At 38.0% G+C, this 526,607-nt stretch overlaps 1 protein-coding gene and 3 long non-coding RNA genes across 6 annotated transcripts; 2 read left to right on the forward strand and 2 right to left on the reverse strand.

Moving 5' to 3' along the window:
- The first annotated feature begins 7,168 nt into the window (after nucleotides 1-7,168).
- LOC139686748 (uncharacterized) lies at nucleotides 7,169-13,683 on the forward strand. Its single transcript, XR_011700558.1, has 4 exons — nucleotides 7,169-7,384; nucleotides 8,169-8,360; nucleotides 10,879-11,214; nucleotides 13,393-13,683. It is a non-coding gene; the product is annotated as an uncharacterized lncRNA (long non-coding RNA).
- On the reverse strand, nucleotides 13,291-24,105 carry LOC139686743 (uncharacterized). The gene is made up of 4 exons (XR_011700557.1): nucleotides 24,038-24,105; nucleotides 23,811-23,901; nucleotides 20,919-21,065; nucleotides 13,291-13,510 (listed from the first exon to the last, which is right to left on the reverse strand). It is a non-coding gene; the product is annotated as an uncharacterized lncRNA (long non-coding RNA).
- Nucleotides 24,106-39,844: 15,739 nt separating this feature from the next.
- LOC139692771 (adipokinetic hormone/corazonin-related peptide receptor variant I-like) lies at nucleotides 39,845-350,820 on the reverse strand. The gene is made up of 9 exons (XM_071591087.1): nucleotides 350,817-350,820; nucleotides 349,877-349,923; nucleotides 341,140-341,322; nucleotides 329,641-329,789; nucleotides 282,822-282,927; nucleotides 198,785-198,992; nucleotides 172,367-172,496; nucleotides 65,699-65,981; nucleotides 39,845-40,108 (listed from the first exon to the last, which is right to left on the reverse strand). The coding sequence occupies exons 1-9, from the start codon at nucleotides 350,818-350,820 to the stop codon at nucleotides 39,845-39,847; spliced, it is 1,374 nt and encodes a 457-aa protein (XP_071447188.1).
- LOC139695182 (uncharacterized) lies at nucleotides 123,195-124,297 on the forward strand. 3 transcript variants are annotated; one of them, XR_011702281.1, is made up of 4 exons: nucleotides 123,195-123,212; nucleotides 123,314-123,756; nucleotides 123,830-123,938; nucleotides 124,027-124,297. It is a non-coding gene; the product is annotated as an uncharacterized lncRNA (long non-coding RNA). The 3 variants fall into 3 exon arrangements; XR_011702283.1 differs by lacking the exon at nucleotides 123,195-123,212 and having other exon boundaries at nucleotides 123,239-123,756; nucleotides 123,809-123,938; XR_011702278.1 differs by lacking the exon at nucleotides 123,195-123,212 and having other exon boundaries at nucleotides 123,239-123,756.
- Nucleotides 350,821-526,607: the final 175,787 nt, after the last annotated feature.

The following is a 526,607-nucleotide window of genomic DNA, read 5'->3' on the forward strand; positions in this document are numbered from 1 at the left end:
TTTGCTTCTAATGTTGTGATGTAATGCAGCCTGGGACATGCATTATGCATTTTCTTTGTGGAATAGATTGATTAAGGGTCATACTGGTAAAACATTTGTTACCAAAATTACTCCAAATTTGATGAAGTGAACATTAATTTTCAAAGTGCATTCTGGAAAACTCGATAAGTTTATAAATGTAGGTTATTTATTGCAATAATACTTGGACATTTGTATATCAGGTATAGGAATATGGTTGTTCCTGTGTAACTAAATGGAATTTCTGTTCTTAATGTTTATGGCACTTTGAAATTTCAAATATCTTCTGGGGAGCATTCATTCTTGATGCAAGTTAATTCGGTGCCAACTTAATGTGGAGTAACTGCTTAGTTATCACTACTAGAGAATAACTTGGGGAATCATGATTCACAGGAATTTAACAGACTTCATAGAAATGGTGGGTGACGTGAAGCAAATCCTTCAGAATTAGAGAAAAATCAGTGATAGGGCTGGTAAGCAACATTTTTCCTGGTAAATTTCATCTCTTTATGAGGTGAAAATACCTTGGCACATTTTCGGTTAAAATAATTGAGATCTTTGCTACACCTGTGTTTGTGCTGTTGTGGTGCTTCTGACTATATTTATTAATCAATCTATTTATTTATCATTAATTATTACAATCACCATGTAGGCGGCACTTCCATAGAATTTGGAGGGTGTCTTGAACAGTTGAGCGCCAATACTAACCAAGTAAAGCAAACAACACAAGAAAATTTCTTTCATTCATTCTCTTATTTTTTATATTTGATTTTCTGAAAGTTAATTTATATTGCAAATCAAAGGGCCCATAAACCTAGGTCTCGATTTGACTAACAATTATAGCAAAAAAGCAATAACGAGGCATATTCTCTTGCCTTGTAAGTATTGTTTATTTTTTGATCCTTCTGTTCTTTGGAATTAATTTCTACCACCTTGCTCTTATCTTCTGTACAATTATGGTACATATAGCCATAGGAAATTATGATTCCATGTATTCATTGGTTGTTACCATCTATTAGTATATGAATATAGACGTATTTTTACACCCAAAAAATATATATACACAGATATGCGTCATCTATACACAGTCAAGATAACTATGAAGCCCTGGGTGTGTGGTATCTATACAATTTCTGGTAGCTACGAAGTCCTGGTTGGGCGTTATATGTAAGGTGCACGTTATTGATGGGAAAATACGGTACTTCCTTTTGCCTAACTCTGTGTTCACATTCTTCCATTTTCTTCTCTCTTTTGCATATACGGTTCCTATACTTGTAGTTTCTTATGCAGTTTGATACCTCAGGTGCATTCCCAGTATTCCTCGATATTACTCAGCTCTTCACCAGCATCCATGATTTTTTCTACAGCCTGCTGATACTCCTTCTTTGTTAATCCATTTCACGCTTCTATATTCCATTTCCTAACCCGCCACCCCTGCCCTATCTTTTTGAAATGGACGTCATATTTCATAGCAACTAAATTGAGGTCAGAATCCACATCCAATCCCGGGAACCTGTGTGAATTTATCACACTTCCTCAATCCGTCCCTAGCCAGAATATAATGATACCTTTCTGAGTCACCTGGAATTTCCCATTTATACCTACGCCTTTTGTGGTGTCTAAACCCAGTGTTGGTGATGAGTAACCCCTGTCTTCTGCAGAACTCATTGCTTTCTGCCCACGGACATTCCTTGTACCTAAACCGAAGTCCTCCACCTCATCACCATCTCTTCCTTCACCTACCGTCATATGCCAATTCCCTATCACTATCAAATGTTTCACTGCAGGAACACATGCTATTATGTCCTCCAGCTGTTCGTATATCATATCAACCTCTTCCTCCGTATGGTTCCTCGGTGGCATGCATACCTGAATGAAAACCATGTTAGTTGGTGCTACTATTATCTCTAGTTGTAATATTCTATCTGTTGCTTGTTCTATATTAACTATGCTTCTTCCTGCCTCTTTATTCAATATTATGGGAACCCCTCGTTGGCTCTCTTCCCTGCTACTGAGTATTATTCTACAACTCTCTCTTCTGTAATCCCCACTATCCTTCCATCTCATCTCACATAAATTTAAAATGTCTAACTATATTTCCTCTTTCCATGTCTCACTTAATATTCTCTAATTTTCCTGTCCTAACATTCCAAGTTCTTATTCTAACTAAATGGTCTTCTTTTGTCCTGCTGCTGTCGGTTTCCTTTTGCAAGGGTTTCGTGAGATTATGACTGTGGAAGCCTTGTCCCTCTCGGTTCTGGGCCCTACACACGGCCGATTGGGCCGAGTCCTATAGTTGCCAGGACTCATATACTCAATATTGTCCATCATTATATGTTTGGGAATGATAATTGAAGTGGTTTCCCATTGCCTTCCTCATTAGTGTTTTTAACATGATGCCTCACTGGGGAACAGATGCTGCTTGGACTACCATTAGTCTGGTATACAACCTTCGATCTATCTGGCATGGATGACCTTACCAGGAGCAATTATTGCTCTGCCAGCACAGCTCTAGGGGTCATTGGAATGCACAATGGGTTCGATTCCCGGGCAAGTCTCTGGGCACCTGCATCTCCAACCAGCTGTGTGATTTTTCGGCTTACAGATCTTCCTGAGAAACCATAACCGGCACAGGGAAAGGAAGTAGGGCTTAGTACTGGGTGAACTCTACCATCAACTATCAAACTGACCTGGTTGATTATTGTGTTTATGGTTTTTTATGGCATAATTCATTTATACGTGGCATCAAGGAAGATATATCATATACATATTTTGTTCTTAAATGTATTTAAAGAATACAAATTACGAAAGTGTGGAAAATGCATCTGTCAAATACATGTATTTTGGATACTGCCTATCCCTGAACATATTCCTCTTTTCTATTTAGTTGTTGCTTAGTGTGATATTTGGCGTGTATAAGCACAAGTTTAATATTAAACATAGTTGATATTTGCTGTCAAACGTTAGTACCATTCTTAATATATTTGAATTAATATGGAATAATTAGTCCTTACCTACCAAGGTTAATGCAAATAGGAAAATTAGAATTATTTGGTCTTTTCCAAGTGCCTTAAAGTGAAGTGAGAATTTTATGAATTTGTTATCCACTTATATTTCAAGAGTATCTTTGCATAAAATCTTTTTATTGTAAGGACATAGTTTTTCAAGTTACCAGTCATCAAATTTGCTCATAAAACACCCTATAAATGTTATCACTGTTAAGAGTCCGATGTAAAAGGCCAAAAAGTGCTGTTTTCGGACTAAGGCTAAATAAATAAATATGAAGTAATGGTGAAATTGAAATAAAAGATATTCAATTTCGGCTATTGGTTAGCATGCTAATATGATATTGAGTTTTAATAGACAATCTGCTGATTTAAGAGAGGTTGCAAATGATTTCTAAAAATATCTTATGCCATCATGGTCTTTTAAATGGACTAGTAGGGCAAACTATTTTACATTATTTACCTTTTTATTTTTTCATTCTTTCTGCCCAAAATATTGCTTCTTTTCTTCCTTTTTTCCTGGCAGCGCAGCATTATCCCTGCTATATGAATATCTCAATCCCTCTCCATATCGATTCCAAGCCACGTGTAGAGAAATTCTTCCATGCATGAATATTGCTAGATTATTTTGAATACCTTGTTTAGGAAAATGACCATCTTTGAGCATGAACTCTCATTTATGGAATTAAATATTATTTTTGGTGCTCTAATTATTTTATTTCTGCATTAATGGGTGGTAATAATTGAATAATTCGAATGCATTTGGTTGCATCTTATAGCTCAACCAGATTTTCAGAAAACTTTGCTGGAGATAAGGCAGGGAAGCATTCAAAATGGTGACACTGGGGAGTGCATGTGTTGCTGGAAAGGGATGAGGGTCATTTGAGGAGGCTCTATTGTTACATTACATGAAATGTTTTACATTTCATGTAATGGTACTAAGTGAATAGATACAGGGGAATTTCTGTGTTGGTGTGTTGGCTTTAAGACAATCTTCAAGTAGCAGATGGGAATTAGGTAGTCTGTGGTTATATTGTTGGATATAATGCAAAGAAGATCTTTTGAGATCTACTGAATCTTGGAGGGAGGAGACCTGTGTGTGAAAATATGATGTATTATGTGGTAACATCAACTACAGCCATGATGTTGGAAAGGAGGAAATAATCCTCAGAAAAGGAGGTTGAGACCTTTGAGCTTGATTACCATTTAGTGTGCCAATGCCTTTCTTATATTCATATTTTTTCTCCTTCTCATTTCAGTTTACATAGGCTTTTATGATGAAAATTATCATTTCACATTTGTGGATCCCTAAATGTACTGTCAGATTTAATAATGTTCCTTCAGTACCTGTTAGATCACTTATCACTTCGTAATCAGTTTGGAAAGAACTAATTTGTAAGAACCATAATTTCAGTTGCATTACATTTGTGTTTCTCTTCTGCCATTTCTTTATTGTGTTCATGAAATCAACAGTTCATAGCTTCTATTTGATTTTCACCAAATACTCTGATACAAATGTAATGAAACTTTCTCATTGATCAAGATGCTTTGTGCCTAGGAAATCTGGAAAGTTCTGGTAAATTACAAGAATATTCTGGAATTTTTATACATTATGGTGTTAATTTATTTGTATTTACCAAGTTACCATCAAATTACTTCACTGTGTCTTATCAAAGGGTGCTTCCCTCCCATTTGTCCTCTTCAATGTCTTTAAAAAAAACCGCTGGTAATTTGTCTGATAATGCTGCTCTAATTATAATATGAGTAAAAGCCATGATAGTATGACTGTAAAAGAATGCATTTATTGTTAATTGTCAAATGATTGTATTTTATAATTAAAAAACTATATCCATTTACCAGGTGCAAATTAGAATCCAACTGATAATTCAATAGTCATATTTGTTGTATTTGTTAACGAAACAAATTTCTGGTTATTTTTAGCCATTATGATTTATTCTAATGCATGTTTTGTTCTATTTTTTACTATTATGTATATATATTTATATTTCAGGAGGCAAATTTTATTAGTTTTTAAATTTTATTTTCAGTGCCAGTTTTAAGAATGATGCCAAGCTTGAAATATTTTTGCCACGGGGTGATTTGGAATGTATGACTCATGGTTCTTTCATCATATTTTTTCATAATATGAAGGAACTTTTAATCAATTTAAAGAGAGTATTAGTCTTCCTTTTAACCTAAAAATTTGGTCGCATTAGAATCTAGACTTTTATAAAAGGCAACGTTTTCATAAAATATACTTCATTAAAGAAGAAACGCACTGCATCCAGCTGTAGTTGCTTCAAAATTGCAGCTATAATAGTGTGCTACTTGTAAAATATGTTGTCTCAGACGTAACTTTATGGTATTTACATAACATAATGAAATGAAATAATTGACTTTGTAATTCCACACACTTAAAAAAACACGACCCAGGTTTCGACATTGAACGTCATCATCAGGTGGTCCTCATCGAAAGTGACTACAAAAGTGAATTTGTGACAAATCATTCCTTTTGAAAGTAAAGGTCAAAGGCTCGATGTTTTGGAGCAGTTGGAAATTTTGAAATGCATCCGTTGCAAAGATGAACTTGCCCAAAAAATTTTGTAACCCTCCTACTCCTTACTTCTAGATCTACCACTCTTCCAAGTCAACGATTGGCACCTAAAGATGTTCTCTTTCTCCCCAGGTACATTGTGAACTTTTTACCCCTCCACCCTCCCTCTCTGACTACCCCTTGATCAGATGGTATATATACCAAATTTGCTTCTATGAGGACCACCTGGTGATGATGCTCAATGTCAAAACCTGGGTTGTTTTTTTTAAATTAAAGTGTGTGGAATTACAAAGTCAGTTATTTCATTTCAATGTGCTACTTGTAGTTACAAAAGTAAAAATTTCCAAATAGAAAGAAGTTTTCTTATATGAATTTAAATTTAATAATTGACATCTAGCTAACTTACATTCCTTTTCCAAGAATACTGTCATTATAATTTGGGAGAATGGAAGGTTTACTTTCAAAGGATTAAGTAGCCCAAAATATAAATTGGTTACGGATAAATCAAACATGCCGGAAAGCTATACCAACCACATTGAACTTTCTGAAGTAATCTTTATAAGAAAACTGGAAAGAAAGGTAATAAACCCTGAAGAATTGTTGCAGTCATATTATTACAACAGGTAAAGTAGATTTGACTGATAAGGCCTAATTAAGCAGAGTAGATGCATCCATTATATCAAGCGTGAGCATTTAGAGAGAGAGTAGACAAACAGCATTAGAATATGTTATTACAAAAGGATGGATAAAGGAATGTTCCTGGAAGAACACAATTGATAATGATGAGGGGGGAGAGCAAATGAAGAAATATATGTCTGAGAGCAGGGCATAGTTAAGGGGCATGAAATCACTTTGGCGAGATATGAGTAAAGTTTTTAGAAGAACTAACACCCGCTATAAACACCATCACAGACTATTCACCTAATAATGCCGGGAGATCCGAGGATATACTGAGAAGAGTTTTATGGGGTTGAATTCGAATTAAGACAGCGTCATTATTTCGCACAGATTTTATGGGATGAAGAAGAGGGCCGTAATTTAACTCGCACATAATTTGACTTACGAGGGCGAGTCAAGTGAAAGCCTTAAATCTAAGCTACTTTTCGACCTAGTCGGTTACGGATAATTTTGAGCCAACCTCTCTCTGGCTGGCGCGAGCAGAAATCTAACCCGACCTAGAAGACGGCAGTCGAATAGCCGACGCCTCAATCGCATCCGAAGGAGTTCACTCCGTCTACCCAGGAACGATATAAATGGAGCAGTTATTCCGACGAACGATCAAAATCACGTTGAAGTCTAAATGAGCAATGGAAAAATACCCAAGGATTTTTGGTTACGTTCACTCCTTCAGTGTTAATATTTTACTGGACGTTTGTGCTCTGAATACTACTTGAAGAAAATTTGGATCACTTTTGATCACCGAGAAAATGTTCATAGTCTCAGATGTTGTGTTATTGGTCTTCTTGATGCTTTTCAGCATTTATTGATTTTAAGTTTTGTTACTGTTTCGCTGTTTGTAATATTCCATTATCAACCCCTCCGCCCCCCCTTACTCATCCCATCCATAAAAACGCTCCCACTTTCCAGGAAGCTCAATTCCCCCTCCACCCCCTTCTCTTATCTTTTCCCACCAATCACCTGCGTCCGCCGAACCATTCACGCCCCTTCCTTCGACATGCCCTGGTCAAGACAATTTCCAGAAGAAGGGTTCTAAGCTCGGGTTCCTGCGATTATGGCACTGAGCCTGAAAATCTCAAGTCGATGTAGCGAGAACGGCGAAAGATGACAGGTGTCTCCACCAAGTCGTGTAAGTGGCAATTTATTCTTAATTCTCGGTCATTTTCCTGGAAAACTTAAGAATCAGAATTATGTCGTTCAGACATATAGTATTTCGTTCGTTTAAATATGCACTGAACTCTATATTTCTCTCGTAACCTTATCTTATTTTTTTCTTTGATACTTATGGTGTTAATACGTACTGCTGGTTCACGTTTAAAAAGATAAAGTTGCCCATGTAACTGAATTAAGGCATCGCGGCAGACAACTCCAAATTTGTGGAAAGGTGAAATTTGACGCGAGGCTAACCGAAAGTGAATGCTCCTCTCTTTTTGACTCTAACTGTTCGAACCTTACATTTTACTTTGGACACTTGGAAAACTTTCTCCGCATTAATCCGTTTAATTGTGCATCCATGCCTGTTTAGTCCTAAAAGGCATGCTTGCAATTTGTGGAAACATACATTTATAAATTCAACCTCATACTTATATATGCATAGGTTTAATTTGTTTTCGGTGTGAATTGCTTTTTTTTGTTCACCCGAAGGTGTTATGACGCAATTGGAGGGGGAGTAGTTTCATGGAAGATAAATTTCCCTTGCAGTGCAGATTTCCCCATATCAGAGCATTCATTGGTGCTTTGCTGGCTGAATATTAAGCGTACTGTAATTAGTTTTAAGAATGAGCCTACATGATCATATTATCTTAATTCCGTATTACTTTGCGAAATTGCCAATTTTACGACAATAGCTAAACCTTAATCAACAAAGTATTTTTTCCAAGAAAGCTTATTCTTACTGCATTTATACCTTCCAGACGATTCAACTTAACCTGTCGATCGTATTTCTTGGACTACTGACCACTTTCACTGCGGAAGGAGGAATCTCATCGCTATTTATTGAAATAGAATGTCACGCTTCGCAGTGGGAAGACTAAGAATGTGTTCCCTTGTGGTTAGCTGACCGGCTAGATGATTTCCGTGGTGCTCTTCATGCCTACTCCGATAAGGTAACACAATTTCTGCACATTAATTTTTGCTTTCTGTAAAATTATAATTTTAAAGATTTATTTAGCTACATTAATTGTAATTATTAACGCGGGTGCAGCCCCTATTCAGAGTGGGATTGGTATCTCGCAAAGATCGCATGCAGTTAACGGGATAAATTCCACCTCTGAATTGAGGTTACGATTTAACTTCTTTGGTGAAGAAGTAATTACAGCGTCGACTGAAGATTTTGTATTTCCGCTTGTCTATCTGATGACCTTCTTGTAATAATGGTCTCAATGTAATTGTATATCCAAGTCGGGGATGTCTGCAATCCGCATTAGGCATTGCTGTGTTTCATGCTAAATACTTTAATCACAATTCTGAGTTACGTTTATTTGCCCACAATGCAGTGGTTTACCGTGACATCCGTGATCCTGAGGACACAACAACTTTGTCAGATGACCTTAATAATAATAAAAATAATTTGGCCCAGTCTATTAGAATCGGACAATTTGTTTCAATTTTTCGGGGTACCTCATTTTTAAAACCCAAGAACAATTTCGTTGATTTTTTACAAAATACAAAGTGTGAATTACATGCCCTTCCTTTCAGTCGTTCTCCCCGTTCCCTTTTTACCTTTTGTTGTTAAATCTATCCAATATTTTCCTCGGTTTCTCATGGAGGTATTTCCCAAATTGTTGGACGTTCTGCAAATATCTAAGGATATCTTCCAGTTTGTGGCTCTCCTCGGCATGCATTTGGCAATAAAGAACTCTTAATTGCCATGTCCTGCATCATGCATTCACACGCCCCTCCTTTTTTCCCTATTTTCTTGAGGTATGATCTAAACTCCCCGTGTCCTGTTAAATTGTGCGCAACACCTTTGTAAGTTTTAAAGTTGGTCTTCGTTCTTTCCTTCACGCTAGGTAAGAATTGTCTGGTTGTTTTCCCCTTTTCTAATATTTCCCATTTATCCAGGAAATTCGCTCTTATAACATTCCTGTTCCTACTCCATTTCTCAGTTGGAGACCAAGTTACATCTCCTAGAGTAGCCTCTTCCATCTGCCTCATCCGTGATTTGATTCCTCTTTCCTCAATTGAGATTGTTATCGGCTGTATCCCAGTTATTTGTAGAGCTTTATTATAGAGCGCATTTTAGCTCCTGGATATTGCAAATGGGCAAGATCTTTGGGCATCCTCCAGTTTCCTCCAGATTCTGCTGTAATTTAGCCTCTCTCTCCGCACCTCACAGCCGTATGCCAATATTGGGATGGTGACTCAGTTTTATATAGTTCTTAGGCTATTTGTGGCGATGCTAAATCTGTTTCTGCACAGCCTCAAGTTATTTAATATTTTCTTGAACTTACCTGCTGCATAATTTGCGTGTTCATGGAATGTTAGTCATCGAATTCAATGCCCAGGTATCTGAATGTGGAGGTTCTTTTGATTTTTCAACCATAGATTTTTATCATTGGGTTTTGTTACAATTTTTCCCGAACAAGACTTATTTGGTCTTAACAGAAATTTTTAATTTCACTTTCGCAGATGACCTTAATGCTATACAACGCTGGTGCGACACTTGGAAATTAGAATTAAACTTAAAAAAGTGCGTAGTCATAAATTTTTGGAAAAAGAGTAGTTCCCTACCGAACACCTACTGCATCGGGAACACCGAAATGGAATGTGTAGACTACTTAATTAAATACCTAGGAGTTATTCTCATGATCTCTCCGGGCGAAACACAGACAGTGAATATGTGGACAAGCTAACAAAAAATTAGAATTTATTAGATGGGCACTAGGTACATGTGATGAGGAGATCAAAGGGAAATGTTATGTCGTTGATTGGGCCTCATTTAGAATATACTCCAAGTATATGAGATCCTCACGAAGTTGGATTCAATGCCACATTGGATCGCGTGCAGTGTAGAGGAGCTAGATTTGTAAAATGCTCCGATAAACTTAGTGGCGTATCCAAAATATTAGAGTAGCTAGGCTGGGAATCACTCACGGAACGAAGGTTAAATTACAGGTTGAAGCTCTTGTATTATGATTGGGAGGGAGTCTCTTTATCATTCTCTGTATTATTACCCCCTCTGTAGTATGGTTGGTGAGATAATGCTAGTAAAATTTGAGAGATTAAGTTTAGAACAGATTTAGGATATCATTTTTTCCCCGAACAATAGGGGATCGTGATAACATTGTTCGACCGTGGTAGGGTCATGTTCAGGTTAAATTATTCTGGTATGTATTCACTCCCTGCCACACACCCTAGCGGTGGCTTGCAGGGTACATATAAATTTTAAAAAATAAAAAACATTCATAAAAAGTATTTACCTAGGGCTATCATTCTATATTACACGTATTATCACCTGTATCGTGATTCGCGAATGCAATGGTTTTGAGAAAATAACTTTAATTTTAATTCGTTGAATGTTTTAACTGAAACTTTTTTGTGGCTTTTTTATTGTAGAATGGAATTTATTTAGTGCAGATTAACATTTCTTCATGCATACTGATATTAGAAATGTTCTTTTAGTGAATTGCATCCCAGGTGGAGCTAAATCTCAAATGGATCAACGTAATTCCTGTGACAACAGTTCGCTGACAGCGTCATAAACGCCAGCGTGGGAGAAAATGGGAACCTACAGCAACCTAAACTCAACTAAACCTCGTCGATTTCTAGTCTTTGGAAATTATCTTTGGAGGATTCTTCGAATATTTTGGTCCAGTAACCTGAAAACATCAAATTCTTTTGTCTGGGAGAGGGACACTAAAGAACAAAGAAGTGTGCAACTTGCTGTGCTCCGGTAAACAGTGGACTCGGGGGTCATCTCCAGAAGCCCTTGATGTTGCAATCCTGCTCTTCTAACAGGTTATCTTAACATTTTTAGCTTACAATTTTCACACCCCGTTGGGCTTAGTATTGACTGAATTATATCCTCCTATTAAACAAACCCTCTGGTTGATAATTGGTCTTAGTGTTCTAGCTATTTTCATATTTCTTCTGAAGTGCATAGTACATTGATGAATTCATTCATGAGTGGAGAAAAGAAAGAATTTAGTAACCTGATTAAATGTCTTGGCTAACCTCATTGAATTCTCTTTGATTTCTCTTGAATTCGGCAGTTATTACTGTTTTTCAATGGAGCTCTCAATGCACTGCTCATATAATTCAAAATCACATTTTTTTTAAATTCTTAAAATTTCTTCAAATTTTGTCGCCCCTAATACCTCCGTCCACTCGAGTCATTGAGGATCTGCTGCCAGGAGTCAATCATTGGTGTGCCGAGTATTTTAGGATGTCATATTCTGTTATGCCCTAGGTGTTGCAATCTAACTAATAACATTGATAATACTAAATAATACAGGCAAAGCAATCTGTCTCTTAGAACTTGAAGTTTATTTATTTAAATTCAAAAAACAGTTTCTATTTAAGTCTCTAGTCTAGCTGCTCTTTTAAAAATATCTTATTCAATGGGAAAGCTACTAATTTTCTGCTCGAGGAGTAAATTGCTTTGTTTCAATGTTCCCAAAATAGCATGAAACTCGCGTCGTAGTAACCATTTCTTTCTGTGTTCCTGGTTCATACTGAGAAATATATCCACCTACATGGGTACTTCGTAGAGATGAGGTCCTGTCACGTAAAATTACTAGCTTTTACTCTTTAGTATTAATATGAACTTGAGGCATCCTCGTTTGCAGTTTTTTCTTCACTCTTGGTCTGTAAATTAGAAGACGCCGAATATCTTGCAGGACTTGGTTTTTTCAGTTTATTTTTAGATGGCATATGTCCTTTCACTAGCATGTTGTTCAGTGCTGCAAGTTCGATAAATTTGGTCATATCGGTGCTCCGTAGTTTTTCCTTGTTTCTCCACATTCATGCGACATTTTTTCAGTAGACCAATGAATTTGATTTAATGTCAGTTTTAATGTTGACTCTACTAAGTGGATGTCTATGAAAGATGATTCCAGGGTGAATCAATTGCAGAATAAGAATGTAGTGTCAATGTTGAATTTAATCTAGATGTATTATGTTCTCATAATTAACTTTCAAACCCTTTCATCAAGTATCTCTTTTGCACAAAATTTTAAAACAATTATCGATCGCCCCTGGGAAGATGAACTTTGAAATAAGTTCAAGTTTAGTTATTGTTCGGTGCCATCTATTATGTGAATTACAGGTTTGAAAAGAATTTTTGGAATGAACTGTTTTGCTCGGCCCTTCAAAATGATGATCTGTGGATGCTGTGTTGGCAGCATGGCTGCTCTCGAGGGAGACTTGAAAACTGAGAATTTAAATTCGAATTTCACCATGTTGTAAAATTTGTGAAGTTCTTGGTGTGCTTTTTGTGGAATTAACCCATACCTTTCCCATGCGCACGTTTATTTTCTTAATCATTTTCCTGAAACAATTATTAGCTTGTTGAACTATACTAGGTTAGAGCACTGTTGTTGGATAAAGGTACTTTTAATTAATTCTTGGGAATGATATTATCCTTCATATGATGGAGTTATTATTTTGGAGATAGTGAAAATAATTACTTCGACAAAATTTGTATTTTGACCATAACTCGGAACCTAATCTAGTGACTCTATTTCATTCATTGATCATGAATAAAATAGACTTGGAATAATCAATTTTTAAGGAAAAATGAGAGTATTCCTCTGATATATCTTAATATATATTGCCATGACTTAAAATTCTTCAAAGAGATGGTAAAAAAGACTTGTTACAATTGGGAGATTAATTAGAGATTTTGTCTTAATTAACATGCAAAATTAATTATTTAAAAATTAATTTGTTTATCCCTTTCAAATGTTAACCTTCATATTTATGTTTATTTTTTAATGGAAGGCTCCAAAAAGTAAAGATTGTTTTTTAAATTTAATTTATTGAATATATTTGCATACACACTTAAACTTCTTCAAAGGTATATCTAAATATTTTTCCAGTGACCATTTCCATGATGGGTTCATACTTTGGGAGGTGTCTTCGGGTACCTTTCACAAGGTCTTAGTCAGGGGCTGATTGGATCTCCTATCATTTCAGGGCTGCCTTAATCCAGGGGAATCTGCTGGCCATTCTGCAGTGAGGCAGTGTTGGCACCTGGTATTTGGCCATCTTGTCTTGTTGTGATACAGGACTATCTTTTCTCAACCTGATGACCCTTATTTTTCCGGCACACCCATGTAGTAGCCAGCATCAACAGCATCAATGAAAGAAAGTTAACTTTTTCAGTTAATACAAGTTCACTCATCACTGTTAAACCATTTTAGTGTAAAATAAAGCATGCTTAGAAACTCGATAGCAAGATGAAAATAGGTTTGGTAACAAATTGTAGGTGGGTCATCATGTTGGTAAAGTAACAGGGTAAATATTATCCTTTTTGCATCATTCAAATGTAAATATTTGAAAATGAGTTTGCCTTTCATTTAAATTATTCATTTCAGCTTTTCACTATATCAGACATGACATGCTCAGTCAGTTAATGCTAAATACAAATAAACATCTGTTGAATAAGTTTTCAAGTGGGTAAAAGGACTTAATGCTAAGTTTCTTTTTGTTATGATTAGAGATCTAATCTATATGTTTAATTAAAGGCATTTAAACTTAAGATGTAACACAAATCTTTCTCATCAGAGATTCAGCCAGCATAATATAATGTTAAGGAGGATGATGCTAACCTTGAAATTATAAATTAATAATGATACTTTGATGTAAATTGCATTACATATGAATACTGAACTTTCTTATCTATTACATATCCATTGCAAAATATTAAGCAAACAAACATGTAAAAATTATTTATAATAAAATATTTATGATTAACTAATTTTAATATTATTTTTTGAAACAATATTTAAAAACTTGATTTTTTCTTTACAGGACTATCTTGCTCGTCTTTAAAGCATCCTATATAAACTGGTTCTACTGAATGCTTCACCTGAAAAAAAAAGGATTTGAGCAATTTTCTGTTCTGTCAAATGTATTATCTTTGCATGGTGGCTTGACTAACATTTTAAGTTATCATTTTTGTTTTTCTGTGAAAGCTGTTCTAGAACTATGCTAATAAATAGTTTCTTATAACTTATTTTTTTTTCAACTTTAATCATAGAATATTTTGCTCTGCACAACTTTGGCCATGTAAGGGTGTGTAATTTGAATAAAACAAAAGAATAAAGAGGGAATTCATTTCTCAATGTGAATACATCTTTCCTAATGATTTTGAAATTAACCCAGAAAAATGTGGATATAATCAAATGCAATCCTTCATAAACTTGAAATAACATTCTACCATATATGCAAGGTGGATGCAGGTTGATAAACGCCCAAAAGTTAAAAACAATGCCTTAAATATTTAATTAAAGGTAATTTAACAAAATTATTTCTGAAGCAGAGCAATCTTTTTCTAGAGATATATAAACTGTGAAAAAATCATTCAAATTCCCTTGCCAATTCCCACAATCATTGACTGTTTTGGTAAGAAACTATACTCTTCCCAGCAAAAGGAAACAATGTGGCGTAAAACTTAAGAATTTCATGAGTAATTATTATTTTCATACTTGTCCATTTCAAAATGAACTTAACAACTTAACCTTCCATTTCTTTAATTGAGACAAATCCACGCAATCCCTTATTTTAAATGTGATTGCCTAAGCTTTCTAAATTAATCTAACCTACAAATTGGTCCCTATGTTAAAAGGGTCACTTGTAGAAATCTGAGGTTTATATGAAATTAGAATAGTAATTGAATTAAGAACTTCAGGTGAGTTCTAATAATTAAAGCAATATGGTGTACTATTTATCGATACCCTGCCTGTTTGGGAAGACAAAAATGGGACACTTTGAACCTAAACAAGAGTTAAAAATAAGTGACATTAGCTTGAACAAAATTAGAAATATTTGTGATATAAGTATAACTTCACTAATATCTGTGCATTGATTGTGCAATTTTAGATGGGTGGCTAATGGAAAACAGGATTCTTGAGGATGAAATTTCAAGACAAGGGCGAAATTAGGCGAAGAAATATCATGAAAACAAGGAGACTTATAGAAAAACACTAAGGGGCAAACTAATAATAATATTTCCTTTCTCAGGAGTAATATGAATAATGCAGGATTGACATCAGTAAAAGCCTCAAAGGAATGAAATTGAGGGGAAAATAATTGTAAATTCAGTGAGCTTATGAAGAGGAAATTCAGTAATTACATTTTATAGAGTGTCAACACATTATTCTGACAATAATGTTAAATAAAAAAAGGTCTGCAATCATTACTGTAGATTCAACATTAAAAAATGCTTTGTTAAATGGAATGCTCAAGTCCTTTCATTTCAATGAAACTATCCACATCACAGTAATGAACCACAATGAAAGTTTGGTGAATGAGATGTTCTTTGAAGCCAGAAATGTTAGTCTAGTTAATGCATGCCATTGGAGAATTAGGAGTGGTAGCACTTTTAACCCATAGTATACAACATCAATAAATACCAGTAGATATAAACACCTATACATTAATGCACTCAAAATAATTTTGTTTCAAAAATATCCAATATCATCTTAGATATTGAAAATATTAAGATATTAATATTAAAAGTATTAATTTAGGCCATTAAAATTTTTGCAAAATTAGAAAAATATATCAATGAGCCAGGGCTAGATTTGGAAAATAGCATTTCTACATATTGCCAAGGAAATAGGTTCTTGCTTGCAAGTTACTTAGTGGTCTGATAGACTGTGTCCTTAGATGACAATGTGCTACCCAGAAAATTGTTCCCAAGAAAAAGTGAAATGCTTCTAAACATGTTGAGGATAAGGAAATGTTTTTGTAATACTGTGTGTTGATATATCATTTGGGTAATATTTAATTTAATATGGTTTTATGAAGAAACAGAGTTGTGCATGCATGCCAGTGAGTGCCAATGCAGTATCATTAGGTGTCATTTATGGCATAATCTCTTAAGTGTGACTATATTTGATATATTTTCAATTACACGTTTCTCCACTGTCAGAATTTATTTCAAACAAGAGCTACTTGAATTGAACTCGCTGAGTGGGGAAAAAATTTCTCGGGTATAAAGTAAGGAAAAAATGAAGGAATATCAATGTTGGGAGGACTCCTTGAAATTTTAAGGATTAAAATGAGAATATTAATTTCAAAGGGGTTGCAAGGAGTGGAAACTCATAAAACAAACATTGTACCTTAATTAGAATAGAAAAATGAATACAGAGGCGGGAGCAGGGCATTTGAGAGAGAAGAGGGAAAAGAAAGAAATCTGTATTAGATGCATTTCATCTGGAATGCTTGATTGTGTATTTTATTAAAAATTAACGTAGGAGAGGATATACACATCAGAGCAGATATGGTATTTTCAGAGAATTTTGTATTAAGAAAGGCATCAGCATTTATTGTTAAGAACATTAGATTTCCTTTGTGGAAATTTGGGTTATCAAAAAGGGAATCAATGGCATGTTATTTTTTTAATTCTCCAAAATTGTACCTATTATAATTTTAATCCATTGTTGTCACTTGGAACTGTGCAGAATTGTTGATGAATCTTTTAAGACAGTTTCCCTAGGCAAGAGGACTTTTTTCAACAGCATTCCATTCAATTAAACCAAAGCTGTATCAGACTAAAAAGAATGTATTACCTACTCAATCTTTAAAAAGATACCCCCGGCATGCTACAGGCTAGTTTTTAAAGACATTAACAGTTTGGTAATAGTTTAAATCAGAACCTATTTCATCATCATTTCATTCTATAGTAAAAATGAAAATAAAAATTCACCACAAAAACACACTTATTTTTAGAAATAAAATAAACAGAAGACAACTATGTAACAATAACTGAATGTAGAGAATAAAATGGATGAGCTAAAATAAGAATGAATCGGGATGATAAGAGTTCAATAGCAAATGGCAAGGTCAAAACATAGGATTTTTTAAAACCATTTACACAATCTATTTGGCTGTTCATCTCTTCAGAGGATATAAAGTTTCTTTTGAAATGATGCCAACTGAATTAGATATTATTAGAAGAAGTTGAAGAGGAAATCCAAAAATGTAGGCAGCAAACCAATCACTTTACCACAGCATCAGAATAAAACTCTCATCCAAATGAAGAATAATAATTCTTGAGCCTTTTGATATTTCACCCATTTGCATCTCCTTTCAAAAAATTTTAAGTCCAGTTTTCAAGAATCTACATGTAATTTTCAATTGACTTTAACAGTTATCAAAATCACTTGCTCATGCTTGCAGTAGCTTTGAATACTTTTCAACAAATCTCAAATCAACTATTTTATAGGTGGTATTCAATGTATTAGTCATTAAAAACGATTTTTACCAAAATTTGCTCATATTTCCAATTCCTGTCAATTCCCAAAATGGCAAACCAAAACGGGAACTGATCAAACTATATCCTCCATCTCCAATTAATGACATTTTTCTTGCTAATAAGGAAACTCAGTTTAATTAGATCACAAAATGGGCATTAAAGCTTTAAGAGCAATTATATAACTATTTTCAATAAAAAGAACGTAAATTACAATATTTACACTCTTATTGAAACTAGAATCTCAAGTAGCAGTAGCTGCAAATATTTAGGAGTACCTAATTTGGGAACTTAGATTGGAAGTTTAAATGAATAGTTTGATGTGTCAGGCATTTTAAGTACTTCATTGGATAATAATAAATTTAAATGGAAGCCACAAAAGAAAGAGCTCATGCGATCCTGGTTCACCCTATCCTGGAATGCTCTGGGACTAGACCCATAGACCAAACAAATAACGTGAATGGACCATGATCTTACAAATGTAATTTGGAAAATAACAGTGATGTTAACACATGCTTCAATATTGAGGAGAACATTCTTTAATTAAATATAATACCATTTATATATTAGCATTTCTATGGAACTAGATTTCCTAAGACAGGTTAAAATGGATGAGATTAGTTGCAAAGCTGCCACAATGAATGAATTATATAAGGGTGGTGGTTTAGTGGATCAAATATATAAGATTAATTGGTAGTTGACTGTGATTTCGCCCTCTACGGTGAACATGCAGGCATCAAACAAAATATTGCAGATATTATCACTTGCCAACTTGAAAATTGAGATATGCCCCACCTCAAGAAATTGGACCTAACAATGTGTTAAGATTCATCAAGCAGAAAATAGAAAAAGAAAACCTGACATTCTCTAACGCAGATAAAGGGAATAGCATGATAATCTTAAACAAACCTCCTTATATCGAAAAATGTGATGACGAGTTGACAGATGACTCCTTTGTGACCCAACTGCAAGGTTCCAAAAAAGTGTAATAACAGCTTTATCCACCTCCTCCAAATTGTTCTCAGAAATCAAAAAGAGGAAATTATTACAAATGAATCCTTTACCTCTTAGATTTTATGGTCTCCCGAATATTTATAAAGATGGAGCACCTGTTCACCCAGTGGTATCATGCATAGGCTCACCATCATACAAATTACCCTCCAAATTGAATGCTGTCTTTAGACAATCCGCTAGTTTTTCAGCAAAATATAGTGTTTAGAATTCCATTCACTTAACGTGTAATCTTCAAAATCTCTCTTTGCTGCCCAACTCATAACTAGTTTCCTTTGATGTAAAAAATTTATTTACTTCTGTGTCCATTCAAAAAACTTTGTTAACAAGGATTTACTGAGAGACTCCAACATGACCTCCATCTGCTCATGAAATTGTGTGCAAATCAGAACCATTTTTTATCCATTAATGTGTTCTATCATCAAATGGATTAGCAATGGGATCTCCTCTACCACACTCTAAGCAAAAATCTTTATGGGAAACAAAGAATCACAATTATCTAACACCAGCCATCCTATCCTAACTAATATTTTCTACTGGTATCACTATTTGGACGACATCATCTGCAGCTGGACAGGGAGTATAAGACAACTAGACAGTTTACTCAACCTTTTAAAAGCCCAACACCCCAAAATGAAGTTCAATATGAATTGAATATGAGTTTGGAAAAAACTGGAGTTGAACTTTCTTGACCTTTCCATAACTATCATAGATGATAAACATAGTTCTGGCATATACAGGAAACCATGTTACAGAGATGTGATCATCCAAGCCGATTCCTGCCTCCCTACATACCAGAAACTGTGTTCCATTCAATGATACTATTATTTGTTTCTTTACCCCTAACTATAAAAAATTTCAACCATGAGCTGGACACCATAAAATCAAGAGCAGTATCCAATGGCTAGAGAGTGAACATTGCTGACAATCTCTTGAAGAAAAAATTAAAATCTGAAGCTATTTCACAGTTATGCTCCCCTAAGTCCACACAAGGAAAACCCAAAAAGTGGTGTCGTCTATTGTCTGTAGCTGATCTTTATTGGTAACATACATCATTACATGTTTGTTACCAATAAATCTGCGGAAAAGTACAAATTTGTTTTTCTCATCAAATTACTTGGTTCTGTTCTGCTCATCATGGAAAGAGTTTTTTAATTTTGGAAATGATTCAATTCAGTAAGAAGGTTCTTTGTTGGTTAGAAAAATGTTCCCAGTGGGTAAATTGAGTAGTTTCAGGCGTGATGTGGTGGAAGTCGAACATAATGAATAACTGATCGTAGCACTTTTCCACTTGATAATCTTATATGCTTAATATGCTTATCAAGTGGAAAAGTGCTACGATCAGTTATTCATTCCCAGTGGGTATTTAAAATGTGTAAAGGTACTTAAACAACCTAATTTTCCATAAAAGGTAGTGAGATCTCATTCATCTATGTGAAGATTAAAAATACAGGAAACGTTTTGGAGGCCCTGCAGCTAAGGTTTCTTATCTTTTTGTTCCCCTTAGTTGATATGATGCCATATTTGTTTGATTTGAAGTGCATCAAATTTTTTTTTATATGATAATTTATTCAAGATTTTTGTGGGTCAAGTTTGTGTGGATTGTAGTCCAGTGGGTAGAGCATTGGACTGCTGACCGAAGGGACCTGGGTTTGATTCCCAGGCAAGGCACTCTGGGCACCTGCAGCTCCACCCAAGCTGAATTGATTTTTCGAGTACCAGGTCTCCCTGGCATACCCGGCATAGGGAAAGGAACTGGCCCCCCTACCCTGATATGTGAATTTCACACGCCGTATAGGGCTTAGTACTGGGTGAACTCTACCATCACCTACTAAATCAACCTTCGGGTTGATCACTTGGTTTTTTTTAATTCCTAAGTTATGTATGGATTTAGAGTACGGTAGCTCAGTATGTCCAAATATGACTTTGGAGATGACATTAAGATCGAACTTCTTAATTAATTTTGTACTCCTGAGTAGGATATCATGAGTTTTGCTACTGTCCAGAGGAAAAACCAACCCAGTCCACAATAGAGGAGACCTCTTCATCAACCTTGAATATCTTATTATGTAGCTCATAAGGAAGGTAATGACAGTATATTTGAGGATTGTTTATGTAAAGTGAGTGCCGACAATTATATCGAGAAGATCAAAGAGGAAACGCTGCGAAACACTCCATCCGATCATTCAAATGAATCTACCGCTTTATAATTTCAAAAGAACAGACTTACGTTCAAGACAATCTGCAATACTAAGATGAAGTTTTTTTGGAATCCAAGGATTTAGAGATCCCCCCTGATGCTGTCCTTTACGAAGTACCACTGTGGGAAGTACTTGAAGACTCCGAGGCTGGAATGAAGGCACTAAGTTCCCATCCTCTATAATCAGGAAAAAATGACCATTAATACACGAAGCAAAGACACAGGCTTTACTGAAATAGTAGTGTATAATAATAATTTAGTCTATAAAAACAAAAGTAATTTATAATAATATTAATGATATACGACGCAAATGACGTATTAGTGAAACGAAAATGATGTTCAAAATACAAATTTCTCCTATCGGGTTTAACAGCAATCGAAAGGACATAATGCATCATTTAAGATCATGGCCCTTAAAATTATAGGAATCAAATTTTTCATAACCATCGAAGGAAAGAATATATTTATATACAAGTAAAACTCAGGTAAATGAAATGTTATCAAATATATAGACGCACAGCGCACTTACGGTACCTCGATTAATTATGATTTGGAGAAATTTATACTCAAACTTTGGGGAAACGATCACTAGTGGGCATGAAACACGTAAAAGGGGGTTCACTGCTTCTAGTACTGCATGCAAAATGTTTAGTTTCATTTTTCGATTTTGATAAACCATATCTAATTCTGAACTTGATGGTAATACTTACTGAATCCAAAGCCGAGGCAAGACTCCCAAGCGCGAACGTTGCAATTTTATTATTCGCTAACGTCAGTAGAGGTTCACAATATCCGAGTGGTACCTATCGTCTAGGATCAGTAGACTCGCCATTAGATTCATGGGTATCAGCGGTTAGACTACTGCATCTCGCTGATCGGACTTAACTCGTCAGCGTAACAACTTCTCCGACTACAGCTGCGTCTGCCTAGACTCGGGTAAACGTCGACTCGACCATGGGGCATAGAACACGCGCGATGGGATACCCGCCAGTGAAGTGCTTCGTAGCGAGATAGTATTAAATGATGACGGCCAATAACGCCTTTTTGAATACATTTAATAAACATTCAGAATTCCCCATTTAAGGCTTTGTAAGTTTAAGAAAATTATGGAATTGTGTGGATTTACGTTCTAGAAATAAAAACGACACTAAATTATAACATAAGAAGACGCTCACGTTTGAAGTAACATTGTATATAGTCGCTTTAAGGAATTACTAGAACAACTGTCTACTTCCTTATCCATGAGAGTAAATATTCCACCGTCAATTTCATAGAGAATTCCTTTTTCCCTTTCAACATACAACACAAAAGCATATTTTTCTCGGAAAAATCTGGCAATGTCTAATGGGTGACAACCATAAAGCGCTTCCCTCTTTCCCACATTGCAGCTTTATCGTATACACTGTGATGAATCTAATTCCGATGGGTTTCGTCCACACACGCGCCAGTCTGATACGCCACGGTCAAGTACAATGGGCATCATAGCGTGTGTTATAGTCGGACCCGTTGGAATGGTGTTCGACTCACTTGCCGGGAGCGGTTGACATTCCCACCCCTCCGCCGCTTTTTGGGTTAATGGCGTGTTTTGACCAAACTGCTAGACCTCGACAGCGTGCCGAGCGATTTGCAGGACTTCAAACACATTTAACATTAGGTTTTCGTGCAGTCGTTCACCGAGGCCTTCTGAATGGGGTTCGCTCGGCTCTGGAAGGCTTCACATGGAAATAGATAATCTCGGGTAGAAGGGCGCCGTCTCAATTTAACCTCTGCAAAACCGTACTTGGACCTCCGTGGCACCTCTTAAAAAATCGAAGTGTGAACAGCTATAGCAAAGGGAGGCGAAGATCAAGCGAGGGACGAGAGGAAACCGTAAAGCAGGCCTCGTTGCTTTTGGAGACGTGGGTCGGCGAGGTAACGCATGTGGGATCGCCCCATCCCTTCTCGTTCGGCCTTTCTACTGCCAAGTCCTAACGGGACGGCGAATGGGAAGAAGGGAGCATTGCGAGAGAAACTATTTCAATCTATTCACCCCTTTTTATTTAGTCATCTGCGATCCGTTTCTTCGCACCATTGAGACTATCTTCTAACAGCACACTACCCTGACCTTGGTTGCTTAACCTATTCTAAATTGTTCCGTTGGCAACACAAAAAGTGTGCGCCGAGCCGAGCGCGATAATACAGAGTTCATTCGTGATCGCGTTCTTCAATAGCAGAAATCCTTGATTACGGAGAGGATATCCGGCAAAGAGAAAGTTGACATTTAGGGGACAATTGCTAGGAAACGAAATCCTAACACACTACCTCAACACCGAGAGTATTAAGGTGGCACCTTCAAAGAATTCGGTGGAACTGAATCCGGAATTACGGCTAGGTGTCCGATCGTTCAAGGGAGATATCTTCGAAATGCAGCATATTACAGTTTTTCTACTTCTTTAGAATATTCTTTCTCTGTCATGCGATAGATAATAGTAACATTTTATTTCTAAATTACCACGATGAAGAGCCTAAAACGTGGTAGTGTGGATCATTCTTTCTGCGTCCTTCAAATTTTATTATACCATGTTTACATTATTTTACAGTTATTCGAGGGTTTACCCATTCCATACAAAATTATTTAATTTTAAAATGCACAAACTATTTTTGTCAGCCATCGTACTGATTAGTAGATCAGACTCAGAGTATTCTGGGATCGTAGAATAAATGTCTCTCGAGGGATGTCTAACTATTAAAGCCTTAAACACAAGATCTAGATGGAAACAAGTAACCATCATTTTACTTGGCAAGGGGGAGAGAGGAATTGACGAGGTGAAAATGTTAGGTAGAGTACTTAGTAAAAATAACCGCATTTAAAGCGGAGTGTACTTCTAATCGGTTTCACCGGCAATGTTTTTGATAATAACTAAGGAAGTACAATTTACTCACCCATGTCCCACGGAGTCATCTCCGAATCTATTCCTCCGAAGGTAACATTCAAATCACTTGTGAAGTTATGCTCGGCTCCTTCGAGTAAAACCTGTGAAAAGGAAGATGAACAAAACTTAGAACTAATAAGAATTGAGCTCTCCAACAGTTCGCTAAAATGTATTCCCCAGAGCTTCAGCATTAGATTTTCAAGTTCACGATCTGATGAAGATATGTTATTAACCTACCTTCTCATTGCTTCGAGAAGGGAATCCAGCACTCCCCGCTCTCAACGTGCGTCTCCCTTGAAGCGACCTTTCCAACTGATTGAGAGTTTCACTCGTCTGGAGAGAGGGGGCGATGCATGCGTGCGTTTCCGCCCCTCCACGATTCTTTCTCTCGGGTGAGGGTACAATGCGGTAGGAGTATTTTTTCTCAAGAGCCGGGTTGGATTTGATCATCCATGTGTGCCAAGGGATTCACGGATGACGACTGCACGCCTTTCGAAAATTCTCTTAGATCCAGGCCAGCAACCAAGGTCACCATTCTGAGTAGTTATTAATGTGAGTCAGGTCAGGGCACTTACTGAAGCGTGCTCGGAGCAAGTGCAGGAGGCAAATAGGAAGGGGAAAAAGTCGAGACGGTGAGAGATCAGGGAACGGTGGTAATAGAAAATAGTAAAAATGGGATATTGCGACGGAACACGCAGAGATTCAGCGGAATACGTGGAATTCATTTAATTAATTCAGCGGGATACATGGTATTATGTTTAAAAATAAATAAATAATTAATAAATTAATTTTTCTTTGTGTATATTTAGCTTTCACAGTTTTTTATTTGCTAAGGCAGAGCTAAAGCAGAAATGTCACAACCATCATTTAAATGCCTTTGAACCTTTGAATAATCGTCATTGTTTTCCTTATGTAATTATGTTTCATTCAAAGAAAAATATTGATAGCGCAAGGATTGAAAAATCATGTCAATTAATAATTAAACAGCTTTTTAGACTATCTTCTTGTTCATTAAACACTACTTATTAGTGTTACATGAACACACTTCTACTCCCAACCAATAAGCACTCTCGATACCCACGAGACCCTTTCATTAGCAGTGGTTAACTTTTTTCTCTCCCACATTGACCGGGAATGTGCTAGGGTTACTTAAATATTTTTAAAAATTTGAATCACACTGTGAATTCAGGCCTTAAAATTGAGCACGAATGTAGTTGTTGTTTATTGTAATTATGGGATTTATAACACCTCGAATCATGAAATCGAAATATAAAAATATATCACTGTCAGATGTAAAATAGTTTCCTTTTGGCTCTGCTGGAAACAAAGCAGGTGCACTCCATGTAGGAAAAAATATTTCATTCCCAAGTATGAATTCCAATATATATATTTATGGACTTTATTTCAAAAAGAGCCAAATTTAATATCTCATGGTCCTTGCCGTTCCCACAATCCAATGCGGCAGAAGGGATCTCCAAATTAACATTAACGCCACTGATTCATAGAGTATTTCTCCGTGAACTCTAAATGTTGTATTATTCATTGTATCTTATTAAATGTACTTCACGCCGCGGTCTATACACTCTGTTTCTGCATAACTACTGAGACAATGTAATCTCACTGGAAAAAAATGCTTGTTCACACACCATTTACCCAATTGTACAAGCGCACTTGAAAAGGATATGCGCTACTTCTACATCCGTTCAGTGGCGAGACGATCCCCCTTCATTGCCCTAGGAGACAACCAGGCATATCTCACGCGCTCACTCCCGGGACCAGGGTCTACCAAGATTACTTCGACGAGCTACATTCTGCAGATTGCCCAATAAATAGTCACCGAATGGATGATGTTCTGCTCGATGGGACCGTCTACATAGACGGCGAGTTCATTAATTTATTTATTTACATAGTACCCTACAAGCCACGACTTATGCGTGTGTGGTAGGGGGTGATTACACGCCAGACTTTTTTGATCCACAATATTTTCCCCCTAACGTGTTCGGACATTTTATGATCTCTTATCGTTATTAAAAAGAAAAAAATGTTACCTTAAATATATCTGTTCTTCACTTAATATCTAGAATTTTATTTACGTCTACTGAAGTACGATGGCTTAATAAATGAGTTTTTAACATCTTTGCTAGAGGCATTTCAATTTCTACAAGCGGTTTAATCTGTAATTTAACCTCCAATCTGTGCCTAACCTAGCTCCTCACATAATTTTGATACGCTGTGATCCGATAACACTTCCCTAGGGAGCACATTAAGGGACCTCTACTGCATTTAGTAGCTCAAAAAGAGAAAACTTTTAATCATGTGGAGTTGCGCTGAGATAGGAAGTGCCCTAGTTTCACTGATTACACTATCCCAGGAAAATTTCAGGAATCCAATTCGCTTGTCTACGAGGGTCATCCGGAAAGTAGTACCCGTTCGTGAAATAAAAAGACAAAAGTAAATATTAACAAACATAAAAAATTTTATTTGAAAGAGGATACTTTAAACTACTTCTCAACATAATCTCCAAGCAAATTAAGGCATTTGTCATAACGTGTGACAAGTTTCTGTATTCCTGCTGCATAGTCCTTCGCCGCCAGCTCATTGAGATACGCGAGGGACCCATCTTGCACAAATTTTTGCATAATGCAGATGGTGTTTAACAATTTCATGAACAATTGTTCGAGAAACATTGGGAAAATGCTCACAGATGTCATCAATTGTGACGCGCCGATCGTTCCTCACGAATTCGTCAACTGAGCTCACCAGTTGGTCTGTAATGACAGACGGTCTCTCCGAACGCTCATCGTCGTGTGTGTTCCCCCTCCCCATGTTGAAGTTGCGACACCACCGCCGAACAGACGACTCGTCCATTACATTGTCTCCATACACCTCCTTTAATTGGCGATGAATATCACATGGGCGAACGTTTCTTGCATTGAGGAATTTAATCACTGCCCTCACTTCACAACTGGCGGCGTTCTCAATTTTTTTAAACATTGTAAACAATCACAGAAACAACACAGGCAATGCTAGCGTCACGCAACTTGGCTCAGAGAAGGCAGACAAGCCACTGAAGCTATCTGACCTCGTCCAGCGGCTACTCGCGTCGTCAGCACTTCATGCGGCACGAACGGGTACTACTTTCCGGATGACCCTCGTATATCTTGTTTTCATTCATTCGTGTTGTAATCATCACAGTGGTTATGCACTATATTGCATCGCTAACGCATGGAATACTTCTTGCGTGTCTCATAACGTGGCATATTTTTCCTTACCTGCTTTTAGCTGAGTGATATGTTTTATTATTTTTTTTTTCGTTGCCATATATCAGCGCAGGACAAAGATGTGCACTGGATATAATCGCGCCAGGGATCAAAACACCCATGTTTAAGTTGATTTGAAAATAATAGTAGTTTCATTTCATATGCTCGGAAAAAGAGCCCCCTTCACAAATTTGGAAAAGCTTGAAGCACCTTGGTGTTGACAAAACTAAAAACCCACCCTCCCCGCCTACTGACATTTCTCCAGACGACCTAAACAGTTTATTCACAACCCCACCGACGTAAATTGATCTTGATGCAAAAAATGAATTCTTATATAATCAGTATAATTCTGGATAAACTCCAATTTCTGCTGCAAGTTCAATCATAAATTTTCCATAACACAAACGCAAGTCCTGCAGGTCCTTAAAAAATCAAGTCCTCCTCAGATGGAGCTGAAGGAATTTCAGCTATTCTGATACGCTAATCACTTTCCAGTGTGCTTCCTGTTATGACTCGTGTCTTTAATTAGTCTATCCTAACTGGAACATATCCCTATCTCCGGAAACGCGCCCTCGTCCGGCCCATCCCAAAAAAATCCACACCTACTAACATCGCCGAATACAGGCCAATCAGCATTTGTCCTCCTTTATGAAAATCATCCGAGAGACTCATACATGAACAAATCTTAAAGTTTCTCAATGAAAATGACTTACTTGATTCTCTACAATCTGGCTTTCGGCCAATCACAGTGCAGCTACCGCTCTCCTTAAAAACAGATGACATTCGATTGGATTGCAAAAATGACTCTCCTAGACTTTACGAAAGCCTTCCACTATATTAAAAAAGATATTTTTTTAGCAAAACTACAAATCCTGACTTTTTCTTCCTCGTCTTTACAATGGATTCGATCATACTTAAGTATCCGATTTCAGAGTCATCACACCTGATTCATCCTTTAGCTGGCTTCAAATACACAGGAGTGTTCCATTAGGATCCATACTTGGACCCTTGCTTTTTTCCCTGTTAGGAAATGATATTAGTAAAGGTATTTCTTATTACAATCACCACATTTACGCCGATGATTTACAAATATATCACCATTCCCGCCTTCACGACCTACCTAGAATTATTAATGAAAGGAAATCAGATCTTGCAGCTTTGTCGCTATAGGGTTTACAAAATTTTCTGAAAATAAACCCCATCCAAACACAGTCCATTATAATCGGAGACTATAAACTACTTTTTAAAACAAGTATTGAGGAACTACCACCACAAACATTGCAAGGATCTATCATACCATACAAAGGCAGTAAATAATTTAGGCGTAACAATCAATGACACGTTATCTTGGACTGAGCATGCAATTGCAATCTGCGGAAATATAAACTCACCCCTGTATTCACTGAAGAGGTTAAAGCACATTGCTCCCCCCTTCCTAAAGATGTTTCTTGTATCCTCTCTTCTCATACCCCATTTGATTACTGTAATGTTTTATACCAAGGCCCTTGAGGCGAACTGAAAATCAAACTCCAAATGACCCATAAATCCTGTGTGCGGTTCATATGTAACCTTAGAAAATACGATCATATTTCTGGCTCATTTACAAGAATATCCTGATTAAAGCTAAAAGGCCGCAGGCATATCTAAATATTCTTTCAATTTTCTACAGGATATTTTCAAATCACACACCCAAGGTGTTAAACTAAAGTTTCCTCCCCATCAGCTAAATCCACAACAGGAGCACTGGGGGAAACAATAAACTTCTTGTCCCACATCATTGCACGGAACTCTATAACAAATCTTTTCATGCTACAGCATGCCGTCAGTGGAACACCCTCCCAGATGACATAAAAACTCTCCATCCACAACAGCATTTAAAAGAGCACTTCACAAGTTCATTTTTCTCTCAGGAATAAAACTTAACCAGTATACCTTGCCTCCTTTTACCAGGACGTTTTAAATTTCTGAATGGAAAGATATTTTTGACATTTTAAGAGGGTAAGAAAGGGGAGGGAATTGTTCGTTTCGAAGTAACTAGATATAGACTTTCTTATAGTAAAATCCCTCTCTGCCCCAGGGGGGGAAAGTCACCGCCCCTGCGTCTCCTTTTCGCGGAACATCAGCCTCATTTTTACCGATTTGAGCCATGCCAACGCTTGCATCACCACCTGGGCGAGCGGATGACCTAATGGATTCACAGCACAGACCTATTGACGTGCGTACGCTTCGTGGCTACACTAGAACGCTGGAAAAAAAACAGAGTGAACAGAATGAACCAATTTTACTCTGTCCGTTTCATATAAGAGTGCATGCCTGGGATATTTTCACACTATCTATCTACAAACCACCTTGTGAGAACTAACTTGAAACTTTCGTTTATTAAATATTATAGAACGTGGCAAATCGGAAAGCTTCAATTGGTCTCATTATTTATTTTCTACAAATTTTGTGGTTTAATGGTTTTTGGTTAGTTAAACTTGAGAAATCAACTTGCCATGGTGTTATTGTGATCCTGCCATCCGTTGGAAAATCCTTTGGGACAAACACGACGCCGCAAATTTGAGTTGCAAGCCTACTATCTTTATTTCCGGGAAGTATTTCAGTTTGAGCTTTTGATGGGAAATATATTAGCATTTTTTGACGGGTTTGCAATTATCAATTAATTTTCTCGCGACACCCTCAGGAATATCTCCACATAATAACCAAAACCTTGAGTAAATTACGTGACATAAAAATTACGGTATATTTACCTTAAGAAACTGAGTTATTATATTTTGGATTGAGCGAATTGGATGCTTTTTTAAGTGAATAACTTTTACTGTATTTGAAAAATATCATGCGTTTGTTTCCAACACAACGCCATTCCATCAGAATGGATTTTAACTTCATTACTCGTTCGTAGTATCTCAATAAACTCAAAATCAGAAAGGTAACAAACTATGTGGAATGAGTTTATGATCCATGAGATGGGTTAAGGTTTTTGTATTTCCTTACTTTACCGACTCAAGTGAGAACACCGTTTAAAACATGAAAGGAAAATCATTTACTTTCCCTTGGGGAATATGTTCGCGTTATGTTTCATTCTGAAATAATATCATACCCAACTAAATTATAACTTGTTAAAGCGATAGGCAAAAACGAATATGAGGGATATGCCGTCTTTTGCAATATATTCGCATTTCTCTAAAGTGTGGAAATAGAAGTAGAACTTATACATATATGTAATTAGGCTTCATAACTGAGAATTGTTAATAATTGCTGATGTATGTGTAGCCAGGGACTCGTGCTCCAAGTTTAATTTCTGCATTGTGCCTATCAAGGAAGTACTTTCCATTCAGCAAAATAGCCTGAAAGGTAGCAGAAGATAGACATTTTGAAAATAAATTTACTGCATTTCACACAATTCCTTCAGAATAATCTAAGGTGCCAGGGATGAGGAAGTGGTAAGGTTTTGTTAGCAGATTGAATACCGACGGCAGCTTACAGTAGTTTGGACTTTGGGGAATAATTCATGAAATGTTGTGGCTGGGGTTGTTGTACGAGTTTTATTCAAGGAAATACTCGCATAGTACGGTAAACGGGTTTAATATTATCCCATTTTTGCATAAGTTTTTCGAGTAGAGGTGTACGGCGTTGATAAGATTTCATATACCATTTACATTATTTATGGGTAAGTTTTCACTGCAAAATTTCAAGTGACAGCCATAGGATGTATAAAAATCAATTACTTTCATACGAAACAATTAAAGAGCTGCTTCTTATCAATGATTGATTCTCGCATACAACTAGTCAAGTCTCCTCGTGTTTTGGATGAATTGAAATAAAGACATTAGTTCGTCATTTTTCTAGGTATGCTCATTTACATCTACATAATACCCCGCAAGCCGCCGCAAGGGCGTGTGGCGGGGGGGAAATTACTACGCGTTGCTAAGTATTTACGACATTGTCTGGTGCATGAACCAGTGAAGTTTCTCTGGATACAGTATTTAAAAACCATGAAAGTGAAAGGGGTGAGCAGGGAGCAGGTAGAGGGTCTAGGGGGCGCGATGGGATTTGGGTAGCATATGCCAGAGGCAGTTGCCGAGTTGTGTAATAATTGGAAATGTGCTGGAGCGGGAAATTGTAAATTAAGGCTTGATCTTATTACCTACCTGATAACTCAGTTTTATCTCTTATAAGACCCAACCTCATTAATTAAGGACATATACTCAAACAGATTCCTATTACACACATAAATAGATATAATAATCCGGATTTGTGTTACAAACTTTTTACTTAAGTAGAGTAATATTTATCGATCAGTGATCGTGAAGTGTCTGATGTGTAGCGATAACGAGAGACAGGCAACCAACCCGTGCGTAAACAAAGCGCTCATGAAACAGTGGAGACAGCTGGCTGACAGCCTCGAAAGTGAACTCTTGAAAGGCGCGAGAGCATGAGGGTAGAACTAGCATAAAGACTGGAAATAAAGCACTGTTCAATCATATTTTAGCGTTTAATTACACAAATGTTCATGCATTACTTTCTATAAGATATGTTTTTCTTACCTAATTTTAGCTGAGTGATATCTTGTATAATTTTTTCTGTTGCCATTTCGACTCCTAGTTGAGAATGCTTACATAATGCTCGTAAAAGTACACATGTCAGCGTAGGACAAAGATATGCACTGGATATAATCGCGCTTGAGATCCAAACGCGTTTCATTTGTTCTGAAAATAATAGTATTAATTCTTTTCATACCCTCGCAAACTAATTTCATGTTTCTAATGAATCACCTGATAACCAACTATTATAAAAAATACTGGCATAAATTAGGACTTGCTCAAATTTACTTTCTGATATATAAGTTTTGTAGTGCAAAGAACTGAAGTGAATTGCAAGTTATTACTAGGGAAATTCGAAAAGTAAGGTCTCCTATTTTTTCATGAAAATTCAAATTTATTCTCAACTTTGTGTACATCGTAGGAAAGACTGAGCATTTAGCTATTTTTCTACATAGTCGACTTGACGATTAATTTCTTTTTGCATCCTTGTAAGCAGCTTTTTAATACCGGCGTCGTACTTTTCTCCCGCCGCGTCACGAAGCCAACTGACGACTGCTTCTTGCACTTCCTCATCTGACTTGAATTTCTGCCCTCCAAGGTGTTTTTTGAGAGCGAAAAACAAGTGGTAGTCGCTGGGGGCAACGTCCAGGCAGTAAGGAGTGTGGTCGATGATATCCCAGCCGAATTCATTGAGTAGGGTGGTCGTAGCAGCTTTTTAATACCGGCGTCGTACCTTTCTGCCGCCGCGTTGCGAAGTCAACTGACGATCTACCTACGGCAGTAAAGGGCTATTGTCTCGGAAGCGTATGGAAGTTTGGTACGAATAGAGCGATTGTTAACTCTTGTGGCTCGGAAAACTGGCGAGTTGCGGCACCTACGAAGGTGCGTGGCTGGTTGGTATCCTACGAACTGAGCAAAATGTGAGAATTCGTAAATGTATAAGTGTACGTACATCCATGTATATGTATGAATACGTCAGCACCGAGAAGGTATGTACTTAAGCATTCATGTGGATAACAATGAAGATTTCTGTTTTCTCCCAGTCCTCTCCACAGGTCGACTAGGGATGCTCTCATTTTCCATGGAAAGGAAATTGTCGTGAGTTCAGAAACAAGCCATCTTCATATTTCTGGCAGAATGTGGTTTCCACGGGATACAGGTATATTATCCTCTTCTTGAGGTTTTGACAAACAAAAACACTGTAGGGTCCTTTCTGGGGTTATTGTAAGCAGATTGCCATATGTTGAAGTGATCTTATCTTTGAATCGTGGAAGCTGTACAATACGGATCGAAGTAAAGTAGGGTCAAGTTCAAGGGAGACGCGTATGCGATAGGATCCATTGTCGATCTTTTTAACTCAACAATCATTTGATTTCATACTCAAATATTTGAAGCTACTCATCAATTTGACGAAACTGATCAATTTAGTCATTTTGTTTTGCTTTGGACTCGGCCTGAATAAACTTCCAGTCGTGAATTATTCTCATGATGAAAGAAATATTTTGTATTTGTTGAAGTTATCAGCTTTGCAAATAGAAAGGGAATATTGGCACCGATATTGGCTGCGAGATGCTAAAGAAAGACTTAAAGCTGAACCTAGTTTGAATTCCGGTCCCATGGAAACAGAATAAAAGGACTCTCCGAGGGCATACGGGAGAGTTTTAGGATCAGGAGTATCTTGCAATGATCTTATTAATCATTAGCAATTGATAAAAATATTACCTTTTCACAACAATCATCCTTAGATCGATAATGATTCTTACTCTTAACTTACTTAAACGGAATAATCACTGAAAACATAATTTTAGACCTGTGCTATTTCTTTGCTTAACTCCCGCTTCAGACATGGGTGTACTATTACATCGCGTACTTGTTCCAGCTAGATTTCTCGCCGTGGCGTACCGATAAAATGGAAGACGGTAGAAATGGCATGGAAAATCTAATTTTAAAGTCACAAATATATCTGAAACCTTCGGATGGAAGATATAATGCTATTAATTCAATGAAAGGTATGTACATTCGAACGTTTGGTGTTTTTCAATTTGACACGCGTCTACTTGTATATCGCGACAAAAATATCCAATCGTCAATGAACGGCGAGTTTGACGCTCCTGCAATGCCGAGGGACTGACCGTTGTGATCGCATTCTCGGATGATATCACCACGATATATGTACTAAATTCGGAATGATTGATCGATTAAAAAACCACATAAACTATTTAAGAGTTTAGGTGTAAGAATGCCTAGTTTCATTTGTATTCTCATCGAAATAATACAATTAGAAGCGAGGGAATGACACTTACCTTCAATGCACTGCCTCGCCTCTCCATGTCTGCTCAGCAGTGATTGGCTCCCTCTTCCCTTTCTTGCGGAATTCGGAATAAACACCACCATTATTATCTTCTAACATCCCTTGGCTTCGACTAAATTACTGAATATTACAAATGTGTACATTTATTAATCATATTATTTACAAACACCGTGATTGGTCGTCGAACACAGCCGAATACAACCGTGCTTTGGAATAAAATTTCATAACTGATTTCGTACAATGTTGATATGAGGCATTCAAACAATTGGGTCCATTCAAACAAGGTCCAGTTTTTTAGCATAGTATAAGATGGATGCATGGTTATAGACATTTTACATTATGATCAAACGAAGGTAAATTAAAATGGTTGTTTTCGGAGCGAGGGTTTCTTGCATAATATCTATGAATGTCAATTAAATCCTATAATAGACGAATAAAATGATGTGTAAACTAAATTAGGAGACACAATCTTTGACACAAGCAGCAGTAGTGGCGTTGGTCATCATTCCTGTAAGCTATCGGATTCAACATTTTAGATACTAGTTTAAGAATGAAGACTAGAAGATGTTAGCGTTGATACATTCGATGAATTATAACGCGATGGACGAGCCTTGTGGGCTGTGTCATTTAGGAGGCGATAAGAGTAACCTCATTAACGATATCGGTGTAGACATGACCTCTCGACCGCCCAACTCACCACCCGCCAGTGGCATTTACCCTCTTTTAGTGGGACATAGAAAGTTGATTGTTCCGTTGTGGAGATGATATAAGAAATAAAATATCCACGTCATCTGTTGTGGACCCCAGCATGGTTTCCAACTTGTGTCGATTTAACGATTACATTTTCAAGCATGTATATACTAATTAATGCTTTTCTACGATTCGAATTAATTTTTATCCAGAACAACACTAATTCAATGGTTTGCGACACTAAGGAAGTGGTGGGGAAAAATAAAAAATTCAACTTCCGACAATTATTTTGCCACGGTTTTGCATCAATCTGAAAAGTATAAGAAATCTAGCGAGCTGTACGGCCTTTGCTTTCTGTCTTTATTTTCATTCAGCTGCATACAATGGTAAATTACACAGAGCATGAATGCACCAAGTCAGTACAACAGACCTGGTTATTATATCATGAACCGTACCTTCTTCGCGTCTTTTAAAAGGGAAAATTTTGCGATACTCAATTTCAATTAAGTTATAATTATTTTGTAGCCGTAAAATTTTATGTGAAAGTAATTAATTTTTGTGTTGGAATTCCACGGCTTGAATTGGATTTAGTATTGTCGACAAGTCAGTAAACGGAAGTGGCAATTTGTATTGAAATTGAATAGAATTCCATTTTTTTAAGCCAAGATATATGTAAGAATGCATTGCAATCATCATACTTCATTTTACACTAATAACAATATCTTCGTATACTAATGGATTATCTCAATGATGCTTAGAGAACCATTTTTTTTGTAAATATAGACGAAGTTCAAACGAAGCTTGCTTAATCCATTTGAAATTCGTCAAATAGGTACGGGAGTCTGTTGAATATTCTTATTCAGTAGGTTCTAAATATAATTTCACCAACTGTTACGACAATTATTAAGCTCGTAGGAACAAGCGCACGCTCAATATTCGAGGAAAAATATTTGTTCACAGATTCATATAAAGTATCGGCTATTTTATATCTCCGTACATTCCGTAATATAAACCAATTAGAACTTGGAAAACGTTTTTCTGAAAGTATATTAATCATTTATGGGTATAAACCTTTCGGCCATCGCATTATCGGAGTGTATCTGATTCATGTTTCGTCTTTGATCGATGGCGAATCCGTTGGGAAATCTAAGGGGAGAATAAATGAAGATTTATCACGGTACCATGAAATATAAAAACCACCAGTATGGGCGGGAAACGAAGCTGAATTAAAGGTAAATATATCCTTCATGACTAAATGTTTAACATTGGGAATCCGTTTAATCTAAATTTTCTATTTCTTTGTGAATGCGACCGGTAAGTTGATGCAAACACGTTCATTCTTATTTGCAAAGAATATCTCTGCGTAGATTACACAATAATCACAATGTATTTAAATTAAAAATATAGATTAAGAGATCAAAAAATATACATTATTTTTTACACAGATTTCCTTGTTCCACAAAAATATTCTTATCCAGTCTTATCCTTCGATGAGAGTACTAATAAAGAGTAGAAAATTTTAAAGAAAGTATAAATGAAGTTACTGAACATAACGCCGAATACTGAGCATTAAGAGTTAAATACTTTTAATTCTGTGGTTTCAGAGGCTTTCAATTAGCATGAGACTGCAAAATCAAATTCTTCTCTAGTTAATTATTATACCTATTTTATTGATTTGCTGATTTTTTACTCAATTTATAATTATTTGATCGACTTGATCTATTTTCGGGACTAAAATGCGTTTTCATGCGGTCAGACTGGTTTCGAACGTGAAGTAAAACGAGTGAAATATTTTTCAAGTTTAATTATGACATTCAAGTATTGATATCAATTGTATGTAAAGCCACCGAAATTGAGCTATAATAATTGAAAACGGAATCGTAATAGAAAATATGCGCTTTAGTGGTAAAACTTTCATTTCATGCATAAAAATAGAATACGATTTCAAATAATTTTACCATTCAAGAAATTGAAAATAATCTACAAGAGGCGAAGTTTGACTGACTTTTGCGGTGGGTCTAAAATTGCATTGTTTCAGCCATAAGGATTACGGGTCGCATACGGAAAGTGATGCCTCAAGGGCGAGTGAAATATTACAAACATTAGTCAAAGAGATCGGATCGGATTATAACGTTTCCTGAGAAAAACGTACAAGAACTAGAAGCAACGGGCGTTTATAATACACTGGCCCCATCTGGTGAACTCAAATTTAATGCATATCAGGTTTATTAGGAAATTATTAGCGGTTGGCGAGGTAGACAACAGGAAAAAAAATCTGCTGTAGGGTTGCCACTTACAGAACTCACTATTTTAGGTTTCCCAGATCAATTTGTAAAAATCATAGAAATTGCTGGGGAAAGGAATCAACCCTGAATAAGTATTTTAAGGGGAGAAAAATATCGTTGCAAGCGTAGTTCTGTTTTCCCACCTGACAAGTTGGACTATAAGCTGATGGATGGACATTATAATACTTAAGAGCTGTTAAATGGACGGTGAGTTCAATTAATCGGAAATGCTTTTTTCGGTAAACTATAAATACCTTAAGGACATTCTGTGATCCCAGGAACCCGATTTGTTCATTGAATTTGGTTATTCCATCGCATGGACATTATGCGAGTGAATATTCTAACAAACATATCGCGTAAATTAATTAAAAGCCTGATGACATCAAATAAAGGATAACAGAGTATTTGAGAAGTATGAATACTTTTCACGAGCGAAATAAACCTTAAGTGTTCCTAGGAACTATATCGGATTCGATATACGTGGAATATATGATAAACTCATATTTTAGTGTCGAATTTGGAGTTAGGAAGAGAGTTCAAATTAATTTTAGTAGATAAAATTCTCAGAGCTGATCCATGTAGTCACTGAAACATTAATTTACACAGTTAACACGTCCACAAGATATCACACTTATATCTCAAACATCTCATTACATAATTCGCTAAAATTCAGGAAACAGTGTACGAAATTAAACGTAGTTTCCGAACTGCAATGAAAGACAAATTTACTTAGTTTTCGTAGTTAACTCCACTTGATACTTGAATTTGTTAACAATAAGATGTGCACGTGGTGCAACAGAGCAAGGCGATGTAGATGGGAGTCCATAATATTCTATGGTGAACATTTACTAAGAGATTATTAACTATTATCAATGCGGCTGTTTATATTTTACGTGGAACACCGAGAAAGTTTAACAACACACGCATTTATGTTCAGTTAAGCAAGAAAAATACGATGACAGCTCGGAAGGATAACCACTGACGTTTGCGATCACGGGCGTTCTTCGAGCGGCAAAAATGAAAGTGAATCCCTTGTATGGTGCCACGAATGTGCGTGGGTGTGGCACTAAATGTACCATATCGCACGCTTACACCGCTAGCATGAATTTCCTTCTCAATTGAGAAGGAAATCGATCGGACTTCCCACTGCAAAGACAAATATCGGTTCATTTCCCTATTCGAAAGAAAACCCTTTCACGTGCACACTTCATTAGCTTTCCCGTGGAGAGAGTGGGCTGGGAGGCACCCTTTTAGTCGATCGAATGAATCGGCGGTATTGGAAATTGATAGTAAAGGATTAGGGCAGTTAAGGGGTTAAGGTTGGCGGAGGGATTGAGAGGGAGAAGGGAAGAAGATAAACGCGATAAATGGAGAGTGAGGCGGGTGTAAGCCTAGGTAGGATCCGTGCCGAGCGAAGTTGCGCAGTGGAAACAATCAAAGTCGAAAATGCGCCCGCGGAAATCCAAACCCATCGTATCATCTCTTCATCCTCACTTCCCAACCCTCTTTTCAATCCAACTGCCTCTCGCCGCCCATCCCAAACTCATCAGCTTTACACGAACGTAATCCACCGTATCGATGGAACTCACACATTGATTTTCCTGGCTCGAAGACGGACGCAACGTTGAGAATTTCATGCGGACATCTTTCGTGACTCCTACTTTCATTGTAACCCGTTCTGTCTGACAAATGAAAAAAAATCGGTATCTTACAGCTCGTATTGTGGCAATAGTATTTGACTTTCCTTGTCATCCTCCTCGTACTCCTAAGTTTTTCGGTCATACATAACGATACAATTTCACTTTTACTGAGTTCATTTTATACATGTCGAGCAGGGAGACCGTGAGCACATAGGTATGTGGAAAAACATGAATGAGATTGGCAAGCGGAAACGATACTCACCTTTTGGATTTAATTGCCATTTAACGTGCTAAAATTGTCTTAATACACCTACATATTAGCATTATTTTACAGATACTGTACAATGTCTTGTCTTATTATCCTTGAATTCATTTTTCCTCTACACCGACGAGGAATAGAAAAGGACCTTAAAGGTGACGTTTTTAAAGAGCTCGGTAATATCACAGAACGGCGCTTCTGATAATATGAATAGGGACACCTGATATCCAAGAAGACAAGCGAAGGGTCTCTCTCTCTCTCTCCAGGCCACATGAAAGGATTCTCCCAGATGATACTTTGACGAAGACATTCTTCATTCTCTAGTTGGCAAAATAAGCAATTTCATAAGCTCGCATATCAAAGAAGTGCAATAAAAGTCGGACGGTCACATAACCCTGGAATTCAATTTTTAAACATTGTCTACATGTATCTCAAGGGAACTGGAGAGATAGAGAGCAGTAATATCTAATATCAACCATAAGAATGAGTTCTTATAGAAATACGATACCGGATTGTATTTAGTGCCTTATACACCGCTCTCCTGCGTCAGGGGTGACACGGAATTTTGGCGTAGAAACACACGCACAAACACACATATACCTGTATACATAAGCATAGTCGGGTGTATGTATTATTGTATGTGTGTGTGTGTGTATATATATATATATATATATATATATATATATATGCACATTTATTTATATTTAAACACATTCAAACACGAAAACCCGCCATATGCCGAACAAACATTCATTCCCATGGAAATATATATGAGGAAAAGGGGATATGAACACATATAAAAGACGAACACAGGAGAGGTAGGGAAGGCATTTCCTTATATCTATTTCCATGCGAATGAATACATATATATATATATATATATATATATATATATATATATATATATATACATATATATATTCTGAATGTTGTGCGTACGCATCGACGCTAGATATAAAAGAACACACGTGGATGGTGGGAACGGATGTGTGCAGAGCTCTTCGTAATTCCCCTCAGTCAGAAGTAACTATTCCTCATTTCTCAAAGGCGCCACCTCAGATGTGGCCCGGGACGCTGAGGGTCTCCCTACATCCGTAAACAATGCACATCTCCCTTCGTCGACTGCAGCTGATGTCGGAGTGCGTCGGCCGTGTGGACGGGGACTGGAGCCTCGTCTGGCGACGGTGGCCCGGCTGCATTCCCCCCTGTCGCAGTGACCCCGTTGTCACGGGCGACGCCTTCTTCCGCCAGCTGACGAGGCAGGCACCCTCAAGGTCCTCGCGACCGCCGTCGCTGCTACCAGCGCCGCACACATACCTCTGCAATGGAGGAATGGAACGGGGGTTGCAGAGGGAATCACGAAAAGTCAAGCTCCGGAGCAGCAGGAATCGTGTACATGGAAAATGCAAGTAAAAATGAATGGCTATGCTTCTTTAAGAGGCCAAATATTTTGGTCAACGTACTTAAAGAGATTTTCAAATTCTGAGGCTGTGTCATTAAGTTCGGTTTACTAAGAGTGTAAGACGCGAAACCAACCAACTGCAATATTTTAAATTTTGCCTTCTGTAATTTTCTGGGTAGAAGCCTGGGTTACTAACAGGAGCCCTCTTGTTCGGTGCCGGGTGACACCGGTGGCACCTTTCGTTTCAAACAAGCTGTGTGGTTTTTCGGGAAAACAATAGGTAGCACTGGGAAACAACAGGCCCTTCTACCCTGATATGTAAATTTCACACGACATTTTAGTGCGAGGTGAGCTCTAATCTCATTTAATCAGCTAACCTTTACCTTAATCACTGGTGCGGCGGTGGATTGTGGAGTTTAATTTTTTTGTACTTATTTCCATTGTCTTCGGCAATAGAAATTGTGGTTTCTTTATTTAACAATTCACAATTACTTCTTTAAATTCTCCAAATGGTACACTAATAGTAACAGTCTGTAGGTCAACCCAAACTCAATCTACTGGCTATCTTGTGGAAGTGTAAATCGAAGTACCATGGTTTAAATCCTGATTGTAACTCTGAACAGTTGAACCCCTTGACAGTTTTACCTTCTCCCACACAATCAAGTGGTGGCTTGAAGGGTACCATGTAGATCTATACATAGATAGAATTGTTTTGAAAGGACCCAGAAAATGAGACGTTCTTGGCAACAATATCTAGGAGACCACACAGGAGCTTGGGAGAGAAAACTAATACCCTCCATCATAAATAATTAAAAATGCACTATAAATATCATTTTACTACAATAGGCGAAATAATGCCAATACAATTAGAGAGACTAGGCGTAGAACAATAGATTTAAGATGTAATTTATTCCGCGAACGATAAGGGATAAGAATAACATTGACCGACCGCGGTGGGTGTAAAAATATTCGGGCCAAGATTAGTCTGATGTGCATTCACCCCCTGCCACACACCTTGTCTGTGGTTTGCAGGGTACTAAAAATTAAAAATATGAATTAAGACATCATTAACTTAGGGCGTGGCTATAATCGAATATGATGTCATCCAAAGGACTAATGGCAATAATCTGTTTTACGTTCTTAGGAGCGCCATTAGTTATTTTAACCCTTTCGTGCTGATTTGCGATTTCCTTAATAGCTTCAAATGATTTTATAAGGAATGTAGTCGAAATAATCTAAGCAATGTATGATCTACCGAGTCCTTTTTATTCCATTAAGTGATCTACCTCCCGAAACCCTCTAGCGGAATATTAGAGAACTATAACATGCAAAGTTACATTTTGCCTGACTTTGGGCTCCATTTTGGCAACGACTGGAAGATCTCATTCAAAATTAGTTGATTGGCACAAGGGCCAGGAAGTGTTTCCGAAAAATTTTAAGGCAAAGGTCTAATGCCTGACGCTGCAGCAGAACCAATAAAAATTGATGGAGAATTATCGACCCGGAAACAGAAGTACAACCGAGGGAAACTTCTCCACGGCATTTGAGCCCCAGAATCGACAGATTAGTTACACGGAAATCGGAAAAAGTAGAAACCACGGTAAAAGGAGACTCAATGGATTATCTGAAATCTTCGTTTCATCATCGATATACTTATAATAATACCTTTATGCCTGCACGCAACAACCCAAAATACTGTGAATATATTTTATATTAATATATTTATGCACGAAATTTTGTCAAATAAGGTTCAGCATGGTTTTTTTTGTTTACCAACGTGGGGGGGGGTTATTTTATCATGCTGGGCATATGTACACCGAAACTGTGCTAAATTCTCAAGATTTATACAGTCCTTAAAACTAATTTTCACTCTTGTTTTCTGCTTTCGCCAAAAATTCTGATTTCAATTTCAACGAGCTCATGCTTGGGCTTGGAGAGACAATATTTATTTCTGGAACTCAAGCGCATGAATATATACCGCGTACAAATCAAGGAGATAAAAATCATATTTGTCCAAACCTGTGCTCAAGAGCACTTAACCTTCCACTTTTGGCACAAAAAGCATTTTCAGAGGCCTATTGGAATTGAAAAGGAAATAAAATGTTCAAAAAGAAATTTATTTCCATCCAATCGTGATATACTTCAGGAGAAATGACAGATTGGGGACGATTTTAATCCGGGAAAACGCTAATCTTGGAGAATTTAATTTTTTTATTCAGGGCCGCTCACACTGCGACTAAGTGCCACTCGAACGCTTATATATACCTATGTCGAGGGTTAAAGACGATTACTCTCAGGGGATTTTCGCGCTTGCTCAGTGGAACGTTAAATTAAAGGAGAAAATACTGTAGCAGATGGTAGGTTTTCCTCTCAGGCTAAAAACGTAATTAATGAAGAAAATTAGAGAAACCTTTCACAACTTATTGAAATGGATGAACGACTGCCGACTTGCAGATCTCGGTGGCCTAGCCAACCACACTAAGACCCTACTAACCAACCATATTACGACCTCATAAAAAAATGGAAATATCCGCAAATTAGAACTTATAATGTTGCTACCTAAGATTAATTCTAACTTGTAAATATCAATTACTATTCTAAAAAAAGAATGTGGCCCATACTATGCTAAAATTGAATTTTGCAAGCAGTCGTGAGTGAGAATGAACAATTGATTTCTTTGTGATCATTTAAGAAATATGTTTCGGTATTTATATATGTCACCTTTAGTAAAACATAAAACGCAATAACTTCAAATTGTAATGTGTATTAGCAGATGATTCCGTCATGTAAATGGTACTGTCGTGGCATCTCCCGGAGTTTATTTACAATTTAATAATACATAGTTCATCAATTCAAGTGGGGAAAATATTTTATTAATATATATTACGCTAAAATTTATAGAATATAAACCAAGCAGAGGAGAATGAATGCGAAAGTGCGCTAAAATATTGAAATGTGGATGCTAGGTTACACGCCCATGAGATATTTTATACCAAGGCATAAAATTCGATTTCCCAAGAAACGGAAAAGGTATCCAAATAATTACAATATTAAAGGAGATGCTGAAGTTTTCATTCCTAATAATATCAAATTCGTGACTTCATGTCACTGACACAATTTAGTGGATGAGAATATAGCCATAATGTTGAGGAACTGTCAGGTTCATTTTGAGACTGATTGCCAAGATGAAAATAGTCTTCGGGGCAAAGGTGAAGGGGAAGAAATGCATGGGAATATCCCGGATGAAATACACAAAACCAATTATGACAGATGTCTTGTCAGACAAGAGAATTTGTAATCGGTAGACAACAGGGTGTTGGCCGATAAACGAAATAGAGAGCTGCATGCAACCAATCTTAGGGTTGATAATCAGAAATCCCGACGATCAAACAAGTCAACGCATAAACTTCCGCTGTACTGAAAGCACTGAATAAACGTGGCCGCTCGAGAGATATTCACTCTTGTGACTCTTAAAAATGCATATTTATTTTAGCATGCATATACAACTTGCAATATAGTTCTATAAATAACAAAGGTCAACAGAGCTGTTTTCCCTTTCTTTCGCTCCCACACTCTCAAGATTTACTTTTTACTCTCCTATAAAAATTACGCAATTAACCTGCACTAGAAATTAATGAATTCTACAACATCTATATAAATAGGTAACCACGGCTCAGGCATTTTTATTTGATGTATGGGTAAAAAAGCCCACGCCAGCAAAATGCTTATAAGCCTGTGGTTTTAGAGCAACTTTCAAGAGTGACTCACGTATAAACGATTCAAATGAGAAAAAATTTATGTTCTGAAAGGGTTAATTACTGCAGAGCCACACTGAAAAATAACTTTTTGGAAAGTAGAAGGGTTCTAAAACTCCAGAAAAAAAACCAACTGAGAATACTGAAGAGCGCGTGAACGGGAAATGCGGGTATACAGTGTCAATATTAGCTTGAAATTAAGAACCAAGAGAAAATGGAAAAAGGGAGATGGAGGGAGGGAGCGAGAAGAGACGGAGCGCGGTAGTCACTGGGGGAATTGACACGGGGGAGAAGGGAGATAGGGCCGGCGGAGGAATTCGAAAAATGGAAAGGTCAGGTGCCTGATAAAAACGGACTGGGCGTCCTCGCGTAAACAAAGTGATGTGTGTCTACTGGGTGAAAAAAAGATATTTATGGTGATTCGAGATAGAGGAGTTTTATAGGTGGGCGGTACTATACACTCGGGGGTAGGGAGTGGAAAGGATTAAACCACAGAAAGAAATGGGAAATGGCGACTATTGTCACTCAATCATGGAGACTAGAAGTCTTAAGTATTGCAAGCGGCTATGCGGCTATCAATTTTGAACATTAAATCCCAAATTCCCTCTCTCTGAGAACGCCAAAATAATAAATTCTGATAGTATAACATGAGGAAATCAGTTATCTTTCGATGCAAATGTAAATTAATATCGTTTAGAACCTACGATGGTGCTCATTACAAGCATTTTATAAAAAAAGTTACGCATATTTAGTTTCATTTAATTTTGATCAAATTGTATAAATTTCATTTAATTTCATTAATCTGGTTAAATTTAGTAGGCAGTAATTGAAAGATCTCGAGGCTTTCCATTTATTTTGTGGCCAATGTATTAAGAGATAAGTTACAATGAGTCACTCAGTTTGTATTTTCAAAATTATTTTGTTATTAGGGATATCTTACTTTTTATTATTTTCTATCCTTTAACACTAGTACCCTTTTGAGACATTAGTAAAAATATTAAATGGTGTTTTCTCACAAGTTTTCGTTACCGTTTTCAAATTAAAACCACCTCGACTATCAGCGACAGAGAGGATAGCTTTTAAAAAGGAACAGATGAAATATAAAAAAGTAATTATTTTTCCATCTGAGGGGAGTGCCTTCTTCATTTGTACAAGAAAACAATCTATTTTCAGTGGTGTATTTGCCAACTGATGAAGATGATATTCATTGCTCTTATCAGTGGAATCTCCAAACTCTACAGGTTTTTTGATCAATTCATCCTCACTTTCACTTCCAACTCCAGGTTAAAATAAGAGCAGTAAAAGCATACCAAATTTTAATATTTAAAATAGGCTCCATTTGCAAGAAATTTTATCAGTGTCTATTATATTTTCGTAGTAACATTTTAAAGTCGTGGGCCACTTTAAACTTTGCATCATCTGTCACTTCTCTCTTTATTTATAAAGCACTGAAAGTAGACTCATTGTGGATGAAACTTTCCGATAGTACAGATGCTTAAATTATTTGCGTGAATGAGCCTTCATTAAATGGAGATTTAGGTTCTCTCGGCAAAATGACTTTAGCAGATGAAAGTAAACGATGCAGGGGATATTTTGGGACAAGAAGAGAGAATGTAGAGGGTGGGAGTGTTAGAAAACGGCATGTATATTGAAGCAGGGTCTCAGGTTTTAAGTTTTCGAATGATGCCGCCCTTCCGAACGGAACAATGCCTCCGAGCTATTTGAGCTCTTTTAATTAGATTCCTTGAAATATTCCACTTAACTTGTTCCAACGATGATAACTGAGAGAAAATTTTGATAATTGGATTTAGTCTTGAGGGAAAACCCAATAAACCAATGAAAGCCAACTTGTGTGATTCCAAAGGCTACACTTGGCTTTCATTCAGATTTTTTAGAGGGAATCAATGGCATAAAGACATCAAAAGAACAAGAAAACGTGACTGCTACCCCAAAACGGTTGTTTAAACGGAATAGGAACAAAAACATATGAACCTTTGCTGATTTTAAGCTTCATTTGACGGAGATTGAGTCGGTGCGGCTGTCAGACTACTGGCTTCCCTGAACAAGGGCCCGGGTTTGAACCTTGGCGATGACTTAGTTTTTCAAAGGCATCCCGATCCCTATTTGGTGTGCTATTTTGAGGGGATCCAAAGTGGAGTACACCGTCCGTCGGATGAGACTTATCAGCAACTTTCGCAGAAAGTATTGCCGACGCCGGGTTTCTCTCCACCCTTCCCTGAACAGTCAACCTCTACCTAATTACCCACCTCTCTTTAATATGCCATTGACCTTACTTGTTGGTCTCATCCCCTAATAAATATTACTACTACTAATTAATTAGTATACAGCATGGTATTAAAATTTGTATGCTAGAATAACGAAAGATACAGAAAAAAGGCTAAAAAATTAGTACCATAACAGAGGGAGTGCCTCCCTCTGTTATGGTATCAACAGAGCACGGTATTAATTGAACAAACTAGAAATTTTCTTTAGACTTTTCTATAATAACTTCTATGAAAAGCCAACGATTAATTCCGATAGTACTCCGCGTTGACAGCTTGGTCTATAGCCAAACTTGAAGATATTCAGGAGTTCGAAAAAATATTTCTCCAGAATTTCGTACATTAACTTGACGAAGTGTGCGTTCCTTTGCCATATTCAATGTATAATAATATTTTCATGCAAAGGGATATGATCGCCTCAGATATGAACACTCTTCAAATGATACTTCATTTTCTTCCTCATCTTTAAAGAAATTCTGCATTATTCACTCGCTAAGCTCTTCTAAACACATAATATCCTCCAAAATGTGAATAATATTGGGTGTTTCCTATTGGTGGATAAAAATAATCATTGAATTCTATGTTAATATTATCAGTTCATAAAAAATTCAAATGAAAGTGCTGTGTTTCTTTCAGCCACTAAACGCAAAAAGTTTTTAAAAAGTGTCAGTGAAATTTAGTTCAAAGCAAAGAATAAGTACCACGAAGGAATAAACGTAAAGAATAAAAGTTAAAGATAATTTGCATCGAAAGAGTTTTACGAAGATAATTAGAATTATGAAGAGTTCATGGAAATTACTATAGGGAAAGAACAAAATTTTACGACATAAGAACAAAATTTTGATCAAATTCCGGAAGCCATAAAATGGTTAAAGAATTCGATGAAATGTTATAATTGAAATGGTAGAAAAAATGGTCGACAGCTGAAGTAAATCTTAGAAATTTGTGCCAACTGCCGATGGTGACGATAAATAATTGTGAATATGTTAATCTATGAGCAATTATGACAGCGTATTAACTCGATGTACATTGGACGGGTCCCCTGAATATTCCACAAGAATTGAACTTTCACATGCCGGGAGTGGAATGCAACCCTAAGGCTTGTAAAGTACCAAGGGTCGCATATTTGTAAGGATACCTGAGGGTATAGTAGGTCAAGTGGCAAAGGGATTCATTTTCAGGCTTCGCGTGCAAATGCATCCAATTCAACAATAAGCAAAGAATGGGATGCGTTGAGTGATTCATTTGAGAGGAAAACTAATTTATCATTTAATATATGACTTAAAGAGGCCAAAAATATCGTCCTTGGTGACAATTTTAATAATAAATCGAACGCTCCTTTCCTTTAAATGCTCGTAATAATGCCGAAATACGATTAATGACAGATTTTCGCATGATTCAAGTTGAGAAGAAAGGTTACCTTAGCTTCGGACTTGGCTGAAATGAGTCGTGACTCACTGGGAAAACAGAACATGCAATTAATTATTATATTGCGGAGGGGTGATCGCACGCGAAAAGCAATGATCGTGGGGATATTCCTCTAAACAGTCTCAAGGCACCTTTTCCTTCCTTCCTGCAAGCCATAGCCTTACCCAGTGTCTCCTTTACCGCCAGAATTCGTCAAAATGCGAAACAGATTACTCCTGTTTCCTTAAATGAGGAATGAAGCATGAGAGACCTCTTGCTTAATTACGCAGGAGGTCGGAATTTCAATGAAAAGACCAATTAAATATGCCATGTTGCTTCTCATGGCTTTAGAAAAAAATGGAGATGCTGGGACGGTGACTGAGTAGCTAGGTGGAGGAGTGAAAAGGGATGGATTTTGTCAAAGGGACATTTGGATTATTTTTAAATGAGATGGGTAATATGAAAGGTAAAAATTAGTTGCAAAAGCTGGCGGTGGAACACAGTCAAGATAGGAGAGGCAAAAAAAAACTGAAAAAAGTTCATATTTAACAAATTGAAATACTGACAGCATGAGAAATGAGGGATAACGATAAGGCAGCGATAGGGACGTTGAATAGGATAGGGAGATTGTGGTCGTGGCAAAGGCAAGGAAGAAATAAGACGGAATTATGAAATGAGGGAAAAATGATAGTTCTCTTTGAAATATAGAAAAAGGCTATTTAAAGACAAATAAAACCTTGGAAAATTAGAAACTGAGGAATACCCTAGCTCTTTTAATTATAAAAACTTGAATGTAAGGCTTCTTTGAAAGTGAATGAAGAAAGATTATACATCACCAAACGGAGAGAAGAAGGATAGAAAGGAAGGTTCCATACTTCCATCACTTATTGAAAAAATTAAAAAACAAACGTTTCCGTAAGATCGAGTCATGGATTGGAAAAAATAATCAGGTACATCACAATCAAATAGTTAATGCAAGTTCAACAGAGGGACTGAATGGGTTAGATGTCAAAGGAAACCTGTGATTCAAACTTGTTGTGAAGGGTTCCACGGAATGGTGTCGATCAGTTATTCAGTATTCAGTATTTCATCCGCATGTAATTATTATATAAGAAGACAACGGTTTCGTCGTAATTGCAGGTGGGACTCTTCAGCTGAAGAATCCCAGAAAGAACGCAGCACAATATTGTGGATTTATAAACATTATACGAGGCTTAAATCCCAAAGAGAAATACATAACTTAATTTAAAATGATATTTATAGGTATTTTAATAATTTTAAAAATCGTTCAGTATTCTTAAAATTCATGAACGAGGGTAGGCTGAAAACTAATGCACACATGCTTGTAGACCACAAACAAAATGACCTTCAGAAGCTTTCCTGGTGGAATGTGGAAGTAACATTCCCCCTCAACAAGCATGTGCAGGTTTGAGGTTGCTACATTCATCCGATGTACTGTGAGAAGCGGAAGTATGGGGACATGTTCTAGTGTTATATCAATGCTTCTTTTCTCGAATCCAGGACTAGACAGCTGCCTTCACCTCATCGTCCGAGGTGTAATGATTACCCTTGAGGTGTCTCTTGAGTTGAGGAAAAAAAATAAAAATCGCATGGCGCAAGATCGGGGAAATGAGGAGGGCGTGGAATCGGTTCAAATTTCAGGTTTCGCAGAGCCTCTCCAGTTGCGCGCGAGGTGTGTGGACGAGCGTTGTCGTGTTGCAAGATTATTGGCGCCAGGCTGCCTTTAACACGACAAACTCGACCAATATTGTTTGCGATACGCTTTTGAGTGATTCGCCGGTGGCCTTTAACCACTTCATTTATATTTCTTCAAGTTTAGTAAAACGCCTGAGATAATGTCTCCGACGTTTTACGTACATCAATTTTCAATAAGGCATGCAAGGTATATCTCCTAAATCAATGCTAAAATTCGCGTGAATTATTTAATTTAAACAATGAACATAATTTTCACGAGGAATCTAATCCCTCTGAATAGAAGCAATTTTCTTAATTATCAATTCTTGTTCATACATGCATTTGAAATAAAAAATTCAATGGACCAATTACTTCTCAATTTAAATGTTTTGACGACATGAGCAATACATAAACATGCGCATTTCAGAAAATGAGGGAAAGTATTCCTTTCAAATCACGAGGAGCAAAATTTATTCGCACAAAACTATAAAAAGAAATATTCTTAAAGAAAAATGTGACAAAAATGGAAAGTAACATCCGAAAATCAGCTTATTTTTTTAAAATTACTACTTCAATGAAGATACGAGACTCAAAAAGATACTCGTACCTGTACTATATGTCTACTTAACTTGTTCTGAATTTTACATTTTTTAGGGTTAGCTAACAGTCATCGCAGTCGATTCCCTTAACACTGTTCTCTGAATCCCGAATTTACCTTACTCTGAGTGACCACTCTTTTCCATCTAAATGCTTAATAGCTTAAATATGCCCACCTTAACTTAGTTTACAAAATCGTAGATGAAAACAATGTTTGTGAACTTCTGTATACAGTTCATCACACGGACATTTTTTAACTACGGAGAAATTCATGAAATGATGAACGTAGGACCTCATTTAAGAAATGAGGCACGATGACTCATCAAAAATGAGGTCATAGGTAGAGGAGTATTCTCAAAGACTCTCTTGAAGAGGCCGAAATGAGATCCGGGTTCTCTTCACACTTTCCGTAATATGTGGCCTCGGGTGTAGGCTCTATCATCCAAATTAGAAGGGGAAGTGGGACGCCTCTGGCCGAAATCCTGTTCTTGGAGAGGAGACGAAAATCAGGAAGAAATAAAGAAGTAATAAGGAGAATTGGCGATTAAGATGTACACTTGACCGAGAAAAGCCCAATTTGAGGGGATTAGAGGCAATAGAATGGAGAGCTAACGAACTGTTAATGGGAGCTTAAAGGAGCACAAAATTGGCGCAATAGTCTCGAGGAAAGAGCGCTTTTATTGATGCCCGGAAAATACACCGCTCAAATCCGGGTGCGGCTTCTGAACACCCACAGCCGAAATACAGAGGCGCGACTTGGTTGGGACAAGAACCATGTGAGAAATCCTTTAAGCTGGGTCAAAGTTGAAAATAACTTAATACATTTGGAGAAATACCGTTATTATAATACACAAACTTTCAATAATTCATATTTTTAATTTAAATGTGAATTTTACTTAAGAAGTTTGGTGAACAAAAAAATCATCCATCAGATAAGTGCTACAGAAGTTTGACTAGGAATCATCGGATCATCGTCACTTTAAAATGAAAACCAATTTTAATAATTGAAATGAAAACAATGAAAAGTTCACGGAGGGTAAATATCGGATAAAAAAGGACCGCATTTCATTCGTTTCCGCCTGTTATTGTATAAACAAGAGTTTCATTTCCGTGAAAGAGCTAAATATTTCTACGAAAAGAACTCTATTAATTGGTCACTGATAGCCATCAAGGCCAGTTAAAAGTAAGTGGCAATCATCATTAAGGAATTATAATTAAAGCAACCACTTTACTGACATTTTCTAATCAGGCAGTCGAGATATATTGCCAATTTTATGAAGCCGGGATCCGTTGACGAATGGAAACCATTTGAAGAAACAAAAAGGCTGAGCTAGATAGGTAGGGTAATTATTTTTTCCGCTAGAGAAATACTCGAGAGAGTGTTAAGAAATATTCTACATTGAAAAAAGCACTGAATCGGGAAGACTCACGTTTAAAACCATTCCCTAGGCTAAAATACGTTTTTCTTCAACTTAAAAAGTCTTGCAACAATAAAAGCAGTTTACCGAAAGGTAAAAATTAAAGAGATACTCTTTTTTCAGCTATCATGAAATGGTCATAGTTTTTAGAGCTTACATTGCGACTCATCCTCATTTCTTTATTTTAAATCTTATGATATAAGCAGTCATTTGATGAAGCTAAAATTTGTGAATATTTCCAATTTTCTGTGTGGAAGAATATTGTCATTATTTCGCAAAATATTAATTTTATATAAAACCGATTAATAATGTTAAAAATGAACCCAATACACTAAAAATATTGGAAATATACATATAATATCTAATTTCCCGGCCTAATCGATATTATAACACGAATAATTGGATGTTATCGATTTAATTGCGATTTATTTCGAAATTCGGCAACAATATCTCGTGTGTATTCAGTAATGTTTCTGTGTGATATATAGGTGTATTAGATTAAATTCGTTCATGTGATATTTTCAATTAAGTATAGCCTGAAACATTTAATTAATATAAATTCCAGAGCGAAAGTTTCCCCTGAGTGATCGGGCGAAACAAAGGTCTACAGCGGAAAAATTAAATCAATAAGTAACAATCTTACAAATTATATCATGGTTTCCATGGTTTACCCAAGTATACGACTTGTGTAATGTATTCCTGAAATTAAATTTTGGATAAAAATTGAATATTTAAATATCAAACCGATTTACACGCTGAAACAAAATGTAATTATCAACCAAAAAAATCAAAATATTGAGGAATTATGATGAATTATTATTTTGCGGACTTATGATATTCTTCGATGTGCTACCAGTCTCTACAGCAAGTGTTTCTTCAGGAAAAAGAAATCCACCGGGTACATAATCTAATTTACTGTCTGTGGCTGTGGTTAAATTAAATACTAATTAGGAAATAGTTCTATGTGTTATTATCAAATTCCATAAGAAAAAATAAAGGAAGTTTATACGCATAAACACAAAATAACGTATGCTCATATGCCTCTGACTTACAACATTACTTGGATCACTTAGATTTTCATGTCAGAGAAAAAAAATAAAATGACTTATTTCGTAAATGAGAGTATAGTTTGAAAACTCTAATCACCCGTCTTGTAATTAGCACATGATCATTAAGTGATGATGTTTTCGGCACAAGAACTTGCTGAATTACTCTAAACTGATAAAATTCAACCCAAGTTGCCAAGTGTTGAAACCAAAGATGAAACGAATTTTGGATCTGAGCCAATTATGAAATACGAGAGAGTTGGCGAAATCGAGACGGGAATAACTAAGTAAGATCGTGAGGGAACCTTTGGATTTCAAGTGATGAGTTCCTGGGCTTTGCATTAGAATTAGGGTGAGGAGCAAGGACATTTGGGTGTGTGACAAGAAGGAGAGGAAGGATGAATTTGAGAGGGATTGCTTGAGCTGAAAGTGAAACGGGAGCGGGGATGTAAGGGGCTGAGAGGTGGAGGGAGGAAAAGGTGTTCGCAAGCTAGGCGAGAGGCAAAATGAGAATGCCCCCGGGGTGCTTGCGGATACATCGTAACACGCGCGTAGGAACATTGTTATGAAACTACATTTCCGGTTAAACATAACGCCCAAGTCCCTCCCGCTTCGCCACCACGCTAAGTATGCTGGCTATCGTTATGGCTGTAGAAGTGGGAGGACAGGCGGAGAGAAGGAAGCGTGCGCGACAAGGCACCACAAATTGGACTCGAATCTCAGAATGAAGACACGTGTACAGTAAATAATGTGCCTGCTCGCGTATTCAAGCTGAGATTTGAGTCCACTTCATCGTGGCTCACCGCACGTGTTCCTTTTCCTCAATCCGGTCCACCGTTCCTTCAACTCTGCGGACTCAAACCCTCTTTATTTACTTAGGCAACGAAATGTGATATAAATACCATTCATTTTTAATTCACAAAAAAGAGGAAAAACAAGATAAATATTTGGCCGATATATCCACCGTTGGGAGGAAGTGCTTCCGTTTGTCTCCTCTCTTACTACTCACCATACAACTCAAACAAAGACACGAGTACATATACTTAAAGATGCTGTCTATCCCAAGTCAAAGTCGTAGCAATGCTCAAACCTTAAGGACTGCCTTCAAAAGTATCATGGGATGGAAATAGGAATTCAGTGCGACCGCCTTTTAGGAAGCATTCAGTTTTTATAAATGTATAACGTATATATAAGACGTATATTTATAACGTATATATAACGTGTGTGTAACGTATTATATATATATATATATATATATATATATATATATATAATATCGTAAGATGATAGAATAATGAAACCCATCTCCTACGTAGAAGTATTACAGTGAGTAATATTCCTAGTATACAACTTCAGAGGTCAGAGTAGTGAGAGGTTATTCCGAATTCTTTAACAGCCATTTGTTGATTAGAATGAAGACTTTAACGTATTTCTGCGCGTAGTAGGCTAGTCGCCAGTTGTCGAAGCTATTCCAGAGGCGATCGGTGGCGAGAAGAAATGATATAAACCTCCACGCTTCCCCAACAGCAGCGTATACTCATCAGTAGTACCAAATAGTTTGCAGAACCAAGTGTTTTGGCACAAAATGCAATTGACTTGTTCTCTAACGGTCCATTTATTCTACGAAGCTGAAGCCGTTAAAATATTTTTCGCAGAAATCATTTATTTTCAGCTGGTTCAGTCAACAAACCTGCTGCTTGTTTTGGCTATATATGCGAAATTTCGCACGGAATTTAACGAAAAATTAACGTAAGGGTGGATTATGCTATTTTATTTCTGCGTTACTCGGAAGGGTAGAAGGATATGTCTGTTCGAGCGCATGAAGGATGCATTTGATGGTCTTCTATATGGCCTTCAGGAAGAAAAGAATCAACATAGTTTTAAGTACAAGAATAATTCAATACTGTAAAACAAAAACAACAACTAAAGAGGGCCTTCATTCATACACAAAGGATTATTAACTTCATAGAATAAGAACAACGGGCCATCGGAAATAAGCAAAAGCCCGAAGAGTGGTGCGAATCGAATGATGGCATGAGGGATAAAAGGGGCCCCCTTTGTGCATTGGCCCGTGTGGGTGGTGGAGGAAAGAAATTGAGATCTACGAGGAATCACTCTTCTTTATGAAGAACTTTTTTCGTTTAGGGGAAGCTTTCGGATTGAACCAGTCCAAGCCTGGAAATAAAAAAGTGTGGAGAAAAAAGAAGGGGAGAGGAATGTTGCTGAGAGAGGGATCGGTAGCCTTAGGGGTAGACGTAGAAGTGGCGCTAATGAAAGGGGGAGATGGGAAAATGAGAGCGGATCGGGACTCGGGAGACTCCAGGAGAGAGTCGGGGGAGGTGAGGTTGGAGATGGACCGGAGGCGGTGTGGGTGCGAGGGATGGACCGAAAGAGACGATGGGAGGACTAGGAATGGGGTTGAAAGATTCACAAGGGCGAGAGATGGAGGAGACCCTTAAAAGCGGAGGCGACGGGAAACACGAGGAGCTAAAAGGAGGGAGAAAAGGACGAGGATAAACGGAAAGGACTTCACGAATGAGAGATTTGATGTCGAGTAGAGAAGCGAAAGAATTTTCGCTGTGCCTGCAAAGAGAGGTGTGCGGTGGGGTCGAGTGAGGTATGAGGAGAGTGGGAGGGCGTGTACACAAAAAGACGGGAGGTCGGTTCATCTATGAAGAGAATAAACGGAGTTGGCGGTTAAAGAAATGGGGAAGAATTAGGTAAAAACTAAATTACGCCTATCGTGAACACAGAATTTCGAACTAAATTTCAAAGGTCGAAAGAATGGAAATTTCAGGGAGAACATGCCTTAGCCGCATATAGGATGTGTGCGATACATTACCACTGGTAGGCTTTCGACTGGTTATGATGGCTGCTATGACCTTGATTGAGGTTCAGTAAAAAATCACGTCCCTTTAAAAACAATTTTTGGAAAATATATGTATTTCGAAATAAATATATTCCGAAGGTTAACAAATCCACTTGATATTCATGGTTTTCATAAAGTCTTCAACAAACATTTTTCGGCATTTTTTAAAGTCCATCATATTTAAAGAAAAAACAGGAAATCATTATTAAGATTGGAACGATACTTTCACACACACTATATATATATATATATATATATATATATATATATATATATATATATATATATATGCCAGAGCACTCCACAAATCGTATTGAGGAACATATACGTATGGTCATAATATGGAAATGTTGTCTAGGGATGGTTATGATGCATTTCTCTAATCTTGCCAGGCATGAAGATAGGACGTTGAGTTATCTTATTTTTATAATTCAAAAAAATATAACTTGACGAGGCTATTGTAGAGTAACACTAAAAAAAACTCTAGGTTTACGTAAGGAGGAAAGTTCAAACATAGAAATTGTTCCAATTCCATGTAAATACATCATCAGTAATGCTGCAACGAAAAAAACATTTACGACGAAAATTGAAAAGAAAAATGTAATATGTTATCATGTGACCGATTCCTTTTTAATTTCATTCATAAATATTAGTAAATTGAATTCGTGCTGGCATGAAATGAAACTAGACTTTACATTGCTTTGAATGCAATTTCCGTAAACATTTGATTGTTAAGCGTTTTGTGTACAATCAGACTAATTAGGAAATAAACAGGAGCGAGAATGGACATATATATTTTGAAATATATTTTATTTTTTTAATTTAGTGAAAATCATGATGACTGGAATACAAATACACAATAAACTCCCTGACATGCGATAGCAGAAAATATGCTATTTGCATATGTTCAAAAGGTTTCCTATTATTTTCAGCCACATTTATGACATTAAATTTACCTTTTACCTTAATTGAGCGTAGTTCGTGCAGCAGCCTCCAGCCTATTTTCTATCTCGTCTATCGTCCATTCCAAAAATTTTCCTAAACATCAAAGGACTCGAAGGTAAGGATGGCAAGGCTTAGGGTTCTCGAAGATTCTTTATGAAATTAATTCTTGAGTCGAAAAGACGAACAAGGAAGTTGGATTTCCTCTACTGGAACTTTTGGTACGAGAGGCAATTTAATGCGTTTGATTTGATGCAAAGAATTCCTAATATTACAATAAAACATGTGGAATGGACGAAAAAGGCAACTTTGACTCGAGGGGACAGATGGCTATATGCACTTCGATCAAAAGGCCATTGTAAATAAAATACGTCCGAAGAGAAGGCGGAATTTAAAAAGGAACACGTAGACAAGTGTGATGAATGAAAGTAAGATCCTATCAAAGAGCAAGTTGGAAAGAGTACGAAGTGAACAGACAACTGCTGATTTAATCCCATCATTTTTATATCAAAGTTCTAGACAAAAATGTTTTTTACATTAACAAAGGTCTGAAATAGTGAACCCTGTTATTCGTTCCACGGCAGGTTGATTACTTGGACACGTAGGAAGGAAAAATTCACATTAATAGGAAAAAACGTGAATGAAGCCACAGGTTGCATTCAATAAGGGATTTATATCTATGCACATGAACTCACCAGCATGCTCCTGAGTAATAAACAGGGAGAGGAACTCGCATGACCGCAAGTAAGCCTGGGAGCGTGTTTGTTGAGTTGAACTAAAGCATACGTCAAGGCACATGACGAGGAGATTTGTGGGGAAATTAACTCCACACCAGGGATCAACGCGAAAGAGACAGCGCGCCGAAATATCTCGTCCAGATGCTTACGGAAAAGTATTTATTCTCTAGGTACGACCACATGATACAGGCCATTAATATCAATTGTTCCTCAGCGATATTGTTTGGGAATTCCTTAAAGGAGTCGGAATTAATAGTTACGAAGCTCACTCACCATGTTCGAGGGGTTGTCAATTTTGCACCATGGATCAAATTATCACACTCGCGCAGAGCGTACTGTCACACTTCTGTGAACCAGGGGAAAGTTGATGTTTGCACTTCCCGTAAACACCACAGAAATCGCGGGCGCTCCATGGGTGTGCTTAGTTGCTGGCGCGGAATTAATCCACCACAAACCACTTTCTGTGCTTGCGACCTATTAGTGCAGTTTACTTCACATGACACCCGAAAACCTCGAAAAATTTACATATATAGGTAGAGTATCCAAACTCTTCAGTGATCTACGGCGTAGAGAACAAATTTCTATGAACACTGCAGGATGCGATTTCTATGGCTGAGAGTTTTGACCCTTGTTGAATGTTTTAAGCGGGTCTCTAGGCTGGGATGAAGTCCAACTCGAACAGCTTCATATGTTTGGGACATAACAGTTCTGTCTCCTGAACAGAACACCAAAAAATAACCCCATCAGGATTTACTAACAGATGTAGCGTGCTTAAACCCTGTGGAATGTTCCTGGTCTCGGCAAATAATAATTTTCGTCAACAACCATCGGATGAGTTGCTGATTACTTTGTGTATGTTTGTGGGGCCAAACTCCCGATTGAGTGCTAGCTTTTCCTGCAGAGCACACATAAGTAATTGGGCAAGAATCGAAATACTTCATGTGATGCTCGATCCCATTCCTGGGGGCTATTTCCTATAATTTCGCCCAAATAAAGACCACTATCTATCTATCTATGTTTTCTTACCACCTTCGCCTTCCCCCTTTGGCCAAACAGGGAGAAATTTTAAGACATAAGCCAAATAACACGCTAGGTGTCACAAAAATCAGAATTCCAACTTCGCCTTAGCAAAATACCTTCATTAAAATAACTAAACCACAATATTGATTTTTTCTACGAAATACTGCGCATTCTCCCTAAAAGAATGAAATTGGACGCTCTCGAGCAAAGAAGGCACTTAGCAGACACCTACCCGGCTATTATTGATAAGTAATGGTATCCGCAATCATCCCCACTCCTTTCCGAGAAACTAGCCTTGAGGGGAAAAACAAAACCTACCCTTCAAACGCAATTGATCGCAAACCCTCTCCATGCCGTGGCATAGGGGTGGGGTCTACATCCCACCCCGATGTCACTTCATCGCCATGGAACAAACATCTCTTCCCGAAACCAAATAATTCCGTCCAACACCTTCAGCATCCCACCCTACCTCACCCCCCAACCGTAGACACCTCTTCCCTCCGTCCTAAGCGTATATATTCCACGGCTAATTGTAAATTAAATTTGAACCGAACGATACCGCAAATCAGTGAAACGCGTTTTACCTTAAAATAAAATCAGTGGAAGAGTACCAAATCCTTTAATAGGGACACTATATGCTTTCTCGGATTGAAGGCTAAAACGGTAGAGGGTTATATTCTATAATCAACTAATTATGATTTGAGCGATTTCTGCAATGAGTTCTTTAGAATTTTGCATTCGATGCATAAAGAATTCCTCGAATTAAGGCCAAATAAGAAAATGATTTATTTAACATTGATGATCCTTCCTAGAAACTACTTGCAATTGTTTCAAAGCATACATATACCATAAAAGGATATACTTAAATAAATTCAATTTTCCGAATAATGCTCGAACAAATGTACTAGTTTACAAATTGTTTAAAGCTAATGCATTTACAAAATTGAATGTTAAATATGGAATTGAATTTAATATGATGATAGATGCTTTTTTATTGAGATGAGCGGGTGTATAATGAAATAGTTAGTGAGACGCCAATAGTTAGTTTTTAATTCCTGAATTTTAGTGTAAGTAAGTTAGCACTAGCGATAAAGTTTTCATTGACTTCAGAAAAAGTAATGAATTTTTGTCACACTACTCGAGGGGACTTGCTGCGCTTGAATACACCCCAAAACCGTTGTTTTATTAGATCCTCCTATTTCCAAAATCGCCTCAACCAACTACCATTGTCATCACGAGAGACCTATTCGGGAGGAAACTGCTCTAGAAAACTTTCCTCCTTTAATGAGAATCTTCCGCGAATAATGCAGCCTAATAATCAACCATTCAGTACCAAACGCTTAAACACGCTAGCGTATATAGTCTCATTTATTCCAAATCCAGGGTCCATACTATAGAAATACGGTTAGCGCTTTGCAAGCAAAGTATGCTTGGTAATAGGATTAGAAAGAAAAAATATCTAAAAATAATTGATCAATGCATAATAAAATTCTGATGCGTATACATCCCTATATAATTCAATCTTTCTCTACCTCATTCGACAGTGTCAAGGAATACCTTATATTTGTTATCATGTTATGGTGCTTTTACGAGCCAAGATATTCTAGAAAAATTGGCCCTAGGGGTGAAGTCCCTAGCTATCGTCCTTTCCTTTTCAGGAGAGTGTAAGGTCGTGAAGTGTTCTATCCCTCTCTCCCCTGACATTAGCATCCACTTTACTCTCCCTGCGGCAGTCTCCCCGGTGCCTACACAATTTCATTGCTTTTCTCCTCTCCATTCCCGAACTCCATCCGATATCCAGTCGTGAGAAAAGTAGTTCAATTTAACTATGGAGACCAACCGATGGATCATTTTGTTGTGAACTGTTTGGCACGTGAAAGAAGAGCCCCAAGTCCTTCAAGAGGGAGTGGGCATAGAAAGAGGAGGGACTGAAGATGCTGAGAATGCCTTTCTTCTGGAACTTGAATTCGGTCAATAAAAAGAGCCTAAGGGAAGAATAAAATTAAATTTGTAAGTTTTCCTTGGAACGCGTTTATTAGACACTACGATTTTTGGTCGTTTTTGTATTTCTATAAGTAATTGTTCAGGTTATGCAGTTCGGTATATGAACTTCATATGGGGGTAATGTATTTTATATGTGTGAATTTTATAAGGGGGTATATCGGTATATAGGGGTAAAGTGACAACTATATGGAGACTGTGAAAGGAAGAAGTTTTGAAAGATAAAGTTAGAAGGGCTGAATGGCATTACTTTCAGAAAGATTCCGTCATTTTCTGCTGTGCACTTTCTTATAACGTAATAAATTCAGTCGTCGGTCTTTGTACTGAAGGCATATTATATCCAGAGTGTAATTGGAGCCTCTTTCTCAGGCGTATCACCATGAAGGATGAAAGATGTACAGACTGAGAATCTCTTAAATGTTTAATTTTCAAACTCCTCGCAGTTGAACCATGCAGAATAAGTTACGGCAGGATAAACCATATCCACCTCATCTCACACGTGTCTCACTCTTCATGCACATTACCTTTTTACTGAAAGTGAAACTTATCATACCTGTCACATGCTCTGGATGCTTTTGGTATCTATCAGAATATTTTAAGAATCTTTCTTAGTGAATGGCTGTTGATGGTAGATGATGCAATTTTTCTTTAAGAGTATTGGTTTCAACTCCTAACGGTTCTTTCAGAGGATTATGTTTCGCTAAACACAGCTTTCTTCTTAAATATATTTTCGGTCATATCGTGAAACAGGAAGCTGAAAGATATCATTACAGTGACATGTTTTATGACAATTATATCCCTTTTATAAATTAATTCAAGGAGTAGGATGGTTACTAATATATTTAATGATTCATGAAGGATCGATAATTTTTAGGGATGGATTTGACTTGGATTATTGTCCAAGGTTACTGATTTTCTCCGTATACCGAATTGGCTTAGGTATCCTTCCCGGTCATAAATTTGAGATTGAAAATATACAGCACTCCAATTTCAATTCACAAAAACTTCAAGATTGCCAATTCACTAAAAGATTGCTTTTAAACGATGAACTTTCACTTAGAAATTGAAAAAAGTTGAGCAATTTTCGGTGATTACTTGTATTTTACTTAAAAATATTTCTCTCTCACCAGGTAAAATACCTTCAATTAAACTTAAAAAGATAAAAACCATAAAAAAAGGTGGAGTGCAGAGTTCATCGCTAGTCAGTTCATTTTTTATCAAAAAATGCGTTCATATATGAATAATTGTCCTAAGGATATTTTTATCAGGAAAATTGTCGTTAGAAAGAATTAATTTTCCGTGATTTTATAAATTAGTCTCCAGATAATGATCTGAAGAGATTGGCAATATCGAAGGATACGCGTTGGGCTCTTACAGGAAATGATAAATCACACATTAGAATAGCTGAAACTTAGCATTTACTTGCGTCATATTTGGAGAGGGGTTTTTGTCACTCATATAAGAGGTTAATCTCAGGAGTACCCGACCCAACAAAGAAAACACAAACATTTTGGAAAGAAGTATTTATTTTTCAACATTATCTCCTTTCAGCTCTATACACTTCTTCAAGCGATGTTCAAAAAGTACGATGCCCTTTTTATAATAAGAACTGTCTTGCTAGCCATTAACTGCCGACATCTCTTCTTCACGGTTGAAAAACCTTTGACCACCGAGCCATTTATTCAAGTTTGCGAACAGAAAATAATCCAAGGGGGCAAATAGGGTGCATGAGGTAGCAATTCAACCTTTATGTCATGAATTTTGGTCATTGCAAAAACAGATTTGTGAGCTGGTGTATTGTCTCGATGAAACAACACTTTCTTCTTAGCCAAATGCGGCCGCTTTTGCTTGAATTCTTGGCTCAAAGGTTGCAATAAGTTCGCATAACACTCGCCGTTGATAGTATTTCTGAAAATTATTTAAATTAAAAAAAATATGAAAATCATCCCACGCGCATCCCAAAACACCGGCGCAATGGCCTTGCCGGCAGATGAAATGGTCTTCGCCTTCTTTGGAGGCGGTTCTCCCTTTTAAATCCATTGTTTTGCTTGTTCTTTTATCTCGGGTGTGAGGTAATGGACCCATGCTTCATTCATGGTCATGAAACGGCGCAAAAATTCTGCTTTGTTGCATGTGTGTGTGTGAAACTATGCTAAACACTCAATGGAAACATCTTCACGACGCTGGGTTTGCTCGAGTGTGAGCAAACGCGGCACCCATCTTGCACACAGCTTTCTCATGTCCAACTTTTCAGTTAATATGCGATGTACCGTACTTTTTGAAATGCCTATCATGCCTGCAAGCTCGCGCAATTTCAATCGACGATCATCCAGCATCACTTTGTGGATTTTCCTCACTGTTTCTGGAGTCGTCACTTCATTTGGTCGACCAATGCGATGCTCGTCTTGACAGCTCGCCCGGCCTCGTTTAAACCCTGCTAGCCAATATTTTACTGCTTAAAACGAAGGAGCAGACTAACCCAGAGTAAAATCCAGTTCAACTTTTATATTGGTTGGGCTGAGGCCTTTCAAATAAAAGTATTGTATCACATAACGATTACCAATTTTCTCCATTTTCACAAATTCACTAAAAATGTTCGCTATTGATGGCTGCCAAACAAATACTAAACAAATAGCATCTTCAAACTTGAAATATATGCTTTATAGATTGCTTACCTTCTAAAACAGTGGTATTATTTTAACATATACTGCCATCTCTAGTTTAGGCCGGGCACTTCTGGGTCTTACTCTGTAAGAGATGCTCAAGCGCATCAAAAGGGCCCAAGTCGCAAAAATATCCCTTTTTTACAAAACAAACCGGACGTCAGGTAAGTCTAAACGTGTGTTACGATGAGGAAAGTAATTTATGATAAACTAACGGAATAAATAACGGACATATTCGAAATTTATCGTTTTCCCGATGATTTTAAACTATACGTTTATTAAACTAAAGAAAGGCGAACCCTAAAAAACAGTAGTAAAGGTGAGAGGAAAGCCATGCTTTCAAATTTATCCGTGATCCTCCATAAAATTATGAGAAAAATTTCAATTGATGCAAAAAGAGCAAATGCGGGAACACGTCGTAATTAGACTCCTATGTCGCAACATGGGGAATCTATAATTACAATATTATCTGATGGTTCCAAGCTGCTTCCCGGAATTACCGTCGCGTAGGTTGGTTTTGGGAGCCGAGCTAACCTACACGATGGAAATTCATAGTTGGACACACCATGGAGTGAAATTCTGAGTTTAAAATATATTATTTATCCTCGTTTGAAGATTAAAAATATTTGTGGATGAATGATTCACCAGAAGGCATTTCATATGTCCAATTCAATTAACACAATCAACACAATTGTCCAAATTGCTTGGATTAGAGCACGAGAGATTAAGTTTTTCATAATTGAGCTATTCCTCTTTCTCGTTGAGATTAGGAGCACCGGTGTTATTTTTTTTCTAATTAAGGAAAAGAAGTTCAAGGAAGTTGGAAAAAGCGTTTCTCAAAATAAAAATTTCTTAACTTAATTTTATACTTGGGTATACAAGACTGTACAAAACTTAACTGGCACAAAAGACTTAAAATATGCGGAATTAATTAGTATGAAACAATCTCAAATGTAGAAGAAGTTTCTTGAAAATTACCGGAAAATAAGGCAATTACGAGATGACATACTAAATCATGATGTACCTTAATATAAAACACTGACATAATAAAATAATTAATTTCAGAACACAGGTCGAATATTTGAATAATAGCATTGCTTGCAAGGCTCCGTAATTCGCCTAAGAGAATAGAGATAGATATTTCCGATAGAGTGAGAGACAGAAAGAGCCTTACAGGCAGGTGTGAATGATAGAAAGGCAGGCAATACCTATTCGTGATCGTATTTAACTCTCTTTAATTAAATTCACACGGTTTCACAGGAATGCAACAAGGTTTGCCTACACGTCAGAATTCGTACGGTCATTAGCAAACTATGTATTGGCGATACTAATATACTCATCAGGTAACCAGCAATACAATCACGATTACCTGGTATTATTAAGACATAAAATATATACTAATGAAGAATATATCTTTAAAAAGGTTGTTGGCTGCCAAGCTGACAAACTTTGTGATCTTTATTTCCTTCGAAATGATGTCTTTTATTGTCACGCATACTTGACCCTAACCCAACGGATAACGTGAAAAATCAGCGGTATTGCATCGATATTAACACGCTTCCTAAAACGGACAATCCGCAACATTTGGTGTGAAAATTCAGCACATATTCATGTTCCATCCTAAAATCAAATTCAATAAAATATTCTTACTACCATGACTGGTAAGGTTCGTAAAAAATCCCTGTGTATACCAAATACAGTTATTTAATTCTAGATTGTGACATTAATAAAAGTATTACAGATATTTATGAGCTCCAAAAATGAATACCATAAAATTTTAGATGCAAATAAAATATATTACAATATTTAATTGTCTTTTATTGGAATATTATGCAAAGGAACTTAACTTTAATATAATAATGGAAATACTACAAGTTATCAGTAACATCATACTTCAATAAATATATGATTGTAGCTGTCCAGTGTTTGTCATTAATTCATCATTATGATCCGTAATTTTGTGGAAATTTAGATAGTAATATATCTATTGTTTCAGGCTTCACTTCGTGGAAGTTTTTAACATCCATACTAGAAGGAAAGACTTGTACTTTTCCACAGATTTTATTATATGGTACAACGCGTTTCACCGACTTGCGGTATCATCAGGTCTGATGATGCCGCAAGTCGGTGAAACGCGTTGTACCATATAATAAAATCTGTGGAAAAGTACAAGTCTTTCCTTTTAGTATGAAGGTTAAGATAGTAAGTTCACACCATAATTTTTGTGAATTAGGCAGCATCAAGAAATTGAATGCCTGCTTTATTAATTAGATGGTATATTGACTGGAATATCAATTTTTTAAATGGGGGCGTGATGTTATTTTCCTTTGCACTTCAATTATTATTATATATATATATATATATATATATATATATATATATATATATATATATATATATATATATATATATATATATATTTATTTTCATTACGTCGCGGATATTTCCTTTGAAAATCCGGAGAATATATTGGGTGATATGACATATATATATATTCTCAGCTTCTGGTAACGCTGCACTTCAACCTTAGGCCTGAACTCAAATAATGAAATTGATGATTTTTTTCCACGTTCTGAAAAGATAAAATTAAATATCTACAAATTTTCGGAGCATAAATTAGTGCGCAATGGTGCAACCTAGTGTATTTTATCGGCAAAAAATTGATGTGAACATGCCATACGCAGTGAAATCGGCTTTGAATTGGGAACAGAAAAATATATAATAAGCGACGGAACAATACAGATATTCTGTATTCACACGCCACACCCGCTGAGAATGAATTTTCCTTGGAATCTAATGTGTTACATACGTTTTCTCGGAATCCCAATTTTTCATTACGTCGCGGATATTTCCTTTGAAAATCCGGAGAATATATTGGGTGATATGACATGCGAGAGTTCCGTATTATTATTACCCCGGGCACGTCACCCCCACTGCCTCTTCCTTCAACAAGTTTCCTTCCCTTCCCGTGCTTCAGGCGGATGGGGACGAAATGGGGCGGAGGCAAGGAGAGGGTGAATTCTGTACCGAGACCAAAAGAGTTTATCTAATTTTCGAAGGGATGACGACACGTACGCTGGTGCTGCTCCCGTCGGAGGGTGCTTGGGTGCTGAGGTACGACGACGCTGCCGACGACCTCACCTGCATCTCCTCTCCTGCCGCACCTCCCGCACCATTCATGCCGCCGCTACGCCGGGAGGACCGCCTCAGGCGCCCGCGCCGCCTCCTGCGACCACGGCCGATGTTGAAAGCTCCGTACACCATAGGGTTGGCGCACGAGTTTGTGCAAGCAAAAAGGAAGAGAGCCTTTTGCACGCGAAGGTCTACGAGCAAGGCGGACGGTCTGTCCAGCCAGTACCTGCCGAGTAAAGTGTAAGAAATGCGGGTAAATAAATTTTCTTTATTGTAGGACATGTGCATGATAGTAAACATTTCATAGAGTACCTACATATGTGTCGAAATGTTTTAACGAATAAAAATTTGCCATTATAAGGGAGATAGATGAGATTAGTTCCATTTTTCCACCGTTGCTTATTTAATCAAAAGTTGAGTAAAAATTGTGCAGGTAGATGGAACAATTATGTTATTTCCTTTGGATGAGATGTAAATTAGTTCAGTTATCGATTATACAATATAAATTACAAATAGACAAATACATTCTTTAATTTTCGAAGCAATTTAAACAAGAGCAGGCCTCCGAAATCAATGGTGGTTTCTTTGCTTCCTATTTGTTCATGTTTTCGTGACCATACGGCCCAGCATGACGAAAAGCTGATATCATCCACCACTAGAGAGATCAATTTACGAATGCAGAATCATTCAATATTGAGAGCATTTTATCATCTTTAATGCGGTGAAAGATTCAGGTTTTGGTTCTTCTCATGACAAAAAAGGTACACCCCCACATATAAAAATAGGAGTTTTCTTTTCTGAAGCGGCATCCAATGAGTTAAATTTAAGCCTAAAATCACATATTAGTAACCTAGATTAAAGACAGAAAGATCTCGCAAATTACATACGGTTAGGCACTTAAAGGAAAATTATATGCGGCTTTTATTGAAGATCTTTAAACCTTAGCTTCATAAGCATCCACTTAATTTGAGTTTGAGTTCCATAAACTATCCCCCATATTCCAAAGTTTATCACTGCAAAGTGGCTCGCGCATAAATTCGATCAATGGCTGACAAAACGACCAGAATACTCGTATGCGTAGATTGTAGCAGCACTGATACGAGGGTAGGCTGAAAAGTAATGCACACATGCTTGTAGAGCGCGAACAAAAACAAATAGCAAGATCGAGCGAAAAGTACATTAAAGTACAAATCTTAGGTTTCAAAATCATACGTATATTTATTTTTCAACATAGTCACCGTTCAGGCTAACACATTTTTCCCAACGTGTAACAAGTTTTTCATTCCGTGCCCGGGAAACTCTTCCGTCTTTTCTCGAATCCAGGACTTGACAGCTGCCTTCACCTCATCGTCCGAGGTGAATTGATTACCCTTGAGTTGTGTCTTGAGTTGAGGAAAAAATAAAAATCGCAAGGTGCAAGACCGGGGGAATAAGGAGGGTGTGTAATCGGTTCAAATTTCAGGTTTCGCAGAGCCTCTCCTGTTGCGCGCGGGGTGTGTGGACGAGAGTTGTCGTGTTGCAAGATTATTGGCGCCAGGCTGCCTTTAAACACGACAAACTCGACCAATGTGGTTTGCGATACGCTTTTGAGTGATTCGCCGGTCATTTCGAATCTAATCATCTTCGACGAGTTTGCGATGTTTAGCGTCTGTGGCCGTGATCGGACGTCCGCTGCGTGTCTCATCAACAATTAAGGCTTTTCCAGGCTCGCCCACGAAAATTTACTACCCATCGATTAAAAGTAGACCTATGAACAGCATCGTCACCATTACCAGCCTTTAAACGATGATGAATCTCAGTAGGAGTCACTTTTTCAGCAGTTAAAAATTCGATTCGAAAAACTTACGTTGACATAACACTAAAACACGTCTCCATTCTTCCGCTTCTCGAAATACTCGTACACTGGATGAATGAAACGACCTCAAACCTGCGCATGCATGTTTAGGGGGAATATTACTTCCACATGCCACCAGGAGTGCTTCTGAAGGTCCTTTTTTTGTGGTCTACAAGCATGTGTGCATTTGTTTTCAGCCTACACTCGTATGTGTAACTTCACCTACTTCTGATTTTAAGGGTCTTACCATTTTTCAATGGTTACCCTGTATTCCTATTTTCCAGTCTTCTCGGTCACAGGCCTTCATTACTCTTCCAGGCGTCGATAAGCCATTATTACGGCTCCGGCCCTTCACGTCTGCCTAGAACGTCTACATGTCCAGCTTCCTGTTAGTGGCCATTCAAACTGATTTCTAGGCCATCTCTCCTAGTTCATTACTCACGAATGGTCAGACCATTGGAGAATTTGTCGTCGGATTCTTTGCATCACTGATTATTTCATGCATATAATTTGTCTAATATCTTAATTTTTTACCTTTCTATGTTGGGTAACCTTGTTCCTCTCCTCATCCCTTTCATCTCCAAAGCTTGCATTTTACTTTGCAGGGTTTACTCAAAGCCTAGCTCTTTGTCCCCTAAATCATAATGCTCTCTACTACTATTCTTCCTTATTTTTCAGTTAAAACAATTTTCGTTTGCTATTTTCTGTATTTTATTAAATAACAGTTCTTCGAAATCCTTTTTTCATTGCGTCGAAGGCACAGGCTGTAGAGATGGTGCAGGATTGTTGGCCATTTTTATTTTACTTAACGTTGTTTAGGATTCTGGAGAGCTTCTATATTCCAGCAAATTATCTAATTCCTCACAGAGTCTTTCTGATATATCCTTACGTTTTAAAATGCATTTTGACCCTCTTATTGCTTGCCTTGTACATATTTGAATCCTCAACATTCCTTGATTTCGCCATTTGTGATAACTTTTTCTTTCCTTCCACAACTTCCAGTGCCTCTGAGGTCATCCATTCCTCTCTCCCTCAAATTCCATCTTCTTTCTCAATTTCCTCTCGATCACCATGAAGATTCTTCAGCTACTTCGATCACCAAAATCGATTACTTCAAAAAACAGGGTGATCCTTTAGCATCCCACTCTTCATTGCCGGCAAGCATTCTTTGCTCGAGTTTCTGTTGATTGATATATCTCTATATTTCACACTTTCTTCCTGCGACAGATACGCCAACATAAAAGAATTGTGTGTATGGATATCTGTAGCAGTATTTGTTCGTATACCATTGATTCATAATCAGTAATAGTGGTTTAGCTACTCCGCTTCTTCTCATAGAATCGTATTCAAGCTTTGACTGTAAATATATTTCTGAAGCAACAAGATGATGATTCGATCCGCATCTCTCTTTAGTCTCACATCTTGTAATATTAATGGCCATTATCTTACAATTACACAGTCTAGAATTTATTTCAGGTTTCTTAATCGATAAACTTATGTGAACTCATGCGTACATCTTTACATGTACGCTTTTACATTTCTTTATGCCGAACTACTGTACTCATTAGAACACATTCCCGGCCCTCATGGAAATCAATTAATCTTCTTCCTTGATTAGGTTCTGTATTTTATCTTAAAAAACTAACAACTTCATCATTTTATTTCCCTCCCAACTCTTCCGTTGAGTCACCGACTTCAATGGAAAACACCGATTACTACCAACTCATGTGAATCCGGACCGTCTACCACATCTCCTGGGTGCCAATAAAATTCTATTCTTATCAGCTGAAACGTCTTCATTGGGCCATATACCTTTATTACTTTCAATTTCATTCCGTGTCCTTACATTTTCATTCTTATTATCTTATAATTAACTTCTTCCCAGTTATTAATTGCTTCCATGAATTCCGTGAATTTCACTCAGTAATCAAATAATATAAAATAAGCGTCAATTACATGCTACTTCACTCATTTATCCATCAAGCCACAATAAATATATTAGGTAAACATTGAGTCCGTAACTCTTCTCTCAGTAGACAAGGTGGTTTACCGAAGAGTAATCTGCAGTCATATATTTGAACTAAAATATAAAAGTTGTGACCTCAATTGGCCATATTTTATGTGAATCAAGTTAATCTGGTGGACGCAGCCAGACATACGTACATACATTTAGTTAACATGTGGTCTACGTGTTCTTTTCTTGTTTATTAAAAGTTATTACTACTCCATCTCACCCAAAAACACAAACAAATAGTTTTTATCAGCATACTTCCATGTAAAGGGAATAGTATGAAGTTAGAATACAAATTTAATCTACAATCAAACGCACATAATACCAAAAATGTTTCTTACTCCATTAATTCTATACCAACGATAATTATCTCTTAAAAACTGGAATCTAGAACTTTTCATAACCTTTGTTTTTAATCTGTGAACTAGACTTTTAATTTTAATTATTAACCAATAAAAATGTAATACTTGCAATATAGCCTATTTTTCGTTGGCATAAATCTACCACTGACACTTGGTAAGTTAAAACGCATCTCAATTGTTTGCATATTACATGAAGTGATTTAACAATACTTACGTTACTTTAGCTCAGAAAAATCTTAATTAGCTTGTACTATCTCTGAGATTTTGCAAGAATACCAACTAAACAAACAAAAGGTAAGTACTCTCAATATTTATAATGAATATAGTGGAGGGCCTTTCTGATATGGTGGACTTAAGGATTACGCGAAAAGACAGCTGTCTGCTATTAGTGCTTGTCATAATATTGATGTACCAGAGACTTCTTCAATGGGCCCAACTGATGTTGTGGTGAGCTATTAAAGATCTACCAATTGTGACTAGGATTTACTTTAAGGATTTTCTGAAATAATAAGCCGGTAAGTAATTTTTTCTCTTGTTTTGATTCATTGAATTACGTTCATTTACCAGGCTCTTTTTATTTATCTTATTATTTCCTTTACCACCCATTCCCGGAAATGAATTTTTCAGCAGTTATTTATTTATACAATTTTATTGCCATTTACAGATATAACAAATATAATACAACGTTATTTATTAAGTTACTGGCCGTGTTATCCACTCAATTAATTACCTGGCATTACCATAGAGAACTTTAATTATATTTGCGTTCCACTCTCAATCATCTACCGTACAAATCAAATTCATTTGAAATGTTTTTATGCCTGTAAAATGCAAACAACAGACAATTTTTTTGGGCTTTGAGTCCCTTTAGCTTTTGCGACAGGACTTCATTCATTCTTTGAATGTGTTTTTCTAATCCTCATTCCCAGAATGACCGCAGATATACAAGTCGAAAGCTCCACCTCAACGCTAGGAGTATTTCATGTCGATAGCTGGGCGGTTTGAAAGCTCGAACTTCCGTTAAAAAGTTTCGAGGGTCGCCTCCCTCTCCGCCTTCCCAATGGAACCGTGGGACCCGTATCTTCGAGGACCTTTGAAAAGGGACTCCCAAAAGATCAAAGCCGAATCCCAACGGTGGAAAGCGATGAGGCGCGAATCAACATCCCTGCCGTCTCTTCTGCGTCACAGCCTTCGCCTTCGGGCAAATGGGCATCCCCCATCAATCGACATCGGTCGACAGAGGTCAAACATTGCACTCCTGGACTCAGATAGATCAAGCCGGAATGACCATCACCTAGAACTGCTGAAGTTCAACTCGACACAGATCTGTGAGATGCATTTAGACCGTGTTTTCATAATAATAACCGGGGCGGAAAATTATAAATCATGAATTAAATGAGAATGAAAAATGTGTGTATCAAAATGAGAGTGGAAAATCTCATTTTGATATACACATTTCTTTAAAGAAATATATTATGTTCATTAAAAATTTACGGCTCAGATATCACAGGATTCGGGACAAACTGGTTGACAACTTTTGCATTTATTAAGTCAAAAGAAGCAAAAGAACCTTTTTATTTCGGGAGAAATGATAGAATAAAATTAGAGAAAAACAATAAGCGGTTAGCAAAAATGATTATATTAATCAAGTGAAACATAGAATCGTATTATAAGATAAATAATAATTTCCCACATATTGTTGATGACCAGAGAACTGATAATGGAGATGATTTCATGGAATGAGGTAAGCAAGAACGATGAAAGTCAAAGTTTTCGGTCATGTAAAAGATTGATGTGGAATTTAATTTATTTAGTACCATGCAAGCCACCACTAGAGTGATGGTTACACCAGGTGAAGATTACACACCAGACTACCCTTGACCCAAGCCACCTTTCCCAACTTGCGCGGTCGGACAAACGTCATGTAATTCTGATCCCTTATCGTTCGTGTGGAAAATGACAGCTTAAATCTATCTGTTCTACACTTGACCTCTCGAATTTTCCAGACATATAGTAATCTCTCCTACCGTAATACGAAGGGGCACACAGTTTCAGTATCATCGCTAAAGGGACATCTGTAGACCTCTTCCAATTTTTGCAAGTGATTTAATGTGTAATTTAGCCTTCTATCCGTGAATGATTCCAAGCCTAGATCCTCTAATAACTTTGATATGCTAGTCAGTTAGTCATTACAACGTTTTACGAATATAGCTCCTGTACGCTGCACGTGATCCAATCCGAAAATCAATGTAACTTCATGAGAATCCCAAATACCAGCAGAATATTCCAAATGAAGGATAAGATTAGCGGAACATTTGAAAGATAATCATAAAGTATTTTGGTCGTACGTTAGATAAGTTCAGTGTAATAAGTCAACCGTTAATTCACTCAAAAAAATATAGGCGAAAGAGTAAGCCAGCATTTTTGAAAAGGCCAACTTATTAAAGTCCTTCTTTCAAAGCGTTCACCAATGTCACACCGAATGTCTCCGATAGTTTAACAAATCGTGCCGACCAACCGATGCCCAAAATGTAAATCTCATCTAATAGAATAGAAATTTCGCTGTAAAATATTATGCCAAATTAATCTTCCAGGCCTGATGAAATACCCGCTCGTATATATAAGGAAATAGTGTCGGAAATTGCGCCATATCTATGAATCATACATGGGTATTTAAAAAACCGCCAGTAGAACAAAAGGTTCCCAGTGATTGGAAAACGGCTAATGTAACACCAATATTTAAAAACAAAGACAAGGAGGAACCGAGCAACTACAGATCTGTTTCCCTCACATCCATTTCATCTAAGGTCATGGAATATATAGTTACCAGTTTGATCGTGAGACACCTCCATTGCCAGGAGTTGTTGACGCATAACCAGCACGGAGACATTCGGTGAGACATTGGTGAACGCTTCGAAAGAAGGACTTTAATAAGTTGGCCTTTTCAAAACTGCTGGTTACTCTTTCGCCTATTTTTTTTTGAGTGAATTAACAGTTGACTTATTTCACTGAACTTATCTAACGTACGACCAAAATACTTTCTGATTATCTTTCAAATGTTACGGTTATCTTTTCCTTTTTAATTCACTGAAACTCCTTCTTGGCATTCGTCCTAGATATCTTGTGATCTCATTCATTTTGTCACTGGGGATATCATTCCTAATTTTTTCCTCTTGACGTGACATAGCCTTCGAAATTATAATGATTTTCTAGTATCCGCGTTCTACCGTTCCGGCTCGGCATTGTCTTTTATAAATTTACTAAAAATGAACCTGTTGACAACTGAGGGCATTTGAAAAAAATGAGTGCATTATAACAACAAAAATGAAAAGCGCCTTATAAAAACCGACGTGTTCATAAGCAATGGTTCTCTAAAAAAATGATTTCCCAGCGAGGGTAAAATTATTTCACATAGTGAATTATTAAGGCGGTGAGATAATGGTCAAGACATGATAAAACATTAAGGGGTGTTTATAAGCTTTAATACTGTAAAAATTGTCAACATTAGTCAAAAGTCAATTAAATTGATGAACCGTTTCGAGGGGGGCATCGAAGCATACTGTTCACAGAGCAACTTCGCTAACATCCATAAGCCAGTGTCGAACAAACAATACAACATTGTATTATCAAGTTGCATTGGATCCTGAGGTCCATTTTTAATTGTATTAAAAAGAGTCAGCATAAGAAAGTGCAAGAAAACCTTGCATTTTTAATATAGTTAAAAAGAAAGAAATGCTACAGTGAAAAAGGAACAAAGGCGTGAAGTAGGTTTCCACTGTCAAAACCCATTCTCCCAATTTCTAGAACCATTGCTCAAAAGTTTTGTTTAGCAGATCGGTATTATCTCAAGCAAATTGTAAAATTTCTATTAAGATTTACACTATAATCGCCCGTTTATAATGCCATGTCATGCCATGAATGTGATTTATAGCTACGATACGTCATATTGGTCTTATGAGGGGTGGCAAAATTTCTACAACATGGTGCCCACCAACAGAGCGGAAAATATCTTCAGACTAAGCGGTCGTTTTTCCTAAACTGAAAAAAGTCATTCAACTTCTCTTTTTCCCACGCTTTAGCTACCCACCCAAGTGGGACGCTATTACGCCTGAGTGACTTTAGATTGCTTCCTTCGAGCAAAATCTTTCCACTTGTAACTTGAAATCCACTCGCATACGGAAAATGTATATAAAGCTAAAAAAATGAAAGAAACACTTAAAAATAGGATAAGCTATTTTTGTCAATCCTATTCAGATAATCGGGATATTAATAAAGTTGGTGTGAAAATTGTATGATTAAACGTCTTATCTATTAGCCTATTTTCTATTTATTTCTCATTGTAAAACAACCAGCGTCCAAAGAATGTCATCCCTATTGCAATCGTATTTCGTACCCACAACGTTAGATACGGTAGCGTTATAAACTAGACTTACGAGGAAGGCACTTAATTGCAAACGACTTCAAGGGAGATGATAGAAAAGTCGCAATAATACCTAACAGTGGCTACATTATGATGTATTTTGCCTAAATAATACCCTGCGAACCGCCGTAGGGACTTAAAATGGGTTGCACTAGGTTGCCAGCCAATATGACCTAATATTAGTTCATACACACGCATGAGTATGCTTTCGCTTGACTACAATCTATCGGTGATGGTACCAACCTAATTTCTGCAACATATCCGCCACGCTGACTGTCGTAGCAATTGTCAACAAATCTAGCGGATTTACTCTGAAAATTTTTCTATCATGAATTCCAATGATTTGCTGAGTTTTCCAAGTGCAGAAATGGAGAGAGTACTCAATAGCAAAGAAACCTCTGTTTCCATCGCAAATGATTTCGTTTTCCGCCAATATTCACCCATGCATGTATGTGCTCCCTTCCCTGTCCATTTCTCACTTAACCCATCCGCCGTCTCCGCATACTATGCACCTTATGAGAGTTACATGTAACCCTGCAACGTAAAAACTATAAAACCGCCAACGTCTACCTTGCGAATTTTGTCTCATACCCATTATCCCCCCCCCACGCTCTCCAGGCCACCGTCCAAACATTTTACCTGCATGGCCTGTGTATATATAGTACACTGGAGGGTGACGTTATAATGTCGAAACGTGTTGTGTTTCAACATTTTAACATCACGATTAATATATTCCTACTTTCATGGAGACGTAATTTTTGAGATGCTTTGCTAAAAAACTAAAAAAACAAACCAAAAAGATTCAATGATAGTGATAGAAGCAATAGAATTTAAAGAAAAAATATTATAAAGTTGATTAGATTATTTATACTAAAGATAACTCACCTTTAAATGAACAATATACCAACTGCATCTTCCTTTCCCTCTTTATTGATTAATAATGTATGAAATAAAACGTTTCGAAAACACAATAAAACAGCATAGCGATCGGAAATCGTAAATTGATCTCCCGTGGATAATTACCTTTTTAACGCGAATGAAAAAGAGAGAGGCTCGAAATTGCTCACCACAAACCAACAAGACCCTGTTGGAAATATTTTTGTAATCTCAAGTGGAGTTATATCAAGCGCATAATTAATTTCCAGGAATTAAGCGACGAAGTATAAAATGAGTTTGCGAGGCACAATTAAATGCGGTCAAAATTAATTTCTTCCCTGAGCTAATTAAACTCCGCTATCTATTTTATTTGCACAGATTTAGGGGCAGGATTTCGACAAAAGTGACTCAATTTTATTGAATAATAGATTTCACACGGGATTTGACGATAACAAAACACGTTTACTATCCATTCATGAAGTTAGAATTTAGTTGCAGTTAAAATGGTGCATTCTGTTTATTTTGATTCGGGTGGAAAAATTTAAATGCCTTGTATTTTTTAAAGGGGTTTGAAACATTAAAATTGTAAAAGGTAGTGAATGAAAGGCCACGAGGAACGGGGAAAAGGAATGCTAAAGCATGCAGTTTGGAAGCTGCCTTTAATGCGCTTATTCCAGCTATTATCTTTTGATCTTTATTTCATTCTTCTGCTCTGTTTTTTACGCCTTCCCTACAGTGAAAAACATGCCAACTTTGGTTCATTATTTTATCCGAGGAAAAAACTTTCAGTTTTAGAAGAAAATAGCGAGGTAAATTCCTACTCCCCTTTCAGTTTCCATGCTACCTATTTCCCACCACGTCCCCGTTTTGGAACTCTGCGTTTTCTTTGCATTTTCCTGGCCTGAACGCTAGAGAAATATCCAATGTCCCCTTTTTGGCCGAATGAAAGTATTTCGTCTCCCGACGATTTCCCTTCTCGGTCCGGTTCCAGATTCAATTTTTATTTAGCCTTTTACCAGTGGAGAGGCTGCTCCTCAATCCACGGTCTTCCCCTTACAATCAGAGTTCTTTCCCCATTTCCACCTTATCTTTCTCTCTCTCTCACTTGTTTTCCCTCACCCTCAATCCCTCATCGCCCCCGTCCACTCTCATTCCCAAGTGGCTATGCAATATCCTGCTTCGCCCTCGCCGCGCGGATCAATCTCGAGAGTCGCCCTCCATCCACCCAGGCTCAGAACCCCTCTCCCTATGCCCTCGTACCGCCACCATATGAGGATGAAATATCCCCACAAAACAGCTGCGTCTTCCTCTCTTCTCTCGCCTTTAGGGGTAAGGAGGTAGAAGAGACTCCATAGTTTCAATCTCGCCCCAAAATAAAGACAACTATCTATTTATCCTTATCTTTTTCCGAACATTCACATCTACACTCCGTCTCCGACTGGATGCTTGTTAGGAGATAGGGAACGAGTCGCGGGTGCGTATATGTAGAGGGCGAACAGTCTGGAGGAAGGGGAAGCGGGGTGTATAGTGACTGGGAAATAATAAGAGAGAGCCCATTCTCAAGGCGTTCTTTTAGACTGCTGACCGAAAAATGCATATCTTGTTCTAGGTGTTCTTTTTCGTTACCTTTAATTTTTTACTCAGCATCATCGTAGACGTTTTACAGATATATTTGCTTAAAAAACCCTTTCGACGTACATATCTCCCATTCCGAAAAATACTATTCAAGAAATAAAGAAGATATGGAAATATTGCCTTGGGAAAAGAAATATTCTGCATAAACTGCGTTGAGAGTTCTTCGGGAAGAGACGTTTAGAAAATAAATTTAAAAAGTAGTGCGTGGCAGCAATCATGTGACTTTACTTTTGACATCGGCTACATATAGAAATCTCAGAACTATACTCGCAGGTCGAACAAGATAGACAAAATTAGAAAGAAAGACACTCGAAGAGATAGACTATACGTATTTTTTTTCTCCATGGTCACAAAACAAGGAGGGCAAAATGGTAACACCGTAAAGGGTATCTCCCCTTTACGCATGTCAACTCTGTTTCATGGCTAGTGTCCAAATTTACCACGCAACACGCCCGCAAGCTGGCTTTTAAGGCATTCTGAATATCTCAATCATGCTGCAATTTGAGGTGAAGCGGATATTAAGCGAAAAGTGTTGCTCCAGTGGTGTTTGTTTTCCGCACGAGGGCCAAAATACAATGGGCGATAAAATTACTTAAAAACTAATAATATTTGGATATAAGACACCCAAAACAGGTACTTTAGAAAAATGCGTAAACAAATGCCCTCCTTTTGCCAAATAAAAGTTACGACTTTTGGGTTCCGTTAGGTCAATCGAAAGTTTTCTCATGTCCGTAAGAGGAGAGGGAGCGAAAACGAGGAAAAGATCCAACAGATGGAAGGTAGAGCACACACACTAACCGTATTTTGCGAAATCCCAGGGTAAGCCTAATTAGTTCCGCTCTTTAAAACTTTCACAGACGGATCCTAATAAGGGTATAGCGGGGCATTTGAAAATTCTTAAGGAAAGGGAGTTGACGAAGAACGTGGCGAGGACGAGGGAAACTGTTAAATATTGGAATGGTTGAGGGACAGGGAGGCTTATTAAGCTGGAGGAGGAAGAAAGGGTAGGACGGAGAATGGGAAGCATACAACCAAGGCAATCAGAAGCCGAGTGGAGGACTGGGGGGGCGGGAGCGGATATTGGGCATCGTTCTCTATATTTTGTTATAACCATCAAACGAACTCATGGAAAAGCGCCGCTTCTTCTTTTGACAGATTTAATACGGAAATTTTTGCGATCGATCGATCTGCACCTGACAAAAAAGTTTTGTTTAACGATAGTGTACTGCGCTGAGAGTTTATGCGATTAGGATTTTAGTCACGTGCGTCTAAACAAGAAAGTAGGAGATATTTTCATGCTTAGAATGATTTTAGAATGCCAGTATTTTTTACTTTGCAAGTGCCAATTTAATGCGTTTCCAATCTTGGTACCATCGGAGGAAAAACCTGTCCCAACCCTGGCAACCAATTCTTGCCAAAAAGTCTAAAAACTAACTTCGGTCTATAAAAAGCAGAAGTTGGTAAGTATTAGATAAGCCATGCCAAACAACTTCTTCAAGTAGATGTTAGGGTAGACGACCGACAGCTGAGATATTTGCGCCTTTTGGAATAGGTTGGTGATAAGGAATGAGATTAGGTTATTAAGGGAATGTAGGAAGGATGGAGAGAATCCCTAAGTCGGGATTAGCCCACTACTAAAGAACGGCGTCAAAGGATCCACAGTTTAACCTCCCTTCCGACTGGCGATGTACTCACAACATTTCTCTCCTCATAGCACCCTAATTAGGGATCGGGATACCCTTAAAACATCCTGGAATTCGAATCCAGGTCCTTTGTTGAGTCCACATTTTCCCAGTGATGTCCCCATCAAATTTTTGCATTTTGGAAATAGGAAAAAGTCGTAGAGGGCGAGATCTAGCGAATAAGGAGGATATTCAAGGATGACGGTTGAATTTTTCGCCAGAAACTGGCAAATTATCAATGCTGCATGTGCAGGTGCATTGTCATGATGAAGGATCCATCCATCATATTCGGTTAAAATAGTGTGCACTGTTGATTTTCCTTAATTCCGTTCATCAGCTATTATTCGGAAAGTTTTTCGACAATCGGTAAAGAAAAGGGACCGCACACGATCAATGTTGCCGTCAACAAAGGTGGTTGAAGGTCGTCCCGGCCTTGCATCATCCGTGGCGTCTTGTCGGTCACCTTTAAAACGCTTAATCTACTTGAAAACGGATGTTTTCTTCAGAGCATTATCACCGTAAACAGCTGTCAACATTTCAGTTATTTCTTGATAATTTTACCCGCACTTCACCTAAATAATTGATGTTGATTCTTTGCTCCGTTGTTTCGTCAGTTTTCATTTCCGACCAACAGTAAAAACATGGACAACAGCCACTGACATAACTGGCACCATACGCACAGCTCCACGATCCGCCAACTCGTATATACTATATACCGTCTGATTTGAAAGTGAGAGGAGGTATTTTTATCGTTACACTCCGAGTGATGTAAACTAAAACCACAACAGTAATTTTAATACATTTTTCAAACATACAAGGTCTGTCCCAAAAGTAATATGACTAATTTTTTTCCCGAATGGACGGAGGGGCGTATGGCGGTTTCTCTCACTGGTTTCAAGGGAGAGAAGCCTCAGGAAAGGCTGGAGGCCAGTGGCAGATGGCTCCTAGCCTTTGCGGAATGTTTATCGTTCGCTAGCGAAGCATCCATAACGTGACATCGTCACCCCCCGTAATGAACCGGTTATTGCAACAGCGCTACGCCATCAAATTTTCCTTTAGACTGGGTAATTTGTGAAAGAAATTCATTACATGCTCATGGAAGCTTTGGGTGTTAACGCCTTGTGTAGATCGGGTGTTGTTGGTGGCACAAGTTGTTTCGGGAGGGTAGAGAAGATGCTGAAGACGCCGAAAATTCAGAACGTCCTTCGACCTCCAAAAGTGACGAAAATCTTGCAAGAGTGAACTCTTTGTTGGACAGGATCGCACATTTAGTGTTCGTATGGTTTCTGATGGACTTGAAATCGCTAAACATTATGTGCATCGAGTTATGATCGAAATCATGGGCATGGGAAAGGCGTGTGCAAAGTTGGTGCCGCGAGTGCTCTGGAACGAGCAAAAGGATACTCGCACGCGGATCTGCCAAGAGCCCCTCGACCATGATGACCTCAGCCACCCTACAGCCCTGACGTTACCCCGCCAGACTTCTTCCTCTTCCCCTGCCTCAAACCCGTGCTGAATGGTCGACACCTGGCTCGGTGGAAGCGTTACAACAGGCCGTGACTAGGGAGCTTAGCAGCGTTCCGAGTGCCGCCTTTTAGAAAGCGTAAGAGACGTGGGAAATCCGCTGGCAGCGGTTTTTCGACGCACAGGGGTGCTACTTCGAATACTGTAGAGTTATTGTATCAATTATGGCAAAAAATACTTTTTATTTCACTCTATCCAACCAATTATCAAATAACTCTCAAGCAAGATGTAAGAGATCCCATATTTCTTTGAAGGCAGAGAAATGATTAGTATTGTTGTAAGCCAAAGGTAAAACAATAGAGATAAGTTCTAAAGAAATATTAGCGTCCATGCAACCAACTACAAATCCTTTTAATTGATGAAAGTTTCTCAGAAGTATATTAAAAATATTTCAAATTCATTTAAATCCACACTGAAATGTAATGAAATAATTGACTTTGTGTTATGCAAATTCCATAAAGTTACGCCTGAGACAACAAAAAAAAATTTAAATCCACCTTTATCCAAACTGTTTAGATTTATGTGCTTAAAAGAAACGGAAGAGTTTCAGGTATGCAAATGAATATCTTTTAATCGTCTTCCTGCTCGAGTTTCTGGAAAGATAGAAAACCAATTGCCATCCAATTATCCTCAATCTGCACATACCTCTGTTATATAATTCCACCGTCTCCCGAGCTGAGCTGTCGGATAAATATGTGCACGACAAAAGTTTCTTCGTTCAGTAAAGACCGTTGTAACACAAGTCCCGAAATATTTTGAGCGGAGTAAAGAACTCTTTAGAGACAAAATTAAATGATCCTGGTCAATATTAAGTTACGAAGGTTTAAGTATTAGGCGTGTGTTAAGAAATAAAAAAATGGTTTTTTATTCATTAAATGAAGAAAACAAAGTATTTTTCCGATGTTCTTTATTTTGGTATTACTATCAGGTACCTGATGATGACGCCTAAGCGTTGAAACTAGCAGTACCAAAATAAAGAACAGTGGAAAAATTCATCGTATTCTTCTTTTAATGAACATGAACTTTCACAAAGTTGAGCCAGAAACCATCGAATACATGGTTTGTATTCATTAAAATTGTGTTAATCTGGTAGCGCTTAGCGGTGAAAGATGAAAACAATTGGCCCTAAGGCAAAGTAATTTACGGGGGCCTTTTATTTTTGATAACACTCGTTTTAATGAAGATGGGAAGACACATTTATGAATGTATTATTAGTTTCCGCTGCCGGAGACGGTATGAATGACGTTCGTTGGTGAACACGGCTTTAAGAAAAAGGTGTGTTAGAACCTACGGGCCAGTACAAAGGTATTTGGTAAAGTCCTGAGTTCATTATGTCGTCAGCCGTAATGTGAGAATAAATTATGATGTCTACGAAGTATAATATGAAAGTATTTGTGTACCGATTGGCTTATTAAAACATTTTTTACGAGGTGAACTGCAATGACTGATTTGCTGTTTGCTGTTCAGAGGGTCGTAGTTGTTCTACTATTTCCTAAATTCATACATTTCTGATGGCATCCAAAAATACGGTGATTTGAATTCAACCATGCTGGCAGTTATGTTTGGACGAACGTAAAAAAATTGAAGACAAAATATTAGTAGAGATGTATTAATAAAGTCCAGAGCGGATTCAAGAGAGCAACCAATGCCTCCTTGGGTCATTTTTATGTTGCATAATTATTTGCTGATATAGATAAGCAAAATAAAAATTTGCTTCAGTTTTAAAGCTCATAATCATTGAGTCCATTGAATAAAAAAAAATCTACTCAAAGAATTATTTTTACAATAAATATTAATCTGCAGTAACTCTCCTTAGGGAGCTCAAAGATGTAAAATATTGAAATAATCAAAATGCATGAAATGATAACGTTCAAATAATGAAGCAGAATAATAAGCGAGATTAATTAGGAATGAAACTGCAAAAGGTAAACGTGTGTTCGATTTTTTTAGATTTGGCTTTCTCATTATTATTCTTAAATACTATTCATCTTCAAGCAGCTTCTGCTAAAAAAAATATAAAAGTTGTAATGACATTATTGGAAGTATTGATCGCATTAAACCCATGAGAGCAGAGGAACAAGACGTAGACACCGCGAATTATAATTTAAAATTTTTGGGCAGTGATTCCCCACCACAATAAAAGTATCAAAGGGCTATCTAAATTTCCAATGATTACATTTGGCATTCGCCAAAAATATCAAAGCGAATAAACCCGAATGGAGGGAACCGCATATGTTAATTAACTTATTATTTTCTCCATCAACTTAACACAATTCCCATTATCATTTGAATTATAAAAAAAACAATTTGATCTATATCCACTTTGAATCAAGAAATAACTTGCTGCGTAACAGCGGGCCTTATTGTAATACTTATTTGAACCATTTTGGAAGCACGGATGGGCCTAAACATAGTTAATTCTTATTAACAGTTTGATGAAATCAATTGATCAATAAATATTCAAGCTTTATGATGCATCAAAATCGATCTTATTTCCATCAATAAATGAACAGGGTTTGGTGCTCATCTTTGTTTTGGTCGTTTTATTTACGCACAAGGAAATTTGAAAGAAATTTTTTCGATTTCCAGGCTGCAAAAAAGGCTAAAACAAGCTAAATGTTGATAACTCCGCGGCATCCTATAGATGACGACAAAGAAAGTAATTTATTTAGCGTGGGGACAGAAATCACATGCTTAAAACTATGATAACTACGTTAAAAAGTCTATAAGCCGATATATCAAAAACCATAAACACAGTAATCCACCCTAAGGTCGGTTTAGTAGGTGATGAAATAGCTCACAAAGCCACACGGCGTGTGAAATTCACACATTAGGGTAGGGGGACCAGTTCCTTTCCCTGTGTCGGTTGTGGTTCCCCAGGAAGATGTAGTACCCGAAAAATCACATAGCTTGGGGGAAACTGCGGGTGCCCACTGAAGCTTGCCAGAGAATCGAACCCTGGGCCTCCTCCCAGTAATCCAACGCTCTACCCCTGGACTACCGCGACCCTTAAGTCGCTATAAAATGACAAAAAAAAGTATTCCACGAATTTAAAAATTTTTGGTTTCTTACCTCAAACATTAACTCAATCATCCATGTAAAAAAACTGGGCAACAATTAAGCGTGTATCAAATTATTTTATTGAGACTTTCTTTCCTCGATTTTCTATTTGTAGAGGTTAATTGTTTTAAGCATTCGGCGCATGTAACCGCCTGAAAATAAATATGATGTCCAGATGAAAAAACTTTTGGATATGTGACAACACACCCTATTGGTCACGATTGGATTGTTTCAAAGCCTCTGTGAAAATTAAACTCGTCGCATCATGCGATGTGCTATTGCTCTACATTGACAGGCGATCTCATATGAGATTGCAGTTTGGAAATTCGGAGCCTTTGAATTATCAAAGATAATATTTTAAATGCCATAAAATGAATTTTAGCATTTTCTGAACGTGGAAATAAAGTCAATATATATAATACAGTCATATCAATAATAAATATGTTTCGTAGAGTTTTCAATAAACTGCAATAGATTAATACAAACACGCTTGGCTTTAGTCTCGAAACATTTTATGCTGGAACTCCCGTTGAATTTTAGCAGGTAAGTTCAAGCAAAATGACTAATCCGCTTGAGAGGATCGAGCACTTCAGTCACCACTATGAGATCACAAGCATAATTTAGGCATCACTCATTGTCATTTTCATTTGAGTAATCCGTATCATTTAGATGGATTGCTCAAATGAAAATATTACAAGTCATAAGAAAAAATAGAGCATTGTTCTAATATACTCCAAATTTTTTCAAGCGTCCGATGAAATCATCAAGTAAAAAATACTCACTCATTGAAAACTTTGGGAGGTTGAGTAATACGAGCTATTTTTAAGGATATCTTATCATCAACTGATCCTTCATCCTTTCTTTAAACGCTGGAGGATTGCCTAAAATTTCATAACGTTGCCAAAAAAAGTACTGCACTTCTGAAATAATGAGACAAATAGGGTTCTGAAACTACCTCGTAGGCCAGTTCTTAATTCGTGACAACCGAAGATCCCTCACAAAGCTGTGCTATTTTGTATGATGTAAATAGTACTTAAAATTTATTTAAATAATTATCATTCAAATTGAATTTAAGATTTTATTTGAAGAGAGAAGTCTTCAAAATTGATGTAAAAATTTTAACCAAGCATAACTGAGCAGTTAATCTAGAGTAGGCACATTGTGAGTTGTTATTCTTAAAGAAAATTCTTCACCAAATTCGATGATACATTCGGAGAAAAATTATATGGACCAGCAACGAAAGAAAATTTACGACGAAAAAAAAGAAAACGATGAGAGAAGAAAATTACTTTCATTTACAAATGAAGTGTGTAAATTCATGAGCAAAGAAATTAGTTTACTAGATACTTTAATCATCGGCGGACACTACAGCCGGGCGTTAGGGTGGATTGGACTGCAGTTGGACAAGGTTCAGCGATGGAGGGTGACCTCGGCACAATATCATAACTCATAGGTAAATCATTAAAAATACGCCATAACGAGATATTTCGTGTAATTTAATACTGGTTTGGGCATATGCTCAAGGTATGAAGAGGGAATAAATCATGGATAGTTATAGAGTTCGATTGTCCAATGATATTTGAGAGGAAAAGGTCAAGTTCAGGAATAGAGAGAGAGCGCCCGCTTCAAAATAACCATCAGTATAATAAAACCATACGTGTGCTTAATTATGCTCTTCTAGATGAAATTGGTACATTCTATAGAAAACACAGGGGTAGAAATTTTTATAAATGTTTTCGGATCTTTCTGCCATTTTTGGTTTACATACTAAAACCAGAAAACGTTATGAGTTAAAGACGCAAATATGTTGAGCTCGTTAATTATTGCAATTGAGCTAATGCCTTTTCCGAAAAGGTAATTTGCTTTGGCATCGCTATAATTAGAAATCCCAAAAGTAGCGGCAAGGATATAAAATCGCTAATTTCAAAATTTAATGAGCTACTACCTACCAACGGAAGTAAATACGTGCGACTGGATGGATACGAGTCGTGAAATGATCACGGGATGTAATGAACAAATTAGTTATTGGTGGGAGTATTTAGTACAACGTAAACTCTTGGATTGGACTTCAATAAGATATAAATAGATATACAATGTAAGATACGTACATACAAGACTTGTACATGCACGTAGATATATAGTAGTATTCCATTTAAATTATAAAATAGCATTTGTACGATACTCGCAAGTGAAATATTAATGAAACTCAATTCAAAGTAATTAATAGTTTTGTCATTAGGTAGAGCATGGACGAAAGCGCAAAATGGAGCGATAGAAGGAAGGGATATCATGATGAACATTTCCACTGCAATCAAGATGGGAAGATTAAAAGCCACGTATGGTGCATTTATTGGCTCTCCATCTCCATCTTCGGTATTATTTTAAACTAGTTTCAATACTCGGCCTTGCCGGGATAGTCCTACTCCTCGTTGATAACCACAAGGACCTCAGTAATAGGCACCGATTAATAAATTAAAAAAAGATGCACCTTTTTCGAACTTTTGAATTTACATGACCGAGTTAAACGAAAAGCACATTATTTTTTATTAGCAGGACGATATATTTTTTCATCCTTATGTTTAAAGCAAGAAGGTTACGGCTGCTGAATATCAAAGAGCAAGAAATGTAGAGCTGCGCAAGATAATATCAAGGCTTCACTAAATTTTAACCTGCTACTTTCCCCGGGATTTATGAATTGATGATGAGAAAGTCAAAAGAACTGAAGATGACTCAATTAAAATGGGAGATCTAGGTGGGTTAAATAAGGGTCCATTGTCCTTTCTGGCCAATCCCGTCAACATTTCAACTCTGATCAGGTTTTGGCCGAGTTAAATAATACGCAACTTCGTTCCGTTACGGAGTCTAGACGTGGCGAGGTTGTGCACCAGGAGCACAGGAGCGGCTAATTTGAGTTCTTGTCTACGTGAGGGTACTCTTAGAGGCTTCAGGAGCTCCAAAAGATAAGAAACAATTGGTTTGCTGTCTATTCCACTTACCGCTGAGATAAAAGTCACTAGTTCTCCAGGCATTCGTTTAAAATTCTTATCCACGATGCTCTAAACAGCCAAACGCTATTATAAAATAATGGAGTCCTTCACAGTCAGCATTCATAATCAAAATCGCGATCCATTAGCAAACGGCCCTTTGCAATCGGTTCGTTTAGAAAAGAGACTATTGAAAAATTTGCCTGCAATTTTTTTATTTTCCCTAAACCAATTTTCAAAATGTCTCCAGCACATGCTCCAGAGCGAAGTTGTGCCTAAGAGATTTACTCTCATGTTCATTTTCAGATTGTTTTTTATTATTGTATCCCATAATGGAAATACTTTTAGATACACGTTTGCTTAGTCTTTTGTTTAGCTCCAGGAATCACCGGCAACATTAAGTATTGGTTAGGAAACTCTCCGAAATATGTGTTAGTTTTCTCCCATGCATAAACACATGTGATTTTAGAAACATTAGATATTAAAGAAGTTTTAATCACGTATTATCTTTATTTTTGTCTGGTATGCTTTCAGCTAAATGTTTTCATATTTTTGAGCTAATAAATACGGTTGTATAGGACACATTTTCATTACTTCCATTAAAAAATAAACTCTTCTGGGTTCGAACTCGAGCCACTAATCACTTAAAATAGTTTCCTTCCATACATGTTATACATTTAAACTCAATCAGTTCAATAAATTTGCGGTAACAGTGGTAACAAACAAACATTTATCACTATTAACGATTTTAATGTTAAAATCAAACATGTGCCTTCCTTAGGCGCTTCCAAGTTTCCGAAATGATTGTGAAAAGGTTGTTGAAGATTTTTGTTTGGATCAAAGTCTATTGAAGTAACATCACCAGAAATATACGATTTCTTAAGTTTATAAGAACAAAATAGCTGCGGATACTTAATTGGTTCTTGCCTATCTATCTTCCAATCGTAAGGTTTTCGGAAACCAGTGGAAGAGAGTCAATTATATTTGCTTAGCACGTGTCATTTCATTTTAACTTCGACTATAGTGCTAAATAAATAAGCCCCAATGATTAATCGAAGCAGTTTGGGATAAAAACGCGCCCTTCTCCGTCTCATTAAAGGCAAGCAACGTGGTACTTTAAGACCCTGGCCTCTTGGTCCCCGCCGGCTTTCAGAGCGCACACGCCCCAGGAAGCTCGGTTCTCCTTCCTAACATGCCTGCCGCCGATGTGCCGATCTGTTCCCCCAAATAGCGAGTGCACCTTGGCGTCCAAATCTACTTCAATTATGCCCGCCCACAGTCTCTTTAGCTGTTCCCTTTTACAGCCACTCTCTGAGTGCTCCCTTATGCGGCCGAGACGAGAGGTCGCAGATAAACGAGTGAGAGGGAGGATTCCACGGGTGGAACCCTGCCGATGGGGGTTTGAGAGGCGGAGGCTTTCCGGATCCCTCAAACCCATGTCCCGCCCCCAGCCTCTTCCGAAAATTTCATTTCGCAGCATTAAAACCCTCCATCCCCCAAACCTCACTGAGAGAAGCGGAAACTGCGCGGGAGAGAAAATACAAAGAAAACTGCTAACGCCAAGCCTTCGACCAACCTTCCTATCTCATCCCAAGAGGGCATAAACTTTCTTACCCTTTGTTCCTAAGGGCTTCGCCAATACCCGAGGACAACATTCCTTCGTCCTACTTGGCTTGCTAACGCGCGGTAGAGAGAAGAAGAGAGTGATGGAGTAAATTGGGGGGAGGGGAGGAAGATAAAGAGTCGGTAAAGAAGATTTAAAAAAGGAAGCAACTGGAGTAGGGTGTCTGAGGTGAGCTAAAATTCGTTTTCGTCCGCCGTTTGGCCCAAGTAGGAGGCCTATTTTAAGTAGGAAGAAAGGATTTTCCCGAGACTTGGCCTTCTTGAATTCACTACCTAATTTATCATCTGTCTTTGTTTGAAACCTTTCAAATTCCGCACGTTTATATCCAAGAATTATTTTTAAGTGTTTAGACAAACCCTTAGGTCCGCAGGCGTTCCCCTTAAAGCCGTTTTGAGTCAAAGATAATATAAATATTAGAGCAGTATAATATGAATAAATTAACGGAATGACTTTGATCTTTTTAGTTTTGTGTGTTTTACTCAGAAGAACACCTGCAGTTCTTTCCTTCTGATATCGAATTTTCTCGACATTTTGACCTATGTATGCTTGCTTATATTTATATTTTGCGTTAACTTATTTACGTTAACACAAACACTATATATAATTTATGTTAAGAATTATTGGGACTGGTCATCGTCAGAATGATTTCGCGTTAAGTTTGTTTATCAGCACCAACCAAAATGACGGGGTTTAGATTGTGCATATACAAAGTATGGGGACACAGCGATGATAACGGTAAAAGCAAATCGCAGTGATTCATTCAATAACAAACTTTTCCTGCAGCAAAAGCCAACAAGAAAAAATCTTCCTTCAAACGATTTTTTCTACCCTGGTTTAATGTGTATTTAGCTAATATAGGCCGACTAATTTTGAGAGAATTGTGGAAGGTGGTTACGTTGAGGGAGAGTTGTAATTAGAAAACTATTACTTTAACTATTAATGAGTATAGGCATTTTACCTTTTTCTAAATTAGTTAAACTTAGTATATATACATGTAATTTGGGAATAATTACAGAACACTTTGAATCCCAATCATTAACGTCATTTGATGTTATCAGGTGAAATGTTTTAATGATTATTAGGTACTTGCCAACTGATGCAAAACCTATAGGTATGAATCATGCTGCGACCGTATGCGTCCTTTGATGAAACTATTAATGAAATGTTTAGCATACAAAAAGACGCGACTAGAACAATTTAAACAACATAAGCTCCTTATTGACATCGGCTGATATCTCGTAATATGCAATTCTCCAAATGTATCAAAGTTAGCGCCGATATCGCCATCGCATTATACTTGATGTAATAATTATTTTTCGTAAGTGTTATTTAACTTTTGATCAGCTTACTACTAAAGAAAGTTTGACAAAGGAAAAGTCCACAAAAACCTGACCAAACAAAAAGGTACTCATTTGATATTGGACACAGAAATCACTTACAGCCCAGTTTTCAGTATCAATAATAATATAAAATGATGGCCGAGAGCGCCCTTCCTGTGTTCGTCCTTTCTATGTGTTTCTATCCCTTTTCCTTATATCTATTTCCATGTGAATGAAGATTTGTTCGCCATATGGCGGAATTTCGTATTTTAATGTATATATACACACACACGGTATATTATACGATATAAACATATAACTATATATATATATATATATATATATATATATATATATATATATATATATATATATATATATATATATATATATATATATATATATATATAATGCTTTCGTAGACGTAACACGGAAGTGCCGAATAGTACAATACACAGTAACACACAATATAGAAACACAAAAAAAAGAAGAACACTCACACGTATTTTCTTGATATTTCGACGGAAACAATCCGTCTTCATCTGAAGATATAGAAGTAATGACTGCTGGAATTGTTGGGGTGAGGGGTGCGACAGAAAGGGAAGGGGGCCAGGGGAAGGGGAGAACGGGAGGCGAAGGAGGGGTGAAAGGAATGGTTGGGGAGAGGAAAGGGAGAGGGAAGGGGTGGAATTGACACAAAATCGGAAAATAGAACAACATGCTCACCGCAACTATTGCAACATACGAGACTCATGCTTCAACCTACAAAGTATTGATAAAGACCTCGCAAGTCAAAACAAAGGCCACGTACGCCAAAACTCATTCGGAAAAACACAGTGTCCACCCCCCGATATGCTTTGCTTCCACAAAGTAACAATTTTAGGCCACTCCCATCAGTGAACGACATTGAGGCCCGGATGCTGATAGGCCATACAGATGTAAATGAATGCCATTTCAAGAGTTTTTAATTCTATAGGGTTATCGGATGTGGGAAGGGACGCTAGGACGGAAACATTGTAACACTGGTTGAAAGGGGTATTATGATGGGAACCATGTTTAGGGATGGGGAGACCCGCGGACGGGGAGGAGGGATTGCACGAGGCGCGGTGGTTATTAATCCTAATGTTAAGTGGTGTGGAACATTGGCCTATGTAAAAGGACGGGCGGAGTTTACAGGTAAGAAGATAAACAACATTCTTGGAAGTGCAAGAGGAACAGGGGAAAATATATATATATATATATATATATATATATATATATATATATATATATATATATATATAATTGGTTTATCTCCTCCAAAAAATACACAAACCTAACATCCTCTGTCGCCCTATACTTTCCAGTTTCAATTCTCCCACCGAAAGAATCTCCGCATTCCTTGACCACCACCTCTTATCCTTGCCTTCACAAAAGACGCATCACTTCCTTCGCCGTTTAAATTCTGTTTACTATTCCGCCACCTCCAACCTACTAATGGCCACCATTGACGTCACTTCCCTCTATTCTTCTCATCCCCATGTAGAAGGCTTATCCTCCCTCCAACATTATCTTTCTCTACGTCCCCCACCCCAGAGCCCCTCTACCGAATTTCTCCTCAATCTAGTCAATTTCGTCCTGACAATCAACGCATTTTCGTTCCAAAATGGTTTTTATTTACAAACCAAAGGCACAGCGATGGGAACAAGGATGGCTCCATCATACTCCAATCTCTTCATGGGCCACCTTGAAGAGACTTTTCTTTCACAGCGGCCCCTCCAACCTCTTTTCTGGATCCGCTACATAGACGACATTTTTATTCTCTGGACACGCGGTTCTGAGTCCCTCAATAATTTACTGTCGGCCTTAAATTCTTCTTTCACAGTTAAATTCACTTCCTCCATTTCAGAATCCAACATCACCTTTCTTGACACAGACATATCACTTCAAAATGAAAAAAAACCCCACTTCAGTACATATCAAAGCCACTCACCATCAGAAATACCTACCTTTCACCAGCTGTCAACCTTCTCATACCAAACTCTTTCTCAATCCGCGAACACCGGATTTGCGACACCACAGCCACCCTCAACAAATACCTCCACAATCTACACCCTGCACTCCACAAACGCGGCTACCCAGTGACGTTCCCACAGAATAAAATCTACCACTACACCCAATCTCACACAACACAGAAAAATAACCCCACATCTGACACAGGACTCAACCTTTGACCAACCTATTGCCCCGGATCCCATTGACGGAAAACTATTCTAAAAGAAGTTTCCTATTTTACACGACCATGGCGCTATCTCATCCTGACTGCCCCAATGCCCCTCTTTCGCATACGTACGACCCGTCAATCTCGAAAACCTTCCGAGATCCACCAACCCTTAGGCGCTCCCCGCTGACAAAGTTCCTCATATTTACCCTACTTTCAACCGCCCCCGATGTATAATATGTCTGCCTATCAGATCTACTCCCCACATCCCCTCATTGCCCCCTTACCTCGTTCCCACGCTAATTGCATCTCGAAACACATTATCTATCTTTTGTCAAAACACAAAAGTTAGACTTTTGTTAGCAATCAATGCACTTCATCTTACATAGGCAAATACATTACCCCCTTATCCATTCGAATGAACAATCACCGCCACTCCAGTAATTCTGCCTCACTCTATTCTCTTCCTATCCCTTTACACGCCAATTCTCACGACCTTTCCTTCGACCAGTGTTCATTCCTAACCATCCTAAAATCTCTACCCGATTCAGCGACTAATATAGAATGAGAACTCGCGAATCCCACCCTCAACCGCCATCTTTAATTTCCTTCCCAGCATTCCCTGCACCTCCCCCCTATTATATATGTATAAATATATATAATTATTTATATGATATATATACCCCTGGAATACCGCGACCTACAAATATATACATACATATATATATTATAAATATATATATGTATATATAACCACACATATTTGTGTATACATATATTCTACCTTAGTACCTACCTACCTTTTAATCCGTGGATATAAATTTTGCAAAGTAACATTTTTTTTCTTGGCTTACTAATGATGGGGAAATCGATACATCTTTTCAGCTCATTCATCCGAAGACAGGTTTTTTTCCTTCATTCACGATGTAATTAAGGAAATGATAGATTTATCTCCTTTCAGAGTTTTCATTCATGATCACCTGACCTAGTTGATGATGATTTATGCCTCCATTATCTGATTAGTATTTATCAGAGAAACCTCCGAATCATTGATGTTAAAAAAAATACCGTAAACGAATACCGAAAAAGGAAATTCCTTTTTGCAAAAGGTCCAGCCTGCGTACAATTTCATATATGATGTCAAGATTATTTGTGAACTTAAAAAAAATGAATACCATTGCTTCCCTTTAACGGAAAATTTATAATTTGTTACTTTAAACATATTGACCTAACAGCTGTAGAGAATATATTCAAATTTTGGGAACGGAATCCGTCAGCAGCCTTCAAGCCCAATCAATTACAGTTTAGAATAACTGCGACCGAAAAATATTAGGATATTTGCAGACAAAGAGACGGTAGATATTATGCAAATATTCAACTTCACGAAAGTCCTCTATTTTACTTCTAATTAGCAATAGCTGCATCTAAAAACACACGGGTGTAAGTGGCACGGCAGCCTCATACGTAATTCGTCGCCTTCACGCTCAAGCGACGAGCCGTGTAATGATCAACTTAAAAATGAAAGAATTGAGAATAAAAATGGCATTGATTGTAGAATCAAGAGAAAAATCCAAAGCGAGCTATGGTAACTGAAGAATGATGTCGCCACCGCTTTCTAAATATCAGTCCTGCAGAAAAATTCATTTTACTTAAAAAATGCTGCCAAATCTTGGTTGAGGAAAGTTCAGATGATATATTAAAAAGTATTTTTCATATTTTATGTAAGCTTTAACTTCGGTAACATTTAACTGGGATATCTGAAGATTTTGGACCGCAGTGAAGACGGGAGCGAAACAGAAGGGAAACGGAAGTGAGGGTAAAGAAGAAGACTAAGGAAGAGAGAGACGTAGTTGAGAGATTTGGAGGTGGCGCGGGATAGAAGTTAGATTGGAAGGTGGAAAAGTGGCAGATGAGGAGACTGGGGGGACCGAATGGAAATGGGGGAAAGTGGCAAAGGGAGAAAATAGGGACAAGATGAGACTCCTTTGACGGCAGGAAAGCTCTCGAACCCACTCATCAGCTGCAACGCAATCTCGTACGCCGGGCCTGACTTATTCCCCACAAAGCGAACACCCTTGAAGCAGTAACCCCTTTGCACTTGGCCGTGAATCGCGAAAGATGAGGCCAGATCCCGTATTTCTCCCTCGGAAATATTCTCGCTTACTTATTTCTCGTTAATTCTTCTCGTTAGTTCTGGTCCTTAAAACATTCATACTCCTCTGAGGACCTTTTCATTTGCCCATTGATATTCATGACAGTCTTTGTTTACGTTAGAGGTATAAAACACCTAACAAAAGCATTAAAATAAGATCCTTTCGTGCAAAAACGTCAAAGCCTGGGATTGAGTTTAATATTTTGGGATCGTATATGAGCTAGAATTTTTCATGATCGTATTCTTGTGCAAGTCATATTCTCAAATTATGTGAGCAGTGAAGCAATGGATCCAAATATGCTTCCGTAAAAGGTCCGCATAGCAAATGCAGCTAATTGAGTCTGCAAGAGTGAATGAAAAGTAGATGTTGAAGAAAATATAATGCTAATGACTCACCGTAAGATCCCGGGATGATGCTTTTAACATCGTCTATGCGTATTCGAAATGGTGCAATTTTTTTTATTCCAACGTCATATATTAAAAGTGCAGGTAGAGTTGAGCTCGGATATTTGGAAAAATTTCAGGATATGACATTTGCATTACTATGATTTTGTTGCATAAAAAGATACTATTGTATACTATTCATTTTGCAACACAAGCACGTTTTCAAAAATCACTTCTTCAGTCATAATTTCATGCTTTCAATTCTTTCACATCTTAACATGTCTTATTGCATCTTAGATTTAACGGTCCGGCATAAAATAGTCTAAGTAGTGTTAGTCTTAGTTGTTTTCCCGTATATAAGGCATTCCATAATCCAATTTTACGAAGGTAATTCAATGCAACTGTGTCAAAAATTTACCTGAGACCTATTAAAAACCTTTGAGAATCCAAGAGGGTCGGTAGAACCTATGGGAGAAAATGAATTTCGTGAAGCATATTTTACATATGGAACTCTGCAGGGGACAATGACAAATGATTCCAGCAGGGTCACTCACGCATGCCAGCTAGGTTGAAGGGTAGAAAACAGACGACAGGTAGACCGCATAGCATCTATTCCTAAGTGGCAAAGGCGTCTCCCCAATGAGGTTACCATTTCAGTGAATGTCTTACATTAAAAACACTTTTGAGAAAGGCAACGGGGAGCCACCTCAAAAACATGTCTCAAGAAATCATGATGAACAACCGTGAGTGAGTCTTGGCGACTACATGACTCGTCCCATTGAGCCATGTGACGTACCTGCCAGGGAGAAGGCAAGGCTTCCGCGGTAGTAGACACACAAAACCCTTGCACCATCTAGTGATTGAGAGCACAAGAGAAAGTCCTAAGTGAAAATAGAAATTTCGGGGCAATTGGTAACGCTGGGCGGTTTTGAGTTCAGGAGGGTTAGAAAGTTGAGATGGGAAGATAGCGATAATTATTGGAGCAATAGTTACAGAATTATGTCCAGCGAAAGGTTGAAAAGTCGACGTGGGATGGTCAAAAAGAATAAGAAACTGTGGAGAAGTGTGTTAATTAAAGGGCTTAATGAAAAAATTTTAATGGTAAAAATATGAGCAGACCAGATCAATCTGGTCGTAATCCATTCAACACGTTGACCAGCAATAATAGGGAGAAAGAAGTAGACAGTGCATACAATTAGTAAGACGAAATAATTGGGAATTTACCCGGGAGAAATCGATAGTAACGGGGGACTGAAAAATACGGTGGTAAGAAATGGGAGAGACAAGAGTGAGGTATGGTAGTACGGTATAAGAGAAATATATTATCGCTTGGAGGAAACTATAATTTTGGGAAGAAATAGCTTAATTAAAACTAACACATGGTTTGAACACAACAAAGGTGTAGATACAGAAAACAAATGTCAGGATATCCAAGGAGATCAAAATTATATTACATGATTCAAGAATAGTGTGAACAACTCAGTTTTTCGGGAGCAGATATGGATTTAGGTTACCATTTAATGCTCTTGAATTGTAATATAAAATTAGAGAGATTGAGAGAACAAAAGAATACCAGAATATGCTTAGCTGAGGCAGAAAGCAAGGAATATCATTAGGCAGCTGATACAATTGTGAGCAAGGATAAGGAGACAGGTACAGCAGATTAAATATGGGAATATTATTTCACCAAAAATGTGAATCGATGATTTGCGCATTTCAGAATGAGTATAATAGGTATGAGATGAGAATGAACGATATTTAAACGAAGGCAACTAGATTAGCAAGAAATACGATGGCTAAGATCAAAATTTAGGTCGGGCGACTTAAATTAGAACAGGTAAAAAGCATTTAACTATTTGGGGTTTTTTTTGGGGTAAGCATAGTGGCGGCGACATTAAAAGAAATTCTGCATTAGATCATGAGGCTTTTACAAAAAGGGGGGCGGGTTGAAGACAGGCACCTGAAGTAAGGATCTAAGGAAAATACAAGAGAAAGCTTTAATATGAAGCGTAGTGTTATACGGTTCAGAAACTAGATGACGGGACTAGGCATGACGATAAACGTATATTGGAGACCTTTCAGATGTGTAGCGAAGAATGAAGACAAATATGGGCGGTAATAAAAAAACAAAGTTAAAGGAATGGTAGGGGAAGTGAAACGGCTGTCGCAAAAATGCAAAAAAGGCAGGGAAAATAGATGCAGGAGGGAGTAAATTAGGGGTAGTGTCAGGCTCCATCAAATACCCTAATCAGGTAGCCTACTACTAATAATCTGCAAGTTATTCTTCAGAAGTAGATCCACCTGATATATTTCTGTTACTAACGTGGACAAAATATGCTTGCCTAATACAGAATAACGAAAGGACGTTATATTGTGCATATACCATAAACAACATTACTTTAAAATGAACTTTTCTTTAGCAGATTTCCATTAGCCATCACGTTCCGCTGTCACTAAAATACGCTTAATATTGAAAATTAAATTAGAAGCCATTTGAAATAATCATGCAAGCGGCATTTTAATTTTCTTGAATTTAGTACAACTCCTGCTAACGGGCACGCTTTGTAGAGTCTCTGCCGGAGAGGAGACTAGTTGCGAATAAAGTAGCAAATCGCTTGAGTAACGGAAACGTTAATGTGAAATCACAGCTTCATTTTTGGACGGGATTTTGACTGTTCCGGATTCTCTTCCATTTTTCGTACAACTTATAATCCTTTTATCCGTTGTTTGGCGCAAAAAAACATCCGACCCAAAGAAGAGGCGAGGTCTTTCGATCCGATTTTCTTGAAGATATATCTTTTCCAAGCGATCTGGAATCAATTCGAACTTCTCAAATCTCCATGCACATAACCTAAGCAGATGTTAATGAATCGATCTAGGCTCGATAATTACTTGCCAAATAGAACACAAGGTAGAACTCTAAACAAAGACAAAGGCTATGTTCATGTTCAAAGCAATGAGGTAAGAGGAAATGTACAGGATCCCAGGAGGCAATAAAACTTAAATAATATCCATTTTCATTAGTGGTCAATTCCTTTTTCCATTTGCATTGACGCGGACCTAATTCAGGAAAAGAATTCAAGGTGACTTCAACCACAATTCAATATAATATTTATTTCTTACAACATAAAGGGTCAGAATTAGTCAGAAACTCGCTGTGTCCTAAATACGATGCCATTTCAGGACCATAAATAGCTAGCGGGTTCCTGCATCAAATACCAGATATGTGCAAATTGAGTAGCTTCAGGCGTGATGTGGTGGAAGTCGAACATAATGAATAACTGATTGAAGCACTTTTCCACTTGATAAAAATATTTTTATTACGACCGGGTTTCGATGTATCACCTGATGATGATGTAATACATCGAAACCCGGTCGTAATAAAAATATTTTTATCAAGTGGAAAAGTGCTTCAATCAGTTATTCACCAGATATGTGATTTCCAGCTTTAAAAAAAGTCATGTCCTGACATATCTAGAATGAGAAAGTACACTCCTATAATAACATTTTGATGAAAATTTTGGTGAGTGTTACCAGATTCAATGGATTAAGAAGATGGCACGGTATCACGGCTGATGCGAGACCCAGATAAGAGAATCAAAATCACGGAAAATGCCGCAGCCCAGTCAGGTGGAAGGCAACACGAATCCTACTTGGAATGAGCCACCATATATTAGAAAAGAATAGACGTAACTACGCTAATCCAAGTTAAATTCTCGACATAGAAGATCGTAGGGCACTAAAAAAGGAAGATATCTCCGACGACGACGAGAACCTATCGGAAGATCTGTATGATTTTTCGCGTATTATATGTTCCAGAGAAACTGCAGGCAGTACAGGGACAGGAACTCGCCTCCCTTATTACCCTAACGTGTGAAATAAACACGTTGATGGGCTTAGCACTAGATGAGTTCTGACATCGCGCATAATAAATATGATAGGCGAGGTTAGAGCTCACCTATAGTTATAGCTCACGTGATATGGCATAAATTCGCGGCGCAAAATTGTGTCAATCAGTGAACCACTCAAGTTGATTACGTTGTTTGTTGACCAGTGGCAAGTGACAGGAAGTGGCAGGTTATAGGCGTTCCATTCTCCTTCTCAAGTGAATGTAATATACGAGCTTTTGACTCTAATTATGGCACTATGATGTCTGACCCACCAGGCAAACATCTGGCTCTGAGGAAATTGGAAACAAAGACAGATCTTCCTCAGTATCATGACGTATTCCATTTCTGGAGAGAAATAAAGATGACTTTTTCGTCTTAATTCGAAAAGAAAATCATGATAATATATTTAGTGTGGTTTACGTGAAACGAAATTGCCATATACGGAGAGAAAACCTGTCATATTTCCTTCGACCTTCTATTTCCTTATTTGGGATTCTTATTTCGCACATGATTTAGCTGATTCCGTCTTTCTCCTTCCTTCGGTTGTACTCTTCATCTCCCGTCTTATTCCTAAAATTATGAGTTTCTTTTTTCAGAGTTCTCTTAGTAATGGCTATTCGTAAAAAATATTTACTTTAGTATTAGGTCGCATAGTTCCGAAATTTACAAATAGTTCTCATTTTTCAAAGCTATAAAATTAAAATTGAGTCAACTAATTCAATAAATTAAGAATTTAAAGACAAGTAATTAAAACGCAAATTTAGCTTAAAGAATTCAAATGAAAGGTCTATAACGTTGAGCAAATAATAGGAAAGACGAAGACTCGTGATTGCAGGTTTTCTCTCCCCTATCTGACATTTCACCAAAAGTTCAATGCAATGTTGAATCAAGTTATATCGGCTATGTCAATAATTTCTACGAGTAATGAGTACGCGTTCACCGACATTTTGAAGAACATTTTACTGTTAATTCTATTGTCAACCACGGTAATATGCTATAACGAATCAAAAATGAAGTATTTTAGAAATAGTGTTAAAAATAAGCCATTAGAGAACCCTTCTGAAACCCTGTATCTTAATTTATTTCAAGAAGATCTTGACAGGGCAATGTATAGCTTGGGCGACGTGTGAATTGATGGAGAAGGAAGGGTACATTTTAGCTGCATGAAGACGTTAGGATATTTATGAGACGTGATTGTCAAGCTTTTGAGGTGGCTACGTTGACGAGGAAGTTGCCTCCGTGATCCTCCCTTACTCGCTCGATAGTGGCCTCAATGCTCGATTAAAGTTCTCATTCCAAGATCCAAGTTCCCAACGTTAGCGCTGCTCATTTTAAGTTGGTCAAGAATTAACCCGCCGCAGGCCGTAGTCCCTTCGAGTGCCCTTACTCATTCCCGAGCGTCTTCTACGTATATCTCGTCTGGTCACTGACTGGAAACTTTTCAACGCTTCTTGTCCCAAACATTTCACTGGCGTAGACTTCGTTTCGATTTCATGACCAAGAGTGAAGGAAAGAAGAGCCTGGAGACTACCGATAAAAAATATTTGATTGCGGATATTGTACTATATATTTGAACCAGGTTTGAGTTGCAATATTTGTTGACACTCATTATGAAAGCTTTGATATTTATTCTCCGAAATAGAGGGAAAGATTCAAGTGACTATAAATCCACTGAGTATTATTCCTGAAAGTATTTAGGGCACACATCCTTTTAAATTTGCCCAATTGGGGAATACGAGGTTCTTGACTCGAGAAAATTTTCGAGTTTAGGAAAACAAGACCCGAATGTTTTGTAAATTAATTGTGTTATTTGTGCACTTCTCGAAGTAACGTTCATCCACTAATATTCATCTCATTGGAGAATTTTGTACAGTCCTCGAAATCCAATGGGGGACTTAATTATAAAAAAATGTAATGGGTGATGCAATAATTTACAAGACATCACATTTGATATTAATTTAATGATGCTCGAATAAATAAATATTTATTTCCCGAATGGATACATCACTCTACAGTCTTCGAAGTAGCAACCCTGTGCATCGAAAAACCTCTGCAAGCGGGTTTCCCACGCCTCTTACGCTTTCTAAAAGGCGACACTCGGTTTGCTGCTAAGATCCCTAGTCACGGCTTGTTGTAACGCTTCCACCGAGCCATGGTGACGTCCTTTCAGCACGGGTTTGAGGCGGGGGAAGAGGAAGTCCGGCGGGGTAACGTCAGGGCTGTAGGGTGGCTGAGGCATGGTCGAGATGCTCTTGGCAGATCCGCGTGCGAGTGACCTTTTGCTCGTTCCAGAGCACTCGCGGCAGCAACTTCGCACACGGCTTTACCATGCCCATGATTTCAGCCACAACTCGATGCACATCCGATTCACCCAACACCCGATCTACCCAAGGCGCTAGCACACTAGGCTGCCATGAGCATGTGATGAATCTCTTTCCAGATTTTACCCAGTCTAACGCAAAATTTAACGGAGTAGCGCTGTTCTAATAACCGGTTCATTACGAGGCGTAAAAATGTCACGTTATCGAGATTTCGCAAACGAACAATACGCATTCCGCAAAGGCTAGGAGCAACTGCCATCGGCTTCCAGCATTTTCCGAGACTCCTCTCCCACGAAACCGGCCAGAGATACCATCTAATGAGGAAAAAATAAGTCATACTACTTTTGGGATAGACATTGGAAATAAATTCTTACGTGTATAATAATCACTATACATAAACCGTTAGGTTGATGTGGGTTCCAAGGATGAGTGAAAAGTTTTTAGAGATTTATATTTCAGCTTCATTCCTCGAATTGACATTTCAGCGGATAACTACACTCAGACGAATTTACCGATATGGCTAAGTACCTTCACGTACACGTGAGGAATCTTATACTTAAGGAAAATTACTTCTGCGACAAAATTGTGCCATTCACTACTGCGGCGCGATTGCTTTCTCTTACTCCATATAAGCGCAAAAGGAGTGACACTTTCGATCAAGGAGAGTGGATCAAGCCCACTTGTCACAGCCTCCTGCTTCTCAGTCAAAAAACCACGGAATTGCCAAGGAATTGATGTGGGAGGACGGGGGCGAATGGGGAGACCTGAGGGTGATGAGGGGAGGGCAACTGGGGAGAGTGAGAGAAGGTAGAGAAGGGATCAAGGGAAAATAGTCGAGGGTGAGCGAATGGAGGGGAAAGAATGAAAAGGAGTGCGAGATGAAGAAAGAAAGCATGCGGTGGAGGTGATAGTTATACCGTTATAAATGCCGACAGCGTGGCAGGCGGGATAGGGAGGAAAGGCACATCCAGGACCGCCCCACCCCCGCACTTCTCTGTATACTTCTAGCCTTCATATGTTATCAATCATGTGAGAACTGGTGTATCAGAATAGGATTTTCTCACGGAAAGAAGAGATGGATAAAAGGAGTCGTAAATGTAAATAAAACCGCGAATTTGATGAGTGATGACTGACATAATAGCGTAGCTACGAGAAAAAGTAGCGTCGCAGCGTAAGAAAAGCAATTAAATCCCCATGATATTTTTTTAAAAAAGCTCATGAATGAAAAATCTTAGTTAATGCGCTAGCATACTTAAAATACTTATATGTATATGATGAAAAAAAAATTTATCACCTTTTTAATAGAAAAAATAATTACCCGACCAACAACATATTTCAAAAGTAGGAGTTTTGTTTTTGAAATTTCATTTTCTTGCTGCGAATATGGTCCTTTCTTATCTCACTTATGTCATAGGCCTTGACTGTGTTCAACAACAGCTGACTTGGCATTAACCGCTTCCTTATTAAGAGTATCCACTATATTAATTCTAATGGGAACTCCAAAATCCAGTTTGAAACTGTTTAAATCACACCAAATAGACCATGCCAATTCAACTTTAAAATCTTCTAATGGATCAACTTTTTAAGTAAAAACGAAAATCACGCCACAACTGTACGGGGAAAAACATAAGTCATAGCAAGCGTCAATATTTACCTGTTTTGTCATTAATCCTTGGATCTATTTCTGTTATGCATTCAGGCAGTAGATATTTCGTATCGTAGTTTAATCAAATTGGTATTTTTGAATTTACACATATTTTTTCCAATACTACAAGACGTCTACAAATAAACATAATTTTGCTGATCTCATTGCCACTAAACTCAACCAGCAGGTTTACATAAAAATTAACATAAAGAGAGCACAGAAACGTGCATGAAGAGAGCTCTTCGAAAGGACCATGAGGAAGAGGGTCGAATTCAAGAACAGACAAATTTGTCCGATCATATCGTGTTTTTTCAACGTTCCACTTGGAAGAAAATTTTTTTATCTTAGGGCTGGTATATGCCCTCTTCAGTCAGTCCCTCGCGAGTCTGAAATCTGATCACCTTACGGCTTGTCAAGCAAAAATACGCCTGACAGAGAAATTTTTCGAAACGAATAAATATATGGAGATTGGAACGGCTTGGAACCCTTCTGCATACCCGCGGGAAAATTTTTAAAGGATAATTCAAATATTTTCATTCGCTTTTGAAAAAGACATTTCTTGATCAAATTTGGAAATCGTTTTTGACTGGCCGCTTTCCTACTGGAGAGGATACTTGTTTTCCTGGGAACGAGAAGAGTTCACTCCAAGGCAGATATTAATGTTAAAGTACCTTCTTCTCTTCTCTATATGAATTATTTACAGAGAAGCCATTGTGGGATACGCGTAAGGCGTGTTTAATCAACGCGGACTTCTTATGTAAACTGAAATGTACATGAATGAAAATTTAACTAATTATCTTCGAAGGCATAATAATTTATGGTGAGATTTTTTCAGTCACTCATGGATGTTAAAAAAAGATTCCGGCAAAAAAGTAACGTGGCCGGCAGCTAACGCAAGTGGAAAATAATTTAATTCCGGAATCCAAAAGGAGGCACTAATTCAACTAATTTCATCTTCTAAAATTATAATAACCAGACGTGTGAGGAAATTATTTAACCACATTAAGTACTGATTGCGATGGCAGATTAAATGAAACGACGACAAGATGGTTAAGTACGAATGGTCAAACGGAACTGAATTAGACTGAAATCTTTCACAAGTAACAAAGATATACCATAGTTAAAGAATTTCAAAACCACTGAACATGTGAAAGAAGTTTTTTAGCAATTAAAATAACCAATACTTCATAAATGTTCCCAATCGCTATAACTAACCTTTTTTTCCTTAGGCGAACGAAGTATGCTTTTTGGCGAGTTCGAACGTTATGAAGCTTGTTTGCAATGCTCGCAGGAATTTCCTGTCGACGGAATATGCCAGATAACGTCCAAAAACGCACACTCTTGTCATAATCTTGAAGAGAAAATAGTAATTCGAGAATGTTAATATTAATACGCAATAAGAAACCTGCTCATGCACCGCAAGTAAGATACAGGTTCAACTCTTGTGTCATTTCCGATTCTGACGGTTTCAATTATTCCTTACTGTGCGAAATAAGCGAAAAAGACAGTCAAGAACAAAGGAACAGACTCCATTTTCATAATGAATACAGAAATTTTTGAGTAGCGAGAGGTTCAGATTTAAGGATCATTCTCTGGATATAAAGTTTTCGCTGTAGGGATACAGGTTTTTCGGAATTAATTATGCCACTTTTTTTAAGGTAATCTACCGGTTAAGGTAGGTTTTTGGATGGACACAACTACCAAACAAATATTTTATTACTCATAACAAAACACAAAATCCATCATCCTACTCTACATCAGGTCCCTCTTCATCTCTGAGTACTTTCTTCCTCCCTTCATCCCGTCCAACATCCCTATCCTGTTCCTTCCCTTTCCTCTTTTGCCCAACATTCTACCCTCTATCACAGTCTTCAACATCCCACTGCCGGTCAACACCCCCTTCATCCACTTTTCCTGCCTCCATAGGAATGCTCCCAACAAACCTCTCTCTTCGCCCACCATACCAAGTACTCCCTCATTTGTTTTCTTCTCTGTCCATTTCACCTTCTCCATTCTTCTCCACCCCCACATTTCAAAAGCCTCCAGCCTACGTCTATCCTCCTGCTTCAATGACCACGTTTCCGCACCGTACATAGCTACGCTCCATATCAAAGTTTTTACGAGTCTTTTCTTAACATCCTTACTCAACGTCCCTGTCATCAACTCCCTCCTCCTTGTGAAAGCCTCTTTGCCGAGCGCAATTCTTCTCCTTACGTCCCTACTACTTTGACCGTGTTGGTCCAAAACACTACCGAGATACGTAAACTGTTCTACCTGCTCTAGTTTTTGCCCTCCTATTTTAATGTTAAGCTTGGCCTTTTTCTTTCTAGAAATCGCATAACCTTTGTTATGTTAATATTGATTCTCATCCTATACCTGTCGCACTGAATTTCCAATTCACTCAGCAATGCTTGCAGCCCCTTGGCTGACTGACAAACTAAAGCTTGGTCATCAGCAAACCTAACAGATTTTACGAATTTCCCGCCCACTTTCATTCCTACCTCGAGTTCTTTCCATGCCTCTTTGATCATTTCCTCTGCATACAGGTTGAACAGCAACGGTGATAATGGGCAACCCTGCCTTACACTACTTCCTAACACTGCCCATCCGGACTCCCCGTTCCCCACCCACACCTGAGCAGTCTGAGACATGTACAGGTTGCGGATTAGCCTCCTTTCCCTCCAATCTATTCCTATTTTCTGCAATATACTCATTATTTTTTCCCAATTCACTCTATCAAACGCTTTTTCGAAATCTACGAAACAGGCAAATACCTCCTGGTTGTGTTCTATATTCCTCTCGATTAATAATCTCATTACTGCAATGGCATCACGCTTACCTCTCCCCTTCCTAAACCCAAACTGATCATCCCCTAAGTAATCATTTACCCTACTCTCTATCCTTTTGTTCATGATCCTGAGAACAACTTTAGCTGCGTGGGATATCTAACTAATTGTCCTATAGTCCTCACATGACGTGGCCTTTACCTTTTTCGGAATAGAAACTAAAACTGATCTCACAAAGTCTTCCGGCCAGATTCCCTCCTCATAAATACTACGGATCAGCCCATATAGCCTCTTCCTCCCACATTTTCCTAAGCATTTTAAAAGTTCCACGGGAATGTTATCTACCCCCACGGCCTTATTTAGTTTCATCTCCCTTAATGCCCTTTCTATCTCATTGTCTAGTATGCCTGGACCTAAGCTGTCTTCCTCTACGTCATTTTCTTTTTCAATGTCTAACTTTGTTGGTCTGAGTTCTTCACTATATAGTTCTTCTATATACTCCTTGCATCTCTCTTGGATCTTTCCTGCGTCAACTATTACCTTACCCGCCTTATCTCTAACTGTTAGCATAGCTCTTCCTTTCTTACTTCCCGATAAAGATTTAACTTTGCTGTACGGCGCACCGATTTCACCCTTCCTCTGCAGACTTTCCATATCCTCGCACTGCGTCTTCCACCAGGCTTCTTTTGCTTTATTTGTTGCCCGCCTCAATGTATTGTTTAATTCTTTGTACTTCATTTTGCCTAATTCTGTATTTATATTCTTCCATTTTCGCCGCTCATCCATCTTTGTAATCATCTCATCCGTGATCCATGGTTTCCTAGTCCTTTTAACGTTAACGGTTCCAATAGTGTCTTTTGCGGCTTTAGACAACCCTTTTTGATTATTTCCCATTTTTCTTCGATAGTACTAAGCCCTTTACCATCCTCCATGATTTTCTCTACCGCCTGTTTGTATTCCTTCCTTTACAACCCATTTAATGCTTCTACATTCCATTTTCTAACTCGCCGCCCCTGCCTTATCTTTTTGAAACGTACGCTATATTTCATAACAACTAAATTGTGGTCTGAGTCCGCATCCGCTCCCGGGAAGCTGTGGGAATTTATCACACTGTTCCTAAACCTGTGCCTAACCAGGATATAATCTAGCTGATATCTTCCTGAGTCACCTGGCATTTTCCATGTATACCTGCGTCTTTTGTGGTGTCTAAATCAAGTGTTGGTGATGACTAACCCCTGTCTCCTGCAGAACTCAACTGCTTTCTCCCCGCGGTCATTCCTCGTGCCTAAACCGTAGTCCCCCACCTCATCACCATCTCTTCCTTCGCCTACCGTCGCATTCCAATCCCCCATCACTATCAAATGTTTCCCTGCAGGAACACACGCGATTATGTCCTCTAACTGATCGTATATCCTATCGACCTCTTCTTCCTTATGGTTGCTCGGTGGCATGTATACCTGAATAATAACTAAGTTCGTCTGTTCTGCTTTTATCTCCACTAGTAGTATTCTATCCGTTACCTGCTCTATGTTGACTACGCTTCTTCCTACCTCTTCATTTAATACTACGGTGACCCCTCGTTGGCTCTCGTCCCCGCCGCTGTTCTATGATTATCACTCCAGTAATCCCCGCTATCTTTCCATCTCACCTCGCATAGACCTAAAATATCTATATTTCCCCTTTCCATCTCTCGCTTAACATTCTCCAATTTCCCTGTCCTCATCATTGTCCTAACATTCCACGTTCCTATTCTAACTAATTTGGTCTTCTTCTCCTGCGTCTTCTGTCCTGCTGCTGCTGGTTTTCCCTTGCAAGGGTTTCGTGGGATGACGACCGCGGAAGCCTTGCCTCCCCCGCTGCCGGGCACGACACACGGCCGATTGGGCCGAGCCCCGTGGTTGCCAGGACTCAAAATATCTCTATTGTCCATCATATTTTTCTTGGGAATGATAATTGAGGTGGTTTCCCGTTGCCTTCCTCTTATGCGACTTAACAGTAGTCAAAAAAAAGCATTACACACATTATCATCAATGCTAAAAGAGTAAAAACCGTGGACTTAACATTAAATTAAGGAAAATGTATTCACAAATAGTTAATGGGGGACCAAAAGTCAAAAATAATGTTTAACGAACCATTAACTTTGATTAATTATTAAGATGCATCAATAAAAGAAGAAAGAAACCTCTAAAAGTAATTCAATTGCTAAAAATAAAGTCATTTTGTGCACATAAAAGCTACGATAAATGAATTTAAATTAATGAAAAAAATTCTCTAAGTTGCTTGAGTGGAATTTTACCAACGTTTTAGTGAAATATTTAAAACGACACTAATTATTCCAACAAAGGTAAAATGTCGGACTTAGGTCACGGAATTAATAAAGCACAGGATGATGACTCTTCAGGCAAGGGTCATGCCTTTCTCACATTAGTTTTCAGGTGATTCTGTCCACAAATCGTCTCACATAAGTCAGTTAGTGTAATGGCATGCCGGTGAATCAAGATGTGAAATTTCGGAGGTGACCCCAGATGGACAACCACGCAAACAGACGATTCTTCAAAATTCTTCGAATTAGCCGGGATTTAGATGTTACTCTATACGTTTACGGTCGTGCTTGGGCTTTTTTTATGGGAAAAATTCAAATTGCGTCGCTCCTAAAACATCTCGGCAAAAGCTCCTGTTCAAACATCCGGACGGAACGAAACGCGAGCCGTTGAGAGGGACAGTAGCTGAGAAAATCCGGTGGCGTCGACCGAATTGCTAATACCCGACAGCAGCGATTGACGGCCTTGATGTGAATTCGCGCGCACGAATTCCGGTGTTGACAGAACCGGCGGGTGAGGGAGGTGTTCCGGGGGGATTTACTCGGTATGTAAAAGTTTGTGAGGCACTTCAACTATTGAAAGGAGTGAGCTCACTCAGACCGCCAGCCTGCGAACGCTGCAATCGAAACGCCGGCCACCTCCATTAAAGAGAAAGGGTCGGGATGTGGTCCTGGTCTGGGAAATGCAATGAAGGGATTAAGTCACCCGAAAAACCAATTTTCATAGAATTAATGAATATTCAAACAAGACAAGTAAATTCGAAGTCATTTACCATAGTTGTGTCGTATTCATGGTCACAATGCCAACAGTATGAATATCGTACCGTGTCATTTTCCATCACCATTTAAGATGATTATATAAGGCATGCAGAAAATAGCTCCAGGAAACACTCGAAAGAAAATTTAATTTACATGAAACAACAAGAAATACATTCAATATGAGTAAATGGTGCTTTCATGTACGAGTATAGGAAGAAGTTACATTCTAAGACTTGTGAATTTTAATGGAGGGAAATTTAAATAATAAACTATTTGTTAGAATTAAAGTTTATTATAGAATTAATTTAAAATATATGTTAAATTTACATATTACCAGTTACATGGCTTAATTTCTCTTTTTTAACTATATTTTCTGCCATTTTTTTATTAATGTTCCCATTAACCAGATTTTTGTCTTACAATTACGCTATAACATGATATCTCCTTTAATTTTCATATTTTCTTGAAATCCCTTACATTTCCTGCTTTGCATGCAACTCACTGTTACTTCCATACAAAAACAATACATTATTAATTCCATTGAAAAATGAGGGGAGGAGAAAATTGCGATTAATTTTTCTTTCGCAGACATTAAGTTATTTTTTGAAGTGCGCCAAAAACTAAAAAACCTCTTTCCTGATGGACGCGACTATAAGCATTGTTAAGTATTAACATTTTCAATGATCTTGATTAGCCATAACGAGAAACAGAACGAAGAATAATCTTTTCCAAATAATATCTACCCGCTAGCTACCAATATGGTTGATTCGAAAGATTTAAGACATTTCAGGTTTAACAGATTTAACATACCGTAAAAGAAGCACAAGGATCATTTAAAATATAAAAAACAACGGACTGGGGAAAAATTAGTATTTTAGCCATGTTACAGGCATTTTATGAATGAATATGTTTAATCATTGAGTTTATAATTTATGGCACACGCTTAAAGATTGGTGTCGCAATTTAATTCAGCGTTAAGATAAACAAATTAATTCATCGATGCGTCGGAACAATTTTCCACATTTTCTCTCTTATAGAAATAGAATTAATAGAGCGTATTCAAATTAACATCCTCTTGGGACGGGATGCGGAGTTGGTTGCACATCTCAAAAGAGAACGGTAACGATTTTCGCTAACAAATGTATTATCTTGGAAAACCAGGATAATGGATCGCTGCGTATCAAGTGTGAAGTACGGGGCTGAATTACACCAGACCACCGAATATGAGAGGCAAAGCTCTGTTTATTCAACATCGTACCGAGGTGAGCTGCACTGATGACATAACAGAATCCTTGGCCGTGTTTATAAAAAAAGTGTATAAGGCGATAATGACTTTCCGATTGAGGGGAGAATCTCGCCCAGGCTACAGGAAGCCCGGGGAGGGATTTCCGCCCGCTCCATGAGATTCATGGAACGGAAGGGTAGGTGGAATGGACGGGGGAGATTTTGGAAGCGTGGGTGCCCCGAAAATAGGACTAACTTGGAGGAAGTAGGGGTGAAGAGGGGGAGCTGGGATGAAGCCGACAGTAGGGGGAAAATGTTTGTCCTGGCGCAGGTTTGACCTTGACATTCCAACCCGGAACTATCGGTCGCAGAGAAAAACAAATGACGTCACGTGAAAGAGGGGGGGCATTTGTCCTTCAAAGGCAATATAATTGCATCACGTCAGCCCAACCCACGCAGGAAAAATCATCCTGGCGCAAGTTTCACCTTGAAACTCAAACCCGGATACATCAACAACTATCGGTCGTAGAGAAAAACAAATAACGTCACGTGAAAGAGGGGGGAGGGAGCATTTTTCCTTCATATGCAATCTAGTTGTATAACGTTAACCCAACCCATGCAGGAAAAATCATGACCCAAGGCCATCGCCTCTTATATCTCCAGAACTATCGATTGAAGAGTACAACAAACGGTGCCAAGTGAAAAGGGAGGCAATTATACTTCAGATAAATGCCTTAAAGTGTCCCCTTTAAATTGAACAATATATAGATTTCATCAATTATCTCGTTAATTTCCTATCAAATACCCTAGTGCTGTAAAATAGAATTGGCAGATAAAAACATAGGACACAGGCCATCACCTCTGTCCTATCGATAACCATCCCAGCATCCGGCATAGGACCCGGCTTCTAGAAAATCCAAGATGGCGTGTTTCAGGAACGGCTTCTACTACCCTAATGCTGCCATATCCCATTGGCAGTTACCAAGATCTTAACAAGTGAGGTTGCAACGTGACTCCTCCCACTTATGTATATAAATAACCTCTTCCGAAAAGAAGCTCATTCTCCGTCAACATGAGCGTGAAAATTGACTTTTTATGTGCTCGCTTGGGTGACGCATATCTGCGCATGGAGCGAATAGAAGATGAGGATGCGTACTCAATATACATCCCGAGAGAAAGAATTGAAAATACCGATTTTATGCTATCAGTTTCTTTCCTAACTACGTACTACTGTGTTCCGACACCAGAACCGTGAGTTTGATGTCGTCGGGCAAAAAGTGAAATTTTCCGGCTTTCAAGATGGAAGTGGGAGAGTCGTGAGATTCAACATCACCCAGGCATCTGACATCTCCGATCCTGAGAGGCGTCTTAAGGCCGAGGAGCAGCTTCCCTTCATTTGGCTGGACGTGTACGAAGCACATCGCCCGCAATCGAGAGTAAATGGAGGATATGTTCTAGAGCGTCGAGGAAGAACTGAGTTTGACGGTGGATCGCAATTTGTTAGCAAAGGAGATCGCGTGGAAGTTGACGGAGTGAAGCCAGTTTGCTACACAGACCATAAAGAATCGAAAGTGCGATACTGTACCACGGACCATATCCGAGGCACCCGTCTGAGAGTGATCAAATTTGTACTCAAATTTGAAGATGAAATGTTTGTATATTAAAGTAAATAAAAGTTTATTATTGAACATTGTTTTTTATTACTCATTTTATGGGATATAAGGTTAGAAATAAAACACGGATACGGGTTTTACACAATTTATTAAAGCATACATACATTTTTTTACTGGTTTTCATTACAACAATAATAATTTTTACATTTTTTTTTACAAATTTTATTTTGAATACACCATTCAGCCAACTTGAAACAGTTTTTTCTTGCACATTGTGTGGTATTCAGGTGTGCAGGTAATAAGCATCCCTCATGTGTAGTTAATTTCTTGAGCGAGGGACAGCCGTACAGTTCGAGATTAGCAACACAAATTCCCTCGGGAAGAAGACCGTTTAAGAAAGATGCCTTTTGTACACCCTTGGTATATAAATATTTATATGGCCTCGTATAATTGGATAATACACTCTCCAAATCAGAATAATCCACGTCTCCAGAATATTCCGTCAAGCCGTGATAATTGTTACGCAGCCAAGTCGCCTCTTTAGTATAAAGAATTCTCGCCGGCGATTTAAATAGCCACGTATTACAACATTTGTTCTGGACAGCGATGATTGCCAATTCCTTGACAATAAATTTTCCATCGCTGGTCATAAATCCTTGAAATTCGATAATGGCACTCATCGCGATGTATGTCCAACTTACAAGGTTTTTACACCCAATGCCAGGGGTTGAACTTACATCAAGACCTTTTAACTTACAGAACTTTCATTCGTGCCAGAGGTTAAAAAGTCTTACATTCGCACACAGGAAGCCAAATACTTTTAGTCATCAGCCGAATCATACGCAATGAGTACCTTCTCCAATTCAAGCCTCTGTATATCACAATTTGCAATATTATTTGCTAATTTATTCGCGAGAAACTGTTTTATTTTTTGACGACTATCCAAAAGCCTCTGGAGAAATAGATTTATCAGTTTGAAGAGTTGTATTAGAGCCCCCCACTCATCACCATTCAAGTTGACGGTGTTTTTCGTTAAATTGCTTTTCAAAACCAAATGTCTCTTCCCAAAGTAATTTGCATATGCCAAGCAGGGTGACGTTAACACACCTTTTTCTCCCCTATAAAAGTACACGTTTACAGTCTCTATCGAATTTGAGATGCTTTCCCATTCACTTTGTGAAAATGTTACACTTTTTTTACCGTTAAATTGAACCACTGATTCAAAGTCACTTCCGTAACCAATGCACACGCTCTTTGTCTTTGTCTCATTCAAATAATACACAGTTTGAAGAAGTAAATTGTTCAAAAGTCGAGGCGGAGAGCAAGTCGAATGTCCAGCAGGTCTCTTTCTCTTCACCGGTGGTGACTGGAGAACCGCATCCACTGACGGCTGCATCACGACTGAAGTCTAGCGTGTATTAAAATTGCTTAAGAGATCGGCGATGGAAGAGGGGATGGGGAACAGTCATCTGGGCAGGGCTCAACCTCAGCCTTGAGGCGGTTGTATTGGAACCACTGCGCCAGAGAGTGCGCGTTTCTGAGGGCACAAACGCTACTGCGCAATTTATGACAGGGATTCAGGCAGGAAAATGAGGGGAAGGTACATTTCTCGGGATGGGGGCAGGCCAGCTCCTTTTCCATGCAAATGAACGTGCGCCCCGTGAGATCAGAGAGAAATTCGCACTCTGCCTCGCTAAATGCGTAAAGCCCCGTGACCCCCTCTATGATGGCTTCCAAAGCTGGGGCCAACTCGATGTGTGAGATGAAGCCGTGCTCAAACGAGGTCTCCTCGTTGCAATGCAGTGGATCTTGAAATCGAAGCTTCTTTCCTCCAGCTGTGAGCTTTCCATGACGACGAAAGCTGCCCCAGAAGAGACGATTGCTATCCAAATCGACGGCTGCCATCTCCGTAACTCCCCCCTTTGAAAAGCACACGGCCACGATGATCTGCATCCTTTGGCTTTCTCTTCCGCAATGGATGTTTTCCTCACCAATTCGTCCTATTTATTCTGGAACAGCACCGTTGAGCTCTAGGGTGACATCTGACGCGTCGTAGTTGGTTGAAGGTTAGACGGAACAGCTTCAAGGCTCGGCAGTCGTTGAGATGGGGGATGGTTTGGTGGAATTGGTTGAGGAATTTGTGTAGTTTTTGTCCTAAAGATTTACTCGCGGTATAGAGACAGCAGTATTCACCGCAAATATCCGAATGAAAGCTTTGAATTTGTACGCGATTTTGAGTGACTGTGAATGGTTTTAAAAATTGGCGTACGTTCGCTACGAAGGGAGGCAGACCATAAGAATCAAAATACTCGGCTGAATGATTGTCCAAGTATATCCCCACCCAGTGAGAACCCGGTAAATTAGAAGGATCTAAATTAACTATGTAAACTCCATTTTGAGGTGATTTTGGTAACCTATCAGATGCATAGACTCCGCGGAATATTTTTAATTGTCTTAATAACGTATCTATCTGCACGCTATCCATGACTAAAAGTTTGCGATAATGTTCCTGTCCTTATCTATTTCCAATGTAGCGTCATACTCTGCAAAAAGCAGACACGTGACTGTTTTTGTCAACTCTCGCTCGAATTTAGCCTCTATTCTCACAACACCTCTATCTCCTAAACTTATATGATCCTCATTCCCAGAATTGTCGGGGGTTAGATCAAAGACTAGCATGAAATAACCGTGTCCGAACATGTCGTACGTGATTTGATTACCTCTGTCAGCGTGCTTTATTCCAGTACCCGAAAATAATGTATCGTACGCACGTGCCCAATATTTTTTCCCGTAGAAATTACACTCCAAACCTTCCGAAGGAATCTGAACATCGTTTACAAACATTGAAAAATTCTCCAATGAATAATGAGATAAGGCGAACGGATTCCTCATCACACTGCCCGCATATGATTCATTATCTACCATTGCAAAAACGATTGTGTTAGGTATCCGTCCAACAATAGCATTATCGATATTCAAGGTTCGACCTCCGGCAGGTATAGTAAAAGTCTTTAGTTCAGTTCTTTTGTAATGATATTTCGCATTTTTCCCACTTTGTAATATTTTACTATGCGCCACCAATATGGACGGATTGATTTCAAACTGTTGCACGGAAAGAGTAGCGTCGAGAATTTTCAAGACTCCTTCTTCTCCCTCCATGAGATAGAAGGAGGGAGGTGCAAGCATCAACCTAATTCCAACATCGACTCGATCCAGCAATAGTTGCGACTGATTGAACACGTCCACGTGCAATTTACCAAATAGTTCCACCTCGGTGCTATTCTTGAACCATGATTTTCGTTTCGTGTACCCTGCATTGGAAGAATCCGTCTTATCGATATCATTTCCCGTATCTAATTCCCAGCCTACATTACGCAGGTGCGTTCTGCTCGCATCGACCCCATAGTTTAACGCGTTTTCGAAAAAGCTCCTATAGTGGTAATTATCCTCGGATGGTGTGACAAGAGTTCCATTGAAATATACATTACACTGTTCAAAGAGAGAATGGAGAAGATTGTTGACGACTCCCGGCTGATTGGTATCACTATCGGTAAAGTCAGTTAAATTCTTTTTACAGAGTTTCACCTTAAGTCTCAGATAAACGCTATTCAAGTCCTTGTACGCATCTCCAGAATCTTTTATTAGAAATTCGATAACGGATCTATTATCCAACGAAGAGATGGGTTTATATGATACAAGTCGCTTCGAGAGAATGTTCGTCTGTATCGGAGGATTGGGTTGGAATATGTCCAGCGAACTCAGCATGTGCTCACTCATTATGAAAAAATATCACTCAGCGCGACCTTTCCTCGTTTCCGCCTTCTACTCGAATGCTGTTTTTTCTTACCACCAACGGGTTTTATTTTATTTAGCCTTGGACGTTTCACGAACCTCAATCGTCCACCAGTCATACCTTTCAACTTATCCTCGGCCTTGCGTTTCAAGTTCTGCCCCGCCTCGTTTATTCTACTGCGCAGTATATCCTTTACCGGTTTAGTCCCAAGTTCCGCGAGTGCCGCCGCTCCCGCACTCGCTGCTTCCTTACCCACACTTTTCAGTCCGCTGAATAGTAATGGCTTAGCAAAACGCCACAGACCTGCGAGAAAACTTCCAATACCTCGTCCCTTTTGTACCCTGTACGAAGCTCTATACAATGGCCCAATCTCTCCCCCCACCTGCTTCGCATAATAACTGTAATATCGGTCCACCACCGATGCCATCTCGACGCAGAATGATAAACTAACGTGAATTAGTTCTTTTTTATAAAGTGTAACACTATTATAGAGCTTTGCTCACCACTACGAAAAGATATGGGCTCACCGAGTTTATCACTCAGTAGAATTTCGATGCTTTCGATATGGTTCTTCTCAACGGGGAAATAATATATCGGATTGAATGTCTGATATTCACCAATTTTAGTATTCAAGATGCGTACGCATCGACTGAGCGAATCACCCACAAATTGCGGTTTGATTATATCTGTGTAGACATATATGTTGGAAGAGGAGTTTGCTATGATTCCTTTTACCACATCGCTTTTGTTTATTGCATGTGCTTCCTTCGCTGCTAGTATGGATATTATACCTGATATGTCTCCACGAATGTAATTTCTACTAATCGTACTAAAATCCGACAGAGTAGTAATAAATAAATCTCGAAAGGAATTATACGTGCCCGGAAGTAAAGTGTAAGTAACGTTTTTAGCAGTAATTAACACGCCAGGTTCTATACGCTCACTCAATCCTGATACGTTTTCAGCGAATGGAAGATCATCATTATTCGCATTAAAGATTTCCGTTTGTACTGCTTTACGTTTCGCTTTATCTAGTTCGAGGAATGGTTTGACAAAGGCCTTACCTAGTGATTCGTATGAGCCAGTAGGCACTACAAAGAACGAACCATCTTTTAATGTAATTTTAACGTCGCTAGATTCATACCTCGGTCCTCCTCCTATCTCTCCGCGAACTAATCCCTTTTCATTTCGCGTTCTATTATCTTTAGAAGACGCTTCTTCTTCTTCCTCCAAAGTTCCAGCATCTCCAATTACCTCTCTTACTTCACCAGAAAGAATATGAATAGATGGAAGGGAAATTTCCGCCAGACCTACGTACCAATCATCATTCATCAAATCGATACGATGACTCAATTTTGTTTTGTAGTTAGCTATCGTATTTCTCGGATAGAAATCCCTCGAACTGTCGCTAGGTAGTGTAAGATAAAATTCGTTCATAATGTACGCACGGAGGAGGCAGGAATCCAAGAATTAAATGAGGATGGGTATCCTTCCCACTTGACAAAGTATTCCAATTTAGGTCCACTCCCTTTACGTCTCAAAACTTTTTCTATCCTATATTCCGTCTCGGAGGACACATTCACCTTGACTAGTTCTTCCACATAGAAACTACCCTTTATATCCTCACCGTTAAGGTCCTTCAATTTATATGTCGGTATTGACCTCGATCGATCCACGTCCGCGATTTTGAATATTTCACTAGTATAGTTTGGAGTGTATCCTTTGGTAAATGGAAGTCGCTCCTTACTGATTCTCACATAATCATTCGCGTTCAATTTAAAATCCTTGCTAGTAAGTGGTTTCCTCATGTGACTAGCGATTGAAAATGCATTTTTTGCATTCACTTTGGAGGGTGCGATACCTGTGCTAGAATGAACGCAATTGTTATAACTACTAATGAGGTTTGGGAGCACATCGACATATTTGTAGGTTGTGTATTTCGTGAAATACTTGTACATTTTAGACTTTAGCGTGCGATTGAAACGTTCAACGAGGCTAGCCTTAATGTCCGGATTATTTGTGGTGTAAAACTTTACCCCTCGATTCGAGAGAAAAGTTTTAAATTTACTATTAACAAATTCACCCCCTTTATCGCTCTGAATTTTCAATGGTTTGCGTTCGCGAAATATAGCCTTAAATACTTCAATTATCTCCTCCGGCCTCTTTGTCCTCAAAGCTTTCGCCCACGCAAAACGGGAGAATAGGTCTATTATAGTCATAATGTAACAGCACCCGTTGTTGTATTTTTTCAATCTTCTCAAATCATTCAAATCGCACTGCCAGCACTCATCAATGTAAGTTACGTTATAGTGATTTCTGGGGAACCTTTTCCTCACCGGTTTGTGTCGTGTATATGCCTCTTGAGATTCTAACCACTCACGAATCACCTTTCGGCCTATTCCCGTAGCTTTATATAATTTTTCAACCGATGAAAACCCGGCAGGGTGCTCTGGGCTATTATATATGTTCTCAATCACGTCGTGTCCCAATCCGGACCGTATGTCTTCGGTTTTCTTACGCGCTCGCTTTTTCTCGGAATTTTTCTTGGAGACGGTAGCTGTTGTTTTCTTTCTCGCGATAGGTTTCGTTTTTTTCTCGTTGACGTTACGCTTTCCATTCCCCCTAGCCTTTCGTGTATGCGTCCCCATGTCGAGTCTAAATCTTTATTCAACCTTTTCACTTCTGCCAGAGTTTTTCTCAATGCGGGGATTTCCTCTCTCTCGTCAGCAACTCGTGACCTCGTTGGTGTTTCTACCAAGGACTTGACTATTGGAACGTGTACGGGGGAGTTTATATCTGAGACGGCGTCAAGGTATTTATCGAGTATTCTTTTATACAAATGCCACTTATCAATATCCTTTATACTTTTCTTAACCAACACACCTTTCATTTCCTTGTCCAATGTACTCAACCTAGCCTTTACACGACTTCGATCAAAAACTTCCGGAGTCACGACTAGCATCTTACGCAGGCTCATTTTCCCAGCAGGCTACCGATGACACCGCTTAAAATTGATCCCAGCAATAATGGTAAAAAACCACCTTTTTGTACGAGCAGCGCACGTTTCTTCTTCACACTCGCCCCCCGCACAGCTAACTTTCTCAACGTGTTACGATGCTTGGATAGTTTTTGTTTTAACCTATTATCTATCTTATGGTTCCCGTTAAGTGTATTCAAACAACAATCGCAAATGGCTTTGATCAACTCGTCGTCCGAGGTTTTAACAATCGCAGTGCGAAGTTTTGGTTTTGCCGATTTTAAGACGTGGAGCAAATGTTTATTGTTCTTCAATCTTTTCATCGTGTAGGGACATGTAAACTACAGTTGCCCCGTCTTTAGGAAATATTTTCGTTCTAAAACGAAACCTCTCGTCTGAGTCCTGACCAAGATCCAGAACCAAATAACCGAATGGTTGTTGCGTAACTTGTTTATATACCCTCTCCAATTCCCCCGATTTTTCCGGATACACCTGCCTAGCCAAGTGACCAAATTGCGACCTATCTCTAGGATTCTTAAAGACAACGATATACTTGGAATTTAGCGAGATGTTTCTCGCTTGCGGGTTTTGATAAAAAATATTCTGCGTAATTAGGAAAACCGAAATGTTAAAGTGATGGCTTCCTCTAGTGAACAGTTTAGAGACGTCTTTGCTATAGGCCCCTTCGCTCATTAAATCATCAATCACGTACAACGTTGGCACACCACCAAATTCTTCGAAAGGCGGTATTTCGGTTCGAAATTGAACGGGTATTCTAATGCTTGGTTCACTTCCAGGAGCACAGCACCATACTATTTCACGTATCGGGCTATTCACCATATAATCTAAATTTTCCAAAAACTGCGTGACAAATGTGGTTTTCCCGCAGCCTGAGGGACCCGCGCAAATACAGGTAAACGGATGCTTCCAGGCTAACGTCATGGTTAACACTGAAATTTAGATTAAAAATATCTTTCTTTTATAATTTCAATCGCCGTTAAAAGCATCATTATGCGTTCGTTTTCGTGGAATTTTATAGTGACCCCACGCAAACGTTTTTATCCCGTCTTCACAAAGGTATCGCTTATCGTCGGATGCATTCAGCGTGACTTTATTCATCTCCATGGTGTAAATATTATGCATTTTACTCCGTATCACGTTCATTTTTCGAAATACCACCGAGTTCTCCCGGAGACATTGTACATAGTCGTTAAATTTTAAACCTTTTTCCTTAACAACTTTCGTTATTCCTTTTGCTTTCTTCTTTTCTTTACCTCCCTCTACCTTGAACGAATAAAGTTTACTACGTAATCCGACAAAATGTGTCATTAGGTTTCCATCGCATTCGTCCTTGAATTTACCAATTACTTTTTTATTTTGTTCAGAAAAGCAAAAGTGATCCTTTGGATAATTCGACGTGTCAAATGCATCTAGGTTCCCCAGAAAATCCCTATACACATCATCCGTTTTTATTTCATATATGAAGCTATCAGTATCGGTGTAGGCGAGGGATATATTTTCCCCGTATTTCGGAAGCATTGTTCTATAATGAAAGTTATACATTAAAGTCTTACTCAAGTCCAAGACACAGAAACCTATATATATAGGTTTATTCATTTTTATGACTGCCTTCCGCATGTGAATGGCAACTAAACACTCGTGAAAAATCGTCCTATCCAGAAATGTTGACTTATTAATTAGTTTTTGTAGTCTTTTTTCGTTTACCACTAATTCCATATTCATACGTTTCCTCACGTTCTCCATCGTTTTCCCAAATACTGCATTGTTCATCAGTTTATAGAAATCCTTCTCAAAATCATTGACTGCCATTTTTCTTTTCTCAGTGTTCAAATCAATATAGGTCTTTAACCAAGGTGATTGACTAAACCTGATTACTCTATGCACCTTCTTCAGCACCAGTCCTAGTTCTAAAGCTTGTTTCAAGTTTACGTAATGAATTACATATTTACTCTTATTTTCGAGAGTTGTTAGCAGTTTTTTATGTTTACCGCCAGGTGGTGTCTTGTTTTCCGGGCAAAGAGGGAGATCTGAATGTGTATCGTGTAGCCTATGTGGGTACTCAAGATCAACTTCGAGAATATATCCAGTTTCACTGTCTTCGGGAACATTTTCAACGTTTAAATCATCAATTTCTGCCTGTGTTAACCATCGAAATTTACCGTAGGGAAGGGGTCTCGAAAGGGCCCACCCATAGAGATTGTTAGCGTCTAGATATGTCAAATAGGTTGGACCTGAATCTGGGTCATGACTTGACATGTATCTATTGTTCGATTCGCAGTACCTTTTACAGCATTGTGAAATTCCTCCTCGGATGCCGTTTTCAATCATTAGTATCATGTCGTAGTCAGTCAAAAGCTCTAGTTCTATTTCAGTGTATTTGAGCATTGCATCAAAAGTTAAACCTGGAGCAGTATAATACCACGCAGGATCTAGTTTATACGCGCTGTAGCATACGTCACGAAAATTTTCAAAAACATCAGCTAAAAGGGTCACGTCGCTTTTCAGATAGACATCGCTGTAATCGCCGAGTGTTTCACATTCAAATGCGCCCCAAACATTTTCTGCATGCTGATAATCTTCGTCAGATACATATTCATCGGTCAGTCTGTTGTAAAAATTCTCCTTTTCCGGGAGCAAGGTTTCATCGAGTTTATTCAACGAATCAGTGTAATCATAGGGATAAACCCCCTTTCGTGTAACTAAATTTGTCTTTTCACCGAATATTGTGCTTGTGCATTTAAACTCTGTTAAATTGGCAACCAATGAAGCTAGAGAGGTAGGCATGAATCTAAACGTGTCAACAAACCGAATTTTGAAATTTTCCGTGATAGACTTAGAAAAAGATATATATTTTTCTTCAGAATTTGGAATTATAAATATTTCCCTGTCATCATAGTTAAGCTCTCGTACGATGAAATGCCCATCATATGATGAGAGGTTATGAATAAAGATTGGAAGGAAATTCGGCATTTTATATTGAATGTTACAAAAATAGTGCGCAGGTCCTCTATACTTTCCTGTCAAATGATCATGGTCTCTAACTTTATTCTCCTTCAATTCTTTACCACAAATGTGACATGCGTTTGCAGTTTCAAAATCTGAGTCTTCCTCTGGAGTGAGAGGATTCATTGGAATAATATTTTTGTAAAGTTTACAAACTTTTTCAGCCTCTTCTTTCATCCGTAAAATGAATACCCTAGCAGCATTGGGACCTCGGTACAGGTATGGGTCCTCGCATCCCTCAGGTCCCACTACGATGTAACTAAAGCTGAATGGGGTATGTCTCTGCATTAAATTAGTATAGGATGAGTAAGGATAAGGCTCGCAGGTACTAATATTTTCCAGAAGACATTCAAAGTCAGCGTAAATGACAAAAGGTACCCGAAAAGAATAATTTAAGTTTGTGAATTGTAAACTTTTATTGTCCTCGTCAGGTAGAATGATTTTACTCGGCTCGCCTGTACCTTTACATAGCTGTTGATGCTCTTCTAGCCTGTGCTTACTCTGGTAATGTGTGAGGCAGCGTTTGCAAGTGAATATTCTATTAGAATGCTTCGTAATTTGGGAGTGAATCAATTTATCAAAATTCCTAATCCAACAATAGTGAGCGGTTGTTTCGTTGCTAATGTAAAGGAGGTCGCGATGATCCTCGAGCTCATGATCTACAATTTTTAGTGGGTACACGAGGTTCTTATCTGTCAGACCAAAAACGTTGATTGAAATATTATTGACACGTTCGAATTTGGGAATATCTTTCAGCTCCACCGGGTACGCGATGCAGTCCCAATTGTAACCCATATGGCATGCTCGTGTCTTATACTGGGAAACTCTTTGAGGATCCTTATCGATTTTTTTGGCCCAAATGGCATACTTAAAGCAGTATTGATCATCATTTCTGATATTGATAACGGATTTAGTATTCCTAATTTTTATAGGCAGCTCAATGAATGTTGATCCTCGAAATGGCGTGTACTTGTTTATTCGCAGTTCTAAACCTAGCACATTTGATAAGGCCCATCCTGAACCTTTAGCTTGAAATTCGGACTTTTCTTTTAAAAGTTTAGAAAATGTCTCATTGATTACTTCCTCAATTTCATCTGCTAACAATAACCTGCGATTGTTGGTTTTGAAGGAAGCGTTCATTTCATCCCTCTCACCCTTTTTGAATTTGCAAATTAAAACAAGATTGAATTTAATGGCACTATTTTCCACTATTTGATCATTTATCTTTTCGATCAACTGAGTTTTGATGTTATTGAGAAATGAGATCACGTCCTGTTCACCATCTTCCACGGGAGTAATCCAAAATGTTTTCAGTCTGGAACGAATAGCTGATTCAATTTCATTGAATCCTCTCCCTATTTGCTCGTTGATTTTAATCCGGTGCGCGTTGGTATTCTCATGAGGCATAGCCTCGTCAATGTCATAGAAGATTTCACAGTAAGTGCAAAATTTTCTTCCCTTTGCCTTATCCAGCGCATTTTTCATTCGATTATACGTCCCCATATCAGAAATGTTATCGTCATCAAACACTATTTTCATATATATGTCACTTAATGCCTGTTCTAATTCTTCCGAATTGTGATAGCTACCAGCATTGTAATTTTCTAGAATTTCTTGGATAGAGGGCATGATTAAAGGTTCTTTGAGCTGTTGCTGAAATAAAATAAAAAAATGATACGTATGAAAAAATACATTTTCATCTCATTACATTAAGTGCAGGATCTAGAGGTAGAAAAACCTCGTAACGAATATCATCTACTTCATAACCCCGTTCGAACAGAAACTCGTATTCTTCTGCAATAGTATATTGCTCAATATGATTAAACGTAGTGCGAGGTATTGAATCGGATAAATGGTACAAGATTATGTCAACTTTACTCTGCAAACAATGTCTAAATGAGATACCCGGTGATTGTCTCTTCTCCGTCTTAACGAATGCGCTTTGAACAATATATTTTGATAACTTTAATAATGATATTTTATATAGTGAATTTACGTTAGACATTGCTGTATATATATTACTACTTCTGATTAGTTAACAAACTATGCAATCCTATTGATAAAATCAATTATATATGAATTTCTTTTAGGTATTGCATATACCCTAAGAAATTAATGCGATTATTAATGATATGTACTTACTCCTGACGTCAATGAATACAGCTGATGATTCGGGAGGTGAAATCGGTCCGTAATAGCTCTCTAAGCTGCTCTGGAGGAAATGGAAACTTAACTCTCAGAAGTGGAGTTTTATAGAAATAAAAGCTAATTCCCTCAGCGGAACACCCGTGCAAGAAGGCCACCTAGTTAGAATCAAGTAATGTCATCATCTGTGCATGTGCTGGTCTGGATGTGGATGGAATTAACTAGTTCAACCATTTGAATTATCCACCGACGCAACCTAAGCATGTGCCAAGGTTTGCGGAGTTGGCAGCTTCTACTGAAAAAATGCAATGCTCAATGCCGAACATCCGCGCAAGAAGGTTACCTAGTTGAAATCAAGTAATTTCATCATCTACGCATGTGCTTGGATGGAATTGACTAGTTCAGGTATTTCCTTTCAATTATCCTTCGACGCAACCTGAGCATGTGCCAAGGTCTTTGGAGTTGGCAGCTTCTACTGAAAAAATGCAATGCTCAATGCCGAACATCCGAGGACATGCAAGGAGTTGTTATTGAAAGAGATTAAGGAGGATGAGGAATCTCTCAAGGATGTTGGGATATGTTCAACGAGTGAGGTCAGCGGAGTGAAAAAAAACCCACTCCACTATCCGATCTTGCTTAATGCAACCTCCTCCTCTAACTTCCTAGTTTTAGCACGTAGCATGATGCTCTACAGAAGCGTTCCTGTATATAAACCCTCAGCTTTGAGTCTCCATCATTCAACACCTGGCAGAGATCTATTACCGTCGCTATTATCCGCTCTCCTCTGATCATCGCCGCTCATTGCCGAATTGCCGAATTGCACCATATTCCAGTCTTGTCACCACTCCTGCACCAAAAATCATAATCATGGAGGCTACTACTTCTGCTTCTGGGTAATTATGACTTAGAGATAATTAACATTATTTTAAATGTTATTTGAATATGGTTGAGGAGGGGTCTTAAATATATATATTTATCATATTAAAATTTTCAGAATTTCCATCATCATTAGGAAACTACACCCGTTTGCAAGTACCCCTATGCCATGCTATGAATGCCCTGCTGGATATGATATTAGTGCTGTCCAGTGGGATATAATTCCTAAGCGGGGGCGGGCTTTAATACCTTGCGGATTCTCCCTTGAAATCCCCAAAGGATTTTACGGGAGACTCGCATCCCGCTCTAGTCTTTCGCTGAGGTATGGGATAGAAGTTGGGGCGGGTGTAATTGATCCTGATTATAGGGGGGAAATTAAGGTTCTCCTCTATAACCATAGTGATGAGGATTTTTTGGTGAGAAGAGGAGCTAGAATATGTCAAATCATCCTTGAAAGAATCGCTACAGATGTTTCATTTGTAGTGTCTGATGACGTTACCTCTAATAGTAACCGAGGACAGGGTGGTTTTGGCAGTTCTAATCACCCTCCAGTTAATTGATGTGAGTAACGATTAATATATATATATAAACATATGATTTATTGTATACAAAGTTTTCGTTTTTACCTTTGTAGGATGGAGTCCACCCCCTCAACCACGACGCTTAACAGCACCCCCACTGTCAGCGTCACCACCTCCACCTCAACGTCACCCGAAGCGTTGACCTCTTCATCAACTTCTGTGGTAGCTTTTTTAACTGGTTATATCAAATTTTAATAATGCTCGAGGTGTAATTAATATCTACTGACGGTACCTATTTTTATTCTGGCAGGCTAGCATCCGGGAAAGATTCTTTCGGTTGCAGGAGGAGGGGTCATTTCTGAAGAAGGAGGATTTGGAGGAGGAAACCCGCTACCGGGTGGAGAAGGTGGAGATGATGACCACCCGATTCGGGGAGGGGGTGGTGGCGACAATCTTTTTTCGGGGGAGGGAGAAGAAACTTTTTCTCCCCCGAATGTTTACAATGACGGTGGGGGAGGTTATGATTTATAATTATAGCCAAGAAAAGTTTTTTATATGTAAAAAAAATAATCAAATAAAAATTATTTGAAACAAAATGTTCGTTTTAATATATATGAATTTCCACAATTTTGTATCCCTATTCCTTAGAGAAAACATTATATATTTGGTCCACCTATTTGGTATATCAAAGTTTTAGAAATTGGGAATGTTATACCCTTATGTCTGGTATCGTACAGAATTTTAAAAATGGTACCTCAATTAGGGATTTTTCCATACCCTTAGTTTTCCAAGGGTAAACACTTATAATTTTACGGGTAATTCAATGCGGAATAGATAACTAAATTTTCCCTGATAAACTTTCAAATTTAAACCATATTTTTATCTAGAGGGTTTTTTGTAAACGCCACCGCCTAATTCTTATCCTTTCTTTTAGGAATAGTGACCTACCTATTTGGTATATCAAACTTTTAGAAATTGGGAATAGTAAACACTTATGCTCCGTATCATATAGCATTTTGAAAAGGGTACTTCAGTCGGAGATTTTACTATACCCTTATTACCCTAGGGTGAACCCTAATATTTTTACGATTAATTCCACGCGGAATCGGTAGCCAGCTGTTTTCTGATAAACATTCAAATTTAAATCATATTTTTATCTCTTCAAACAACGGAGTTATTGAGCATAATTCCCGAAAATTTCGGCTTTTTTGGCCATAGGGCCAAAACCGCTGGTCCGATCGGTCTGAAAGTTCTGGAAAATACTCAGTACGTTAGTACTGAGTACCCCCACGCTGCTCAACCCGCTAAGGGGTACATAGGGGGTGTCCTTTCGACAATGATATTCCCGTACCCTGAAAACCCTTGGATACCCTGGAAAGGGTCTCCGGTTTTCTCGCCGGGAATCGAAGGCGGGCATCGAGAGTGACCCATCTTCACATTTGCTCGCTTCTAGAGCGTATAGAAAAAATGAAAAAAAATCCGAAAAGCCAATTTGGCTAACGGGTCATACTTACCCCCACAGCTTTTGGTGTTAGCCCCACGGAGGAAGATCTCATCTGGAACCCTACACGATGATTAGGTGGGCCTATAGACCGGGACTATTTCCCGATCTGCTGGCGACCTAACGCCGATCCGTCCCCTTTATATACTGCGTAGAAGGTGTAGTGGAAAGGGAAAAAGCTAAGGGGTGAGGGATGGGCGTTTCCCGGTTAACGCAATTCTACTCTCTCTTCATGCCCTCCGCTTTAAATGTCAATTTCCGAATAGGAGGAGACTGATTAATAGGTATAGAATGAGAGAATAGCAAAGCGGAATTGAAGAGAAATAGCGGGAATTTCAAAAAATTAGGTCTTGAGAACTTTAATTAATTTTTACGGGCTTATTTAAAGTGCTATCGAAAAAATGATGAGGAACTTTTTTACATATAATCACGTTGTCTTTCCATTATTTTTGTTTATTTGTTGTTATCGTTATTATTAAACGAGATATTTGATAAAATCTATATATTGTCCAATATAAAGAGGACACTTTAAGGCATTAATCTGAAGTATAATTACCTCTTCTTTCACTTGGCACCGTTTGTTGTACTCTACAATCGATAGTTCTGGAGATATAAGAGGCGATGGCCTTGGGTCATGATTTTTCCTGCATGGGTTGGGTTGACGTCGTACAACTAGATTGCATATGAAGGAAAAATGCCCCCCCCCTCTTTCACGTGACGTTATTTGTTTTTCTCTGCGACCGATAGTTGTTGATGTATCCGGGTTTGAGTTTCAAGGTGAAACTTGCGCCAGGATGATTTTTCCTGCGTGGGTTGGGTTGACGTGATGCAATTATATTGCCTGTGAAGGACAAATGCCCCCCTCTTTCACGTGACGTCATTTGTTTTTCTCTGCGACCGATAGTTCCGGGTTGGAATGTCAAGGTCAAACCTGCGCCAGGACAAACATTTTCCCCCTACTGCCGACCGAATTCATCCGCACATTCATTTGCTCGCCCGACGAGAGACAAAGGCGATCTAAGGCCGAAGGGAACGAGTTAAAGAGAGGAACGGACTTAAATCGAACATTTCACGTGGCATGCCATTCTATCCCCGGTTAAAATTAATCGTGATTCTCCTCTGGGTTTAGAGGAGAGCGCCCTATTTTCCAATTTATCCAGCTATTTCGGTATCCACCTCTTTCATGATAAATTTTATGCGCATTTACGCGGAATTAGCCGGAAAATTTTCAAACCCAAAGGCAAAATATCGTCATCTAAACAATAATTTTTTGGAAAATACAATGGACCCGGGATTACTATTATTATTGCATGCATTCGTGGAAGTACATATAAATTGGTAATTTCTTTCTCAATGTATTTTTTGTGTGAATTTCATCTTGGAATGATTTAAAAATAGAACAATATACCTTCTAGATTACATGAAATCAAGAATTAGAGAAAGTCAAAATTTTACTCACTCATTAAAGATAATTTTTTCCAAATTTCTGTGGATCATTATGCTTAAATACAATACGTAAGCGCCACATATTTAATAAAATAGGCGCATCAAATATTCACTCAAAATCTGTTTTTGAAGAATTGGAATTTTATATCAGTCATTTTCTATTTTACTTTACAAATTCAAAGGGATAGACAGAGGCGTAAAGAAAAATTATAGTATTTTTGAGTATGCGCATGTATTTCGTATTAGCCGATAAAATGCAGAATTTCCCGTTAAACATGCTTACTTGCTTTAAATGGCCATTTTCTTAAAACGTAGCGCCATTCATAAAATACTTTTCGAAACCTGTAGGCTTTTAGACTTCTAGAAAATACGCACCCTTTTCTCTATCCTGGCGGAAAATCTGAAATTCTCAGACCCTTGTTTATTCTCATGGAAAACCGAACGGTGGGATTGAAAATTTTCTTCCATAAAAATACCTGTATGGGTTCGGTATCTAGAGAGAACCTATATTCCGGTGATTACTCTTCGTGAACTTTTTCCTAGACAAACTGACCTAATTTGTTAGTTTCGACGGGTGATTTATTGGCTACGAACTGGTGGTATAAAAGAGGAAATAAGAGGATAAATATTTAAACATTTATCTATATCTAAATGTAAAGTCATTAGCTTTATCTGAGTGACTTGGCATTTAATTTGCGTTGAACACGCGATTTCTTACTGACACATTGAAGATGTCAACTGAGCTTTAGGGTAGAAATGGGAAGAACAGAAGATAATAAAGGTAATACGCTAAAATATATCCCTAAAACATGAGCTGCGCATATTTTGACGGTTAAGTCGGTGAAGGGTAGGAATGATGAGAGACAAAGTTCTCTATACCCACCCAGTAGATATTCAATCCAGACTTATGCACATAAAATATTCCATGAAAGACGCATAGACATGAAGAGTAGGAGGTTCGTCGCCTAGGAACGTCGGTCGCACTTGAAAGGAAAGTTGAACACATGCCAACGGAAAGGTTGTTTGCTATGCATTTCGATAACATATGCACATCGCTCGGGAAAAAATGGGAGGGTCTAGTAATGGGCGCGGAATAAACTCGGAAAGTAACGGAAATCACGGTACTTGAATCACAGTCAAACGAAATGGAAAGACACCCACGCTTTAATGACTTCCATTCTCTAAACATGCACCAAGTCAAATGAAACTTAGTCCAAGGAGCTTCTGAGTACGCTACAAAAATACTTAATATTCTCACGTACTAGAATGGAATAGTACATTGAAAAAGTCATTATGATATTCCATGTTCGCTCCTCGACGGTGCTTAATTATTGTATATTTTCGTTCCACTACAAAAACAAATTGAACCATTAAGGTTATTTTGTCAAATGCCTTTTAAATGAAACACAGCTCAAGTTTATCTATTGGTTTCCTTCCCTTCTACCGCCACATACATTGAACTACCCCGAAATGATGATCCGAAAGGAATGTCTATTCCTTTGATGTTTCCATAGAGAAGTAGGTGTGTCGCCGCATATATGCAAATTTATTAAAGATTCCGGTTTTATAATAGACGACGAGGAACACAAGACCTTATCAAATTCTTCAATCGAGAACTTCTATGCTGAGAGATTAAAGAATCTAGTGCAACGTTACAAAAATTGATAATTAGTGATCGGCGGTAATGTGGTATAGTGAAGCAGATTTGTAGAAAACTTAATCCGTCGGTATAATCTTTTTCCAAAGAATGAATTTTTCATTACCAAACATATCTAACTTGAAAAATAACGCTCGTATCTAGATATCAACTGCGACATTTTACTTCCGAATCTTCAAGTATTTCATAATTTCGAACAAATTTTCCATTTAATTTAATAATTAAAAAAAAAATATTTGAAAATCTCATCTTCTATTCAATCTATAATTTTTATGCGAAATATTGCGCCATTCTCAGCTGGGAGCGGAATATTTAAACATTGAAATCCCTCAAAATATAATACCGTCAAAACCAATTCCAGTTACTATATATATATATATATATATATATATATATATATATATATATATATATATATCTATATATACATATGTATATATATACATATGTATATATATGCATAATTATAAATATATATTATATATACTTACATATATATTTATACATACATTACACCTTTTTGGTGCTCACAGTTTTCGAGTTGAAGGGCAATGTACAGATAGATACATCCAGACACATGCCTGGATGCATAAACAGTGCGTAAAGATGCATATATAGGGCTCGTGCAGACGTTTCGATGGCCAAGCTATCATCCTAATATTGTTTTCGTGGGAAGAACGGAGAGTAAATGAGGTGTGGGAGGAAGTAAGGGACGAAGGGAGAGGGAGAAAACGGGTGAGAGGGAATGGCGGCTATTGATTAGTTTAAGTGAGTGATATTAAGTTCAGGAGTTTTGAAAGATTTAAGCGTCCATCCAAAAAACTATTGCTTTCATTATAGCAGCTCAGTTTTCTCAAGAAATACTGAAAATCAATAATTTTTGCAAATAAAATTTAATTGAAAATTGTAGCCATAATTTTAACTATAAAGTAATATTTGGAGGCACAAGAAAAAAGTATTTGTCACGCAAGGTTACTCCCAACACCCTCCAAAATATCTACATTAGCCATGTAAACATCAAGGACTCACGAGGGTGGTTACTCTAGACCAATGGCTCCCAAAGTGGGCGCTACCGCCCCCCGTGGGGCAATGCTCAAGTCTATGGCGGCCAAAAGAAGCAAGGAAGTGGCAGGGGGGCGCCGGAGGGTCCTGATAATGTAATATTTTCGATGGCTCGGTAACCTTTCTTTAGGCTCTGTTGTAAAGCTTCGTTTTTAAAGTTTAAATTGTTTCCCGCAACTGGAAGTATTTTAAACCATTAGTTTCGTACATTTTAGCATGAATTCATCCTAACAGCCCTCACTGCGGTGACAACATTTGAGAGACTACTTCTGCCTGAACGCCCTTAACATTAGGTACTGCTAAATTCTGGAATACCGTCCTGGTAGTGACAATTTATTGGAATGGGGTAGTGTAAAATTGAAGGAGCACCATTTTTAAATTGTTGAAAGTAAACATGCGTGGGTCGTTCGATAGGCCCTTGGGAAAAAGTGGAAAAACATTATTTTAAAGAAATCTTTTCCAACAAAATTAGCTTTTAGCTCGGTACCTTTTTCCCAGTGTTTCTCCAACTACTTTAAGCCTCATTAAAATTATGATTTCCACAGGTCCTCAAAACAGACATCTATGTTAGCGATGACCTTCTTGGTTTTCCCCCGTGCCATTTCTTCAATTTTGGAAATTGAATATGCCACTGAGGTCAACTCCGGTGAATACGATGGATGCTGTATTAAGTCGAGCTTTAATGCCACAAGTTTCGCCATCGAAACCGCAGGTGTGCACCGATTCATTGACTTGAAGGAAAAGAATTTTTTCTTTGTCAAATGAGGACTTCTTTCTTGATTTCTTCGCTCAATCGTGCTCTAACGACGCATATACTCTCCATTTATCCTTGGTCCTTTTAGCAAGTAAGCGACGTGGATGATTCAGCGATCATCCCAAAAATGCGTGGCCATTAAACTATCGGCCGATTTTACCATCTTTAGCTTCTTCGGAGCCGGAGCGGGTGGTTTTTTGGATTATACGTATACCTGAGCATTCATACATTATGGTTTTTGTATTTGTATTTTATGTTTATGGACAATCAGTCCGTTTTAGCCGCGCTGCGTCGTGGTAGGGGCCTATTGTTTACGGACCCCAGGCTTATTGCCTTGTATTTAAACGTTTAAATAGAAGGAAACCGCCACTCACAGTGACCTCGAGGTATGACCCTCCGCATGCTTCTAGCCGACCGTCCATTCCTGCTTATTCTGCCTTAGTAAATATGCTATAGTCGGCCATCTTGACCAACTTAGGGTATATACGAGTATACTGGGATGGTGGTCCTGGTCTCCTAAGAGACTAGAGGCACAGCCCCTTGGCAACCATTTTCCGCACCTGTCGGTCCGGACCATTGCCCCAACATAAATTCGGGCCGTCTTTAGAAACTCACTTTCTCGACTGCTCCTCTGTCTCTGGAGTCTAGCAGTGAATCCATGTTTTGTCCCTAGTTATGTATCGAACGAGATTCTTTTTTATGGAACTGAAACCGGAAAGCGCCCAACCAGCAATAGAATCGACCACATGATTGCGTTTATTATCCACTGAGAACAAACGTGGCACCTATCTTGCCAAAATGTTTTTTACACCCAATCTTTCGTGCAAAATTAAACATTGTGATACGTATCCCTGTGGCATCAACTATTTCGTTGATCCGTCGTTCCCTCAATAACATATGCTGAATTTTGTAAATAGTTTCGGAGGAAGTCACCTCCACTTGACATCCCAAACGATGTTCATCATTTGTGGACCACGTTTTAACTCATTTTCCCATTAGTGAACAGTCGCAAGCAGAGAAGCAGATATGTTATTAACGTCATCCAACTCGGCTTTGATCTCTTGTGCTGTTAAGCTTTTTAAATAGAAGCGCTTCATCACAGTAAGAATTTTTTGTCCATCTTGCTAATTAAACAAAAGTTTGTTGGTTGGGTCGACTATGAAGATGAAACCAGGTGATGAATATAGCTGCACTTAAAGCAGCAGGTTGGTAAGAAATGAGGCTTACTATTAATAAACCCTTTTTGACACTACGAGTGACATCTCTTGGATTCTCCAAGGAGTTTTTCAACAGCTCATAGAGAAGTGGGATTTAGTTGGAAATATAGGCACTAATTTTAAGTTCTTTTCCGCCACGACGAACACTGTGGGAGCCACTGTCAGCAGTGCTCTCACTCTGATTTTGACGAACAGTGTCGCTACTTCGCCGGAGGCATGTGAAATGTCTCGCTTGGCCTGCACATCACAAGTCCAATATTCCAGCGAGGCCGTGATCCAGAGGCTGGGCGTCCCAAGAGGTAATGGAGGGAGCGGAGGGCCCTTGAACCCCTTCACACGAGGCCTGACCCGCGTCTCTCAGCCGCGTGCAGTGGTTGTGACATTAGAGGAAGTACTACTAGGAAAAGCCCGCGGCTGGTCTCGTGTGAAGCGCCCATCTGCCGATTATTGCCAACGGCTACCTATTTAGTCCACAAATTACCACAGTAACGGACTCGGACGAGGAAGTTTTCCTTACTATTCTAGCATAGTAAGCTTTCGGAGATCCTCGAGTTTGGTATGTTTACTATCCAATAATAGCTACGAGTTTGAGGAAGGCTCAAGGAGGTGACACTTCTAAGAGCGATCGAATTATCGTCAAAAAATATTTAATTTGTAGGTTAAGCTTAGTTATATACTACGATAGTAGGTCACATTGGGATAGTTCAGTATTATGAACAGGGCCAGGACCATCAAATACGACAATCCTGGAAGAATTTGGTATTTACACAGTTGGAATTTTACATTCCGTGATGGATACATTTCACAGAGTCAACCCTGATATTACTAATTTGACCACAGTTATATCATGAAAATAACTAAAATGCCAGTTCAAATTCGATAAATTCGAAATAGGGTGTTTTAGGATTCTTTTTTTCAAAAACTATATTAATAGTTCTATTTACATAGGGAATTATAATACGGAATTATTTTTTTGAGGTTTCAGAGCCACAACAGAATTGATTGGAACTCGTTCCGTTCTCATTTAATTTAAATTGGAGTCTTGCAATTTAATTGATGAATTCAATATGATGGAATGTTTTTTGGAATCCCTTATTAAAAACCCAAAAGGTTACAATTACAAATGATTGGTCCACATTTATACTGATTATATATTCATCGCTCCAAAGTTTCGTTTGGAATCCATATTTTGTTCGCTATTATGAATAGTGTTTCTTACTCCCTTATAGCAGCACCTCTTTACACTACAATAATGTATTTTTATTCAAATAGAAAACGCTATGGATTACTTAAATTTTTTAAAAATTCAATCTAGTATAATTACAAACAAATACATTGTAGATCGATTACATTTAATGTTTTTCAAAATTTTGTTTGAATTTCAAAGGAAAGATGTACGGTGCACATTTGGGCGGGGATCAGCCTTGAGAAAGAATTTGTCGTGCAGTTAACAGAGAGGCAGGGAATCAGAGAATTTGATTAAGGCAAACAATAATGGCTTCATAATCATCATTATTAGTCATGAATCAGAAAGACCATTTGTTCATCTAATTATGAAATATTTTCCTTTGATTATAGCTCCTTCATTTTCTTGCTTTCATGGATGATGACTATATCAAAGTTCATAGTCATTTTATTCATACGTGATTGAATCCACCTGTACTAATTTATTTCCTCGAAACGCCTGTTGTTTTCAAAAAGATTAAGACAAACCTATTTATACCAAGGTAGAGTTTTATATTTTAATTTTTGCTACTGTCGTACCGAGTACCCAAGGTGTCAGGATATATTTATTTGATTTTCCATCCGTACATACCTTTAAAAATATTTATTGAAGTTTTATAATGCGAATAATTCTTGATGCACCTCGTATAGGAACTGGATACAACTTTCATATGTTTTGTAAGTTTAAAGTCTTCATATTCCTAGATGATGGAATTTGGTGATTCATCTTTCCAACTTTCAGTCCAAAAATAGGTACTATGTAGAACACCATGCTTTCCTATTCAATGCTCTTACGCCCTAAGAGCCCTTCCATTAACGTGTTATTTGGATTGCATTTCCTGGATGTTAGGCGTGAAACCTATACCTCTACGTACACTCCATACAAATACATATTTACTATGCAGCTGTAATATTGCATTTTTTGCAATTACTCTCGTTGGATATTCCTCACACCAGGTGTTCTATTCCGTCTAATTGATATTTAAGTCGTATTTTTTATTCATTCCACGTTCAAAGCTATTTAACTTCACCAAATGGAAGGTCGTTTCATTCTCATAAAATCATTTCGAATACGAAACAGGCATTTTAATTTCTACTTCTTTCTACTTCTTTCACCTGAATTTCTTTGATGTCCATTAATGTGCTGCTTTAATGCTGAATAAATATGGTGAGAGGTAGCACCATTATATAACGCTTCAATTTATAACAGCTTCTATTTTTCTCCCATCTTGCATTTGCAGTGAGAGAACCTTTGTTTTGGAGCTGACGGATTATTTTTCTGTCGTTCAAAATATACTTGAAGCTTTCTAATAATTTAAAAATTTTGTTAAATTCGTGTCTGTCGACGGCATTCTTCAAATGAATAAATCCAATATTGTCAAAGTTAAAAGTTAAAAACTTTTAAAATTAATGACTTTATTCATCATTCTTAATACTCAATTTAATTAAAGCTGAGGGTGACGGTAGATAAGTTTTCATCCTTCTTTACCAACTGCCTGTGCTACTCTTATCACTTCCTCCCTACTTTGCGCTCATGCAATGTTTGTCCAAGTCCTAAGGTCGCCCAACTATTTTTCTCTAGAATTGGAGGAGATATTAAGGTATGGTGTTAAACTAAAACTGCGCGGTCACTCTTTATAAGAGGTAGAGGAGCAAGAAACGTTTTCAATATTTACAATGGCGTCGTTTAGTGTACAAAAACAAAGACATTATTCGTTTTCCCATTTGAGTGGTTTAGCAACATTGAAATTCATCGTCACTTGAGTTAAATGTATGTTGATGGTAGTATTGGTGTAAAAAACCTGTGCTCGTGGGTGCACCAGGTTAATGAAGGCCGAGCTTTGTGTGACAAACAATTCCTAAGAAACGTCAGCCAAGCATGGTATTTCCGCTGTGAAGAATAAGCTTTTACAGTTCTTAGCGGCCACGGAATCATGACCGCAGAGAGACAGACGATGAGTAACAGACGTTTCACCATTTTGGTATTTAGATTGTCAGAAAATATATAAAAGACTGTGGAGCTTAAAATAACCTCGATTCCCCTATATTATAAATTCAAAATTCTTGATGTTATTCAAATTCTAAACTGTAATCAACTCATTGTGGACTGAAAATAATTCTTTTCAATAGTTTTTGTACTTCCGTAAAATAACATGTGCTATTGTTGATTTTCTGCCGATATTTTTTCCTGAGTTGTTACAATTTTCTGAGAGAACATTTAACTACAACAGCTAATTCAGACAGAGGAGGTTTATGCTGGGGTATATGTTTGATCACAATGAATGGAAGTTGCCTAAATAAATATCATTCAACAGCGTGCTTACATTCCCTATGAACTCAAAAAAATTACGAAACTGTACTAAAAAATGATTATTTAAATAACCTGCATTATTAATAAGCCATGTGTGAACTCTTTGAGAGGCTTAAAGGCTTACGAAACAATTCTGAAAAATGAAAAACCCGAAAAAGATCGTACAATCCGACTATTTTCAGAGAGGGGTAATTTTTCGTCGCCCTGCTTAAGAAACGCCATCGTGCTACGTGCACTTTTGTCGTTTGATTTATACTTTCAAGACGGATATAAATACCAACATCTAAAAATGTGTGCCTGATAATGAGAAAATAAATATTTCATACCTGATATTGGAATAAACTAGTGGGTACTTTTGCAAAGGTCAATAAATTTGAACACACCGTAGCGATTATTATCGTGGTAGTTACAGTAGCAAATTTCAATGTATACGTAGTCTTAACAGCAATCCATCTTCTTTGAAACTACCCTCGACCCTGGTTACGATCCCGGCAAAGCATATCTATTTTGTCAAACTCTTCAAGCATTCCATCAGGCCAAAATCTATTTTCTGAAAGCGATTTTAAATAAACCTCTATGAACATAGCAAATAGAACTAGAGGGAATGAGGGACTGATTGCATGAATTTCTGAAGTGGACTCCCAAATATAAAACAGTGATGGAATCCCATTTTTTCCTTGTGGATATTAAAAGGCTTTCAACTCTTCATGAGTGCTGGACTTTATTCCCTGAGAGGAAACGTATAGGAAGATTTGGATACTCCTCATTAATGAAAACCAAGCATAGTTCCATTCCAGCAGTTCCAAGGCGGAGAGATATTTTATCGGGGGTAAACTTAGCAATCATTTGAGGTGGGGCGCCTCACCTTGGTGTGGGGATATTAGGTACACAGAGAAGAGAAAGTGATTATATCTTGGTTTTATTTTATTATTATTGGTATTTCACAGTTAAATGTAAGTTTTGAATAGACACAGACAGAATAAAGGTATATAAAATTGCCCCTTGTAACAAATCTCTACACCATCACTACAACAAACAATTTGTCAATTCCACCGATATCATTCCTCCAACAGTCTCATCCTTTTTCTCCTTTTACGTCGCCAGTCTAACGTTTTCCCGTCAATCAAAATGCTCTGCATCTATTTTTCGTGTCTCATTTGGGTCTCTGCCAATGATTTTCTCTCCTCCCTCACCATACCTAGTACTATTTCACTTGTTTCCTCTCCTTTCATTTCACCTTAGTCACCCATCCCCGCACCCACATTTCAAAAGCCTCAAATATAATCCTATCATCTCGCTCAAGCAACCGAATTTCCGCCGAAAAGAACCACGGTTCGTATCGAAGTTTTAACGAGTCTCTCCCTAATATCTCACAACGTCCCTGTCACCTATTACCACCTCCTGGGGAAAAATTCTTTGCCTGACGTATTTCTTTTACTTATATCCCTATCCCTACTACTTTGACCATTTGGGTCTCCGAAATACGTAAACAGTTCCACATGTTCTAGTTTTTTTCCTCTTATTTTAACATATAGCTTAGTTTTCCTATTATCAGTAAATCGCATAATCTTTGCTTTATTTGCATTTATTCTCGTCCTATATCTATCGCACAGACTTGCCAATGCACTCAGCACAGTTGGTAACCCTGTAGCTGACTGACAAACTAAAGTTTGGTCATCAGCGAGCCTAACTGATTTTATGAATCCCCAGCCGACTTTCAATGCTATCTCTAGTTCTTCCTACGCCTCCTTAATAATTTCCTCCACATATAAGTTGAACAGCACAGGTGGCAATGGACACCCCTGTCTTTCTCCTCTTCCTAATACTGCCCATCAAGATTCACCATTCCCCGCTCGCATCCGAGTAGCCTGAGACCTGTACAGATTGCGAAAAAGAAACATATTCATCCAATCTAATACTCTTTCCTGCAATACATTGATTAAAACTGCCAAATTTACTCTAACGAACGCTTTCTCAAAATCTACTGAACAAAAAAAGCCTGATGGTATTCTATTTTTGAGAAAGGTTTTCGTCCAAATTATCGTATTATATTTTCTGTTCCTACCTATCAATGACCTCATTCCTGCCATGGTATCATGCGTGCTTTTCCCTCGCTGGATCCAAACTTATCATTCCAAAAGTAATCGTTGGAGCCGTCCTCATTCCTTCATTGATGATCCTAAGTACCGCTTTCAATCCTTACGAAATCAAATTTATGTTCTATAGTCCTCCGCATCTTTTGGGATGGAAACAAACATTGATCTAAATAAATGTTGGATTCTATTAATTAGCCAATAAAAATCTTCCTCCCAAGTTTTCCTAACCTCCGTAAGTAATTCCTTTGGGATATTATCTACCCCATGACCTTATTTGACCTCAATCCCCTTTTTATCTCGCCATCAAGCATGCTAATTATCCACACTCTATGTATCACCTGGAATTCCTTTTTTTTACCTGCTTTATATTCAATAACACTTATTCGTATCTTCATTGCCTATGTGCCAACCAAAAAGCCTCAATTTCCTTTTCATGGCCCCGCACGCCTGACATTCTGCTTTATTTTAAAGGCTTTAACATCCCATCACCAATCAATATGTCATCCACCCACCTTCTCTTCAAACTGAGGAGACTATTTCGAAAGGTTTAACCATATCAGAAATTTTCTCGTTGGTCTTATTCTTCGTCATATTTATTTTTTCAATTCTCCTTCATGCATATATCTCATAGGACTCTAATCAACGCTAATTTCAAATACCAAGTTTTTGATTCTGACAGCGCAGCGATCCATATAAAAACTTATACAAAGGTTTACCATTTAGGTGTTTCCATTCCGAAACATTCCGGACATATCTTCTATTTGATTATTCACTCTGTCGAAATCTTCCACCTGACGACTAGTTGTCGGTATTTGGATTATTGGCTGGATTCGTAGTCTGCTTTTATCGCCACCAGTAAAATTGTATCACCCACCTGCTACATACTATTACCTATCCATCCAATTGGTATCCTGTTCATAATTTCGATTATTCCACTTGGACTCTACACATTACTCTCGCTCTATAAATCCCCAGTCATAGATATAGATAGTATAAATCCCCTACATCTCACCTCACACTAATCTATCCATGCATCTTTTCTTCATTCATATTATTTTTTCCGGAATTCTCCACCATTAACATCGCCCTAACATTCCTTATTACCAATTCACTATTCCATTAGTTGAATTTCTTTTCCCCTACCTCGTTCCCACTACTTATACCTTGGTTGCTAAAGGACTTCGGGTGATGACGAATCCATAGGTTTTGCCTCCCCGCATCATCGAAATTGAAAAGAAAATAATTATCCTTGAAATTACGAACTCATTCAACAAAAGAAAATATATGATGATTGTTCTTCGCAAGCTCCGAGGATTAAATTAAAATGCTCATAGATTAATATAGTTTGATTTTTATCACCTCTCTCTCTCATCGTTTGACATCTTAGGAAAAGACATTCAATGCTAGAAGTAATAATATAATATATTATTATAATAATATTTAGTTATTGATGAACGATTTTCTTTTCTATGACTGAACGAGTATAGAATGAAGATGTGAAAATTTTATGCTAGGCGTACGCCCACAGACGAAATACCTATGGTAGTTAAACATAAAACCATAAATACAGTTATCAACTCGAAGGACGGTTTGGTAGGTGAAGATAGAAATCACCTAATACCAAGCTATATGGCGTGTGCAATTCTCTCATTAGGGCAAGGAGGTCAGATCCTTTCACTTCCCCACCTATGATTTCATAGGAACTTCTAGTACCTAAAAATTCACAGCTTGGATGAGCCTTAGGATGCCCATACAGTCTTTACTATAATGCTATTTACAGCTGAATAATAATTTTTTCATCATTATTATTTTTTAAATCATGCCTGTGCTTTTATTTAGTACATATATTCCCAATTATTAGATCTCTTGTACCACACATTTCTGAAGAAGACGGTGTGCCGTGACTATTGGTCTTCAATACGTGTAATTATTTGTGAAGTGCTGTCAAGTTTTTCATACAAGATGCCTACTAAGAAAGGGGAGAGATGATTGGGGTTTTCCCGAATTTAAGGGATGCAATGCAACTTGAACAGAGGGATTCACAACTTACTGGATTAACAGACTAATTTAAACAATGGGAGTGAGCAGTCCATTCAATATATTCGCGGTTACTGGAGACACAGAACTGCGAAAGAACTGAATGTAATGCAACTAGGAATACTGTAAGTTAACCGGAAAAAAAACTATCAACACTTGTGCTTCTTCTCGGAAGTACTCTTATTAATACTTGTTATTTAAGAACTATGGTTTCATTCATGTGATTACTTCTCATATCATACGCCACACCACAGGTGTTTAGAATACCAGGCTTGAAATGTAATAGTTAGACTTGCAATTAAATCTTTAACTTTGAAATAGTTAGCGAACATCAAAGAGCACTTTCCTCGCGTTTGTGGAAGCCGTGTCGTCTACCAAATGGAAGTACTCTGGTGATGCTTTTCTCCAGCAACGAGTGTCTCTGTTGCATGGCGGGTCGAAGGTCGAACCGACTAAAGAAAAAAACATTGAACCAAATAAAAGAAATAACAAGATAGAAAATATTGGTATAAATTAGAGAGAACTTCCGATTGTTATAAAAAATAATTTGCTCGAAGATTTACAGTCTCACGAACGCGCCAAATACCCTTCAAAATGTGGCTATCCGAGTGACTCGTACCTTCTGATATACTTCGTTCGGTGGTCTAACTGGCGTGTTTAGATGAAAACAATGTGTCTTAGGAAATTAAGTGGAGATAGAATGTAGAAATGTTCGTGGAGATGAGGTTAACAGTGCAATGGAAGGAGGGACGCTGGAGAGGCACAAATATCTGGCTACGGAGGTAACAAAAAGCTGGAGGAGTGATAAGGAAATTAAAACAAGGCTAGCGATGGCCAAGGGAGCGTTCAGTAGAAAAAGAAAAGCGTTACGAAGCAGAATTGATATTGGACTGAGAAAGAGACTAGGTAAGCATTATGTATGGAGTGTTATCTTATACGGATGTGAAACGTGAGCTGTATTTAAAAGATACCGAGAAAGGTTGAAGGCGTTTGAGAGAATGGAGAAGAATGATAAACATTGATGGAAAGGCCGAGTGAGAAAGAAGAAGGTTCAGAGGAGAGAATATTGCTGAAAACAACCGAAAAAATGAAAAAAATTGCCTTGGACACGTACACCGAAGGGACTACCTCTTGAAGGGTGTGCTAGAAGGCACAGTGGAAGGGCCAGGCAAGAGATGGCGAAGGAAGGTCAAAATGACGGACGATGTGGAAGAGGGTGATGGGGATGTAGAAATGAAGAGAACGGCCCAGGAAAGGAAAACATGGCGGAAAATAGGCCTCCATGGACCTGTCAACCACGGCAGATGACCTATGATGACGCAGTTAAGTATTTAATTAACATCACCAAAAATCGTTATACTTGAGATATGCCACTAATAATAAACTATTTATGCATTAATATTTCTATCACCGGATATCGGATATTCCTTTGTTGATCAATATTGAGAAGAGAAAATTGTTGGTGAAAGTTTCTGATAACACTTAGTATACGTTTCTTGGTGAATACGGAGGTCCTTGATTTAAATAATCGCTACCGTCAGTTCGTATCTAAATAGTTTGAAGTCAAGCTCATAACTGGATGATTCATTTACAACGATATTCGAAATAATTTTTATGTACATATATGTCGAACGACTGTAAAACGACGGCAAATTTGTCGATGGTCAATTTTAGAATAGCAAATGTCAGTATATCTTTTTTTCCGGCTCTGCGCTTGCATGCCGACCAAAAATGAGAATTCCCATTATGGTTTCGTTTATGTTTAGTGATGCCTCGTGCAAGCGTTTTACATCCCTTGCCTTTTTTATGACTCAAATTCTGGTTACAAGAGGGTGAAATCTATTTGGAATAGATTACGGACCATTCAAAGAGATATGAAGTTGGGAAATGACATTAGATTTTCTTCCAAAACCGACCACCAAGTAAAACACAATATGTCACCTGCGGGACTCAGGGGCTTAAAGTTCATTTTTTTCATTTCAAGCGGAATTAATTGATCGCTGGGTCGAGGTCTGCGGGTGAAGCATCATTTTTCGTAAGTTTAGTCGTTTTAAATATCTATCGACGCTGACACCGTCAGAGATTATTTTAACGGAATGACGTTTGGGGAAAAGTTAAGCCCTTTGGCCCGGAATTGAGATATCAGAGCCTGTCAATTTTGTGGTGGATGAATTGAGAAGATCAGATTCATGGGCCGCAATTCGGGTAGTTTCTGAAGGTGCCCGAATTGGCGCGTATTTTGGGTAGGATCAGAGGCCTCTTGGTTAATGCAGGGAGATTAAACAAAGTGGCGAGGTCTTCAGGATTATCGAAATAAAGTTTAGCGCAGAGGCTAAAGGGATTAGAGAAATGTTTACAGTGAGGTGAAATTAATGTTTAACAGTGACATGAATAGATATGCTAAGTACCTGAATATCTATGAATGGGTTTCGTTTGTTATGAAATAACTGACACCTACATAATATCATAGAGTTGATTAATGATTTCGAGTAACAAATTCAAGATAGTTTTAGTCCAGTTATAATGCTAGAAGTGAAGATGGTACGGATGAGTAATAACTAGATCGTATGATCAACCGTTTAACCAATATTTTTTCAATCCATTGATCTTCAATCAATTCAATGATAATGAAATGGTGCTCACAAATGCCATGAAATCGAGGACATTGTTTATTTTAAGTGACCTTTTACTATTTTATCTATCGCTAGAATAATATGCTAGCTAGAATAATACTGAAAGTATATTGCATGATAAAAAATATCCTGGGTGGGATTGAAGACTTTTTGAATGATCGGGTACAAAGAGTAGTCATAGATGGAGTTAGCTCAAATAACTTAGAAGTTACTTCAGGTGTTCCCCAGGGAAGTATCATCGGAAATCTTTTATTCCTACTTAATATTAACGACATTAACTCAGTAGTCACTAGTGAGATACGCTTATTTACAGACGATATAGATAAATCGTCGGCAAAATAGAGATAACGTACAGAGATACCCGTAATCCTCAGGACACATTAGCTTTACCAGATGGCTTAAATGCTATGCAATGCTGGTGTGACACTTGGCAATTAGAGTTAAACTTAAAAAGGACAAGTTATTGAATTTTTGGAAAAAGACCTCCCTCACGAACGCCTTCTGTAACGTGTAGACTCGATTAAATTCTTAGGCGTTACCTTCACTAGGCGTTACCTTCACTCCTCCACCTCTCCCGGGTGAAACACATAGGAGGAATATGCGGACAAGCTAACAAAAAATTAAGATCTATTAGAAGAGTACTGGGTAAATGTGATGAACAGGTCAAGGAGAAATGTTATCTTTTACTAGGTACCTCATTTAAGATATGCTGCTGCGTAATATATGGGATCCTCACGAAGTTGGATTGATCAACGAATTCGATCGCGTGCAGCGCAGAGGACCAAGATTTTTAACCCGTTGTTTTGATAAACTGAGTAGTGTTTCAAAATTATTAGAGGAGCTAGGTGTATTCACCCCCTGCCATACACCCTTGCGGTGTCTTGCAGGATGCTTAAAAAATATAATAACGTCAATTAAAATATACTGCTGGTATAAGGGATCCTCACGGCGTCAGATTGATTAACGAATTATATGGTGTGCAGTGAGGAGGATTACAGCGAAGAGGGGCTATATTTGTACGTAGAACGCTTTTACGATAAACATAGTAACTTAGAAAGATTATCAGAGAAACTAAATACGGAAACAATCATCGAGAGAGTTGCAAAATACAAGCTTAAATTTCTTCCATAACTTCGAAGCAAGTGTCGTTTGCTCTGAGTTGAATATGTGCGTGTATAATTGACTCGACCCCATTGCACTTCGGTGAAGAGATAATATAAGAAATATAAGAGAGATCCAGTGTAGAACCCACACATTGAAAAAAATTATTCCCAGAGGCGATAAGTGTTCAAAATAACTTCAAACGACCACGCTAGGAAATACATTCCAAGCAGTCTTGTACGTTATTATTAACTTGTTGTGTTTCTTGTCGCCAGTAACCGAATGACTAGAATTTACCGAATGGCTAGAGAAGTATCTTTTATTTTGATAATGCAGTGTAAATAGCTGCTGTTAACATTATTCCCATTGTTTTTATTTTTCATAACATATTAATTGGTAACTAATGCTAAACAACATTTCACTTTGATTTTATCAGCCTGAGGTGGAATAATCCTTTGTCACATACCTTAGGAGTACCTTCAAGGGTACCATGTGGATGCATTAAATAGTAAAACCGTTGGACAGTAATGACAGAGAAAACCATGAGCTCAGATATGCATTTGTCAATATGTATCTGGAGAACATATTGCTGCAAATTGAACTTTTTGTTTTCTGCATGAAAAATATAAAAATCTAAATTGAGATCGCTACAAGGTGAGGTTTCCTGATGATGAGTTTTGAAAGATCCTGATATTGATGAGGATGAGTTTTGACGTGCTTTTTCACTATTAGTGTCCTTTCATTTCGTTTGCTTTTATTGTATACTACCTCATAGCAAATCCTTAATAAAGTTTCCCCGTGCCTACAGATAATCATAGGAAATTGTACGTTTAATGGCCTAGAAATGTTGAGTAGCACATATAATCAATCATAGTAATCTTCACAAAGGAATTATGAATTTAATATCTCAGCTACTGCCTTATGCTATGATGCTGAAATCCATTTATGACAACCAAGTGTTTAAGTTATGGTTAAGACAAAAGTGTTCGGCGAATTACCGTAACGTCCTTTTACAATTAACATTTCCATCAAAACCTCCCGAGGTCACCAGAAGAAAGGTGCATGCCTGATCAAATCGGCACGAGAATGATATCTACCCGAAGGTAGACAACGGGCGGGAGTCGGCCTGTCAGGTTCATGCGGGATTTAGACTCCAATAATTCCAATTACATTCCAGGAGAGCGCTTTCGGCCAGTCGAATAAATTCGGATGAACCTCCACGTGTGCGGAAATAACAGAAACAGTGACGCGTGAATCGTGTTCGTATTATTTATTCTTACAATGAACACCGAATTTTTAAGTCATACAATCATGAGAAAGAGCTTAAGAGTCTTGGAACTATAAAAAAATAATGAATGTTTGCTAGTTTAATGTGATGAAAAATCTTTTTAATCAACAAATGAAAACACGGTACCGCAGGTGTATCAAAGTGCAAAGTGTGACGCCATCCGGAAACAAGGTAGGTGCTTACGTGTCGCTACGCGCTACACATGGCGCTTCACGTGGAGTGAAACAAAGCGGGAGGTGCCATTGTATTGCTTTATTTAAGGGAGGAAGGCGATTTGTATCAAATTACCAACTGTTTCAATTATGCTCATAAAATGAGCGATTATAAAGGAGGGTTCTCTGATGTGCGTGCGGGGGAAAGGAGCAGAAAGTGACGTAAAATGAATTAATAAGCGGCACAGGATAGAACTCTCTTTCATTTTGTTTTTCAAAATCGATTCATTTCTGCTTTATTCCTTCTATCGTCACCATTATTTAAATAAGCGCCTTCCTGTTTAACCTTGAAATTTTTCTCTTTATATGAACTAGTTTCTTTTACGGTTGAAAATGTATGATCTATTGCACATAAATAAGTATTAAAATCCTTAGTTACACACGTAGGTCTACCACAAATTGTCAGGTTGAAGCATTTGGCTTAGGTATCCGCAGAAAAGGTTAATTACTTCTCTGGAGGAATGTGAAAAAAAAGCAATTTTTAATTAGCTTTCATGGTATGTATTTTTGTATCGTAACCGTATCCAGAATTAATTGAATAGAGTAGAGAAATTGAGTGAACTTCGGCCCATAAAAGGGCAGGCAAACCTTGATTCTGTGTACGTAGAATAATATTTCCCTTCATAGTTTTCAACGAAGCCATTCAATCAGGTAATTAGAATGCGAAAAAATGGAGTTACAAATTGGATGACAACGCTGGAAAAATTATTTGCTGACTGGGATAAAATAAAAGACATACCTCGTACTTTTAGGTTCTAATCATTGACGTATTTAAAAGGAATTACAAAATTATATGATCAACCTCATCGATTACAACTATCTCTAATAATATGACTCAGAATCATATTACACATTAATAATTAATTTACATGCAATTACGGTTAGCGTTCTCCAAACCCATTTACCATATATTATAAGGAGTATCACAAGTGATATATTTAGTATCTACATCTGCATAATACCGCGCAATCTGCCGCAAGGGCATGTGGCACAGGGTGCTAGGTCGCCAGCTATGTAGGCAAAATCCAAATTATGACACCTCCATAGAAATATCATATTAATCATGCACTCGAAAAACGTTAATCGAACGAAGGATGGTACTTACATGCAAGAATATGCAATAACAGGAGACTTGTATATCAATAATGCAGGAGGAGTGCTAAAAGGATGGGTCAATTAAAAAAAAACATGCAGGATATCGACAAAATATGTACACAAACAATACTAATTATCTGATTCACGTCTACGGTTACATCTATTTTGATCGCTAATGGTGTAAGGAAAAAACGACATCTGAAAGCTACCTGTTCTACGAGCATCTATCTTCCTGATTTTACGTACTAATTATTATGTTAATTATTATTGATTCACACATCAATCGAAGCTTAATTTATACATATAATAGTCAATAATGGCAAAATTTTATTGAGGAGTTGGTATGAAGCTTTCAATAAGAAATGAGAAGGTAAAAACAACGTTCTCCGTTATGTTGAGCGGATACGTCAGCGATTTTCTTAATTTATCGCAAATTTACCAAGAAATATTTTTATTCAATTTTATGAATAACATATTTTCAATTCCTCGATAAAATTTATTGTAACCTAGATGCCTCATAAGTTGAGCAACCCCTGAGATGTGAGATACTTTCGTTTCTCTTGTGTGCTTTCCAGGAAAACCTTTCGTTGATGGCTTAATAACAGTCACCTCCTGTAACACCCACGCAAGTCTCCTTCTTCCAGTTTCCCTTCCCACTCTTTATTTTGGTATTCTGTGACCTTCGACAATTTATCGACTTTTATTTGTGCCCCCAATCCAAGGTTCTCATTTCCCTTACTATGGCGATGTGCAATATTGTCTTGCATGGAATGCGATGTAGAATGTTCCCGCGATGATAAGCCGATGTCCTTCAATTACGAAAGGCCACTTTCGGATACTTAGAAATCTTCCCTCTTTTGTAATGATTTGCCAGATATGAACTCCTACGAGATGAACATTATGCAAGAGTCCTCCTGAACACGCTGTCGCTACACGTAAGAAAAGTTAATGAAAATCCACACTTCCTCTCCTCTTACTATTAAAGACAGCCTCCTAGCTGCATTTTGATTTGATATCCCAAGTGATTTCGAACTTCTGATGCAATTTAAGGATGGACGTAGGATAATCCAAGTTAAATATTACTTTAGAGAAAATTTGTAGAGTTTATTTGGGCGTAAATATTTATTTCGTCTACTCAGATGTTAACAGCATGTTATGAATTTACTAATTGACACAATCGTTTTTAAAATATGCGAATTTATATTTATTTTGCGCTTGATTTACAGTATTTGGTGAATGATTAAAACTGGAATTCAAAATTTACTTACAGATACCTGTATACTACACATTCAAAGCTAATTGCCTACATATCGGGTGCTAAAAATTGTATTGAAAACGAAAAAATGAAATCCGCATGGCAATGTCATTGTTTGCTGCTATCATAACTCTCATTCGCGTGTTAATTTACTTCATAACATGTATCGATGTACGATCTTTTAAATATTATACTGACTCACGATATACAATATCAAGCGGTCGGGTCATAACGAATAATATCTATGGACGTAAACATCCTCGATCGACAATGTCCATTAGGAGCTGAAGGTGGAGAGGTATATCGATTCAGGGTGTAATCAAATTTCATAGCCCAATTTTGAATTCAATCACAGATGAGACGTCGTCTAATGGCAACGTGGATATGATTCCATTCACTTGCTCGATGCTCAAATTGTAGTAGCTGCCAGGAGCCATAATGGAGAATCCTGTAGCTTTGCATCCGCCAATCTTCCACCTTTATTTCCTTCTCATACCTCGCATCATGCTTCCTAATGCAGCCAATCGCTCTTACGTATTGTCCTCGACTGTCCTTCCCGCTCCCCCCCCACTCGCTACAGCCATTGCCCACACCCGCTCTTCTCCCAGCCGTATCTCCACCTTCAGCCTCCGCCGCTCTACCGTCTCCCTCTCAACCATATCGCCCCGTCGCGCATCAATGAGTGTTCCAAAAGAGAGGCGGGGAGGGAGCATGTTCGACCCCTTCCATCACCATATTAAAAAGCAAATTCTTTTCTCGCTTAGGACAACTCCACAACCCTACACTATTCTCCCTCACTGGAGCACGGGTGAAGTGGCTCACTACTATGCAAGGGAGAGGTTGCCATGATTTCACGAAGGCCGTATGTGAGAGGGTACTTGACAATCACAGCGAGGGAGCATTGCTGCACAAATGTATTAATTGAGGGACGTCGATGAAGCCTACACGAATGGATAGCCTGTTCAGTGGGGCCAACGAGAAGAATGATTTCTGCAGACGAAGGTGCCTATTTACAAGAAAATATAATGCTCCTCGTTAAACTAATAGGACCAATATCAGAACGACAAATTATCGGGCGAGCGTTTATTTGGTAAATAAGCCATAAAGGAAAATAAAATTGCGAAACTTAATTAGAGCACAGAGGGGTAAAATGCCCTACTTCAAGAGGCCCTTATTTTCCCTAACGTTACTAATCAAAAACAGCCATCGTTATACCTTAGAACATATTATCAAGAAGGTTACTTACAAGGGAAGGATTATATTACAAGCATCATAATAAGTTCAACAGATTCAGGCTTGAGGTCGTGGAAGTTCATCATAATGAAATAAGGACAATTAGCACTTTTCCACAGTTTATTTAACGTACGACGCGTTTCAACTCACAGAGTCATCTTGTACCTGATGATGACTCTGTGAGTTGAAACGCGTCGTACGTTAAATAAACTGTGGAAAAGTGCAAATCGTCCTTATTTCATTAAGCATCATAATCACTGAAACAGGATACAAAAAAACTTCGCCTCTGGCGGTTTTTTGCTCAATCAAATTCGCACAGGAAAGGAATGAAAATGAGAAGAGATAAGAAGGGGGAGACGACAACGGTTCTTTAAAGCGAATTCAAGCAGAAGAGTTCTTACGATTCTTAGGATAGGTTCATGGAAAAAATCTACATAGTATTTTTCGTGCAAGGGCCTCCAATTTACTTTTACAATTCCGTTTGAATACGTAGATCTAATTATACGTTGAATATTTAAAAACCCGATGTTATAGTCTGAACTATACCCAAATACAGGATGATATACGGCGAAAACTTATTAAGCAGCTAAGATGAAATAATGATATAATGATGGGAACATAAATAGTCCATAGTGTTAAAAATCGATATTTTGAGTCTCTAGGCTAGAAAAAATACATTTCAGAGCCTGACGCATGTTACTAAAAATACAATGCGTATTCCTTTAATTGCGACTTCTAATGTTTTAAAAGCAAATGATTACATTGCCACGGTGTCAAAATGAATGACGATAATCAAATATTTACCCATTGGTCAAAATTTGAGGATTTTTTATTAGAAAAATACTGATCTCTACTTTCAGTTTGAGTACAAATTTCGGAGGATATTGTCATAGCGGAACCCTAAAGCTTATGTTTTAAACGTTCATTTGTTTAAGCAGATGGCGAAGCTTACTTATCGTTTCAGTTTGATATTGTCCTCGACAGCTTGATAGAAGGGAATGTAGCACATCAGAGCATGTTTACAAAAGAGTTTACATAATAGTTGGTCAAGGAATAACTCACGGAAATTTTATTTCTTGAACTCAATAAACGACTCCACCATCAACGAATACGCATTATTCTGTTTGAAGTGATCAATATCAATTGCAGTGTTCATTCACTGAAACTCAAAGAGAGAATATTTCACTGCATAATTACGTGGCGTATGACTTAGTAGATATTGATTGGCGAGCGGATAACATAATCCGCTATGTGAACCAAATGGAGAAACAGAAAGGGACACATCGTCACGGCATAAATGAAATATACATGGGTATGATTCGTTTCCAGAATAGACAAAAGGCAATGTCAAAAATAATCACATCACCTTTTGCATTGTACTGGAGCTTGGGTAATGAAATTGATATATTTTGAAAAAATAACAAATTAAGTGGAGAAAGTCTAATGATCATTTTTTTCAACCCTAAAGTCGCGTTGACTTACTTTCTTTGCTTGGTACAGCTGAAGTATTTTATTAATCGGTCTGAAATTTAAACGATGTTTCAGCCTTTTTCAAAAAATCAACTCTAAATCATTTTCATCACTATACATGTATCTATACTATTTCAGAGTCAATTCAGTTCAGCTGTTAATTTCCGCAAATATTTCTTTCTTTGTTATACCTGACGCCCGATAATGGATGAGCGTTCTTCGAATTCACACCTAGATGAAATTGATTAGCTTAAACTAGTTAGCTTCTGAATCTTACCATATATTCCAGAATGTATTGCGATTTAAACGTGGGAGTTACACAATAAGCGTTCAGGGCCAAGAAAGCGCAGTTTTAAACCTGCAGGGAGTACTTCCACATAGTACAGTATTGTTTCCTTTGATCATACGGTATTCTTTCCGCTGTCTTAGATTCACCAATTGCATTTGCATGCAAAGAATTTTTTGTCAAAATTCAATAAAAAGGAAAAGGCCTCTCCATCATCGCACTAATTCTTCAGTGTATGAGTCAACAATGAGAGGCAAGTTTTAATGAACCCAGAAGGACTACTTGACGGCATATTTGGCTTTAAGGGACTATAAGGTTTAACATTTCTATGCCATTCTCAAAACTAAATTTCCTAACAGACTGAACTAAAATAAACACATCTAAGTATTCTCCACATTCATTTGTAACTCAAAAGTCCCTTATCCTTTCTACTACTACGTACCTCGCTGCCTCTAGCCACCTCGCTTATTGGAAAATTTCCCCTCACTATTACAGCCTTCAACATTCCATTGTCTCACACTTTCTCCAACATCGAATATTCCAGTCTTCTTTGAACTTCTCCAAGCAAACCTCCCTCACCCCTACCATACCATACACTTGATCGTTTGTTAAGGTTACAAGTTGTCTACATGACAGCTAAAAATTACGGGAACGGCTAATGTTACGCGTTTAAGGCTGAATAAGCCAAGCACAGTTGGTGTGCTATTCATACAGGTTGACGTCGAATTTTTCAGGAGAATAATTTATCCGACAAAACTTTGTTATCCTCCATCCTCCACTCCCCAATTGTCCTCATTCCCAAAACCCTTATCGGGTTAGTCTATAGGATAACGTGCCACCTACTAATCTGATTATACTAAACCCAAGGGGTTAGAGTCTCATATGGATGAGCGTTGCTTATTCCTCCTTTTAATCGATTAAGCTCGAGGGAAAACTGGTGAAAAGCCACTTACTTAACGGAATTTCTGATATACACCGGTCTTCTGGTGTATTAGGACGCCATTAATATTGGAAAATCAACATAGACAAAATTTCCTCATAATGATGACAACTAAGCAATTCCTTGACTTATTTATAAAATTATATTTAAATTTAAAAAATCTTTGAAAGGTATGCACTTTCTGCCAAAAAATAATAGTCCGATACGGTGACGAGGTTTTCCGGCAGTTTCTCATAATTATGGCATAGTAGGCACGCAGAAAAACAGCAACCCAGAGTAATACCGCTGCTTGTGATCATTGAATAATATGCATTATTCTATGTTCCAAGGTGAACTACACGCGCATAAGCTTGAATAGCTATCTTATTATATTATTTCAATGTTAATCCAGTTTCTTATCTTTTAATAGTTAAATGTTAAAGCCCAATCATTAGGAAGCATGGGCTGAGTGAAATATTTCGTGAATATTTTATCCAAAATTTCTACACAGCCTTGGAACAACATATGAGATAGTTTCAAAAAGATTAATACATTTGTTGCTAGAAGTATATTATACAATCGGTTTGATGCTATGCGATTAACTTCACATTTTCACTCAAGTCTACGATATCAACTTTGCTCGGGGAACATTACTACTATTTATTTTCAAATGGAGTTGAGAGGCAACATATTTGTTCTAAAAATACGTAGCACCTACATTTAAAATCTTTCCCAGCATTGCTAAATCGCCAAGGATGCATCAAAATAGACTTTGCGAACAATTCAGGTAAACACAAAAAACTCAATTTCTTTTTCTTTTTGGGATGAGAGCAAAAGCGATGGCCAAATATCGCAAATGCAGAGGGATATTAGTTTTCAAGAACTGGGATTCAGTTTTCATTTGATGGCTTCATTAATTGTCCAGGAATTTCATATTTTGAAGTGTTTTCTAAAACCTAAAGTTTAGGTTTCAATATTAACTGCATTACTCTTGAAGTATTTTGTAATTAACCTTGACAATAAAAACTTCACATTGACTCATAAAATATTGGGCCTGCTCTAAAGGTGCTAAATTTTAAAAAGATTTTTAGTTTGATGTCATTCAAATTTTTCCTTTGAAAATACCTTTCTTTGCAGTTCCAATACAATATTTTGATGCAAAAATGCTTAGATACTTTAACTGTTACGATGATGGACTACAAGATCATTAATGTTAAGGATACACTTGTTTTTTGTAGAGTATTTATATGGACGACAAAAAGCAGTCCAGGTTATTTAATAAAGGAACTGCGCTTAAGGATTACATATACTTTTTTCATTATATTGTGTATCATAATTAACCGAAAAAATAGGACGGGTAGCAAGTAAGGAACTTTACTATTACAAAAATATACCCCAGAAAAAAAAAACTTTTGGTCTTCCAAGTAATTTAACACAAGAGTTCATAATATCACATATCTGCTACTAGGAAAACCATAAAAACGAGATTCTTACAAAAATCACAATATTATACGTGGGAAATATATAGGAAAAAACTTAACACGCATAGAATGCTTAAAATATTACCCTTGAGCGGTCGAGGGCACGAGTTTTTTTCATGCGTTGCGTGTTTCATTTTCCCAAGTATTGATTGGATGGTACGAAGGCTGGAGGTAAAGAAAAACATAGGACAAAAGTAAGCCTCAAAATGTAGGTTTGAAAACGCAAGTTATGTTGATTTTAGAATTAGAACTATTCAAAAAACTTAAACTTGAAAGCATAGAGTAAGAGAATTTCTCTTTTCTGAATAGTAATTTTTCGAAAAATTCCATGATCTCGTGTCGAGGTGACTTCCTAAGTGTGGAAGCCCCGATGAATGTCGGGCTGAAATTGATCGAATCCATTACTTTATAGGGAAAATGCGTACATTCATACCAATAAGGACATCGAAAAAATATAATTAAATTTACATATATATATATATATATATATATATATATATACATATATATATATATATATATATATATATATATATATACACACACACACACACATATGTTATAAACCGTTTCTGACATTTGTGTAATTATTACCATTCGTCCTTCAAAACCTCGTTTGCCGAAAAAAATGCAATAAAATTTAGTGAAAAGATTCCGGTGTTTTGGAAAATTACACCGCAGTTTAATAAATATAAAATAATTAAGGATATCTCACCAAGGAGCTGCTTTCAGAATCTTACTTGAACACTGAAGAGAATCGTTGGGATGAATATGTACGTCTTACTGTGATTATTAGCAATAGACTCAACCCCTAGCGTCCTCGACCTCGAGCGTCCCTCCAGGCATGAGTTACAAGGAGAAAGTGTTTCCGATGGTATCTCACGGCATACTATAATGGATGTTCTTTGAATTTTCTGGGTGAAAAATTTCTCTCGATCTGATTCAATAAACTTGCCGGAATACGTTGGCAAATATGGTTATGAGTTCCAAACGCTGTAGGGTCAATTAAAATCGTAATCCTGGGCGGCAAATTATATTAGCGCTATTTGTTTTCACTTCAAACTCATCAGATATATAGGAGTAGCTAAACACAAACTAATATTAACTTTGACAAAGATTGGAATTTTTGCTGTTGGTTTAATTTTACATCGTAGCAGCCTAAAGCTTTATCTCCAGGCTATCCGGGTTTGCTTTGAGGGCAGTACGCTGAACATCTTACCCGGAGTTCTTGGATTTAAACACAACTAGAGTACAGACATACGTTTTCCAATGTCACTTGAACGAAAAATTATTAATATGCGAAACACTTGTAAAAGTCATCAAAATAATATCTTAACATCTATGGGAAGCGGAATGGTTAATTGACAATGGTCTATAAAAACGGTAAAAATGATAAAATAAAGACTATTACGAAGCTATGAATCAAGGGAGAAATATCAAATATGATGTAAAAGAAGGACGTATATAAACCTCAGAAATAGAGATGAAACACTGAATAAAGATTTATGTGATGAATTAAGGCGGGAAGCTAATGGAGAGATTGGTAAATATAGCTGAAAGAATGGAGATGGAAATATTACACAATCAGGGAAAAGTGAGTCTATTTTGCCAAAATTGAAAGCTTTTCCTTTATGTAAACAGGGAAAAATCCAGGGATGAAACTTAAAGCAAGCAGCACCATTCATCAGAGACTTATTAAGGAGGAAGCCACCTGTTGAACCTGGAGCAACCCCTAACAAAAGTGAGTGTGGTGTCTCCCGCGCTCAGTTTGATGAGGGAATCTAAAACTATTTCACTGAGTTGGCACAGAAGATAGGGTATAATTAGCGAAGCAAGTTAAATGTGATTAATCCTTTCAAACCTTCTTCCCCAAAAAAAAACCCATTAAACAATTGTGTGATATTTTTTAATCTCGGTGTGTTTAATCTCAAGCATATGACGCAGAAGCTCATAAAAGCCATCTGGCAGAGGGGAAAGCAAAAAAAGACTGCCTTTATCCACAGGTAAAAATTAAAAAAATAGCTAAAAAACTGTCTAAAATACACAATTATAATTTCTGTAAGTCTTATTTAATGGGACTAAACTAACTTACTATTTACCTCTTTCCCATGAAAAAGTTAATGCCCACTTTTCTAAGAAAAAATACGAGTTCAAAATATAGCAGTGTTCATAATGAAGAGATAAATTTTGTGTGATTAAAATGGTTGATTGAAAGTCATTACTCTAATACTTAGCAGTGCCGAGAGTATAAGGTATTCGCTCGGTTGAATGCTATTCGAACCTTATGGCAATGTTATTTGTAAATATATTTTCATAAAATAGCCCTGACACGTGACAGCCTAGTGGATAGTTTTCAGCCACGCGCGGCGGGCTCAGTTTCATCGGAGCGGAGCTTTCAGCGGAGGGCGGAATTTCAAATCATTACACCCCATCTTAACACAATTTATGTGAGATAGCACAGGGCAGCACATCTATTTTAGAAAAATTACAGTAGATACAGGCAAAAGAAATATACCCACCTTGTATGTAAAGCTCTTATAGTACCTATATATCTGTAAATCGATCGTCAATGCCTGAACTGTAAGTTATTTCAGAGGGTATTCCGTCGATCTCTGGTGTCTTGTGTGCCCATTATATTTGTACTTCATATCATCGCCAATTTTCATACACGAGAATTTAGTTCTTCTCTCATCATTCACAAAACTCTCTTCCTTGAGCAGAACTGTTATTTTATTTCCCTCGAGGTTTCCAAATAAATTTCCCCCCTGGTTGAATCTTCAATAGGAATGTGAACATTGCTGTCCGAAATGATATTAAAAGTTCCAATATGTTATCAAAGTGGTTTCTAACGCTTGTAATAGTTGATTTCACTATTCTTTGGATATAATTTAGGCTGAGTTCATTCAAATAGTGCCTTCATATATATATTTGTATAAAAAAGCATCGGGACAAGTTTCGGTAAAATAGATTTCAGATATTGCCACAATGTCGCAAAATTCTTCAAAGGGCATCCCTTGAGCGTCGACACTTTTCCAGCGTTTTCCGCGACTGGAAAGCTCCCCGGTAGGCGGTGTCCTTTAAGGTGGAATTTTACTTTTGCGAATACGAAATAGTATAGTGGTGCCAAGTCGGGACTGTAAGGAGGTTGGGGAATCGTCGCCATGCCGTTGCAGAAGGTCTTCGCAAGCAGACACTCGACTCTGCTTTTGGCCGTCCGCCAAGACCTTCGGGACGAGTTTAGCGTAGATCTTTTGCATCACCAACTTTTCAGTGATAATGGTGGACACAATCATCTTATAAATGCCAATACGATCTACGATCATGAGCACAGTTAACCGACAGTCTGATTTCAGCGTCACGCACACATCAGGAAAAAATTGTCACGGATATTTTTTATACAAACCTCGTATATCCTTAATCAGTGCATTGGGATTATTCTCGCCTTTCGACTGGTTTCATTTAGTCAAGTCTTGGATTTGACCTTCCTCAGTCGCTGGAAATGTTTTCTTCTCTCTTCTACCTATGTCCGACCAACCCACTATCTCAATGTCAGCGGACAGACACACAACCAGACGTAAGTCAACGTATTATGGCTTTGTCTCAAGTTTGTTCGCCTCAGCGTACCATGGAGCGCTAGGGTCAATCCTTTGCTTCTTGGGCTACCAGAATGGTGCGGCGACATGGTATGTAAGCTTGCTTAAAACGCGGCTCATTTCTCTAAAATTTTTCATCTTAGCGCTCAGTGGGAGAAAATATAAGAGAGGAGTTTCTTATGAGTCGACATTGTCGCCGCTCCTTTTCTGAATGCACCTTCCGGTTTTGATGTCACTAGAATTCACCACCCTAAGTACAGTGTATTCTGACGACATACTCCTTTGTCTATGCACCCTGCCAAATTTGTTAAGTTTGCGTATGAGCGTCATTAATGGCGGATAAATACTCGTGAACGGTGTGTGTGGCACGAATTGTACCACAACCCTGAAAAAAGTGCATCCATTGTTAATGGGAACAAAACTCTACAAAACTTACGCATCGACCTGTATTCCCCTTCTCCTTCCATCAACGTCTCAGATTTAGCAATTCATTAAGCATTGAGCATTGAGTGATTCGGTTTAATTCTTTCCCAAGACTTGGCTTGGGACCATCGGGTAAAGACAACGGTGGGAAAAGTCTTTCTGAGTATAGGGCAGTTGCTTGCGATGCATTATCATCCTCCCAAATACATCAAACTTTGCTTAAACAATGGAAAACATTATCTAATTATATACCGGTAACAGACTCCGACATGGAAAGTAACATTCGAAAATATTGTACACTAAGGAGCACTTTTCAATAAATCGGCTTAGGAAGTAATCTCAACGCGTTATAGGTGAAAGATTGGACGTGGACAGCAATAAGAAAAATGTTTCTGTGGAAAACGAATGATGAATATTATTTTAACTATTTATTTAGTGAGGACAGGTTTAAATAAAAGCACGCAATGATAAGACCCACAAATGTGAGAATAATAAAATCAGTATTTTGAAAAGTGCCATTTGTGAAACAAATTTTAAAATTCAGATTCTTCAGAGTTAATTGGAGTGGCAAAAGGACCCTTGGCATATACGCGTGGGTGCAAACAAGGATATATTCCGTTTTACACATTCCCTATGAATTTTTGTGTTATAGCTAATGACATTTTGGGCCAAATTATTTCGACAATCAAGAAGGCTGGAATAAATAACGGGGGATAATTATATGGCGAACACAAACGAATATTCGCAAATAATGGATATTGAAGTGGAAGATAAAATAAAAATATGAATCAATGGGATATGTGCAACTTCCAAACAAGGAAATGATTGATGAGATTGGTAACCAAATTACATAATTGACCGGGGAAAAAGGCGGGGAATGGAAATGGGGAATAACATTCGGTTCTCATATCGTGACGAACAATGAAATTAAATAACGATGAAACGACTGATAAATGGATAATTCATGGATTTACCCTTGGTTAAATGTTCTCTCAGAAAATTGTAACAACTCAGGAAAAAATATCGGCAGAAAATCAACAATAGCACATGTTCTTTTACGGAAGTACAAAAACTATTGAAAAGAATTATTTTCAGTCCACAATGAGTTGATTACAGTTTAGAATTTGAATAACATCAAGAATTTTGAATTTATAATATAAGGGAATCGAGGTTATTTTAAGCTCCACAGTCTTTTATATATTTTCTGACAATCTAAATACCAAAATGGTGAAACGTCTGTTACTCATCGTCTGTCTCTCTGCGGTCATGATTCCGTGGCCGCTAAGAACTGTAGAAGTTTATTCTTCACAGCGGAAATACCATGCTTGGCTGACGTTTCTTAGGAATTGTTTGTCACACAAAGCTCGGCCTTCATTAACCTGGTGCACCCACGAGCACAGGTTTTTTACACCAATACTACCATCAACATACATTTAACTCAAGTGACGATGAATTTCAATGTTGCTAAACCACTCAAATGGGAAAACGAATAATGTCGTTGCTTTTGTACACTAAACGACGCCATTGTAAATATTGAAAACGTTTCTTGCTCCTCTACCTCTTATAAAGAGTGACCGCGCAGTTTTAGTTTAACACCATACCTTAATATCTCCTCCAATTCTAGAGAAAAATAGTTGGGCGACCTTAGGACTTGGACAAACATTGCATGAGCGCAAAGTAGGGAGGAAGTGATAAGAGTAGCACAGGCAGTTGGTAAAGAAGGATGAAAACTTATCTACCGTCACCCTCAGCTTTAATTAAATTGAGTATTAAGAATGATGAATTGCTCGTCGTATGAAAATATATCTAACGAAGGAGACAAATGGCAAGAAATGAGTAAGGAATTACTATGAAATATATACAGCGCCGTAATTGTTCCCACAGGCAGTTATTATATGGAAAGTGCGGACATGGGGATAAAAGGAAGAAATTAACTCCCATCAAAATACCAGTGGTTAAGAAAATAATTATTTTCTTATCCTAATGAGGATAATATTTCGGGTTCCTCTTGCAATTTTTTCGCTGCCTCGAATCGGTGATACTCAAGTTAGTTTTATCAATTGGCTGAAAATTTATTTTCATTACGCCGACTTCAATTGAGCAAAAATGCCAACATAATTTTCATTAGAAGTGGCATATGTATGAAAAGTAAAGATGAATAAAAATAACTACTCGACATCAAAATACATACAATTACAAAATACAATACATAGTATCATGAAAAGATGAAAATAATCATAAAAACTCTAAATTGTTGATAATTAGACTCAGTGGATAAACATTTAGGTGATACCAACTATTAATTTACTTATACATTGAATGGAACTCTATACGATTACATTTTAGCGGAAATTTTTTTATATTTGGAATTTGAAATTCAGCTACCTGGTCACTGCGGATATTTTCCAGAGGAAAAACCGCTTGATGCAGTTTTCTGGAAGAAATAAAAAGTCCAGGGAATCAGGTGAATGGTTTTACCATGTTCGAGAACGCTGCAAAGTTATTTGACCTTTACGGCACGTTTCCATTGCATACCGAATAACGAGAGACGGGATGCCCATGGTAACATCTGGAAGAGAAGAAAGGGGGAGCAGTGGAGGTGTGGGGCAGGGAAGAGAGGAAGAGCGCGAGTGGAATTCTTGCCATATGGAAAACATGAAGGGAGATTTTCGTCCATTATTCATTGAGCTTTGGCAAACCTCTTTCCTCTGTTTGATAAATATTCTTGTGAACGGCACGGTTATAAAATATTTTCGGAACGAGCTTTGAATAAGTCAAGGGCGGTATGATTAAACACGAGGGGGAATAAGAAGAGCACTCTTTGACGCTGAGCTTCGACTAAGAAAAATGTGCCAAAACCTTTCGTTAACAATATGAACGCGACACTCGCAAATTAAGCTTTTGTCTTGGGAGCTAGTTACACGCTGAACGACAACCAAACGCAGACCTGTGTTTTTAGAAAATTAACATTATTAGTGGCATGAATTTGTCCATTGTGAGATAAATTTTCCCTTAAATAGGCAATCGGATATAACCAATGAAATTCCATAGAAATAATTATCTAAAAAGCATTTCAGTAATAAAATCCAAGGGAAACTTGGAATACATAGCCATTTCAAAGAAATTGCGGGAGATGCCGCAACAGTAACTTTTATCAGAGTCATCCGCTAATGTGCACTTCAATGCAACAATTTCAGAGTGTAAAAATCATTCGCCTTTACTGGGATTCCAGTCAAGGCGAATGGTTTTTACACTCTGAAATTGTTACATTGAAATACATAGCCATGTCAAAGTACAGTAGCTCATACGATTGTTATTCAATTTTTAATAATTTACAGATTTTATTTATCATTCAATTTGCATCCTTCTATTTTTCAAAGTTACTCCCAATGGATATCGGAAAATAACGAGTGATCATAAAAATTCATAGCAGTTAATTTAAAAAAGTACTTTATAGATGCTTGATTTAGCTGTTTGTTTAAGCCGTTAATTTATCACTCGAAATAAATAATTTAAAATAACATGCATAGAAAACCTATCATCATGTGCCTTCAACCAATGGCCCGATGGCGGTGGGGTAACGTCCTCGCCTACCAACCCAGAGGTCGCGGGTTCCAATCCCACCTAGGTGGATTTTCCTCCATCTAGGGCTTGGTTGTATGTGATTGTCTTCAATGTAATGTCTGTAATGTAAGGGTTAGGTGGAAGAAGGGACTATAGCTCTGAACCTCGCCCAATTAAGTCGATAAATAAATAAATAATAACATGTGTACATGAACTCACTATCAGAGATATTATTGCATAATACGGGAAAAAAACGATCTCTTCTTCTTGCGGTAAGATTCATGCAAGAGAATAAAATTGAAAATATTTTACTTTAAGGAATAACTGCATATTAATCAGTATTTTAAACAATTATCGTGATTCTCCAAAACTTCTGTCTATAGTGACTCTTTAAATTACACTTCAAGAGCGCTCGATGGACTGAGAAATAACAGTCAAATTTATCTTATAAATTAAGGAAAAACGCATCAACTCACCTCCTCACAACAGAATGGTAACGTATGATTGACAAAGAGGACCCATCTAGCAAAGTTGCAAAACTGCGTGTTGGTTTCTGCTTAATTCTGCATTCACCTTACAGTTAATTCGGTAGTTTTTATTAAATTTTTTTTTCTTTTAATTTAGCAATATTGGCGATCTTTGGGACCAGTTTCGCATTAATTTTCTTTTATCGGACTATATTTACTCTTTATAGGTTATCTATTTTGCTTTCATTTATTAGGTCAAATGGTATCTCTATCAATAATTTTAGACTTTTTATCTTATTATATTGTATCGTAGTCCCGGGTAGTTTTTAGGCTATTAAGTCTTTAGCAAACGAAAAAACTCCAATAGCCGCAAACAGTTTGCCTTTCAAAACATAGTACAAATGATGTTAGTTGGCTAACACCACAAGTCAAAGGAGGAATCAATGGTAAAAAAGGGAAGGGATGAGAAAGGTGAATACGAATACGGGTATTTCGGCCACAAAGTAGCCGTCCTCAGCGTACTGAATTTGAATTATCAAGACAACACAAGTTAAAAGATACATTAAAAAGAATTCGGATTGAACGGGAGAGATAGATAGTTAATAAAACAGATGTAAACATGGATTAGTGGTGAGGTTAAGGAGGATGTGGAAAAAATATATCGTGTCACTTTAAGGCCAATCGGAATGGATGTAGCTCGGAATATGACTGTGTACATGAATGAGTAAACCATTCCTAAGAGGAAATCTGAATTAAGACTCTAAAGAGCGGAGGAGTTGTGGCCGTTCAATGGCAACAAAAATGAAAAATATTATGATAAAAATTAGATTGTATGCTGCTCATTGAATGCCGTCGATTAAATAGAGAAGAATTATTTCAATTAGCGAAGTCTTCTTTCGGTTTAAAAATACTGAGATGAGTTCTTACAGTCTTCTAATAGTTAACAGAAGATCTATTTCGGTCATACTATAGGGGTTTATTCAGTCATTGAACCTCATAGGCCATTATACAGTAATTTATTATACGTGATAGGCATTTTGTTATTCCTTTTACTTTTGTTCCAAGTTTTTTGCGCAGCATCACATTCAGGCAGCAAGCTGAGCAGACCTATCACCTCTTGCTTGACCTTTTCTAGAGTGAAAGGAAAAATTCCCTTCACCAGAGTGAAAGGAAAAATAGAATATAATGCATTCGAAAACCTAAAAACCCAAACAACTAATTACACAATTGCTCTTTTGAATATAACAAACACAGTCACATATTTACAGCATTTCATTCTCTTGTATAGTTACTCCTATTCGCTGGGAGGACCCAAACGTAACGGGAAGTTCTGCGGTAGGGAGCGAGAGTGGGGGAAGCCTTTGCTCGGCCGGTTGTACGTAAGGCTACGCCTGCGTCAGTATGCGCAGCGCCGTCGCTGTGACTGGATCAAGAGCACCGCGCTGCAACGAAATTTTGTTTCCTGTTGGGGAATTCGGCAGCGGAAAGTATTGTAATGCTCAAAACTGCTTACGGGGAAGCTGCCCCGAGCAAAACCAGAGTCTACGACTGGTTTACACGTTTTAAAAATGGTGAAATATCAATTGAAGTCCAACACCGTTCAGGCCGCCCTTCAACATCAAGAACTGACGAAAACGTCGACAAAATCAATGCCCTCATTCGTGAAGACCGTCGAAAAACCATTGATTAACTCTGTAAAATGTCTGGAGTGTCATGGAGTTTCATTCAGAGGATTCTATCAGAAGATTTGCATATGAAAAGGGTTGCGGCCAAATTTGTCCCTTGCCATCTCACTAACGAGCAAAGGGAGCGTCGAGTTCAGGCATGTTTTGAGCTTCAAAATTAGCTCGAAGGGGACCCTGATTTTTTTTCCTAGGTGATTACTTGTGATGAATCGTGGTGCTATGGATACGATCCATAAACGAATCAGCAATCAAGCCAATGGAAGACAGCTGGCTCTCCTCGTCCAAAAAAAGCTCGCCAAGTGAAATCAAAAATCAAGAAAATACTCATTTGTTTCTTCGATTGCAGAGGTATTGTGCACTCGGAGTTCGTTCCCCCGGGTCAAACTGTCAACCAGGAGTTTTACCTGGAGGCTTTGAAGAGATTGACGGAGAGTATCCGGAAGAAAAGAGCAGATCTTTGGCACACAGGCGACTGGTTCTTCCATCATGACAACGCCGCCGGCTCATACCGCCCTCTCCGTGATGCAGTTTTTGACAAAAAACGGCATAACATCGATTGTCCACCGATACATACCGATAAATGAATTTCAGCAATGTTTCGAACAATGGAAGCATCGTTTGGAGAAGTGCGCTGTGGTCAATGGGGAATTCTTTAAAGGTGAACAAAATTTAATGTAAATATATATATAACTAAAGAATCTATAACATTCCCGTTATTTTTAAGTCCCCCCTCGTTTATCGCACTAACTTCAAAAGAAAACTTCATAATGGAGAAACGACACACTCAAGACATAACTAAGAAAAATTCTTTTAGAGAATAGGCCATACACAAAATTCTTGAAAGCATGATTTGAATAAATAACAGTTATTCCTCTAGTCAAGGGAAAAATGATACCGCTTGAAATATTAAGTGTTGTTTCACCTAATTATCTACCGAGAATTTTTATATCCGTAAAAACAAAGCTATGCTATACTTACTAACGACATATTGAAACAACCAATAGGCAGCACGGAAGACAAAATATCCATAGCGAAAAAATCCATCATTAGCCAGTTTAATTACAATCCTTGTGATTACTTTTATGTCAGTCAGCCATGTAGAAATGTATCAAAGAGATACCAAGAAAGTGTCGTCCATCACAAATCCGAGATATCAAGTATTATACAGCACGTAATTCTAAGAATATAACATAACGCAAAGCAACTGAAAACTTCCAAAAGGAATGCCAGACCATTTACTAGAAGCGTATGGATGCTATTACATTTTCAAACAAAAAGAAAGTAAAAAAAACGATTCAGGCCCTATTCCTTCCTCACCCTTTATTATCCATGACATATGACGTCATTACAAGCAACACACCTTTTAATGCCAGAGCTTCTCTCCCACCTCCAATAAATTAACTCCTTTGCTTTTCCCGGCAGTCTCCGTGCTCTGCCATCATGAGTTCAGTGATCAAATGATAAAAACCCTCTTACCAAAATCTTCTCAATCCAATGTCGTAACCACTGTTCTTCGTTACTCCTATTATATCATCGGCCAAAATAATTAACCGGTTTCATTAATGTTTTTATTGATTTGACTCCAGTATTGCATCAGCGGAAGCCGTTATATATAAACATGTATTGGGTTGCACCTCTATGAGGGTAGCAGAAAAATTGAATATTTACGAGACTTTTTTGTGTACGGTGGGTTCCAAGATTGCCCATAACTGGCCAACAGAATGTTCAAGCGGGTGTTCGTAGTTTAAGTTGATGTTACAGTGTGGTGAGTTTATTTCGAAAGTACCACTGCAAATGAAATGGGAAACAACATTTTGACCCAGAAAATGATCATCTAAACTCTGCGTGGAAAGTTTCGGCATCCTCAACATCAAATAATAAAAACAAATTGGTAGTTTCTACTGAGAAAGTCATGTAATTCGTTAATATTCAGAGAGTGGCGTATCAGCATGCCACAACAGCACATACTATAAATACCAGAACCTGCAACTAAATAGTACATCCTATTGGGATCCTGAAAATTCACCGAAGCCATGTAAATCGGTAAAAGCCGCATTTCTAAGAAACAGACTGGATGCTGCACAACGCAAATATTTCTGTTAAATCGCTCGCGAACTTTGAACTGCATCACACATCATCCCTTATGGTCCCTATTTAATCAATGCGACTTTTTTCTTCCCCTAATGTCATGAAACACATTCGTGGAAAGAGTTTTTGTATCAGAAGCTCTAATGATTGCTATGCGGGCTATTTTGAAGAATCTTAAAAAACAATGGCTTTAAGCTCGACTTTCAAGATTAGAAAAAATATGCGATAAGCGCAACGCATCCAATTGAGACTGATACCATATAGAAATATGTACATGTAGGTTCGTCCGGAAAATAAGTGTACTGAGCTCAGGAAAAAAAAATTATTGCACTTTTACATATCTTAAGCTAATATTCCTCAAAATAGGACCCTTGTGAGTCGATACACTTGTTCCAGCGGCGTTCCCATTCCTGGAACGCTCCCGCGAAGGCATCATCGGGAACCTCTCGAAGACTCGTCGTCGACCTCTTCTCTGCCCTCCACGAACATCTTGTGCCACCGAAAGATCATGTTTCTGGACATGGCTGACTCCCCGTAAGCCTGGTTAATCATACCGACAGTTTCGGTAGACGATTTCCCAAGCTTTACCGCAAATTTGATGGAATAACGCTGCTCCAAAAACTTCGGCATCGCGTTCCGTGACGTGGGTCGAGCGTGGAGGTTCGCGTTAACAGAGCTCCTCACTACACCACAGCTCAGAGCCGACTGCCTTTTTCAGCGTCGCTTGCCAACATACCCCTCTCCAATCGCAGCCCGTCAGAGCGGTGCTGGGCGCGCCTGGGCTGGGCGCGCCCAGCCCAGGAGTCAGTACATTTATTTTCCGGACGAACCCTGTATATATGGCACATTAAAATTTGGATGAACAGTATAGTTTGGTTGTTAAATAATGATAATTATAATTTTTAATTAACAATTCTCAAATAAACCTTTGGACGTCTGGATTTCGAATTACCAAACGATTAAATGGTTTCCATTGCCTCCTGTGCCGAGGCGATTCTCATGGGGCCAGTTGCATCATTTTTAATCAGTCTGCTAAGGCTAGTGGCCATGCAGTAAAATCGACTGTATCACTTCTGGTTACACACTACCCATTAGTTGACTTAGGTGTGTAATAGTAGCCGCGGAATTTATTAGGCGCCAGCGCGATAACCGATGCCCAAGTATATTGCATCCAGGAATATTAACTGCCTGGAATTGTAAATACTGAATATGAAGGTCATATTTAAACATATTTGGAGCCTTTTTCAAGACATTTGATAAATGATATCGTAAATATTTGTCCTGCATTTGAAAACGTACACGTTTCCAGAAGAATATGGTTATTTTCAGGATTTCCCAAACGAAGTGATTAATAAATGAATAAGATCATACGCATTAATATGTAATAATTCAATGTCGTCGACCTACTCTTGGTAATTATGCAGTCATTTCTTTATGGGCAGACTATAGATCATACACCCACTCGTATAGTTAGGGAACTAGCGTCGGAAATTGAAGCGTTTCTTGATATCATATTTAAGAAGTATCTGGTAAATGACAAGGTTCGCAGAGATTGGAAAACGGCTAACATAACACCAATATTAATTGACGGGGACAAAGAGGAACCGAGAAATTACAGACCTATTTCCCACATCCATATAATGCAAGGTCATGGAACATATATTTGCTAGTTCTATCGTGCGACACCTCGATTGCCAGGAGTTGATGAATAACCAGCAAGGTTTCCGAAAGGGCAAATCCTGCGAGACAAAACTTGCGCTTTTTGTCCATGATACTCTTTTGTCGGGAGAGGGCAATGTTCTATTGGTCGCGATATTTCTAGATTTTATGAAAGCCTTCGACAAAGTACCTCATAGCAAACTAATCACAAATCTGGAAGCACATATGGAGTAGATAAAAATATCCGGGGTTGGATTAAAGGCTTTTTCAATGATCGGGTACAAAGAGTAGTGATAGATGGAGTTAGCTCAAATGCAGTAGAAATTACTTCAGGTGTTCCCCAGGGAAGTGTTATCGGACCTCTTTTATTCCTACTCAACGTTAACGACATTGACTCCGTAGTCACTAGTAAGATACGTTTATTTGCCGATGATGCAGTGGTTTTTCGTCATACCCATTATCCTAAGGACAGAGCATCTTAATCAGATTACCTTATTGCTATACAACACTGGTGGGACAATTGGTATTTAGAATTACACTGAAAAAAGTACATAGTGATGAATTTTTGGCAAATGAGCAATTCCCGTCAGAACGCCTACTGCATCGAGAACACCGAAATAGAATGTTTAGAGTCGATTAAATACTTAGGTGCTATCCTGACAGAACACAAATGGGGAAAATGTGGACAGAATAACAAAAAATTAGGTTTTCATATATGAGTACTGGGTAAATGCGAAGAAAAGCTCAGAGAGAAATGTTATCTTCCGCTGGTTGGGACTCATTTGGAATACGCTGCTAGTAAGGGGGATCCTCACGAAGGGATCCTCGTACATGGGATCCTCACAAAGTTGGATTGATTTGGATCGCGTGCAGAGTAGAGTAGTTACATTTGTAAAACTTTATGATAAACTTAGTAGCGTATCAAAAATATTAAAGGAATAAGGCTGGGAATCACTCAAAAAGCGAAGGTTGAATTACTGATGAAATCTCTAGTATAAGTTAGAAGGATAACTCTTTAACAATGAAAATGTATAATTACCCCATTGTACTAAGGTAGGCGATATCACGTCAATAAAACGAGAGAGATTAAGGGTAGAAAAAATAGATTCAAATTGCCATTTTTTCCACGAACGATGAGGGACTAGAATAGCATTGTCCGACCGCGGTAGTGGTAAAATAATTCGGGTCCATAATATTCTGGCGTGTATTCACCTCCTGCCACACACCCTAACGGTGGCTTGCAGGGTACTTAAAAAAGGAGCTGCCCCTCCGCCTGAAAGATCTCACACATACCATAGGGCAGGTTAGAAGTGGGCATTTTCCTCGCACATGAAAATAACCTTCCGGCTGAGAGCGGTAGCGGTGAAAACTAAATCATTACTAAACGCTCATAGTTTGAAAGATGATTACAGATGCTAATGCAGACACCAAGGAACGAGTGCTAAGCATAATTAACTCGTCATTAAATTGACTCAAATTAATAATGACTTGCTTTCTGCAGATGAAACATTGCTTGCACAGAATATTCTTTTATTTTTAGCAAGCATTCCTATGGCACACCATTTTTAGCTGCAAGAAACTACTATTATGTCCCAATATAATTAGGCGGAAGCAAAAGAATGTTGATGAAAAAGAATAGATGAAGATAAGCGGGAAAATATCAGCTAAGCCTGAAGGATCATGCTCGTAATTGAAAAATGGGTAAATTGTGAACCGGCAAACTCTGTAATAGAGCGTTCGTTTCAATCATTGTCTTGAGTTTACTCCACAAATGTATCAATCTAAAAGGTAGACCATGGAGGGACTTTGTAAAGAAGTTTTCACCAGGGAAGTGAATAAATACTTACAGTTTTTATCCCAATGCCTCGTAGCACGGGGTTCTTAGGAAAGGGAAAAAGATGCGGACTCGAAAATTAAGTAGTCGAAAGAATCGAAGGTTCTCCTTTCATAACGAAGTAATTAATTATGAGTAGGTTTGAATAAATAGTTCGACGAAGCATACAACAAAAAAACAGAATTAAAATCAAAAAGAAGCATTAAAAATTTAATCTCATCTACTTTGGCCTTTTGGTTTAAAGAGTAAGTTCTGCGATTTAAGTTTTCACGAAAGCTTAGTTTCAGTTAGAATTTCCCTAATTTATATCGAAAAATTTATTAACATATTGATAATATTATTGTCCCATGTATTCTATTCGGGTATCTGCATTCTATTCACCTTTTCTGTGTTGTATGATGATTGTTTCTAAAGGCAGAAGTGGTTTTGACATAAACCCGTGCATTATTATTCTCCACTTCGCATCACTCTCCGTTAGGACAAAAATATACACCATTTAATATTTGTTTCCAAGATGGAGAATTTCCCGCTAATGTTTTACGTGTATAAATCGCCATTGAGTGCCAGGCTGTGAAGAACCTTTCCATCTTCTCAGCCAATATAATGAATAACGCGGATATTTGGTATTTTTCGAAATATAAGTTTATTCACTTTTGTTGCCTACCATTTCATATTCTATGAATGAAGTGAAGCGAGTCTCATATTTTGAGGCTTAATCAAGCGCGCGAGTATCAAATTCCTAGGACTGATGTAACCTATTTCGTCCTCAATTTCCTGGAAACTAACGGAGTGTTAGTAGCATGTATTATATTTATATCAATTAAAGATAATAAATCTCAGCTTAGTGTACCAGAGAGATAACAAATTTATCATCGTCGAGTCGTCATTTTACAAATTAATTCCAAATATCGATGCATTTTTAATTAGCATTTCTTGATTATTACCAGAAGTATACACTCAAAAGATTTTGATGCCGGTACTCCACCACCCGAATCCAATCCCCCTGCGTCAGCTCGCAGGGTATAGCTGCGTTTTTATGTTCACGCACCGTAAAACCAGATCGATGATGCAACGCATATAAGTACGCGGGTGGATGCACACCATGACTACTGAATTGACGTTTGTCTGTTTAAAGATGGATACATATATACTGAGAAGATTCCGATGGATACATGTACCGTTGAATGTAAAAAATTTAATTCCATATTTGATGGTAAAAAAAGATATACCATTTAATAAATACATACAGTTCTCGCCCTCCATTGAAAATTTTATCCAGGAACATCTTCCCCCAGAACTATGTGTTTTCCATTAAGCGACAAGAAAAATAGCACAAAGCAACGCTTTTAGAAACATGTTCCTATAATCAGGACGTAACCTATTTCCTTTAAATATTCCTTTCCCAACTCCACAATACGACATGCAGCTGATTTTATTATCCCGCCTGGAGAAAGTTAAAATTTATGATAACCTGGTCGCACCTCAGATTTGTGCCTCCGAAGGATTTATCCCAACAAACACCTATCTTCACCCACCATACCAAGTACTTCCTCATTTGTTTTCCTTTCGGTCCATTTCACCTTCTCCATTCTTCTCCACACCCACATTTCAAAAGCCTCCAATCTACGCCTATCCTCCTGCTTCAATGACCACGTTCCCACGCCGTACATAACCACCATCCATATTAAAGTTTTAACGAGTCTATTCTTAACATCCTTACTCAGCGTCCCTGTCATCAACTCCCTCCTCCTTGTGAAAGCCTCTTTGCCTAACCCAATTCTTTTCCTTACGTCCCTACTACTTTGACCGTGTTGGTCCAAAACACTACCGAGACACTTAAACTGTTCTACCTGCTCCAGTTTTTGCCCTCCTATTTTAATGTTTAGCTTAGCCTTTTTGTTTCTAGAAAATCGTATTACCTTTGTTTTATTAATATTGATTCTCATCCCATACCTGTCGCACTGAATTTCCAATGCACCCAGCAATGCTTGCAACCCCTTGGCTGACTGACAAACTAAAGCTTGGTCACCAGCAAACCTAAATGATTTTACGAACTGCCCGCCCACTTTCATTCATACCTCCAGTTCTTCCCATGCCTCTTTAATCATTCCTCTACATACAGGTTGAAAAGCAATGGTGATAATGGGCAACCCTGCCTTACACCACTTCTTAACACTGCCCATCCGGACTCCCCGTTCCCCACCCGCAACTGAGCAATCTGAGACATGTCCAGGTTGCAGATTAGCCTCCTTTCCCTCCAATCTATTCCTATTTTCTGCAATATACTCATTAGTTTTTCCCAATTCACTCTATCAAACGCTTTTTAGAAATCTACGAAACAGGCAAATACCTCCTGGCTGTATTCTATATTCCACTCGATTAATAATCTCATTACTACGACGGCACCACGCGTACTTCTCCCCTTCCTAAACCCCAACTAATCATCTCATTGGTAATCATTTGCCCTCCTCTCTATCCGTTCGTTTATGAACCTGAAAACAACTTTAGCTGCGTGGGATATCAAACTTATTGTCCTGCAGTCCTCACATGAGGTCTGCACATGATGTAGCCTTTACCTTTTTCGGAATAGGAATTAACACTGATCTCACAAAGTCTTCCGGCCGGATTCCTTCTTCATAGATACTACGAATCAGCCCATATAGCCTCTTCCTACCACATTTTCCCAAACCTTTAAGTTGTTCCGCAAGAATATAGTCTGACTCCAAGCCCTTATTTAATTTCATCTCCCTTAATGTATTTTCTAACTCATCGTCGAGTATGCCTGGACCTAAGCTATCTTCATCTACGTCATGCTCCTTTTCTATGCCGAACCTTTGTTGGCCTATGTTCTTCAACATACAGTTCTTCCATACATTCCTTCCGCCTCTCTTGGATCTTTCCTGTGTCAAATATTATGTAACTCGACTTATCTCTGCATGTCAACACAGATCTTCCCTTCTTACTTCCCGATAGTGATTTAACCTTGCTGTATGGTTTACCAATTTCACCCTTCTTCTGCAAACTTTCCATATCCTCGCACTGCTTTTTCCACCATACTTGTTTTGCTTTATTTTTTGCTCGCCTCAATTTATTGTTTTACTCTTTGTACTTCATTTTACCTAACTATGTATTTGCATAGAGCCTCTTCCTACCACATTTTCCCAAACCTTTAAGTTGTTCCGCAAGAATATAGTCTGACTCCAAGCCCTTATTTAATTTCATCTCCCTTAATGTATTTTCTAACTCATCGTCGAGTATGCCTGGACCTAAGCTATCTTCATCTACGTCATGCTCCTTTTCTATGCCGAACCTTTGTTGGCCTATGTTCTTCAACATACAGTTCTTCCATACATTCCTTCCGCCTCTCTTGGATCTTTCCTGTGTCAAATATTATGTAACTCGACTTATCTCTGCATGTCAACACAGATCTTCCCTTCTTACTTCCCGATAGTGATTTAACCTTGCTGTATGGTTTACCAATTTCACCCTTCTTCTGCAAACTTTCCATATCCTCGCACTGCTTTTTCCACCATACTTGTTTTGCTTTATTTTTTGCTCGCCTCAATTTATTGTTTTAATCTTTGTACTTCATTTTACCTAACTATGTATTTGCATAGAGCCTCTTCCTACCACATTTTCCCAAACCTTTAAGTTGTTCCGCAAGAATATAGTCTGACTCCAAGCCCTTATTTAATTTCATCTCCCTTAATGTATTTTCTAACTCATCGTCGAGTATGCCTGGACCTAAGCTATCTTCATCTACGTCATGCTCCTTTTCTATGCCGAACCTTTGTTGGCCTATGTTCTTCAACATACAGTTCTTCCATACATTCCTTCCGCCTCTCTTGGATCTTTCCTGTGTCAAATATTATGTAACTCGACTTATCTCTGCATGTCAACACAGATCTTCCCTTCTTACTTCCCGATAGTGATTTAACCTTGCTGTATGGTTTACCAATTTCACCCTTCTTCTGCAAACTTTCCATATCCTCGCACTGCTTTTTCCACCATGCTTGTTTTGCTTTATTTGTTGCTCGCCTCAATTTATTGTTTTACTCTTTGTACTTCATTTTACCTAACTATGTATTTTCATTCATCCATCTTCTTCTCTAATCCATCTTTGTAATCATCTCATCCGTGATCCATGGTTTCCTGGTCCTTTTAGCGTTAACGGTTCCAATAGTGTCTTTTGCGGCTTTAGATAGCCGTCTTGATACTTTCCCATATTTCTTCGATAGTACATAGTTCTTTGCCACCCATCATGATTTCCTCTACCGCCTGTTTGTATTCTTTCCTTTTCAAACCATTTAATGCTTCTACATTCCATTTTCTAACTCGCCGCCCCTGCCTTATCTTTTTGAAACGGACTCTACATTTCATAACAACTAAATTGTGGTCAGAGTCCACATCCGCTCCCGGGAAGCTGTGCGAATTTATCACACTGTTCCTAAACCTGTCTAACCAGAATATAATGTAGCTGATAAGTTTTTGAATCACCTGGTATTTTACATGAATACCTGCGCCTTTTGTGGCATCTAAACCAAGTGTTGGTGATGAATAACCCCAGTCTTCTGCAGAACTCAAATGCTTTCTCCCCGCGGTCATTCCTTGTGATTAAATCGTAGTCTCCCAACTCATCACCATCTCTTACTTCGCCTACCGTCGCATTCCTATAGCCAATCGCTATCAAATGTTTCCCAGCAGGAATGCACGCGATTATGTCCTCTAACTGATCGTATATCCTATCGCTGTCTTCTCCCAATGATTGCTCGTAGACATGCATACCTGAACAATGGTCATGTTCGTCGGTTCTGCTTTTATCTCTCCTATATTATATCAAACAAATTTCAGTTTTTAGCCTCCTCAGAGAGATGCAGAAATTTGGAAATGGAACAAAACTGAAGTTATTGAAATATTTTCTTTGAATGGTGATTCTGAACAAAGTTGTATGAAGATCTTATAAATGTTTCTATAAATGAAAATATTATTTTCCTGGAAAGATAGAAGATTGATGCACGCTCATACATAAGATAAAATATAGAAAAGTGATATCACTCACCAGAGGCACATGACGTTGTACGGAGTCCAACATATAATGAAGACAAGTACTATGGTGACTGTCATTTTGAGCGTCTTAATCTTGGCCTTCCCCAGGTATCCAAGGCTGGACCTTCGGATCTTCTCGGCTTCTGCGCCGGCGTAGACATCAAAGTCACCATGCGGACAAAAAGACACTATATGATGTTAATTAAGTCGTTAATATTACACGAGGGATAATACAAGTATCCTTTACAAAATTTTCAAAACAATAACTGAATTTAAGCAGTTTGAAATATTAAATGCTCTGTTAAATATCAGTGGTTACCGCGAATACGCCATCATTCTATGCATACAAGTTTCTTTGTATGAGTCGCACTTTACAACCTTCAATTGGCTCAGTTGCATAATTACCTTAATAAGATGCGGAATAGTATAATACAAAAACAAAACTCAATAATAATGATTTCTTAAAAATATTAAAGGCAATAAAAATTAATAATTTAGGTACATTATCATTTGTGGCGCAATGACAAAACAAACGGGATATAAGGGTTGCCGCAGCCGCGGTGGCGGCTGCGGCAACCCTTATATCCCGTTACATTGCCTCCCAGTTGCCTAACATACCTCCATTCTTTTCTTTTCTTTAAGCATATTAGCCTCAGTAGTCGGCTCCCTACGCCCGTCAGACATTACTGCAGCGTCAAACAGTTAAAGCGATATGAATAAGCTCACTAAGATATACTCCCTCCCTGTTTCCTTCATCTCCACCTCCAACTAATCATCGCTCTCTACCCTGCCCTCTCTCCTCCTTTTCGAATACCCACTCCCCTCTCGAACTAAACATTTATTTCCAAAATTTTAAAAGAAGCCTTAAGCAGAATTTATGTTTCTCGAAGGTAATACGTATTTGAATTTTCTCTCCAGTGGAGTCAAAACGGTTTTACTGCATTATACTCAAAGTAAGATAAATGCGTATCTGCATTTCCATACCTATATAGACTGTGGTATATGAAATTCATTGTCTGATATGTACTTCACTAGAGTTGGAGAATTAAAAAAACTGCAGAGATTTTTTAAAAACTTATTCAGGTTTTTATTACCGTGGACGAAGTAATTTCTAGGAGGTATGGCATTTAGAGAATATTTGACATGCATTATGCATAATAATTCTCGCAACATCTCCCCACAACAATGCGTAGTCTTTTTTGTCAAGTACCTATTACTTCTCTAAAGAATACCAGATTCCTACTATTAATTTCATAAATATGGAGTGAATAAATTATAATACATCGTCTGATAGGAAAAAAACCTGACTCTACCCGCTATGATTAACGGATTTTCAATGCCACACACCTTCTATCTTCCTTCATTCAGTCCAACATCCATATTCTTTTTCTAACTCGGTCTCGCATCTCATCCTGCGCAATGGCTGTAGCCTCTTGGTTGACTGACTGTCTAAACCGTCATCATTTGTCAATTTAACTGATTTTATGAATTCCTCCATAAAAATCATTTCCCCCATGACTCCTTTGCCATTTCCTCTACGAATGCGTTAAAAATTACGGGTGATTAGTGGTCACCCTTGCCTTACCCCTCTTCTTAGCACTGCCCATCCTGACTCTCCATCCGCCGCGCACCTGAACAGTCTGAGATATGTGCAGACTGCGGATAAGTTGCCTATGCAATCTATTTCACACCTCTCTTTTGTAGAACATTCATTAAAACTACTCATGTAACTCCAGCAAACGCCTCTCGGAAATCTTCGATACAAAAATTCGCATCCTAAATGTTCCCCTTATTTCTTTCAATTATTGATCTGAAACCAAAATGACAATTACCTTAATAATAATTTTCTCTCATCTCTGACAATGTATATATAATCCCATTTGATACCTAAGCTGCGTGCGATCCAGCATATTGTCTTGTAGCCCTCATTAAAAGGTGCCTTTATCTTTTTGGAATGGAAACTAACAAGGATCTGCAGATATCTTCCAGGAAAATTCTTCCGTCGTATTTAATAGGAATGAGTCCTTGAAAATTTTCCCACGATCTTATTTAATTTTAATTCTCTTAGTGCCCTTTTCATCTTCAAAACAACCATTCAGAATCATATTCTCTAATATCCTTCCTTATTTATTTTCATGTCGTCGGTAATGTATTATTTCCTTGTCCTTTTCCTGTAAACCTTTTCCAAAGATTCGTTTGCGGCTTCCGATTTTCCCTTCATGATACGAGGGTAAATGGTAAAATTTTACTATTGCTAAAAATAATAAGGTAGAAACTTTACTTTTATTTTTTATTTTTAAGGCTTATGAGTATTTACATTTTACCATCCGGAGTTATACATGTCTCCCAGCGTTTTTTGACCTATCGAAGGCCGTCACCGTAGAACTCAGCAGATTTGTCGAAAATCATTGTTCCACCTCTTCATAGGCGTCATTTGTGTAGTCAAATCTCCGACCCTGCGATTGAATTTTTAGTTCTGGGAACTAGAAAAAGTCGCTTAGGGCGAGATCGGGAGAATAGGGCAGATGTGACAAATTTTCAAAGCCAAATCGCTTTAATTGCCGTTCGCACCGTGGTCGTGATTGAAGGTCGCGCCGTGTTTGCTTCTTAAAAGGTGTCAGAAATCGTGGAACTAAGCGTGCTGACACCGTTGAATTGTTGAGTTCTTCGTTAATAATTTTCCACACACTACCGAAACTAAGATCAATCTCATTAATGGTCATTTTGATGGTTTCTATTCGGTCTAATAGGATAAAGTCCTCCATTTTCTTCACTGTGGCAGCATCGTCCGTAGGTGATTGTCTTTGACTTTTCAGATCGTCCGTGAGGGACATGTAGCCGGTTTAAATTCCTTTTCCACCTTACAACAGTGTCACAAGACGAACTATCGTTTTCACAAATAGCTATCAGTTCATCGTGGATTTTGAGAAAATTTCACCGTCGGCGACATCAGTGGATAACCAACTTTCTGTCCCAATAATTATATCTGAGCCTGTGTTTTGAATAAAGTGATGATATTCTGCGACTTTGTTTTTTAAATTTCGGCAATTAACTACCAATACAGATAATGCTTCCTTGACATTACAGTTTTTGGAATTGTAAACGAGGATCGTTTTCTTTTTACTATTGAATTCCTTGTTCAATTTCCCGTCCGGTGCTATCTGATTCGTGTTAAATGAACTATTGTGGGTATTTCTAGCACTAAGCCGCACTTAATTTAAAGCTAAATAATTTGACAAAGAACACTTTAGAGACCCATTATTTGACCTAGACCTTAATCATAAAAAGCCCTGCAGTGCTCGAATAACCCACCTGCTACACACCTGGCGGCCTCAAACGTGAAGTGAGCACCAGAAAGGTTAAGGAGGTTCCTACACGATTAAAATGAATGATAATGAAGTGCCTTGGTTCAGTTTTTATCACTAATATTCTATTAATATAACATAATATTCTATCATTCGTTTACTCTACTTTTACTACACTTCTTCCTAATTTTATGTTTAATATTATTGTCACTCCTTTGCTGAAGCCTTTCCCAAATTATTCTATACCTATCCCTGCAGTAATCTATGCTTTCCTTGAATCTCACCTCGAATATCTCTAAACGATGAAAATTTCCTCTCTCCATTCCCCGATTTTTATTTTCTAGCTTTTTCATACTCAAAATGGTCTTAATATCCTAGTCTCTTATTCTAACTGGTTCCGTCTTCTTTAGCAGTCTCTTCTGTCGCTGCTGCTTTCGGTTCCAGTTTTCAAGGATTTCGTGCGATGACGACGTGGAAACTTTGCCTCTCTCGCTGATCGGATTTTAAAAATTCTCTAATTGTATGCTTCAATTTGTCGAAGTAAGAATTTAATAAATGATTTTCGTTAGAAAATAAAATTTTGCATAACAAGTTAAATTAATTTTCTTTGAAATATCAATTGCTAAGCATAATAATACATTGTTATTGAATAAATGATATTTATGAACGATATTTTTACACATGTGGGTCGCGGCAGTCCAGGGGTAGAGCGTTGAACTACTGCCCAGAGGACTCGGGTTCGATTCCCAGACAAGGCTCCCAGGGTACCTGCAGCTCCATTCAAGGTATGTGATTTTTCGGATACCAAATCTTCCTGGGAAACCATAACCGGCACAGAAAAGGGAATAGCCGCCCTACCCTAATGTGTGAATTTCACAAGCCGTTGGGCCTAGTACTGGGTGAACTCTACCATCGCCTACCAAACCAACCTTAGGGTTGATTACTATTTTATTTTTATGTATAATTTATGCGCATAAAGGCGGTGTATAATGATAGTTTCTCCGTAGCGATGAATGAATAATCATGCAATAGTTTTCATTTAAGTTTGGGAGAATAAAGATTAACCAATAAATATCTCCTCTCAGGACCCTATAGGTCGTAATAAAGGTACTCGTCGTACTTAATAATAGACTGCCAACTATGCCCTCATAAATGTTCAAAAAATTATGTTTTTCTGAAATACTCTACTGTAGACTGTGTATTATAATGTAATTTTATTACTATTATTCATTCCATTTTTATAATTAACATGGTAGTCATATCACTAGAACATGTGTTGCAACATCGGCCCGGATGAAGTATGGGCATACAGGACTTATAGTCCTTGCTCCCACAGTGTAGTGGAAATTAAACTTTTATTCCAATGGAATACGAGTATATACCTGTTCCCCAACGCATGTTCATTGGAGACTGGTGGATATTACAAATAATTCAATTTTAAAATAGGTTACTACATGCATCATAATACAATTTAATTTTGAACACTGTATTAGGTGTACATTAACAGGAGAGCCTCTTACGATGGAATATAGTGTGATTTGAAATTGCAATGATTTAGAGAACATAAACGATAATATTAAACCAGGAAATTGTTTAGCTCTCAAAAAGAAACCATAAAGTAGCGTATTCCACTATTTTAAAGGGATCGTATCGTTTCTCCCATGAGGCGAACTTTCCTCACTCGTCAGTCCTTGGGTCCCCACGTTCCTGTATCCTTCTGATGGCCATAGATAGGAAAGTGGTAAATGAGTGTCCACAAAATACACAAGGGAGGTTACATACAGAGTAGAGGGTAAATGGGAGTGACGACTGGACAGCTAAAGTCTTTATCTTCCATTTTCCTCATTATCCGCATTCAATTAGTTTCAACGGTCGGGCAACGGAGAAAACTTGGGGAACATTCCTTTAACATTTTGCCTTACACCTTAACTGTAGTGGTCGTCGGCTAACTTATGTTCAAAGAATGCAAGCAGTTACATTAAGCAATTGCCAAACTGCTTTGCTGCATAAAAACACTTTTCAAATATTGCACATCCAAACTTCTTCACAAAATTTTGGAAATATTACTGCCCCAGAAGTGGCTAGATATTTATTCAATGCCTACATTTCCATCCCAAATACCTAGTTTGGTCTTTCATTTGATCAGAACCAACGTTAGCCTATTAGCCAATGGTCGAAATTTACGATATTAATTTAGAATACCAAATTTATTGTACAAATACCTATGTTTTCGCTGAAATGCATTCTTTTTCCCATAAAATCAATTTATAATTTTGTTTTTCATATTTATGTCCACTCAACCATGGTTACTTACCCTAGGGGCGATTTGATAGATAACTTTGAAAGCTTGATTGCGCCAATCAAGTTATAACTATAATAAAGTCAAATGCATGAAATGTAAATAAGAGCACCAAATGACTATTTCACTTATATTCTAGATATTTTTAAGATCATCTGGAAAATTGAGGTATTACCCTCAACTCAATATCCTATTACTACTTCATTGCTAGAATTAGGTGTGTAATGTTCGTGCGTGGAAGAGTTACAGGGTTCGTCCGGAAAATAAGTGTACTGAGCTCAGGAAAAAAAATTTATTACACTTTTACATATCTTAAGCTAATATTCCTCAAAATAGGACCCTTGTGAGTCGATACACTTGTTCCAGCGGCGTTCCCATTCCTGGAACGCTCCCGCGAAGGCATCATCGGGAACCTCTCGAAGACACGTCGTCACGGCCTCTTTGACGGCGTCCAAAGTCCCGTATCGCCTTCCTTTCAAACTCCTCTTTATCTTCGGGAACAGAAAGAAGTCCGGTGGTGCCAAGTCCGGGCTGTAGGGCGGGTGCGGCAGCGTTGCCACGCCGTGCTTGGCCAAGAAGTCCGACACGACAAGCGCGGTGTGAGACGGCGCATTGTCGTGATGCAGCCGCCAGATGTTTTTGATCGCTCGCCAGATGTTTTTAATCTCGTGCACTATTGTTTTTGGCACATTACACTGCTCTGCTATCATCCCAACACTAAGACGACGATCAGAGTTCAGTACATCGCGAACTTTTCGCACATTTTCGTCGGTGAGTGTCGTTGATGGGCGTCCAGGCCGTGGTTCGTCGTCGACCTCTTCTCTGCCCTCCACGAACATCTTGTGCCACCGAAAGATCATGTTTCTGGACATGGCTGACTCCCCGTAAGCCTGGTTAATCATACCGACAGTTTCGGTAGACGATTTCCCAAGCTTTACCGCAAATTTGATGGAATAACGCTGCTCCAAAAACTTCGGCATCGCGTTCCGTGACGTGGGTCGAGCGTGGAGGTTCGCGTTAACAGAGCTCCTCACTACACCACAGCTCAGAGCCGACTGCCTTTTTCAGCGTCGCTTGCCAACATACCCCTCTCCAAGCGCAGCCCGTCAGAGCGGTTCTGGGCGCGCCTGGAGCGGCGGGAAAAAATCAGTACACTTATTTTCCGGACGAACCCTGTAGCTGGTATAATTGCCTATTAATTGTTAAAATATTAATGAGAAAATGGAGTCCACAGCGATGTTTGCTAACACTGAGAGTTTTTGTTTACATAGGCCAGTCAAACGGAAGAGACTGGTGAGAGGAAATATGCGAGAGGAGTCGAGAGAAGAAAAGCCAACTGTCGACCTCACCATTCTGCAAACATTGAAGGGTTGAATTCCTATCTCTCTAGGGTAAAGTTCTACCCTTGTCTCGACCGCAATTTGCGAAATTTACTTTAAATCGATACTCCTGGTCCTTCCATTTGGAAGAAGTACCAGTTATAAAGATGTACCTGCCGCTAATTTAGCTAATTTTTTCCCACATACTCTCTCTTTTTCCCCTTGAATCGTATATTTCCTGTAACCCTCGACCGTTTAATAAATCAGCCGATATATTTTAACAAAAAAATATTAAATTCAAAGGAAATAATATGCAAAGTCTAAAAAATAGCCCTCATGCTAACGTAATATAATTAATTTGTGACATCCGTTGTTTTATAACCCACCCCAATTAATTCTGGGCATTTACCAAGGCCTAGTAAGCTCCCTTCGAAAAAACTACAAAATATTCGGAGCCAATGCGTTCAGCTCCTCTCCTACCATTTCCGACCAGAATAAATTCATATTCCTTCCAAAGGAGATTTGGAGAAAACAATCTGCGAGCTCATCGTGAAGAGAATAATTAAGGGAGATAAAAATAAGTAAAAAATCTGTTGAAAAGGCGAGGGCCAGAGAGGTTCGTAAGAGAGGAGAAATAGGGATTGTTTCCGGGAGGTAGGATTAGGTTTCACACTATCTTCATGTCGTAAATACTTTTTTATTGCAATATTTATTTATTTATTTATTTATTCAGTATAAGTCCGAAAACAGCACATTTTGGCCTTTACATCGAACTATTAACAACGATAACAATGTCACATTTACAAACACCCAAGCCCTAGATGGAGGGAAACTCACCCAGGCGGGAATCGAACCCGCGACCCTTGGAATGGCAGACGAGGACGTTACCCCGCCGCCACCGGGGCCGGCAATATAAAATGTTTATTGCATTTTTTAAATATTAATTTCGTAGAAAGAGCTCGTACTACTCCTGGACTATAAGTAGGCATATTTATGTATTTCTCGAATGCAGACCGTCTCCAGTTCAAGAAAACTTTATCTCGTAGCACATCTCAGTGGAGGAAATATTCATTATTAAATCAGTATGAAAACTTTTGAGAACTCACCTGAAGCAGGAAACCTGATTTTTTCCTTGGGGATTGCAAATTCGTAAACTTGTTTGGCCACCTGATATTTTCATCAAAATATTCAACGGGCTGCAGGTAAATGAGATGCAAATAGAAGAGGCGTAACTTCATATCAATTAGGTCCCTGCCACGATTCATTACCCATATATTCTTTTATTTGCTTTTTGACCAATTTTTTCAGCGCAATTCGAGATTAATTTACAATCAAAAAATGATAAGAAAATAAACTTTCATAGCTATACAGAAACCCAAAATATTACGGACACTAGTTCATTCTCAAGGTTCAAAATTCAAGATCGAGATCTGCCATTTATTTTTAAATGGAAACAAGGGACACGAGCTCAAGTTTGGCAACTCCAATTCCATATGAACTACTACTAATATGCTCGTTCGTGGAAAGTGTAAATTATTCTTTAGATATATACCTTATAAATCATGATTTTTGCTATACAGTGACATAATCAAGTTGCAAAATTACCCAACAATTTTCTTTAGGGATATTTGAGGAAATATTTTACAGTTGTCATTATCTCGCGCAAGCCCTAAAGGCAGCTCTCCAGTATATCTCGGGTAATCAACACCCAGCAAGATCGCTTCGAAAAAAGTCCGAAATATTCGGAAACCAAACATCCACCTTCTCTCCTTCCATTTCCGACTAGACTCCATTCATATTCCTCTCACAGGAGATTGGGAGCAAACCAGCAGCGGGCTCATCGAGGAGTATTCGAAAGGGAGACAAAAATGGGCAAAAAAAATCTGGTGAAAAATGGAGAGCCAGGGAGGGTCAGAGGAGAGGAGAAATTGGGATCGTTTCCGGGAGGCAGAATTCTAAGAAATCGTCTTGCCACGTAACGAATCACGGAAAATGAAATCCGAGGGACAGCCGTCACCATGACTGCAAATTTCCTTTGGGAATGAATAATATTCCTCGGAAACACACTTATTTGATGAGGTAGGATACCGGCGACCCGAAAGAGTTTGATTTTTGGATGAAATGAATCCAATAGGTCGCTATTACTATGTGGCTCGGCTTAAATAACAATACATGATGGCCGAGATGGAAGAGAAAATAATTATTGTGACTCAACATGATTAAATTATGAAATTTTTACTGGATTAAACATTATAAAATCTTTTTAATGTATGGTTTGTGAAACAACAAAACAATTTCGATGAAGTTCCAAATGATAGTAAAATATCCACTTAAAAAATCTTTCGGAAAAACCGGAATGATGTATCCTGGATCAGAAAATTCACAAAAAAACGGGAATTTATTAATGGTCAGATTGGTAATGCAGTTGGCGTAACTCTTGAAATTTGCAGAGAAGTCTCATAGCCCAACTTTTTTAATAAGCTAATACTAAATGCCTGTTTTTGAAGAGTTTTGGTGTTTTTAATTTTGGTTACATAGTTTTCACCCGTTTTTTTCTTGGCTTACTTGATAGAAAATATTTGGAATTAGCTATTTGTTTTTGTTGGAATGATTTCTCAACTAATGATTTCGGTCTTCTCTTCACGAATTTTGTACCCGTTTTTGTTACCTTATACGACAGGTTTTTTGTAACAACCAATCTTGTCTATGTGAAATTTGTTACGACTGTGAAACTTGAATTTAGTGAAAGATGGATAAGTCATGGCCAAATGAAGTGGAAAGTTGGATTTGGAGAAGGATAATAAGAACTGGATAGACAAGAAAAGCAACAGACATTTGAAGGATGGAGAGGAGTTGAAGACGATAGTAATTAAATTAAAGAAATGGAGAAAAGGATAATTAAATTTATTGGACATGTCGTGCGGCATGAAAACTTCCTGAAAATATAATGGAGGGAAAATTACTTGAAAGAAAAGGAATAGGAAGGCCAGGAAAAAATTTCAGCATGACATAACAAGTACAATTTGAGTCACAACATATAAGGACCTGAAAAGAAAAGCAATGTGGAGATAGACTAACACGTATAGTATGTCTGCAACAGCAAATGCTGACGCTTCTTGCGTAACTATACGATATGTGACTGAAAGTCCCTTTTTACTGTGCATACGAAGGACACCCTGAAACACTTGATGGCTTTCAGGATATTAAGGAGATTATTTTAAATTCAAAAAAATAAGTAAATAAATCATCGACTATTATCACATTGTACCCAAACAGGATATCGACATCGGATATTCTTCTCGAGCTTATTTCGCCCAATGGCATCAAAATGAAAAGCACCGCTTGAAGTAATTTGCGAACGAATACGAAATTGAGCCAATGATAACTACCTTTATTTATGATCAGAAAAGCTTATTTATGTAAAATCATAACGGGAAGACATTTTAGGTCGGTTTTGGTTCTTAATAAATTACGCACATAATATTAATGCCGTATTAAATTATAAAAAGTCGATTTTTGAGATCGTATTTTAACGGCATTACCTGATTGCCTGTAGCATTTCCGAGATCTATTCAAAAGGTAACGCGAATTAGGAATTTCCGCGGGTTACGTACATTTGATTTTCAATTTTTTTGTGGCGTTATGTTGGCACTGATTGCCTTAACGTGCGGCCATTTTGAATGTCCAGGTAACTATTGACAGCTGTTTTACTTGGACGTGTTTTGGCTTGTCTTCGATTTTTGCCTGTTCCAAAACATGGATCAAAGAATCTGTATCACATTTTGTGTGAAAAACGAAATTAAGCGCGCGGACGCATTCCGAATGTTGACTGTAGCGGAGCTACCTTGGACCGAAGCAACGTTTATCGGTGGCAAAAAATGTTCTCAGAGGGCCGAGAAAATGTGAACGACGAAGAACGTGACGGACGCCCGAGCACGTCAACAACAGGTAAAAACAATGATGAAGTGAGGAAATAGTATTGACCAATCGTCGAATCACCGTTAGAGAAGTTGCTGAGGACCTTAAACATGTCGATTGGCTGGTGCCGTTATCAATGATTTGGGCATGGGACGGGTCGCGGCGAAATTCGTACCTGAATTGCTCAAATTTGACCAAAAACAGCTTATATTATTAAATTAAATAAATAATGGTTTTTCAAAATATTTTAGTGAATTTTGTAAAAGCATTTTATTTACTTAATCAAGCGTAAGGGCCCTCTAATCACACAGACACAATAGTTCCCGTTAGATCACCGTAGTGAAACAATGTTGGCCCCTGATAAAGATTAGATGGATAACTCTATTCTTAACCGCGATGCTCTTGTCGCATGTAGCTGCCAGGCTAACAGGTAGTCACAATAGACCAATGCCTTAATTCTCCTGTCGATGGCTCCATAATGCAAAAATTTAATCCTGTGTACACGGTGAACTTGCGAATATAGAAAAACCCAGAAATAATATTTATGATGACGAATTTTGATTACGTTGTTACTGGGAATTTAATTTAACAATAGCCGAGCATATACTACCTTAAGGCTGAAAACCATGAAAAAATATGCCTATATTCAGTAAAAACTTCGTTTTATCTTAATTGGGTTTGCAGTGACAATGAGGCGCGAGAGGAATCAAGTATTTATGCCTCACCGTTTGGGAGTTCATTTATAGTTTTTGAATTGAGCTATGTACGTTAATTCGTAAAGAGAAGGGTAATTTGGACTGTGTAAGTATGTTTGATTTTCTATAAATTCATAAAAAATCCAACGAAAAAATGATAAAATATTTCACACAAAGGTTTTGAGGTGAAATGGTAAACATTTATTGAAATTTGAAACAAATATCTTATAGTCCCAAAATTATAGTTCACTGATACTTCGACGTCAAAATTAATGGAGCCAAGAGGATCCACTAAATGAATATAAAGCAAGATAACCACCAAACGGTGAACGGCTCTTCGAATGAACGATGTTCAAAGCCTGGCCTTGCTATGAGAAACTAGCCGATGAAAAGGACTCCGGGCATTAATTAGAGAAAGAGAGACGAGTGATTCATTAAGGACGGATGGTGATGATAGGCAATAGGATAAGGTAAACCTGGAGGGTTGAGGAAACAGCGGACGGGGAGAGAATAATTGAAAACACGTTGATGTTAAAGGGATACATTTTTAGGCCACAAGTCGCGGTAACACATTTTATCTTTTTTTCATTTAAAAGGAAACTATGTATTCCTTTTTTCCTTATTTAGTGCGTAAATAATCTTATCGAAGAACTATACTAATATTACTCCCTAAATAGTAAGGTGCACATGAAGCGCCAGGACGGTATTAACAATATAGGATGCACAACTAATTAGTGAGAAGGCGGGAATAAGGGAAAGAAGGACAAAGCGCCGGCGATTGCTGACTTGTAACGAAAAGTGCATAGGGAAAGGGCAGGAATGGTACGAAAAATTCCCATGCTTAATTACTTGCACCAAAACTTCTTTCATAAGGTCAAAGAGAAATGTGCAGTTGGAAATAACATCGGTCAAATGAAATATTTCTCTGGAAACCCTCCTGCTCGGCATAAATAGGGTAAAACGCTCAGTTACAACGACTAACGGATAAATGAAATTTTTCACCGGATACCACTTTAAATGGCAAAGGTATTGCCATATAGATGCTATTGGCAAATCCATTTGTTTAAGTTTTTTATTCCGGGGATAGAATTTCTCCTTTGCCACTTCAAGCCTAGGCTTTATGAATTATTCCGGTTAGTCAATGCCTAACGTTTCAACTATCCCATCCCTTACCTCCTCATACCACACACATATTTCTGGATCATTCTAGGTACTTTGCAACCTCATGTCCATCAAATTTGGCATTTTCCCATTACGTCAAGTATTGGTCTAAAATACAGCAGATATTTTATCCATGCCGTTCTCCTCTCAGGCGTGAGCTGTCTGTATCAATATATTTTATATTCGGTCCTGGCATAAATGCCAATCAATTACTCAACCTTTTTCTCATAGGGAAATACTGACTTCATATCATTCTAAACTGCATTATTGGGGGTTTATCGTCTTTCGGGAAGGAATGAGATAGCAGAAGCTCTGGAATGTCCTGAGAGCTTGAAATTGGCAGGGATGGATATTGAAACTGGTGAGCATTACCAGAAGCAGAAGGTAGGCAAATAAACGTAGAAACATCACTACATGAATATCTACGAGTATATGCACTTGAATTATTGTAGAATAAAATGACTCGCAAACTGTCAATAATAGAATTAGCTTCAAGATACATTCCGCTTTTACGTTTAGAACACCTAAATTACCGATAAACCATTTTTTAATTTATGAATTAAATATAATTTTACTTAAATTTAACCTTCATTTTTTCCTATCAGCGGTTAATTTTAAAATCTGTATCGAATAATTTACATGCCTTTGGGAGAAGCATCGGTTATAGAGTGTATTAGGAGCGATGTTGAAATCAATTTTAATAGAACAAGGTAAGTTCTCTATATCTTATATTAATATTTTATAATTAACTAAGTATCTTATGTCAGGTATGTTTGAAAAAACGTGTCTTTATTTCTTAATGAAATAGCTGATCAAACAAAATCATTGGAAGAGTTGTACTGATCCCCTTTTGGACACATGGACATGCCCTACAGAGGGGACAAATTAGGTATCTTCCGCAGAAAACGATAATTTCCGATGAATGGCGGTTGTACAAATAGCATGGTATTTCAAACTCCTTTAATTATTTTGACATATTTGTGCTTAAACCTCGATTCCTTGACTCTTACTATTATATGATATTTGGTTCGACTCGTAAGAATTTCATCATCAATGACACTGGATTTCTCATTATTTAATATTAAAATCCCTAAAATCTAAATTCATTCATCATAAGCATTTAATTTACCCTCAATTCCGTTCATATTTTTTCATTATGGCTGATTAAATTGGTTGTGCCTCTTCAAAAAAGATATGATATTTTATTTTTTATCATCGCACGTTACGGATTGGAATTAAAGATTTTGGAGCGATAATTTTTGTTGGTGCAGACCCTTGCAGAAAGAAACTCAAAAAATATATTTCTCCTAAAGGCCGATGCATAAAATCTATGGCACTTCCCGAACTCGAAACGGGGTATTGGAAGTGTACACTCCACTTTAGTTCAATTTTCCTCAAGGCTATAACGGGGAAACTAGGAGATTGGTCATTCGGAAAAAAGATGAGAATACTGAGATTACATGACGAGGAGCATTCCACTACTAATGAACACGCAGCTGAGACTCATCAAATCATCATGAAACACATAAAAATCCTAGCAGAGGAAAGATATTTTAACATCCAGATAATCAGGGAGCCCATTGAAATACGTAACTACCATGACGAGCCCAAAGAAAAATGTCCAGCAAAACATATAAATGAGACTTTTCAGAATTTCCGTAACCACATCATTCCACCAACTTCCTTCCCAATCCCGGAAAACCCTATTTATCCGTATATAAACGAAAATTAACCCGCGACGGGGCCCTGAAATCTAATTGCCACAGATAATCTCCAGCATGGAGGGAGACAGACCGAGAAGTGACGCATATAAAATGCTACAAAAATATTCTTTAAATCAAAATTTTGACCATGAAATTTTAAGTTGTTGAGGATAAATATTGCATTTTCTGATATTTCTTACTCCCAATCACAAAAATAAATATTTCTCTAGGTAATTTCAATTTCCGAAATGTAGTACATGTGAACTACATGTAGATTTAGAAGTAGGTTCCGACATGTACTAGGATACTACTGATTCCTACATGTATACCTATATCTACAATGCATGTACAAAAATTGACATTGAAATAGCATGTGCTGGAAATACTATAGCTGGCGGAGAGTTGATAAGTCAGTTTCATTTTCTGAGATGCTTCAGAATTAGACACTCGAGAGATTACTTTATTGATGGCTTTACTGGACCAATGTAGTATGAGTAGAAAATTAACTACAAGAAAACAAAAGTTATGAGTTTAAATAGGAATGGATAGGCTAAGATATACATTAAAGTAGAAGGAAATAAAACAGATCAGGTGGAAGAGCTTATATATTGCAAAATACCTTCTTAACAAATGTTTATAAGGCACAATATTATAGATTGGGAGATCAATACTATGGCAAAAGAAGTATTCACAAAAATAAGGGAAATTGTGTCAGGCACGGTGCATAAAGATTTGAAGGAAAGATTAATGCAGTTATTTGACATTAAATGGGCAATCGACTTAAGCTGAATTTCTTGGGGAAATTTAAAATTGATAATATATAGCCTAACTAATATTTTTCCTGGCAATAATCATTTGTCCCATTCCATTCTCTGCTCGTAAACGCGATGCACCATATCCATAGTCAAATACCTGGCCGTATCTATCCAAAACCACTCCAACCTAGAAACTACCACCTACCCATATCCCAAAGCTAATATGTTCATGTGAATGCTCACTTACCCGATACTTTTAAAACGGCACTCTGGGTCGAAACCATGGTCGTTAAAATAATTTAAATGCAAAAGAGTACCAATGAATTTTATTTATTCAAAATGAACGTAGAAAGCTCCAAATGGGTCACACCTGATACTATTTCATGTAAAATATCTAAAGGCTTTAAGATGAAACGTCGCGCTCTATGGATTCAAAACTTGGTCTTAGCGGATAAACATAATAGAGGCTTCGAAGAAGTACGTAATGAAAAGAACGAACAATTAAGTTGAAGAAAAATTAATGATGAAATTGGAAATATGGTGGGAAAAGAGAAAGTTGCTAGAAGGAAAAAAAGTGGGTGGCAGAGATACTAAGACTAAGAGGCCAGTATTAAAAGGACGTAATTTGAGGTAGAATATTAGATAAGCAGGAAAAGGAAGAAGGAAAACGGTCATGGAGGAGGGTACATTGGTAGAAGGTACCTTGAAAATGAATGCGTAACATATCCAAACCTGGGCCATTTTTTTTTAAATTTGAGTGGTTTAACAGGGTGTTTCTTTCTTTCTGTGAATATGATAAAAATTCATTAAGTGATGCCTGAACGTATTCCGCCCGCTAAGAGGAAATGAAGAAGAGAATTATAAGTGGTAAGGGAGGAAATCCACCCGATGCGCAAATACATAAAGCCGCCAAGCATCATCCAAACCTTCAAAACCAGATGGCATATACTATTGTAAATACGTATAAATCTGCCCATCACTTTGATTCTTGTGTTAGTAAGCACACCCGTATTGGTTATGACGTACCTTGATACAGTCAAGAATTATAAACATGAAATATGCGCATATATTGAAAAACGAAAATTACCTAATATACAAGAATCCAATAATTTTCACTTTGGTGATTATGAATCACATTAATTGCTGTGAATATTTCTGAAAAGTATAAATTCCAAAGAGCCTTTTAACAGTTTGCTACTATTTGTAACGACTCATCATGCATTTATATTTTCCTGAATAGAAGAAAGTGATTGGGTTTTATATTTGAACGTTTGATAAATTATTGAATCATTGGTATAAATGCTACATAGGATTGGAATTAGGGTCGCTCATTATACGAGGGTCATCCGGAAAGTAGTACCCGTTCGTGCCGCATGAAGTGCTGACGACGCGAGTAGCCGCTGGACGAGGTCAGATAGCTTCAGTGGCTTGTCTGCCTTCTCTGAGCCAAGTTGCGTGACGCTAGCATTGCCTGTGTTGTTTCTGTGATTGTTTACAATGTTTAAAAAAATTGAGAACGCCGCCAGTTGTGAAGTGAGGGCAGTGATTAAATTCCTCAATGCAAGAAACGTTCGCCCATGTGATATTCATCGCCAATTAAAGGAGGTGTTTGGAGACAATGTAATGGACGAGTCGTCTGTTCGGCGGTGGTGTCGCAACTTCAACATGGGGAGGGGGAACACACACGACGATGAGCGTTCGGAGAGACCGTCTGTCATTACAGACCAACTGGTGAGCTCAGTTGACGAATTCGTGAGGAACGATCGGCGCGTCACAATTGATGACATCTGTGAGCATTTTCCCAATGTTTCTCGAACAATTGTTCATGAAATTGTTAAACACCATCTGCATTATGCAAAAATTTGTGCAAGATGGGTCCCTCGCGTATCTCAATGAGCTGGCGGCGAAGGACTATGCAGCAGGAATACAGAAACTTGTCACACGTTATGACAAATGCCTTAATTTGCTTGGAGATTATGTTGAGAAGTAGTTTAAAGTATCCTCTTTCAAATAAAATTTTTTATGTTTGTTAATATTTACTTTTGTGTCTTTATTTCACGAACGGGTACTACTTTCCGGATGACCCTCGTAATATAGGCGCCTAAAAATAAATAATGCCAACTCTTAGGAAAATTCTCGTAAAAATACTAATAATTGCATTCTGGCAGATATAAAAATCTGTAGACTTTTCACCAAGGCATTAAAAACTTAAAGCAGGAGACAATGAAATATGTTTCCAATGTATACTCATACGATATGCAACTTGCTTCACAAATTAGGACGCTCCAAAGATGGAGAACATCAAAACTTAGACGCAGCGTAAACATGGCATAAAGAAAAAGAAGAGAAAATTACCTTGTCCAACAGTTTCAGAGTATTATCTACGCGTAAAATACGACTTCGGAGTTGCGTAGTGCATAGTGTGTAGTGAAAGTTTCTCGTTCGTCCAGAGGTGGGACGGCCTTCACCGCTAATGAGGGTGACGAAAGGGCGTGGAGTCTGTTCTGGAGAGGAAGGAAGGGTGTGAAGGGAAGGAGGAGGAGATATCCGCTAAATTCTGGGGTAGGATCATGGGGTTGAAAGAGAGAAAGGCCGGGGATAAGTGGCGAGGAAACCGCACCGGGGGGGGGGGGGGCGAGAGAAAATAAAGCAACTGCTAGGAAGAGTGAGTGAAACCTTATCCCCAGCGCGCCACCCTTCGCATCTGGACACAATTATCGGGGCGACCCACATCCATTCCCTCGCATTCACTCTACACTCTCCCCACATATACTCCTCTTCCCATTCGTCAGTATAAGCTACCTCTACCTGTCCCTCCCACCAGTCCAATTCCATTGAGTGGACAGTGACGGCAGCGGGAGAGGGCGAGGTGGGAGGGATGCAGCAAGGATACAAGTGAAAACAATACGTGGGTGTTGAGGCTGGAGGAGGAAAGCACGTAGGCAATGAAGGCTCTAAGAAAGTTGGTAACTGAAGAAAGCCTAAGCCGTGAAAAAAATGAGAGCTATATCAAAAAATACACGGAACTTCATAATTGTTAATTAAAGGACTATCCCTTCGGCCTCGAGATTCAAAATTCTGCCGACGCCACCGAATCTCGAGGAAAAGAAATGAACACATACATTTGATAGAAATGAACCAATCTGGACTCCCGGTAGAATATTTTTCCCCATTGAAACTTTTTGCGCGGCCGAAATGCTTATTAAAACTGAAGAATTTTTTCATCAATATAAATCTCTTTGATGTCAACTTTATGATCTGAAGTGGTCCACTGGAGTCCACTATGAATTGCAAAAAATATAATTTTATACATTCAAAAACATGCAGGAATGGCTACATTCAGTGTTTTGACGCTCATTTCTATCAAAAAGACTTCCCCTCATTTCTAAATTTTATTACCATGCAGTAAATTATTATTATTATTTTAGAATTACGTTGCAATTAGGTGATTTTCCTGGTGGAAACGGTCAAAATAGTGGAAATGGTAAAATTTAAATGATTTTAAAATGCAACTCATCAATTTTCGTAGTATTTTATTCGCCATTTCGTATTGCCCCATATTTTTTCTGATGATTGTTAAAATCAAGGATAACCCGGTCATATAATTGAACGACCAACTCTCCCTAGAGTAGAGATGATTTTGGGAATGAAATATGAGCGGGGTAAGTTTTAAATATGTTGGAAGTGGGATTAAAACTTAGTACATTTGACCATTTCAAGATTAAATAGGACTGATATTTGGAACCTCATGCAGATGGAAACATTAATTTTCTATCAAGCAATACTTCACGTGAAACATGTAGCAGGGCATTCACAACGGAAACATTTGACCAAGGAGTATCTTTTGTTCGATTTTCTAGATAGTAAAGGGCTGAAACCAACTGAAAATCGGTCAATTCGGCCCACGAATGGAAGCTCAGTAGAACGGTGCTTATTTTCACTCCAAAAACTCAATAGTTGGAGTAGAAATTTGAGTATTGGAGAGATTTCTCAAACTAACGACTCTCTACCGTCTATGATGAAGTTTTGACGGAGGTTTATCCATTAAAATGTAATAAAGCACGTTCACTGAAAACATTGATCTCCTTTCACACAGGTGCAGGACGCTCGAAATTTTGTCACTCATTGTTGTAAGTTCCGCGTTTGCAGAATTAGGCTTCCACGGAAACAGACCTTAGAGCATATACTTCTCGGATTTTCTTAAAAACTATTAGCGATCCAAATACGTGAACTCCTGAGTATTAGGAAGTGAGCATAACACACCAGCGTTAATATTATCTATGCGATTATCTTAATTCAGTTATTCTCTTTTACTATAGTTGCATCTATTTATTTACCAGCAAACGTTAAAAAGGATAGTCTAATCTTAGAAAATGAATATGCCGTATTAGAGCATTTTCGAAAATGTCCATTACTCAAGTGCCACGAATTTCCTAAATTTGAGAAAATCCGAAACATTATTCCCATCAAAAAAACTTGGTTATACGCCTCTTTTAATTATGATGAGTAAATGAAATAGCCAGATTTTTTCTCTCTGGCTAATGCAGTCGCTGAAGTTTACTCGAGTAAAAGGAATTCTATTCCAAAATCTCAGACATCAACCAATAGGCTAACTTGAATGACTGAATCATGCTGAAACTTTAGTCACGAGAATATATTTGATATGATATGATGCGTTGATATACTCTTTACGTGGGATTCTGAAATTCCTTAGTTAAGTGCAGATATATTTATTTGTTCATTCCTTATTAATGAGCACAGCATATTAATAGTAAGTTATTTATTTATTTAACGACTTCATCAAGCCCTTCTTCCACCTAACCTCTAAAAATTACAGTGAAGAAAATCTCCACAACGCGTGGAAGAGAGTTCTCCGGAAACAGACCAATCAGCGAGTAGCCACTAGTCGAGACCACCTATATAAGGGTGGCAAAAATCCGAGTCCCTTATCTTCGACCTGAAGACACCGAATGCAATTTCGGCGAAACTGTTGTCATCTTCAAACAACGACACGGTGAAACCCGAGAATGCAGAATCCTTCAAACCACCGCCGCGAAAACCTACGCAGCCATAGATGAGGAAGTTCTCACTCCGAGGATTCCCATGATCCCAACCGATATACCCTTTGAGTTTAAACAAATTCCATTTCCAATTCGTGTTGCATTCACGATAACGATTAACAAATTACAAGGTCAATCGTTGAGTGTTTCTGGTCTGAATCTAGCCAACCCATAATATTCTCATGGTCAATATAAATTAAACCGGTATGTGGCATGTTTTCGTGTTGGTAAACCATCCGCTTTCTTTGTCTTTGCACCTGATAACAAAAGAAAAAATGTTGCAATATCAGGAGGTCCTTGACTCAAGAGAATAAACCCGAATGTATATATGCACAGATTTAATAAAGAAAACGTCTTTCTGACAAACCATTGTAATACTTATGTTGTAGTTTTATTGAATTTTTTTCCTCATTATATTATAACAAGTAAAATATGATTAAAATCGGTACAGCCGTTCTTGATTTACTATATAATCGGTGTAACTAAACTGATCATTGATTGTTAGGCGGAACGAAGTACACCGGGTCAGCTATTTATATGTGTACACATATTATTATTATAAGGTAATCTACCGGTTAAGGTAGGTTTTTGGATGGACATAATTACTAATTAAATAATTTGTGACCCCTAGCAAAACAAAAAATCCTACTCTACATAAGGTCCCTCTTCATCCCTGAGTACTTTCTTCCACCTTCATCCCGTCCAACATCCCTATCCTGTTCCTTCCCTTTCCTCGTTCGCCTAACATTCTCCCCTCAATTACCGTCTTCAACAACCCGCTGCCGGTCAATACCCCCTTCATCCAATTTTCCTGCCTCCATAGGATTGCTCCCAACAAACCCCTCTCTTCGCCCACCATATCAAGTACTTCCTCATTTGTTTTCTTCTTTGTCCATTTCACCTTCTCCATTCTTCTCCAAACCCACATTTCAAAAGCCTCCAGTCTACGTCTATCCTCCTGTTTCAATGACCAAGTTTCCGCGCCGTACATAGCTACGCTCCATATCAAATTTTTTTGAGTCTTTTCTTAACATCCTTACTCAACGTCCCTCTCATCAACTCCCTCCTCCTTGTGAAAGCCTCTTTGCCTAGGGCAATTCTTCTCCTTATGTCCCTACTACTTTGACCGTGTTGGTCCAAAACACTTTCGAGATACGTAAACTGTTCTACCAGCTCCAGTTTTTGCCCTCCTATTTTAATGTTAAGCTTAGCCTTTTTCTTTCTAGAAAATCGCATAACCTTTGTTTCATTAATATTGATTTTCATCCCATACCTATCGCACTAAATTTCCAATGCACCCAGCAATGCTTGCAACCCCTTGGCTGACTGACAGACTAGAGCTTGGTCATCAGCAAACCTAACTGATTTTACGAATTCCCCACCCACTTTCATTCCTACCTCCAGTTCTTCCCATGCCTCTTTGATCATTTCCTCTGCATACAGGCAACCCTGCCTTACACTACTTCCTAACACTGCACCCCGTTCCCCACCCGCACCTGAGCAGTCTGAGACATGTACAGGTTGCGGATTAGCCTCCTTTCCCTTCAATGCATTCCTATTTTATGCAATATATTCATTAGTTTTTCCCAATTCACTCTATCAAACGCTTTTTCGAAATCTACGAAACGGGCAAACACCTCCTGCTTGTGTTCTATATTCCTCTCGATTAATAATCTCATTACTGCAATGGCATCACGCGTACCTCTCCCCTTCCTAAACCCAAACTGATTATCCCCTAAGTAATCATTTTCCCTGCTCTCTATCCTTTTGTTTATGATCCTGAGAACAACTTTAGCTGCGTGGGATATCAAATTTATCGTCCTGTAGTCCTCACATGACGTAGCCTTTACCTTTTTCGGGATAGAAACTAAAACTGATCTCACAAAGTCTTCCGGCCAAATTCCTTCCTCATAAATACTACAAATCAGCCCACATAGCCTCTTCCTCCCACATTTTCCTAAACATTTCAATAGTTCCGCGGAAATGTTATCCACCCCCACGGCCTTATTTAGTTTCATCTCCCTTAATGTCCTTTCTATCTCATTGTCTAGTATGCCTGGGCCCTAGCTATCTTCCTCTATGTCAGGTTCCTTTTCAATGTCTAACTTTGTTGGTCTAAGCTCTTTACTATACAGTTCTTCTATATATTCCTTCCATCTCTCTTGGATATTTCCTGTGTCAACTATTACCTTACCCGCCTTATCTCTAAATGTTAGCATAGATCTCCCTTTCTTACTTCCCGATAAAGATTTAACTTTGCTGTACGGCGCACCGATTTCATCCTTCCTCTGCAGACTTTCCATATCCTCGCACTGCGTCTTCCACCATGTTTCTTTTGCTATTTTTGTTGCCCGCCTCAATTTATTGTTTAATTCTTTGTACTTCATTTTGCCTAACTCTATATTTTCATTCCGCCATTTTCTCCGCTCCTCCATCTTTGTAATCATCTCATCCTTGATCCATGGTTTCCTAGTAATTTTCGCGTTAACGGTTCCAATAGTGTCCTTTGCGGCTGTGGAGAACCTTTTCTTGATAATTTTCCATTTTTCTTCGATAGTACTTAGCTCTTTGCCATCCTCCATGATTTCCTCTACCGCCTGTTTGTATTCCTTCCTTTTCAAACCATTTAATGCTTCTAGAATTCCATTTTCTAACTCGCCGCCCTTGACTTATATTTTTGAAACGGACGCTACATTACATAACAACTAAATTGTGGTCAGAGTCCGCATCCGCTCCCGGAAGCTGTGCGAATTTATCACACTGTTCCTAAACCTGTGTCTAAACAGAATATAATCTAGCTGATACCTTTCTGAGCCACCTCACATTTTCCATGTATACCTGCGTCTTTTGTGGTGTCTAAACCAAGTTTTGGTGATGACTAACTCCTGTCTCCTGCAGAACTCAACTTTCTCCCCGTGGTCATTCCTCGTGCCTAAACCGTAGTCGCCGACCTCATCACCATCTCTTCCTTCGCCTACCGTTGCATTCGAATCCCCCATCAATATCAAATCTTTCCCTGCCGGAACACACGCGATTATGTCCTCTAACTGATCGTATATCCTATCGACCTCTTCTTCCTTATGGTTGCTCGGTAGCATGTATACCTGAATAATAATAAAGTTCGTCATAATAGTAATAATCTATCCGTTACCTGCTCTATGTTTACTAAGCTTTTTCCTACCTCTTAATTTAATACTATGGCAACCCCTCGTTGGCTCTCGTCCCCGCCGCTGTATATTATTCCCTGTTGCCGTAAGCCTCGCCTCCTCCGCTGCCGGGCACGACACAGGGCCAATTGGGCCGAGCCCCGTAGTTGCCAGGACTCAAAATCTCTATTCTGTCCATCATTTAAATCTTGGGAATGATAATTGAGGTGGTTTCCCGTTGCCTTCCACAATAGTTTTTTAACGTGACACCATCACTTACTGGCCGCCCCACTGGGGTCAGACGCCATTGCAGCCGCCTCACTGAGGAACAGACGCTGCGTGGACTACCTTTCGTCTGGTTCCTAACCTTCGACCTATCTGGCATGGGTGACCCTACCAGGAGCAATTATTACTCCCGCCAGCACAGCTCTAGGGGTCATCGGAACGCAGAAGCCCTTCCACCACGTCAAGGTTGTAGTCCGGGGAGGGATATATATATATATATATATATATATATATATATATATATATATATATATATATATATATATATATGCACACACACACACATACGTACATGTTTATACTGAAAAAAAGCTACATAACGGAAGAAAGCGTCACACGGTATTAAAAGGGAGATTGAAGAAGTTGGAGCCAGGAAGCGAGAAAGCATTTACGATATTAGGAAAGACAAAACTAGCTTAGTTATGACACAGAGAGAAATGAGGGAATAATTTAGACGTCCATTAACGGTGATACGAGCTAAAAATAGTTGAAGCTTTATTAGTTAAAATTTAAATCTTTTCAAATTTTTATTTATGTGAAATTAGTTATACGTTAATGAGAAAAAGGAAGAAACTGCACTTCAAGAAAGCAATCAATAGAGGGGTACTATTTTTATTTAGAATGATGAGCGCATATGGTGGAGCAAAGAAAAGCGAAGAATTGTTCATTTATTGCCCTTCCAGTCTATTCAACTCCATACATGTTGAACACGATCACATTGACAGAGCAAACAACACGATAAATCATCGAACAGCACCGAACCATTTTAGATGTCGTGACTGCCCCGGGTTTTCGTGAATAAGCGCGTGAGGTCGTTCAGTACATGCGTCTTAATGCTACCACTCTTTCCTTTCATCGTATCCATTGAGACGGTAGCGCGATGAACTCCATGTGATTCTGCTTTCCCTTTGAAAATGGAGAGAATAAGTGAGAAATTATTTGAAAAAAAATTGAAAGCGTGGATTTTGACAAATTACGAGTACTGTTCGCCCCAAAAGTCGAGATTCTAAAAGTTTGATTGGCTCTACGTATATTCAAAATTAGTAAAAGGATATTTTACAAATTAGTGCCTCATAGGATGTTTATTTCAGCACTTATTCCTGCATATACATATTTTGGTTTCAATTGACGCACTTTTAATTTTCGGTTTTTACGGTTTTCGTTGCTTGGGATTATCGAAATTCGAGGTGAAGCGATTATATTTTCTGGAATGCTAATAGCTTAAATTTTATATTTAAGTAAGCCGGGGATATTTTTAACTGTTTGAATAAAGAAATTCATTTTTGACACACTTGTTTTCAGGTACAAATGATGCCACACAATGGCGAAACCATGGTCGTCCATATATTTATATTAATTGTGGACTTACTTGACTTACTTTTATATATATATATATATATATAGAAATATATATTTAAAAGAAAGTCCACAATTAATATAAATATATGGACGACCATGGTTTCTCCATATATATATATATATATATATATATATATATATATATATATATATATATATATATATATATATATATATGATTGATTTTTAGTATAGCAACTGTAAACGTCATAAAGAGTACAACTCTGCAAACTCTGAAACTAACGACTTGATGGAAGCTTGAGTTTTATCGTTTTAGAATTAGGAATTGCAGAATTATCTATGTGTAGAGAGTATTTTTTTTCAAACTGCCAGTAATACGAGTATCAATGAAACTTAAATCTTACCTTTGTGCTTAAATGCCATTTTTAGCTAATAGAAATAAAATTGAAGAACTGTCATAGTTGTTTATTCTTCTTTCTTGCATCTTTGTTCACGTTACTCATATATCCAAATAGAGAGACGGGAGCTTACAGATCCTGAACCATCGGGCGCAGAATTTATTATTACACATCCTTTGTCTTCTGCAGTTTGAAAAACGTTTTTCCATTAGTAACTTTGTAGCGAACTTTAAGTTACAAAAATACGGAGTTATATTTAAAATCTTTAGTCCTCTTAACATCCACCCCTCATCGTACAGCTTGATTTTCATTGTAAGTTAATTCTTTTCCATCCACCCTACGCTTAGTATCGATTATTTGTACGTATATCAAAGCTATGTCATGGCATTCAAAGTACTTACGTCAATAGAATATTCGATTCCTTTGCAATTATTTTTCCCACTTCAGATAGAAAAAAAAGCATCTTCCAAATAATTTCATTTCGCCATCTGTAAACACGTTCAGCGACACACAATGCACTTTTAAGTAAAAATATAGTAAGAATTCTCTCGTAATTTTAGATAAAATTGTCATCATTAATGCTAGTTTTTTACAATTTTTACTTATCTTAATTCAAGTTATTCATGATTCACGTACACAAACATAAATATAGGTATGTTTTATAGAAATCCAAAAACTTGATAAAGAACTAACAGTTAATATTAACCATTAAGAGAAGAATGATATCACCACAGGTTTCGAGGTAATATAGTATAAAAGCTAAAGCAAGGACACTGTATATCAAAAATTTTATAGATGGAAATGTATTTGTTATCAACATACGTGTGAAGCCATCATAGGAATCAGAATATGCTAACATCCATGTATGCATTTAATATGCTACGACGGATAGAAATCTGAATTACGGTTGGAAACGACACATTTTTGCTCCCTAACCCATGCTAGCCGATTTGACTGCACCCAAGTCATAATGGAACTAGGTAACGGACTACCGTAAGCTGGGTACGAGGCTTTTAAAACAATGGGAGGGGAGAAGGAAGAGTAAGATGCCCGTGGGTGTTGCTCACCTGACCCGGAATCCCTCGATCTCCGAAATATCTCGGCCAGGATGGAAATGTATGAAAATGTAATGATGACCAGGGGCAGCCCGTACATCATGACCATTCCAAAGAGGGAGTAAGTAAGCTCGTATTCGTTGGACGGGAACGAATTGAATGTGACACACTGCTCGAACCAGGTGAATTTTGGATGTCGCTCCACGTGGAATATAGCCACCTAGAAAGAGATAAAAGGAGAAAATAAAATATCAGCACACAGTTCACACTTCACAAACCAAAAGGCACCGAGATTTGTCCACAAATGTTCAATGACCTTAAAAGATTGATTTTCACAGGTCGACAGATGATTCATAATGTGTGCTGCTATGAAGGATTAATTTGCATTAATAATAATTAAAATATGCAATGGACAGAAACTATCAGTTCAAATAAATATCAACAAGCGAATTTTACCAACCAAAGTATCGTTTATAAATCCATTTTTACTAAGAAAACATGCTTTTAGTTTTGATTGGATTCCAATTTTAATTGATTATCTGCACGAGTTATACCATGACCCATTTTCAGGCTATGACTCATACATATATGAAGCCTTTACTTATGCACCCAAGCATGCAAAACTACACTCTAGGTACATTCCAAAGAAACTGCGGGAGATGCCGCGAAAGTAACCAAGGCGAATGATTTTTACACCCTGAAATTGTTGCATTGATACACCCTAGGTAGTTTCTTTCGAAAATCGTTTTCATTCTCTCCTAATTGAAAGTAGTTAATAATTATATAAGATATGCACAATGATGTATAGCAATCGAAGAATAACTATATCTACATTCCTAATTAAAATGGAAAAATAATATGAAATAAAATATTATATGTCAATTAAAGAATCATTTACTTAGTATATATAGTTCTTGAAATATTTATAAGTAATTTTACACACATCCAAGATATTGTCAAAAAACTGGTAAGAACTGGCGTCGCTCTGCCTTCAATTGCCACCGAAAGTGAAATTACGAATCAAAAGATTGGGGAAGATATGATAGAAAGAGTGTATCACTGTGCCGCTCAAGATATCCTAGAGAATTATTATACTTAATTAATCGTTAAATAGTGCAGCTTGAACAGATTTTACAGAGGTCAACTAATTTTCGTCCATAAAATTAGGAGGTATATATTGATTGAAGCTTGGTAGTCGAGTGAGTACATCGTTAGGCTGTTGACCGGACGAAGTGGCATCAAATCCGAATTAATATAAAAGCCTACAGCTTCACTAAATCTGAGCGGTTTTTAGATATCAGATTTTTATGAAAAAATGATGACGACACAGGAGAAAGATTCCCACCCTGTGCGTGAATTTCATACAACATAGTTCTAACACTAACCTGACTTACCAGACGAACCTGCAAGTGGTATTCCGTGGTTTTAGGTACATTTTAATTTAACATTCAAAGCGTAGAGTATATGACAAATATTAATACACACAGGGGAGTACGAAGTACTCGACCAAGTATCGAATTCTGACGCCAAAAATATGAAAACTGGTGAAAACAGATTAGAAAGGTGCCCTAATTGCATATTATAATACAGATACATAATTTTACAACATGAAATCACAAAAGATCAATGTGAGACTCAATTCATCTCAGACACATTCTTCGCACAAGTTTACATCTGAATTTTGTGCCACAGAACATATTAAAAGATTTTTGACCAAAGTGTTAAAAAAAGAAGACAGCCGAACGAATGTACAGAAGTAGCGACTTTTTTCATAAACACACACGCTGTTCCCCTAGTTCCTTCATTGCTGCCGTTGCACGCGGCGACGAACAGGTTAAGACACGTACCGCTGCTGCTTCCTAACGACTCGACGTAAACAAACGCAACACCTCTCGTTTTAGTCGTCAGATGTGTTGATAGATGGCCCACTGTGTCTCGTTTCGATCCATTGAACGGTTTGCGCAGAATAAAATCAGTCTGGTCTTTTTTTGATCACACTTTGCTTATATGTGTGTGTACATATATATATATATATATATATATATATATATATATGCATATTTAGTCCCTATGGAAAGATATACATTATATTGAACAGGACTACAAAGCTTCAGAACTGGAAGGAAAAAATAACTTTCCACGCTGGCCAATGACACCAACTTCTAACGTAAACCAAGAAGCGAGAGCGGTGGTAGTGTTACTACTTATTAATAGTGTGAGACAATATTTCAGGAAGCGATGCCCGGTGGCTAAGATGCGCGAAAGCAAACGTGCCGAATGCAAATCAATACCGTTTGGCGTTATATCGTTCATGATGTGGACTCGACAACTGTGCATATTATAGGGCGAGTTCGAAGCATACGTAATATTTATTCCTGGTCAGAGTAAAGGTACCATGTATGCACTAGTTATCTTGCATACATTTGTTTAATCTATGATGTTAGTAGCATTCACAAAAGAGAGGACTATTTTCTCCCTGGACGACCACACACATACGATATGATAAAAAGTTTTGTTTACCAGAGTTATTGCATTATTTTCCTCAAGCGTAGAGAGAGCATTTCCGTATTACAGTTTTTTTGAAAGAAAAAGAATTCCTCTGACGTAATCGAATATCTTAACGCACAATCAGTGTTTGTATGCATTTCCTCATGTTGCAAAAATTACATTAGTCATGATCCCTACATGAACAAGCATGAACACAGACTTTGCAACGTGACAGATAGTATTTTTGGTGTGTCTCCATGAGCTAATACATTGGCTATGGAACAATTTGAAATAAAAATTGGGTCCAATGAAAAAGAAACATTTGTTTGACTTAAACGACAATATTCCCTATGCATTGAAGCCTGTGATAGAAGGGAGAATATTAGGGAAACGAGGAAGGAGCAGGAATAGTATGTGGATGCTAGACGGAATTAAGGGAGCAAAAAGAATACGGAAATGAAGAGGGGCTCATTTGAGAGTTAAATGTTGGGCTGTTTTTTGTTCGGAGAGGCAAGAAAATTATTCGGTAGTTGTATCCATCCAAAACCTACATTAACAGGTGGATTACCTTTAATAATAATTGACTGTGAGCTTGAGGTGTCGGTTTACAAGCTGTATAATATATATCATCTAATGAAATGGTTTATAGTCATAAAAGGGCTAATCGACGAGTTTTAAAACGTGATAACAAAACTTATATGTTGAATGATTTGTGTAGCATACGCTTTCATGATGCTGTCGTGAAAACATGATGATATGGTGATTTAAGCTTAAACCATGACAAATTACATCCCATGTACCCTGAATTACGTGTTACGTAAAGTTAGGCAGACTGGGGAATTGTGGGGAGACGGGAATAGTGGGAAAACTTCTGTATTTTACTCTTACTGCAAATCAACTCAATGGCCCAATTTTGCCATCACTACCTTAAATGTATATTCTTTGACGCGTAAATAATTATCCAATATTCAGGAAGAGTTCTCAGCTTGTCACCTAGCATAGTATTTTTTGTACGACAAAATGTCCCATCCTCCCCTGGGGGTACAATGGGGCATTGCATGGTATTCAGTGGAACAGAAATTAATGCCAAGGTATTCACGATATACTTAATTAAATCGGACCGGAGTTATATTATAATTAGCATCCTATCAATAAAACAAACAAGCACATATTAATAACAATGAAATTGATAAGCATGCAACTCAAAACAAATAAAATTAAATGCATTTTATTAATTATAATTGGAATGATTTACGATGATTCACTATCAATTCTAAATTACCTTTATGCATGAAAATTACATGCCCAATCTAAATCCAGTAAAATTTAGTCAATTCAACTTTCTCCTTATATTTCAGCAATTTTTTTATTGTGGAATTTATTTTTCCGACATTTCTTTATAATCCCTTTTTAACTAATGCTATCTCAAACCTGACTTTAAACATTGACACTTTAATCCGTTCCGGGTTTCAGCAAAGATTTCTGACTTCTTTTTTAATTGAGATCTTATTTCGGGCAACCATGAATAGATATAGGAAAATAAAATATTTCTTCTGGGGTGACAAGTATTTCTTTTATTGCAATTTTTCCATTTCTTATTGGTCCTAGGGGCATTGGAGTTTACCATGAGCTCTAACGTGATTAGAGCGTTATGCGGGATAATGAATTGATCAGTTATGTTAGCTGGTTTGCATTCGATGCCATTATAAATGCTTGAATTATATGGCCGTACATACCTGTTGGTATAAATCTAGAAATAATTTTTGAAGGAGTCAGAGCCTAATGATATTTAATGCCTACTAATTCATCAAAATTGTGAATGGAAATTCAACATTGGCAGGCATTATTGCAGTATTTTATCATTGGGCCACACATTTTTTATTGGTTCACAATTGGCTGCAATTTGTGGGTCGGATAACACCACACAAATAAGCCGATGGTGCGCACATTGCTGCGTATTTGTTTCCGCCAAATCAATTTCTTTCACAGATATGTGTCAATTATATTCATCTAAAATTAGCTCTTCAGGATTTTCTTCAGAAAAATTAATTTTTTCGATTAAATATTTTTTAAACCGCAAAAATAAGTCGGTAATTACCGGACGGGTTGACGACACCATACGATCCTACAGTACATTACAATAGTGTTGCGGGCTGCGGGCTTTAAGGAGTAAGCAATTTTTGAGCTAAAATTCTTAACAGTACACTGAAACATTCATTATGAAGCACACCATCACAAGAGAGCCTCTTTCAGATGTAATTGTACCCACTTGTTTTTCCCTTGGAAGCAATTAACTTTCCTGGCAGCTGAAACGGGGGTAAATCAACTTCCATCAAGTTTGTAAATGTCTTCCGGAGAAAATTCATGTTTTACGTGAAGACCTGGCAATTAAAAAAGACTCTCTCACCGATTAATTAAAGCCTAAGGCGCCTTAAATATAAGGATGTTGTTCATAAACCGTTAAACTAATCATTATTGGCAACACTCTCCTTATCTCCTCCCAGGAAGGTGAGCAGCTCTTCCTGCTTGCCTAAGCACACTCGAATGCCAATTGTTTGCGTGTCGAGAAGGCAGGAATTTTCCTCTGATTATCAATTAATTTGAGAGTGAATTTCCATTCTCCACATAAACCTCCACCTTCTTAACCTTAAATAGCAACTTGTCTGAAATTGATCCAGCCAATTTTGATTTTAAATGTATGCATGTAATTTAAAGTATAACACACAAATAAACCAATATTATAATAAATGGTTAAATACGTTCGGTATTACATGCTAAATACCTTGGAACACATTGGAATTAGAAATTCCTTGATTGCAATCTTAAACTGTTTTTTATTTTCGAGAATCGATTTAACTCCATTCTGACTCAACAGTAAATTTAATGGCGGTGTTCATTTTTCGATCTACTACCATTAAGGATTTGAAACATTTAAAATACAAATATTATTTGTGCTTTAAGAGTGCATTTAACTCTGCTCGAAGGTACTTTAAATATTGTAAAAGTAACTCATTTATGTTCTTCGCGACTTGTGCGAATTTAAATAGTTAAATATACATTACTTAAAGAGTATAAAAATCATTCCTTACGCAAAAATGTCTTAGTTTACAATACTGATCTTCACTCACTCACGTGCATCACGCACCCACATGGGCACAAACGAGCCTCCCGCGCTTGAAAGACTACTTGTTCGCGATTCCACCGCATAAGGTGTTTCTAATTAAAAAAATAACGCTTGATTAGCCGCCTTCGAGAAAGTAAATGTTAATTAACCATGAATAAGCCAATGAGACGATACTCTGAAACCTATTCCAAAGAAACTGCGGGAGATGCCGCAACAGTAACTTTCAACGGAGCCATCCGCTAATATGCATTTCAATGCAGCAATTTCAGAGCGTAAAAATCATTCGCATTGACTGGGATTCGAACCCAGATCCCTCAATATCCGGTCGAGTGCTTTAGCCAGTTAAGGTATCGACATTAAAAGTTACTGTTGCGGCACCTCCCGCAGTTTCCTTGGAATTTGTCAAGGTATAAACAGCCTAAGTGTTTAAAAGTTGGCTTTAACCTCGTGGACTGTGGCGCGTCGCGCACGACTACGAATGCCTGTGACATTGTATGTACTGTATTTCGCAACAACATCTTGTTCCTTTAAAGCCCCCAAAATTTCAGATTTTAAAACGACGCCTCGATAGCTTAACTGGCAAAACACTCGACCGAATATTGATGGATCTGGGTTCGAATCCCAGTCAAGACGAATTATTTTTACACTCTGAAATTGTTACCCTAAAACATGTTTACTATTCATCAATACACTTTAAATACGTTTGCTGTGTAACGTCTCTAAGCGGAATGGAGGTTGGGAATCTGACAGGCATTTCCTTCACTTGGGCACTTAGCCCGAGACGATGAAAGATAGTAGGATTTAATGGTACTCGCATGAAGAGGACTAACCTCTTAAAAGCGGGATGAATTGGGAGAACTAGAGGACTGATCCATTCCGCACAAGAGTATTCCCTTTTAAAACTGAAATGTCAATGCAGCCGTTTTCCACTAATTTTCGGGTTCACTGCGTACGATGAGAGATGCTTCCCCCCGGAAAAAGAATCGCAATCACAGACAAGTCGGTAGATATCTTTACAGTGCGAGGAGTTTTTAATAGTCGACGCGGAGTACTAATTTAAGACTTTTTAGAGACTTATTTTTGAAAATACTGGAAAAACGATAATGACATGAATTTATCGGCTTTCAAATATCATTCAGATATCTCTCCCACAAAGAAGCTTCGTTTACCCTCAATTCAAATGCAAAATTGTACATTTTTGCTGACACACAAAAATATAACATATTTATTCTGACATGAACCCTGGAGAGCGATTACTCTTCAGAAAAGAGAATTCTCCTTTGGCACCTAATCAGTATTATGTGCTTTCACCACCAAAATTGTAAATCCACAAATAAATGTGTAGCTTTAAAAGAGTGATCATGCTTGATTCTCCAAATTTAATTCTCATTAAAGGGGAAGCGCGTCCTCTGTTGATGGCGATTGATATTTGGAAGCATATGTTGACGAATGAATTCCACTGAATCAGAAAATAGAATTACGTCTCCAACATCTCACATTCCTCGAGCACTTGATTACACGTTTTGCAAATGGACAAAGACTGGGAATCGATATCCATCGGTGATTTATTCCGTGTTTAATCAACCCGTCGACATCCCTTCGCAAGTTCCCCGAGGATGCCGACCTTGAAAGTAAACAAGCACGGTATTTACACCGGATTCGCGTACGGATTCCAATTCCCTGAGAATAAATATGAAATTAAGGGATGCTATTCAACTGAACATTATAGCCATATTCAATTGATGAAGTAAAGTATGTGTGCATAAACCACAGGGATAACTGAATTCTTGCCGATTTAAATTATCGATGTTTAAATTTTGAAGCAAAACTTACCTCATGAAAAACAGTTCATCTCACTATTCTTGATCTTCTACACCGATTACATGAATCCACTATTTTGCTTTCTTTGTAACACTTTGACACATTATACGATGCCACATTTTTAATTAAGCATACGTATTCACTGTTTCTGTGCTGATATACAGGTAAAAACAAAAATTGCGGCTGAAAAGGTTGAACGAGTTACTTATTTGAATAGAGCACACAAATCGATGGTCAATCGTAAATATACATTATATATCATATACCTTCCACTTTTACTGCCTTCCTTCGAATTCTCCCAACAAATCCCTATCCTCCGCCGCAAAACCTAGTACTAGGTTTTTTTTCTTTTCATCTCATTTATACCTTTTCCCTCCTTGCCCACAGCCACATCTCAAAAGCATGCCTACCACCTTACCTCAACGGATATACTATCCCGACGCACAAAACCACATTCCATATCTATTAAATTTGAGATGGTAAAAGACAATTCCCATCTTTCACTGTTTAATGTACCAACAGAAGTACAAAAACCGTCTTGATATTAGAATATTTCACTGGTAAAAGAGTAGCAAAGAAATAATCAATCATTGTAATCATTGTGTCCTACTAAGTAAATTTGGAAAATACGAAAAACAGCAAACTGACCGAGTGGATCTCGGCTAGCAGTATCCGTCCCTGCCTTAGCACAGAAATTATTATAACTAATTATTTACTACTGCAAGCGAAGAAACTATACCACACCTGAGTTTTACTCATTTTATCAATAAAATTCCACAGTTGATTTGAATAAAAGAGACAAGACTCTAAATTTGTTTCCTTTAAAAATTAATGATTAAAAGTATTATTGGTCCGAATATTAACAAAACTATTTTTATCGTCGAAACGAAATGAGTAACTATTTTGAATAAAGCCAAATTTTCCAATATTTGCGTTATCCCGAGTTTTACAGTAAAATCATTTCGATGTAACAAAGATGCCACTTATTTCAAGAAAAAACTTCATTCCTGATCAAAGAGGTAAGAATTACGTGTACGTGACACGTTCTGCTTTGTCAAGTCCCGCACTACGACCCGAGGATCTCCCAAAACTATTCAGTTTAGCATATTTCATATAACCATTTATTTCAGCAGGGGTTGATCGTGTGGTTTCTCCGAGCAGCAGGACCACAGAACAAACTTCCATTTCCACCGTGTCCAAACCGCGTGCTGTCGAAGGCGTAGTGAAAGGGATTCCCGGAACGCTTGCTGCCTTAACTGACTTCCCTCAAACATGAAAAACAGCATTCATGGAATGGAAGGTAGGTTTTTAGTATCCAAAATGTATAAACGGCAAAAAACACATTCATTCCCTTATCACCTCTGGAAACAATCCGATACTCAGGGGAAGTGAAAGCGCATAAAACATTAACGAGAAATTCTTAGTCACCAGGAGGAAGAAATCTTTAACTGACTAGTTATTTTTCCTCTGTTTCGCTACAACAATGATACCCGCCAGCGTAACCCATTTAACTATGAGTCATAAAGAATTTTGTTCCTTGTCATATTATCTATTTCTCATTGTTTTTTATATTGTTGAGAAAAATTGGATTGCAAATCCATCCGTTAGGCTTCCAGTGTCAATATGCCTTACACTTCCCTCCCCAATTCTATCAAAAACCAATCGCGCAACCAGTACGCATGTCCCTCTGTTTAATACTCCCCTCAAACCCTCCCCTCAAATTATATAGCTTTAAATGAACTGAGGGTCAGTGCTAGCAATAGTTCATTTAACACTAATCAGATAGCATCAGACGGAAAATTTTATCAGAGATCCAATATTAATAAGAAGGCGATCCTCGTCAAAAATTCTTAAATATAGAATCTATCAAAGGAATTACCGACCACGGGCTAGTAAATTCTAAGTTTTCGCGTCGTGGGGTCCGAAAGAAGAAGTCTAAAATGAAATTTTACTTGTAAATATAAAATTAACGTACCTGCGGTCATGAAGCAATAAAAACGAGGTAATCGAGACGGTAAACTTCATTTGCGCTAGGTTGTAAAGGGGGTTGGGAACAAAACTACAAGTAAGGGAAAAGATAGGGAACACACACTAGGTCATTTGGTTGAGTTTGATAAACAGTGGCCCACGCATACCTCAATCACACACAAAAAGGCAAAATTAATCATAAAAAATAAAACAAACTTACAACCACTTGATCACTACGATGAGTTCAGGAATACTGAACGAGAACCTTGAATGAGTGAGTACTTGGGAATCGCAAAGGTCCCATTTTTCGAACACATCTAAGTGATTGAGTGAATGAGCGAAAGCGTGCGTACGTCCGTTTAATGATTATGTATTCATCTGTGTGATTGACGGGTCACTGACATAGGAAGGATCGTTGTAAACCCTGAACGACTGAGCGAGTGCGATTCACAAAAGTCTAACACACCCGAGTGATTGAGTGATTGCGTGTTTACGTAAGTCCTTTCTATTTCGTTATATCCGTTTTTAAATTTTGTATTCATCTGTGTGACTGGAGGGCCACTACCATAGGAGGGATCCTTGAAAACCCTGAGTGTGTGAGTGAATGCGATTCATGAGAGCGACTGTTATTCCTTAACACACCCTAGTGATCGAGTGGTTGTAAGTTTGTTTTATTTTTTATTATTAATTTTGCCTTTTTGTGTCTGATTGAGGTAAACGTGGGTCACTGTTTATCAAACTCATCCAAATGACCTAGTGTGTCTTTTAGTTAAGTTTTTAGAAATACAGTAATCACCGAAATACTGAGTATACCTGGAATCACTTCCTTGAAATCACGCGCTCAGCAGTCAACAAGTTCATTTCCAGTAAATTAATAAAAGATAACACGGAACCTAGATGGTGCAACACGGATGGTAGAAAGGCATTACGACGTCAAAGGATATGTCACGCCAAGATGAAAAATATTAGGGATGATATCTCTACCGACAAAAAGAATGAGATCACTATCAATGTATACAGGACATCTAGGGCGAATGCCAAGAATGAATTTCGGAAAGCGTTAAGGGAATTCAAAAGGAAAAGGTCAGCGGTAAACAGTAAATTCACTCAAAAATTATAAAAGCAAAAGAGTAACCAGCAGTTTGGAAAAGGCTAACTTATTAAGTTCCTTCTTTCAAACCTTCTTCACTAATATCTCACAGAATACCCCGTTAGCTGACAAAATCGTGCCGATCAACCGATGGCCAAATTTGAAATCTCATATAATGGAATATGAAGTTTGCTGTAAAATATTAAGCCTAATAAATATTCTAGGATCTCTGAAACACCGCTCGTATATTTAAGCATCTAGCTTCGCAAAATGGCACTGTATCTAGAAATACTATCAAAGGAGTCGCTGGTAGATTAAAACGTTCCCAGAAATTGGCAAACGGCTAACATAACACCAATATTTAAAAATGAAGACAAAGAGGAAACGAAGAGTTATAGACCTTTTCCCCTCACATTAATTTCGTACAAAGTTATGGAACATATGGATCCTAGTTTGATCGTGAGACACCTCGATTGCCAGGAGTTATTGATGAATAACCAGCACGGTTTCCGAAAGGGTAAATCCCGCGAGACAGAATTTGCGCTTTTTGTCCATGATATCCTTAGTTCGGGAGTGAGCAATGTTCCAGTGGACGCGGTTTTTCTAGATTTTAAAAAGTCTTTCGACAAAGTACCTCAGAGTAAACTACTCACAAAAATATAAGCACATGGCATAGTTAAAAATGTTCGTGGCTGGATTAAAGACTTCAAGAAAGGAAGACTACAGAAAAATTAGTAACGTATCCAAAATTTAGAATATGCTTCAAGTACATGGCATCCTCACGAAGTACATTTATGATTAATTGCCAAATTGAATCGCATCCAGCGTAGAGGAACAAGATTTGTTAAACTTTGTTGTGATAAACTTAGTGGCGTATCCAAAATATTAGAGCAGCTAGGCTGGGAATTACTCAAGAAGCGAAGGGTAAATTAATGAATGAAGCTCTTGCATAAATTGGAAGGGGGTCTCTTTAGCAGTGATGTTGAAACTTTATTATTACCCCCATTTTACTAAGGTAGGAGAATTAATGGTAGTAAAATTAGAGATCTTAAGTGTTGAAGGGATAGATTTACGATGTCTTTTTCCCACGAACGATAAGGGATCATAATAACATTGTCCGACCGCGGAAGGATCATGTTCGGGTAAAAATTAGTTTCACTCCTCGTACGTCGATGAAAAAGGCTGAGACTACCAAAATTTAAGTTAGATCCTTTTATTTTCACTCATCTTTTTTAATAACATTTTTTACCCTAGAATCTGTATACATGTGCGCGCAAAAAACATGGGGAACGCCAAAAAGGTGTGATCTCTTCAAAACATCTGCGCTTGCACGTACGCTGACGTCTATGGCAGTTATCGCTGGATCATTTATCCGAAGAGCTTTTACTGGATTTAATTCGTGTTATAGGTCTTTTTATGTAGGCCGGTAGTTTTTGCTTAGTATTTTTATTCACACAGTACCTTGCAAGTCAGCGCTATGGTGTGTGGAAGGGATGATTGCATACAAGACTACGAGGTGTGATAATAAGTAAACCGGACTCATTTTATTCCGCGCAAACCGTTCCAAGGATCGAAACGAGACACTGTGCGCCATCTAGCGACACATCTGACGAATAAAACTAGAGGTGTTACGTTTGTTTATGTCGAGTCGTTACGCAGCAGCAGCAGTACGTGTCTTAACCTGTTCGTCGCCGCGAGCAACGGTCGCAATGAAGGAGCTAGAGGGACAGCGCGTGTGCGTGAAATTGTCTTTCAAACTTCCAAAAGTACTACGGAGACATTTGGAAGAATTCAGCAAGCCTTTGTTAGTGAAGATATGAGTCGAAGCCATTGTTTTGAGTGGTACATTCGTTTTAACTCGGACAGAACCTCCACAGATGAAGATTTGCGAACGGGGCGGTCTTCCACTTCGACAGACCCCAACCATGTCAAATTGGTTAACTACTTGGTACGGGCAAAGCACCGTTTAAGTGTTAGGGAGATAGCTGAGGAGGTGAACATTAGTTTTGGATCCCGTCAGATAATTTTAACAGATATTTTGGGCACAACACGCGTCACATCAAAATTCGTCCCACGGGTACTGACTGATGATCAGAGACAAAAACGAGTGAGCATTTGTTAGGAACTCCTGGATCGAGCCAATCCCGACCCAGAGTTTCTTAAAACCATCGTAAACGGTGACGAAACGTGGGTTTACGGTTATGATGTTGAGACAAACCCCCAGTCTTGTCAGGGGACAGGCCCTCATTCTCCGCGACCAAAGAAAGCTGGCATGTCCCGGTCCAAAGTGACGGTCATGCTGTTGTGTTTCTTCGATTGGCAAGGACCGATTCATTACGAATACCTCCTTCAAGGTCAAACCGTCAACAAAGATTTCTACTTAAAGGTTACGAAGAGGCTGAGGGTGCCAGTGAGCCGAAAGAGGCCGGACGTGTGGAGAAACAATGCATTGCGTTTCCACCACGATAACGCGCCGGCTCACAAGGCACTGGTTGTGACAGTTTTTCGCCAGAACCGGAACTTCCGTGACCCCGCAGCTACCCTACTCTCAAGACATGGCTCCATCAGACTTTCTTATGTTTCCCAAGGTAAAATCAACCTTGAAAGGGCGCTGACTTAACTCTAATGCAGACATTAAACTAATTGTACGGCGGACCTGAAAAGGATCCCTTATGCGACGTACCGGGTATGTTTCGAGAGCTGGAAGAAACGTAGCCAAAGGTGTGCCGTTGCCCAAGGCATGTACTTTGAGGGCTACAAGTTGGATTAAGCTGTATCTGTCGAAATAAACCAGTTATAAAATCAGTCCGCTCTTTTTTTTATCACACCTTGCATGTATATGTACGTAGAGGAAATGATTAAAGAGGCATGGGAAGAACTGGAGGTAGGAATGAAAGTGGGCCGGGTATTCGTAAAATAAGTTAGGTTTGCTGATGACCAAGCTATAGTTTGTCAGTCAGCCAAGGGGTTGAAACATTGCTGAGTGAATTGGAAATTCAGTGCGACAGGTATGGGATGAGAATCAATATTATTAAAACAAAGGTCACGCGATTTTCTAGAAAGAAGAAGGCTAAGCTTAGGCTAAAAGTAGGCGGACAAAAACTAGAGCAGGTAGAACAGTGTACATATTTCGGAAGTGTTTTAGACCAACACGGTCAAAGTAGTAGGGACGTAAGAAGAAGAATTACACTAGGTAAGGAGGAGGGAGTTGATGAGAGGGCCGTTGAGTGAGGCTATTAAGAAAACACTCATAAACACTTTGATATGGATCGTAGCTATGTGCGGCGCGGAAACGTGATCATTGAGGCAGGAGGATAGACGTAGGCTGGAGGCTTTTGATATGTGGGTGTGGGGAAGAATGGAGAAGGTGAAATGGACAGAGAAGAAAACAAATGAGGAACTGTTAGGTATGGTAGGCGAAGAGAGAGGTTGGTTGGGAGAAATCCTAAGGAGGCAGGAAAAATGGGCGAAGGTGGTTTCATCGGCAGTGGGATGCTGAAAACTGTAATTGAGGGGAGAGTGTTAGGCAAACGAGGAAAGGAAAGAAGCGGAATAAGGATGTTGGACGGGATGAAGGGAAGAAGGAAGTGCTCATAGATGATGAGGGACTTGATGTAGAGTAGGAGAGTAGGTTGCTGGATTGTGTTTTGTTAGGAGTAGCAAAATATTAAATTGGTATTTGTGTCCATTCAAAACCAACCTTAACCGGTAGATTGCTTTACTTCATTTACTAATATATATAATAATAATTATTTTTTAAAAATAAAATCCCACGTCTGTCAAATCAAAGTCACAAACAAACAGCCGCATCTTCACTAAAATAGTTTTCATTCTCTGCAAAATACAAAACTATGTCATTCTATCCTACGCCCTCGTATTTGAAATAAACCCGATTCCCTGAACAAATACTTTTCTAGGTCTCATGGCACTCTAATACGTCGTGGTTCCCGAGACTCCCTCCTAAACAAAAAAATCTGGAACACAAATTCGTCCTCTAAAACTACCCACCACAGTAAACAAGACCCTCTCCCCGTTTGTACAACCTACTTCCATGGCTTGCAAAAAGTTTGTCCTATGGGATATTTCACCATACAGTCGAGCAAAAAAACTGCTCACCTGCTGTTCAATGCCCCTTCTCGAACGTCCATAGAGCCTGTAGAATAGTTTTTAAAACGCGAGGCCCATTTCTTGAAACCATTCCGATTCCTAAGATTCCTCATCCTCTCCGGAAACTCACTCCCCAAACAGAATACCGACTGTTTCCACCTCACATATTTCCCCTCCCTTCCAGATTCTCTACATGGCTTGCCTAGGAAAATCCTACACTTTCAACTCTGCCCGGATTATACGGGTAATATGCGACAACAGTCATTATAAGAAATAATGATCCGGTAATTCCTCTTCCCCGTCCATCTCAATCTCAGTTCCCAGTTATGCAGCACCCACTAATAACAAATGCGACAATATAACAAGTTCCTCCCTCCCGTAGAGCCAAACCAATACAATTGATAACAACAGAACGGACTAGGTATTGAGTTTTTAATTTCTTCCAATATCTCTGATTAAATTGATAACAGTTTAACATCTTTCCTCGACAACCGTTCATCCAGTGCTCACGCCCGACTACATATTTATCAATCTCCCTCCTCCAATTCACCCTCTTCTTTTCCCCATCTCTTTCCGCTAGTAGCTCCTATGGTACCATGTGCATGGTAGTTTTCTTTTTTATACCACAGGTATTTTATCAAAGTAGGTAACATTCATTCGATAACCCTGGTCTGACACATCGGGGTTAATATGACCATAGTGAAAGCGAAAGAAAATCGTGTGGCCAAGTCCATTCTTTAAGTCATGTGAACTGGAATCACCGATAGCAATTATCGTTGATCATTTAACAGCCTTGAGATGATGATAACTTTGATGATTCATTCGTAGGGTGTTGGGGCATCATTATTACCATCAACTTAACAATAGAGTAGTCAATAACTGGTACGAAAGAGTCTTTGTCAGTAGAAAATGGTAATATTTGGGCTAAAATCTGTTATGATTCTATTAAAAAATATTTTTCTTGGGTATATAAAACATTCTGCCAATTAAAGGCTTCGATTTAACGGAAATATGCACTGGATAATCCTAAAATTTATAATAAGGGAGCTCATAAAAGTTAGAGCTATGTGAATCTTTACAATTGACTAAATATCCCAAGTAAGGGGAGGATTTGGGTTGATGAGAGAGATAAATATACCCGCTAATAGATAGCTTCAACTTGGATAACATACTATCTCATATCAAAATAGTTAAGTTGAGTCAAAGTAGTTAAAAATAATTAAATCAGTCTCTCTAGGAGTTGAACATCGCCTATCTTATCCTAGAAAAGATTATGATTGTGTTTTATTACTTAAACAAACTCTGATTCGACATCTTAACTCTACAGCCAATGAAATAAATTATTTTACCCTACCCATCAAATTATATCTACTAAATATTATTATTACGCACATATTATTTTTGTAAACTAATTTTTCGGTTAAGACATTTACGAAATGGACGGCCACATCGCTTATTTTATAGTATTGGAGCTCGCCTTTTTCCTCAACCCTTGGTGCTGATATTTTTTTGCTTGAAATTAACTTTGTTCAATAAACATAATACCTTTAGGCCTAACGTTGTGGCATTTAATTTTATTCAATGAATGAAACAAATTTACGAAAGTGCACAAGAAGTGTGTATGAAATCTTTTAAATTCTACCGAAATACATAGATCTTGGGGATTAAACTAAGTTTAATTCCTTCATAATAACTGTTTTAATTTATGATAACATCTAATTTTCTAGTTTAAAATGTTCGACTAGACTGACTTTTTACATAATTTATTTTCAGCTACGAGTTCCTTGTGAGTAGGAAGCGACGGTTAATATCGTTTTATAAATCATTTTACTCTAAGGTTCACCGTTTTTGCGGCATTAAAATTGTATCATTTGAAGTTAGAACTGCCCTCGCTAAGCGCCACACGATATTTTTCCATGAGGAACATAACCGAAATTAAAGTATGAATTGTTAAAATAGGAGTCACTAGAAGTAAACGATTGCTGAGCACGACTGAAGAATGAATTATTTAGTTAATTATAATGCAATATGTCTCGTATATTACATATTTATAAAATACTGGCCATTTAGTACTATGCTAAAGATGTGAGTGTATTTTATGATAGTCTAGACAACAGTAATAGCAATTTGCTTTATATTTATTATTTGATATTTATACAAAAGGTTTCATCATTTCCCTGTTATTGGCAATTTAATAGAAGATGGCCTGTCTCCAAACCGTGTAAATAGTAATAAATATAGTTTTGGTGCTAATAATTTTGATATATTTCTACCATAACCCTTATACAAGCAAGAAAAATAATGTTTAGTGGTGACTCCAGAACCATATTCACTCCGAAATTCTCTGAAACAATAATAAACTGCCGTAAGCTTCCATTCGAAGTACAGGCTCAGTCTTGGTGTACACGTAGGTCGTCTTATGATCCTGCTTTTGACTATATACTTTGAACTTTTCTCATGCCTTAACTTTTTTCGCGCTCAACGGTTCCCTCTTCCATGGCGTTCTTTTCGGATATCACTGGTTCGTCTTTATTCGTCTTCCCCTGCCCTACCTACAAACACAACTACATCGTTCATGCTGTTCTTTGAGACTCTAACATTCCATTTAAGTGGGCCTCTCCATTTATTTCGCCTCAACATTTAAGACACATTACACAGTGAAACCTTGCGAATGCAGATGCACAACTTCCCGGAACTTGGATTAATTTGTCATCATTATTCCTCTGTGCCGCCATCATTCTGGCATCACTACCTTTCCAACTAATGAAATTCCCCAGGCTGGCTTGACTAAGTTTTTGCTATGCTCTTCTCAGGAATTCCTCCATGGAATCCTTTCCTCCTCCTTCCCCTCCCATACCTCCCTTCCGTTTACCTTATTCCAACTGCAAGGGCAGTTCCCAGAACTCTAACCACCCACTTAGTCATGCCCTTCCTCCTTGTTTAAATTAATTTGGGGCTTAATTTTCTCTCGAATGGAAGATAATCGGAAAATTTACATTTTAAGGTGCATAAGTATTATATATTTTTATGTAAGTACAGTTCTAATAAATAATAATTTCCATTTCAGGAAATGGAAAAACAATACATTAGTTTAAAATATTGTAGGATATTATTATTTTATTTTCCACGGTATTGAATAAAAACCTTGTATGCATGTTCTAAAATTGAAATATTGGTTCATATTATTTTCCGCATGCACGCAAAAAGCAGCCAAGCATAAAAGCATGCAGTTTTTTCCAAAGACTTACCATATAAAACTTTCGTTTAAAAATGAGCTGAGTTTTGAAAATAGAGCATCTTCAGACCAAAGTTTTTCATTACATTTAGGATTCACATTATATTAAAGTATAGTTAAAAACTTATTTTTAAACAGCTACTCAAAACGAATCATGGAGAATACATGAAATTCAACTACGAAAGTATGAGGTATTGGCATTTAACTTTGTTATACACCATGCGATATCCTTAAATAGAATAATAAGTTCATCACTTTTTCTCGTGCCCGGAAAACTAAATAATAAAATTTTACAGTCAATACGTTGAGTAATAAGAAAAACCGTGGAAAGAGAAGGAAACGGGTCTGGTAGGAAGACCTGTCCAAGGCAGGTTGCGGCATTTAGGCGAGCATAAGGAACACGGTGAAGCATCCGCTCGGCAGGCTCAGGAGCAGCTAAGAAAAGCGTTTGTTTTGCATGCCAATAACTGACTAAATAAAGACGGAAGGCAACGGAAAACCATTTCCCCAAGAGAAAATTCTAAGACGATTTGAGAGTAGACTAAATTCAGATCCAGAAATAAAATGGCTCATCAGATGAACCTCTACAGGGAAGGGGCGAAAACGTGGGCGAACAAGCCATGTTGACCAAGAAAGGAAGAGAGAGAGAGAAGTTTGAGTTTAGGAATGCATGGAGTGTTGCGAAAGATAAAAATCTAAATGTGGGTAAAAAACACTATAGATTTAACGGTTGTGAAGATATATAGGAAAAAAACACCCAGGCCAAGAAATTGTCTCATAAATCGCATTTTTCACAAGTGATAGCAAGAACAGAATTAATTTCATTAGTGTTCACTACAAAATTAATCATATAATATAAATATAAATTATAAAATATAATAAATATTTGAAACGATTGATGCCTTCGATTAAGTAGCAATTTTACAGATTGTTGAGGCAAGGAGTAGTTTTCATTCGTACAAGCTGACGCATGGCCACGCGGCTAAAGGCGGACAACGGCGAACATGATTAAGTTATTAGAAAAGAATGAATAAAGGAGGAGGGCACCGGTATATAATCAGAAAATAAAAATACGATAATAGAAAATATCTGCTTTAAAATTGATAATTATTAAAAGGTTCGGAGCTTAATGGTATACAACAAAGCCAGCAATACAAAATAGAAAACATTTCAAAGGATGGAAGGATGAATGGAGTCAAAAAAGAGAGGGGACCAGATTTAAGGAGGAAAAGAGATATTTGACATAAAGCATACCATTATTATTCAAAACAAACACTAAACTTTAAGTTCTAGAAATAGAGAACGACGGAGAAGCGGTTGACCACAGCGTGGGAAATTACTATATATCCTGAGAAAGGAGCCTTACAGGGCCATCTTTCTACAAGTATACACGTAGATGACATTAAAATACGCATCGCTAAGAGAGCTAAAAGCTATACCAAAGATCGAGTTCCAGAAAGGCCTCGAGAATCGGTAAAAGCATTGGCATTAGTATATATATCTAATGGGAGACTACTTCGAAAGGGATAACATTGATATTACGAATACATTGCTTTCTTCAAAAAAACTCTAATTCCCGATTGTTATTGAACACATCTCTCATAGCTCTTTGCATATAATACAATAAGAGGTATTTTTATTAACTTAAATTTAAAACTCAGGACTCATGAAACGACCAAGCCTCGCTCACCAGGGTAATATGGCTTGACAAATGTTCGTTGCATGCATTTCCATGATTTGCATAATTAGTTCACGTAGTCTCAGAATCCGGAGAAATAATTTACGGAAATATGGAATCCAATGAAAATACAACGACTTGAATTCTCGTTAATAGGGCCAGCATGTGATGCGTCTATTAGTAGTCCATTGGAAAAATAAGGACGCTCCAACCTCGCTCATTACCATGCGCATGCAGATCCGTTGGTGGCATATGAAATTTCGACTCTGTGAAAATCGTCATTAAATCTCCTGCTGCTGGGTACGGGAGCGTTTTTGTGAGCCGCTGATGGTTTCATGAGGGTGTTCTATAAGGGATACTACCAATTAATTAATGAGCATACGTATGCGGTGGGGCGCCAGCAACGTTCACTTTAGTCCATTGGTATTAATTCATTTTCTATATTTCGAATAAACACATTGCAATTATTCACAGAATAAATTCAAACTTAAAAACAAACAAACTCCACTTTGAGGTATCTGCTATTGATGCCTATAATTATTAAAATTTTTTCACATAAAACTACCCTTTTTTAAAAATGCTCACTACTTCGCCCATTTTCGTATGAAATATTTCAATTAACAATTAAATGGATTGACTGACTTGATTAATTCACCACCTGCCTTTAATTATAATAGCAGTTCCTCCCAAGCCATTCCTACTGCCCTCCGTATAAATGCTGAAAGGTAAGGTAAATACAGAAAATCCTGTCCTACACCATACCTTATCATTAAAAACTGCTTTAAAGCCCCAAAATCTCAGTGCAAAAAGCCCCAAAAAAGTGAAAAAGACGCCTCTGTAGCTTAACTGGCTAAAAACGCAGCCGGACATCGAGGGATACGGGTTCGAATCACTGTCAAGGTGCATAATTTTTACTCTCTGAAATTTTTGCATTGCATTGCCATTCCGATTCTCCACCCACACCTGAGAAATCTGATGGAGGTACAACTTTCGGATAAGTCGCCTATCTCTCCAGTGTATTCCTGTCTTCTGCAATACGATCATTAATTGGCGTCAACTTACTCTAACAAACCCCTTCTCGGGATTTGCGAAGCAAACAAAAATATCCCGGTTTCATTCATTATTGCTTTTTATCAGCGACTTCATAGGTACTACAGCATAACACGTATTCCTCCTCTTTCTAAACCCTCAATGATCTTCACTTTCCCAATTGACCTCTGTTTTAGGGATCAGGTGGTGGAAGAGCCTCCAAAGTCTCAATCTAGACGAAAAATAAAGACACCTATCAATTTATCTTCTCCAGACAGTTATTTATGATTCGCAGTGCTGTCTTTGGTTGGTCCAATACATATTTCCTTTCTAAGAGTCCTCTATCAAGCTTTCGTTCGGAAGGTCTAGTCTGGTCTATACTGATCAGACTACATCCAAATATCAATCTCTCCAATTATTAGTCTTAGAGTAGATTGACACCTCTAAATAATTTTGCGCTAGACGATTCACATTAAAGCCTACTTACATCCTTGCTATATGTGCCCTAAACGTTTCATGTATCATTTTTGTACTCATGTGTTGTGCGTCGGACTGATAAAGGGAGTGGATTTCGTTTTCATCAGATGAATTAAGAATATTACAATGGTCACAGGGCTCATGACTAATGCTCTTACCCTTTCAGTTAATGAAAATCATGATTTCAGCCTTCTTGGCCTTCTGAGCCCCAGGACATTAAAAAAAATAGTTTGAAGGGATCGATAATCAAAGATTATAGTTATAATAAAATAATTATTTATAAATAAAGATCGCTTAAAATCTGCGAAGTTAGCAAATAAATGATTTTCAAGCCGCATTGCCTCATATGCTCTCATTAAAAAATAACAGCTAACCACTCAATCCGTAAAAGTATGTGGGTTGTCGAGAAAGTAACATTCGTTTTCATGTAGCGGGAGAAGTAGTGGAGGGAGCCGCTGTATTGACTCTTGACTATTGTATTGACTATTGAGAGTTAGGTTATTACGCCGTATTATTACAGAGTAGGTTAGTACGCCTCCAAAGCAGTGATTTGAAGGTGGCACCGTTTGTTGCATGTTTACAATAGCGAATATAAGTGAACAACACAATTGTAAATCCCGCCAAATATTAAATATTTTCAGTGATAAGGTTTTTACTGGTAAAAAAATTCAAACCTGCAGACCCTCGTTGAGTAATTTGTGTACTGTACGGAGCAAATGTGAAGAGTTGTGCGTCAGTGTTGTCGTTCGTTAAAGAGTGCAAAAAGGTCCATTATGATGACAGAATTGGCCCACCTGGGGTGAACATTGAACTGCACCTGAAAATTGAAAAGGTTTGTGAAAACCGGCATTTTACGTTGTGACTAATCTTTAGAAAGTCTTCCACAGATTTCTACGCCTCTTAAGCATGAAAAAACGACATAAAAGTTAGGCTACAACATGTTTTGCGCTCATCTCGACGAGGAACTTCAAGATACACTCATCGGATGACTGCGATCTGAGCGGCAGAATTTTATGCTGAAGGAATTTAAAAACTAGTTCAGAGATGTGCAGATGTTCAAATATTTTTGGTGAATATTTATAAAAATTGTAGAGATATGTAGTTTTGAGGCACAAATAATAAATTTTCTGATTCTATTCCAGCATATTTTAATAGCACAACGGAGGTTACTTACTGGACTGCCTTCGCATATAAATGTAAGAAAAGTATTTCGTCTAATGAGAAGAAGTTCACTTTTGAGAAGAATATAAAAAAGCCATATATTGAGTTACATTTTTTCTCAGCGATGTTATCATATTTTCTCGTCAATGAAAGATGACACTTCCCGTACTTGTGAGTGAAGCCCCTAGAGTCGCTGCAGGGACGAAAGGGTTACAAAAGAAATATTACAGTTGCTTCCCAATCAATTCACAAGGTACATTCATACAATGACTACTAAAGCCACTAATATAACAGCACTGGGATGAGTATTCGTTAACCAAAGACGACAATAAATGATTCAGGAATATAGTTACGGCAAGAGGAAAAGATAAATATCATTAGATGGCTCAGTAGACGCCAGGGGGAGGGAGGAAGGTCCGAGAATGATGAAACAATATCAGCAATACGGTCGAAAGAAAACCGATTAATGACGCTTTGTATTTTCGCTGGAGGAGAGACATTGTCTCCGATTTTCCGAACTGAACGAACTGCTCAGCAAACTCAGTATCTCTAAGAGCGTTAAAGAAATAATGGAGACTCCCAAGCATCTCATAAATAAAGGACGATTAATGAGTTCGTCCTTTACTAAAATGGAAGACCGAAAGTCGTCGTGAAATAAAGGCAAACGAATGAATGCCCGTAAAACTATTTGTAGCAATAATAAGACCTGAGAGGAAGGGCTGCTGTACTCAACAGTGAACAAGAGGCAGGAATTAAAGACCGAAAGAAAGGTTGTTTCACCGCTGGCAAGGATACGTACGTTTTAAATATTAAGGTTTTGAGGACATTTCTGCTGTCTCTTATTTCCTGTTATTCCTTCCAACCTTTACCTGCCATTCTCTTACAATGCAAGAACTACATACCTTTCACACGTCCCTTGCGCTCTTTTTATTGATATTTGAATACCTTGGCAATCCGCCTAATGATTCCATCCTTTCATTTCGATTGCTCCCGAAAATACTTATCCTTTCTTTCCTATGTGAAGAGATTTCCAATGTAATCCTCTGGTAGTATTTGCAGAAAATTTTCCAGAATATTCTCCGCGTTATACAGGTTTGTCATAGCTTCCTCAAATGTTCACGAATCTTCCAATTAAGAATCGTATTTGAATAGGACTACAAAGAGAGGGCATATTAAATAAGACTGGGAATTTGGATGAAAAGCCTCTTACTACAATCTAAGTAGTTTGAGGTAAACGAGACTGTTTTCATTAATTTCTCTCCAGATATTAGTCACATATTTAGCTGTCGTTTTAATTTTCTTTTGGGAATGGTATTGACCGCTGGTGTGATTTCTATTTCATTTCTCCAGTGGAATTGCACTGACATTCATTTAATATTTATTGTGAAAATTATATTAGTAACCTTTTCCTTTATTTTTTCATCATCGTAAACTTCTAGTCTATATAGTGTTTAAGATTTCTGCATTTTATAGCTATTAAGTTTGCCTCTAAGTTACACGGTTATTAGCAGCTGCTAATAGAAGTTTTTTTGGACCCAAAAACCTACCCACCCATTTACTTCTAAGATGTGGATGTTGTGATAAGTCTTTCTTCTCTCATTTTAAGTTGATTTCCTTCATTGACTTGTTCATCATTCCACGATATTTTCTCTGTGTTCCTGTAACACCACATTTCAAATGACTCTGCCGCCTCTCGCTTCAGCCTCTCTTTTCTACTCGTAGTTCTAGAGGTCACTATTTTTTTTTAAAACGCAAGCAGCGAAATGAAAAATTGTAGAGATTCCTGCACAATGTAATTTTGCCAGCTATTTCAATTAATGCAGCACTGCTGAGCTTAATACAACGATTGGCACCGAGGAGGTATTTCAGGAATAAGCGGTCAACTTTAAGCTGAAAACCAGCGAATCTTCCTTCCCTAAATCGATGCACACATACCTCATTCAAAAGGGGTACCTCTGGAACTATTTGTTCCTTGATTCCACTAGAAATGTACCTCTTTATAAAATTTTATTTTGAATTGTAGAGGGCTGTGGTTTAGGCTTTACCACTGCCGATGCGGTTTAAGCTCACGGGATGAGGTTGAGTGTTTCTCAGGCGCACGCTATCGGTAGTGAAAATAAACTTTCACTTTTTAGCAAATGATATCTCCCGATTTACGTCATAATTTCCAGATAATATTCCACAATATAAATTCTCATATAACTGTATTACTGCTTCCGGAAAGTAAAACCTAATCTTTTAAAGCATAAAACGGGTGCAAGTCTAAAATAAAATTATTATAATGGCGTTAGCACAAGTGATATCTTCTGACTGACATAATTTCCGCAGGTCGTATTCAAAACCATAACTCCTTATATAATTTTATCACTACTTCTATAAGTTAAAATCTAATCTCTGAAAACACACAACGGATACACCGCAAAAATTAAATCACGAAACGCCTTCTTAAATGAAAATAGACAGTAACTTTCGTAGTTACGTAGTAGCATGTTTCCAAATCAAACATGTTTTCAGAACAGCAATAGAAAACATCATTGAGTTCAAAAATGGGCTAGCTGAGGTGTTGACCGCACGGTGCATTCAAAGCTATCATTTACAAAGAGTAGCATGTCTATTAAGTGCTAAGGGACGAAGTTAATTTTTTGAGCTTTTTTATGACAAGTCTTAAAGCTCCGTCAATCCTGGCATATCATCAGGTGTCCTAAGGTCAAAATCAACGTAGTTCGACGCCTGGGACAGAGTAAACAGTGTGGATTGCTTAAATTCAAATGAGCTAAGAGTATTTAGGATAAAATCATCTGAAAAAGCTCATTAAACTGTCAGTTGCAATGTAATGAATTAAATTTTAAATTAAGCTCTTAATAATATCCCGATAAATCTTCTAAGCTCAATGGATATGGCTCGATGAACCTCGACTGTAATATAACGGATGATCATTGATTGCTTGATTTACTGTTCAATATGGAGCTAGCATTTGGAGTACCTTAAATGCCTGTACATGTTAGTTCAATAGTTTCAGCCTCAACTTTGTGGAAGTTCATTTTAATAAATGAAAAAGAAACACTTTGTTCCAATCCACCACTTTATTACAGGTACGACTAGTTTCGACGCTACGGCGTCATCCTCAGGTACAAAGTTGAAAGTCACAATCATTGTATATATACCCTCTTCTGGAAAGAGTGGGGGAGTTGTGGGAAGAGGGGGCGGGGAGGGGAGTACGGGGGTAGGTACGAAATAATGTGGGAGAGGGTAGGAAACACCAGGACAAGCGTTAGTGAGTGGGGGGGATTGGAAGGTGGGTTAAGAGAGGGGAAACATTTCATTGGTCGGTATAATTTGAGTCAATGGCTAATGGGGATAAAGGTACGGGTTAGGAGTCAATGGGAGTTAGGGGGAAGGGGTTAGAGGTTCTGTTTTTCTGTTATTGCTAGGGAGGCTTCCAGGAGAGGTGATACGTTTTCAAACAGAATGTCATTGAGTAAAGGATGTTTCTTCATTGTTCTCCGGATCTCCAACTCTTCCTTCTTGTCCATCCTCCTCCCTTTTTCTTCACGATGTAGAATTTTGGGGATGAAATCACTGGTGTGATTTTCCTCCCACAGGTGTTTGGCAAAGTGGGATTGGGCTAGGTTACACTTCTTGTAGCACCTCTTGTGTTCCTCCGCTCTTGTCCGCACCGCTCGACCACTCTGTCCGATGTACCTCGCACTGCAATCCCCGCAAACCATTTCATATATCCCACTATTTTCCAGTGGCTCAACTTTATCTTTAGTTTTATTTATGAACATTTTTAGATTTTGTTTGTTATAGAAAGCAATTCTGAATTTGTCTTTCGGGAACAATTTGCTAATTTTTTCGGACGGGACACCATAATAGGGCAATTTTACCCACTTAAGTTTTCCCTTAATAGTAGTTATCCCTGAATTGTAAAGTAGCCGTTGGGCTCTTATGGAGCGTTTCTTGCCGAGCATTTTGTCCACCATTTTTTCACTGTAGCCATTTGTAGTTGCTATAGATTTGATTGTCACCAATTCCTCGTTAAATTTTCCTATCGAGAGGGGAATATTAAGTAGTCTATTCAGTAGGAAGTGAAATGTGGATAACTTTTGGGATATATGATGGCGGGAGTCAGCAGGAATTACATGGTCTGTAGTGGTGGTTTTGCGATATAATTGAAACTCGAATCCTTTTTCCCTTTTAGTAACTGTAACGTCAAGAAAACTTAGTTTTCCTTCATTTTCTTTTTCACACGTAAACTTGATATTATTACAAGTACACGTACATGTATTCACACACGACTACAACGCAATTTGAAATTCAATTTTCACGGCATTGAAATTTAAATTCATTCCTCCTCTCTCTTCCTCACCTCGGGAGCAGATATACCCTTTAACAGTATCAATTATTTTGAATACCTTCCCAAATAAACACCGGCCACTTCACACCAACGAGAAAAATGAAAATTCAGCTTGGAAGCATAAAAGGCAAAGAGAGTTCGAGAGAGGAAGATATTTCATAGATTTGGAAAGGGGGGGAGAGAGAGAGCAAGAGAAACTGCAACAGGACGGTGGGATGTGTGCCATATGGACGAGATAAAAGAGAAGAGATAAGGAGTGAAATGATGAGACTGGGAAGGTGGGGGAGAGAGCGAACGTCCATCCTCCCGAATGTGAACAGGCGGAATGAAACGTTGGCTGAACGAAGGAGAGGACACATTGAGAAAAAGGATTTGTCCCAGGAAACAGACTAATAACCTTTTCGGTCCCCTTCCCTTGATTGTGCCCCGAGCAAGGTGAAGGAGGCAAGCATAAAACAAGAGCTTTAAGAACCTCCGTCGTTCGTGTGAGTTGTTTTGGGATGAGTGTCTGGAAAAGAGGGAGCACAAATTGGGTGTCAGATTTAACTAAAAAAAAAACTCTTTTTAAATTGTTTAGAATTAAAATTTTAGGGAGAGATGATATAATGTGCGGTTACCCTTTCTCGGAATATGATCTATGGGTCTTTTATGGTCAATATGAATCAAAGTGACAAAAGATACGTAGTTTGAAAACGGGCAAGGAAACGCTGTCGCACTTGTCGCAAGTTTAGAACAGTTTACGATTTGTGTTCACATGAAATAATGAGCTGATTACCGATATTAGACATAATTCATGTTGAAGTTCAACGAAAAAGTCGACATTTTTGCTCACTGATTGACTGAACAGTATGAGTATTTTTTCTAACCGGCTAAACATAAAATTACTCGTGATTATCTCAATTAGTTTAACATTTCATTAAATTACTCAGTAAATTAATCGAAGTTATGATTTGTTCGTAAGCTCAATGAGAAAACTGTAATAAATTTAACAGCCATAATACGAGTAGAAACTATGAGAAAAGACGATTGATGTAAGTGGACTTCGACTTAATGTTCGGGGCAAAAATTTTACAAAATACAACAAAAAGAAATTGATTAACTGTGAAATACGGTGGCAATAAGTTTTCAAAATAATTACAGTAATATTGTATCAACCGTATCTTCGAAAGCCACCAAATTGTGCTTGTACGTGATATTTTATTCAGCCATCGACTGGATGGTTTGAACTATCTAAACATTTTCATACTTTAACGTAGCCACTATACAATATAGGTGTTGATACACGAAAAACTTAGTATAGATGTTCCATTTAACTGAAGATAACCGTCTTACGAAATAGTTTGCAAGCCGGTAGGACAATACGAGTATCTCACGTTTAGCTGGGCGGATTTTTTCCATATTTCAAGGAATTGTAAGCGAACACAGCAATTCCATAATTCACAATTTTTTCACTTCCAAGCATGGATTCGATGCTACGCGGCAATGGTAGTGAATTGTGGAATTGGAGTTTATTTTAACCATTCTTCATCAATCGAACCATGCTACAAACATAACATTAAAATGGCATATCAAAGAGACGAGAAAGTAATTATTTAACTCTATCAATTACTTATCCCGTAAATTATAGTACAGCCTATATTTGAAAATCTAAATACAATTTAAGTAATGGTAAGTGTAGTGTTATCATCCTCTACGTCATAATCGATTGAACTTCAATGAAGTCAGCAGGAGGACAGGGACGAACGTTGGAGAGCTGTAACTTGTATTATTTTCTTGTACTAAATTGGACGCATTGGGAGCATAATTTAACGAAGCACACGCCTCAGAGAATGAATTGGTAGAACATTTGCTGTAAAAGGTGATGTTACAAGAGATATCCGGAAGAAAATATTCTATACGCATACGTTAAGAAGGGAATAGTAACTCCTAATTTAGTAACCAACTTTGACGATATATAGGGGAGATATTTCAAAATGGTTCAATATTATTTTCATTACCTTTGGCAACCTTACAGGGCCTACGTGAGTTGGCCAAGCAACGTTTAATAAATATTTAAGGCAGAGTCTCGCAAAGGCTTACATTACTGAGGGATTATTCAATTGATTACGTACATGCACCAGTTACTAGCAGAGCTCGTTAGCCAGCTGGCAGCGCTGTTTATGCTCTGTTATACGCACTTCTACGAAAAATGATTTTGATATTTTATTATATCATGTTTTGCTTTGGCTTTACCCATTTTTGGACTGAGATTACAAATATTCCTTCTATTTATAACGATGTTTTCTCTCCCGCCTGTTTTCTTTCATTATTTGACTCACTGCTCCTCGTTTTTTCCGAGAATTCCCTTTTGTTCTCCTTGTTTTTCCTTTGGACGCATTTACCACCGTAATTTTGGTTCATGACATTTCCCTCTTACAAGTACTCTTTTGCCAAACACGTCTTCAGATCCTGATGGACTTCTCCTCACATGCCTAATTTCTTGCACTGTTTTCCTTAAACTCTAATTCTCAAGGAAAAGTTTCTAAGGCAATGACAAATATTTCCACTTTCATTCCTCTGAAATAATTTTACCTTGCATTTAAGTAATACAAATGTACATGTGAAATGGCAGTAGGCATTATATCAAAAATCTTTTAATGAATTCCACAGGGCAACATTAATTTACAGCGTTAAAGAGTGAGAAAAACCTCGCAGTGTCATTGCTAAAGATACCATTTAGGATAGGATAAGGCGGAAAGCTTCATTGGAGAAGCAAGCAGAAGCGAAAAATGCCTGTAAACTTAAAGCTAGAAACCATTGAGCGTAGTATAGTTAAAGATTACGATTAGTAGTCTGTTTCTATTTCCTTTCTTTTTGTGGATAAATAAAGTCAATTTTTCTTCCCAAAATATATCTTCTTCGGGTCTGTTCGAAACCTCAACCCCTTTCAAACATTTGCGTTCAGAAACCAAGAGATGCCCAAACTTGGGATTTCCGAGGAAGTTCTCAATTTAACCACACGGCTGAGTTATACTGCTCGCGAAGGTCACTATTCCAACACGTTCACTTCAAAAGTTCTCAAGTCGCTCCTCCAGCAGAGCATTCGCTTTTCGAAGGACAACTCTCTTCAGTGACCGCACACGACGCATCGCTTAATCCGAGGCGAACTCTATGGACAAATATATGAAAACTCTTTCGAGAAATGCTTTAAAATGGAGAAAGCCACACGCATAAGTTACTCAGGCAGACTATATGGAACGCACTCGGAGCTATTTTAAAGAATTGTTTAAGTTTTAAAAGTGTTTCTAACTAGGAAATATGTTTCTAAAAAGGCTTATCGCCTCTTAGCCTTAAAGAAGTCTTATCAAAAATGTATATATTTTATTGGAACGTATTGAAGGAATACACACAATAAAAATATATATCCATTTAAAAGGAAACATGTCATTTTATTCAGAATATTTCGTTGGCAACATCTACCAGAGTGAAAGGGAAGGCAGTTACACGCAAAAACACATCATAAGAATATGTATCTATATTTATACGTACTATATTTTTCCTTGATATTCTTGAATTGGCATCTATTTGCCTCTTGAACTGCAATACTATTTATATACATTTACAGTTCATCACATAGTCATCACATCACATCACAAACAGCACTGGATTCACCAGGAATTAAAATTCTTAAGAGTGAAATACTATATAGCGCATACTGCTATTATAATACGATGCATACAGCTTATCGGTGGTCATTGTGTACCATAGAAAGAAATTTTATTCAATTTTAAAGACATTTCCATGTATTTTTTAAACCATATCGAAATGCCTTTTCAGTTTTTCACCCAATTTCAAACCCGTAAGACGGGATTTACAAAAAGGCAACAGGCTGTCTATTTTCAACCAATATTCTTCTCACTAGAATATCGTACGGAAATAAATCTTGTTCGTGTTTCAGCTCTTATTTCGATTTTATTTTGCTTTTTTTAATCTATGAAAACTACGGACTAGATACCAAACATCAAATCAGTAGGTTCACATAAATTAGGCTGTTGAAATGGTAAGATTCGATTTCAATTTTTCCCTTTTCGGTGAGTGAGTATACTATTTCGCACTGAGCATAAACTACAGTATCCTATTGGCTACTCAAAAATAAGTTTGCACCAATTTAAATTCACTGTTCTATAACGGACAAATAATAATGATTATTGTGAATTATTTGAATACTCCACCCTTTAAGTTGGGCCTCAGTTGAACAATGCTACTCTATCAGGATATCTTTGATTGTGACATAATTTTGCCCACGCTGACGCATAAAATTTCTAACAGTAGTCATTTCAATGAGAAACAAGGTTTATTGAAGGTAAAAACGAATCATTACCTGTCAAGTTAATTGTTTTATGTATGTGGCTTGATCGAACTTCAGTTAATTACTCCACGTCATTTGAAACAATCACCAGCAATATTTTCTCCAAGTAATAAAGACTAGCTTCCATAAGTATAAAGGACCAACCCAATAATTAATGTAAAAATAATGTCATCTGCAATTCACACAGTCAGGATTCACGTATACCTGTCCCTTTCCCCGTTACATCTTCTGAATCCTAAGAAAGTGTAGCAACAATAAAATCGCATGGATAGCGTTTTGAGCCTGGGTTACCTTGAAGGGATCCTGCTTGACAACCAAGGATCCTTCTGCCATTATTTGAAAACTACGAAGCCTTGATAATAGCTATTATATATATATATATATATATATATATATATATATATATATATATATATAACACTTTTTGAAAGTCTCACGGACGTGAATAATAATGTATAACACTTAGCACTAGTGGACACAGACAAAAACACAGAAACACAAAAAAAGAGACTCACTATTTTTCGAATTTTCGGTGGTCGTTGCCACCTTTATCAAGGAAGAGAGGGACAGAACTGAACTGTCAGTTCTGTCCCTCTCTTCCTTGATAAAGGTGGCAACGACCACCGAAAATTCGAAAAATAGTGAGTCTCTTTTTTTGTTTCTGTGTTTTTGTCTGTGTCCACTAGTGCTAAGTGTTATACATTTTTTATATATATATATATATATATATATATATATATATATATATATATATATATATACATACACTATATATATATATATATACATACACTATATATATATATATATATATATATATATATATATATACATACACTATATATATATATATATATATATATACATACACACATTCGAACACGAAATCCCGCCAAACGACGAACAAATAACCATTCACATAGAAATAGATATAAGGAAAAGGGATAGGAACACATATAAAGGACAAACACATTAGAGGCTAGGAAGGCGAAATCAGGCATATCACGAGTGTAAAAATATTTCTTAGATTGGGACTTGAACTCCGGATCTTTCCATTTTCCGGGCGGATGCTCTCAACCACTTGAGCTATCCAGGAAGCGTAACTTACACTGAGATCTGCGAAGCTCTCGCAGATTTCACTATGAATTACGTTTCGAGGGAATTGAATTGAGGAGTGTGGACGTATGCTCAGGGCGACAAATTAGGGCAGAGGTTCCAGCTTCTCTTGCTCTCTTGGTGTATGGGAAGTATTTCCCAATTACCTCCGAAAATTGGAAGTCAATCATCCTACCACGCGCGCTACCAGAGCGGCACACAAAGATGATTAATTTTTCCGCTCTCCTCTTTGCGTCTATTAAAGCAATTTGAATTTAAGGAAAAAGAACCCTGAAGGGCTGATTCTTCAACCTGTCCCTTCAAATTTTGCGTGTCTGAGCTTATGTTTCTATCTTTTAAAGGTGCGCAGTAAATTCAAAAAATATTGCCGATTCAGAAGACATTTTGGAAGTTCAAATATCATTAATTTCTTCATTTCACATTTATTTCGTTACTAGTGTAAAATTGGAATTGGAGTTGGTATAGTGGAATACTAAACGCTCAGCTTATTGATGGGCACAGTTACATCATCTCCAAAGTTATCAAAAATGGAGAATACACCCTCAACCTATATTGATAATAATTTCCTATAAAAATAAAGGTAGGTGCTATTACTGTAGAGTGATGTACATGGACTCTAATACATGTTGTATAAATGTTATTGTAGATAACTATAAAACTTTTAACGGGTAATGATTGTGTCATTTCCTGTAGATAATTCTATATCAGAGAAATTTCATAAAATATTGCAATAATTAAAATATCGAAACATAAAATTAAGTCCTTTTAATACTACCTGATCAACCCCATCAGGTAGTATTAAAAGTTTGGAGGAATCTTTTAAAGCCTTACATCGGTTTTATGTAAAACGTGACATTAAGTAATATGAATATGATTGTGTGTAAGTAATAGTAATATGATGCATATAATATGAATAATAAGTTGCGCTGATTGTGACAACAACAGGTCACCTTTTTGCACCTCGTGTAGATTAAGCAGTACGACAAAACTGGAGTAAGATGTTAAAATAAGTTCTCATTTCGGGACAATTCGAGATTCTAATTTATTTTTTGGTCGAGATCCAGTCTAAGGATTTTAATCAGCCAAATATGCATCAGAACAGAAAAGAGAAAAATCCCTCAGAGAAAGGGAAATCTATTCTGGAGAACATTAGCACACCCTTCTGCGTTTCCTGAAATCAAAATTCGTATTCGCATCGGTACGAATGTTGTAAAATAAACTCAAATAGGAATAAACTGCTATTGTTGATAAAGGAAGATATTATGATTTGTGATTAAAGTATAGAATTTAGTACTGCTGAAGCTTAGTACCACAGTGTGTTTCGTGGCACGCATATCCAGAATAAGTGCACGTGCCAAGAAATGCACTATTGCTATCCTTTATGTCGTTGTATGATTGCTTCACCCACTATCCTTTCCTATTGTACCGTCCATTTCTCCTTTCATGGGCAAAACAGCTCCATAACGGCATCCCCAGGCCAAATAATTGGGGCACTTAACCCCCCCCTCCCGCAGATTTTGGTGTACATAACGTTCCCCCGATTGATAGGACGTGCCTGTTTTTACCGAGTGTCTGTTTTCGCCGGCGGCCGATGCCTCGGCCGCCGGGATTTGGCTGGTAGCACTGCCGGACTCTCTCGGGGATCAACGTTCCGATCGTGTTCTTTTTCCCAGTGGCAGTTGACCGCCTAGTTCGTCTATAATCGTGACGTTTGACTATCCACTGTCTTCCGCCTTGCTTTCGTTTTGTTTACTGGTTCAAGAATGACCTTATCGCCTAGTGTAAATCTGAGGTTCCTTTTTGTTTGCTACAGCTAGGAGCTTGTAGTGGGGAGGGAGTGTACACGAGTATTTTTTTCCTTTGGAGTGTTAGTTCTTTTTTTGCGCTTTCCTTCTTCGCGCAAGTGTGCTCAATTTGATTTTTAAATGGCTATGCCCCGCTTAAACACGCTCGCCTTGCAAGTTGACGAGAAGGCGAAGCCCCCTATCCGGTTGGAGGTCCACCTCTTCACGTTAGAGTCGCTGCGCCTCACACCCGAAGAAATTGGGGCGATGCAATTAGGATATTATCGCCATTTAATATTCCTGAAGTTGGCAACCGAAGCTAAAATGACTGGGATTTTAGAGAATTCTCCATGGAAACTACCGTTTCCGTCTTTAAGAGGTCAGTTGACGACGATTATTATCGGCGAGACTTCCAGCAGCCCTTGTATTGTTAGGGTTCTTGTCTCCCCGTGGAGACCCCGTTGGAAGAAATAGCAAGCGAGCTCCAACATTTTGTTAAAATCCATCGCTCGCGGGAGAACAGGCCTGAGGGTGACACAATAGCGCTAGTGCTTACCGGCACCAGGGTGGTGCGGATGCCGGTCGAGAGGAATATCTCCTCGTACCTCCACATTGGCAGCAACCGGGCCATCATCATCTATAAGGGTCAGCCCCGCAATAGCGCCCAACCAAGAAGACCACGAACGAACGGCCTGCCTGAGAAGAGCTTTGCGGAGGCCACGACGATGGCATCCAACCCGATTGCCACGTGGCGATGGACGATCCCAAGGTGGCTGTGGAGGAGAGGGCGCGGTCGCTGCTATTCATCGAGGGTACGGCCCCGGCTACCCCCTTCGGTCCCCCGCATCCCCCTCCACTTGGAGAGAAATATCAGCGGGAGCGAAAATCGTCAACGGAAAAAAGGGATCCAAAAAAGAAGAGGACAGATGACCCCAAGCTCCTGGTCTCGAATACTGATCTACGAGCAGCTCACGTACCTACAAACTCGCATAGTCTCAGACGACCTCCAGCCCCTGTCTCCCAGACCCCGTCAAAAAAGGAGGTATCATTTTTCACCCCCATTCCTCCGCCGACGTCATCGACGGCCTCACCTCGCAATCTTTGAATCACGGGCGTCAAACAACCCCAGAACTTCAGGTGACAGGTGAGGAGGATACATCAGATTGCGATTGTTTCCCGTACTCAACAATTCGCCCCTTTACACCTTTATCATTGAAAATAAAGGAAGTGTCACCGAACTAGGAAATCACCACCCATACAAGTTTCCTGACGTCAAAAATACCAGATACCCCATCGTCCTTCCCCATTAAAGACGGCAAAGGTGTCGACGATCTTCCCAGCGATCCTCTAGAGGCGGCTTACATCAAACTATCTCCCCTGATTTTCCCCGGCCACACCCCTTCGGCATATGACCACCAGTTCGCCACTACGACCCCATCCCCGAGGACAACTCCTGCCCCGTGACGGCCCCATCGGTGCTTTCTCGAAAAAATCCCACCCTAGAAGGTTGCCAAATCACCCGCTCTTCGTGGAGACCACGGAGGGGTCTTCCTCTTCGGATGAGGTCGGGGGTGAGGGATGCCGCGCCCTCGCTCGTCGACCCGTCGGACGAGGCGTCCCGAAAGCAGAAAAGCACTCGCCGCCCGGGGTCGGATCGAACACTGGTAAGTAATGTGAGGTACCCGTAGGGTGCCGAAAACACTTCGCCCGAGTTTTAAAAGCTTTTTTGCTGAATGACTGTGCTATCATCGATAACTTTTTACAATATCTAATGTTCCAATGCTATTTGAAATCTCCTTCCTAATATCTGTGGAACTTACCTTCCTTTCTATGTGTCCACAGCATTAACGGTCACATGTACGTGTATATATGTGTGAATGTATGTGCATGCGTGTATGTATGTGATTTATATATATATATATATATATATATATATATATATATATAAAAATATATATATAAAAATATATATATATAAATATAAATATAAATATATATATATATATATATATATATATATATATATATATATATATATATATATATATATATATATATATATATATATAGGCCAACAAAGTTAGACAAAGAAAAAGAATATGACGTAGAGGAAGATAGCTAGGGCCCAATGAAATGATGCAAAAAAACTCGGTAACATTCTGGACAGAATAAAATAACTTATACCATAGCTGAAGTGGTTCCAGCATCGGCCCAGAAAGTCGAAAGATCCGTGTATCAAGTCCTGGTCAAGGAAATATTTTTGCACGTGTGATTTATTCGATTCCGCCTTCCCCACCTCTCTTGTGTTCGTCTTTTATGTGTTTCTATCCCTTTTCCTGACAGCAATTTCAATGTGAATGAGTAAACGTTTGCCCCATATATATATATATATATATATATATATATATATATATATATATATATATATAAATGTTAAGCGAGAGTTGGAAAGGGGAAATATAGATATTTTAGGTCTATGCGAGGTGAGATGGAAAGATAGCGGGGATTACTGTAGTGGTAAGTATAGAATAATATACAGCGGCGGGGACGAGAGCCAACGAGGGGTTGCCATTGTATTAGATGAAGAGGTAGGAAAAAGCGTACTCAACATAGAGCAGGTAACGGATAGAATACTACTAGTGGAGATAAAAGCAGAACCGACGAACTTAGTTATTATTCAGGTATACATGCCACCGAGCAACCATAAGGAAGAAGAGGTCGATAGGATATACGATCAGTTAGAGGACATGATCGCGTGTGTTCCTGCAGGGAAACATTTGATAGTGATGGGGGATTGGAATGCGACGGTAGGCGAAGGAAGAGATGGTGATGAGGTGGGGGACTACGGTTTAGGCACGAGGAATGACCGCGGGGAGAAAGCAGTTGAGTTCTGCAGAAGACAGGGGTTAGTCATCACCAACACTTGGTTTAGACACCACAAAAGACGCAGGTATACATGGAAAATGCCAGGTGACTCAGGAAGACATCAGCTAGATTATTTCCTGGTTAGACACAGGTTTAGGAACAGTGTGATAAATTCGCACAGCTTCCCGGGAACGGATGCGGACCCTGACCACAATTTAGTTGTTATGAAATGTAGCGTCCGTTTCAAAAAGATAAGTCAAGGGCGGCAAATTAGAAAATGGAATTCAAAAAGCATTAAATGGTTTGAATCGGAAGGAATACAAACAGGCGGTAGAGGAAATCATGGAGGATGGCAAAGAGCTAAGTACTATCAAAGAAAAATGGGAAAGTATCAAGAAAGGGTTGTCCACAGCCGCAAAGGACACTATTGGAACCGTTAACGCGAAAATTACTAGGAAACCATGGATCAAGGATGAGATGATTACAAAGATGGATGAGCGGCGAAAATGGAAGAATATAAATAGGGAATTAGGCAAAATAAAGTACAAAGAATTAAACAATACATTGAGGCGGGCAACAAATAAAGCAAAAGAAGCCTGGTGGAAGACGCAGTGCGAGGATATGGAGTCTCCAGAGGAAGAGTGAAATCGGTGCGCTGTACAGCAAAGTTAAATCGTTATCGGGAAGTAAGAAAGGAAGAGCTATGCTAACAGTTAGAGATAAGGCGGGTAAGGTAATAGTTGACGCAGGAAAGATCCAAGAGACATGGAAGGAGTATATAGAAGAACTGTATAGTAAAGAACTCAGACCAACAAAGTTAGACATTGAAAAAGAAAATGACGTAGAGGAAGACAGCTTAGGTCCAGGCATACTAGATGATGAGATAGAAAGGGCATTAAGGGAGATGAAACTAAATAAGGCCGTGGGGGTAGATAACATTCCCGTGGAACTTTTAAAATGCTTAGGAAAAGGTGGGAGGAAGAGACTATATGGGCTGATCCGTAGTATTTATGAGGAGGGAACCTGGCCGGAAGACTTTGTGATATCAGTTTTAGTTCCTATTCCGAAAAAGGTAAAGGCCACGTCATGTGAGGACTATAGGACAATTAGTTTGATATCCCACGCAGCTAAAGTTGTTCTCAGGATCATAAACAAAAGGATAGAGAGTAGGGCAAATGATTACTTAGGGGACGATCAGTTTGGGTTCAGGAAGGGGAGAGGTACTCGTGATACCATTGCAGTAATGAGATTATTAATCGAGAGGAATATAGAACACAACCAGGAGGTATTTGCCTGATTCGTAGATTTCGAAAAAGCGTTTGATAGAGTGAATTGGGAAAAACTAATGAGCATATTGCAGAAAATAGGAATAGATTGGAGGGAAAGGAGGCTAATCCGCAACCTGTACATGTCTCAGACTGCTCAGGTGCGGGTGGGAAACGGGGAGTCAGGATGGGCAGTGTTAGGAAGGGGTGAAAGGCAGGGTTGCCCATTATCACCGTTGCTCTTACACCTGTATGCAGAGGAAATGATCAAAAACGCATGGGAAGAACTTGAGGTGGGAATGAAAGTGGGCGGGGAATTCGTAAAATCAGTTTCGTTCGCTGATGACCAAGCTTTAGTTTGTCAGTCAGCCAAGGGGCTGCAAGCATTGCTGAGTGAATTGGAAATTCAGTGCGAGAGGTATGGGATGAGAATCAATATTAATAAAACAAAGGTTATGCGATTTTCTAGAAAGAAAAAGGCCAAGCTTAACATTAAAATAGGAGGGCAAAAACTAGAGCAGGTAGAGCAGTTTACGTATCTCGGTAGTGTTTTGGACCAACACGGTCAAAGTAGTAGGGACGTAAGGAGAAGAATTGCGCTAGGCAAAGAGGCTTTCACAAGGAGGAGGGAGTTGATGACGGGGGCTTTGAGAAAGGATGTTAAGAAAAGACTCGTAAAAACTTTGATATGGAGCGTAGCTATGTACGGTGCGGAAACGTGGTCATTGCAGCAGGAGGATAGACGTAGATTGGAGGCTTTTGAAATGTGGGTGTGGAGAAGAATGGAGAAGGTGAAATGGACAGAGAAGAAAACAAATGAGGAAGTACTTGGTATGGTGGGCGAAGAGAGGGGTTTGTTGGGAGCAATCCTATGGAGGCAGGAAAAGTGGATGAAGGGGGTGTTGACCGGCAGTGGGATGTTGAAGACTGTGATAGAGGGTAGAATGTTGGGCAAAAGAGGAAAGGGAAGGAACAGGATAGGGATGTTGGACGGGATGAAGGGAGGAAGAAAGTACTCAGAGATGAAGAGGGGCCTGATATAGAGTAGGATGATGGATTTTGTGTTTTGTTAGGAGTAATAAAATATTTGTTTGGTAGTTGTGTCCATCCAAAAACCTACCTTAACCGGTAGATTACCCTTAAAAAATATATATATATATAAATTAACTTTATTAATTAACATATATATATTTATTTATATAACACGATGAATTACTCGTCGAATTTCCGAATAATTGAACTGTATGCAGTTTTCTCGGGATAAAATAAATGCAAATATTTATCCATGCAAAGCTAACTATATATTAATAAATGATAAGTAGTTACGAAATTTGGTGAAATAGTTTCGGAAAAGAGATTTAATGTTTTAAATAAAGTTTTACAATAGATACAATGTAAAATAAGATATTTCAGATAAAATATTTTCACACAACCAAGGTTTTCAAGGCACAAGCATCTACATTTGGTCTTCATCATATTGATTTATTTATTTTATTACATTGTAATGGAATACCCCAATGTCTCAGAAGAATGAATTTCATTTGTAAAATTGGATCTGGTGATTGACCTCAGAGAGTTCTTATTTTGAGTTATTGCTTTGCATAGTTTGACTTCGTTACACGCTCTCCTTCCATCATATAATTATTTTTAGGTATTCTATCGGTTAAAACTTTGAATGGACACAGACTACACTGCGATACATTCCATTGCCTCTAATACCAAAGCATAACCTGTCATCCGGCAATACACAGTGACCCTTTTCAATTTCGCTTTCTTCCTTCCTACCTTCATTTTGTTCAATATGTCTACCCTGTTCCTACCCCTTCCTCTTCTATCTAACATTTACACTGCTATCGGTCTTTAACATCCCATTGTCATTTAAAATGTTCCGCATCCACCTCTGCTATCTCTTGCCACGATTTTATTAAAACGCTCCTCATTTATCACCCCGAAAATAAGATATTTCTATTATATGGACATCATGCCTTTATGCAAATCAACTATTATATAATATAACACATATTCGCTTTTTATCTAGGGAAATATGAAAACTATGATGTGATTGTTGGTTATAAGCGTCATATATCTGTCGCTAAATAATATTTTCCATGCTATCTAAATAAATGATTTACATTTTACGCATATATTCGTTCATACATGTAAGGAAACTTTACTGGCGTAGAAAATAATTTCTTAAAACCCTCTACTTTCTCTGGCAACTGCTTTTTCGCCACTATAACTAATTACCTTTTCTTATTCCTGCCCGTGGACCAGAATTGTGATATTAGATCAAAGATTTCTTTGTTTAGGTTCTTCCATTAAAACAAATAATTGACGAACTAGAGTATTTCATATATTCATCAAATTTAGGGGTTAAGTAAGAAAACAGAGTAAATGTGTTCCAGTTTACCCATAAAAAGTATGGAGTATGCAGGAACCATACACTTGCCCATTGCAGTGCCTTTTATTTGCAAACATATTTTGTCGTTAAATTGGAAAGCATTTTTAATGATGACGATTTGGCTCAGTTCGATGAGGAAATCTGTGGATTGGGTGTGTGGTGTGGGTCGTAGGGAGAGGTAATATTTCAGGGATTCTAAGCCTTGCTTGTGGGGAATGGAGGTGTAGAGACATGTAACGTCTATTGTGGCTATGAGAATGGTCGTGTTGTGCGGAATTGGGATTAAGTGTAGGCGTTCCAGAAAGTGGCACGAATCTTTGATGTAAGAAGGGAGTGAAGTGGCAATGGGTTGAAGGTGGAGGTCTAATAATGGGGAGATTCGCTCACTGGGTGAGTTGATGCTGGCGACAATGGGGCGTCCGGGGTTTGGTTTTGTGAATTTTTGGTAGCAAATAGAAATGGGGCGTCTTAGCATTAGGTGGCGAAACAATGGATATATCTTCGGGAGAGAGACCTCCTTTGGGACCAAAATTGGATAGAAAAGAGAGAATATACTTTTGATGTGAAAGGTTTGGATCTTGGAGCAGGGGGCATCGCAAGAAAAATCGTTTAGTTAGCGAAATGCCTCAGCGTCGTAGTCTTTTTTGTTTATCACGACAACGGATGACCCTTTGTCCGCCGTCTTGATTATTATATTTTTGATTGACACTTAACGGCTGAGAGAAAGGTTATCTGTTGGCTTCAGGGAATCTATGCATTTTTTATCGGAAATCTTTGTCAGAAGGAGATTGATAAACATTTCAATTTGATGGTTGGGTAGGAGTGGTTTGGGTTCGTTTTCTGAGGCTGGACGGAATCGGGTAAGTGCTGGGTTAATAGTGGAAGAGTTCGAAGTGAATGGCTGCGATTTCCAATGGGCATGCCAGCGTAAATTCCGGCACACGTTTAACGTGTCGGTGACAAAGTTAACGTGGTTGGTTCTGGGGTGGGGGTGAAGGAGAAGCCTTAACTTAGTAGCGAAAGCTCGCTATTGTCGAGAGGTACGGACGAAAGGTTAACTACTTCGTTTTCGGTATGAGGTGCTGGGTTCGGCTGGGTTGGGGACTATTGTTTGACGCATGTTGCAAACGAAGTGTTTCGCACGGAGGATAGGGCAGGTTGTAACGGTTAGCTAGATCCAGTTTTGAAAGAAATATAGGCGGACGATCGGGTGGGGGTTATTTAAGCGGCAAGTAAAGTCCAACGCAGAAGAAAGATTGAGTAAGAGTGGAGAGTTTTTTTCAGGAGGCCCTCACGTCTTCGAGTGAGATTTCGAAGTGCCGAGGAAAGTATATTGTTAAGTGACGGCAGTAAATGAGGGGCTGAATCGGATATAATTTTGGCTTGGGACGGAAGGTTAGTACGGTGTTCACTAAAAAGAGAGAAGTAGTGCGTTAGAACATCACGCGTGAGTTCACATGATTGTTGGAAGGTGGGATACCAGAAAGGGGTATTTTGATGACGAGGCCATTGGGTATGATGCCTAGGGTAAACATGAGGCGAGGAACTCGGAATGGCTAGCAAATTGGGCTACTTTATATGCATGTATGCGGAATTGGCGCAGCCAATATTGGAGGTGGTTAAATGGGGTAATTCATTGGAATGGCAGGGAATTAAATATAGTTTAGGAAAAAAGGAAACAATGGTGAAGGAAAGAGAATAGAACACTCACGGCGACGATGCGACGGCAGACAGACGGGAACAGATGACACGATGAAGGTGAACAAAAATTTTATCGGCTATATCAGCCAAAATTAAAATATATATATATATATTTTTTTGCATACATATTCCCCCCCCACCCGCGTTATTAGAACAGAGGAGCCATTACTTGCTACTGAAAAAAATGAGTCGGCATACGTTTAAAGCCTCAAGGCGTGAGTAAATGAGATGTAATGACAGTAAATTCACGAAGAGGGACACATACTAGGTAAGTGCTCATATAGCACAGCATCTCCTCTGTTCAATTAGATAATCATTATCAGTGAGAAATTAGGACAGTGCCATTTTGACATTCGATGGATTATTGATTTATTATTGCTATGATCACGAAGTGCGTGATGAAATAAAAAGACTATTATAGCATTATTAAAATTCATAAAATAAGTTATAATCTTTGAAAATCAATACATTTTATTAAATTCTCTGTGAAATATTTTAACATATATTACAATATCGTATCGGCGATAGAATTTCACTTTTTTTAACCTAAACCTTTAATTACAAGACTAGCGGTTATATTTTCATATTTAATTAACAACCCCAACTATGGGAAATAACCTCCTGGACAATTTGCGGCTAACCCTCTTTTTTATCGGTCTTAATTTCATATCCACGCATGGGATTGCCATTTAAATTAGCGGCTCTTGTTTCAACATATTTAGCTGTTCAGTAAAACCACCTCCTATGAGTTTTGATTAAATTTCAATGTTGAACTTTTTAGTCCTCCGAAAGTACTGAATAAATTAATGAATTGAATCAGTAACGCACTGTGTTTACATACTTAACTATCAGCAATTATTAATATGAAAATCCTCTCCCCAACATCATTATTTCTTGTACCTTTTCGTTTTATTACTTTCCCGTTCATTTTACCCTCTCCACCATTTTCCGTAAACTTATCTAATATGCCTCAAACTGACGCGTATATTTTTGCTTGTAAGTATGTATACCATCGTGTTTTCTCATCGCGCAAGGTCACGCACTATACGAGAAATTAAGGTTTCACTTATCATTTCTTAACATCCATAATCAACTTCCCTGCCATCAACTTTCTTCTTCTGGTGAAACTTTCTTTGCCTGACGGAATCCTTCTTCTGTTTCCACTGATAAATTCCTATTTATTTGACCATATTGGACCAAAACACTTGGAATTTAAATAAACTGCTCCAACTACTCCAGTCCATGCCCCCCAATTTTAATGCTTAACTTATCCTTCCTGTTTCTCAAAAACCTCATAACCTTGGTTTTGTTGGGGTTCTTTCTTACTTCCTAGCAATTACACTGATTTTGAAGGCGCTCTATTATGACAGTTATCTTTTTGCTGACTTGCTGACTCATGCTTGATCATCCGTAAACCTAATTGATTTTATGAATTTCTCACCCAGTAAACCCTCAGACATTTAGTATAAACGTTTCCATTCCTCTTTTAACATTTATTCCTCGTGTATGTTACAAATCCACTCACACCAGTGTAGTCTGAAAAGTACAGGTTGCAGCTAAGAAAACTATTCTCCAATTTACTCTTATCTTCTCTAACATAACCGTAGTCATTACTTCTACCCTTCTTCGCTATAAACGCCATTTTGAAATCCGCGAAACGAACAAATAAATCCTGGAAATATCCTATATTTATTGTCATTAGCAACCTAATTAATGTTATAGCATCACGCACACCTAATTTTACTCTAGGAGATCAGTTGCCAGTATATACATCTTTGTATTGATGATACTAAGTTCCATGCGAAAGTTACGTGGGAAATCGAACTTTTTGTTCCGAAGGCCTCATTTACGACTGCCTTTCCCTTGATTGAAATGTGAATTATTACTCATCTGTAAAATGGTAATGGTCAAATTATTCCCTTAAGTTCTGCAATTCTACGCATAAAACTCTTTCTGCAACGTCTTCGTAAATACTGCCACGGCGATTATATTCATCCTTACGCCTTTCTTGATATAATTTTCTTAGTGCCACCTCTTTCTCCCAATCAGGACTGGCCGTAGGCTATTCTACTCGATATCACGTTCACTTTCCATTTCTTAATTTGTTAGCTTAATATCTTAATCAAATAAATACATCCTTTATGTTTTCTTCACATTTCTCTTGAATCTTGCCTGGGTCAATTAATAATTTTATGCCATATCTTTGATAGTGTGAATAAATTTTATCTTTTTATTTTACGAAAGTGTCTTCACTTTCTTGCACAGCTAATTCATATTCCCTTCTCTCTGTAAAATCTTAATGCCCACTCATTGCGTCTTCCATGACTCTTCTTTCTACCTATTAGCTTTCCGCCTCAGTTCATTATTTATCAGTTTCTATTGCATTCCACCAAATTATTCATATTCTTCCATTTCTTTCCCTCGTTATCTTCCTAATCATTTCGACTATATTCTATAGTTTCCTTGTCATTTCCATAGTTACCATTTCTACAATTTCGTTTGGAGCCATTAATATTTTTCGAGAAGGCCCCAAATTTCCACCCGTCTCACGATTTACACCCAAAAGTATTTCCTCTGCTTACTGGCGCTTTTTCCTTTTCGTCCCAGTTATTGCTTCTACATTCCATTTCCTCATCCGCATTTTAGTTGATTCTTCTTGAATTTATCGTTACTCTTGATTTACACTAAGTTTGTCTGTGGAGACATATCCGTTTCCAAGAAACTCGGTGATTTAATTAAATAGTTCAGAAATGCTTAACCCTAAAGCATTATAACTTATTTCACTTTTTCTTCCATCATTCTCTACGTAAGCACAGCTACGTCTATTTTTGGGTTTGAACCAATTAACCACTCTATTTGCTCTTTTAATCCCTCTATGGTTACTTGTTGGCAAGTAAATCTGAATAATAACCAAGTTCTTAAGTTCTTCTTTTGCCTTCGCTAGCACAAATACGTCACTACCCTGATCTATACTATTCAAATCCAATGTCCCTCGTGTTACCCTATAATTCTCGCAACACTTGCCTGCAATTTCAATTCGCACAACTTTAATGTATCTCAATTTTTTTGTCTACCAATCTTACTTTATACATTCGATATTCCCAGTTCTCCACATAGTGCTAACATTCCAAGACCCTATTTTTCGGTTGTATTTTGTTTCTTCTTTTCTTCCACTGCTGTCATTTCCGGTTTGCAAAGGTATAGATAACTGACAACTGTAGAAGCCTACTCTCGCCCGTTTCCTTGCATGACAAACAGTCCAGTGAGATTCCTTCCATCAATAATATTTCCTGTAATTTCCAGGAGCCATTTTCATAATTATTATTATTAATAGGTAATCTACCGGTTAAGTAGGTTTTTGGATGGACACAGCTATTAAATATTTTGTGACTCCTAGCAAAACACAAAATCCATTATCCTACTCTATATCAGGTCCCTCTTCGTCTCTGAGTACTTTCTTCCTCCCTTCATCCCGTCCAACATGCCTACCCTGTTCCTTTCTTTTCCTCGTTTGCCCAACATTTTCCCCTCAATTACAGTCTTCAACATCCTACTGCCAGTCAATACGCCCCTCATCCATTTTTCCTGCATCCATAGCATTTCTCCGAACAAACCCCTCTCTTCGCCCACCATACCAAGTATTTCCTCATTAGTTTTCTTCTCGGTCCATTTCACCTTCTCCATTCTTCTCCACACCCACATTTCAAAAGCCTCCAATCTACGTCTATCCTCCGGCATCAATGACCACGTTTCCGCGTCGCACATAACCACCCTCCATATTAAAGTTTTAACGAGTCTTTTCTTAATATCCTTACTCAACGTTCCTGTCACCAACTCCCTCCTCGTAAAACCCTCTTCGCCTAGCGCAATTCTTCTCCTTACGTCCCTACTACTTTGACCGTGTTGGTCCAAAACACTACCGAGATACGTAAACTGCTCTACCTGCTCTAGTTTTTGCCCTCCTATTTTAATGTTTAGCTTGGCCTTTTTCTTTCTAGAAAATCGCATAACCTTTGTTTTATTAATATTGATTCTCATCCCATACCTCTCGCACTGAATTTCCAATTCACTCAGCAATGCTTGCAGCCCCTTGGCTGACTGACAAACTAAAGCTTGGTCATCAGCGAACGAAACTGATTTTACGAATTCCCCGCCCACTTTCATTCCCACCTCAAGTTCTTCCCATGTGTTTTTGATCATTTCCTCTGCATACAGGTGTAAGAGCAACGGTGATAATGGGCAACCCTGCCTTTCACCCCTTCCTAACACTGCCCATCCTGACTCCCCGTTTCCCACCCGCACCTGAGCAGTCTGAGACATGTACAGGTTGCGGATTAGCCTCCTTTCCCTCCAATCTATTCCTATTTTCTGCAATATGCTCATTAGTTTTTCCCAATTCACTCTATCATTCGCTTTTTCGAAATCTACGAATCAGGCAAATACCTCCTGGTTGTGTTCTATATTCCTCTCGATTAATAATCTCATTACTGCAATGGCATCACGAGTACCTCTCCCCTTCCTGAACCCAAACTGATCGTCCCCTAGGTAATCATTTGCCCTACTCTCTATCCTTTTGTTTATGATCCTGAGAACAACTTTAGCTACGTGGGATATCAAACTTATCGTCCTGTAGTCCTCACATAATGTAGCCTTTACCTTTTTCGGAATAGGAACTAAAACTGATCTCACAAAGTCTTCCGGTCAGATTCCTTCCTCATAAATACTACGGATCAGCCCATATAGCCTCTTCCTCCCACATGTTCCTAAACATTTCAATAGTTCCGCGGGAATGTCATCCACCCCCACGGCCTTATTTAGTTTCATCTCCCTTAATGTCCTTTCTATCTCATTGTCTAGTATGCCTGGACCTAAGCTGTCTTCCTCTACGTCATTTTCTTTTTCAATGTCTAACTTTGTTGGTCTGAGTTCTTTACTATACAGTTCTTCTATATACTCCTTCCATCTCTCTTGGATCTTTCCTGCGTCAACTATTACCTTACCCGCCTTATCTCTAACTGTTAGCATAAATCTCCCTTTCATACTTCCCGATAAAGATTTAACTTTGCTGTACAGGGCACCAATTTCACCCTTTCTCTGCAGACTTTCCATATCCTCTAACTAACATTCTAAGTACATTCTTCCCAAACGTATTCACAAAGAATTTTGCCACCGCGTATCTCAAATGAACAATACATGCTGAAACCATGGAAAAAATAACAGCGGACGAACAGGGAATTGTCAAATCGCACAATGAGATTAAACCCGACAAATCCCCGGGTCCCTAAAATATACCAGCCAGGGAGATAAGACATTTAGCTCCAAACATCGCCCCGCACCTCGAATTTTTATTTAACAAATCCCTCCTAGAGTGCGAAGTCCCTAAAAATTGGAAAACCTCGCAAAGAACGCCTATTTATAAAAGTGATTGCAGGGAGGACCCCAGTAATTACAGACCCATTTCTCTAAAGTCTAGGAGATGCAAAGTTGCAAGTTGCCAGTTACGTAATGAGATACCTTGAAAACATTAACTTTTTAACTAATAATTAACACGGATTCAGGAAAACACGCTCATGTGAGACCCAATTATGATTTTTCACGCATGACTTACTTTAATCGGGTGAAAAAGGTGGGCAAGTGGATGCGATATTTTTAGATTTTCAAAATGTATTTGATAAGGTTCCCCATGGTATATTTATTCTTAAATTAAAGGTCGCAGGTATAAACAAGGGCGCAATAAATTGGGTTGAAGACTTTCTATCAGAGCAAGAACAGAGGAGTAGACCTTGACGGTGCTACTTCCGACAGCGTACGAGTGACTCTGAGGGTACCTCAGGGAAGTGTAATCGGGCCGTTGCATTTCTTAATTTTTGTTAACAATTTGAGCTGCAAAAAAAAGTAAGGTTAGGATGTCCGCGGATGACACGCTGATTTATTAGGAGATATCTGGGGATGAGGATCGTTTAATTCTAACGCAGGATCTAGATTGCATTACTAGATGGTGCTCAAAATGCGTATTGTCATTAAACATAATTGAATGTTCGGTGGTAAATTTCTTTAAAAGATGAACGGGATTGGTTTACAAATGAGCTGGATTTAGCCTAGAAATAGTTGATGCGGTAAAATACCTAGGTATTACTATCATTTAATACAACTTGGAGGACCCACATTCGCAAAGTCTGCGGGCAAGCATATAAAAAATTGGGATTTATTGGACGCATTGTCGGCAGAAGCAACTCCAAGGTCAAGGAACGGTGCATGCACGCTCTTGTAAGGGCTCATTCAAAACATGCATGTAGTGAAATGAGATCAGAATGGAAAAGGCCTCATTTGGGAAATTGAGTGGGTTCATCGCCGGTCAGGTAGTTCCGTTAAAAACTCTCACGATAAAACGCAAAGCGTCACTGAAATGCTTCTGGAGTTGGGATGGGAATCATTAGAAGAAAGACGATTGAGTAATAGGTCGAACTTACTAAATTAATTCAGATCCGCATGTTTCAGCACCGAAGACTCGCACGTTATTCGCACTCCAACATACATTGGTCGCTGAGATCATGTACATAAAATTAGGGAAATAGATGCCAGAACTAGCAGACTCAAGGACTCCTTCTTCCCACGGACAATACGGGATAGAAACTGTAGGGTTATAGTTAGCAAAAATTACACAACCCACTCTCAGCGCCGAGGAAAAAATTAGTTACACCCAACTGCATGCATTTCATTAACCTCGCACGTTTCATTGCCAAAACCCCTCCCGCCTGAGCGCATTACATGCCATTAAGTAATATACTGCTCTTAACAATACTGCTTTCTCTGCTCTATTTTTCTAAGTTTCCCCTTCCATCCCTCGTCTTTCTCTGTGGGGGGGACTCTCCCGCTACCTGTAGCGTTGGGTCACATTCCCTACCGATTTCCTAGGAGAAGGAGACCGTTCAATGCTTCATGTCCATGTGATAGTAACATCATATTGGGCAGTTCGAAAGACCGGTGTATAATGTATCCGCTCGGCCGCTGAGTCCAACAGGAGGAAGAAGTTGGATTTTTGTCGCCCTGGTGTGTACCAGGCGACGTAGGTGGTGAAGGCGGCCGTTAGTAATACGAGTTGCCCAAAGCTACGCATTGTGGCTCATGCCAGGACACATGATGCCTCGGAACGTGGATCTGAAGAAATCCTTCGTTCCTTTAAGGAGATACACTTGGAGGTGAAACGAGTGGAGGCGGAGTTGAAGGTTCACAGGGACTTAAGTATTTGTAGTATTGTGCCGCGAATTGACCGCGGAAGGCTCGGATGGAGCCGAACAGAAGTTTTGAACCAAGGATTGTTGGGATTTTGTCGGGAAATCGGAGCAGTGCGACTGAAGGCTGGTCCATTTAACTCCCATATATAAAGGCGGTAATAAGGATAAACTAATCAATTACCGCCCCATTTCCTTAACATCGATCTCTTGTAAAATATTAGAACACATTATTATCAGTAACATTATGAGAACTCTGGATAGTAGGGAAATACTAACCCACAACCAGCAAGGATTTAGGAAGAGTAGATATTGTGAAACACAATTAGATCTTTCCATTCACGATATATTTAGATCGGAAGAAAGCAACACACAAGTCGATCCAGAATTCCTAGATTTCAAAAATCGATGAAATCCCACACAATAAATTGTTACACAAACTTAAATGCTATGGTATCAATGAGATAGCAATAAATTGGATTAGATACTTCTTGTCAAATCGCAAACAAATAGTAGTCATCGATGGGTTGTCCTCAATGGATAGCGATGTAACTTCGGGTGACCCCAAAGGAAGTGTAACAGGGCCGCTTCTATTCTTAATATACATTAATGACTTAAGCGTACACGTTAGTAGCAATCTTAGCTTATTTGCTGACGACACGGTAGTATACAGGGATATAAGGAGAAAACTAGATCGCGAGCTATCTAGAGACTTGGACACAATCTCGGATTGGTGAAAGGAATGGAGATTAATGCTTAATATAGACAAATACGCGGTTTTTAAATTTTGAAACAAAGGAAGCGGTGAACAGGACATAAACCAGTGCTAACTACGGCCAATCAAGTTAAATATTTGGGGTTAGTTCTAACACCACGCCTTTCATGGGGACCACATATCAGGGCAATATGCGGATCCACTTTAAAGAAACTAGGCTTCATTTAACGGGTGGCGGGGAAATGTAATGGGAAAGTTAAAGAGAGGTGTTATTTTGCTCTGATTATACCTTATTTGGAATATGCCACAAGTATTTGTGATCCTTGGGAGAAAAATTGGCAAAGAGAATTAAATTTAGTCCAGAGAAAATCCGACAGATTCTTTAAAAAAAATTTATAATGACGCAAGTGTGACAAGTCTCTTAAGGGATTTAGGCTGGGAGCCACTGTAGATACGAAGACAACAAGCGAGACAAAGACTTTTAGAAAGGTTCAGAACAAACCGGTTTAACGATGACACTAAATTAATTATATTGATCCCACACTACTTGGGTACATAAAACCACAAAGAAAAAGTAAGGGAGATAGATTCTAGTAGGAATAGGCATTACAGCAAATACTCATTCATTTCCCGAAAAATTAGGTATAATATTAGTAAGAAATGGAAGTCATTTTATAAACATTTAAAACATTTAATTTACAAGTCTGAACAAAATTAAACATTGCTAAGACATCACGTATATTTGTAGGTGCATGTGTAAGTCAGTAGGTAGTTTGTATGTTTGAATGTGTGGGTTGTAAGGATTGTTGCGAGAATGTATACCATGTTTTGTTTATGGATCGTATAGATTTGTGGCTTTCGCATGCAATGTTTTCATCTTAATTACGGGTGGTGCCCTAACACCCCCCGCCACACGTCCTGCGGGGTATTAAGGAGATGTAGTGAATTTCGCTTCTTACTTGCCAAATTATAGCTTGTACGTCATTGGATAAATGTTTACTGCATCCTAAGGTGCAATTATTTATCAGTAGATAGTATATGTATTTGCATGTGTGTAAGTTGAAGGGATTTTTGCATGAATATATACGTCCCTGTGGGTATATTTTGCATGTGGTCTTGTTCCCTTTTATAGCTGGTGACCCTTGCCCTTGCGGCGGCTTGCGGGGCATTATGTAGATGTAGATCCGCAATCTGTACATGGGCCAATTCCTTTGATGCGTGTGACCGGTGGGGTATTAGGATGGCCAGTATTAGGAAGTGGATTAGTAATGGAATGTCCATTATTATCCGTGTTTTATAACGTACAGGTATGGGAAGAACTGAGGATAGGAATGGAAGTTGGTTAGGAAATCATAGAAATCAGTTCGATTAAAAGGTAATCGAGCTTTAGCTAGCCATTCAGCCTATGGGCAATAGTATCGCTGGGGTATCAACAAGTCAATATTACAGATATGGCATACAAATCAATGTAACAAAGGCTATAACATTTTCGGCGAGGAGGAAGGCCAGTAAAATAATTTTGAAATATGAGGTCCAAAACAAGTTAAGGTGGAACAGCTTACGTATTAGCATAGTATCATAGGCAGCGATAATCATAGTAGTGGGGGTATAGGATTGATAATTGCGTTAAGCAAAGAATCTTTCCCAAGGAGGGAGTTGAGAACAGTAACAAGTAAGACAGTAAGAAAATACCAGAGAAAACTTTGGCATTAAGCATATTTTTTTACAGGTTAGGAACTTGGCCATTGAAGCAAACACTGATATTAGTCAAGATGATAGGCATAGGTTTGAGGTTTTTGAGATGCTGGCGTGAAGACAAATGGGAAAGATAAAATGGCCGTATATGTGGAAAATTAAACGAAGGATTCCTAGGTGGGGGAGGCGAGAACCTTGTTGTAAGGATTTCAAAGAAGGAAGGAAAAATGCAGAGAAATTTGATTGGCGATAGAATGCTGGATATTCTGATAAAGGAGAGGATATTAGGTCAGGGAGGTATGAGTAGGGAAAGGATAGGTATGTTGGGCGGAATGAACGTGGGTACAATGTATGTGGAATTGAAATAATTTTTATGTAGTGTGGGGTGTCAAATTTTGTTTTGTCGGTGGAGGCTTAAGAATAGAGTGTACAGCTCATTACTACCCAACGTTACGTTGGTATATGTCCAATTAAATATCTTCATAATCTGAAGCGTTTCCGTGTATACGTTTAGTTTTTCATAGATGTATTTATTAGACAGTGATAGGTAATTAACTTCTTAAACATTCTAATTTCATATTTGATCATAAAATTATGACAGTTTTACCTTTTATATTAAAATATATATCGGACATTTGAAAAATATAACATGCAATTTGGCTAATTACGCCCTATAAAGAAGGTTTCAATATATTATTGTATCTTCGTGATGATTAACCAAATTAGAATTCATATACCCACGAAGGCTTACAGACTTCAATAAAAGAAGCAAAAGAAATTAGAATATCATCCTTGTGGGAGAAGGCTTCTCATGAGTCTGAGAGTTTTATCTCATTTCCTGGGATGTAAACATTTCTTGAATTGATACGTTGTTGGACTTCTACTTGGTTGCTGAATGAGTGATTTTCTCTGGGAGAAATTTAGAGAGATCAGTTAAATTAGGTTGATTTCTCGGGGCTTCAAAAGGTCAAGATTATATGTAATATTATTTAAATTCGGTTTTATCAGGCACTGAAAGATACGAAGGAAGGAAGAGCAAAAATTAACCAACGTTAGCCTCTCAATGCAATCACAGCGACATGGCGATGGCTATAATCAGCCTCCACCAATTCCTCTCATTTTCTTGAATAGATTTTAAATGATATTTTAAGTTTAGATTTTTTAGAGGTAAAACTAGCACATATTATTCTCGCTCCGTATGATGCTCTGATCCGGCTATTTAAATAAGTTTTGAGTTAATTCATGCGCTCAAAAATTCCATTCGGAATAAATAACATCCAAGTTCAATTTAATAATATTCTGCAAGCGTCTCTTATCACTTGAACCCACCGATTCTCAACAACGTAGGTACCATAGCTCATTCTCCGGTATGATGTAGAGCATAAGATTTCGCGTGATAAATTAGTTTAGTCAATCGATTAATCTCTAATTATTATTTATTAATTACTAATTTGGACCCAGAAGACTAGACGGTGCTTCTAAACATTATTGATCAACCCTACGCCATGAAACAATGGATTAAGTATGTATATACATACATGTATATTCTCTATTGCAGGTTACAGTGCGTAAACCGTTGACAAATACAACCGTTTCAAATATGACCCTTTGAACACATAGACTATTAAAGACTACACAGTAAAATAATCTTCGCCCGATTTCGAGAGTCCATCATTTTATGGCATCATTTATCACAACTACTGCGCAGAACCTAACTTTTTTGTGAAAGCAGCACTTGAATGCCCGCCATCTTAAGCAATTCATTCAAATGATAGCGATATCTTTACATAATATTGAATTTTTCTTAGTCGTGATACTTTTTTACAGACCTCGTAAGTATGGCTACACGTTGTACCCCACTTCTACGGTGCTATTAAGTTTTTGACTAGATATACACGTGAAAACACTTCATTCGACTCGTTATCATTATTCTGGATTAACATACATTTTTTATTTAACAATGCTTGTGAGAGCTCGTTAACTTGTTGGGGCAAGAGCGGTGCTGACATGCTTCGCGGTGCAGTAGTGGATTTTGAACATCGCTATATTAACTCGTTTCTTTCCTTTTCGGACAATCACGATTTTATCATAGACAAAGTTGTAAGTACGTTCTATAGGAAACTAAAAATCTATCAGAGATATTTGAGTTAACCTATTACTTCTGCTCGAACTTAGAGTTTAATATTCGATATTTTTTATTATTATTCTTTTGTCTCCACTGACGATTCTTTTATCTCCACAGACTAACATTGTGGGATGGGGGATTTTTCTGTTTACTACTGGCGTATTTATTTTATTTGACATTATTTTAATTTTTAATAATAATAATATTTATCTACCAAGCTAAAATTGTGTATCCTTAATTATGTAAACTTAAACAATTTCCTGCCTCCAACGTTTTTCTCTGAAATTTGATAGAATTGCACCAAAACTATTATCGAAGAAAAGCAACCGATGTCGTACAATGATCCAACTTGTATAACTGTAGCATCCTATAGTCATTTACCCACATTCCATTCTTTCTTGTTTAGAAATGACCACGATTTAAGGTGAAAACCATCACACGTTCACCTTTTCACAAAAAACTGAGCAAATCAGTTATTGAGGCCGATGTCAAAGCCTAACGTTTTCATAGGTACCAGAACAAAACCGCCACTGCCTCAGTACGGCTAATTGTTATCCAGTCGATAATCGGGTCCATCCGTCCCGAGGAAATAACGACGTGTAGCGTGACGACAAGTCCGTCAAGGTAGCCATCATTTCCAGGAAAAGGGGCAGTCAGTCGTACATCCACCTCTCACCCCACCCCTTCTCCGGACCCGCCCCTACTTACTGGTTACAGGGCGGGTGTTGCCGCCGCCCGAGGGTATCTCTCCTCCCTGCCTCCCTCCCTTCCTGCCTCCCTCCATGCCCCCTCTCCCAAACGCCCTCCCCGCCGTCCTTCCCCTCTCCTGCGATCCACTGGATCCAGCTTCCCCGGCTGCGAAGGGCGGTAATGGAAGTAGAGTGGGGAATGACGTGGAGTAGATAGGAGACGGTGAGGGAAGGGATAGAGGGGGAGATGGAGTGAGAGAGGAGCATCCAGGGATTGAAAGTGAGGGATGCAAGAGGTGAAGGGAATTGGTATGTTTTAGTACTCTGTAAGCCACCGATAGAGTGTGTGGCAGGGGATGAATGCACACCAAACTAATTCTGACCCGAATATTTTTACCCCTACCCCCGTCGGACAATATTATTCTGATCCCTTATTTTTCATGGAACAAATCACATCTTAAATCGATCTGTACTTTACTTAATCTCTATTATTTTATTAACATGATCTCTCCTAACGAGGTACGACGATGATAATAATACATTTTCAATTTTGCTGCAAAAGAGATGTCCTTCCAATTAATGCTAGAGATTTCATGTGGGCACCACGGGGATCGTTCATTTCTCGAGAGAGAAAGGGGGGCTGAACAGTGTGGGAGGTTACCGCGTGGGGAGGGGGGAGGGATTCTAACTGGAGGGGAAGCGAAAGAGACAGTTGTACGGGGTTTCGGCCCGGCTGAGGTCTGAAGGGCATGAAGTGGGTGTGGAGGGAGAGAGAAGGAGGCTGGGAGCAAAGATTAAGAACCTCTTCCATCATGATTCAAATCCTGCTGATATTATTTCGCGCAATGAGCGAGTACAACCTTGTCAGTAATTAATGTACTTATGTAATTAATGTTCCAGTTAGTAATTAATTTCATAAGACATGCTTATTTTTCCTATTAAAGCTGCTGAAATGAAAAATATAATATGATATGATGGTCATTTACTTTTGAATGAAAGTATTACACTAATGCGATGGCAATGGCCCAGTGTTGAATTGATTTGGGCGCTAAAGCTAACAACAGCGAAGAAACCCTAATTCGGCGTGAAATCGATTTTCCGGAGTTTTCTTACCCCAGAAATTATTGTCTGACTTTTCCAACTAACAGATTAAATCAAGTACTTTAACGAAAAGTAATTTATTATTTGCATTTGAATTGATTTATCAAGTTTTTACATTAACAACATATTCCAAAATTTGTCATTCAGGAGACTTAGGATATAAATCATGACAATGGCAGGGAAAAATAAAAATATAAAATGAAAATATATTTTAATTGGGTGGGTGTTTTTGGTTTTCAATATGGCAGGGGGAAAAGCGATTCCTCGAAACTGCCCATTGCACTCTAAATTTCACTTATTTATTTGCTTCGCGTCAAAATATGGATGGTGGGTATACGGCTTCGATGTTTCCATTTTTGTCGCGTTTGACCTCTTGCGCAGGACCCCATTTTAATAAGTTTTTGAGCAATTTATTTTTTCTATCGCACATTTCATAGTAGTTCTACGACATATTAAATTCCACTGCAGTATCGTTAAGAAACCATAAAGAAATTTCCTGACATCCTATCACTTTTTTCATCAATTTTTCCTTAGATGGACATAGAATAACCCTATGATACTCGATTTAAGACCCAAAGAGAAGTACGAGTAGGTTGCACTCTTCACTTTTAAAACGTCAAAATTTCAAGCAAGTTTTTTTTAATCTGAAACATCACTGAATGTACTACGAGGTGCTTATTTCCTCACTTCAGGTGAATGGAATGTGATTTACACTACTCGTAACTAATGACCGTTCACAGGAGGATGTCGAGTATCGCGGTTCCCCACTCATAGCCGTTGTTTAATTGAAAACACTATCTTCCAACAAGGATAACCATCCTTCCATTTTCCCGGGGGACACCCTTCTTTTCGAGTGTTAAATAAATTTACAGAAAAATACTCATGACTATCTTTACAATGGTATGACCGTTACACAATCGCAAGGAACAGCTTTAATAAGGAACAAGTTGTGCAGGGTTGGTTGTTGGGCTTCGGTTATAACTAACTAAAATGCACGGACAATCCGTTATTTAAACCGTTGCCTCGCATTATACGAGTATATTATAATTATCATTATTATATTATTATCGTATCCTAAATAACATTCTCAACTCCACAGAAGGGTATACATAGAAATGAAGGCGTGAAATTTCACATCAACCAAATGCTAGGCTTTAAGCAAGGCTTCTGTCATCAACTATTCATGGATACAATTGTGATTTCACGTGAGTTCACATCTTGTTAATTTTTATGTGATAAAATTTAATTTTAATGGAAAATACTAACGTGACCGACGAGTAATACAAAAATAAATATTATTAATTAGACATGAGCACGGCTTTCTTCTCTAACTACTTCTGAGGAAATAAAAGTAAAAAGGGTGGAGAGAAAGCCGGCGCTAATTTCTCTTAACGAAAGGCGCCAAGGGCAGTTAAACGTCCAGTCCGACGGACGGCCTTCTCACTCAACGATCTCTCCATTTATCACCTCAAGTAGGGTCGGAATACCAATGAAAAATATTTGCCCTCTCCAGAAATCGGACCAGAGCTCTCTCGGTGGGAAGCCAGTGCGTTATCGGTAAGGTAAGGACTCCTATATCGATTTACTAAAAACATTAATCCTCCTTGTTATCAGGATCAAATTTTAGTTCCAATTAACATGATTTCGTTCCACATATGATTTTGTATTGATTATAAATTTATTTTATTTCAATTCTGACACCACACGGGATTAATGCCAAACAGCACGGAGTTAAAAAAGAGACGAGGGTTCAGGAGTTCCTAAATCAATACATTGACGGCTAGCGGCGTATCCATTTCAGAACGCCCAAAGCATTATGAAATGAAAATATATCGAGCCAAAACAAAAACGTTGTTAAGAAACAAATTAAGGGATGTTATCAATTATTTTTGCTGAAATTCTAACAACGTTTATTTTACAACATTCCTTAGTCTTTAATCGCTATTAAAACATTCAAATTTATTCATTCTATGCATATTGGAATTTAGTGCTTGTTTTATATTACGTTCCCCAACGGATCTTTGACAAAATATTCGTTTTGTAGATTTGAAGGCGACAGCTACAAAAGATAGCATGCTCATTCTCTCTCCCCAGGTAATATAACTGTACGACCTAAAAATGTGTTACTATGGAAGAAAAAAATCGAGCATGACAAGAAAGTCTAGAATATGAAACAAATAAATATAAACCATTCTTTGATTTTAAATAAATAAATACACTCATGTATTTTTTCCGCAGTAGGGTGAATGTGTTTGTACTCACACTGTAAGTCGGTAGTGCGTTCACGAAGAGAGTGAAAGGTCGCCAGTGACACATTTTATTCACGCGGAAATTCAGTTTATTCCCTTTCGTGAAAATTCACTTATCCTTTGGATTCGTCCTTTAAAATCTCCTTACACTTTTCCCACTGTAACCGTTGTTTCAAATTCAGTGTATGTGTGCACATATTACCCCTACAAATATATCTTGAACTTAATACCATACTACAGGCCGACACCAACCTCAGTCGTCTGCGGGCTGTCGTTGAGTGAGGACACCGTTTTTAGTGAAGCAAGTTTTTTGCCCGCGTCGAAAAACAAAATGAATCTGAATTTAGAGCAACGTTATTCCGTGAAGTTTTGTGCGAAACTCGGGAAGACGGACACTGAGACCCTCGATATGATCAAGCAGGCTTATGGGGACACTGCCTTAAGCCGTTCCACAGTATTTGAGTGGCACAAGTTGTTTAAAGAGGGTAGGGAGCTCATTGAAGACGACCATCGCTCCGGGCGGCCGTCGACGGCAAGAACCGACACGAATGTGGACAGAGTGAGGACACTGCTGAACACAGACCGACGCTTAACCAGTGAAGAAATTGCAGACGAGTTGGGTCTGTCTGCATCCAACGTCCAACGCATTATTTCACAGGATTTGGCCATGCAAACTGCTGGGTGCTTCATCATGACAACGCGCCGTGCCATGGCGCGCTCGTCGTCAGACAGCTCCTGGCAAAATACGGCGTTGCCACGTTGCCGCACCCGCCCTATTCTCCCAATCTGGCACCACCGGACTTCTTCTTCTTCCCCCTGATGAAAAGACAGCTCAAGGGACGACGTTTTGACTTGATAAAGGCCGTTCAAGAGGCTTCGAAGAGGGTCATCAACGGCATCCCCAAAGAAAATTTCCAGCGGGCGTACGGGGAATGGGAGCAACGCTATACTAAGTGTGTAGCAGCTCAAGGAGAATACTTTGAAGATTATTAAGTCGATGTAAGTATATCGTCAATAACAATTCTTGTAAAAAAATCAGTCCTGCCACTTTTGGGTACGACCCTGTATAGTCAAATCAGCGGAAGTAGTTCCATATATACATGTATATATATATATATATATATATATATATATATATATATATATATATATTTTGGGTCGCGGTAGCCCAGTGGGTAGAGCGTTGGACTGCTGACCGGAGGGTCCCGGGTTCGATTCCCGGGCAAGGCACTCTGGGCAACGGCAGCTCCACCCAGGCTATGTGATTTTTCGGGAACCAGGTCTTCCTGGGAAACCACAGGGAAAGGAACTGGCCCCCCTACCCTGATGTGTGAATTTTCACACGCCGTATAGGGCTTAGTACTGGGTGATCTCTACCATCATCTACTAAACCGACCTTCGGGTTGATTACTGTGTTTATGGTTTATATATATATATATATATATATATATATATATATATATATATATACTCATATATACAGAAACATATATAAGGAAAAGGGATAGGAACACGTATAAAGGACGAACACAATAGAGGTGGGGAAGGCGGAATCGAACGGATCACAAGAGTAAAAATATCTCCTCAACCGGGACTCGAACACCGGATCTTTCCACTTGCCGGGCGGATGCTCTTAACCACTTGAGCTATCGAGGATATGTAATTTACCCTGAGATCCGCGGGTCTTATATGTCGCCAAGCGCCCCGATTCTTTAGCCAAGAGATGGCGTCAGGGGGCTGTTTCACCCACCAAAGGAGAAATAGACAATACAACGGGAAACCACCTCAATTATCATTCCCAAGATTAACATGATGGACTATACAGAGATTTTGAGTCTCGGCAACTACGGGGCTCGGCCCAATCGGCCGTGTGTCGTGCCCGGCAGCGGGGGAGGCAAGGCTTCCGCAGTCGTCATCCCACGAAACCCTTGAAGGGAAAACCAACAGCAGCAGAATAGAAGACGAAGGAGAAGAATACCAAATTATTTAGAATAGGAACGTGGAGTGTTAGGACAATGATGACGACAGGGAAATTGGAGAATGTTAAGCGAGGAATGGAAAGGGGAAATATAGATATTTTAGTCTATGCGAGGTGAGATGGAAGGATAGCGGGGATTACTGGAGTGATAAGTATAGAATAATATACAGCGGCGGGGACGAGAGCCAACGAGGGGTTGCCATTGTATTGAATGAAGAGGTAGGGAGAAGCGTACTCAACATAGAGCAGGTAACGGATAGAATACTACTAGTGGAGATAAAAGCAGAACCGACGAACTTAGTTATTATTCAGGTATACATGCCACCGAGCAACCATAAGGAAGAAGAGGTCGATAGGATATACGATCAGTTAGAGGACATGATCGCGTGTGTTCCTGCAGGGAAACATTTGATAGTGATGGGGGATTGGAATGCGACGGTAGGCGAAGGAAGAGATGGTGATGAGGTGGGGGACTACGGTTTAGGCACGAGGAATGACCGCGGGGAGAAAGCAGTTGAGTTCTGCAGAAGACAGGGGTTAGTCATCACCAACACTTGGTTTAGACACCACAAAAGACGCAGGTATACATGGAAAATGCCAGGTGACTCAGGAAGACATCAGCTAGATTATTTCCTGGTTAGACACAGGTTTAGGAACAGTGTGATAAATTCGCACAGCTTCCTGGGAACGGATGCGGACCCTGACCACAATTTAGTTGTTATGAAATGTAGCGTCCGTTTCAAAAAGATAAGTCAAGGGCGGCAAATTAGAAAATGGAATTCAAAAAGCATTAAATGGTTTGAATCGGAAGGAATACAAACAGGCGGTAGAGGAAATCATGGAGGATGGCAAAGAGCTAAGTACTATCAAAGAAAAATGGGAAAGTATCAAGAAAGGGTTGTCCACAGCCGCAAAGGACACTATTGGAACCGTTAACGCGAAAATTACTAGGAAACCATGGATCAAGGATGAGATGATTACAAAGATGGAGGAGCGGAGAAAATGGCGGAATGAAAATATGGAGTTAGGCAAAATGAAGTACAAAGAATTAAACAATAAATTGAGGCGGGCAACAAAAATAGCAAAAGAAACATGGTGGAAGACGCAGTGCGAGGATATGGAAAGTCTGCAGAGGAAGGATGAAATCGGTGCGCCGTACAGCAAAGTTAAATCTTTATCGGGAAGTAAGAAAGGGAGATCTATGCTAACAGTTAGAGATAAGGCGGGTAAGTTAATAGTTGACACAGGAAAGATCCAAGAGAGATGGAAGGAGTATATAGAAGAACTGTATGGTAAAGAGCTTAGACCAACAAAGTTAGACATTGAAAAGGAATATGACGTAGAGGAAGATAGCTTAGGTCCAGACATACTAGACTGAGATAGAAAGGGCATTAAGGGAGATGAAACTAAATAAGGCCGTGGGGTGGATGACATTCCCGCGGAACTATTGAAATGTTTAGGAAAATGTGGGAGGAAGAGGCTATATGGGCTGATTTGTAGTATTTATGAGGAAGGAATCTGACCGGAAGACTTTCTGAGATCAGTTTTAGTTCCTATCCCGAAAAAGGTAAAGGCTACATCATGTGAGGACTACAAGACGATAAATTTGATATCCCACGCAGCTAAAGTTGTTCTCAGGATCATAAACAAAAGGATAGAGAATAGGGCAAATGATTACTTAGGAGATGATCAGTTTGGGTTTAGGAATGGGAGAGGTACGCGTGATGCCATTGCAGTAATGAGATTATTAATCGAGAGGAATATAGAACACAACCAGGAGGTATTTTCCTGTTTCGCAGATTTCGAAAAAGCGTTTGACAGAGTGAATTGGGAAAAACTAATGAGTATATTGCATAAAATAGGCATAGATTGGAGGGAAAGGAGGCTAATCCGCAACCTGTACATGTCTCAGACTGCTCAGGTGCGGGTGGGAAACGGGGAGTCAGGATGGGCAGTGTTAGGAAGGGGTGTAAGGCAGGGTTGCCCATTATCACCGTTGCTGTTCAACCTGTATGCAGAGGAAATGATCAAAGACGCATGGGAAGAACTTGAGGTGGGAATGAAAGTGCGCGGGGAATTCGTAAAATCAGTTTCGTTCGCTGATGACCAAGCTTTAGTTTGTCAGTCAGCCAAGGGGTTGCAAGCATTGCTGAGTGAATTGGAAATTCAGGGCTACAGGTATGGGATGAAAATCAATATTAATAAAACAAAGGTTATGCGATTGCCTAGAAAGAAAAAGGCTAAGCTAAACATTAAAATAGGAGGGCAAAAACTGGAGCACGTAGAACAGTTTAAGTGTCTCGGAAATGTTTTGGACCAACACGGTCAAAGTAGTAGGGACGTAAGGAGAAGAATTGCGCTAGGCAAAGAGGCTTTCACAAGGAGGAGGAAGCTGATGACAGGGACGTTGAGTAAGGATATTAAGAAAAGACTCGTAAAAACTTTGATATGGAGCGTAGCTATGTACGGTGCGGAAACGTGGTCATTGAAGCAGGAGGATAAACCTAGATTGGAGGCTTTTGAAATGTGAGTTTTGAGAAGAATGGAGAAGATGAAATGGACAGAGAAGAAAACTAATGAGGAAGTATTTGGCATGGTGGGCGAAGAGAGGGTTTGTTGGGAGAAATCCTATGGATGCAGGAAAAATGGATGAGGGGCGTATGGACCGGCAGTGGGATGTTGAAGACTGTAATAGAGGGGAGAATGATAGGCAAACGAGGAAAGGGAAGGAGCAAGATAGGGATGTTGTACGGGATGAACGGAGGAAGAAAGTACTCTGAGATGAAGAGGGACTTGATGTAGAGTAGGATGCTGGATTTGGTGTTTTGTTAGGAATCACAAAATATTTATTTAGTAGCTGGGTCCATCCAAAAACCTACGTTAACCGGTAGATTACCTAATAATAACAACAATATATATATATATATATATATATATATATATAAATATATCTATATATATATATATATATATAGATATGCGTTCACCATGGCATGGTCACTAGAAGATTTCACCGGAAGAGCTGGTGTGTTTCCACTCCATACTCTGTCTTCGGTTGCAGGATGGCAAAGATGGATTCAGACCTCGTTGCAACCCACTTTGCTTTCAAAAAAAGCGTCTCCTTCAATTAAACTTCGTTGATTTCAGCCTTGATTAATGCAAAGTAACGATTCTTTATGAACATCGGTAAGCTACCTGGGAACCCATATCGCCCCCGTTTGTATGTCCTTTAAATGGCTATGAATAATATAATGAACAGTTCCAATAATTACCAGAATTACTTTACCAATCATTTCAACAGTAATTCTTCTGTTTCGCGATAAAGTCCATCGATCCTCGATTCCAACGACGGACCAGAAATTTCAACTGGACGTTCACTCAGGGATTCATCACCCACACTTTTTCGGCCACTTTTCAACCGATCAAACCACTTGTTAACATTTTCACGGTTCATATGACTTTCCTCTATTGTATCAACATTATAGAAAGTACTTTACCTGGTTTTACACCTTCTGCGACACGAAAAATATAATGGCTGATAGCTGCTTTCTAAGGTGTAATATTCTAGTGGATTTGCCATGGTAAACTAAAGATTTTGAAGCTATGTTGAGACAAAATAATCGTAACAGCTGATCAGGGCTCATTCCAAGGTTGCCAACAAAAAAACCCCGAAAAAATGGTAAATATTCATTGAATAGATTTAAAATGACAGCACTTGTCTCATTACTTACCGAATGATCGTCGTAGATATACATACACACACATACTTATGAACACACCAATTTGGTAAGTATCGATCGGCATAATGGATTTCTATTCATAGTTCATTCTTCTAAAAATGTCCTATTATTTGAAAAAAATAACACAGCGATGATCTGCAATTTTTCCCGTTGTTCCATTTGAATAAAGAATAAGAGCGTAACCAATTGATTACCAATCCTATCATTATTATAATCAACGGATTTTTTTCAGACTCGCTCCAGTAAAACTTTTCCCCTTCATGAACATTCATTAGTTTTACGTTCACAATGAAACACGCGAACCTTTGGCACATGGCAGTAACATTTTTCTTATCTGAAAATCTAAAAACAATATCCCAGATAATTCATTAAATGACATAAATTCAATCTTGGTAAGAATATACGTAGCCTACAGAAATAAGGATTTCTATGGTTTTACTAGGACTGAATTAATGTCTGCACTTAAATTAAATAAAAATAATATTTTAGAAAGGATTAAACGCGTATTTCTATGCTTATATTATGGTAAAAAAGGGGTAAAAAAACCCTTAAAATAATTTTAATAAGCCCGAATTCCATCCAATATATGTGAATTAAATTTCAACCAGCTGGATCGCTCGAGTGTAAGAAAAAGCAATTGTTAGCAACTGTCGCCTTTATTTTAGTGGTCATGCCAAATTGTAATACTAAGGAAAAATATTGCAAGCAGGACAATCTTCCTAGATCGAATTTTTTTGGAATGGAATGGAAAAAAACTGATTTTTTTTGAACAAACAAGAAAGATTACCAGAACGAAGAATAAAGAAACCAACATTGAAATGCAAAAAACGGAATGTAAATGAGAACAAATAAAATCTCATCTGAAGTTGAAGGCAAAAAGGAGAGAGAGTTAGTGTGTACCGCACACAACCCTAGTGTTTCAGCAACGTATAAATATTGTTGCTTCTGTCCGAGCTCCACTCTGGTTCCCTTATTTTAGCTCCTTCCCCTCGTCACCCTCGAGCTTTCAAGGGCGATGAGTGCCTCAGGGCCCACCTCTATCTCTTCCCCCCTCCCGACCCCCTCGCCGCCTTCAGCGCTTCCTTTCCACTCCCACGACCTCAGCTTCTCCATTTAACACGCTGTTCTACCCTTCTCTCCATTCTCACCCATCCACAAACACGTCTCCCACCTTGTCAAGCCCCTTTCCAGCTTCCACGTTTATTCACCCCATATGCCATCGTTTCATGCCCTCCTCTCCAATATTACTTTCTGGAATCGCAGATTCTTTCGGAATTATGACGCCCCAGCAACGCTCTCCCTCGCCTCTCTTTTTCTTCTTCCATTTGTTGAATCTTTGGGGATTTCCTTCGTATGTTCCTCATTCTCAAATACTTATAGATTCAGATAAGAGAAGTCGCTTGGGGATTTTTTCATCTTCCTCCATCGGAGAATATGATTGAACAACTCAAAGAGTGGAAAAAATGCCCAGTAAAGACGTACACACAATAATAAAGATAAATGGAGTGTTCCTGAAGCCTTGCTTAGCCAGGAGGAAAGGAAATAAGATGTCCGAATACACATTGAGTCACGAAAATACGCACATGTGCGATTAACTACCCTTAACGATTTTTTTACTATTTATTATTTTAGGAAAGGGACAGATTGCACTTTCAGTGCAAAAGCGGGGATGATGGAGAAAGTGGAGGCTTGTGGATTGCAAATAGGGAAAAGTTGCTCCTGCCCAAGAATTCTAAAGTTAATCGATTCCAATCGCTTAGTGACCTAAACATCTTTCCGAAAAACAGAGAGCTTTCGTGTTGTTTCTCGACTCGGACCAACTTTCTCCGTTTAGGGTGAGCACTTACTCCACCAAACCAGTTTTCATTTTTAATGGATACCCTGCTCTTTTACGTATTCATGAGTCATATTTCGATATTATTTCGGAAATCGAGAGAGTAGACACTAACCGTTTAGCGTTTCCAAGTGAATTCATGCAATCACATGGAAACTAAAATTGGGAAAATATATTCTTTGAAAGTCATTTCGTTTTATATTTCCGAATTTTTAGAAATATACAAGCATTTGGTTTCTGCTGAAATTCCTTTTCGCTACACTTTACTACGCCTTGGGAAAGCTCTCTTTTAATAAACATAGACTTATCAACATGAGAAAGGGTATTTTACCTCTCAGACTTAAATCACTCCACTTCCCTCCTTTTTCCAGTTTCAGAGACCCGATGCATGAGCTAGGTCAGACTTCTACTATATTACCCAAGTTTCCGTACTTAGAACTCATTCCAAGAGGAAATATTTTGTTCTCATTGACTAATTGTCTACTAACATTTATTCCGCTTAGCTTTTTCCCTTTCCCATCAAAGTCCATAAAATAAAGGAATATTTTTACCTTCATTTACTATTTTCATTAGGCTAATTCCTTTCACCGAGTCGGATAATTTCTCCCTCTTCCTAAGGCGTCAAATGTTTTCACTATAGAGACATTATGTATATTAGAATTGTAGCAAAGAATGTTTACATTGAACCATATAAATTCTCAATTTAAGTCACTATTAATAGCAGACTGACAGAGCTAGTTCTGTCAAATGTAATCGTACTTATAAAACAGTAGAAAACTAAATTTAACTTTTAAAAAAGCGTAATTTTATTTAGTATTTGGTTTTTTGTAAATGCTAATCCTTGAATTGTTCATTAACAGTCATAATTTTCAAATGGAGTCACAATAAAATGAAATATTATAAGAAAAAGAGGTTTTTTGAAAAATGGTCTGGAATAAATTAGGGTATCATTTAAACTTTAAAAAACCACTATCCACAAATATCACTACTGAATTACAGTGGCAATTTAATATTTGAATACATGTCTGCGTTATAATGTTTCCTAACGGATTGGTTTTAGGGAAAACAAGCTCTACAAGAGTTATCGATAGATATTGATACATACAATTTTTTATCAATATAGCTCAAAATTTTGACTAGGTTAATAAAAAGGATAAATGATGAACAATGACTCATCACTGCCATGTGGTCGATAAGGTTTATTTTAATCAATTTGTCTACTCTTAAACATTGAGAATTATATTTCTCGTCCCTGAGATTGATAATTACTGAGAAATGCTACCCATGTCGCAATATACAAGCATATCGCCAAATGCATGTAAAGCTCAAAAATCATGCTACTTGAGTAATATGGAGTTTGAGGCTCAAGCTGAACTTAAAATTTAAAATGTACAAAAAGGCTGATTGAGACTTCAATCATCATATGATTTTTGTGCAAGAATGACATTGCCCACCAGCACCTCATCCGTTTTCCCTTTGCGGTTTATCGACTAAGCGGAAATGATAGTGAAAGTTGGGAAATGTAACTTTCGGTAGATAAAGGATAAATTTTCCGCGAACTCTGACATCGATTTTTCAAATAAATAGTGCCCTGCGGGAAGAACGAATCAGAGGGGATTCGACCGCCTGTTCCAGCCTGCGGTTCATTTGCTTGGTGGACCTCATTCTGCTCCACGTAAAAAAATTGTCGAGCTTGTTTGTACGTTGGAATATAAATTGGAAAGGAAGGGTACTGCTCGAACGATTCAGCCGGGAGAGCTCCTCTAGCCGCGTGTCATCACGCCAGATAGGTAGCGACAGGGGTCCTCCATTCTGCGACTTTCATTCGAAGAGAAAATGAGCTTGTTGGACTAAAATAATGTCATTGATTTCCAGGATAAAATAATAGAGGCAAAATAAATTGTATACTATCCCCTAATAGAATTTCCTTTATACCTGATCTGTCAAGATATTTTTCACGAAAATGTGGTCTATACGAAGGAGGTTCAATAAGTACCAGTGTTAGAAATAATGAAACCATTTTTTCAAAAACATTTTTTTTTTAATTTCTCAACATAGTCCCCTTTAAGAAAGATACACTTCTCCCAACGTTCCGGCCATTTTTTTAACTCCTCCAAAAATAGGATTTGTCGAACTCTCCAAAATACGCCTCTGTCTCGGTGATAACTTCCTCGTTTGAGCTAAATTTTTTTCCCGCGAGCCATTTCTTCATGTTAGGGAATAAGAAAAAGTCGCAGGGAGGCAGATCTGGTGAATACGGGGGGTGAGGCAGCAATTCATAACGTAGTTCATGCAGTTTGGCGGCGACAACTCCGGATGAATGTGCTGGTGCGTTATCGTGATGAAACAGCAATCGCGGCACCCATCGGGCCGACAATTTTTTCATCGGCAACTTATCATGTAAAATATTAATTACCGTTCCGGTCGACACACCCACGGCCTCTGCTACTTCGCGCACTTTCGTTCGTCGATCAGCGAGAGTCATGGCTTGGACTTTTTGAATGATTTCCTAGATAACCACGTCTGCCGGGCGTCCTGGTCGCTCCTCATCAAAAATAATGTTCGTCCACGTTTAAATTCGTTGAACCAGTATCTAACCCTGGTCATAGATGGCGAAGTGTCCCAATAAACAGCATCCAACTTTGCTTTTATCTCCTCGCATTTCTTCCCATCCAAAAACAAAAAGCGAATTACCGAACAATACTGCTCTTTTTCCATCTTGGCGAAAATCACGAATCACGTCTTACTCGAATGGCACGTAAAGTTTCACCCAAGGATGAAAGTCGTCCCCAAGTACCTGATACGCTATTTCTACGCAAAGGACCACGTTTATTGAAGGTCACCTGCCTTCTTCAATCGGGTTTACTTTTGTTCATCAATAGGTTCCCTTTATCTGTTTATCTGTTTTATCAGTTTAATTTTGAATTATTCTAAGCTGGAACGGAATACTACCTTGATCAAAAATTTCCCGGAATTTATTCAGAAAATTAAAAATACAAGTTTATTCATCTAAATCTATATTGTCCCCTTCAAAGTAATCCCCATCGACTGCAACACACTTATGCCAGCGCTTGATCCAATCCTCGAAACATTTTTTATATTCGGTTTTCGGTATGTCCATCAGTGCTTCCTGCGATTTTTCCATTACTTCCTCTCGGCTGCTAAAACGCGTTCCCCGTAATGGTTTTTTAACTCGATTGAACAGAAAGATGTCACAGGGAGCCAAATCAGGTGAATTCGGTGGCTGTTGGATGGTATTTGTTGCATTTTTCGTCAAAAAATTACGAATAATGATAGCACTGTGCGACGGTGCGTTATCATGGTGCAAAATCCACTAGTTTTCTGCCCACATTTCTGGTCTCTTTCGGCGAATTGCTTCACGCAAACGTCTCATAACGCCCAAATAATACTCTTTGTTTACCGTCTGGCCTTCTGGCAAAAATTCATGATGCACTACACCGTTGTAATCCATGAAAACCGTCAGCATTGCCTTCTTTTTTGACTGAAAACGACGTGGTTTTTTTGGTCTCGGCTCATTTGGTGAACGCCATTCACTTGCCTGATGTCTGGATTGCGTGTCGTACTCATAAACCCACGTCTCGTCTCCAGTAATGATCCTTTTGATGAGTGTGGGATCGGATTCAGCCTCGCAAATCATGTCTTTTGCGACGTCAACACGGTCTCTTTTTTGCATGAAATTGAGGTCTTTTGGCATGCTACACGACGGAAACCCAAATCATTAACCACAATGTCTTGGGCGGATCCATAGGCAATGTTCAAGTCCTCCGCTATTTCTCTGATGGTTAATTTGCGGTTATTGACCAACATTTCTTTTACTTTATCAATTTTTTCACCGACTTTCGATGTCGATGGTCTGCCACTGCGTTCATCATCTTCGATTGACTCACGACCACTTCTGAACCGCTCGTGCCACTGGTAAACGACCGTTTTTTTTAGAGAATCGTTGCCGAAACACTTTTCCAACATTTCCAACGTCCGTGCGCCACTAAATCTGTTTTTTACGCAAAATTTAATACAAGTTCGTTGTTGCAAATTTAAATCCATTTCTGAAATTGTAAAAAATCGCCAACACACACAGAGATAGATGTACTCTTGGCTACGTAACTTTTGCAAATGTCAAGTTATGACACTAAGATTTAAAGGGAATATCAACAACAGATGTACCAATTTAACAAAAAAAACAGAACTCAAATCGGAACGATGGGAGCGCCACACGGTGGTTATTCCGGGAACTTTTTGATCAAGGTAGTATGCCGTGGCAATCGTTTATATTGATGAATTACGTAAGGGTGATCAATTTAAAATATTTCTGAAGAGAGGAGTTCACGCACATGATTTCATTTATTATTGGAAAAAAAATTTCCTAATAAAATAAGAACGAAGGAAGAAAATTTCCCACTTTCGTCAAGAAAAATATTTGTTCCCGAAATTCTCACTAGCAAAATTGAGAGAATATTCTGCGCTTCTTTCCACGAGGGATAGCAGCGATCTGTTCCAATAAATCCTCAAATTTGGGCCGTTATAGAAAAGTATGTTTCGAATAAGAATCAGGTCCACATGCATTGTCATATGACAACAAGTTTAATTAATCTTGATTAACGGTTGGACAAAAATCACCAGTCGCGGACTTCGTAATGGAATTGACGCCCGCGTGTAGTATAGGTTGATGTGGAAGCTATCGTAATATCATTGACGAAGTATAATTCCAGCGACGAGGTTGAAAATGTATTTTAATCCTCATCTTACTATGGTAGGATATATAATGCCAAGAAGATTAAGAGAGATAAAGTGTACAGCCATCATATGTAAAATATCATTGTTCCCACTAACGACAAGGATTCAGAATAACTGTCCACGATCGCGCTACGTGAAATAAAGCATTGTTCTTTTTTATTTTAATTAGCCTAGTATGCTGTTATAAATTCTTGCAATCTTAGTTCATTGTCCTTATTAATAGCATATTGTATATACTTGTAGTTATTATTATCTCCAACATTTGAAAATGACACAATTTATGGGCAGCTATCAACGAAGAAAAACTTAAATGTCTGATGTTACATGTATTTCGCCGAAGCATCCACTCTCCCATATCCCAGTGGTGGCTTTTAGGGAGTACCATGTAGATGTAACGTATTATATATATAATTTTAAGGCACTTTTTTCGCCACCATGGACCCTTTTTGAATTTTGACTAGTTTGGCTGCTTATTTGGAAGCAGAAATAAAAAGAGCCACGCTTACCAACTCAGCCTCCTTCAGCTGAATAAAATTTTGTTAACACATGGATTCAGCATCAACCAATTAGATTTCATCGACAAATGTCAAATCTTTCCGAAGCAAAATATCCATAGTGAAATCAAACCTTTTCGAAGGTTTTCACAGAATTACGTTAAATAACATAGTTACTGAGCTACAGAATTTGTTAAACAATTGATTGATGAATCGAATGGGTTTCCTAAAATGAAAGAAATGTTTGCAATTAACACCTTGCCTTTGATATGATTGATAACATACTTTTTACAACTCATCGAATTGCGAACATATCATAACTTAATAGTAATCCGCGCTGCCACTAAAATAGAAATGCCACGGGAAGAGGATATTACAATTTCAAATTAAAGTGGAGGAGGAGGAATTTAATGACAGGGACGTCATGTAAATGCGTTGAAGACTATTGAAAATATTGATACGGAGGGTGGTGCGGCTTCTACAGTGCGGAAACATTGAAGCGTTGAAGCAAGATGATAAGCATAGATTGGATGGTTTTGAAATGAGTAGGTAGTTAGAAAATAAAAACAAACGAAGATGCACTAGGCTTGGAGGGGAGGAGAGAGGGTTGTTCGGAGAAATCTAAAGGAGGCGGGACAGATGGATGCTGAGCATTTTGATTTGCGATAAATAGCTGCAGTATGTGATAGAGAGGATGATGTTAGGCCATAAAAGGAGACTGAGGAAAAGGATAGACATTCACGAAGAAATTCAGGGAGGTAGAATATATGAGAAATTGAAGAAGAGTATATTGTGAGGAGCGTGAAGTCATCTTGTAAGGCGAAGCTAAGAAATGTAGGATTAAGTTTTGTCCATCAAAAACCTGCTTCAAAAAGGACAAAGACAAATATCAATATTTTATGATGATTAAAATACCAAAATCCTAGCCTAGTTTTATGAAATCTAGTATGAATGATAAAGAACGAACCAGTTTAAAAGATACCTTTATAATCTGTTGGTAGTTCACTGTAGTAACATAGGTTAGCATTATTATTCTGATTCTCTTTTGTTAGGTGACATTTTTCATATTGATGCCTTCCAGCTAGGCAAGACCCAGGCCATTAGGGGGTGGCATTAGTGGTTCAGTGAGTGTGCTTAAAATGATTAAGGAGCTTTAAATTGCAAATGCGGTTGCGTTGATTCTGCGAAAAATGAAACACATGCTAAGTGAAGCAATTGAAATAATTTCATACAGAATTTCTAGAATAAATACAAAAATGGATGCATGCAACTGTTTCTTCGTCAATATATATGGCACATGACTGCAAAATGCAAACTAAATCAATTTTTTGTAACCAAAATTAAATTATTTTGCATGAAATTCGTTGAATTATATGTAATTAGTAACTTTATTCTTTCTCGTAAATATCGATAATGGATACTACCGATATGTTTTGACCACAGAGAGACTATTCTCAACTTTCACTTTAGCTTTCAATTGTATATATCAAGCAACTTATTAGGCCGCCTATGAAGTTGCTTGAGTCAGTGGCCCACACCGTATGAGTGACTCATTCCAGCGTTGCATGCCATTCCTAGTGATCTGTTGCATTGACATGCATAAATGGTAAGTGAACTTCTTTGTAAATTATCAACCAGAAAGCCCCATATTGCCATCCGTACTTGGAAATCACTCTGTAAGAATTATATTGGCCAATGCCACACGCAAATAAAGAAAATCATATCTTTAAATTTTAATCAAATTATAAGTTCACCTCTCTCCTATTACACAAACAAGTTCAAGTTATGTATCATATTGTGTGCATATTATTATTATTAGGTTATCTACCGGTTAAGGCAGGTTTTGGATGGAAAAAACTACCAAATACATATTTTGTTTTTCCTAACCAAGTACAACGCAATACTCTCCGCCACAAAAAGCCTCTCTTCATAACGGTGTACTGAATTCCTCCCTTGATCCAGCCCAATATCCTTATTCTATTTTTACCCTTTCCTCGTCAGCCTAAAATTCTATTGCAGTCTTCAGCATATCACTGCTGATCAATACGACCCAAATCCATTTTTATTGCCTTCTTAGGATTTCTCCCAACAATATATCCAATGCAAGCTTCTTTGCATAGGGCAATTCTGCTCCTTACGTCCGTAATACTTCGATCATTTTGGTCCAAAATACTTCCAAGATACGTAAACTGTTAAACCTACTCTAGTTTTTGCTCTCCCATTTTATTGTTTATCTTAGCCTTTTTATTTTAGCAAAATCGCATAAATTTTTTAAATTAGTATTGATTCATATCCCATATCCATTGCACGTAATTTCCAGTTCGCTCAGCAATTCTCGACCCCTCGGCTTACTGACAAACTAGAGCTTGGTAAACAGCGAACCTTATAAATTCTACGAATTCCCCGTCGACTTTCATTCCTACCTCCAGTTCTTCGAATGCCTCTTTAATCATTTCCTCCACATATACGTAGAACAGCAACGGTGATAATGGGCAACCCTGCCTTGCATCTCTCCCTAACACTGCCTATTTGGACTCCCCGTTCCCCACTCGCACCTGAGCATTCTGAAACATGTACAGGTTGCGTATTAGCCTCCTTTCCCTCCAATCTATTCCTATTTTCTGCAATATACTCATTAGTTTTTCCCAATTCACTCTTTCAAACGCCTTTTTGAAATCTACGAAACAGGCATATACGTCCTCTACGATTGTATTATATATTACTGCAATAGTATAACGCGTGCCTTTCCCCTTCCTTAACCCAAACTGATCATCGCCTGAGTAAATATTGCCCTATTCTCTATCCTTTTGTTCATGATCTTCAGCACAACTTTAGCTGTGTGGGATATCAAACTTATTGTTATGTAGCCCTTACATGATGTAGCCTTTACCTTTTTGGAAATAGGAACTAACACTGATCTCACAGTCTTCTGGCCAGATTCCTCCCTCATAGATGCTATGAATCAGTCCATATAGATTCTTTTTCCCACATTTTCCTGAATCACGATGTAGTTCCGCAGGAATGTTGCCTACCCCCATAGCCTTATTTGATTTCATCTTCCCTAATGCCCTTTCTATCTGATTGTCGGGTACATATGGCTGGACCTAAGCTATCTTAATCTACGTCATGTTCTCTTTCTATGTCTAGGCTTGTTGGCCAAAGTTCTTTACCATACAGTTCTTCTATATATTCCTTTCACTTGGATCTTTTCTGTTTCAACTATTATCAAACCCGACTTATCTCTGAATATCAACACAGATCTTCCCTTCTTCCTTCCCGATAGTATTTTAACCTTCAAGGATAACCCACCAATTTCACCCTTTCTCTTCAAACTTTCCATATCCTCGCACACTGAGTCTTCCACTATGCCACTTTTGTTTTATTTGTCACCCGCCTCAATTAATTATTGAACTCTTTGTAGTTCATTTTGCCTAAATCTGTGTTTACATTCCTCCATTTCTTTCTCTGATCTATCTTTCTAATCATCTCATCCGTGATCCATGGTTTCCTTGTCCAATCCCATTAAAAGTACCAATGGTTTCTTTTGAGACTTTCGATATCCTTTTTGAAATATTCCCACATTTCCTCGATAGTACTCAGCTCTTTACCGTCATCCATGATTTTCTCTACATTCCGCTGATTCTCCTTCCATGTCAATCCAGTTAATGCCTCTGCGTTCCATTTCCTTAACTGCCACCCTAACCTTATCTTTTTGAAACGAACGCTAGGCTTAATAAAACTAAATTGTCGTCAGAGTCCTTGTTTTCATCAAACCTCGTTTTTATCTTGTCTTTCACAAGTCAACAATAACTTATCTGGCAGCTCCTTTAGTTCTTTGCTCCTTAGGTTTGCGTGGGGAAATAATATTCTTGAGTTTTATACAAACAATTAAATTTTTTAAACTCGGATAATATAAAAAAAACATATTTGAAAAAAATAATTTGGTTTTTTACGTGATTGTCGCTGAGTCAGAGATAACACGAAATAATTTGCAGTTGAAAACATCCGCACAAGTGAGGCGAATATTACTGAGCCACGATCTCTAGGTCTTCTTGCTAATGCCATTCTTGGCGTTCCTTAGCTGCGCCGTAGTACACATTATTGAGGTTATCACAAATATCCAGGTCATCTTTCTCCGAGGAGATCATAGCTTCTGATTCCATAGCATAGACTCCTGGATTACATAACACCAGCGTTGCGATTAAAACAATTTCAAATAAGGAATCCAATTGCATTTAAGAATATTTTTCTTCTACGACTAAAAGTATACTTTGAAATATTTAAAACTCTACAGAAGGACAAACTGTAATACAAGGGCTTTCAATTACGAATCCAATTGTAGTTGGAACCACAATATAAAAGCTAAATTTCATTTAGAAGCATAGCTTACGATTCTTGTTTAAAAGGCTCTATTTGATTGTTCCAACACAGAGTTTTGATGAAGAATCCTTTAATGTGGTCCCTGTTTCAATGTAGAACAAAATTTGAGGTTCAGCATAGTTACACAGTCTTTGTAGTTAATTAAATGTCATATCTGTGTCTTTTCCGCACGTGCTTATAAAAGAACCGCGGACGATTCAGTCTTCAACATTTTATAAAAACGATCAGCTGAACATTACATGCTTTCCAACGATTTATGCACTTTAAATTTTGGAATATTTCTTTGATTCCCGCGTAAGAGCAAAACTAATATACACTCCCTTTTCTTCTCTCTCTTTTTTTGAATAACCGTGAAAAATTCCCCCCTTTTGCGAGAGTTGTTTGAATGACTAAATTGAAAAATATCAACCCCCTCGGTTCAATAATCACTCTACGACGTGCTTTGAGCAAAGTCCATTAATATATTGTTTGATCGCTGCAAGAATCCCTGAGAGTCGCAAAGCTTTTAATCACAAAAAAGAACTTCTCGTTACGCCAAAAATGTCATGGAAACGAAGGGCACTAATTAAGGGATACCTGATTATTTGACGGGAGACTTTATGGGGTGGATAAGGGGATATACTATGTCTGACAGGTGGAATCTGGAAAAATGCTGGAAATTTATTGATGCAAGATTTTAAGCGTCTCTCATTGGACTGTACCAGAGATTTAGGAGATACTGTGGCAGGGCGATGATCATACCAGAGGAGGCGTGGCAACGAGCAGAGACAGTCTCGCAACGAAGGCCGCGATCGATTTCTGATCAAATTAGGTCGCATCAAAGTTCCACGTGATATTTTAAGACACTGCGTACCACACATTGCTTAAAATAGGAGAGGAAAATTGTTTTCAAATTCTCAGTTACATAAACATAAATTCACGACGCTGAAGCGATAATAATAGGGAGCGTAATAGCAGCATTCTAATTTGTACTCTTCGAACGCTCAGCTTCCACGCAATATTACAACGTGATTTAAAGCTAATAATGATGATCTTATGTATGCATATGATGCGCCCGACTTTGCTTTTCTTCAAGACCAGCATACTTGTAAGCAGTTGATGAGGAGTATTGAAGACGCAGCTAAAGCAATAAAGCTTTCTTGACATACCGGAGTAGCCGGTGCAATTCCTCTAAATCCATGGAAAATTAAAAATGATACCAGGAAAATAAATACATCCTGGCTACCCCTAAGGATTTCCAATCCCCAAAAATGCACGCTTGAGAGAGGCCTACATCGAGTATTAAAGGTATTTCAAAGTAAAATAAACACATGCCAAAAAACTATCATAAATGAAATATTTTCCCTCAGTATAATGACATTTCTCGCCAGTTTCTGACCCTTCCGAATTTGCAGTTGAGTCACATGCATATTCTGCACGTGACTCAACATGCAGAAAAAAGAATTTAGGAGGCTTACATAAACATACCATTAAACTTAAGTTCAAGAAAATTTTTTTTGAACAAGCGAGGAGTGTTAGAAAGCTATCCAACCTGCGTTCATGTCTGCGCATTGGTGCTATTCTACGTCATCCGGGCCGTGGCATCCTTCGAAGTAGTCACCATTTGATTGACTACACGCTCCCAGCGGTGGTTCCTCATCTTTAAGAAGTCCTCGAACGCAGATTTTAGAATAGCCTTCAGCGCGCGCGTCCCACTACTCTGAATCCTCTCGATGTCGTCGAAAGACTTTCCTATGAGCGCCATTTTCAATGTTGAGAACATCCATAAGTCACTGGGAGCTATTTCGGGACTGTACGGAGGCTGGGGAAGCTTTACAATCTTGCGTTTTGCCAAAAATTGCTGCACAAGGTTTGATGAATGCGCTGGCGCGTTATCATGGTGAAGAAACCAGTCACCGCTTGACCGAAGACACGGTCGTTTTCTCCTCACGGCATCACGCAATCTTTTTGGAACTTCAACGTAATATTCTTTTTTGATCGTCTAACCTCTTGGAACAAATTCGTAGCGCACAAAACCCGTACAGTAAAAAATTATAAAAAACGCATGTTGGATACTTTTAGGACATCTCGTATGGATGTAGATAGAGGGCAAGTACTTTAATGAGAATTAAAATTCCGCTCAACTTCCTTCCTTCCTCTCTTTCTTATGAATTGAAAGAAATAATTTGCTGTGTGATGAAATATCTGATTGTCATAACACTTAAGTAAAAAATCTGTTGAAAAGGATAAATGTAATTCTTTTACGGTAAGAATAGAAAGATTCTACTGGCTAGTTTGAGAAAATAATAGCCCACACAAATCATCGCGGTCTGAGACAACCGAATAGATTTAACACGGGTAAATTATCAGCGATATTGAGTGTTGAAATCAATAGACTGGTCTCAAGCGGCCTGAATTAAAATAAATTTCATTCGAAGTAATTTTTAAATAATTCTTGGCATGTTTTTATCCCATAATTTCATTTTTATAGTTTAGTATGGTTTAAATTTCACAAAATATTCACAAACTTGTAACTGTAACGGTAATTTTGTAACCTGTAACCTGTTTAATCTTGTAACTGTAATTTTTCGGCAACGCGGAAATATAAAGACATGTGGGTGGACGTTGTTTAAAATACACCCGTCCGTTTTTTGGCCATTGAAACAATAAGTCACGCAGCGGTCTTGGAAATTTAAAAATACACAGGGGCGCGACTCGTTGGACTGGCTTGCAATATTGTACAAAAAAATAAGCACCACAACAACCAGAACCATAATTTTTGGAATGATCTCGTTGTTGTGAAAAAAAACACTGAGTTACAAGAACATTTGGGTCGCACCTGTTATATTAGCAGAATAAACATGAATTTATGCTTTAAAAAATAGTTTAGAATAAATGATTATTTCAAAGTTCGAGGTCAAACAAACATGACATTAATTTTTAATGCATGCTATGAGACGAATTTGTACAGGCCTGTATATAGGATACAGACCTGTATATTCCTGGTAGAGAAATTGTCTAAAAACTTCCGTATTTTACCAAATAAAATTAATTTGCTTCTCTTTCCAATTTTTTAGCATGAAAGTTGCTTAAATATTCAATTTTAATTTTATCAATTATTTACTTGGATTCCCTCTGCACTAATTTGAGCTGTGAACAAGAACAACGCATTTTTCACTCAATAATTTATAAATTTGCATTAAATTATATCGTTTAGCACTAATAAAAATAATCTTTAGAAACTTTTTAAAACATAATAAGAGATATCAACAATTTTTTAGAGTAAATGAAAAAATACTGCCTTTATTTAGATCTATCGTGTTGCAGCGAGTCTCTTAATTTGTTTAGTACATTGAAATCGCTTATTTCTCTCCGAAAATGATATTACTGTATAATAAAAATCAATGATAATATTTGTAATAATGAGTGCTGCTTTTCAAAGTAAGTTGCCTTCACCTTTAAGTTAACAGCTATTTGTTCGACAGTTGGATTATAACGAGATGATATTTGAAAAATTATATTAAAACCATAATATTCACGTGAACTTCCCTTATAGAGATTTTACCATTGATTCCACGGGTTTTAAATAAAGATTTTACTTAAAATAAGCTCTAGTAAATAAAATTATTCAATTTGGAAAGTACAATAGTATCATTTGTCATTTAGTCTCTCAGTAGGGTACTGACGCTGGGATTGGATGGAACGCTTAAAATATGCACAGCATTTCTCAACAGGGCTAAAATTGAAAGTAAAAAGTAATTTTCAAAAGAGAGTAGAAAGGAAAGTATACGTTTTATTTCTTCAAAAGGAGATGTTTTGGCTAAAGTAATGTAGTTTATTGGTGTAGAAAGGCTGAGAAAAGAGAATTGACAACCAAAAAACGAGTGGGCAAGAGAAAACTGAGCGAGATGAATTGATCGTAAGAGGAGTATGACGAAAACAACGTAGGAGGGAATAAAAGATGATATTTGATAAGTGAATTTAGGAAAAAGCCTTGCACAAAGTCCTTTTGAGCATATGGGATCTCACATTTAGGCTTGGCAGTTCGGTGACTTGCTTTCTCTCATTCCCATACCAATATGGCACACAATTCCGGGATTCAAAAAATCACAAATTCTGATTGCGGCCACGTGTCAAAAGGCCAGTGTGATTTGAATGGGAGGCCTTCGGCGACTTGATACACCCTACAAGAACACCACGTCGAAACAATATCATAGCAACAAACATTTATCCGTATTCAAGGAAAACGATTCGTTCTAGACTCTCGACTTTAGCTCACGGATCCCTGGGGTTCGTTTTTACCAGACATTGCCATTCAACCTTGAGCAGTGAAAGACTGGCGCTATGGAAGTAAGTGACGAGATTTCTTAGGATTTTGCTCATATTTTTCGCTTCTAAGAAGGATGTAGTAAGGAAAACTAAAAGTTTAAAAACTCAGCTTAACGAAAATGTAAATTTAGAACAATAAAATATTGAAATACAGGATCCAGAATATTGAAATCCTGTATATCTCTCCTCTATATTCAAACATTTTCGGCTACCAACTGCACTGAACTTACTTCTTGGAATAACATTCATTATACCATCTGAAGTATATATTCTCGATCTTCTCTAAGTTCTGTGGTCTAATTTATCATATTCCGCAAAGTAGTGGAAACATTCCTGGAGCATCTACTCTTCCAGGCTCACCGTCAAATGAGAGAGAGAACGTACTTTTCGCAGACTTACGAGTATTAACCTCTGTGGCAAAAAACGTTCTCTATTTCTTTTGATGGACATATAAAACTTCCAAGAAGTGAAGCCTTACCCTGTAAAGTTTAATTCAGACCCGGTTTTTGTCTTTTCGGTTTACATCTCAACCAAAGACTTTATATTTAATCTAAATCTATCACTCCTTACCTTGATCCCAACTCCTAACTCATTTGCTCCTAAAAAGGTATTCAATTTGCGCACATTCATCTTTCTCACATTCAAGGGATATTTACTGCTATTCTATTCTTGAAAGTTTCCACCGTTTAAACAAATAGTTACATGAATGATAACCAACAAAATGTTAATCAAGTGAATAACGCGTAAATGAAGCAAGCGCATTGTCCCAGTACACTAAATATTGATAAACACTGCTATTTTGCTATTTAAAAATAGATATCTTAGCCAAAAATCGTCAAAATATATTATTACCTTATCCTTGACATTACGTTCACATCTTTTTATGCTGACCTAGACGACTGAAAAGTATTGATAATGATTAGGTCTGAAAAAGTCAATCTTATCAAATGAGCTATGAGTAATTCATGGCCAAATAGATGGATTATCCGTATATTTTTAGCCTAAATTTCCAAATGTTTGAATTTTTCGATCTAAAGTCACCCCGATCCTAACTAACTGGTACAAGAAACTACGCAGAAATGATTCATCCGAAACAGAAACGCTCCAATTAGATACACGTAGGTAGTAGATGATTTTAATTATAATAAATAATATTTAAATAACACAAGAAATCGCAATCAAATGAGGGTGATTTGTATGGTTCCATGCAAAATTACAAAATAATTCAAGGTATTCGACCAGATGAACAACTTAAACACAAATCAGCAGCAAAGAAGAAATATTATAATTAGGCATTTGAAAAAAAGACAAGTGAGCATGCATTAAAATGGGGCGATGGACCCGAATGTCAGAGCAGACGATTGGGATAACAAGACAAACAATATGAGCCAACGTTTAATTCTGAAAATGTAAAAACTGGATCATAATTAGCACGAATACAAATAAGAGCATAGCACCCACATCCATTACTCATGAAAAGAGGCGTGATGTAAATCCCCATATAACTAGGACAACAGTTGATTATGCACCCCCATTTTCTCTAAGGGCCTATTCAATAGTTCTTCTGTTTTTCTGGATTCTTTTCGATCACCATTTTCCAAGATCTACTTGCCCATTTTATTCAACTCAAGAATTAAAAGGTGAGTTAAAAAAGCGAGACAAATGCCGATAGAAAAATTTTATATGAATCTAAAGAACATGATTAAATAATTGAAGAGCAAAACATTTACAAAGACGCATGTTATACGTAAGGTGTACTAAAAAGTCGTTATTTCGGAGAAAGCTCACGTGAAATTGTTATTTACAAGCTTAGGAATACATAGCCAGCTCTCTGGAGAATGTACGACCCATGGATTTGTGCGCTCTGCATACATTTAAAGCGGAACATTTAAATATAAGGAAATATCCCAGTGAATGGTGGTTGTTAACCTCATGAGAGTATTAATTATGTTTACTTAGCATATAAATGCGAAAAAAATGCCTTAATATTAAGAATGTTTCAAGCAAGAAAGAAAGAAACAATCACGGAGTGTAAGAAGAGGCGTTGTGAAAGACGGGAGGAGAAGGGTAGTGCCAGACAGAAAATCGGCTCCCGTCTCGTTGCCCTTCGCCACGTAGTGGCTGTGAGTGGTTCGCCTCATAGATAGGTTCATCGGGGTCTTGAAGCTGTTTACGTGAAGCACGAGTCCTTGAATAGGGTGGGCACCCCCAAAGGGTAGTCTGGTCCCCGCACGAGCCGGAGGCCGACGCCTTAGGTGTTGGGTGCTCCGCCAGCACTGGATAATAAATATACCCGGCGCAACAGTGTTAAAAAAATGACAAGGGGCTAACTAGCAAGAAGTTAAGAGACAGAAGGAAAAGGTTTGAGGAGGGAAAATGGATGGCTAGGTTTCTCGAGGGAAATGAGCAAAGCAGGACGGAAGACGGTGATGTAATTAAAGGACAGGTACGGAGAAGGGAACAGACTTTCTTTGAAAGGTTGAGGAGGAGTCGCTATCCTGAAAGCCGTCCCGCGTCGATAAGAGGATTTGATATCTTTCAGTCCCGGGGAGGGAAATCACTTAGGTAATCCGCGACCAGACACAATTTGCGCTTTTTGTTCATGATATCCTTAGTTCAGGAGAGAGCAATGTTTCAGTGGACGCCGTTCTTCTCTTTTATAAAAAAGCTTTCGACTAAGTACCACAAAGTAAACTACTCAAAAAGCTAGTATCACAGGGCTTCGATACAAATTTTCTGGGTTGGGTTAAATACTTATTGAATGGTCTGGTACAAAGAGTATTCATAGATGGAGCAGAAGTCATTTCGGATGTTCCCCAGGAAAGTGTTATCGGACCTGTTTTATTCCTTCTTTGCGTTCGCAACAATTACTCCGTTGTCACTAGTAAAATACATTTTTTCCCTAAAATGCAGTGGTTTATTTGGAAATCCGTAATCCTGAGGACACAGCAGCTTTGTCAGATGACCTAAATGCTATACAACGCTTGCGTGACTCTAGGCAATCAGAATTAAAATTAAAGAAGTGCGTAAAGATGAATTTCCGGAAAAAGAGCAATTCCCACCCGAACGCCTAGGGCATCGGAACTACCGAAATCGAATGTTTAGCCTCGATTACTACTTAGTATTACTCGAAGTACTTTGGCGTTACCCTGACGGAACAGATACGGGGAATATGTGTACAGACCAACAAAAACTTTGAGTTTATTAGATAGGTATACTATGTGATGACGAGGCCAAAGAGAAATGTTATCTTCGCTGGTTAGGCCTCATTTAGAATATGTTGTTATTATATGGGATCTTCACGAAGTTGGATTGATTGCCGAATTGGATCGCGTGTAGTGTAGAGGGGCTAAATTTTTTAAACGTTTTTATGATGAACTGAATAGCGTATCCAAAATATTAGAGAATATAGGCTGGGAATCAATCACGGAGCGAAGGTTTAATAATGATTCAATCTCTTGTATACATTGGAAGGATATCTCTTTATTAATGATGTTGACAATGTATTATTGCCCCATTTTACCAATGTAGGTGAGATCATGCCTAAAAAATTGGAGAGATTAGTGTAGAAAAGATAAATTTAAGATGTCATTTTTCCACGAACAATACGGTATCTGAATAACGTCCGACCGCAGTAGGGGGAAAAATATTCACGTTAAAACTAGTCTGGTACTTATTACCCCCAGCCACACACCCTAGCCGTGACTTGCGGGGCACTAAAAAATACTAAAATGCTAAATTACCAAATTTGCAGAAGTTGATTATTGTCAATTGTAAAAGTTGATCTCGACGATTCATCGGTCGGTGCCGGTGTTTCCACATAGCTCACGTTCCATTTTATCATTTCTTCTATAAAGACACAGTACTCGAATGAGTACACAAACTTAAAGGCTTAACGCGTTAAATAAATTTGACTGTATTCACTACCGTCGAATCGTCACTTACTAACGTAATGAGTTTCACGAAAAATAAAAATAAGATTTCACACCCGGCAGTATTTTTCTGAAAATACTTCAGAAAAAACTATAAGTTTCATAGCTTAATAATACACATTTAACCTAGGTCGAATCGACATACTAGTATGCACTAGCATAGCTTCATGCCATCGAAAATGTAGTCATCACTTTACATTCTCCACGCATAAAAAACGTTAATTTGCAAATGCCGTCATCCCTCATTTTTATTATAATTCTTGTGGTTCAAAGTATTGGAAAGTTATTCAGAAACACTACGGAAAATTATTAATATTACATAACAAGAGGAAATACAGGCCAATAATTTTAGGTACTCTCCAATAAAATTTTAACAGTCTCTTAATCAATTTTGTAGATTCAAAATGGAATCTTCCATAATGTAATAGTTTCATTCCATTTTAAATATTGGATGTGGCTTGCTAATAATTAACCAATACCTGTAAGGATTTCGAAAACATTATTTACGACCTATTACTAGTGTACAAGATTATTAACGATGCAGGATTAGGGCATAGATATATTTTAAAATCTGAAACTTTACCAATTAATGCATCATTAAAACTGCTGACAAGAAAAACAACAAAATTTAATCCTACCTTGAAGTTTAACAAACAGGCAGAATTCCTGACAGCTAAATTATAGATTAATAACTTTGATATCATTTGGCCTTGTTACTAAAGTATTAAGGTGAAAGTTCTAACTGAGGTCTGAGTGACCATCCTTTGGCCTTAACAAGGGTCTATGAAAAATGAGGAATTTAACTCACCTGAGGCAGGCTGCAGGCGACGGAAGCCATCCATGCGATGGAGAGCATTACCTTTCCCCTGCGGTCAACGTTTGTCAGCATGAGCGGTTTCAGCACGGCAAAGTATCTGTTGGGTTAAAAGTGAAAATTACTAAAATACTTTCCAATTTATTCCTAATTAAACTCTTTATAAAAGAGCGATGAATTCCAAAGCATGGAAAAAACAAGTTTGGGTCGGATTGCAAAATTATAATATAAATTTTGTTTTTCTTAAAAAATATCCTCATATGATGATCATACACATTTTTATTTTATGATGTTTAACATATTAAATGGCTTTATTAATGTCCTTTGAATGGTAAAACTATCGAACACGAAATTCTTAACTCTTTTCAAATTAAGCATTCCCATTTAAAATTTTTCAATCATATTTATATTCTATAGGGAGACCAAAAGCTATTTAATTCAAAAGTCATTTTTTTCTAACGGGGAAAATTGGAGGAGTGTGTTTCATGAGAAGTGTTACCAGATAATTAAAAAAAGGGAATATGTAGTATAACAAACGTATACGGATTTTCGTTTAGTGAATATTTTAATTCTTTTATGATTATTTGTCATCCACGAGTTTTTACTGCATAAAATCTATTCTTAATTGAAAATGTATGTATATAGTACATTTCAACAAAGAAAAGCCCTTCTGAGACATCGCTTTGCCTTTTCCCATGTTCCCAATTATCAGGCTGTCAGCATAAACTAATTGTATTTAAATAGCTTTCATCTGTAGACTGCAAGGTTTGAGTTAACAATTTTCTTCTGTTTACAACCATAAATGCACTGTCGAAACTTAAGATCCGCCAAAGCGAAAAAAACCCGAAAAATATAAGGAATCAAATATGAAGCCGCTCATAGGATTAATGGGCCTAAATAATGAACCTGGGGACTGAAAGGGACCAGGGGAACGTGGGCGTTAATTAAGCACGTGGCAATTGCGTCCAACTAATGCTCATCCTCGAGATTACTAATTTGCCCAGAGAAAGCCTAGGCTATAGTTGAAATAAGTAAAAGAAAATTACGAGGGATTGAAATAAGTAGCATTGGGAAAACTAGGAAAATACATAAGGAAAACCCAATGGAGTAGATAATGAAGAAGTCCTTCGAAGATCGATTGAAATAAAAGTGGTGTGGAAAAACTAAAACAAGAACCAGAGAAAAACTAATATGGCGCATTATGAAGAAAAATATTTTAACAAAAGACCTCCAGGCAGTGGCCTTCTTGGTCAAGGGCTACGAAATAAAATCCTTTATTTATGATGAGAAAGATGTTATGGAAGGCATCGCGAGGAGAGAAAAATATTGACGGCATATGTTAATACTGTAAATAGTTCATTAGGCTGTTAATACCTACAAACACGCATAAGATGCAATGATTATTATAAATACTCGCCATGTAATACGGAAAGATATAATACGAAAATATTCTTAATTAGAATAAGAAAATGTCGATCAATGATTAGTTCCTCAAAGATAATGCAAACAGTTCATTGAATAGGTATTAAAACTACCCTAAAAAATTAGAATAATAATTAGAGGGATTTGGTAATCAACCGATATGCCCTATTTTTATTCCAGTCTTTCACCAAGTGCATCATCGAGACAGATGTTAATTAAATTACAATAAATAATACCCGCGTAAATGGGAAGTTGTGTTTTCTAGACAAATTGCTTTATCTCGGAATCTTTTCTATTCCTGCCAACTTCAATAAATAGGCTTCATCCTCAGTGACCCAAGGATGACGCATACGCGCTGAAACTAGTTGTACCAAATAAAACTTTGTGGAAAATACCTGGTATTCTTCTTTCATTGATCAGTTTCCAGAAGATGCAACACTATATCATTGGTTGCCCATAGTTCACGCCCCCTAAGCTTAATTTTCAACGGCCATCATCTGAAGGTCTGATAGCTTATTAGAGAAACACTATATATATAGCCTGGCTGAGGAAACTCTAGGGTACTTCGTGAGTAGTGCAGGGAGTTATTATACCTAATAAGAGCACGTCCCATTGGTTTTGGCTTATAAAATGCCCACACACTAGAAAAACACTCGATGGTAACAACCTTGAATACGTGGAAATTCATTCCGAATGAAAGAAGAATACAAGGTATTTTCAACGACTTTTTTATTTAGTAGAACTAGTATCAACACGCATACGTCATCCTAAAGTACCTACGGATGACCCCTAAGCATTAAAACTAGTTGTACCAATAAAACGTTTGCGGAAAAAACCTAGAATTCTTTTTTGCTTCTCTCTTAAGTTAATTAAAATACTTAAAACTGAGAATTTATTCGTCAGCTGTTGAAACAATACTACTTACACCATGTCGACGGTGAAAGGATCCTTTAACTCTTTAAGAAGATTTATTCTGATTAAAAAAAGCCAAAATTCTAGTAAGGGAGGGGAAACATTGTATTGAATTGGAGAAAGTTTCTCCCTTGATACTGAACTTTCGAATCTCGACCCTAGGTTAAAAATTTTAAATAATTCCAGATATTGTAAAAGTAAATTTATTCCAAACAAACACCTAAACATCGACCTTTAACACAATCCCACTTATTTTCCGTCGCTGCGAAGAAGTGACACTAGAAGGAGAAGTAGATTTTATTCCTGAATTAATAAATATTCAGAAATTTGATGCAACAGTTAGCCATTATTTTTTCTTGAAGAAGCTTGAACCGCAACCCTAGCGCTTAAAACCATAGAGGCGAGAATCTGACGACAAAAACGTAATGAAAACTGTTATAGAAGGCAGTTTCAATAATACAAGCGGTGGAATAGTTATTAATTAATAGCATAGTAACTTAATATAGTTCCAACAAGTTAACATATGGTTCCGTTCCGGAATCAACAATGTGCATCCAATGCCACTAGCTCGATCCGTAATCAAGTGTCGGTACCGTGTGGTTATGAATGTCATAGTGGTGACGTTTCTTAAGTCGGAAGCTATTCTATTACTGCTGCCTATTGCTGCAGTTTTGGGGTAAAGAAACGGGAAGCTAAACCACAAATGGGGTGCATAGTGATATTATTGATAGAAAATATCATCCTATGGCTGCGTAGGTTTTCGCGGCGGTGGTTTGAAGTACCTGTATTCTGCATTGTCGGGTTTCACCGCGTCGTTGTTTGATTCAGACAACAGTTTCGCCGAAGTTGCATTCGGCGTCTTCAGGTCGAAGATGAAGACGCCGAATGCAACTTCGGCGAAACTGTTGTCTGAATCAAACAACGACGCAGTGAAACCCGACAATGCAGAATACTTCAATATCATCCTATGTTATTCCTTAGTATTTAAATTCAGCAGTTAGTATAAGTCAGTTGCAAAAATAATGAGTAGTAGGTACCGCACAACTCTGCTGCGGGAGTTTTCACGAGTTTTTTCTCAATATCCTTACATAAAGTCCCCACCTGGATGTGCACTATTTTAACTTTCCCGAATTTCAACAAATAACGGTAAATATTTTACCAAAACATTTGTTACAGAATGAAAAGGAAAATGTTTTGTTTATCGTAATATCTAGTTAGAATTATGAAACATTATTCCATATAGATAATTAAATTTGGAGAAAAAAACGTCCTCGCAAATTTTTAAAAGCCTGTCAGCGATTAAGGCAAAGAAGTTCTTTATCCTTTAGCATGCAAACATTTTTGAAATTTGTTGTCTCAGGCGTAACTTTGTGGAATTTGCATAACATATTGAAATGTAATGAAATAATTGACTTTGTAATTCCACACACTTTATTTAAAAAACACACGACCCAGGTTTCGACGTTGAACGTCATCATCAGGTGGTCCTCATAGAAGCACGCTGGCTATATATACCTTCTGATCATAGGAGGGGGGGGTTGGTCAGAGAGGGAGGTCGGAGGGGTAAAAAAGGTTACAATGTAGCTGGGAAGAAAAGAGAATTACATTTTTGATTTAGAAGAGTGGTAGGTCTAGGAGTGGGGAGTGGGAGGGATACAAAATTTCGTTGGCAAGATCATCTTTCCAACGGACACATTTCAAAATTTCTAACTGCTCCAAAGCATCGAGCCTTTGACCTTTTTCTTCAAAATGAATAATTTTTGTCACAAAGTCACTTTTGTGATCACTTTCGATGAGGTGTTTTGCAAAGAGGGATGTTATGTTCTTATTTTTTACAAAAATTTATTTGTGTCAAAAATTATTCATTTTGAAGAAAAAGGTCAAAGGCTCGATGCTTTGGAGCAGTTAGAAATTTTGAAATGTGTCCGTTGGAAAGATGATCTTGCCAACGAAATTTTGTATCCCTCCCACTCCCCACTCCTAGACCTACCACTCTTCTAAATCAAAAATGTAATTCTCTTTTCTTCCCAGCTACATTGTAACCTTTTTTACCCCTCCGACCTCCCTCTCTGACCAACCCCCCCCTCCTATGATCAGAAGGTATATATAGCCAGCGTGCTTCTATGAGGACCACCTGATGATGACGTTCAACGTCGAAACCTGGGTCGTGTGTTTTTTAAATAAAGTGTGTGGAATTACAAAGTCAATTATTTCATTACATTTCAATATGCAAACATTTTATTTAGTTAAAAGCGTGCACAAAAGAATTGAGACTTACACTGCAAAATATTTAAATTAGTAAATATAAAAGCGTTTTTATGACTCTAAACTTTTCCCCTGAAGGCGATAATTGTGGTTAGCTAATAATAATGATACATTGTTCATTTGCTTACGTTATTACGTGAGATCAAAACTATGACAATATTTAGTTGTACTAGATTCAATATTTTACTACCAAGGAAAGTCAGTGTTCACACCATTCTTTTAATACTTATAAAGCAACCATTTGCGAAATTAAATAATCAGCCATTTCTTAAAATTCATCGTATCTACCACTTTATACAATAAACCCTGATACATAACGAGAATACATACGCTTGCAAATCTTGTATACATATTACCTATAAGTACAGCAATGAAATATCTAATAGACAGATCATGATAGATATTTAATAATTAGATAAGCTCTTTGCATAATTAAATAATTTGAAACATATTTCATATGATTTTTAAGTTGAAGAAGAGATTTTCCATTTTCAAAAGGGTACATGCCCCTCACAGATGATCCAAGAAGTGGATCTCTACATCTACATCAATCCCCTACGAGCTACCAAAAAGTTGTGTGGCAGGGGGTGCAGCACCAGGAGGAAAGGGTGAGCGATGAGGGGGTTAGGGTTTTCAAATGGATGGGGAAAGGCGGGGGAACCTGCAAAAAAATATAAATATACTAATATAACCATGCGCAGTCGCTACCTTGTAGGTTAATACTTATTATGTCGAGCTGACTAGCGGCGGATTTCGATTACAAGCATTCTGGTCTCTTATTGTTCTTGGAAAAAGTGACCATTCGCTACCTTGTAGGTTAATACTTATTATGTCGAGCTGACTAGTGGCGGATTTCGATTACAAGCATTCTGGTCTCTTATTGTTCTTGGAAAAAGTGACCAAACCTGTCAGTCTTGCAGTCTATCTCTCTAATCTTATATTCGTGATCCCTCCGCCCGTAATACGTTGGGGTTCGTATTATGTTCTTGATGTCATCGGAAAAGGACCCAGCTTTAAATATTTTTAATAAGTTTTATCTATATTGTAAACGCCGCTGTGTAAGGGAATCCCAGCCTAAATTTTCTGGCAAAGTAGTTACGCCACTGCGTTGGTCATAACAATTTTTGACAAATCTAGCCCCCCTCCGCTGAACTCGATCTAATTCCGAAATCAAATTTATCTCTTGAGGATCCCATATACTGGCAGCATTCTCTAGATGGGGCCTGACTAGGACAAGAAAATATCGTTCCTTCACTTTTTCGTCACATTTACCCAGCACTCTTTTTACAAATCCCAATTTTATATTAGCACGACCGCATATTTCTTGTATATGCTTTCCCCAGGACAGATCGTGAGTAATTGTTATAGCTAAGTATTTAAAGGAATCTACCCTCGCGATTACTGTTTGCTTCACTTTGTAACTAAATGGGAGGGAATTACTCCTTTCCCAAAAATGTATTACTACGCATTTTTTCAAATTTAATTCCAATTGCCATGTATCGCACCTAGTCTGAATTGCATTTAGGTCGTTAGCTAACGCGACTTCGAATGTCCCCATAAATCACCGCATCGTCTGCAAAAAGACGGAGCCTGCTATTAACCCCGGTACTGAGGTCATTTATGTAAATAAGAAACAAGAGGGGGCCTATGACACTTTCCTGTGGTACGCCCGACGTGACCTTTACAGTATCGGATGATACACCGTCCAGGACGACTGTTGGAACACGATTTTTTAAAAATTGTCTAATCCAGCATATAATACTCCCGTGTATTAAATAAGTTTCCAACTTCGCGAGTAACTTGCAATGAGGGACTTTATCAAAAGCCTTTTTAAAATCTAGGAATACCGCATCAACTGGAACTAGGAATGTCCATTACTCACAGACGATGCTACCACAGTGAAGACACCGGAGGGCGTTATCTGATTAGATCGAAGAGCAACTATTCAAACAATCATAAATAAGACTTGTCTTAGTTGAGGCAGTGTGTGGAAAACTACTCACGAAGAACTGCGAATGTCAAAAGTGTCCGCACGCTGGGTTACCACAGCTACTGATTCCTTTTCAGAAGTAAACACGGCGCGACATGTCAAGGGAGATGTTGAAGAGGATTTTTTTGGTCACCTGGGACCAATTTATGAAACTTGGATCTCCAATATGAGCCAGTGACCAAACAGATGAGTACGGAGTGGAAGCACAGCAACTCACCTCAACCCAAGAAGGCTAAGGTGCACAATTCTGCCGGGAAGGTCATGCCGTCTATTTTTTGTGATTGTCGTGGGGTCATCTAAGCAGACTCCCTGGAGGAGGGTCAGACTTTCTCTGGTGCCTATTACACAGTCAAATTTACGACTTCTCACTGCTGCTGATAGGAGAAGAGATGAAGATTATTCTTATGAATAAGTTAACCGGTAGGTCACTTTGAGGTAGGAAGTTATCGAAATAAAACAATGCGGAGAACAGAGATAAAAATCCATTCGATGAAATTGACGCATTTATTTAAGAATTAGCACACTTTCATTTTGAATGGCTAAGGATTTAATTTGAATTTCCGTCTGGAATTAAAATTTTAGAAACCTTATCTTATCAAATTGAACGATAGAATGAAAAACACAGCATCTTCAAAAGTTCGATATAAAATTAGATTAAAATTATTGTTGATCAGTAGATCAACAGAGTTACCGGTACCTGTATTTCCTAAGTAAATGCGTATTTCAAGTATTTATTGTCACCGTACCCCGTATTTCCTTTGTGCGGGTGCTTCTCCTTTAACATTTGTGTGAACAAACATTTCCTCCCCATCAGATCAATCCACAATAGGAATACTAGGGGTAACAACTAACTTATTCTCCTGCACCATTGCACCGACATCTATCACAAATCTTTTCATATTACAGCATGCCGTCTATAGAACTCTCTACCGGATGACATAAAAAATTCTTCATTTACAACAACATTTAAGAGAGCACTTAACCAGTCTACTTTCCCTCATTTCACTCAGCTGCAATACAGATCACCGTTTTTACTTTTTCTTTTGTCATCTCAAGCAGTAGAATTAGGAGTTATTATTTTTAATAAATTTTGTGTTTCATTAATAGGTCTGTGTTGTTCATATAATTAATTTATTTATTTTAATTTCAGTAACATAACAATATATAAGATATTTAAAAAAGAATTGTTAAAATGTCTCTGTATCTTTCCTCTAATCCATAGGGTTTTCGCCGGTTTTTCACAACTCCCTTCTCTTCCTGGGTGTTTTCTGCGTGGGTTTTAACGAGGTGAGCAATGCCACACTCTCCCCATCTTTTCCCGCAAACCTCATTCTTTGCTCAGACTTTCCCCATTTTATTGTTGACTTTCTTCACTGTCATTTTCTTTGAATATGGGTGTATGTTTAGGTGTATACTTAACAAATGTATATGTACGTATGTACATATGCCTGTATATATATTTTTTTTCTATGTGAAAATATGGGCATAATGTACTATATGTCTGGCTGTCTATATGTATTAATGTGTATGGATGCATGTACGAGTAATTTTAAAGTATATTTTATCATAACATTATAAATTTAATGCCTAATATATTCTGTATACGACGATGGGTTTTAATGGAAGAAGGGATTATTTGATCTCAATTTCGCCAAAATAAAGACCTCAATCACTCTATCTCTTTTTCTCTATTTAACTCTAAACCTGACGGGATCGGGGTATTTTACATTGACACATTGACTGACAGTACAAGAGGCAAGGCGAAAACTTGGACGGGCTGCGTGCGTGGGCAGAGGGAAAAGTACGAGTAAGGATCGTTTCCTATGGAGTTTCAGGGAGTGGAAGGATGGGCAATGGCCAAGCTCGGAGAGATAACGAGCATAGAATGGAGGCAAAAAGGAAGGGAGAGGAAGAGAACACAGAAGGAAACAGCCAAGCTTGTGAGAGTGAAATATCAGAGAAATTTATTCCAAAAACATTAGCACATCGAAGAAATAGGAGGGTCTTCAGAAGATATGCTAAGTAATTAGGGTACTCTGAGAAAATCTTATCCTGAGTTTTTCGTTCAACATAATCAGCGAAAAAGGCTTATGTCTTTTGCACGGTTGAAGTAAAATTTGGCATCGAAGGGTTTCTCCCGGGAGATGATGAAAATATATCCAGCCTACGGACCCCACTACACATTACCCCACATCCCAGACCCCTTCCTTGTCGTCTTTCTCTTTCCGTTTTATGTCCCAAATTTGTCTTTCCTCTTATAGTTTCACCGCACGGACCCCTTCAAAGCAATCTGGGAAGCCTCACTATATCCACATTCCCTTCTTCGCTTCGCTCCCCTTCTCCATCCTATGGTACTTGCATTGCATGACATCCACTGTGTTTTGCCCGCCGTTTCCATATCATAGGATACACATCTAAAAACCGATATTATTTAATTGCATATGCATTTACCTTTAATATAATGAACTGCTGTATTTATATCAACGCTTAAGCCTATAAATTATAATGACGTCGGCATCGAAATCAATACCCAAGATTTTACACTCAAGTATTCATCGCCAACATCTACATCTACCTAATGCCCTCCAAGGGCGTTTGGCGGGGGGTGCTCGGGCACCACACATCATTATAAAATAACTACATGCAAAAGCCACAAATTTATACAATCCAAAAACAGAACATAGTATAATTGCATGCACAAATCATTACAACCCACACGCATGTAAACACACAAACTACCAACTAACATGCACAAGCACCTACAAATACACCTAAATTTGCTCTACGACCTGGAAAATTTAAGCAAGTATTTAAAGCAGAGTCCGTAATTTACGACTCACTTAGTAATCAAACCCTCGCTTCATATTGCATATAAATGCAATCATTCATCTATTAACTGCTTGTTAAATGATCTATTCCTCTTACCCATTGAATTCCACAGTCAAAAATGTTGTTTTCTCTACTTTGCTGAGAGTAACTGCCCCATGATCGAAAATAGCCTCTTAGCAAGAGATATTGTGAACTTAGTGATATCATAAGAAGACAAGCGAAACTTAGACTTTTAGAAAGGTTCAGAACAAATGAGTTTAACGATGACACTAAAGGAATTATAAAGGCCCTACACTACTTAGACCACAAAGATAAAATAAGGGAAAGAGATTCCAGTACAGATAGATACACATACTCATTCTTTCCCCGAACAATCAGAAATAATAATAGTAAGAAACCGGAGTCACTTTAAAAATATTAAAAACATTGAAATCACAATTCGGAGCAAAATTAAACATTGCAAAGATATTAGATATATTTGTAGGTGCATGCGTATGTTAGTTGGAAGTTTGAATGTTTGCATGTGTGTGGGGCGTAAGTGTTCTTGCAAGAATGTATGCCATGTTTTGTTTCTGGATGGCATAATTTTGTAGCTTTTGCATGCGGTTTATTTTCTTTCTTAATTACGGGTGGTGTCCTAACACCCCCGCCACACGCCCTTGCGGCGGCTTGCGCGGTTTTAAGTAGATGTAGATAAGTGTACTATATTTTTGGAATTAAAAAATAAATACGGTTTTAGTTTATTGTAACCTTACGTACTCCAAGTCTAATTAGCAAGCATTCCCTTTGAGCACGCATGTCGTAAATTCTATTCAGGGACTTGAGTTTGATAGCTTCTGGATTGAGTATCCGAAGTAGATTAAGTTTGCAATGTGGATGTGGCCAAATTTGGGACGTTTCTCGCGATTTTGTAACTTTACCAAAACTCTTGGACGTGATACTTGGACAATTACTATTTTTGTTTCTTCAACAGAACTAGGGTGGAACGGAGCCAATTTTAAATATTACTACTCGAACAAGCCATGCGTAAACAATTAAAAGGCGGTGTGGTAGCCGGGAAGGTGGATGGTTTGACTGCTGACCGAAAGTTCCTCGAATAAGTCTGGATAATGCCTTCGCAACCTCCAAGCAACACCCATGACATGTGATTTTCTAGGCTACCAGATCGTTAAGGGGAAGCACAAGAGGTACTGAGGAAGGGTAAAGTTATCGTTGATAAGGAGCGACACTGACCGCCGTACTCTGATGCTTTCATTTCACACACTGAAGGGGTAGGTATGAGGAAAATAATCCACTCCTGTGAAGATATTGCAAAAGTGTCAAGCTTAAAAAGTTTTGAAACACTTACGTACGTCTCTATCAAAGAATTAATCCTAGATCTGAGATCTTATCATTGTTAGAGACTCGGATTGCACACCTACTTCGGATATGGCGAATCTATTTCCTTTCTATTATTTGATAATCTTCTTTTAAATCCAAATAATATCTGGCTTGGTTTATATTATTTGCTGAAATATTGTAACGGTATAAAGGAAAATCCCTGTTATAGAAAAACAAAAATTAGTTATCACTCATTTTTTAATTACTTTTAATTTATCTCAATTATAGTCAGAAAAATTAATTTCAAAGCGTTGCCTTGACTTATGCTTGATTTGTCACGGTCAATTTTTTTCGGTGTCTAACATTAAGAAAATTTGCGGAGAAAAAACAGTGAAAAATATAGGTGGAATTGTTCAAGTTAGGATTCTTAGCCCCTCAAGACTTTTCCCATTTAACTCTCTCTCTTTCTTTTCGAAACCGAACTCGATTTGGATCCACTCCCGACTCAAACACATTCCGTCTCCCCTGCAACTGTGTACTCGCGAAGAAACCCTTCCCATTGCCTCAAGGGGAGGACTTGAAACTTGAAAGTGCTAAGCCACGAGGACCTGACGAGGAACCGGAACACTCGACCGCACTTTCGTAATATGGGTTGGTGGTATGTTTTCTCCCCTCGGATTTGGGTGCGTGTCATTGTCACCGCCAGCGTGGTCTCTTTGTTAGGATTCAGAGACCCCTTCCCCCTCATCGCCTTTCCCTTCCCCTCTCGCCTTCCGCATTTCCCTCTAATCTTTCTCTTTCCCTTGATGTTCTAGTTAGGGTTCCCTCCAAAACTATGCTCTTTACAAAGCGTCGTTTCCTCAATAGAACTGTCCTGACGCCGCTTACCCAACGTCATACCTACTCCAGGTGTTTTGCATGCAAGGGTCTCGTGCGTCATGTTGAAAGTCCCTTGGCTGCATTTGCAAATTGTAGAGGACATCGGCGTGGGAGGAGTGTTGTCGGTTAAAAGGAAGGGAATGAAATTATTGACTTTGTAATTCCAGGCACTTTATTTAAAAAATGGCCCAGGTTTCCACGTTGAAAGTCATCATCAGGTGGTCCTCATAGAAGCAAGCTTAGTATATATACCTTCTGATCGAGGGAGGGGTAAAAAGGTTAAAATGTAGCTGAGAGGAAGAGAGAGTTACATCTTTCGGTGTCAATCATTGACTTGGAAGAGTTGTAGGTCTAGGAGAGGAGAGTGGGAGGGATACAAAATTTCGTTGGCCAGTTCATCCTAGCAACGGACGCGTTTCAAAATTTCCAACTGCTCCAAAGCATCAAGCCTTTGACCTTTTTTTTCAAAATGAAGAATTTCAGTCACAAAGTCACTTTTGTGATCACTTTCGCTGAGGTGCTTCTCAAATAGGGAAGTTATGTTCTTATTTTTTACACATTTTTGGCGTCCTTTTATTCTTTAAATTTTCCTCCTGCTTGCCCAATATACAGGGTTCGTCCGGAAAATAAGTGTACTGATTTTTTCCCGCCGCTCCAGGCGCGCCCAGTACCGCTCTGACGGGCTGCGATTGGAGGGGGGTATGTTGGCAAGCGACGCTGAAAAAGGCAGTCGGCTCTGAGCTGTGGTGTAGTGAGGAGCTCTGTTAACGCGAACCTCCACGCTCGACCCACGTCACGGAACGCGATGCCGAAGTTTTTGGAGCAGCATTATTCCATCAAATTTGCGGTAAAGCTTGGGAAATCGTCTACCGAAACTGTCGGTATGATTAACCAGGCTTACGGGGAGTCAGCCATGTCCAGAAACATGATCTTTCGGTGGCACAAGATGTTCGTGGAGGGCAGAGAAGAGGTCGACGACGAACCACGGCCTGGACACCCATCAACGACACTCACCGACGAAAATGTGCGAAAAGTTCGCGATGCACTGAACTCTGATCGTCTTCTTAGTGTTTTGATGATAGCAGAGCAGTGTAATGTGCCAAAAACAATAGTGCACGAGTCGCCCGCGTCCGGCCAGCGATCAAAAACTTCTGGCGGCTGCATCACGACAATGCGCCGTCTCACACCGCGCTTGTCGTGTCGGACTTCTTGGCCAAGCACGGCGTGGCAACGCTGCCGCACCCGCCCTACAGCCCGGACTTGGCACCACCGGACTTCTTTCTGTTCCCGAAGATATAGAGGAGTTTGAAAGGAACGCGATACGGGACTTTGGACACCGTCAAAGAGGCCGTGACGACGTGTCTTCGAGAGGTTCCCGATGATGCCTTCGCGGGAGCGTTCCAGGAATGGGAACGCCGCTGGAACAAGTGTATCGACTCACAAGGGTCCTATTTTGAGGAATATTAGCTTAAGATATGTAAAAGTGTAATAAATTTTTTTTCCTGAGCTCAGTACACTTATTTTCCGGACGAACCCTGTACTTCGTGTTACATTCTGAGCAGTTTAACTCATACACTCCACTCCTCTCCTTTTTGGGGACTTTGTCTTTAGTGTGAGAGATCAGGTTCTTAAGTTATGAACCACTGTATTAGGCACATTTAATTTTTTCTCTAGGTAAAATTTTGATTAATTTTTGAGAAATAAGTCCTAGATAGAGTATTCGTCACCATTTGGCAGTGGGATCTTTTAAATGTCCTGGGTTATAAATGTGGCTTAAGGCTATGTTTGTAAGTATCTTCCGGTTTAGTTTATTAATTAGATCTTCTGAAGAGCCATTGCTTACTGCTAACGTTTTAAGTACACTAAGTTCCTTATTAACATTAAATTTTGCAATAGATAGAGGTTAAACGGTGGATCATTGCATGACATGCTGAAAGCTTTTGGCCGAAGCAATACCTTGAGGAGGAATTAATTAATTGGTCCGTATACATTTCCTTCCTAAAAATGGAGTACTGTCACCCGTCTTTGTCTTTAGAAATGGATAGGTCGAGGAAATTCAGGGAACCTTTTTCCTCTTTTTCACACGTGAATTGTACATTAGAATTGACAGAATTTAAATGTGCTAGAACATGATCTAGTTGCCTATCGAAACCTCCCCATACTCGGAAGACATAGTCTACATATCTAAACCAACAAAATACATTATTAATGAGAGGAGAGGGCTGAGGAGAACAAAAATTTTTCAAAATTGTCCATATAAATATCAACCAGGAGTGGCGACAAGGTCGAGCCCATGGCTAAACCATTGGCTAGTTGGAAATATGCACCATTAAAAATAAAATTCTTATTGGAAATATACGTCCTCAGTAATAAGCAGAGTAATGCATGTAAGTTATGCAAATTCCATAAAGTTACGCCGGAGACAACAATATTTTTTACCTAAAGGAAGGGCTTTAGGAAGTGTGGTCACTAAACAAATCCCACCAGTGAAAGATTATAAGCCCGACTTCAATTCCTATTTGCTATTTCGAGATGGAGCTGTTAGTTTGGAGGATTTTCGTGATGCATCTAGCGCTCGCTCCGGCAACATTTTGAAAATTTTATGTTATTTTACTGCACAAGAGTGCAGTAATTAGCAATGGATAAGGGGACTGAATATCCCGATGACGGATGGTGGAGAAGGGAAATAAATTTAATAGATGAAGAAATAAGTTTTTTACACACACATTTATAATTTCGATACTGCATTCAGGTAGATCATTTTATCAGCTATAATAATTGTAACAGTATATTTAATACAACCAGAGAAATTGCCAGCATTAATAAATATGACAATTGCATCTTTCTTTTATTATATTTGTATGGGAAAATATTCAAAACGTCAGAGACAGTCCCAAATTTGAAGACATAGGCCAGGTCATCACTCTATTAATAATGAAACGAATTCGAACTACATGACATTCGAATTTAGAAGAAGCGCGTAAAAGAACGCCACCAGGGTCTCCATAGAACAAGGGTACATGACTTTTTGAAAGGGGTCGTTGAAGCCTTATTTTGAAGGAGAGGAGGCTCTAGACACTATCCGCTTTCCTCAGGATATTTCGGGAGGAGATATTCCCAGTGGCAGAAGAATGGAACTCACGCATACCTGGTGGAAGCGGATAACGCCTGGCAGAGTCGGTCCATGTCGTCTTTCAAGATGGGCCAAATAAAGCCTCCCTGTCGAAGTTGTTGGACAGTTGACATAAGTCATGACATCGAGTGCACATCCATCCAGAATAACAAGAGGGGTCAGCGGCCACGAGACCTCCATCAATATCGCTGCAGAGCCCGCCCTTAACTCCCCTCTGTTCCACCGCGCAGTGGTAAACCGCGTTCATTTTGTCTCGTTTGCACCAGGTGTTTTCATTCTGACAGAAGAAGACAATGCCGAACAAGAAACGCGTTATTTACGGACTAACAGCAGCCCAAATACTCGAATTTCATTTTAAATTGAACCCCATTGATTCCAAACGTGTCACTATCGGTGCGAACCTTGTGAACAACTGTTTTCCATACATTAGATGTGCTGCTTTCGATTAAATCATAGAACTTCTCCTTCTTACTGTCAAGTTATTTTACATAACCTGCCTTGGTATGGTGTTGTTGCATTAAAATTTGTGGCATTATTAAGTGAAATCAACACTTTTTAAAATTAAGTCTTCCTCCAGCATGAATGTAAATTATCACGTTCCCCTTGAAGCGAAAACTTAGTATTTACTGCTCTGTGGTAACTAATTCCTTAATATTTTCGGTAACTAAGACTTTTTCGGGAATATTCGTTGCAAACAAAAGAATATCATCGCCCCAAGTTGGTGAAGTGACAAGTTGATTCAATGAGTTCAACGTAAAAGAATCCAATAGCGATACGCAGACATCTCTACTTTACCGCCCGTTCTAAGACTATATGTGTATTTAAGACTGTATGTAAGACTCCATTAAATAAATAGGGCAATGAAATCTTCCCTTTGAAGGCCCATCAGAGAAAGATGAATTACTTGGAACCTCAACCGTATTCACTTTCACGGTTACGGTTTATGTATGAGTCGTCAGCTGGAATATGGATGGACAACGTCGGCAGTTATTATCTTTCGAGAAACATCGTTGATGTCCAGTCATACGGCCTCTAACGTCAATTGTGGGATATGCAGTCCGCATACGTTGGCGTCAACCGCGAAAGTGACAGCTGGGATCAGTAGACGCTGGAAGTTAACGGTAAAACCTTCCATAGAAACTGAAAAGGGGGTGAAACTGAAGTTCCAGTCAACTTCAATCGTAAACTAGGCTATCATGGATTGCTCCGCTTTAGAAAAATGCCATTAGCTGCTAAGTCTGCTATTAGACTAACGAGAATGTTGTCAGCAATATTTTCAGGGATATCATTAATACTGATGATAAAATAGGGCGCCAGAAGATGAGAGGCAAAGGATCAAGACTAATGACAATGTTTTCGTAATCTTTTCAATGATATCCTAAATACTGACGATAAATTAAGGCGTTAGGAGATGAGAAGACAAGAAAATGAGGATATTTTCTAGAAAAAGATAGTTTTGAGATTTGTCCATGGACAATCAGGAGAAATATAATGACCCTTTCCAAGCATTTTTGAAATATAATTAATCAAATACGTGTACCAAGACGATAAAGATGAAGCTGCTCCTCCGAGAGTCGGAAATATACCTATGGAATTAATGTTAACCTGAAAAATGTTGGCGGAAGAAAAACGTGGACGAGAAATCGGATGGCTGGCAGGAATTCTACATGACATCAAAGGGAGCGAATACTTCGTTACACTTCTGAGTTGAAGCCTGTAACTCGATAAAACACATTCCAGAGATTTCGAAACGTGAAATAACTCTAAAATGTTCTTGCGAAGGTGCGAAAAGGTTCAACATTAGAGAGAGAAGTTAATTTGAAGATACTGAAGGGAAGACTCACCTTGTTTAAACTTTAGAAGTTTTTTCTCCAACGTTTAATCATCCGCTGTCACGCACAACACTAAATTTCAAATTTTCTCACCTATCAACGAGAGAGCAGAGTCATATTATTTTAACCCATCCAAAACTCACGAGATGACACAAAAAATCTCCAGCTCTTAAAGTCAGCAATATAATCGACTGCCGGAAAAAGCTTAGAAAGTGATCACAATTAAGATAAATCAGATAAAGCACTTACCAGGAACAGCAGTAATATTTATCGAAAACGCAGACATAGTGTTTCAGCTGTCCTAATTAATATTTTTCTTTCACAAACACGGAAATCCTTTTTGAAGTTTATAGTGTATGCTTTTGCGTCAAAACACACACCTATTTGCGGTTATCCCGGCCAAAAGGCTTTGGAGAATAAGTTTAACCTGTGCTCCTTAATAAACGCCACTTATCTTGTATTCCTCCTCCGTAAAAACTTGATTGAATTTCCTTCATGCACCTTATCGTTGTAAAAAAATATCACTTGATATTTGCTTTTAGAAAACAAATTTACTTGTAACTGTTAAATGCTATTTGCATTTAAATGCTATTGCATTTAAATGCTGGCCATCCAGTTCCGAGAATGTGGCAGATCAGTCCATAATGCCAATTATACCGGTCCAGGACAATGGTAGAAATTAGTAATAGGAATTTTTGCTCCAGTGGTTATTTATTTCCGGAAAAAATCGTAATTTAAGGTCTAGCAGTGGTTTACAATTAGTTCTAAAGTATGGGATAAATATACAATATTTCGTAATGATTAAATTTTTGCCTTTTGCATTTAAAATATATCTAGTATTAAGTTAGTCAGACTGAAAAAATATCAGCCCAAATAACAAAACGAAGGCCATAATACGAGGCAGTACGTATTACCCAACTCAGATTCATGTTCGAATCCCGGCGTCGTCAGAATTTTTCCGTTGTATCTTCGTTCCTACCTGGGACGATATGTGGATAAATTATCAACATCGAACCATACAGGCGCAAATGATCTCAGTTGTCGCCCGCTTCAACAACTGCAACTAAATATAAAAACACAAAGGAAACTTGTCAACCACTACCACTCAAAATATATACTCTTTCTGTTTATCTAAGGAAGAGAATTTAAAGCATATGAAACACTACATCCCATCAATGGTTTCACTTCGAAACGAATGCAAATAGCTGAGAAACTAATACACAAATAATGTCGAATGTTGACCCTTGGTAATGACTCCTTGGTAATGATTCCTCCAGTTCCTCTTCGTTCCATATGGGACTGCAGATGCTGGCTCATAACGTCGTATTCCGATCAAATGCGTAGATATAGGCGTGATAATGAGGGAGGCGAATATGGTAACTTGAAAAAACTACTATATTCTATTAAAAATGACTTCTTACCATTTGGTTATGTCGAATTCATGGTCGTCACAATCCCTTATTAGCGTAATAGTGTGATGAATAGAGAGCTTTCACATTGGAAGGAGCACAGGGGCCTTCTGCGGCGATGAAGAATAGATGAATATCATTATTACGTATTCTTGCAGCTTGGTTCACAAAAATGCATAGTATGCGCTTATAATACCTTCTGCCTTCTCGAAATATACGATTAATGTTTTTCTCAGCGAATCCCAAAAAATATTCGCCATAACCTCATCATCTGAATGAGCAAGTTCTCATTGTCTGATGCATACTTCATCTAACACATTGCTTGGTTTGGTATCCTTGTTTTCAGGTCTGTACATGTGCATCTTTCTATTTCGTCTACAGTAAAGAAACGACTTACCCATCTTGCGGATAGCTTCCTTCTATCTGCATTTGGATGAAAAATGCTATGTACTAGTTCAATCAAGATTCCTGCAGCATTATCAGACTGAAGCACCTTCATTCTTCTAACAACGCTCACGATATTATGAATGTTATCAATAAATGAGTAGTGGCCTCAAGAGAGCGTTCAGAATGCTCATTGTCAACTGTGTTCATAGCCATGCCGAACACCTTGAATTACTTGCTTAATCGAAGATGTATACTAATAAAAATATATATCATGTTATATTTCCAAGTGTTGCGGTGAATTACCTTCCATAAAATGTTTGATCAATATACGAAATTCTCTTTCATTAATGTTTTTTAAATCATTTTATTTTTTCAAATGAACCCTAAGCACCGAGTACAGCTGTTACAGCTGAAACTTGGTGTTTACTTCTTTATGAGATCTTAACAATTGAAAAAAACTTCGATAAGACCATTGTAATTATCTCTCTCAATCTGCACAGACTTTTAAAAATATTTTGTAAATAAATCGTCATATTCACAAAATATAGGTTTCTATGATTTTTCATAAAATGGTACTAAGTGTATTAGTGGATTTAACATGCCACATATGACACTTTTGTATAAAGTAGGAAATATAAGGAGATAAAAATATACTACAAATTTCGTGGAACCAAGAATGCCGAATAATGCTATTGTGACACGCATAATATAAAATGGTTATAGAATAAGAAGGATTCTAGAAAATGTAAATGTTGCGCATGTCGCTTGAACATCGAAAAATGTGAACTGTAATTTTTGAAAAGATTTGTTGCGATTAACAGTTTCACCGAGAGTCTATTTAACTGAAAATTCCTGAACAAATCATGTACTAAAATATTTATTTTTTAATTTTTGGTATTGATAAAATCAGCTTCAACTATGATGATGCATTATTTTACTCATGTTATTTGACAAAAGGTGGCTTGATAATACATTGACATACATGAGTTTTAGATAAAATGAGGCATCATTTATTATCATTTATAAAAATATCCCATCAAGAAGATGGGATATTTTTATAATAACCGAGGAGAAGTGGTATATGGACTGCCAGAATGCACGGGAATTTGTAATAATGGGTAACTTTAACGGAAAGGTTGGAATAAAAATAAATAAATAATGATGGGAGGAGATAAAGTGATTTCTTTAAGGGTCATGAATCCATAATTAATAGTTATGAATACAATCATCTGCATAAACACATTGATAAGTATACTAAGGTTAACTAACTCATCGAGAAACCCGAAATCGATTCCATAGTATGCAATTCATGAAAACGACGTTTAGTCAAAATACAGGGTGGGAGAGTAAAGAGAGGAATGCCTTCTGTGTAAAATGTTCAATGAGGTTCTTCAAAGAGATTGAGTACCGGAATAATGGTGTTTAGCATATATTTTTGCTATATATTAAAATAAGGAAGTTAAAATTACGGGGGATCCGTGTGATTATATCGATCAGTAGACATTTTAGCAACATTTTCAAAAATTGACAGAAATATGAATCAAAGGAAAGATAGGGGAAGATGGCAGGGTTTACGATCAGGCAGACGATCATGTGTGGTTCATATTTTTAGCTTCATGCAAATAATTGAGAGAATTCACGCTAAAGGTCAGGAAGAAAAATTTGATATTTGTGGATTCTGAAATTTCTACGATTTTGTACCCTTAAGTCAACTGTGGAAGTCGGGGCAACAGTTGATATTGGAAATCAACCAATATCATTTATTGAATCTATATACAAATAGCTCCAAGCTGCAGTTATGGTAAGAAGGAAGCTTTCTCTTTTGTTTCCAATGTCTATAGGGCTGAGAGAAGGTTGTGACACGACCCCGAACCTTATCAAAATATATGAATGTGTTGGAACACTAGAATCGATCGTATGGAGACGTCTTCAGGTGTCGATTGCTTAGAGCCGGCAGAATGCTTGATATTTGATAGTAAAATTTTTTGAATTCTCTAAAAGTGAACTTAAGAGTAGGCATAAAGAAAATAAATATCTGATAATAGAGTTTAATGGAATAGATTAATCTGACCCAAGTATCGATCAGCAAATCAATTTAAGGGTTTGGTCTCCATTATTGATGGATCTGCGAGATGCAAATATGTTGGATAATACACATAGCTACAAACTCAAATTAAAATGTGAAATAAGTTTCTATGGAGCAGGGTCGTTTATAAGGGAATAAGGAAAACGATCCTGCAAACAATAGTGCATAGTAAAATGACTTATGGGGCAAAATCTGGACTTAGAGAGAACGCCTGAAAAGAAAATACTACCATTAGAGATCACGAAGCTTCTGACGAGATGAGATGAAAAGAAAAGACGATCCGTCAGAAAGGTCACCACCAGAAGGAAACTGTTTAATAAAACATGAACAATGACTTATTGATGCGAGATAAAGTCTTGAAAAACAAGCTGCCGTTGGGGAGAATTGATAAGCCTGGAGTATGGAAATCCAGGGTAGCCACTAAAGAGTTGATAGGATCCTAGTAATAAGGAAGTAAGTTTTGATCGACGGTATTAAACTAAAGAAGAGAGAGCAGTTAAAAAAAATCTACAGTAATGTGTATTTAACCTTCTTTGATGAAAATACCAGAAAACACGCCTCAAGAGGTTCATTAAGGACAAAAACAAGATAAATGAAGTGTTGTGTCTGAACTGTTACCATCAATTGTGAAATTTCATGCTTCAAAAGGATCTAAAAATATACAAGTAGTCCAATTTTCGGAAATTTTTCAAGTTTTTTGTATCTTTCAACAATAAATTTGAAATTATTAATCTTATACATAAAGGCACATTGCGAGAATATGTATGTAACTTACATGGTAAACACGATGTTTTTAATTGCTTATGATTTTATAAATAGTTGAGAGGTCACCCGTGCACTTGGACAAAGTACGCTCATATATACTTACGGATATTTTGACTAATTATATTCCATATATAAATGCTTTGATAACATTCAACATAAACTTACTTATGGTTACTTTTATTCTGACTAGCAGATGCTGAGAATTTGCCTAGGAATCGTTAATTTACTTACATTCCTATGGCAAAAAGTCTTTGCGAATAAAAGAAGAACTATGAATTTTCCACAATAATTTTTGATTGTGTATAAAAAATCAATAAAACTATAAGAAGTTTTGCAGAATTTGCCATATTTTCTTCTTTCATTTGACAATGAATTTCCACGTATTCAAGCCTGTTACCATCGAGTATGAAAAAAGTCCAAGAGTGCTTAGTTATTTTAAGAAATATATTAAACTATGCCAAGTTATGTCAGCTGCAATTGATTTTATGCCGTCAGACGAAAAAAACACTTAAGGAGGGGAAGAATCAATTTAAAAACCCACGTGAAATAAATTGCTTTAAAATTTTCAAATGCCTGTGAAAGAATTTACCTATCGGCACTTGTCTTGGTGTAATCCGCTCACTGAATACCTGAGGGGAATGAACTATTTCTCACTGTATGTACTTAGTGCCCCAAGATGAAAGGCATGATCTTGATATTAAAGGATCGTAAATAATACTTGGTGCGGCAACATAACTTCCTTTTTTCAAACGCAAAACGCTTTCAAAAAAGGAAGCTATGTTGCCGCACCCTGTATCTCCATACCTCTCGTCACACCCCGGTTTGTTATTTCATTGTCTGTATCCATGTTGAGACAGAGGAAACGGTACCCAAGCCAAATTATTGTACACCATTCAGAAGGAGTAATAGATTGCTGAGAGTGGAAGAAGTGAGCCTGGGGTTAAGGCTTTGGATTCGCTTGTGGCATCCCAATTATAGAAAAGCAAAAAATCCTAAAAATGAAGGTTTTTTTACTCGTACAAAAATTTAATAGTATATAAAATCGGGGAAGAAAATCATAATCTAAGAACTATTAAAGGAATAACCAGAACAAAACTAAAGATGTTCTGAACTCAAAGGCTCAAAATCTTCTAAAGGAACCTACTCAAGAAGAGCTCTAATGAAATAAGAAGATTAGTATTAGGTACATCTCGATTAGAAATAATATAATACCAAGTGTACATAGTATTGATCAAAGGTGCATCATGGAATTGAAAATTGACGAAGTATTTCCTAGGAAATTTTTCGGACACGAGAAGATTGGAATGAGTGAACATCGTAAATTAATAATCACGTACTTTAGGAGCAAATATCTTCTTTGCAATTCTTTAGTCTAAGTGATCATTCATATTATTAGACTCAGAAGGAAAGATTGAACAACTTCAGTTAGACATCTCACACTCATTCGCTTACATGGCCACTTGTACCAATGCGGTATTTTTTCTTTTCAGAAGTCTGAGTTCATTGTTTCTGTCCTCCAAAATCGTCCTCAGAGAACCCTCAACTTGCTTATGTCTAACTTTACTCACAACTCACAACGTTTTTTTCCCGAGGCACGCTCTTTACGGCGCATAAAATTTACCTTGATTTATTTATTCTCTTTTGTGTCTCAAAATACGCTCTTCTTGTGAGCAGATAGCAGTCCCAAGATGCGTATTTTGACAATTCAGCTTTTATAAAAAACGCAACCTAGCAATGAGTGCCTCACATTGATCATTGTTGCATCCGAAATACAAACGTTTCGTTTTTTTTGTAATTAATTTTTAGCCCTAATTGCTGGATATCTTAAATTGTTTTTCTTTGTATTTTTTTCAGTTCTTATTCACTTCAGGGCTCTGATATCCTATGGCAAATAAAATTCACTCCATGCACCTTTTCTGCCTCATTTGGATTTCTCTTAACAATCCCCTCTCCTTCCTCACAATTGACCGCGTTTCCAAGTTTGATTTCCTTACGGTCCATTTCAGCTTTACCATCTCTCTCTACATCCACAATTCAAAAACCTCAATCTACGCTTTTTGTCTTGCTTCATCGACCACGATTCCGCGTCGTAAACAATCCCTCTCCATATGGAAATGTTGAAGAGTCTTTTCTAAGCACCTTTAATAAACATCCCTGTCATCTATTCCCTCCTCCTGGTGAATGCTTTTTGCCTAATGCACCGTACTACGCTAATCGTGTGGGTTCAAAACATTTTCGATACAGGTAAACTGTTCCGCTGGAGCTAGTTTTTGACCTCCCACATTAATGTTTGACCTATGCTAGTGTCGACAGGGAATAGGATATTGAAAGAGTGGAGAACCAAAAACACTAATGAGATCAGCAAAGTTAACAGTTACAGATTCCAAGTGAATTTTTAAATTGAAGAATGAGTATCCTTCATATTTTGAAGCAAAAACTGGAGTTTGACAGAGGAGCAACTTCTTTCCATTACTTTTGATCCTGCCCTATGGGAATCACCCAAAAAAGTAAGGACAGCTAAAATTGGCATCATGAATGGATAAAACGTAACCGAATTCCTGAAATAGTAGAAACCGTAAAACACTGAAACTCACTTCAGTTCCTATAATTATTACGTGCGAATGTTGAATTATCAAGTAAAAATGTATAATTGTGGTGAATTATAACAAACTTTTCGCTCCAAAAAGTCATCCCGAGTTGATCAATAAATATTAAGCATTTTGAATAACTGTTAAAATCCCATAAAGTTGTATCTAAAACGTTTGTTATAGTTTTCACTTTCTAAAATTTTTAGAAATATATTGGACAGAAATTTAAGGGTAGGAAAACCGTTCACGTAACTGGCACAAAGTACCAATAATCACACCACATTTCAATCGGTTAATTTTACTCAGCGAGCCAACGGATATTTTCAATGGAGGTCTTCTTTTACTATTCGGTGTCGTCTGCTTGTCGTGAGGTCCAAGAGATCCTCTCAAGCCTTGGCTTGTCATCAGGTTCCGCAGAAGCCAGAACACCAAACTTGACATAATGCCGATGACAGATTCGGGACCCAAACTTGTGATCTTTGGGTGAGTAGGCGAGCGCGTTACCCATCTAATAATGGTAGTAATATTGAGGCAAACAAAAATATTTTCAAATGCGTCGATTTTTAAAATTTAATAAAATGTAGTATTTCGCAACAAATAATGTTTTCGAGCTGTCTGTTACATGCTTCCCCCCAAGAAAATTAATACAAGATCTATTTCATCGCATAAGCGGATTATTAGTCATGCATTATCTCAAGGCCAATGTTCGCTAGAATTTACATTCATTTATGCGAATCGCAACAAGTATACAATTATATATATATATATATATATATATATATATATATATATATATATATATATGTGTGTGTGTGTGTGTGTAAATGTATATATATATATATATATAAATCTATATATTTATATATATTATTTACTATGTAATCTACCGGTTAAAGTAAGTTTTTGGATGTACACAGCTACTAAATAAATATTTTGTGACTCCGAGTAAAAGAAAACACTAAATCCAGCATCCTTCTCTACATCAGCTCCCTCTTCATCTCTGAATACTTTCTCCCTCCCTTCATCCCGTCCAACATCCCTATCCTGTTCCTTCCCTTTCCTCGTTTGCCTAACATTCTCCCCTCTATTAAAGTCTTCAACATTCCACTGCTGGGCAATACCCCCTTCATCCACTTTTCCTGCCTCCACAGGATTTCTCCCAACAAACCCTTCTCTTCTCCCACCATACCAAGTACTTCCTCATTTGTATTCTTCTCTGTCCATTTCACCTTCTCCATTCTTCTCCACACCCATATTTCAAAAGCCTCCAGCCTACGTCTATCCTCCTGCTTCAATGGTCACGTTTCCGCGCCGCATATAGCTACGTTCCGTATGAAACATTCATATCACCTTTTCTTAACATCCTTACTCAACGTCCCTGTCATCAACTCCCTCCTCCTTGTTAAAGCCTCTTCCGCCGCCCCTGCCTTATCTTTTGGAAACGGACGCTACATTTCATAACAAGTACATTGTGGTCAGAGTCCGCATCCGCTCCCGGGAAGCTGTGCGAATTTATCACACTGTTTCTAAACCTGTGTCTAACCAGAATATAATCTAGCTGATACCTTTCTAAATCCCCATTACTATCAGACGTTTCCCTGCGGGAACACACGCGATTATGTCCTCTAATTGACGAAGGGAGATGAAACTAAATAAGGCCGTGGGGGTGGATAACATTCCCGCGGAACTATTGAAATGTTTAAGAAAATGTGAGAGGAAGAGGCTATATGGGCTGATTCGTAGTATCTATGAGGAAGGAATCTGGCCGGAAGACTGTGATATCAGTTTTACTGATATCACAGTCTTCTTCCTAAAAAGGTAAAGGCTAGTGTTCCTGTCTCTTCTGTGTTCGTCGTGGGATCCAGCACCAGGTTTTGCGCCGCGGATTCTGCTCTATTTTGAATGTGCTATCCTTTCCCTCACCACTGTCTCCCTTCGTTTCCCATTTCTTTTCCACAACCTTCTCAATTGCCTAAACATGAACCACTCTTATCCCATTCCGTTTTGGATCCGAAATTTTCGCCGTCACGCCTATAAGCTCGCCAAATACACAAGCCACACCTGCCTGCCTGTCCTCAGGAATCGTTCCCAACGGTCTAGTCATTTCCCTACCACTATCTGCCACTCTTCCCGATATCCACCCCATACTTAATGCATTTTCTTACCACAAATCTTTAGAATACACTCACCTTATCCTTATGCAATACCAATGCATTCGTGAACAACACAAATCAAACCTATTTTCCCTCTTTAAAATAATCTCTTTGGCTGCTGCTCGCCTAATTCCACAACTCAACGCCATAATTTCGTCTGCCCTACGTTCCCTCCAAAAAAAACGTCAAACTCTCCTTAAAAAGCTGTCCAACTTGGGTATTTCCTACTTCCGAGTAGGTCTCAAAATTCCACACTCTCACCCTTTCCCGCCACCTCCTCCTTACCAACCCCACTCTTTCAATACAAGCCCGACCTCCGCAGCATTTACAACCTTCCCCCTCCTCCCAAAGGCCCTCCGGTTTTTCCAAAACGCCAGCCACCACCGAACGATTGCTTTGCCAACGCCAGCACCCCCCCTCCCTCCGACAATACCCATGACATTGTAAACCTTTCAAACACCAGCCTTTCAGACAATGAAATATCCGTTCTTAGTAAAGGCCTATCCTTCTCCCCTACACCAAAAATAAACCACATAAACATACTCACTGATACCCTCAATTTCTTCCGAAACCTTCGATGGCGCGCCTTCTGGAAATCACAAAGTAAACCTTTCAGTAACTTAAAAACCAATCCCGCACTTGACAAATTCCGCCCGGCTTCAACTCATGAGCCAAAACCCCTTCCTAGTAACCACCCAGTCGAAATTTTTATACGTCTCCTTATCGAAAAAGTTTTCAATCAATCCTTCAGAAAACATGCCAGACCTAAAAATAACTTCGAGTCTTTCTTTTTAGTATGGATATTAAATACTTCCACGAAGTGAAGCCTGAAACAATAGAATATAAAAATAACTTCTCCATGAACGAACGTCATGCCCTAAAAACCCTACAGTCCAATCCCAACATCGTTGTTACCTCCGCTGATAAAGGCTCCTCTGTTGTAATTCTAAACACCAATGATTATATTTCCAAAGCCCTCGCTCACCTGAACGATACATCCACCTATACCACTCTAACCAAAAACCCAACACAAACTTTCCAAACCGAAATTCGGTCTTTTCTCCTCCACTCCGGACCAGAAGAAGGCCTCACCTCCCAAGACATATCCCTACTTTCACCCCCAAACCCCAGAACACCCCAGTTTTATCTCCTCCCAAAAATACACAAACCCAACATCCCCTGTGGTCCTATAGTTTCCAGTTACAATTCTCCCACCGAAAGAATCTCCGCATTCCTTGACCACCACCTACAACCACTTGTACTCTCCTTGCCCTCCTTCACGAAAGACACATACCACTTCCTCAACCGTCTAAATTCTGTCTCCCCGTTATTCCCTCCACCCCCAACCTACTTATGGCCACCATCGACGTTACCTCACTTCTATTCCCAATGCAGAAGGTTTATCCTCCCTCCGGCATTATCTTTCTCTACGCCCCCTACCCCAGCGCCCCTCGACAGAATTTCTCCTCAATCTTGCCACTTTCGTCCTAACTAAAAATGCATTCGCTTTCCAAAATTGTTTTTACCTACAGACAAAAGGCACAGCGATGGGAACGAGGATGGCACCATCATACGCCAATCTCTTCATGGGCCATCTCGAAGAGACTTTCCTGTCACAGAAACCCTTCCAACCTCTTTTCTGGGTCCGCTACATAGACGATATTTTTATTCTCTGGACACGGCTCTGATTCTCTCAAAAATTTCTTATCCACCTTAAATTCATCTTTCACTGTTAAATTCACCTCTTCCATTTCAGACTCCACCATCACCTTTCTTGACACAGACATCTCACTTCAAAACAACAAATTCACTACTTCAGTACACATAAAAGCCACTAACCATCAGCAATACCTACACCACACAAGCTGTCATCCTCAACACACGAAACGCTCGATTCCTAACTCTCTCTCTATCTGCGGACACCGAATTTGCAACACCACAGCCACTCTCAACAAATACCTTGACAATCTACATCTTGCACTCCTCAAACGCTGTTACCCAGGGAAGTTACTACAAAATAAAATCCACCGCTCCCCCCGACCACACACAGCACGCAATAACAAGCCCACATCTGACGCAGGACTCAACCTTTGCACCACCTATTTCCCCGGATCACACAGACTGAAAACCCTCCTTAAAGAACTGTTTCCAATTTTACATGTCAATGACGCGACCTCATCCTTACTACCCCAATGCTCATCTATCGCAAGCAGACGACCCGCCAATCTCAAAATACTTCTGAGATCCACCAACCCTTTGGCGCCCCCCCGTGACAAATTTCCTAATATTTCCCCGACTTGCAACCGCCCCCGATGTAAAACCTGTCTTCTTATTATGCCTACTCCCCTCTCCCTACATCCCCTCATTGCCCCCTCACCTCGTGTCCACGCTAATTCCCTCTCAAAAAACATTATTTATCTTTTGTCATGCAAACATTGCACTTCCTTTTACATAGGCGAATCCATTACCCCCTTATCCATTCGAATGAATAATCACCGGTACTCCTGCAATTCTGCCTCACTCTCTTCTCTTCCTATCCCTTCACACGCCAATTCCCACAACCTTTCATTCGACCAGTGTTTTGCTCTTAGCATCCTAGAATCCCTACCTGATTCAGCCACCAATATAGAGGTGAGAACTCGTGAATCCGCCTACATATTAGCTTTCCGTTCTTTCAAAATTCCCACCCTTAACCGCCCCACCTCAACCTTTAATTTCCCTCCCAGCATTCCCTCTACACCTCCCCTCCCCGCCCATACCTCTTTCCCCTCTCCACAGCAACAGTATATTTTCAGTCTCACTTGAAGAAGGCCTCTGAGAGGGCCGAAAGCTCGAACAATTTACCGCGTGAGTGTCCTTTTAAATGTTGCTTTTCTATTCTATTTGTGTTATATTGTGTCAGCCCATTATATATATATATATATATTTGTATATATATTAATATATTAGTGTATATGTATATATATATATATATATATATATATATATATATATATATATATATATATATATATATATACAATTTTGCTGAATATGGTATGCGTGAAATCATATTTTGGTACTTGGCTTGAATTCAGCTGACGTCACATTCCTTGTATAGGAAAGATATTTAAACGTTTTTCAAAAGTTCACCTTTAAGAGCAAAAGAGAAGAATGTTTCTCTTGGATGCAAAGAAAAGCTTACTCTCAGAGTTTCGTATTGAGGGTTTCACTGGAAGCATGAATTTCCTTTTCTATTTATTGCAGTTCGCTTTCCGGGAATCCTACGGAGGTTTGCAATAGCTAACGAGCAATAAAATCCAATCTCACTCAAGAGGAAACGTAACCTTAGAGATTTCCAAGTTTCCGCTTCCTCATTTCTGCCATGCCCGACAATTATCGCTAGCGTTAAGCCAAGCATCTCCGCCTCTGACACTCCACACTCTTAGTCCTATACTTGGCTGGAGTTTCCCTCTTAACCAATCACTCCATTCTACCTGCTGCATGAATGTCTTCTTTAGTGGCAAATAATCGACCGTAATCCAACTCCTTCCGGTTCATTGGTTCCAAACGAACTATTAGCGGGGAACGGAAGTAGGGATTAGTTTCTACCAGGGGGAGGAAAGATGATGGAGGGTTGAAAGAGACGGTGAACACGCGGTTTTGAAGACTGAAACTCTAAGATCTTAAGAGGTAATTTTTAGTAGCATGTAGACCAAGGAGGCCTGAGACAATTTGAAGTTGCAAATCGTGGGAATAGAAGGAAAATAGCGTAAAAGGGACGAGGGAGGAGTCGAAAATGTCAAGAGAACAAAATGGGAATCGAGATGTCTTGTAGAATTTCTCAAAAAGAAGTTACTGGGATTTATTTTCTTTTTCTTCGGTCAAACTATTGAATTTCATTGTGATCTTGACCTCTACTCCTTTTTTGGAATATCATTCATCTCAAAACATTTCCTTCTTTCTGTTTCCTTCCTTCTTTTTATTTAATATGTTTTAATTAAATCATTCTGCAGACTTTATATGGGTTTCTCTTTCTCGTAAGTCACGCCCGGTTAGATTATTTTAGAATCTCAAATTGAAGCCTCTGCAAATTCATTGATTATTGACAAAGGCCGAAGGCTTTCTCTATTAAATAAATTATGTCTTTTCTTAAATATATAACTTTATTCTCCACCCGACGTCATGTGCACGAATTAGGGCAGAGGAAATGGCAAAAGAGGCAAAGAAAAGTTCTATACAACATATAAGGTAACGCGGCAATTGAACTATACGTGATATTCACAGACGAAGAAGCCTTTGATACTCGTATATAATTAATTTTAAAACATATCTGGCCAACGCCAAGGAGCAATCGTATCGGACTTTGAGTAGGTACTAAAACACCTGTTCTTTAAATGGATGGCATCACACTCAATTCGTATTCTGATAAATTATATTTATATCTATTAATGAGCATATAAATTGACTCAGCTTTTTACTAGGGATTAAATCTTCTAATTTCTTGGAATGAGACACAAAAAACATTGGTATTTATCAAATAGAATCTAGACACATTTAATACACGCTACAACCGAGTACCTCCAGCCATCCTAACTTTCCTACCGTAGAGCATTGCTCAAATAATAGAATATTCAAACACAGCCTCTCGACAACTAAGTCACTAAACCATCGATATAACTTCCTCAAATAATCGTAACAGAACTTTCAGAGTGCCCAAAAGGCGGCCCTATAAATGACTAAGTATATTAGAGCAATTATGGGCAATGGTCAATTAATGATGTTATTCGTACATGGTTGTTTTATTGTTTAATAGCTGAAGCTAGAATAGCAGAAGAGTTTGGCTACAATGACACACGATATCCTCAGAAAATTGAAAAACTTCAACTAATCCGAAATTCCTGTTAAGGGTTTGTCCATATTGAAACGGTAGTGCTCAATGAGTAGAAGTAAAGAATAACTGTACTTCTAATTGTACCTACATGATTTCATACTTTTTTTCATAGTTCATCGATGACTTGGTAAACACTGTCCAGAACTGTGATTCATCATCTTTGCGCTGACGGAATAAAAACCTACTTTGACATAATTACCCACCCTCTTCCATTGAAGGGAAAAATTAAGTATTTCTCCATCACGTCGACAACAGGATATTTGTATGTTTACCACTGAATTTCTACTCTACCTGAGTAATTATTTTAAATATAATTATCAGTATCACATATTATTACATCAATTATATGCATAAAACTCAACATTTAGAACGACTATTATTTTAAACATGGTGTATCTTGGTTCGTCTACAGAAATCGGTACAGGTAAACGCAAACATAACCATGGGGCAGTTCTAGGGTTTATATTGACTTCTTAGATACATAGTTCAAGGAATCAATTAAAGAAGTTTCAAATGGTTTTCACTCAAAACTCTAGATAACTGGAACGACCATGTGCTCGCAAAGAACGAAAATATATTCATGTCCACATCAGATAGTTAATTTGCTGATTTACACAGCGGAAACTGACGCAATTTTGATGAAGACAAAAGTATGAAACTAAATGAAGGAATAAGCACCTTATCAGCATTACTGTTCAATAAATATTTGGAGGAGGCAATGAAAGAAATAATAGAATGACCATCGGACTAACAGTGAAAAGGGAAGGGATCAACTTTCCGCGGATGAAATTGCAGTCACGGCAGAGGATCGTGAAGATAATCACTCATCCTTGAAATCAATGCACAAACACTCAAAAAAAATACAGCATGGAAATTGACGGAAATAACATTATAAACCAGTGTCCATGCAAGAGAAACTTTGAAGTTAAATATTGTTTCCAAGAAGATACTTGGGTAAAGTGGAAATTTCATCAGTTCACTCGGAATCATTGTGTCTTGGGATGGAAGGAGCTCGACAGGTATCTAGTGCAAAATTATTCAGGCATAAAAATCGTTTGTGGCAAAGAGTTAACTTTTAAGATTCGATAACAAAGAATAAAGCAATACAGGGAAGTCATTTGGGTTGAAACACCTTAAGAATTAGAGACATGTACCTTTTGATCTAAGAGAGAAGCTTTGAGAACACTGATGGAGGTGGATTCCGAACATCAAATGAAGAGATAAAACAAGAAATAAGGGTAGAGGAACGTAAAAGAGGCTGAAAGGAGCTCTCTCTACACACAACTATGAGAAGGAAAGGTTAGGTCTTGAAAAAATAAGTTATATGAAGAAATTAACAGAAGGTATACAAGAAGCAAATGCTTCCCACAGGAGATAATGGGATAAACGCAACTAATTAAAACGAATATGAGAATGATATAGGGAAAGAGGTTTTCTGATTGATTACGGAGAAATTGAGATGCATTCAATTTACTGGTACCTTTGAAATGAAATACTAATTAATGAATATTGAAATGCTAATAAATGAAATTTACAGGCATCATATTGAATTCATCGTGGGTCATGGGCATATAATAATTCATATCCTGAATTTTATGAAAAAAATTAAGACTAAGTGTTATTATCATTGTATGAAATAATTTCTAAATCTCTTCGAGTGCTACACGCTGTTCGTTCGAAGGGACGTATAATTGTGACCCCTTGTCGCAATCAAAGGCACACATCATTCGACGCACCATCATTCACAATTTATACGCAACCGCTGCCTTTCAAGCCTTGAACAAAAAATCGATTTATTCAGTATATGTTGTTTAGAATTTGTAAAATATGTACTTGGTTATTTGTTTTTTTTTCAAAAATATTTGCTGGCAATCGACACTAACGTTCTATTTGAGGGCATTTTTAGACATAAATTGTAGGACGCTTAAATACTTCAGTTTTAATATCCATTTCAGTGACTCACCGAGTTAGAGCAAGGTAATATTACAGTAATGAACGGGACATTCACATCGAGTCTTGATAACCGCTAACCGATAAGTCTTTATGAGCGATGTATAACAGGAAATTTATACGGCTTGCTGATTGGTGAAACCAAAGATATGTCTGTGAGGGGAGTATGAATTAATAGGTATGCGGATTATATCAATATCATATCATTTTCATTGTTTTGAAAGAAAGGGAGATAGTATGAGAGGATCTACAATCAGACCATAAGCCAGCAGGAGAAGTGGATTTACGTTTATGAGGATGATATTTTTCTCGCCGAGATATGAGCGGCAAGCAAGATTTTCGAAGGTAATAATTGGCCTCGTTCCCAGTCGAGAGAGGAATCCACTCTCTCTGTTGTTTCCCCTTTCACTTTTCCATCTTTCTCTCGGATTCCACAGAATCTGCTACCTTTATGTTCTCTCAGACATCACACGATAACATTCTCGAAACCAGAGGCTGCTTCGACGTGAACATGCAGCTGAATCACACCAAATACTTCAAATGTTCCTTTTTCCGACTCTTAGTAAAGGCGTCAACAATGTCATTGGAACAACCGGAATAGCATAAAGGTAACATTTTAAGGGGCTCATTTAGTTGAAAACAAAAGGGAATAAACTAAGTAACTGGTTAAAATTTAATAATTTTAGTTGTATTATTGTGGCAAATTATATTCATTTGTTGCAAAATTATTGAAATAGTTACAGTTAAGAAAAAATCTTCTAAAAAATTTAGGACTTTATTGGATACGATAATATAACGAGAGGATCGTACATTAGAACATTAATTCCTGGGGAAACTAATGGGAAATTTTACCTGATTAAATAAACGCTCTTATATTTTATGAAAAAGATTTTTCAATATTCGAGTTCAAAGGTTGTAATACTTATTTGTGAAAAAAAATTCACTTGGTTCCATTGTACCAAATATTTATTGCACACCTATTAACAAGTTTTAGTAGCAATGATAATAGTGCGACATTGTAACGCAAACTAATTTTACAGGCACGGTAATATTCAAGAACTTTAAAAAAATTGGGAGATATGAATACTTAATCAATAGAAATTCCTCGAATATATAAGTCCAACTGGATGCATCAAATCCAGGCCCCACTATTTTCATTCCCAGGTTTTTTCAGTTTCTTTATCATTTCCAAGAAACATTTTCTCGTTCCTACCCCATCTTATGACCTTTGTTGATTCCTTCTTTGATTGCTAAGCCTCTCCTGGGTCAATTCACGGTTTACCCATCATTATATACCGCTCTACCTCCTCGTAAATTCAATTTTTCACATCAATTTACCAATTTCCACCAATCGAAGTCAAAATATTTAAAGAAATATCAAGATTTTCAATCTTGATCTGATGGAACATAAGTTTTATTGCCCAAGGATTGATCAATACCCGAACGCTAAGCAACAATAGTCTGCGTTTCTAAAGGTTCTATACCATGATAACCGTCAATTCACACGAGATGCGACATCAGCTATTTTTCAGGAGCGTATTCGGGTGCGAAATTATATGAATATGGTAAATCTCTCTCATTATTATAATCATTATTAATTTAATACGCGTCATATTTCATTTCATAATCAAAGATAATGCTTCTGTCATCTATGAATTATTTTAATTTATATAGCACACTGCACTGAGTAAAAGTTCTAAAGCTTCAATCAAATGACGGGGGGAAGTACAGAGAGAGAGTGTGTAAAATAACTATTCTGATGATGAATAATTAGGGTTAGTTAGACAACAAAGAATGAAAAAAAATTAAAAATACCATGGATTGGGAAGTAAACTGGCGAAAATAGCAAAATGCAATGCTAAAAATAGAAAAATGACGTTTTAGAATGTACTCAAAGATATTCAAGATTACTTTTTACAACTTTTGATAATTAAAGAACTGATTGTACATTTATAAATGATACAGTCGTTGGACATTTTGCTATGGAGGTTACAATGATGATAAGTTCAAAAACTTGTTGATATTATTTAATCGAATTCACCTGGTAATAAAAAAACCTCAAGATTAATGCATATGCAATTACATTAATATTAATTAATTAATATTAAAAAATTATTTATTTTCAAAGAGAACATAATATCAGCCATTTTTTCCTTTCACAGGGCTAATTCTTCAAAATTTTATGCAGGGGTTTCTTTGCATTTTTATTCTAAAGCAATTTTATTCTAGTTTAAGGTTTCTACGATGGATATAAATTTAAGAAAATTAGCCATTTTAGTCAAGGAAAGCATCTTTCTTCTCCCATAAATTTTATAATTCAATGAAATGTTGGAACGAAAATTACTATCCAAAAACTAAAATTTGCTTTAAATCGTAATCACGCATTATCCTCTGTTAACTGATTATCTCCCGAAGTTATTCTTTCTTTTCTACAGAATGAATAATCCGAATGTTTATTATTTTGATGGCTTTAGAAAGATTAAGCATTTTTTAACATTCATTAGCAACTCCCACTACGAAGAAGAACGCCAGATTGTTACATGTCTGTGTTTCGCTGTCTTGGTAATTGGTAATTTCTAATTATTTCATCGTTGGTGAATACTGAGATCAGTTATCTGGTAAATTTAATTCTCTATAAGTAATGTTATGCTTCAATTAATGGGGTTCTAACCTAATGACACAATATTCCAGGTGTAAAAATAGATTATTGCTTCCGAGTTTTAATTTATCTATTCTGCCGCATTTATATAAAAAACTTAAGTTGCTGAAGGGATAGTGGCATGCCACCTCTATGATATACTACGCTGTACCCTTCTTTCAATTTATACAATGGTCAGAGATGATAGTTTGATATCCGGAAATGTACACTTATCAAAATATGATAAAAATGAAACCTTTAATTAAGTATCCCACTTGAAAAATACGAGAATATATCATTTCCCAACAAATAATATCTCCTATTGAGCAATGAAAATATTTCCCTTTATAATAAGCTCTGTTTTGGTCAGCACAATCAATATCGACTATTGAACACCAATCACTTCACACTTAACAATTTAAAATTTTGACAATTTTACAATTGATTAGGATCAAGTGTCGTGCAAAACGTACAGATCTCAAGATTGATCAGATTTATATACTCTTATAACGACGGTGGGACAATAGGTTTTACATGTAGAGCAGTTTGTATATTTTCACCTTACTAAAAATGTACAGCAAACAAACTTCCCTGTGCAACAAGATTGCATTATTCATCCCGTATGAATTTAATGTTAAATAGAAGTAAACAACATGTCTTATGATGTCACAATTTATATTACTAAGTTACTTCATTTCCCTTCAGTATACAACCAGAAACATGATTACTGACTGTTTTATAGTGTGCAAAGGGGATGGTCAATGTGTGGTGTTACACGTCCTCGCGTGGAATCGAGTAGACGTAACGATGGAAAAAAAATACATACGGTTGATCAATTCGCTCCACTAAATTAATCCATTAGAATATGAATACTGCATTAGCTATCACTAATATCCAAAACTCAGGGAATTTCGCCACAACAATTTCAAAGAGAAGAGTAATTTTCAAACTGAAACCTAAAAAATCGAGCAAAAATAATAGGAAAGCATACAGAATCGACATAAAGGACAGCGATGAGAATTTGAGGCTATTACTTACCGCTCCAACGTGATAGGAAATGAGAAGGCGATGTCCATTGAACTGAGGTTAAATTAATTACTTGAAATGCTGGGGTCCCCTCAAATCCAGCTCTACCAGCTGTAAATCTGTCTCAAGGCAAGAAAATCGGACGGATTAATGGAGTGGAGGGGGCCGCGGTAGTTCAGGGGTAGAGCGTTGGACTTCTAACCGGATGGCCCGGGTTCGATTCCCGGACAAGCCTCTCTGGGCAACCTCAGCTTCACCCAAGCTATGTGATTTTTCGGGTACCAGATCTTCCTGGGAAACTATAACCGGCACAGAGAAAGGAATTGCCCCCTACCTTGAATTTCACAGGTCGTCGGGCTTAGTACTGGGTGAGCTCTATCATTTCCTACCAAATGTATCTTCGGATTGATTACGGTGTTTATGGTTTTTCAATGGAGAGTAGAAAGATGAATTAGTTAGGACGAGGATATTCATTTCAACGGGAGGCACTATTCCTATTGGTAAGCCATTTCTTAAATGTTCAGCTCTATCTATCACAGTTCCTATGAGAATGGCCGGTCCCCTGCTCAATGACTAAAAACTTATGTTTATAAGGGTGAAAATAAGAGCTATTAATAGTGAAAATCGTCGTAATAGATGCGAAGAGAGGTTTTATTCAAAGAAACCATTAACTAATATACTGCGTACAAGGAGCTTACTCGCTTAACGCTAGAAATAAATTCATTACTTTAATGATGAGAATTAAACGGTGATACGAGCTTGCAACTGATCTTTAATTAAAATCATGTTGGAATAATGATGTTTAAAAATGGATTCTCAGCCGCCTATAAATTATTTAGTTTTGTTAATAGAGATATCTACTAAGCATTCTCCTTTTTTAATCCTTCATGGCTTGATTACTCGCCTTATAATCAACTATCTGAAGATTCGTTTATACGGGCTCTCCATCTACGTCCAATTTTTTTCCAATCTCTTCACTGCACCATTGCTTCTTGTCCATACGTTTTCCATCGCCTACTTCCTGTCGTTAGCCCTTGGGCTTTCTCCGCAATATTGCCATCAGTTTTTCTCTTCTTCTTTTAATACCCTCTACAGGCTTCTCTCTACACCCACTCTTTAAAGAACACGCACTTTTTCATTTGCTATTCTGTCTATCCATTTCGTTTTTATCATTCCCCTATTGCACCATACGAGTATTTCCATCGCTTCCAATCTCCTTTTCTCAGCTGATCTTAAGCCTCATATCCATAGGAAAGTAAATACATTCGTAACTCAAAACAAAGTTAACCTATTTCAATGCTAGTAATTTTTTCCGTCATAAGTTAATCCTGATAAACTTCTACGACATTCCTGTTCTGCTAACCATAGAGCTATGTCCACACACCTACTTACTAAATTGCTCCTACTACATATTTTACTATAAGGAATACATCACTAATAATTCCGCAGTTTAAATTGCAAAAATCTTCTACTTGGTTCATTGTAACTTTCCTCAGCATAACATGAAAATTTTACCCCTTACGTCAACTAATAAACTTCTGTTGAGTTTCACTCTTGTAATGTATCTATCCCTTCTCCATATTTGTTAGTTGTAAGGCCTTCTGTTTTCTATGTAAGAATATTTATACCCTCCATAAATTACAGAATAATTATCTTACCTCTTCGAATTCCTACACAACCTCTTATCATTTCCTATAATCTTAATCCTCCTCAATATGCACAAAAAATATCAATGGCAATAATGAGCCTTCGTCGTTTCTTTACATTACTTTCTTCCTCCTTAAGCTCTGGTACCCGAAAAATCGCATAGCTTCCCCGGGAATTGAACCCGGACCCTCCGATCCATATATGGATCGGAGGGCCTGGGTCTCTGTCCTCATATGTGTATATAATATACACACACATATATACATATATATGTATGTACTTACGTATATAAATATATGTGGGTCGCGGTAGTCCAGGGGGTAGAGCGTTGGACTGCTGACCGGAGGGTTCCGGGTTCGATTCCCGGGCAAGGCACTCTGGGCACTTGCAGCTCTACCCAAGCTATGTGATTTTTCGGGTACCAGATCTTCCCGGGAAACCATAACCGGCACAGGGAAAGGAACTGGCCCCCCTACCCTGATTGTCGATTCACACGCCGTCGGGCTTAGTACTGGGTGAACTCTACCATCACCTACTAAACCGACCTTCGGGTTGATTACTGTGTTTATGGTTTAATGCATATATATATATATATATATATATATATATAGATATATATATATATATATATATATATATATATATATATATATATATATATATATATATATATATAGACCCATGAGAGACCCATGCCGGGAATCGAGATGGTGCGGGGGCTAGCGTACTGGCTTCCCACCCAGAGGGCCCGGGTTCAAATCCCGGCGGTGTTGAATATTTTTCAGAGGTATCTCGATCCCTGCTTGAGGTGCTTTGTGGAGGGCACTTCTTACGTACGCCGGTAGTGAGTACGCCGTCCGTCGGATGGGACGTTAAACTGTGGACCCCTTGGCGCCTTTCGTAAAGAGTAGGCTAATGCCGACGCCGGGTTTCTCTCCACCCTTCATCCTTTCCTATCCATCCCCTATGGCGCAAATGACCTCAGCTGTCGGTCGCCTCCCCTCAAAACTACTACTACCGAGACCCATGCCATTCGTATATTCGTGGCTAATTGCAATACTTTAAAGGGGAAGGAGGAAATGGAGATTGGGACCGAAGGAGAGGATGTGTGGGATGATATATGCACTCGGAAGGGGTGAGGATGAGGACGAGACCCTGGGAGGGAGATCAATGAATTGGACGCCGAGTGCTGGCAGCTCCAGGGATTAACTAGTTAAGGGGAAGGGGCGACGAACTTGGACCAAGTTGGAATTGGTGTTCCGCCCTTTGGGTGTAGTACGATCGCGCTTGTTGCAAGCGGGTTATGGGCAGGTAATCTTGCGAAAATGCATTCAGCAGCAGCAGCGGGCGGGAAGTAGGAGTATAGATACCCCTTGGTCAAATTTACATTAAACTAATTTTTACGAACGAAAAATGCCCATTTGCCTATAGGTCCTTGTCTATTACTTCGCATGTGCTTGAAATCGTATTTGAAAAACAATATAAGGAGAAAGCAATAACATAACAGCCTACGGTGAGAGATCAGTGATATTGTCTATCTGCACATGTAAGTTTTAATAATAATAATAAAGAAGTTTTCTTCGAAAGCACCATGATATATTTCCACGAAGTGTAGTACATCTTTTGAGACCTGCGCTTTCGACACCAATTGGAAGACAGGGAGAGGGAAATAGGGAGGTGTGCTCTCCAGACGTTGGACTAACAAGATGGATTTCTGAACGACTTTCCGCTCGAATAACTCGAGGAGTCTAAATTGAGATCCAAATACTTGGAAGAACCTGAGCGGTAGGGATATGCCGAGGGTGGGATAATATCAGAGTGAGTGATACATCCATAAGACGTAATGTAAGATTTTCAAGGATGTTGACAGGGTGTTAGGAAAACGGAACGAAGATTTCATAAAATACAGAATGAGTTTGAAAGGGAGTTACGACCAGAGTTAGGCGGGACGGCAGACGTGAAAAGGGGTGTAGAGAGCTTATCAGAGGTCAAAATAGGCGACTTTCCAATAAAAAAGATCATAAATTTTTGTTAGTGTAATGCATTGCGCTAAAACGCTACAGTATTACAATGAATGCATCACACACTTTTCTAACAAAATACCATTAAATAAATTATATATATATATATATATATATATATATATATATATATATGTATAGTACGACCAAACTTTTTACTTTATTCTATATTGAACGACCCTCGTATTACGAGGGGTATTTTGTGAACCTAGGGAGAGGGAGGAGGGAGAGAGGAAGAGATGAAGAGAAGGGAAAGGAAGATATAACATGGAGAGTGTGACTTGCGCTGGAAGAAATATACGGATAGGGTGCCGAGTTTCCAAATCAAGTGCCTTATATGAAGTACCTGTAATAGTAAATAAGAAGTTTGCAGGCACAAAGTACAGAAAATATTATACAGAAGCTAAAAGTAAAATCATTAGACATGGTCACTATTTTCATTCGTAGGTTAAATAATTTGGTCATATACATTATTAATCGACAATATTGATAAAAATATATTTTACATTCAATAGTTTTATATAGAATTTTGATAATGATAATTTTTTAAATATTTTTAGTGTGAAACACAACACTGGCCAACTGATACGACTCAAAGAGTCAAACAATGACAAGGTTGTGAAACCACAAGTACTACACATGTACGTCAACTATGAAAGAAATACAGAAAAAGATAAAACCATCCCCTCTATATCATCTCATTATGTAAACAATTTAAAAAAATCATTTAACTAAGAGATACTCTCGGATTCACTTGCTAAATACTTTTCAAAATTCTAAACATGGTTTAGCTTTTTTTACACTTTTTTTAGCTTTAGTTTTTTACACTTCAAGCGTAGTATTTTTTGAGCGGCTCCATAAAGACTCACGCATCCAACGCTCTGCAATTATTATGGACAGAGTAAAAGTTTGTTTGAAAAAGAATGTTGTTTTCTTCAGTTTCTCAATTCATAACTACCTTACACAGTTCAGAAAGTTAAAGTCCGTACTGTTAATAAAATTGCGTTTGATCAATTTCATCTCCTTCATTCAGGCACTGGATAATTAAGCAACGTCCCGCTTACCACGATAATTGAGAAAAAATTTGGTATTATCCCCCAACACCTTGCAAATGCAGTATTTTCACATACTACTTTATTAATCACATTAAAGGCATTCGCATTGATTACAGCTTAGTTATCGACGACAATGAATTAAAGTCAATTCAAAATTATTGTTTTCTATAATCAGATGCATCCAAATCCATACACATGCACTATTAAATTGCAGTGAGAGAAAAATGAGAGAAATATGATCCGATGGTGGCGTGAAGCGGTAGCGACATCGGTTAATGAGCAAGTTAAGTTGGAAAAATTGTGGTCCCAGTAATTGGCATTAGAAATAGTTCTACAGTCTTCAATGCCTTCCTGGCAACTTGATGCCGAGGAGCGCCGGAGAATACTTGCTAAGTTAAAATGAAACTACTCCGATCGGCGATGAAGATTTAAAGAGATATGATAGTGCCAGCCCCCTCAAATGTAGCAGAAAGATTATACTAGTGCTTAAAAAAGATAAAAAATATCATTAAAATATATACAGACTAAGGACGCCTAAAACGCCTTTGTATAATCCGTAAGATTACTTTATATACAGACACAACAGATTTTACACACTTCGATGCAAAATATAGGCATCAAGAATTAACATTCGAGGAAAATGTGCCAAGAATAAAATTTTCATTTAAGATTTCCAATTAATATGATTAATTCATCAATGAAAAATGTTCATATTGTACGTAAAGTTATAATCCACAATACCACTACTCTTGCAATTACGCCCAATCCTGAAATGTGCTCATATTAATAGTATTCATATATATTCAATACCACTACTCTTGCTGCTCTCGGCCTAAGGGGTTTCTTGCGTTGAAATTTTCCACGTGATATCCCATCGCTGGGAGCTCTTGAGAAGTCTCATACGTCGGAAATCTCGAGGGAAATTTGGACGCAGGAGACGCCTTATAGGCCCCAAAGACAACCAATAATGCAGGACTATACTATTCCTCAGTATATTCCAATGTTCCCTCATTCTATCCCAAGACGTCCTCACACCACAGTAAGCATAAACACTGATGGGCTGAAAAATATTCAAGCCTATCGGAGAACACCGTACAAATTCGACGTAACCCTTTAGTATGTTCGTAATAGGCTTTGAAATTCTTATAATAAATTTATTCTTATACTCTTAAAATTCTTATATAAATTCTGATGCGATATATATCAATAACGAATCAAAAATATCATATCACAATAGCAAAAAGCGCAAGTCACAATATCATGCGTATCGAGCCGAAATCATAAAATCTAAACACCTGCAAACAAGCAGCATGTACACATTGCCTGGAGCTTTAGGTAAACATTTCAGGATTTTCCTCCTTAAATGTTAAAAGTTTTCAATAAAATTCAGTCATTTTAAATTTTGCGTATTACTGCCGTGCACTTGTTCTAGGATATTAAAGTTGTGAAATAATGTTTAAACTGTTCAAAACTTTCAATTTTTTCATAATCCTATTGTTTCCTAGTCATATCACGCCAACGATTAACGGTGTAAACATTGACTATACTTAACTAACTTATCACTATAACCAGAGGAAGCCTGCAGTTATTGCAAGGGAAAACTTTTGCTATTTAAAAAAAATTAAAAAACAGTATAAATCCCCAAGTTTGACTCATCTGATGACGGACGAACCTGGATAAGCGAAAGTTGAACAGCCCAGGCAAATTTTCCCTCTTTCAGAGGTTTCTCACGCATAGAGATTGAGCAGCAGCTTCTCTCACTTACAAGTGTTTAACAAAACGGGGGAAAAGTGATGAGAAATGAATAAACGACATATTATTGTGTAAATATCTAAACACCTTTATTATGTAACGTTATAATTACATAAAGAACTCTGTCGGCGTTTTTTTTTGTTTTTCTGTTGCAATAGTTTGAACATTTATCAAGGCCATAAATTTGATAGAAAATTGACTGATAAAAAAATTGATCCGTCAAAAATTAAAGAAAACTTGTGGACTGTCTTTAAGTAGAACTTATTGTTTCTTTGAAAAAGGCTTTTCCTCTACATTCTAACTCCCGATTGCCTGATTGCCTCTTTCTTTGCTGCCACTTATTATCGTAAATGTGCTTTCACAATTCGTAACAGTGTTGGTCCGCGTAATTCTCCAGTAATTGGCACATCGTCAACCCCGACGGATTCTTTGAAGGTCGGCGTTGATATGCTTATTTCATGAGACACAAATTTGGCCCATCTCCTCTAGTAAGGCCCAACTTTAACAGGTATTTTTCTCTGGCCTGAAATCTTAGTTTCTGGCGCTGGTGTAAATCCCATCATTCTTGAAGCAATTCTTGCCAATAACGTTGCTTACAATATACTACCCACTCTTTCAAATGGCATGCCATGAAGCATGTCTTTATCAGGATTAACCTTTTAGTCTAGGCATATGAGAATATTTTATTTACCTATTTTTGTTCCCTACTCTGCGATCGTAGTGCTCAAATGTACGTATTATAACCTGATTCAACAGCGCCAGTGACTTACTCATGGTATTGGAAGGTAAGCTAATGGTTTTCGTGATTTTGGGTTTCAGCAAGTGCGAATGAGCTGAGCAATTTTCAATAAAATAAACGATTTTTTCCTCCTTTGCTATTCATTTTTCTATCAACTTTCTTCAGTCATCCCTTAACTATTTTCACTGCCATGCAAACCTTTATCTCACTCTCTTAGTCAGCGGCCTGTATTAACACCTGCTAAAATTTATTCTATAAATTTAAATCGTCTCTTCCCATCCCCACTCTCAATTAGGCTAAAATTAACTCCGTTCAAAAATTAAATAAATCAAAGAGAGACAGATAAATTAAATTTTGTTCGGATGCGGAATACGGTTTAGTAAAATTAATTTCGGTTTCACTCTAGGCCATTTTGGTTTCCCAATTGCGACATAGAGGGGTTCGTCCAAAAATCCGTATTTGCGCTCTGAAACATAGTGTTGTGGTATTTTGTTTTCCACTCTGGAGCCCTTCTAGTGCAAATATCAAAGGTTTTCTTTGAAGGGCAATCGAAGGAAAACCCAGCCCCTCCCGCAATGTATAATCTGGAACACGCCCTTCCAGAAGAGTTGACAAATCTCGAGCTCACTGATTACACAAACATCGATACAAAGATTTGCTTTCTTCGGCCGCTTTCTTAAAAGCCATGCCATTCCGCTTTTTAAAACCCTCTAACCTACCATTGCCACCTGAAAGGTTCCATTCTCAATTCTGTGGCGAAGTCTTTAGCTTTTTCTTTGATTAATTGTCCACCTATAGAAATGATTTTATCGATTTTATATATTTCCGTATCCCCCAGAACACTGAGACTTATTGGTATCATTGCCTTTTATGAATTTATGAAAAATTAACTACATATGACTACAGCAAGCCAAAGTCATACAATATATCACTCCATGACTACCCACTTGAACGCAAATTTTTTTAAGTTTATCACTCAACGCAAACACTTTAATTTTTCGTTTATATATCCTAAGAACGCAAAGCATCTCCCTCGTAAATCGACACTTATCAACTAATTATTCTATGCTTATAAGTGAAAATCTAACCCCTCTCAGGTAAACAAAAACCTGCCATAACACGCACAATTCGTTAAATATAATTTGAATACCCTCTCACTTACAGAGGTGAGGGTAAAGCGGTCTCACTTATGAAGGCTCCGACGTCAAAATCGAATCTCTTTTCATGAGGTTACTTTCTCAAGTAAAGAGTTTTAGATACGAAAAATCATATTTAGTCTCACTCATTGAGTTTTCCATCTTATGCAGTTCCCAATTATAAGGGCAGACTGTAGTAAAAAATTTGAATAAGTTATGCGATGAATTGAAAATATTATTACTACTCGTAAAAAATGAAAAAAATTAAAAAGTAACAAAGAATAACTTTCAAAATTAAGGCATTGCATCTCACATATCAGGTGCATCGATTAGGGAAATATTATATTTATGAATGAACTTTAACAATAAGTAAATTCGTTTCTTTCCTGCTAAATTATAGCATTGTAATTCATATTTAGAGGATGACTCTGTTAAAATTTACTGCCGTCGCATCTTCCGTAGTTTCTTGGAATTTGCTAAGTGGTCTCCGCACTGCGGGTATACTTAATGACATTCCCTTGTAGTAAAATTAGGAATTCTCCTCCTTGCATGCTTATCCATGCAGGAAATCTTGGATTTTTCTAGGAATCTTTATGGGAACTAAACGTGCCCATATAACGGCCTTGATAATAACAAAAATGCACAAATTCCGCATTTGCTTAATATTCTGGCACAAAAGTTATAGTGAATGTATACATCGGAGACTTTTAATTTGCTATCTCACTGAATAAAATATTGGAGGGAGGCTAGTGAATGGAGATTTATTATTTATACTCGGTAGCGTACGTTTTAACTACGTAAAATGATAAGCTTTCAAGATGCTCATACGGAGGCTGATGAATTTTCGAATTGTTTACGAGAAAGGTGAAATTTCGAAATAATTAGTCATTTTTTGTTTCGAAAACGCTCACTCCATAGACTAAGGGCACACTCAGTGCGAGTGGGCGCTGTGGAAAAGCGGAGCCAAATCACTGTCATTTGCGCCTTCTTTCTTCGACGGCTGCCAAGGCTGAAAGGCAGGTGGAGGGATGGCCGCGCTTTGATTTTGACACGATATCCTTAAGAAGCGGTTTTTTCCCTAAATCCCTATTCTTTTCCCCTGTTCGAAAGATTAAGTGGATGGGGTTAAATTCGTTTTCGACCTTCCAGACTGCAAATATGCTAATTTTACCGTGCCTTTAATTGACTAACTAAATTTTGACTGGCTGCTTTGGTGTCCTCTTCACTGCGACCATTTTTACACAAAATATTTTAAGGCCTAACATACTTTTTTGAATTTGATTTTTGAACGCACGTTAATGTAATATTTTCCTCAAAACTTGAGAATTTCACGCTGTTCGGGTACCTTATTTGTTTATGACTCTCCATAATGTACATCGCCGGTCGTTTTCATTAGAAATGTTCAATTCACTTTAAAAAATTTGAAAATCTGACGCTTAAAATTTAAACGTACACAAGAGCTCTGTCCAAATATATAAACAGGATATTATTCAGCAACATGTCATTCGATAGCATTATACGCTGATGCACTTAGTGGGTTGCATACATAGTAATGTGACATAGTACGTGCTAGGGGTTAAGAATATAGTAAAGCGGTTCAACACATAAAAAACCATCAAACTGTTAAGCAGCCAACTCTAGGTTGAAAAATTGTGGAAAGTGTCACGGATGCACCAGCAGTACGCTATAGTACCATGCCAGTACAATAATTTCATGAGGAGGAGCAATCTTGTATGAAGTGCAGTCCTATAATACTATAGGAACCGTTCTCATTTCGTTCTTATTCAATTGATTGATTGCAATCCGTAAAAAATGGCAGATCTTGGAAATCAATTATTAAAATGTTGCGGCTAGTTTCACATCTAATGTTTGAACCAACCATAAAAAAAGAATAATGAGGTCATCGTTATTATACTTGAAGCTCATTTGAATTTTTTCAGCACTGTTGCTTTTATCTAATTGAAGTTGGTTTCCAAAGGAAAATAGAGCTACGCTTGGATACATACCTGTCGATACTGATGCAAGCCAAAACAAATCCCGAGAGGAAGAGGCCGAATGTCCTGAAGAACGCCATGATGCGACAGGCAGCATCGCCTGCGTTCCAACTCACCGTCGCCGCCCACGCGATCTCAAGCGGCATCAGGATGAAGGTTACCTTTAAGATTGAAGAGCATTCAATGAAAAACGTTTAGCGCTCGGGTACGTGCCCTAGATGACTTAATTTAAACATAGGTTTCTGACGTATGGAGAGAATTTTCTGCAGAAGAATCCCTAAGAGCATCTAAACCTATATCATACCATGCTACCTGCCACATGGGCGTGAGCTATTGAATTTTAGGCCACAGTTACAGTAATTGGTGATTTATGGCATTCCGTATCGTTATATTTTTGTTAATTTTAAATTTGTGTTCGTGATGTGTCCTACTGCCGAGGGAAAGAATTGTGAGAGTAAAAAGTATTCCATTATTCGGTCTGTCATGAGACAATAGAGCCATAGCCTCCTAGTCAGTGTTAAACTTACATATTTTTACAAGTACCTTAAACATTAAATTGGGGATTTAAAATTCGTGCTCCTACCCCAGGTTAACTAAAATTAACGTAACACATACATGTTACTCTTAACGAAACGGGCAACTTTCCTCTGAATCACGTTTTATTTCCATATCAACTCCTTCTGCGCGCTTTTAAAGGTGAGGTCAAAGCAAAAACACATTCCTCCACAACTTTTTCAATCGAACAATAACCAATTTTTCATCTTATGGGAACTAAAGGCACCCCTGCAGATGTTCCTGAAGTGTTTTCGTCATGTCAGGTCCGATGACGGTGTCAGGTCCCGGTATTTGCGACGTTTTCATCGTTATATATTTTTCATTGTTGATAAGAAAACTGAGATACGGTCAGCAAGTTTATGCATAGAAAGTGACGCGGATGGGTATGTCCTAGGCCTAGAAATACTTGATTGCAAAATATGAAGGGCTAAGAGAACTGAAACCAATGAAGGATGTGGAGGCATATGATATCCCAGTAGAATTAATTAAATTCTAGGAATACGCGGAAGTAGAGTTTTTACAGGCTAACTCATAGAATTTTAGAGGGAGGAATTTTGCAGGAGGGCTTCGTTGTACCAGGGTAAATTCCCATCCCAAAAATGGGGTAAGGCAACCGAATGTGAGGCCTATTGAATAATTAGTTTCATTTAGCAAGCAGTTCTTTTTTTATTTATATATACCCTGCAAGCCACCGCCAGGGTGTGTGATATATAATACATAACAGAATAATTTACCCGAGCATGACCCTACCGCGGTCGAACAATGCTACTATGATCCCCTATCGTTCAAGGAAAAATAGACATCTCAAATATACCTGTTCTACAATAAATCCCTCTAATTTTATTAGCATGATGCCTCCTACCATAGTACGATGGGGTTAATAATACATTTCGACATCACTCCTAAAGAGACTTACTTCCAATTTATGCAAGAGCTTCAATATGTAATTTAACCCTCGCTCCGTGAGTGATTCCCAGCCTAGCTATCTCAGTTGGGTGGTACATAGGATCATCAATTAGAGGGTCGAATGGAGGACAAATGATCACCAACAATTTATCAGTTTTTTGTCTAAAAAAAGAACATTAATGACGTCGTAAATATAAAGGATGTTAGATTACAATCAGGATATTTTTTTCGTTTGTTAGATTTTGCGGAGTTTGATAGGGTGAACTGGTGACTGGATTTCAGGAGAAAGGGTTAGTTTGACGGAAGGGTGGCTTATCGCCAATATGTACAAGTCTAAGATTGCTCAGGTGCTAATGGCGAATAGAGAGTCTTGTCCAGGCTTAAGAGGAAGAGAAATATAAGAATATCTATTATTGCTCACAATTTTCAACAGATATGTTGGAAAAAAGGTGTACTAGGAAGAACTGAGAATCGGAATTAACTTTGTTGGGATATCCATAAAATCATTAAGTTCACGGATGATAAAGTTTTAGCTTGAAAATCAGTGGAACAATCATTGCTGAATGTATTATTAATTCCGTGGGACAGAAATGGGATGAAGATCAGTGGAAATAAAAAAGTATTATTTTGAGAAACAGGAGAGTTAAACGCTTAAATAGGAAGTCATAAATAAGAGTAGGTGAAAGATATTACCATATTAGAAGACTTTTTAACCAAAATGGTCAAAGTTGGATGCACATAAGAGAAAAAAATTCGTTAGGCAAAGGTTTCACAAGGAGAAGGGAATTGAATACAGAGACGGTGATAATGGATGCTCAGAATAGATCAGTTAAAATTTGATATGAAATGTGGTTGATTGAAATGTGGTATGGTCGTTGAAGCAAAATGGTAGGCGTATATCTGAGTTGTTTGAGATGTGAACATGGACAAGGAAGGAAAAGGTAAACTGGATAGAAAGTAAAACCAACGAAGAAGAGCTAGGCACGGAGAAGGAAGAAGAAGAATCAGGAAAAATCCGAAGAAGGACGCATGCAGATTCAGAACATTTAAAGTTTGGACCGAATTTTGATGACTGATACAGATGGGAGGACGTTTGATATGTGAGCTATGGGGAGGAAAAAGTAGGTATATTGGGTGGCACGATGGGAGGAGGAAGTATGCGGAATAAAAGCATTATATAATGTAATTTGGGATGCCACCTTGAATGAAATAACTTGTTTGTAAGAAGAGCAAATGATTGACATGACTTGTGACCAAGCTGAATAGGTAACTCGGAGGACGACATTTGCAAAGAAGAATAATCAATAAACACATCGAATTCACATGACAGGTCAACAGTAAGAATCCAAGCTTTCATAGGTCTCTGAAATTGTTTCCATGTCAAATGGAGATGAAAGGCCTTTGATTGCGAAAAGAATTTGACGGGTTGGATATAAAAGCAATCACATGGGTGCAGCAGAACAATGCCCGCAACATAATAACACAGATGAAAGAAGACACGTTGATTTTTCATCTAGAATTTATTTATTACGACCTAGGTTTCGTTACGGCGTAACATCTTCAGATCCACTTCAGAGCACAGTTCAGGTCACACTGTGTCATTTATTTAGTAACACAGTTCCTCGAGAAAAATGTATACCACAGCTGAAATTCAGGTAGACTCTTACTGAAACCAAAATCATTTCCATTTTAACAACTGCACGCCTTGAGTTTCATTGTAAATAGAACAATCGTAATTAGGTTTACTGCTTATGGTTAGAGGAAAAACTAACGTTTTTCATGAAATGGATGACATGAAGAACAAATAAGCAGAAAAAAATTAACTACGTGTATTTTTCATTGGAATACTGCAAGCACAGTATGAACTATAATGTTTTAGGCCATATGATTTCTTAACTTTTAAAATGAGGAAATTTAGTTAAATTCACTCTATCTTCGGGCGCCAATGAGAGCACGCCATTCTTTGAGAGAGCATTGCAAAGGCAGGCTCTCTTCTAAAGGAAGGAAGTTTTCCCGCGACGAAGCCGACGACTGTTAAAGAGCAAAAAGCGTGAATGCATAAAGAACCACCTGAGTGAAAACCCTTACTCAATGACGAAGATTGAATAAATTGCGGAGGAGGTTGCGAACAAGGTAAAAACACCAACCTCGCCTATTATGTGTGCAAAAATAACTCGCAATGAATAACAGGAAATATAAAACGAGAGAAATATTACAGCCAAAGAGAGCAGAATGTTGACTAATAAAATAGAGATAAATTTATTCAGGAAATTAAAAATATTAATCAGAATTAAATATAAACAGTGAAGTATCAAATGATTTATGAAAGAAATGAAATATGAAAACATTACGAGTGGTTCCATCAGGAATCGCACATTTGATGAAGACAGGAGAGATGATTTCAAGCGGTGAATTTTCTAGTCATTCAATTCAATGGTTATGATCATTTCAAAAATATATTAATTTATAGAAAATATTTTTTTAAATTGAATAACAAAATAAAATAAAAATGCAAGCAAGGGAAATAATATGCAGTTTACATCCGTAGCCCATGTACTCCTGTTTGAAGAGACGGGAGCAAAACTTCCACGGTGGATAGTAAATATTTAATTTTGCTATCTTCATTGCATCTTTTATCAATATTGTTTCGTGCAGGAAATAGGCTCAAAATTATCTGTTCAGTTAATGAATGTAGGGTCACATTTACCATTTTAGATAGTATGAGGCGATTTACAGCCAACGACCTATAATGATAATAGGTGCCAAGTGAAATCGTTTTACTGTGAAAACGGCATGAAGTCGTATTCACGCACTTTGCAATACATCCAGCGAGTGATAAGCCACTCCATTCCGGAAATTCTGGGCGCATCGCTGAATTTCGCTTAGTCTATCACGGAAAACGTGAACTGTTAGTGATATCGTTTTAAAGCTTTCTTTAAGTTTATGGAAACACATAAAAAACGTATTGTAATGGTTTGAACTAAATATTAGAAAATTGTTTACTGCTGAAACCGTAGCTTCTTTTTCAAATCATTGCAAAAAATGAATCGATAACTTAATTTGAAAAACAACGGAGACAATTCCATTCCATACTCCGTCCACGAGAATTTTTGGGGCCCAAATTTTAAATGAAGGCTGCTATTTATCACAGCACAATATTATGCACCTTAATGGCACTGTGGTCACGGTCATTTGCAATGGTAATAACGGCATTAGCGTCCATTATTAAATATTTTTTACGAGAAGGACAATCTTAATGAAGGAAGAAGTGCAAAATAATAGCTCTCTTTATATCCCAATTTCCTTCATGGGCCTTGCACACGTTTTACGCCTGAAACCGAGGTAAAATCATATATTTCCAGATTATTTCACATTATTATATTTGTGAATAGATTACTGCAATTTTCTCTTAAATCCTAGATTGGATGATTATTGTCCTTTTTAACCAGATCATTTCATGATGAAGCGTCGGGTGAATATTGTAAAAATTTGATCGCGAAATATTTTATAGCATCAGAAATGATGGGATGCCGCATTTAGATGAGGGAGAGCATGAATTAACAGAGTAGCCTCAGCAAGTAGCTACCACCTTGCTTCCTCCTGTCTCTCAGTTACTGTTAAACAGTATGTTAAAAGAATGCTGTTCAGGTGTTTGCTGACATTTCCAGTAATCACGAGTTTCTATATTATATGGGCAGATAGGAAGCATTATGAAGAAGATAGGAAGTATTATCCAAGTATAGGAACCAGCCCCGCGTTTCTCAACTTCCGGACGCTAGAGACTTCCTTTAAAATTCCAATTCTGGATGAACTAATGAAACATATCGTGTGATTTCAGGCGTGATATGGTAGGATTCAAACATAATGATGGAAAAATGAAAACACTTTTACACTAGATTTTGATTTATTACCTAACCGATTTCGATGTACAACATCATTTTTACCTGAGAATAATGTAATATATGGAAACCGCCGTGTAATAAATCAATATCTAGTGGAAACGTATTATCATTTGATCATAATTTTGACGAAAATAGAGTTCATTGTAACTCGTCTGGCATCACTTCGAATATCTTTCCCTTGGTTAGATTATTCTCTGCAGTAATATTGCACGAAAAATAAATACTTCAGATTACTAGTCATTTGCCAGGTTAACTGTATGAATAAAAAATTTTCAAATTTAAACAGTGATACGTTTTCAGCTTGGATCGAATAGTTTCATTTTCAATTTGCAGTAAAAGAGCTGGCCGAAAATGCTTCTATGTTGGAATATATTGAATACTCTGTCTCTGCCATCAGTCGAAAATGCGTCAACAATAATCCCATTCAAACGGAAGACCACATTGCTAATTGTAATATGGCTGAATACGTGAGGGATACATGACATGGATCCCAATTTTATCCGTACGAACGAAAGAGCTCAGCAGAAGCTCAGAAACAATAGCTCACGCCTTGCCTGTGCTCAATGCCTTCAGACTATGTTTTTGCAATACGAGAGAGGGAAGGAGATGAGAAATGTTGAAAGAGTAAGAAAAGTAGACATTTTAGTCTAATTTCAGTAAAAGAACCTGTTGAATCTATTCGTGAGGTTGAATTTTTTTCCGGTGGTTTCTCAAAGTTTTTTACCGACTACGAAACTGTCAATGGTGCAGCCCCTCTAGAAGTACCTTAATACTCTCTCTCAGACAGTAAAAGAATGAAACGCATATATCAATAATTTAATCTAGCATATTATTGCCAAGAAATAAAATACGTACCAAATAATCCCTTTGTATCACATTCAGCCCTTGATGCAACCACTGTAATAGGTTAAATTTACTACATTATTTAGACACTTAAAGAATAAGGTGGTAAGAGGGCATTTGACTGGTGCCTTTAGTCGTTTCATTCTGACTTCCTACCCTAGATGTCATGGTTTCTTTTAATTCTTGAATTTTACGATATGTGTCGGTTTTCCTGATATTATGCTTACAAATATTATTGCTTAAACTCCGCCTTTGGATAACCAATTACTCAATAACTACCGCCACAAGATAACTGACTACACGAGACTTCATTGCTAGGAGAAGTATCCAATTTTTGGTTTACCATAGTTTGACTTTTCAAATAATGAAACTCCTTAACCAATATTCTGCCGACACCAATAGTTTGGTAGGTTAATTCTTCCGTTGGTTTTTCTCAAAACCGTTATTTTTAATCTTGATTTAAACCTAATGGAATAATCCTTTTAATGCATGATATTTTCAGAATGGAGTTTAGGGTTCAATATAAACACAGCCGTATGCATTGCACTTATATACGGGTAATTATATTTTCTGGCGATTAATGAAGTAGCAGATACAACGCCTCTAAAAGAAAACGTTAAAAAGCACAAAAAGTGTGAGAGGAAAATTATATGCATGCACACAATTGGAAAGGGCTTTTAGAGAAGCTGATGGCATAAGTATCGGGATCAAACTTTAATGAATGAAAGATAGTTAATATCTATAGGTCAACAAACGGCACGTGGGTCACGCGTGCCATGTGTAGCACGTGGAACGATTGGTACTGTCATACTGAGCTATTTTAATTAAGACATATGATCTCATTGTAAAACTGAATTTATATTACAATCTGATGCTAATATTATGGAGTAAGAATCGACCCTGATGAAATTCGGGAAGTTTTATTTCCATTTTATCGTTCCTCTCTCTACCAACAACCCCCCCTTTACTGCTCTCTAGACTACCGGGCATCACTACCAGTACACTCCCTTGACCAAAATACATCTAACAAGTTGATATTGTGCATTGATTTTTTTAATTGCCGCTAAAATGAATTTTAAAAACATTTAAAATTTGACCATCACTCGTTTCAATAAGTGTTGGGCAACCGAGTATGAATTTATGCAAAAAAAAAGGAGTTTGACGTTTTTATTCAAGATTATGACACCGTCATGTTCCGCAGGATGTCCTCAAAGACACAATCAAAAAAACCCAAACCAACCGGTGTATATTTGGACTTCGAGCAAGTTTTCCACAGTATATCATGGACGATCTTAAATTAAAAAAGTTTGATTTCCTCGGCGTTTTGGCTCACATGCAACGCAGTAACTGCTTACTGCTTAAACGGTTTGACACTTCTTGAAGATAAGTTCATTCGCCTCGACTGGAATACGAATCCGAATCCCTCGATATGCGGCCGAGTGCTTTAGCCAGTTAACCTGTCGAGGCGTCCTCTGACACTCCGAAAGTTTGCCCGATCCCGGTCAAGGCGAATGATTTTTACATTCTGAAATAGTTGCATTGTAATGCACATAGTGCAGCTGGTGATTCCGTTAAAAGTTACTGTCATGGCATCTCCCGCAGTTTCTTGGAATTTATTCAATGTCCTTTAACTCAACTGGAGAAACTGTAACCAAGATTTTTAACTTCATATGTTTACAATGATATAAAATTTTTCACGCATAAAACGGTCAGTACGTATAAGGATCTCCCGCTGTGCAGCATTGTTCATAATCTAAATCATGTTATAACTAATTTGTATCAGTATTTCCTCGGATTGCAGAGAGAGTAGCGCCTAAAATGGACGTTTATGGCTTGCTCATGTCTTGCGTTTGCAATGGCAGGGTCAAATTGTACCTGATCTTATTGGGAAGTGTAAATAATTCACAAAAAACTAGACACACTTTGTCATGGCATTATGAATACTACAGGTACATCACTTTCCAAACATAAAGCTACATTCAAATCGATTTACTGTCCAAACGAACGACCTATGTACGATGAAGTACTCAAAAGAGTTTTATTATCAAGCTCCAGACTTTAAAATTAACGCCCGCATACACTGTTTCATAATCAAGCGAGACTTTGATGCCCTCTTAATAGAAATCTCTTTTCTAGTGGATAAGTGTTGGCAATTTTGAAAGGAACACGTTGATTAATTATATGTATGCTACTAAATTTCTAATTAAGCGATATATGCATCAATGATTTGTTTCATCCTCCAACACATTGGACTTTCTATCCTAACAAAATACTGATGTGGAAACTTTATAATTACCTTCATTATAATGTGTTTAGAACTTGAGTTTTCAAAATATTACTATTGTATCTGTTCCATCAATACTAAAGGATTGAATAATTTATAAGTAGTAGAAAAGATATATGTACCAGAATTACGAGCGATATAAGATTAAAGTAATTGCAGACATTTTAGTGTAAAAATCAGTCACCATGTCGGGAATAAAATCCTTTCAAATGTTGTTTCAAACCACGACGGCACCATTACTGCGAGGCAACACTTCCTGTTGACCCCGGATATTTACAATGTGAATGGGTATATGCAACACAGTTTACATTCCAAGTTCACATTTAAATTTTAAAACTTAAGAACGTATCGTGCTTGGAATTCCCGAAAGTAAGCATAGAAAAACCAGCGTATGCAAGCATAACAAAATGAAATTCTTTTAACTATCTCCGTCATCCTGAACTGCATATGGGAGGTGTTTTGAATAACTATCACGCTGATTTAAACGTTTGCATCTAAACATACTTATTACAGCTATATTCAAACAGAAAATGATAAAATAAACTTATCGAAAGTTTAAAATATTTATAAATGTATTTCTCAATTTATGGAATCCAAAATCTTCCGGAGAGCAGGTCTAAAACGGCTGCCGCCAGAATCAAACTGAATTGAAAAAATGAAATAAACGTTTCATATACGATCATATACGATCTCGTTTTATCAAAAACCTTCCTTCATCAGCCTGAGTTTACCTTTACATGCATTTTAGCTCACCGACATGACTTTTTTACTAACAGCATATTGCTAAGTATGAGAGAAATGTATGCCTTACCTAACGGTTAAATGTGGCCGAAACCAGGAATCAGCCATTTTAAAAATAAAACGTGAAGTAGGTAGCTATAAATACTTTAGCTGGCGAGGCCTGAAGATGAGCCTTCTTTTTTGAAATCGGAAATATACATAAGGTGTTCCGTGCACCTTTGTGGAATTGTTTCATACTAAAATGTAAAAGTGTAGCATTTTTTCTAAATAACATTTCATTAAAAAATACGCCTGATGTTTCGAAAGAGATCTGTATCTTAAGCCGTGTTTCACGAAATAAAAATGCCATGCGGAAAAAATACGTCACGTTTTTTCACTTTTTTAAAGTAATATATCAGTTCGCAGGCGTAGTAAAAAGTATTTAATTTTAGAAATAAAATCTGTTAGATTAAAATTGTGTAAAACGTTCTATGGATATTTTTAGAGTAAATACAACCACTTATTAGGGATATTGATTTATTTTACAAATTTAGCATTGAAGCGTTCCTCAGAACTAGGGTGTAAGAATGCACCATTAAATATGAAGTTGGAAATGAAAAAATAGTAAGTTTTTGATTCCACTGAAAATTTATGACGATACTATTTCAATAATTTTTCAGTGGAATCACAAAATTACTATTTTTTTCATTTCCAATATGAATCGATTCCATAAAGTTACCCCAGAAACCATCAATTATATATGAAATTATTTAAATATATATAAGGTTTGCTTTACGATTAACATTAACGAAACTTCATGGTTCCCGTTCTTCCATAACTCGATTTTCTTTTGCGCCTTTACTATAACCATTATAACTTTCCCTGCAATAGGTCAATGGAATGACTTTCAATAATGCATATTAAGCACAGTAATGCTGAGTAAACAACCTTTCACGGTATCGGGAGATTGATCAAGTTAGACTTAAATGGCAGACTAGAGGACGGAAAAATCCAACTTTTAGACCCGCTATAAAGTGTTAGCAATGCATTTGCAATAGTTTAAAAAAACAGCACGACAAAGGCTAAAAAATTTGGCCAAGACACCTCTTAATGCCATAAAAAATCCTTTACTTTGGGATCAATGTTTACCTATCCTTTAGCTTTTCGGATTGATGGGAATGAGTACTTACATTTAGTGAAATAGGTCTTTGAAGTCATTGCTAAATTCTTTTAATTAATTATATATATACATAACTATAAATAAATAAATATATATAGGTCGACCGTTAGAAGCCAGACCAAAGGTAGTCCGCATAGCGTCTGTTCCTCAGTGGGGTGGCTGCAAAGGCTTCTAGCCCTAGTGTGAAGGACATTGAGTAATGGTGTCACTTTAAAAACACTATTGGGGAAGGCAACGGAAAACCACCTCAATTATCATTCCCAATATAATGAGGAACAGCATAGAGAATATGAGTCCTGGTAACTACGGGACTCGGCCCAATCGGCCGTGTGTTGCGCCCAGCAGGGGGAGAGGCCAACGTTTCCGCGGTATTCATCTCATAAAAACCTTGCAAAGCAAAACCGACAGCAGCAGGACAGATGACGCTGAAGAATAAGACCTAATAAATTATAATGGGCACTTGGACGTCAGAAAATATATGAGGAAAAGAAAATTAGTGAATATAAAGCGAGAGTTGAGAAAAGAAAATATAGATATCTTAGGTCTTTGCTGGGTGAGATGGAAGGATAGCGGGGATTACTGAAGTGATAGTTAAAGAATAAAACATAGCGGAGGGGACGAAAGTCAACGAGGGGGTGCCATAATACTGTATAAAGAGATAGGAATAAGTGCAGTCAACATAGAACAAGCAAAGGTTAGAATATTACTAGTATAGATAAAAGCAGAACGGATGAACTTGGTCATTGTTCAGGTATACATGCCACCGAGCAACTATAAGGAGGAAGAGGTTGATAGGATATGCGATCAGTTAGAGGATATAATCGCGTGCGTTCCTGCAGGGAAATACTTGATAATGACGGGGGATTGGAATGCGATGGTTGGTGATGGAAGAGATGGTGATGAGGTGGGGGACAACGATGGGGGGACTACGGTGGAGAACTACTTAAATTACGAGTACATATGTTTATTCACCAAATAAATCGTTAAAGAACACATGATATCATATCGTAAATCGTTAAAACAAAATTTTAGGCTAAGATCGACAGTTAGACAGGATTATGGTATCATTTTAGGCAAAAGGTCTTGATATATTCAGCGTGAAATCTCAGAAAAGTACATACCAAAAGATCGGCGATAGCAAGGTGAAGAAGCATAGTGTTGATCCTGGATCTCGCGCCTCGTCTTCGCCGGAGCAAGATGCACAAAACACTGATATTTCCGACAGCGGACACAACCAACAGTATACTGTAAGTGACTATGGAAACAGTGTGCCCGGCATTGTAGCGCATGTCTTCTGGCAGGTCCTCCAACTTCAAAACATCGTCCATTGTACGATTTTCAGTGTATGCGACGCTGGGAACAAGGTCGGAGGTAATGTTTACCAAGGAAACGGTGGAAGGGAGTGTGCCGAGAGGGGACTCCATTGTCACCTCCCAGGAATACTGTCAACGAGAAGTTATGTCATTTCACTCACTGGCGCACAATATCAAATAATGTTTTCTTGGAGCGCGCTTCGGCGATGATCGTTCAGTAGCGGTTCAAGCCAAGGGAAGGAGAGTGACATGGAAAGATCTCGCAGGAATACGGGGAGTGAGAGTTTTTGTGCACCGTTGCGTCAAGAATAGAAGTTGTGGAGGAGGAATGAAGTGGTGCGAGAGATCTGAGCCTTCGTCTTTCCTAACCCACCACCACTCTCGCATTCCTCACACATCCCGAGCAGCGTCACCTCACCTCTATCTCTCGATAAAACGTCCAGAAAGAGCACTTCACATCACTTCCCCTGGCCGACCTTAGGTTGCGTGGATTTGAATGCGAATAGAAAGGATTCTTAATTTTTTATCATAGGGTGTGGTACTGTGAGATTGGGAAGGGGGAGGGGAGACGGAAACGGCGTAGGTGTGCGAAGGCTCTCGTGTGCCTTTGGGCGGAAATGGAGGTGGAAAGGGTTTGCTTCAGGCAAACGGAATATATATACACACACTCGGGGGTTTCTTTTTCAATGCGCTCTCCCTCAATGGAGCAAGATTCACGATAGATGAAGGAGAGGTCCTTCCGGAGGCGCTCGCGATGCGAGGGAGAGAACGCGGCCCCTGGAGACTTCTTCCGTCAGCAAAGAAAGGGAATTCCGTTCCGAATGGTGACGCTGTACACAAAGGGGTCGAGCAAGGTGAGGGGGGAGGGACCAGTGCGTCGGCAGCCCCGGTCGGACACGTCTTCCCCGGCCACGGTGCCCTCCCCTGAATAGCCCTCACTTCTTTCGCATCCTTGCTCTCTTCCGCTCGAATTCCTCCCTCTCACTCCACTCTATTTCACTTCTTCTTAGCTCTACTGGTCTCCCACTCCTTTCTCTTTTTCTCCTCACAGGATTGACGCTCGTAAATACGGGAACAGTATTTAAGGCAGCGGTCGAAGAAGCAGGCGCCGAATGTTGCGGATTATCTCCCGTACCTGTAAGACTTCCCGGGATCCGGAGGTTGGTTACTTAAATGGCAGCTGCGCTGCCATTTTTCCATTGCACTCGAGATCCTCGTCGCTCTGCCTTGATGGGTGAATCCATCGGAATGGGAAGGTCTTGCTCGTGCGATAAGACGGGAAAAATTCTGAGATCCTCTCTATCCCCTCCGAAGGTATCTGCAAATGGACAAGAGGAAGTGTAATATAACAGGTGCTGGTGACTACAATGAAACAGAGTAGAAGTCAACTTCTTGTTTTTTAAGATCGATTAGTATTATTCCCACGTATAAAAGCCACAGGCCCAGCAACGAATTATTCAGAATTCAAAAGTAAATTTACGTCAGGCACGTAAAAATTCTGATTTTCGCCACTACCCCTTGATGGGAGATTAGATTTTTTTATGTCACAACGTCCATCGATACCAAATATATGCAAGTAAGGACAATGATAGTCCATGACTCTGACCATGGTAGATTATGTAGCTTAACATTTATACGCCTCTTAATTAAGGTTAATCCCGTGCCATTCTGTTTTTCAATGAAATATCCACATGAATGTATTGTAAAAAATCCATTTTTTCACAAGCATACACATGTTTTATTAAAAATTAGAAACGCTAACTGAAATATTTGTGTATAAGGAGAAATTTAATAAGAAGTGACGTTAGAAATCTTTGGGTACTTTCATTCTGATAATCGGTAATCATATAGTATCGCTTAAGATATTCTTTAAGAATCTCAATTCCGGGAGAATTGAGATTCTAAAATAGGCAAACAAATGGAATATTCATGACGGTCTTAGCACTTACGCATGATATTTATAAGGTGGAAAAGATTTAAACATACCGCCCTAAAAGGGAGCTCTCAATTTACTTAGAGGACAATTAATTTGATTTTAAAATAAGTTTATTTAAAGCTTCGAATAGCCAAAACAAATATGGGCAGTAACAGTGGTAATACGGAGACATTAGCTTGAGGAAAAGGTAAAAACGAAATATTTGGAAAAATCAACACATTTAAGCACACATTATAATAAATGTCACATATCTTCGCTGGAAGTCCAAGTGTACATTGTTTGAAGACGGAAAACGGCGAACTATACAGAAACAGCGTGAAAAAGGCAAATATTTTTAACAAGTTTTTTCCAGAGCGTCTGCAATAAGACACAAATCTACCAAACCAGCTTCCACACCCACCCGGGGAATTCATGAGCAACATTATCAGACCAAGAAGGGATTAGAACATCTGCTCCGTAGTGTCAAAGCAAAATAATCCCCTGGTCCGGAAGAAAAGCCTGCTAGAATATTGAAGGAATCAGCAGAAGATATTGCCTCGTTTTTAGACATTGTCTTTTTAAAATCGATAGAAGAAGGCTCAGCAACTCGTGACTGGAAGCTAGACCATATTACTATCATCTATAAAGGCGGTGATAGAGATTAAACAACCAATTACCGACCCATTTATTTGACATCGATCTAATGCAAAATATTAGAACACATTAGTGTCACTAACGTTATGAGATTTCTTGATACCAGGAAGATAATAAGCCACAACCAACACGGATTCAGGAAAAGCAGATCTTGCGAAACACAATTAGGTCTTTTTATTCACGATACACTTACATCGAGAAAAAACGAAAGAAAGCCTTCGATTAAGTCCCGCACTATAAATTATTACACAAACTTAAATCTATGTTATCTATGAGAAAATGATTAATTGGATTAAAGACTTTTTGTCAATTACAAATGCATGTTTTTGAAATTTTGGAATAAAGGAAGTGGCGAACAGGGCATAAACTATGAAATAGAGGGTTCAGCGCTAACTACGGCCAGTCAAGTTAAATATTTGGGGGTAGTTCTAACATATCAGGACAATATGCGGATCCACTTTAAAGAATCTTCGGCTTCATTAAACGGGTGGTGGGGAAATGTAATGAGAAAGTTAAAGAAAAGTATTATTTCGGTATAGTTGAACTTCAATTGGAATATGCCGATAGTATTTGGGGGAGCCTGGGGAAAAATTGGCAAAAATAGTTAGATGAAGTCTAGAGAAAATTCGCCAGATTCTTGAAAAACTGTTACAGTCCTTTTAGGGGATTTAGGCTGGAAGCTCCTTGAGATACGAAGAGAACAAGCGATACTAAGACTTTTAGAAAGGTTTAGAACAAACGAGTTTAACAATAATATTTAAAGAGTTATTAAGGCCCCACACACTACTTAATTATATCAGACCATAAATATAGGATTAGGGAGAGAGAATCCAGTACAGGTAGATACAAAGACTCATACTTTCCCTGGACAATCAGGAATCATAATACTAAGAAACCATAGTCACTATAGAAATATTTAAGACCTTTCATTTATATGTCAGGACAGCGTTGCGTAGACATAAGGTATATTCGTAGGTGCATGTGAGTGAATATATACGATACTGTGTGTCAATATTGGCATGAATTCCTGAGTTTTGCATGCGCTTTTATTGTTAATTATGGGTAGTGACCTAACAACCCTTGCCACACGCCCTTACGGCCGCTTGCGGGGTACTTTGTAGATAAAGATGTAAATAACTGAGATTAACTATCTTCCATTTTCGTAGATTATGAGATTCATGAAAATTCTTAACAGAAAACAATAAAATGGTTGGTAGACTCCATTGAGGATGAGAGGGGACCACTATTAGAAATTTATTTATCCACTTTGATGTTGGAAAATCTTCGGGAAAACAAAACACTAACAATTTTCAACTTAAAAATTATTTCGCTGCGTACTACAAGTGTACAACTTCATGTAAATCACTTCGATCCAGAGCAAGTGATTGCCATGAGGACGTTTCAAGTGAAAAATATTGCCAGTAAATTTTAAAGTATGTGTGCCAACGGATTAATTCACAGATTGGGCTATTGTTTGGCATGATTCACCAATGTCATATTATTGCAGAATGGGTTGTCTTTGACTTTTAATTATTAATAATGACTGATTATAATCTATGCATTTTTACCTTGTCGGGAACTGAGGACTGATAGTAAGAAATCCGTTTCTTATAGTATAAAATAGTTTGCCGTTTCTGTACACTTCCCTAACTCCACGTCACTGAAACAAAATACCTTATGAACAATAAACATATTCAAAAATGTACATCGGAATTGAGCCTTGGTTAAGTGGATCCTTAGAATATGTAAAAAATATAATTTTTTATTGAAAAATTAAGAAAATTAAAGTAATTTTTCCCAAGTAAAACAAGGAAAATCTCACCAAGTGAATCAAGGGAATTGGATATTAGCATGATTAACAAGTTGTGGCGGCTTTTTAGAATGGATTCCCGCGTGGAGATCAAACTCGACAAGACTTCAAGAGCTGAGAATGGAGGAGGAGGAGTAAAGAGAATGTATTCTTGGGATTAGGCAGGAGGAGTGGGTTCGTGTTGGGAAGAGGCGGGAGGGCGTGGATAAATGAATTTTATTCAAATGAAGCAAAGTAGATTGAGGGAAGATGGAGATGGAAGTGTGCAGAGAAAGGAAAAAAAAAGAATTGAGTTTGCCGAGTGGGACCTCCAAGGGAAATTTAAAGAATGAGGGAATGAAGGTTGAAAGGGGAAAGGAGACAATGGGATTGGTAAGACCAGCGTGGTTGGCGGGCGAGCATGAAGGGAAGGCCAGGAAATTCGGATTCCAAAATTGAATGCCTAGTGGTCTCATCGACCAACAGATATCTTCTTGGAGGGGTGAACATTAAGCGTGAACGCAGTTCATTCATTGCTGTATTTCTCGAAGGTGAGAAAAAAAGGAAGTATTATGAAATGGAGAACAGATTTTAATGACTGTCACCTGCATGAATTCCATTCAAAATTTGCCAGACTCCTTCTCTTCATGTGGATGCATTTAGATCTCTTTGATGAACAATAGCATGAGGAACAAATTTCTTGATGTAATTTTCTCCACTCATTAATCAAATAAAGGTATATTTGTTGCATATGCAATCTATACAGGTTATTTATTGCATTTGAGCCTATGTAGCAGCACTAATTTGCAGCAGATAAGTGCAACTACAATTACCGTTCACTATTTCGCTTGAAGCCGAAATCGAACGATTCGGATTGGTGATAACTTCCGTATTAAAGAGAGGAGGGCTTGGTATAGTTTTAAGTAATATGAAGGAGAAAAGAACTTCAAAATCTGGTATGTTGTTTTGGAGCATTCTCAGTTTTGCTCTTAAAAATTTAGGAAGGCATGATAGAGTCAACATAAAATGTAAGTGAAATTAAAATTTAATATTAATAAGCAAGGTTACAAAGAAGAGGACTGATATGTTAATGGCATAGCTTATATTACCAACATTCAAATACAGAAAATTTTATTTGAGTAAAAATACAAACAGAATACAGTTAACAACATTAATTTCTGTTGACGGAGATGATATAAGTGGAAAAACTGAATAATGGCATTATTTTTTAAATTATTTTATTAGACTACCTTGTTTTAATTCGCTATTAATATATTCCTTTAGAGAAAAATCCCGTAACGTCATATTTTAACTAATTTCGATGAAATAATCAATTAGAATTTGAGATTCTCTGCGATCAACTACAGTTATAATTAGGACCGTTATCATTCGAAAAAACGTTGTAGACGCCAAAAGAGGGTAATTGTGTTCACGGATACAAAATCTATTCACATACACTCGATAGGGCGTCTAAAAAGATAGCCTTATGGTGGCATTGCTTTTCTAAAACTAGGTGGTAGGTATTCCTGAGATTATAATTCTAAATGAATCCGTTTCACGAATTACCGCAAAACATATATCAGGTTCAAGGACTCTAAATCGTACCACTGTCCACTAATACATAGATTTTCACTTAGACTATATTGATAATAATAAAAGAAGCAATATTTAAGCAACCATGCTTACTTTTCAGAAAATTAATTTAAAAGAAATTGGCATTGTACATTTTTACGAAGATGAAATCTCAATTATATTGCAACTAACAAACTATTATTTACCAGCGACCCAATTCGTCCTTGCAGGTTGACGCCGTAGCTCAGATTCCGACAACTTATCCAAATATTTTCACAATTTTTGGAAAGAATTCTCTGTATGCATTTCTCGCACCTTCAATTTGTTTGCAGTCTTCGTGCTGAATCGAACCATTCAAAGGTCAATTAATTCGCTATTTTGCCATTTTCATTGGATAGGAAAATTATTTTGAAAACCAGGACTATTTACCCTCTTCATTTTTTAAATGTCTTTCAAGGCGATTACTCTATACACGTTGCTGGGAACGTAACCTTGAGTCATTGGTTCAAACAGCATCACAACCAACACGTTTTGTATTTTCGTGCTGAAAAATTCTCGTGTTTAATAATGATGGCACTGCTGTGTATTTATACAAATGTGCAAATAGTGGACCATACAACACTTTAATGGTGGAATTTAATTGTATTTCTTATTAATAGTGTTTCGAAATACAATTTGAGGTTTGCTGCGTTTTCGAAGAAGTTGAAAACTTTACACTGGGAGCGCATGTAAATAGTTAAAAAGCAGTCATTATCGCCTATTTGACCCAAGAAAACTTCTGATGGGTTTCATCCTGAACGAGATATTTCTCTGGTGTGTTCCTATATGTGCTTGCTAAGTATCTACGAGCATATCTCAAAAACACCGGAAATGGTTCCGAAATCAAGTTGGTCTTAGAATTCTTTAAAATATCCATAATATGTCATTTGATAATTCTCTTTTACAGCATAGTCTTAAAGGCCAATGAAAAATGTAACTCAGTTTTAACAATGTAGTAACGTTACTTTTATGGTTATTATCGTAATGAAGGCTTTCGAGAGAATGTGTGCATGGGAACATTGCTTACTATATTGATCATGCGTTTTTCCAGCTATCTGGGAGACGGTTTCACTGGCAACGGCCGATGGACACTCTGTTTGAAGCGGAGCAATGAGGGAGCGACTCGAAAACCGCGGTGTCAACGCCTCCCCGTCAAAGATAAATTTTGACCATTTAAGTATGCAAATTCATCACTTATATTTTGTATACTCTAAAAAAAATTGAACAATCTTGAAATTTTAGGAATAAAAAACGTGAAAAAAGGAATAAATATGCAACCAAATTTTCTTCAAGGGCTGTTTGAATTATTGCATACTATTAACGTCCTAATGGGGAGCAAATTTTTATTAGTATAAAGATACAGAACCAAGAGCGTACAGTCTGACCTACTCATGCATATAATTTAACTGCTCTCATTTTTATGAGAATTTACATTTTTTAATATTAATCATTTTTTCGGCCTGCTTGCTTCTGGGATGAAGAAAATCGATTCTTGGATTTTCATCTAATGTCCGAGAAACCAAACCACTTGGGTTGACCCATACCAAGAATAAAATTGACAATAATTCACCGGAAATTGATTTTCTCTCCAATGGTCCCGAGATGGAACGTAAGAGAAGCATTTCTTTGCGTCAAGGGTGATTGTCACATAATATCCCATTGAAGGAGAGCAAGGAGAGGTTGTGAGAGGCGGGAAAAGGAGAACGTCGAAGGCAGGAAGAGGCCAAAAGGTTGAATTTACGTACTATCAAATGGTTCTGTGGTGATGATTCAGGCAGTGTGCGATACTTTCATCACCTGAATTTCAAGTGATTTTCAGATCAGATTTAGACTTGTCGAAGTTTCTAACAATGAAAACCTCCCTATAGACGTTCCTAAAAATGACATTATACGAGTATTCGTATACAACTATTACATAGCAATACACATTCACGTTCCAAACACGATTGGCGCATGAATTCAAATGAAATTGTATTGCTTCTACGATGTAAGTACTTTTATTCTTAAATTTCTCGAATGAAAGAAAAACATTACCATCCTATAATTATCACGTCAGTATCCTTAATTTTTTTGTAATATTCACTGCAGGACTCAAATTTTTCTTCCACACACGATTCCGACCCAATAGTGCTATTATTTACGTCTACTTCGGTCAGGGTCACTGATAAGCCGCATTTCTAGAAACGCTCACGACATAATCTTCCAGGAGGTGTTTGAGTCACATACAGGTATTATGTGTAGCTGGGAGTTGGGCAATTAGAGAACATAATGTGAACCTTTTCCAAATAAGAAATAAATGTGACGCGTGGCGTTTTAAGCAACTGTTAATATTTTCGATGTCTCAATCATTGGCTCCCTCTTCCCCTCAGGCACACCACTACAGCTTCAAATAATTGAAGCGACAAGAACTTGGTTCCTGGCTGTGTGTACGGATTCGGGGATGAATGCTCTCTTACTAGGAAATATCGCCCCCTTCCCAACACTTCTCGCTCGATCTACCTCAACTCTCTTTTCGCCCGCCATTCGTGACTTTTTCGTGCATTCACCAACGTTCAAATTTCTTCGATTATACGTACACACGCATTCTCAACTTTAAACGATGCGGTACAAGATTCATTCAAGACTCTTTATCAACCGTAGGCGTTTTAGGGAAATGAAATATGGTGCCCCTCCATCGACAGAGTAATCTCACAATGAGTGCAAGGTAAGCAACATATATTACTGATTAATTCGAGATTTTATTTGACAAAAACATTAAACAATGTTAGAAATATTCCATTTTATTACAAAACGAAGAAATAATCTCCTTGTCAAAACTTTATCCCATCTTTGTGACAAGAATATAAGCAGAAAAACCAAGACTTCTATTTGTCAATGTAAATTTAATGAAATATCCTGAACACAACAATAGCGTCTACGTTCAGTTTTGTTGTTACAGTTATTATTATTGTTATAAGGAAAGTTCCAAAAATCAGCGAAAACTGCTCTATAAAGGTATGGACATAAGGCTACAATAAAAATCTGCGAAGCCGGGAATTCCGGTGGTGTGGAATGGCGCTCTTCCGGCTTTTATTCATGTGGAAAGATCCATATGGTTTCCGCCATAAATCTCGAATCCACTGTTGAAAGGTCTCGCCATCCTCTTTCGCTGTCGAAGTAACACTACGAGGCCGTCAAGAGAGAATGTCGTCCGTATAGGCGAAGCAACTGATTTCGGTGCATCTTTTTCTGGTTTCTTCAAGGAACTTTGATAATTCAAGAGAGAAAAATTCTTCAACTTCCAAACAGCAATAGAGGCAGAACTAAATAATTCAGCAAACGCATGAGTTTTGTGGGTGCCCGCATGTTACACGCAAACAGGAAGGTCAAAGTTGATAGCATTCAAACTATGCCTGGAGAATCTATTAAAGAGTTTTGATTTCTCTTCTAATTGAAAGATATTCCACGTAACTGGTTAAAAAAAAACGACGCCGATATGTATTTTGAGCTCAAAGTAATCTATCCTTTAAAACTAACCCATATCTTTTTAACAAATATGAGTTATTTGTGAATAAAAATTTGAATTAGGCAAATATTTATTTATTTTATTTAAGTTACTTATTATATGTATAAAATTGTTTCAATTCATATTTTCAGAGGAAACATGACATACATGAGGGATGTCCAGAACTTAATTTTTTTACGCAGTCGCCTTCACGTTCTATTCAGGTTTTAAGCTGTGGCAGAAGTTTTTTGATTCCCTATTCATAGAACTCTCCCGCCATCTCCATCGTGCACTTACACACATCTTCTTTCACATCGTCATCGGTTGAAATTTTTTCCACCCATGTGTGTCTCCTGGAAAGTGAAAAGATAAAAACCTGAAGGTGCCAAGTCAGGAGAGAATTTAGGGTGATCAAAAATGTCCCAACCAAACGAATTCAAAAGCGCCTAAGTAGAGTTGGCTGTGTGTGAGCGAGCGCTTTCGTGCAACAAACACACTCCCTTTGTCAACATTCCCCTCCGTTTGTTTTGAATTGCTCTCCTAAGATTTTTTAGGGTCTCACAGTATCGCCCTGCATTGATCGTCTCCCCCTGAGGCAATGCTTTGATCATAATGATCCCTTTTCGGTCCCAAAATACGGATGCTATGATTTTTTCGCCCGAAATTGAGGTTCTGAATTTTTGGTAGATGGGAACCAGTATGCTGCCACTGTGAGGACTGTCTTTTTGTCTCAGCGGTGTAATGAGCCAATCATGTTTCATCACCAGTCACAATGGAGCTCAGAAAATCCTCATCTTCCAATTCAAATCGCTCAAGGAACTTGCGAGCGCTAGCCACCCGTTTCAATTTGTACTACTCTGTCAGTTGTTTTGGGACCTATCTTGCGCACAATTTTCGGAATCCCAGCGTTTATGTAATTGTCTCGTGTAAGAGAGTTCTAAAGATTTGTGGAAACATCGCAGAAATTTCATCCACTGTCAATTAGCCGTCTTCACGAACAGTTTCCTTGATTTTTTGCAGCAACTTATCGGTCAAAATTGAAGGTCTTCATCTCCTTTGGTCGTCATGAATATTCGTTCCTCCTTCATTAAACTCACGACACCACTTGAACACGTTCTCCGGTTCATAACACCACTATAAGCAGTTTTGATCCGTGCAAAAATTTCAGTCGGCGTTTTTCCTTCCGCGACAAGGATTCTTTTGACCACGCGCACCTCGCACTTGGCGGGATTTTTTATCGACAAATTTCAGAGAAACGGTGAGTTTCGAGGTGAGTTTCGGTACTAACGAAGGTCGCCGGTGTCCGCTTTGTTCAGAGACTACCCCCACTACCACTCAGTGTTGCCATCTATTGAAAAAAATTCCCACGGCGCGAGAGCTCAACAGTACTATTACTTTCTGGACATGCCTCGTAACAGAAAATGCCAAGTTCCTAGAGCTAAAAGAACTCACCCTTTACAGTGGTTTATTTTATACACAGAGAGCGCTAAATTGGCCTCCACACAAAATACCTATTTTACTCTTAATGTTGAGGCCTACTGAGAGTTTATGCATAACGTATGCCTGTTTGGAGTTTTTAAACCTTAGGAATGAACATTGATTCATGCTTTTCAAAAAAATAAGCGTTTGCGAACATGCAATCTGTCAAAAAATTAAACCATTACGTTAAAATTGAAAAATATATCAAATTAGAAGCAAATATTTCTCAGCCACGGCTATCGATCGAATTACCTAAAGTAACCGGGAATATTTATAGATATTTATTTACCTAGACTACATTCCGGTACGTCATCTACGGAATACGAATAATGACGTATCACCTTGATTTAATCAGAAAAATAATGAATTTATGTCATATTAAACGGCAAACTATCATTGCATTACAGTTAGCAATTAGTCTCACCGACGTGGTGATTAATGGCGAATAATTATTTTAACTTAATTTGAAAATTAAGGTAATCAAATAAAAAATCCATCACCATTCCCTACAAAAGAAGTTTGTATAATTTATCAGCCCCATTTTCGTTAATTCTAAATCGAATATATTTTTTCCAGTGATTTTATTTTAATGCCTCCCTGATTGAAATTCACATCAAATCTCAAGTCCCTCCAAAAGAGTCGAAACATGTATGGGTAAGATTAAATAGTTCCGTTTTAATGACAACTAGAGCAGAGGAATTAAACAAGCGATTCTTCTTCTTCTTCGGGAGTTTCCCTCAGGTCAATCCTCCCGCTTTGATGGGAAAACCAAAGCTGGAATAAAGGGAACACCAAGACGACATCAAGGGGGCAGTTTCCACATAGAGGATCATCACGGGTCGTTTCACAGAAAGAATCAAACGCGACCGAGCCGACATAGAAAAAAAGGGACAGATCGAAGCTTATATAGACCCGCCAGCTAGGTTTCGCCGACTGGCAATAGTGAGGTCCGAGGTTTGGAGAAAGGTACACGCTACTAAACGGTTGGTTTGGAAATACTGTAAGTGAGTGGGATTGGATGAAAGAGGGAACGTGGGACGGATTTGATCAATGAAGGAATGCTTCTCCGTAAACAGCGAATTTGATCAACATTCCGGAGCAGGCAACGAAGCAATAACTGGTTTGACAATGGTGATATTTCAATGGATGTTACCCCGACACGATGAAACCACATTTTCAGAAACTTAGAGAGACAGAATTTCAATTTTAATTATCTCATCTAAATTGCGCTTCTTTTTTAAAAAAACATAGGGTTATTTATACATTTTCCGGTGATCACATGGCTTTCAAATATTTTTAGCCTCAAAGTACATAATGAATGGTTCAGTTTTTCACTAAGAATAATTTCCACCTTCCAAATTAGATTCCTGAGATAACAAGGAAATTATGCATAAAGCTGTCCCATATTTTAGATGACTGAGAGAAGAGGTAATATATATACATGAAGCTTTCAGCAAAATCTTTGACCACCACTCATCACATCAACACAATTAGAGCTTGGAATTTCGCATAGCATTGACTGGAGTTTTGATTGATGACTGACTAATTTTAAAATGGAGTTGAACTTAGAATGTGTTCATTATAAGATAAATTACCAAAAAATATAAAACTGAGTGTGGTAAAAAAAATCAAAGATTCCGCGAAGGACGCAAAAATCAGAAGTGATAAGGTGTGTTTCGAAAACAACATAATCGGCGGTTCCATGGATGAGAATTTTCTAAAAAGCTTGACAGTAGAAAGAAAAGTATGATATTTCATGCTTTTAGGACAAAATATTACACGGCTGGAGCTTATATCACTAATGTTTTAAATATCACATGGCTTGAGTTCAATTTACGATTGAATTGAGCTTTAAATATCACACGGGTTAAGTCCTAATATATACTTGTATCTTCCTGAAATACAAGTAACATATCTTCTCCCTGATTCCAATTTTAATTTAGTCCACGAGAATCGGCCTGTAAAAAGAACATTGAATTTTGTCTCTTTCATTAATGGAGAGAGATGAATGTAAATTTTCAGGCCGGACTTTTGTAGAGAAATATTTTTAAAATCAAGTTTTGATTATGAAAAAATAATTTAAAAAAAGGACATAATAGACCCATTATAATAGCAGTACAAAATAATCAATCATAGAGTCTGCGAATTTTAAAAAAGAAAATTTTGCTGTGCTCCCAATACTTTGATTAACTTCTATCAAACAAACGGAATGACACAACTGGAGCTCGTTTAAACCGAATGATTTTGCAATTGCAGAGACTGAGAGATTATTCCCAAGCCTATCAAAGTCCTGGGTCGAACATTAAAGTTACGAGGCCGAAAGTGGCTGCAGAGGCGCCATCCAAAATGGCTAACAGACACCGTATCAAAATTTACAAACCACATGCCTTGAAACTGTTATTAAGGGAGACATATGCCATGTGAGAGTATCCTAAGGGGAGAATAATGGAAGCTTAATTGGATTATAAACCATGAGCGCTATCTCTCAGGGGAAGGTGATTCATTCGCATCATACGTATTTCGAGCGTGGCCAAACAAGAGCTGGTGGATAGGGTAGAAAACGAATAACGGATCCAGGTGGAGCGCTGGCTTCAGCCATGAGGGAGGCAAGGTAGAGAAGTAACTTAAAAAACATTCTAGCGGGAGACTGAAAAGGGGAGAAGAGGAACAAGTTAGAGAGGTACCCCAAATTCTTCCTCGATCCTTCTGCATTCCGCCCTATTTGAAGAGGAATTAAGGAGGAGCGACAGAGGATGAAAAAGAAGAAAGGATTGTGAGAGTGGAACTTGAGCACGTGCGAAGGGCAGGAGAGTTAATTTCGCACAGAGAAAAAAAATAGCGCATAGTTCAGACGGGTAATTTTTCTTTGGAAGGCCAAAACGGAGCCAAAGATTCCAACACTTAGTATCGTAACTACGTCGCTGGTATATTAATAAACTCTTGGGCTTACAAAATGGGCATTTTGAATTTGAGATTTACCTTTCTTATCATGTGATATTTTTCTACAAGCACAATTTCAATATATTATCAATCTATTATTTGAAACGGGAATGCCGGAAATCACATCATGGTTTCTTTACTAACACATAAAGCGCTTTAACAGGTGTATGATACGCCAATTTAACAGCGTAATTAATAATTATTTAAGTACTTGAAAACTATGAGTATGTTCCCTCTGCTATCAACTTCTTAAGATAAAAAGAAATACTCTAATTGATTACCGAAGTATCATACAACTTTGGGTTTTTACACCCAAAGTTGTATGACACTTTGGATGTAATGATACATAAACCCAAATAAAATATGCATACGAGTTTATTTGATAAATTAAATTATTTGTTTGATAATGAACAAGGATCCAATAAAGTTTAAAATATTTGCATGAATGAAGTAGTAACTAAAATAAAACTTTTTCAAATAGAAGATATATCGCTAATAGATATAACTAGTAGCATAAATCTTTCTCCAAAATTAGCAAGGAATAAGGACACGGATTCCCAACCAAAACTTCTACCATACGTTTGTTGTCTCTGGCGTAACTTCATGGAACTTTCATAACATATTGAAATTAAATGAAATAATTGACTTTGTAATTCCATACACTTTATTTAAAAACACGACCCAGGTTTCGACGTTGAACGTCAACATCAGGTGGCCCTCATAAAAGCAAACTTGGCATAATTACCTTATGATCGAACGAGGTGGTTTGGTCAGAGAGGGAGGGTGGAGAGATCAAAAGGGTAAAATATCGGTGGGAGGAAAAGAGAATTATGATATTCGGTGTCAATCGTTGACTTGGAAGAGTGGTAGGTCTAGGAGAGGGGATTGGAAGGGATACAAAATTTCATTGACAAGTTCATCCTTACAACGGAGGCATTTCAAAATTTCCAAGCATCGAGCCTTTCACCTTCATTTTCAAAATGAAGAATTTCAGTCACAAAGCCACTTTTGTGATCACTTTTGATGAGGTGCTTCGCAAATAGGGAGGTTATGTTTTTATTTTTTTACACATGTTTGATGTTCTTTTATCCTTTAAATTTTCGTCCGGTTTGCCCAATATACTTCGTGTTACACTCCGAGCAATTTAACTCATACATTCCACTCCTCTCGTTTTTGGGGACTTTGTCTTTAGTGTGAGAGATCAGGTTCTTAAGGCATGAACCACTGTATAAGGCACATTTCATTTTTTCTTTGGGTAAAATTTTGATTAATTTTTGGGAAATAATTCCGAGATAGAGTATTCATCGCCATTAGGCATTAGATCTTTTAAATGTTCGAGGTTGTAAATGTGGCTTAAGGCTATGTTTGTCAGTTTCTTCCGGTAAAGTTTATTAATTAGATCTTCTGGATAGCCATTATTTACTCCTAACGTTTTAATTACATTAAGTTCCTTATTTACATTAAATTTTGCATTAGGGATAGAGGTTAAACGGTGAATTATCGCATAAAATACCGAAAGCTTTTGGGTGAAGCAATAACTTGAATAGGATTTAATGAATTGTTCCGTATACATTTTCTTACGAAAAATAGAGTACTGCAACCCGTCCTAGTCTTTACAAATGGGTAGGTCGAGGAAATTCAGGGAACCTTTTTCCTCTTTTTCACACGTAAATTGTGCATTAGAACTGACAGAATTTAAATGTACGAGAAACTGATCTAGTTGCCTATCGAAACCTATCCAAAAACAGAAGACATCGTCTACATAGATATGTGGGCGGTGTCTTGAATATGACTCTTTGTCAACCTTTTTCCGAATTTTCATTGAAATTTTGCACGCATTGTGTTCAAAGTCGAATTTGGAAGGATTTTTTCGCTCATTGGTCAGTTACCATGGAAGAAAATCACTTTAATTGGAGAATGCGTAAGTTTGACAACCAATGATGCAAAAATATAATAAATATTGAAAATTATCCATGATTAGCAAATTTTTAGATAGTACATAGTCCTTTCCCGTGCACAGGAGGCTATGAAAGCCCCTTCAAACAGGACTGTATGTGTGATAGGGAGCCATGTGATTGAAGTTATAACCCAATAGCCCGATATCAGTTAAAATCCAAGGATCCTCCATACCAGCTTAAATTTATAATCTCTTCTTCATTTAAAATTCTAGATGCCCTCTCAGGATTTCTCCAAACAACATTCCGTTACCTCGCCCTTTTTTCTATTTTATCTCATTAAATTGTTTTCAATTAATTATGATCTAAAGCTTATCTACTTTGGGGAACCGGTGCGAATTGTTTACGCTGCTCCTAATTTTTCTCTAACAATAATATACTCTAACTGATATCTCACTGTTTCTCCGGGCATTTTCCACGCAAACATACGGTCTATTATGGTGTTTAAACCGGATGTTCCTTATTATTATTATTCTCTGTATCCTGTAAAACTTGATTATTTCTCCTCGCAGTCATTCTTTGTTCTTATCTCACTCCAATCTTTCTCTTCGCCCACCCCTACGTACCAATCCTCATGAAAATTAAATGTCTCCTCGTGGAGACACCCAAAGTTATATCTTCTAATTGATCTTACAATCCATTTCTTACTCCCTATCGTCATGGCATTCAGCACTGTATAATGGTCAATTTCGTTGGATTCACCTGATATTTCTTCGAATAATATTCTACGTCGGTCCTTCATTACGTTCTTAAGAAATCAAAGGGATAACGCTTATAGTTGGGAAAGATTTGTATGTAGTAAGTTTCATATCTCTCTAGACTGCTTTAAAGTTTCAGCTATATCCACCAAGGCGTGCCATTTTATTAGTCGATCGAAACAACAAACTTCGGTTAATTTGGAAAAAACAAAAGAACGTGTTTCGTGAGGTGATTAAACACTTCTAAATATATTTAAAAGGCTTTAAACCGAAAGAGATCAAAGCCGAGTTAATATGAAGTTCGTGGCACATCTGCCCCTGTGTTTTCGACTGTTTACAGCTGGGCAGATGAGTTTAAATGTGGCCGTGCGTCCACCATTGATGAACACCGTTCCGTTGGTCCAGTGGACGTGATTCCTCCGAAATGATTAAAAAGTCAAAGATATTGTTTTGAGTTATCGACATATTACAGTTCTTCAAATTGTTGAAGCCACAGGGATAATTATCACAGGAGTGTTTTATACTTTGAAGAAAAATGGGCATGAAATCTAGCGGTATTGTATTTTTTTTAAATTACGCGGTAATGTGGTTACACATACAATGCTGGTATCTGTTGTGACAGAGAAGAGCGGTATTAAGCGGTAAAGACTTGATATCCATAATATTATATTATAATAATTACATTATTTTAATGATAATTACAATTACAATATGATAACCTCATAGATCATTCCATATCACTCATAAAAATTACCATTAAGAGATTTAGCTAGTAAAAAACGAATTAGATACTAAAATATTATCGGAGTTCCACTTTGGGTAATCTTTACATTTGCATCGTTTGGAAGATAGTGATTCGGTAAAATCCTCAAACACTACTCCAAAAAATCTCATTTTGAAGTAACAGATGGTTAAATTCCGCTTGCAAAAGATAGCTATAGGTTAGAATTGGAAATTACTCTTTCCCTTGAAAAATATTATGAAATATACTGATGAAAGAGAGCTTAGGAAGCAACTCACCAAAACTATTTAATAAGAGAAAAGAAAATTGTTATTGTGTGGCTAAAGGTTTATCACTTTATAAATTTCATCAAAGCTACCACCCAGATTCCAGGAATTAATAAGAAATTCTGCCACGTCCCGAAATCGTACGCAATCCCTTTGCTCCGAAGATACGTAAAATGATTTCACTCCTGTCAAAAAGGAACAGAAGTAACAACAAGGAGTCGATATTAAATGAATAAGAAATAGCGAGAGAGACGGAGACGGTAAGAAGTAGTAGTTTTTAAGGGAGGCGACCGACACCTGAGGCCATTTGCGCCATTGGAGATGGACAAGAAAGGATGAAGAATGGAAAGAAACCCGGAGTCGGCATTAGCCTACTCGCAACGAAAGGCGCCAAAGGGGTCCGCAGCTTAACGTCCCGTCCGTCGGACGAAGTACTCCATTCGAAGGGCTCTCCACTAAGCACCTAATATGATGATCGAGACACCACTAAAAATTTGTTCCGCCCCCGGGATTCGAACCTGGGCCCTACGGGTGAAAAACCAGTACGTTCTCAACAGCACGATCCCAATCGCCTGAGGGTGAGAATCAGATACAAAAGGAATAAATTTCGTAAGGTGATATAAGGCGAAAGTAAACACTGCCCCGAGACTAAGTTTCCTTGCGAGAAGAGTTCAACTTTTGCATACCTATAGGAGATTACTATTTTTTTCAAAATACCCCACGTTTACAAGGATAGCATTGGGGTGAGAAACTCAGAAGAAGCATGGGAAGACCAAGCAACATATAAAGGGGCTGAGAAGGAAGAGGTGAGGCGACGTAAGAAATCCAGACGATTAAAATAAAAGGAAGGATAGGGATCATTGCCAAATGCCTGATAATTTATTCATCAACAGACTTCGTACACCCGGAATCACGCACCGCCTGTTGTTAACTCGCGAGCGAGAAAATCCTCCGCTTGGAGGGAAATGGGAGGGATCTCTAGCCGTGATGAACATAAAAAGATTCGGAGATTCCTGGAATAGAGGATTTTCCGTCGGAGGAGATGATTTAAGAAGTGAAATGGAGTGAGAACGCGGTTGGAGGAGAGAAAGATGCCGGCTGCCTTAGATTTTGATCGATGTTTGCTTGCTCCCTGAGAAACGGGAGGACAGGGATTTCGATAATGATGGTGATACGGAGGGCGAAATGTACTAGGGTAAAAAAAATTAGTGCGGTCAATATGCGTTAAGTGGTAGAAGGATCAACACCGTTCTTAAAAGCAAATAGTTTAAGACGGAAACACAAATATCTGTACGCATATTTCGTAAACAACGACAAATACATCCAAAAAATTAAGTTATCCCTCTATTTTCTGTCAATTTTAGCTTATTTACAACTAAATAAGATTTGAGCGAAAACAGGGCCAAAAATGTCATCATTTCAAACGTAGCCTCAAAAAACGCAAAGCATATTTAAAGAACTCGAATTTCCTTTCATGGAATAAATAAACAACCCAGCATGTTTTGGTATCCTAATCACAATATAGCAATTGTAGAGCGTTATGTAACGATAAATACTCAGGGAACATGACTCTTTGCGTATGAGGTAGGTCTAAAATTTCAACATGGGCTGAACCCAATAAAATATGGCCTTTCGTCTTCTACGTTCATTCCAAATGCTAAACATGTGCAAACGCCGAATTTGCTTTATTTGTTCCGAAACGACCGAATGCTTGATCCCACCCCCCGTCCTTTCACTTTCATTCGGCCACCAAAGTTCCTAATCAGCCAAGCCGCTATTATTCTGATCCGTTGGCTCTTTGGTGGGAGAATAGCACCAAAGATCAACTCTCCCCCTTTTGTGGTGCTTCAGAGGAGTGAGTGACCCACCTTTACGAGTTCACAGTGTTTTGATGGGCTTTTATTGAACAGCCTTCTGCCTTTCAACTTCATCTCTTCAATTTACAAGAGGTTTTGTATGCAAGCTTGAAAACAGGTAGCTTTTAGATGCACTCGGCCAATCAGCCGACGCAATCCTTAATAAAATAAGTTAATTGAATGGGTGAATGTTTCAAATTGAGAAAATTGGAATTGAGGTTCTTGAGAAGATATGCTAATGGCATCAGAAAAGCATCTGTTTCAGCTGTGATAATAGAGGGATCCGCGTAAATTCATTTCCAAAGGTCACTGAACAAAATAAATTTCCATTATTAAGATAGAAAGAAAGACTCGCACTTGTCCACAGATTTTATTATACGGTACAACGCGTTTCACCGACTTGCGGCATCATCAGGTCAAGTCGGTGAAACGCGTTGTACCGTATAATAAAATCTGTGGAAAAGTACGAGTCTTTCTTTCTATCTTAATAATGGATATTAATTACTTCCACGAAGTGAAGCCTGAAACAATAGAAAATAAATTTCATTTAAATTCTTGGAAAAATCCTATTATCGCATGACTTTGAGATTTTTAATTTTGTTTTGATTTTGACAAGAAACTTAATTTCAAATATCTTCAATTTCCTTTCTTTTAAAGTATCCTATAAGTTATTATCTCTTCATCAAAACTAATCACTTGTCACGCCTCGGGACTGCAAAGTGTTCCTCAGGGTTCAATAAAAGAGCACAAAAAGGGAGCATTAAGATAAGCTGAGATCAAAAAGATGAGGACTGAATATTGATTCCCTTAGCGACGGCAAAAGGAAAGTGGAAGGAGAGGATATGACATAATTATCCGTTCTCATCTCAGTGACCGTGAAAAATTGAAATATCATTCATGACGGGGAATTGATTTTCCAATGCTTCTAATGGATTTCTAAATCCCACCGAAAAATGAAAAGGAGTCGATATCCTAGAAGCGTTTGTGCTCTGTGCCTAATGGTTCATAATGAGATTTCATGAATTTAACCTAGTATATGGCCCATTGAAATTACTACCAACTAAAAAGAGACAAGAAGAAAACATTACTTTTGGTTTAATGGCTATTAAAATAGCATACTTTAGCAGGAGAAAAAACTGAAGGATAACACTTAATGATTGAAACTAAAACACTAATTATTTTGAGGATTCCTATACTCAATTTTTTATAATTAGAAATAATCTTGATAGCCATAAACAAAGCAATCAATCCTAAGGTCGATTTGGTGATGGGAGAATTCACCCAGTAGTAAGCCCAACGGCGCGTGTAATTCACACATCAGGGTAGGGGGGCCAGTTCCTTTCTGTGTGCCATTATGGTTTCCCAGGAAGATCTAGTACCCGAAAACTGACATACAGGGTTCGTCCGGAAAGTAAGTGTACTGATTTTTTCCCACCGCTCCAGGCGCGCCCAGAACCGCTCTGACGGGCTGCGATTGGAGGGGGGTATGTTGGCAAGCGACGCTGAAAAAGGCAGTCGGCTCTGAGCTGTGGTGTAGTGAGGAGCTCTGTTAACGCGAACCTCCACGCTCGACCCACGTCACGGAACGCGATGCCGAAGTTTTTGGAGCAGCGTTATTCCATCAAATTTGCGGTAAAGCTTGGGAAATCGTCTACCGAAACTGTCGGTATGATTAACCAGGCTTACGGGGAGTCAGCCATGTCCAGAAACATGATCTTTCGGTGGCACAAGATGTTCGTGGAGGGCAGAGAAGAGGTCGACGACGAACCACGGCCTGGACGCCCATCAACGACACTCACCGACGAAAATGTGCGAAAAGTTCGCGATGTACTGAACTCTGATCGTCGTCTTAGTGTTCGGATGATAGCAGAGCAGTGTAATGTGCCAAAATCAGTAGTGCACGAGATTATTAGACACCAATTACAGATGCGAAAAATTTGTACAAAGTTGGTGCCGAAAGTGCTCAGTGATGATCAAAGACTCAATCGTTTGGAAATCGCGACACAACTTGCGAATCACTGCAAAAATGACCCACATTTTTTAGAGAACTGTTCTGTTCCCGAAGATATAGAGGAGTTTGAAAGGAACGCGATACGGGACTTTGGACGCCGTCAAAGAGGCCGTGACCACGTGTCTTCGAGAGGTTCCCGATGATGCCTTCGCGGGAGCGTTCCAGAAATGGGAACGCCGCTGGAACAAGTGTATCGACTCACAAGGGTCCTATTTTGAGGAATATTAGCTTAAGATATGTAAAAGTGTAATAATTTTTTTTCCTGAGCTCAGTACACTTATTTTCCGGACGAACCCTGTAGCTTGGGTGGAGATGAGGGTGCCATATTGGATTATCCGGAAATCAAATCCGGGCCCTCCGGTCAGTAGTCCAACGCTCTACTCACAGACCCACACACACATGACCCACAATCTTGATAGTTAATATAAAAATATGGCAAAAAAAGCACGACAAAAGACAGAAAGCCTAACAAAAGACTTAAAAGTTAAAAAGCTTTTGAAAAGGATAATTCCGATTTTTCAAGTGAAGAAACCAAAAACATGAATTGATCGAAATCGTCCAATTCTTTAGAGACTTGATAGCTTAGGGCCCAAGATCTAAGTTAAAATTATAGCAATTATATAAAAATTGAAAGCAGGCGAACAAACTTCATTATTTTTCCTATGGAGCTTATCGTTTTTTTATTATGATTATGTGAGCAAAAACATTAGCCTGAATTGAAAAATTAGCTTGAAAAAATCATATCTAGCTTTAATTCACATTTTAAAAACAGACCGATGACATCGTTCAATAAATGGACCAAGAACTTCGAACTGATCGACGATCGATGATTAGCGCTCTGGCAGACAAATTTTCTCTCTTTTCATGCACCAATATTTACACCATTTTTACGGATAAGCTCGAGTATGGCAAATATTTTGCTAGGGGAGTACTGAAAATGCTTAACGACGAACACTTATAGAATATATAATATCGAGTGGACGAGCACTTTGAACCACAATCCCCGATGCCGAACTAGCACATAGCGACCATTCTCTTCCCACAATTTAAATACTGCCTTGGTGGTGGGTGGTTTGACTATAACGAGGAACCCAAGATCGCAGTTGTCAAATGGTTCCATTCCACAAACTTCTGACTAACACCGAGAACAACGTTTCCAAACGATTGTATTTTTTAATATCAAAAGGAGCTTACTGATTATTTCCCTCTTGAATATACATTGAAGTATATTTGTTGAAGGTTAGTCACAAGCGTACCGCAGCATACACACCTGAGACACAAATAAGGCTTTCATTCTTTCTCTCAATATGTATAATTTTATAATAGTCATTCGCTCCGCGGACCACAACCTTGACGTGGTGGAAGGGCGTGTGCGTTCCGATAACCCCTAGAGCTGTGCTGGCGGGAGTAATAATAATTGCTCCTGTTAGGGACACCCATTCCAGATAGGTCGAAGGTTAGGAGCCAAACGTCAGGTAGTCCACGCAGCGTCTATTCCTCAGTGGGGCGACTGCAATAGCGTCTGACCCCAGTGGGGCGGCCAGTAAGTGATGGTGTCACGTTAAAACACTTTTGTGGAAGGCAACGGGAAACAACCTCAATTATCATTCCCAAGATTAACATGATGGACTATACAGAGATTTTGAGTCCTGGCAACTACGGGGCTCGGCCCAATCGGCCGTGTGTCGTGCCCGGCAGCGGGGGAGGCAAGGCTTCCGCGGTCGTCATCCCACGAAACCCTCGCAAGGGAAAACCAACAGCAGCAGGATAGAAAACGAAGGAGAAGAAGACCAAATTAGTTAGAATAGGAACGTGGAATGTTAGGACCATGATGAGGGCAGGGAAATTGGAGAATGTTAAGCGAGAGATGGAAAGGGGAAATATAGATATTTTAGGTCTATGCGAGGTGAGATGGAAAGATAGCGGGGATTACTGAAGTGATAAGTATAGAATAATATTCAGCGGCGGGGACGAGAGCCAACGAGGTGTTGCCATAGTATTAAATAAAGAGGCAGGAAGAAGCGTACTCAGCATAGAGCAGGTAACGGATAGATTATTACTAGTAGAGATAAAAGCAGAACCAACGAACTTGGTCATAGTTCAGGTATAAATGCCACCGAGCAACCATAAGGAAGAGGAGGTCGATAGGATATACGATCAGTTGGAGGACATAATCGCGTGTGTTCCAGCAAGGAAACATTTGATAGTGATGGGAGATTAGAATGCTACGGTAGGCGAAGGAAGATGGTGATGAGGTTGGGGACTACGGTTTAGGCACGAGGAATGACCGCGGGAGAAAGCAGTTGAGTTCTGCAGGAGACGGGTTAGTCATCATCAACACTTGGTTTAGACACCTCAAAAGACGCAGGTATACATGGAAAATGCCAGGTGACTCAGAAAGGTATCAGCTAGATTTTATTCTGGTTAGACAAAGGTTTAGGAACAGTGTGATAAATTCGCCCAGCTTCCCAGGAGCGGATGCGGACTCTGACCACAATTTAGTTTTTGTGAAATGTAGGGTCCGTTTCAAAAAGATATGGCAGGGGCGGCGAGTTAGAAAATGGAATGTAGAATCATTAAATGGATTGAAAAGGAAGGAGTACCAACAGGCTGTAGAGGAAATCATGGAGGATGGTAAAGAGCTAAGTACTGTTGAAGAAAAATGGGAGTGTATCACGGGAGGGTTGTCCAAAGCCGCAAAGGACACTATTGGAACCGAAAATGACTAGGAAACCGTGGATCACGGATGAGATGATTACAAAGATAGGTGAGAGGAGCAAATTGAATAATGTACATATGGAGTTAGACAAAATGAAATACAAGGAGTTAAACCATAAATTGAGGCGGGCGACAAATAAAGCAAGAGGAGCATGGTGGAAGACGCAGTGCAGGATATGGAAAGTTAGCAGAGGAAGGGTAAAATAGGTGTGCTGTATAGTAAAGTTAAATCTTTATCGGAAAGTAAGAAAGGAAGATCTATGGGAACAGTTAGAGATAAGTCGGGCAAGATAATAGTTGACGCAGGAGAGATCCAAGAGAGTTGGAAGGAATATATAGAAGAACTGTATAGTAAAGAACTTGGACCAACAAAGTTAGGCATAGACATGGAACATGACATAGAGGAAGATAGCTTAGGTCGAGGCATACTCGACGATGAGGCCGGGGGGTGGATAACATTCCCGCGGAACTATTGAAATGTTTAGGAAAATATGGGATGAAGAGGCTATATGGGCTGATTCGTAGTATCTATGAAGAAGGAATCTGGCCAGAAGAGATAGTGAGATCAGTTTTAGTTCGTATTCCGGAAAAGGTAAAGGCTACGTCATGTGAGGACTAAAGTCAGCTAAAGTTGTTCTCAGGATCATAAACAAAAGGATAGAGAGTAGGGCAAATTATTACTTAGGCGATGACCAGTTTGGGTTTAGGAAGGGTAGAGGTACGCGTGATGCCATTGCAGTAATGAGATTATTAATCGAGAGAAATATAGAATACAACCAGGAGGTGTTTGCCTGTTTCGTAGATTTCTAAAAAGCGTTTGATAGAGTGAATTGGGAAAAACTAATGAGTACAGCATATTGCAGAAAATAGGAATAGACTGGAGGGAAAGGAAGCTTATCCGCAACCTGTACATGTCTCAGACTGCTCAGGTGCGAGTCAGGAACGGAGAGTCCGGATGGGCAGTGTTAGGAAGAGGTGTAAGGCAGGGTTGCCCATTATCACCGTTACTGTTCAACCTGTATGCAAAGGAAATTCTTAAAGAGCCATGGGAAGAACTGGAGGTAGGAATGAAAGTGGGAGGACAATTCGTAAAATCAGTTAGGTTTGCCGATGACCAAACTTTAGTTTGTCAGTCAGCCAAGGGGTTGCAAGTATTGCTGGGTGCATTGGAAATTCAGTGCGACCGGTATGGGATGAGAATCAATAATTATAAAACAAAGGTTATGCGATTTTCTAGAAAGAAAAAGGCTAAGCTAAACATTAAAATAGGAGGGAAAAAACTAGAGCAGGTAGAACAGTTTACGTATCTCGGAAGTGTTTTGGACCAACACGGTCAAAGTAACAGGGACGTAAGGAGAAGAATTGCGCTAGGCAAGGAGGCTTTCACAAGGAAGAGGGAGTTGATGACAGGGACATTGAGTAAGGATATTAAGAAATGACTCGTAAAAACTTTGATATGGAGCGTAGCTATGTACGGTGCGGAAACGTGGCCATTGAAGCAGGAGGATAGACGTAGACTGGAGGCTTTTGAAATGTGGGTATGAAGAAGAATGGAGAAGGTGAAATGGACCGAGAAGAAAACTAATGAGGAAATACTTGGTATGTTGGGCGAAGAGAGAGGTTTGTTGGGATAAATCCTATGGAGGCAGGAAAAGTGGATGAATGGGGTATTGACCGGCAGTGGGATGTTGAAGACTGAAATATAGGGGAGGATGTTAGGAAAACGAGGAAAGGGAAGGAACAGGATGGTAATGTTGGACGGGATGAAGGGAGGAAGAAGGTACTCAGAGAAGAAGAGGGACCTGATGTAGATGTTTCCCAGGAGTAACAAAATTATAATTTAGGAGCTGAGTCCATCGAAAAACCTACCTTAACCGGTAGATTACTTAATAATAATTAAAATAATCGCACAACTTGGCACACAACTTTTTAAAGTGACGTTTTTCTTAAGTAAATATACGTGAGGATTATCAATTAGTTTTTTATAATCGTACCCTGAGTTTACATAATATCCAATGATACGTAATTATTTTCAGTGTTGGAAGTAAAGACGTTTTCGCAACTCAACTGTTGTATTAATACATAATTGAAAAAGCAAGAATCTATGTTTAGGTACAATAAACAAAATTGCCTCTGATACTGATCATTACAAACATACGCAAATACATAGATAATTTTAAAGACAAACTTTAACATCCTATAAAGTTCTCTAACTTAGAATACTGACACAATATTGAATAACTAAAGGCAGGATATACTGAACATAATTACCCCAAAAAGTAAAACTGTCTTGATATTAAAGAATACTATGTCAATGCTTCACGAACGAGTGAACGAAAATGTGAAATTAGCTGACGATTCAACTCATCTGGATGACAAGAACGGCATATAAAAAGCAAAAAAGTGGTGCCCGCGTTTTTAATATTCAGAATGTGTAATCAGACAACAGCAGAAGACTTATAGGGTATCCATCGTATATTTTTGGCAATTTAACAATGCTGATGATCCTTTCAGCTTGAGCGCTTATAGAGTAATCACCTTATGACAAAATAATGTTTTTACAACAAACGAAACATATAAAAATAACCACAGATATTTTAGCTTTAACTATCTAACAAATTAAGTGCAACCAACCTAATGTGAGCTTAAATCATTCAGAAACGTAATTAAGTTTAATATACTCTCGCCGAGACGAATTTAAATTAAGGTGAGAGGTTTCGATGATTAGATTTACTGGATTTCGTTCCAATTGTGGCTTCAGAAGTAGACAGCCAACCAATGTTTGCAGAGTGCTAGCGTTTACTCCTGGGAAATTAAATTTATCTTCAAGCGTCTTCTCCACACAATACAAACTTAATTACCCTTCACTTGGAAGCCTAAAGACGATATAAGGGGTTGGGTGGGTAGATTCGAGGGAAAAAATTTCGGAAAACTAACTACCTCTACATGAAATTGAAAATTTCTACCTGACTAATGTTTTTAGCATTAGTGTTGCGAACGTCAATCATGTGGTCGCTATATAAAAATGGTCCTTCATGCATCTTTTAACAAGAAACATAATAATTCTCTTCACCATATATTAACGATTAAAACTCCGATAGCAGATGATACTGGAATATTAAAAATATAAATTTAATGATAATCAATTTTATGTGGTGAAATTTGTTCGTAAAATTACGAAAATTAGTTACAATATTCGATACATACTTAAATAATAGGATAATCAAAAAGTGAATATTCGTCTTTATAAAAATCTTTGGTAATACGAGGGTCATCCGGAAAGTAGTACCCGTTCGTGAAATAAAGACACAAAAGTAAATATTAACAAACATAAAAAATTTTATTTGAAAGAGGATACTTTAAACTACTTCTCAACATAATCTCCAAGCAAATTAAGGCATTTGTCATAACGTGTGACAAGTTTCTGTATTCCTGCTGCATAGTCCTTCGCCGCCAGCTCATTGAGATACGCGAGGGACCCATCTTGCACAAATTTTTGCATAATGCAGATGGTGTTTAACAATTTCATGAACAATTGTTCGAGAAACATTGGGAAAATGCTCACAGATGTCATCAATTGTGACGCGCCGATCGTTCCTCACGAATTCGTCAACTGAGCTCACCAGTTGGTCTGTAATGACAGACGGTCTCCCCGAACGCTCATCGTCGTGTGTGTTCCCCCTCCCCATGTTGAAGTTGCGACACCACCGCCGAACAGACGACTCGTCCATTACATTGTCTCCATACACCTCCTTTAATTGGCGATGAATATCACATGGGCGAACGTTTCTTGCATTGAGGAATTTAATCACTGCCCTCACTTCACAACTGGCGGCGTTCTCAATTTTTTTAAACATTGTAAACAATCACAGAAACAACACAGGCAATGCTAGCGTCACGCAACTTGGCTCAGAGAAGGCAGACAAGCCACTGAAGCTATCTGACCTCGTCCAGCGGCTACTCGCGTCGTCAGCACTTCATGCGGCACGAACGGGTACTACTTTCCGGATGACCCTCGTATAATATCTTTTTAAATCGCGATTAATTTTTCGTCTGGGTACTTTGGGATAGATAAAGAATTTGTGTGATGTAAATATAAAATGTAATAAAATACATTAAAATATAATAATTTGTTTTATAATTTTGAGAAATAATACCTTCTCTATTGAAATATAATTTATTAAGTGTTTCCAAAATTATTAAACCAAACTCTAAAGATAAATGGAGCATGTGATTTCATTTGTATGTGCAATGTAGCACTCTGTCAAAAAATTGCACTAATGAAATCTCAATTCAATTATTTCGCTCTAATAATATATAGAATAGAATACAAGTTTTCTCACTAAGAAAAAATTTAGTAAGCACCAGTCCAACATAATGATTAAAAAATCTTTCTTGGAATAATTCCTATTTAAGAGTATCTATTCTACTGGGATAGTTTTTGTGAGTGAAAAGACTCCCAGTTTCGTATGCATTGGGGAAGAAGAAAAAAATTATACCAGTGTTTCACAGAGAAAAAAATATCTCGTAAAACGTATTCTGTAAAAAAATGAAGGCGATCAGATAAAAATTCTTACCCGTCGGATATAGTCACTACAATGTAGCTGCTAAATAGCATTTATGTCCGTTCGGACTCAACGAGTCCATTAAGCTGGACTTCAAATTTGTCCGCCAGAAATAAACAATACTATATGCCCCAAAGAAAAACCTGATATGTGAGAATTTAAAGAGAAGAACTTTCCTTTATGATAAAGAAAGAAAAACGAACGGTTATATAATAGTGATATGATTCGGTGTAATGCAGTGTTTTTTAATGCTGTAGTCCTTTTTTGTCAAACAGAGTTAAATAGATGTTCGCGCACTTATTTTTAGAGGAGAAGTATGCTTAAACATGCACAAGAAAACTTGATCACTTAAAGGAATCGAATGTAAGTAGCTTAAATTCACATAACACCTTATGTATTTCCAGGTGCTCAATTCATGGAAGGGTACATTAAATACAATAATGGCAGATACATCACATTTTACTAATTCCATCCATTTGCAGGGACGAGACAGCGTTACTAGCTAATTTATCAAGGTTGTATCATGATCAATAAATTGACAAGGCAAATTAGGTAAATAAATAGATTAAACCAATATCACCTTATATGAGAATGAAAGTCACCACCTTTATATATTAGTTGTTGGCCGATAACTTAGTTTAAGAGTTGAAAACGGGATACACGAGGAAATAGATGTAGGTAGAGAGTTAGAATGGAACGAACAAGGGTACTATCAACTTCCACCTGGTGAACTGGGACACATAAATGTACTTACACTGATTATGTGTGCTTCAGATTGGTTGGGTCTGATTCGATTGAGTGTTTCATAAATTTAATGCTGATTTTTACGTTTATGCGCTCTATGGTTTTTACTGACTCTTGAATTATGGTTTTTTTATTCAATCCTACCCCATAGTAGCAATACTACAAGGGACTATAGAGGAGGAAAATATAGGATTTATAGTTTAGGAATGTTACCCCGTTAATATTGGAACAGTGCTTTTCCAATTCGCGTTTGTTGGAGCGGTGGATGGTCATGTTGCTATATCTGCTTCATGAAGTTAGAACAGACGTTTGGGGAGAAATAGCTAGAAGGTGAGTTTGAGACGTTCGAGTTACAATTGCGGATATTAACGATAAACAGTCCACGAGCTTTTCATCGCTGAGTTCATCAAGAGGAAATTTAGCATCTCCCTTATTCCTCATTCTATCCCTCGTTATCCCAGGGACTCTCTGAAAATTTCAGATCGATAAAGAAAATACGACGATACATTTAGATAGACTAATTCTCAGATGGAAATATAAATTGATTTTGTTAAAGGTCCAGGATAGTTGGATCGAATAAATGCAATGGAATGACAAGCTTCAGGGAAAACTAAGAGGGCAGGGGAAGTTTAATGAATAGAAGATGAGTTTAACGCAAGTGTTAGCGCTTGGTGCGGATGACCTTTTCTGAACTTTGCCTTGATTGCCCTATTGTTATCGGGAACATTGCGAAAACTCGCAAAACCCAAATAGCATTAGCTGATATGCCTAATCTAGTTTTAATTCCGCATACATTAGTTCCTACACACTAGAAAAATTCAGCAACAATAATAAATCTAACATATAATTTGAATATAGAGTTAAAAACTTCTTACACACCTTCAACGTAGTATTCAAAAGGAGACTAGTTATAGGTTGTTTTTATCAAAGTAGTTGGAGATCTCTATCATTTTCCACTCATATAAGATTAAAGGACTTCAAATAAATAAACTTGCACTATAAAAATTTTCATAATTTCCATTTCCATTTTTTTCCGTTTTAAAAGCTGATATTCTTGATGATTTTTGCATTTCACCTATGGATCCTTAATTATTTACACATGCATTAATAAAAACTCCAGCTGCATAGTGATAATTAATGAAGATTTGTTAAAATGGATTCCAAATCATGAACTTCGCCGTCATATTCCACGCGGTGCTACGCAGAAAGTACACATTAAGAAACTTCAAAAAATTTCATATTTTCCGAAATATAAAGGTATTTGGCGATATTTTGAAATAAATACTTTTAAGTGGAATGAATAATTGCAAATCAACAGTTAATTCTCAGTACTTGGGAATAGGTTTTTGGAACATTTTCAAACGCTATGCGTAGGTAGATTTACCGCGGAAAAATATTCGCGAAAACATACATATATATATATATATATATATATATATATATATGGGCTGACACAATATAACACAAATAGAAAAGAATAGACACATTTAAAAGAACACTCACACGGTAAATTGTCTCACGGTAAGAGTCTCTCTTGAAGAAGGCCTCTGAGAGGGCCGAAAGCTCGAACAATTTACCGTGTGAGTGTTCTTTTAAATGTGTCTATTCTTTTCTATTTGTGTTATATTGTGTCAGCCCATTATTGTGCCGCTCGTGTGAGTTTTTCCGTACAATCGTTATATATATATATATATATATATATATATATATATATATATATATATAACCAACTGAGATACTAAAATGCAAAATAAACTTCAGGTGCATCCCAAATCTAATTCCAACAGAGTAAAAATGAGGTATGAGCACATTGATCAGCCTCCCCTTGAGAATTATGCGGTATATAAATGGTAAATTTACTTGTAGAGAATCCTAATGCTTCAGTTTGGAGATAAAAAAAATACTACCTTATCACACCTGCTTGCAAAGTTTTGAACGTTGCCACGCTTTCGCGAAAAATCTTCAATGTGCCAATAGCCTCGTAAAAAAAACTGGTATAAAAACTAGTCGCTACGCCCATCCGACAAAGGACGTTCCGAAAAGGCGGTTGGTATTAATACGCCTTATGCGTCTTATACGGCTGAGATCAAAGGGGACAGGTGGGTGTTTCAGGCAATACGGACCACAAAACCACTAGGGTTCCATTAACCGATAATGGAGACACTAAGGCCACCAATCCTGGAGGAATACACAAACGACGCTCAGTCAACTTTTTTTGTAAATGTCTCTTGACTCACATTATTATTTTTCGTTGATTTCCAAGTCTCTGTTTTCTTTTTTGCAACACCTGTTTATCCGTTCGTCTATTTCTACCTTATACCCTCGTTAGTTCTAGCTCGGTTGCTCTAAACAGAGGGATTTCTTATGTTTGATTTTTGGATTTGTTCTTTCTTTCCTCTAGATCTCTTTTTCCCGTTTTATACGTTGTTTCCGTCTGTTGTTGACGTGCTCGGGCGTCCGGCACGCTCTTCGTCCTTCACATCTTCTCGGCCCTCTGAGAACATTTTGTACCACCGATAAACGTTGCTTCGGTCCAAGGTATATGCTACAGTCAACATCCGGAATGCGTCCGCGCCATTAATTTCGTTTTTCACGCAAAATTTGATACAGCATCTTTGATACATTTTTGGAACAGGCAAAAATCGTAGACAAGCCAAAACACGTCCAAGCAAAACAGCTTTCAAAAATTAACGAAACATTAAAAATAGCCGAACCTTTCGGCGTAAGGGAGAGACAGAAGTACTATACATTACGTCACAAAAAAATCAAAAATACTTAACCAGCGGAAATTCAAAATTCACGATACTTTTTGGACAGACCTCGTGTGTGTGTGTGTTATATATATATATATATATATATATATATATATATATATATATATAAGGCTAAAGGGAATGGGTAGTATAGTCCGAGAGTTCTAAATGACTTCAGTACTGTGATATGCGCCTGTGGGTTCTCACCTCTAAATGATATAGCTCACAACGCATTTTAATACCTATCACTCTGTATTCTAACCAGATATTACAATAATACCATAAATGCGATGTAAAACATTTTACTCTTAGCTGCATACGTTAATGCCATTTTTTTTTATAATCTAAACAGAAGTTACACCAAGAGAGCGCTCGACGTTCTCCAATCATCACATGTACTCACAAAGCTGCGTTTAAAAGGTGTATCGTATTATATAAGATTTATAGGCATATGAATCTCTTCATCGCGGGGTCTACCTGAGATGTGATTATGTGAGAAGGATTACAAATTACTTCCTATTACTCAATTCCTCCTACCTCTCCTTTTTCTCTCTTACCTTTCCCTCATTTTCTATTCCTCATTTCTCTCTCTCCTCTCTTACTTTAAATTTTCTATGCTATTCCGTCTCTTTTCCTTTTTTCCCCTTTTTCTCATTTGTTATTTTCTCATATCCGAATTAAGGCCCACCATACAACGTGTACCGCTCAACACCGAAAGTTAGCTAAACCCTCTCAATTAAGGTGCTTGAAAAATGCCAAAATAAATATTTCCATTCCTAAACCTTTCCACTCGTGTATAGGTTCCCTCTCAACCCCATATCTGAGCGGGATTAACCAGGTTGCAGGGAATATTGGGTCCGTACAGTGCAGTTCCACAATGCAGTGGTCACTATCTCAAATTTAATCCATCCAAAATGGAAAGGATGACGCCATATGCAATTAAATCCGTTAAATGGAAATGCTTACTTCCATAAAGAGGCTGATGTAAGAATAGAAATGTCCTGATTTGAGGAAACACACAAAAATGCATCATAACTCGACTTTAGGAACTAGAACAAAATCATTTATCGACATGGTTTTAATCAAACTTTGGTATTTCAAAATAATAACATTTTAACCCATGCCAAATAAGGTCAAGATTGCTATCTTTTCCAGCAAAATTCACTGTTTAGTAGATTATACGTCATAAAAAGGGTTTTACGTTGCGTTTTAGAACGAGTATCTAATTTAGCTTTTTTTATTACAGGAATTGAATTATTTACAGTTCACCTCTTTAATTAATTCGAAAATCACACGAATTCATCACGTTATGTAAAAATAAATTAGCCTATCACAAGATTTTAATTTGTTCCCTTGTTTTGACGATTAAATTGCTAATAATGAAAGGCCACTTCAATATATTTATTTCCAAATCGATAGACTTGCAAAAATTCATTGATGATGAGAAGTGTTTTTCATCTACAAATTACCCTGAAAGCTATCACAATAGCGTTAGAGAGGAGGTTTTAGATCACTGGTCATTAGGAAAGCCTGTGTTTACTTTAATTTTTATGTATTTAATTTCAGATTTCGGATGAAGTTTTAATTCACGTTTGTCAAAACTTTTACTTTTGCGGCCACAAGTTGTGCGATGGCAAAACGATTCCTTATACACTTTTGCTACTGCCGTTAAGTGCTTTATCATTCAAGCCATTCAATTTTTACTTTCTAGAGGCAGAACTACTAAAGGGAAGCCGCTGGTGGCCAAAGAAAACTAGCTACACTCACTATGTAGAATACTACCTTGATCAAAAATTTCCCGGAATTTATTCAGAAAATTAAAAATACAAGTTTATTCATCTAAATCTATATTGTCCCCTTCAAAGTAATCCCCATCGACTGCAACACACTTATGCCAGCGCTTGATCCAATCCTCGAAACATTTTTTATATTCGGTTTTCGGTATGTCCATCAGTGCTTCCTGCGATTTTTCCATTACTTCCTCTCGGCTGCTAAAACGCGTTCCCCGTAATGGTTTTTTAACTCGATTGAACAGAAAGAAGTCACAGGGAGCCAAATCAGGTGAATTCGGTGGCTGTTGGATGGTATTTGTTGCATTTTTCGTCAAAAAATTACGAATAATGATAGAACTGTGCGACGGTGCGTTATCATGGTGCAAAATCCACGAGTTTTCTGCCCACATTTCTGGTCTCTTTCGGCGAATTGCTTCACGCAAACGTCTCATAACGCCCAAATAATACTCTTTGTTTACTGTCTGGCCTTCTGGCAAAAATTCATGATGCACTACACCGTTGTAATCCATGAAAACCGTCAGCATTGCCTTCTTTTTTGACTGAAAACGACGTGGTTTTTTTGGTCTCGCCTCATTTGGTGAACGCCATTCACTTGCCTGATGTCTGGATTGCGTGTCGTACTCATAAACCCACGTCTCGTCTCCAGTAATGATCCTTTTGATGAATGTGGGATCGGATTCAGCCTCGCAAATCATGTCTTTTGCGACGTCAACACGGTCTCTTTTTTGCATGAAATTGAGGTCTTTTGGCACCAACTTTGCTGCTACACGACGGAAACCCAAATCATTAACCACAATGTCTTGGGCGGATCCATAGGCAATGTTCAAGTCCTCCGCTATTTCTCTGATGGTTAATTTGCGGTTATTGACCAACATTTCTTTTACTTTATCAATTTTTTCACCGACTTTCGATGTCGATGGTCTGCCACTGCGTTCATCATCTTCGATTGACTCACGACCACTTCTGAACCGCTCGTGCCACTGGTAAACGACCGTTTTTTTTAGAGAATCGTTGCCGAAACACTTTTCCAACATTTCCAACGTCCGTGCGCCACTAAATCTGTTTTTTACGCAAAATTTAATACAAGTTCGTTGTTGCAAATTTAAATCCATTTCTGCAATTGTAAAAAATCGCCAACACACACAGAGATAGATGTACTCTTGGCTACGTAACTTTTGCAAATGTCAAGTTATGACACTAAGATTTAAAGGGAATATCAACAACAGATGTACCAATTTAACAAAAAAAACAGAACTCAAATCGGAACGATGGGAGCGCCACACGGTGGATATTCCGGGAACGTTTTGATCAAGGTAGTATTATGTTTTTATTGAATCAGTGCATTTTACCTTTAGAATATTATGCTAGTTTTCTTTTATAAATTTTAGTTGTGTTGATGCAATGCTCAATGAAATCCACCTTGTATTCTGTGGCATGCTTCAATTATATCATTTGCAGAAGAAAAATACTTATTTGTGTAGTTAACTTACTCTGCGGAAATATTTTGGGTTTCAATCGGGCAACATGAAATGGATAATGGTTATTAAATTCCCCTAGATTTTATTGAAGACAGCAGCATTCTGTATACAAATGAAGTTGACCTAGGTAACAGTTATTGACTAATGAGTAGCGCTGGGATAGCATTCTCTTTATTCTTGTGGTCATCAAGGTGAAAATGAATTATTAACAATTTCATGATATAATGAGTTGAAATAATACATATGTACAGGCTATAACACTAAAATCATGTTAAGTCAATTCCTTGATGAATTGCTAGCACTGGATGATTATTTTTATCAAAATTTAAAAGTTAGAGATTGATGTCACATTCCATAAATGAGTTCTGTCAGCCCCAAAGTGTTGTACAAATTATGGAGACAAATTTGATATTATAAAGTGATTTAGGAATTCATGCAAAAGAAAGTTAACAACCACAATTGGAAAAAATGTAATTTTTTTAAAATGACATTTTGAAAAGATTTAATTATTGTAATATACCCGCATGGAATTGGAATGTTTACATTTCATCTTTGGCATATGATGTAATAAGCCACAGAGATGTACAAGAAGAAAAGGGAAATGCTTTGAAAAAAGCTTCTTATTTTACTTGCTTGCTTCTTTAAAGTTGCTTATGAATTACCTTCTCCCATAGAGTTCTCAAATGCCCATAGTATTGCTGCTTGTCTTTGTCCAATGTTTCATCTCTAAAATTTATAATAATCTCCAGGCTCTCCCGTATCTTCAAGAAATACTATCAGCTATTTCTTTTTGTTTGAATTTGTTGACCCAGGTCACCTCCATCAACATAAAGCTAGGCCTCAATATCTTATTCTGGACTCTCTGAATGAATGAGGGTTTGCTGCAATTTTGATATTTTACTTTTTTATCTTTATGCATTTCAAGTCAAGGTCAAAGTCAAGGCCTCCAGAGTTAACCTTCTTGTACATCATTGTTTCATCTAATGGAACTTCTGAACGCTGTACCTGATAAATGTTAATGTTTTGTAATGCTTCAAAAGTTATTTTGGTTGTTTTGCATTATGTATAATTAAGGATTTCAGTTCTAATTTTTGTCATCAAATAAGGATAGTAATATCATTTTTACTTGCTAATTTTCTTCTCTCTAATCTTTTAGGGTCTTTTTGCAAGAAGACGAATGTTCATGCTTACTTTGGGGCCTCATCTATTTTATGTGGATCCTGTGGCTATGGTTTTAAAAGGCGAAATACCTTGGTCTCAGCAGCTTAGTGTAGAGCCTAAGAATTTCCAAATATTCTTCGTTCACACAGTAAGTATATGCATGGAAAATTGAAAAACAGCAAACTTTATATATTGTGTTAAAGGTCTTCTGTGCATAAAACATACGCAAATATGCTCCATAGTTAAAGTAAAATTTTTGTTTAAACACCTTTATTTAAGTTGATCAGTTAGTTATTAAGTAAGGGCACCAACATCTAAGGTCATTTGTATCTTAGGGTTAAGAGAGTCATTTGGTTTGGATATGTTGTTCAGAAAATGTTGGAAATGTGAAGAAAACTCCAGCATTGGCATTAGCCTTCTCTTAATGATAGTGAACGAGGGGTCTCTAGCCTAACATCCCATCCAATAGATGGATCCACTCAAACTTGACACAGCACCCAAAGTACGATTGGGTTACCGTTGAAATATTGCCACCTCACAGATTCAAACCCAGGCCTTCAGATCAGGGAAGCAGTACATCATCGTTCTTATCTCCTCTTATTTGGAGCTCATGCTTATCATAAATCTAGCTTAATCCTGATGGAATTTTTAAAAAATATATCAAAATATTATATGACATACCATATATTGTTATTATACACCAATTCTTGGGCAAATAAAATTATTCTTATTGGGGCCTTTTTCAAATGTGACATCAAATGGAAGATAAAATTCTTCTTAGGAAATTATGTCATATCTATGTAGATAGTTCCTCATTCTGTGCTCATTCAAAGCAAAAATCAGGGAATCTTGAGAATAATTTTCACAATGAGATGATTTTTTTGCAATAGTACATTAGAATCATAATTTTAAATTTTATGTTCAAGAAAAGTCATGATTAATATGCATAAAATGGTAAATTAGGAAAAACCTAAATTAATTGTTCTTGGTCAATAAAATCCTGTCATATACCTTGAAATTAGTAAAAGCTGTACCTGGATAAAGTATTAAGTATAAAGGGAAGAACCGTTTTGAGAAATAATGTAGTGACATAATGAGTGATTATTAACTTAGTTCCCCCAAATAATTTTGATAAAATACTAAGTTTATTATTACAAAGTTTTACAAATGTCGCTCCGCTACGCTGCACGCGTTGTTATTCGAAAATCGAGTCAGCTTCACGAGGATCCTATAAACCAGCAGCGTATTCTAAATGAGTCCTAACCAGCGAAAGGTAACTTTGCTCTAAAATCTGCTCGTCGCATATCCCCAATTGTCTTCTCATAAATCCTAATTTCTGCTAGGTTGTCCTCATATTCACCCTATGTTGTAATCTACTTTCCCCTCCAAATTCTCACCGAAATTTGTATTCGACCTTCAATCACGTCTTGTATCCATTATGTTCCGGGTATTCTCTTTTGTGCCATATCCATCATGTTTCTGACTTTTCTTCAAAATGTTACTATGGACTTTTCAGCTCATGTCTCATCGGATTTTTCTTCCTTCATGAATCGCACTACACTATAAGTTTATTACATCATTATATTTTTACTTTCCATGTCACGTTCACAATCTTCTCCATCAAATTTTCTAACAAATGTTCTCTTTGTTCTCATTTTGGACTCATCAATGGTTCTAAGCCATATGTTACTTTTGCCTTAATTAAGGTTCCATGAACGAATAGTTACTTTAGTCAACAGCTTGGATTTTATCAATTTTATGCTCGCGGAATAGGCTTCCATCCATTTTCGTGTGCAGTACTTACATATACACTTGTTCGGGAAAATCAGTTTCGCGTTCAAGCTTATTGGAATTTTCTACAGTTTCATAGGATTATTTTCCTTATTGAAAATTCTATTTACAACTTATTTCTGGGATGTCGAAATTTTCAATCAGGTTACTAGATTTATTCTAATTTATTTTCATAACTTATTACTGACTTCTTTTTCCGGTATTCTAAATATTCTTTGACATTTACTCTATTTCAGCTCATGCAGATGGCATAAATAGATAACCATCTGCACGAGCATCAACTTATTTGATCCGTGAGGTTATTTCAATAAAGATTATTATAATTTTAACGCATACTTTAATGAGAAAAATTTACACTTGCGAAATATCGTTTCTATAATGAATATTGTACAATGATTAACAAGTTTCATTGGCTTGGCTGCAGTATTGAGTCAGTGGTAGCCGTTGTCGTTTGAAACAATTTCAGTTTGCCTATACCAGATGGTAATGATGGAAAACGATTGACACGAAATATTCTCACCATATTAAGGAACAGGAAAAGTGTCTGTAGTAAAAAACACAATGCATCTTTTCAACAATTTTTATTTGGTTCGACTAGTGCCGATGGATTTCCATTTCCATGGATTCTTTCCCTTTGATAAGGTAAAATATTTTTTCTTTTTGTTTGTTAGTTTTCGGCATTTTATATTACTTCCTATTTCATTTTTGACGCAAGTTTATCTCTTTTTCTACTCTCTTCGCGTTTTCTATATTATTTCTTGTAAAACTTGGCATTATGGGTAGTTTATCTCTACATTTCCAATCAACCTCTTGTTTTTATTCCAAATAAACCTATTCAGCACTTCGTTCCTAATACCTTCTGTTCGGAGACTAAGTGAAGTTTTCGCCCTCATTATCTGTCAAGTGATTATACTCCGAATTTAAAGTAGTTTGGAACTTCGACCTTAGGAGTTTTTGGAATTCTGCTCCATAAAATTTTCGCGTCGAGTTTCTTCTAGGTCCTCAAATTCTCAAATAACAATATTCTCCCTGTAATTTTGTCATCTTGATACACTTCCGACTCCCATTTTTCCTTGTTGCTGATTTGAAATCCAATATTGAAGTAGCATGTCGTTTTGAAACAGTAGTATTAGATCATTTGGCTTTACCAGTTTTATCTCTGCCATTATTCAAGTTCCTTTGATTAATTTACTGTTGACAGTATTTCTTTTCTCTACTAAGAGACCTCGCGCAGTTGAGAAGTGGATCGAGGACTTACAATTTCCTTTCATTTCATCATGGAGTGAATGGCCTCCGGCTACTTTTTCAAGAAAGCTTTCTTTTACTGCTGAAGCTTTGAACCCCTCTAATACGTCTCGTACGAGGGGTTCAGCCCCTCGTACCATTGAGACGTCTAGCTTGAAGACCTTATCATTTCCCAAACTGTAACCATGCCCTGAGTACGTATCGTGTATTTGAGGCCCTCTGCAGGGGGACTCGAGTATGGAATTAAAGAGGTATCAATGAAAAACTGACAATTTTGTGCAGTTAAGTAACCATAAACACAGTAAACAAGTACGCTATTTTTTACCCTTTCCTGTCCGGATTCCTTATTTTTCTATCCTATTCCACATGGTACCCAGAATAACCGCTAGGGAGTGTGGCAGGGGGTGATTACAAAACAGACATGCAATATCAAAAATTAAGTTTTTCTTAAATGTTAGCAAAAATATACCTTTTTAAAATAACTGAAATAAGAAAGATCATGAAAAATACAGGCACATGCACCACAGTATCTAAGTAGGATACCCTCATATACGCACACCAGAGGAGCTAGAGTAGAGAGGTTTATGAGAAAAACCAAATTTGCACTTTTCCACAGATTTATTTGTAACGTACAGCGCGTTTCAGTTCATCGAACCATTTTCAGGCACAACGCAATATCCATCCATATTGTGAAACATAATACTTATACCTGTTTGATTAAGGGGGGGAAGAAAAGAGTGAGGAGTAGGGCAAGCGGGAAAAAGAGGGGAAATATGAAAAACCCAAAGAAACAGGGAAAGTAAAGAAATGGAGACGTAATAAGGGGGGGATAAGCACTTGTGGTCATTATTTGAGAGGACGGTGGCAGGCAGCTAGTATCCTGGCGTTAGGAAGGAGGGAAGAATAAAGAAGGGTTAACCGGTAAGGGGACATGTAAAGGGATAGAGGCAGGTTGAGGGATGAGGGATTATAAGGAGGACATTATCAGGGAAGGGGTGTTCGACACATACTGAGAGTGGAGGGTAGGGGGTGGTTAGATGATAAATATGCGAAGGGTGGAGTCAAAAGGAGAGGAGTTTCACTTTTTGCTAAAGAAACGGGATTATGAGGAAAGGAGGGTGATTTATAAAAATATTGTCGTTTAAAAGAACTTTCATACTTAATTTATTCTTTCTTTATCAACTCCGGGTTTGAGCTTCTAACAAAAGGCTTGAAGTTTGCCCCTACTCAGACTCTGACACAAAGCCCATTAAAATCCTTGATAGTGGACTGTGAAGTCGCCCTCCATGGTGAGCATGCAGGCATTAAATAATATGTTGCAGATATCTCGACAACCGAGACAGTTCCCACCTCAAGAAGGTGGACCAACAATTTAACAAGATCCATCATCCAGAAAATAGAAATATAAAGCCTGATTATCTCTAAAGCAGATAAAGGAAATAGCATAATGATCGTGAAAAAATATTCTTATACACATATCGATAAATGTGACAATGTGTTGACAGAGAACTCCTTTGTGATCCTCCCTCGTGACCCAAAGTCTAAGTTCCAAAAAAGTGTAAAAACAGCTTTATCCACATCTCTAAATTGTTCTCAGAAAGTGAAATAAGGAAATAATTACAAATGAATCCTCAATCTCCTGGACTTTATGCCCCCCCCCGAAAATTCGTAAAGATGGAACACCTGTTCGCCCAAAGGTATCATGAATAGGCTCATCATCACAAAAATTAGCCTCCAAACTGAATACCATCTTTGTACTATCTACTAGATTTTCAGTAAAACATAGTGTTAAGAATTCAATCCACTTAACACGTAATCTTCTCTATCTCTCTTTGCCTCCCAACTCCAAACTAGTTTCCTTTGACGCAAAAAAATTATTTGCTTCGGTGCCTAATCAAAAACCTTTGTTACTCACCAAGGATTTATTGAGAGGCTCCAACACGAACTTTGGGTTTACTAAAGGACTCCATCCACTCATGGAACTGTATGCAAACCAGAATTTTATGTTATTCAAAAATGTGCTCTCTCATCAAACGGACGGATTAGCAATGGGATCTCCTTTGTCCGCACTATTAGCGAATATTTATGGAATATTTAGAATCACAATCATCAAACTCAGGCCATCATTTCCTGCTCCTATATTTAAGGAACTGGCTTCGGAAATTGCGCCTTATCTAGACGTAAATCATATTTAAGAAATCGCTTGTAGAACACAAGTTTCCCAGTTATTGGAAAACAGCTAGTGTGACACCTTGTATATTTAAAAACGGAGACAAGGATGGGCTGAGTAATTAGAGACCTGTTTCCCTTACATCCTTTTCATGTAAGGTCACGAAATATCTCGTGAGTGAGATACCTCGACAGTCAAACGTGATTGATGAATAATCAGCACGGTTCCCAAAAGGGTGAATCCAGCGACAGAAAACTTACGCTTTCAATTCATGACATCCTTAGTTCGGGAGAGAGCAATGTTGTAGCGCACGCGGTTCTTAAAAATTTCAAAAAGGCTTTTGACGAAGTACCTCATGATTAACTACTCGCAAAGCTAGAAGCCTATGACATAGATAAAAATATCGGATCAGAATAAAGACTTTTTGAACGGTCGAGTACAAAGAGTAGTCTTCATTTGCCGACGGTTCTCCGGTTTACACATATTTCCGTCATCCTAAGGATAAAGCAGCTTTAGCAGATGCCTTTAATGCTATGCAACGCAGATACGACACATGGAAATTAGAATCAAACTTAAATGCGTAATGATGAATTTTTGTTAAAAGAGCGAGCAATTCCCTCCGGAATTCCTACCGCATCGGTAAAAACGAAATGGGAAATGTGGACTTCATTAAACAAGTACTTAGTTGAAACAATTTCAGAGAGCAAAAATCATTCGCCTTGACTGGGTTTGGAACCCGGATACCTCAATGTACGGTCGAGTACTTTAGCCATTTAAGCTATTGAGGCGTCCTCTTAAACTCTGAAATTGTTGCATTGAAATGCATATTAGCGGATGACTCCGTTAAATGTTACTGTTGCGGCATCTCCCTGTTTCTTTGGGATTTGTCTGAAATACTCGGATACTACCCTCACTCATTAACTCTCCTGTGGGATACATTTAAGGAGCATACGTGGCCAAACTAACAAAAAATTGATATTTATTAGATTAGTAATGGGGAAATACGATGAAAAGGTTAAAGAGCAATGTTATCTTGCGCTGGCTATGATTTATTTAGAATATACTGCTAAAAACTGGAGTTCTCATTAAGTTGGATCAATTGCCGAATTGGATAACGCGCAGCATAGAGGAGCTAGATTTGTAGAACGCTGTTATGATAAACTGAGAGAAATAATGATAATCATTGGAGGATTGAGGTTATGAATCACTCACGGAGCGAAGATGGAAATATTGGAAAGATGTCTCTTTAGTAATGACGTTGAAAATATATTATTAGCCGCATCGCAAAACGATGGGTGAGCTCTGGTCAATAAAATGAGAGAGATTTAATGTAGAACATATAGATTAAGGTCCATCTTTCCACAAACGATAAGGGATCAGAATGTTCTCCAACCGCGCTAGGAGGAAAGGGCGTTTTCGTTCAAGGGTAATCTGGAGATTAAATCACCCCCTGTCTCACCCTGGCGTTGACTTGCAGGGTACTATTAAATAAAAAATTAACAAAATAATAATAAAGATATTTGTATCGCGAAAAACTTTCTGATTAATTATCTATTTTTATCTCCACGAGTGAAAACCTTAGCAATTTCTTAGTCACCTTGTTTTTACGGATATTCACTACAGGTTATAAAATTTCCTTCAATTAAATTATATAGAGCTCTTTTACAAATGCGTACAAGTTTGTCGGCATCTTCAATTTTTTTAAATAATTTACGAACGAGTGCATAATTAGACCCTCTGAGAGATAAATTTTAGAGGAAATGTAGTTTTCAATTTCATCAGTCCAGGAAAGAACAAGGACATTTGAAGTTCGTTAGGTCAAAATCTTAACCTTCCTTTCTTTTTTTGAGTCAAAATTATTTATAATTATTACTGATGTCTTTGGTGGATCACTTTTTCTGGACAAAACGTCTCAAGAAAGTTCGATAAGTGGATGAAATTCAATTCCAAAAGTGTAAAGTCAAAGAAAGGAGGTGGAGATGGTAATTGAGGCATCAAAGTAGATCTGACGCCTGAGGGCATAAGGTTGAGGACTCGAATAATGAATGGAACCGCCTCAGTCACCTTCTAACCCTTCCTACGCAGCCTCACGGTGCGCTTCCCTTTTCTTTCCTTTCGCCCCTTTTAATCGTTCGTTTCCTTCTCTTCGCAATCTATAGCCCACAGCTTCTCTTTCACTCACCTTAACATCCCTTAAGGTCCTGCCCCATCTTATTCTTAACTTATTAAATGAGAACATTTTATCAAAGCCCCTTTTTTCTTAATTCAAAAGATAGAATTGGATTTGACGCGGAAAAGGCTGCCTGATTCTACCTTGGCACACCCTTCGCGTTCTTGGTTGTGCACACAGAGACCAACCAAAACTTTTCTATGAAAAAGTTTAGTATTCCGAATAAATTTCTGATAATTAATAAATACATTTTTAGTCATGCATTAATGCAGAGATTGTCACTTTTTTCTTCTCATCTCGGCCATTTATAGATAACCAAGTTATTTCACCCTGCGGATGATTTTTCCGCTTAATTCAATCAGGCTTCTTCTTAAAAATACGTCATACTCAACGTTATTCTGAAATTCTACCCCCATTCTGCCCCCGCATATCTTCTTTCACTTATCTGCTACAGCTCGTCCCTTCGAGTCTATACCACTCTTTAAAATTCCGAAACATTTTCTTCCTCCTTCCATTTTTCATTTTGAACATGGCCTCCACACTCGACATTATCGGGAAATATTTTTGGGATTTAGAGATATCACATAGAGCAGAACATACATTTATTGACATAAAGTTAATATTTGTGCAAGAGAGAATTAATTGTGAGTGTCTACGGGAAATAGATAGCCACTGGTTAAAATTGTCACTACGCTTTCTATTTGTATCAAATTCAAATGAAAAACCGTCTCAATTATTTAACATTCTACTTTCCTACACGTATTTTCCGGCTAAACAAGTATTCTCACAGCAACTTGTGCCCAGCGCTTTACCCAGGGAGTTAACTTCTGCTTGGGCAACATGTGGTGTGGGGCGAAAAATCATATTTCAGGAAGTTCACTCGTGTGTGACATTGAGCATTCAGTCTGATTTCAGCCAGACTCATTCCTACCTCCAGTTCATTCCCATGCCTCTTTAATCATTTCCTCCACATATACGTTGAACAGCACCAGTGATAATAGACAACCCTGCCTTACACCTCTTCCTAACACTGCCCCTCCGGACACTCCGCTCCCCACCCGCAAACTAGCAGTCTGAGACATGTATTTACAGGTTGTGGATTAGCCTCGTGTCCCTCCAATGTGCTCCTATTTTAACCAGTATACTCGAGAGTGTTTCCTAATTCGCTCTATCAAACGCCTTTCCGAAAGCTAAGTAACAGGCAAATAAGTGCTCATTACATTCTACATTCCTCTCGCTAGTGATCTGTTCACTCAAAAGGCATCGCGCGTGCCTCTCCCCTTCCTCCACCCAAACTGATTATCTCCTAAGTAAACATTTGCCCAGCTCTCCATCCTTTTATTGATGGCCATGAGGAACAATTTATCAGCAAGGTAAAACAATATTGTTTTGTAATTCTCTCATGATGTAGCCAGCAATCTACATCTACGTCATATTCTCCTTCTAAGTCCATGTCTGTTGCCCAATGTTCTTTACCATAGAGTTCTTCTGCATACTCTTTCCATCCCTCTTGATTTTTTTCTGTTTCAACTCAAATCTCACGTGACTTATCTATAACTGCTAACAAGGATCTTCCCTTTCTACTTCCCCATAGAGGGGAAGTAGAAATCATAACCATCTTGCGTAGCGCACCAATTTCATCCTTCTTCAGCAATCTTTCCATATCCTTGCACTGCCTCTCTTCCACCACGCTTCTTTCGCTTTTTTTGTTCTCCTTTGCTTTTTTTGTTGTCCTCAAATTATTTTTTAACACTTTGAACTTCCTCCGGCTTAACTCTATGCTTGCATTTTTCCATTTCCTTTTCTGATATACCTTTCTAATCATTTCTTCCGTGATCCATGGTTTCTTCGTCCTTTTCCCAAACGGTTCCTATAGTTTCTTTTGCGGCATCCAATATCCCTTTTTTAATGTATGTTCCCATATATATCTTTATAATACTCACCTATTTTCCATCTTTCATGGTTTTCTCTACAGCCTGCTGATACTCATTCCTTGTCATTCCAGTTAATGCTCTAAATTCCATTTCTTAACCCACCGGCACTACCTTATCTTTTTCAACCGGACGCTACATTTCTCTAGCACTAAATTGCTTGTAATCCGAGTCCGCACTCCCCCTCCCCGCCCCGGGAAGCTGTGTAAATTGATCACGCTATTCCTAAATCTGTGCCTAGCCATAATATAATTTAACTAATATTTTACTGAGTCACGAGACATTTTTCATAGATGCCTACGCCTTTTGTGGTGCTTAAACCAAGTGTTGGTGATAACTAATACCTGTCTCCTGCAGAATTCAATTGCTTTCTCCCCGCGGTCATTCCTCGTGCCTCAACCGTAGTCCCCCACCTCACTACCATCTCTTCCTTCGCATACCTACTGTCGAATTCCAATCCCCCATTACTATCAAATGTTTCCCTGCAGAAACAAGAGCGATTGTGTCCGCCAACTGTTCGTATACCCCATCGACTTCTCCTCCTTATGATTGCCTGGAGGCATGTATACCTGAACAATGACCATACTTTTGAAAATTTTGTTTTCGTACCCTGAAAACCACCGCTAGTGTGTGTAACAGGTGGTGACCACACAACAAAAAATTTTTAACCGAAAATGAAAGAACCAGTGTCAGGCAATGTTATTATGAATACTTATCGTTCGTGGAAAAATCACATCTTAAAGCTATCTGCTCTTCCAATTTTACTAACATAATCTCTCCTACCGTAGTACGATGGAGGAAATTATACATTTTCAGCATCACCGCTAAGGAGACTTAAATCAGTAATTTAACCTTTGCTCCGTGAGTGATTCCCAGCCTATCTGCTCTAATATTTTGGATACGCTACTAAGTTTATCATATCAACGTTTCAGTAATGTTGCTCCTCTAAGCTGCACGCGATCCAGTTCGCCAATTAATCCAACTTCGTGTGGATCGAGGATCCCATGTACTTGTAGCATATTCTAAATGAGGGCTAATCAGCGAAAGAGAACATTTCTCTTTGACCTATTCATAACATTTACCATGTACGAGTCTAATGAATACTAACTTTTTGTTAGCTTGTCCATATATTACCCGTATGTTTCGCCCAGGACAGATCGTGAGTGAGGGTAACGTCCAGGCATTTAATTGAGTCTACACATTCCATTTCGGTGTTCTCGATACAATGGACATTCGAGAGGGAATTGCTCTTATTCTAAAAATTGATGACTACGAACTTTTTTAAGTTTTATTATAATTGCCACGTGTCGCACAAGTGCTGTGCAACAATAAGGTAATCTGAAAAAGCTGCTGTGTCCTCAGGATCACGGATATCACGGTAAACCACTGCATCGTCGGCAAATTAACGTATCTTACCAGTGACTACGGAGTCAATGTCGTTAACGTAAAAAAGGAACAAAAGAGGCCCGATAACACTTCCTTGGGGAACACCTGAAATATTCATCGGTTCTGTTTTCACCTCAGCTAGTAATATTCTACCCTATGCTTATTCTATGTTGAATACATTTCTTGTACTTTTTAATTTAATGTTATGGCAACCCCTCGTTGTCTCTCGCCCCCTCCTGTATATTACTTTATCACTATCACTCCAGTAATCCCCGCTATCCTTCCATCTCACCCCTGCTTAGTACAACTTATAGCCGATTGAGCCGAGTCACAGTCGCCAGGACTCATGTTCTCTACACTGTCCATCATAAAAATCATGAAAATAATAATTGAGGTTGTTTCCCGATGCCTTCCTCATAGTGTTTTTAACGACACAATCGCTCAATGACCGTCCCACTCGGGTCAGACGCCTTTATAGCCGCCTCACTGAGGAACAGACGCTGCCTGGACTAAGTTTCATCTGTCGCCTAACCTTCGACCTTGGCTTGGGTTATTCTACCAGTATCAATTATCATTGCTGCCGTTAGCATAGCTCTAGGGGTCACCGGAACTTGCATGTCCTTCCACCACGTTAAGTCTCTTCCTCTTCTACTCAATACCCTGCAAACCGCCGCAGGGCGTGTGGCTGGGGGTATTAGGGTACCACCCGTAATTAAGAAAAAAATCGCATGCAAAAGCCTAAAATGTATACAAACCACAAACAAAACATGGAATGTACTCATGGAAAAACCCTAACATCCACACACATGTAAACACTTTAACTACATACGCATGCACCAACAAATATACCTCATATCTTTGCAATACTTAATTTTGTTCAAACTTGTAAATTAAATGTTTTTAATGTTTTAAAAATGACGGCAGTTCCTTACTATTATGATTCCTGATTGGTCGGGGAAATAATGAGTATTTGTATCTATCTGTACTGGAAATTATCTCCCTTATTTTATCTTTTGTTCTGATCTACCTAAGTAGTGTGGAGTCATTATAATTCCTATAGTATCATCGTTAAACTCGTTTGTTCTGAGCCTTTCTAAAAGTTGTTGTCCATTGGATGATAACAAGTATTACAAAACTGAATTAAAAGTTACATTTTTTCAGATCCAATCGAAAAAATTAGTTTTCACCTTCGGAATATTTTTTTATCGTTTACGGATACAGACTCACATAACAGTCTACTTTAAAAAGTATATGGAGGAAAGCCAAATTGTTTTACATTATCGCACAATTGAATTAAGGTGCATACCTTCCAATTCCTCTTGGGTCTAGCCACATCGTTGAAAGTCGTATCAATTTGCTTCAAATCAGTTTGATACTGTCTTACATCGTGTTTGGATGATGAGAACTGGTCTGGCTGACGAAATATTCCGCTCAATTCGACATTTTATCAAAGATAAAGGTGCTATTCAGGAATGATATCTTTTATAGTTTACGTCCAACATAATACTCATATGGTACATACTTTGCTTGTTACAAATTAGTTTTATTACTCGTGGCTGCTTCAATTGACTTCACTGCCACTTCTAACTAATATTCTCTTCTATATCAACCCTTATCTATACTTCCCATTTATTTTCTTAATGAAGTTCACTCCTTAAACTTCAGGCAATACAATTCTCAGATCAATTGGACACATTCCGCACAATTATGTGTGAATGACGACTCTGTCAGAGCGGGAGTGACCTCAAAATAGGGATGACCGAGAACTGCCACGTAACTGACCCAAACGGCCCTGCATATTCACAGAATATACTAATATTTTCACGGCTTCATCAATTTTTTTTTCTTTTTCCCGGTTTTCACGGGTTCAAGAATTGCTGTAGTACGCGCAGCGCCTACACAGGATATCTCATATTGCCTTTATACGTACAGGGTTCGTCCGGAAAATAAGTGTACTAACTACTGATTTTTTCCCGCCGCTCCAGGCGCGCCCAGCACCGCTCTGACGGGCTGCGATTGGAGGGGGGTATGTTGGCAAGCGACGCTGAAAAAGGCAGTCGGCTCTGAACTGTGGTGTAGTGAGGAGCTCTGTTAACGCGAACCTCCACGCTCGACCCAAGTCACGGAACGCGATGCCGAAGTTTTTGGAGCAGCGTTATTCCATCAAATTTGCGGTAAAGCTTGGGAAATCGTCTACCGAAACTGTCGGTATGATTAACCAGGCTTACGGGGAGTCAGCCATGTCCAGAAACATGATCTTTCGGTGGCACAAGATGTTCGTGGAGGGCAGAGAAGAGGTCGACGACGAGTCTTCGAGAGGTTCCCGATGATGCCTTCGCGGGAGCGTTCCAGGAATGGGAACGCCGCTGGAACAAGTGTATCAACTCACAAGGGTCCTATTTTGAGGAATATTAGCTTAAGATATGTAAAAGTGTAATAAATTTGTTTTCCTGAGCTCAGTACACTTATTTTCCGGACGAACCCTGTATATACTGAAAACCATCATTAAATAGTGCGTATTTTTTCAAATTCATAGACAAATCCTGTACTTAAAGAAATACGATACTCAATTTATGGCTAATTCCGAGCAGCTACCGGAATCATAATGCTAATACTTTAACAGTCATGTAAAAATTAACCCCATTGGATCAATATTTGGCCAATCCATTTCTTAAATCACAAGCTGAGGCTGCTAGTTGTCGACGATAAAGATGTCATGTGACCACCAAGTCACTTTATATCTGACAGTGACCACTTTCTCTCATCTCTTCTACCACGCAGACTTCTATAAAGTTATTTATCATACCAGCGAGGTCATTGGTTTGAAGTATAGGATGATTATTACGGTCCTATGAAACCAGATTCAATAATTAAAATCAATTCGAATATTTTCATCACAGCAATCCAAAAACTTAATATTATTATAACTAAGCCATTGAATAAGAATGGAAAAAGTAAATGACAGGAAATAAAACAAACAAGGAAGTACTAGCCATGGCAGGTGAACAGAGACGTCTGGGTGAGAACTTAAAAGGTAGCAAGAAAAGGGGACGCAGTGAAGTGTAATTAGCGAGGGAATTTCGAAGACAGTGATAGAGAGAGGAGATTTTCTAGGCAGATATGGAAGGGAGAGGAAAAGAATAAGCATACTGGACAAAATGAAGGGAACCAGGATGCATGAGGAACTGAGGAAGAGTTAGCGGTAAATCAGGGTGTCACATTGTGTCGTGTTAGATGATGTTTTACAGTTTAGTAGTGGATAGTCAGTGTGCCCAGTAAAAACTTACTTTAACCGGTAGACTAACATTAAAAAATTAACAAAGATCCACTAGTGTAATCTATATGAAATTTATTATTTTAATGAAATTTAAATTTGGGCAAAGGTAATTTATTTATGAATATTAATTATTATATGAATCCGCAATAGGTAACATTGTTGAATTTCCTGTTTATTTTCTCTAATTTGACAACATTAGATACAATGGGGAGATTCCACGCCAACCTCGTCCATGCATGAATTAACTACTACACAGAGAATCGGATGGCTGTTTCTCAATTGAAATCTTACGCTTCGATAATCCCCTAGATAATCAAAGCCACATCCCTAGAAGCTACTTTTAAGATTAAAAACTGTGTCAGGCACATATTATTCATTTATTTAAAGAATTAAGTAATGCGTTATTAAGGCTTTATAGTTCCTTCTTCCTTCCAGCCCCTACATTCACCCTCACATTACGGCATTTCTCCAGAAAGCATCACCAGCATTACAAAATATGATATGAATCAGTCAATTCCCAACGTCCCAAACAATAAAAACCTCATTTACACCTCCTCGATCAGATAGATTACTTCAAACTTCTCCCGTTCGATCGGGTTGAGGAAAGAACAAACTACAGAAGGTGTATTTCAAAGTGGGATGAATCACTATAGGAGGTTGGTTTTTATAGGAATCATTGAATTTGACGCGAACTTCACACTTACAGAATGACCTTCTCCAGCATCTAAGCATGAAATTCAAAAAAAGCGTAGTATCGACCTTTAATCCATACTCAGGTTATTTTGAGACCACAAATACAGAATATTACGTGTTATATATCCAATCTTCTTCCCATTTCTTTGGATTCCTTATACCTTACCAATGTTATCACCACGAAATAATTTGTAGAACGTTTTCAGGTCTGGTGGAAAAGGTCTAGAGATGTTTTTTCCAACTTCCATTTCCATTTACATATTATGACATCCAAAATGTTTTTATATTCCAGTTAATGATTACAAAAGCAATAATTAATATGTATTCTCTGAGTTTGTTCGCATATGGACCATTTGGTCAGCTGGCCAAAAAACGACCATACGTGCATTATAACAATTACCACCCATATCTCGACAAACGCTCCATTCCTTATTCCCTTTCCATAAGAGGACACAGAACCTGTTATGAATCCGACTCCCTTGATAAATTCCTCTGAAATCTACACCATTTCCTCCTCGAACGAGGTTATCCTGAATCCCGCCTAAACAACAGAATCCGAAGACATGCTTACACTCCTAGACCTTGCTCCACCACGGAAACCCACCCTCTTTCAATTCGTTCCACGTACTTCCGTAGTCTAGTGCCTCTGAGATAAATCATTAAAGACCTCTACCCTATCCTCAAAGACCATTATTCCACCAGCAACCTCAGAGGTATCTCGATCCCTACTTGAGGTGCTTTGTGGAGGGCACTTTGAGTGAGTACGCCGTCCGTCGGATGGGACGTTAAACTGCGGACCCCTTGGCGCCTTTCGTAAAGAGCAGGCTAATGCCGACGCCGGGTTTCTCTCCACCCTTCATCCTTTCCTGTCCATCCCCTATGGCGCAAATGACCTCAGCTGTCGGTCGCCTCCCCTAAAAACTACTACTCCACCAGCAACCTTTTTCCCAAATGCCCCTGCGTTACTTCCATCGCCCCGCCAAGTTATCATATCTCCTACCACCAGTGTTTGTTCTGATATTGAGGGGTGTGGTGCACTGCCCAATATAATAGGCACGGCAAAGCTGGCACTTCGGAAGGTACACTATACTGCTAGATGTGCAAGTAGATGTGCAAGTAGATGTGCAATTTTCATCCCCGTTCCATCCCCATCACCTTCTACATTTTCCCCACCCTTCTAACGCTGCCCCTCCAAACCCGTCCCTTCGGAAATCTCTCCCCACCTTCCCCTTCCATCCATCGCTCCAGCCCTCGTATTCCCTTCAGTTCTGTCCCTCTCTTCCTTGATAAAGGTGGTCACGACCACCGAAAATTCGAAAAATAGTGAGTCTCTTTTTTGTGTGTTTCTGTGTTTTTGTCTGTGTCCACTAGTGCTAAGTGTTATACATTATTATTCACGTCCGTGAGACTTTCAAAAAGTGTTATATACGAGGGTCATCCGGAAAGTAGTACCCGTTCGTGCCGCATGAAGTGCTGACGACGCGAGTAGCCGCTGGACGAGGTCAGATAGCTTCAGTGGCTTGTCTGCCTTCTCTGAGCCAAGTTGCGTGACGCTAGCATTGCCTGTGTTGTTTCTGTGATTGTTTACAATGTTTAAAAAAATTGAGAACGCCGCCAGTTGTGAAGTGAGGGCAGTGATTAAATTCCTCAATGCAAGAAACGTTCGCCCATGTGATATTCATCGCCAATTAAAGGAGGTGTATGGAGACAATGTAATGGACGAGTCGTCTGTTCGGCGGTGGTGTCGCAACTTCAACATGGGGAGGGGGAACACACACGACGATGAGCGTTCGGGGAGACCGTCTGTCATTACAGACCAACTGGTGAGCTCAGTTGACGAATTCGTGAGGAACGATCGGCGCGTCACAATTGATGACATCTGTGAGCATTTTCCCAATGTTTCTCGAACAATTGTTCATGAAATTGTTAAACACCATCTGCATTATGCAAAAATTTGTGCAAGATGGGTCCCTCGCGTATCTCAATGAGCTGGCGGCGAAGGACTATGCAGCAGGAATACAGAAACTTGTCACACGTTATGACAAATGCCTTAATTTGCTTGGAGATTATGTTGAGAAGTAGTTTAAAGTATCCTCTTTCAAATAAAATTTTTTATGTTTGTTAATATTTACTTTTGTGTCTTTATTTCACGAACGGGTACTACTTTCCGGATGACCCTCGTGTGTGTGTGTGTGTATATATATATATATATATATATATATTTATTTATATTTATATATACACACACATACATATATTTATAACAACACAAAAATGTAATATTGATAGAAATGAGCTCTTACGGCTAGTAATATATAATAAATGTGAAACTCCAATAGCCGTAAATAGTTTACCTTTCTAAACAAAGTAAAAATGAAATTAGTTGGCTAGCGCCACAAGTCAAGAAGGGGAAAAAGGTAAAAAAGGATAATGAAGTAGGTAAAAGGTAAAAAAGGAGAGGATAAGAAAGGTGAATACGAATACGCGTATTTCGGCCACAAAGTAGCCCTCTTCAGCGTACTGAAGGGTAATCGTCACTACAAACAAGTCGAAGTGTGTCTCAAAGTGGCAAATTATTACTTAGGGAATGATCAGTTTTGGTTTAGGAAGGGGAGAGGTACGCGTGATGCCATTGTAGTAATGAGATTATAAATCGAGAGGAATATAGAATACAGTCAGGAGGTATTTGCCTGTTTCGTAGATTTCGAAAAAGCGTTTGATAGAGGGAATTGGGAAAAACTAATGATTATATTGAAGGAAATAGGAACAGATTGGAGGAACAGGAGGCTAATCCGCAACCTGTACATGTCTCAGACTGCTCAGGTGCGAGTCAGGAACGGAGAGTCCGGATGGGCAGTGTTAGGAAGAGGTGTAAGACAGGGTTACCCATTATCAACGTTGCTGTTCAACCTGTATGCAAAGGAAATGATTAAAGAGCCATGGGAACAGCTGGAGGTAGGAATGAAAGTGGGCGGAGAATTCGTATAATCAGTTTGGTTCGCTGATGACCAAGCTTTAGTTTGTCAGTCAGCCAAGGAGTTGCAAGCATTGCTGGGTGCATTGGAAATTCAGTGCGACAGGTATGGGATGAGAATCAATAATTATAAAACAAAGGTTATGCGATTTTCTAGAAAGAAAAAGGCTAAGCTAAACATTAAAATAGGAGGGCAAAAACTGGAGCAGGTAGAACAGTTTAGGTATCTCGGAAGTGTTTTGGACCAACACGGTGAAAGTAGTAGGGACGTAAGGAAAAGAATTGCGTTAGGCAAAGAGGCTTTCACAAGGAGGAGGGAGTTGATGACGGGGACGTTGAGTAAGGATGTTAAGAAAAGACTCGTAAAACTTTGATATGTAGCGTACCTATGTACGGTGCGGAAACGTGGTCATTGAAGCAGGAGGATAGACGTAGACTGGAGGCTTTTGAAATGTGGGTATGAAGAAGAATGGAGAAGGTGAAATGGACCGAGAAGAAAACTAATGAGGAAATACTTGGTATGCTGGGCGAAGAGAGGGGTTTGTTGGGATAAATCCTATGGAGGCAGGAAAAGTGGATGAAGGGGGTATTGACCGGCAGTGGGATGTTGAAGACTGAAATATAGGGGAGAATGTTAGGCAAACAAGGAAAGGGAAGGAACAGGATAGGGATGTTGGACGGGAGGAAGGGAGGAAGAAGGCACGCAGAGATGAAGAGGGACCTGATGTAGATGTTTTGCTAGGAGTCACAAAATATTAATTTAGGAGCTGTGCCCATCCAAAAACCTACCTTAACCGGTAGATTACCTAATAATAATTTATATATATATATATATATATATATATATATATATATATATATACACGTATATAATACACATACATACAAATACATACAGTCTGACCAGAAAAAGGCCTCGGAGAAAGCTGAAAATTTAAACTCTAAAATGTGAGTGTCCTTTTACGTTTTCTCTATTTTTGCATTCTATTGTGCCGCTTAAATGAATAATTTTGCTGCTAATTTGGTATTATAAATGTTTTAATGTCTATCTAAAAGACATGGTCTATTCTCTCTCAAGTAAATGAAAATCAATTACTTCGAAGGGAGGGGAAAATTAAGGCTCGAAAATGAGTCATGTAGTTTAATATCGTATTTTTAGGAAATTCAAAGTAATAAATAAACTATGTGTCCTACAAACCAAATTTAATTGCTCATTAGCTCTTTGTGTAGTTGTACTGTATGGATGGAAAATTTACCATGGAATTCGCTTGCATAATTTATTAATGAATGTAACTCCACTAAAACTATTGAATGAAGATGTGTGCTTTTCATTTAAGAATTAGTAACAAAAATACAAAGAATATATTTAATTTTTAAGGGAGGATTAAGTGTTTACCACTCATACTGGATGGTGCTAAAGAGTCTGGATCTCTGCCTCAGTTTAAACGTTCTCGGAATTAAAATCCACCTTAATCGTCACCGGTAGTTTCACATTCTAAAATGCGATATTAGCTCCTCTTTTTCAAGAGTCCTTTTTTCTCTCCACCTCATTAAGAAAAGTTGAAATCTTTTTAGCAACAGGTAATAATTCAAAAAAAATTTCACAATTTAACGAGTCATTACTCATGTCGCTATGAAAGGCTTCGATTCGATTACGTACTTTAAACTTCATGTTAAGGCAATGTATTGGAAAAATGTAATGGCTTTCCTGGCAGGGGAATAAAAAATTGAACTCTGATTCTATTTTAATGGTTGCTAGAGGGGTCTCCTTTGAAAAACATAACGAAGCAATCAACTGCTACTCAGTAAGTTTTGATTTTGTAGGAGCACAATAGTCGCGAGAGTACACACAGAAAGTATTTTTTCCCGCCCGACAATTTAGATCTTTTATTTCATTCTTCCAAACCTGAAAAGAGGAGACGAATCATTCGAGAAGCTGACTGAGAACGATAAAAAATATGCAGGGTATGAGCGGGAAGCAAGAAATGCCTTGACAGCGGCACATAAGTACTGAAAAATAAGAGGGATGCGACGAGTCAATCAACCGACAGATTTCCACTATCTTCTCCATGCAACTCAGCCTCAAGTCAACACCTACGTGGGGCCCCTCACGCAATTGCAACTATGTGCTTACGGGGGACCATCACCAACAGTATCAAAAGTGTGTTATTTCAATACTATGTTTTAAGCACCCAGCAACCCACCGCTAGGGTGTGTGGCAGGGGGTGATAACACACCAGAATAATTTTTGACCCGAATATTTGCTAGGTCTATTGCTATATTTGCAAGGCTGGTTACCAATTTAAATTTTAAATAATTAAAATGAAGGGTAAAATTTTTATCCTTCAATTTAAAAATAAACCTTTATCAGCCATGTAAAATAAAAATTCAGGTGCGTGTGGTAGAAGCATTCCATGATAATAAAGATAAAAACGTTGCAGTTTTCCACTAATTTAAGTTTTAAACAATAGTTTTGAAATACTATACCATTTTCATGTAATTTATCATTTCAGAGTTTAAAATGACGGAATGGATCGTAAATATTTACGACTAAAACTTAAATAAGTATAAATCTGCGATTTTTTATGATACTATAGTTAGGAAGCTATTAACGTACTACTAATAATGATTTTGTTTCGTCTAAGAAACGCCGAAGTGAATTTTTAACAAGGATTTTTTTCTTATTCTTATCAAATCCATTAGGAATTATTTCCGTTCGATGGATTTTAATTGCCGTAAGTTAATCCCCTCCATACCACAACACCCCTACCATGAACTATAACCTTGACGTGATGGTAGGGCTTGTGCGTTCCGACGACTCATAGAGCTGTGCTGGCGGGATCAATGCTTGTTGCTCCTAGTGGGGTCACCCATGCCAGATGGGTCGGACGTTAGGAGCTAGGCGAAAGTTAGTCCACAAAGCGTCTGTTTCTCAGTGAGGCGGCTGCAAATGTGTCTGACCTCAATGGGGCGGCCATAGAGTGATGGTGTCACGTTAAAAACACTATTAAGGACGGCAACGGGAGATCACCTCAAATATTATTCCCAGGAATATAATGATAGACAATAAATAGAATATGAGTCCTGGCAACTACGGGACACGGCCCAACCGGTCGTGTATCGTACCCGGTAGGGCGAGAGGCTTCCGCGGTCGTCATCCCGCGAAACCCTACCAAGGGAAAACCGGAAGCAGCAGGACAGAAGACGCTGAAGAAGGAGACCTAATAAGTTATAATAGGAACTTCGACGTTATAACGGACATGAGGATAAGAAAATTAGAGAATGTAAAGTGAGAGTTAGGTAGAGGGAATATAGATATCTTAGGTCTATGCTAGGTGAGATGCAAGGATAGTGGGGATTACTGAAGTGATAGTTATAGAATAAAACACAGTGCAGGGGACGAAAGCCAACGAGAAGTTGCCATAATACTGAATAAAGAGATAGGAAGAAGTGTAGTCAACATAGAACAAGCAAAGGTTAGAATATTACTAGTATGGATAAAAAGCAGAACCGATGAACTTGGTCATTGTTCAGGTATACATGCCACCGAGCAACTATAAGGAGGAAGAGGTTGATAGGATATACGATCAGTTAAGAGGATATAATCGCGTGTGCTCTTTCAGGGAAACATTAGTTAGTGATGGGGGATTGGAATACGACGGTAGGTATGCGAAGGAAGAGATGGTGATGAGGTGGGGGACTACGGTTTAGATACGAGGGATGATCGCGGGGAGAAAGCAATTGAGTTACGTGGAAGACAAAGGTTAGTCTTCACCAACACTTGGTTCAGCCACCACAAAAGGCGCAGGTATACATGGAAAATGACATATTACTCAGATATGTACCAGGTAGATTATATTCTGGTTATACACACAAAAGATGTGATCAATTCGCACAGGTTCCCGGGAGCGGATGCGGACTCTGACAACAATTTAATTGTTATGAAATGTAGTGTCCGTTTCAAAAAGATAAGGCAGGGGCGGCGGGTTACGAAATTGAATGAAGAAACATAAATAATGGATTGACAAGGATGGAGTAACAGCAGGCTGTAGAGAAAATCATGGATGAAGGTAAAGAACTGAGTACTATAGAATAAAAATATGAATACATCAAAAAAGGGATATCTAAAGCCGCAAAAGACACTATTGGAAACGTTAACGGGAAAAGGTCAAGGAAACCATGGATCATGGATGAAATGATTACAAAGATGGATGATAGAAGAAAATTGAAGAATCTAAACACAGAATTTGGCAAAAGGAAGTACTAAGAGTTAAATAATAATTATAGGCGGGAAAAAATATAAGCAAAAAAAGCATGGTGGATACGTAGTGCAAGGAAATGGAAAGTTTGCAGAGGAAGGGTGAAATTGGAACGCTATACAGCAAGGTTAAAAGCTATCGGGAAGTAAGATTGGAAGATCTGTGCTAACAGCTAGAGATAAGTCGAGTAAGATAATACTTGACCCAGAAAAGAATAAAGAGGAATGGAAGTAATATATGGAAGAAATGTATGCTAAAGATCTTAGGCCAATTAGGTTAGACATAGAAAAGGAATATGACGTAGAGGAAGAGAGCTTAGGTCCAGGCATACTCGACGATGAGATAGAAAGGGCATTAAGGGAGATGAAACTAAATAAGGCCGTGGGGGTAGATAACATTCCCGTGGAACTTTTAAAATGCTTAGGAAAATGTGGGAGGAAGAGGCTATATGGGCTGATCCGTAGTATTTATGAGGAGGGAATCTGGCCGGAAGACTTAGTGAGATCAGTTTTAGTTCCTATTCCTAAAGCTAAAGGCTACATCATGTGAGGACTACAGGACAATAAGTTTGATAACCCACGCAGCTAAAGTTGTTCTAAGGATCATCAGCAAATGAAAAGAGAGAGGGGCAAATGATTACCAAATGGTATGATCAGTTTGGGTTTAGGAAGGGGACAGGTACGCGTAATGCCATTGCAGTAATAGGATCACTAATCGAGAGGTATATAGAATACAATCGTAGAGGACATATTTGCTTGTTTCGTTGATTTCGAAAAGGCGTTTGATAGAGCGAATAGGGAAAAACTCTTGAGTATATTGCTGAAAATAGGAGTACATTGAAGGGACAGGAGGCTAATCCGCAACCTGTAAATACATGCATTAGACTGCTAGTTTGCGGGTGGGGAGCGGAAAGTCCGGATGAGCAGGGTTAGGTAGAGGTGTAAGGCAGGATTGTTCATTATTACCGGTGCTGTGTAACGTGTATTTGGAGGAAATGATTACAGAGGTATGGGAAGGAACTGCAGGTAGGAATGAAATTCGGCGAGGAATTCGTAAAATCAGTAAGGTTGGCTTATGTCCAAGCTCTAATTTGTCAGTCAGCCAAGGGGTTGCAAGCATTGCTGTGTATTGGAAACTCAGTGCGAGAGATATGGGATGAGAATCAATATTAATAATACAAAGATTGTGCGATTTTTTTAAGCATAACATTCAAATATGAGGGCATAAATTAGAGCAGGTAAAACAGTTTACGTATCTCGGAAAGGTGTTGCATCAACACGGTCAAAGGAGGAGGGACGTAAGGAGAAGAATTGTGATAGGCAGATGCTTCCACAAAGAGGAGGGAGTTGAAGGGAGGTTTCGTAAGGATGTCAAAAAATACTCGCAAAAACTTGTATATGGAGCCTAGTTATTTACGGAAACGTGGTCGCTGATGCAGGAGGATAGAAGTAGATTGGAGGCTTTTGAAATGTGGCTGTGAAGGGGCATGGAGAAATTGTAATGGACCGAAAGGAAAACAAATGAGAAAGTGCAAGGAAGGGTGGAGGAAGAGAGTGGATTGTCGGGAAAAATCCTAAGGAGGCTGGAAAAAATGGATGAAGGGCGTATTGATCGGCAGTAGAACATTGAAGACTGCAATAGAAGGGAGAATATTAGGCCAACGAGGAAGGGACTGGAACGGGGTACGGATGTTGGACGGGATGAAGGGAGGAAGGAAGTACTCAGAGATGAAGAGGGATTTTATGTTCAGTTGGTTACAGGATTTCGTTTTGTTAGGGGTCACAAAATATTTATTCGTCAGATGTTTCCATACAAAACCTACTTAAACCGATAGATTACTTAATAATAATAATACCACAATAGCACCCATTCAATATTTCTCAGGTAGTTCCTTGGCAATGAGGAATTTGATGAATCTTTTTAATGATCTACACGGTAACCTACCCTCTATTAGAAGTCCTGTAGTGATCGAATCCCTTGGCGTCGTCCCTTCTCCATCGCTCGCTGCCTCCTCTTACTCCCTACCCCTCTCAAAATCCCCCAACCATCCTTCTCAATCGCCGTACCCTCCGGCCTGCTCGGGCTTGCTGACCTCGCGCTTAGAAATCACTCCTTGCAGCTGCTGCCACCGCCTGTCGGAATTAATGGCGGAACTTGAAGGAAAATAGTTGCTCGTTTCGCTGGGCCCACGAGTTGAGGGAGAAGCAAGGATTTTTTTTATTTTCCTTTACCATGAGTGGCAGCGGAATGGCACGTGGAACAACCGACTAAAACTTCTCTTACAAATTACGCGCAGAAAACTCGCGGATTCGCTACACTTTTTCCATATTTCGGTCTCGCGGAAATTGTGGTGTTAACAGCGAGGATCACCACCCAAAAAAAAGAGGATTTTCTTTTACGTGAGCTGCTACTGAAAAACCATCAAATTCACAACATTTTAGAATGAAACTAATATTTAAAGTGGAATTCTCAATTCGACACACGGATCCGGTAAAATTCAGGGTTTGTTTTTGAAATCTTTCTCTCGTTTGTGACTAAGGAAAAGAACGAGAATAAACTATAATCACGTTTTAATCAGGTAGGCAATAAACGAGAATATTAATTTTTCTATTAGTATAAACGTATAGTATTCTACCGAACTTCATCTAAGAAACCGTCACTACCAATACATGTACACTGGATTCTTACATTTTAACGAGAGCTATCACATTCAGCTACGTTAGTTTTCATCAGGTAACAAATTTTAACAAATAATAGGTGCTTTCAGGGGGAATAGAGGTTGGAGCGGAGTAATAAATGAATATGTTGAGCGACAGCAATGAGGGATGCCTGATTCCTAGTTTCTAGTCTAGTATTGATTCTTCAACACTCAGTCAAATGCAGTCAAAAACGGATGTTGTATACATTACGAGCATTTTTTTGATACATAAAGTTACAAAAATTGTACAACTTTTAAGTATTGAAAAAGCATATCCATTCTATTAAAATACCTGTAGCTTTTAAATATACGATCCCATAAAAAAATACTGGATTATATAAGGCTACACTTTTATCTAAGCTCACTATTTGATAATTAATTACGTATCTGTCATGAAATAACCAACAGCCTCAACAAAATGAAGAACTACGTATGCATTCATACAGCGTCCATAATCCACGGCATTAAATATTTTTAATTCAAAGTTGTCTGTGTTAATATACTATATTAGTTTCATGATGTTCATGAGGGGTACCTTAAACCCAATTATCGTCCTTAGGAATTCATCAATGATCGATGTTTCAACCACTTTTACGGCACGTTTTATATTTTCTCTAGTTACTTTACATCAATTGATACTCGATAGAATGTATACGCTTGTAGCTATTTAAAAGAACTTAAAAATGAATTATGAAAACAATATTTATTTATTTTTTATTATTCCGAAAACAGCACTTCGACCTCTACATCGGACTTAGAACATTGACATGACAATTCGACAATTGCATACACCCAAGCCCTATGTGGAGGAAAAACCACCAAGGCGGGAATTGAACCCGCGACATCTGGGTTGACGACATACGAGGACGTTACCCTACTACCACCAGGGTCGGTTAAAAAAAAATGTTTAACTATATTTTAAATATGAATGCCAAGATTTCACTCGTTGAAGTTCTTCACCACGCTTAGTGTGCTTCATAAGGGGAATAAACTACCTCAACATAAAAAGGGATAAAATGATCCTGCTGCCAGTATTCGAGGTTGATTTTTGAAACGTTACTACATAAATCACGGTGCATCAAGTTTATTCTGCAAGTTCAACGACCGCCTGTTGAACACAGATCCTTACAACAAGGTTTTAACTACTCTAGTTACATTTGCTATATTTATACCGTAAACGTTCATCTATTTTATCACATAACTTCTGAGTTTTCCTTCATATGTTACCTAAGCATTTAGGTATTTCCATTCCATAATGCCTGCTAAGGCAACAGAAAGGAAGCAAACTGGCAAGGGAAGAAGAAAGAGAAAGTGCATGACACAGCACTGAATTTATTTTTATAATTTTTCATGATATCATAAAAAGGTGGCATTATATTTCCAATTTGAGTTTAAGTCACTGAGCACGACAATTGATTTCCCATTGTTCACCACATTGACCAGTTTTCCCGATTGAATTCATGTGACATGCATGATAGGTATAAGCGTACACTGACATGCATATTTTCCATATTTACAAATGTCTCGAATGTTAGTGAAAAAATATTTAACTAAGTCTAAGTTGAAGGTATAAATGTAATGATAATAACTTCGATTGTAAATGTCTAACAACATTTCTCAATATATTAATTTCAACAACATGAAAAATTATGATAATTGGGTTTTTATCCTTCATCCAATCGCAATGTAAAACTTTGGTTTTCGGGACATCTTTATCAAAGATACATACGATATATGAATTAAAATTCTCGCTTTGGTCGGTTAGTCTGCCTAGACCACGAATTAGAGGCGTTTTTCTATACTCCTGACTTTCACCTTTCATTGGCCAAGTTCGATTTCATATTTCGCCTTTGTAAATCCTCAGCTTCACCAAAGTGGTACACCAGAACTTTCTGGAAAACCACAGGCGGAAAAGAGAAAGAGACTGGCTCCCTTACCATGATGTGTGACTTTCACTAACCGTTGCGATCAGCACGAGGCGAGCTCTATCTTCGCCTATTCAATAAAACCTCAGGTTGCCGACTGTGGTTTGTAAGAGAAGATTGGTAAAATTATTTGGAGTCGCAACTGTGGCCTATACGTACTAGACATCGGAATCATCCATGTAAGGCGAGACTTAAACTCGAGGCAATGATGTACACTGAAAGTTCACGCAGCAATACAAGGAGGTTCTGCTAGATCGCGTGTCACCTTATCCATTTGTTAAATAAAATAAGAAATTGGACAAAAAATCCCAGTCGTTCGTTTATATCTCCATCCTATTGGTAGAGGGTGCTCTGCCAGCAAAGAGAAACACATCTTGATAATTTGTAAATTCATTTCACATAGAATTAATCCTTCCATGGTATCCGTACGGAATACTCGAGTGCAATCTCGAGGACAATGATAAACAAGTGAGTAGATTATAAATACTTTACTTGAGCACTTCGATCCATAATGTGTGGTGTCTCTGAGGCCAGAGAGGTAATTCAAAGAATAAACATGGACTGGAATATACAATTTAAATGTGAAAACAATTGTGTTCTAGTACATACACATGTTTGTCTATCATAAGACGAGCGTTTGGGGGGGGGGGACCGGAACAATGGAAAAACCTTTGAGTTTTGAGAATTTTTAGAAGAAAATAGCAAGGAGCACGTTATCCTCGTCTCATAAAATGAGATTACGTCGTTTTGAAAGGAGGAATTCATGCTTCTACGGTCGTTTTTAAAATTTTAGCCAACGAAACACCACGGCAAATTAGTTGAACGAATGAATGTGAACTTCGCATTGATTTTCATCATACTCATTATAATATATGTTGAAAGTAAGAATTCGATCCATACATCTTATATTCGGTACTCCATCATTTTCAAGTGTACTCGAAAATGATGTACCTGTAGTAACTCGAAACTACTCGAAAATAAGTCTTTATTAAATGGAGAATTGCAGGAGTTTTCGTCTCTGTTATCATTTTAACGCATCTCAATTATAAAAATTCCAAAACTTAGTGATAAAGACATTTTTCAGTATCTATTAAAATAGGCACATCAAGGAATGAATCTGGTCTAAAATACAATTTTTACCTCCAGGATGAACTTCGCCAGAGGCAAGCACAATTTATTTATTCTTCATGGTTGTACAACGAAGGGCTGAGAATGAAATATTGATGTCGATGGTGTATTGAAACAGAATGCTCTATTACTACTCACAGCACACGCATTGAGAATTGTAAGATAGGCTTCATAGGCTGGGATGGGAAAGAAATTTGAGAACGTGGATTAAATACGCTATTTTAGCTGATGAATTGGCTTCAGTCAAAGGACTGCTCACATGGGCATGGCAGAACCAGTCAGTGATATCAATACTTGATAAAGATAAATCACACTTATCCTGAGGGCCGAGTTCCACAATGAGTAAGAGAGAGAGGTAATTTAAGCATTAATCATGAAAGGCATTCATTACGACAGATGTATGCACCACCATATTTGGGGATTTGTTTGGATGGAAATGGCAAAGCTGAGAGGATATTAAAGTTTGCAAGTGGAAAAAGAAGTTAGGAGGTAGAATTCTAGATGAGAGGGCTAAAGAGATACGTTATTCTAGCATCTATGTAAAGAAATTGGAACAACAAAAGCCTTTGTTGTAAATATTTTCAAAATGGGTGAAACGGAAGATCAGAAAATGTTAAAATGTTGAAAGATTATTTTTAATCTTACAATTCCATTCAAAAATCAGAGATATAAAGACCAGAATGATTAAGTACTTTGAAATTATCTAATAAATCCACGCTTTTGAAATCTAGCGTTCCTGGAAAGGTCTTAGCTCATGATCTTCTGTAATATGAGCTTGGAAAGGGATATAAAGAAAGACAAAGGCCAAAGCCAGATAAAAGAAAAAGAAAGGCAGAAAGTGGTCGAAAGAAATTCCAAGAAGGAAGAAAATGGGTCGGATGAAATAATGCGTAGAAAGGAAAGTTAAAAGAAGTTATCGCAATGATTGTTCTAGGGAAGTGAATCAAAATTAAAGAAAAGGAGGTGCACGAAAGAAATGAGAAGGGTAAATGTAACGGAAAAGTATTACATGGAAAAGGCTGCTTGTATATTTTATTACCCTTTCCTTACAGAAGCATTTAAGAATGTGAATTTGTTTCTCAGGATAGCCCTTAACCTGAATTCACATGGTAAAATGCTTAGAAAAATGAAAAAAATGTAGGGCATCGTTTCACTATTCTATCAATATTGTTAAATATTTAATAAATTAAAATTATTCTTCAAGTTCAGCGCGCTCTCCACAAAGTTCACGTACATTTGTAAATGATCCAAAATGTGAATTTGATGATTTGAGGATATACTTTGTGAAAATTCATGATCAATGAATGAATAAACTTGGCATTTTTTCTCGCGAAAAATTTGTGAGAAAAAAATACCAAGTTAACCTATTAAGAGATCCTATATATGTCTACCTAGAGATTATCTGTCACACATTGCATGCGTAAGTGGTAAAATGGGTCCGTTTCTCTTCCGTTTTCATATTCTACCCTCCTTTCGACATTGGAGCATATGCACATAAAAGTACTCCTTTACCCAATTTAATTACCGATTTACTTTGAATGTCACGATGACGAGTACACATAACTTTCCAGTTCCCCGTATTTACTTGCTCTCCTCATATTTGCTGCCTTCTCCCAGACCATTAATACGACAAAGTTGTCGAAGTGTCCTTGAGCTCACTCACTATATACTCCATCGAAAAGAAGTGACAATCTTTCGAGAACAGCCATTTCAGACGAGAGACCTCGTTGGAAATACAAATCGTCCGTCACAATGACATCTGTCAACAGCAATAACTCACTTAACTAGAGCAACCGGTGGCTCTCGTCGGGTCAACCGGGAACTGCGAGTGAAAAGTCATTTCATGGTCGTTATTTCCGAGCCAGTCGTAAAGATTGTGAATATTTAATAACGCGGTGGCAATAATGCGGTAGTCAGCTCCAAGTTAACGCGGACAAGTTGCTCCTCGACGTTGAATATTCGACGCAACCTGATCCTCATTTCTTGTTTCAGCTATTTGGAGAAAGGGAATTCATGTCACCAGAAGTACGGAAAAAATTCCATTAAGTGCAGTCGAGGATGCTCACTGAGGCATTTCGTCGAAATGAAAGAAACATAAAATACGATCCCCGGAATGAGGGCTGAATTTAAGGAATTCCATTTTAGTTTTCGAAATTTCGCTCTCTGAGTGTGAGGCAATAACCAAAGAGAACATTTTTACATGTTTTCACGGAGCCTTTGTAGCCTATAATTAAAACTTTTTTAAAAATTTTAGATACATTAAAGTTGCGTAAACTCGAAGTTTTAATTTTCATATTTCTTGTACAATTGTACGTTTTATGAAATGGCTTCAAGCTAAGGAAGCCTGCAAATGATATTTCGTTTAATTGTCACATTTAATCATTTGTAACGCCATTTGTTTATAGATATCATTGGAGAGAGATTTAAAATACAAAAATGCGTTTTCACTGGTGATTACCCGTGTTTAAAGCGAAACCACTTTTGAAATTCTACATTCTCTAATGATTGATTAAAATTTAAACAAAACTACTTAAGTCAATAGAAAGGAATTTGGTAAGAAAACCATATAAATTATCATCTCTACACAAACTAAACTTCTGTCGCCGCATCTTTGACTCGATCGATAACTTCATAGTCATTACCCGAGGAAGGAATGCGCAGCTTGTCACGAAGGTGTACTCCAACACGTGTCTATTTATAAAATCGCTCCTCGAAATGGCTATGGTCCACCTCAGCCTCCCTTTTATATCTGAAGAAATTTAAAAAAGAGAAACTTGGCCTCATTTTTATAATTGCCACGAAATATTTCTAATTAGCATTTGCAACCTGTGCTGGTATTAAGTGAACCATTGACTGGTAGCAATATGGTTGCCATCCACTTTGTTACTTCAAATTGTAGAAAAAGTAGTAATACGTCACTACTCTTATACGACCAAAACATTAACAAGATTATTTATGACTATCACTCTGTCATTGAAGCAAATAGAAAGCTAATGCACAGGTGCAGGTACCCATAAATCATTTAAAGAGAAGAGGAATTTTTTCCACGGGCACATTTTATAATTTTACGAGTCAAGGGTCGGTGATTACACCTGAGATAATATAGTAACTTAATTAGTCACATCCTGTCTGGGAAATGAAGTATTAAATTCATTTGTTACATTTAATCTAACACCATGGGCATTAAAAAAAATCACGTATACGTGAAATGAACTTTTTTCGTTTTTTCACCCGACACCTTATTAAGAAAGGTTCTACAACTGTACCTAGCTGCCCCAAAAAATTTATTTATTTAATTATGTTACAAAATATAATTCGACCTCACCGATTTAAATACTATAAATTTATTATAATGTAAAATAATTAACTCATTTATGAGCAAGACAAACGGGGCAGCTTGCAAAAACTCATTGAAAAGCATGCAAATCAGTAGGTCCATAGTACTGTGATGTCAACGCAAATCCTCCCACGAGTGCTCGGGTCTTTCATTTCAGAGTGTTGAAAGAAGAGGGTTAATGAACAGAGAGAGGTTGAGAAGGAGAGGGTCGGGACGAATACAAATATGCCATCGCGATTTCGCAATACGAGAGAAGACCCCAGGGAATTGCCAATTGTTCAAGTACGCCCAGTCGTGGTCTCTTCTTCTCAAATGTTAAACCTTGGGAACCAAGTCACCATTGTAGTTATTGCCCAGGGGGTGCCTGACGATAAGGATTTTTATTTAATTTTGATACCCGATTCATTTATTCGGCCTGATGTTCCTTCAAACATTCCTGGAAATTATCTTCTGGTCACGCGAATGTATAAGCACCGTTGAGGACTCGCAGCAGATTTGATGCGTACCATTTTTGACCAACCAGGATATCTGCCTCAGATGTTAGGAATAAAACTACCAAAGGGGAAGAACGTTTTAATGGAATGCTGTTTCCATATATATTTCGAAAAATCTAATAGATTTCGAGTGAGAAATAATTCACAGTAAGAAATCTTCGTCAATTGGCTACGCGATTTACAGGAATGATTCATATAGCTTTATTTTTTATTATTATCTATTCAAGGGTAATGATTTTGAATAATTGGGGCGAAGAGCAAATATTCACAACAATATCATTAAAAATTTCTAATTCCCTTTGAATAATGAGTTTAGTAGGAGCATTGACTATAACCAGTTTGTCATCGATTGAATGGCTGCAAGCTTTTGTCACAAAATAATGATCACATGAAGTTAATTTATAGACTTTCGAGGCTTCTCTTTGCTGGAATGTCAATGATTACTTACAACCCGTTTAATTAGAAATACGCAAATAAAAACTACCCTACATAAAACTACATGATGATAATAGCTTTGATAAATTTAATACTTCCAGGATAGATATGAATAGGCTGTTAACCCAGGATTCAAATCATCTGGTCGTGGACAATACATAGAGAAGAAAAGCATTAGGGTCAGCCTAATAAAACCCTGAAGGACGAACACAATAGCCCAGTCCTCGCACCAACAAGGACATAACCCAACAATTCCTTGCGCCTATGAGTTGTCACTGCGCAGTCCTAACACAGCGATGGCATCGATACGTAGCAACCGTGTTGCCGCCTTCACGCGGACTGTGTGTTATGGCAGGTGCTCGGTTTTCATTTGACTGCCACAAGTATATATTAAGGGAAGGTACGCGTTTTCGCTTTGCTTCCGCTTTATCCATTGAAATAATTCAATTATATCAACTATTGATTTATCATCCACTTTAGGAATGTACTCTGCAAAAATTTCTAGAATCATAGATTCGATAAGTAAATACCCTTTTTTTAGTAGAATAAGACTCGTGCAATGAAACGAAGAAATAAAGAAGACTTAGAAATTGATAAAATTTGGGATGATCTAATGGGAATGTAAGACGTACGCTGGCCTATTTTTATCAACATTACAGCAGAAGTTATAATTCTAACCTTTTATACTTCAAGCATACATATTGACTCAGTTAGGGGAGTGGCAGCTTTGATCCAATGTCATAATGCGCGATAATGGGAAGGGAGGAGTCAAGGCATCCATCAGCTTAATGGAAGCTGTCAGCACACACCTCATTTCAAGGAAACGCTCTACATCTGAAACTCAGGCTTTCAGCGTCAGTAAAAACATCTTGCGGAAGAAAGCATCTCGTGAAATCATGAAAAATGTCATAGGCTCGCGTCGTCATTCTGGAAAGAAGTATATGCGCCTAGATAAGAAGGTGAAGTGCAGTTTTAAGTGCAGAAGTATCATTTTTCTATAACCAAGGTTCTAATATTTCTATTTCCTTTCATTGCGGACGGGATACTTTGGTGCGCATGATCCTGAAATCGTGGGAACTTTCTCAACTATCCAAAGAATCCTCTGAGAAAATGTCTTTGGGAAGTTTTAAGATGACTCCTGTCGATCGAAGATTTTTCCTCAAGAACGCGTGCATTTGGATATTTTAGTGGAGAACCCACTTTGAGAATTTCCCACAGGAGAATTTCCACTGTTAAATATGAATATTGCACATCAGGCTACCAGATTTTATGGAAAAAATCCCTTTTAAGGGCGGAATTGCGTGAAATAAACTAAATCCACCGTAACCACTTATTTTAGCTTCAAAGAAAGCTAATTACATTTTTAATGTTGCAACTTTATAACTTTATTAATATTATCTCCTTGATTTTCACTGAAATTATTCCAACCTGAAAACTTATCGTGCACCATTGACAGAATTTCAAATTTGGAAAAGAGTGGAGTCTATCAACATCAGCGCGAGTGCTCTTCCGTATACATAGGGAAAATAGGGTGGCTATTCTAAAAAATAAGAAGACAATACCCGGCCTGTTTAAAGTAACTAACCTAAACTTCTCGTTTGCAAAACGTCAAATTGATAAAAAACATAAAAATTATCACGGTACTCAAATCCTGCACTTTGAAAAGACTCTACTTAGATGCACTCGAACAGTTATAAATATAGAGACTGATGGTTTAAGTTGTGATAAAATACATTTTGTATATGTTCCGCTAACCTATCCAAACGCCCCCCCCCCTCAAACCAGTCAACCCTAACGCCAATACCCAGAGACATTCGTTAACTCTCCATCAGCAAATGCCCTTGCCCACACAACTACAACCTCATCCCTTTCACAAGAGTAAATACTATATAAATGATGTTGGTGTTTCAAAGAGGAAGTCCCTGCAACGGGAATTCATTTTTTTGTTTTTTTTCCTTTGTACTTGTTCCATCTCCTTTCATTTAAACAACTGAAAGCCATAAATAGACATGCATTTAGAGATGATAAAGTATTCTGTTTCACCTGAAGGTAACGATAAGCATTAAACCTTCATTGTGAAACAAGTAAATTTCCATTGACAATTGACGTGTTTCTATTCTCTACCTTGTTTCTCAATTTACTCGACGTTCTAGAGAAAAATCATATTATTAGGATGGAAAGAAACCCGCAATAATTTTATAATATAATTTCATGGATTTATTTAAATAAAACACACAACCCTCCCCATCGGATATCAAACTCCCCATGTACAGGTAGTTTGTGAAAACGCTCCGTACTTAATCCGTAATTAATGTTAAGCTAATGCAGAAGTCTAACCATTGAAAAATTATAGCAAAGGGCTTTATTTTTCAGCAATATGCCATATTCCGAAATTCTGCCCTGGTGACGTTCAACCCCATTCCCAGGCCCCATTCCTTGCCTGCCCTTCGATCTGGTAGAGATGAGATGATGCAGAGAGAGAGGAGTGGACAGTTAATAGCCATTGGTTCCCATCCCTCTGAAATAGCAGGAGGTTTCTAAAAGTTTTTTTTTCCATTTTTTATTTATGCATACCCTGCAAGCCTTACCCTGAGGGTGTGGCAGGGGTTTAATACACAACAGACTAATTTTACCCAAACATGACCCTACCGCGATCGGATAATGTCATTCTTATTAATATTATTCCCTTATCGTTCGTGGAAAAAATGACATCTTAAATCGATCTGTTCTAGGCTTAATCTCTCTAATTTTATTGACATGATCCCTCCTACCGTAGTACGATGGGGGTAATAGTAAATTTTCAACATCACCGCTAAAGAGACCTCCTTTCAATTTATGACAGAGATTTAATCAGTAATTTAACCTTCGCTCCGTGAGTGATTCCCAGCCTAGCAGCTCTAATATTTTGGATACCCTACTCAGTTTATCATAACAACGTTTTATAAAGTTAGCTCCTCCACACTGCACGCGATCCAATTCGGTAATTAATTCAACTTCGTGAGGATCCCATTTACTTGCAGCATATTTTAAATGAGGCCTAAACAGCGAAAGATAACATTTCTCTTTGACCTTATCATCACATTTACCAAGTACTCTTCTTATGAATCCTAATTTTTTGCTAGCTTGCCTATATATTATTCCCCGTATGTGTGTCCCCCAGAAGAGGACGTGGGTGAGAGTAAGGTCTAAGTGTCTACACATTCCGTTTCGGTGATTCAAATGCAGTATGAGCTCGAGTGGGAATTGCTCTTTTTCCAAAAATTTATGACTGCGAACTTTTTAAAAGTTAATTCTAATTGCCAAGTGTCGCACCAGCGTTGTACAGCATTAAGGTCAACGGACAAAGCTGCTGTATCCTCAGGATCACAGATATCACGGTTAATCACTGCATCGTCGACAAATAAACGTATCTTACTAGTGACTACGGAGTCAATGTCGTTAACGAAATATAGGAATAAAATAGGTCCGATGACACTTCCCTGGAGAGCGGCTGAAGTAACTTCTACTGCTTTTGAGCTAACTCCATCCATCACTTCCAACTGGATGTACGACGGGTTAGACTTCCAAATCGCTTTATGACCAGGTAGAAACCTTGTGACAAGGTGGTTTCTGTGTTTTACATGACATTTTAGCTTCCTTCGTAGATATGACCACTCCCATTCTCTTTCATTTCCTTTTCACCAAGGTATATTCAGAGAGAACGACTGACAGCTCAGAGAGACGGTTTCAAGCAGAGAGCCCTCATCACAAATTCCACGGAAAATGCCGAGTTTACAGGGTTAGTCGCACACAGGTAATCGAGCAAGAAATAGATGCATTCCCTTTAGATTCCAGGATAAATTTCGCGGCGGATTCAAAATTAGGAAATACTTCATAAGTTTACTTACAATCCATATTAATTAAAATTCATACTACAATGTCAATCCAATGTATATACAAGTAATTTTACTCGCTTAACAAAATAGAACTACAGAGTTATTTTACCTATTGCATGAAGCTTAACAGCGTTGCAGAAAAATTAAAAACTCTGATAACATAAGTCATAAGAGTTCAAATTAATCATTCATGAACATTAAGCAAATGGTAGAAGGTATACAACCTTGGGGTAACATTATACATACATTATTTATATGCACACACACACATATACATATTAAATACCATAGACACAGTAATCAACCCGAATGTCTGTTTGGTGGTTGATGGTGAAGTTCACCCAGTACTAAGCGCGACGGCGTGTGAAATTCTCACATCATGGTAGGGGGGCCAGTACCTTTCCCGGTGCCGGCAATAGTTCCCGAGGAAGACATGGTACCCGTAAAACACAAAGCTTGGATGGAGATGAGGGTGCCCAGCAAAGAATCGAACCCTCAGAGCGGGGGAGAAGGGAGATTGTTCAGAGTGAGAGGGGAAGGACAGGTGAAAGGGTAAAATAGGTTAAAATTTAGATGGGAAGGAAAGGAAAGCATAGTTCCCCCTCCCTCCATTTGAAGGTATACTCGTATGTACGAAGTTGGCTTTTGTGAGGACCACCTGATGATGATGTCCAACGTTGAAACCTAGGTCATGCTCTAAATAAATCGTGTATAATTACTAAGTTATTTATTTCATTTCAATATGCTGTATTTTACACGTATAGTAATACATTTTCTTGGCCTGAAAGTAGTTTCAATGAGAGGTTCTTTGATGATTTTTATTAATTAATAAATTAATTTTTATATCTAAATATTTACTATTTTAAAAATAGATATCATTTTTACTTCAATAACTAATACGAATATGATGGTATTTTCTATATTAAAATTCTTTTTTTGCGTGGGCTGAAATAAATTTCACCTCATGTCCAGTTTCGTTAAAAATGTAAGCTCCCTTGGCCTTAAGTGGATTTCCTCATCACCTGAACGATCGCGAACACCGAGAAAATTATCCCGGTAAAATCTTTTCAGCTTAGTTCCCACATTAAATCCCGCTACAAAGGTGCTTTAATCTAGGCCATATCCGAAAGTGCTTACTCTCGTCTACATTACGACCACAAGAAGCTAATGTAAAGACTTATTTACGCTTGAGTTAAAGTTAAGAGGGGTTTATGAATATAAGGTCAAAATCTCAGTTGGCTGACTCCAGCTCAATTTTTCATTAAAAAATAAGATTTACATTCCAGGAAAAAATTAACACTAAAATAATATCTTCCAAATACCGCTGATTAATAACAGTAATTTTGGAACATATGCATCAAACATAGTAACGCTTTTGTAGCCTTTAACCGTGGTTTCAACAATTTATGCATTTCTACCATCAGCATTTGACGCAATATAAATATATTATATATAATATATTTTATACATATATATTTATTTATTTTATATATACATATATATATATGTGTATATATATATATGTGCATTTATATATATATATATGTGGGTCGCGGTAGTCCAGTGGGTAGAGCGTCGGACTGCTGACCGGAGGGTCCCGGGTTCGATTCCCGGGCAAGGCACTCTGAGCACCTGCAGCTCCACCCAAGCTAAAGTGATTTTTCGGGTACCAGGTCGTCCTGGGAAACCATAACCGGCACGGGGAAAGGAACTGGCCCCCCTACCCTGATGTGTGGATTTCACACGCCGTATAGGGCTTAGTACTGGGTGATCTCTACCATCACCTACTAAACCGACCTTCAGGTTGATTACTGTGTTTATGGTATATAATATATATTATATATAGTATATATAGTATATTATATATATATATATATATATTATATATATATATATATATATATATATATATATCTATATCTATATATACTATATATATATATATATATATATATATATATCTCTAATAAGGAGGCACACTGTATTATCACTAGGTAATCTACCGGTTAACGTAGGTTTAGGATGGGCACAACTAACTAATATATATATTGTCACTTCTAACAAAACACTAATCAACTTACTACTGTTCAACGAGTCCTTCATCTCTGAGTACTTCCTTCTTCCCTTCATGCCGTCCAACAGCCATATCCTATTCCTGCCCTTTCCTCGTTTGCCTAACATTCTCCCCTCTATTACATACCACTACCGATCAATACGCCCTTCATCCATTTTTCCTGCCTCCATAGAATTTCTCCCAACAAACCCCTCTCTTCACCCACCATACCAAGTACTTCCTCATTTGTTTTCTTCTCTGTCCATTTCACCTTCTCCATTCTTCTCCACCCCCATGTTTCAAAAGCCTCCAAACTACGTCTATCCTCCTGCTTCAATGACCACGTTTCCGCGTCGCACATAGCTACACTCAATATCAAAGTTTTTACGAGTCTTTTCTAAACATCCTTACTCAACGTCCCCGTCATCAACTCCCTCCACCTTGTGAAAGTCTCTTTGCCAAGCGCAATTCTTCTCCTTACGTCCCTGTTACTTTGACCGTGTTGGTCCAAAACACTACCGAGATACGTAAACTGTTCTACCTGCTCTAGTTTTTGCCCTCCTATTTTAATGTTTAGCTTAGCCTTTTTCTTTCTAGAAAATCGCATAACCTTTGTTTTATAATTATTGGTTCTCATCCCATACCCGTCGCACTGAATTTCCAATGCACCCAGCAATGCTTGCAACCCCCTGCTACTTTGACCGTGTTGGTCCAAAACACTTCCCAGATACGTAAACTGTTCTACCTGCTCTAGTTTTTGCCCTCATATTTTAATTTTATACTTAAAAAATCGCATAACCTTTGTATTACAAATATTGATTCTCATCCCATATCTGTCGCACTGAATTTCCAATTCACTCGGCAATGCTTGCAACCCCTTGGCTGACTGACTTACTAAAGCTTGGTTATCAACAAACCTAACTGATTTTACGAATTCCCCTCCGACTTTCATTTCTATCTCCAGCTATCCCATTCCTCTTTTATCATTTCTTCCACATATATTCTTATGATTCATAAAAAGTCCAAATCGGTCCATGTAAACATTTAAGTAACTATCAAGGAGAAACTTTACCCAGAAATTTTCAAAAAAAAATTATGTTTTCTACAAATGTACATTCAGAATGGAGTGGTCGATACATACTTTGTTTGCAATTTCCAGCATTTCGTTTATTTACCCTTTGAAGATCATCGAAATACAATAGTACGATTTTTCCGTGAACGATACCAACTCTGTTAGTTCTCGTTCTGGTGTTTATTTAAAAAGTTAATTTTGGGAAATATAAGCGCTTACCATCGGCTTTCCTTGCGTAGGACCAAAATTCATTGATTTCGCAATGAATTCCCATGACTATTATTTCAACAAACAAGGAATTTTTTGAAGGAATAAAATATTTTTATGGCTCTTAAACGATCAGCATAAGTTTTTTCTGGCTTGTATTGTTGCTTGAGTGTTTCGTTTCTGTGAATTTGTTGAGTCTTGAACGATGTTTATCAGGCGAGTCAGCATTTAAAATTATGATCGTGAATGAATAAAATATTTTATCTGGCTTTTGTCTTTTCCTTTATCTCTGCTGTGGAAGAACTTAATTCTTCATTTAATTATTATCTTTTTGGACCTTATTCGTTTTGAATATCCTACCGATTTATATAAAAATAAATCAAAGCTCCATTCATTTAACTTCTATCAAAATGACTATTCAAATAAAACAATAGTTGGCCTAATTTTAATTCGAAGTTATAGGATAAACTTGTACGAATGAGCCTTAATCATTCAAATTTTCTCCCGCTTTCATTGTGAAAAGGACCCACATTCAAAGAGAGTGCTCTGCGTAATCATTCCGCTGCTTTGCTCGAGGGAATTATTTTCACACCTTTTATATTTATTACTAAGAAAAATCCCCGCTGCTGACGGAGAATTTAAGGAAACAGTGGAAAGGCGGTTAAAGTGGTATATAATATTACTATTATTCAATTTTAAATTTCACTGCTTTTTCCTCGAGACGGCCTCTTTAAAAATTTATTTCAGATTCCCCTGTGCAAAATATCTTCCCGTAAGTGCAACCCATCTCTTCTAACTCATATTGTTTTTCGGAGATAGATATTCACGCTCTATTTTAAACAGCTTTCATCTCCATCATCAAGCGCTTTTCTGGTGACTCCAATTTCCCCGTGCGCCCTTTCTAACTGAAAACACACTTTTATAGGTTGCTCGCCATTTTACCTCAACGGCAGAAGCAACCAGTTAACGGAATCTTTAATGACGAGGTATGTTAAAAAAGTGTCACGACTTTTGTGTTTTTTCAAACATTATTTATTGATTCATGAATATCTACTTTCTCCCGTTCAAAGTAATCCCCATTAGATATTATACACTAGTGCCAACGTTTTTTCCAATCCTCGAAGCACTTCAAAAAATAATTTTTTGTGATCTTCTTCAGCTCCTCCTTCGATGCAGTTTTTATCTCGTCTATCGTAGCGTAGCGTCGTCCTTTCATGAGTCTCTTCAGTTTCGGGAACAAGAAAAAGTCACTCGGTGCCAGGTCTGGGGAATACGATGGCTGCGGCATCATTGGTGTGTTGTTTTTAGCCAATAATTCACGCACAGATAACGATGTGTGAGCAGGGGCGTTGCCATGGTGCAAAAGCCAATTTTTGTTCTTCCACAAATCTGGGCGTTTGTGGCGGATTGCTTCGCGCAAATTGCGAGTAACGTGCAGGTAATATTCCTTATTTACCATTCTACCCTGTGATAAGAACTCATGATGCACCACGTCCCTGTAATCGAAGAAAACTGTGAGCAAAACTTTCACATTCGACCTAACTTAGCACGCTTTTTTCGGTCTTGGCTCGTGCTGCGGCTTCCGTTGGGATGATTGATCTTTAGTTTCCACGTGATAACCATAAACCTATGATTCGTCACCAGTTATGACCCTCTGGAGAATATTTGGGTCGTCGCGGACAGAGTCCAACACCTCATTAGCAATGTTAATGCGTTGCTGTTTTTGATCGATATTGAGCAATTTTGCTAAGAATTTCGCGGCGACCCGTGTCATACTCAAATCATTGGTAACAATCGAATGGCACGAGCAAATCGATACGTTTAGGTCCTCAGGAACTTCTCTAACAGTGATTCGATGATTGGCGTCGGTTGTTAAGCTCGGGCGTCCGGCACGCTCTTTGTCCTTCATATCTTCTCGCCCCCCTGAGAACATTTTGTACCACCGATAAACGTTACTTCGGTCCAAGGTAGCTTCTCCATAAGCCACAGTCAACAACATTCGGTATTCGTTTGCGAACTTTATTTCGTTTTTCACACAAAATTTGATACAGATTCTTTGATCCAGTTTTTGGAACAGGCAAAAATCGAAGACAAGCCAAAACACGTCCCAGCAAAACAGCTGTCAAAAATTAACGAAACACTGAAAATGGCCGAACTTTTCCGCAGAAGAGATAGACAGAAGTACCACACATAACGCCACAAAAAAATCAAATATACCTACCCCGCGGAAATTCAAAATTCGCGTTTTTGGACAAACCTGTACCTGGGTGATTTTAACAAGAGGATGGAATGAAAGGAATGAAAATGAATGTTTATGATTGTTCTACCGACTCTCATGAAAAACCCAGGTGGTACATAATGCTCTATAGGCAAAATGATTTAGGATAAGGTTCTAAATGTGCCAAGTTAAGATAAAAAATTGTTAAAATAATGTATGAAGCCATCTTTGAGTAAAAACGATTGTAATATTAAAAGGAAGGTCTCTAATTGTTTTAGAAGTATAACGAAACATTTTTTATGAAACATTCATTTTAGGCTAGAATATTCCTCTATTTTTCTACAGAGTTGCTATTCCAGTATATGCATTTTTGTAGGAGCTGGGGCAGTTATTGTATGCATATGTTACACCAGCTCGCCGTCATGTCATTGAAGCGATGAATCTAATCTTTTACCTCTCCATACTTGCTTTTTAAGGGTGACGAAATCTGAATGTTTCACTTCACACCAGAGAACAAAGAGCAATGACATGAGTGGCAGTATTCCTCTTCGCCCAAGCCGCGAAAGTTTAAACAAACACAGTCTGCCGGCAAAATCATGGCAACTGTGTTTTGGGATCGATTGTAGGTCAACTTCATGGCTCTTGGGACCACAATATACGCTAACAGGCATAGTGAGAGACTCATATTCAGACGGGCGATTGAAAATCAGAGAAGAGGAATGTTGAGCAAGGGAGTACGATAATCCTTCCCCACAACAAGGCACGCCCTCACGTCGCCCGTCAAATCGTCGCTCTCCTGCTACAATTTGGATGGGATATCATCAACCTCCCACATTATAGCACGGACATGGCTCCCAGTAACTATTACTTGCCTCCTATTTTCATAGAACACTAAACATTTGGCCGGAATGCGCTTCAGCGACGATAACGAGGTGAAAGTTAAGGTTCAACGCTTCCTCAACAACATGGCGGTCAAACAAAATCTGCGCCAGGACCTGTTAAAATGCATAGACCGAAATAGCAAATTTAGTAAAATAGAGGAATATTCATGTTTTAATATCATGCATACATTTTTGAAAATAAATATTGCTATCAACTTTGTCACTAGTGGAATTTATATCATAATTAGATGGTATCGTGATTTCAAGATGAGGCGAACACCACAGCGATTTCGGAGACAAAATAACACGAATTTAAAAAAATTCTTCTTTTTTATAAATTTTTCCTCTGAAAAAAATTACTGTCCCTACCTTAGATGGTGTGAGCAATCATTGTACGAAGTCTTCTCCTCAATGTTGTGCAACCATAATGCCATCACTCCCTCTCTTATCGTCAGGCTCCTGGATGCTTCCGCCCTCTTCCGAGGGGCATTGGGTCCACACTCCTCTCCCACCCTTTTCCGTCAGTGCTACAAAATGAAATAAAGTTTACAGTACGTTACTCTCCAGAAAAAGAAGGTAATGACTACTAATAGAGAATGAAAATAACCATGTTGGATAGCTTTTATATTACACTACAGAGGGCAACATTGTGTCAAGGATCGGATTGGTTATTAGGATGGAGTTTTTTGAATTGCTTTGATTCACCGGATCAGTTTAATATGCGCAAAGAATACGAGTGGTGAAAAAACAAAAATATATGGAAGTATTAATAGGTACGAAACCTAAGTAATGTCAACTATTCAGCTTTTTTGTTTTTCAAAAAAGACTTCTTTTGCCCTGACGTAAAATCTATTTAGTTGCCTTCGATTCTCGAAATATCATCGTATACTAAGGTCTAAGTGTGTTTAATATACGTAACCTTATTCCTATATATGCAGACTATAGTATACTAAGGTCTAAGTGTGTTTAATATACGTAACCTTATTCCTATATATGCAGACTATATTCGAAAGGAGATGACGGTTCTATTTAATATGAGCTATCTAATGAGTGAAGATATGCATTGTTTTTCAACAGCAACATTGTTTTCTTTTGATTTACTCATTCTTGCCTTTTTGAGCTTGGGGGACTGGTCGGTGTGCCAATCACAGCTTTGGCGTTTTATTTCTGGGTCGTATTCAAAACACAGGTTTCATCACCAGTGATGACGTTGTCTAAATGATCAGGTTCAATACGTTGCAAAAGTTCACTTAAAATTTCCGCTCTATAGCTCTTTCGTGACACGGTTGGCGCAATGAGGTTTACAATAACTGACGTCCTGCCGCTTCCACGGGACGGAGAGCACTGAGACCGGTGTCGTGGCAATGTTTTGAGTTCCCTCAAAGACTACAAGTGACTCGATCCCACTTCTACTAATAGAAACGGCACGGGAAACTTAATTGCATTACTTTTGGAACGCACCCTCTATTGGCGATAAATTATTTTTCATAAGAGTTATTTCTTCCTCCTACCATGCAATAAATTAACAGCAATTTAATAGCATATGAAAATCATAATATAAGCCAAAAAAACAATGATAAAATTGTATAATAAATGCATCCGTTAACGTAAGAGGGGTAAACATATGCAGGAAACTTCAATATGTATACATTTGTAATGTATTCTATAATTGCAATAAACACGGCATATTCCTTGAATGAGCCATGACAATTGGAATACAAGTGTCATATATGTATGTTTAACTGAAAAATTCCTCTACGTATTTAAGTGGTAGAAAAGAAACGATTTACACGCGGTGGAACGTGTAATTTGACATGGGAGGTTTACATTGTGGAAATTAAAGGACCTCAAATTGCTTTTTATCGAAGAGAGGCCTATGAAACAACGAGTCATTAAAATACAGTCCTTCCATGTTCTTAGAATTAAAAATTCCATTCAAACTGTGAAGAATTGCTCGATTGCCCCAAATCAACATAAATGGCTATGAATGGCTAAGAATGCTGTTTCCATAGTACGTTCGCGCGTTATAGATGAACGGACATTTGCTTTAATTTTTTTATTCGTATTAACAAAACTACGATATTTTACAGTAGATATACACAGAATATTAGAAAAGCTACACTAACGACTTACACGAGTGAACGATGTCGCATTTCAGACCAGCTCTTGTCTCCTTATTCAAGAAAGGAAATGCAATTACAAGATTCCACATATATTATGTTCTCCTTGACCGATTTCTTGCCTCGTATTACAGGGTGCGGCAACATAACTTACTTTTTTAAAGCGTTTTGCGTTTATAAAAAAAGTCATGTTGCCGCACTCAGTAGAACGTACAAACCACCTTACTGAGTAATGGAATCGCAAATCTTGAGTCAAGACATTTTTCAGTAACCTAGAAAATGCTTCATTTTTTCAATAGGCATAATAAATAATTAGTTGAATTTTTTCCACAAAATAAATGCACATCGAAAATGAAATTTTGCTGCTGGGTATGATTTAAATTTTTTTAGTTAAAACCGAAGATTCTTCAAAACTCCTTGGATCAAAAGCATTTTCCCGCCATTCAATGCCTTTTTTAATTTCTAAGGTACGTAAAAGTATTCCGGGTAGAAAATTACATTTTCTTTCCAATGATATCAGTGTTTTTGCTGTACATGAATTATGCATACGGAGAAGACCTATGTAACCACTATAATTTCCACTCCAACTAATGGACATTCTCAGGACAAAATATGTCAGGAATTGCAAAAAATAACTAAGAACCACTGCGAAAAAATTTTAACAAATAATATGACATAAACTTTTCTATCACATGTAATTAAAGAAGAAATCAAGAAATCTTGCATCAACTTATTTATCATTACTAAGAAACCTGTTTTCCTCATGTAGTATTCATATTACAGACATTAAACGTGTGCCATTGAAAAGAAAATTTAGTTTTCTACCAGTGTTTATGGAATTATTACTTCGTCACTCTTAAACATAAAAATATATGAATAACAAAGACTTTTACTGAAGTAAGTTCGAAGAATATCCAGTTCTATCTGAAACCATTAAAATCACACCCTCCACCAAAGAGTGATATTTTATTGAAGATTTTTTTGAAAATAGAGGTCTAGAATAGACTTAATTCTTCTATCTTACAGTTCATGAAACAAATAAAGATTTTATTTGTCACTAGCATAGTGCTCTTTTGTAATTTTTTTAATATTGCATTTCTTAAAGATAATTATAACATCGTTTGCCTTTAATGAAACTATTTCGCCGCTTATTATTACGGTTATGATAATATATTCTGTTTAGCACGCTACGATGCGTAATCAAGCAGTTCTAATTCACTTCCTAATTTTCCCGTACGGCAAAAAGAAACGTCTTCGACGATAATTACCTTTCATTTTTCATTAAACGACCAGAGTGAAACGCTATTATGTGTTTTGCTAAGGAGTTGAAGTTTAATTTATCCTTAGCCTTAGAAAACTATAATTCTTCATCCGAACGAATATTTAAGTGCCTAGTTTAGGTTTTAAACATCTAAGATGCTATCTCTAATCTCAAATACTACTGTGGTCGAATAAAATATTATTTTTCTCCAGCTTCAACCATTTGGCACCGTTGATAGAAGAGTAAAACACTTTTCAATGCAAATAGTCTGAAAAAGCAACATAAATCCAGTGCCAGAGTAAAGCTATTGCAAGCTTTAAAATTAGGTAACTCAAGGATGAATCCGTTCTCGCAAACCCCAGCCGCAGCTTCGCACTGGCCAAAACTATTTTGGTAACTAGATGAATCTTTATCTCGTACCCGAGGCTCAGACAATGATTAGTAAGGCGGATCTCTTCCGATGTGGAGCCGGAGGTTTAGCATTAACATGCATAGCATTAACATAAGATTTATATGCAATTCCATTCAAAATCGTAGGAATCATTACTTTTTACCGTAAGGCACTGAGGTATGTGGGAAATGAACATTTCTTCCTCGTACTTAATGAATGACACTTCAATAAAAATATTGACTCTGCTGGCAGTCGCAGCCAAACAGATCACACGGACCACTTAACTCACCATTTCGAATCTCGCACGCATTAGCAATTTTTATGGGAGGCGACCGAGAGCTCAGGTCATTTGCGCCATAAGCTCGGACCGGAAGGGATGAAGGGTGGAAAGAAACCCGGCGACTGATATTACCCTGCTCTTAACGAAAGGCGCCAAGTGATCAGCATCTTAACGTCCCATCCGTCGAACGGCGTACTCACTCAAGGTGCCCTCCACAAAGCACCTTAAGTAGGGATCGGGACACCACTGAAAATTATCTTTCGTTGCCGGGATCCTAACCAGGGTCCTCAGAGTGGTAAGTAAGCACATTAGCCATCACACCATCCCGATCCCCAAGCATTAATCGTTTAAAAAGGTACACAAGTCTACACAAATATGATCATAAAAACCCGTTTTATTATTATTCCTGTTTCATAACAATACGATGACGTCTTCTTTAATCGCAATGACTTTATTCCTGTAATGTTTGTTGCTGTGTATTTGAAATGTCACAGCGAAACCTCTACGTCAATTAAAATTCTTTAAAATCACCGAACGCAGTGAGGATGATTCTAAAATGGAGAGTTCTTAATAGTTACTTTTTACATTTTTCAATGAAATAATCTTGGATGTAATTCTGGCCCTCCAGGATTATACAAGTACCTGATGAAATGAAGCATACTGATGGAAACTATGACAGATTTTTTCCAGGAAAACCATGCTTTCCCGGAAAGTCTCGATCGCTTTAGTTATGGAATTATGTCATGAAAAAATTGAATCAAAAACATTTTCTAGTGGATGAAAAAATCCTTTGTCACATATATGAATATCAATTATAAAATTTTTAACCTTTTGATTCCCATTCAGTAAATAAACTCTCAATTAAAAAGTGGCTCTTTGCAGTTATGACCTTATTCTTTTAAGAAAGAACCAGAATGTCACCGATATTACTTCGATTTTAAATCATTAGGCCTTAATAATTCGTTTCACTCAAGAGATACGTCATGCACTTAAGTCAAAAATTGGTAGAAAGGTTAATTTCTTTTCCGATGATGCCAATGTTGGTCCTTTCGCATGAATAAGTCATGAGATAAAGCCATTGGTGACTTAAGTACTACATTTCCACTCACCTAAATTGGACTAGTCACGGACATTTTCAAAAACAAAAACCAGTCAGCAATAATAAGGAAAAACTGCTACAAAAGGTGTACACAGGGAATGTGAAATATTATTCAATAGATGAATAGAAATATATATATATATATACACACACATATATATATATATATATACACATATATATATACATATATTACAGACGTAATGTAAAAAACTTAATAAATAAATCATCGAAATAACGCAAGAAATGAAAGGATTAGGAACCATAACATGTTTTTTACATAAAAGATCCACGACGGACTATTTTTCACAGCTCCTTTTCATTAATGGATCAAATTTTCTTTCTAAAAATAGTTTTCAAGTAAATATGACGAAATAATATCGTTGAAATTCAATTATTGAAAAATTAAATAAAGGAATAAATTGCTGATAAGTACTTATATGACCCAAATATGTTAACTATCAACTATAATCAAAATTTCACCAGATGCAAATTTATTCCGTAAAATGTTTTTGTGAATATTAATTTTTAGGTCTTAAAAATCAAACCTTAAAACGCATTATTATTATTAATTGTGGTCCACCGTTGAGGCCGATTTTTCTACGGGAACAAACGATCAACAATTAGCTAATTTGCCATTCTTGCTAAACAAAACCTGATATCTGGCCCTATAATGAACTATTCTTCAATTCCACATTCTTCCTCCCTCCATTCATTCCGCCCAATATACCTGTACTTTTCCGACCCCTTCCTTGTTTACCCTTAATTCACCCTTCTGTACCATCCTTTAACATTCCATATCGCCAATCAAAGTTCTCTGTATCCACGTTTCCTACCTCGCTGAATTGCTCCCTACAATCACCTCTCCTCCCCCACGCCACCGCCCAGTTTGTTTTCTTTTCCGTCTACATATTTCACCTCATCTAACCTTCACCACAACTATATCTCAATATCCTCCGATCTGAGCGTATCTTATTACTAATGTAACCATAAAAACGCGCCTTCAAAAAACCTCTCTTCATATCACAGTCTGAGCATGTCTTTTGTTCATACCCTTACCCAACGTACACGAACCCAAGTCCCTTGAGCCTGTCTTTATTGCTTGTGAAAACCTATTTTCCCAACGCACTATTTATTATGCTCCTACCACTTCAGACTTTCCATATTCTCGTACAGCGTCCTCCACCACGCTCCTTTGGTGTATTATTTTCCCACCCTAGATTTTTATTCATTTCTTTGCACTTCCTTCTGCTTACGAGGCTCACAATTCTGTGCTTAGATACCTCACTTTCCACCTCTCGCCTATATTTTTAAGCATCTCGTCAATAATGCAAGGTTTCCTATACACTATACTTACCTTTGCTTCGTTTGCGGCTTCCGACATCCCTTTTTCGTGCTCTTTTAATTTTATTCTAATTTACCCAGCTCCCTACCCTGATTCATAATTTTCTATACTGCCTACTGGTACTATTTCCTTTACGTACCAGATAATACTTCGACATACCATTAATTCCAGTCTTCCGAATTTTATCTTCTTGAATCTGACGCTACAACATTGTCAATGTATGATCTGAATCCGCTCCCGAGAAACTGTGCTAAGTAGTCCATTCGTTCGTAAAGCTGTGCCAAAACGTTATCATTCAGAATCCTGGGGTATTATTCGTACTTAAACGTCCATTTTGCTCTTTAAATTAGATTTACTTCATGATTAAACCCTGTGGCAGAACATTACAGCCTTCTCCCCGCGATCTTTCCTCATACCTTACCAGAGACCAATACCTCACTATTGTTGATTACTGTCGCATTTCAATCCCCCATCAAATATTTTCTTTCAGCATCATCCGAAGACATTTCTTCCAACATATCGAATAGTCTGCCCGTTTATTTTCCCTAGATGGCATCTATACATGAATAATAACAAAGTTCGATTGTTCTTCTTTTACTTAGACTAATAATTACCGATGACACCATGCTCTATTTCTACCATGCTTAATCCTATCTTTTGGCTTAATATTATTGCCACCCCTCGCTGGCTTCTCTTTTCTTCCGCTGTATATTTTTCTTTTAGAATCGCTCCAGTTATCGCCGCCATACTTTCATATTTTTCTTGAACAGCTCTAAGATATGTTTATTCCCCCTCTCCATCTCCCGCTCTAAATTTATGAATTTCTCTGTCTTTGACATCATCCTAGCCATTTCAAATCTTTTTTCTGTCTGGTTTTGTTCTCTTCCCCGGGTTCTGTGTTGCTGCTTTAAATTTCACATTTTAAGGTTTTCGTAAGAGGACAGCCCCGGAAGCCTCACCTCTCCCGCTTTTGGGCACCGAAGAGGAAGTGAACCGAGTCCCGTTCCCGGGATATATGGGATATTAAAATTAGGTGACTTCCAGTTGCCTTCCTCGATTATTTTTAACACAACACTATCAGTCAAATGGCCACCCCAAATAGGTCGGACGAGAGTTAAGACGCCCTACCGAGGAACAGACGCCTCTGTAAATCTATCTTTCGCCTGACCGCTTCCCTTTGATCTTTCCGTCATGAGTTGACCCTTTCAGCAGCAATTATCTCTGTTTCCACCGGCACATGTCTAGGGGTCACCAGATTTCACCAGCATTACCACCTCACTAATGCTTTAGCAAATGGGGCGGGGTATAAATAATTTATTCGAACATTTTTAGTTTATGAAAACGTCCACAAGGGTGCGGTTTTTCAAACCATTTATAAAAATGCGTATTCATCAGAACGGTCTCTTTCTTACACACTAATCTGGTTACAGTAGCAACATTCGTGATGAGGGTAGAGAGAAAAAAAATTGCTAGTCCAAGTGAAATATGTGAAATAGCAAAGTTTTTTTCTCTCTGCCCTCATCAAGAAGGCATTCCGGCAAGTACATCTTATAGCTGTTTTGTTTACCAATATTCGTATGGATGGAAAGGAAAATTATTTTACCATTTTTATGGGAATAATTTCACATTTCTCAAAAATTGAAAGAGATAAAGTGAAAAACAATGTAAAATAGAAGAAATTTAGGTTATATCTCGAAGTATTTGGGTTATAAATAGGAAATAGCGGCATTTAATTAAAATATGGATTTACTTAATGCTCATAAAAATATTTAAACTTCAATGTTTATGGAAGAAATATAGAATTTTCTTCCATACTAAAAGTTATATTTAAAAGAGAGGGAGGATTTCTCCACGTTCCTTCAATATACCTGTAGCGTCTGACAACTCAAAAATGTTTCTTTGTCACATTTGGAGCCTACGAAATTAGCACTCCTTTGGAAGGGTAACGAAATTAGCCATAAAAATAATTTAAATTAATCAATAAAAATAAAATGACATAAAATCAAATTAATTCTTAAATAGTTTAATTTCTTCGTGTTTTATACTATTCCTTACTCGTCATCAAAAATAGGGAACAAAAATATAACTTGAATCGCAATCACTCACTAGGTTCGAATTCATTAGCTCAAGGCTGGAACACTTCGAAATTTCTATTTTCTGCAGTGTTGAGCTCACAACCAGGGACTTCAATCAATGATACGTTTAGAGAATCACGTTTGATTGATTCAAGAGTGAGGCTTACGGGTGGATATGTCCTTGTCGTCCACTAGCTCTATACCGGGGTTATTGGTAGAGAGTAAAGACTATCAGCTTTCGTGAAATCAATCAGGTTTTATTTTCTGCTCCGTATTAATACTGTGACTATATTTTACAATGACCTTAAAACTATTGATAAAGCAACTCTACTTGGTCAAAAGAAGCTTCAACTACTTCACTATCCTTCAGTTATAATGCTAATGGTGCTAAAATTTGAATTGCACCAGTTATTGAGTGTTAATCAAAATACAATGAATTCAATATCTTTCCTTAATCTCAATTTTTTTAAAACGTTATTATCCATACTTTTTGACCTGAACGTTTCATTGTAGGAAAAATTTCAAAATACTTAAGGGGCTCACTAGAAGTATGAAGCGTGGAAATTATAAATGAATAGAATACTCAGACAATATTTACACGGCAGGGAGTGGGTATTTGGTGGAGATATATTGCATAATAGGAAATTGTTAAGGCATGAAAGACCGACGAATAGAGGAATCCTTTAATATTTACCAAATTCTATAGTTAACTAATTTCATTCTTATTTTGATCCAAAGGCAATCAAAGAGAAACACCAAAAAGCTAAAAGGACATGTATTATGTTTTTATTCATTTTTATATTCAATATACACATCAAAACCGAACATATTTAGCCAGATGTATATAAAATATCAAAACCATAGCATAATCAAAAGAAAAACGTCATATCATGGATGGGTTATAAACATTATTTTGGAAGAATATGATCAGAGTGCGACGTCAGGGTGCACCTAAAAACATGGATAACTCCGCAAACACCCATAGGACCGTATTCCAGGAGTTTTTAGGACAGTAAGAGTGAAGTTAAGTAAAAAAATAACCATTTAACTTTAAAAAAACATGTGAACTTCTAGTTCGTCATTAATGTTACACTGTTGAACACATTGATCCTATCCTTTTAAAATGAATTCATAAATAGTTTTATACTTAATAAATGCAGACGAAACTGAACTTCATTACTTATGCAAATGGTATTCCATGTATGAATAATTCAATGAATCGGTATTCGATGGAATCGGAAAAGGTTAAAATAAAATTTTTTTATTTAAAAGGAATATTTCATTCAACATTAACTTCTGGAAACCATGAATAACCGAAATATGCATCGTACACTATTACTACAGAATCTGGTAACTTAATTTAAGGAAAAATTATATTCTTTTTTCCAGATCTTCTTCGAATATTTATTTGGAAATCATTGCAATCAAAATAGCTGGAAATGCGAAGTATTTTGCAGGCCCGAAGGAATTTAATTTTTGAGAGTTGATCAAGGCATTAGGACATCGCTGGATGATGTGCATTAGTGTTCCGGGAGACTACATTGAAAAATAAAAAATGTCTCACTGAGCTAAGTCGTTTATTTCTATTCCATTCAAAGAACTTTACTAACTACCCTCGTATGTTAAAGTATAAGATAAGAAACCACCCGGATGTCAACTAGTACAACGATGGGGTAGTGAATTATCTAGAGACCGAGCAAGCATATGTGGGATACTATACCCGTATTTCGAGAAACTTCTCAAATAACGGACATGAGGATAAAAAATATGAATGGCAATATGATTTCCAGTTTGGCAGTCCACAACATACAAGTTGACATTCATTTTTTGTTCAATGTAAAGACTTTCGGAAATTGCAGAACATTAATTCACTAAATAAGCTTTTCTCTACATAAATTAAAGCACAACTTCGTATATATTTCATGCATTACCTCGCAAATAGCATCTGAAATAATAATCGCGATTTCAATTACTTATGCTCTGACGCTTCATAGCAGGGTATAATTGATGCGAACCCTATTGGTGTCTAATAGCGGAATAAGGAAAAATCGATTTCTAGGGCCATTAGAAGATAACTAAGAAACGATGGAGCACAGAAATAAGGAGACCGAGATTGGAGGCGATAAATCGTAGAGGGGGAAGGAGGGAGGCATGGAATATGGATTAAAGAGGTCGGGGAAACTTGCATTGCGCAAAGGGAAAAATGATTGACGAAGGTTCAAGTTTGATTGTGTTTTCACGGAAGGAGTGTGGAGGGGATGCCATGAAGGGAGAGGAATGAAGATTTCATCTAAATGATAAAATATATCGATACATTAATATCGATGAATTCTGTGAATACCTTTACAAACAAGCAAATATATCAGTAAAATTCGTCATCTTAGACGGCTCACTATTGAACGGTAAATTTTGTCAGGGACCTGAAATATTACTACACTTCCCAGTGAAATCCGAATACTGTACACACCCTTGGAACATTAAAACCGTTTTCCTCGCATTATTTCCTTTTCCATTCACCCAAACTCTATACTTTCTTTCACATCGCTAAAAAAACAGCATTTTTATTTTTTTCCCGTCCACTGAACATTCTGGCCTCTATCACAGCATAGGGAATTCCGATACCTCCCATAATATATCTTCCATCAAATTTCTCTGCTTTCTTCGAATTACGCCTATTACGTTCCTCCCTATACGTGCAGAACTTCTCTGTTCAATGTTATTTCCATTCTTTTCCAAGTCAGTCCATAATATCACCTAAACAGCTTTCTTCCAAGTTGAGCTAGCACGAACATAGAGAAGTAAATCTTTTAATCAAACTGTTAATAAAGGTAGGTTTTGGATGGAAAGAACTACCATATAAATTTCCCCGAGCAAAACACAACCTATCATTGTACTCTACAACATTCACCTCTTCATCTCTTTGTACTTCCTTCCTCACTGTATCCCGTCCAACATCCCTATCCTATTTCTTCCCTTTCCTCGTTTTCCTAACATTCTCCCCTCTATTACAGTCTTCAACATCCTGCTGCCGGTCAACACCCCCTTCATCCACTTTTCCTGCCTCCATAGGATTGCTCCCAACAAACCCCTCTCTTCGCCCACCATACCAAGTACTTCCTCGTTTGTTTTCTTCTCTGTCCATTTCACCTTCTCCATTCTTCTCCAGACCCACATTTCGAAAGCCTCCAATCTACGTCTATCCTCCTGTTTCAATGACCACGTTTCCGCGCCGCACATAGCTACGCTCCAAATTAAAGTTTTTACGAGTCTTTTTTTAACATCCTTACTCAACGTCCCCGTCATCAACTCCCTCCTCCTTGTGAAAGCCTCTTAGCCTAGCGCAATTCTTCTCCTTACGTCCTTACTACTTTGACCGTGTTAGTCCAAAACACTACCGAGATATGTACACTGTTCTACCTGCTCTAGTTTTTGCCCTCCTATTTTAATGTTTAGCTCAGCCTTTCTCTATCTGGAAAATAAAATAGCCTTTGTTTTATTTATAGTGATTCTCATCTCATATCTATCGCCAAGAGAGGTTGAGGAATGAGTGCGTTATGAAAGGTTGTGGAATTGATGCACTATTAAAAGTGTGTGCGAAAAATGTTTGCTTCAATAGTTTGGTCATGTGGAGAGAACGGATGATAGAGTAAAATCGTAATCATCATATGAGAGAATGCCAAAATGGCTTCAGAGTAAATGTGAACCCGAGAAGGCCTTGAGTGAATGCGATTGAACATACTATCAAGCTGGGGAGAATTCCATGGGGGAAAGAGCATGAGGCGAAAGCTCCCCCTTTTTCGCAATTGACCAAAAATATCCCTCAAGGGCATAGGACTATTCTCTTCCCTCATTGAGGAAAATTTTCCGCAAGTAAAATTCAAAATTAGAAATCACTCGCTCGTCCCCGTAGCTAAATTTGAATAACTACTGATCCCCGATTGGATGGTCACAACTCATTTTTAACTGGCAAACTCAAGATTATCAACTGGATGGTATGTTGCAGTCTCTAATTTGCTGCGAATTTCAATTTCAAATTAACATATTTTAATTTTTCAACTTACTTTTTAGGGAAAAAGTGATCAAGTTATTTTTTTCGTACATGAAACCTTGAAGGTTCTCCTTGACCCGCCAGTACTCTCATGGCGGAGTTTATAAATCTCATTGAACAGATAAGCGTTCACTTAACAATATATGCATGTGCCAGAGACGGTTTTCAAGGAAAAGCTAGAATGGCAGAAATTTGTTCGATATCGTTAATATCCTTTCACATTGTGAGAAATGAATGTGAAGAAGGAAGCCAATATGAGATGCCTGGACGAGGTTCCCGACGACGTCTTCCAGGAAGCGTACCGCAACCAGCAAAGGTGCTGGCATCAATTTATCGAGGTACAAGGTTGCATTTTCGACGAATTTTGGTAATTTTTACTTTGATCTGCGATAAAAAATTTCCCCAATTTCTCCTACTTATTTTTTTGAAAGATCATGCATTTCAAAAATCGTGAAAGACATTTACATTTCTAAACGGATTTTGAAATCAAATTTGTTTATATACGTATATTGATAGAAACGAAGCTTCATTTGACATACGTAGATAATTTTTAGGATAAATAATATTTTCTTATACATAAAATAACTTCTTCACTGCCCCATGGATAACTAGGAGTGTATTCATTGAGCCAAGGCCAATTTGCTGACTTTATTCTTCCGGTATTTTTACTAGATCTGAGATAAACGTTTTGTTCCGAACTCTTTCCCTCAACTGTGCTTCTTTGCATTGAACAGCATTAACCAAGAAGCTGCCATGCTTATAAAACGAATAAACTCCGGGATTATGATATCAACATTATTTGAGACTTATGATGCAGGACAACTTCCTCCCAATACCCTAGCTATGTCACTGTCACGTGAAGACCTGCCCTCTGGCGTTGCCTCGATTTATTTCCTCTAGGTGCTTTTAAAAATCGCCACAAGGCGATGCTTTGAAAAAAATAAAAGAGGTATGTTTCTTCTACCTTTTTTTCTAAACCAAAATTTTTAGATAGTAAATAATTATGATTAAAATATTGCGAACGTTATTTCTAATTTTTAGGCAGTGACTTGGTGGCCTCATGGTGATAACAGAGGAATAGTATAGGAACACACCTGAGTTCATCAATTTTTAAATAAATAATGCCATCTTTCAGAAAAATAATAACAGAATTAAAAAAATATTAGTATTTCATAATCCCCTGAAATAAATCTTCCTTTTTATTTGTGCGTTTCAGCAAACTCTTTTAAATGTATCTCCTTATATGGCGCCCTCTTTTTAAAACCGGGGCCCTTGCTCCTGTTCTACCAACCGCAGGCGTTAAATATTGCCTCCACCTCTCGTCTTTGTTGATGCACTCATTGAATACTTTAATTGACTGCAGTGTGATTTTCACCCGCCTTCATAGGAAGTCCGAGGTTCCATTGCATTAAACTAAATATGTTTTAAAAGTGTTAACCTCAAAGTGCTGTTTTCACTTTCCCTTTTACAAAAACGTATCTCAGATCTAACGTCGATTTCCTTATTCTTTGTTAAAATACCCCCAAAAGTACGTGTCAGCATTAATTCTCCCAACCGCTACAATTCCACGAATACAAATTCTAACTTTTGGTCACAATTTCAATTACGGCTAAGGAGGGAATAAAATTAATAGGCGCTTCCGTAACAAAATTATTACATCACGCATTCATAGGAAAATAACCTATACATATAAATTTAATCCCTCCCTCTTAGAGTATTGATATATTTGAAAAATGCTTGGACAACATTGCTGCGGCCTTCCTGGGAAATATCCAATTTCCATTTTATATTTGAAAAAATATATTTAGGCAAGCTGTGAACGCCGAATTTAAAATTCTCTGGCAAAACAATGAATGCCTTCCCCAGCATTCACTATGAACTTTGAATCAAGATAGAAAAAATAATTCAAACCGACACGTAAAAATACATTTAATTTCAAGAGTCGCAATAACCCTAATGATTTTTATTTGAGTGGAAACTGGAATTAATTAAACACAAACCTCATCTGTGTAAGAGCTATTTAATAAAATCTTGAAATACAATTTGTAAAACCGTAGGACAATGCTTGCTATGAATTTTAATAAAATACACCGTAAAAAATGGTTCTGCAGCCTTCAAACAGAAAATTGTAATAAATGGAGCGTGGATTTTTGTCACAAAAACTAGGTACAGGGTGCGTTCCAAAATAATGCAATTTTTTAAAAGTAAATTCTTGAACAGATTTGCACACATATTTTAAATTCTTCAAAGTACTGTCCTGGGACCTCTAAACATTTTTCCAGCGACTCTGCCATGTACGGTACCCTACCGGTACGCGCCCTGGAAGGTGTCTTCGTGGACCTCTCGTAGGGTCTTCATCACAGCTGATTGCAACTCTTCTATGGACGTAAAACGGGTTCCTTTCAGGGATACCTTAACCCAAGGGAACAAAATGAAGTCTGCTGTGGCAACGCCAGGACTATTGGGGGGGGGGGGTGTCCGTGTGCCATTCACAGCTATCGCGTTTTGTTTCTGGGTCGTATTCAAAAACACTAGTTTCACCACCAGTGATGACGTTGTCCAAATAATCAGATTCATTTACAATATGTTGCAAATGTTCACTTAAAATTTCCGCTCGATTGGTCTTTCGTGACACGGTCGGCGCACAGAGGTTTACAATAACTGACGTAATGTTGCTTCCACGGCTTGGAGAGCACTGAGACCGGTTTCACGGCAAAGCTCTGAGTCCCCTCACCGGCTCTAAGTGGTTCGATCCCACAACAACCAATAGGAGCGGCGCGGGAAATTCAGTTGCATTACTTAAGGAACGCATCCTGTAATTTTGGAGATTTACACAGAGGTTTACAATAACTGACGTAATGTTGCTTCCACGGCTTGGAGAGCACTGAGACCGGTTTCGCGGCAAAGCTTTGAGTCCCCTCACCGGCCCTAAGTGGTTCGATCCCACAACAACCAATGGGAGCGGCGCGGGAAATTCAGTTGCATTACTTAAGGAACGCATCCCGTAATTTTAGCAAGATGCTGGGTGTAGAATTGGAGGCTTCTAAGATGTAGGATTGGAGAGGGGTTAAAAAAGGTAAAATGGACGGATGGAAAATCAAACGAAGGAGTAATAAACACAATTGGGGAGGAGAAGACGTTGCTGAGATGCATTCATAGTAGAAGGAAATATGGACGCAGAGCATTTTGACTGGCGATAGGATACTGAAAACTAAGAGAAAAAAAGGTTTCAAAAAATAGGTATGTGTAGGCAAAGGGTAGGGATGACAGACGGCAAGAAGGAAATAGAAAATAAGCGGAATTGAATTATTGTGGTCGTCAGGTTTTTGCGTTAATGAGGGAGGCTAAGAAGTATGAGTATGCAATACCCTTGCAAATACCTACCTTAAAATGGGACTGACAAATAATAATAATTTGCATACTCAATATCTAATTTTGGCATCCAGTTATCTACAAAATTCAAGTACACATGTAGGAGAAAGAGCAGAAAGATGACTGAAAATGAGATAAGTTCACTTAAGTCCGATATAGTGGCGAAGAAACCAGTCTGTCGTTAACAATTCTCATAGTTTGTTCATCTTACAAGCTAGGTAAGGTTTCAAAATCCCCTTTTAATTTCTCTAAACGAACACACGTTTTATGAGGACCCATTTTCACAATATAACATCACGTGCCCTAAACAACGCTTTCCTTGATTGACTGTGTGAGATACCGCAACTGAAGCTCCACAGTGATAAAGAAGTTACTTGATCTACCATTATGATTCTTGACTATTCTTTTGTAATGGAATTCAGATTATAACCTTTGTACTAAAAGTAATAATTTCTCCATCCCTACACAGGGAAAATTTTTATAAAAATACATATTATTTTATTCTATAATCTATACAAATTGAATTTTTTTATTTATCTTACCACCAGACACATTTTGACTAAAATATTATTATTACTGTAGAACTAAGTTGCAATTTGCAAGACGTTTTTGTATAAGGATTAATTGAAAACCTAATCCCAATGAAAGAAAATCTTTATGGCCAACACCAAGTTGTCAAATACATATTCACGGTTAGTACTCTGGTATTTCAGATTTTTTTCCCGTAACAAATGAGGGGATTATTATAACAATGTGCATGCGTAAATATTTGTAATACGTTTTGGAACGCTATGAACTGGATTAAAAAGCATAAATAATTTACAAAAAGTATGCTCTTATTATTTGAGAATACTGTCACTTTGATTCGGCTGAAATTATTGTATTTTTGCATAAAGATAAAATAAATAAGCAGAACCCTCTAATATTAATTCATAATGATATAATACAGGGTTCGTCCGGAAAATAAGATTACTGAGCTCAGGAAAAAAAATTTATTACACTTTTACATATCTTAAGCTAATATTCCTCAAAATAGGACCCTTGTGAGTCGATACACTTGTTCCCATTCCTGGAACGCTCCCGCGAAGGCATCATCGGGAACCTCTCGAAGACACGTCGTCACGGCCTCTTTGACGGCGTCCAAAGTCCCGTATCGCGTTCCTTTCAAACTCCTCTTTATCTTCGGGAACAGAAAGAAGTCCGGTGGTGCCAAGTCCGGGCTGTAGGGCGGGTGCGGCAGCGTTGCCACGCCGTGCTTGGCCAAGAAGTCCGACACGACAAGCGCGGTGTGAGACGGCGCATTGTCGTCATGCAGCCGCCAGATGTTTTTGATCGCTGGCCGGACGCGGGCGACTCGTTTTCGAAGCCTGTCGAGCACTTGGACGTAAAATGCAGCATTTACAGTTTGTCGTTCAGGTACAAATTCGTATTGGACGACTCCCCTTTTGTCAAAAAAGACAATGAGCATCGCCTTGATCCGAGATTTGCTCATGCGAGCTTTCTTTTGACGGGGTGATGATGGGGTGTGCCACTCCGCACTTTGTCTCTTCGACTCCGGGTCATACTCAAAGATCCACGTCTCGTCACCCGAAACAACGTTCTCTAAAAAATGTGGATCTTTTTTGCAGTGATCCTCAAGTTGTGTCGCGATTTCCAAACGATTGAGTCTTTGATCATCACTGAGCACTTTCGGCACCAACTTTGCACAAATTTTTCGCATCTGTAATTGCTCCCTAATAATCTCGTGCACTATTGTTTTTGGCACATTACACTGCTCTGCTATCATCCGAACACTAAGACGACGATCAGAGTTCAGTACATCGCGAACTTTTCGCACATTTTCGTCGGTGAGTGTCGTTGATGGGCGTCCAGGCCGTGGTTCGTCGTCGACCTCTTCTCTGCCCTCCACGAACATCTTGTGCCACCGAAAGATCATGTTTCTGGACATGGCTGACTCCCCGTAAGCCTGGTTAATCATACCGACAGTTTCGGTAGACGATTTCCCAAGCTTTACCGCAAATTTGATGGAATAACGCTGCTCCAAAAACTTCGGCATCGCGTTCCGTGACGTGGGTCGAGCGTGGAGGTTCGCGTTAACAGAGCTCCTCACTACACCACAGCTCAGAGCCGACTGCCTTTTTCAGCGTCGCTTGCCAACATACCCCCCTCCAATCGCAGCCCGTCAGAGCGGTGCTGGGCGCGCCTGGAGCGGCGGGAAAAAATCAGTACACTTATTTTCCAGACGAACCCTGTATAACACTAATACAGTATGACACCACGTCAGCATTTTCAAAATCAACACAAACATATTAATATAGTAGAACAAAAAATCTTTATTATATGTAATGCTACAATCGTAAGTACAATGAGCAAGCTAAAATGTACCTCAGCGGGACGGTGTTTAGGTTGACAATAGAAACGATGCCGGTACGTCGTACCTAATAAATAGATGTTATTGATCGTCAAAAAATGGCCTTTAACTGGCATAAGTAGAATTTCTTGGAACTGAAACAATGGAAACACTTGGAAATACGGAAGTATCTTTTCCATGTTTATAGAGTATACAGTAATTCTGTACACAGTAATCTCTAAAACGCTCTTTACTTAGCATTAATAGCAGGCACTGATCGAATTGAGGCTATGTGCTATATAATATATGTAAACATCTCACTCTACCAACTCAAATCGCTTCTGTATTTACTCTGTAAACAGTTCCGCATGAAGTGAAGCATTACCACTTACGTTTTCCATTTTCAGGACGTTTACGATTAGCATTACGTTTTTCGTTTTCCATCTTTCCGTTTTTCATTTCATTTTTCTATTCCCAAATAGTGCGTTAATTTAATTTTTGAAATATCTGCTCAAGGCAGATTTTGAGTAGCACAGATACCAACCAATATTATACCCTTAAGACCTGCTTAGATTAACCATCTCCAAAAAGAAATACCCTACAATGCAACAAACATTTCATAAACACCATTGGCCATTTACCAACCACCGATTCTTTCAACCCTAATAACCTCAGTCAATTTCACCGCTATTTTTGAAGCACGTTCAAAAATGAATCCCTTGGAATGCCGAAGAAGGTTACAGAATTGACCTTAAAACTGCAAAAACATGTACGAAAAAAACCTTTCCATATTTTCTTTATACTAACGCAGAACAGCAACTTTTCCAGCAGACATTATGGCTAAAATAAACACCACAGTACCCTTCGAATTTTACGGTAATGTAAAGGACTACAAAATTAAATCATTTTATATTAAACTATCAAAAGAAGCTATCTTACAAAAGATAAAGATTTTTGCCCGAACACTGATTGTAACAACACATACACATAACCGATACATTAGTCAATGGAGAATAAGGGGACTGGTAAATTAGTTAATTGAGAATAAGAGGATAATTGCATGGCAGCATGTATTCTTCCTACTCATGCGATTCAATGGACACAAATGCTTGATAACATTTGTCCATTATTACTAAAAATGCAATGAAGCTAAAAGCTCCTTTCATACCAAAATCGTCTCGTCTGTTTGAATGAAATTTATGTGTTTTTAAATGCAATATTATTGATCTATTTGCAAACGGCTCACCGACCGATGCTGCGGTATTCGTCGGGAATTTCCAATTTTCATCTTTCATCACATATTTTTTTCAATATGTTGGGCCAAGCAGCGAACGCCAGATATCCGAAGTTCTCAACGATTTTTTTTGCCTTGATTCTTTTTACCCATGTAACAAGAGAGATACGCTTTGAAAAATGTATGTAAAAACAAATAATATAGGCCAAAATAATGCTACGTTTTATACTTGAATTAAAATTGTGAAATTGCTGAAATGTTAAACTAGTTTTAAAATTTCAACAACTAAAGAAACACGATCGTTATGCTTAATTATATACACTTATAAAAGCAATAGATATCAAGGCCATATTTATTAAAGTTGTTGAAAAGCACAAGTTCTTCATGTTTTATTAACATACTTTAATTGAAATTAAAAATAAATAACTTGCCTTTACCACATTGGAAAATTTTTATTTACGATCTAGGTTTCGTTATGATATAACATCATCAGGTGACGTCAGGTCACCAGACAATGTTATACCATAACGAAACGTGGAAAAGGCAAGTTCTTTATTATCAATTTCAATATGAAGATTTTCCACCAATTCAAACCAGAAACTGTTTTTTATTAGTATTTAATGCAATTATTTTGCACTGAATTCTTTATGATAATGTTCTCCATTTTCCAATGTCTCGATTGCACTCCTGTTACCCAGATGGAACGGAAAGTAATCTATGGCAGCGCTTGTAATACAGTCCCATATTCAAGGCAATAATCCTTACAATATGAAGAGATCAGGGACAGTGCATGGAAAAATGTTATGAATATAATATTGGCCTACATATATTGCGCATTGACTTCCAGAAAGCATTGTATAGCATTAATAGGAAAAAGCTGTTGAATCCCATTGTGGTATTTGAAGTACCCAAGAAGCTAATTAAACTGGTTCAAATGAATATGAAAGGATCCCAGGCAAAGACTTTTATTGGAGGAAAGACTAGTAGAGCTTTTGGATTAAAAACTGGGTTGCCACAAGGGGATTCTCTTCCTTCCGTATTATTTAATTTGGCACTACATGAAACAATAAAGGAACTGAGATTAGGAGGCCAATAACATACAAGTTTGCTCAGGCTTATGCTGGTGATATTGCACTGGTGGCAAGGGCTATAGGTTCCCTCAAGGAAATGTAAGAGATACTGGAGGAGAAGAGTCTAATAATGGGGCTAAAAATCAAAGAAGGAAAAGCAAAATATATGAAAACGTATCCGCTGCTATCAAAGGAGTTTAAAATTAAGCTCTATAAAGCACTAATTAGACCAGTGGTAACCTTTAGAATGGAAGAATGGCAATTCCGTAAGTTTAATGGAAAGAAAATTGTTACGGAGGATCTATGGACCAGTGATTGTTGGGGAAAGATGGAGAATAAGAACTAACAGAGATATAAAAATAATTCTCCAAGGAGAAGACATAGAATGGAAAGACCAAGGAAGCGACGGATGACCTATAAGACTTATTAAAGTATTTGAAGATGACGAGAGTTACAAGATGGTGGGAGAATGCTCAGAATAGGGGAGAATGGGCATGCATTTTGAGGGACGTCAAAGCCCACACTGGGCTGCAGCGTCAAGGAAGAAGAGGAGTAATACAGGAATATTAATTACTGAAGTATAAATCCATCAGTTTCTGTTGCCAGCGGTAGAGAAAATTAGTAGTATTAATAGAAACACGGAAATATATCATCAACGCATGTTCTAGAGAATTGAAAAAAATAATCATTCACTTACAAAAATCTTAGAAAATAGTACGGTAAGGCATTATTTTTTATGATAATACTTTTAATCATCATTACATTCATTACAGAAGTTCATTCCCTTATAGTCTTCACGTTTAAATTATGATAAAATAAGAATAGCAACTGAAGAGCCCGTTTATTTGATTTTTCGGTGCCATTAAAAAAACTTAATGCTGATAACCTGCTTTTCAACTATCGTAATCGACATATCTGTTGTACATACTTCCACATGATTACTATGAGTTTGAAAATTTTCATGGATAATTAATTTAATACATGAATCCCTTTAGGTAGATATAAATCAATACCATGGTCATTGCAAATTAGCGCTCAGCTCTCTTAGTAGCGCTCATTACCTCTTACGAGTATAACCCGACTTAAAATAACAGGCTCAAAATGTTTGCAGTGCTAGTAAGAAAATATCGTTTCCACCATAAGAAAGAATTCAAAAGGTGGACACATTGGATGAGCGCTTGGATGTTCGTGTTTTTAGTGCAGCGCGAGATATTGCAAAGCTTGCTTGAAATCTGTGCTCAAACAAGAAGCAACGTCGTATCATTCGAAAATTACGTAGGTCTCTCCTATCTCCTTCATCTTCCACCCCCTTCGCTCCTCTCTCTAAAGCTATAAGTCTCTCCCACATCCGTGGAATTGAAGGAGCCAGCGAGGTGGCTCCTTCACTCACCCCTCAAGTCACAAGATTTAAATAGCATTGAAAAAATCTTACTTGGATGCATTTTCAAACTCTTTTAGGCTGGAATTTAATTTATCTTTGTTTCAGGGTACGATAAATACTTTTTGAATATAACGTAGCTCATGCCTATAAACTAAAACTGACAAATGTGGCAAGGTCACGGGAACGAAAATAAGGAATTGAGTGAAATTAGAATAATTATAAAAGCGACAGAGCATTACTAATTGACAAACTAAAGCCAGAAATATGGAGCATAAATGATTCAGGAGCTTTTTTGTATACTAGAATTTTTGGCAAGAATTAATGAGATTGAAATAATTGTCATCAGAAGATTTTGAATTGTATCAAACGTATTACCATATACATGGAAAAAGTGTCGTACTAATGCGCGGGAATAGGAAAATCTTTTTGTAGAGGCACCTCTGTTTCGATAAAGAGAGAGGTACCTCTATGGACGATACGCAATTAAACATATCTCACTCCTCAGCTACTGAGAGAGGAAATTCAAGAGGAAAAATTAAGTAATTTAAAAAAGAGAACGATTTAAGCGAAAAAAATGATTTGCAATCGGAATATTTGTAAAATATAGCAAGGCAATATCTTAAGTTTTGTACAGTGTTAATTATCTACGTTAAACATGAGAATCCTAAATGACAGATATATGATTATGATGTCTCATTAGATTAAATTATGCCTCGGGTAGAAAATCTATTCCGTATAAATAAGAATAACAACAAATTTAAAAGTTTCATTAATAATTGTCTCTTTATGGTAAAAACTAAACAAAACACGGAAAAACTAAATTATTGTCACGGAAATTTTAAATTTATTTGATATTGCAGCTTCCTTGCGAATTCATAATAAATAATATAGCTTAACATCAGAGCTGAGATGATATTTCCTGGAAAAAGGAAGCTGAAAATATACTTTGTGATAAGATTACATTAATATTAATAATATTATCAATGCAACTCGAAATGTGTTAACTTGAATGTGACTGATCTAACTTTCCGGTTAAATACCTGAACTCAATTTTTACTGAAAATGATAGCGTTCTCTACTACCGCTGAGTTTCCACGCTGTTTTTCCTCATGTGTTGACAGTAAGACAGAGCACGAAATAATTTCGATCGATTGGGATCAAACGGTTGAGCAGGAGCCCCTTGCTTCCAAGCTCATGAACGGTGTGCGTGACGAGACCATGAGACCCCTACCCTCCACCCGCCGACTTCCCTCTGTAAATGTTTCTTCAAGGTCCTCACCCAGCAGCGCTTTACTACGAAGATGCTCACAATTATGCGGGCCTCGAGCATTAAGATAGGGAAGCCGTTTGATCTCAGACATTCATCGTCCATGTTCCGTTTAGGGTTTGTCTTACACTAGTCACAAGAGGCCGTATACTACCTTGATCAAAAATTTCCCGGAATTTATTCAGAAAATTAAAAATACAAGTTTATTCATCTAAATCTATATTGTCCCCTTCAAAGTAATAGTAGTAGTATGTGCTGGCTTGTCATGACGATAATTTACGAATATGCCAAAAATTAAATTCGAGCTGGGAACTGCAGGAATTAATCATTAATGTAGGGAATAACTATTCCTTACCCATTAAACTTATCTATCAAAATTTCAAATTTAAAGCCTAATTTTTAAAACTAGACCAATTTTAGTCTATAATTATTACGTATTTCTCGCTGTAGTATCAACTTTCGCTGACACATCACTGGTGATAAAGAAATGATTTCCGACTTTTTAGCATTTTTTTCGATGAATATGATTGCGCTGAATGTAGCATTCTCTCAATTTATCATTTTAAATCAAAATTTTATTTTTAGTAATCTCACTGAATATCATGCATGCACTTTTCTAATTCCAGCGAAATATTTTTTTTTAATTTAACCCCTTTTACAAAAATCATATGACATGACTGTACCTGACGCAGCTTGTTTTTCCGTTAGTCGGTTTGAATTTTATTACAATGGCGAATAATTTTATTCTTTAACTGTGCAATTAATATTTTTTATCTATATACTATCTTGCATAGTGAAGCATAATTTTATACATAAATTTATCGTTGTTAACATGGTTAAGTAATAAATTACAAACCCTTATTAGTCAAATATTAACGCTTATTTTACATTAATCATTAAATACTTATTATCTAAATACTCAAGCATAGACATTCTAAACCTCAATGTGACAAAATTAATAGAGTAAATATGGATTGATGACAATAAGAAAATTAATTTGAATTTTTACAAAGTTTCATTCTTTGGGAGAGAGCATTGCTGATTCAAAAATAACTCTGTGTTTAATTAATATTTTTAATTTTCCTTTCTATGTCATCAACGCAAATGTACATATATCAATTGAATAGATAAAATGCAAGAAAATTACTTCTCACTTTATATCGATAAGACGTGGTAAATATCACGATCCCTGGATGTAGGCACTGATAAGTCGTGTATTTCGTTATAAAGGCACGCATTTAGAGCAAAATACATGACTAACGAATCAAACGCATTAGCCAAAATAAGCTTTGATTTCATGCATTTAAAGTGAAATACATGATTTATAGGTGGTACATGATAGTTAAATATCCTTAACGTGTTGTATGTTTTTCATAAATATCATTCGGCAGAGTTTTTATCTTTAAGACTATTTTTCCTTTGTTAATTTAAAGTCAACATGCAAATTTATCATAAAAATTAGCATTTACCTCAGTCTGAAAGGTTAATTGCTCATCGTGAATGCAAAGCAAGAAAATGCTCGAGAGTAAACTTCTAAGAGCTGAATACGCTTCCTGTTAATTCTTTTAATCCGCCATGACCATTCCAAAATATGTGTTCAAGTGGTGAGTTGGGCCGCAAATAACGCAGACTAATGAGTTAAGGCCACCAATTAATTGTTTTATACGTCATGGTGACCGAGGAAATGTAAATTTCAGTGGGATAATTGTTTTGTCTAATTTAGTGTCGACAATACTGTCCTAAAACCCGTTGAAAAAATGAAGGGTTACTTATTAACTACAAGAAAACTACAAATGAATAAGCGTTCACTTCATAGTGTGCTTAAATGGTAGGTCATATAAGTAGGTACCTGAAGCAGAATGTTTTATTGTCTAGCGAAAATTTATCATTTGATTTTTCAATATATTAAAAAAATCACGAACTGTATTTTTAGAGCACGGCAAAAACTACCAAAATATTTTCGCAGGAATGTTTGCAGTGGTTATACTTTAATGTTTTACTTGTTGAAACGTGGCGCATAAAAGATGTGGATCACCAGAAACCTCATGCAGCAGATAAAATGAGACACTAGGAAATGTATAACAACCTAGAAGATGAACCGGCCAGTGATAAAGAGATCAATGAAGAATAAATTAAATATGAGTGGATATCTTAACACGCCCCCAATTTACTCCGTATCTATTATAAGTAAAGCTTTTGTGACTTAGCTCTAATTATGAAATACATGAGAAGAGAGGTCGTGTCGAAGGATGAGGATTGAAAAGGACAGAGTATACGAGATAAGTCAGCCCAATCTTTGGGCTGAAATATCGATGGCTAAACAAAGTTTTCCTAGGGAGCGGAAGAAACTTAAAAAACACAGAACTTAATTCCAATGTAATATCAGAATAGAATAATGAAAAAAATGTAATGTGTCGTTTAATTAATTTTTATTTTTGCATTTATTGAACACGTATGCCCCTTTTAATATAGTATACCAGGGTCCGTTTATTTCCAATTGTCACGTTATAAATCAGAGAGGTATCACTGCATTATAATATTTGAACGAAATAATGACACAAATAAGACAAAAATCGAAAAAAGACAGGGACTTAGATAATATTTTTTCAATGATGGGATAATATTTTCCTTGCTTCCACTTTATATTCCCATCCAATTTCCAAGAGACTATCAAACATTGGCATCATGTTTGGATAATCGATTGTAACTAGAATTTTAGAATATGAAATATCCTATAAAAAGTATAGGAGAGTTGATTCGAAGCCCGCTTTTTCGCACGTGGACTGTGGAAGTTATCGGTTTGTGAAAAAAAGTAAGCATAGATTACTTGTTTTATTAAAACTTAATGAAAGCAATCACACAATAATTTGTCTTTGTTCACATCCAGTTAGAAACTGTACGATAGGAAATAGTCAACCTATGGATTGTATCATTCCATAAAGATAGCTGGGAAAATTTTGAAATACGGTACTTTTTGAATCCATGCTAATGCATTTCCATCCACGGAATTTGGAAAAATGATACTTTTAGGCTATGAATTCGAGCATGCGGAAGTTATGCGAAAGCAATTCAAAAAATATCAAACTGCATAATTGCGTTTTCTATGAAAAACCCTTCTACCTAACATTCCCATTTGACCAAAAACCAAACGGGAACGCGACCAAGTCCCATTCAAGTATTGATACGAGGCTCGTACTAAAGAAAAAATGCATGCTTTACACACCGATCCTAGAAACTCTAGAAAATGCCAAATACTTGAGCCTGAACTTCGGCTTGGACACATATATTAATGTCGTCGTGCAAATATTTTTGACTTCATAGATTTATAGTCTCACGAGATCTCAGGCGACGGAGTCACCTCAAAAAATTACTTTCTATAACAAACCAAATATCTCGGAGTGATATCGTTGAATAAATAATTAAGAAAATATAGTCAAATAACTTAGCCATTTTTAGTGCTTTTTTCTAAATCTTGACACACTCTTTTACCACCCAAAACGCTTAATTTATTTAAAATATCAAAGAAAAAGATTGGTTTAAACCCTAGTACTCAATTAAAACGCAGAAAATTTCACAACAAAAAGATTAAAACTCATTAAGCACGTCGGGGTCTGTGTGCATATCTAAATTCATGTAAGATATTCTTCCAGCGTTCAGCCGTTGCCTTCTGCTTCATTATTTACATGCAATCACCCCAATAGGTTAGTGAGACGAATTACAAACACGATTTTACCACCGATAAATAAGATACCGTATTATGTATAAGACCGATAGAGGAATAGTTAAACATATGAATAGGTTACCGATTTCATTAATGTGACTACGTATTTCACCAATAAGGAGACATTTCATGAAAGAATATCTGGAACACAATATGCTTATTTGTGGCGGCGTTAAAAAAAATATATCTTTTTTTCAAAATCGCAAAGTTGGAACACATTCGCTAATTCGCGAAATGCACTACTTTATCGTGATTGTGTATCTTTTTTCCACAAAGCTGTCTCATTGTTGACAAATCGACTCGTGATACGAGGGTGGCTAGGTTTCAAGCGTTAGAAGCCATCCCGATGGGCACCAAGATGATCAAAATCGATCTCAGGGACGCCTTTTGGCAAATACCCATTAATAGAACGCACCGACATTTCTATGGGATTTATTACAGAGGCACATCTTATGTATGGACACGTCTGCCCATGGGCCACGCATTGGCGCCGGCTATAATGCAGAGGTGGGCCCGGGCGGTGTCAAATGAAATCTATCACAAGTTCCAGATAATCATGATCGCCTACCTGGACGATTGGCTGCTGTTATTAGAGAAGAACCAAGTCCGGTTAATAAAACCAGTGCTAGATTCCATCCGATATGAATTATAAATAACAATCAACGATAAGAAAAGTGTGTTGTCACCAGTGTGTCGTACACGGTATCTAGGGATACACATAGACACTGTTAATATGCAACTGAGACTTACGAGATACGCATTAAAAAGGGTGCGATATATCATCGATGTCATTGACCAAATCAGATCCCGGGACATACCCAAGGCCACGGGATGTATAGCTTGGGTCACATACATTTTAAAACTCCCGTTGTTCTTAATACAGGACACAGCAACAAGAAATACTAAGTGGTTGCAAAGACTATGGGAACAGGGCATATGGGCTGCCCCGAGGCAGTTTTCCAATTTCAGGTACGTGATGGAGGCCTATTCGGACGCGACTTCATTCCAGGTAGCGTGGGTAATCCCCATGCTATCTGTCACGGAGATATGGTCGCTCGAGAACGAAAGACCCGTCATGGAGACGGAGGCGCTGGCGGCGCTCATGGCCGCTCACCATGCCACCAGCATTGCAGATCCAGATACCAACATCATAATCTATTGTGACAACCAGCCAGTGTTAGCCTCTCTGCGCAGAGGTAAGGGCGTAATATTCCTCAAAGAGGACATTGTAACCTTGTACATGAATTTAATAAAGGAATTGTCACGAAATGTGACCTGGAGGTACGAGGGTCATCCGGAAAGTAGTACCCGTTCGTGCCGCATGAAGTGCTGACGACGCGAGTAGCCGCTGGACGAGGTCAGATAGCTTCAGTGGCTTGTCTGCCTTCTCTGAGCCAAGTTGCGTGACGCTAGCATTGCCTGTGTTGTTTCTGTGATTGTTTACAATGTTTAAAAAAATTGAGAACGCCGCCAGTTGTGAAGTGAGGGCAGTGATTAAATTCCTCAATGCAAGAAACGTTCGCCCATGTGATATTCATCGCCAATTAAAGGAGGTGTATGGAGACAATGTAATGGACGAGTCGTCTGTTCGGCGGTGGTGTCGCAACTTCAACATGGGGAGGGGGAACACACACGACGATGAGCGTTCGAGGAGACCGTCTGTCATTACAGACCAACTGGTGAGCTCAGTTGACGAATTCGTGAGGAACGATCGGCGCGTCACAATTGATGACATCTGTGAGCATTTTCCCAATGTTTCTCGAACAATTGTTCATGAAATTGTTAAACACCATCTGCATTATGCAAAAATTTGTGCAAGATGGGTCCCTCGCGTATCTCAATGAGCTGGCGGCGAAGGACTATGCAGCAGGAATACAGAAACTTGTCACACGTTATGACAAATGCCTTAATTTGCTTGGAGATTATGTTGAGAAGTAGTTTAAAGTATCCTCTTTCAAATAAAATTTTTTATTTTTGTTAATATTTACTTTTGTGTCTTTATTTCACGAACGGGTACTACTTTCCGGATGACCCTCGTACATTCCCTCGGACCAGAATCCGGCCGACCGTCCTTCTCGGACCGTCCTACCTCCCTATGCCCGCCTCTGTTTTTGTTTCCGTGAAGTGATTTGTGATGAAAAAATTGAGCTTCGCGCAGGGATTGAATGCTTCGTAAAGAAAGATATGAAAGCTAAGGATATTCATACCGACTTTCATAAGACTCACAAGACTCTGCTCCTTCATATTAAACTGATGCCAATTGGACAAACGAGTTTATGACTCGCGTAGTTTAGATGATCCACATAGTGGTCGGCCAAAATTCACCACATAAATTATCGCAAAAGTGCATAAATTTGCCATAGAGGATCGCCGACTGTAGGGACGAGAAATGAAGCTGAAGCTATAGGGATATGTCATCTGAACGGGCATATCACATTTTAACAGTGGAATTGGATATGAGAACATTATCTGCCTAATGGGTACCGCGACTCTTGACACAGGATCACAAACGCATCAGAATGGAAATTTACAAGCAATGTTTGACCCGTTTTCAGAGACAGCAACGAGATTTCCTGCACCGGTTTGCGACCACAGATGAAACATGGGTCCACCACTATACCCCAGAGACAAAACAGCTGACAAAGCAGTGGAAACATGTTGATTCACCTCCACCAAAGAAAGCAAAGGCATTACGGTCGGCCGGAAAGGTGATAGCTTAGCTTTTCCAGGGTGCGAAAGAAATTCTGCTGATAGATTATCTTCCCACTGGTCAAAACAATTACTGGAAAATACTATGCTAACTTTCTGGACGTACTGCAGCAAAAAATACACGAAAAAAAGGCCAGCTTTGGAAAGAAAGAAAGTCATCTGCCGTAATACAATACACACACACACAAAAGTGTCGTTACCATGGCAACAATACGCTAAGATACGAATTGTAGCAGCACCCGCCTTATTCGCCGCCTGATTTGGTTCCATCAGATTTCCATATTTTCCCCCAGCTCAAAAGTTTCCTCGATGGACGGAGATTCTCTTAAAACAAAGAACTAACAGCCAAAGTACGTGTAGACGGGTATTTTGCAAGCCTGAAGAAATATAATTTTCGAGATGGGAAAAGACATTGGAACGTTGCTTAACCAAATGCACTAGCGTTCAGAGAGACTATATTGAAAAATAAAAACGTTTCACTGAGGTAAGTCGTTTATTTCCATTCTATTCTGAGAACTTTTCAAATTTTTAGTTAAACACGACCTGGTTTGAAACAAACATTTGACGAAAAAGATTATCTAACGCTCATAGTGTTTCAATTATATCTATGTAGACACTACTCTATTTTTCCATTCGATGAAAACTTAAATTCATCTATTTGACAATATTTGGTATACTTAAACTGCTTGTTTTTCACGTAAGTAATCAACCTGAAACCCCTTCCTACCTTTTTCACTAACAGTCGTCCTGCCAGGTCTTCGCCCTCCGTAAGCTACGGGAAGGAGATGCATTTCACGCCGTCAACCCCCACAATTTCAGAAAACTGATAATTGGCGATTTCCGCCGAAGCAACCGTCGCTGCGGACAGACGGAATCCCATGGAAATGCTTCAGTGACATTCCAGCACAGACAGGATCACACACAGACACGAACACAAGTCAACCGACGCCCACATAGTAACAACTAACGAGAAGGCTGCTCCGTTTCGCTTCGTCTGAAAATGAGAAATGAATCAAGCTATACTGGAGAGCGCGTGAAAGCGAGAGCAGAAATGAGAGGAGAGGGGAGGGAGGAGAGGATTAAAGCGGATAGAGGGGAGGTATGGCAATAAAGAGACGAAGATAACAATGATTGTGAGGACCTGGAAACACCGACCAGGTCTCTCCCCTACTCTCTGGTTGCCAAGGTGAAAACGAACCAGTGATTCGACAATTCGACTACCATCGGTCCTACGGAGCAGAAATTTCGTGAGAAGGGGAAAGGGGCAAGGTCGCCTGGCTTCTTCCAACTCTAATGGCATTCCTCTCGCGTCTAGAGGAGTAGAAGATCTTCCATTCCACGCCAACAATAAAGGATATATAAATACATTTCTGATCGGATTACAAAGATCAATACCACCCTCCAAAGGTTCGTTTAAGCGTAAGAGTTACAATTTACAACTCTCAGAATGCGACATAAACGTCGTAAAACGACGAAGGGTGGCCCATCGCCATAAAAAGAGACGTTCATCCTGGATATTTTCAATAAATGGAGAATTTTGTGGCATGCATTTTTGACAAAAAGAGTTAACTGGAGGGGCTTCTGTCCGTCCTCGAAAATTGGATGAAATTTTGAGGGAATATAATAACAACATTTTATAGCTACCGGAGAGAGGAGGGTATGAGATGTTCCATCATACTGCCTATCATCATCAGAAGCAAGGGAAATACGATGAGAACCTCTACTTAAAAAGGCACTAAGGATTTTTCTCTCTACCTTCAGGGTGGGACAGTGGCCTCATCTTTCACACGACCTTGAAGGTGGAAATTTGACGACCCATACCAAGCAAAAAGTAGGAATATATCAGCATTGTTTTGCTGTAGAGCAGAATATTTTTGCGAATAATTTTCCGATTTTAAATGTGACTGCTGTGTTCCTACTTGAATATGTGGGAAAGAGTCTCCGTCATCTTCCGAAATTGTGCGTTTACAGTCATTGGCAATTTGTCTAAATATGGGGAATATTTATCTCGCAGCAAAGTAAATCAATTTAAGCCAAGGTCAAATTTCATTGAAAACACAAACGGCCTCCATTTAATTTCCATAGGGTAAGCAGATATTGATATTTAAGAGGAGTGAGCCATCCGGATACTGATCTAATTTCGATCATTAATTACGAAATTAAAATTAATAATGTTTATAAATGAAGGCGTTTTCTTCAAGAGGTAGATTTAAACATCGATTTTACGAGCATAGGGATTATAGAAGAATAGAAGAAACATACAAATGTTTGCCACGATGTTACACGATCATTGGCTTTGCAAAGTTTGACTTTGCAGGAGATTGGGGCGTATTTGGTCAAATTTTTCCGCCATATGCAATGGCTAGCCATGCCAGTTGAACAGCCAGCGAAAATACTGAAAAACGAGTGTTGTTTTTGAAAACAAAAATTTGGTCTTTGTAATTTTAATGCTGGATCGGTAACCCTTAAGTAATTGCGTTCTAATGCCCTTTGGTAGAAAGGAAGCTCACCAGCCTCGTCAAACTCTTTCTTATGCCATTGAATGGAGCATAGGCCTTTTATATGACCATCAACTTTAGTGGCCAGCTAGACCAAATAAAGTTGGCGTTTAAGTACAGAGCTATGCAGGCAGATCAAACTAATGATCAATGTTGGCGGAAAAAAGCTCATATCTTTCAAATACCTGTTACTTTTGAGATTAAATTTCATAAACAAAATATTATTTATCATAGCTTACATGAAATAAATAAACTAGATAACATGAAAAACGAATTATTCTCTCGAATCGCACAGATAAATTCTTGAGGGATAAGTTTATTGTCGATTTACTTGTTTGCCGACGGTATTCCATCAAAATATTTGATGATTTGTTTGATTCCAAAAAATTTGATGAATACATATCGAGACGAATTTTCCATAAAATACACAAGTCTACAAGATTTATCTTCAACAGAAGATAATCAAATTTGATGGTGTAAAATATTCAAAGCACCGTTTGGTCAAAACTATTTTTTATCTCGAAACGGATAACTCAGTAGAATAATTAATTAATAGACAATATGCTTAGCTAAAGATTCGAGGTATTTTGAAAATTTGCACTAAAAATACCATAAATATTTTCAAGGGCAAAAAATCAATCTCACAAATTCCAGAATTGAATTATTCTCACCTACACAAGATTCTACATCGGCCATATAATTTCTGCTTAGAAGCACTGTCATTTATTAAACATATATACGAGTCCTGCACCTTAACTCATATTGCTCCTACATTCCAACAACCCAATATCAATGGAACGCAATTTGCTATATATGTCGAAATTTAGCTAACTAACCTATGACGCTTAAGTGGTGCATTTTTAAAGCTTACTATCTAAAGATAAACAATTTAATTTACTTTTAAACTGCAATTGGATGATTACTACATAACATTACATTTTTTTGCTCTAGCTAGAGAAATCTAAGCTTTTAATCAAAGACTCGTGCATCTGAAAGTGTGTTAGTGTTTGAACTTTATTAATTAAAATTTATAATTTTCCACAAAATAAAATTTAATACGACCGGTTTCAATGTCATGTTCATGACATTGACATCAGGTCTTCACCTGATGATGATGCAGTTACATTGACACCGGTCGTATTAAATTTTATTTTGTGGAAAATTGCCGATTTTAATTAATCATGATATTCCACCATATCACGCCTGGAACGTCTCTTTTTGATGTTTGAACTTTAATATCAATCATGGCACTTGGCTAGCAAATACTTTAATGGTGAAAATATTATGCAATAGCAGAATAATAAAAACAATTTTTAATGCCCTAAAAATCTGGCCATGGAAGTATATATTTAAATATTCACCTCAGAACGCGTTCTTTTTCGCCCATTTCCCAGCAGCTCATCAACTGATTTTTCTTCGGACACCTCTTTCAGCTAATTTGGATTTTGGATTGAATTTTGGATCGATTTTGAGGTGGGATGGAGGTATTATAAAATGTTTTCCCGCGACAGCAACTAAGTCACGGTTAAAATATAACTAGTGATTCTACTCTCCACTGTCAAGAGGGGTTAGATAACGACAGACGACGGTGAAATTAAAAGATAACTTAGGTCAGACTTCCTTGATAAGGCAAGAGGTACATCTATTATTTCCCTGATGGAAGCATCACTCGTCACTGGCACTAATTGCAAAGGAAGTAGATAACGTAAAAAATGAATCTATGAATTAATTCTTAGGAAGCAAGGGGAAAGGTGGCTGCGTTGCGCAGCAATATACCCGATATAGTTAAAATGGAAATGTGTTTTTAGAGGCAAAAAACATTCCTTTTATTGAATAAAATTATTGTTAAATAAATTATATATTAAAAATTAAAACTTTAATACTTTCTGATACCTCTATTGATTTACAAGTAAAATACAAAAACCGTTCCCTTGAGAAATATCGAAAAATAGTACTTTTCACTCGAAAAACGTTGTGCTTTCCATAGTCTCGATTATGATTTCAATTATGATTAGTTGAGTACGCACATTATGACACACTTTGCTTCAGTAGGTCATGGTCTTATTGACTGCATTTTCATATATTTCCGATTCATTATCATACGCAATTTGGTAAACGATTAAGTGAACGACGAAATGGACGAAGACGACCGGGCTGGACACATATCAAGAAGTGAAATCAACAGAAAATTAAGAATGTTAAAAAAAATCAAAAGAATGAATATATTTTATATGAAGCGCCTTGCATATATGGGTCGCGGTAGTCAAGGGGTAGAGTGTTGGACTGCTGATCAGAGGGGCCCGGGTTTGATTCCCGGGCAAGGCACTCTGGGCACCTGCAGCTCCACCCAAGGTATGTGATTTTTCGGGTACCAGATCTTCCTGGGAAACCATAACCGGCACAGGGAAAGGAACTGGCCCCCATACCCTGATGTGTGAATTTCACACGCCGTCGGGCTTAGTACTGGGTGAACCCTACCATCACCTACCAAACCGACCTTCGAGTTGACTGCTGCGTGTATATATATATATATATATATATATATATATATATATATATATATATATATATATATATATATATATATATAACACTTTTTGAAAGTCTCACGGACGTGAATAATAATGTATAACACTTAGTACTAGTGGACACAGACAAAAACACAGAAACACACAAAAAAGAGACTCACTATTTTTCGAATTTTCGGTGGTCGTTGCCACCTTTATCAAGGAAGAGAGGGACAGAGGGACTTGAGTTCTGTCCCTCTCTTCCTTGATAAAGGTGGCAACGACCACCGAAAATTCGAAAAATAGTGAGTCTCTTTTTTGTGTGTTTCTGTGTTTTTGTCTGTGTCCACTAGTGCTAAGTGTTATACATTATATATATATAAATATATATATATATATATATATGTATATACTATATATTAAAATTAATTGATTTAATATAATATACATATATAAACATATATAAGGCGCTCTTTGGAAAGACAAACAACATCCCGCTTGTAATATTCAAGGTCAGCTACAAAATCCGAATATTGCGGAAGTCCTCCTAGGAAATTTGAGTGGCCGTAATTCCGAAAAACGAGGGTCGAGAGATACGAGTACCGAAAAATAGCGTCGTAAATACGTGCGCACATCACTGAAAGCCACTCACTAAGTTTTCATGGATATAACACGAGAATTTCTGAGAATATAATCTTAATACATGCAGATAAATAAAGAAGTTGAAAGCAGTTGATTAGCTTCATTTGGCGGCATAGGAGTGAAATTGGAAAACCTGATTTTTTTCCCCTTCTTTAGAAAAACATATCATGAAATGGACGAAATTCGAGGAACTGCAGGTGCTCATTAGTTCAGCTAAGAAGGCATCAACGATAAAAAGCACTGTGCACAAAGGAGATGCACTGGCTATCATGCGCCTCGTGAGTAATCCGTTGGGACTGAGGGAATTCTTTCGAAAAGGTTTAAGGAACATTGGAAAATCAGAGATAAGTGGAAACGTTCTCCGGGAGGCGGTGGCTTAATGGAGCGGAGGAACAAAGTTGCAAGACAACCGTATGAAGAGGTGTATGAAGAATAAAAGGAGGATTTAATAGTCTAATAAATAAAAGCCTGTGTTGGACATAAAATTAAATATAAAGAAAGCCTCTCCATCGGAAAAACGGGGAAATACACATGGACAAAGTGATATATAAGGATCCAGAGCTTTAAGGAAATAGGAAAATTATTTTGGATTCGGGAGAGTAGAATAATTAATGAATAATCAACTTAAGCTCTAGGGGCAAATTCAAGAAATCAAACGAAAAATTATGACTTCATCAATACAAAACTTGCCCTGCCACCTCACTGTAGAAGTTTTTTCCGAAATTCTACTCCCAAAGATTAATTCTTTAAGCTAACGGAATAGCTGAAAAGTTTACGACATTGTTATGACATTTACTCTTTAATGGATGAACCCATTCGCTTTTTTTGTTATTGCTCCCCTATTTATGAAGAATTGCTAAGAACGAACGAAAAGGCGTCACATTATAGCGGATCTCCTGCATTGGAAGATACTGGAAGCACGAAGATTACATGCACTACTTAAAACATTAGATCAATGCAAATTATTCAGTTTAACCTGGCACAGGGAATAATTTTAGTCTCAAATAAAAATTGTAGGTGGTAAATCAACGAGGCCTTACTGGAAACTCACCTCCGAACAGACATCCGATGCAACAAATAATTTTTCACTCACACCTCTTGAAATTAGCGATTGAAAATTTGATACTTCGACAATTTCAACTCCCCGAAAATAAAACTGTACGGGACGCCATTAATAACTAATTGCTCAAATTACCAATGGCTGATGGCCAAACAACCCCTGTCGCACGCCTTCGTTACTACTAGTATAGTAAGATACACTTGTAGATGCAGGTTCCTTGAAAAACATATACTTCCTGCTTCCGGAAGGGATTCGTAGTAAATAAATTTTTATGCATTATCACTCCCAGTCTTTTAATTTTACATTTGCGCTAAGAGTTCCGAAGTGTATCCTCGGGGGAAAAGGAACTTAAATCTTTGTATTCCTTAACAATCCAAAACGATTAAAACTGAAAAGTTCACAAACCTTTCTGTTCCAGAGGGGCTCGTGCCTTGCAAAAGAAATTCGTCTTGGTGCGGAGGATTATGAGAGAACCAAACTTTTTTGCGCACAACTCACCACCATTAGCGGGTCACAAGACGAGCACGGAGCACTCAGTCAGCCAAGGGAAAGGAACTGCGAGAAAGAAAGGGTCCGACGACGGATCCGCCCCTTTCTGATCCCACCCTCGTCGCACCCCGACGAACTAACACACTCGCTATCCACCAAGGAGTATGTGAAACGAAGTGATGCGCCCGAGACTCACTTGGGATATGATGGAGATGGGAGAGAGACGCGGAGATAGAGATAGGGTGGGAAGAAGGGAGGGAGGGTGATTCTCTTTGCGCCTTCGCACCCCAACGGGCAGCGCATGCGCCGAGTCGTTTCGAGTGCACTAATACATACGCATCTCACCGGAGGCGGAAGTTTGCTGGTCCGTTTCTTAAACGGGGATGGCAGCTACAGCTCGCCTCTCACCCTCGAGTCGCAACGAGACCACGCCTAAGGTAAAGAATGGGAACCACGCGCCACAGGTATTTCTGTCGAGATCTTTGATCAAGGCTGGCAGAAAAAGTGAGCGCCTCGCCGAATTCTCTCCCATAGTAAAGTACCCCAAAATTTTAATTTATATAGACATACACAAATAAGCAAGACGACCACTCGCGGAATTTCTTCATTCATTTCAATCGATTTCCTAAGGTTAACCAAAAGTGCTGCTAAAAGAATGGAATGAACGAGCATAACTAAATAAGGAATACTAGATATTTGTTTAAAGGCTTGCTCAACTTTATCATCCACAATAAGAATTATAATACTGCTTTATATTCAAATCAGGAGAACTCATGTTAAGCGTGCCACATGTAAAATGTTGAAACATTTTAAAAGGTAATGAATGTAAGAATAACTCATTTCTTCGGTTCCAAACTAGAAGCTATAATTTAATGCATTTATCACTTAATATGCACATGGCATTGAGGAAGTAGCCTATATTCCCAGAGGTGGGACTAGGTGCATGCAAGGGAAATAGTTGCTCTTGGTTCCTACGTGAGGAAAACAGTTGCTATTTTAGCCATTTACCCATCCGTGGATAGTAAAACAGAAAGCGTGAAGGATGATGTGTTAAGAGAGATCGTGAATGAATGTGACCCTGGCGAAGAAATAATAGTATTAAGAAATCTGAATGGTCGGGTTAGTATTTAATTAGTGCTGTTGAATACACTGCAGACAAGTAGTGGCTAAATTTTCGGAACTAAAAGAACACGCATGGCACGAAGTGATAATGTGAAAGAGGGAAAAAAAGAATAACAGGATAGAGTAATGTGGAAACAAATCTTGAAGTATTTCCTGAAAAATCAGGTGTGCTTTTTTGACAGTGCCAACTGAAAACAGGATATGCTTGAACAGATTGTGCTTTTGAACGTAATGTCTTTTTGCCAAGATTTATTGTCTCTCCTTATTTAGCACAACCATGGCTTGGTACGACTTGCTGGTGTGGCTCCTGTGGATAGGAACAAAGGTATCTTACGCCATTGCCATTGAAGTGATTTGTTTCGTTTACGCTACTACTAATCAACAAGAAGACAACTCATTGATTTTCCCATGGTTACATGATGGACAGTCATAGGCCAATGAATCCTGGCAGCTATCCGTCGACTTCGATAAAGATGTCCTTCCTGCATCGAATGGATGCGAAGTCTCCATTGTCTTTATTAGACCGATACCATGCACAGGTGTGTTGCCAGATTCAATTATATGCTACTTGTGTGCTCACGCTGAAAGGTAATCACATTAGGAAGAGAGTTTATATGGTATAAGATTGGTTAGACGGAATGATTAGAAGACTTCATGGAAGAGAAACACGATCCTGATTAGAGATGGGAATACATTGTTGAGCGAAGAGAAAGCTGGAAGTTGGAACAGAAAAATCGATTTGAAACTTTTAACAAGTACAGGATTCAGATTAAGATCCTAATTTAGTTTTTATGAATTTTAAGTAAAGGTAATATAGTGATAGATAGCTGAAGTTCTAATTATGTGTAAGTAACACCCGGCGTCCCACAGGGTAGCGTCATAAGACCACAACCCTTCCTTATACATTAATGATAAAATCATTAAAATAAAAAGCAGTATAAGACTCTTTACCGACGACACGGTAATCTACATGGAAATAGGGAATGATGCAGATCGTGAATCACTTAAAGATGAATTAATCAACATTCGATAAAGATGTCCTCCCTGCATCGAATGGATGCGAAGTCTCCATGGTCTTTATTAGACTATGAATAATAAATAAAAATACACACACACTCATAAAAATGGTGTGAAGAATAGGGACCAGAATTGAATAAGAAAAAAAGTACCATATTGCATTTCTTAAACAATAGAAAGCACTGCCAAACTTTACCAACTAACCCAGTCGAGGGTTTTCGAATGAGCGTCGTGGATGAAGTAAAATATTTGGGGGTCACCACTGAATCGGATCTTTCTTGGGGAAAACATACACGTATTACTTGTGGAGGGGCGCTAAAAAAAAGCTGGCGTTCGTCAAACGTATTTTCGGAAGTTGTGACGAAAAGTAAGGAAAAGTGCTTTACTACTATAGTAAGGCCTCAAATTGAGTATGCGGTGAGATTGTGGGATCCATTTAAAAAAAACTTAAATCACAGCATTTAATAGGGTACAGAGAAAAGCCGCTAAGTTCGTGACAAACTCGTACCGTATGACAAAGCGTCAGACATTTAATATAGAACTTGGGGTGGGAACCTTTAGATATGCAAAGATGCAGGGCTAGATTAAACTTATTACAAAGATATAAATCGTGTGGTTTTGCATCTGGCATTGGAGATATAATTAAGCCCCCTAATTACGAGGCATTTTCATAAAGTATGTTCCGTTTGCTCATATTTAAATATTGGCGATTCAGAACACAGTTTTACTACTGCAGCGCCATCTACTGATTCATTGAGAAGCTATAGCAGGTTTTTATTGTTTCAGTGGTCGTTTGTTTGTCCGTGAATGTAAACAACAATGTCCGCGACAATCGTTCATCCCGCCAGCCGTGAAGTGCGTTCTGTCATACGATTCTTGTATGCAGAAGGATTATCGGCTGCTGAAATTCATCGAGAGTTATGCCTAGTTTATGGACTTACAGTTATGAGTGAAGGAAAGGTTAGACAATGGTGCCGTGATTTTAAAAATGGACGAACAAATGTTCATAACAAAGAGCGAAGTGGCAGGCCCAGTATTCTGACCGATGAAATTGTTTCGCAAGTGGAACAAAAACTGCGATGTCATCGTCGATTGACGATTAATGGCGTGGCTGAACAATTTCCTCAACTTGGACGCACTACCATCTACAATATTATCACGGAAAACCTCGGATACCGCAAATTTTATGCAAGGTGGGTACCGAAAATGCTCACCGACCACCACAAAGAGCAAAGAATGTCCAGTGAACCTGAGTTTTTGGGCCGTTACCAACAAGGTTGAGATGACTTGTTTTCACGCATTGTTACCGGGGATGAGACGTGGATACCCTACATCAACACAGAAACAAAGCAGCAATCGATGCAGTGGCGACACTCATATTCACTCAACTCTCAGGCGGCGAGCTTCTATGCAGAGCGGTAAAGAAGCTGGTGCAGCGGTACGGAAAATACTTAGAAGTGGTCAGCGATTATGTAGAGAAGTGAAGTAGGCTTATAGCTGACTAAAACAGGCCAATAAAATGCGTTTCATATGAGTATATTTTTTCCTGGGACCAAACGGCCCTTACTTTATGAGCATGCCTCGTACATTGGCAGGGTTGACAATTGTCACAAAATTAGTGATTTAGACTGTCGAACTAATAGGTTCAAATACTTGTTTATTCCATGAACTATTACAACAATAAAAGGGGGAACACATAAGAAAATAATAGGTACACGCTGTCGAAAATAGGGGTATAAAAGATTAAATTCCCACAAAACACTCCCTAAGTCTGGCCTAATGACTCCTACGCCTTACTACTAAACTAGTCCTAACGCCCCCCACTGTGCGCCCTTATGCCTGGTGAAATGTAGGCAAATGTATATAAAAGCTATTGTATTTGTCAATTGTCCGTCCGGATGTGTAGAATACCAACCGGTAATAAGTGTCTGAGTTGCATGTGTACCTGCCCTCTTTTAATGTTTTTTCTTGTCCTCTTCATGTCGGCATAGGAATAGCTGCTAATCATGTAATACTCGTAATATTTGTTGGCATTTTGCATCATTGATGTTCGATCGCCCCTTTTCCAAGCAGTTATTGGTGGATCGCGGGGTGCCAAATGCATGAGGAAATAGAGGAATATATGTAGTTTGGCTGGTTACCTACCATCCCCTGCCACACGTCCTTGTGACGGCTTGCGGGGTGTTGTTTAGCAGAAGATGTAATTGAAGACTCAAAGGATTACATGGGATAGAATCGTGAAAGTAGTGGAATAATCACTTGAGTATGCTATTCCTTTTTATTCACGCTTAGACGTTAATACAAAGTAATGAATGCCCAACAAGAACTGGAAGTTTTCTCCTTGAGAAAATAATTGTACGAGGAACATTCAAAACAAGGGATAATGGAAGCTGAATTCAATGCAATAGCAAGAGGAAAAAAGGCAACGGTTGAGGAAGACATGGTTTATAGAAAAGATTATTAAAATGACTGACGAGTGGGTGAACAGAAGGAAACTGAGCAAGAAATGAGGCACAGGAAAGTACGAGTAACATTAACAATTACAGCAAAGACGAAAGAGCTGTGGTGAAAAGAGCAGTGTTAAAGTACGAACACTTTACCGATATAGAAATAACTGGGTCCACTAAGTTAAAATAACTATTGCTTTTGAATTCCACTGAAACGTCTATCCCGGATTTCAACATACTGTGCGTACAAATGTCATCTTCAGGCATAAAAAGATATTTAGTTTTTGTATAGAAATTAGGGGTAATTAAAGTTATTAATTTTATTATAGCGATAATTATTTATAAAACAATTATTACAAATGTTTATAATTTCAAAAAATTGTTTTCCAGACAGTATATTGAGAAAACTCACGACAAAAGTAAAATAATATTTAATCATTCATTCAAATGAAGTACGACTTATTCCAATGGGTTTCCATAAATTAAAAATTTTGATCGACCAAATAAGTCAAAATTTTTCGTATCGAAAAATAAACCACTTCATAATATTCTACATTTCGTTGTAAGAGATCTCTTGCAGTAAAACAACCCGACATTAACAAGGGGTTTTGCCAACTTTAATTCACGACTTTCTTATGTTTACTTGCAAGACTTTCGTAAGGAAAATAGTTTTCACAAGGTGAAAGGGAATTGATGGCTGTGAGTATGTTGCATGACAGTGAGGATGTTAAGAATAAATTCGTTTAAACGTTGAATTGGAGCTAGGTTTTCTGCGGCGCGGAAACTTGACCGTGGACGCAAAATTACACCAGGGCTCTACAGAAAGTAACCCCCGTTATACGATAAAAAATACACTGGAATAGATACAGAATATTTATTATTTTCATGTCAAAACTACATGTTTGAACTAATTTATGCACATCAACCAAACAGATTTAAACATCTTCCATATCTCTGACCTAATTTTCAAATTCCTTCATCATAAAATTCTGCTGCCATAGATAGCAGCCAACCGATGACGGCATCTTGAAGTTCCTCGTCGAGACGAGAACAAAACATGTAGTAGCCTAACTTTTCAGTTATTTTTCTATGCAACAAAGTCGTAGAAATCTGTGGAAAATTTTCTGAAGATTTCAGATACCGTAAAACGCAGGTTTTCACGAACTTTTCGTCAAGTTGCAGGTGCAGCTCATTGTTCACCACAGACGCGCAGCCACTACTTCATCATCATGGACCTTCGTATTCACTCCGAAACAAACGACAACACTGACGCACAACTCTTGTCACTCATCACATTTGGGCCGTACAGAGCACAAATGTCCTGATGACTGTCAGCAGCTTGGAAGTTTTTTTATCACTAATCACAGAACGAACTTCACATTTGACGGGAATTTCAATTGCATTATTCATTTTGACTCACTATTGAAAACAAACGACAAACGGTGCGGCCTTCTAACCACTGCAGCTCCTGGCGTACTGACCTACTGTGTGCGTCAATACAGCGACTATTCGGGTACCTCGACCACTTCTCACACTACATGAAAACGGAGGTTACGCTCTGGACAGCCCTCGTAATAGTAGGATTTGAAATTTCGAAATATGGGTGTGGAGGATGGAAAAGGCGAAATGGGCCAAAAGGAATCCAAACGAGGGCGTGAGTACTAGGCATACTGAGGGCGAAGAGCAGAGTGTTGGCAGAAATCAAAAAGAGACAGGAAAGGTGGAAGCAGTGGATTTTGATAGTTGAAGCCTGTGATAGATGGGGCACTTTAGGCAAGCGAGGTTAGGGGACGAATCGGATATGCATGATGAACGGAATGAAGTGAAGACATACGACAACTTGTAAGTAATTTTGTGGATTTACAGAAAGTTTATTGTTGGGTCGAATTTAAGGTTGTGTCATTTATGAGAAGGGCAAAGAACACAATGTTTCCTCTTTTTTCATCCATAAGCTATCATAAACGAGAGAATACGAATAATCATAATGCAAGTATGAACATTAGTTTGAACATTTAGTGCTACGAGCTCGTATATAAACCTCTTTATAAAGGCCCGTTAAAAACCTAAGCGCTTCGATTTTGGATGCCATAACATAACGAGGAAATCGTTGGTAGTACGTACAGAGTGAAAAATTTAGGCTTCCCGCGTTTTCTTGCTGATTGTGAATCTTACACACCAAAGGCAATGGAAACAAACGTTTAAGTTGATTAATTACGCGATAGCAGTACTATTCGGTAGGAACCCGTGTTATTCGTCTGCCGAAATAGAACATTTAAATGGCCTCTGAACAAAAGAAATTTCGCATCTCTGCGTTTTCGATCATGGAACTTCTGCATGCGAAGAGGACTGCACGAAATTTAAAAATTTGCTAGGGAAATTTTCGCCTGCTCTGGGGCAAGATGGACTTCAGAGAAAGAAAAGAATATTTATTTTTCTTTTTCAAAAACGCCTTTAGTCAAGAGTTGGTGTGCCCAGAGAATATAAAAATATATAAGTATATTAAATATAGAAGAGAACATAAATTCTCTTTCATAGGCTAAAGCCTCGTTCACACAGTGGTGGAAAACACCTGGCCCTTCTATCTACCGACGAGCTCAATTTAGCAACGTAATTTGACCTTTCCAATATTTTTCATCCTTTCAACATACTTTTGAACCTCTCTAACATATTATTATTTAATTAGTAAACATCATCATTAGGCTCTCTGTGAAAGTGAAAACCAAATATATTAACTTTGATTCGACTGCATCATGTTAATAATTTACATTTCCTCGGCTATTTTAAATTTTCATGACTGAATAACCTTTCCCCCTAGTTTTTTCCTTGTACCTATCAGCTTAAGTATATTTTATGATTTAAATTGTCTTCTTTCTATTTCCATAAAAACGGTAATTGGTTATGTTTATTGTTTTTGCGAAAAAGTCTTCAAGGTTTGCACGAAGTCATACTCTTTTAATTTGTTTTAAATGTTTTTTTGCCCTGAATATTATCATAAATAGCTTTGTCATGAGTAAATATTAGATAGTGATTTTATTGAAGATACACCTCAAATAACATAAGAAACGCCATAATTTACAATTAACATGAGTGCCAGGATTTTAAGAATTAAATCAGGCTATATGATTAACATAATTATAAAGAGATAATGATGATATAAGGATATAAGAATTATATAATTTAAGAATATTAGAGTCAGTTAATGCTGCGGAATGGAGAATTAAAGACTGGTTATTACATAAAAGAAACTACGGCTTTGAACAACACTTGAAACATGCATTGCAACATTTTCAAGCTATCTTTTTTTTTGAGTGGCACCAACTGTCAAGCCAGAACTGACTGGCTTAGTAGGACCAGGAATATTCAATCATACTACTATTTTATATCATGAAGATTCTCTGTAAATGTATTTCGGAAGAAATGTACTAGTTTATATGATGAATAAATTAAGAATAATTGCGTTAAAAAACAAATAATATATGACTTCGGTAGTTTTGTTATTGTTAATTAATAGGGAGCATTATCTTTTATGCAATTATTACAAACGAAACGCTTTTCCAAGATATTTGTGTTTCATATTTCTCCCAAGAACATATCTTTTCGAATAACATTATTTTCTCATTCAAATTTCATGAAGTATTTTCTTTGATATTAGGTTCAATTATGTTTGCAGATATAAGTTTCGTTTAAAAATAAAATTCTCAACTACTTTTTATAAAAGAGTAACTCTGACGATATTTTAAATTACTCACTACAGATGTGCATAAAATGTCGCTTATTGCCTATTTCAGATAGGTCATTAATATTGCTCAGTTCAGGGTGACTACAAAATTTTAATTCGCAACTAACAGGGCCACAGTGTTATTTTGTGACCTAAAAAAAGGAAAATATATTGATATGTAAAAATCAATAATCAAATCAATTTTCTTAATACTGTACTGACGATGAAACCAGCATCAATTACTGTGACGCTTAGATTCAAACTATTTCTGAGAAATCATGAAATGTGTGCCCTGTACCTATTATAAAGGTCCTCTACATGCCGCCTGTATTTTTGCAAAATATGGACAAACTTTGATGCAAGTTACGAAACCAAAATTTAATGTCATTCGCACTCATTTCTATTTGAAAATATCTCCTTAAGGTGGTAACCGTGCTAAAATAAAAGTTTCTACTTTAATATTACTTTCTTTTGTTTTCCATTAAGATTTATTTCATGTATTCATCTTTAATTAGCTAGGAAAGTTTTAGTGATCTTTCCTGTATATATCTCCACATTTTTAATTTACCTTAGAAGCATGCTATCATTTCAACTACTATAATTAACGTGATTGAACCCTCAGATGTGTTTACTATATTATTTATATTTGAAAAAAAATGTCAGAAAGTAAATTTAATCAAAGAATCCATGTCTATTGGAGAATATTTATGACAGAAAGTGATTTTTTTCGGGAAAAAATAAATCGTCAGTCACATTGTAATTCGCTGAAGCTTTTTTCCACTAGACAACCTGATTTCAGTTACATTGCACACCTGTTGAAATATTGATAACATTTAATATTAATAATATTAAATATTGTTATTATCTCACAATTGAGAATTTGATTCTTATTGATTCAAATTGATTAACCCCTTGAATTAATAAAGCTGATAAACTCTATGTCTTATTTCACAGTCCTAGGAAAAGACTATTTAGAGAGGAATATTAATATTGCTTAGACATGTAAGAATAAGGGAAAGGCATTAATTTGTGGATACGTCATCGTTAAATCCATTTGACGATCCTAGCAATATAGATTAAATATTAGTGCACGCAGAGAAACATAAATTCCAATTACACCCTACTTTGTTGAAAAATAGCTACTGTTGTTTTAGTTGTCGTAGTTCCACAAAATAAAGTCTTCTTTTGTATGTTTTTTTTCATGGGCATCGTGCATCATATCAATTGAGTTTCGATGGCTGTATCAGCAGATTTAGTTAGCTGAATATTAAATAGCACTAATCATTACTCATGACTAATCGTTTGAAGCATCAAACATACATCAACTTTTAAATTGTTCTCTTTGTATTCTTTGAACAATGCCGACCTTTACAGATTGTGGTTTCAAGATATCTTTTAAGTTTATTCGCTTGCATGATTAATTACTTAGTATGTGTGAAATATCATATTTAAAATACACTGTTTTCACTGGAAATATTTATCGTCAAAATAAATACGCCAATTGACACATGACTTCACTCTGTTTTCAGTAGTGAACCTTAGATTAAGTACATGTGGATAAGATGAAGAAGTATGCGCAAATTTCAACTATTACGATATTTTATTTAAAAATTGGATAAGAGAAATAAATATACATTCATAAAACAATTACATCTTGTCCTAGTTTGAAAATATTTAAGGATAATTAAAGTTTAATGTGCAACTAGCAAATTAATGCTCACGTCAAACCGAGTAATTATCGCTTGAAATGTCGCTGAAGAGACCTGAAAGTATGTGGCCGGCCGTTTCTTTTAACCGGCTGACGCTCTTCACCCGAAGTTGTTTTAAGAATTTTTACCTTTTTGAATATACTATAAGTGGATATGCTAAGGACAAATATGCATACCTTCCTTTTTCTGAGCTTCAATATGAACAGAGAATATTTGATTGTGAAAGTTAGAACAGAAACTAGCTAAGGGAGGATATTACGTTATTTACGTTTCAATAATTCTTCATGCTATATATAAATTGTTTTAGCAGTGACTGGAAAAAAGTAAATTTAATGGCATACGTTGCCACTAGGTCGAATTGATTCCTTTGGAATAAAACTAACAAATTCGTGTTCCAAAAATGTATGAGGGTTGCCATTTATATCTTGAGGTTTGAAAACACTAAGGGTTATAGGTGCCATCTGACATTTCCAACTGAAATTTTGACCCTTTTAACGCTAAGTTTCTGCAGAAAATTTTGTCATTTGATAATAACTTGTTTTGTTTACAGTGACTCGAAAATGTTGTCTCAGCGAAAAAATGGAGTTAACTCGTGAACACTTTCGTGCGTTGATTTTTTACGATTTTCGACGTGAATTATCAAGACAGGAGTGCATCGATCAACTTACTTCCACTTTTGGCGATTAATCCCCATCCCTTGCCACGATGAAACGCTGGCATAACGAATTCCATCATGGCCGCCGTTCGATCAGCGACGAAAGTCGCGAAGGTCGTCGGACATTGATGCTGTGCAAGAATTAGTAAAAGAAGACCGTCATGTGACTTATCGTGAGATAGAGGCATCCTTGGAAATTGGTATGACGAGCATTAATCAGATATTGCATGGACATTTAGCTGTGAAAAAAATTTGTTCGCGTTGGATCCCGCAAATTTTGACAAAAAGATGCTCGTGTCAATTGGTGCAAAGAAATGGTCAACAAATACAATCGCGGTGCTTCAAAAGTTATGTATAACATCTACACAGGCAACTAATCTTGGATCTACTGATCTGTTCAATTAGCACGAGAACTGAGGACATAAAAACTTTATTCTGCAAAATTTAGTCTATATGTCGATTTTGTGACCTTCAAAGTACTCTACATTCGTTGCTATGGACTTATTCATATTCTTTTCCACTGTATAAAGCACTTGTGGAGGTCCGCGGTAGTTAGGCTTTTTATTTCCTCGTAGTTTCCTGCTTTATTGTGTCCACATCTTCCCGTTGATGTCACCTCATCAAATTATTGCATTTTGGGAACAGGAAAAGTCGCAGGGGGCGAGATCTGGCGAATGAGGAGGATCAAGGATCAGGGGTGATTTAATTTTCTGCCAGAAGCTGGCGAACAATGAATGCTGAATGTGCAGGTGCATTGTCATGGTGAAGGATCCATCCATTATGTTCGGTTAAAATAGTATGTACTGTTGATTTTCCTAAATTCATTTCATCGGCTATCATTCGGGCAGTTTCCGACGATCTGTAAGGACAAGGGATCGCACATGAACGATACTGTCGTCAACACATGTGTTTTAAGGAGGTCCCGGCCTTGCATCATCCGTGGCGTCTTGTCGGCCAACTTCAAAACGCTTAATCCACATGAAAACGGATGTTTTCTTCAGAGCATTATCACCGTAAACAGCTGTCGACATTTTAGTAATTTCTTGATAGCTTTTATCGCACTTCACCAAAAAACTTTATGCTGATCCGTTGCTCCGTGAATCAATTCCCATTTTCGACAAACAGAAAAAAGAAGGATAGCAGAAACTAACATAACTGGCACTATACGCACAGCTCGATGATCCGCCAAGCACAGGCGGCTCATTGGGTCTCAAGCAACTAGCGCCGCTAGTGGGCAGGGCTATAGTCCGCGTCATGTCCGCCAAATTGCACCAGTTCGCGCATTTATTTCACAAACCACGTATGCGTACGAGCCCGAAATAAAGCAGCAATCCACCGTATGGGTCTTCCAAGACGAGCCAAATCCGACAAAAGTGATTCGTGTACGAAGCACATCGAAACAAATGATCGCCTGTTTCTTCGAAATAACTTCATATCTGGCAACCGTACCGTTAAGGAAACGTAGAACCGTGAATTCTGAATGATACATGAGCATTTGTTTGCCAGAAGTGCTTGGTCAAATATGGAAAAAGAAGCGCCAACCAAGGATCATTCTTCATCATGGCAATGCAAGCTCTCACAGATCGACTGAAATGACTACTTATTTGAATGGCCAAAACGTCGAATTGGTGGGTTTTTCTCCGCACAATCCTGATTTAGCACCAAATGACTTTTTTTACTCCCGTTTATCAAGAAAAAATTGGGTGGTCAACGTTTTCCGGCGCTTGAAGAAGCCGCTGATGCATTCAAAAACCAAGTTTTGGAGGTACCTCAATCGGAGTGAAAAAAGTGTTACGAAAATTGGTTCCAGCGCATGCAAAAGTGTATTGATTATCATGGAGAATACTTCGAAAAACAATAAACCCATCTTAAATAATAAATTACAGTATTTTCGTTATTTGGGCTCAAAATATAAACAGCAACCCTCGTATATTTTATTAGCAGTGATCTACCACGCTAGGTAAGTGTATGAAGAACACTGAGCCTACACACTTTACATTCCTAAGCACTAGATAATGATGCTTAATCCATAAAATCCCATTTTTCTGACTGGAAAAACATTCTTCAGCTACGAATGCATACTTTCTACCTCTCCTTTTTTCATGCAAAATACTTATACTTCTCCTCCCTCAACGTCGCTTTTCAAATATTCTCCTCTCTATTACTGCCTTCAGAATCCCGATGTATCCCTCAGTAAATTCTGCATTCACTTTTCCCTTTTTCGAAATTCTACTCCTTTCTCATCCCCTAATAGTGCCTAGAACGCCTTTGTCTATTTTTATTTTCACCCATTTTATTTTTTCCATTCTTCTCCACACCTACTTCTCAAATGTCTTCTAGTATGCGCTTACCTTCTTACCTCAACGAGAAATTTTCCGAACCATACAAAACTGCATTACACATGTATTACATTTTCACTTTTCTTTCCTTTGTGTGTTTACACATGATACCTTTCATCAAATCCCCTCTCTTTGTAAACCCTTATTCACCTAATTCAATTGTCTTTTGGTTCCCCTTCCACTCTGCTCACCCTATTCCAAAATAATTCATTAATCCAATGGCATTAGACTCAATATTGATAAATCACATCTTAAGGAATCAGAGAAAAACTTTCAGGATTTCAACTAGTTTCCTTTAGGTACGACCGTTTTCGCGAAATGCGTGGCATCTTCTTAAACTGAAGGTACCATAAACATGATGAAATCATTCGTATCGCATTAGGGTTAAATGAGGTCTACAAGATTTTTTCTATTTCCTTACTTCCTAAATAAGTTAGTAATTCTAAATGTTCTAGTTTATGCATTAAAATATTAAAATTTTTATTTTCAAAGTTGTTCCTTAGATTAAAATTTGGGGTAAATGTGGTAAATGCAATTAATTTTCCCTAAAAAGGTGACATAACATTTGGCATTCATTGCTTAAGGATACATAATGTGTAGTTTAAGCTTTAAGAATATCTTAAACCATTTTTTAGGACCCAAGAGCACAGTAGTAGATAGTAACTAAGGTCTATTAAAAACCTAACCTGACCCGGTACACTAGTGCTTTTAATCCATTGCTATTATATATTGAAATTCTCTTTAAATATGAGGCATAGCATGCACTTTTGAGGCATATAATGGCACAAAAAATCTTTTTTTGTCACGGGAGCAATCAATCCCGTGAAAATCACCTAAAATTACTTCCTAACTTTATCATTTTGCCTCCGTCGTTTACCAGGCATTAAAACAGTCAAATTTCGCATAGTAGGCCGAGGATTAGGGAGCTTGTTTGAAATTTTTCGCGTCGTGAGTTACTGAAGTATCCTCAGCAATAAGGTATTTCTTCAGCAATGTCTGGTTAACTGGATATAGTCTCAAAATGTTGCTTTTGTTATCTGAGTATAGCGTTGAATGCTCCATTAAATGTAATGTTAACACGCTTCCATTTTAATAATTCAGAGAGTAGGATATTGACCAGGGAATCAGGTCTTCTGCAGAAAATTTATTGAAATGGGTTATATTATAGGAAAAATTAGGTCAAATTGCAATCTTACATTCTAAGATCAGCATACATCCTCTTAGCACAACACTAGGCGATCAATCGCAACCATGGTTTCGTTTTAATAAATATTACTGCGGAATACCTGGGTTTATTTGTCATCCTCCATAAATAAATATACCTCGTAAAAACTGGTACTTTATCAAATAAAGGCTAAAGCTATTGAGAAGCTATCTAGGGAATATGAAATTTAATAATTGATGATTTCAACCAATGATTATTTTATTTCGGTATTTTAAAGTTAAATCCTCCACAATTTTTTGTAAAATGTATTTAGATGAGATCGTGAAGATTTAGAGCAAACATTTAAAAGGGATAATTTTTACAAACGTATTGATATCACTTCATTCAATCTACGTGTACATTTATTCATCACTCAGGTAATCTTGCAGTCAAATTATAGATTCATTTATTTATTATAAAACCTTTTAAAAGCGCACATACCACAGTTCGCCATTTTACATCGCAGACCCTTGGCAAAACATGTTTTCGTCCTTTCTTTCGGCCAAATGTGATTTTATTCCTGATTAGAGCATTTTAAAAAAATTGTATTGAAATTTTAATGAATTTATTGTAGATGGGAAGCTTTCAGAATCTAAATAACATTTTGTTCTTTGTCGAAATTGATCAAATTCACTTTGAAGGCGCATCATTTTGAATCCAAGATTAAGTATTATGGTAAGAGCGACGCCTCACACGGGAAAAAAACATTGTCTCCTACCCGTCTCCTCTAGTTGTTGTTAAGGCTTCTCAGTAGCAAGTTGATTACAAGCTGAACCGACCTACATAGGCGTTAGTCGAAAGTCCAAAGAAACTTTTGACACTCCAGCTGGCCCAAAAATTCGTGGAAAACCTGGAGGCAGAAATTTAGACTGCATTAATTACTTTCACATCTTCTGTCATCTACTATACATCTACTTAGTTTCTTTTCATACCCCTTTCCCGTCTAAGCTTAGTGCCGAGAACAATAAGTTTTTATTAGAAAAAGAAAGTTCTTGACTCTTGGAACTTGTTAGCGTTCCCGGAGGAGGTACTCATACTCCAAGCGGCTAAGTATGTCGTACAAAATTTTGAATGAGTAATTCTTGTTCCAATTGCGAATCCTAATTCCTTATTGCGATTTATTGATTCGTGTGTTTCGAATTCGAAGGTGTGAGCGTTTGAATTGAGCAAGTTATTCAAAGGATCGACTTTATGTCGAATTGATGCCAGTTTTTCTTTTTTTGGAAGAGATAATTGGTTAAGTACTCGTTGCAAAAAAATTTGGGGTGGAAGCGCACAAAATTTCCCTAAATCGAAACAATCAAATGATGATAATATAACATTAAGGCAGCACTGTTCTCTAAAGATATGTATAATTCAATCTAGTCATTATTAACCAGCTTTTTTAATTATCATTAGGTCTCATATGGTTTCCAGTTATATTTCTTTTGTCATCCAGTGAATAAGTACAAAGTGCATGAGATATACGAGAAAGAGGAAGCTAAATGAAACCTTAAAATGACAGGGACTAGGGAAGGTGAAACAGTTTAGCTATATGGGAAGAGATTGTGAAGTAGAAGGAACACAAGAAGAAGAATTACGAAGGCAAAGAAGCTTTTACAGGGTGTAGCGGACTGATGATAGGGACGTTGATTAAAGGATTTTAAGGAGACTAGTGAAAACTTTGATATGGAGTGTGGTTTTATAAGGCGCAGAAATGGTCTTTGAGGAAAGATAAATGGCATAAATAAGGGGCTTTTGAGATAGTGTGGAGAAGGATAGAAAAGCTAAAATGAATGGAAGGTAACACAAAAAAAAGAAGTACTGGGAGAGGAGAGAGGCTTTGAAGGGAGAAATACTAAGAAGGCATGCAGATCATTTTTATTGTCGATAGAATGTTGAAGACTGTGATAGAGGGGGCACGTTAGGCAAGGGAGGCATTGGGCGAAAAAAAATAGGCATGTTGAAAGGAAAGAAGGAAGTACGCAAAATTGAAGAAGGGTTTATTCCAAAGACTGGTGTCAGGCTGCGATTGGTGAGACGAAACATATAAATGTAATAAGCTTACAAATCAATCTCTGTGAGTCCGAAACCCATCTAAAATGATAGAATATTTTAAAAAGCAAAATTAAACCAAGGTCTTCCAAAGAGATAGTTTGATGTCAGTAAATTGCCGCAGCATTTTAAAACAGATCATCCAATAGCTACTCATTAAACGCGACTAAACTTGGGTACCAAGAAAAGCGAGTAGGAAGTACCACACTTTTCAACAACAATACTCCCGACTTGATTACCTCAAATCCACGCCTTTCCCAGGATCCTCATGGATGCTATTACAGCACGAGCCGTTTCGCAAAAGATTGAAGTTTATCACACCTTACCCCTACCTTCAAAATATAACTTTATATACTCTTCTTCTTCTTATGAGATCAATTTGTCTAAGTTTCATGAATCTTCAACCTTCAAAGGATTCTATTCGATATGCCCTCCCTAGAACCTAACATATCCTCTATCACACACATAACTCGCGTTTTCTCCAGCCTTCCTCGGCTCTTTCTCTCCCTCATAGTGAGATTCACTATCATTTTCCAAATAATTATTATCTTAAATGATGGCCAATTCACCTTTTCAACCCTTGCTCTTTCACATATTCTGTTGATAATACGATCCCCACAACCCCTCTTTTGCGGTGATTGCTGATTCATAAACTATATCGTTCCGGAACTTTTAATTTATCTCTCGAAAAAAGTCACTTTTCATTTTATTGTTTAATTTTATTGTTAAAGAGAGGGTTGAAGTTTGCTCCCTCTAAGAAAGTTTCCGAAGCCGACATTAAAAATCTAGCCGCAGATTGCGAGGTTGCCCTTCGGAACCAATCTCTGGCTACCAAACACCAAGTTGCTGAAATCATCATGTCCTCATTGAAGGAAGCAGTGCCAACAACGACCCGCTCTTCCAGCCTTCAGCAACGTACGTCCTCCCTCCGACGTCTGAGGAAGACAATTGGCAAGGAAGACCTCATCATCCAGAAAGCTGACAAGGGATCTAGTGTCGCAGTGTTGGATAAACGAGTGTATGTGGAAAAGTGCCTTGAGTTCATCAAAAACAATCCTATTACTCCGTTATCCAAAGACCCAACCGCGAGTTTCCAAAGTGAAGTGAAACGTGCAGTGTCCAAGTGTAAGTTTTTAAATGCTAGGGAAAAATTTAGTTTAATCCAAATGAACCCCTCCGCCCCCAGGTTGTACGGACTCCCCAAATTACACAAACAAGCCATACCTATTCGGCCTGTCGTCTCAGCTGTGTCCGCTCCTTCACACCTTCTGGCACGAAAATTAGACGTAATGCTCCGAGATCTCACAGGTTTTAAACCTAAATATGGAGTTAAAAACTCAATAGAGCTAGCCCTAAAATTGAAAGATATTAATGTCCCGGAAAAAGCGAGACTAGTCTCCTTTGACATTAGCAATTTATTTACTTGCGTACCAATATCGGAAACTTTGCTTAGGGTGGAAGAACTACTCAAGGATTCCACCATTGCCCAAAATATCTCAGACGAATTGGTCCCCCTCATCAAAATGACAGTTAACCAGAATTATTTTAGTTTCAACCACACTATTTACAGCCAAACAGATGGGTTAGCTATGGGTTCCCCACTGTCCCCCTTCCTAGCCTAAGTCTTCCTCAATTCTGTAGAAGAACATATTTTTAATGCTGACAATCAGCATAACAAAAACGTGGGCTATTGGTTTCGTTACGTTGACGATATACTATGCCTATGGACCGGAACCAACCGACCGTTAGACTCCTTCCTTAATTTCCTAAACACTCTTCATCGGAATATCTCCTTCTCCATGGAAAAAGACGTCAACGGCACCATCAACTTCCTCGACTTGACAATCACAATTAGGGATAATAGACACGAATTTGCAATTTATAGGAAACCCACTTATACAGACCACATAATTTCTAATGATTCCGCACACCACTTTTCTCAAAAACACGCAGCCCTCCACTCCATGATCCACCGCCTCCTACACATCCCCCTTCCCCCAAAAACTTCAACATTGAAATCGTGAATATCACTAATATAGCTACCAACAATGGTTTCAACCCCAAACTAGTTGACACATTACTACGGAAAAAACAAAATGCAATGGCCATAAAAAGCATTTTCGTATCACAGCCTGCAGTATCTAAAGATTTTAAGTGGTGCTCGATTCCATTTCTGGGAGATCTTTCATAGAGGATTTCCAACTGCCTACCCACCTCACTCAAAGCAGCCTTCTACCCACCCTCTCCAAACTTCTAGCCAATGGAAAAGACACCCAGGATAGCCTTCTCAAATCAGGCATTTATAAACTGAAATTCGAGGATTGCAACAGCGTTTATGTCGGTCAGACCGGCAGGAATATCAAGTTACGAGTCAAGGAACACGCAAGGTGTCACAAAAATCAGAATAACAACTCTCTCTTCGCCAAGCATTTACTAGAATTCGACCACAGCAGTGACTTTGTCCCAGAGATATTACACACACTCCCAAAAGGATTAAAACTGGACGCTCTCGAGCAATTAGAGATAAGAAGGCACTTGGTAAACCCCAACACGACACTTTGTAATGAGCAATTGTTCCCATACCCCTCCCCACTCCTCTCCGAGAAACTAGCCTGGAAATAGTCAAAACAATCCATCAAAGCACCTGCGAGCCCCCACCCCTCCCAGGTCCTTCCAACCCTCCCCGCCCCCACTCTGTCCTGAGGGTATATATTCTTGCTCTGTTTTGCAAATTTGTACCTGATGATGCCGCAAGTCGGTGAAACGCGTTGTACCGTATAATAAAATCTGTGAAAAAGTACGAGTCTTTCTTTTTAGTATGGATAACAATTTTGATATTGTTGTGCAGCCATAGACTTTATAGTCTTGCTTTATTAACTTACTGCCATATTTGATACATTCAAAAAATTGCAAGAAATTACGAAAGATACAGTTACTCAATGAAAATCGCAAGCTGATGAATACCATAATATGAGAATTTTAAAATGCAATACAGGTAACTATCCACCTAAACTGGAATCGAAAGCAAAACCCTAACGGCGAATGAAAGAATGAATTCCCAAGAGACAGTAGAAGAAGTGAGGGCAGAGTGACCGATATATATAAAAAATGGTAACATATCAAATAAGGAATATATGGAGCTGAAAATGAATACATAAGAACACAAAATTAAAAAAAAGGACAAGGAAACCATGCATTACAGACCAGATTTTTCTACTTGACCCCCTGCAATCCATCTCTAAGGTGTGAGGTAGGGGATGATTACACACCAGACTACTTTTGACGCACTTTCGTACTTTCCCTCATCGCATGATTGGAAAATTTTATTCTGATCACTTATTATTCGTGGGAATAATAACATGTTAAATTTATCTGTTCCATACTTAATCTCTCTCACTTTGTTTACATTAACTCTCCAACCGCAGTATGGTGGGGTAATAATACATTTTCAACTTCACTGCTAAAGAGAAATCCTTCCAATTTATTCAAGATATTTAATCTATAATTTAACCTTCGCTGTGTGAGTGATTTCCAATATTGCTCCTCTGATAATTTTGATGCGCTACTAAGTTTATCATGACAACGCTTTAAAAATTTAGCTCCTTTACGCTGCACGTGATCCAATTCGGCAATCAATCTAACTTTATGAGGATCCAACATACTGGCACTATATTCTAAATGAGGCCTAACCAGCGAAAGATAAAATTGCTCTTTAAACTTTTCATCACATCTCATCAATACTCTTCAAATAAATCCCAATTTTTTTAGCTTGTACACATGTTCCCCGTTTATGCATCATCCAGGAGAGGTCGTGAGTTGAGGTTACGCTTAGTATTTAATTGAGTCTATACTTCCCCTTTCGGCATTCCTGATGCAGTTGGCGTTCGGGAGGGAACTGGTCCTTTGCAATAATTATCATCAACGCACTGTTTTAAATTTAAATCTTATTTCTTAGCGTCGCTTAGATTTAATAAAATTAAGGTCATTTACCAAGCATGCTTCATCCTCAGGACTACAGCCATCTCTGTAAATTACTGCGTCTTCGGCAAACAAGGGTATTTTGCGGCAATAGAATTAATGTCGTTAATGTAAAGACGGAATAAAATAGTTCTCATAGCACTTCCATGGGGACCACCTGTAGTGGCTTTAAGTGCATTAGAGCTGACAACATCTATGAATACCCTTTGTACGCGAAAATTCTGAAAGTTTTTAATCAAGCCCAGGATATTTTTACTTATCCAAAATATAATCTTTTTATCTTAAGTCATCAAACAAATTTCCACTAAAAATGGTTACTTTACCAAATTCTTAGACACGCTGTACGATAGAAAATCCACCGAAATAGTAATTTAAGACTACGGAGCACTCCCCATTGACTATGGCACTCCAAATGCCGGAAAATCCATTTCCCATGAAACATTTCAATCAAATTTGACACAAAAGTAAAATAAATCTTGTATTTCACAACAATACTATTTTTTAAACGCATCAGGCATGCCAACTACAGGATCAAAACAAAACCAAAAGGTGGGGCATATAAAAGTAGCATTAACAATTGTAATGCAGCTTATGTGCAAACTGAGAGAAACAAAGTGCAAACTGGGATGAATAAAGTGCAAACTGGGATGATTTTCGGAGAAAGAATCAAGAACCATGTACTTCGTTTCAAATACGCAAACATGGCACCTGGTTAAACTCCCAAAATCCGAGTGCTTACCTACCCCATAAACCTTACACGATCTCAACTACTCCCCTCTTCCTTCCCCACATACCTAACACAAGCCTCGGTGACTCAAAATCTTCTCCACTCCCCGCTGATAGCCCCCCCCCACTGAGTCCTGTAAATGCACCCTTACTCTGTGCATTATCATATTCCTCACTCCACTTTTCCCAACAAAAACAATCTGACTAATCACCATCTCTCGCCTTAGTTCTCCCAAAAACAACCTTGTAGCCAACTACTCTCCTTGCCTTCTCATCCCACTATACTCCCCCTGCCGCTCCTCCTCAAAATGTGTATATGTATATTTGTGGATAATTTTCAGTAATTTACTTGAAAATGTTGTGGAACTTGATGAATCATGGATCGTGTAATTAAAAACCTACGAGGAATCAATAAATTTTGAGAATTCTTTTAAACCATGAAGCAGTTCCACGAAGAAACGCCGGAAACAATTCCTTGTGTTAAAGAAAAAACTCGTAAAACAATAAATCTATCGGGAGGTGAAGGGATTAAAATTGCACAAAGACGCATGGAGGGCTGCAGTAAACTAGTGTTCGGATTTAAATACTGATGATGATGACATTAAAAGAACAAAAAATATATAGTCACTCATTAAACAGCAAAACGGATGGAAAGGAACACTAAAGTCTAGGAACGGTAGGGGAAAATTTAAGGTTTTTTTTTATTTTTTCATTTCTATATACCCTGCAAGCCACCGTCAGATTGTGCGGAAGGGGGTGAACACACACCCTAACATGACCCTACCGTCGTCGAACAATGTTATTATGATTTCCTATCGTTCTTGGAAAAAAATACATCCTAAATATATCTGTTCTACAGTTAATCTCTGTAATTTTACTAGCATGATCTTCCCTACCGTAGTACGATGGGGGTAATAATACATTATTAACATCACTGCAAAAGATACCTTCCAATTTATGCAAGAGCTTCAATCTGTAATTTAACCTTCGCTCCGCGAGTGATTACTAGCTTAGCTGCTCTAATATTTTAGATACGGTGCTAAGTTTATCATATCAACGTTTTACAAATATAGCTCCTTTACGCTGCAAGCGACCCAATTCGGCATTTACTCAACTTCGTGAGGATCCCATGCACTTGCAGCATATTGTAAATGAGGCCTAACCAGAGACAAATAACATTTCTCTATGACCTTTTCATTACATTTACCAATTACTCTTTTCATGAACACTAACTTTTTGTTAGCTTGTCCACATATTCCCCGAATCTGTTTCACCCAGGAGAGATCGTGAGTGAGGGTAACTCCTAGGTATTTAATTGAGTCTACACATTCTATTTAGGTGCTCCCAATGCAGTAGGCGTTCGGGTGTGAATTACTCTTTTTCAAAAATTTATGACTACGCATTTAAGTTTAATTTTAATAGCCGAGTGTCACACCAGAGTTGTATGGCATTAAGGTCTTCTGATAAAACTGCTATCCTCAGGATCACGGAAATCACGGTAAACCACTGCATCGTTGAGAAATAAACGTATCTTACTAGTGACTACGGAGTCATTGTCGTTAACTTAAAGTAGGAATAAAATAGGGTCGATGGTTGGTAGGTAGGTAAATACGTTGAAGGAAGTATTAAAAATTAAGTAATAAATTCAGAAGTATAAAAAATAGAGCAAAAGAAGCGTATTGATAGACGCAGAGCGAGGTTATGGAGAGTTTTCGAGAGGAGAATAAAGAGGAAAGTAAAGGAAGTCAGGTAGTCAAAAAAGAAAAAAATCGTTGCAAACAATATAAAATAACTTAGTAAAAAATTAGTTGAACCAAAAAATATCCAAGAGAGTACGAAGGTATACACAGAATATCTGTACGGCAAAGAACTAATACCAGTAAGGTTAGACATAGAAAGAGAATATGACGTAAATGAGATTTGCTAAGGCGCAGACTTACTCCATGGCGAGATAAAAAGTGTATTTAGGGAATTAAAAGCCAATAAGACTATGGATGCTGACAACATGCACAAGGAACATTTAAAGGTTTAAGAAAATATGGGAGGAAGAGTTTTCATGGACTGATTCATGGTATTTATGAATGAAGAATTTGGTCGGATGATTTTGTCAGATCAGTGTATCAGTTTCTATTCCAAACAAGGGAAAGGCATTAATATGTGATGTCTACAGAACGTCAAACCTGATTTCGTACGCAGAAAAAGTGGATCTCAGGGTCATCAATAAGAGGATCGAGAGGAGGGCAAATGATTACTTAGGGGATGATCTGTTTGGGTCCGGGAACGGAAGAGGCACGCGTGATGCCATTGTAGTAATGAGATCACTAATCAAGAGGAATATAGAATACAATAGTACGTAGTTGCCGGTTTTGTAGGTTACGAAAATGCGTTTGATATAGTGAATTAGGAAAAACTAATTAATATAATGCACGAAATAGGAATGAATTGGAGGGATAAGAGACTTATCCACAACCTGTACATATCACAGATTGTTCAGCTGCGAGTGGCGAATGGAGAGTCCAGATGGGCAATGTTAGGAGGAGGCGTAAGGTAGGGTTGTCCATTATCACCTGCGCTGCTCAACGTATATGTGGTGGAAATGATTAAAGAGACATGAGAAGAAGTGGAGATAGGAATGAAAATTCAGGAGATTCATTAAATCAGTTCGGTTCACAGATGACCAAGCTTTAATTTGTCAATCAGCCAAGGGGTTACAAGCATTACTGAGTGCATCGGAGAGCCAGGGCAATAGACATGGGATGAGAATAACTGTGAACAAAACGAATACTATTCAGTTTCCCAAAAAGTGAAAGACTTGGTTAATCTTTGAGTATGAGTTCACTTCTGGAGCAGATGGAACAGTTAATCTCTCTCGGAAGTGATCGGGATCGAAATGGTCAAAGTAATAGGGACATAAGAAGAATAATTGGGTTACGCAAAGAAGCCTTCACAAGGATGACGGAATTGATCGACGTTGATTAGGATGTTAAGAAACGTTCTGCCAAAACTTTGATATGGAGCGAGGTTTTGTACAGAAATATTGAAGCAGGATGACAGGCATACATAGGAGACTTTTGAAATATGGGTTCGAAAAGAGATGGAGAAGGTTAAATGGGCATAAAAGAAAACAAATGAGGAATTGCTAGTTAAAGTGGAGGAAGAGAGAGGAATGTTGGGAGAAATCAAAAGAGGCAGGAAAGATAAATGCAGAGCATTTTGATTGGCAATTGGATTGTGGTTGAAGGCTGTGATAGACGAGCGAATTTTAGGCAGACGAGGAAGAGGTAATGTATAGGATCCTAATGTTGGATGGAATGAAGGGAGCAAGGCAGTTTTGGGAATAAATGATGTTTGTTGTAGTGTTGGATGCCAGGTTTATGTTTTGCTACAAGAGACAAGGGTATTATTGCTCCACTGTTTGGTAGCTTGTGCCCATCAATAACCTACTTTAACCGGTAGATCACAGTTAATAATAATAACCAACCATATAACGTACTCTCTACTTTTAATTGATGATATGTTCCACTTCAGCTAGATAAAAATGTTATGAAGTCCTCACATACAGCTGTTTCCTTTTTTTTCTTCTCGTTTCCCATTTTTTCGGGTGCGACTAGCATTGATCTAAGTCTTCCGGTCAAAATCCTCTCTGGTAATTGCTACAAATTAGGCCACAGAAACTCTTCCTTCATAATTATTCCAAACCCCTACGTAGTCCCGCTGGTATTTTATCTATCCCTCATTCTTATTTAGACAAATATTCCAAAGTGCCGTTTCTGCACACTCGTATGAGCCTGGATCTAAGCTAATCCTTATTGACGTCTTAAACTTTTTGGATATTTAGAGTTGACGATCTAATTCCTTTGTCAATAACGCCGTCTATGTATTCTCTCCGTGTCCCTTCAATATTTCTTGTTCTATACATAATTTTCCTACCGTGTGTTTGATGATGTGCACGGATGTTCCCTTCTTATATCTTGTTAGCGCTTGGAATTTCCTGTACATTGCACTCATTTTTTCTATCCTCTGCAAGCTACGCATATCCTCGTGTTTTGTCTTCCAACCTTCCAATTCAATCTCATTAATTCCTCATTTTCTCTTCTTGTGTCTAATCCATGGAATTTCAAATCATTTTACCATTCTATCCTTTCATATTTACTGTCAATATAATTTTATTTTGGCTTTGGATATTTCTTTTAAAGATGTTCCAACTAACTTCTACTATACCCTTCTCAGTGCCTACAGTCCACTTTTCTATTACTCATTCGTTTTTGTCCCGGTTAATGCTTCTATGCTTTGATGACTCCCTATTAAGTCTTCCTTTCTTTGTTTCCTTGAATCCGACTCTAAAATTTATTGGCACTAAATTGCGATCTGAATCGGCATCCGCTCCCAGAGAATTGTAAGAATTGATTACACTGTTCCTAAATCTGCCTACGCATAAACATAACTAATAACTGAATACCCGGCATTTTTCACGCATGCCTACATATTTCCTCTCTCCATCTCCTTATTTACACTTTCTAATTTCTCTACCTTCGATATCGTTCTAACAAATCCTATTATATTCTGCTTAGAGTCTCTCCGTGTCCTATTTTCTACTACTGCGGTTGATTCCGCCTCGCAAAGATTTCGATGATGACGACAGCGTAAGCCTTGATTCCCCTGCATGCCACTACTGCCCAAGTTGGCAGTCACCAGTAACCAGGATTCATTTTCTTCATGTATTTGTCCATATTAATCATCATGGGAATTAAGGCGGTTTCCCGTTGCATACCTCTACCCTGTTTTTAATGTGACCCATAATTTGAATGGCTACCTCTCTGGGGCAAGACCCCTGTATAACAGCCTCACTGAGGAACAGACAATGCGCGAACTAGCTGGATACTACCCTTCAACCTATTCGGCATAGGTTGTTCCTACCAGGAACAATCTCGCCAGTGTAGCTCTAGGTGGTCATCAGAACGCATTGCAATGGATGGCAATGCAATAATTCATTGCATTGCCAAATTAATCAATTCAATTGTTTAAAATACATGGCACACGTTGAACCATAGAATAAGTAAGTCTGAGGAGAGCTCCTTCATTTTTCTGAAAATTCCCGCTACGACACCTACCGCGACCAAGTAGAGTTGGAAAAACACAGAAAAGTAAAAAACCTTAGTGTCACCAGGAGGGGAACACTCATGAATGAGACTACCAGAGGTCATCCTCGTGTACCCATTGCATACTCCTTATTTTGTCGCTTGACCAAATGAAATTTTAAATTATGGCCTTTCTATTATTGGTGAAGTTTATTCCAAACGTGAGAGTCAGAAATAACTTCACTTGTTTTACGTGGGTTGTAATGTTCGCCCATGGATTTTTCTTAACCCTTATCGACTTCAAAGTCTTGAAAACTCGTAATCATATGACAGATCACCCAAACAATACATCTAATTACATAATAATAGAGAGCTATCCATAGAAGAAAGATGGCTTAATTTTTTTAAGAATAAATGAAAATATGGAGTTCATTCGATTCTATTTATGCGCATTTAATTTTCATGAGACATGCATTTGAAACTTCCATTTTGTATCATACATTTGTTTATAACATGCTGCAAGTTTTCAAATGCTTTTTATGCTCTTTTTGGAACGGGGGTGGGTGCATGTAATGCATGACGAATTAGATTTTCATCACGCATGATGACTTACGTGATATTATCGCCTTACATCTCTTCATGACTACCGGAGTAAAAATCCTCTAGTTTTCTGAAAATGGGTGCGTCACATTTGTTTTCGCATACTGATTCGTCGCCAATAAGCATAAGGTCGTCAATCATAGCATTAATTCACAGATATATAATATTTCTCTAATACTACACGGGGATCGAGGCGGTGTGGTGGGTAACGTACTGGCTTCCCATCGAGAGGGAATGGGTTTGAATCCCAGATGCAGCAGATATTTCAGTGATATCCCAATAACTACTTGAGGTGCTTTGTGGAGGGCACTTTGAGTGAGTACGCCGTGCGTCGGATAGGACACGTTGGCGCCTTTCTTTAAGAGCAGGGCAATACCGACACCGGGTTTCTCTCCACCCTTCATCCTTTCCTATCCACCCCTAATGGCGCCAATGACCTCATCTGCCACCGACATGATCTCGCCTCCTCTAAAACTACTTATCTAAATCTACACCTTTTAACCGACATACAAATTTCTTTCGAGTAGGTTTATCTGCGACTCATTGTAACGGAAGAAATTACTATGGCAATTAATATTTAAGGTTTCAGCAAGGTATAACCAGGTCCATTTTATTCCTTTGCGGCCATTGATCCCGGAGTGAGTTGAGTCTAGGCTACGGTTCGCATTAAATTTTGCTTGTCTCCATCGCATGGTGTGTTATATCCCGGTGCGTTGAATTCCGCCATAGATCCAAGTAAGAAATATAAAATATAGCCATATTTCATTTACCACCAGGAATAATAACTACATAAAATTCAAGTTTTGAGGGCAAAAAACGAGATGGTATAATTGCGACAGTAATTTTTGTTATTCTTCTACAGGGTAACTCACAAAGTTCAATCTCAAATCGTCACTCAGGAAACGAAAAATGTTAACCAAAAATCTGTATTAATTTCAAATGCCTTCCCAAAAAATTAAGCCACAGGTTGATTGTTGAATCAGCATCCTGTCACACGCAGCAAATCCTTCAACTCTCCCAGCCTCATCGGAAGGACACCGTCGTTGGCATGATGGCAAGTGCATGGAAATGCATATTAGCGGATGACTCCGTTTAAAGTTGCTGTAGTGGCATACCCCGCAGTTTTTTGGAATTTTTCAAGATATAAACGGCCCAAGTGTTTAAAATTTGTCTATAACCTCGTGGACTGTGGCGCGTCGCGCATGACTACGAATGCCTGTGACATTGTATGCACGGTATTTCGTCATCTTGCTCCTTTAAAGCCCCCAACAATTTCAGAGTTCAAGAGGACGCCTCGATAGCATAACTGGCTGGAGCGTACGACCGGACATTGAGGGATCCGGGGTTCGAATCCCGGTCAAGGCGAATGATTTCTAAACTGAAGTTGTCGCATTGCAATGCATATTAGTGGATGAATCCGTTAAAAAATACCCTTGCGGAATCTCCCGCAGTTTCTTTGAAATTAGCATAGACTTTTGTTGACGAAGTGATTTGTCATTCATCATCCAATCCCTGAAATAATATTAATGGTGAAATTTGAGTGAGCTTGAACTCAACGGTTTTTCATGTGTAATTGCTGAAATTTGACGAAGAGCGCTTTCCCTCTTATTTTGCTACCCCTTCGCGTGTTTCTTTCTTGATAAATTCCATGTAAGTAACGTGAATAATGAGTTAATACGAATTACATGTATTTCAAGCACGCAAAACATTTCCAAGTCTAGTGTGTTCTGCGGCTAAAAGTCCTATAGTAACAACACACTCTAATTTCGCGGATCCATCATTTTGCATCCTACCGTAGGATGTACTTTAATGGCACACCAAGATTCTTTAGCACCTATCTCATTATGGCCAATCCATTCAGGAGATGAACCGCTCACAAAATCGGCTTAGCAGAATAAATACACTAGATTGGTATCATTTCCACCAATTATTGCTCACGATTGTGCATTATTCAATTCAGTGTTTGATTATCTACTTATTTCTGTCAATGAAAATCAGAGATGAATTGCAATCAAGTGTGGTGATCTCCGGAAAAGAAAGTTTTAACAGACAAATGCATTCGGATATTTCATATAGCGAAATAGAAATAGTGTAGCCAAGAGTAGAGACCACATTTGATAAAAATAGTTCGCAAAGCTCCGAAAAATGTCCATTAATCCTCAAACATTTACATCGGGAACCACTCCATCCATCATATAACTTTCATAACTTTTCCCACTGCAACATTCTTTTATTCATAGGAAGGCATAATTAACATAGGATTCGGTAGTCAATCAGCACAATCTTATTTTATCTTCAATTATGCCTCCCAGTGTGTCAACCAATATAATCACGACGCGATCGTGCAGCGTGAATCGGACAAAGAAAAACATCAAGAAATCAGACGCAGAAATTCCAAATCGACACGAATGTCACAAATGCGAGCACTTGAACCCAATCAAGGATTCCACTGATCCGAGGGCCATCGGATCCTATGCACCGGATCTGTGCACAATTTCAATTACGCCTTCTCGGGATTATGTGAACGCAAATCCCGGAAATTTAAGATCGATAAATGAGATTTGGTGAACACATGGCGCTAGCAATTATAATGTATTCGATAACCACTGAAACACATCATTTATATCATAGCTGAACTTATAAGTACTCACTCTTTGCCCGAGTTCATAATAAATAAATAACAATGCTGGAATGCGGGAATAAGGACAATTATCCCTTTCACCTACAATTCGTATTTTTCGAGATTCCCAATTAGTTTTCTCTGATTCTTTTCAGTGATCTAGAAGGCTTTAATCTTTACCTACATTGTTACGAATTGTTACGAGCTAAACCTTGGTCATCAGCAAACCTAACTGACTTAATTGATTCCCTGAAATGGCCGGGTATCGGGATTGGTGCGGTGGCTATCGTACTGGCTTCCCACCCAGAGGGCTCGGGTTCAAATCCCGTTGATGTTGAATATTTTTCAGAGGTATCTCGATCCCTACTTGTGGTGCTTCGTGGAGGGCACTTTGAGTGAGTACGCCGTCCGTCGGATGGGACGTTAAGCTGCGGACAGACCCCTTGACGCCTTTCGTTATGAGTAGGCTAATGCCGACGCCGGGTTTCTCTCCACCCTTCATCCTTTCCTGCCCATCCCCTATGGCGCAAATGACCTCAGCTGTCGGTCGCCTCCCCTAAATACTACTACTGCTGCAACGGCACCGCGCGTGCTCCTCCCCTTTCTGAATTCAAACCGATCATCCCCTAAGCAATCGTTTACCCTGCTCCCCATCCTTTAGTTAACGATCCTCAGAACTACTTCAGCTGAATACGAAATCATACTTAATTTTCTGTAGTGTTCACGATATGCAGCCTTTACTTTTGTAATGTAAAGCCTTTAAAAAAGAAGGGTTTATTTATTGCACTAAAATCATGTTTTTCGTTTCTCTAAATAATCAAGTTTATTTCCTCAATCGACTATGAAAATGAAACCACGCGATGGACACAGCTGAAACTTTAACAACTGTCTAGTAGGAGAGGAGGTTTACTAAAAGCAGGCCTTTTCCGACACTACATGTGCTTTCTCCCTGATTTTCTTAGGAGTAATTGAGCAACCCACTCAACACATAATTATTTATGTGATATTGTACGGGTGAAGTCCTTTAGCCCAAATAACAAGGCTTGAAAATATTGCGGTAATTTCCTTTGAGAAAAAGCAACATAGATTCTAAAGCTTTTTTAAGCACTAAAATATCAAGATAATTTCACATAAAACGATATGCATAAAAAATGTTTTGTTGTTCATCATTGTATTCACCGTTTTGTAGCAACAAGAGATAAAAGGATTTATGGGAGGATGAATTTACGATAATGAATAATGATAGCGATAAAACAACCTTCTTCGCCAAGGGTAGACCCACCGACGTTTCAAGGACCCTCAGCTTAGCAACAACGACGGTGTGATGGACTATTTAATGCACCTGAAGGTATCGTTAGCATAATTTTGGACTGGAATATGAGATACCATGAATCGCATAAATCGAGTCCTTAATCTCAAAATATTATGCGGGTTTATCATATTATTCCAAACATAACATACTGGTGCTTTATGCACTCATGGACACGCATTAAACCCGACAAATATCCTCATGGCTAACGGGAACTTCTCTTCCTTGAGTGAACTGAACTTCAATTCATCATAGAAGGACTCATTCATAGCAGATTTAGCAACAAAACCCTTTCACCAGAGCAAACTACGAGAGTAATGGCGGGATGAATGCATCCCAAGTCAATCGTTAACAGATGGCTTATCTTGAAGTGGAAATGCCATGGAAGGAATAACAATGAGTTGCGTTCAGTAACAAGAGCATCTTTTCGAGAATTTCGCTTTCCCGGGATGAGAGAGCATAGTCTCGGAAAATTAAACAGCGGAATACTGCGCGCGCTAGAGAGAGAGGGAGAAGGAAAGGAGCAGATTCCTCGCTCGTTCTGCATCAGATTACGGGAGACTTCCCTCAATTCCGCTAGGGTGATCTCGACGACCTCAACCACCCAATAAACGAACTACGTCGTTCGCTCCAGTGTGTCGGCTTAGCCATGACGCTTCTACGAAGACGTTTCTAAGGCTTGATTCCTAGGAAAAGCAACTTTTATTGTCCATTCTGTACCACCAAACCTCTGACACGAAGTTAGTCAATGCTAATGACTAAATTTTAAGCAGGGGATCATTTCTCCATTTCGAAACAGCTCAAAATTCTATTCATTAAAATTTATCCCACTGCAAGAAGGCAGTCCACTTGCTTTTTTAAGTAGTTTGTTTCTCAGTCATTTAGCCTTCGAATTGTTTTTATTTACATAATGGAAAATTAGAATGCAACAAAGATTATAAGGTTAGAGAGACGCGCATACCGTGGGTGATGCAATGTTAAATTAAATGTATCGCCATCACTTCATAAATCGATCTTTTAGACAACTCAAGATTTAGTACCACTTAATTTGCTGCCCCAGATACAAAAATATGTTTCAAAGAAGGTTACTAGAAGTTTTTAGCACAATAAAATAAGTATTTACCTCTTCTTGATGAATTTAGTGGACTCAAATTGAGTGAGTAAATATGATATTTGATTTGATAGACATTGCAACCCTAATATTTGGTTGATGGAACATCACCTACACTAAAATTTGGATTTTTTTTTATTTAACCTATCCCATTTTAGGTGTATGTATTTAAAAAGTACCTACCCTCTGTAGAAGCGCCCATCAAATTCTTTGAAATTAATTCGTAGGACACATTCACTCATGTACTAGGATTGCCAATTACGAAATTTAGATGTTTGCAATCAGAAGAGTTGGCCCAAAATCCTAAAAGCATTATTATCCCAATCATCAAACTTACTTATTCATTTGATTTTACGCAATAATATTTAATTTATATTAAACTATAATGGAATATGTAATCCTCCCTTCTCCGTAGTTTTATCCATATTTCTAAGAATAAATTTTTAACCCGATCAGAATTATTGCCAATAACGCGCTCGCCTGCCAACCCGAAACCCGCGGGTTCGAGTCACACCCTGTGCCTCTGATGGTACAGCTTTCGAGAAGTTTGATGACAAGCCAAATGTTTTTCGGTATCCCAGGTGATCCACAGACCACCAGAGGCAATCGGATAAAAAAATTGATCATCATGATAAAATGCTACAATAATTCAATAATATATATTTAACTATATATTATTTACCAGGTGTGTTCAAAATGTAAAGGGAGTTTTGCAATTTTGCACAGTGAGTCATGCGTTATTACCACAAGGTCTAACGATCAATAAAGAGTACTACTTACAAGTTCAATGCCGTTTGCGTTAAGCAATACGGAAAAACGGACAGGGAATGGCGAGGAACGACGGGATGTGTGGCGAGCAGAGTGTTGCCCAGTGGCTCTACAAGCAGACCCGAGATTGTATACGGTATAGACGGTAAAATTGAAGGTAAGGGCTTAAATATCCTCCAGGTAAACTGTAGAAGTATCCTCAACAAATCTAGGGAATTTGAGACTGTAATAGATGCTTGTAATCCCAACATCATAATTGGCACAGAATCTTGGCTTCACGATAGCATTACATCGGCCGAAATTTTTCCGTCAAATTACAATGTCTATCGAAGGGATCGAGGTGGGAGGGGCGGAGGAGTATTCATTTGTGTTTGTAGCAACATAATAAGCTTTTTAGATTGGCAACAAAGTAACTGTGAGATGATGTGTGTAAGGATACGAGAAGCAGAAAGTAGCAAATGGTTAAAAATAATTGCTCTGTATAGAAGTCCAAGCGAAGGTATGCACTCGTTGGAGATCCTTGCTGACTATTGTTCTGAAAACCCCCATGATAACATCATCATAGCAGGGGATTTAAACCTTCCAGAAATAGGGTGGGGGGGCAAAACAGCGGGTGGCGGGCAGGCACAAGATCTGGTAAATCGCCTCATTAACGAAGAAGGGTTTAACCTGACCGTTGCCACCAGGAAATTTGCCTAATTGCAACGTAATTGTGTAAAAATAAAAAATAAAATAAAAAATGGTATTTGTGGCGAAACAATTCATGGCTTTTGCAACACACCATACTTCACCAGCTCACAGCTGACTGCTGGCTCGTGAATCTTTGGCCGAAAACAGCACTGAAAAGATGCCCCAGCTCCCATATTCTCTAGACAAGGTCCCGTGTGGCTTTTTCGGTTCCCAGAAAAAAAGGACCTAAAAGGGCCGTCGTATTATAAGCATAGATGATATCAAAAACGTATCGCTGAGAGGGCTAAAAGCTGTACCAAGGATCGAGTTCCAGAAGTATTTCGAGGAATGGAAAAAAATGTGTAATATCTACCGGGGATTTCTTCGAAGAAGATAGCATTGAAAAAGACGAATAAATAAAATAAATAACTCAAATTCCCGTTATTTATCGGAAACAACTTGTATAAGGAATAAGAGCAATTTCCACACAACAATATAACTGGAAGAAATAAGATATAAAAACTTCTAACTACTTAACATTCCTATTCCAATTTAAGAAAAAATATTTTAAAACCCTTGGCGAATGATTCCGATATTCACTTGAAAGAAATGAGGGAGATTTTTTCAGCGTTATCGAAATTTTGGGGTATAGGTTCTGGTAAAGGATGTCCACTAGATTTTGAGTGTATAGCTGCGAAAGCATTTTGTCACAAGAAACTTCCCTAAAAAGAAGGTACCCATTGAAAGGATACAACGCCAACAGTCGTACTTGTATTTCGTTCTGAATTCCTTGAGTATATTTATTTAGCAACAGCTTATGCAATCACCAGGAGCCGGAAAAAGATGTTGGTTTAGTGAACGTGGAATTTAATCAAACTACGTTTACACTTTCAAGATACGGAGAGGTAAAACTTGACAAACACTAATTGTGAAAATCCTTCCTATAAGTAAGGCTTCTATTTTCATCTAATTCGATTTGAGCTTCTATGAGTACTTACAAAAGCAGAGCATTAACTTCTCAAGTGACACCCACAAAATCTTATGTAAATGTTAATTATTTGGTGAGAAATATGACACATTATCGACTGGGATAAAGATAAATGAGTTTAACTGACTTTCGGGCTAAGCTGCACTCTGCCGATATGGATCCATTATCCTTCCATCCTCCTTCAAACATATCTCAATGGAAAAATCGTATTGCAACATAGTGAATAATAACAGGTGTAGAATAGTATCAGCATTGTGAATTTTACACCTGAAATCTCAAATATTGGCTATTATATACCTACATAGATAGAGGTGATTTGATGTGGCGTTTGCAAGATAAATTTAGGTTTGGGCATGAAGTTTGTGAATAGTGGACGGTTTTTCCCGATGATTTTTATTTTTTGGTATTCTACCGTTTAATGTAGGTTTTGGGTGGACAAGGACTGAACATCGTTCAACATAAGTGGCTTTACCTATCCTAACAAAACACAAGCTGATTTTCCACACTACATAAAATATAACCCTTCCTCCCCTCATCCCGTCCAACATCCCCATGGCATTTCTACCCCTTCCTCGTTTGTAAGCATGACCGAGGCGTGACTCAAACCTCGACCTTGGGCCAAGCAGACGAGCGTGTTGCAGGGATGGTCTAAATAGCAGAGGACTATTCTGCTTCCGCAAGCGGGTGTTTCTTTTAAGGAATTTCCACAGAAAACAAACCCTTTCTATTTTTAAGTAAGAGAGAATTGAATTTTTTGGACCGTTCCTGGCATCATCTCATATTTAAATGTGGCTTAACTAAATAGATTGAAACTGACCGAGTGAAATGAATACGCAGTCATATTAGCGCATTGTGCTCGGCTGATTCATGGTAAAACGGGATTCTCCTCTGAAATTTTATTAGTTTACTCCGCCGAGAATTAAATAGAATAAGGGAAACGCTCAGTCATATATTCCCTCTTTCCCCCATTTCATCGTTTCCAAACTGCTGATCGACGATAGAAACCATGGAAACACAATGCCCTTCGCTCCCACAGAAATCGACGCTTCCGATCATTTCGATGGCCACTCGCAGCGAGACAAGTACCTATGTATTAAGAGAGAGCACAAATGACTTCCTCCTTTCCTTCCTCATTTCAGCCCCAGTCCTTCCCCAGACACTTCCCCTCCAAACGCCAGCCCTTTTCCCCACCCATCAGGAGACCACCAACCCCTTTATCTCGATCGCGATATATCAGTAATGAGCGACGAAGCTCGCCACATAGGGAGTGCGGTCTTCAAAAAAGGAGGGTTTGGGGGCTCCTAGAGAGCAGAGAGGGAACAACGAACACAGGGACGACACCAGCCGCACCTTTTTTCCCAATCGGAAAAAAGCAGAGCAGGCAGAGCCCCTTCGAATGGGTGGTGAATGAGTGAACGAGAGATCCGTCAACGGCCTTGTTTCCCTCCCTTCGTTTATTGAGGTCTCTCTCTCTCGGTTTCCCCGCACAGTCCTTGTACGTCGATGCGATAAGGTGGGAGGAGGATGTGAGATATCAGACGCATCGATCATTTTTCTCTCGCAGGGAATAGTCGCTGCGTAGTTGCATGGAGAACGCATTGGAGGAAAATGACGATGTATCTACCATCTGTGTACAAGCTTGAGAGGATGTGAAACAAAGCACGAGATTCTACCTTTTTCGATGTTTTACATTTTATACCTCAGTAACGCATCGTAAATTCATAAAAAAACCATGTTTGCTACCTCTGGGTACATTCGATTACATAGTGTATGATAAAGAACTGTATTAATGTTGAAAATTTTGGTAATTTTATATTTGAGCACATGAGAAATTGTCACATCCATGGGAAAAAAGCATGTAATACTGTCCCATACCAATGACATATAACTGACGAGGCAAAGGAATTTTGATGCAATGGCACTCACTCCCTGGCATCGAAAGGATTCCGGCGTGTAGCCTGAAACCATGTTTTATATTATTCTTTTATCTAAGCAAGGGATTAGCATAAAATTTTGCCTATTTTTATGGGTTTAAATTAGCGGAATTAAATGTTCGCTACACTTGGGGAAACCCAAATTTACATAAGAGCCAAATAGGCTCACTAGAAAAGGGCCTCTAATCATCCATAAAAACGCATTTATAATACGATATATTCAATTACCTATTGAAGACTTCACTTCTTATTTCTCGCTTTTCAAATTACAGACTTGTGCCATTACTTGGCTAAGGGATAGAAATATTCACAACGAAAGGTTATTATTTTAAAAAATCGAAAAAATATGAAAAATAAATTGTTAATATTTTTCAACAGCTGTTACATCTAGCTTACGGCACCAATGAGTAGGGGAAAAAAGGACGGACGAGTTGAACTTTCTCGAGAACGGAATGTAACGTTATCTAAAATAAATTTAATGGGGAAAATACGAAAATATTGGCGAAAGCAGTCATAATGCAAACATTTTTACATGATTAATATTACGAGTTATAAAATATATGGCTTTTTCCGCCATTACAATCATTTTACTGAATTGAACCCATGATTAAGTCCATTAAAATATTAAATATAATATCTGGTGATATCTGTGCAGGACATTTCTGAAAAATTAAAATACATGGAACTGAAGTGAATTAGGTAAATGAGGTTTAACAAATATTGAAATTCGTACCCTTGGGTACTCTGAAATTTGTTTCTTTGTCGTCGTAAGTTTATCCATAATTAATATTAGTTTAGGATAATTTTCAAACGGACGCCACAGCTGCAAGGGCTGAAAAATATATCCAAAATATGAAAAGCGCATCCAATAAATATCTGCAGCTTATTGCAATATTTAATATTTCAAAAAGGGACAACAAAATATATGAATTCTATGGCTACTCGAAAATATTATGAGAATATTCCTTTTTCAACAACATGTCCTTACTAATCCTCCAAGGTTGATGGTTCCTCTCAAAGTTGTCCCCAACGAATCCAATGTACTTGCCCAACATTTATTTCCAGTCTCGCAGACATGCTTGATATTTTTAATCAGTACTTTACGATCACCTCAGTAGTTTTAACCACTGTTTCAGATGAGGAAACACCTTCCACGAAGGTATTTTCTTATGTTGCGGTACAAGAAAAATCACATGACTGGCTATGTCTGGACTATAGGAAGAACGGAGAACGCACTTAATATTGATTTTCGCGAGATAGTCAGCAACAATGTTTTTTCGACGTGCGATCGTGGACTATCGTGGTATAATATCCAACCTGTTGCTTTTGTATGTAGTCTTTGGCTACCGATATTTCCTTGTCGAATTTTCAGTGCAACCTTATATAATGCTCTATTAACAGTTTCATGAGCTAGTACGACTTGCATCCTTCCCTGAATATCGACAAATGATAAGACCATAACTTTCCCAGCAGAAGCAACCACTTTGATTTTTTTTGGTGTTGGTGATGACAGAGATTTTCACACAGAGCTTTGTTGCTTGCTCTCAGGATCGAAATGATTTTTCCAAGTTTTATATGCTGTGATAGTCTTAAGAAGCAACTCCTCATAATCCCGTAACATCAGCAGCGAACAAACCTGCACGCGAACATCTTTTTGTTCGTTTACGAGCAATCTCGGAACGTTTTACGCACACACACAATTCATGTAAAATTTTCCCGTTGAAATCATGTGGTTGCCTCTCATTGTGCTCCCCTCTTTAAACACATTTTTTGAGACCCTTCTAGCTGAGCGATAGGGAGGAAATAGAATCTTCACAAGCTCCCTGTAGCAGTAAAACGGCTCTCGCTGATGGTTTGTTCTGGCGTAAACAAAATTCATCGAGGCGTCATGAAGTACTTCAATTTTGCCGTAAGCTTACGGAATATGTTTCAGTAACTTGTCACTAATTCCAACTAGAACCTCGTATTTAATCAACGGGTACAAATATATTGTAGGAATATATCGATTGCTATTAATCATGCTCATACTAGTAATTTCAGTAACTAGTGAGAAACAATTTTGGAAGTCTAAAATAAAATTCACAGAGCTCTACTAAAATGGAAGTGTTTTTAAATTTTTTCCGTGAAAGCGAAAATGAAAAAAACCTGAATCCTTGAAAAGTTTTTAAGCCTCAGTCGTACTTCGAACTGCAGGAAAACGCCTACTTCGAATCGCCCAGTCTACAAAATAAATTGCCTCAATTTTGCTGAGCTAGAGAAAACATTTACTGCGGGAGGAATTAAATATGCTCCACTTCTGAAGCGAGTATGTCGGAACAACTGGCTGACCATGTGACATTCTCGATAAAAACTTATCTCTTTGAATGATGCATCAATGACAATAAGGAAAGACTGAAGCTTCACTTTGTGAAGTTATTCAAACAATCGTATAAAAGAGGATACCTGAAGAAAATATTCCCGAGACCAACATTTAATACCTTCACTCACTCCAAATCATTCGTAGAGCCGCATAGCTTAGGGCAGCGAATCAACCAACCGCAAATACACGCATCGAGGAAGCCTCTTAAGTCAGATATTGGTTCTTAAGTTATTGCGCATTAAAATTCAGTGAATTCATCAATATGCTACAGCCGGATAGATTTTCAACGGAAAAACGAGAGTTGACGCCAGGATCAAGTATGCACTGCTATTCTCGTCACTCTCCAGTATGTTATCCTTGGATTGACTTAATCGCTCTTTGAATCTCAAAATATCCAATTAGTAAGGATGCATTCCCGCGTTTGACCCTACGACATCGTATTACTTTAATCCCTTGACACCTCTTAATCTTTTTAGTCCAGTCCGCACTCTCTCGAATGATGCAAGATACGTATTCGACGATTTATCAATCTTGTCTACTTCTCGTTAGGTCAGGATAGCAATGAAAAGGATTGAAGTCAAACTGGCTGAAGTCAATTAGGTTGGTTATTGAAAATAAATTTTTTTAAAGTACTACTTCAATTATGAATTCCTTGAGTGATTCATCTTTTCATAAGGGTCATATTAAATTCCATACAAAAGTGATCATGATAAATAATTATTTTATAAGTTACATCCCCAATAAATTTTACGGTAATCTAAAATTTATTCTTACAATCTGCCATAAAATATCTTAGTTTATATAAGATTACTTTCTAATTGATTTAAAATGCAACAATTTTAAAGTGTGAAACTCAGTCGCCTTGACCGGGATACGAATTCAGATCACTAAATGTCCGGCAGTGTTTTAAGGTGAGCTATCGAGGCCTCTTGTTACGCTCCGAAATTTTGGGGACTTGAAAGGTACAAGACGTTATGACGAAATACCGAACATATAATGTCACAGACCAGATTACCTGTGACATTGTACGTACGGTATGTCATCAGAACATCTTGTTCCTTTCAAGTCCCCAAAATTTCCGAGTGGAAGACGACGCCTCTGTAGATTAACTGGCTAAAACACTCGGCCGGACATCGAAGGACATATACTGTGTTCGAATTCCGGTCAAGGCAAATAATTTTACGCTTTGAAGTAGTTGTATGGTAATAAGCGTTGCGGATGACTCCACTAAATCGATTAACTATATTTGTGGAGATAATACCAAAGGTCCTTTACTACTTCTTTACTAACCCAACGGGAGGGCACCACTTTCAACTCACATCTCTGGCTCCTATCAAGCTATTAACGCCGAACTGCCTTGAAAATAGTAAAGAGGGATATAATACTTCATGCTGTGTGTGGAACAGGTTTATGAAACCTTCCGAGTGCTTTACTCAATTCCATAAGCGGAATAACTTCAGCGAAAAGAAGCAATACTTAATAAAGTTGTCACTACCATTAGTCCACTGTAACCGAATAAGTTAGTGCTGGAATTTTCAAAGGAGTTGACATATAACTAAATTAGAGATAAAAACATTCAGGGAAAATGAGCTAGATTAATGATAGTACTGCACTCATAAAAGAAATTCATGAAACTTCTCAATTACCATGGAATTAACGTGGAATCCTTTCGTGTGGGTGCTATTAGTTTCTCTGTTTGGGGTTTGGCGATACAGTCGATGAGATATTGTGTCAACCATCTCTGAGGCAATCACAACACGTACTGATACTCTGAAAATCCCTTTTCAAAAGCTGTGATGACAAGAGTCAATATTGACATGCGAGAAACAGAGGGGTAATTTGTTTCCGTAATTATAAATATACCATTAGATTGATCCTCCCTCCACTTCTACTCAACTCCAAACGTTTTCCCGCAAGAAAACCTTTCTTTATTTCACCCCTAACCCTCCCCCCTTCTTCCACATACCCCTTCCGCCCTATTGGCTTCTTTATCTCCTCACTCGCACAACCCCTCCAACCCCAGAAGCGGGGGCAGTAGGGACTCCTCCCACACGCCCGTTTTCCCAGATAATCTCCCATTATTTTTCATCCTTCCTCTCTGCCATCCTTCATCACCTCCTTCCCCAATTCCTTTCCTCCTGTATCTCCTCGACCACCCTTTACCAGCCCTCCCTCCCGACCGTCCCTTTCTCCCCCTTCTCTCATATTGCCCCGATGCCTTCGCGCTTAGCAGCAGTAAGAACCGAGGTCATAAAAAGGTCGTCCTATTGAGAAGAAGAGGAGTTCGTTTCTCTTAGTTCGCTTTCACGTGCATTGACTCCCTCGCACGCCTCCACCGCAACCCACTGTTCTTTTCTTTTCGAAAGCATTGCATTGACGTAATACCAATCCATGTTACCGGAAAATTTCCTTTGGCTTCGATATATGTCGGATAATGGCATCAAAAGATAAGGAGTTGAATTTAAAATAAAAATGTAAGCCCACTGAAAAGCCACCTTATTTTCCGTTTTCTACAAATAGTTCTTGCGTCTAATTATCGACCGGAATGGTGGCAAATCTTTTTCCTATGAGCGGGGATTTTAGCTAGGGGAATCGCGGGTGTTCTTGGGGGGAAACATTGAATAGTGATTTGGGATTGGTATGCGAAGGAAGAGATCGTGGTGAAATAGGTAACTACGGCTAAGAACAAGAAATTACTACGGGGATTAAGCAATAGTTATACAGGAGACCGAGCTTAATCATAACGAACACATGGTTAAATATTTGTTTGGTAGTTGTGTCCATCCAAAAACCTACCTTAACCGGTAGATTACCTTAAAAAAAAAATACATGGTAAAAGCACCACAACTGGGATTCAGTGAGGTGTCAGTGAAACTATTATATTCAGACCTAGATTTAGGAACAGCGTGATTTATTCGCACAGTTTCCCGGGTACGTATGTGGATTCAGATCATAAAGTAGTACTAATGAAGTCTAACAACTAATCAAAGAGGCTAAAACAAGGAAGACGGTCGAGTATATTGAATGTAGAATCATTGACGGGAACAATAAGAAAGGAGTGTCAGCAGGCTGTACAAAATATTTTGAGAGAGGATGTAGTCGGGCACGAGCGAAGAAAAATGGGAACATATCAAAAGAGGGATTTCGAAAGCCACAAACGAAATTATAGGAACAATAAATATGAAATGGACAAGGGAAACATGAATTACAGACGAGATAATTAGGAAGATAGGCGAGAGGACATTGAACAATGCAAGCATAGGGTTAGGTAGAAGAAAGTACAAAGAGTTGAAATAATTTACGGAGGAGGGAAATTAATTGGACAAAATAAGAGAGGTATAAGACGCAGGGCGAGGATATGAAAAGTTAATAAGGAAGGGTGATATTGGTGCAGAGCACTGGGTACTGAAACCATTGCCTGGAAGTAAGAATGGAAAATCTGAGTGTGCTTTCAAAGTTGCGTCAGAAAATTAATTAATTGAACCAGGAAATATTCAACAGAGATGGTAAGAATACATAGAGTATTTTTAGTGAATTTATTATTAGGTCCTTAAATTTATGCAGAGAACATCAATAACCTTGCTATTTTTCGCTTACTTGGAGGTCATTTCAATCGAATGCATTGTTTAAAAGAAAATATTTTATTTTTTTAATCTTCCATCAACATGATAAACATAACAGTTTCAGGAAATTTGGTGAATTCCTTCATGATGAGGGTAGTGAAAGAAACTTTGCACTTCCAAATAAAGACCTAATACTTCACACGACCATGGTTTCAATCACCTGATGATGATGCGCAGCATCGAAAATGGTCGTATGAAGAAATAAATCTTTAATTGGAAGTGCAAAGTTTCTTTCTCTACCCTCTTCTTTCATCAACTTGACAATTCATGATTATTATCGGCATTCTTTCGGTTACAGTGGGTTTTTGACGAGCACAAGCTACCAAACGGTACAGCGACAATTCCCTTGTCTCTCTAAAAAAACGCAATCCGACATTCAATCTTACAGTAGGCTCCTCTTCAATTCGGCATTCTTTCTTCCACCCTTCATTCTGTCCAATATTCCCTCCCTACTCCCATCCCTTCCTCTATCGCTTCCTCCCTTCATCAATTCAGATAATTTCTACCTCCCTCCATTACGTTCAACCTACCTGTCTTTTTCTTACCAATTTCTCGCTTTTCTAGCGATAAGATGACGGAGCACAACACTATCCCCGAAAAATTGGTAATGCGAAAGATCTGCGGTAAACACGTCCCGAAGGTCTTGACTGATGACCGAGACCCGAGTCTAGCGTCTGCTTACGAAGACCTGCCACAAGTTGAAGATCCCTACTATAGTCCCGACTTGGTATCAGCAGACTATTTCGAATTCCCAAAAGATAAATCCTCCATCAAAGAACACCACCATGGGAACCTAAGTGCCGCCAAAGAAGTTTGCACGCATACCCTTCAAGACCTTCCGGAACCCGCCTACAAGGGAGCCTTGAAGTCGTAGGAAAGCCTCTAGAAAAAGTGTGCCGACGCTCCAAGGATGTACTTTGAAGATAATTTTGAGGCATCGTAGCTATTTCTGAAATATCTATATTTTTCCGAATCTTTTCCCCATACTTTTTATACACACCATATAATTTTAGAACCCAAAGAGAGTCTCGGAATTTACAGAAAAAAAGAGTAAATATACTTATTTTATTGCACTAGTTTTGGCAATAGTTCATTAGCATTGAGTTTTAACATTTTCTTCCTGTACGGTTTTAAAGTAAAAATTTTCCATGCTGTATTAGTTTAGTAAACATATAATAGACTCACCCAATGTAACATTGAGTTTATTTTTGTCATACTCTGTCTTAACAAAACATTTACTGTCAAACGGGATAAATCATTTCAGTCTCTAAGCAAGCATTGCTTTTGAGAGTGAGAAAACTTAATATTTCATCTTTCTTAATCATCATGCCTTCTTATTATTGTTAAAACAGGCCTAATTATCATGGTAAGTAATACGTGTAATAGGAGCTTAAAAACGAACTATGAACTTTAAATCAACCTTCCCTTTAAAAAATGAAAATGAGATTGTAATTCATATTCTTTTACCCACGTCAGATTTCAGGGATAATGATTCCTACATTCGAAAGCAAATTGGCGACGGATGAAAATCCCTTTAATTGTAATGTTTATTAAATGGTGCTACTCCCAAATTTAGAATAAAAGCACCATTTAGTGATAATTTAAGGTATGAATTGGTGGCGGATGAAATAATCATTCTATCACCAGGGAAAAACATATCCTTTTATAAAATGGAACTCTCCCGAGACATAGGTCGAGTCGGTAGCATTAAAGAGATGAACATCCCAAACGAAAGCCTTAAAAATAGACTCTTATAGAAATAGACTTAAAGTCTCCTGGATGCTGGATTTTGTGTTTTGCTAGGAGTCACAAAATATTTATTTAGCAGCTGTGTCCATCCAAAAACCTACCTTAACTGGTAGATTACCTAATAATAAAAATAATAATTCCTTAAATTGCAATTGACACTCACGATGCATATACGTATATTATTATATTCATCATCCGTGTAAATCTATGAAGCGTGTTATAGCAGAGGAGAAGACTTTTTACCAGCAGCCAAGGAATGACCTTCTTTCATGTTTACTGGCACATTTTACTTTAATTGGAGCCAACTAAATTCATTTAATTCGCCCCAAAAGATAATTAAATCAATTAAAAATGAAAATTTTGATATAAGCACTACTTTAAAAACCCATTTCAAAAGAACAATAGAATATACACAAAATAAAATGCAGTAAACCTGTTCATCGGTGTTGATTAATATTTAATATTGTAATTATTTGTCTCTCATAATAAAACACAACCAGACATCCGACAGAATAAACCCTTCCTCTGATCACGCCATCCTAAGCTCCTTTCCCATTCCTCGCTCCCTTTAGATCCCCCAATTTATCCCAGTTTTCAACATTCCATCGCCAATCAAAATTATTTGAATCCAGCTTTCCTTTCTCCGTTTAACTTATTCCAAAATTTCCTATCTCCTACCCCACTACGCCCAGCATCTCGCTTGTATCGTTTTCTCTCCATTCTACCTATTTTTTTCTTTTTCCATGACCACATCTCAAAAACTTTCCATTTATACTTACCATCTAGCTTCAGCGGTCATGTTTCCGCATCGTACAAAACCAAGATCCATATTAAAGTTTTAGCGAGTCTTTTGCTAATATCCTATTGCAACGTTCTAATCATCTTTTCTCCCTTATGGAAGCTTCTTTACCAAATTCAACTCTTCTACTTATGACTCTGCTATTTGGACCATCTTGTCCCAAAACACTTTCAAGATAGCTAAAATGCTCCACCCACTCTCATTTTTGCCCTCTCATATTATTGTTTACCTTGGCATTCCTCTCTCCGGAAAAACTCGTAGCCTTTGTTTTGTTTACATTGATCTGAAGCCTGATTTTCATACTGATTTTCTGATGTGAAGTCTCTAACGTCTTGGCTAACTGTCTTAATAAAACTTGGTCATCCGGAAACCTGACGTTATGGATTCTTCGCTGACTTTCATTTCTATTTCTAGTTCATCCATGCCTCTTTTACCATTTCTTACACATATGTATATCGTATGTTGAAAAGAGCGGGTAACTGTGGATACATCTGTTTCCCCTATTCTTTACACCACCCATCCCAACTCTTCATCCGACACTCGTTCCTAAGCAGCTTTTTTCCTTTCTCCTCTTTCCCCTATGAAATAAGGTCGTGAGAATATTTACCATTCTCACGGCAATATATAAGCGTTTAGTAAAACGTAGAAGGAGTTTTAATGGGCTACTTTGCAGCACTTAATAGAGAGGAATTTTTCCCGAAGATGTTTTCAGTTCAGTGTGGCTCACTATACCGAGAAAGTGAAAAGCAGCCGTACACACGTACGTGGGAATTGAAGAGCTTTAGCAATAGTTTTGATTTCGTACATAGCTTAAGCGGAACATAGGATGGAAAATTAGAGGATGGAGAGGAGGACAAATAATTATTAGAATAGGTTGAAGGGATCGGAGGTTTATCTGCAACGCGTACATAAGAATCTCAGACTGCTTAGGTGGGAGTAGTGGATGGAGAGACGGAATGAGCAGTGATTGGGGAGAGGGGTAAGACTGGTGAAAACCAACGAGAACGTTCTTCGCATGGTGAGAAAAGAGAGCGGATTGTTGGGAAAGAGGAAAGGTTGAATCAGAGAATGTTGATTGGTGATGGAATACAAATGACTGATAGTGTGGAAACGTTAGATAAGCTAGAAATTGGTAGGATAAAGATAGGCAAGTTGGACGCATTGGAGGGAGGTACATATTATGCGGAACTGAATAAGGAGAAGTATTTTTTAATGCCAGAAGTCAGGTGGTTTCATTAGGAGAGGCAAAATTACTGTTTTTCTAACTCCATTCAAAACTTACTTACTGTAGAATATAATGATAAAACATCAATTAAGAAAGATGGTTCGTAATTAAATGCATTAATGAAAGCAATATTTTTCTGTCACCGTTTGCAATAATAATTTAAAACCATAATGAACCAAGATAGACGTGGAGCCTTAAGGGTACAAGACCATCAATATCTTCAAGTCTGATCACCTTAATTGTTCTCAACTGTTACAAATTGGTGTGTTGTGATCTGTGACGTATATTCAGTGAACATTTTATGCATTCCTAATTAGTTCATGTGGTGAAGTTGGAGGGAATATTAAAACGGAATCTTTGATTCCGTTTTAATATTCCCTCCAACGTTTATTCCGTTTTTGCATCCAAAATAGCTGTCATTTAATTAGATAGAAGGACGTATTTAAATGTGGGCACAATATTGATCGATTTCACTCTTTTGTATCGTGCCAAAGTCTAGTAAGATCGTAAGAAAGCAGATAACTATGTTAAATGCATAATCCACGCTATATTTTCCGTCTGAAGATAAATATTTGGAAGCCAGAATCGTAACGGTGTGAACGATCGTGGAAAATTAAAAATTTTAGTTTTATATTCAACACAAGTTTACGCTAAAATAAGGTAAATATAAAAATTATCACTTATAATGTCATTGCCATAGCTAAAAGAAGAGATCTTACATCGTATAAGTTTGTATCAACTGCACTATCAAACGAGTGGCACAAGGAATCAATATATTTAAGAGATGGTCCAAAAGAGCTCACGGACAAGGAGAGAAATAATTAACCCTTTGCATCTAATTAAAGAGAATACACAAAGTTTTGGGCACTAAAACGGTTAGTAATGCCGATAAAGATGAAAAAATAAAGTTTTCCGACACCAAAATGATAAAAACTAGGCGCCCCATCGATTTTAACTAAAGAAGAAAAAAACAGGCTTGGAGGAAGATTAAAAAAGGACAATTTTTTTACTCTTCAGAAAAAATGACGCAAGGTACAGAGCAAAAGTTTCTAGACATTTTTGAAAATTGTTGGAAAGTAAATATTTCAGTAAGAAAAAAATCTGAATATAAATTGAAATATTTTTTTACCTTTTTGACCCATTATTTGATTTTAGAGCTTTTTTATATTATATTTTAGTATTTTTTAAATATCTCTGAAATATTTAACTGTTCTAAGTTTTGTTCGACGTGAAAAATGGAATTTCTTAAAACGAATCTTTCCATTATCATGTGGCCAGTCTACGGCCTTTATCATAAATACTTCGATTTACGATAAAAATCAGAAAAAATAAATATAAATATAGGCCATAACTCTTGAGATGGGTTTTTCCCTCCATTATATCTAAATTTAATAATAATACTCCATTTAAAAGCAAGTTGTTCCCGAATTTCTCTTTTTAGCGATCCAATGGAAAGACTCCCCTATAAGAACATTCCGGTCATGGGGTTTATGATACTGAGAGTAATGCCGATTTGCGAAACTAACAATAACCTGGTAGAAGACAAGATTAACTAATTAAATAATGTTTAAGGCGTCACATCCTTCGTCACATGAAAGTTAATTGTAAATAATAACTATTGGTATATATAAAAGAATTATATCGATTAAAGTGGTTGACCCCTCCCCGGACTACAACCTTGACGTGGTGGAAGGGCTTGTGCGTTCCGATGACCCCTAGAGCTTTGCTGGCGGGAGTAATAATTATTGCTCCTGGTAGGGTCACCCATGCCAGATAGGTCGAAGGTTAGGAGCCAGACGAAAGGTAGTCCACGCAGCGTCTGTTCCTCAGTGAGGCGGCTGCAATGGCGTCTGACCCCAGAGGGGCGGCCAGTAAGTGATGCTGTCACGTTAAAAACACTATATCAAACCTCAATTATCATTCCCTAGAAAAATATGATGGACAATAGAGATATTTTGAGTCCTGGCAACCACGGGGCTCGGCCCAATCGGCCGTGTGTCGTGCCCGGCAGCGGGGGAGGCAAGGCTTCCGCGGTCGTCATCCCACGAAACCCTCGCAAGGGAAAACCAACAGCAGCAGGATAGAAGACAAAGGAGAAGAATACCAAATTAGTTAGAATAGGAACGTGGAATGTTAGGACAATGATGAGGACAGGGAAATTGGAGAATGTTAAGCGAGGAATGGAAAGGGGAAATATTGATATTTTAGGTCTATGCGAGGTGAGATGGAAGGATAGCGGGGATTACTGGAGTGATAATTATAGAATAATATACAGCGGTGGGGACGAGAGCCAACGAGGTGTTGCCATAGTATTAAATGAAGAGGTAGGAAGAAGCGTAGTCAACATAGAGCAGGTAACGGATAGAATACTACTAGTGGAGATAAAAGCAGAACCGACGAACTTAGTTATTATTCAGGTATACATGCCACCGAGCAACCATAAGGAAGAAGAGATCGATAGGATATACGATCAGTCAGAGGACATGATCGCGTGTGTTCCTGCAGGGAAACATTTGATAGTGATGGGAGATTAGAATGCCGCGGTAGGCGAAGGAAGAGATGGTGATGAGGTTGGGGACTACGGTTTAAGCACGAGGAATGACCGCGGGGAGAAAGCAGTTGAGTTCTGCAGGAGACAGGTTAGTCATCACCAACACTTGGTTTAGACACCTCAAAAGACGCAGGTATACATGGAAAATGCCAGGTGACTCAGAAAGGTATCAGCTAGATTTTATTCTGGTTAGACAAAGGTTTAGGAACAGTGTGATAAATTCGCACAGCTTCCCGGGAGCGGATGCGGACTCTGACCACAATTTAGTTGCTATGAAATGTAGCGTCCGTTTCAAAAAGATAAGTCAAGGGCAGCGAGTTATAAAATGGAATTCTAGAAGCATTAAATGGTTTGAAACGGAAGGAATACAAACAGGCGGTAGAGGAAATCATGGAGGATGGCAAAGAGCTAAGTGGAAAGAATGTAAAACCCAAAGCCGTACACTTAGGGGCACTTATAGGTGGAATAAAGAAGGGGGTGGGAAAGTTATTGTTTGGCGGGAAGCCCGATGCCAGTGACCCGTCACTCAAACAAATGAAAAATTAAAATAAATAGTTCTACCAATTACTCCCTTGATCAGGTATTTGCACACCAAATTGACCTTCACAAGTCGCAACCACACACACACTCAGGGTTTACGGGGCGGGAAGCCCGACGCCAGTGACCCGTCACTCAAACAAATGAAAAAATAAAATAAATAGTTCAAACAATTACTCCCTTGATCAGGTATTTGCACAACAAATTGACCTTCACAAGTCGCAACCACACACCCACACAGGGTTTACGGGGCGGGAAGCCCGACGCCAGTGACCCGTCACTCAAACAAATGAAATTGCTATGAAATGTAGCGTCCGTTTCAAAAAGATAAGTCAAGGGCAGCGAGTTATAAAATGGAATTCTAGAAGCATTAAACGGAGCCATTGGGTGAAGAGCTAAGTACTATCAAAGAAAAATGGAAAATTATCAAGAAAAGGTTGTCCACAGCCGCAAAGGACACTATTGGAACCGTTAACGCTAAAATGACTAGGAAACCATGGATCACGGATGAGATGATTACAAAGATGGATGAGCGGAGAAAATGGAAGAATATGAATACCGAATTAGGCAAAATGAAGTACAAAGAATTGAACAATAAATTAAGGCGGGCAACAAATAAAGCAAAAGAAGCATGGTGGAAGACGCAGTGCGAGGATATGGAAAGTCTGCAGAGGAAGGGTGAAATCGGTGCGCTGTACAGCAAAGTTAAATCTTTATCGGGAAGTAAGAAAGGGAGATAGATCTATGCTAACAGTTAGAGATAAGGCGGGTAAGGTAGTAGTTGACACAGGAAAGATCCAAAAGAGATGGAAGGAGTATATAGAAGAAGTGCATAGTAAAGAACTTCGTCCAACAAATTTAGATTTTGAAAAATAATATGACGTAGAGGAAGACAGCTTAGGTCCAGGCATACTAGACGATGAGATAGAAAGGGCATTAAGGGAGATGAAACTAAATAAGGCCGTGGGGGTAGATAACATTCCCGTGGAACTTTTAAAATGCTTAGGAAAATGTGGGAGGAAGAGGCTATATGGGCTGATCCGTAGTATTTATGAGGAGGGAATCTGGCCGGAAGACTTAGTGAGATCAGTTTTAGTTCCTATTCCGAAAAAGGTAAAGGCAACGTCATGTGAGGACTATAGGACAATTAGTTTGATATCCCACGCAGCTAATGTTGTTCTCAGGATCATAAACAAAAGGATAGAGAATAGGGCAAATGATTACTTAGGCGATGACCAGTTTGGGTTTAGGAAGGGGAGAGGTACGCGTGATGCCATTGCAGTAATGAGATTATTAATCGAGAGGAATATAGAACACAACCAGGAGGTATTTGCCTGTTTCGTAGATTTCGAAAAAGCGTTTGATAGAGTGAATTGGGAAAAACTAATGAGTATATTGCATAAAATAGGCATAGATTGGAGGGAAAGGAGGCTAATCCGCAACCTGTACATGTCTCAGACTGCTCAGGTGCGGGTGGGAAACGGGGAGTCAGGATGGGCAGTGTTAGGAAGGGGTGTAAGGCAGGGTTGCCCATTATCACCGTTGCTGTTCAACCTGTATGCAAAGGAAATGATCAAAGAGGCATGGGAAGACCTGGAGGTAGGAATGAAAGTGGGCGGGGAATTCGTAAAATCAGTTAGGTTTGCTGATGACCAAGCTTTAGTTTGTCAGTCAGCCAAGGGACTGCAAGCATTGTTTAGTGAATTGGAAATTCAGTGCGAGAGGTATGGGATGAGAATCAATATTAATAAAACAAAGGTTATGCGATTTTCTAGAAAGAAAAAGGCCAAGCTTAACATTAAACTAGGAGGGCAAAAACTAGAGCAGGTAGAACAGTTTACGTATCTCGGTAGTGTTTTGGACCAACACGGTCAAAGTAGTAGGGACGTAAGGAGAAGAATTGCGCTATGCAAAGAGGCTTTCACAAGGAGGAGGGAGTTGATGACAGGGACTTTGAGTAAGGATGTTAAGAAAAGACTCGTAAAAACTTTGATATGGAGCGTAGCTATGTACGGTGCGGAAACGTGGTCATTGAAGCAGGAGGATAGACGTAGATTGGAGGCTTTTGAAATGTGGGTGTGGAGAAGAATGGAGAAGGTGAAATGGACAGAGAAGAAAACAAATGAGGAAGTACTTTATATGGTGGGAGAAGAGAGGGGTTTGTTGGGAGCAATCCTATGGAGGCAGGAAATGTGGATGAAGGGGGTGTTGACCGGCAGTGGGATGTTGAAGACTGTGATAGAGGGTAGAATGTTGGGCAAAAGAGGAAAGGGAAGGAACAGGATAGGGATGTTGGACGGGATGAAGGGAGGAAGAAAGTACTCGGAGATGAAGAGGGACCTGATATAGAGTGATGGATTTTGTGTTTTGTTAGGAGTAATAAAATATTTGTTTGGTAGTTGTGTCCATCCAAAAACCTACCTTAACCGGTAGATTACCTTAAAAAAAAGTCGTTGAAACCGTAACACCCAGCCTTCAAAGCCCAGAACAAACGGTTCCAAAGACAATTAAAATCTCAAGCTTTGATTGTATTGTGATTGGTTGAATCTAAAAAAGCCCGTATTGGAATTCTAGAAGCACCACTTGCATCTATTTCCATCAGAATTGTATACATTATAGTTAATTTGTATGTTTACATGCCTTGTTCAATCAGTTCGATCGTAGTTCTGGATCAGAAACTCCCCCTCCAAGTAGGAAGTTCCTTATTAAGGATTACAGTGGAGTGATAAACCTCAAAATAAGTGAGCTGTATACATCGACATATACTTTTTCAAAATGCACAATTTGGTCTTAGGAAACATTCTCGAATTCAGACGAGATCAGCGGAAGTTCAAACTTTTGGGACTTGACGTTTTTTCGGTTTCATTACTAATATCATTTAATGCATTTGTGACGAGGCTACTTTATTATCGCTTATTTCTTTATCACGGATGGTAAATTTAGTCATATTATTTTTTTACCCTTCATATGTGGTATTTTCTCATTAATACCGAGCAGTCAGGGAAAGATTTAGATTTAGATCCAGTGAAAAACAATCATCTCCATGCAAGCGATACATCCGTTTTCCATGCAATTAATGTATTGGCAGTTGGTACTTTACGAACTTTCATTTTCTATATGGCGGGCGGAACCCTATTAACATTTCTCCTCTTTTCCGATTTCTCAACTGTTACATCCCAAAAGACTATTTTCAGTAATTATGAATTCTAATTAAATGAAGACTACTATGTATCTTTCCACTGTCCTTTTAAATAAAGGACAGTGGAAAGATATATTGTATTCTTTATTTAATTAAAATGAATTTCCACAAGGTTGAGCCGGGAACAATTGAATAATTATGAATTCTCTTTTTCTCTTATTTTTTCCATTTTTACGTCGACACAATTCCCCGCAAGCTGCTGTAAGGGTGTGTGGCGGGGGATGTCAGGTCACCACCCGTAAAAGAGAACTAAACCACATGCAAAATCAACACATTAATATTTTCAAATACACACTGTCTGCTTTCAAAAATACTTTCCACTGCCACAAAAAGTCCTCCGATAACTACTTCTACCGTGATACTGCCTCCTCTTTTTCACCTTCGCAGCCCGTCGTGAACACGCACATGTCTATTCTACAATAGTATACATGTTATTACTTCACTGCACTTAATTTAACAACCGAGCTCACAGTTTCATTGCATAATGTCAACTCCCGCTAACGTCTCATGCTTTCCCTTCTAACACTGACAAAATGTTGTAAATCCTTCACACATGATTGTGTAATTCACATTTATTTTCTATAGATATAAAACACATCAATACTTTGGGAACCAGGATTAGTAATTAGTAATGAGTGCTTTGCTCCTAAAAAATTCTAGAACCCTTGCAAATTTTTTATGAGAGACGTTAGCCTTAGTAATATCATTCGGTACAACTTAATTTATTAAAATAATTGGCGTGCCAAAAGATTTTAATATACACATTCAAAATGAGTGGACTCAATCGGCAGGTTGTGACCTAATAAAGTAAATGATGGAGCAAAAGATAATTTCGATCATATTGATAAGTTAAAAAATAGTCCAGAAGAGTAACTCTAAGCAGCATAGCATTAGGCACTAGCAATATCAATTAAACATTTTTCAAATAATTTTCTTTCCTTTTCATTATCTGGTCAGTTGAAAAGGTTACGATGCAATATTTCACGTATCTGAAGGAAGACACTTTGGTGCTTATGTTATGGGCTAGAGGCATTCATCAATTTCATTCATCATTGCAGGATTATAAAAAATCAAGCTTTTCAAAGCCACTTATAAAGCTATTTCAAGTCTTTAGACAAATTTCTATTCAGAGGGGATAAAGAAAATGCTGGTTGAAAACGGAGGCCAGCGGAGGAATTAACGCTGGAGTTGGTCACAACGTAGGCATTAATTGGCAGAGCTAAAAATTCCCATAATCCGTGAGCAACGTCAAAAAGAGCATGTTAACAAAGCATGAACAAGGGGGCCGGGCACAGTGGCAAACTCTTTCGGATATAAGAACGGAGGAAGGAAATACGTGGTGCCACAACGAAGGGTTGAGGCAGACGTGACATGGTGGAAAAACACGAAATAATCCTAATTTATTTCAGTTGAATATCTGAGAGAACTTTGTAGAAACTAGCACAAACTGGCTGAGGTGAAATTACTCCCGAGACTCGAAATAAGATTCCGAAAATTCAAGAAAATCGGTGATAGTAGCCCATGCGTTAGAACAATGACATTTCGGAGTGAAAGAAAGAAAAGGTTAACAAGGAATTCGAAGATAAAACTACCGATAATTTCGAGGGAAAATTCAAAGGGTTACGACAAAATTATCCAGCTTGCACGAATAAAATTTTAAATGAGGATATAAAGATATGGAATGAGTAGTCCCTCAGAGTGAATGTAGCCAAGAGAGGAGAGGTGATTCTATATGTAGAATTTTGAAGGGGTGAAATGATTTCGTATTTGAGGAGGCATGCAAGGGTAGGCGTGTATTATATTTCGGATTGGAGATACTGAAGAGTTATTGGAAGTGAGCAAGTACTTCTTGAGATTATCAATAGAATATAAAAAGGAATAAATATTTTTGTGCGCCCTTTTAATCGGAATATACCGGTAAAATGGATAAAAGCTAAACTTCACGTAATATTGGCAGCCCTTTTTCACAATGAACAATTCGAAGCATCGGCAATGGTTACTAAAACCTATAACTAATTATTTTCAAAATGTGTGATCCCCAGTGAGAAGGACGTCGAGGAGCGCGGTGAAAGGATAGTTCCCACAACAATTCCAGTACAATCTGAAGAATTATATCTTAAGAGGTAAATAGAGATGAATTTTGGAATTAAATCGCTTCTCTTAAAGGAAATAATAAATATTCCCAACAATATTTCTCGTAAATTATCCAATATTATGCACAAAAGGAAGGTTCATACAGCTAAAAATTGGAACTGATAAATATTTGATCAGAAAGGACTAATATTTCTTCTCCATAAGTTAGTGTTTGACTCACAGTTTGGCGAGAATATTATTTTTAAAGGAGATTATATATTATTTTCTAAATCAGGGAATATTTCCGTGTAGACCGATAATTTAATGAGTCTCCGTATTCGAAGTCACCATCAACCAAATCAATCATCCCATCATTTCATCTTCAAAGCTTGCAGGTGGTCAAAATACAGGGTTCGTCCGGAAAATAAGTGTACTGATTTTTTCCCGCCGCTCCAGGCGCGCCCAGCACCGCTCTGATGGGCTGCGATTGGAGGGGGGTATGTTGGCAAGCGACGCTGAAAAAGGCAGTCGGCTCTGAGCTGTGGTGTTGTGAGGAGCTCTGTTAACGCGAACCTCCACGCTCGACCCACGTCACGGAACGCGATGCCGAAGTTTTTGGAGCAGCGTTATTCCATCAAATTTGCGGCAAAGCTTGGGAAATCGTCTACCGAAACTGTCGGTATGATTAACCAGGCTTACGGGGAGTCAGCCATGTCCAGAAACATGATCTTTCGGTGGCACAAGATGTTCGTGGAGGGCAGAGAAGAGGTCGACGACGAACCACGGCCTGGACGCCCATCAACGACACTCACCGACGAAAATGTGCGAAAAGTTCGCGATGTACTGAACTCTGATCGTCGTCTTAGTGTTCGGATGATAGCAGAGCAGTGTAATGTGCCAAAAACAATAGTGCACGAGATTATTAGGGAGCAATTACAGATGCGAAAAATTTGTGCAAAGTTGGTGCCGAAAGTGCTCAGTGATGATCAAAGACTCAATCGTTTGGAAATCGCGACACAACTTGCGGATCACTGCAAAAAAGATCCACATTTTTTAGAGGACTTCTTTCTGTTCCCGAAGATAAAGAGGAGTTTGAAAGGAACGCGATACGGGACTTTGGACGCCGTCAAAGAGGCCGTGACGACGTGTCTTCGAGAGGTTCCCGATGATGCCTTCGCGGGAGCGTTCCAGGAATGGGAACGCCGCTGGAACAAGTGTATCGACTCACAAGGGTCCTATTTTGAGGAATATTAGCTTAAGATATGTAGAAGTGTAATAAATTTTTTTTCCTGAGCTCAGTACACTTATTTTCCGGACGAACCCTGTATGTAACTGGGGAACTAGCAGGCGTCTAAACATAAATGTACGTCATGTTTTCCGGATATTTGAGCGTTGATAATCACGGCTGCACTTGACCACATTCTGTCTTAAACCAAAGATGAAGACAGAATTTAATAATTGACGCAAACGTACAAATACATGTGTAGCGCTATTAGCTCAGCTCTGTCAATAGTTGTTCTCCGCGTCGGTGCTCGGTATATCGTTGAAATAATAGCCTGTGAAAGAGAGATTTTAAAGACTATTATTTATTCATTTATTCTTTATTCGAAGTTTTTACGTCTTTTATTTTCGGATTGAACGGATCAAGCAACCAACCATTTTCGGAGATTGAGTCGCCGATGATTATCTCCTGCTCTTTCGAAACTTTTTTGTGCCAGGGTTACTGTCGATTAATTGAAAAAGACCAATATGATCACTTACGGTGTGTTTATATAGACCAAAATCTAATCAGTTTGTTTCCTCTTAGTAGCATTATTAAATATGAAATTTTTTGCTTCGGACTTCAGTATTCAGGTCGATAATTTTTAGTTACGGTTCCCAAAATACCTATCACATACACAGTAATACAGACACAGTCAGATAAGCCATTCGTAAATGGTCGAAGCGAGTCTAGGAGACCTCAAAACGTTGGAATACCAAAGATGATTATTTATTGAAGAAAACGATTATTTCTTCAACATGAAGTATGAAGTAAGGCCATTAATGCTAGAATTATTGAAAAAATATGAACTGGAATTTTGTGATGCATTGACCAGACCTGAGGGTAAATACGTGTATAATATCATGTATTTACAAATGTTAACATTAAATTAACTTAAACCCCAATAACATTTTAAAACATTTTAATTGAATCGGTTGATTACAGTGATAAAACATTTATAGCTGATGTACGTTTAAAGTTGATTTCCTTGATGCACAAATCCCGCCGCATGTTCTTGGACATTTGAGACGACGCCAAACTGAAGGCCATATAAATATTATGGCGTACGACAATTCTGAATGTCCGAATCCCAATTGCACTAATTCCCAAGAGTGAGCTTGGAGGACGGTCGGGGAGACTGTTTTCCAGTAAACCATGACTCTGCAATGCACTCAATGAAAACAAGGTATTTAATTCTTTGCTTAAGGAATTAAAATAACTGCTATAGAATGTGTCCTCTTCCCGTGTCCTTTCAGTGCCCGTGTCATTCCTTTCATTTCTCTTTGCTACGAACTTAAAGTTAGAGTAAACTAAATTTTTCCGAGGTCGGTTTTTCACTTGACTTTCGCAAAATACCGGAGAAAACTGTGTGGTTTAGACAGTGGAAAACAATTAAAAGTCGTACTAACTGCCCTATAAGCTAAAATATATAGTGAGCAGTATAATGATACGTTTTTCGATTGAAATATAATAAGCTGCCCAAATTTAACCCAGCATAATTCTTCTTAGCATCTTAATTATTAAATAAGCTATAAAATATTACATACTATGACATTAACTAATGACATGCCCTTCAACGCAGCTCGAAACACAGGTCCAAGTATTCGTAGTCATCACTATCCAGAGAGCGAAGACTGCAGGGGCTAACGTGTGCACCAATTACGTGCCTAAGAATTACAATAACAGTTTTTAAAATTTGAATATGTTATAAGCTGAATTTGCTTTGAAAATGTCTTATTACTCTTCCCAATGAACTACGGTAATAGCCTTACTTATAAATGACGCATATGCAAATATCGCCGCTCACAAACATTTAAAAGAGAAATACTGACGTATATGTACTTACAATAAGTAGGTATCAAGAACAGGATAATATGATCGAAGGAAAACTCTGGACCGTGGTTGTTCACTTCCATGCACAAACCGTCTCTGCACTCTTCTTTCTTCATCAACTCTAAGCACCTAATTATAGCTGATACTCATTTTGACAGCAACGATTTACTAACGGTCGATTCAAATTAAAATGAACAACTCTAATGTCTCACCACGACTTGAACTATTTTCACGTGAAATAATAAAGAATAATAGGAATTCATTAATAACCCATCGCCGCAACTCGACTGGTGAAGACACTGCATCGTTTCACTGCAATACTCTTTGACAATAATCCCTAGAGGGGTCAAAGGATTGATAAACCCGCCACCACAGAATCTGACCAATAACAGAGGACAAATGAAGGAGCCAATCAGCAACGAGGTTACAAAGGAGACCATTCATTTCGCCTTGGCATGTGACGTAGGAACATGGCCATATGCACAAGGTACCTTGGACTCACTCTTATAGCGTCGATAAATGGTAGAGTACCTTGCACCCCAATATTAGGGTGTATGGTAGGGGGTGAATGCGCACCAGACTAATTTTGATCCACATATGTCCTACCGCCGTCGGACAAAGTTTTCTGATCCCTTATCGTTCGTGGAAAAAATGACATCTTAAATCTATCTGTTCTACACTTAATCTCTCAAAAATTATTGACATGATCTCTCCTACCGTATTACGATGGGGGTAATAACTCATTTTCAACGTCTCTTCTGGGAAGACATCCTATCAATTATGCAAGAGATTTAATCTGTAATTTAACCTTCGTTACGTGAGTACTTCCCAACCTAGCTCCGCTAATATTTTGGATGCGCCACTAAGTTTATCATAACAACGTTTTAAAATCTAGTTCCTCTACGCTACACTCGATACAATTCGGCAATCAATCCAACTTCGTAGGGATCCCATGTACTTGCAGCATATCCTAAATGAGGCCTAACCAACGTCAGAAAACATTTCTCTTTGACCTTTTCATCATATTTATCGAGTTCTCTTCAAATAAATCCTATTTTTTTGTTAGCTTGTCTACATATTCCCCGTATGTGTTTCACCCAGGAGAGATCGTGAGTGAGGGTAACTCCTAGGTATTTAATTGAGTCTATACATTCCCTTTAGGTGTTCCCAATGTAGTAGGTGATCGGGTGTGAATTGCTCTATTTCAAAAATTTATGACTGCGCACTTATTTAAGTTTAATTTTAATTGCCAAGTGTCACAGCAGCGTTGTATGGCATTAAGGTCTTCTGATAAAACTGCTATCCTCAGGATCACGGATATCATGGTAAGCCACTGCATAGTCGGCAAATAAACGTATATTACTAGTGACTACGGAGTCATTGTCGGTAACGTAAAGTAGGAGTAAACGAGGTCCGACGAAGCTTCCCCGGGGAACACCTGAAGTAACTTCTACAGCACTGGGGCTAACTCCATCTATCATTACTCTTTTAACCCGACCATCCAAAAAGTCTTCAATCTAAACCCGGATATTTTTATCTATGTCATATGCTGCTAGCTTTGCGAGTAGTTAACTATGAGGTACTTAGTCAAAGGATTTCTTAAAATCTAGAAAAACCGAATCCACTGGAAAATTGCTCTCTTCCGAAATTTAGTATAATGAACGAATAGTGCAAGCTGTGTCTCGCAGGATCCACCCTTTCGGAAACCGTGCTGATATTTCATCAATAACTTCTATCAAAGTGTCTCACGATAGAAATAGCAACTATATAATATTCCATGACCTTGCATGAAATGGATGCGAGGGAAATACGTAGGTCTGTAACTGCTCGCTTCCTCCTTGTCTCCGTTTTTAAATATTAGTGCAATTTCTGGGAACCTTGTGACCCGCTTGCGACTTCTTAAATATGAATTCTAGATACAGTGCAATTTGCGACACCAGTTCTTTAAATATACAGATTTATTAGGCCAAATATTTTTCAGCAAACGTTCTATTCAATTATATGAGATTTCAATTATGGGAGTCAGTTAGTCGGCACGATTTGGTAAGTTATCTGAGACATTTGGCGAGATATTGGTGAAGACGCTTTGAAAGAGAGCATTCCGCATCGCCAACCTCCTCGTTACCCTCCCAGAACATCCTGTGCAAGAAGAAAACCGTCACTTTGGACAGTTGTCCATCTCTATAAGCTATCCTAACTATGGCCATGGTCTCCGAACCCGATTTCCCGTGAACAAAATTGTATCGCTTGCTCCGACTTGCGAACAAAATTGTATCGCGTATCATTGCTCCATGGATGTGTAATCGTGAATTTGTAACGCGACCCTCGCTCAGGGGTTCAGTCCAGCAGCGATACGCAGACTAACGGTCCGCAGGCAACTGACCCGACCTGACGTCTTGCTTTCCCAAGACCTTTCACCATTTTTCCCGCTACAAATTCGCGCACTCCAGTCATCCGCTTCTCTAGGAAAAATGATTTTACTTACTTTTTGGTTCAGATCCTGTAGGCATATCTACAATAGATGTTGATTTGGCACAGATATAGGTAAAGATTGAAAGTTATTCAATGCTCGAATATTTTTGCGTAGATGAACGCAGCGTTAATTTTCAATGAAAGTTATATGTCCGTCGCAAATACTAAAAATCAAATGCATTCAGGTTTACAACCTGTATTTTACATGTACTACTCGAGATTTAGTTGCACTTACGATCTCCTAAGTAAGTTAAATGGTGTTTAACTACTACGGAGAGAATACGCCAGTCGTAATTAATGAATATCTACTTCGTCTTGAAAATTTGAATGATACAGTTTTTGAAAACAGTTCGCTAATTCTGGAGACCAGTCATAATCCAGAGAAAATATTAATAAGAGCGCAGTTCCTGTTTGCCCGGAATAATTCACTAGAAGCAATGACCCAGTCTCTGATTAAATTTAGGTAATATACGCAGTAATAAGAAAGTCAAGATTCTGATCCACGATAGATGAAATTTTTTCCCGACTATTTTCATGCACCAAAAACACTTCCTAATAGCAACTCGACATACTACCTTGATCAAAAAGTTCCCGGAATAACCACCGTGTGGCGCTCCCATCGTTCCGATTTGAGTTCTGTTTTTTTTTGTTAAATTGGTACATCTGTTGTTGATATTCCCTTTAAATCTTAGTGTCATAACTTGACATTTGCAAAAGTTACGTAGCCAAGAGTACATCTATCTCTGTGTGTGTTGGCGATTTTTTACAATTTCAGAAATGGATTTAAATTTGCAACAACGAACTTGTATTAAATTTTGCGTAAAAAACGGATTTAGTGGCGCACGGACGTTGGAAATGTTGGAAAAGTGTTTCGGCAACGATTCTCTAAAAAAAAACGGTCGTTTACCAGTGGCACGAGCGGTTCAGAAGTGGTCGTGAGTCAATCGAAGATGATGAACGCAGTGGCAGACCATCGACATCGAAAGTCGGTGAAAAAATTGATAAAGTAAAAGAAATGTTGGTCAATAACCGCAAATTAACCATCAGAGAAATAGCGGAGGACTTGAACATTGCCTATGGATCCGCCCAAGACATTGTGGTTAATGATTTGGGTTTCCGTCGTGTAGCAGCAAAGTTGGTGCCAAAAGACCTCAATTTCATGCAAAAAAGAGACCGTGTTGACGTCGCAAAAGACATGATTTGCGAGGCTGAATCCGATCCCACATTCATCAAAAGGATCATTACTGGAGACGAGACGTGGGTTTATGAGTACGACACGCAATCCAGACATCAGGCAAGTGAATGGCGTTCACCAAATGAGCCGAGACCAAAAAAACCACGTCGTTTTCAGTCAAAAAAGAAGGCAATGCTGACGGTTTTCATGGATTACAACGGTGTAGTGCATCATGAATTTTTGCCAGAAGGCCAGACAGTAAACAAAGAGTATTATTTGGGCGTTATGAGACGTTTGCGTGAAGCAATTCGCCGAAAGAGACCAGAAATGTGGGCAGAAAACTCGTGGATTTTGCACCATGATAACGCACCGTCGCACAGTGCTATCATTATTCGTAATTTTTTGACGAAAAATGCAACAAATACCATCCAACAGCCACCGAATTCACCTGATTTGGCTCCCTGTGACTTCTTTCTGTTCAATCGAGTTAAAAAACCATTACGGGGAACGCGTTTTAGCAGCCGAGAGGAAGTAATGGAAAAATCGCAGGAAGCACTGATGGACATACCGAAAACCGAATATAAAAAATGTTTCGAGGATTGGATCAAGCGCTGGCATAAGTGTGTTGCAGTCGATGGGGATTACTTTGAAGGGGACAATATAGATTTAGATGAATAAACTTGTATTTTTAATTTTCTGAATAAATTCCGGGAAATTTTTGATCAAGGTAGTATAGCAGATCGACGTAATCAACATGCATACTCTAAGAACACAGAAACTTCATTGGAACACAATTATTTCATAATTAAGTGTATGGATAAGGACCATCAAGCCATTCGCTCAATGCTCCCCATACTGGTTCACCAAATTGAAACTCAAGTATGAGAAATATGACAAGGCATAGAGAAGCTCACATTCTTCTAGCGGTGCATTGCACTAACCGCAACAATTCATAGGAAACTGGCAGGAATTTCGTCTACCTTGGAGCCTTGCTGCAACTGAATTCGTTAACGTCTCGGAGTACCAGGTGTACCACAATCTCCTCATCCCAATGCGACTACAGTCTGACTTTATCTCTCGTAAAAACAAATCAAATGGGCGGAAGGAGTGGATCGTCGATCGAGAAGAGAATTTTACCTGCGCATGTCTAACCCGCTGATTGGTGGTCATTGGTAAATGGATGAATGAATTTGTTCATTTGACGAGTATGCGCAGTTCAGCTATATTTTCGGGGCATATGAATCACCCAACGGCTTGCATTTTACCTGCTAGCAGGAAAATTAAAAGCAGAAAATGAGAATGGTTCATGCATAGTATTTATAAACTTTCTCCCCAAAAAGTGCTTAGTACTTGTTTTCCTTTGCATCAGTTTCACTTTTTCCATTCTCCTCCATACCTACACCCCCTTTTGGTTTGAACTATCAAGAAAAATGCTTACATTTACCTTTTGGTAAGAGTTGTTAAGAAAAACTGAGTAAAGGGTTTGCTGTCCGTCGATCCTGTTCAGCATAATCCTTCCAAAATGATAAATAAAAATCCCATCCATTCAACAGGTCTCACAAGCCACTACGAAGGCGGAATACGTCACGTACAGCATTAGATCTCAATAGAATGAAAGAGAAAATGACTAAAAAAACCCACGTTTTATCGATTTTTTGCAATTAATAATGAGAGAAGTGACAAAACATTGAGTGAAGAAGAACCTTCGAACTTTTAGCCGTGCTGTAGCCATAGCTTGAATTCAGTATGGCAATTTTCGAAATTTAATGAATAAAAGAAAGTTTGCATAGAGCGATAAATAATTTACATTATGATCAAACGAATTAAACCTCGAAAGTTACAATGCAGAACCTCGGACGGCTACACCAAAGGCCTTTACCCCTGTTATTAGATATTAGACGTACCTGGGCACGATCTCAGACCGTTTCAATTCATACACGAGCATACGCACATGAGCAAACATGCACGCGCAAACATAAACACCAAATGTTCCGACCTGAGTAATCAACCCGGAGGTCGATGTGATGGGCGAGGATAAAGCTCACTCAACACTGAGCCCGACAGCGTGTGAAAGCCACGCTTAAGCGGAAGGGGGGCAGCAGTTCCACTCATTGTGCCATCTGCGGTTTCCTTGGAAGATCTGGTTCACGAAATCACACAGGCTGGGTGAAGCTGAGGATGCCTAGAGGCGTCACTTGAAATTGAACCCGGCCCCTCCGGACTGTAGCCCAGTGCTCTACCCACTGGACTACCCCGTCCATAAATGCTTGAAGAGGAAATGTTAATCTTTAAACCACGTTTCTAAATACTCAGACGCGGACTTCCGAGGGAAATATCTTTTGCGCAGTGCTATTATAATAACTTCAATGTGCACCATTGACAAAAGCTGTGTGAGAATCATGACGTGGCCGCCAATCATTGGCAAGGCGGCATCCAAACCTCTTGAAGCTGCCAAATAGAGTCGTGGCTTCTAAGGGATGGCGGAATCTCGAGACAATTGCAAAGCAAAATTAATGTCCCATATCACGATGAAATATCTCCTGATGGCATTTTGGAAATTACTAAAAAGGAATCGGATACACACCCCATGCAGAGAAATCACTTTTATGTTTCAAGGTTACCAAAAATAATTTTGCGTAAGTGGTCATCATGATTTGTTTCTAAACATTAGTCTTATTGTTTTTTTATGAGCAGAAAATATAAGATAAAAAATAATGAAACTTTGGTGCTACATGTGGCGTGTTGTCTATGAAGTGCATGCATGGAAAATGGGAGTAGGTATGCAGCTAATGAAGAAATACTGCAGGAAATGAAGGAAAATAAAAACGTAGGGCAATTGAGAAAAGAAGAAGGGACCTCCATCTACACAATACCCCGCAAGCCGTCACAACAGCGTGTGGGGGGGGGGCACCAGCCATACTTGTACGACTATTAGGCCATACGTGCATGAATTTGAATACATGTGCAAAAACACTCGCAAACATACTTGATCTATCTTCATCAGTAAATAGTAGGCTAAATCATTACATGTTTTTCTGCAAGTAAATTTATTCTGTTCAGCTGGTTCTGAGGAAAAATTAGTACTTGAATCTGTCGGTGACGATGTCTATCTCTCTCATTATATGAGGGTATGATGAGAGAGAGACATAGTCTTTTTAAAATTTTAAAAGTTCTCAGAATGGAATAGAAATAAGCGACTTACCTCAGTGAAACTCGTATCTCGACGGTCGAACTTACCTAAATGATTTAAGATCATAATGATTCTCTCTGTCACAAGGGAACTCGAGTGTTCCGTACCTTTCTAGAAGGTTTTCTGCACCTTCGCTCTTCGTATATCAAGAGGCCCAAAGCCTGATTCCTCCAACATACTCGTCACGCTTACTCCCTTAGCAAATTTCAGTACATGTAATGGATTTCTTCTAAAACTTTTCCAATTCCTGAACCAACACTTTTTCCCCATGGATACCAAATACGTATGTTTCCGCGTATTCCAAATGTGACCCAACTACAACGGAGGAATATTTCTCTCTCACCTTTTCATTCAGTATTCTCAAAACCCATCAATACTGAAACCTAGCTTCTTTAAGGCTGAACCACATGCTCTTCTAGTGTGTGTACTACATTAAAGGTTTGATATCAGCTACCCCATTATATTTGACCTGTTCTGATATGTTTCCCATCAATTTTATTATTTTGGTCTATTTTTTCTTTATCCTTAGCTAAAACCTAAAATACTGTGTATTTTATGACACTTAATTCTAACACTAATTCCTTACACCACTACGATATCTGATCTAAATTACTAGAAAGCTTGTAGCTCGCTATCTATCGCCGTCCTGATTTCCCCGTAAATCACTCTATCGTCTGTGGGTAATATAAGGTTGCTTCTTACGTGAAAACTTAAGCCGATATAGTATATCAAGAAAAAAAGGGACCCTTTACAACTATTCTGTGGCAATCATGAAGTTACATCGGTCTCTAATGAACTCATTCCAACAACGACTACTTTTTGTTTACGGCCACATAAGAAGCCCCTAATACAGTTAATCGCTTTCTCATTAATATTTGCCATAATATCTTGGTGTGACTCCCAAATTTTCGTTTGGGATCTGGTAGAGAGCTTTAATGAAATCTAAAAATATAGTATCCACTCGAGTATTCCTTACCGATTTCAGGATATCATGAATGAAGGGGCCTAATTGTGTTTCGCATGACCTGGTTTTCCTATAAGCGGGCTGGTTAAGGCAGAGTATGTTCATATGCCAAGGGAGATAATTGTATCGCTAAAAGTGATATGTTCTAAGATTTTGCGGGATATCGATGCTAAAGAATATTGCCTGTAATTACTGAGATCCTCCCTTTCACTGCTTTTGTAGAGGAGGTTATGTGAGTTACTTTCCAGTTCCGAGGTCCTCAATCTTCTTCTATCGACTTGAAAAAAACTGTTTATATATAAGATTTTCTTCACCATGTTCCTGGGTTATTTTTTATTGGGAATATCTTTTGGGCGTAGAGTTTTGTTTGCTTTTACATATATTGAAGGACTAATTGTCTAATCCTTCCTGGGACAATTATACACTTATGTCACTCATAAGATCTAAAGGTGTGTGGACAATTCAGTTTTGTGCATAAACATTTTTGTAGTGAACATTCCCAATAAAATTGTTTAGGATATTGGCCTTTTTTACGCTGTCTTTAACGATTTCGTCATTTAATACCTTTTTATAGTGTTCAGTTCGACGTAACCCTTGTAATTCCGTGATATAAGAAAAAGATGATTTTTGATTATCCTCATAATAATTCCTTAACGTTTGGCTTTTAAAGGTATACAACACTCTCCCCACAATTTTCATTGCTTTTGCTCGACATTCTATGAGTTTCCCTTCTGAAGCCTTATTCTAATTTCTTATAATATTCAAAAACTTTCTCGTATTGTGCTCTGGGTGAATTCTGTGTTTCCAACCTGAATATTTGCAGTTTGAGTTAAAACTTCTTCCGAAGCCCATTAAAATTCCCTTCATAAAAAAGGCCTTACTTTCACTTTTTAATAGCAGAAGACGCGACCTCGAAGAAATGTAAAATAGAGGCTACTATAGGGAGAACCGAGTGAGAGCAATATCAAATCAATGTTTGAAATAATGGTTGTTGGTTACATTGGTTAATTTAGCGTGCCACGAGGTATCTGGCTCGTGAAAATCCGTTTTCTCGTTAATGGCACAGGTGGGAAAATAATATTATTGCTTAATCTGCTGGGGATGACAATTCCAGCTAAAATATCGTTTATCGGATTCAATCTTAGTTTCGAGCACAAGAGAATATTATCAAGACTCTTACGCCGAACTCGTCTTCTTGGAAGAGCTCTTTGGCCGTAAAAATCAGAAAGCTTATTACAACATAAACGAATGATCCATCTCACACCTCGTAACAATTACGTAACGTGGAATACGCTGACAAATAACTAGCTCAAGGGGGTCACGCATGCGTAAAATATTTTTTATAATATTTCCGCTGACGATGGTGGCACTGAATCTTTCCCGTTCACCATTCCTTTACCCTTGCGCAACCCCATACCCTCGTTTCGATTCTTACAAGGCTTCGCCTTGGGGAAGGGGGATTGTGGTTACCGGTGAGCATCAATCGGCGCGCAATAACAATAGAGGGTGAGAATGGAGAAGGGACAGGTGAGGGGTTAGAGAGGGAGAGAGGAATGGTTTGCTCGGGGAATTTGTGAAGGTCGCCTCGGGTGAACTAATGAGCTATCCGAGGATAAATTTAGGGATCCTCTACAGATGACATAAGATAATCGATGAGATTTAATGTCCTCACGCGGATCGAATGGTACAGTGAGTTGCCATTGGTAACAAGCATGCCTACTTATCTCAGCTTCCATTCCCGAAACTCAATGCCAACAACTGTCGTTCATCAATATTATTAATTATCACATGTAGACATAAAATGTCGGGCGACGAAACACTGTTAGACAAAACACACAAATGACACACACATCGTCACTTTGGAGTGAATAGTTTTTTAAAAGCTATGCAATAAAATCGAATATTATTAATTTTGAATTGCAAATGTTCACATCGACAAAAAAACCTATTGCTATCTTCACGCTAGTAACCATCGTATAATCAGAGAAAGGACTGTCCCAGTTTCATGCCCTCGAAGACGGTTTAAAAGGGTCCTTTTCAAAAGGCGAAGCCTCGGAAGAGCACGTTGTGTAAATAAACGGGACCTTTCACAGCAAATCGATGATCGGCGAAAACTGGTCAAGGCGAGACTGTGTAAACAGCCAAAACATTCAATTCATCATTTATATAATTATTGATAAAATCCTACTCGAATGATTACAACTTACTATTCAGGAATTTTTCTCGGGTTTCCAACCGGGTCAGGTTTCGGAGTACCGACGTTTCGATGGCTGACTCTGCCATCGTCTTCAGGGTTGAAGTGACTTCAACCCTGAAGACGATGGCAGAGTCAGCCATCGAAACGTCGGTACTCCGAAACCTGACCCGGTTGGAAACCCGAGAAAAATTCCTGAATACTATTCGCCGGGAAAGCCTGAGATCCTTCATTACAACTTACTATTTTTCGAAAGAGAAGGAATATTTCGGTCCTTCAAGTGATACCCTTGGAATGATCATTAGTATTTCGTTCCGAATATTGCTTGATTGAAGTCCTCAATTTTTCTCTTCACAATTTAAACTTCCTTACCTCCTGATAGGCATATTATCTAACACCTTTCTTTAATTGGCCGGCGTGTTTATTAGTCCTTTGGATCTTCCTCATTCGAACTTCCCGACTACCACGCTCCTGGCAGGTGCATCTTCTCAAAGTATACTCGAACTATCTGGTTCCTTTGGGTGATAGTTGAGGCCGATGCTTAGTGAAATTCTATTAAGATGAAGGCAAGAAACACATTAAGACTTTGCGTTTCACAGATTATATTTACTGACGACTAGTTCCCAACACGCTATCATCCTCTGGACTAGTGGAACAATACAGGACACTCTTAGTATACATTGCCTAGAGACATTGGTTGGGAAGCGGAAGGAGGAGGTAAAAAAACCCTAAAACCATCAATCAAACCAGAGAGTGGTCCAACATCAAAGTCACAAAAAAACCGACAATGAAGCCATAAATGCAGACAAAGGGAATTCGGTAGTCAATATTAACCATTGTGTTCACATTAAACGTGTCTGGATTTTATAATAGAATATTGCATCCAAGTGTTTAACGAAGTTTCCACGGTATGAATTCAGAAAGCTTTGTAAAATCGTGGCTTTCGACATAAAAGCTATCCTCACGACCGTGGAAAAGTGGAAAGGTAATAGTAATGAATCCCGCATCTCCCAGGTTCTTGCCACCTACAGAATCAAAAACCAAATGGAAGTAAAAGATCCTAACTAAAATGAAACCACCAAAAAAAGCTTTTTTAGTATCTTTCAACTTTGTGAATCTTTTCACTAATGTCCGCAAAGAGATAGCAGTGCCTTTGTCAAGTGAGTGATTACGCGGGGCCAAAAGACCACCCAACGCCATTGAAGAACCAAATACGCTAACGAATGTGTACATTAACCAAATTACTTAAAATTCAATGGTAATTTTTATCAAAACCGACGGTTTGGCCATGGGACCATTACTATTACCATTTTTATCCGAAAAATTTTTGAATAGCTTAGAAAGGAAATTACTTATCTGTGGATTCTCTTTCCGGAAAAATGTATGCGATTGTTTTCGCTGTGTGGACGATATACACGTGCTGTGCCTATGGTTGGGAACAAAAGAATAACCAAGGATTTTTTAAGCCACATTAACTCCCTAAACAATGACATACGAGGATCATCCGGAAAGTAGTACCCGTTCGTGAAATAAAGACACAAAAGTAAATATTAACAAACATAAAAAATTTTATTTGAAAGAGGATACTTTAAACTACTTCTCAACATAATCTCCAAGCAAATTAAGGCATTTGTCATAACGTGTGACAAGTTTCTGTATTCCTGCTGCATAGTCCTTCGCCGCCAGCTCATTGAGATACGCGAGGGACCCATCTTGCACAAATTTTTGCATAATGCAGATGGTGTTTAACAATTTCATGAACAATTGTTCGAGAAACATTGGGAAAATGCTCACAGATGTCATCAATTGTGACGCGCCGATCGTTCCTCACGAATTCGTCAACTGAGCTCACCAGTTGGTCTGTAATGACAGACGGTCTCCCCGAACGCTCATCGTCGTGTGTGTTCCCCCTCCCCTCGTATAATTCACCGTAAAGGTTCAAGAAAATGGTACATTACATTTCCTTGACTTAATCATTTCCATTAAAAACGTACGACAGAGATTTGTGCTTGTACAAAAAGAGAAGAAGACACCAGGATGGACATTCGAAAACAATTGGCCATATTGATCTGTGTACGGAAAGAGGAACCCATTACTAATGACCTGTCATTTCTCTTCCACTCCCCCTTCTGGACATTCCCAAACTACTCCCTAGCAAAACTCTGGAAAGCCCTTTAATTACCTTTCTTCCTCCCCTCTTCCCCTTCCCAGTCTTAAGCAAACAAAAAACATGACTCGCCATGAATTCGATGGTTTGAGGTTCTACCTTGTGACAAGTTTATTTATTCAGTGATTAC

This window comes from Hetaerina americana, unplaced genomic scaffold, assembly GCF_022747635.1.
Source record: "Hetaerina americana unplaced genomic scaffold, ioHetAmer1.1.p SCAF_1, whole genome shotgun sequence".
Lineage (NCBI taxonomy): Eukaryota > Metazoa > Arthropoda > Insecta > Odonata > Calopterygidae > Hetaerina > Hetaerina americana.

Bases quoted from the DNA above. Each gene is read 5' to 3' on its own strand.
- LOC139692771 (XM_071591087.1), bottom strand. The intron at 329,790-341,139 runs GTATGTACTTTT...TCAATCTTAAAG, and splicing joins TTGCTATCGCCGATCTTTTG to GTAACCTTCATCCTGATGCC. The intron at 172,497-198,784 runs GTGAGCAACACC...ACGCCGGCGCAG, and splicing joins ATCGAGGGATTCCGGGTCAG to AAGCCGAGAAGATCCGAAGG.